The 526,853-nt window shown below is 41.1% G+C and overlaps 2 protein-coding genes, 1 non-coding gene and 4 pseudogenes across 10 annotated transcripts; 3 read left to right on the forward strand and 4 right to left on the reverse strand.

The window, feature by feature from the left end:
• The first annotated feature begins 20,485 nt into the window (after positions 1–20,485).
• LOC133768128 (IQ domain-containing protein C-like) lies at positions 20,486–22,018 on the forward strand (annotated as a pseudogene).
• Positions 22,019–25,372: 3,354 nt separating this feature from the next.
• TASP1 (taspase 1) lies at positions 25,373–299,749 on the forward strand. Of its 7 annotated transcripts, none has more exons than XM_062203858.1 (15): positions 25,373–25,412; positions 35,086–35,292; positions 40,758–40,825; positions 45,139–45,207; positions 82,833–82,953; positions 90,054–90,138; positions 109,570–109,649; positions 113,610–113,723; positions 118,306–118,412; positions 141,929–142,048; positions 146,113–146,191; positions 198,874–198,984; positions 242,393–242,503; positions 263,504–263,577; positions 298,774–299,749. In XM_062203858.1, exons 2-15 carry the CDS (start codon positions 35,160–35,162, stop codon positions 298,864–298,866), a joined length of 1,365 nt encoding a protein of 454 aa, XP_062059842.1. In that variant the 5' UTR covers positions 25,373–25,412; positions 35,086–35,159; the 3' UTR covers positions 298,867–299,749. The 7 variants fall into 7 exon arrangements, with proteins under 7 accessions (XP_062059842.1, XP_062059847.1, XP_062059843.1 ...); XM_062203857.1 differs by lacking the exon at positions 25,373–25,412 and adding an exon at positions 25,829–26,010; XM_062203859.1 differs by lacking the exons at positions 25,373–25,412; positions 198,874–198,984 and adding an exon at positions 25,828–26,010.
• LOC133767447 (thyroid hormone receptor-associated protein 3-like) lies at positions 72,306–76,827 on the reverse strand (annotated as a pseudogene).
• LOC133769234 (U6 spliceosomal RNA) lies at positions 100,446–100,556 on the reverse strand. Its single transcript, XR_009867132.1, has one exon. It is a non-coding gene; the product is annotated as a U6 spliceosomal RNA (small nuclear RNA).
• Positions 299,750–349,054: 49,305 nt separating the features above from the next.
• Positions 349,055–349,203, reverse strand: LOC133769305 (U2 spliceosomal RNA; annotated as a pseudogene).
• A 49,861-nt stretch (positions 349,204–399,064) lies between these two features.
• Positions 399,065–476,864, reverse strand: ISM1 (isthmin 1). 2 transcript variants are annotated; one of them, XM_062202275.1, is made up of 7 exons: positions 476,727–476,864; positions 429,022–429,261; positions 419,224–419,488; positions 411,284–411,427; positions 410,252–410,338; positions 407,874–407,963; positions 399,065–400,775 (listed from the first exon to the last, which is right to left on the reverse strand). In XM_062202275.1, exons 1-7 carry the CDS (start codon positions 476,862–476,864, stop codon positions 400,258–400,260), a joined length of 1,482 nt encoding a protein of 493 aa, XP_062058259.1. In that variant the 3' UTR covers positions 399,065–400,257. The 2 variants fall into 2 exon arrangements, with proteins under 2 accessions (XP_062058259.1, XP_062058260.1); XM_062202276.1 differs by lacking the exon at positions 410,252–410,338.
• Positions 476,865–496,187: 19,323 nt separating this feature from the next.
• Positions 496,188–496,929, forward strand: LOC133767830 (GPN-loop GTPase 3-like; annotated as a pseudogene).
• Positions 496,930–526,853: the final 29,924 nt, after the last annotated feature.

The raw sequence follows: 526,853 nt of genomic DNA on the forward strand, positions 1-526,853 counted from the left end.
CTGGTGTGACTTGTCTTGGACTGTTGTGTTTTCATCATCTCCACAAACTGTCTAGGTAGCTGCTATTTCTAGAATTGGAGACATATGGAGCGGTTCTGAATGGAACTAGTCTGAATCGAAGCCTAGTGAACTGGTAACCTGAAGCAAAACTTCCCCAGTCAACCTACAGACTCATGCTTGTGAAAAATGTTATTTTAAGTTACTGAAATTTATTTAAGATGGCTACACAGCATTATTTTAACCGCAGCTGACTGATACAGGAGTTTCTTGCTATTATAGTTCCACTAATGATTTTTAGTGGAAGGCAAGTCTTCTCTGACCACTCCTCAGTCATGTGATTTGATTCGGCCAATCATGTCTATCAGATGCTGCCTTCTTCCAGAACCTTAAATCTGGAGCAAGTTCCATACCTAAGAAAACATAGTTTTGAATTCATTCTTTTGGATGTAGTACAGTGCCTAGTAGGAGCAATATCACAACCAGATTCTTCCTGAAGTATGATTTTGGCTGTAATTTTTTAAATGTGGCTTCCCTTGGTTGCTGCCCATTTTCTAACCTTCCCATCCATTCTGTGAGCAAACAACTTATTTCTGATTAATTTTTCTGCTACAGTCAATTTCTTCTTTTTGCAATCATGAACCATGACTAGTATAAATAGCTCATCTGAGAAACAGTGGTGTGAGAACATAGAAGTCTTTAATACTCGAGACCCACATTAGAATTATCTTTCTAGAAGAGATAAGATCTTTCAACACCTTGAGTTTTCATCTTTTGCCTAGAGACCAATATTTCCAGAAAGTAAGAAAGGAAGGGAAGAAGGAAGGAAGGAAAGAAGGAAGAAGGGAAGAAAAAATTGAGGTCTTATTCATGGTAAATTGGAAGTAATAAAAGTATCTTTTCTAAGATTCACTCTGCTCAAATGATAATTAACTAAGTGATCATTACATAAGTGGTAAACTGATATTCTGAAGAGTAGAAACTGCTAATTCATATCACATGTACCTAATTCAGCTTAGCCAAAATGAAGCATAGCCCTGAAAGGATATTTTGGAAGGGGATATTTTATGGTTTGTGGGACTTGAGAGTTAGTGAAATCAGAAATACATGGGGATTACTCAACATGGTATGAAATTAGACAATCACAAGTTAAAGCAACAATTAGTTGGCATTGTATACCTACATGAATGACCGAAATTCTAAACAACAACAACGCTCAATGCTGATAGGAATGTTCAACAATAAGAACTCCCATCATTGTTGGTGGGAATGCACAGTGGTATAGCCACTTTGGATGATAGCTTGGCAGTTTCTCACAAAATTGTAGGTGCTCATTATATGATCCATCAATTTCATTCATTTACTCAAATGAGACTGAGAACTTATATGCACACAAAACCTTACACATGGATGTTTTAAACAGCTTTACTCTTACTTGGCAAAACTTGAACACAACCAAGATAGCTTTCAGTAGGTGACTGGATAAACAAATTGTGGCACATCCAGACAATGAAATATCATTCAGCAATAAAAATACGTGAGCTATCAAGTCATGGAAGGACATGGAAGGAATTTAAATGCATGTTGCTAATTCAAAGAAGTCAATCTGGGGCCAGTGTTGTAACATAATGGGTTACAGCAAAAGCTGCCACCTGCAGGTTTGAGACCTGGCTGCTCCACTTCTGATCCAGATCCCTACTGATGTACCTGAGAAAGCATCGGAGGATGGCCCAAGAACTTGAGCCCCTTTGCCCATGTGGGAGAACTGGAAGAAGCTCCAGGCTCCTGGCTTTGACCTGACACACCTCCAGTCATTGTAGCCATTTGCGGAGTGAACCAATGGATGGAAGATCTCTCTCTCTCCCTCCAAGCCTCTCTCTAACTCTGTTTTTCTAATAACTAAATTTTAAAATCTATAAAATAGAAAAAGAAGTCAATCTAAAAGAAATATATGGGAGGGCACTTCAAAAAGTTCATGGAAATGGAACTAAAATATGATTAAAAATTGATGCCAAAATTTAATAATCTATAGTTTTCCAATGAACTTTCTGAAATACTTTCACTTTGTATGATTCAAACTATGGAATTCTAGAAAATATGAAAACTATAAAAATAGTAAAAAGATCAATGATTTTTGAAGGAAGAGAAGGAGGGAGGGATGAATATTTGGAGCACAGAACATTGTTAGGGCAGTGAAAATAAATTTAAGACACTACAATTATGGAAAGATGTCATTATACATTTGTCCAACCCATAGAATTGTAACATGAAGATTGAATCCTCATGTAAACTATCAATTTTTGTTAAAGTACCAATGTTGTTTATCAATTGTACCACACTAATATAAGGTATAAATGATAAGGACAATTCTGTAAGGTGGAAGAAAGTATATGTACTTTCTGATCATTTTGTAATTTCTAATTCTCTGTAAGCTTAAACTTTCTCTAAAAAAAGGTCTTTTAAAAAATAAAGTCACAAAATTCATCCCCCACATATTCATCTTTTCAAACATGGTATTTAGGAAATTCATTCAAATAATCCAGAATCCAATATTAATCAAGGGAGAGATAGGGGATAAAACCTAGTGGAGATAAGGTACATCAAATACCTGTGTCCATAAGAGGTCACAATGAGTCAGTTCATTCCAAAAGAGAGACTAGGGGCTACTTGCCCTTGTATCAGCTACTTGCCAAGGTAGAGGCTTTGAAGAGATGTTCTGAACAGGATATGACCAATGAATTTGAAATTTGGAAAAGGCTTGGAATTTAGAATACAAAGACGTAGCATACTGGATCCATCAAGTGCGGGATCACAAGTCAAGTAGCTCACCCTCTCTGAACCTCCATTTCCTCCTGTATAAACTGGACACAATAAATTGGATATGAAAAGGTTTTTAAACCCCACACTTCTTACAAAAAGAGAAGTTGCTGTTATTGTATTCTGAATATACATTACTATACCCAACTCTTCAATGAGAAAAAGAAAAGAGGAAACTTTATGGAAAGATTGATTGCTAGTGGCTGTTTCTGGCAAGAGATGAACATTGCAGCAAGAACAAAAAAATACAGGCTCAGGCGTCTTGGGTTTTTTTGGCTTAGCCCTCAGCTAAGCACAACTCCAAATACTAGTTAGGCTCTTTGGCAATGTTATGGAACATGCATTGGAAGGAGAAGTCCGGGGTGTGATGCACCTTGGACTCCAAGGAATGCTGCTGAGGCTCAGCCAGGAGAGGCCACTGAGGCATTCCAGTCATGTGAAGGGAGCAATTATGTGCAGCAAGTGTTTCTACTTGGCTGGACATCAGAAAAATGGCCCAGCTAGTAGGAGGTGAGGATAAGTGCGCCTGCTAACTTAGACTTATCCTGAGTGACTTCTCATTGGAAGCACTGCCAGGCTTTTGGTGAATCATATGTCCTAAGACAGACACTGGCTATGCTGGCTGTTTTTGTCTTCTGGATTTGCATCTTTCCAAAATAAAGCCTCATGTATGACTGTTTTAATGAATGGATCTGTTACTATAGGTTAACAGTTGGGCTCCTACTTACAGCCAACACTCCCTTTCCAACATATGTTTATTTTAAGATTTGTTTAATTATTTATTTATTTGAGAGGTAGAGTTACAGAGAGAGGGAGAAACAGAGAGAAAGGCCTTGGTTCACTCCCTAAATGGCCGCAATGGCCAGAGCTGGGCCAATCCGAAGCCAGGAGCTGGGAGTTTTTTCTGGGTCTTCCACGTGGGTGCAGGGGCCCAAGCACTTGGGCCATCTTCTGCTTTCCCAGGCTATTAGCAGGAAGCTGGATCAGAAGTGGAGCAGTGGGGCTGGTGCCACGGTGCATTAGGTTAATCCTCTGCCAGCGGCGCTGGCATCCCATATGGGAGACCTGGAAGAAGCTCCTGGCTCCTGGCTTCGGACCAGCACATCTCTGGCTGTTGCGGCTGTTTTGGGGGAGTGAACCAATGGAAGGAAGACATTTCTCTCTGTCTCTTCCTCTCACTGTCTATAACTACCTCTCAACAAATAAATAAAATCTTAAAAAAAAAAAAAAAAAAGAAGTGGAGCAGCCTGGTGTTGAACCGGCGCCCATATGGGTTGCCAGCACTGCAGGTGGCAGCCTTACCAGCTACACCACAGTGCTGCCTCCTATATACTTTTGTTTCCCAAAGTGTGGTTCCCCAAACATCAGCATTAGCATCACCTGAGAACTTATTAGGAGTGCAGAATCTCAAGTTCCATCCCACTGATTCATAAACTCAGGCATGGCGCCAAGTAATCTGTTTTTACAAGCCCTACTGGAGAATTTGACTCAAAATTAAAGCTTGAGAACCACTGCCCTATACCATCTCTTTTGGCCTGTTTAAATCCATAGCTCCAGTAATTCCTCCTTCAGCTCCAAAATCATCAATTTCTCCCTCTTCATTTGACCATTCCCATCAGCACATTTACTCAGGCTGTTATTTTTCCTTTTGTAAAATAACCACTCTCTCTTGATCTTATTTTTTTTTTTTTTTTGACTTCATTCTTTGCTTCACTTAGGTTTGGATAAACAAAACTCTTCAAAAGAACTCTGTTTTCCTCCCAGTCTCCTTTACATTTACTTATATTAAGCTTTGTCACCAGAACTCCAAGAAACTGCTCCAGTCAAGGGTGACCCATGACCTCCATACTTGTGAATCTAATGGACAATTCTCAATCTGCACCTTAATTGATCCATCTCTCTTCCTGAGAGCACTTTGTCATGTGCCTCATGCCCTCCTGGTTTCATGTCCCCATGCCTACTGGTCTCCCTACTACCCAGTGACTCTTCCTTCTCAGCCTTCCCTGTGGTTTCTCCCTGTCTCCTTTGGCCTCTTCATGCCGAATGCCACAGAGCTGAATTTTTGACCACTTCTGTTGTTTATGTGCATTTGCTCCCTTAGGAGAGCTCACTTTTATTCTCATTACTTTATAATAAGTGTCAGTGCTATGTTTACGATCCTCATATATTTCCAACTCTAAATGCACACTGAACTCTACACCCATATTCCATTTCCTCCTTCATACCTCTACTTGGATTTCTATTAGATGTATCAAAGTTACCACATCCCAACCTTACCTTCTGATCTTCCCTTATGCCACAAAAAGTCTTCTATCCATAGTCTTCTATATTTGAATTATTAAAAATGTTATCTGTCCAGTTATAAAGCTGAAGAGCCTGGAGTCATCTTTTATACTTCTCTTTATGACAATACTCACATTCAGTCTAACAGGAAATCATCTAACAGTCAAAATATAACCAGTCTGGCCACATCTTATCACTGCCAACACCCTGGCCCCCACCACCATTCTCTCTCGCCTATATTACTGAAGTTGCCACATGCGTGGTGTCCCCACTTTCTCTGTTGCTCTTCTACAGTTGATTTTTAGCAACTAGGACAATCCACCTAAAATATCATAACATCACATCACTTGTTTCTTTAAAGATTTATTCATTTATTTGAAAGTCAGAGTTACACAGAGAGAGGAGAGGCAGAGAGAGAGAGAGAGAGAGAGAGAGAGGTCTTCCATCTGATGGTTCACTCCCCAAATGGCTGCAAAGGCCAGGGGGCTGCGCTGATCCGAAGCCAGGAACCAGGAGCTTCTTCTGGGTCTCCCACATGGGTGCAGGGGCCCAAGGACTTGGGCCATCTTCTACAGCTTTCCCAGGCAATAGCAGAGCTGGACAGGAAGTGGAGCAGACAGGTCTCAAACTGGTGCCCATATGGGATGCTGGCGCTTCAGGCCCTGGCGTTAACCCACTGCGCCACAGCACTGGCCCCACATCATGTCACTTGTAATGCTTCCCTATTTCAATGAGAGTCAAAGTCATAATCTTGTCTCTCATTTGCATCAATGCCTCATCTCTTAACCCTCCTCCCTTGCTTCTGTTCCAGCTACATTGACCTTGCTGGTCAACATTGAACCCTCTGGGCTTGTTCTTACCTCGTGGTCACTGAGCTTCAAATGCTTTTTTTTTTTTAACTTTTTTGAACTTTTAATTTATTTTTAATTAATAATTTTAATTACTATTTATTTGAGAGGGAGAGGTGGGAAAGAGTGAGCTCTCATTCACTGGTTCATTTCCCAAATACCACCAACATCCAGGACTGAGCCAGGCCAAAGCCAAAAGCTAGGAACCCAATCCAGGTTCCCCTGTGAGTGGCAGGAACTCAGCTACTTGAGCCATCACCACTGCCTCTTAGGATCTGCCCCAGATTTTTTTTAAAGTGAGGCTCACCTTGTCCTCCCAATTTAAATCATAACACCCCTACTCCATCTTACGTATTTTGCTTTTTTTCTTATTGCACTTACCATCTTCAACCTATTATATTGTTTACGTATTTGTTGTCTTAGCAGTTTCTACTGCTATAAAAATAACTTATACTGAGTAATTTATGAACAGTAGGAGTTTATCTTTCACAATTCTGAAAGCTGGGAAGTGTAAGATAAACGTTCTGGAAGATTGTGTCTGGTAAGTGCTGAAGGTCTTTGCTCCCAACAAAGCCCCTTGTTGCAGTATCCTTATATGGTAGAAGGTAGAAGAGCAAAAGGGCCTGGAGCTCACAGAAGCCTCTTTTACAAGGGCATTAATTCAACACACGAGGGTAGAATCCTCATAAATCAATCACTTTCTAACTTACGTATTTATTTAAAGATGTATTTTATTTACTTATAAGTCAGAATTAGAGAGAGATCTTACATCCACTGGTTCACCTCCCAAATGCCCACAACAGCTGGGACTGGGCTGATCCAAAGCCAGGAGCCAGGAGCCTTCCCCAGGGCTCCCTCAAGAGTGCAGGAGCCTAAGCACCTGGGCCATCCTCCACTCTATTCCCAGGCACACTAGCAGGGAGCTGGATCAGAAGTGGAGCAGCTGGGACTAGAACGAGAGTCCATATGGGATGCTGTTGCCACAGACAGTGGCTTAACCTGCTGTTGTCACAGTGCCAGCCCCAAGTGAATCACTTTCAAAACCACCTCACTCCTTGATGTTACCACTTTGGAATTTAAGTTCTAACATATGAATTTTGGAGGGACACATACATCCAAACCATAGTACCAATTTAGTTCATTGACTGCCTCTTATCAGAATATAAGTTTCTTGAGGGCAAAAATCTTTGTCACAGATGAATCTTCAGCAACTAGAGCAGTTCCTGACACATGGTTAGCACTCAACAAATATTGTCTTTTTTTTTTTTTAAGATTTATTTATTTATTTGAAAGGCAGAGTTACAGAGAGGCAGAGGCAGAGAGAAAGAAAGTCTTCCATCCACTGGTTCACTCCTCAAATGGCCACAATGGCTGGAGCTGTGCTGATCTGAAGTTAGGAGCCAGGAACTTCCTCTGGGTCTCCCAAGCAGGTGCAGGGGCCCAAGGACTTGGGCCATCTTCTTCTTCTTCTTCTTCTTTTTTTTTTTTTTAAAGATTTATTTATTTACTTGAAAGTCAGAGTTACACAGAGAGAGAAGGAGAGGCAGAGAGAGGTTTTCCATCCACTGATTCACTCCCCAGTTGGCCACAATGGCCAGAGCTGCGCCAATCTGAAGCCAGGAGCCAGGAGCTTCCTCTGGGCCTCCCACGCAGGTGCAGAGGTCCAAGGACTTGGGCCATCTTCTTCTTCTTCTTTTTTTTTTTTTTGAAAGCTAGAGTTAGACAGAGAGAAACAGAAAGAAAAGTCTTCCTTCTGTTGGTTCACCTCACCAATGGCCGCTGCGGCCGGAGCTACTCTGATCCGAAGCCAGGAGCCAGGCGCTTCTTCCTGGTCTTCCATGTGGGTGCAGGCACCCAAGGACTTGGGCCATCCTCCACTGCCTTCCCTGACCACAGCAGAGAGCTGGATTGGAAGAGGAGCAGTCGGGACTAGAACCCGGTGCCCATATGAGACGCTGGCGCTGCAGGTGGAGGATTAACCAAGTGAGCCATGGTGCCGGCCCCGGGCCATCTTCTACCTTCCCAGGCCATAGCAGAAAGCTGGATTGGAAGTAGAGCAGCCAGGACTCGAATCAGCACCCATATGGGATGCCGGCAATGCAGGCAGCGGCTTTACCCACTGTGCCACAGAGCTAGTTGAGCCATCTTCTACTGCTTTCCCAGGCCATAGCCGAGAGCTGGATCCTAAGTGGAGCACCTGAGTCTGGAACGGTGCTCATATGGGATACCAACACTGCAGAGAGTGGCTTTACTCACTATGCCACAGGGCAGGCCCCAACAAATATTATTAATATTCAATAGAATGAATACATGAACAGATCAGTGTGTGAATAAACACATGTGGAGTGGCCGGCGCCGTGGCTTAACAGGCTAATCCTCCGCCTTGCGGCGCCGGCACACCGGGTTCTAGTCCCGGTCGGGGCACCGATCCTGTCCCGGTTGCCCCTCTTCCAGGCCAGCTCTCTGCTGTGGCCAGGGAGTGCAGTGGAGGATGGCCCAAGTCCTTGGGCCCTGCACCCCATGGGAGACCAGGATAAGCACCTGGCTCCTGCCATCGGATCAGCGCGGTGCGCTGGCCGCAACGCACCAACCGCAGCGGCCATTGGAGGGTAAACCAACGGCAAAAGGAAGACCTTTCTCTCTGTCTCTCTCTCACTGTCCACTCTGCCTGTCAAAAATAAAAAAAAAATTAAAAAAAAATTAAAAAAAAAAAAAACACATGTGGAGTGATTTGGGGTCTTGGTGATGCTGATGTCATCACTTTGTGACTTTGACCTTAATGTATCTTGTCCAGAAAGGATGGTGAATTTCCTGAACCCATCTGGGTTTCATTTTTTATTGTTATCACCACTGAGCATTGTATCTCCAAAGTCTCAAATTGAACAGAAGGTAAAAATGGAAAGCAAAGCAGGATAAAAGGTTGTAAATTACAAGGGGAACTAACACTTCTCAGCTTAAAAATGTTCCCCATCATTGATACTGGTTTTTTACTGCAGCCAAAAGACAGCAATGGCACTTAGATTCAGTAGAGTTCAAATACAGAAGAGCCTGCTGACAGCCAATAAGAATGGCAGGACATTTCTAGGTAAGGGGGTCAAGCCTGAGTGAACAACAAATGAATTATGCTGTGACACACTCGAAGATTTGTAGTTTCCTCAGATGAAGCTACCTGGACTGCGGATGATATACACGTTCTTAGGTTGTCACAACAAATTACTACAAACTTCATGGTTTCAAGCAACATCAAGTTACTTTACATTTCTATTGTATGAAATCAGTCTTTCTGGGCTAACATCAAGATGTTGATAGGGCTGTGTTTTCTTCTGGAGGCTCAAGGGGAGAATTTTTTTAAATTATTTTTTTCTTTTTTAAAAAAGATTTATTTATTAATTTGAAAAGCAGGATTATAGAGAGGCAGAGGCAGAGAGAGAGAGAGAGGTCTTCCATCCACTCGTTGACTTCCCAAATAGCAGCAACGGCTGGAGCTGCATTGATCCAAGGCCAGGAGCCAAGAGCTTCTTCTAGAACTCCCAGGAGAGTGCAGGGGCCCACCCACTTAGGCTATTTTCTACTGCTTTGCTGGGCCACAGCAGAGAGCTGGATCAGAAGTGGAACACTCAGGACTGGAATCAGTGCCCATATGGGGTGCCATCGTCGCAGGCGGCAGCTTTCCTAGCTGCACCACAGCGCGGGCCCTAGAATTTGTTTTGTTGTCTTTTCCTGATAGTAGGAGATTCCTTCATTCCTTGGCTCATACTTCTTTCTGGCTTCAAAACTAGCAATGATTATTCAAACTTTTCTCACACGCCATTATTCTGTCACTGATAATTCTGATTCTCTCTTCTTGCTTAAGACTGTTCTGATTACACTGAACCCACTTGGGTAATCTAAGATAACCTGTTTTTAGGATCATCTGATTAGCAACCTTAATTCCTTCTGCAACTTTAATTCCCTTTTTCCATGTAAAATAACATATTTACAGAGCAAGGATTATATTAGGATGTACACATCCTTGGGGAATTATTAATCTGTCCACCATAGATAATATCTGAATCATAACATTTTTTGGGCGGGGGGAGTTGTTTTAGAAATATCTCCTAGTTGGCTGGCGCCGCAGCTCAATAGGCTAATCCTCCACCTGTGGCACAAGCACACCGGGTTCTAGTCCCAGTCGGGGCGCCGGATTCTGTCCCGGTTGCTCCTCTTCCAGTCCAGCTCTCTGCTATGGCCCGGGAAGGCAGTGGAGGATGGCCCAAGTCCTTGGGCCCTGCACCCCATGGGAGACCAGGAGAAGCACCTGGCTCCTGGCTTTGGATCAGCGCGATGCACCAGCCGCAGCGCGCTGGCCGCAGCGGCCTTTGAGGGGTGAACCAACGGCAAAAAGAAGACCTTTCTCTCTGTCTCTCTCTCTCACTGTCCACTCTGCCTGTCCAAAAAAAAAAAAAAGTTCTAGAAAAAAGAGGCTCAGCTTGGATGGCCTCCCTGCATCCTTGTTTCTCTCTGGGAATTCCAAGAGACTGTAGAAAAAACCGCAAAGACTGGTTAGACACACAGTAGTGACACTCAGTAAATATTTACTGCATGAAAAGTAGAGTGGAAACAAAGGTGTTTTATTGACAGTGTCCACATGAATGTTCAGCTCTCTTGGGGGCAAACTGAACCACATCCTACAAACAATTTCCTATCTCTCATGTTTTACACTTGCAAACTTTAGAGATAAGTAGTAGGAGCTGGGATAAAGTGTTATTAATAATCAAATATAATATTTAATAATTTCTCAGTGTATGCTGTTGAACTCAGGTAAATGTATGGATTTTTTCTAGTGTCCTACTGTAGGTTAATGTAGTGATTTACATAACCTTCCAACCTATCCTTATTAGGTTTCTCTCTTTCCTGGCTTCCATGAATTCTGGTAAATAATGTCTGAATGAACACTGAAGTGCATGAGGGAGTTCTTGCCCTTTTCATTCATACTAACCACCTCTCCCACCCCCACACCCTCAAAATGACCCTGACAGAAAATAAATGGCCCCTGGGTCAGGGGCCTCCATCATGTCACTTTGCTGAAGATCCACACTATACCTAAAGCAGCACACAGTAAGCCTTCAAAAAAAATTACTGGTTGGCAGATTGGGTTGAGTCAGCAGTTTGGAGCAGAGGTGCTTCAATTCAGGTCTTAGGAGGGATTCTTCAGAAGCAGGCCCAGAGGTAAGGATTTATGTGTAAGTAAATATGCTAAGGAACGAAGGACTTTGGGAAAGGGCAGATAAAGGAGTGCAGTGATAAGGACAGAGAAGAGGAAGAAGCCAAGCAAGACAGAGGTCAGGCAGAGCCCTAGCCTCTTCTTGATCCCATAGGGATGCTCTAGAGTCTAATTAATGTTTCCGTATCTGTACCTTCTTGAGGGAATGGAGCTGGCAATCATATTTCAGGATCATCACAGGTTGGCCAAGAGCCACCCTAGGGGGTTGTGAACTCCCAGGCATTGCCAGCCCTCAGCAAAGTGGGCCAGATGGATCCAGTAGCTCCAAGGATGGCCTTTGAAGAGGTCACAGGTGCTGGCTGTTAACAAAAACACAGAAGCCAAAGGAAATGCATATGAATGGTCAAGGGGACCCAAGAGGATCTAGGTGTAGCCCCAGCAATGTTCACAATTGTCTCTTCCAGTTCTGTGATTGTAGAAATATTGCTGTAAAGGGACAATGTATCAGAAATTTTATGTGCAAAAATTCACATTTTGAGACTTCCAAAAGAAAGATACCCTGAATTTGGAATACATTTGTTTTTAATAAAGATGGTTTTGCTCCTAGGAAGTAAATGTTTCCAGTGGTAAATCTGGTTTTAAATGGCCATGTTATATATAACTTTTGCTTTTAAAAATTTCCATTTGGTTGTTTCTAGGAATATTTTGGACTTTTCTAGTCCAATTCTACTATACTTGTTGAAAGGGACCAGAAAAATGCAGTTGACCACATACCAGATCTAAATGTCCTCCTGTTCAGTTATGCTATTAATTTGGTTTAATATTGATGTTTTGGACATTGTTCATGGCACGGTTAAAAAAACCATAAAAATAAAAGCTGAAGCACATGTTCTCCAGTTTATTTCTGAACACATATCCCCACAATTAAAGAAAAAGTTACTGAAAATAAAAGGAACTGAAGAGCTCCATTTCATGATCTCAGAATCACTGAGGGCAGGATGGCCCCGTGGAGGATGAAGACATTCACTTCTAAAGCTTCAAGTTAATCTTGTTTCCACTGAGGGCAGGTCAAAAAGGCACTTGAAAGCAATGCAATGTGTTGATTTTGGATCATTTTAAAGCTCAAACACATATTTAAGCCATTTACACAAGATAAACTAACAATTTTTTGGCCAACAGCCTGCCAATTACTGTGTTAAAAGAGAAGCATAAGAAACCATGAGTTGTTTGGGATGTAATTTGAACCTGTTCTTTGGACCAGCAATATTTGTGAAAGACCAACATGTTCCTGTTTAGGACCAGCTCATTTCTGTAGACTTATGAGGCTTCTGTGTCTCACGACTACTTTTAAAGCTGTTTATCTTTGTCTGGAGAGTGACTGGCATGATTTCTGAGAAACCACTTGGCCAACAGATTGACAAACAAGATGTATGGATTTAATTCACATAGAAATTGCAATGACACGCTGTTAAATACACCCCCAGTTCTTGTCATAATGAGGATGTTAATGATAATGGTGATGATCATGAAGAGGAAGAAGATGGAAGATACTTTCCCAAGCTTCTTTATATTGCTAGAACACCCAGGGGCTTTGTATTTTCTTGCTACTTGAGTCTTGTTCTTTCAGATCTTGACATGGCTGGCTTCTTTCTTCATTGAAATATAAACCAAATAATCCAAGGCCTTCCCTGGCCTGATCTAACGTTATTTCCCCTGATACACAGTTATGCTCTTTGACAACACTCTGCTTTAGTTTTCTCCTAACACTTGTCACTAGCAAAATTTGTCTTGTCCACCTATATTTTTATTCATTTATTGTGGGTCTCCTCCAGGCCCACCCCTATCATTTAGGGGGGTCCCTGACTCACAGCTCAACCCTCTTCCTTTTCCATTCCCTGACTCCTTGTACCATGAGGCATCCTGGGGACAAACCAGTATGCCCATTCAAACTCTAACACACCACTGTACCATGAAGACTTAGATATGGCACAACAGAAAGGGAACTGCTCATGATTTACTTTGAAATTAATTTTTAAATTTAAATAGGCTTATGGCTGGATACTGGAATGGCTAAATGGACAGATATGTAATAAAGCACATATAGTTAAATGTAAATGATAGAAGCTAAGTGGTAGATATATGGGAACTTTTAAAATTTTTTAAATTTTTGTTATAAGATTTTAACAGTTTTTAGTGTTTTGCCATATTCACTTTATATGTAGATATTATATACATATACATACATACTATATTCTCTTGAAAACAGATATACTAGTATCACAGAATGTGTGATTCGTGACAGTATTCATAAAGTGAGAAAAGGATATATTGTGGTGTACATAGTATAACTCAGTGAAGACAGTATTTACTACTATCTACATTACCAAATAATATGATAGCCACATAACTTTTATACTCTCTCCATATATATTAGCTTCTACAAATAAATAAAACACAAATATTCAAGTTCTGTATATGTTTGAAATTTTTCATTATATTCATTGGAAGAAATATAAAACTAAGAGACCTGGTCTGGAAGTCTGGAGATCTGTGATTGGGTCACAGGGCTGCTGCTCACTAGTCACACAGTTTTATATATAGTTTACTATATATATATAATATATATAAATAATATAATTTTACTATATTACTAAAATATAGTTTTACTATATATTACCCAGAATATCTTTCATTTGAAAGTGGCAGAAAGACTCCTTAAACTAGTTGAGGGAGAGAAAACAGAGAGAGAAATTAACTCTCTGCCAAGGTGGGAGGTAGGAGGTAGGAGGCTTCAAATCAGGTCATTTGACATTCATCCTAATTTCTAGCCTCTGCTTCTCTTCATGTGTTGGCCTTAATTTGCCAAACTTCATATAACTCCAGATATTTCTTATTCCTAATTTAGTAACCCCACGTGTAGAAGAGAAGAGAATCATCTCTCCAAAAATCCTTGTTTTAAGATTTCAGAGAAGAGTTTGGATTGGCCTGACCTGAGTCATATGCCCAAACTTATAGCTCAGGGGATGGAATGTGATTAACTAGGCCTGGATTAAATGTTCCTACAAGGGCCTGGCTATTAATAGACTCTGTCTGGGAGACCCAGCAAAAGCCAGATAAAATGAGGATGGAGATCAGTTCCCATGGTCCAAGGGGAAAAAAAGGAAGGGAAGGAGAGAGACCGGAAAGCATATGTCAAGTATAGGCTGGGCTTTCTAAGGAATCTTCTAGTGCTGATGTTTTATGAGTGCTGATCAGATTGCTGCTCCCTATATAATATTTGCTCAGAAGGTTTTTGTTGAGTATGTATAAGAGCCCTAAAACAACAAATTATTTAAAATATTACTAGTGAGAAAATTCATTAGAGATCAGCTAAGCCTAACTTGCTTTATTTTACCCACAAGGGAAAATGAAGCCAAAGGGTGAAACGATTTCCCTAAGGACATGAAAATGCTTCTAGCACTCAAGCATCCAGATCTCCCGCACTGCCTCTCTCTCTCTCTCTTTACTGCATTCTTATTTCTTTTTTTTTTAATTTAAAATGTTTTAGTGAAAATAAGAGATTCATATATATATATATACATATACACATATCAGCAGATATCAGTTTAGACATTTTTCTTAAATATTTGGCATGTATAATTGCTCAATTATTTGTTTTTTTTTAGAAAGCTTTTATTTATTTATTTATTTTTAAATTTTAAAATTTTTTTTGTCTTTTTTTATCTTTTATTTAATGAATATAAATTTCCAAAGTACAGCTTATGGATTACAATAGCTTCCCCCCCCATAACTTCCCTCCCACCCACAACCCTCCCCTTTCCCACTCCCTCTCCCCTTCCATTCACATCAAGATTCATTTTCAATTCTCTTTATATACAGAAGATCAGTTTAGTATATATAAAGATTTCAACAGTTTGCCCTCACATAGCAACACAAAGTGAAAAAATACTGTTGGAGTACTAGTTATAGCATTAAATAACAATGTACAGCACATTAAGGACAGAGATCCTACATGATATTTTTTAAAAAAAAAAGATTAATTTTCTATGTAATTTCCAATTTAACACCAAGTTTTTTTTTTCATTTTCAATTATCTTTATATACAGAAGATCGATTCAGTATATACTAAGTAAAGATTTCATCAGTTTGCACCCACACAAAGTGTAAAAATACTGTTTCAGTACTAGCTATATCATTACTTCACCTTGAACAACCCATTAAGGACAGATTCCACATGGGACGTAAGTACACAGTGACTCTTGATGTTGATTTAACATTTGACACTCTTGTTTATGGTGTCAGTAATCTCCCTAGGCTCTAGTCATGGGTTGCCGAGGCTATGGAAGCCTTTAAGGTTCACTGACTTTGATCTTATTCCGACAGGGTCATAGTCAAAGTGGAAGTTCTCTCCTCCCTTCAGAGAAAGGTACCTCCTACCTTGATGGCCCCGTTGAAAGCTTTTATTTAATAAATATAAATTTAATAGGTACATCTTTTGGAATATAGCAGTTTTTCCCCCCATACCCGCCCTCTCACCCTGAAACCGTCCTATCTCCTATTCCCTCTCTGATCCCATTCTTCATTAAGATTCATTTTTAATTATCTTATATACAGAAAAATCAACTCCATACTAAGTAAAGATTTCAACAGTTTGCACCCACACAGACACACAAAGTATAAAGTAGTTTGAAGACTAGTTTTACCATTAATTCTCATAGTACAACTCATTCAGGACAGAGGTCCTACATGGGGAGCAAGTGCACAGTGACTCCTGTTGTTCACTTAACAGTTGACACTCTTTTATTTATGATGTCAGTGATCACCCAAGGCTTTTGTCATGAGCTGCCAAGGCTATGGAAGCCTTTTGAGCCCACAAACTCTGACAGTATTTAGACAGGGCCATAAGCAAATGGAAGTTCTCTCTTCCCTTCAGAGAAAAGTACATTTTTATCTGATGGCCCCTTCTTTCCACTGGGATCTCACTCACAAAGATCCTTTGTGTAAATACTTTTTTGCCACAATGTTTTGGCTTTCCATGCCTGTTATTTCTTTCTTTTAAAACTTCCATTTATTGGGCCAGCATTGTGGTATAGTGGGTTATGCCTCCGCTTGTAATATGGCATCCCACATGGGCGCTGATTTGAGACCTGGCTGCTCCACTGCCCATGCAGCTCCCTGCTAATGTGCCCAGGAAGGCAGTAGAGGATGGCCCAAATGTTTGGACCTGTACACCCAGGTGGGAGACCTGGAAGAAGCTCCTGGCTCTTGCTTCAGATGGGCCCCGTGCTGGCCATTTCTGTCTTTTGGGGAGTTGACCAGCAGATGGAAGGTGTCTCTCTCTGTCTCTACCTCTCTCTAACTCTGCCTTCAAATAAATAAATAAATCTAATAAATAAATAAATAAAATTTCAAAGGAAAGGGAAAGGAAAAAAATCACCTTTATTTAATTGTTATTCTAATCAGTTAAAACTTGGAACCAACACAGGCAGGCTCTCCTAATTGAAAAGAAGACAGCTTTGTTGGCTGCTTGCACAGGCAAGCTTGACGATGAAAGTGTGTTTATACAGCTGGATGGGTGCAGAAAGAGCCAGGGCTGAAAATATTTGGTGAGCAGGCTGATGGTAGGCGACAGCTGGGATCATCTGTTTCCCATTAGGGACGTCAGGCTACCATAGCAATGTCCTCTGTGTCCAGCTTCCCTGGGGGCCTGGGTGTATTTCCAGGTCTCAAGGTGCTGAAAATCAATTCACTTGCTAAACATCCCAAGGCTGCCCATGGGTTTGAAGGGCTCTGGTAAAGGATTTGGATGTAAAACTCAGAACTCAGAAACTGTAGGTGCAGTTACTTATGTTCAGCACACTTTAATTGTGTAGCAAAACTGACACAACAGCTCATCCATTTCCCTCCCTCCCTCCCTCCCTCCCTCCCTCCCTCCCTCCCTCCCTTCCTTCCTTCCTTCCTTCCTTCCTTCCTTCCTTCCTTCCTTCCTTCCTTATTTCCTCCTCTTAAGCCAAGCAAGAACACTGTCAACAAGCTGCTCAGTTTCTATAGAAAGACAGAGTAATGCTGCTCCTAAAATCATTAGCAGTTAGTCACTCTGGCCAGCATATTGAAATATATATTGAGTCTTATGAGCAAAATGAGCATCATAAAAAAGAATAATATTCAAAGTTGTTCTATGACCCTTATAAAATACTCCCCTTTTTTAGTGTTTGAGATAACATTTTAACTTATTTTTTAAAAAGCTTTATTTTATTTATTTGAAAGGTAGAGTAAAAGGGGGGGGGAGGGAAGAGAGAGAGAGAAAGAGAGAGAGAGAGAGAAGAAGAAGAAGAAGGAGAGACAGAGGGAGGAAGATATCTTCCATCCCCTGGTTCACTCCCCAAATGCCCACAATGGCCAGGACTAACCAGGGCTGGGCCAGTATGAAGCCAGGAGCCACGAGTTTCTTCTAGGGCTCCCACCTGGGTGCAACAGCCAAGGACTTGAGTCATCTTCTGCTATTTTCCTAGGTGTATCAGTGGGGAGCTGGGTTGGAAGTGGAGCAGCCAGGACTGGAACAGGTGCCCAAATGAGATGCCAGCGCTACAGGCTGTGGTTTACTGACTACACCATAACACCAGCCCAAAGATACATATTTTACATTTACATTACAGTAAAAAGGCTTAATACTTCACCAACTAAGAAGTTTAACAAGTAAAAAGCTAAAGACCCTAGTTTAGTGTTTATAGACAATGGCTATAAACAATAATTGAATGGAAAAATGGCCATTTTACCCACATACAGTAAATTTTAGAGTAATCACAGATCATTAAAACTATAGTAGTATAACATAACTTTTTAAAAAATAATGTTTTCTCTTTTTAAAAAAATCATTTATTTATTTATTTGAAAGTCAGAGTTACAGAAAAGGAGAGAGAGAGAGAGAGAGAGAGAGCGAAGAGATATTTTCTAGCCACTAGCCAGAGTTGGACTGATCTGAAGCCAAGAGCTAGGAGCCAGGAGCTTCTTCCAGGTCTCCCAACTGGGTGCAGGGGCCCAAGCACTTGGGCCATCTTCCACTGGTTTCTCAGGCACATTAGCAGGAAGCAGAATTGGAAGTGGAGCAGCCAGGACTCCAACCAGCACCCATATAGGATGCTGGTGCTGCAGGCCACAGCTTTACCTGCTATGCCATGGTGCCAGTTCCTAGTCTAACATTCTTAGCCACTGGTTTCATAAAGGTATAAAATGAAGTTTTACAAAACTATATTTGTATCAGTGCTGATAGACACAGACATTTCTTCCTTCTTTCTGTTTCTTAAATTTTAGCTCCCACATATAAGGGAGAACATGTCATATTTGTCTTTCTGGGTCTAGCTTATTTCATTCAAAATTATGTCCTCTTCTTGTGTCCATTTTGGTGCTAATGGTAGAAACTCATTCTTTTTTTATAGTTGAATAATATTCCATTGTGTATATATATCCTACAATTTCCTTATCCATCCATCTGATGATGGACACCTTCACTGATTCCAAACTTTGGCTATTGTAAATACTGCTGCTATAAACATAGTAGTGCAGGTATCTCTTTGATAGAACATGCTCATGTCTTTTGAGTATATACCCAGCAGTGGGATTACTGAATCATATGGCAAGTCTATTTCTAGTTTTTAAAGAAATCTCCACACTCTTTTAAGAAAAAAAAAAGGATTTATTTATTTATTTATTCATTCATTTATTTGAAAGAGTTAGAGAGAATGAGGGGCAGAGACACATAGAAAGAGAGAGAGAAACCTTCCATCTGCTGGTTCGCTCCCCAAATGGCTACAGTCATCAGGATTGCACCACGCCCAAGTGGGGAGCTTAATCCAGGTCTTTCAAGTGGGTGCAGGGGCCCAAGGGCTTGGGTCATCTTCCACTGCTTTTCAGGGGCATTAGCAGGGAGCTTGACTGGAAGTAGAGCAGCCGGGGCTCAAACTGGTACCCATATGGAATGACAGTGCTGCAGGCCACAGTTTTACCTGCTACTCCAGAGCACTGGCCCATCCAAACTATTTTCCACAGTGTCTGCACTAATTGACATTCCCACCAACAGTGTATAGGTGCTCACCTTTGTCCACATCCTCACCAGCATTTATTGCTCCCTGTGTTTTGGATTTTAGTCATTCTGACGGGGATGAGGTGATAACTCATTGTAGTTTTATTTGCATTTCCCTGATGTCTAGAGATATTGAGCATTTTTTCATGTATTTGTTGGTCATTTGTATTTCTTCTTTTGCGAACTGTCTAATGAAGTCTTTTGTCAATTTATCAACTGGATTGGTGTTTTGTTGTTGTTGTTGTTGAGTTTTTTAAGTTGCTGATATATATGCAGGTTATTAATCCTTTGTCAGATAGGTGGTTTGCAAATATTCTTTCCCACTCCATTGGATGTCTGTTTACTCTATGGATCACTTCCTTTGCTGTGCAAAATCTTCTGAGTTTGATATAGTCCCATTTGCTTAGTTTTGCTTTTGTGGCCTGTGCTTTGGCGGTCTTGTCTGAAAAGTCATTCCCTATACTAGTGTCTTAGAGTGTTTGTCCTACATTTTCTTCCAGCAACTTCATTGTCTCAGGTCTTAATTTGTTGATTTTGTAAATGGTGAGTAGGGTGGATCTAATTTCATTCTTCTACATATAAACATCCAGTTTTGCCAGGGCCATTTGTATACCATTAGTCCATGGTATAGTCTGAACATTTTTGTCAAAATCAGCTGGCCATATTTATGTAGATTAATTTCTGAGCTCTCTATTCTGTTCCATTGATCAATGTATCAGTTTTTTTTTTTTTTTTTTTGGACAGGCAGAGTTGGTGTGAGAGAGAGAGAGACAGAGAGAAAGGTCTTCCTTTTTCTGTTGGTTCACCCCCCAAATGGCCACTTCCGGCCGGTGTGCTGTGCTGATCTGAAGCCAGGAGCCAGGTGCTTCCTCCTGGTCTCTCATGCGGGTGCAGGGCCCAATTGCTTGGGCCATCCTCCACTGCACTCCCGGGCCACAGCAGAGAGCTGGACAGGAAGAGGGGCAACCAGGACAGAGTCCTGCGCCCCAACCAGGACCAGAACCTGGTGTGCCGGTGCCGCAGGCAGAGGATTAGCCTATTGAGCCGTGGCGCCAGCCTTGTATCAGTTATTTTATTACAGTACCATGCTGTTTTAATGACTATAGCTTTGTATTATGCTTTGAAGTCAGGTATTGTGATGCCTCCACCTTGAGTTTTTTTGTTCAAAATCATTTTGGCTATTCTGGGTCTTTTGTGATTCCCTATGAGTTTTAGGATTGCATTTTCTAATTTTGTAAAAAATGTCATTTGTGAGGCATGCTGTGGTCTGGTGAGGTCATTGGAGTCCAGTTGGAGCAGGAACTGTTGCTTTGGAAAGTGTCAGTGTTACAGGCCTGCGTCTGGAGCTTCTTGGTCAATTCCAGAGGCTGCAAACTGAGAATGAGGCCATTGTAGGAGAGATCAAGGGCGACCTGGGTCTGCTTGAGTGGACTGGATTCCCACTGAAGGCTGGATTCCCAGGCTCAGGTTTCTCCCAGAGGTACAACTGACTCTTCCTGCTGACATTGGTCACAGCCTCACCTCCTGACACCCCAGTCCCTACTCCTCACCAGCTTGTTTACTAAGTCATGGTGCCCAGGTACATGAAAGGTTAGCCTGGGACTCTCAAACCTCTCTGATTTCTCAGAAGGCAAAATCCCATGAGGGCAGGAAAGCAGGAGACAGGGTACCAAATGCAGAGCAGCAGCTGCCGAGCTACTTCCCTTGAGAAGAGCCTGAAAGACAGGCCCCCTGGGAGGAGAAGAATCCAGGAGAGGGCCCAGCAAACCGGGAAGTCTTTTCAGCAGAGATGACAGCCCCCTGCTTCAGGCTGAACAGAGCAGGAAACCCAAGCAAAGGGAGACCAGAAACACATCAAGAGTGGAGAACCCAGAAGCCATGGGTCCTGGATTGCCCCAGGTCTGCCAGAGCTTCAGTCCCACCGCAGCCACTTGGCCATGAAACTATTTTGGATTCAACAAGCCATCAATAGCTGGAAGGAGTACTTAATACTCAAACAAACACTGAGCTCCCCAGAGGCAGGCCAGACAAGCCCAGGATGTGCACAGACCACAGGGACCAGGCTAGTCCATCACTAGAGGACCAGTCCTACAGAGACAGGACCACCACAGAGCTAACCCACGCAGATGACTCCTGCCAGGGGGGCAAACCTTAATGCCACAAATCCCCAGAAAGTCTGGCTGTTACAGAAAGAAACCCCGCTGGGGTTGAGAGCAGAGAACCATGTCACAGGAGTGCTGGCCCACAGCTGCCTATGCCACTAGACAGCCAGGCTAGAGGGCCCAGGCTCATCAAAGGGCCAGACCGTGGAGGACAGGCACTTGAAGGGACCTGCCTGCAGCAGGTGCAACTCCTGGAGGACCAGACTCCTGGAGCCCTCAGACCTAGAGGTCACTGTTCCAGGAAGGCCAGGACATAGCTGCCTGTACTCTCTGAGGACCCAGTATTGAGGACAAGCCCCCAGGTGGCTCGGCCACCAGGACTCTGACTGCCAAACAGCCAGGCCCTAAGGGGCGGGGCTCTCAGAGGACCATATCATCTGGGATAGGACTGTAGCAGGGCCAGAGCATGGTGGCCTGGATTTCAGAAAGGCTAAACCAGTCCAGAGTCAGAGCCCCAGTGATAGAAGTTCCAGGGATGGAACCTCCATTGAGCCTAATCACAAAGGATGGAGAAGTCAGAGGACTGGACCATGGAGGCCACCTTGAGAACTTTTCTTCCACAGGGTCAGACAGTACAGGAGAGGACCAGTGGAGGGGCAGGCTGTGGAAAACAGGACTAGCAGGCTAAACCCTGGGGAGCCAGAGGAGAGCCAAGTCCCAGAGGAGGATGCTATGAGAGGTGATGAGCAGGGCAGAACTTCATCCCACCTCCCTGATGCCAGCTCTGCTTTTTTCCCTGTCCCTGGTCATTGCTGGCTGTTGGGACCAAGAGAAGCTGGAGCAGGGAGCTGGCAACAGTGAAGAGAGGAGAGAAGGGCAAAGGGCACTGCTTTATCCTCCTCCTGTGGCTCAATCCAGATTTCAGGATAAGCAGTCTTCTGGGGGAAGTGAAGTAGGAAACCTGATGCAGGATAAAGGTTTTCCTTGCATTCTGAAAAAGAAAAAAAGTCATTTGTATTTGATAGGGATTGCGTTGAAACTGTAGGTTGCTTCAGGTAATATAGGCATTTTAATGATATTGATTCTTCCAGTCCATGAGCAAGGAATATCTTTCCATTTTTTTCTGTGTTCTTCTTGATGGTTTCTTTCATCAATGTTTGATTTTTTTTATGGTAGAGATATTTTACTTCTTTAGTTAAATTTATTCCCGAATATTTGATGTTTTTGTGGCCATTGTGAATGGGATTTCTTTCTTAATTTCTCTCTCTCTCTCTTTTTTTATTTGACAGGTAGAGTTATAGACAGTGAGAGACAGAGAGAAAGGTCTTCCTTCCATTGGTTCACTCCCCAAACAGCCGCTACGGCTGGCGCTGTGCCAATCTGAAGCCAGGAGCCAGGTGCTTCTTCCTGGTCTCCCATGCGGGTGCAGGGCCCAAGGACTTGAGCCATCTTCCTCTGCCCTCCCGGGCCACAGCAGAGAGCTGGACTGGAAGAGGAGCAACTGGGACTAGAACCCGGTGCCCATATGGGATGCCGGTGCCACAGGCAGAGGATTAACCAAGTGAGCCACGGTGCCGGCCCCATGCTCTTTCTTTCTTTCTCTTCTCTAATTGCTCTCATTAAAACTTCCAGTACTGTATTGAGTAAGAATGGTGAAAACGGACATCCTTGTCTTGTACCAGATCCAAGGGGAAATGGTTTCATCTTTGCCCCATTCAGGATGATATTGGCTATTGGACTGTGATATTTGGCCTTTATAATTTTGAGGATTGATTCTTCTATACCTAATTTGTGGAGGATTTTTATTATGAAGCACCGTTAAATCTCATCAAATGCTTTCTCTGCATCTATTAATGACCATAAGATTTTTGTTCTTCATTTATTGGTATGATTTGTGATGGTTATTGATGTGCAAATGTTGAACCACCCTTGATTTTCTGGGATAAATCCTACTTGATTGTGATGTATGATCTTTTAGATGTGGTTTTGGACTTGATTTACTAGTATTTTGTTGAGAATCTGTCCATCTATGTTCATTGAGGATATAAGTCTGTAGTTTGCATGTCATGTTTTTGGTTTTGTTATCAAAATGACTGGCCTGATAAATAAAGTTTGGCAAAGTTCCGCCCTGTTCAATATTTTGCAATAGTTGGAGGAGTATTTTACTTCAGTTACCTCCTCTTTGAATGTTTTGTAAAATTCAGTAGTAAAGCCATCAGGTCCTGGACATTTCCTTGATGGAAGACTTTTTTTTTTTTTAAGGTTTTTATTTACTTGAAAGACAGAGTTACAAAGAGAGGTACAGCCAGAGAGAGAGGTTTTTTTATTTTTTATTTTTTACAGGCAGAGTAGACAGTGAAAGAGAGAGACACAGAGAGAAAGGTTTTCCTTCTGTTGGTTCACCCCCCAAATGGTCGCCACGGCTGGAACCGCGCCAATCCAAAGCCAGGAGCCAGGTGCTTCCTCCTGGTCTCCCATGCAGGTGCAGGGCCTAAGCACTTGGGCCATCCTCCACTGCACTCCCGGGCCACAGCAGAGAGCTGGACTGGAAGAGTGGCAACTGGGACAGAATCCGGTGTGCCTGTGCCGCAGGTGGAGGATTAGCTATTGAGCCGCAGCGCCGGCCTTAAAATGTTTTTTTAAAGATGTCTTTATTTGTTTGAAAGGGAGAGGAAAGGAAAGAGGAAGAGAGGGAGGGGGAAGGAGGGGGGGAGGAGGTAGGGATGGGAGGAGGGAAAGGATCTTCTACCTGCTGGTTTACTCCCCAAATGGCTGCAACAGCCGGGGCTGGCCAGGCTGAAGCTAGGAGCCTGCAATACAATCTGGGTTTCCCAGGTGATTGGCAAGGACCCAAGCAATTGGACCATCTTCCACTGCTTTTCCAGTTTTGAGTTTTTGAAGACCTGAAAGTTTGTTGCACCGTTCTCTTATGAGGAGCTCAGTGTATCACTCTTCCTACTTCATCTCTACAACCAGGGGAAGGAGACAGTCGTGTAGCTCAGTGGCTCTCAAATTTTAGGTGCATTGGAATCACCTGGAGGGCTCATTAAACCAGCTTGTTGCATCTCAAACCCAAAGTTTCTGATTTATTTAGTTACATCTGATGAAGGACCTAAGCATTTGCATTTTTAGTACAAACTTAGATAAAGCTGATGGTCTGGAGACCACACTTCGAGAAGTCCTGTCTGAACATCTTTAATCCGAAAATTCGAAATCTGAAATGATCCAAAATCTGAAGCTCTTTGAAAGCCAACATGACATCACAAATGGAAAATTCAACACTATGAAGCTTCGTTTCCTTCACATATTTTGAAAATTGTATCACATCACCTCCAAGCTACACATATGAAACATAAGTACATTTTGTGTTTAGACCAGGATTCCAAAGTATCTCATTATGTATTTCAAAACAATCCAAAATCTCAAATCAGAAACACTTTTGCCTCAAGCATTTCAGATGAGGGATACTCAACTTGTATTGTTCTTTCAATCTCTGCCGCCCCAGAACAGGTTACAGCATAAACATTTCATGCGAATGGTTACAAGGAAACATTACAGAGATTACACAAATGTTACCAGGTCTTGATCTTAGATCCTAGACAGTAAAGTAAGGTTACTCCTTTACTCCTGCCTAGGGCAAGCGTGGCCCCCACCTACCACAAGCAATCCAGACAGAATTTACAGGGAGGCTGTAAGAATTGTGTGAAACTGGGCTCTTAAACAAAACTTCAATTAATCACAGCCAGCTTAATTTATTTCATAGCACAGCGACAGTGGACCAGCCGCTCCGATTAGAAAGTCATGTTCTGCGGCCTAATTAAGGAGCAGTGTCCGTGGAAAGATAAGTAATGGCACCTGCAAAGCTCAGGACTTAGCCCGAGGCGGCGTTCGCACCGCACCTCTGGGGCCAGGTGAGCAACTAGGGAGCAAGGGCGGAGTCGGAGTAGCGCGTGGGCGTGCGCTTCCGGTCACGTGCTCGACATGCACGGCCAATGGAAGGGCGTAGCGTCATCCCCGCTTCCTCACCCTGGCAACGGGCGGGTGACTACTTCCGGTGCAGTGAGGGCTCGGGGCTGGAGCGGGTGAGTGTCTCTCTTTCTCATGCTGTCCGCGCGGCTGCTGCCGCCGTGCTGCTACTTGGGTGTGGGTCCCGTAGGCTCGCAGGGACTTGCTCTCTGGGGCCGGGAGGGGACAGCGCGCTGGAAGCCCTTGCCCCGGGCGGGGCTAGAGTCGGGGGCCTGGGATGTCTCTTGTCTCGGTCTCGCGTGGGGCCAGCGTCAGCCCTTTACCCAGCCCAGTCTCCGGTTTGGCGGCCTCTTCGCTTCTGCGGAGTGGCGGGGAAGGACTGTCTGGGAGTTCTCAGAGCCCTCACCAGCCTTGCAGTCCGGGGCTGGAGGTGTCAGAGAGGCTCACAGAGATCCGAAAGTGTGTACCCTTAGCCTTGGGTGGCGGGTTGGCGGCAGGGCAGCCCTGTGTAGTGTAATAGAGGTCCGCTTAGAATCCTGTGGGACCTGAGTGTCTACTGCCCTGGCACAGGAGGAGTAAAGCACCGAGAAGATGGAGCAGCTGGCGAGGAGGGCGAAAAGCAGGAACTGGAGGTGCCCAGGCAGTAAAGGGCATCGTGTTTCCGGAAGGAGGGAGCTCAACCTGACTTGCTTCTGTAGGGGAGGGGAAAGAAAGGTATATTGGGGACCCTGTGACTGAGATCGATGAGTAATAAGCTAAGGAATTTTTGCTCATACACTAGGGTATTGGATAATTTCGCTTTTTGTTTGTTGTAAATAAAGCTTTTCACCACCACTTATAAAAGCAGTGGATATTAAAGAATAACTGGAAATGCAGGCATACTTAAGAGATTATCTGTGGTTCTACGAACCCATCATTTGTTCTAATTTTGTATGCACGTTAGTCTGTGATTATAGTATAATATGTGGTTGTCACTGAAAAGCATAATTTGTGTACATTGCATCTATCGCATGACTAGATTGTCAGTTTTTTTCCTTGCTGAGATATATTTCACATGCCATACAATTAATCCTTTTAAGTTGTAAAATGCACTGGTTTTTAATATAGTCACAAAGTTGTATGTTCATCATCAATATTTAATTCCTGAACATTTTCATCACCCCCTCCCCCACCAAAGAAATTCTGTACTTACAGTGGTCGCTCTCCATTAGAGTCTCCTCTTCTTGCCCACCTCTTCCACCCAGGCCTTGCAGTCACTACCGTGGATTTTCCTGTTTTGGACATGCCATGTAGGTGGAGTCATAAAATGTGGCCCCTTGTGTCTAGCTTCTTTCAGTTAGCACAGTGCTTTCAAGGTTCATCCTTGTCTATCATTATTTCATTCTTTTTTTATGGATGGTTGGTGTTCCATTGCATGAATGGAAATGTACCACCTATTTTGCTTGTCCACCATCAGTTGATGGATGTCTGGCTTGTTTTCATCTTTTGGCTGTTTCTAACAGTTTCAGAAACATCCTTGTGTAAATTTTTGTGTGGAAAAACATTTTGAGTTATTATGGGTCTAGAAATGGGGTCACCGGGTCATGGTGGCATCTTTGTTGAACTTTTTTGAGGTATTGCTGAGTGTTTTCCATAGTGGCTGTACCAGATTACCTTCCTTTCAGCACATTAGAGTAGTTTGTATTCTCTGGTTCTTGCTAATACTTTTTTTTTTTTTTATCATAAACATCTTGGTGTCTGAAGTGGTGGCTCGTTGTACTTATGATATGCGTTTCTGTGATGACTAACCATGTTAAACATCTTTTCATGTGCTCTGTCTTTGGTGTATCTTTGGAGAACTGTCTACTCTATTCCTTTGCTCTTTTTTAAGTTTAGTTCTCTTATTTTGAAGTTGTATGAGGTTTTTTTCTGTAATCTGGGCACAAGGCCCTTATATACATGATTTGCAATATTTTCTCCCATTTTGTGAGTTGTCTGTTCACTTTCTTGAAAAAATTTAAAGTTTAAAATTTTGGTTAAGTTCAACTTACCAATTTTTTTCCCTTTGGTTGCTTTGTGCCTTTTGTGTTATATCTAGCAACCATTGTCAAATCCAGAGTCACTAAGATTAATCTCAATATTTTGTTTTATAGTATTAACTCATTACAAGAGGTTTTTGACCTACTTAATTTTTATATCATTCTTTTGCATGAGGATATCCAATTTTTTCAGCACCATTTGTGGAAGAGTGTCCTGTTCCTACTGAATGGCACTGGCATTCCTTGTTGAAAAGCAAATTACCAATAGTTACCATTTTCTTAACCATTTCTCTGTGTTGGACATGTAGGTTGCTCCTAAATTTTTTATTATTCTAAATTATCTTGTGTTAAACATAGCATGGAAGCTTAAAATATTTTCTGTCTTTAAAGTTATTTTGGTAGAAAGCATTCTCAGAAGTGGAATTACTGGACCAAAGATGAACTTAAGTATGTTCTGGAGGTCATTTAATGAGGCACTAAGCTTTCAATGTCATGGTGTTAAAAGAAATAGTTTTATTCATCAGTTACAATAGTTTACAGGTGAATTACTGTAAAAGACTTGCTGTAAGATGGATTCCATGACTTCCTTCATCTTTTAACTGGTTCTGAAAGAGTGAGCAAATCTAGAGAAAACAACAACAAAAAAAACTCAACACTGTAGTAACAGGATATGTGGACATTTCCTAAGTGGTAGGGAAAAAAATAGTGTCCTCACATGCAGTAGGAAAATGAGAGACATGAGATCGGGATTTAGATCCTTAAATTAGCTCCATACAAGTCCCTGAGAGAGAAAAACAGTGTTCTATCCTGAGTCTTTATCCTGGCCTTGATAATCAAGGTTTAATTTATATTCATATTGGTCTCAGAGATGACCATCTTAAATTGTTTTTAGTAGATATTATTGAGTAAAAAAAAGTTTATTAGAAAATCCAGTTTTCCATGTCCTTGCCACTGTCTTCTAGTTCTTGGAGGATCCTTGGTACTGTTACCTTGTATCTGTGTAAACTAGTCTACACCTGGAATATCTCAGGGAAGATGGTATATGCAAAATGATACATTTTAAGGCTCTGGATACTTATTAACAGATTGCTTTTCAAAATGGTTATATCAGCTTATGATGCCAGGACAGTGCTAGTGAGGTAAGTTTCCTTTATGATTTTAATTCTTCAACATTCTTTCTTTAATGTTGGACTTCCAGTTTGTATTTCCTCTTATATCTTGTCTGCTTATGCCTTTTGGCATGGTATTTTTAGTTGGAGTTGTCCTTTATGATATTTATTTTGGCAGCCTTTTGTAGGTGGTTGCTTTACTGAAACCTGTATTTGGGGAGGAAAGTTAAAGTGCTTTTTGTAGAATTTATGCTGAGAGGTGTATCAGTATATATAACAAGAGTCAATGAAAAGGAAGTTAAATGCTTTAGGGAGAAATCTGTTTGATTTGGCAACTTGGGTGCAGTCCAAAATGACTTCAAAGTGGTTTGGAAAAGGGTAATGCTATTAAGAAAAATGAGTAATTTGAGATGGAGAAGATGAGCTTATTTTGAGTTTGCTAAGAAGACATTTCTTTTTTTTTTTTTAAAGATTAATTTATTTAGTTGAACGACTGAGTTAGAGAGGGAGAGAGAGAAAGACAGGTCTTCTATCTGCTGGTTTACTCTCAAATGACTGCGATGGCCGGAGCAGGGCCAGGTCCAAGCCAAGACCCTGTAACTCTGTCCTGTTCTCCCACATGGATGGCAGGGGCCCAGGTGTTTGAGCCATTCTCTGCTACCTTCCCTGGCACACTAGCAGGAAGCTGGATCAGAAGTGGAGCAGCCGGAACTTGAACTGGCACCCATATGTGATGCTGATGTTGCTGGTGGCAGCTTAACCTGCTGTGTCACAACACTGGCCCCTCTGGATATTTCATATAAATGAAATACTGTAATATGTGGCCTTTTGTGTGTAGCTTTCATCATTTCCAGTGTTCAGTCATGCCATAGCATGTATCAGCACTTCATTCCTTTCTGTGTTCCACTGTACAAATACACCACATTTTGTTCTCCATCGTCAGTTGATGGCTACTTCCACCTTTAGGCTTTTTAAAAATAATTTGGTAAATATCTGTGTAAAACTTTGTGTGGGAACATATGTTTTTAGTTCTTTTGAGTATTTTCCTAATAGTTAGGAGTTGCAAGGTCATATGATTACTCTTTGATTAACTTTTTGAAGAACTATTGCAGATGATAGACAAGTTGCTAGTATTTAGAAATAATCACAATGATTTTAATATCACTACTGGTAGGAAACTACAAAATGTCCACATTCAGACCTGTTATTTGGAAATAAAGGCATTATAAAAGTGACCCATAGAATTGTTTTTATTCTAAAAAATGTTACATGTGTATACATCTCCTTTCGTTGGAATTTTTTTTTGTGTGTTGAGTTACCTTAAAACTTAGCTGAAGTGTTAAGACATTTTTCTTGAGGATCAAAGTATGCTTTATCCATTTTGAATGATTTGTAATGATGACAAATTTGATAAAATATGAAAACATCACAGAAATAAATTTTTACACAATTATTTGAAATAGACTCAGACATGTGCGCACACACACACACACACACACAGGAGTCCATTTGCTGCTCTACTCCCCAGATAACTTAAATAGTTGGGCCTGGGCAGGTGAATACAAGAGCCATTAGCTTAATCTGGGTCTCTTGTGTGGGTGGCAGGGACCAAGTATTTGAGCCATCATCTACTACCTTCCCATGATGTGTAGTAGAAGTTGGAATCAGAAGCAGGCTTCAACCCAGTCACTCTCATGTCTCATGCAATATCTTTTTTTTTTTTTTTAAAGATTTATTTATTTTATTCGAAAGAGTTAGAGAGAGGGAGAAACAGATACTGAAAGATTTTCCACCTGCTGACTCATTCCCCAAATAGCTTGCAACAGCTGGAGCTAGGCTGATCCAAAGCCAGGAGCTTCTTTGGGATCTCCCACGTGGGTGTAGGGGCCCAAGCACTTGGGCCATCCTCCACTGCCTTCCCGGGCCACAGTAGCGAGCTGGACTGGAAGAGGGGCAACTGGGACAGAATCCAGTGCCCCAACCGGGACTAGAACCCAGGGTGTGGGCGCCGCAGGCAGAGGATTAGCAAAGTGAGCCACGGCGCTGGCCGAATGGCTGTGTTTTTTTGTATTTCTTCTCTTGATGGGATGCATGTTCAGAAGCATCAAAAATGTGACATTACCCTGCTTATTGCAATTTGTGAGATTTCCTAGGCTTACCTAATTGTTGGTCTTGAGCTTGTTAACTAGTGTTTCCATTAAAGAAAGAGAAAATGAAAGCAGCTTTTAAAAATAATATGTTCTGGCCGGCGCCGTGGCTCAACAGGCTAATCCTCCACTTTGTGGCGCAGGCACACCGGGTCCTAGTCCGGTTGGGGCGCCGGATTCTATCCCGGTTGCCCCTCGTCCAGGCCAGCTCTCTGCTGTGGCCCGGGAGTGCAGTGGAGGATGGCCCAAGTGTTTGGGCCCTGCACCCGCATGGGAGACCAGGAGAAGCACCTGGTTCCTGCCTTCGGATCAGCGCGGTGCACCGGCCGCAGCCCGCCAGCCGTGGCGGCCATTGGAGGGTGAACCAACGGCAAAGGAAGACCTTTCTCTCTGTCTCTCTCTCTCACTGTCCACTCTGCCTGTCAAAAATAAAAAAAAAATAAAAAATTAAAAATATGTTCTGATGGTTCAAAATCAAAATATGAAAGGATGAACAATGAAATTTTCTTTCCACCCTGGTTCATTAGTACTCCCAATCTCCTTCTGGTAAGCATTACTGTTTTTTTTTTTTTTTTTTTTTATAGATCCTTCCAGATGTATACTGTATATTTAGCTCTCTTTATACTATATATTTATATTTATTCTCCTCTCCTTCCAATGTGACTCTGTATATACTTGTATACCTTTCCTTTTAAAATTTTTAATTTTCATTAATTTGGTGCTTTTTTGTTTTAAAGGTTTATTTGAAATGTAGACTTTCAGACAGAAGGGAAGAGAGAGAGGGAGAGGGAGTGAGGGAGAGGGAGGGGGGGATGGAGGGAAGGAGGGGAGAGGTGTTCTGTCTATTGGTTCATTCCCCAAATGGCTTCAATGGCTGGAGCTAGGCTAATCTGAAGCCAGGAGCCAGGACTCAGGAGCTTCTTCCGGGTCTCCCACATGCATGCAGAGGCCCAAGCACTTGGGCTATCTTCCACTGCCTTCCATGGCCATTAGCAAAGAGCTGGAACTGAAAAAAACCAACTGGAGTGCTAACCAGTGTCCATGTGGGATGCTGGCACTGCAAGCAGAGGCTAAGCCTACTATGCCACAGCACCAGCCCTCTGTGCCTTTTTATTTTACTTCTTAAATATCTTTGAGACTATTAAATATATCTGTGTATCATGAGCTTTCTCTTTCTTTCCAGTGGCTGCTTTTATTTTTACCCACTTCCATGAAGACATACTGCTGACCCATATCTTAATTTTGGGTAATTTTTGCCAAATTGTCTTTATTGAGGTGTACCTCTGTATATTGCTGGTAGCTGTTTAGAACTGCTGTTTCTCTGTGTCCTCAAAACACACTGTCTTTCTTTTTGATGTTTGTCAGTCTAAGTTAAAAAGTGGTATTTGAATGTAATTTTATCTTGTATCTTTCTTTTGAATGAATTTAGCGTCCTTTCTGTATAATCAATTACATAATTTTTTTTTTCCTGTAAGCTGAGATCTATCCATCTTACCTGTTTTGTTGTCTTTTCACCATTTGTTGGAACTTTATTTATTAAGCAATACAGACATCTAATGTGTTCTGAGTTATAAAGTCATGTTGGGGTGGAAGTTACTTCATTTCTGGTCAAATTAAACATTTTTGGGAGTTGGGAGCCAGAAATGCATATTGAATAGTCTATCTAATTGAGTTCTTTCCAGTACAGCTTTGGAGCCAACATTTTTGGAGGGATTTGTTGAAATGATAAGTGTTGATAACTAATTATATTTCAGATAGTGTCTGAGGGAGGACACATTGACTAAGAAATAGCATACTGATTGATTCATCTTCACACTTTATTAACTTTTTAGACAACCTTGAGAAAAAAGTTTTAAATCTCATATATTAAAATACCTATTACATCAAATCTTATAAAATAAAGATGTTATAATTTATCACTTTCTTATTTATTTTTATATTATAAAAGGTAAGTGTCACTGTGAAAAAATTATCACATGTCAGTGAGTCAGAGTAGCAGTAGCTGCTTGGATTTGTTTTTATTTTCATTGAACCTCTTAATTTTGCTTAATTTTTTCAACACAATCTTATGTTCGTGTTTTTAGCTCTTTTTTCTGGCTGTGCCAGACATGGTGGCACATGTAGGCTGGCAAATGAATCACTCAGTTCTACTTTGTCACCTGAAAATACAGAAATGGTAAACTATTTCAGAGAAATGTGAGAAATTAACCAAATAAACGTAATTGAAGCAGATCCTTGTGAGATCATTGGATGAAAACCATCATTAGGAAGACAATTAGCACACAAAATAAAAACAAGAGCAAGTATTAAATTTACTGTTATTTGATCAACATCAAAGTTTTTGTAATAAATTTTAAAGTTTTTGTAATTATAAATTCAATTTTTTGTAATAAATAAAATGTTTGCCTGAATGTATGATTATATGTAAACATTTTAATGTAACACTGTGTATTTATGTATATCTAATCTAAACTATTTTTCCTATAAGTGAAATGTTGAATAATAAAAATTAAATGGGCCCTTTTAAATCAGGAATTAAGAGAAGTTAAAAATAGTATATTACAGTACTTCTCAGACTATTTAGTGTAAGGGACCAGTTTTTTAAGAACTTAAGTCCATTGCAGCCTAACTCTTCTGTAAAATGCAAACTTCGCTTAAACAAAAAACAGAATATACTGAAATATGAAACTGTGAGGTCTGGCACTGTGGTACAGTGGGTAAAGCTGCTGCCTTCAGTGCTGGCATCCCATGTGGGTGCCGATTCAAGTCCTGGCTGCTCCACTTCTAATCCGGCTCTCTGCTATGGCTTGGGAAAGCAGTGGAAGATGGCTTAGGTCCTTGGGCCTCTGCATCTGCACCTGCGTGGGAGACCCGGAAGAAGCTCCTGGCTTCGGATTGGTACAGCTCCAGCCGTTGCAGCCATCTGGGGAGTAAACCAGTGGATGGAAGACCTCTCTGCCTCTGCCTCTGCCTCTCTGTAACTCTGCCTTTCAAATAAATAAAAAAAGGAAAAAGAAATATGAAACTGTGAAAGATAAAATGGAAAACAAATTTTTGTTAGGTTTAGCAGGTAAAATTGTTTCAAAAATATAATTGTAAGGGAATAGAAAAGAATTGTGAAAAGTATTTACATCATTTATGAAAATGTGTCTCTAAAGCAAGTAATATGTTAACACAGTATCTCTGCCCTGGGAACAAACACTGGAATGCAGGCTTTGCTTTAAGTTAGCTTTTTTTTTTTTTTTTTTTTTTTAAGGTCATTTCTGTTTTTTACTTTGGAAAAGAAAAACTTGCTGACTTTTCTCTTCCTTTCTCAATTTAGTTTAAGGTGCAGATTTTTACTTAAAGATGTGAACTTGGGTATCTAAATAATTTCAACCTGCTTACTCTGATTTTTTTTGTGTATCTGTCGATTTTTAAGTGATCCTGTTTCCCCTAATCAGAAGTGTGTTCTTATATTGGTATTGTTATTAAGCTTTAGCTGGTGATAAATATTTTTATTAAACTTGTAAACTGGTAAATAAACATTTAGAACCTTTATGGCATAAGTTATTTGTAATTTGTTAACTTTTATGTCTTGTTTATCTTTAGAGAACTTCAGAAATAATGTTTTTCATGAATCGACAGCTATTCACGGAAGTGTTGTTACTTTAATTTCTTGGTTTAGTCATATACCTTTGTTTGCATTTTTGTTAGGCAATTGAACTATGGAACATAAAACTAAGAATTAGCATGTGTGAATCTGTGTGTTGCTTCATTTTCTTCATTCAAACTTGTATTTATTTTTAATTTTATTTGAAAGGGGGAGAGAAGGATAGGCAGAGATGTTCCATCTATGAGTTCATTCCCCAAATGCCTGGAGCAGCCCCGGCTGGGCCAGGCTGAAATGGGGGCCCAGGAATTCAACTCAGTCTGGGTCTCTCATGTGGGTATCGGGGACCCAAATAGTTAAGCCATCACCTTTTGCTTCCCAGGATGGGCATTAGTAGGAAGCTGAAATTTGGAAATAGAGCTGGGACTTGAATCTAGGTACTGTGGCTTAGGATGTGGACATTCCAAGCTATGTTGTAACCCCTGCCCCAAGTGCATACCTCTCCATTCCTTTATTTAAATGATCAGAAATCTAAGCTTTGTATCAAGGGTCAGTGGTGTTGCCAGCACCACTTGGTGTTTCCAAAATAATCTAGAGATTATTAGCCTTTGGTTCCTAGGGAGTAAAAAGTGATATTTAAGATATATTGAGGATAACTTCAACGTAATGTAGAAGAATGATAAAATATCTCTGGGTCAGTATGAGATCTTTTTACAATTGTTCTTTTGTTTATATGACTTCACGCAGTTACTCTCAGTGGACAGATAGATTTAAGTTCTAAGCTTTTTATATTCTTTGTATTACCCAGTTAAATAACTTTAAATAGAAGTTTTGAAAGTTCCCTTTCCATGTTTTTTTGGTAAGTAATGTAATGGGAGTATTAGTGGAAAGAAATCATACCATCTTTGCTTGTTTTCCTCTAGGGTAATTCCTGTTCTGCAGTTACTTTTGGATAGAAGTATGCCCTTTTTCCAGTAGAAGATGGTAATCTTGGAGAATGACCATGGAGAAGGGGATGAGTTCTGGAGAAGGGCTGTCTCAGATTTCAGCTGTTAAAGTAACAGCCAAAGACTTGGAAACAAAGCAGCCCCAGAAAGACAGACGAGGGGGCTTTGTGCTGGTGCATGCAGGTAAGCTCTGCATGGGTGATTCTGAAGATGAAGCTCAAGTTGATTTTTTTTCTTGCCTTGAAATACACTGAGAACTGCATTTCACATGTGGAGGAGACAATTGCCAGAGAGTAGTTGAAACCAAGAAAGTGTTTGCTTTCAATATCATGAGGACCTCTAGTTGAAAGATTTCATGGCAGCAGTTATTTCTGTATCTTTTTCACTCCCCTACTCCGTTATTTGTTTTTACCCCATATGATGGATATATTTAGAGAATGTTAAGTAGTTTTAAAACTCTTGGTAGCATTTTTTTAAAATAATGCTTCTGAAAGAATTGTTTTGACTCCCATATTAGATTATGGTCATCTTTGAGTGTAATTATATAATCTTAGAGTTACTTTGCTTTGTAGGGAAATTTTAAATTTTCTTTTTTCCCTCTGAAAATTGGATTACTCTAGTCTTTGAAATAAATTGACAATTGATTAATAGGAGAAAAACAATAGGTTTATTTTATAAGTATTTAGTTAGTTATTTGAAAGGCAGAGTTAGAGAGCACGAGTGAGAGAGTGAACTCTCTTCAACCCACTGGTTCATTCCCCAAATGGCTTCAGTGGCAGGACTGGTCCAGGTGGAAGCTAGGAGCCTAGAGCTCTATCCAGGTCTCCCATGTGGATTGCAGGCTCCCAAATACTTGGTCTGGCTTGACTACTTTCCCAGGTGCATTAATAGATTGGATTGGAAGTGGAACAGCTGGGACTTTAACCTTTGCTTATATGTGATGATGGCAATGCTGGCCCTTCTATTGGTTTAATAAAGTGAAAACGTTTTTAATGTGCAGATTTTATGTGGGAGCCATACACAAAGTGTGAGATTCAAAGAAGGCCAAATGGTTGAAGCTTAAATAATATTAACATTTTTTTGACATTTACTTTCCATTTATTTGGAAGTGAGAGAGATATACAGAGACAGATGATCTTCTGTACAATAGTTCATTCCTCTCAAATGCCTGTAACAGCCAAGACTGGAGACCTCAGTCCAGGTCTCCCACTTGAATGGCAGGGACCCGAATACTTGAGCTATCATCTGCCTTCCCAAAGTGCACATCAGCAGAAAGCTCGGTTAAAAGCGGAATAGGCAGAACTTGAACTTAGCACTATGATTTGAAATGTAGGAGTCCCAAGTGGCCACTTGACAGCTGCACCAAACATCCACCCCTTACAGAGCATTTTGAGCTACAGAAATGCCTCTTACAGGCTCGAGGCACCTGGAGATATGACAACAGTTACGAGAGGTTGAGGGGAAGAAATGTACTGCAGATAGAAGTCCTATGCAGATACAGTCTCCCATGTAACAGTCATTGGAAGAATATCTGACATACTTTGGTGATCTCTGGAAGAAGGTGTTATGATACTATTTCTTCTTGAGTAGATAAGGCAGATTAGGGGCTTCGGAAAAGCTTCACTAATGTTGATGTCCTCTCCAGATATGGATCTCCCTCACAAAGCTATCCCATATCTGCAGCCTCTCTGAATAACCATCTCAGAATATACCAAAAAATTGTATTTTTGGATGGGATATTTTACTTTCCACACATTCTTGATATTTTAATTGAGGAACCTTAAGACTAGAGAGATTAAGTGACTTAGCCATGTTACTATTAGGTACCAGGGCCAGGCTGAGAGACCCTTAAGTGGACCTTTTTCTCTCAGTCTGGTGTCCTTTTTACTGCATCATTCTGTGATCTCTATTCAAGAGGACCATGGGGACAGACACAATGAACTTCAAACCCTGAGCCGCCCATCATTGAAGGGTCTTGGGTTTCTGAGCAGTGTGGCTCTGCTGGAGTATGCTCAGCAGGCTCTTTGTTCTTTGGCTCTTTTTGTTTTCCTGCTTTCAGAGTCTAACTTAGACAACCTCTGTGAAAATTGAATGAATAGATGGGTCTTCTATGATCTTTCCTTAGACAGTCAAGCAAAATTGGTGCAGGATCAGCTTTGATATGGAGTGACTTTTGTGAAACTGGTGTTTGGCCTGTTACGATGTTTGTCCATATCTGCACTAAACAACCTGGGAAGTCCAGGAGGATCTAAAAATAATAAAACATAATGGGTTTAATTCCTTTTTATATAGATGCTTTTACAAAGAAATTGTTAAATTTATTTAAATAACAATTTCAAACTAGACCTGGAACTAGAACTCCTGCCTTCAGATTCCTAGTTCAGTGTTCTTTCTACTGTGCCATGTTGATGGTACATCTTCCATGATACCTACTGAGATGGCATATTCAGAATGAGCATTTGGAAAATGAACATGAAAGATCTGATTTTTTTTTTTTTTTTTTTTGACGGGCAGAGTGGATAGAGAGAGAGACAGAGGGAAAGGTCTTCCTTTTGCCGTTGGTTCACCCTCCAGTGGCCGCTGCGGCCGGCTCATTGCGCTGATCCGAAGCCAGGAGCCAGGTGCTTCTCCTGGTCTCCCGTGCGGGTGCAGGGCCCAAGGACTTGGGCCATCCTCCACTGCCTTCCTGGGCCATAGCAGAGAGCTGGCCTGGAAGAGGGGCAACCGGGATAGAATCCGGTGCCCCAACCGGGACTAGAACCCGGTATGCCGGCGCCACAAGGCGGAGGATTAGCCTGTTAAGCCATGGCGCCGGCCAAAAGATCTGAAATTTTTAAGAAGCAGTAGCATAGAGCTTTTGATTATTTGGAAAGCATCACTTTCTGTTATCATCATGACAATAGCTGTCCTTTCTCAGAAACATACTAGAAGGTAATGGCTGTCAGGTAAAGTTGGTACTGGGGGCCAGCAAAAAAGCAGAGGAAATTTGGGCAAGAAATTATGTGGATTAAGGGTGACACACCTCCAATTTTTAATTTATTAAAAGATCAGGTAGAGTGATTATACAGAAATATATATCTTACATGTTTAATGAACAAAATTTCAAATCCTTAATTATTGAGCTATTTTTTCACACTATAATACACTTGCCTAGATTAATCATTTAGGTAGATTCTTGTTATTATTTTTAAATATTTGAGAGGCATGCAGGGAGGGATAGAGAGAGTGAATAGGGAAAAATGGAAAGAGAAAAGATAGGTATAAAAAGAGAGATGTTGGTTTGTGCTGTAAATGTCTGCAGTGTCTAGGGCTAGACCAGACTGAAGCTGGGAGCTGGGAACTCAATCCATGTCCACTCAGTCCATTGGGTGACAGAAACCCAGTTGCTTGAGCTATCACTGCTACCTCCCAGGATCTGTATTGATGGGAAGCTGGAGTTAGGAGCCAGATTGCAGAAACCAACCCAGGTACTCTGATGTGCTATAGGGGCATCTTAACAGCTGGGCTAAGTGCCGCCTTCTTTTTTAAAGATATGTTTTATTTGAAAGGCAGAATGATAGAGAGAAAGGGATCTTCAATTCCCTGGTGCACTCTCCAGATGGTTGCAAGGGCTGTGGCTGGGTCAGGTTGCAGCCAGGAGCCTGGAACTCGGGGTCCCCCATGTGGATGCTAGCATCCAAGTAAATGGGCCATCTTTGCTGCTTCCCTAGGCACATTAGCAGGGAGCTGGATCAGAAGCAGAGCATCCAGGCTTTTAACCAGAGGAATCCCAAGTAGCAGCTTACTCCGCTGTACCACACCTCTGGCCCCTAAATGCCCACTTGTATATGCTTTTATTGAAACTTTTATTTACTTAAATGAAGTATTTAAGTATTTGTCATAAAGAGAAAGGAACTTTAAATGTAGTGCAAACAAAACTGATTAAATTTTATCTGTGTCATATGGGTCGGTGGCTTGGAGAGAAAGGTCTTCCAGTCACTGGTTCACTCCCCAAATAGCCACAATGGAAGCTGAGCCAATCTGAAGCCAGGAGCTAGGAGATTCTTCTGGGTCTCTCACTTGGGTGCAGGGGCCACCAAGCACTTGGGCCATCTTCCACTGCTTTCCCAGGCCAAAGCAGAGAGCTGGATTGGAATAGGAGCATCCTGGACATGAACCGGCGCCCATGTGGGATGCTGGTACCGCAGGCAGAGGCTTAGTCCACTATGCCACAGCACTGGCCCCTGCAGGCTGGGGCTTTAACGTGCTGCGCCACAACACCGTTCCCTCTAAAGTTACTTGTAAGAATTCTGAATTGCTTTTTTCTTTTCTTTGATTTTTTTTTTTTTAATTTATTTGAGAGTTACAGACAGAGGGAGAGACAGAGAGAAGGGTCTTCCATCCGCTGGTTCACTCCCCAAATGGCCATAACGCCTGGCATCCCTTCAATCTAAAGCCAGGAGCTTCTTCTGGTCTCCCACATGGGTGCAGGGGCCCAAGCACTTGGGCCATATTCCACTGCTTTCCCAGGCCATAAGCAGAGAGCTGGGTCAGAAGAGGAGCAGCTAGGATACAAACTGGTGCCCATATGGGAAGCTGTCACAGCAGGCGGAGGCTTAGCCTACTATGCACAGCTTTGGCCTCAAGAATTCTGGATTCTAAACAGTAATTTCCAAATTTTTTTTGAAGACTTATTTATTTGAAAGTTAGAGGTCGTTCATCCACTTGTTTACTTTCCAGATGGCTGCAACAGCCAGGGCTGGGCCCAGCTGCAGTCAGGAGCCAGGATCTCCCTTTTGGGTGCAGGGATCCAAGCACATGGGCCATTCTCTGCTGCTCTCCCAGGCCACTAGCAGGAAGCTGGATCTGAAGTGAAACAGTCGGGAATTGAACTGGTGCCCACATGGGATTCCAGCTCTGGAGGTGGTGGCTTCACCTCCTATACCACAGTGCTGGCCCTGTGGCAGGAGCTTTTTGAAAACCAATAGAAAAGGGACCTTATTTTTACTTTCTTTTTTTTTAAATTTATGTAATTTATTTGAAAGGTAGAGTTGCAGAGAGAGAGAGGTGGAGAGACAGAGAGAAATCGTGTATCCACTCTCCAAATGGCTGCAATGGCCAGGGCTGGGCTAGCCTGAAGCCAGGAACCAGGAGTTTCCCCTGGGCCTCTCACATGGGTGCAGGGTCCCAAGGACTTGGGCCATCCTCTGCTGCTTTCCTAGACACATTAGCAGGGAGCTGGATTGGAAGTGGAGCAACTAGGACCCAACCTGGTGCCCATATGGGATGCCGGCATTGCAGATGGTAGCTTAACCTGTTTCAGCAGAATGCTGGCTCCAAAGGGACATTATTTCTGACATACCTGGATTATCAATTCCAGATCAGAAGAAGTCATGGCTAGGAAAGAGGTTTTCAAAAGGAGGAGAGGAGGTGATTTTGGGATATGAACCATTTCTGGGGCTTCTGGTCAGAAGAGCTTTTGAGAAAGAAGATAGGTATGGCTTATGGTGGAGAAAGAAGCTATTAGATCTCCAAAAACCTATAAAATATGGGCAATAGGTTTATTTTCACTAGGATGGCATCAGTTTTATGGACTGCTTATATAAATAAGCAAGAACTCTGATAATATGAAGATAACTTAACAATTGGTTTTTGTTTCTCTACTCTAGGTGCAGGTTATCATTCTGAGTCCAAAGCCAAGGAATATAAACATGTATGCAAACGAGCTTGTCAGAAGGTATGAACAGAATGTGTAGGATGGAAATGGTTTGAACACAAGGGAGCTTTTCCTTGAAATTCCAAATTTTAAGATTTCATTTATAGGGCAGTCTTTGGTTTGGAACACAAATTGTTTTGCTCATATTTGTAGGTCTGGTTTTCCTTCAATTTCTGAATGAAGCTTAGTTCTTTCCCTTCCTTCCCCAGATTAAAGTCTATATTTTTGGAATTGTGGGCACATAATCATATCTCTTGTAATCTTTAGTTGTACTCTGTAGAAGCGGTAGGGAAAACAGCTTAAAAGCAGCTGTTGTATCTTTCCATGAAGGAAAGAAAAAACATAATTAAAAAATTAAAGTGGGTGCTTTTCTTAGATTATCCTGTACTTTTTTCCTTCTGTTTTTCATCATGTAATTTGTATCCCAGCAAATCCATTGTCATTCCTGAGTTTAGCTTTATCCTTGTATTCAGTTGTGCTTTTTTCCTCTTTGGTTTTTGAGGTTTTGCTAAATTATTCAATAATTAATGTGGGAGTAGGAATGGACTCAAAGAAACACTGTTTGTTTTTATTTTGATCCTGATTATATACTCTTGTAAACAAACCTTCCATTACTTTTTATGCAAATAGAATGTTAGTTGGATACTGTGTATCAAGTAAATATGGGTCTAAGCTCTTTTCATTTAGAAAGATTATACTTTATTAGAGATCCAAGCTTTTTCTTATGAATGAAATCCCATAAATAAGAATATTTTGTTATAGGGTTTTATTGTGTTTTTCAGGTTGATAATAAAGCTAGTCCCCCGCCCTCCTGCCCTCTGGCCTCATCATTGCCTCCTTTGCTCCCTGAGTATGCCCTTTCCGTAGGCTAGAGATTGGGCTACAGGCCTGGGGCAATGCAGTGTGGAGAGGGCGGGTGGCAGACTAGGGGGCAGTGAAACTGCCTATGTATGGTAGAAGCTCTTTCAGGCGTGACTGATTGGTTCTCAGGCTCTGCTGCTGTAAACTCCATGGCATCTCTAATGGGCAGACCTGCAAGCTGCTCCTGCTCCTCCTCATCTTCTTCTTCTTTTTAAAGGTTTATTTATTTATTTATTTATTTGAGAGTCTGAGTTACAGAGAGAGAGACAGAGAGACGCAGAGAGATAGAGAGATCGTCCATGCACTGGCTTACTCTCCAGATGGCAGCAACAACAGGGGGTTGGGCCAGGCTGAAGTCAGGAGGCAGGAACTTCTTCCAGGTCTCTCACATGGGTAGCAGGAGCCCAATCACTTGGGCCATTCTCTGCTGCTTTTTTCCAGGCCATTAGCAGGGAACTGGATCGGAAGTATAGCAGCCGGACATGAATTGGTGCCCATTTGGGATGCCAGCAGTGATTTTACCTGCTGTGCCACAGCTCCAGCCCTGCTGCTCATCTTCTACTTGGCCTGGCAGCAGTGTGTCAGCTTGCCCTACCTCTGCATCATGATCTGTGTGGTGCTCCACAGGATCATGTTGAGATCCATTGATTCTCTGACCTTGACAAAGCCGTGACCTGCTTACCGCGTCAAATGGCACCAAGCATACGGATGGAAGAGGGACCCTTGGGCACCTGCCTGGCCAAAGTAAAGGAGGAAGGAGACAACTTGGACATGCTCCCACATACACTTAAGAAAGCACAGAAAGAGCCTCTGTGTAGCAGATCTGCCTTCTTGGATGAATAAGCCTATGGTGATATCAGTGGAAATTCGCAGAATAAGACATCATTAGAAATGAAAAATTATCCTAGCAAGGCTGGCCTCTTGCTTCACGAAGTGCCCCCATGTTTGCAAGAATGAGTAGTAAGAGATCCAGCTTCAACAGCTGCTCCTAGCAGGATCGTGCATCTGTTTTCTGCTCCTACTGAAGAGTGTTTGCCTGCGCTGTCCCAAGGTTGCAGATGGCCACAGAACATGGTGCCCCAAAGCAGAGCCCTGAGCATCAGGACTGCCACACCATCCAGAACTGTGAGAAATGGGAGTTTTAAAGGATCAGCAACTAAGTGGTTTTGCTGAGGGGCAAGGCTGAGCAGGAACCATCCTATCTGGATCCTTCTGTCTGCAGTGCTATGTTGACCTCCAGAGATCTTCCTGAACAACAGACCCAATGTGTTCTTCTTGGTCTTTTACAGTTCACGTCTTCAGAGGCATTGATAGAATACAAGAAAATGCTTTCAAGCATAAAAAGTACCTCAAATGATCTACAGATAACAGGATTCCTGGTTCCATCAGCCTTTGAATTAGCAAATTTATTATGCCATAGTTAAGGTACAAGCAGAGCGATAAAAACTGAGATTAACATTAAAGCTGTCTTTCACATTGTTGGAGGCAAACTACATAGCCCTTAAGTTCTTGCTTAGCCAGCTGATGTGGGATGAGATTTCTGAGTGTGTTTTAGATTGTGCCTGAAAGATAATCAAATTGGGAGCTGTTTCAGCAGTTGATTGATCCATTTTGTATAAATATCAGATGAGGACATAAAGATGTCACATGAAGTTGTCTGTGAATCTCCAATATGTGTTCTAAGGGCCACTGTTTACTATACCATCTCATTCTTCAGCTTGTCTCTGATCACCTAACAGGAGTGTGTATTTATAGACTCTGTCCCACTGTATTTTAATTAAGCCTCCTGAGTTCAGGGTAAGCTATAACCATTTCTGCATTTGTTACAATAATTTTTGTCTGGCAAAATTTGATTTCTTTACTCAAACCCCTCCCTTCTACTTAAAATGCACTTTGAATGAAGAACCTACAGTGAGAGCGCCAATATTCAATTTATTTTTAGAATAATCTCAATAAACTAAGAACTCTAGCAGTGTTACTGTAGCTAAAAAGAGCTTGGGACTACTAGATGTAGCCCTCGTGTTGTGAGGCAAATCAAGTATTTCCCTTAAAAAATTTTCCTGATCTCAGGAATTGAGGTATATTTTACACCAAGATTTTTCTGAGGTAACTCCATTAGTGATTTGTTGATAACTTTAATAAATGTTATTAAAGAGTGCAAGTTTTTCAAGACTGCCAAAGTGAGACTGAAAACAACCATTTGAGGGATTATTGAATGCTTATGTCTGTTTATATTGTGAAAAATATAATAAGGCTAAGAATTCTTTAAGCTATTTTATGCTTTTTCTTAATTTTCAAAGGATGAATTTTTTCATTATTTGAAAAGAAATGTTTTCTTTTTATACAACTGTAGTTCTGGAAATCTAATACATTTGGATTGTAATTAGCCTCCTGAATTTCTATAACAAGTGAGCCTCTTAAAAGTTTAATGAAAAAAAATGTTGGCCGGCGCCGCAGCTCAGTAGGCTAATCCTCCGCCTGCGGCGCCGGCACACTGGGTTCTAGTCCCGGTCGGGGCACCGATCCTGTCCCGGTTGCCCCTCTTCCAGGCCAGTTCTCTGCTGTGGCCCGGGAGTGCAGTGGAGGATGGCCCAAGTGCTTGGGCCCTGTACCCCATGGGAGACCAGGAGAAGCAACTGGCTCCTGCCATCGGATCAGCGCGGTGCGCCGGCTGCAGCGCGCCAGCCGCGGCGGCCATTGGAGGGTAAACCAACGGCAAAAGGAAGACCTTTCTGTCTCTCTCTCTCACTGTCCACTCTGCCTGTCAAAAAAAAAAAAAAAGTTTAATTAGTAGTATAGTTTTTAGCTTGAAACATTGTATTTATTGAATAAATAAGGGTTTTAATAATTTTCCAGGCTGGTTTCCCTTTTTTCCTTTTACTCTCTTTATTTGTACCCAAGGAAGTAAGGTGATTTTATAGTTTTATTCTCCATTTGTATTGGAAAAGATTATGATCTTTTAATCTTGATATAATAGATATAATAGTATCAAAACTATGTTTGTCAAATGTATGCTTCCATTTATGGATTCTGATATGGCTTTATGACTGAGTTTTTAATCCATGTAGGTGGGGAGAGTAGAAAAGTAGATGAAGAAATCACTAGTTTAGTCTGGGATTCGGCTATTTATACAAAATATGCATTGTCAGGCTATTTGAACAAAACTGAATTTGTGCAATTTCTGCAACTGTTTTGAATTGCCCTGTGATAAATGAAACCCTTTCACTTATTAAATTCCTGGTACTTTGCATTTTGTGGTTATATTCTATTTTCTTAATTTAGATAATATTGAATAAACTACATCATGAATTAGCCTGTATATGAATACTGGCTTGTTTATGTCTTGAAGTATGGACTGGATTTAGTGATAAGTTTTTATTGACTCTAAACATCTTCTATACTTCTTTAAGTGTATGGGTATGCCTGAGAAGTTGTGGTTTTACAATGAATAATTTCTGCCCTTGGTTTCATAGGCAATTGAAAAGCTACAAGCTGGTGCTCTTGCGACAGATGCAGTGACTGCAGCTCTGGTGGAACTTGAGGTATTCTTTCTCTCTGTTTGTGTTTTATTTAAGATATCTGTGAGTTTATGTTCCTTGTTCTGAAATGACATGAAACCGTTGGGGTAGTCAACTGTAAATTTGATCATGAGTATTTCCTGACAGTATTATCCTTTTTATGAAGAAGCCATTGATATTGGTAGGCTTTTTTCATTAGGGTCTTTTCTGAGTCATATAAAAGTTGTTGCCTTTTCTCTTTGTTTTTTTGGGGTTCATGAATACAAACATTAGTGGTGACTGGGTACTTAACATTTCTCAATATTTTCAGTGAAAGATTCTTGAAGTTAATTCCTTAAAAGACATATATGTTTTCTTGGTTAGAAAACAGAATTTCCAACTGTCTAGAAATGTCTAATGTGGAAGGGGCAGTTTCCTCGTGAACCTGATGATTAGATATATACCCTGATGCTGTCTGTGTTACATGAAGTACTCTCATTCAAGCGTGATTGTCTAGTTTGTTCCCAGGGTACAGTGGATGTTGAGGACGTCAGTGGACAGGCTCATTAAGTTTGTCATAATTCTTTGTACTCCACTGTGAGGGCCTTTAAGTTCTTCTAACCTGGAAACTCAATAAGTTTGTGTTGGGGATATTGAGGCTTTCATAAGACTGATTTTTGCTGCTCAGTTAGAGAAGGTGTCTTTGTGTTAGTGAGTTAAAGGATTTTTGTGGACCAGTGTTTTCCTGGTTGAGAAGGCTGCTTGGGGAATCAAGTACGACATGAAGATAAAACAGTAATCAGTTTGAGGGATGAATGATAGTTAAAGTAGACACTCTTAAGTTGCCTGGATTTAGTCTGTCACATCAGGTCACCTACCTTATCATGCTTTGTGTTGTGAAAATGGCCAAGTTTACCACAACTCCTGGTTATGTTTTCTGTGTGCTCCCCAGCTTATTGTGGAGTTAGCCTTTTGGTCATGCTTTGTAGATTTTAATCTCTCTTGATAACCCCCTCATCTTGTCCTAATGTAGTCAAGAAAGGTGAACATCTATGGTGGGCCCCAGTTCTGTTCTGGTTTGATCACTGAGGCATCTGACATGGGGATATGTGGTGCCCTCCCATTGTGACTGTTACATTTTCTATCAGCTCTACCCATCATTAGCCATTTGTTCCTGGGTACATCAGAGCCTGTCCTTGACTTAGTTTCCCAATTTGTAATATGAGGATAATTCCTATATCACAGAGTTGTGAAAATTAACTGAGTTGATATGTGACGTTCATTTAGCATATTATGCGGCACACAGTAAGAACCCTTTAACTGTTAGCAATTGTTACTGTTATGAGGTGCTTTGGAAATGATATATGTGAGGTAAAGATTTATGGTGACTATTAGTGATAAGTGTTACGTCAAAGACAGCTTAATTATTTATTGTGGATTAAAGAAGAAAAGTGACGCAAGGAAGAGGGTGTACTTACCACCAAATCTACTTTTACTCAAAGAACACACAAGGAGGACTTTGTCTAAATCCAATTAAAGTTAGTTGAAAATGACTTTCCTTTGTACAGGAAGTGGTGTCCTGATATTACCAGTGCATAGTATGTGTGGGTCTGGGGGAAGAAGATTAATGAGTAGCTCGGGAATATGCTGTAATGCCAACTATTATTATAAAATTGAATGAAGCTAAGTTTTTTCTTTTCATCTTAGAATAATTTTCAAATGTCATATTTACATCATATTGAGTGTTTAATTCCAGTTTTCCCCAGTGATGAATGCTACTCTTAAAGGGTTTACTTATATTTCCTTTTTTTAAAAAATGATTTATTTATTTATTATTTGAAAGAATTACAGAGAGGCAGAGCAAAGGGGGGGGGGGAGGAGGTCTTCCACCTGTTGATTCATTCACCAGATGGCCCCAATGGCCAGACCTGTGCCAATCCAAAGCCAGGAAAAAAGCTTCCTCTAGGTCTCCCGTGGGGGTGCAGGGGCCCAAGGACTTGGGCCATCTTCTGCTTTCCCAGGCCATAGCAGAGAGCTGGATCAGAAGTGGAGCAGCCGGGTCTCAAACAGGCAGCCATATGGGGCACTGGCACTGCAGGCAGCAGCTTTACCCGCTACACCACAGTGCCAGCCCCAAAATTATTTATTCTTAAAAATACATTTTGGAATAATGAGATACTCATGAATAAACGAGATTTATAGTTTTGAATGATTACCTGTGCTTTTTGAGAGTGCAGTTATGAATTAAACAATTTTTAAAAATAGAAATAGGTCTTGGATCATGGTGGCATAGAATACTGCCTTAGTGCAGCCCTCCCCATTTTGTTTTCTTTTTTTTTTTAATTTGACAGATAGAGTTATAGACAGACAGAGAGAGAGAGAGACAGAGACAGAGACAGAGAGAAACATCTTCCTTCTGTTGGTTCACTCCCCAAATGGCTGCTACGGCCGGCGCTGCGCTGATCTAAAGCCAGGAACCAGGTGCTTCTTCCTGGTCTCCCATACGGGTGCAGGACCCAAGGACTTGGGCCATCCTCCACTGCCTTCCCGGGCCACAGCAGAGAGCTGGACTGGAAGAGGAGCATCTGGGACTAGAATTGGCACCCATATGGGATGCTGGCACCGCAGGCGGAGGATTAACCAAGTGAGCCAGGGCACCGGCCCAGCCCTCCCCAATTTTAATTGTTACATTTGAGGAAAAATTTTAAATACCTTTAAAATTCATTTTTATACAGTATTTTTCTTCTTGTAAGAAAATTTATGTATGTTTTTGAGAGGCGCAGGGCAGAGATCAAGACTGAGAGCAAGAGAAAGAGATGGACAAAGAGCTCCTATTAGTGGTTCATTCTTTTTTTCTTTTTAAGATTTTATGTATTTACCTGAGAGGTAGAGTTACAGACAGATAGTGAGAGGAAGAGACAGAGAGAAAGGTCCTCTCTCCGCTGCTTCACTCCCCAAATGGTCGCAACGGCTGAAGCTGCACCTAACTGAAGCTAGGAGCCCAGTGCCCCCTCCAGGTCTTCCATGCGGGTGCAGGGACCCAAGGACTTGGACCATCTTCCACTGCTCTCCCAGGCCATAGCAAAGAGCTGGACTGGAAGAGGAGCAGCTGGGACCAGAACTGGCGCCCACATGGGATGCTGGTGCCGCAGGCGCCGGGCCCAGTGGTTCACTCTTAAAATGCCCACAACAGCCCTTTCTGGGCCTAAGGTGGAAGCCAGCAATTAATCCAGGTCTTGCATGTGGATGGCAGAAACCTAATTACTTGAGCCATCACTGCTGCCTCCCAGGGTCTGCATGCAATAAGCTAAGTCAGGAGCTGGAGCTGGGAATTAAGCCCAGGTACTGCACTGTGGGATGTGGCTATCTTAACTATTAGGCTAAATGTCCACTATCTCTGTAGTGTCTTGTGGAAATACATGTTAGTTTAAAGGCTAAGGCTACATTTACTGGAAGAATTTTCCTGAATCTTAAGAATTAAGTCATGCTTATACTGCCCCCTGCAGTTTCTATAACTTTATATAATTCTTTAAATTCTAACTGCAAAGTTCAATCGGTAATAGTTTGGGTGAATGGAAAGAGATAACGTTGGATTCTAATATTTTCTGTATGTATAAAAATATAAGTAACCCTATTGTGTGCTTTCAGTTTACTGAAAAGTACTGAGAAAAATCCAAGGAGCCTGATTTATACTATGTTATGTTGCTTCTCTTTAGATTTGGTCAGTATATTCAGTGGAGCTAAGTTTTGTCCTAATTATTGAATAGATATGGACCTTTCGTTTTTGACTTTGGGATATATATTTTTTAATTAAAGAAACTGTACTTTTTAAACTTCCCTGTTACATATTATTACTTAGGCAGATACTAAAATGGATGTGAACTCCTTGAACACTCTACTCATTGTGGACTGAAATGACTGAAATAGTTTAATGATCCTTTCTGGCTGGAAATAGTATTTGACCTTCTATTTAAAAACGTATGATGATTTGTACATTCCTAGTTAGTAAAAAATACACTGATTTCAACCTGATGCCATAGAAAAGGAAGAGACAAGGTGAAGGAAAAGGAACTCTGTGTGTCTGTGTGTGAGTGTGTTTGTGTGTGTATAGTCACACACTAAAGGAACTTATGTGGGCCACCTAGACACATCATTTTTGAGCTTTTCTTGGAAACTGATATCTTCTGTGGTGTGCCTTTTTTTGTCCACCACACAGATAAGTGGTGTCATCCTAAGACTTACACTTCTGGACTTTAAGAGGGGGTTTTCTTTCTTTGAAATAAAGAAGTGATGGTGTAAAAGTCCTTACCTATTAAACTGAACAGCTTCTCCCTTAAGAGTTCAGGAGGGAAGGTGGCTGCTCCTGTATAAGAGTTGTTGTGCAGTGTGGAAATGAAAATGATATGACTCCAAAATTCAATTTGTTTACCTTTTTAAAAAATATTTATTATTTGGAAAGCAGGGTTACAGAGAGGCAGAGGGAGAGAGAGAGGGAGAGAGAGAGAGAGAGAGGTTTTCTATCCGCTGTTTCGTTCCCCAAATGGCTGCAACAGCCAGAACTGGGCCAATCTGAAGCTAGGATCAGAAGCTTCTTTCGGGTCTCCCATGTCGGTGTAGGAGTCCAAACACTTGGGCCATCTTCTACTGCTTTCCCAGGCCCTAGCAGAGAGCTGGATCAGAAGTGGAGCAGCCAATACTCGAACCAGCACTCATATGGGATGCCAGTACCATAGGCGGTGGCTTTACCTGATGTGCCACAGTGCTGGCTCCTTGTTTATCTTTAAAATATGGGGAAGGAACTGGAAAGGTCAGTTTACAGATAATATTTTAATGATTATTTGTTGATTATTTATTGTGACATTGATTCGGCCCAGTTGTTTCGTATGGCTTTTTGGAGATTATCCCTATAAATAATAAGAAAGTGAAAACTATTCATTGGGTAGCACAGCTGTGATTTCATTCTTAGCAGAGAAAACAATTTGGATTTTTAATGTGGGGCTGTACATTTGGAAGACAGTTGCTTTCTTGGTTGCTTTTGAAATTGGTTCAGAAAATTATAGTAGACTTAAAATTCCATACCATAATTTTGTACATTTCACATTGTATAGCTTCTAGTATGAATTTCTTCTTGAGGAAATTAGATAAAGATTTGGGTTAGTTATGATGCCAACATTTTCTTGGGATTGATAATAAAGCAGAAAGTGTTTCATAGATTTTTGACTGAAAATTACTCAGAATACTTGAATCCCCCCCCCCCCCTTTTTTTTTTCAAGATGTATTTATTTGAAGGCAGTGTTACAGAGAGACAGAGGCAGAGAGAGAGGGGGAGACGGCCTCGATCCCAGATGGTTTACTCCCCAGATGGCTGCAACCGCTGGAGCTGTGCCCATCCGAAGCCAGGAGTTTCTTCCGGGTCTCCCACGCAGGGGCAGGGACCCAAGAGCTTGGGCCATCTCTTCTGCTTTGCCAGGTCATAGCAGAGAGCTGGATCAGAAGTGGAGCAGCTGGGACTTGAACCAGTGCCCATATGGAATGCTGGCGCTGGAGGCAGCGGCTTTACCCGCTACACCACAGCGCCGGCTCCTCCCTTTGCTTTTTGATGTTTTTCTAAAAAAAATTGCTAACACTTGGTATAAAAAGGTCTAATATAGAGTCATAGGTGAAAATGAATGGACAGACTTTTCAAAGATTATTGATAGTTTTCAGTGAGAAAACAATATAGCAGAGATTTTGAGTATCTTGTGCCCTTTGAGAAATTTTCATCAATTAATTTTAAAAACTGATTGTTGGTGGGGCCAGCGCCATGGTACACCTCGTTAATTCTCCGCCTGCAGTGTCAGCATTCCATATGGGCGCCGGGTTCTAATCCTGGTTGCTCCTCTTCCAGTCCAGCTCTCTGCTGTGGCCTGGGAAGGCAGTGGAGGATGGCCCAAGTGCTTTGGCCCCTGCACCCGCATGGGAGACCTGGAAGAAGCTCCTGGCTCCAGGCTTCGGATTGGCTCGTCTTTGGCTGTTGCGACCATTTGGGGAGTGAACCAGCAGATGGAAGACCTTTCTTTCTGTCTTTCCATCTCTCTGTCTATAACTTTATCTCTCAAATAAATAATAAAAATAAAAAAAGTGAAAGGAATAGCTTTTAAATTTCATTTAGTAAATGACAAATTAGACACACTCCTTTGTGGAAATGATCTTGTTGAAATTTATCTATTCTAAGTACACCCTGCAGTTCTTTTGTTGTATTGATTCATTTTTTAAATCTCCCTTATAGTAAGGGAGATAGTAATCTGTGGTTGGAACAGGCTTATTATCCAAAGGCTTTAACATTTACAGAGCAGATTATATTGGGCACATGTTTTTATTCTGCTAAAAACAGTCTGCCTTTCCATCTCTATATAATCCAGTATTTTGGTTGCTGATAAACTCTAGGAAAATCCTCTACGAAGTAGCTTCTTGTTAAACTGGCTTATGTTTTGGAATGTGAGAGAAGGAAAGTAGGTATTGCATTATTATATATGTATATTATTATTTATAATGTTGGTATACATTTGTTTATTTTTCAATAGCCTGTTACATGCAGAGCCAGATCTACATGTGTGTGTTTTTTGTTTTAGATTTATTTATTTATTTGAAAGGCAGAATGATTGAAAGGGAGCAAGATGTGGGAGGGAGGAGAGAATGAGTGAGAGAATGAGAGTGAGAGAGAGGAAAATCTCTATCCACTCATTCTCTCCCCAAACACCCACAGTAATGGGTGTTATGCTAGGCCAAAGCCAAGAGCCAGAAATTCCAGTTCTGTTCCCCCACATGGGTGAAGGAACCCAATTACTTGGAGCATCATTTACTGCCTCCCAGGCACATTAGCAGGAAGCTGATTGGAAGAGTGGAGTAGCTGGGAATGGAACCAGGTACTGGAGTATGAGATGTGGGTGCTCCAAGTGATACCTTAACTTGCTGTGCCACAATGGCATTCCCCTGCATTTCTCTCTCTCTGTCTCTTTCTCTCTTTATTTCTTTCACTTTCTCTCTCTCTCTGTTTTAAAGATTTGTTTATTTGAAAATCAGAGTTAGAAAGAGAGAGAAGAGAGACAGAGAGAGATCTTCCTTCTGCTGCTTCACAAATGGCTGCAACAGCCAAGTCTGGGCCAGGCTGAAGCCAGGAGCCAGGACCTTCCTCTGGCTCTCCCACATAAGTGGCAGGGGCTCAAGGACCTGGGCCTTCCTCTGCTGCTTTCCCAGACATATCAGCAGGAAGCTGGGTCAGAAACACAGCAGCAAGGACTCCAACTGGCGCCCATTTGGGATGCCGCCACCACAGATGGTGGCTTAACCTGCTACACCAAAGTACCGGCCCCCGCATGGAATTGCTTAAAGCAGGGATCTTCAAAATGTCAATCACCGTTGTGTAGTCTGTTGCAGGGGGACCTTAGCCCAGGCCTCTGCGTAGCTACATGATCAGGTCACACTCCCTTTCCTAGGACTTATACTTCCAGCTGGAATTATCTGTGTGCCTCCAGAGGTTAGAGGGAATACCCTAAGGTGTAGGTACTTAGTGGTCGTGGAGATGGTATGACTTGTTGCTGACATGTAGACCTATGTAGGATGGAAAGGGAAACTAGAGAGGGCTGATGTAGCCTCCCTCTCCATCACCAAATTTACAGGAAGTTTACTTATGGGATTTCTTTGTTAGCAGAAGTGTAACCATGCTGTGGTCTCTACCCCACTTCAGTTGTTTTTAAAAAAAAATTTTTTTTTTTTTTTTTTTTTTTTTTTTTTTTTTGACAGGCAGAGTGGACAGTGAGAGAGAGAGACAGAGAGAAAGGTCTTCCTTTGCCGTTGGTTCACCCTCCAATGGCCGCCGCGGTAGCGCGCTGCGGCCGGCGCACCGCGCTGTTCCGATGGCAGGAGCCAGGTGCTTATCCTGGTCTCCCATGGGGTGCAGAGCCCAAACACTTGGGCCATCCTCCACTGCACTCCCTGGCCACAGCAGAGAGCTGGCCTGGAAGAGGGGCAACCGGGACAGGATCGGTGCCCCGACCGGGACTAGAACCCGGTGTGCCGGCGCCGCAAGGCGGAGGATTAGCCTGTTGAGCCACGGCGCCGGCAAAAAATTTTTTTTTTAAATTTATTTGACAGGTAGAGTTATAGACAGTGAGAGAGAGAGAGAGACAGAGAGAAAGGTCTTCCTTTTTCCGTTGGTTCACTCCCCAAATGGCCGCTACGGCTGGCACTGCGTCAATCTGAAGCCAGGAGCCAGGTGCTTCGTCCTGGTCTCCCATGCAGGTGCAGGGCCCAAGCACTTGGGCCATCCTCCACTGCCCTCCCGGGCCACAGCAGAGAGCTGGACTGGAAGAAGAGCAACAGGGACTAGAACCCAGTGCCCATATGGGGTGCCAGCACCGCAGGCGGAGGATCAACCAAGTGAGCCACGGTGTTGGCCCAAAATTTTGTTTTTATAACTAAAAATATTTGAGAGGCAGAGAGGAAAGAAAGAATGCGAGCGAGCATGTTCCCTATCTCCTGGTTCACTGCTAAAATGTGTTTAATGGCTCAGGCTGGGGCTGAAGTCACGAACCAGGAACTCAATACAGGTCTCCCACATGGGTGGCAGGAACCCAGTTACTCTCAGGGTCTACATTAGCAAGTAGCTAAAGTCAAGAGTGGAGCCAGGTATTGAAAGCAGGAACTCTGATATGAGATAGGAGCAACTTAATCTTAACCACTAACCTCAATTGTCCTTATTGCAAAAAAAGAAGGGCTTCTGCTTTGGAAGGTTTAAAGTTACTTAAATAAATTAGCACCTCTGTTTTCATGCATATTTTTTTGCTTTGCAGAAATCTTTCCATAAATAGAGGGTAGCTGAGTATTTCAGTTGTTCCTTGCTCCTTCTTTCTCTCCCCTCTCCCATAGGCCTGAACCATTGGAAAGACAGCTTGATGCATTTAGCTTGTGTGTACGTAAGTGCCCATTAGCTGTGATGTGGGTAGTGAGTCTAATTTTAGACCTACCACTCTTGAAAGCCTCAGTTTTCTCTTCCATTGATAATATCTTTCATTTTCTGTAATGGAGCTTGGGGGTATCTGCTTTTATATATGTAAAGTAGATTTCCTCTGTAGTACTTAGAATGTTTTCATTGCATGAAATTTGAGTTTTGACTTTACATACTTTATCCTTTCTTTTTTTTTTTTTTAAACTTGATGTCATTGATTATTTTAAAATCCCATTTTGCCTGTTTAGCAGTATTTCCAGTGGTGCTTCAGTATTTCTATGTATTCCAGTTGTTTATGGAGTCTTTATGTTTCTCTGCATTTTTTTTTTGTTTTATTTTTTGAGGTGTACATACACAGTTACACTTCATGGAGTTGCATCCAGCCAAGTATCCATGTTCTTCTTGTGAAGAGGCAGAGAAAATCACCTCTCCCAAGAATTTCCACCTTCTGACCAAGGGAAATGTGTCCTGAAGAGCTGTACGCAGATGGGAGGCAACTTGTTTGCTTGTTCTGCTGTAGAGCATTGATTTAATTAGAAGACAGGCTGTGGGTGGCCATGTGCAGACAAAGAAGCACCAGACACAGCCCAGTTAGCCTGGGACAGTAAAAGTAAGTTACGCTCTTTTTAAAACACTTTTTGAATACTGATACTGATTCTTGCCTTTAGTACTACGGGGCAACTTGTAACTTACTGTTTGTGTTTTACACATTAGGTACATCTGTTCTTTTCCTAATACCCTAGAAATGAAATGTGCTCCCTAGCACAAAGTGTCTGCTTACTGGAAAAGCAGTGATTTTTTTTTTTCCTTTCCTTTTTTAGAATAATAAAAAAAAAAGGAATCAATCATTACATTCTAGAATAATTTTATACTGCCCCCAAACAATGTTTTGTCTTTTAACCCAATCAAAACACATAAATACAGAGCTTGTCATGTTTTACTTTGTAATGATAGGAACTTAAAGAATTATTTTAGCCTTTTCTAGCCATTTCTTGATGAGCTGTGTAGACCTTATTAGATGTATTCATCTTAGCAGAATCTGTTAGGAGATTGTGGTCCAATACCATACTTAGCAGTTTGTAAGGAGCATGTGGCTTTATGCTGTGAGTTCTTTTCTTTGGGTTGTTTCTCTCAAGAATACTGGAGTTCAGTTGAGCTACTTAAAGCTGCATGTAGTAGTATGGCAGAGTTGAAAGTAATTCTGTGTTCGGACTATATTGAAGGAATTCAGACTTTTGGACTTCGGACTGTAAAATTCCTTCTAGACCTCTTTTAATAGGAATATTATACAAAAAAGGATTTAATTAGATCAATTCTAGGGTTTATAGTGTTTGGATTTTTGAATCATTCTTTGTATATATGTGCATTTGTGTTCTTATGGATCTATATAATTTGAGGTATCAGTTTTATTATATAACATCTCTTTTTGTTGTTGCTTATGTTTTTTTTTTTTGTTTGTTTTTTTGGTTTTTGCTGATGGTAATAAAGGAGCAAGGCTAGGAAGAAAACCTGCATTCAGAAAATCATAGACTTATGTCATTGTGTTCAATTTGAAATTTTTTTTCTCATTTTATTTGAAGGAGAAAGGGATAGACAAAGATAGAGATAGAGAAATCTTCCATCCACTGATTCACTACCCAAATGCCGGTGATAGCCATGGCTGGGCCTGGTGAAAGCCAGGAGCAAGGAACTCAATCTGGGTCTCATAAGTGGGTGGCAGGGACCCAAGCGCTTGAGTCATCTGCTGCTCTTCTCCACCATGTGTGTTAGCAGGAAGCTGGATCAGAAGCAGAATTGCTGGAACTCAAACCATGCACTCCATTAGGGAATACGGTGTCCCAAGCAGGGTCATAAATGCTGCACCAAATGTCTGCCTCAGAAAGGCTTCCTTTTGATTTTAAGTTTTTGTGCAACTCTCAACTATAGACCTTTGTTCTGAATTTGGAAACGAATGAGGAAGATAGTTAATTAATAAATTATTTTTAAGAATCCTCTCAAGATAACATTATAAACCTTGCTCCAAAGTAGAAGAGATTATCTGAAAAATTTTTTCATTTGTGTATGTCTGTCTAATTTTTATGTGAGGTAAACTTTGCCTACGTATAATGAAAGATTGCATCTCACTATAGAAAACGGCTTGAACTTCAATCTTAGGTATTTTAGTTGACAGAAGTTCCTTGAGCATTCTGACTGCTAAGAAGTTTTTAATGGCAGTCATTCTCACCAGAGGTCTAGTCTTCTGCATGACATATACATTTCCTGACAATTCATGATATGCTTATACTCACATTAGGCTTACTAGGAAATTCAAAGTGGGGAAATTTGGAAAATTTATGTTTTCCATTCCTGGAGTATGTGCAAATGTTAATACTATTTTCTAGTGGGTTAGAAGTCTGTTTAATAAAAAGAAACATGGTTAGTCAAGGTTTTAAAAGTTAGTAATACCCCTCTCCATCCTCACAGTTCTGCCTAAGTTATTTGATAGAAGAATGGTTTAAGTTATTATAATTCCCTAGTCTGTTAGGTTTTTTTTTTTTTTTTTTTGAGTGATATTTCCATATTCTTGTCAACTTGGTTAAAAGGTGTAATTATTTAGGTACAAGGGAAGTGTAAGTGGCTGCCAAATTTGTGAATACTGGAGAAACAGCTACATTTGTCTTTTCTATTGTGGCTCATGTGGAAAGGACAATTTCAGGTACTGTGTGTACTCACCTCTTCCCGGACATCATAAAGAATCCAACTAAAATAAAGTTTAAAACTATTTCAGATGTGGAATTCTACTGAAGCCAATATTTTATTTTAGAGATTTGTGCTATGTTCGACAAGTAACTCTTTGTACTGTAATTATGTGGCTTTCTATTAAAAAAAAAAAAGAAAATAAACTGCTGTGGTGTCATTTTTTTCCTCTTAATTATATTTATTGGTAAATTAGGCAGATTAATAGAACGGAGGTAAGTGTAGTCATGCAGTGCTTTTTTTATTCAAATATTTTGAATAATAAAGAAAAATAGAATTCTGTGTTTTGACAGAATATTCTATGTCATATCAACAAATGGTGTAATGAACAACTAACAAGATTTGTTCCATTTTTTTCCTGATGTTTCCAGGAGAACTTGGGTACTTTAAGAATATCATAAAAAGACTTAGTTCTTAGTACATATGCTATTGTGTGAAGGTTTTCCGGGTTTTTTTTTATAATAGTTTTTTGTTTAATTGAACAATTAAAATAATGAAGTGTTACAGGTACTAAAACTTGGTATTCAACATACTGTATTTGACTCAAGTGTTCCCAGAGTGTGATGCAAACAAATGTTCTCTCAACTTACATCTAGGACAGCTAAAATATTACTTTAACACATGTTAAAAGTAGAGCACTATAACTATTTGGCTAGATATAATTCCGGGCTGTCTAAGTTGAGTAATTTCCTTAGGCATTCCAACTTTGATCAACCACAGCAAGAACTTCCAGCATGTCTGTAAAGCAGCCAGTGCATCTGTAAATATGTCCTGAGGAAGAGAGAAAAGAGAGAATGCCCAGAAAGAGAATACTTTCTGTCATTAGGAGCAGTTACAGAATGAAAATGGAAAGTTTTTTATTTCCTTAGAAAACCTTTTTAGGTAATTGAACCTCTGATTTCTGAGTATACCCTGTGGTTCTGTATTAATGAATGAAAGATACTTCATTTGAGCCTAATAAAAATGCTTTCTGGCTAACTGTTGAAAATTATTAAAGTCCATTAATTCTTGAAGTTTCTGTTCTTTGTAGAGTAAGAGTGTGTACTTCAGTAAGCATGTCTTAATTGTTTATAATTGGCTAGTATTTGGGTGAAATGTTCTTAAGTGATTATATTTTTGAGAATAACTCTAAGAACAGGCAGCACCCCCATAGAATTAACCTCATATGTTTTCTTTCAACACATGGATGAAAATAGATTTCCTGGTTTTTATTTTCTGTGACCTGAAAATGAATTTGCAAATATCTACTGTCCATATACATATATAAATTAAGGATATTTTTAATGGTAAATCATTTTCTGCTATATATATACTATACTTTTCCTGTAGCTTTGGACACAGCATGCTCATATTTTAAGGTACAGTTAACAACTGCTTGCAAACTGGCTATTAAATTGGATAATTGTCTAGTTTCTTTCTGATCTTAGTTTTCCTTAGTCTTGTGATAATAGATACCATGACCTCCAACTAATTAGCTCCAGTTGTGAAAATTCTGCTTATAAGATCACTCTTTTACCAAAACTTAGGAAGAATCCATAATCCTTTTATGACTTCCATGTTGTCAAGCTCTGTTCCTGTCCATTTTCTTCAATTCTTAAGTCATGGACATTGAGTTTAGCACAGTTAAATAAAATTTAATAATAAAAATAAAGTTTCATTTTACTTTTTATTTTTTAAAGGTTTATCTTATTTATTTGAGTTAGAGAGACAGAGAGAGAGAGAGAGAGAGAGAGAGAGAGAAAATGTTCCATCTGTTCATTCATTTCCATAGATGGCTGCAATGGCTGGAGCTGAGCCGATCTGGAGCCAGGAGCCAGGAGCTTCTTTCAGGTCTCTCATGTGGGAGCAGGGGCCCAAGGACTTGGGCTATCCTCCACTGCTTTCCCAGATGAACCAGCAGGAGCTGGTCTGGAAGTGGAGCAGTTAGACTCAAACCAGCACCCATATGGGAGGCCGGCACTGCAGGCTAGGGCTTTAACTCCCTGTGGTACAGCTCCAGCCTCTCACTTTATTTTTATTGATCAGTTTTTTAGAACTAAACAAGCAGCAATCTAGATAGATCTGCCCTCTTCAAGCTCGTCTGCTATATTCTAAAAGAGATACTGTGGATAAACCAGGAGAGAAGGCTGAGGAGTAAGTCCTGGGTCCACTAACTAACTGTGTTGTGTTCCGGATTGCCCAGATAAAAAGAACCAGCGAGACTCACTGAAATGCAAAGAGCAAAGGGACTTTATTTATAGGTCCAGCATGCTGGGGCCTGGCCTCCTGTGCAACTCAGTGCTGGGAGACCAAGACCCCCTTCTCGTTGTTCCTGGGGTTTTTATAGTCCCCGGGCAAACAAGTATTTCTTCTTTCCTCTGGCCCTGCTGGACCAAGGATGGCCCACCTTATTGGTTGCCCCTACCTGGCCCTGCCAGACCAAGGACTGTCCGATGTCAGGTTTCATCTTCGCGGAAGCGTCCTGGGCCTAGCCAGTTCCTTTGTCTTGTGAGAAGCCTGTCATGGCGTGGCTCTGGCCTCTCACAACTGTGATGTTCAAGGGCAGGGTGCTTGAACAGATGTTTGAGTTGGTTGTTTCATTTTAATATTTACTCGAGCTTTCTTCTTCCTAAAATCTTGTACATGTGAATATCATGCTTTTTTTTTTTTTGTATTTAATACTTTATTTCATATGCTTGCTGCCTTGAAGTAAATAAAGTTCACCCTGAGATCATTAGAGCCAAGTTTTGCCTCTGTAGGAGCTGGTTATCTAGTTTATAGATAAAGTCTCATATTCCTACAGTTATTTTACCTGATCAGCTTCTTGCCACTGTTTGTATGTTGCCTGATCATCGATGTCCCCTGCCTTCCATGTACCTCTTTGTGATTTTTTTCCCCTAAGACTGCTATTTCCAAAAATTATATATTTTCTTCTATCATTTGAAAGATTGTTTTAACAAAGGGCTGGTCCAGGCCAAAGCCTATCTGGGTTGCCCACATGGGTGGCAGGGACCCAAGTACTGAAATCATCACTTGCTACGTACCAGGATGTGCATCAGCAGGAGCCTGGAATCTGAAGCTGAGCCAGGACTTACTTGAACTCAGGCACTCCAGTATGGATTGCAAGCATCCAAGTGGTATCTTAACTGTTGTGCCAAATGCCTGCACCTCTCTCTCTCTTTTTTTTTTGTAAAGATAATTTATTTATTTGAGAGACACACAGAGAGGTTTTCTTACATCGGTTCACTTCCCAAATGTCTGCAATGGCTGGAGCTGGACTGAAGCTAGGATCCAGGAGCTTCTTCAAGGTCTCCCATGGGGCGGGGGGGGGGGGGGGGGGGAAGGGAGCAGGGATCCAAGCACTTGGGCCATCTTCTACTGCTTTCCCAGGCCATAAGTAGAGAGCTGGATGGGAAGTGGAGCAGCTGGGACAAAAACTGGCGCCCATATGTATGCTGGCACTGTAGGCCAGAGGCTTAGCCAACTATGCTACAGCGCTGGCCTTCTCTGATACCATTTTTTAAAAAAGATTTATTTATTTATTTGAAAGTCAGAGAGAGAAAGGAAGAGAGGGATAGAGGGAGAGGGAGAGAGAGGTCTTCCATCTGCTGGTTCACTTTGCAATTGGCTGCAACTGCTGGAGCTGTGCTGATCTGAAGGGGGGAACCAGGAGCTTCTTCCAGGTCTCCCATGCAGGTGCAGGGGCCCAAAGGACTTGGGCCATCTTCCACAGCTTTCACAGGTCATAGTAGAGAGTTGGATAGGAAGTGGAGCAGCCAGGACTTGTAACAGCACCCATATGGGATGCTGGCACTGCAGGCGGTGGCTTTACCCGCTATGCCACAGTGCTGGCCCCTCTCATATCATTTTAAAAATAAGTCTTATTTATTTGAAAGGGAGGAAGAGAGAGAAGAAGAGAGGTATGTCTAATTAACTTCCCCAATGGCTGCAACACCCAGTGCTGGGCCAGGCTGAAGCCGGGAATAAGGAACTCCATCCTGGTCTGCCCTGTGAGTGGCAGGGGCCCACAAACGCAGACCATTTTCCTCTGCCTTCCCAGGTGCTTTATCGAGAAGCTAGATTGGAAGCAGAGCAGCAGATATTCAAACCAGCAGTCTCATATGGGATGATAGCATCTTAAGTGGTAACTTAACCTGCTGTACCACAATATTGGCTCCTCCATCATTCTGATACAGGTATTTCATCATTGGTTAAAGTGAGAGATGAAGTTCTCTATGCTAATGATAATTGAGAAAGATAATGATATTTCATTGGTTTTCAACTTGTAGATTCTGGGTAGAAAACTCATCTGACTAATTTTAGAGAAGCAGAAAAGCATTATAAGTTGTATTTGTTGTACTTAGAAGATAAGTGGCATTTGTGATCACTAACCCAGTTACTAAAGGTGAGGTAACATATGATAGACCACATACAGATTAATTGGCTTCTGTATTTGTTACCTTCTTTAGTAATAGATAATTCTTATTTTAAATAAATGAGCATGTAAATGAAATCATGATTTGTTGTTAGGACTGACATTTGAGCCAAAGAAGTACTTTTCCTGGAATCTGTATTGTGTGGGAGACTCAAGACTTACTGAAGCTCAGCTTTTGCATTGGGTAAAGTTTGAGACCTTCTTAACCTTTATAAAATGGTGTAGGCCAGAGGTTGCAAAAGAGACAGTTTGCAAATGTGTGTTATTGACCCACAGACTAGTTTTTAAAAATTGGAATTTGTTGTCAATATGTAAAAAATCAGGAGACTCATCAAAATCAAAGTTTTTAACATCCCTTGAAACAAACGTGAGATCTGGCCACATGGAGCATTCATTTTTTCAAGACTGATCTTCTGGGACTGAGTGAGAGCTTTTTTTTATGAGTATAATTAACACTATTTCATTTAAAGATACAGCTGAAAATAAGTCTTATACAGAGATGTCATCTTTTATCATGTTGCAAAGGCCAGGAAAATGAATTGACATAGTTGACATCAGTTTAATGCTCTAGAAGTTGTAAATGGGATTTATTTATTTTTTTAGGTACTTTCAGAATTTTTATTTCAATAAAATGGGATTTCTACCAAAACTAAGTAAAACTGGAATGAATTTTGATTTGATTTTTTAAAAAAATAGTAACTGGACTTAAGTATTTATTATTTTGAAAATGAACCTCAAATTAAAGACTTTTCAAAAATTTCTTATTAAAGCAGTTTGAACCAGTACCAAAGTATATCACCCCAAAAGAGTTTTGAATTGGAGCTAAAGCAGATCAAAATAATCTGTGACCCAAATAAGCTTGAACCAAATGGTTCCTTTATTTACTTCTTGTTCCAGGAGGAAAATAATGTTTTCAGTGTTTATAGTAAAGAACGAACCGTTAAGTCCAAGAATTTCCTACTGATTTCCAAGCTCGGTCTTGCTAACTTCCTAAAGGATATTTAGCTTCTAACATCATTTATCTTATCTTGATTCCATTACTTCTTAATTGAAAACACACAAAGAGAAATCATTGATTTGCACATAGTATTTGTGACTGCATCTGTAATGATTGCCCATAAAGTTTTTTATGTCCATTTACCAGTGGCTTCCTCCCTTTTTATTAGATTTCTTCCAACCTATCTAATTTGTCTTCAGCCAAAGATGAAACATGGGCCCCAGAATGGTTATTAGCTTCTGTAGTATCTCAGGAATTATATTGTTGCCAATACATGCATTTACAAACATCCTCAAGATGGGGTTTGTGGAGACAGTGAAATTCAGAAGGAATAGAGATAATTTAAGTTGTAGTTACTCAAGATGATGGTCATGAGCCTGCTGAATCCGTAGCATTTGAGGCAGCTTATTTTAAAAAAGCAAATATTCCATAGTTTTAATTCATTTGACCTAAATTAAAATCTTTGGGGAAGGGAGATTGGAAATATTTGTTTATTGATTTTTATTTTAAGTTATTTGTAGATAAATTCAGTCATAAGAAATAATACATAAGAGATTCTTTGGACCTTTTAACCTACATTAGTAACAGTTTTTTTTTTTTTAAATTGCCATTAATCTTTTAAGTTTCCATTGTAGTTTCAAAATGTTTATTGACTGTAGTGAACATGTACTACATGAGCTGTGTTAGGAGTCCCCAGATCAGGAAGCAGAACATTTCTAGTCTTCCAGAGGGCTTGTCGTGCCCCTTTCCAGTTACCATGGGGTGATATCTATTTCCATATATTAGCCTTGCTTACTCTAAAAGTTCACATAAATGGAATCATGTGTTCTTTTGTGTTTGCCTCTTTAGTTTGCTTGTTTGATGTAAAATTCATATAGCACAAAGTTAACCATGTTTAAATGAATAATCCAGTGGCATTAAAATGTTCAGTGTTGTATAGCTGCCACCTATATCTTTATCTGAACATTTTTTATCTCCCCTAGGAAGCCCTGTACCTAATGAGCTGTTGCTCTCCATTTTCTCCTCCTTGGCCTCCTAAAACCAATCTGTTTTCTGCTCTGTGGATTTACTTGTTTTGGATACTTCATTAAAAAGGAATCATAATGTGTGTGATCATCTGTATCATTGTATGTGATCACCTATGTCTAGCTCTTTTTACTTGGTATAATATTTTTGAAATTCATCTACATTGTATACCATTGTATCAGTGCCCTGTTTACCACCCCCCCCCCCCCTTTTAAGGAGTATTCAACACTATTTTTGTATAAATGGCAATTTATCTGTTTTTTCATTGATGGGCACTTGGGTTGTTTCCACCTTTGTGCTATTGTGAATAGTGTTACTCTGAATCCTGCTATATAAGTATCTGAGTACTTGCTTTCAATTCTTTTGAGCGTATACCTCAAAGTGGAATTGCTGGTTCATGTAGTAATTCTTTATTTAACTTTTTGTGGAACCACTGAACTTTTCCACAGCACTTGAGTGAACCATTTTACATTTCTAGCAGCGAGGTCTGAGGGTTGTGATTTCTGTATGTCCTTGCTATCCTTGTTATTTTCTGTTTTGTCATTATAGGCATCCTTGTGGATGTGAGGTGGTACTTCATTGAGCTTTTGATTTTCATTTTCCTGATGACAATGATGTCAAACATATTTCCATGTGCCAGGAGGCCATGTCTTCTTATTTATCTTCTTTGGAGAAATGTCAGTTTAAGTCTCTTCAAATTCTTTTCCTATTTTTAAATTGATTTTATTTATTTATTTTTGATGGTGGTGCTTGGTTGTAAGTTGCAGGAGAAGTTCTTTATATATTCTGAATACTGGACTATTCTACTTGATTGTGTGGAATTATGTTAAAAGAAATAATTAGGAGGAAAAATAAATTACAACTACTCCTTTGGTGGTTTTGTCTCCATCTTGTAGCCCTCTGACTACATTCAGAACTCTCTTTATCCTGTCTTGTCTTATTTTTCACTATCACATTTACTGCTACCTTTTATGGTATCTAATATACTATCATACCTCCATACATGTAAGTTTTGCATCTATAGATTAAGCCACTTCTGGGTTTAAGGTATTTGGGGAAAAATTGTGTCTATTGAACATGTAAACACATTTTTCTTGTCAATATTCCCTGAAAAATAAAATATTAACACAAAATTTACATTGTGTAGCCACTATACATAATCTAGAGGTGACTTAACACATATGGGAGGATATGTGTAGATTATGTGAGAATACTGTGCCCTTTTATTTAAGGTCATTGAGCATTTGTAGATTTTAGTATCTGCAACAGGATACCCCATGGATACCAAATATTATCTGCCTTAGTGAAATTGAGGTTTCTTGTGGGCAAAGATATTTTTCTGTTTTATTCACCACCGTATCCTCATGGTTTAGATTAAGGATTGGCAAACTATGGTCTGAAAGCCAAACAGTCCTGCTGCCTGTTTTTGAATGGGTTGCAAACTTCTAATGGTTTTCACTTTTTTATATGGTTGAAATAAAATCAAAAGAAGAATAATATTTCATGACACCGAATAGTTTATGAAATTAGATATTAATGTCTATAAATGCAGTTTTATTGTAATACAGCAATACTCATTCTGTGAGTGCTTTTGTGGTATGACAGAGCTGAGTTGTTGCAGTATTGTCTGTGTGGCCCTCAAAGCCTGAACTATTTAATATATCTGGCCTTTTATAGAAAAGATTTACCTGGCACAGAGTGCCCAATAAATATTTGTTGAATGAAAAAATCTTAGCCTATACTACCACAGAAGAATCTAAATTGGAAATATTTCAAGTATTCAGTTCTTGAAAATTTGAGTTCAGTTGGCTGCTAAACAAAAATACAAAAAAATCCCTAAATGAATATTTTCATCAGTAAAACAGTTTCATTGGCTTCCATTCATCCTGTGAGAATTGATGATGGAGTGCCAGAGAATTCGTAATTTTAAGGATACTGTTAAGTAATTCCTAATTCTGGTGTTAGTTTGAAAAAGACTGTAATGACAGAATATACATCCTATTTTTTTCTGTTTTAAAGATTCAAGAAAGTTTGTTTCAAATACTGTTTTTCTCCTTCTCATAGCTTTAGATAAATAAAGCTACTTGCTGATCAATAAAAGTAGTGATTAATATAATTTTGATGGTATGCGTATTTGAGTAAGAAACTATATTGTTACATATTTTATTGCATTCCATCCATCTAATGATGTGTTTGCTGAATTTGCACTTCAGTAATAGGGTGTGAATACTAACATATTAGTAATTTCCTAGTAATGTCTAACTTCTCCTAAAAGAAAAAATGGAAATTGGACAGACATAAATCATTTTATATAAATATGATTTTATAATGTGCCAGTCTAGTTTTTTGTACAACATTTGAAAACTAAATTGTTTGCATCTGTAAGAGCTGTTAATAGAGGCCTCATAATAGATCCCTAGAGGTACAGTACACCCTGTAGCCTTGCAAATAGGTCTTACTTTATTTTATGCTTTCAGCAAAGGACATTAAATGGGTAATACAGGTTGTGGTTTATAGTGAAGGAGTAATGCTTTGCAGAACTTTGTCTTGGCTTGGTGTTTCCAAATTTCATTAACAGGAAAGGGTTTCCATATCAGAGTGAGAGAGTAGTTCCTGACTGGCCTCTTGGCCCTCGTACCCTCTGTTTTCTGGGTTAGTCAGTCAAAGGGATCAAGTTTTGTCTTCTCTAGAAGTTACTGATAGGCTTAAATTATATTTTGTTTTTAAAATTCCATCTGTTAGAAACTGGAAATTCTGTTACCTGAATTTATTTCATTTCTCATTTGAGAAGTTCGGATTCCTAACATCTCAATTCACATTTTCCTGTCATTTCTCTATAAGAGTAACCTGTAAAAATATTGGTTTGTTTATATCAGCTCATTCAGAGAGATCCATTATTCTATTTATACATGGTTGTGATTAACTGCTATTTATTCATTCTGCAAATATTTTTTGAATTCCTACCCAGTTTGCTTTAGACATTGGAATGTCTTTTTAAGACGATGATATCACATTAACACGAGGATTAATGAGAATTGTGTTATGGTAATTATTATGCACTTGCTGTTTGTGACCCTGAGAATCTAATATATTAGTAAATCCTTAAAATAATTCTTATATTTCTGGGGCTTACACTCTATGGTGAGAATTAGACAAAAAAAATTGAACTTTTTCAAGAGTAAAAAGTACCATAAAAAAGTAAAAAAGCAGGAGAATGCTTGGAGAAGGCTGGAGAAATCTTACTGTAGTAAGTTGGGAGAGAGCCTCTGATAAGTCATTCGAGCAGAGACATGAATGAACAGTATGAAGATGTTGAGAAAAATAGGTCTTGGTCAGCACTGTCCCTTGTTGTTCTTTGCTCTTTATAATGCACAACACCATCAGACGACAGTAGTTTATACTTACAAGGAAGCTAAAAAACTCATGGAAAAGTAGAATTAAAAAACAATGCACATTTTCCAGAACTAATGTTCTGAAGTGCTCTCATACATGTTTTACACATGCATGTGTTTACACACACAGTCTATTTATTGACTCTGTCCCCCCCACTAGCGTTACTCATGAAATTTCACAGGAATGAATGAACAGCAAATACAAAAGCTGGGGGGCATTCCTGGTATGCTGGGAGTTGCAGTGTGGCTGGAGTACAGTAAAGGAGGAGAGGAATAGGTGGGAGGAAGTTGGAGGGGGAAGGAGGAGCCAGACAATGTAGGGCATTATAAACCTTGGAAAGTAGGAATTTGGATTTTATTTTAAATGTGATGGGAAACCACTGTAGGTTTTTGAATGGAGGAGTAACAGGGTCAGACTTTAAAAGAATCACTGATGGGGTAGGTGTTTGGCACAGTGGTTAAGGTGCCACTGGAATGCCCATATCCTATCTTAGAGTGCCTGATTCAAGTCCTGACTCCTTCGTTTCCGACTCTGATCCCTGATAATGTGTACCCTGGAAGGCAGCAGGTGAATGCTAAAGTTCTTGGGTCCCTTCTACACACATGGGGAGACCCAGATGGATTTCCTGGCTCCTGGCTTTTGTGTTTAGAAAGTGAAACAGCAGATCTCTGTCTCTGCCTCTGTCTCCTTGCATTTGAAATAAAATGAAAATGAAAAGGAGTACTGTAAGTATTAGAGTGGTGATTATCCATAATGAGTCATATCAGAAATCAACAAATGACCACTTTAAGTTTACATGTATCAGTTATGGAGAAAAGTTTATATACAGGATGATGAGCTTATGTCAAGTGATAATTGTAGATAGATACTTTTTGTCAGCTTCTTTAAAGCATAATTTTTTTTAAACTTTTATTTAGCAAATATAAATTTCCAAAGTACAGCTTATGGATTACAATGGCTGCCCCCCCCCCCCCCCATAACTTCCTTCCCGCCTGCAATCCTCCCAACTCCCACTCCCTCTCCCATTCCATTTACATCAAGATTCATTTTCTTTTTTTTTTTGACAGGCAGAGTGTATAGTGAGAGAGAGAGACAGAGAGAAAGGTCTTCCTTTTTGCCGTTGGTTCACCCTCCAATGGCCGCTGCGGCCGGCGCATCGTGCTGATCCAAAGCCAGGAGCCAGGTGCTTATCCTGGTCTCCCGTGCGGGTGCAGGGCCCAAGCACTTGGGCCATCCTCCACTGCCTTCCTGGGCCATAGCAGAGAGCTGGCCTGGAAGAGGGGCCACCGGGATAGAATCCGGCGCCCCAACTGGGACTAAGACCCGGTGTGCCGGCGCCACAAGGCGGAGGATTAGCCTGTTAAGCCATGGCACCAGCCAAGATTCATTTTCAATTATCTTTTTATATACAGAAGATCAATTTAGTATATATTAGGTGAAGATTTCATCAGTTTGCCCCCACACAGAACACAAAGTGCAAAATACTGTTTGAGCACTAGTCATATCATTAATTCACATTGAACTACACATTAAGGACAGAGATCCTACATGAGGAGTAAGTACACAGTGACTCCTGTTGTTGACTTAACAAATTGACACTATTGTTTATGATGTCAGTAATCACCCAAGCCTCTTGTCATAAGCTGCCAAGGCTATGGAAGCCTTTTGAGTTTGCCGACTTTGATCTTAATTAGACAAGGTCATAGTCAAAGTGGAAGTTCTCTCTTCCCTTCAGAGAAAGGTACCTCCTTTGATGGCCTGTTCTTTCCACTGGGATCTCACTCACAGAGATCTTTCATTTAGGTCCTTTTTTTTTTTTTCCCAGAGTGTCTTGGCTTTCCATGCCTAAAATACTCTCATGGCATGGGCTCTTCAGCCAGATCCGAATGCCTAAAAGGCTGATTCTGAAGCCAGAGTGCTGTTTAGAATAAAGCATAATTTATATACAAAAATTTACCCATTGTAAATGTACAATTTGATTTTTAAATATTTATTTGAAATGGGGGAAAGGAGAGAGAGGGAGAGAGAGAAGAGATCTTTGATCTGCTGGTTCACTCTCTAGATCGCTGCAAAGAGCCAAGGCAGGGCTATGCCAAAGCCAGGAATCCAGAGCTTCATCCAGGTCTCCCATGTGAGTGGCAGGGGTCTAAGCACTTGGGCCATCTTTTGCTGTATTCTCAGGTGCATTAGCAAGGAGTTGGATTAGAAACCAAACAGCTGGGAGTCTAACTGGCACTCTGATATGGGATGCTGACATTACAGGCAGCACTGTAGCCTGCTGTGCCACATCACTGGCACTTCAAGTTTGGTGACGACAATTGTGTAACCACCAATAAATCACGATATATGAGGGTATGTTAAAAAGTTCATGGAAATGGAATTGAAAGATAAGTTTATTTTGGTGTCTGCATTGTGTCGTAGCTTATAAAGCTGACCCCTGGATGCCAGCATCCCAAATGGGTGCTGATTCATGTCCTGGCTGCCCCAGTTCAGATCCAGCTCTCTACTAATAGCCCAGGAAAAGCAGGGGAAGGTGGTCCAAGTGCTTGGGCCCCTGCCACCTGTGAGGGAAACTCCAAAGAAGCTCCTGGCTTTGGCTTGGCCCAACTCTGGCCATTGCAGCCATCTTGGGGAGTGAACTAGCAGATGGAAGACTCTTTGTTCCTCTTCCTCTCTCTCTCTCTAGCTCTTTCAAATAAATTAAAAAAAAAAAAAAAAGATAAGGTTATTTTGGTGCAGACTTTTTTTTGAAACCTGTGCAAATGAGGGATCTTGAAAAATGCATGTTATGAAAACCTGCATGGATTTAAAAGATACTTTCCAGCAAAATAAGCTGATTTCCATTTTTCCAAATTTTAAAAAAAGATTCATTTATTATTCGCAAGGCAGAGTTAGAGAGAGGCAGCGAGAGAGAGAGAGAAAGAGAGAGAGAGAGAGGGGTATCTTTGATCTGTTGGTTCACTCCCCAAATGGCCACAATGGCTGGGGCTGGGCTGATCTTAAGCCAGGAGCCTGGAGTTTCTTCCAGGTCTCCCATGTGGGACAGGGGCCCAAGGACTTGGGCCATTTTCTACTGCTTTCCCAAGCCATAGCAGAGAGGTGGATTGGAAGAGGAGCAGCCAGGACATGAACTGGCGCCCATATGGGATGCCAGTGCCACAGGCAAAGGCTTAGCCCTTTACGCCACAGTGCTGGCCCCTTCACATGTTTTTCCTTTTTTTAAGTGCCTTTCTATGATGTTTTCTTATCTACAGTGCTTTTCTCTCCTCAGTGGCCCCTGGCAACCACTATCTACTTTTATCTCTATAACTTGACATTTTCTAAAATTTTTTATAAGTAGAATCATACAATGTATAGCTTTGTGACTGACTTCTTTCACTTAGCATAGTTCCTTTTGAGAGTCATCCATAGTGTTGGGTGTATTAGGAGTTTGTTCCTTTTATTGCTGAGTAGTATTCCATTGTATTGGTATATCACAATGTTTATCAATTATTTGGTTGGAACTAGGATTTTCATTTGGGGCCTGTTATGAATAAAGCTGATATGAACATTTGAATACAAATCTTCATGTGGACATATGCTTTCATTTTGCTTGGATACTTTTAGAATTGCTGAGTCTATGGGAAGTATGTGCTTAAGAAAGCTGCTAACCTATTTGTCATCTGCATTTTCACTAGCAATGTAAGAGTAGTGCAGCCGTTCCACATTCTTGTCAATGCTCAGTGTTGTCAGTTTTTTAAATTTTAGCCATTTTAGTGGTTAAACAATGATATCTGGTGGCTTTAATTTATATTTTCCTAATGACAAATATTAAAGAAAAATATTTATGATGCTTATGAAATTTGATAAGGTAGACTATTGAAGAGGATGACTATTGTGATAGGTACTACTGCTGTTGGATTTTGCAGTGAGGGAGAAAGGGCTCAACTCTGCAGCAGAGCAAAGTGGGAACTTTTAGGCAAGGAGCTGGTTGAGGATCAGTGGATGGAAAATTACTAAGAGAAAACCACAGGGTAAGGCAGATTCTAGTTAAATCAACCTAATATGATTGTTGCTGGAGGCAGGGCAGGGTGAGCAGACATCACCTGAGTGATGGTGGATGGTGAGGAACCCAATTAAGTATTGAGGTTGACCAGATTTCAAGGATAGGGGTTTCTGGTCAAACTGACCTAGGAAGATTCTCACTAAAATTGGACATTGCAGAGATGAACACAGAAGTCCAAAAGTCAGGGCTAGTTGGAAGAGTTTAGGGAAGCCTGAGTAGGGTAGGGTTTGGTCAGTGAGAGAATCTTTGTCACTGAAGATATTAAGCATCCTTCCATGTTATGTTATTTTATTTATTTATTTTTTTAACATCTGCCACTTCATTTATTGTTTTTATTTGCAGGAGGAGTTGAAACAAATTTTAAGGATTTTTTCATTTTTTTCCCCCCTAAACATGAATCATCCAAGTAAAACCAACTTAACTATAGAAATGTAGCAAACAAGAGGAAGGTAGCACAACAACCCAAGAGGCAAAGGCAGGGGAAGAGGTGGGTGCAGTCCGCATATAACATATGCATAAATGCCATATGACTGAGGACTCATATGGCTCAGGACCGCCTCCCCAGAAGGCAAGCACAGGGCCCATTTTAGGAGGATGCTCTCCCCCCAAATATCTGAGAATGCTTCAGCTTAAAGCTTGCGGTTAAAACGAGAAAGGGGAAAAAAAAAAAAAAAACTAACCAAAAACACACACCAAAAAAACCCCATGAACCACCCAGCTATAACCACCTTCCTTAATCGATCATAGGAGTTTCTTTTCATTTTATAAAAAGACTACTAAAAATATTGAAAAAATTATTTTCTCATCTTATATTTGTAAAGATAATAGAATTCAGAAGTTTCTTAGAAAACAGACTAGAAACTGCCCTCCGGTTTCCACCGTTGCTGAGAGGATCAGCAGGACTAGAAAGTTTAGGAACTAGAGCTGCTGGTGGAGAATGGGAAGCCCAGCCCGGAAGAAATCAAAGTTCAGGAGCAGGGTGTGGGGTGTGGCCAGGAGCAACTCCATGCGAACATGGCTGCGCAGAAAAGGGGAACACTAGGTGGTCAGACAGGCCTTAAACTCCTCCTTGACAAATAACCAGTTTTTATAAAGATCCAAGCAGTTTGGTCCCAAACTGAGGTGAACACTTCAATATTTATTCACATGCTTTGTTTTTTTAAGAATCAAAGTTGCCCAAATTAAATCTTTCTGCTATTACTACATATGCCTAAAAAGAAAAGAAAGGGCTTTTAAAATCAGGACAGGGGAGAAGAGACTGAGAATCATCAATTAGTCCTCTTAGCCTCAAATGAAATGAAATGAATAACAAAACTGTTGGCTTCTAATAGGAAACAAACCAAAATCCCAAGCATTGCTCTCCCTCCCTACCCCAGCCCCCACCCACACCCCCAACAACAAATGAGAAACACAGCTGCAGCCCAGTATGTTGTGTTCTCTTGAGAGCAGGGCCTGACCCCAGGCTCTGTGGCCAGCCCCTTCTGTCCAGTGGGACACAGCGTCAGGGATGCTTTGCACTGCAGCAGGATTCTGCGTGGCTGGTTAAGGGGTGGGGGTGGGATTTTCAGAATCTTCTTGAGGCTCCTGTTTTAACTCCTCACCAGCCATCTTCCCAGTGCCGCTCTCCCCTGGACAAGGGCTCTCTATCCAAGAGCAGCCCCTACTCGGTTGTGGGCTGTAAATTGTCCTTCTCTTCTCGGTTCTCTGTCCCACTTCGTCGTTTTCGATCTCCCCTTCATCTCCACTGAACTTGTCATGGGCCCATTTGGGGCTGGTACTCGATTTCCGGAACATGAACCGGCACCGACCCCGGGGAAAGGCTCCTTGGCCCCAGCTCACCCATTTGTCACTGCCTTCGCCTTCCTGGTCATCATGCAAGTAATACTTCTTGCTTTTGGGTGTGTACTCTGGGTCCCATTCCTCTTCCCGGTTTCTCTTTTGGAAATCATTGTTGCTGCTGCTGCTGTTGTTACCAGAGTAGTTGCCTCTGCCCCAGCCTCTCCCTCTGGCTCGAAATGGAAAGGCTCCTCGAGCTCTGCCGCCGCCTCTTTCACTTGGACCCATAAAGTCTTTGGTCCCCAGTCTGGGCTTGTCAAAGCTTGTGGTGCTTTCCTCTCTCCTCTGTCTCCTCGGTGTACTCTCCTGCTTTTGTAGGAGTGAGATGACTGGGAGGAGGAGGAGGAGGATCTGGACCAGTCTCGTGCTCTCCTGTGTTTCTTCTGCTTCTTTGATCCTTTATGAGTTTTCTCTGTTTTCTCAGTTGACCTCTCCCTCGAATGGCTTGAGTCTTGGGAATCCACTGATTCTCTTGATTTACCTCGTTTAAGATCTCTTTCCTTATGTTTTTTATGGCATTCAATATCAAGGCGGAGATCCACAGGATCATCCTTGTATTTTCCCTCAGCCTTATAGCCTGGTTCCCGAGGACTTTTCATTTACTCATGAGCCAAACCATGCTTTCTGAATGTACTGGGGGAAATGTCTATCCTCCTGTGTATCTCTGGGCTTTTCTTGTTTTTAGCGGCATCCTGCTCAGTTCCCCTCTTTAGGTATTTAGTAAAGCATTCATGCAATGTCATTCCAGAGGACCCAAAGTGATGCTCTTTCACGTGGTGAACAATGGTCACGATATGCTGGGCAAACAATTCTGAGGGGTTGCGCTGAGATTGAGCTGACTGTATGTGCTGGAAAATGGAACGAAATCCCTGTTCCTTTTTGTTGCTATGGACTAGATCCCGACAAAGCTTGTGTTCCTGAGCCAATAACCCACTGGGTCGTGCAAGGTCCTCATCAGAAGAGTCCATCCGGGCATTGACCTGGGCTTCTCGAGTAATGGAAAAGGAAGACTTCCCAGAAGAAAAGTCTCCTTTGGCTCCCAGCTTGTCTCGGCTCTCAGAGGTCTTTCTTGGGGGAGGCGATGAACTTTTCTCCTGGACTGCTTTGTAAGTGGTCACTCGGATATTCTTTTCAGGCACAAACTCCCTGTGCCCACTTTCGGTTCTCTTGGTCCCTCCCCGATCCTCCTTTTTGGATCTCTCTGAGAAAGACTCCTCCTCCAGCTCCTCTGTTTTCCTCTGCTTTTCCTTCCCTGGAGGGGCATACACCAGGCCCTCCCATTGGCCTGACTTCTCCTCTTCCTGGCTTTTGTTTGCACCTGCTATGACGTTAGACATAAATTTGGGTTCATCATCAAACTCAGATTCCTTCCTTCCCTTAGTTTTGTCCTTATCTTGTTCATCCAAGTCTTTTGGGAGATTGGCTGCCCTGGAAAGGCTTCTCGGTATCACTTTTGGGAGCAAATGGTTCGGATTTACTTTTTCCATCACCCAAGCCTGTGTCAGAGAATCTCCCTTTCTCTTTCATTTTCTCTTTATCAGCATTTGTTTGTTTCTGTTCCTTATCTTTTCCATTCTCTGTCTTCTGCTCTTCTAGATACCTCTTAGTATAGGCTGTTCCTCCTTGAGCAATATTCTCCTCCTCCTGAGATGAGCCATACGTAGAGCCAGTGGCCGGTAGACTCTTACCCACAGGGCTCTTTTTGGATGGACTCAAAGATCCAGAGTCATGGTTGAACTGACCTTGATGTGTCCCAGACTGATACCCAGCATCACTCGGCAGAGCTGAGTCCATCTGGGATGTGTTGGAAAGTGGAGGACTAGGTTTTGGCACAGGGTTGGGACGGGGTGATCACTGCCTCACCACCACAGGCTGGAGAGGACTTTTGAGAGCTGGGCTTCACTCCCGAGGACTCAGCTCAGAAACTGCAGAGGCACGTGGTGTAGAACCAGTGCTGTAGGTGGTGGCATCTGGCTATGGCTTTGAGCTCTCAGAAGCCTTAGTATCTTGAGAGGTGCTTCCAGAGAATGCTTGTTCCTTGGCCTCATCTCCCTGGTTATCCCCGGCAGCCTGAGAAGGCCGGCTATCCTTGGAAGAAGACTTTTTCTCCTTTGTAGACTTGTGCTTAGAAGACTCAACTCGACTATGGTTGGAGGAAGAACGAGAAGATGAGGAGTGCCTTGACCTGTCAGAAGACGACTTATCGGAGTTCCTAGAATGGCTCCTGGATCTTGGTGAAGGGGACCTTCTCTTTGGGAACCGAGATCGGGAGCTGCCCCGACGAGGACTGTATGCCTGCTGGTAATTCTGCCAATTTGGTAGTTTCCATAGCCGCCTCTGTTATATTGTCCCCATGGATAAAAGCCTCTATAGCGCCCACGGAAATAATAGGGCCTTCTATAGCCTCTGTTGTGACCTCGGAAATCCTGGTTCTGATATACTCTTGGATGATTTCTTTCTCTGTTATGAGCTGGAGAATATGATCTGGAACGAGACCTAGAACTCAGCCTGCGCTTCCTTGAACGAGAGACAGATCGGCTTCGGGATCGAGACTCTGAAAATGAACGAGAACGAGATCTCGAGCGAGAAGAGCGAGATCCAGACTTGGATTTGTTTTTTTTTTTTTTTTGACATCTTTGAAGATCGCTTTTCAGTTACACCTCACCTTACTAGAACAATTCAACTTGGACTGGATCCAAGGCACTACCTCAAAACAAGAGTGGCAATGTCACTGGTGTCTCCAATTTACAAATTCAGGAAACAATTCTGGGCCCACCGCAGCGACCGCAGCTGCAGCCTCACAACGGCACAACCGGCCCGACCCTCTCCATGTGTTTTTGTAATGTGTTTATTAAGTTGTTTTCCCATGAAAAACTTTGGGTTGTTAGTCTTACTGAGTTGTAGGTATTTATAGGTATGTACATGTGTGTTTATAGGATATAAATCCTTAAACAGATTTATGTTTTGTGAAAATTTTACAGGGTGTATCTGTAGCTTAATTTTTTTTTTTTTGACAGGTAGAGTTATAAACAGAGAAAGAGAGGGAGGGAGAGAGAGAGGGAGGGTGGGAGAGAGAGAGAGAGAAAGAGAGAAAGAAAGAGAGAAAGAAAGAAAGGTCTTCCTTCTGTTGGTTCACTCCCCAAATGGCCACTACGGCTGGTGCTGTGCCGATCCAAAGCCAGGAGCCAGATGCCTCTTCCTGGTCTCCCATGTGGGTGCAGGGGCCCAATGTAGCTTAATTTTTTAAAATAAAGTATTTTTTAAGATTTTTTAAAAAAATTTATTTGAGAGGCAGATTTACAGAGGGAGAGGAAGAAAGGTCCTCCATCTGCTGGTTTACTCCTCAGATGGCCACAACAGCCTTATTCGAAGCCAGGAACCTCCTCTGGGTCTCCCACATGGGTGCAGGAGTCCAAGCACTTTGGCCATCTTCTGCTTTCCCAGGCCAGGAGCAGAATGCTGGATGGGAAGTGGAGCAGCTGGGATATAAACCTGTGCCCAAATGTGATGCCGGCACTGCAAGCGGAGGCTTAGCCTACTATGCCACAGAGCTGGACCTCAGATTTTTATTTTAGGATAGCTTTAGATTAGGGCTGGCATTGTGGTATAGTGGGCAAATCCACTGCCTGATGCCGGCATCCCTCATGTGTGCCAGTTTGTGTCCTGGCTGCTCCACTTCTGAACAGTGCTGTGCTAATAGCCTGGAAAAAGCAGCAGAAGATGGCCTAAGGGCTTGAGCCTCTGCCACCCATGTGGGAGACCTGGATGAAGCTCCTGGCTGACCTATCTCCACCCTAGCCATTGCTAGGGAAGTGAACCACTTAGGGGGTGAACCAGCTATGGAAGACCAGCCTCTTCTGTCTGCCTCCCTTCTTTCCTCCCTCCCTCTCTTTCTCAAATAAGTAAATAAATCATTCTTTAAAGAATAGTTTTAGATTTTCCTGTCATTCCATTATACATGGTTAATATTTCAAGCCTGCATTGTAAAATAGTCTTCACTTTGGTATTTGTGACTTCAGTTCCTCCTTTTCTTATAATATATGAAAATCAGTTTATATTTCCTTGGCCAATATATTCAACATGACTTTGTCCTATATGGAAAGCTTCAATGACTTCTAATTGTTTTCCCAATTGAGTCCAGATTCTGATGAATGACACTGGCAGTTTCCATACTTGACTCTAGCCAACCCCTTTATCTGAGTCAGTTTTCTGTGACGCTTATACTTTCCCATTGCCTATGTATTGCTCATGCCATGTTCACCAACTGTAACTTTCTAGCTTCATGACTAGGTCTTTCTTTCATTTCATATCCTCTACTAAGCCTGTTATTAACTTCTTCATCTTATAGTGGGCCGTTTAATTTTGAATGCTCATGTATTTATTATCTGTATCACTTATTTTCTATTTAATTATATCCTTTTTTGTTTTCTACCCTGTGATCTTATTTTTAGAATTCCAAGGACATATAAATTGGGTAACTGCATTGGAAGAAAATCCTGATCTCAAATCCCTGACCCCTTTGTTCAATTATAGGTGCATATTGGAAGGGGTCTTTATGTCATGGCCATGTTTTCTGTGGATTTGGCAGAAGTTTAGAACACTAGGGAAGTTGGTTGATGATTTTGAGCATTGATAACCTTCAGGTTGAACCAGAATTGCCCTGGGACCTAGGTATTATTGGTCTCACTTTAGAACTGATGGAATACTCTGTATTGCCTCAAATTTCTGCTGTGTGAGTTAGAATTATTCTTATTAAGCATATTGCTCAGTTATTTTTGAATGAGCTCTTCATTTGTGCAGTTACCCTGAGGAGTGTTCAGTCTAAACTAACAGTCTGTCTCATTTTTTAAAGGTAAATTCTTTTTTTTTCTTTTTTTAAATTTTTTTTTCACTTTTATTTAATAAATATAAATTTCCAAAGTACCGCTTATGGATTACAATGGCTTTTTCCCCCCCATAACTTCTCTCCCACCCGCAACCTTCCCATCTCCCGCTCCCTCTCCCATTCCATTCACATCCAGATTCATTTTCAATTCTCTTTATATACAGGGGATCAATTTAGTATATATTAAGTAGAGATTTCAACAGTTTGCACCCACACAGAAACAGAAAGTGTAAAATACTGTTTGAATACTAGTTATAGCATTAATTCACATTGAACTACACATTAAGGACAGAGATCCTACATGAGGAGTAAGTGCACAGTGACTCCTGTTGTTGACTTAACAAATTGACACTCTTGTTTATGGTGTCAGTAATCTCCCTAGGCTCTTGTCATGAGTTGTCAAGGCCATGGAAGCCTTTTGAGTTTACCAATTCTGATCTTATTTAGACAAGGCCATAGTCAAAGTGGAGGTTCTCTCCTCCCTTCAGAGAAAGGTATAATAAGGTAAATTCTTTTGAAACTGTGTCCCATGATATTTTTTTTCATTTTTTTTAAGATTTATTTTTATTTATTTGAACAAGTTACAGAGAGAGAGATCTTCTATCTCCTGGTTCATTCCCCAAATGGCTGCAACGGCCAAGGCTGTGGTAGGTCGAAGTCAGTAACTAGGAGTTCCATCCAGGTCTCCCAAGTGGTTGCAGAGGCCCAAACACTTGGGCCATCTTCTGCTGCTTTCCCAGGTGCATTAACAAGGAGCCAGTTTGGAAGTGGAGCAAACAGACTGCACCCATATGGGATGCCAGTGCTGTAGATGGCAGTTTAACCTGCCACACCACAGCGCTGGCCCCCATGGTGTTTATTTTTAATGTAACATTTTATGTTACTGGCTTTTGCCTTTTTTTCTGGTTGGAGATCAAGTATGATATGGGCATGACTAAAAAGATACATGGACTGGAAGAGGATCAGCTGGGACTAGAACCCAGCATCCCATATGGGATGCCGGCACTGCAGGCGGAGGATTAACCAAGTGAGCCATGTGTTTTTTTTTTTTTTTTTTTAAACTTTTTTTTTGACAGGCAGAGTGGATAGTGAGAGAGAGAGACAGAGAGAAAGGTCTTCCTTTTTGCCGTTGGTTCACCCTCCAATGGCCGCTGCAGTTGGCGCATCTCGCTGATCCGAAGCCAGGAGCCAGGTGCTTCTCCTGGTCTCCCATGCGGGTGCAGGACCCAAGGACTTGGGCCATCCTCCACTGCCTTCCCGGGCCATAGCAGAGGGCTGGCCTGGAAGAGGGGCAACCGGGATAGAATCCGGCGCCTCAACCGGGACTAGAACCTGGTGTGCCGGCGCCGCAAAGCGGAGGATTAGCCTGTTAAGCCACAGCGCCGGCCGAGCCACGTGTTTTTAAAATAACTTTATTCACCGTTTCAGGAAAAGAAAATAGTATTTTCTTTAGATTTCATGTACATGGCTGGTCTCTGATTCAAATCCTTTATGTTTTGTTCACCTTATTGATACAAGCTTTTTTTTTTACAATGCATTTTTTGAGTTATAATTCACATTGTACTTACAGTGTTCTGTAACTACCACCCCTATGTAATTCCTGATTATTTTCACCATCCGCAGTTAGGCTGCATTTCCCCTTTCCACCGGTGCCTTGCAACTACTAATCAACTTGATGAATTTGCCTATTCGGGACACTCCACAGAAAAGTAATCGGATAGCACATGGTCTTTTGTGACCAGCTGCTTTCACTTAACACAATCTTTTTCATGTTCTTTCATATTGTAACACATATCAGTACTTACTTTTTGTTGCTGATTAATACTCCATTGTATACATACATTATATATGGTTTATATGATTATGAATTGATGGCATTTGAGTTGTTTCCATGTTTTGGTTATTATAAATAATGCTGTTTTGAGTATTTATGTGCGAGTTCTATGTAAGCATAATGTTTTAATTTCCCTTGGGTATATACATAGAATTGGAATTGCTGGGTCCAATAGTAACTGTATTTAACTCTTTGGAGACATTCCAGATGTTTTCCAAAGTGGCTACACCATTGTACATTTGCCTCAGTAGCATATGAGGGATCTCATTTCTCCATATTCTTGCCAACATCTGTTATTACCTAATTACAGCCATCCCTGTGGGTGTTAAGTAGTATTTTGTTGTGGTTATGATTTGTCTTTCCCTGATGACAAATGGCGTTGAGTGTCCTTTCATGTGCTTACTGGTCATTTATGTGTCATCTTTGGAGAAATAGAAATTCATATTCTTTGCCTATTTTTAAGTTATTTTTATTTTAGAGTTGTAGGAGTTTATATATATATATTCTAAATACAAGTTGCTTATCAGATAAATAAATATAATTTGTAAGTTTTCTTCTGTGGATTTTTCTTTTTCTACTTTGTTTATGATGTCCTTTGAAACACCTACATTTTTAAGTTTAATTAAATCTAGTTTATTTAGTTTTTTATTTGTAAAGATTTATTTATTTCTTTGAAAGTTTCAGGGACAGAGGAGGATTGAGAGAGATCATCCATTTATTGGTTCTACTCCCCAAATGCCTGTAATAGCTAGGGGTAGGCCAGGCCTAAGCCAGGAGCCAGAAATTCTGTTTAGGTCTCCTACATTAGTGTCAGGAACCCAAGTACTTGAACCATCACCTGCTGCCTCCCAGGGTTTGCATTAGCAGGAGACTGGATCGTGAATGGTAACTGACACTGAAAACAGGTACTTTGATAAGGGATTCAGATGTCCCAAGTGATAGCTTAACCTACTGTGCCACAGTGCCCACCTCTAGTTTTTTCTTTGGTTGTTTATAATTTGGTATCAAGTCTAAGAAACCATTGCCAAATCCAAGCTCACAAACATTTACTTTATTTCTTTTTAAGAATTTTGGGGGGCTGGTGTTGTGGTGTAGTGGGTAAAGATGCTGCCTGATGTGCTGGTATTCCTTATGGGCACTGGTTCGAGTCCCAGCTATTCTACTTCTGACCCAGCTCTCTGCTTATGGCTTGGGAAAGCAGTGGAAGATGGCCCAAGTGCTTGGGCCCCTGCACCCGTGCAAAGACCTGGAAGAAGCTCCTGGCTCCTGGTTTTGGATCAGCCCAGCTCTGGCCATTGTGGCCATTTGGGGAGAGAACCAACAGATGGAAGGCCTCTCACATTTTCTGCCTCTGCCTCTCTGTAACTCTGCCTTTCAAATAAATAAACATCTTAAAAGAATTTTGTAGTTTTAGCTTTTAACACTGTTAGCTATTTTATATGTGGTATGAGATAGAAGCCCAGCTTCATTCTTTTACATACGGATACCCAGTTGTCTATGACTTTTTATTAGACTATCCCTTCTTTTTTTGTTGTGGCATCATTGTTGACCATAAATGTAAACATTGATTTTCAGAGTTCCCAGTTGTATTTTATTGATCTGTATATCTGTATCACATTGTCTTGATTACTGTTAGTTTTACAGTTATAAAACTTAGAAGTGTGACTCTTCCAATTCTGTTCTTTTCAAGATTGTTTTGACTATTTTAGATCCCTTGCATTTCCACATGAATTTTAGAATTAAATTTTGATTTCTGCAAAAAGGCATGTGGGATTTGGTAGGTTGAATGAGGTCAATTTAAGGAGTATTGCCATTGTAACAGTATATATATTTTAAAGATTTATTGTTTATTTGAAAGAGTTAGGTAGAGAGAGAGAAGAGAGGAGAGAGGAGAGAGAGAGAGGGAGAGAGAGAGAGATCTTCCATCTGCTGATTCAGTTCCCAAATAGCTGCAGTGACTGGAGCTGAGCTGATCTGATGCTAGGAGCCAGGAGCTTCTTCCAGGTCTCACCTGTGGATACAGGGGCTCAAGGAGTTGGACCATCTTCTGCTGCTTTCCCAGGGAGCTGGATTGGAAGTAGAGCAGCCAGGACTTGGACCAGCACCCATATGGGATGCTGGTGCTGTAAGCCAGGGTTTTAACGCACTGTGCCATGGCGCCAGCCCCCATTGTAACAATATTAAGCCATCTGATTCTTTTTTTTTTTTTTTTTTTTTTGATAGGCAGAGTGGATAGTGAGAGAGAGAGAGACAGAATCCGGCGCCCCGACCGGGACTAGAACCCGGTGTGCCAGTGCCTATTGAGCCACGGTGCCGGCCAACCATCTGATTCTTGTACAAGGGGTGTTTCTTCATTTATTTATTAATTTCTAATTTTTCCATATGTTTTGTAGACCTTTAATGTATTGGTCTTCTATTTCTTTGGTTAAACTTATTCTTAACTATTGTTTTTTTTTTATTTTTGTTTTTATTTTTGAAATTTCTTTTTATTTAATTGGAAGGAAAGAAGGGAGGGAGGGGAGAAAGAGCAATCTTCGATTTTCTGGTTCACTCCCCAAATGGCCTCAAGAGCCAGGGCTGGGCCAGGCCTAAGCCCAAACCCAGGAGATCCACCCAGATATCCCATATGTGTGGCAGTGGTCCAAGTACTTGGGCCATCATCCACTGCTTTCCCAAGCACAATAGCAGGGAGCTAGATCAGAAGCAGTGTAGCCAGGATTTGAATTGGCCCTCTGATAAAGGATGCTGGTGTCACAAGCAATGGCTTAGATGGTTCATTTCCAATGTATAGAAATTAAATTTATTTTTGTGTATTGATCTTGTATCTTATAACCTAGTAACTTATGAATTGTTCTATTAATTTCTTAGTGATATACTTTAGGACTTTATATATATATATAAGATTGTATTGTCGCTAAGCTTTTTCCTTTCCATCCTAGATGCTTTGTAATTTTTTTTTTTTCTTTCCTAATATCTGCCTAGATTGCCCAGTATATTGCTTAGTAGAAGTATGAGATAGGCCTATTCCTATCTTTTTCTTAATTTTAGGGGTAAACTTTTAGGTTTTCATCATTGTGATATTAGCTTTGGAGTTTTCTGGATGTGCTTTGTCATGGTAAGGAAATTCTCTTTTATTTCTAGATCACATTAGATAGTTTTTCTTATGAAAAAATTTTGGATTTTGTTAAATGCATTTTTTTCTGTGTCTGTCCTTTATTTTATTAACATGGGCTATTACACTGATTGGTTTCAGATATTAAACCCATCTTGCTTTCCTGGGATCCTTGTTGTTTGTGATATATTATTCTTTTTATATTTTGCTTGCTTTGCTTTGCTGGTTTTTCTTGAATGATTTTTATGTCAGTATGTATGCAGAGTATTGATGTGTAGTTTTCTTTTCTCATGATGTTTATCTCATTTTGGTGTTAGGAGTATTGGCTTCAAACAATGAGTTGGAATTTTTGAAGGATTGGCATTAATTCTTTAAGACTAGTGGTATTTTTGTTTTTGTCTTTCAGGATTCTCCTTTTACAAATGCAGGAATGGGATCTAATCTAAATCTCTTAGGTGAAATTGAATGTGATGCCAGCATAATGGACGGGAAATCCTTAAATTTTGGAGCTGTTGGAGCATTGAGTGGTATGTGAACATCATAACATATTATCTCTAATCTTTGAAAAACTGTGTTTTACCATTTTATGACACAATAGGACATATGCCAGTCTTTTTCACCATTCTTGCTTGCAATAGTGTTGCAATCAAACATTTTTGTTCTTTCACTGAATTTAAAACTTAAAATCTTAGCTATGAACCGTTTAAATAAAAACATCAAAACATCTTATGTCCAAGTTTTTGATTTGAATATAATCATTCTTCTCCATTCCTTCAAGAGCTTATATACATTATAGACATGATTTAGTATATTTTATGATTCTAAAATATGCAAATAATATGTTTTTATCATAAAAAAGTTCACATATAAATAAATTGACCTTTGATTCCCCCGAACTTTCTCTCGTCCCCTTGTGATTTAATCAGCAAATATGCTGTGTGTCTATATTTTTATGTAATAGAGACAGTTTTATTTTGTGGATGTGGTTGCTCTTTTTCTTTTTTAAAATTTATTTGAAAGAGTTACAGAGAGAGGATGAGACAGAGAAAGACACAGATCTTCCATTTGCTGGTTCATTCCCCAAATGGCCACAACCTCCGGACCTGGGCTAATCTGAAGCCAGTTGGCAGGTCTCCTGTGTGGGTGCAGTGTTCCAAGTACTTGATCCATCTTCTGCCGCCCTCCTAGAACATCAGCAAAGAGCTTCATCAGAAGTGGAGCAGCCGGGACCCAAACTTGCACCCATATGGGATACTGGCACTGCAGGCAGCGGCTTTACCTCCTATGTCACAACATCTGCCCTCTCACTAATTTTTAGTATTGTTCTTAGTTTTAAAAAAATTAATCTCTTTAATATGTTTGTAGTGGTTTTTACTATTTTGAGTTTCCACAGTAACTATTGAGACTGAAAAACATTTTAATATACTTTTTGTCCATTTAGATGTCCTCATTATGAAGTGCACACTCACATCTTTTACATATTTTAATTGGATTATATTTTTTATTAATTTGTTAGAGAACCTTATGTATTTTAGGTATAAATTCTTTGCCAGATACCTCTCTTCTGGTCTGTGACTTGACTTTTTACTCTATTAATGTTGTCCTTTGAAGGACAGAAGTCTTTAATTATAATGAAGTTTAAGTTATTTACCTTTTCTTTTACAGTTAATTCCTTTTTTATTTTAGGAAGTTTTTGCCTACTCAAAGTTGTTATTGTTTAGTAATTTTATTGTTTTTACTCTTAATATTTAACTTTGTCACTTGGGTTAGATTAATTTTGTGTGTTTGAGGTAGAGGTCAGTATTTACTCTTTTCTTCATATGGACAGTCCAAGGGTTTCTTGCCCCTTACTGAAAGGACTGTCCTTTTCCTACAGAACTGTGTTGGTGAATCAGGTCAGTGGTTATGTAGTGGTTTGTTCCTCTGCTCTATTTTGGCCAGCCATGTAATATGAGTTGAAGATTATTTTTTTTTTTCTGTTCTTGAAAATGGCTTATATATGATGGGAATGATTTCTTTTTAACTGTTTGGAAGATTTCATTAATTATTCTTAATTAATGGAATTTTCTTTGTGAAAAGCTTAAAACATAGAATTTAATGTCTTTAATATTTATAAAATTATCCATAGTTTATTTTTGTTACATATTTTTTAAGGAATGTGTATTTCAAGTGGGTTGTTAAATTTATTTGTCTAGAGGCCGGCGCCACGGCTCACTTGGCTAATCCTCCGCCTGCGGCGCTGGTGCCCAGGGTTCTGGTCCTGGTTGGGGCGCGAGTTCTGTCCCAGTTGCTCCTCTTCCAGTCCAGCTCTCTGCTGTGGCCCAGGAAGGCAGTGGAGGATGGCCCAAGTGCTTGGGCCTGCACCCGCGTGGGAGACCAGGAGGGGGCGCCTGGCTTCTGGCTTCAGATCAGTGCAGTGTGCCAGCTGTAGCGGCCATTTGGGGTGTGAGCCAATGGTGTAGCTTATGATGTATTTCAGTAAGCATTTCAGGTGAACAACAGAACTTTTTTTTAAAAGAGTTTCTATTCTATAATTATTAGTTACAGACAAACCTCTTTGGGGCTTGTCTTTTAACTCTATTTATAATATTTTTTATCATATTGTAATTTTTATGTGTCAAACATACTTTCCCTTTTGTAGCTTTTGTATTTTACATTTTTTTTAAGTTTTTTTTTTTATTTGAAAGGCAGAGAGAGAGAGAGTTTTTCATCTGCTGTTTCACTCAAATGCCTGGAGTTGGGCCAATCCGAAGTCAGGAGCCAGGAGGTTCTTCCAGTTCTCCCATGCAGGTACAGGGGCCCAAGGACTTGGGTCGTCTTCCACTGCTTTCCCAGGCCATGGCAGAGAGCTGGATTGGAAGTGGACGGCCAGGCCTCAAGCTGGCACCCATGTGGGATGCCAGCATTGTAGGCGGTGGCTTTACCTGCTGTGCCACAGCACTGGCCCTGTATTTTTTTTCCTTTCTTAAAGTTTTTTCTCCTAAGAACCATCACCTGTATTTTCTTCTAATATGTGTATGATTTTTTTATGTGTATGATTTTTAAAATTTACCATTTGAATACATTACTTTTTCTGAAATGACTAAAACTTTGTCCCCACATATTTATTGAGTAACAATACTAATAACAAGTATAATCACCATCACTTATGGGATTACTATACCATACTAGACATTGTTCTATTCTGCAGTGCTTTATGTATATCAATCATTTAGTTATCACAGTAACCTTATGAGATCAATTCTTTTATCCCCACTTTACAGATGAGGAATTGGAGAAGTACACCGAGTTTAGTGAATTGTTCAAGGTTATTGTATAACACTAGGAGACAGAAACTTCACAGTAGTTTAGACAAGGGAAAGTTTAATATAAAGTATTATCATGCAAACCCATTTACAGGTATTCTTAGCCTAGACTGCATAAGAAGAATTGTATGTGGTGAAATGTTGGAACCATTCCTCTTTTGATCTCTGTTTGATGTTGAAAGGGTGAACTAATAGGCAATGTCAGTTTCTCTTTTCACATTCTTCCTTCTTGAGACTGTCAGTTTCAAGGATGCAAATTGCATTGCAAAGTCAAACTGACTTAAGAAACATTTGGGCCAGTGCACTGTTTACTTCCATGTGTTTGGAAGACACATTAAGGCACAGCATTTGAGAGCCCTTTGTATCATTGCTTTTACAAAGTGCCCCTAATCTTAGTTTGCTAGAAACGGTATGATGGAGTTTCTGTGCTGTTGCTGGGATTGGGAGAGATAAAACATGCCATTTCAAAAAAACAGTGTTATCATGTAGTTAAGAGAGAGTGTCTACGTAAAGATAGAAAAGAACTCAAAGTGTATCCTAGGATAGAAAGATAATGCTCAAAGAAATACGAACTTGAAAGTGGATTCAAACCTCATTGAAGATGTGATTGCAGCCTATTGTATAGCAGGAGAGTTGCTGGTTTCTCCACTGTAGTCATTGTTGTGAGCAAGACCAATCCTGTGAAGCGCAGGCAACTTCTGTGGGGTAGGTAGACACATTTCAAGAGATTGTGGAAAGTTTGGCTCACTAGACTGCCATCCCCATGGTATACTTGCTTTGAATGCCCTTGAGGTGGAGAAGGAGTAGTGATTGGTCACTGGACGCTGACTAGGGTAAGGTCTCCTTTCTTGTATTCTAAGCTTTGCTTTTATGGCCTGAATTAGGAGCTGGAAAAAACATGTGGTGGCCAAATGCTAGAGAAATCTGTACCCTGTGGACACTTAGCATTGGAGAGTATCATGTGGGCAAGATCATGGAGGCAAAATGGTGCTGTCCGGTGGCATAACAGCAGGGCATGTTTTCCACTGGAGTGTGTCCAAGTGCTTTTTGCTGATGACACTCACTGTTGTGCCAGCTGTCAAAGGAAATTTATGTAAAGTGCCCATATCCATTTTTGCAGATCAGGCAACACAGGGTGAATTCATAGCTGAGAAACAATAAATTGATTGCTGGTAAAGTTACAATGTAGTCTGATATGTATGCTTTTTACTTTGTGTTCTGTCTACCTAACATATTTAGTCTATCCTTTTCCCTCTGATTTGAAATACTATCTACATCATATATTAAATACCCCAAATCACATGTGCCTGTTTCTGAACTTTAGCTTAATCTATTTCATTGCTATATTTTTCTACTTTATATACAATCCACCCTCTCTCTCTGTTTTTTTTTTTTTTTTTTTTTAAAGATTGAGTTAGAGAGGCAGACGCAGAGAGAGAGGTCTCCCATCCGCTGCTTCACTTCTCAGATGACCATGATGGCCGGAGCTGCGCCAATCCGAAGCCAAGAGCCAGGAGCTTCCTCTGGGTCTCCCATGGAGGTGCAGGGGCCCAAGGACTTGGGCCATCTTCCACTGCTTTCCCAGGCCATAGCAGAGAGCTAGATTGGAAGTGGAGCAGCTGGGACTAGAACCTGTGCCCATATGGGATGTGGCACTGCAGGAAGCAGCCTTACCCGCTATGCCACAGTGCCGGCCCCAACACACACACACACACTCTCTCTCTCTCTCTTTCTTTCTTTCTTTCTTTTTTTTTTTTTTATAAAGATTTATTTATTTGAAGGGCAGAGTTACAGAGAGGAAGAGGCAGAGAGAAAAAGAGAGAGAGAGGTCTTCCATCCGCTGGTTCACTCCCTAGATGGCCGCGATGGCTGGAGCTGTGCCGATCTGAAGCCAGGAGTCAGAACCTTCTTCTAGGTCTCCCATGCAGGTGCAGGGGTCCAAGGACTTGGGCCGTCTTCCACTGCTTTCCCAGGCCATAGCAGAGAGCTAGATTGGAAGTGGAGCAGCTGGGACTTGAACCCACATCCATATTTGATACTGGCAAAGCAGGCAGTGTCTTTACCTGCTACTCCACAGCACCAGCCCCATCCAACACACTCTTTTAATCAGAATAGCTCCGCTCACTAGGCTAATCCTCTGCCTGCGGCGCCGGCACACCGGGTTCTAGTCCCAGTCGGGGCACTGGATTCTGTCCCGGTTGCTCCTTTTCCTGTTCAGCTCTCTGTTGTGGCCTGGGAGTTCAGTGGAGGATGGCCCAAGTTCTTGGGCTCTGCACCCGCATGGGAGACCAGGAGGAAGCACCTGGCTCCTGGCTTCAGATCAGCGCGGTACGCCGGCTGCAGCGTGCCAGCCACAGCAACCACTGGGGGGTGAACCAACGGAAAAAGGAAGGCCTTTCTCTCTGTCTGTCTCTCTCTCACTGTCCACTCTGCCTGTCCAAAAAAAAAAAAAAAAAAAAGGTATTATTGGATGAATATCTTTTCAATTTTCTTTCAGTTATCTTCTTGTGGATAAGAGTTAGCTTGTCTGGGGTCGGCACAGTGGTGTAGTCTGTGATGCCAGAATCCCATATAGGAGCTAGTTTGAGTCCCAGCTGCTCCTCTTCCATTCAGCTCTCTGCTATGGCCTAGGAAAGTAGTTGAAGATGGGCCTCTGCACTTGCATGGGAGACCTGGAAGAGGCTCCTGGCTTCGGATTGGTGCAGCTCCAGCCATCACAGTCATCTGGGAAGTGAACCCTCTGATGGAAGATCCGCCCACCCCTGTGTGTGTGTGTCCCCGCCTCTGCCTCTCTGTAACTCTGCCTTTCAAATAAATAAATGAAATCTTAAAAAAAAAAAAAAGAAGAAAGCGACTGAAATATTTGAAACAGAAGAGCTACATCTAACACTTTATTTTATTTTATTTTTTTAGAAGTGTTAGCTTGTCCAAATTAATAGAAATTGTTTTGAAGTTTTGGTAGAAAATTTATAGATTAGAATTTACAAGTTAATTTGACAATTACTGAATCATCATATCCAGAAATATATTTTCAAAATTAGTATAGAGATATGATCACCAGATCTGATCTCTATTTTCCTTTCTTTGACATTTTGTCCTTTTTTAAAATGGCATAATATTTTTGTGTTTACCCAAATTTCTATAATTCATTTTATTTTTATTCAATCAGGCAGCCTCAATTTAAGTTTCTGTAGTTTGTGTAATTCTGCTGCTGATTTTTTTTGATGATGATAGTGTCCTGACAAATATCCACAGATAAGTGGTTAAGGGTATGTTCTTTGCCTTTAGCTATTTCCAAGTTAAAATCTTAGATCTGTAATATAGCATAGGCAGATATTTCCTCATTAATAAGATGGAATTAATAAATACAGCAATATGATAAAGTTGAGGCATCTGGTGAGTCATCTGATACATTTAAGTTTGGCAGTGGGTCTAGTCTATATTAGGTACTAGGTTACTTTCATTGCATTTCATCACTGTCATCTCTCCTCCTTGTTGTAGTCATATTTGCCATTGTTATTATCATCTTGATGGTGTTTATCACACTAGTGCTAGCCTGTTGTTATTCCCAGGTGAGCACTATCATCTCACTTTTACATATTGTTTTGCTTGCTGGAAACAATCTGAACAGTTTCAGTTTACAATCTTATCTGTGAGGACTTCAAAAAGTTCATGGAAAATATGTGTTATGAAAAAACTGTGCATAGATTTCAAGATTTTTTTTGTACCAAAATAAACCTGTTTTAATTCCAGCTTTCCATTAACTTTTTGAAGTGTGTTTGTATGTGAATTCTTCTTCCTACCCTTAAACAGTTTGAAGGACTTTCTTTCCATTCAATCTCTCTCAGAAAATTTTAAAGATTTGGCTTATCTACCCTCATGAATTTTTCTTTCCAAGATAAAATTGAAGCTATTTATAATTAGGTTTATTCTTTAAAGGAAATTCATGGCTTTGTGGTCAGTAAATGCCTGGAACATTTATTTAGTTTTGATAGTAGAAGAGTGCCAGATTTGCTTTTCATTTTTTTCTATTCTGTTCTGAAATCCCTTAAAAAGAAACCTAACTTAAATATGTAGTAGTTCAAATTCATTCTTTGCTGTTACAGCACATGATGTGAGAATATATATTTTATATTTATTCCTTTCTTGCATCTACTAAATATTCATATATTATTTTGATTTGACTCTTATTCATGATAAATAAGGGTTTCATTATTATATTTGATATCTTGAAACAGAAGAATTTCCTGAAACAACCACAAAACCATTGAGGAAACTTGAAGACAGTTCTGACTTCTTTTTCTGCCAATTTCATTTCGCAGGAATCAAGAACCCAGTCTCGGTTGCAAACAGACTCTTGTGTGAAGGGCAGAAGGGCAAGCTCTCGGCTGGCAGAATTCCTCCTTGGTAACCACTTTCTTCTTCCCAAGTTTTCGCTGGGTCTTTGGTATTTAGTGCATGCAGTATTTGAAGGCTGTTTTTGTCCACAGAAAGCTGATGCTTTGGAATACAATAGTAATAGCAAGGCTTTGAGAGGAAGACACACTTTGTTCTGTGATCTTGAAATACTTTGAAAACTTGATAAAATTCCAGAGGGGAATAGAATATTATGAATTAAAGCAGAGAAGAGCAGAGTTAATTTTTGGTTGTATAGTTGATTATAGAGTTATTTTTACTGTTACTAAGTGCTCATTTGAGTCATCTTGTTATGAAACTTTAAAACTATCTTGATGATTGGAGTCTAGAGTCTATGAAGTAATTTTTAATTTAATTTTGCGAAGTTTTTTTTTTTTTTTTTTAAGGATTTATTTGAAAGGTAGAGTGACAAAGAGGAAGAGACAGAGAGAAAGAGATCTTCCATTTGCTGCTTCATACCCCAAATGGTCTCAAGAGCTGGGGCTGGCCAGGCTGAAGCCAGGAACTAGAAATTCCATCTGGGTCTCCCATGTGGGTGGTAGGGGTCCAAGGACTTAGATCATCTTCTGCTTCATCCTTAGGCACATTAGCAGGGAGCTGGATTGGAAGTAAAGCAACTGGGATTCAAACTGGCACTGCAGTATGGGATGCTGGTATCATAAGTGGCAGCTTAACTTGCTGTACAGCAGTGCTGGCTCCCAGTTCCAATAGCTAACAATGTTTTTTCTTTCGTGTATCTCAAGCATCTTGACTTTTCCCTATAGTATTTTAGTATAGTATTCCCTATAGTATTTCCCTATAGTATTTTAAAGCAAATCTCCTACATTGTATTTCACCGTTAAGCAGTTTTATAAATACCTGTCTTTGCAGAACATAGCCACCATTCTGCTAGATACCTAATCATATTAATACATATATCTTTTTTAAAAAATATTTATTTATTTTACTTGAAAGTCACAGTTACACAGAGAGAGGAGAGGCAAAGAGAGAGATAGAGAGGTCCTCCATCTGTTGGTGCACTCCCTAGATGGCCGCGATGGCTGGAGCTGTGCTGATCCAAAGACAGGAGCTAGGAGCTTCTTCTGGGTCTTCCACGTGGGTGCAGGAGCCCAAGGACTTGGGCCATCTTGTACTGCTTTCCCAGGCCATAGCAGAGAGCTGGATCGGAAGTGGAGCAGCCGGGTCTCAAACCAGTGCCCATATGGGATGCCGGCACCGCAGATGGCGGCTTTACCTGCTATGCCACAGCTCCAGCCCCAGTACATATGTCTTAATACCGTCTCATATTATTCTGTGCTTAGCATGCCTGACCGTGAAAGTGTGTTAGTGTTCTGTGTTGAAAGTTGTGACTTTGACACTTCTGAAGTCTTATAAAAATTAATGAGATCTTAAAAAAAAAATCTTAAAATCTGTTACCCAAATATATTCAAAGTTTCCTTTTAATCACATACATTCCAATTGTTTAATTGTGGTACTAAAGGGTTAATTATAAAATGTTTCTCAAGGAAATAGTGATTTTTATTATTATATGGTTTGATAAAGCAAGAGGAAGAGGTAGAAAATCTGATTTTTTTTTTAATGATTTAGTATTTATGTATTTAGAGGTCAGAGTAGCAGAGAGAGGGAGAGATCTTCCATCTGTTGGTTTACTCCCTAAATGGAAACAAGAGCTAGGGTTGGGTCAGACTGAAGCCAGGAGCCCAGAACTCCATCTGGTCTCCTCTCTGGGTGGCAGGGAAACACATACTTGGATCATCATCCTCTGATTTCCCAGGCATATGAGCAGGAAGCTGGATTGGAAGTGGAATTGCTGGGATTCAAACCAGGACTTTGATGTGGGAGTCCAAAGCAATGGCTTAACCTCCTGTGCCACAACACTCACCTCAAACTCTGATTTCTTGAGATCAGTTCTAATATGAGGGCACCCGAAAGTTTGTGGAAAAAATGGAGTTAAAACGTAAGTTTATCTTGGTGCAAAACATTTATTTTTAAATATTTATTTGAAAGAACTGGGGGTGGGAAACAGAAATTTTCCATCTATTGGTTAACTCCCCAAGTGACTGCAATAGCCAGGGCTAGGCCAGACCGAAGTCAGAAGCCAGGAGCTTCCTCCGTGTCTCCCATGTGGGTACAGGGGCTCAAGCACTTGGGCCACCCTGTGCTGCTTTCCCAGGTACATTAGAGGAGAGCTGGATTGGAAGTGGAGCAGTCGGGACTCAAATTGGCACCCATATAGGATGCTGGTGTTGCAGGTGGCAGCTTTACCCACTATGCCACAGTGCTTGTCACAGTGCAAAATATTTTGAAATTGATACATACAAGTGGTGTTCAGAAAGGGTATGGAAAACACAAATTTTTGTGTACCAAAATAAGCCTATTTTTTAATTCCATTTTTATGAAACCTTTCAAAAGTACAGTCAGATATGTTTGATATCAGTAGGTTTCATTATAATTTTGGAAGTGAGAAAAGTACTTTAAGATATCTTATATTTACTTTTTTCGTAATTTTTTTTAAACACATGCTTTGGGTCTAACTGCTAGGAAGTCTGTCAACCCAAATGTTGCTAAGTGTTTATTCAGTGGGTACATCCATCTGTATCTTCTTAGGAAAGTAATAGTTGTAAGGTCATTGTTTCTGTATTTTCCTCAATGTGCTTTTGAATTTGACTATGTTGTTTTACCCATATTTCCCATTTTATATAGAACATAGGACTAACTGAGTGGTAGAAGACAGGTACTCAACAGGGAAGAAAAGGTACACAGTTGTTTTAGCTGACAAAAAAAATACAGCATAAATATTGTAAAAAGTATTTTGAAGTTCACTTACATATCTACCATAATGCTTTTCCCTACACTCCTCATGGCATTTACCAAACAAATTCTCAAATTTATATTAAACAGCAAGTGTATAAGAATAGCCAAGACAATTTTAAAACGTATCAAAGAGTTAGACTTATCTAGTAGAGAGCATACCTTTTTTTCAGGCATGCTTCTGAGATACTGCATGCTTTGTTCCAGATCCTGACAATATAGTGAAAATTGCAGTAAAGTAAGTCACACATCTCTCTAGTTTCTCAGTGCATATAAATGTTGTGTTTATAATATACTGCAGTCTAATAAGTGCAATAACATATCTAATAAAACAAATGCTTTATTGCTAATAAATGCCAATGGTCATTTGAGCTGTTAGAAAATGGCTTGCTTGATGCAGGGTTGCCCTAACCAAACTTTTTTTTTTTTTTTTTTTTTTTAATTTATTTGTTTCTTTGAGAGGCTGTTACACACAGAGATAGAGAAAGGTACACAGAAAGATCTTCCATCAGCTAGTACATTCCCCAAATGGCCGCTGAACAGCCAGGTCTGGGACAGACTGAAACCGGGAGCCAGGAACTCCATCCTGCTCTCCCACATGGTGACAGGGACAAGAGTACCTGGACCATCTTCTGTTGCCTTCCCAGACACATTAGCAGGGAACCAAATCAGAAGTGGAGCAGCCAGGATGTGAACCTGTGCTCTTATGGTGTTACAGGCAGCATCTTTACCCACTGTTCCACAATGAGGCCCCTGCCACAAACCTTTAATTTGTAAAAAACACAGTATCTCGGATTTATATTGAAGTGAAGCAAATAAAATAAGGTATGCCTTTAGTGTACTGTAATAATTAAAACAGTTTATATCAGGATAGCTTAAAAAGATTAGTAGGCAGAACATATGATAACAGTATCATCTCAAATCATTGTGAGAAAGAAGGATCGGCCTAGCTCTGGCCCTTGCAGCCATTGGGGAGTGAACCAGCACGTGGAAGCCCCCCCGCCCCCCCCCCCCCGCTTCCCCTTGCCTCTGCATCTCTGTAACTCTGCCTTTCAAATAAATAAATCAATCTAAAAAAAACCAAACAAACAAACAAACAAAAAAAAAAAAAAGAAAAAAGGAGGTTATGTTAATGAGAATGAGGTAGCAAAAATCTTAAGGCAAAAAATGGGGGAGGGTATTACTGTGCTGTGGCAAAGCAGGTAAAGCTGCTGCCTGTAATGCCAGAATCCCATATGGGCTCCAGATTGAGCACCAGGTACTCTGCTTCCAATCAAGCTCTCTGCTGATATGTCTGGGGAAGCAGTGGAAGATGGCCCAAGTCCTTGTGTGGATGAAACTTCTGGCTCCTGGCTTTGGCCCGGCCAGCCCTGGCTTTTGTGGCCATTTGTTGAGTGAACCAATTGATAAGAGAGCTTTTTCTCTGCCACTCAAATAAATAAAATTAAAAAGAGGTATTCTAAATTTTAAAAAGTGATAAAAGATACATATAGTTTATGGAAAAGAAAGTAATTGGAGCATATAAATACATGAAAATGTGCCCATCATAATTTTGATCAAGGAATTATGTTAAGACATTTTTGCCTTATTGATATAGCAAAATTAACAAGGACCAATAATATTTAATATTCTTGAGGGTACAGCAAAACAGATTTTTTTCTTCTAATGGTGGGAATATGAACAAATACAGCCTGCTGATACTTTTTGGTATAATTTTTTAATGTAAAAATTGAAAACATGCATTTTGTGTATCCTAGCAAGACTGTCTTTTTAAACATTTTATTTAATTTTTTAAGATTATTTATTTGAAAGGCAGAGTTACAGAGAGGCAGAGGCAGTGAGAGAGAGAGAGAGGTCTTCCATCCTCTGGTTCACTCCCCCGATGGCTGTAACAGTTGGAGCTGTGCTGATCCTGAAGCAGGAGCCAGGAGCTTCTTCTGGGTCTCCCACAGAGGTGCAGGGGCCCAAAGGACTTGGGCCATCTTGTATTGCTTTCCTAGGCCATAGCAGAGAGCTGGATCGGAAATGGAGCAGCCAGGACTTGAACCAGTGCCTATATGGAATGCTGGCAGTGCAGGCAGTGGTTTTACCTGCTGCACCACAGCCCCAGTCCCTAGCAAGTCTATCTTAAGAAAAAAGACCCATACATGTATATAGAAGGTTTGTGCAGCACATGGTCATGGCAGTGCTCCTTACAGGGTATAAAACTATAAAAACAAATGCCCTCCAGTGGCTAAATAAACCGTTTTCTAGTCTTATTGTTCAATACCCTGTGGGATTAAAAAAAAAACAACAACATATACTTTTGTATGTAACAGTGTAGATAATAATGTACTTGGCTACCATAACAAATTAAGGTAGATAGGGTGACTTAAATAACATAATTTATCTCTCATAGTTTTAGAGGTTGAGAAGTCTGAGATTGGAGTTCTAGCCTGTTTGGCTTCTTATAAGGGGCAGAATGGTTGCTTCTTCCTTGAGTCCTCACATTGCCGGTAGAAGTGAAAGAGCTGAGACATGGAGATGAGGGAAGGAGGGAGGGAGACAGGGAGATAGAGAGAAAGAGAGAAATAGATAGAGATGTCTCTTTTTACACACCAATCCCATCATGAGAGCCCTACGTTCATGATCTCTTCTAACTTTACTTTCCAAAGAAACTGTCTCTGCATGTCAAATTGGAGGCTAGGGTTTTAGCATATGAAGTTTTGAGTGTATACATTTCAATTCTTAGCAGATCTTCACATAATAGATTAAAAAATCAATTTGCTGGTGGTATGTTCGGTTTAATGTATATTTTCTTAAAAATAAGAATGTAACATGATGCACACCTGTTTTCCTACCACCCAGGTTAATAAATAAAGCATCACTAAAACATTGGAAGCTGCCTAGACTGAACCCTTTCTAATGAAGTCCTTGCCCTTCCAATGCCCTATATTCTCACCTTGACCCCTCTCTGCTCCACATTTAGGTAACAATTATGACTTAGAACCTCTCTCCTTCCCATAGATTCCTTTATGCTATTACAATATATATAATATTCTGCTTTTCTAAGGCTATGAAAATATATACATTGATGTACAAGAACTATTTGCAAAGAAGATACCAAACTCATCTTAAAGGAGGCTGAGAGATGGATCAAGATGAAGCAATTGTCAAAGGGAACATGTGCAATATCTTACTATTTTTATAAGGAGAAAATGTATGGGAAATAGTGAGGGCTACCTCTTCACTGATGTCATATAGTAATGCTAGTCTGTGACTAGCTATCTGATTTTTCTCATACACATAGTTCTTCAACTTTATTCTTTGTTTTCAAAATTGCTTTGAAATATTTCCATATGAATTTTAGAATTAGCTTAGGCGTTTTGGTAGACAGCTTGCTTGAATTTTGATTAGGATTGCTGTATATCCATTTTTTTTTTAAGGACTACATCAAACTTTCTTAATGGTATTTTATGGTTTCCAGTGTATAGGTCTTACACAACTATTACCGTATGTATTCCTAGGTCTTGTTTTTTTTTGGTGCTATAGTCAGTGGTATGGTATATTTAAACATGTTAATTTCCAAGTTTATGTTGCTAGCACATAGAAATGTGAGTAATTTTTTTGTTTTGGTAGTCCGTTCTCAAGATTTTTTTTTAATTCTTTCCAATATGGATTTTTTTACTCCCCTCCCCTCCCCTCCCTCCTTCCCTCCCTCCTTCCTTCCCTCCCTCCCTCCCTCCCTCCCTCCCTCCTTCCCTCCTTCCCTCCTTCCTTCCTTCCTTCCTTCCTTCCTTCCTTCCTTCCTTCCTTTTCTTTCTGTCTTATTGCATTGGCTATAAGCTACAAGGAATGAAGTATGAAAGTGTACATCTTTGAGTTGTTTGTGACCTTAGGGGAGAAATATTTGGTTAATCTTAAGTGTGCTGGTTGCTGTAAATTTATGACAGGTACTCTTTATCATGTTGAAAAAGTTTCTTCTTTTCCTAGTATGCTGAAGATTTTTAATATGAAATTTTTTTTTTTTGACAGGCAGAGTGGACAGTGAGAGAGAGAGACAGAGAGAAAGGTCTTCCTTTGCCTTTGGTTCACCCTCCAATGGCCGCCGCGGTAGGCACTCTGCGGCCGGTGCACCGCGCTGATCCAATGACAGGAGCCAGGTGTTTCTCCTGGTCTCCCATGGGGTGCAGGGCTCAAGCACTTGGGCCATCCTCCACTGCACTCCCTGGCCACAGCAGAGAGCTGGCCTGGAAGAGGGGCAACCGGGACAGAATCCAGTGCCCCGACCGGGACTAGAACCCGGTGTGCCGGCGCCGCAAGGCGGAGGATTAGCCTATTGAGCTGCGGCGCTGGCCTTAATATGAATTGGTGTTGTACTTTGTCACATGCTTTTATACATCTGTTGATAAGATCTTAGAGTTTCCCTTACATTTAGTCAGTTAATAGAGTGATTGATTTTTGACTATTAAAGGAGCACTGTATTCCTGAAATAAATTCTAGTTGGTTGTAATATATTATCCTTTTTATATATTGTTAGCTTCCATTTGTTAATATTTTATAAATAATTTTACATCTATAATTCTAAGGTGATACTGGTTTATGAATTTCTTATAATGTCTTAGGTTTTAGTTTATTGGATTTGTAGGGATTTGTTCATTGGATTTGTAGGGGTATAAAATTCGGCAAATTTTGGCTATTATTTCTTCAGATATTTTTTCTGACTCCCCCTTCTCCCCTCTCTGCTATCCTTCTGAGCTTTAATTATTCATTGTGTTTTTAGCCTCTTATAGTAGTCCTGAAAATCATTGGTGGTTTACTTACTTTCTTTATTCTTGTTTCATTTAGAATAATTTTCATTGTTGTGGTTGCAAGTTCCCTAGTTATTTTTCTACGGTGTCTTATTACCTAATGATCCTATCCAGTTTATTTTTCATTTCTGAAATTGTAATTTTAATCTCCAGGAGTTTGAAAATGTCTTCCATGTATTTACTTGCCATGTTTAATCTTTTCTATAGCTTTTTGAACATGTGCATAGAGTTACAACAACTGCTTCAGTATCTTCATTTACTAATTCTATCATCTTTGTTATTTTTGGGTTGTTGTCATAAGTTATTTTTCTCATTATAGGTTCTATTTTCCTGCTTTTTGCATGCTTAGTAATGTTTTATTGGATTTCAGACATTTTGCATTTTGCCTTTTTTGGTGCTGTATATTTTTGTAGTTTATCAAATATTCTTGAACTTTATCCTAGGATGTGGTTAACTCATTTAAAAACTATTTGATTCTTTCTGGTTTTATTTTAAGCTTTGAGACTGGAGATGCATTTGGCCTTGAGCTAATTTTGCCTTGCTATTGAGGTAAAACCTTTTGGATTACTCTAACAGATGTACCCAGTGTGTGTCTTTTTACCTTGGCTGGGGATAGCAGGAGCTGTTCCTGGCCCTGTCTGTACTTGAAGATTGTTTCCTTTAGAACTTTCAGCTTATTCATTCCAATGCTTTGAGAAATTTCCTCTTAAACTTGCACGGATCTCTACTCAGTTGAAGACCAGAGGAGTACTGTCTACAGATTTCTGGAGTCCTTTCTGTTTGTAACTCTCTCCTCTCTGGTATTTTTTTTTTAAAGATTTATTTTGTTTATTTGAAAGTTGGAGTTAGAGAAGAAGAGAAGGAGAGAGAAAGAGAGAGATATCTTCCATCACTGGCTCACTCCCCAAGTGGCCCATATGGCTGGGGCCAGGCCATGCCGTACCAGGAGCCAGGAGCTTCTTCTGGGTTTCCCATGTGGGTACAGAGGCCCAAGTACTTGGGCCGTCTTCTGCTGCTTTCCCAGGTGCATTAGCAAGGAGCTGGATCGGAAGTAGAGTAGCTGATTCTTGAAATGGCTCCCATATGGGGTGCAGGCATTGCAGGCATTGCAGGCATTTACTCCCTGTGTCCAAACTCTTGTCCCTGATCTGGTACTTTTCTTGTGAACTTTGGCGTCTCTGGATGCCTAGGTTTGTTTCTTTTTCTTTCTTTACTTTTTTTTTTTTTTTTTTTTTTTTTTTTTGACAGGCAGAGTGGACAGTGAGAGAGAGAGACAGAGAGAAAGGTCTTCCTTTGCCTTTGGTTCACCCTCCAATGGCCGCCGCGGTAGGCGCATCGCGCTGATCCGAAGCCAGGAGCCAGGTACTTCTCCTGGTCTCCCATGTGGGTGCAGGGCCCAAGGATTTGGGCCATCCTCCACTGTACTCCCGGGCCACAGCAAAGAGCTGGACGGGAAAAGGAGCAACCGGGACAGAATCTGGCACCCCAACCAGGACTAGAACCCGGTGTGCCGGCGCCACAGGTGGAGGATTAGCCTATTGAGCCATGGCGCCAGCCAAGGTTTGTTTCTTCAATTCAGAGAGACTGCTGGGCTCTTGTGCTGGGTCTTTTTAGAAACTATTTAGGTGGTAATGAGTAATAATTGCAGTAAAACAATCAGTTGTAGCATTTATGTTGTCCCTTTCTCTCAAGGATTACTGTTCTATATTGCCTGAAGTCTAATATTTAATTGTTGCTTTCTGTATTTTGTCTTTTTTTTTTTTTTTTCCTTTTTTCCATTTGGGCAAGAGGATAAATTTGCTCCCTGCTACTCTATCTCATCTTTTTTTTTTTTTTGACAGGCAGAGTGGACTGTGAGAGAGAGAGACAGAGAGAAAGGTCTTCCTTTGCCTTTGGTTCACCCTCCAATGGCCGCCGTGGCTGGCGTGCTGCGGCTGGTGCACCGCGCTGATCCAATGGCAGGAGCCAGGTGTTTATCCTGGTCTCCCATGGGGTGCAGGGCCCAAGCACTTGGGCCATCCTCCACTGCACTCCCTGGCCACAGCAGAGAGCTGGCCTGGAAGAGGGGCAACCGGGACAGGATCGGTGCCCCGACCGGGACTAGAACCCGGTGTGCCGGCGCCGTAAGGCGGAGGATTAGCCTAGTGAGCCGCGGTGCCGGCTATCTATCTCATCTTGAAGTAGAAATCTCTCACTTACTTGGAATTTCACTATAAAAATGTAGTAGTTTACAAAAAAAAAAAAAAAAAGAAATTATGGGATAGGCATTTGGGGTAGCCTGCTTTTTTAAGGGCACTGATTCCATTTAGTAGGAATCTCCTCTGTGCAAAAGGCCTCACCTCCTAATACCATCCCAATAGCTTAGGGGTTAGGATTTCAAAATACGAATTTTGGAGGGAACATAAACATTCAGGTCATAACAATTACACATGTTTGAAAATTTCTCTAATAAACATTTATAAAAAGAGGTCTTTTCTTACTATTTAATTTGGTTGTTATATATTAATTCCAAATATAGCAAATTCTTCTTTATTTGTACTTTGTGTCTATAAACTTTAAATAATCATAGCCTAATTTGTCTATTTTCAGTTTTATATTTGGGTATCACAAAAGGGAAATGGAAATAAAAGATAAGTTTATTTTGGTGTAAGATTTTTTTGAAATCCAAATACAGTTTCTTTCTTTCTTTTTTTTTTTTTTAATATGGAACGCTTCACGAATTTGCGTGTCATCCTTGCGCAGGGGCCATGCTAATCTTCTCTAAATACAGTTTCTTCATAATACACATTTTCCATGATCTGTTTGAAGGCTCCTCACTTATAATAGATGAAGTGATAGACAAAACAGATAGCAGTTGTTTTTTTTTAAATTTATTTGAGAGGTAGAGTTACATATAGTGAGAGAAAGAGGGAGGGAGCGAGGGAGGGAGAGAGGTCTTCCATCCGCTGGTTCACTCCCCAAGTGGCCACAATGGCTGGAACTGAGCCTGTCCAAAGCTAGGAGCCAGGAGCTTCTTCCAGGTCTCCCACGCGGGTGCAGGGGCCCAAGTGCTTGGACCATCTTCTACTGATTTCCCAGGCCACAGCAGAGAGCTGGATTGGAAGTAGAGCAGCTGGAACTAGAAACAGCGCCCATATGGGATGCCGGCGCTGCAGGCGGAGGATTAACCTACTGCGCCTTAGCGCCGGCACTAGATACCAGTTTGAAGTCCTAAAAACTAGCTATTATTTTGTCCTATATTTCTCTCATTCAAAATAGTACATTGTGATTTTTGCAGTTTCTGAGCATCTTCGAGAGTTTCTGAATCACTAAGTTAAACATTTTTAGAGTGATTTTAGAGACATGGTTCCTTGAAAGTGGATGATTCTCATCTTTAAGCTTGTTAGTTCCCATCACCATACGAGTCTTTGTTCAGATAGCCCCTTTCACTGTGTTTTGCTCTGTAGATATTTGGAATCATACTTGCAGCTCAGCTTGTTGAGTGCTAAAATCACCCCCACCTTAGTGCTGGTCTCAGTAGCTTGTTGTTGCTTTTTGTTTCCTAATGTTTTAGACCTACTTAAATGTAAATTAAACTGATTATAACAGTTATACTTTAGGGAGGTTTAACATTCTAAGTTTTAAATTGTTTAATATTTTGCCAATGTTTATGTAAAGTTTAGTACTCTTCAGGAATTGTTCTTGAAATTTATTGATGAAAAACCAAAGATCTTACCTTTATGAAGCTTACAGTTTATAAGGTAGAAACAGAAATAAGTCAGCAGATATAATATTCAATATTATATTCATAAATTATCAAGTATATAGTATGTTAGAAGGTAGAAAAAACAGTGTAAGAAGAGCAGGTTGAGGGAGATGGGGAGCAGTGGGTAGGGGAATATAGTGTGTTTGGGTGTATTTTTAGACAAACTTCACTAAAGAGGAATATTTGAGCACATGAGGGAATTTGCCTTTTGGGAGATAAAAGAGCCAGAGAAGAAACAAGGTAGAGACTGAGGTAGGAGCCTCCTTGGCATGTTGTGTTTTGACCAGAGACTGGAGTAGGGTATCCAAAGGAAGAAGAAAAACAACTGATGAGGTGGGGAGACTCAGATCACTCAGTGTTGCGGTGGATTTGTTCTGAGAAGAGGAGTGTGGTGGGGGGCAAGAGGCGCGGAGTCACCACACAGACCCCAGGAGTTGGGTGAAAGCAGGTCAGAGGCGAGCAGCCTGCAGACTCGTTTATTTCAGTTGCTATAGCAGCTTATATAGCCAAGGCAGCCAATCTGGTCAAGGGGCAGTCTATGCCCTAACAAATCACAGCTTGTTGCCAGTCAGGTTCCGTTGTCATGTGGTTTCTGAAGCCATCCAATCACAGCCTGTTGTCAGGCTCCGTTGTCATGTGGTTTCTGAAGCCATCCAATCACAGCCTGTTGTCAGTCAGGCTCCGTTGCCAGTGGCCATCTTGGCATGGCCTTCTCATTCCACCACAACTCAGGAACTTCTAGATGTTTATAATGACTTCAGTTTTTATGCTAGTCCTCCTCACATGCGACTTGGCAGAGTTTGGCAAAGAAGAATGTCATTATCTGACTTCTGCTTTGGTGGGACGGGTGCAGGGCAAGGCAAACATAGAAGTAATGAGGCTGTGACAACAATCTGGGTATCAGATGGTGGTGCCTGAGACCAAGGTGATGAGAAGTGGGCACATTCTGGATATATTATAGAAGTAGAGTCGGTGGGATTTTCTAGTGGATAGAAGGGAACTTCTAAAAGCTTTCTCTCTGGAATTTTAGAAGAATTCTTAAGATAAATTTGAATTGGTACTGCTCCAAATGTTCTGGAAGTTCTGGAAAGCGATTTTCTTAAAATAGTAGTATCATTTTTAGCAAAAACTTGTGCTAAAATTATTTTGAAAGCAGTTACTTTTTGTGTGAAGAAGAGCTATTATTACACAATAATTTTTTTTTTTTTTTTGACAGGCAGAGTTAGACAATGAGAGAGAGACAGAGAGAAAGGTCTTCCTTCTATTGGTTCACCCTCCAAATGGCTGCCATGGCTGGTGCGTGGTGCTGATCCAAAGCCAGGAGCTAGGTGCTTCCTCCTGGTCTCCCATGCGGGACAGAATCCGACGCCCCAACTGGGACTAGAATCCAGAGTGCTGGCGCCACAGGCGGAGGATTAGCCTAGTGAGCCGCGGTGCCAGCCCTACACAATAATTTTTGTTAGTAAGGAAAGGTCAGGTATTTGGTATGTTTAACTGTAAAATGACATCCAAATGTCCACTTTCCTATAAATATTTTAAAATGCTTAATATATGAGAAAAACTTCAGAGTACACAAGAGTAAATTGATTTCCTTTAGAATCAAACCTATGAATGGTGGAGAAGTGAAAAATAAAGCTATTTTTCAGAATGCTGCAGATACTAGAATTAAATCCAAAATAAGTAATGAGAGTGCTGACAATGTTAGAGTCAATTATAAACTTCTGTGTTGATAATTTAGTGTACTGTTTTAGCATGTCTTAAATCTTCACATGAAAATAAATTATTTCTTTTATCAAATTCTTTTTCTAGAAAAAGGAAGAACTCAAAATGCCATCAGGACAACTCAAATATGCATCTAAGTTTTTATTTCTGTAATTTTAACATTTGAACTTTATCTACTGGCTTTTCCTTGCCAGTGATCTTCATTTGGAACAAGAGTAGGAAAAACTTATTTATTTTCAGAATCTCTTAAAATTTTTAAAAAGAGGTTTGAAGAACTAAAGCTGTTTATTACTAGCCCTCATTTTTTTCAATAGTCTCCCCATTTCCAACTTAATGTATATTGGCAAGTAGTTACTTGTGATTAACCATTCAGTTTCTTGTTGGGACCAGAATAAGCGTCTCAGGGTGTACTTAGATTTAATTTTGCCATTCTGTCACTAGCCTTCCTGTTAATGATTAAATCTTAAGGCTTCTGTATGTTTAACTGTGAGTTTTTACTGTTGGAATGATTAGAAGAAGAGAAACAAAAGACAGAGTGGGAAACTTCACTAGTAGGCGTAAGTTCAAGGACTCTGATCATATTTAGACAAGGTCATAAAAGACAGAGTGAGGATAGTAACCGATGATCCTAAGAGTGGCATTTACCAGGTTTGAACAATTATATAGCATTAAGTGGGGAAGAGGACCATCAGTACACACAGGTTGGGAGTAGAGCCATTGGTGGTAGAGTAGAGGTTATGATTACAAAGGAATGAGGCCCAAGTGCACTAGACAGGGCCTAGAACAAAGGACAGAGTCATTATTAGAGGAGTTAAGAAAGGTGCTGTCTAAGCTACAAGTAATTTATCTGATTGAGAGGCAAATAGAACCTGATAGAAGGGGCTTGATAATAATCTGGTGGGCTTTAGGCCTTGTAAGTTAAGAGGCCCAGACCTATCTATCTCTATCTATCTCTTCACATGGGGTATATCCTAAGGGAGGTGTGAACCTCCTAGGGGAAGGCACTCTGTTGACTTTCATTACTTGGCTGGCCTGGGAGGAGAGCTGGCCAGGTAAAGGCAGGGGGCATCTCTAACAAGAAATTTACAGTTCTGCCTGCAATGTTGCTGACCCTACTTGGCCATCCCCTCAGCTGCAGTGGTCACTTTGGAAGTTGGGCTGAGTGAAGGGCTTTTCAGCTTAGAGCCAATAAGATCTGTGGCTCTGACCTGGGCATCCTTCGACTCCAGGGCAGGTCCATTTCCAGTGATCCAACTCTTGGCAGAGCTGCCAGGGCTCTTCACAAGCTGACTTCTGCTGAAGCCCAGGCTTACCACATTGAAAGCCACTACAGTGGACTGGCCTGTTGGGTCTCCTTGAGGGAAGATCACTGTACACATCAGCCATTAATAGGTCTGCCACCCATTGCTTCTGATGCCTAGCTTTCTTTTCCTCCTGGTTTGTGTTAAAGCAGACCAGAGGATGCAAGTCAAGGGAGTGCCCGTGTCCCATCTCTAATCTTCGGTGGCCTGAACTAAAAGTCTATAGTCACAGGCATGTTCTGTAGTAGTTTTTCTAAGGTAGACAATGCCCATGAGGAAAATTATATTCTCACTTTAAAACTTTCTTTCCCTTTGGTCTGAAAGGGAGGTTTTTTCTACTTACTGTATACTTCGCTGATGGCGAAGTGAATCTAGCTTTGAGATTATTATTTAAGTTCTTATTTTGGCTATGCTTTTACAGAAAAATGTTAGCCATCTCTTTTATAAGGTCTAAAGATTAAATTGTGCATCCTACAGATTCCTTCATAATAGAATTAGTTTCCTACCTTGAAGAGAATAGAGAAATGAAAGAACAAGTTGGGCTTAGAATAGAGAAAGGAGGGAGCAAGTCCTAGATCGCTTGCTGACAATAGCAATATCACATGAATACTTAGCAAACCGTTTCAACCATTAGATAACAACTTAAGAAAACATTTACCAGAAGGTCCAATGCCTTCTATAAATTTTAAGAATCATGTATTTGAAAACACCTCTTAAATATCTAACATGGTGTAGTTTGTTTAGCCAGTAAACTTAAGCACAAACATATAAAATGTTTTTAGTTTCTTTCTACCAACACGTTTAAAACATATGATACACAGATTCAGGTCACTCAAATTAAAATGTATCTTTGATTGATTTTAGCAGCTTAAATTTATGGACAATCTTATCTATAAGCCATTTAAAATAAAACTCTTAATAAAATTTCCCCATGTGGACATACAATATGTACACACATATAATATAGCATAATAGACCAATATAGCAATTTTAATAATAGCTTTTAAAATCTTTAACTCTTTTTGTAGATTGCCAATGGATTTGAATTGCTTTTTCTTTTTAGTAACCTCAGTTAACCATACTTTCTCTCAGTTGGTACTGTTAATACATTATTGGCTTCATCTGTTTACAGAGCCATCCCAAAGTACTGAATACAATAAAAGTGGCTGGAAAAAGTCCATAGGAACCTATAGGAGGACAGCTAAACACAGAACCAACAACGCTTTAGTTTTATGGGCAGCACATCATATATAACTGTGGATGACAAAAGACTTTAAGTCGCTATGTTCAAAATTATAAACTCATCAACCAACAAGAGGCACTTGCTTACTTCACAGTATTTTTGAAAGCACCTGTAGGATTTTACAAGTATTTAACCCTTTAGGCCTCTGGGGCTTTCTCATTAAGATAACTATCATGTCTAGTAACACAAGATCATTAGAATTTTTAATTCTCAAACATTTTTGTTAATAGCATTTTCCATTATAGAAACTTAAAGTCTGGTACCACATCACATCTTGACAGTCCTTCTAATATAATCCAAATAGACTGATTAGTTGGTGTCTCTATAAGATGAGAGACATAGGTCCTTCGATTTTTTCAGTTGGGCCCAAACTGGAAAAACCAAAGTCCAGGATTTACTGGAAATTTTAGAGACCAGATTGTTTGAAACTTTGATTTTTTGAATGCCTGTCAAGAATGCCAAGAAGGCTCAAAACCCAAAATATCTAGTTGAAATAAGATTTCTTAAAATCATGACATAACATAGACCAAATTTGATCATTGTTACAAGGTGATTATTCAAATTTTTGAAAATAAGCACATATTTAAATAACCCATAGCTCTTAATAAAAATTCAGCTGTTTTTGAACAATTAGAATTTAACAGACATCAAGAGAACATAATAGATTACTTTAACACATTGCTTTAACAGAGCATCAGAGTTTAATTCTATGTCAAAGAGAAATTGAGCTTCCTGTGATCTTTTGCTGTGAGGTTTCCTTCCTTTACCTTCTTTCATATTGGTGACCATGTTTCTGTGTTTCTGTGTGTAACACATCTTTCAGCATCTTTTGCAGGGCAGGATGAGTGGCAACAAATTCTTTCAGTTTCTGTTTGCTATGAAAAGTCTTAATTTCACCTTCATTCACAAATGAGAGCTTTGCAGGATATAGTATTCTGGGCTGGCAGTTTTTCTCTCTTAGTACCTGGGCTATGTCTCGCCATTCCCTTCTAGCTTGTAGGGTTTCTGATGAGAAGTCTGCTGTGAGTCTAATTGGAGATCCTCTGAGAGTAATCTGACGTTTCTCTCTTGCACATTTTAGGATCTTTTCTTTATGTTTCACTGTGGTGAGTTTGTTTACAACATGTCGTGGTGAAGATCTCTTTTGGTCATGTTTATTAGGGGTTCTATAAGCTTCCTGTACTAAGATGCCTCTGTCCTTCTCCAAACCTGGGAAATTTTCTGCTAGTATCTCACTGAAAATGCCTTCTAATCCTTTCTCCCTCTCCATGCCTTCAGGAACTCCTAGAACCCGAATGTTGGGTTTTTTAAGAGTATCCTGTAGATTCCCGACAATATTTTTTAGATTTCTAATTTCTTCTTCTTTTCTTTGGTTTGCCTGTTTCCTTTCCTGTTCTCTGTCTTCTAAGTCTGATATTCTCTCTTCTGCTTCGCTCATTCTGTTTTTAAGGCTCTCCAATGTGTTTGTCATTTGATCTATTGAATTCTTCATTTCATTATGATTTCTCGTCACTATCAGAGTTTCTTGTTCCACTAGTTGTTTCATTTCATTTTGATTCCTCCTTAATATTTCACTTTCACGAGAGAGATTTTCTATCTTGTCCATGAAGGATTTCTGTAGTTCAAGAATTTGTTTTTGAGAACTTCTTAATGTTCTTATCAATTTTTTGAGATCCTCTTCTTGCATTTCTTCGATCTCATCATCTTCATAATCTTGAATTGGGGTGTCTTTTTCATTTGGGGGCGTCATAGTGTCTTCCTTGTTCTTGTTAGCTTGGTTTTTGCGTTTGTTGTTTGGCATGTTGGAGATATTTGGTTTCTTCACTGTGGTGTTTTTTCTTGTTACACTATGGCTCTATATTAAGTGGACTGTCTGCTTTCAGTGGAGCCTTAGAGGCTTGAGATGAGTGTGGACTGAGAGCTGTGTTTGGTTCCTCAGGGTTGAGGGTGTGTCAAAGATGACACTCCAGGTTAGGTGTGGTAAATCTCTTTCTTTTTTTGATTTAAAAGGGAAGTAATTCCACACAGCTGAATGTAATTGGAGGTAGTTAGCAGGCAAATGATATACCCACAGGAGCCAGAGATCGGAAGCTCTTTCCCAAGGACCACACAGGGAATCTGTGCTGCCCTCAGTGTGGGCTCCAATTCTCCTGCAGTCTCCCACTGGGTTGCCAAGTTAGATGCTAATCTCCTGTTATTTCACCCCGCCCCCCAGAGTCAGGTTTTTCTGCTAGGCTGAGGGCTGGTGCAGACCTGAGGTTGCCTTGCTTATGACGTATGTCCAAAATGGTGCCTGCTCTGTCTTGCTCGCCTTTGAGAGGTGAGCGGAGAGAGAGAAACTTGTGTCTGTATCGGTCACTTTTTTAATTTTTTTCCTATCTCTCTTCTAGTTAGCCTGGTGAACTTTTCCCCACGGAGTTTCAAGCCTTGTTCCCTCTAGCCTCCTCTTTCCGCTTGCCTGCTGGTGTCTTGGGCTATTGAGGTTCGGCTCACCTCGCGTTCCAGCACTGGTGTGTTGAATCTGCCGCTGGTGTCCCGAACTTGGGCTCCCACGCTCTCCACGCAGGTCCACTGTGAATCACTAGTTCCGGAAGAGTTTCCTCTGCTGTTTCATCCCCTACTCTTCCTTGACTCTGCAGTATCTCCACTTATATTAAACTTTCTCTCCCCCCGGACTAATCGTGTGCTCCCTGCCTATTCCGCCATCTTGCCGCTCCGTCTCTCTAGTTGGCTGAAATCTTTTAAGAAGTGTCTGTGGAAGAAGATGAAGTGATTTATTATGGTATCTGCTTGTTATGACTATTTGCTTACTCAAATTACTTAGAGAGTGGGGTAGTTAATTATCTTGCATGCCATCTGAAATCTTTGAAAATAACTCTTTTATAGTTAGCTATTGTTCACTATTTTACATTTAAACTTGCAGTTTAGGGCTTTTGAGACATACCATAGTACTTTTCTTACCACAGTAAAGATAATTCTAAGGGTTAAATGTACATTTTTCTTGCATCAAGTCTTAGAAATGCAATCATATCATTATGTTTGGATATTTCTAGATAATGCCTACATATTTTGGGTGGATCAATGTATTCTACTAGGGAAAAATACCAAATCTGAAGATATTTATTTAATCTTAGATTTTTTTTTTTGAAGATTTGTTTGAAAGGCAGAGTTATAGAGAGAAGGAGAGGGAGAGAGAGCGAGAGAGAACTTCTGTCATCTGGTTCACTCCCCAGATGACTGCAACTGCTGCGACTGGGCCAGGCTGAAACCTGGAGCCTGGAACTCCATTCTAGTCTTCCACATGGCTGGTACGGGCTCAAGTACTTTGGACAGCTTCCACTACTTCCCCAGGGGCATCAGCAGGGAGCTGGATCAGAAGTCAGAGAGCTAGGACTTAAACCAGTGCTCTATGAGATGCCAGCATCACAGGCTGTAACTTAACCTGCTCTGCCACTATGCCAACCTTAATCTTAGACACTTAACCTGATTAAATAGATCTTGTTACATTAACTGAGAACCATGTTGATCCAAGATAAATCTTAGTATTTTCCACGTGGGAAGTCAACATTTTTAGTTTTTTGTTATGTTGCATTTTTACTTGTTATTATGAATAATACTATAATATTTCTAATTTTGAAGTTTCTGATTTGAGGAAAAGTTAATAGAATCTTTGACCGTATAGTCGTGTATTTTTTTTGAAATAAATCTAGAATTATGTCTGTGCAGAATTTTTTAAAGTTTATTTACAATATTTATTGAATATGTGGAAGGTGACACGGTAAATTTTTAAAAGAATGATTTTTCTGTTAGCTTTTTAGTTGGAGAAGGAGCCTACAGATGGGCAGTAGATCATGGAATACCCTCTTGCCCTCCTAACATCATGACTACAAGTGAGTAAAAACTTTTAAAAAATTAAGTCATATGAACATATATGCCTGAAATTTTTGTTACATTGTTTCTGTTATGACCCTGCAGTTAATATTTAAGGAAGGAAACTTATATGTTGAAATGTTCCTTGATGTCTCTCTGTTGCTTTATCATGCTTTTATAGAAGTATTGCTTTAAGATCCTTTTTAGGTTACATAAAACAATTATTACTAATAAAACTATAGTTTTAAAAACTACAAAACCCTCCAGAGAGAGAAGGCTAACATGGTTAATATTTTTTAAATTTTTTAAATACATTTAAAAAATTTATTTGAGATGCAGAGACAGAGGACTTTCATCTGCTGGTTTACTCTCATAACACCAGGGCTGGGCCAGATGGAAGCCAGGAGCCTGGAACTCGATTTGGGTCTCCCACATGCGTGCCAAATATGTAATTTCTTGTCATCACCCACTGCCTCTCAGAATGAGCGTTAGCTGGAAGCTGAACTCAGAAATGGAGCTGGGACTTTAAACTAGGCACTCGAATATCTGAGATAGGGGTCTTAGCTGCTACTCCAAAAGTCCCCTTCCACAGGTTAACATTTATAACAGTTCTTGAGCAGAGGAAGGGCTTTTTAGGTTCAAATACAAGTGGAATAAAAAGCGAAACTGTGACACATAATTGAAAAACAGTTAAAACTGAAAAACATTTGTCACAAATATTACAAAGTGATATACATCCTTAATCTATGAAGAAGTTTACCAGATTAAAAACCACACAAATAGAATAATAGCCAAATAGAAAAATAGTCAAAAGTCTTATATAGATATCATAACATAACCAATAGGGAAATTGGAATTAAAAGAGTACATGTTAATGTTCCCTTCTTATATGTGAAAGAGTTAAATAACATTACTGCCAGTACGTGTGCATTGTAGGTACAAATGTAAATTGGCAACAATTTTTGGAGAACAGCTAAGTAGGATAGATCAAAAGCCTGAAAGCTTACTTTGCTTCAGTGGACCTGTCATTGGAGATATAGACAAATATGTATATATGTGTTTGTGTATATATCCACTTTTAAAAGAAATCATGGCTACATATTTGTAGAAAGTAAATATTAAAAACATTTCTCCTTTTTAAATTTATTGTCATCAAAGTGATCTATGAATATAATTTAAATAACCAAGTGAAACATGAAGAATCTGTAAGAAAATCAAGTTTTATAAAAAACAATATGATTATATTTTGCAGCAAGAGTATAATAAGGCTCAGCTCTTAATAATATTACAATTGACACTGCACAGCATGAGTTTGAATTGTGTGGGTCCACTTATATGTGAATATTTTTTTGTGGAGACTTGTGACAGTTTGAAAAAATTCACAAATGTATCCCATAACCTACAAATATTTAAAAAATTAAGAAAAAGGTAGTATGTTATTAATGCATAAAATATTTATAGATGATAGTCTGTTTGCGACATTAAAATATACAAATCTACTAAGTTAACAACAGGATGTGCAAACACAGGATGCCTTTCATAGTGGAGCGAAATGTAAACAAAAGTGAAGATGCAGTATTAAATTGTAACTACATATAATTGTAGTCTATTCTGTATTACCATAATGATTGTGTCACCACCTCCTGTAGCTGTTGTAGGAAGTTTAAAGTTTTATGCAGATTTTGGCTATACAGAGGGTCAATGCCTCTGTGGTTCAGAGGGTACCTGTATATTCAAAATATTCATTTGCTGAAAGTTGTAACATAGGAAAACTGGAGGGAAGAGAAATGTGTGACATTGAAGCAGGAGTGTGACAGCTTTAAACTCTCATAGTTCCCACAAGCAGTTCTGTCTTACAGTCTTTGTAGTGGAACTTATTTTAGAATTTTTATGTCAGTCAAACAAAACAGGTTATCTGTCAGTCCCATTTTTTTTTTTCCCTTGGAGACATGCCGCCTGGCACCTTCTAGTCTAGAGACTTGCTGGGTCTGCTGTGTAGGTGTCAATGCTGGACTCTACCTTTCTTTGGCTTGGGATTCCCTTTGCTTTGTTCCGGTACTGGATTCTCATGTTTCCTGAATCTAATGTGTTTATCTTTCTTGATTTACTCCCTAGTGGATGCATATGATACTGGAAATAGTTTTCCTATAGGTTTTTGAAGAAATTGTTCTCTTATCATCTAGAACCCGGCACCCATATGGGATGCTGGTGCTGCAGGCAGAGGATTAACCATTATTGAGGAATGAAACAGCAAACAGAAGATCTTTATCTGTCACTCTGCCTGTCAAATACTCCCACTAGGGAGTAAATCAAGAAAGATAGACACATTAGATTCAGGAAACATGAGAATCCAGTACAGGAACAAAGCAAAGGGAATAATTGTATAATAATATAATTATTATATTATTATGTAAGACTCCGTTCTTGAGGTATAAGGTGTATTTTTGTCTCTTTGGAAGGATGCTGTTAATTTTCACGTTTTGATTATGTTGGGGTGATTTTTTTTCATTCTTTTTGTTGGGCACTCATTTTGGACTTTTACTCTGGAAATTCATATGCTTCAATTTTTGGGAAATTAAATTCTGACAAGTAATTTCTTCCTTGTTCTCCAGTTCCCTGGATCTTTTTCAAAAATCTCTTTTGTCCTACTTCCTTAGAAATTTCCTCAGTTTTATCTCCCATACTTTCTAGTTCTGATGCATTTATTGTTTAAGTTTTCATATTTTTAATATCTAGACCTCCATCTCTGACTAGTAGTTTTAAAAATGTCCTATTCTTGCTTCAGCAGTACAGTATTTTCCCTTACCTTCCTTGGGATGTTGTGGTCTGCAGTTTGTTCTTACTTGCTGTTTTTGCTTCCTCTCTGTTTCTGACTCTAATATGTGTTGCAAAAATTTTCCAGCTATCTTGAGGCCTTCTGCTATTTTATTTTTTTGAAAGATCTTTAAAATTTATTTGTTTGAGAGGTAAAGTTACAGACAGAGAGAGAGAGAGACAGGGAGAAAAGTCTTCCATCTGCTGGTTCACTTCCCAAATGACCACAACAGCTGGAGCTGGACCTATCCGAAGCCAGGAGCCTGGAGCTTCTTCAGGGTCTCCCACAGGGGTGCAGGGGCCCAAGCACTTGGGCCATCCTCTGCTGCTTTCCTAGGCCATAACAGAGAGCTGGATCAGAAGAGGAGCAGCTGGGACTAGAACCAGCGCCCATATGGGATTCTGGCATTGCAGGTGGAGACTGAGCCACAACACTGGCCTCCTGCTGTTTTCACACTTCATTTGTGGGGCAATTATAAGCCATATAAGCTTTGTGAGTGAGGGCAGATCTTGTTGACCTCAAAGTGGGTTATATGACCAGGTGTTTTTGTTGGGGGGATCTTCTAGGTGTTGTTCTGGCAGAATCTTCTGTGTTTTTTTGTTTTGGATCTATCAGAAATCTCTCAGCAGCAGGACAATAGCCAGTATATTGGTTACAGACCAAGGGAAGGGGCTGGAGGGCTGACCTCTCCCTTTTCAGACGTTTATATAAACCTCCTTTTTAAGTGAAACCTGCTGCATGCCCCGAAACCAGCTCTTCCTGATTTCCATTAATTTGGGGCCTATCTGATTCAAAATCTCAGAAGAGTAAACTTTGTATTTCCATAAGCATGAGAAGTGGATTTGGGTATCTAGGTAGATATTCCTTATTGACATTTTGTGCTAGTTCCTCCTTCTTCCCTCTATCTCTATTTCCCTCTGTCATTCTGCCTTTCAAGTAAATATAAATAAACTTTAAAAACATATCGCTGTATAACTTAACTTTCAAATGCATTTATTTATGCAGAGAACATATCTTGCTACTCAGTTATGTAAATTCTAAGAAACCTGTGCTATATTTTCTTGCTACAAACAAAATACTGTTGTACAGTCAAAAATATTTTTGTCATTCTGCAAAATCTAGTAATAGCCATTTTGTAATTTTTTTTTTTTTTTTTTTTGGACAGGCAGAGTGGATAGTGAGAGAGAAACAGAGAGAAAGGTCTTCCTTTTTGCTGTTGGTTCACCCTCCAATGGCTGCCGCGGCCGGCGCATCGCGCTGATCCGAAGGCAGGAGCAAGGTACCTATCCTGGTCTCCCATGGGATGCAGGGCCCAAACACTTGGGCCATCCTCCACTGCATTCCCGGGCCACAGCAGAGAGCTGGCCTGGAAGTGGGGCAACTGGGACAGAATCGGGCGCCCCGACCGGGACTAGAACCTGGTGTGCCGGCGCCGCAAGGCGGAGGATTAGCCTGTTGAGCCATGGCGCCGGCCCAGGAACTGTTGATTTTTTAAAAATTGTTTTTCTTTATTTGAGAGGGAGGGAGTGGAAAGAGAGATTCAAAGAGAGAAGTAGAGAGACAGCTCCCAGCTGCTGAGGCAGTTTAATGTGATGTGCTTACGTGTGGTTTTCTTTCTGTATAGTCAGCACTTTTAATTAATAAACCAATGCCTCTGGCCTCCAAAGTGTTTGATAAGAAATTTGCTTGTATTTTTATTGGGGTCCCCAGTGTGTGATGATCTACTATAAAGACCCTCTTTGTCTTTGGTCTTTATTTATTTTAAAGATTTATTTATTTGATAGGCAGAGTTACAGATAGAAAGGGAGAGACAGAGGTTTTCCATCTGCTGGTTCACTCCCTAAATGACTCTAGTGATTAGGGTTGGGTCAGACTGAAGCTTCTTCCTAGTCTTGCATGTTGGTGCAGGGGCCCAAGCACTTGGGCCATCCTCCACTGCTTTCCCAGGCACTCTAGCAGGTAGTTGGATCAGGAGTGGAGCAGCTGAAACTCAAACCAACACTGTGGGTGACAGCTTAACTGTAAGCCGCAATGCTAGCCCCTGTCTTTACTTTCTGACAGTTTGATTATAATGTGTATTGGTATCTCTGAGTTTTCCTACTTTCAGTTCATTGTGCTCTTGGATATTGATATTTATGTTTTTCGTTAAATGTAACAAGTTTTCAGCCATTCTTTCTTCAAATTAGACCTCTCTTTGTTTCTTCTTCTGGGACTTCACAAGGTGTATATTTTCAAACCAGTGCAAGGGCCTTGAACAGACCAAAAATTCTCAGAATACCCCCCCCCCCGCCCTGCCTTCCAATCCTTTCATCCTCATCTTCCTCCTATGCTCTGCTGTGATTTAGAATAATCTTGCCTCATGTTGGATACAGGGTTGGATGGACTGACTGAGTTTTGAATCAGCCTTTCCATGAGGGTATTAGCTTAGTCTCTGTTAATTAGCCCATTCCTAGCTTAGTCTCTGTTATGTCTCAATCTTTAATGGGTCCTGGACTTGTCCTTTACCTCTCCTTGATGCCAGTTAACCAAACTTGTATATACTAATGTTGGCAAATACAGTGAAATGACAGCTTTAGTCCTCAGTTTATTCCTTGAATTTAGCTTGGTAGTTCTTGTAATGTTTTTAAGGTAGTATTTTTCATATTTTATCAATTTAATTTTAATTTGGTAATTGGAGATTTACTTCAGTTACTTAGTCTGCTGTTATCAGAAAACTTCAGTAACCTCTTTAGTGTTATGTCCCAGTTTGTCATTTTTCTTATTCATCAAATTTGATAAGCTATATCTAATGACTATTAAAATCTGTATGTAAGGTTTTATAATTTTGAGTATTGTATATATTTATGTTTTTAAAATAAAAATTTATTTATGTGAAAGGCAGAGTTAGAGAGAGGAGGAGATATAAAGAGAAATGTTCCATTTGCTGGTTCATTTCCTAAATGGCTGCATTGGCAGGGGTTGGGCCAAGCTAGAGCCAGGAGCTTCATCCAGGTTTTCTACATGGGTGCAGGGGCCAAAGGACTTGAACCATCATCCACTGCTTTCTCAGGCACATTAGCAGGCAGCTGGATCGGAAGTGGAGTGTCAGGGACACAAAACGGTGCCCATTTGGGATATTGGAACTGCAGGCTGTGGTTTTAACCCTTGTACCACAACAACAGCCCAATATTTCTGTTTTTGAAGAAGCTCAGTTTGCTTCTTCAAGTCTACCCTAGACATTTTGTCATCTTTTGCTTTTCAGTCATATTTTTTGTTTCTGCCTATCATTTATTACAGCTTAAACAAATATTATATTCTGGGACTGGCACTGTGGCATAGTGGGTTAAAGCCCCACCTGTGTCGCCGGGCATCCCATATGGGTGCTGGGTTCGAGTCACGGCTGCTCCACTTTTGATCCAGCTCTCTGGTATGACCTGGGAAAGCAGTAAAAGATGGTCCAAGTCCTTGGACCCTGCACCCGCATGGGAGACCCAGAAGAGGCTCTTGGCTCCTGGCTTTGGATCAGCTCACCTCTGGCCATTACGGTTATTTGGGGATTGAACCAGTGGATGGAAGAACTCTCTCTCCTTCCCTCCCTCCCACCTTTCCTCCCTCCCTCCCACCTTTCCTCCCTCCCTCCCTCCCCCACCCCCCCGTAACTCTTTCAAGTAAATTAAAAATAAAAAAACCACAAATATTGTGTTCTATATCTGATTATTCTGGTAGTTTTGAATATCAGATTATATACTTCTGATACTTGGCTGACTGACTTAAATTTTTTTGTCATTCATTTTTCATGTGTTTTGTGAATTTTTCTTTTTAGACTAAGGGCATGTAGTAATCAGTCACAGCCTGAGACTCCTTTGAGGTCTGAGTAGGTTAGGATGTATGCATTTTTCCAGGGTTTGCATTTGTGTTCGGAGAGCTTGTTGAAGCAATATTACACAAAGATCATGTTTGGTTTTGTGTTTTTGTTTAGTTTTCTCGAGGCTATACAGTAACATGAATTTTCCAATACTCTCTTTAGTCGTGGATTTCTTGGGTAAACTTTTAGATCCAAATTTGAGACTTGCAAGTTTTCTGTTTCTTTGTGTATGGTGGCTTTTTTTTTGTTTTGTTTAATTAATTTATTTATTTGAAAGGTAGAGTTAGAGAGAGAGGAGAGACAAAGAGATCTTCAATCTGCTGGTTCATTCCCAAAATGACTGCAGTGGCCAGGGCTGGGCCATTCTGAAGCCAGGATCCAGGAGCTTCTTCCACGTCTCCCACTTGGATGCTGGGGCCCAAAGGACTTGGGCCATTTTCTGCTACTTTAACAGGTGCATTAGCAGGAAGTTGGATTGGAAGTGGAGCAGCTGGGACACAAACCAGCACCCATGTAGGATACTGGCACTGCAGGCTATGGCTTATTACAGCAGCTATATCATAGCGCTGGCCTAGTGGCATTTTCTTGTCATCCTGTTCCCTGGGGATATCAATCATTGGAATTTCCTTGTGTGTGTGTTTGTGTGTGTGGTGGAAAACCTCCAATATATTTTCTCATGCCACATTGTCCCTAAGTTTGTCCCCTTTGTGTGGAGACCTTCAAAAACCACAAGTGGTGGTAGCGTGCTTAGTAGGTGGGTAATGTCTACTTTCAGTGCTTGCTTGTATCTCTGAGTTTGAATGTTTTTCAGTTGTTTAATCTTAGATTGTTTTTCTTTTTACATTTTATTTATTTATTTGAGAGGTAGAGATACAGACAGTGAAAGGGAGAGATAAAGAGAAAGGTCTTCCATCCGCTGGTTCACTCCCCAAATGGCTGCAACTGCTGCAGCTGCGCCGATCGGAAGCCAGGAGCCAGGAGCTTCTTCCAGGTCCCCCATGTGGGTGCAGAGGTCCAAGGACTTGGGCCATCTTCTGCTGCTTTCCCAGGCCGCAGCAGAGAGCTGGATTGGAAGAGGAGCAGCCAAGACTAGAACCAGCGTCCGTATGGGATGCCAGTACTGCAGGCCGGGACTGTAACCTGCTGCATCACAGCACCAGTCCCAAATTGTTTCTTATTCTCATACTACCTCATGATATATTGAAATGACCTCTTTAAAAATAATATTTATGGGCCAGTGCCTTGGCTCACTTGGTTAATCCTCTGCCTGCGGCACCAGCATCCCATATGGATGCCGGGTTCTAGTCCCAGTTGCTCCTCTTCCAGTCCAGCTCTGCTGTGGCCCGGGAAGGCAGTGGAGGATGGCCCAAGTGCTTGGGCCCCTGCACCCGCATGGGAGACCAGAGGAGGCACCTGGCTCCTGGCTTCGGATTGGCTTAACTCCAGCCATAGTGGCCATTTGTGGGGTGAACAAACGAAAGGAAAACCTTTCTCTCTGTCTTTCTTTCTCACTGTGTAACTCTGTCAAGTAATAATAATAAAAAATAATAATATTTATTTGAGTGGCAGACACATACACGTGTGTGTGTGTGCATATATGTATGTAGTGATAGAGCATGTGAGTGCCCCCATCTGTTGGTTCATTCCTCAAATGTTCCCAGTGGCTGTGGCTGGGCCATCACCAAAGTTGGGAGCTAGAAACTCAATCCAGTTCTGCCATGTTGGTGGCAGGAACCCAGTTACTTGAGCTATTATTGCTGCCTCCCAGGGTCCACATTACCAGGAACCTGCACTTAGGAGCCAAAGTTGGAAGTTGAACCCAGGTGTTTTAATATGAGTTGTGGGTGTCTTAACCAACATCTTAACCACTAGGCCCAGTCCCCACCTCTGAAAAGACTTTTTAAACTCTTAATTCAACATCCTTAAGGATTTTGTTTTGGGAAGGCTCTTCAGGATATCTCATTAGTCCTTTTGCCCTAATATTTCTTAAATGTTATTTTTAATGTTTCTTTTATAGGATTCAGTTTAGCTGCATTTAAAAGAAACAAGAGGAAACTAGAGCTGGCAGAAAGGGTGGAAACAGATTTCATTCAGCTAAAGAAAAGAAGACAATCAAGTGAAAAGGTCAGGAGGTATTTCAAATATTAACAATTACTGTATGATAATGATATCTCTAATCTGAATTTAGATATATAACCACTAGAATATTACTGTCCAGTAGAAATATGGTATGTGTTACTTAGAGCTTTTTTTTTAAAATTTATTTGACAGAGCTAGACAGTGAGAGAGAGAGACAGAGAAAGGTCTTCCTTCCATTGGTTCACCCTCCAAATGGCTGCTGTGCCAATCTGAAGCCAGGAGCCAGGTGCTTCTTCCTGGTCTTCCGTGCTGGTGCAGGGGCCCAAGCACGTGGGCCATCCTCCACTGCCCTCCCGGGCCACAGCAGAGTGCTGGACTGGAGGAGGAGCAACCGGGACTAGAACCCGGCACCCCTATGGGATGCTGGTGCCTCAGGCAGAGGATTAACCAAGTGAGCCACAGCGCCGGCCCCTACATAGAGCTTTTAAAGATTTATTTATTTATTTGAAAGGCAGAGTTACAGAGAGAGGGAGAGACATAGAGAGTGATCTTCCATCTGCTGATTTACTCCCCATATAGCCCCAACAGCCAGGGCTGGGTCAAGCCTAAGCCAGGAGCTTCTTTCAAGTCTCCCACATGAGTGTAGGGGGCCCAAGCACCGGGGCCATCCTGCACTGCTTTCACAGGCCATTAGCAGGGAGCTGGATCAGAAGTGGAGCAACTAGGACTACAACCAGTGCCCATGTGGGATACCAGCATTGCAGGCAATGGCTTAACCCACTGTGCCACAATACTGGCCCCATATAGCTCTTATTTTTAAAAAAGTAATCATACAAACGTTACCGTAGTCCAGTTATGCTGGATAAGGATATTTTGATTCAGGACAGACCACATGTATAATTGTGGTTCCATAAGAGTATATTATTTAATGACATTGTAACTATTTTAGTTCCTATAAGTTCACTCTATGATGTTAGCACATTGATGAAATTACCTAATGTATTTCTTGGAGTGTAAACCCACTATTAAGGGATGTGTAGCTGTATTGATAGAAATAAGAATTAAAACAAGAAAGAATTTCCTTATTTTGATGATCTTGTTGCCACAGTAAACTAGTGTTTTTTTCTCAATCTTTGATCACTTATATTTACATTTGGTTAATTTAAAATAAGAATGATTGTGGCATAGATGGTTAAGCAGTCACCTGCTATGCCAACATCCCTTATGGGTACCAGTTCATGTCCCAGCTGCTCTAGTTCCTGTCCAGTTCCCTGTAATGCACCTTGGAAAGCAGCAAAAGATGGCTTAAGTACTTGGACCTCTGCCATCCATGTAAAATAAAATAAACTAAGAAGAGTTAATCTATGGAATGCTTTTGGCTGCAAAATAATAGAATACCTGACTGTGGATTAAGAAATACACATTTGTCCCTCTGCTCTTTGGCTCTTCCTCACATGAGAAGTCTGGAGGTGGTTGGTTGTTGGCATTAGTTTAATTTTCCAGTGATGTGAGGACCAACCTATCTGGGATTATCTTGCATCTTTCTCTCATGCCTTTGAAGCATGGGTATGATATGACAAATCCAATTTTAGACGTTACGTCTGCATTTGTGAAGGATAGGATGAAATTAGTGCCAGATGTATTTGTCCTTTCATTGTCTTGGATGCAAAAGTTTCTTGGAATTTCCCTTCCCAAATTTCTCTTTAGTAATTTTTAGGGGGTATTGGGGCAATGGGCTAGTTTGGTCACATGACTATTCTTGGCTGCAAGGGATCCTGGAAAGTAGAGTAGATTATCATAATGACTATTCTCATAGCTCATAACTTGAGGCTCGACACATTGTTTCCCCAAACAAAAAGGTGTATTTATTATTTTTATTAAAGGAGGGTGGACAAATGGTTATTAGGTAGGGAATTTATAGTGTGTCGTGTAAATGGAGATGAGTTTTTTGTCATCTTTCTTTCTATGTCCTTTCTTACTATAAATTATTAGAGTCTTCATGTTATTTGAATAAAAACAGATTTTTGTCTCTACATGCAGAATATGTAGATTTTAAAGTATAATGTTAAAAATGAGGATATAAATTCTGTTTTATCCTTTTTTTTTTGAAAAGATTACTATTCAATTCTAATATTGTAACATAAAAATAGTAGTTGTTAACTTCCTTTTTCTCCACTGAGCAGACCCAGTTCTTCTGGATTTTCTTTCTCTCTCTTTTTAAAGATTATTTATTTATTTGAAAGACAGAGTTACAGACAGGCAGAGGCAGAGGCAGAGAGAGGGGTCTGGTTCATTTCCCAAATGGCCACAATGGCCAGAGGTGGGCCAATCTTTCTCAGGCACATTAGCAGAGAGCTGGATCGGAAGTGGAGTGGCCATGACTTGAACCGACACCCATATGGAATGCTGGCACTGCAGGTCGTGCTTTACCTGCTATGCCACAGCGCTGCCCCTTTCCTCTTATGGTATATACATAACCCATACTTTACATAGTAGTACCGGACCATAAAAATGACCATGAAGTCTAAAACCCTGCAAAGTAGTCTTTTTTAAAAAAGTTTATTTATGGGGGCTGGTGCTGTGAGGCAGTGGGTTAAAGTCCCATCCTGCAGCACCGACATCCCATATGGGTGCTGGTTTGAGATGCGGCTGCTCCTCTTTCAGTCCAACTCTCTGCTGTGGCCTGGGAAAGCAATAGAAGATGGCCTAGGGAAAAAAAAAAAAGATGGCCTAACTGCTTGGCCCCTGCACCCACATGGAGACCTGGAGGAAACTTCTGGGTCCTGGTTTCGGTTCAGCTCAGCTCTGGTCATTGCGGTCATTGGGAGTGAATCAGCGGATGGAAGACCTCTCTCTTTCTCTGGCTCTACTTCTCTCTGTAACTCTTTCAAATAAATAAAAATAAATTTTTCTAAAAAAGTTTATTTATATATATTTGAAAGGCAGAGTGACAGATACAGATCTTCTGTTTGCTGTTTCATTCCTCAAATGCCCACAGCATCTGCATCTGCGTCCGAGCCAAACCCAGGCCAGGAACCAGGGAGCTCCATCTGGGTCTCCCACTTGGGTGGCAGGAACGCAAGTGTTTGAGCCATCATGTGCTGCCTTTCAGGGTGTGCCTTAGGAGAAAGCTAGTTTGCAAGTGGAGGCAGGACTTGCACCCAGGCACATCAGTATGGGATGTGAGCATCCTAAGCAGAGGCTTAACCTGATGTTCTACAATGCCTGCTTCCAGAGTGGTCTTTATGGCAAAAAAATTATGTTTGTTCCATGACCTTTAAAGATTTTGGTCAAGAGTTTTAAAAATTCTTGCTGTTGATTATAAATATTTAGGGAAATGAAAATAAAAAGTAAATAAAATGGATTTTTTGTCAGTCATTTAAAGCATTAGAAGCATTAAGAAACTTTCATTCTTTGTAAAAAAAACTTATCAAGAGTTGTTAGTTCTTTTTGCCTTCTTGATATATAATTTATGATGTACAGTTGAGCCTACTTTCGACATTGTGCTGAATTTTCATGCTTCTTTGAAATTCTGGATCAGCTTTCAACATTTTATCAGTTATGCTTCTGATGATATAAAAATAGCTCCTGCAGTAACTTTAGTTGCCATTTTTTGCTAGCATCACTTACTCTAGGATATCTTTTTCTTTCTTGTCAAAACTACCTTCCTTGTTTGCTTGTCCTTGCTGTATTCCTCTGGCTGTATACTTCAAGCCTTGAATGGTGGTGATGTCCAACATTTCCCACTGCCACTTAATGTCTTCTGTAATTCTGTGTGTCTTTCATTTCAGTTTCATTTACCCTTTTTTTTTGTTTCTTTGTTTTACTCTCTTTGAAACCAGTTCCCTCTTTTGATAATCAATTTTTGTAAAATATGTAGATTTATCACTGTGAAACAAAGAGGCCACACAACCACATGCTTTGCTGTTTGTGCACGGTGACATATCACTGATAGACTTTGAAAGATGTGTCTGTTCACATATCATGAAGTGTGTCTAATGTTTGTAGTGGTTTGTGAACTAAGAAGCTAGTAATGGAGTTTATACTTCATGTGATTACTCACTGAATATATCATGATACCTGAAATTTGAACCATGTTGTTCGGGAACCGAATTTTTTTTTTTTTTAACTAAACTGTGGTAACTGAAGTGTATATGAATAGGCAGTGAGACTGTGTTTATGACATTTCCTTCAATCTGAGTTTTGCTGACCACATATTCATGACGCAGCTTAGCATGCTTCTCTGTCTTCTGTAATTTCTGCAAATTGGCTTCTACATTTCTGAAAAAAAATGCCATGGCCTCTTGTTACTAGAGTACTTAACAAAAGCTTCTTATGGTATATGTGATGAAGTGATTACCTCTTTTAAATACAGTTTTGCTATTAAAGGAAAAGGGGGAAGTTGTGTTGGTGCTATTCATTATCATATTTGAAAGGTAAACCTTTCTTTTGGAATGAAGTGGCTAACTCCTTGGAGTTAACTTGCTATACTTGGCTTATGCCATGGATTGACTGAGTAGCTACATGATTGAAAGTTGCTTATTAAAAGAGGAGACTCTACAGTGAGAAGACAGATTCAATACACATCATAACCTAGGTTTCATAAATATCACTTTCAAGCGATAATCCTGGATATGATCAGAGAGGACTCTTAATCTTTGGAATATTGAATGAAGTTGGGGGCATTGTTTGATCTCAATATTTTTGATGTTCCAAGCCTCTTTCTCTTCACTTTCACAAGCATATTGTCTAAATAGTTTCCATCTCCTTTCCTTTAATAACAGATTTTGGAGTTGAATGTACATATTAGGTGATTTTTTTTTTTTTTTGCCTCCTCTCATCACTTTTGTGATGTAATTTTTTTCAATTAATTTCATTGGTTTTTAGGTAAAGCAGGATTTATTTAGGACAGTAAAATGAAAGTTAATCAGACCTTTCCATTGTGTGGTTATCTTTGATTGTTCAATATCTAATGGACAAGTTGAAAAAATTTTGTAATGCTTTTGGTGTTCTTACACTATGTTGTGGATTCAAAACCACTCTAAAGAGATGCTACAACTTTTAATTTTGTGCTCCTAAGCCACCACACAGAGACATCAAATTGGCCACATGTTTCAGAAAGGAAATGTTGGGCCTTGCTTTGTGCGCTTCATATAAATATGTTCTATTCTTTTGAAGTATATTGTGGGTAACATTTTTCCCTTTTATCCACCATCTTGAAATTATTATGTAAACGCTTAACTGTATCATACTAAATCACTGTGTTCTTTGGGTGAGAGGTAGGTTAAGATCAAAGAAAATAAATGCACAAAAACAACATGTTTTCCTCAGATTGTTCCATTTGTACTTGTGTACATATCTGTGCATTATGTGTTCAGAGAAAGGAGTAATTAGTCTTTTCTAGAAATTCACTTTGCTTCATCTAGAATTTTGTGTGTTTCTAAAGAAGATGATTAGTACATGGATACCCAAATAAACAGAAGCAGGAAACTTCTTATACTTACCTATATAAAGATACTTTACATATTTATGTTTTTTCCACAAAGCTGAAAATTCATCCTATGAAGTGTATCTATCTTCTGTTTGAAATTATTTCATTGAATTTTATACTATATTTGTATCACCTAAGACTATCTTCATTACTGAATGAACTATAGATTTCATATGTAAATTGATAAGTAGGTCAGAAAAATAATTAAAGGTTTTGCTGGATTGCTACTACTTCATGAATTTGTGTAGGTAATGGAGCCTGAAAATCAGCATTTCTTTCCATTATAACTTGATGGGGATTCTTTAAATGTCTGTAGTTGCAGAACTTTGTCAATTCAGGTCTGGAGCTTTCAATACTTGAAGGCTGGGCAATGTATATTTTTTTCTGCTTCAGGACTATCTTCTAAGTTCTCATGTAAAGATTCAATAGCTATTAGGTTGGATTTTTTTTCCCCAAGTGTTTTTTAAATTTATACCAAGCTATACCTTAAATCTGTATGGATCTTAAAGTTATGAGCAGGATAAAAATTGAAGCAAAAAAGTCCAGGTTAACAAATCTTAACTACTGTTTTTATTTTCTAATGCAAGTAGCCTGTGGGTTTTCAGGATACATGATACAAATTGACAGTAAGTATTTTCAGCAGTAGTAATTCTCCCTCATTTTTTTAGTATTTAGCAGGTTGTCATAGCTTCCTTTTGGTTTTTATATTTCACAAAAATCACCTGGGGGGACAAAAGAGTATTCTTTCATTATCATTGGAATAGTTCTAGCTGATCTTGTACATATGTAATATAGAGATTATATTGTAGCTTTCCTAACAGGAAGTACCTCCAGTGAATGTAATCTCAATGATGCTACACATAGAAACCTTCTTATCTGGAAGTCGCATCAAGCTGTGGTATTAGTTAAGAATATCAGAGTCTTAAGGCAGGACTTTAAAATATGTCTTCATATGATCCCAAATGATATTACTCTGCACTAATGACCTGAGTTGACCCATCATAGAAATGATGATGCTGGCGCATGTGCAGTTTTAGAAGCAGAATAGTCCAGTGCATGAAAAGACAAAGTGCGTGCACATGCATGCATACACATGCAGATCAATTGCAAAGATATTTTTGGATCAGAAAACATCAACCAGTGCTTAATTAGGTTGAAGGAAAACTATTTAAGTTTGTAAAGGCTTGATTGGGCTATTTCTTCTCTGGTCAGGCTTCAAGATTTTGAATAGTTTAATGCTTCTGAAGGGGTGGGAGGAGAGAGGGTAGAGTGTGAAATGAGCTCTAGTCATCTAAGAGTTGTATCTGAGTCTGCCATTTTCTAGCTCAGATACTTGGGACAAGATGGAAACCTCTCTAGGCGTCAGTCTGCTCATCAGTAATGTCAGCTTGTGAACCAGATGATTACACCATGGCCATCTGAAGTCGGTAATCCTCTCATGCATTTTTGTTGGCAACATGGAGATGGTCCAAAATCTCTTGATTCTGTCATTAAGGGATTCTTTCATCGAGTGGGTCCTAAACTTGGTTGGCCATTAGATTCATTAGGGTGTTTTAAAGCTACTGATTGATTCATAGGCTCTATTGTAAATACACTGAATCAAAATCTGGGTAATCTGTTGGGTCAGCATTTGAGACATTGCTTTGTTCTTCCTGATATGTGACAGAGGGCTTAGAAATCATTGTTTAAACAAACATGGAACATTCTAGAAGAACTGGGAATTGCATGATTGAATAACATTGCATGCAGTCTTAGCTCTCCTCCAACTGGATAAAACTCTTGTTTGAAAGCTGTAGCTCTTTTTCTCTGCTCCAGGACTTGTCTCCAGATAATTTTCACTGTTCATAGCTGACAGCTCCCTCAAGTCAGGGTCCCTGCTCTTTGTGTTCCTTTGTTGAGCAGAACACATTAGCCACTGTTTAATGAAATTTTGTTTAATTGGATGAATCTAAGCTTATATATCCCCTACTTTTTTTTTAAAGACTTTATTTATTTATTTGAGAGGTAGAGTTATAGACAGTGAGAGGGAGAGACAGAGAAAGGTCTTCCTTCCTTGGTTCACTCCCCAAATGGAAGCAACGGCCAGATCTGTGCCGATCCAAAGCCAGGAGCCAGGTGCCTCTTTCTGGTCTCCCATGCAGGTGCAGGGGCCCAAGCACTTGGGCCATCTTCTACTGCTTCCCCAGGCCATAGCAGAGAGTTGGACTGGAAGAGGAGCAGCTGGGACTAGAATCGGTACCCACATGGGATGCCGGCGCCACAGCACTGACCTTCCACTACTTTCATGTTTCAACTATTAAAGTTACCTATTTCCACACGTTCACTCACTGACCCATCATACCCTAACTCATCCCATCTGAAATCAGATTTCATCATTCTGTCTGAATGACTACAGTAGCAGTCTAACCCATCTGCCCTCAACTGCTATTGCCCCTCAGTTCTCCACCCAGCATTTGCTGAGTCTTTTAAAAGCCCATCTTCTGCTTAAACTCTGTATTCACTTCCAGCTGCTCCTAAGAATAAGGTTTAAACTCCCACAATGAGGTTTCACCTCACCCCGGTGAGAATGGCTCACATTCAGAAATCTACCAACAACAGATGCTGGAGAGGATGTGGGGAAAAAGGGACACTAACCCACTGTTGGTGGGAATGCAAACTGGTTAAGCCACTATGGAAGTCAGTCTGGAGATTCCTCAGAAACCTGAACATAACCCTGCCATACAACCCAGCCATACCACTCCTTGGAATTTACCCAAAGGAAATTAATTTGGCAAATAAAAAAGCCATCTGCACATTAATGTTTATTGCAGCTCAATTCACAATAGCTAAGACCTGGAACCAACCCAAATGCCCATCAACAGTAGACTGGATAAAGAAATTATGGGACATGTACTCCATAGAATACTATACAGCAGTAAGAAACAACGAAACCCAGTCATTTGCAACAAGATGGAGCAATCTGGAAAACATTATGCTGAGTGAATTAAGCCAGTCTCAAAGAGACAAATATCATTTGTTTTCCCTGATCAGCGACAACTGAGCACCAAAGGGGAAACCTGTTGAAGTGAAATGGACACTATAAGAAACAATGACCTGATCAGCTCTTATCCTGACTCTAGATGTACAATGTAATACTTTATCCTTTTTAGTATTTGTTGTTGTTGTTGTAGATGTTGTTCTAGTACTAGTGGTTGAACTCTGTAATTAACACACAATTATTCTTAGGTGTTTAAATTTTAACTGAAAAGTGATCCCTGTTAAATTTAAGAGTGGAAAAAGAGAGGGAGGAGATGTACAATTTGGGACATGCACAATCAGATTTGCCCCAAATGATGGAGTTAGGAATGTGCCAGGGGATTCCAATACAATCCCATCAAGGTGGCATGTACCAATGCCATCTCACTAGTCCAAGTGATCAATTTCAGTTCACAATTGATGGCTCTGATAGGTCTAAGAGTCAAAGGGATCACACAAACAAGACAAGTGTCTGCTAATACTAACTGAAAGAATAAAAAAGGGAGAGAATGATCCAACATGGGAAGTGGGATACACAGCAGACTCAGAATGGCAGACGTCCTAAACAACACTCTGGCCTCAGAATCAGCCCTTAAGGCATTCGGATCTGGCTGAAGAGCCCATGAGAGTATTGTAGGCATGGAAAGCCAAGATACCATGGAAAAGAAAAAAAAGAAGACCTAAATGAAAGATCTCTGTGAGTGAGATCCCAGTGGAAAGAACGGGGCCATCAAAGAAGGAGGTACCTTTCTCTGAAGGGAGGAGAGAACTTCCACTTTGACTATGACCCTATCGGAATAAGACCAAAGTCAGCTAACTCTAAAGGTTTCATAGCCCTGGCAACTCATGACTAGAGCCTAGGGAGATTACTGACGCCATGAACAGGAGTCACTGTGTACTTACATCCCATGTGGGATCTGTCCTTAATGTGTTGTCTAATGTGCAGTGATGCTATAACTAGTACTGAAACAGGATTTTTACACTTTGTGTCTCTGTGTGGGTATAAACTGATGAGATCTTTACTAATTATATACTGAGTCGATCTTCTGTATATAAAGAGAATTGGAAATGAAAAAAAAAAACCTGGTGTTAAATTGGAAATGGCATAGAAAATTAATTAATTTTTTTAAAAGAATATTATGTAGGATCTCTGTCTTTAATGTGCTGTACACTGTTATTTAATGCTATAACTAGTACTCCAACAGTATTTTTTTCATTTTGTGTTGCTATATGGGGGCAAACTGTTGAAATCTTTACCTAATATATACTAAACTGATCTTCTGTATATAAATAGAATTGAAAATGAATCTTGATGTGAATGGAAGGGGAGAGGGAACGAGAAAGGGGAGGGTTGCGGGTGGGAGGGAAGTTATGGGAAGGGGGAAGCCATTGTAACCCATAAGCTGTACTTTGGAAATTTGTATTCATTAAATAAAATTTTAATAAATGAAAAAAAAAGAGAATAAGATTTAAACTCTGTAACAGAGCAGGTGCCTTCCTCTCCACTCTTTTGGTATCTCATTCTTACTCTCAGTTGCATTGTTTGCTAAGATTCTTCTTGTGTCAAGGCCACCATGCTTATGATTCCAGATACAAGGATTGTTGCCAATCCCCTTCCTCTCTCCTTCTCTTATGTTAAGCTGTTATGCCTTCCAATTGTCTCTCTGTCTTCAATTGTTGGTATTTGATGTCTTTCTCTTTAGATAGAGTGCATGTTCTGGGAGGACAAGAATTATATCTGTCTTGTTCATCATGGTTTTTTTTACTTGGTATATAATAAATGCTGAAGAGACAAGGGCTTAATGAATACATGCAGCAATCATTTTTTTCTCATTTCTTTTACCATTATCAAGTCTATGGTGGCATGAGCATTTTATTTTTTATCTTTATTATTGTCTGTAGAAACTGCCTTTAGTTATTACTAATTTAAAATTTAAATTGATTATTATAATATAAATTTTGAAGTAGAAAAATGTTATTTTCTTTAATATTAAGTCTCATGATCTCTTAGGATAAGTTTGAATCTATAAATGCTTCAGACATACATTAGTCCAAAAATTATGCCTAAGTTTTTAACAATAAGTTTGCATTTGGAGATATAATGAAATAAAAGTGGTAGTTCATATTAAGTATTACTAAATAATGTTAGTTTACTTCCTTAATATTTCAGATAATTTAAGATGATAGCTAAGTAAATAAGGGAAATGAGTGTCAGGAAATAACTATCTTAAAAACCACTCCAACTTCTATTGAAGAGGTGAGTCAGGAAGTGCCCACGAGGGGGCGTGCTCATCTAGAGAAACTTGAACAAGTGCCTTTCCTATTCTGCAGGTAAAAATGCCTGTTTTACAAAACTGCTTCCAGACTGTGCCTTCCTCCTCCCCCCTCCCCACCCATCCAGGAAAAAGATGAACCATCTCCACAATGAGAACTCCTATCCCTATTCATTTTATAGCATATGTTTACTTTGGGTGTGTGATTGTCTAAGCAGAGGGTAGGGTCTTATAGAATGGAAATGTGAATTGCCTTGCAAGTTCAGACAAATTTATGAAGCTGGTGATTGCACATTCACTGTGCTGCTCCCCTGCCCCCCGCCCATGTTGACAGCATTTTCACTTTGCAAGCATTGTCATCTTTTCCATGAAGAAGTGTTAAGGTCTACAAAATTTCTTTTGTTGATGATTAGCCCAAAGGATAGGCAGTGCACCATTTTTACTGCTGGATTAATCCACATAGCCTGGGATTATGAAGAACTCACTAGCAAGTCTCTTGGAGAAATGCCCAGGCTCTGTGTGGTGTTTGCATGAGAGATTGTGGCCTGATATTACCTTCAGTTTTTCTTATCCTGTACTTTTTTACCTTTGGCCTCAGTGTTACCACCAGCAAACACTTATTGAATGCTCTTTATGATCAAGTTTTAAAATAGGTTTTAGAGAGTAAATAGAGGATATGGCATGTAGGCCCCACCTTTTAAGTATTTGGTCCAGGAGAATAAATAATAAAGGAAATCAAGCCATTTAGTGTGTGCTAAAAGAGTGAAATCATGAATGAGAGCTAGAGAAATTAACTGCATGGATAAATCACTCTGAGCAGTGATATGTTTCTTTTCTTTTTTTTTTTTTTTGACAGGCAGAGTGGACAGTGAGAGAGACAGAGAGAAAGGTCTTCCTTTTGCCGTTGGTTCACCCTCCAATGGCCGCCGCGGTAGCGCGCTGCGGCCGGCGCACCGCGCTGTTCCGATGGCAGGAGCCAGGTGCTTATCCTGGTCTCCCATGGGGTGCAGAGCCCAAGCACTTGGGCCATCCTCCACTGCACTCCCTGGCCACAGCAGAGAGCTGGCCTGGAAGAGGGGCAACCGGGACAGGATCGGTGCCCCGACCGGGACTAGAACCCGGTGTGCCGGCGCCGCAAGGCGGAGGATTAGCCTGTTGAGCCACGGCGTCGGCCGTGATATGTTTCTTAAGCAGACTTTATATAGAGGGAAGAATTTAAGCTGGTTCTTGGTTAAAGAATAGGACCAGCAATCTGGGGGGAGAGAAAGAGAAGTCTTAGGTTCAGAGGTCTGCAAATGGAAGAGCTTGATTACCAGCAAGATTTGGGGGCCGTGCAGGAAGGCAGCCTAAATGTGTGAGACAAATCTAGAGAGGAGGATAGGTAGAAGAGAGTAGGGCTGATTGGTGACATATGCTGTGTTCTAAGGTATTCAGAACAAAATATGTCACACCAACACTACATTTGTTGGTCAAACCAAACTCTGGTTTTGGTAGTTTGTAATCCCTGGGGAGTGAATGTAACTTGGTTTGTTTAACTGTCCACAGAATTTAATAAAGTAAAATAGGGTAAAGAGGCATTAAATCCACAGACGTAGTCCCCCCTTGAAATTCAGGCTATGTTTAGTGGTGCATTAACTTTTAACTGTACTTTGGATCAGATGTGCAGAATGTTTTCAAATATGAATAAGCAGGAGCCCTGGTGGCTATTTGCATTATACACAGGAGTTTGAATGTTGAAAGTCTCTGAAAACACCACTGAGGTTAATTTGAATATTTCATTTTCTAGATACAGTACTGTCATAATTAACTTAGATAGTATTTCATATCTTTAAATGTATTGGAGGCTGCTTTCCTACTCTTTGAATTCTTTAATTTTTTTCTACTTTCTAAAAAGATTTTAATCTATTGAGGAACAAAAAGAGAAAGGGTGTTTTTTCTTCCTTTTTGGTTTTTTAATATTCTTATATTTAGTTGTTATGTATTTATAATTTTGAATAACAATTTTTGTGGTTAATTATATGGCCAAACAGATATGCTTTACTTTAAAAAATCTCAGGTCAATAAAAGCAACTTATTACTTTATTGGTAAAGTCATTGTCAAATATTATTCTTCAGTCTCAAGAGGGTCGACTTTAAAACCAGGTTAAGTGACCCATCCCAATTTTCATGGTGTTTCAGTGGCAGGAATGGAATCCAGATTGTCTGTGTTACCTTCTAGTCCTTTATCTGTTATTCCCCACTGCTTTAAGACTCAGTTCAAAGGCCATTGGAGCTCTGGTATTTAAAAGAAAAAGTGTAATTTTATCCAGAGAAGGTAAATGTATGCCCTAAAATGAAAGAAAGACCAGAGGTCCAGACCACGGCCAGGTGTTCCTAGAAAGAGCCAAATTGGACAAGTAAATTGAAAAAGGTTGCCTGCTCTTATAAAGAGACTTTGTAGCTGTCTGTTTAATTAGCAAGGACTTAGCTTGCTTATTTATGTGCTTTTTAATTTGCCCAGGTAATGAATTCATATCCTATTAGTGAATACATTGGTTGTATGTTTTTCTATCTCTCCCTAAAGTACTATCCATATGCCTTCAGGAAGTAAAATTACTAAATAATCTTGATACTCTCCTTTTCTCTTGAATACGTTTCCTAGATGGTGATGACTGATTATAGAAGGTGCCTTGCTCTCTAGTTGAAAAAAAACAAAGCTGAAACTAAACTGTAGTCTGGTTATTACTTATTAGAGCTTTTAGGAAGTCAAGAAAATTTGGAATTAAAGCAAATTGAATTTGTCAAGAATGAAAGTCAAATGACCCCTGGGGATGAGAAGGCAGTCAAGAAGTGTTATCAGAAGAAAACATTAAATAAGGAATATGTGACCAATATCATGATATATAATTCCTTTATAGAGAAAGTGAGAGGCTTAGTGTTTGATGGTTAGAGCCTTAGAAGTTTGTTTTGAATAGTAGACCAAAGGGCATGGAAAAACTTCTAAAGTTAAGATTGCTCTCATATTGTGAGAAATGAGTCAGGACTTGAATTTGGTTATTATGGGGACCAAACAAAGATTTTATGAGAGTTGTTTAGTGATGTGCTTTGAGAAAGGACTGATTTAGAAGTGACGTTCCAGAAGCATTACATTTAAGGAAGATATAAGTATGAAATAACCAGAAAGAAACATATGAGGTAATAGGAAAACTGTATTACGTAGGCCGAGTTTGTATTATGCATACAAACTGAACAAGATGTAGTTACTGATGAGGTTTAATTTAAAAATATTAATTTCATGAAACTGTTATTTGTTGCTTACAGGCGCATGAAGGGCAAGAGAAGCTGCAAAAGGTCCTAGAACAAACCCATGTTATGTTTTCTCTGATCGGGAAGCATACCACATATTTAACGGGGTTTAAAAACACAGGAGTCTCACATGTGGTTAGGAGGTGATCCAGGAAACTTTTTTTTGAGTTATTTGAAGACCCAGGACTTGAATATGGGCAGTATTTTAATGTTTACGGTGGGAGTAGGAGATAATGGCAGAAAGTGACATTTGTGCTAGACAAATGCAAATGAGGCAGAGAGGCCAGTATCCATTATTTAAGAGATCCAAGGCTAGTGTTAGAGGAGAAAGCAGGAGAGAGGGAGTGGCCTTTGCTGAGAGGTTGACACATAGAGAAAATTATTGCCCATTAGATGGAATTCAGTCATTTAATTCACTCAGCAAGTAGTTTTCTCATGAAACCAACTTTGCTTTTTTAAATCTCTATTTAATACTTACTTTTTATTGAGTTCATTTTATCTCCACTTTCTTTGTGTTTATCTTGTTCTGTAAATTCTTAATTGGATAGCCAGCTTAATTAATTTTTGTTGCCTTTCTCATGTCAGCATTTTGGGTATAAATTTTCCTCTAAGTACTGCTTTTACTGTATCCTACAAGTTCTGAGATGTCATTATATTTTTATTATTCATTGTGCATTTTTGTTCCCATTTGGATGTCATCATTCTGTTAACTTTCAACTTTTCCATATCTTCATGCTTTCAGTGTATCTATTATAAATAACATATAGTTAGGTTTAAAATGGGATGTAACATATAGTTAGGTTTAAAATGTCAGATTGGGATCTGACATCCCAGTAAGACATTAAAACAGTATCAGTTTGGATTTACTTGCAGGTCTGGTATTTTATGTGCTTTCTCGTTCCTTGTTGCATGCCTGAATGTCTTTCTTGGATTGTTTTTCTTCTTTTTGGAGAGTATTGTTTATTTATTCATCTATCCATTCAACAAGGATTCATTGAGTGTCTGAAGGTATAAAGTGCTTTTCTAGCTTCTAATGTTGGATTGGGCTTTTGGAAATTTGACTGTCATTTTGCTGTAGGAGACTTTTCTATCTGGTTCCTTTCCTTTCTCTCTGCTTTCCTGGGGGTCTGATTTCTTGTTTTCCATCAGCTATGCAAGACTTGAGACATTTTCTCTTCTCTTCTTTATTTTGTCTATTCTCTTTAGTTAAATATAGATTAGACCTTCTCTCCTTCATATCTTGTACTATGTTGCTCATATTTTTCATCATCTCTTTTTCTGTTTGCTTACAATTAAATGTGTGTTAAATATGTCTCATAACAATAGCAAAACTTGGAAAATTTGTGTATAGTCTGATGTTTTGAATTCTTTGGTGTGTTCTTTAGGATAATATGTTAGATTATTCCAGAAACTTTCCTAATGCCCCTTTATAGTGATTGCCTCTGGCTATCCCCAAGACAACATTTTTTTTGTCTCATTCTTTCTACCATAGAGTAGTTTTATCAATTATAAAACCTTGTGTAAAAGGAGTCATGTATTGTTTGCTTTTTTGTGTCCAGCTGCTTTTCCTGTGTGTGAAAGACTGTCCATATTGTTGTGCATACTACTATTTCCTTTCTATTGCTGAGCAGTTCTTCACTACTAATTATATCATGCTTTGTTTGCTTATTTCCTTGTAGGTAGACATTTGGGTTATTTCTAGGTTTTGGCTGTTGAAAAGAAAGATGTGACCATCTTTGACAGTCTTTTTGTTGTATTTATTTTGATGTCTAGTAAGTAAATACATAGGGATTTAGTTGTTGGGTCATAGGTAGATTCATATTTAATGTAAAATTTAAAATTTTGACGTAAAATTGTAAAATTATGATTATTCAAGACAAATAAACCAATTTGTGTATATTCATAATTATACTTTTAGCTGATTTTTAAAGTTTTTGAGATATATTCTATATGTATTTGTATAAGATAAATGCATATCTATTTCATATTGTCTTAAGGAGCTTGTCAGAGTTATCATTCGTAACTTAATTTTTATTTCAACTCTAGTATATCCTAGGTTTACTGTCCTCACCTGTGGTTCATTCTGAGTATCAGTTAAAAATATTAATTAAGTCACATATGAATAAGAATTAAACTGATTTGAAAGTTGCATAGAACTACTTTTATGATCTTATTTTTCTGTTACAATGTACAAGTCATGAGTATGTTCTTGTGATCTTTGCCATCACTTACACCTACTCCCTTGATTTGCACACTGAGGCTCTCAAGACAATTCCATTTTAAATTCCTCTTTAAGTTCCATTTTAAAGAGAAAAATCCCACAATCTATTATTTGAGAGAGTATCTTAACAACTAAGATTAAACCATTACGTGTTCCATCTTTAATGCCTCAAACCTCATATCACTGTGTGGGAGTTCTACCAGTTGGAAAATACTGCCCTTTGTTGTCTTTAGGGTGTTTAGAATTTTTAGGTAATTTTTTTTTGACAGGTAGAGTTAGACAGTGAGAGAGAGAGACAGAGAGAAAGGTCTTCCTTCCATTGGTTCACCCCCCAAATGGCCGCTACCATCGGCGCACTGCGCCAATCCGAAGCCAGGAGCCAGGTGCTTCTCCTGGTCTCCCATGCAGGTGCAGGGCCCAAGCACTTGGGCCATCCTCCACTGCCTTCCTGGGCCACAGCAGAGAGCTGGACTGGAAGAGGGGCAACCGGGACAGTATCCGGCACCCAGACCGGGACTAGAACCTGGGGTGCCAGCGCCACAGGCGGAGGATTAGCCTAGTGAGCTGCGGCACCGGCCCTAGGTAATCTTTTGGAACTTTGTTATGATACGAATTTATAATGAAAGCTCTAGTCAGAATAAATACCCTTAAAATGTGGCTTACCCATTTCATTTTTATTTTAGGCTGAAAAAGTTTCTGTTAATTCTGGTGAGTGATTTAGGAAATAAATCATGTAAACATTTTTATATAGTAAACGATTACATTTTTTTCCAAATAATGTCCAACACTAACTTGTGTAGTACTGCAAAGATATTTACCATGTACTTACTAAACCAAGGAAATGAAAGATTCAGAATGGACATCTTGACTATATGTAGTTTATAAGAAACATCATTTATTGTTGTTGAGCATCAGAAGGTGATTTTCTAAAGGGGAAGAGAAAGATCATTGGGTGTTCTTGTATCCAGGTTTTTCCTGGATCCAGCCAATCCAGCTACATGTTAATAGATAATTCTTGCTAAATTATTCTTTGTTTAAACACATTGGATCTTCTCTATCCCATAGTGGCCCTATTTGTTGGGGGCTGATTTGGGAGGCATGGGCATAGAACCAGGTCCAGATCTCCTGTAGCCATAGTCATCTTCTGTGTTTGAGAAATTCAAAGATGTTAAAGATTTATGGTGACATTATTGTATTGCCATGCAGGGCATATGTCATTTGCCTTCTCAAGTGGAAGCCCATGCTAGATTTAATGTTGCTCTGAAATCTAACAAAGATATTTTTATTTATATCAAAAGGAGAGTTTGGTATATCAAAAGGTATATTTCCATCTTTATTATCATATTAGGGTATTGCCATGATATACCAATTATAAACATGAGATACCAGTTTTATACATTTGAAATTTATTCTTGTATTTTAACCATTTGCTGTTTGATTATTTTGTACATAAGAATGTTCAAGTGACTAAGATAAGTGTGAAAGGTGGTGCCTCTTATAGATTTCATTTTTAGAGAATAGGTTAGAGGCTTGCTTTTCTGATGGGAAGCACCGTAACTTTAAAGAATTTATTCCTTATTAAGTAGTTTACACACATTATTTAGTTGAGCTTTTACAATCAGTGTGTAATAACTGTTTCTAATTTGGAGCAGAGAAATAAAATAATGACTACTAATTTATTGGTTACTTCAAGAAAGTCTTATTTCAGTGTTTTCTGTAATACATGCAATATTTCTGCCAACTTTGTGTATTTGTGTTTATCCTTAAGGGAACTATATGCAGTTGCTTTTTAGTCACAATTTTATCACAAATGTAATATGAATAACATGTTTCAGCCGAGGACAATAGGTATGTGTATCTGTGTGGTGCATTTATTTTTAAGTATTTATGGAGTGTAAGAGTGTAATGGTAGCTCTGCATAGTAACAGTATTGTGTGTTTTTCAACCTTTCTAAGATTTCATTCCTGTACAAATGAGCTCTGTGAAATTATTATAGCCGAAATACCAATGTTTATCTTTTAGTCAATTTATCTGCACTTCATAAAAATGCTTAAATATTACTTCATCATCTTTAAATTTGCTCTGCAGTATGTGAAGCCTGTGAACTAATTCTTGAATATTTATGAAGTAATTCTGATTTTTGCAGGTGTTGTAGGCCCTCTGGACTATTTAGCTTAATTTGTAACAGGATTCTCTATTTTTTACATGATTTTTCATTTTTGAAAATCAAGTTATAGTAAATCCATCTATGTATAATCCAGGTATACAGACATTAATTTTTGTATCTTTCAAGAGGAGTTTGGTTAAACATGAGAACTTTTATTGTTCACAGTATTCTGACTGAAATGCTAGGAAAAATTGCTTTACAGATAACATAAAGACTACCTCAAAAAGTTCATGAAAATGGAATTAAAAGATAAGTCAATTTTTATGTAAAAACCTTGAAATCTATGAATGGTTTTTTTTATGATATGCATGTTATTGAACTTTTTTAAAGACCCTAATTGTGCATGAAATTTTTTATTGTACTAGCATAACCTTATCTTTTAATTCCATTTCCATGAACTTTTTGAAGTCCCTTTGTATACCATTGTGTATATGTTACAGATTTGCAATGTAAAATTGATTTTTAGATTCATTAGAAAGAATTACAGTTGCAATTTGTAAATGAAAACTAATACATTGAGAAGATTTTGTTTTTAAGATTTCATTTATTTATTTGAAAGGTAGAGTTACAGATAGAGAAGGAGAGACAAAGAGGAATCTTCTGTCCTCCGGTTTACTTCCTAATGGCCCCAGTGACCAGGCCAGACCAGATCCAGCAGTCTGGAATTACACCTGGGTCTGGCAGGGCCCCAAGCACTTGGGCCATCGGCTGCTGCTTGCCCAGGCACATTAGCAGGGAGCTAATCAGAAGCAGAGCAGCTGGGACTCAAACTGGTGCCCATATGAGATGCTGGTGTCACAGGTGGCAGCTTAACCCTTTGTTCCATAGTTCCAGCTCCAATTTTTGAGATTTTAAGCTTTCTAATTATAAACATGATCAAGTATGTAAGGCGATGCATATGTTAATGAGCTTGATTTTGCCATTCCACAGTATATACCTGTGAAAACATTATGTTGTACACTATTAATATATAAAATTATTTATGTCAATTAAAAAAAAAACTTTAAAAAAAGGAATGACCTTCCTTAAGTGTTCAGAAGGTAAAATATGATGAAAGCTGTATTTGATTATTCACCAGAAGCACTGATTGTTCTCTGGAAAGACAGATGAAGACAGTTACTTTATATGTGTGTAGACTAGGGAAAAGTGTGCAAAACTTCCTAAAGTTTTACAATAACGAATAAAGGCAAAAATATTGGTATATACCCCTCAAGAAAAACATAACACTTTCCAAAATAATCATTAAAAATCATTTCTTGACTTGTTTGTTAATTTTTTTGGAAAATTTATTTTGTAGTGTTTATTTGTATGAAAGTTGTCTTTTCTTCTAAAAATGTAAATAGGATCAGCACTTTAAAACACTTTAAACAGTTTGTCTGTTGTAGTATGATAGTGGTATATGCTGTCAGTTGATTGCTAAGATGGTAAAACTTTAATCTTTTTTTTTAAGATTTATTTATATGAAAAGCACAACTAGAGAGAGAGAGACAGACAGACACAGACAGGCAGAGAGAGTGGGAGAGAGATCTTCCATCCGCTGGTTCACTTCCCAAATGGCCTCAATGGCTTGGGCTGGGCTAGACTGAAGCCAGGAACCAGGGGCCTCTTCTGGGATATTCACATGGGTTCAGGGACCCAAGCGCTTGGACCATCCTCCTGTGCTTTCCAAGGCACCTTAGCAGGAACCTGGATTGGAAGTGGAGCAGTCAGAACATGAACCAATGCCCACATGGGATGCTGGTGTTACAGGCACTGACTTTACACATTCCATTACAACTCCGACCCTAGAACTTATAACTTAAATATTTTATGCTGGCATTATGTTAGTCTTTAGATATTTTATGTGTCCCTTTCATATTTGTGCCTATAGTATTACTTGCCTCGGGATGAATGGAACAGATATTTGGTTGATAATTATACCATGGAGTAAGATGCTATCAGATGTTGTTTGTTAAAGGGTGGTCCGTGAACCAGCATCAGCATTATCCAGAAGGTTGTTAGATGTACAGTGTTGGCCAGTTTCCAGACTACTCCATCAGAATCTACCTATAAACAAATTCTTCAGATGATTTTTTTAAAGATTTATTTATTTATTTGAAAGAGTTGCACAGAGAGAGAAGGAGAGGTGGAGGGAGAGGGAGGGGAGGGAAAGGAAGAGGGAGAGGGAGAGGGAGGGAGAGAGAGAGGGAGAGAGAGAGAGAGAGAGAGGTCTTCCATCTGCTGGTTCACTCCCCAGTTGGGTGCAGCAGCCTAGAGTTGCGCTGATCTGAAGCCAGGGGCCAGGAGTTTCTTCCGGGTTTCCTACTTGGATGCAGGGGCCCAAGGACTTGGGCCACCTTCCACTGCTTTCCTAGGCCGTAGTAGAGAGCTGGATTGGAAGTAGAACAGCTGGGACTCAAACCAGCAACCATATGGGATGCTGGCACTGCAGGAGGCGGCTTTACCTGCTACGCCACAGAGCTATCCGCACTCTTCAGATGATTTTACGCACATAGAAATTTGAGAAGCCCTTCTATAGAAGATCGAAAACCTCTGGACAAGGAACAGATGCTTCTCTACAACACAAAGAATTAGAGGTTGCAACAACACAAAGAATTAGAAGTTGTTTATTGGCATAGTAAAATGAATGTTGACCTTTAAAGTAATTACTCTTATGGTTATTTATCTTTTCTGGAATTAAGATTTTTCCTTTCTCACTTGAACTTGGTTATTGTTACATCTTCCTTAAGATAGTGGCAGTTTTTGTATTTGCAGATTTTCAGATTTGGAAAACAAAGTGGAAGACTGACCTTGACACTGGAGAGGCATGATATACATAATCACATATTGAACTTATTTTCTAACACCAGGAATGCAGCTATATTGCATATTAATTAATGAATAAATATATCCTGATTGTCTGCCATGAACAGAATTGTGGTATTCTGGGGTATAGTCATGACCCATTGGCTAGACTTCCTATTGCTTTGGTTAAAGCAGAACTTAGAGGGCACTTATTGCAGCATGGTGGTTAAGCTTCCCCACATTTGCCTGCATCCTGTGTTGGTGTGCCTGGTTTGAGTCCTGGCTGGTCTACTTTCCAGTTAATGAGTCTGAGAGGCAGCGGATAATGGCCCAAATACTTGGGTTCCTGCCATCCCACCTTTCTTTCTCTCTTTCTCTGTGTCACTCTGTCTTTCAAATAAATAATAAGTGAATCTTTCAAAGAGATAGACAGTTTATGATTAAAAATACCTGAGGCAGCCTAACTTGGTAAGGAAAGGAGGTTTATTTTGGCTCCTGGTTCTGGAAATGCAAAATCTAGGGAGCCTTATTTGATGGTGTCCTAGGTGGCACAGAATATCACATGGCAAGAGACAGGGTATGTGTGCATTTATGTATTTTGGCCTCTTACAAAGCCATCAGGATCGACTCATGCCCCAACAACCTAATTCAATCTAATCCCTTCTTCAGGGCCAAACACAATTGCTTTAACTTTCTAACTCTTTGTTTAGAAAGCTAGATTTATTTGAAAGGCAGAGGGAGAGAGATCTTCCATCTGCTGGTTCACTCCTCAAATGGCTACAACATCTGGGCCTGGGCTATGCTGAAGCTAGGAGCCAGGTTACTCCATCTGGGTCTTCCACATGGGTGGTAGGAACTCAACTATTTGAGCCATCATCTGCTATTTCCCAGGCACATTAGCAGGGAACTTGATTGGAAGCAGAATGACTAGGATTCAAACCAGTAGGAGATATGGCATATCTGTGTCCTCTAAGTGGTGGCTTAGCCCATTGCACTGCCCAGTTAACACTCTTTTAGTAAGATTTTGGGGATTAAATTTTTGAGTTTGAGTGTCAAATATTCAAACTATGGCAGAAATATAGTAGTCACTTCAACAAATTAAGCTTTCTCTGTCAAAGTCAGCCCTGTATGAGCAATAAAATGTATACGAGGGGAAATGGCTCTTGTTAAACTTGGGGTTGTGCCTGGCTATCGCGTACTGGGGTTAAGGGTGTGGTCCAAGACACTGGGCCATGGTTTGAAACCCATTGCCTTAGTTTAATAACATTACAAACTAACATGGCTGCTGATTAATCCTAAGACCTACACTACCTCCCTCTTTTAATTATGCAACAAAAATTTTTTTCATGAACCCCCCATTGCCCCTGAATATGTCATTTTTGTCCAGTTTCTTTCTTGCATTGCTGAACCTTGTGGGTAGCACACAGCTGCTTGTAGTTACTAAGTGTAATATACGTTAAGTGTGGGTCCTGTGATGAACATGGACATAAAGATGCCTCCCAGGAACATACGGCTTTCTGCCATAAAGTTCACAGGCATATTATTGAAACAGCAGATGAGAGCTTACTGTAAAGTTTCTTACAAGCAGAAAATTATGAGAGAAAATGATAGCATAGCCGATTTTTTCCAATTTAATTGGCTGAATGCATTGCTTTTTGAAGTTTTTATTTTTTAAAGATTTATTTTTATTTATTTGAAAGAGTTACACAGAGAGAAGATGACATACACACACATACACACACACAGAGGTGGGGGGATTGGGAGGATATTTCTTCCATCCAGTGGTTCACTCCCCCAAATGGCTGCAACAGCTTGGGCCTGGGCCAGGCTGAAGCCAGGAATCAGGAGCTTCTTCCAGATCTTCCATGTGGGTGCAGAGGCTCAAGCACTTGGGCTGTCTGCTGCTTTGCCAGGTGCATTAACAGGGAGCTGGATTCCAAGTGGAGTAGTCAGAGCTCAAACTGGTGTCCATATGGGATGCCAGTGTCACAGGTGATGGCCTTACTCGCTATGCCACAGTGCTTTATTAATAGTTTAAAAAGCTCATTTTCTTTTTCCTCTAGTATAAACACACATTAATCTTAAGGAGAAAAACAAAGTGTTTTAGAAAAGCAAGGAGACATATTTTGTTCAGTGGAAAATATATTTTTACTTAAATAGGGTATAAATGGTGACTTAGCAGTGGATAATTCGAGATTACTCAATGTTTCACTTCAGGAGTAGTTCAGATTCTGTTGTGTTATGACTATGCGGAAAAGTGCCATGCAGTTGTATCAGACTGTCCCACACTAGGCCTGGTGAATACCTGCCTTTTATGCCTTCCAGGAAAATGACTCAGGCACTTTGGACACGGTGGGCGCCGTGGTTGTGGACCATGAAGGGAATGTTGCTGCTGCTGTCTCCAGTGGAGGTTTGGCCCTGAAACATCCAGGGAGAGTTGGCCAGGTAAGTAATCAATGGGTTTTAAAAGTAAAACATGGAATTTCCTAGCCCACAGTGTTTAAATAAGTAGAAACTCTTTTTTTCTTTAGAAAAAAAAATAGTATCATTATTGCTTAATGTTTTTCTGGTATAAATCATCAGCCATATCACTTTTATAGCTTCTTTCTTAAAAAAAAAAAAAAAAAAAAAAACACCAAAAACCTATCTTACAGTAATGTGGTTCTTCCCGAGCTTTATAGTCAGTAACTCTAGCTTCACTGCCTTTAACAGACTGAGCACTGGCTTGGTGTTTAGTAGACATTTAATAAATGTATTTATTTCCATTTTTTCCCCCATGTAAATGTCACTCTCTTTAGGAGTGAGCTCCACCTGATTGTTTTTGAGGTAGAAAAATGATTTCAGAGTTATATTTTTATTTTTTTAATTCAAGGATCAGCAACATTTTGACCCTGTACATCTATCTCTGGTGAAGCATATCAGCCATTTTTGTAGAATAATCAATATTTGAGGTTGCCACCACATGATACCACTTAAGACATCAGAAATGAGAATTTAATTTATGTGAAATTTGTTCACTTCTTCAATTCATGTCCTCTTTGCACCATATCTAATCTTTAGTTTTATGCTGAGAATGAAATTTGACAGTCCATTTGATTAGCTTTCTGAATATAAACCAATTTGGCACATAATGGGCATAATAAATAATCTTTGAGTAAACAAATGAATCAGACTCTCTACTAGTTGCAAGGCATATATTTAAAGTCAGTTATTGGATCTTGGGTCTTACATGTGGGAGTATGGCTTGGTATGCTTTGTGTCTCTCATATTTGAAGAAAAGTCAGTTTAACAGTTGATTTGGATATGGTAGTTATCAAATAGTTGAAGTACATTGATTCAGGTCATAGAGGATATATTTGCAAAACCCCAAGTGATGGTTCTTGATCAGCTATTTGTGTGGATAAGCCACTTACACTCCTAGGGAATAGGAGAAGAGATGAATAATTAATTTTGTGCTGTTCTTTGTCTACTGTACAAGGGAATTTATGGGCAAGGATTGCTGAACATGTATATAATTTTTTAAAAAAATTTATTTATTTATTCGAAAGGCAGAGTTTCAGAGAGGCAGAGACACAGAGAGATTTTCGATCTACTGGTTCATTCCCCAAGTGGCTACAACGGCTTCCGAAGCCAGGAGCCAGGAGCTTCCTCCAGGTCCCCCATGTGGGTGCAGGGGCCCAAGCACTCCGGCCATCTTCTGCTGCTTTCCCAGGCCATAGCAGAGAGCTGGATGAGAAGTGGAGCAGCCAGGAGTCAAACCGGTGCCCATATGGGATGCTTGCACTGCAGGCAGTGGCTTTATCTGCTATGCCACAGAACTAGCTCATGTATAACGTTTTGAGTTCACGATAAAAGCCTTTGGTCATGGTGTTATTCAAATTTTAAGATCCTATGTGTTTTTTAAGTTTGAAATAAAAAAATAATGCTTGCTATATTAGCTTTGGATGGTCTAGTAGAGAAGGAAAGAGAAAAGCTAACAGAGCAGCCTTCATTGCATTGTAATTCCCATAACTTTCTCACTGTTTTCTGTTTGTTTTGGTTAGCAAAATAACAATATAGCTAAGGATAGTTCTGGTTTGTATTAGGATCTTACATCTAATGATCTTGAAATGAATCTGTCACTGCCTGTGGGAAAATCATGGAAAAAGAAAAACTTCCGTAAAATGTAAATGCTGTTTTGCCCCACCTGACTACTTTATGAATGCATAGCTTGTGAGAGCGGAAAAATAAGGGAAGGGTGTGGAGAAAAGAAATAAAAATGCTTACAGGAAAATACAGTTGTTTATTTTGATTAGATTTTTTGGATACAGAAGATATAATAGGCCTGGAAAAATAGATGTACCGATAGGAGGCAAAGAACAATTCTTTTTGGCAATCAGAACAGAATGAACCCCATACAAAAGCAAGTTATATCACAGGCTAATTATTATTTTATTAATGTGGTGAAACAAGACACTTTTAAATGCACAAATGAACTATTTAAAAATTTTAGTATTTTATGCTTCTCTCAACGTGTGATAGCACTGAAGATGGAGAGTGACAATTTAAAATAGGACTTCTTTAACTTTGATTAGAATTTACAACTTGAGGGGCGTTGGTGCTCTGGTGTAGCAGGTGAAGCTGCCACCTGCAGTGCCAGCATCCCATATGAGCACTGGTTCAAGTCCTGGCTGCCCCACTTCCCATCCAGCTCTCTGCTCTGGCCTGGGAAAGCAGTAGAAGATAGCCCAAGTCTTTGGGGACCTTGCACCCATTTGGGAGACCTGGAAGAAGCTCCTGGCTTCAGATTGGCCCAGGTCGGGCCGTTGTGGCCACTTGGGGAGTGAATCAGCAGATGGAAGACCTCCCTCTCTGTGCTTCTGACTCTCTGTAACTTTGCCTTTCAAATAAATAATGTCTTTTTTTTTAAAAAAAAGGATTTATAAGTTGAACATGAGAAAAGAATTACTGCATTTCACTGTCACACACAAATAGGTAGGTGAGTTTGATGGTGAAAGGTGTAGACTTTGGCTTCAGATAAAATTTTATTCTAATCCCACCTTCTCAATTACTATTCCTCTTTCTTTGAATAAGTTACTCATTTGAGCTCCACTTTCCACAATTCTAAAATGGGGATAACTACCTGTCTTGCAAAAGTTCTAGAAGATTAAAGTGATATAATGCATTAGATTATGTATCATAGTCTCTAATAATAAATATAATTACTGTTTATTAAGTACCTTCTATGTACAACAGATTTCTTACTTTACATAATCCCATGTCAATACCATGAGTTGGGTATTTAAACTGTGACCCAGAGAACATAATAATAATATCATTATTTATATTTTCTCCTTTTTACTACATGATAATACTTTTACTACAATTTTACTACCAAAAAGAAAGTTGCTTTTTTAAATTTGTTTTTGTAGGCTTTCTTTATTTTTTTTAAGACCTTTTTTTGGATAAATCATAGGCATTTGTCTTTTTTTTTTTTTAAGCTTTATTTCTTTATTTGAGAGGCATAGTTACAGAGAAAGAGAGAGGGAGAGACAGCGAGAGAGGTCTTTCATCTGTTGGTTCACTCCCTAAATGGTTGCAGTGGCCAGAGCTAGGCTACCCTGAAGCCAGGAGCCAGGAGCTTCTTCCTGGTGCATCTTCTACTTTCCCAGGCCATCAGCTAGAGCTAGATCAGAAGTGAAGCAGTGGGAACTTGAACCAGTGCCCATGTGGGATGCCAGCGCCCCAGGCAGATGCTTAACCTACCACACCACAGTGCTGGCCCCTGTAGACTTTCTTAAGAAAAGAACTGCATAAGAAAAGAACAACCTTTGATTTTTTTTTTTTATCCTATCTATTACTATCTCAGGCTAACCAATTTCAGTTAGTTAAGAAAGAAGTGATCTTTAGGTTATGAAATTAAGAAGGGGATTTTCTTAAATGGAAAACAGAAATATTGTTTTCTAGAAAGGCAACCTCCACAGACTTGAAGAAAATTATTTTTTAAAGATTTTTTTTTTATTTGAAAGAGTTACAGGGAGGGAGGGAGGGAGGGAGAGAGAGAGAGAGAGAGAAAGACAATGTCTTCTATCTGCTGATTCACTCCCTAGATGACTGCAGTGGCTGGGGCTGGGCTGAGCCAAAGGCAGGAGCCAGGAGCTTCATCTGGGCTCCCATGTGGATGCAAGGGCCCAAGCACACAGGCCATGTTCTGCTTCTAGTCCCAGACTTCCTCCAGACACTTAATCGGAATCTCTGGGATTCTTTTCGGGCAACTCCCCAAGTAATTCAATATACCAAGTTTGAGAACTGTTATTATAGGGCAAACACATTGATTTCAAGGGGTCTTCTGTTTTAATAGTTAAGCCCGTTTTTGGGGTAGTTCTTGTTCAACATCTGGCATTATAACCTACATGTTACTCATTCTTATTAAACCAGGTTTTGTTGGATGGGCATGATTTTTGTCTTTTGTTGAAAACTTATACTTGCATATGATATTTCTGAAATATTCTGTTTTTGTTTTTTTCCAGGCTGCTCTTTATGGATGTGGCTGCTGGGCTGAAAATACTGGAGCTCATAATCCCTACTCCACAGCTGTGAGTACCTCAGGTATTTGCTGCTTTCATGACCATTTTTCACAACTTCAACTTTACCAGTCATTTAATGATTAAAAGCCATATTTTTAATAAATATTAAGCATATGCTAAGGGACTGTGTAGACAAAAGAATTGAACCATGAAAGATCTTTAGTGTTTGGGAGCTTGTAAGGATTGTTCAGCATCATCTTGCATATTCTTTGCTAACAAATGTGTAAACCTGTATCCCCTGCCTGCTTATCGCAGCAGCCTCCCAACCTAGGTCCTTCCATCAGTGGAAAAATAGGATTATGAGATCCTGGCCTATCAGGTGAAATCTAAACATGAATTAATGTTGAATCTAAGCCATATTTATATAATTGGTAAAAATTGTTTTGTAATATTTAATTTTTGAAGAGATGAGCATAATGTAACAATTTTCAGGTTAATTATTAATTTCTTATTGACAGGCCATGGAAATCTTGACACATATAAAATTCACAAATTGGTCATCGAATGAAACTATGGCCCTGTGTCTGTGGAAAATTATGTTTATGAACAAGCAAGTCTAAAATAGATAAATTCATTATTTCATTTTTATTTTCTCAAAGCAGCCATAGTTGATGTTAACTGTTGTGTTGATTTTATTTTTATTCAATATTTTGCTCAAAGAGTTAGTTTGTTGTTTAGATATCAAGAAATAACTCTCAAATCCAGATGTTAGGTGAACTGGAGTCTGTTTAAAAACAAAATCGTGAGAGCGTGCCTGACCAACGCATTTAGGAAAAGAGATTCAGTCTCCTTGGGAGTTGTCCACCCATGTTTTCCCCTTTTAAGTTGGTGATGTAGAAGTTGGAATAAGAACATATTTTATGGGTTTGAAACTCTTAAGTAGAGTGCAATGGATGAGTAAAGCTAAAATTTAGATGGAAGTCTTTCCCCCTTCCCCATTCTGTATTTTTTTTTTTTTAAGACAGGCAGAGTGGACAGAGAGAGAGAGAGAGAGAGAGAGAGAAAGGTCTTCCTTTGCCGTTGGTTCACCCTCCAATGGCCACTGTGGCCAGCGTGCTGCGGCTGGCACACTGCGCTGATCCGAAGCCAGGAGCCAGGTGCTTCTCCTGGTCTCCCATGCGGGTGCAGGGCCCAAGCACTTGGGCCATCCTCCACTGCACTCCCGGGCCACAGCAGAGAGCTGGACTGAAAGAGGAGCAGCCGGGACAGAATCCGGCGCCCCTACCGGGACTAGAACCCGGTGTGCTGGCACCGCAGGCGGAGGAGTAGCCTATTGAGCCGCGGCGCCGGCCTCCCCATTCTGTATTAGTTGAAGGTAGTTTCATTCAGATCATGACATCCAGTATAACCTTTTACCTTGGGTACCCAGCTTGTCATGTTACATTTTCTCCCCCGAGTTTAATGCTACCCACTGTCCAGAGAACCTGAGGATGATAGATATATTAGTCAGCTTTGCACTGCTGTGAGAAATACTTGAGAGAAGCTACCCAAGAAGGAAGGTTTATTTTGGCTTATAGTTTTAGAGATTTGCAATCCAAGATCAGGCAGTCTCATCAATTGGACATCTGGTGAGGGTGGTGGATGAGAAAGGCAGAACATGAACAGAGAAAGGTGAGCCAGAAGCAGTGAGGGAGGGAGGAAGAAAGAAGGGAGGGAGGGAGGGAGAAACAGTTATGCCAACTCAGGCTCTATAATGATACTATTGTGGGAACTACCTTCTGGGGTCACCCCTCATAATGACCTGAGAACCTCTCATTAAGTGTTTTCCACCCCTGGAACCACCAGCTTATCGCTTTGGGGTTCAAACTGCTCTATGAGATTGGGAGCCATATTCTATTTATACATATCAATATGCTTGATCTCTGGTTTGTCATTTCTGTGGTACTTTGTGTGATTGCATCACTCTTGTTTCTCCTGGGACTGTTATGAGATTGACAATGGGAACATATGGCAGAGTTGGGTGACCAAGTCATAAGGAAGGTAGAGCACACAGTTTTGCAATTTTTTGGCCAAAATAAAGAAGACTTGTGCCTTAGGCTATTGCAGAAAATCCAGAGACCTGGCCTTCATTTTAGGTTTATATATCTTGGAAGGTGATAATTGAAAGGCGGAGAGAAGATGGTTAGTTATGGTCAGGACAGGGCTGTCTCAAGGCTAGACAGGCGATTTGGTCATTAGCCTGAGGGATAAACTCCAGCATCTTGTTCTCATCACTGGGTGAGAAAGAATGATTGGGGGGTTTGGTGGCAGGAGCTGATCTTGCAAACTCTGACTAATGTCTGGCATCGTGGGAATTTGCCTTGCTAGCAAGGGAGCAGAGCAGATTCTTCCAGACTGACTAGCTGGGGAACCTGTGTAAGGGGATGTATATATAACAGGAATAAGATCTGTCATTGCTGTGAGGATTGAATGAATTGACATATGGAAAGCACTTAGTGCATTTCTTGGCCCAGAGTAGGGGCTCAATGCTTACTGTATTCCATTGAATCTTAAGTTGCTATCTTTTATAAGATATAATATTGTTTTTATACCACCAGAGAGTGAAAAAAGACTACCAATCAAAGTATGACACACTACTTTCTCAGCACTGAACCATTGTTGTTGCTTTACAGGGAAACAAACAGGGATGTTCCCCCAATGAGAAGTATTTGCTTCACTGATACCAAAGTCATGCCTCATTGCTGTTTGCATGCCTTCTTATGTATACAGTCACTTTAAATTTCAAGTCTGTGTCATATAGTAATCCTTCAAAACATATTGTTAAAATGACACTTGAGCTCAACACATGTAGTTCCACCATCGCACTTAACTGTGAAGGATCAACAAATGGAAACAATGCCTTGTTTACAGAGGCAGCCTGGAAGAAGCCATCAGTTTTAATGTACCTCCTGATTCTAGACATTTTAAAATATAAAAAAAAGTATATTTTAGAACTCTAAACTATAGTAAAGATTTTCTCATTCTCAGCATTTATTTATTTATTTATTTATTTTGGTGAAAATAACTTGTTTCATGTTTTCTTGAAGTGGTAAGATAAACTCTTGAGGAAAGGAAGGTTGTAGGTATATTTGTGTCTCCTGAGTGCCTGGCATAGAGCCTTGTACATGTTAAGTGCGTAATAAACAAATAAAAAGGAAGAAATGCATGTGTGCTTCCAGCCTCCTTTAGAATGATGCTTACTGTTTCAAAAAGATTATTCACCATGGAATTTCTCTAAATAGCGTTTAAAAGTATGATTCAATTTGCCAAATTTGGACTCACACATCATTTTTCAGTAACACATCAGATGTATAATGTAAGATACATCTGTAGCTTGTCTCTGGCAATGGAAAGGAAGAGCAGATCAAGGATTAGAAGATCAGAAGGAGGAAAAAAAGCAGGAGATTAAGTTTATGCTCTGGTTGACCTTAACGTTGGTCTTCTGTTGCTTGTCTGTACAGTTCTGTTTTTTTCTTAAAGAGAACAGTGAATCCAGGGGTACTGCTGGCAACTGACTAGAGATAGAAGATAGAGGCTCAATCTCCCTTTCTCAACATGTTCTGGCAGTAAGAAAGATTTGCTATGTTGTTTCTTGTATGAAATCCAATGATTCATGATTTTCCAGGTTTCTTTCTTTCTTTTTTTCTTTTTCTTTTTTTTTTTTTAAACTTTCCTAGGTCTTGACTTTGAGTAGTCCTAGAAACCTGAGAGCTGTTAAAGTTATGACTCTGAGTTTCCATGAGGAGCTTCAAGGTGGATGGGATTTAAAGAAAAATGCAAAAACTGAGACTAGTTTTATTCCTTAATCTTTCTGAGCTAGCAGTTGGAGTCTCTTCCGCAAGAGCAGAGAAATTGTGCCACTCCTTCTTTGTTTCTCAACCAAATTAGCAGCTGTGGTTCTTCTTCTACCCCTCTGGGAGATTGCCTAATGGGACCGTGGCAGAAAACTCTTGCCCAGAGACCTTTGTTGGGGTGTGGGAGAATCTTATTTTTGAGAGGACTGTTGTATGATGGCAAGAGCCAATAGGAAACCATTGCTGAACTGTTTGAAAATAGTATGTGGTCATTACTGTTAAGGAGTTGGGCAGAAGTAGCAAAAATCCCTGCTTCGCTTTCTTCCTAAGCATCAATCATTGTTTCTCTTCTGCACTTTGAGTGTCACAAGCCCTCTTGGTGAGTTAAAGTGCTATTTTACTTACGACTTTGCGTGCAAGTCACCTAGGAATCAACCTACCTTCCAGCTCTCCCCTCATTTATTAGCAATCCTTCAAGGTAAAACAGCAAAAAATTGTCTGTATTTGAGGTTTATTTTTTCTCTTAGTTCTGTCCTCTCATGTACTCTTGAATCTTCGTTAGTTAAGATTGTTCTGCCATGCCACCAATCGACTCTTGTCAAGATTAACAGTTACCTCTGAAATCCGCTGGTCATCGTTTCGTCCTAAAAATAGTATTTTGGCACAGTTGATTCAGATGACTTGCTCCTCTTGGAAATGTTGTTTTTTACTAACTTACAGAGAACTGTAGTCTCCTGGTCCTCCTCAGTGTCATTTGTTAATGTTTTGCATCCTCCTGACCTTTCAGTGTTGTGTGTGCTCCAAGGCCTAGTCCTTGAACCTCTTCTCTGTCTATCTACTCACTTGATGTCTCATCCAGTCTAATGGCTACGTACCATCTATATGCTGATGACTTTCATACTTTAATCTCCAATCTGGGCCTCTTCTGAGAAATCATTTGTAATCAATTACTTGTTAAAAGTTTCCTTTCATATGTCTAATGGGCATCACAAATTTAACATTTTCAAATACAAATACATTTTCAAGTGCAAATATATTTTCAAATACAAATACATTTTCAAATATGAGCTTTGGGTATGTCCCCTACTCTCCCAACCTGTCCTATTAGAAATCTTTTCCACACACAGCAAGGAGCAATTCCTTTTACCCAGTGGCTCAGGTCAAAATTCTGGTTCCATTCTTTACCCTCTTGTCTGTCTTACCCATATCCAATCCAACAACAAACCCTATCTGTTCTCCTCACAAGCATATTTGCAATCTGACTACTTCTTATTACCTATACAGAGCTACCAGCAGATCTGAGGTGCCATCATCTCTAATCTGGGTTATTGAAGTAGTTTCCTGGCTAGTCTCTTTGCTTTTAACCCCTTTATTCAGGTGTCAACACTGGAATTGGTGTTCAAACCTAACTCAAATTATGTCACAGTTCTTGAACACAGCTTTTGTCACACAGCTGCTTCCTGTCTTCCTCAAAGAAAAAGCCAAAGTCCTCATGAAAGTGGTAGTATTTGGATGACTTTGAATAAGCATTTAAATTTTCGTTTGTATAAAGTAGGGATCATTTTGAGAAGGGAGATGTTCATATTTTTGGAAGACAGATGAAGATCTTTCATCTCTGAAGTTACTCTGGAATGTTGAGCAGTGATACATAAAAAAAGCAAAACCAGTCAAGTTGTTAAATACATTGCTGGTAATCCTACTGGGAGAACCTAGACTGTTCAGCTCACTCTGGTTCCTTAATTAGCCATGTTAGGTTGCTCACTGCAGGGCTGAGACTTTGACTTCCCTGAAACTTTTTCTTTTTTAAGGTTTATTTATTTATTTGAAAGTCAAAGTTACAGAGGAAGAGAGAGTGAGAAAGAAAGAGATCTTCCATCTGCTGGTTTATTCCCCAAATGGGCGCAATGGTTGGAGCTGGGCCAATCTGAAGCCAGGAGCCTGGGGCTTCTTCTGGGTGTCCCATGGTGGGTGCAGGGGCCTAAGCACTTGGGCCATCTTCTCCTGCTTTCCCATGCACATGAGCAGGGAGCTGGGAATGAAGTGGACTTGAATTGGCGCCCATATGGGATGTAGGCACTGTAGATGGTGGCTTTACCTGCTATGTCACAGTGCTGGCCCCACCCTGAAACTTTTTGTACCATGAAATAATAAACCCTTATGATCTTCTTGCACTCAGCAAGATTCTTAGAGTGCTCAGGATAAGGAGCAGCCACATAAACTGAAATAGTTTGAGACATAATATGTAGAGTTGGGATTTATGTCATGAGGAATCTTTGTGAATTATGACTTTTAGATGTGAATGCAGATAACACAGTAACATCTTAAAAGCACTTGAGTCTTTGGATTGTTTTGTTATTGAGGGCTGGGGAAAATACTGTTAATTTTCAGATAACAGAAGATAAAAACTACCATCACATTTCTAAGAGTGAAAGTAATTATGTGGGATGGAAATTCTATTCTGAGATTATTAGAAACTAATTAGGTCACTTCATATCTGATGAGCAATTAACATCTTAGTTCCTTCCTTTTATATAACTAAGGTTACTAATGGTTCAAAATAAAGGGCAATTCTGCATTAGGCGAGGTCATTTTCTAAGAACCCAGTTTAACATGGCCACTTTTGTTAGGTACCTAGGGATTTTAAATGAATGTATTTTAACTCTTTATTTGGTAAAGTATTAAATGACTATAAAGTAATAACTATAATGTAAAATGACTATAATGTAGGTAAATGACTATTAATGTAATGGCTATAAGGTAAATTAAAATGTTATCTCAAAAGTTAAGAAAGCAAGGGAAAAGAAAATGAGAGGGAAGGACGGATGTTAGGAGGAAAGGGGAAGGGGGATTGGGAAGTCATTTATTAGAATTATATCTAGGAGCTACATTGAGTGTATTCTTTGTATTAATATCATATCAATATGAGAATTGTGTTGTAATTTTCATGCATTTGCTGTGACCCTGATAATCTAATGTATTAATAAACTCTTTGAATAAAATAGAAAAAATTTTGAAGATTAAAAAAGGAAATAATGCATAATCATTGAAGATAATTTGGAAATTAAAATTGATAATTTTGCCATCCTGTGATATTATTAATTTTTTGGTGCATTTCTAACATTGAAACAAAAGTTGGAATACTATTTAGCTTTCATTATGCTTTGTTCATTTAATCTTGCATAATGAACATTTTTCTGCAGCACTAAGTATTCTTCCAAACATGATTTTAAGGGACATGGAGGTTGTGTTTCCATGCATCATGAGTTCAGGTCTTTTGCTTCCTGGCAAGATAACTTGTAATTGTTCTCACTCAGTTAAGCAATGGATGCTTTAGAGGCTCTTAATTTTTGCTCTAATCTGGATACAATAAAAAAAAGTAAAGACAGTCTCTGTCCCTTTTCACCTGTCTCCATTTGTGTAGGGCCAAAGGGCCACTTGCAGGCACCTGGTATACCTGATGTCTTGAATATTGTTATAACCATTACTACATCTCTCTTCCTGTCCCCAAATCCTACCAAAACTGTATCATTAAGCTTAGCATCATCCATCACACTTGTATGTTCACAGAAGTGTCTATAGCATCCTGCTCTCAAGGAGAACTAAATACTGCATGGAGAGAAAGTAAGTCTTCGAAGAAATTGTAGACCTGGGTGAAAATGAACCAAGTGAACCCAAGATGTTCTTTTGATGTTTGTGATTTCTCAAATTTTCTCTTCTTACTGGATACTTATTTTGCATTGCTTTGTTGTTGTTGTTTTGTGAAAGAACAGACATCTAATTTTCAAACGTGAGGTGAAGAAATGGTAAAAACAGAGGCATAAAATCAAGTGATGGGTTAAAATGCTAGTGCTGTGATCTTTAATGTAATTCTCCCTTTCATTGTTCTCACTTGAAAGAATGCTATTCTGTCCTATTGTGGAGTACTACCTGCTGTCAGTTGGAGAGGGAGTAAGTAGAGCAACTTGTCAAAGACTTTCTAAGCTCCCTTCATATGGTTCGCAGAAACAGGGCTGGATTTTCATTTCTTCTTTCATTCAACAGGAGTCCCTTTCATGTTTGAAAATTGAAAACGCGTGTTTTTCAGTGTGGAGCGAGGATGTGTGTGCCCTCTGGCACACCTGTTTCTAATTTCCTGACTTGAAAGCATAACCCATCAAAAGGAGCAGAAAAAACAATTTCTTTCTGACACACTGCTTCGTGGCCCTTACTGGACTGAAGGCCTTCGTGGCTTTGCCTTCTTGGTTCCCTCTGTAGAAGGCTTTTGTTAGAGCCAGAATTCACTCACTGTAACCAGTGCCTTTTATAAAAAAGCACAGGGCCATTTTTGGTATTATTTTATTGTTGTTGTGGTGGTGATTTTTTTTAGCTCAGGAAATTTACTGGAAATAAGATTTATTTAAAAAGCATATAGAAAAGACTTTAATAGTTTTAAATATTAAATTTATTTGGCTGGTATGTGTTGGAAGGGTATATATAAGCCAATCAGTGAGCTGATTGGCTAGGAATGGGGTTTGGTTGAGCATACGAATGTTTGAATTCCATAGTGCTGTTTAACACAAATCAGAGATTTTCAGTGCATTACTTCGGTTTTGTGTGTACTCAAGTCTTGCCAGCTTAAATGACTGTGAGGCGCAATATGTTGACCTTTGAGTTTTGTAAACTGATAATTTGTTGTTATGAAAGTTGTACATGATATAACTCATTACTTTCTGAAGGTACATAGTATGTCTGATGTTGGCAGACTGTTAGGAAAAAAATTGATGCCCAAGGAATTGGGGGCTTTAGCTCTAATACTTCGTGTGTATCTTTAGTTCCTTTTAAGTTTTCCCTGGACATTGGTTCTTTAGACACAACCTTTGGCTTGAGTCTCCTGTTTTTACTTATTTATTTTTAAAGATTTATTTTATTTTATCTATTTGAAAGGCAGAGGAGAGACAGAGAGAAAGAGAGAGAGAGAGAAAGAAAAGAGAAAGAAAGAGAAAGAGATATCTTCCATCTTCTTGTTCACTCCAATAATGGCTGCAATGACCAGGTTGGGGCCAGGCTGAAGCCAGGAGCCAGGAGCTTGATCTGGGTCTCCCTTGTGAGTGCAGGGACCTGAGCACTTGGGCCATCTTCCACTGGTTTCCCAGGCACATTAGCAGAGAACTGAATTGGAATTGGAGCTGCTGAGACTCTTGAACCAGTGCCCATATTGGATGCCAGCATTTCAGATGACGGCTTATCCCGTTATGCCACAATGCCACCCTCATGTTTCCTGATTTTAAGAGATCTTGTGAATCTTAGTGGTAAGTCCTCGGAAATAGTTTTTCAGGTTACTTTTTTTTAACCACAGTCCTTCTCAAACTTTGTGTATGTGTGTGTGTGTGTGTGTGTGAGAGAGAGAGAGAGAGAGAGAGAGAGGGAGGGAGGGAGGGAGGGAAGAAGGGAGGGAATCACCTGAGAATCTCTTTAAAATGCAGATGGTGATCTAATGACCATGTGGAGAATTCTGGGATTCTGCATTTTCCCAAGTTTCCAGGTGGTGCCAGTTTTGCTGGTCCACAGATGGTTCTTTTTTTTGTTTGTTTGTTTGTTTTGTTTTGTTTTTTGTTTGCTTTTTTGACAGGCAGAGTGGACAGTGAGAGAGAGAGACAGAGAGAAAGGTCTTCCTTTGCCGTTGGTTCACCCTCCAATGGACACTGTGGCCAGTGCGCTGCGGCCAGTGCACCACGCTGATCCGAAGCCAGGAGCCAGGTGCTTCTCCTGGTCTTCCATGCGGGTGCAGGGCCCAAGGACCTGGGCCATCCTCTACTGCACTCCCGGGCCACAGCAGAGAGCTGGACAGGAAGAGGAGCGACGGGACAGAATCCGGTGCCCCGACCGGGACTAGAACCCGGTGTGCCGGCGCCGCAGGCGGAGGATTAGCCTATTGAGCCACAGTGCCGGCCCCACAGATGGTTCTGTAAGCAGCAAGACAGCATTTCTATGGTCAAAATGTGCTGTCACCCAGCTGTGTCTTGCCTACAACACCAATCTACATGCAGTTTACTAATGTCTTCTCTCACTGTATTTGGTGGATCTAAAGCTAAGAAGAGAGTGGGCATGTGTTGCAGTGGTTAAGTTGATGCTTTGGATGCCTGCATCTCATATCAGAGTGCCTGGTTTGAGTCCTGGCTCCCCCTCTTCCAATGCAGCTTCCTGCTAAAGTGCATTCCAGTAGGCAGCAGGTGATGGCTCAAGAACTTGTGTCCCTGCTACCCATGGGGAGACCTGGACTGAGTTCTGGGCTGCTCACTTAGCTCTGGCTGTTGAAAGTATTTGAAGAGTGAACGAGCAGTTGGAAGATCTTTCCATGTCTTCCTTGCTCTCTTTCAAATAAAATTAAATAAATGTAAAAAATTAAAAATATACCCAAGAAGATGTGGTCTATATTTTTGACTCTAGGATATCTTTGTGTGCATTAATGAATGGTGAGCCAAAATGTATAGGGTCTACTGGGCAGGATTGTTCTGCTGCAAGAAGTGATATTTATGTTTTTACAGTCTTGTGGGGTATTACCTAGTTAGCCCTGTATGTTAGCCAAGGTTCTTGTTGCAAAGAGAAGTGGATGAAACAAAACAGTAACCCTAAATATTACTGATTGTAGGATTAGAAAGCCATAATGCTAAACAGTTTTTTTTTTTTTTTTTAAACTGGCCCTGTCCATGGTAGCTGGTTAATTTGAAGGAAAAGTGGGACCTTGTAGTTTCTGGTGTTGTGGTGCAGTGGGATAAGCCACAGCTTGCGATGCTGGCATCTCACACCAAGAGTACCAGTTTGTGTCCTGGCTCCCTCTCTTGAGATCCAGCTTCTTGTTAATGTACTTAGGAAGGCAACAGATGGCCAAATACTTGAGTGTCTGCCACTCATTTGGGAGACCTGGATAGAATTCCTGGCTCCTGGCTTTGGCCAGCTCAAGACCTGGCTGTGGTGGGCATTTGGGGAGTGAAGTGATGGACGAATGCTCTCTGTCTCTTTATATTATAATGTATGTAAGTGTAAAATGTACAATTTGTATTTTTATTAACATGTTATTGAATGTGTCATGGTTTTCATTAGTAAATCACAGCATGATCCAGCCCACAGTATAGCATATCATGGTCGAAGGATACCTTCCATTTTTAAAAATTTTCAGAATGCTTCATTCATTTTGTGAGAAATTTCATTTATTTATTTGTTGTTTTTTTGTTTTTTTAGTTTTGATGAAAATGATTGAAGCAAATACTGGCAAGTAGAAAATATAGGTAGTCATTTTAAAATCTGAGCTGAATATTGAAGATTTAGAGGATTCAACTAAAATTCCACAGTGCTGTGTTAAGTCTGTATGTACCCATCTTGCATGGAATGGCAGGTACATTTGGGAGGGACTTTGAGGTGGGGGATAGTTAGAGAATTTGGAATCAGACTTGGGTTGGAATCCTAATGGAGAGAGCAAATTGGAAGGATTATGTCTACCTTTCCCTTACAAAGGAGGGACATACAGGTATGCTGATTATCACTAAAGGTGCTTCTCCCATGAGCTGGCACTCAGTATTATGGCTGTGTTTAATGATGCTGAACAGTTCTGTTTTCTGTTTTTCTTTATTTAATCTAGCTTTCAATGAGAATACTTTATTGGGGTTCTTTATCATTTCTTGGGAAATTATGTTTTGTAATCTATTTATCCTTGTTTACAAATAATAATAGACTAATAAGTTTTGCAATGATAATGTAGTATTATGTCTCAGAAATTTGAAAAAAAATTTGCTTTAATATAGCTAAGATTTCTAGTAAAATTCATGTTGAAGGGTAATAGGGATTTGAAGATTTACTGAGAATTTATTACATCTGAGTTCTTCCTTGTCCTTAAAATTTGTATGTGTATTTTAACAATTAAAATGTGTATTTTAACTGTTACACTTTCTTGTGCTAAAGTAAATTTAGTGTGATATGGAAATACAACTCAACTGGAAGATTTTTCATTTATTTCTTTTACAACCCCTCATTTGTCTGCTTCACCTTGTCTGCTTTGATTACATTCTACCTCTTAGTAGAGGTTTCTTTCTTGTATCTCTTTGCATCAGAATGATAATTTGTTTGGATCTGGACTAAGCATTAGTGGTGCAGTCCTGGGCTCCCCTAGGAACAGCATTTACAGATTAAACTCTGCTCATGTCATCAAGTTTTGAGCAACTCTCTGTGTGAATTGTTATTTTAATTTATGTATACGTCTGGACAACTCTTGTTTAGAAAGCCCTAGCTATCATCAATTGCATTATTTTTTTATTGCTGCCATTGCAATATAAACACCTTAGCATAATTTCTTGAGGAGGATTACATGTTTTTCTTTCTTCTCCTGTTTAGAATCTCTTCCCTTCTTAGCCATCTGGTGAAGCCTAGTTTGTCCTTTAAGATTGAGCTCAAATGTCTTCTATTTTCTGCAGTCCTCCTCCTTTTCTCTCCCCTCCCTTCTTTTCTCCCCTGACCCCTCTTGATGTCCCTTCTTTCCCCATCCCTCTCTCCCTCCATCCTTTTTTTCCATGCCCAAATCCATAGAATTACTTTCCCTGAAATTAGTGGTGCTGTGATGTGGCACTTACAGATATTTTATGATTGTTCTTCCCTACAAAACTTGGAAGCTCCTTAAGGATGAGGTTGGTGACTTAAAGATACCCTTGGTTCTCAATAAATGTCTGTTGAATTAAATTCAGGAACCTATTCCTGTTTTCAAGCACTGTCAAGCAGATTTTGATTGGCAGGTGATTTACTTGTTGCAGTTTGGTAAACTAGAGTTAGTGCTCCTGTTTAAGAGCTTTAAATATTCATGGAAGACTGTGTTTTACTGAAGAGAAGGGTGGTTTAAATTTTGCTGGGGCCGGTGCCGAGGTGAGGTAGGTTAATCCTCCGCCTGTGGCGCTGGCATCCCATATGGGTGCCGTTTCTAGACTCGGGTGCTCCTCTTCCAATCTAGCTCTCTGCTGTGGACTGGGAAAGCAGTGAAAGATGGCCCAAGTGCTTGACTGGGAAGAAGCTCCTGGCTCTTGGCTTCGGATCGGCAGAGCTCTGGCCGTTGCTGCCATTTGGGGAGTGAACCAATGGAAGGAAGACATTTCTCTCTGTCTCTCCCTCTCACTGTCTGTAACTCTACCTCTCAAATAAATAATAAATAAAAATCTTTTAAAAAATAAATTTTGTTTATTTTTGGTTAAGCTCTATAAACCTTTCACACTTTTCCACTATTGTAATACAGACAGTCCTGCACTTCTGGTGGTTTGTCTAATGATTTTTCAACCTTATGATGATGTGAAAGTAATATACTTCTAGTAGAAAATGTAGCTGGAATTTTGAGTATTCCTAGGCTAACAGTATGTCTAATGATACTCTCTTCTTGCACTGCTGGACAGCAGCAGGGAGCTGCAGTTTCCAGTGAGACATGCAGTCATAAGGTGAAACAGTGTTGTTGTGTTGCTAAGCTGTGATGTTTGGTAGAATAGGTGCATTAAATGCATTTTTAAATTTATATTATTTTCAGTTTCTGATGGGTTTGTTTTGACATGACCTCATTTATTATAAGTTGATGTGCATCTGTAATTAAGATGCTTTCATTAAAACTAAAGAAATCACAATTCAAATTTGCTTCAATAAATCAGGAAATATGTAAGACAGTCTTCTTCATGTAAGAGACAGTTAAAAGTTTTGGTTGAGTCCAGGGCTCCATTGATGACATCAAGGGCCCTGGTTCTCATTTCCCTTGCTGTTTTGTCATCATTGTTAGCCTTTTTTCTTGAGCTGATAGCAGAATGGCTGCTGCATTGTCAGAAAACTCATCACATAAAAATCTCGAGAGGAAAGAAAAAAATTGATCTCTTTTTACAAGACTTTTCTAGACATGAGGAACAGTTTCTTCAGAAGCTCCCAGCTACCTTCTCCTTACATTTACTTGATTGGCTAAGACTGCATAGCTATTCCTAAACCAGTCATTGACAGAGAGGAATGAGACTACCCATGGGAACAGTCATGGGAACAGCACATGCCTGTGAATTATGTATATTTCTGTGGGTGAGAGGAGGTAGAAAGCAGAGCAAATTCAGAATTGTGTTAGGAAAGAAGGAAACAGTCATTTTGCAAGTAACCGCCAGCATCCTACTAAATTTGACACTTGCCATCATTTTGTGATCAGTAAGAATGATGACAATTACCAGTATTTGCTTAACACTGTGGTTAGCATTTTTCATATGATTCTCATTTTCAAATGGGAAATCTGGATGGAGTTCCTGGCTCCTGGCTTCAGATCAGCCCAGCTCTGGCTGTTGCAGCCATTTGAGGAGTGAACCAGCGGATGGGAGACCTTTGCCTCTGCCTCTACTGCTCTGTAACTCTGCCTTTCAAATAAATAAATTCTTAAAAAAAAAAAAATCTTCCGTCACTGATGGTAGAGAAATGTGAGAAAAGCAGAAGAAAGACTAAATTTAAATTTGATTGCTTTCCTTTTTAACTAGAAACGTTTTTGACTATATACCTAGAGAGTTAAAAGATGTTTAGTTGCTTAAATCTGTCCTTACCAAAGCCATGTCTCTTGCCATTATATTTGGCTAACAGTGGGTTGGCTATGGAAAATGGATGTTTTTGTTTTGAAAAATCAAATACAGTAGATTAAAAAAAATGCTACCACAAAGTTTGTTTATATCTTCATTTCACCAAAAGTGAATAGATGAAATGGGATCTGGTCTTTTTCATATTGTTTATGTTCTGCTTTGCTTTTTGATTCTGGAACCAGACTCCTACTTCGGTTAGAATTTGTTTTCCTCTCAAGTATCATTTGCAAAATTATTATAGAAATTAATAAAGTGAAAGTATTTTTTTTTGACAGGCAGAGTTAGACAGTGAGAGATACAGAGAGAAAGGTCTTCCTTTCCATTGATTCACCCCCCCAAATGGCTGCTATGGCTGACGTGCTGCGCCGATCCGAAGCCAGGAGCCAGGTGCTTCCTCCTGGTCTCCCGTGCAGGTGCAGGGCCCAAGCACTTGAGCCATCCTCTGCTGCCTTCCCGGGCTGCTCGGCGCCGTCCTCGTCCAGCAAGAGACAGAGACCGAACACTTTGCACGGGGTTCCTTTATTGCTCGGCAAGCAGGAGATCCAGCTTCGATCTCTTCTGGGCAGGAACTTCCCTTACACCCGCGTAGCAAGGGTTTATATGCACAATACACGTCACAAATCAGGTGATAGGCTAGAAGCGCGGGGATAGGACAATCTCGTGGCAAGGCGGGAAGGAGCGAGCTAGAGCGGGAAATCTAAGGCGGGAAGGAGCGAGCAAGAGCGGGAACTCCCTGAGATGAGGAAGAACCCGGAAGCAGGGAGTCGGCGCCATCTTAGGGGCACGGTTCCTCCGGTCTGGTTCCCTACATCTCCCTCCTTTTGTTTTTGCACAAATCACATCCCCGACGGCCCTGGCTCATGAGGGCCGGGAGAATATTTACTAGGCAGAGAGTAGAGGTGCATACCCAGCGTGCTTGTGATCCGTTAGTTACGGAACTTCAAGGGTCTGGCCACAACCCCTGATGTCTCCGTTAGGGATCAGTTTTTATTCCCTTTTGCTGGGGCAGGCTGGGAATTGAACCTGCATGCATATGCATATGCTCTCCCAGGACCCCCGGAACCCCCGGGTGGACTCCTGCTGCAGTACCTTTGGTCTCGCATACCCAGTTTTCGCTCCCCGTCAGGGATGGGTGATACAGCCCAATGAATGAGAGGGGGAACAAGACAACTCGAGGAAGGTGTGTGCCTGATGGAGGCATTGTCCATATGTGAGGCGTGAGTAGGGATGGGGGGACGAGGGTTTTAATCGCTTTGTTAGCTGTTGGTGGCGGAGCTGGTCCTGTGGGCCTCCGCCATCAGAGATATGCACGGGTGCCGTAGTGCGCCAGCACGCCCACTGTCCAGGCGTACCAACACAGGGGGCTGAGAGGTAGGGGGATGAATGGACTACCTGTGGCAAATGGTCAGGACTAGAGGACCTGCGAGTACTTTGTAACTGGGTGGCATAGTACGACTGACCGCCAGAAGTGCATTGGAAGTATGAGGAATCGCAAGAGCTGTGCATGGATTCTTGAAAGGTCGAGCAAGGACAGGAGTGGTTTTTGCTATGGGGATCAGAAACGCGGGGTTTGGGCACACATATGTAGCCGCGTGGTAGGCCGGGGATCCCCTGGAGGGGCAGATATGCAGTTTTGTCCCCACAATCAGCTGTGGCGATGTGAGTACGCTGCAGTACGGTGTTGCTGGTCCCCCCCTTGCAGTCGCAAGGGTTGCCTACGTTCTGCAGTAAAGCAGTGGGGTTGGAGTTAAAGCCCGCATAAGAGCCAGGGAGCAAAGCCGCTGCCAGTATGAAGAAGCGGAAGGGGTGCATCTCACGTCTCGTTGTTTTGTTGCAATTTGTCGTCCTGTGAGAGCGTGGTAATCTCGGTTATCTCGGGGGAGATGTCGTCCGTAGGTGATAGAGGTGTATCTTGCGGCGGCGGGGCTGTTTTTCTGACCAATCTTTCCGGTATCCAGAGAGGTTCTCTTCCAGATTCCTGTGGGAAGACACAGACCGCGCCTCGGTTCCAGCATAATACCGGATCCGGGCCGTACCACTTTCCCGTGAGGACATCTTTCCAACGGACATAGCCTCGTGAAGATGGCTCCTTTAACATGTGTCTCTCAGCGGGGGACATAGAATGATCTGTCAAATTCAAAAAGTTTATAGTAAACAGTGCAAGGGAGAGGCGCATTCGAGGGGTTTTGCCCGTGGCAATTCCCTCCTTTTGTTTTAAGAGAAAAGCCTTGAGGGTTCGATGAGCCCTTTCAATTATGGCCTGTCCCTGAGGGTTATAAGGGATTCCAGTTTTATGTTGTACCTGCATACGGGTGCAGAAATCTTGGGATGATTTACTTGTGTATGCAGGACCATTATCTGTTTTTAAAGTTTTTGGTTTGCCCCAGGCTGCCCATGCAGCAAGGCAGTGATTAATGACATGGGTGGTACGCTCACCCGTCTCCAGAGAAGCAAAAATTACTTGGGAACAGGTGTCAACTGACACATGAACATACTTTAAGGTCCCAAACTCGGATATGTGGGTGACATCCATCTGCCAGATATGTCCTGGTAGTAATCCTCGGGGATTAACCCCCACCGAAGGCACAGGGGTTAAAGTAGGGCATGCGGCACAATGGCGAACAATATCGCGAGCGGCAGCACGAGAAAGACCGAATTTGGCGGCAAGGGTTTTTGCGTTTACATGGAACTCTGAATGAAACTGGATAGCCTGCTCTTCTGGGGAAGAAAATTGGAGTATCCAAATGGGGCGTGTGGCTTGATCAGCTATAGCATTGCCTGTGGTCATGGGTCCAGGTAAGGAAGAATGAGCTCTAATATGAGTAATAAAGAAAGGAGCAGACCGATTCCAAATAGATTTTTGCAGGGTGAGGAAAACTGTCGCTACGGAGGATGAAGAATTGACTAGTCCTGCGGCCTCAAGGATAGACACAGAATTAACCACATAGCGTGAATCAGACACAATATTGACAGGTCCGGGGAAATCAGAGAAGACTTGGTTAACTATAAGAAGTTCAGTTACCTGGGGGGAGTTAGTAGCGAATTGGAATGTTTTTGGCACAGATCCTGAAACAACATATGCACCGACTCCTGTTTTAGAACCGTCGGTATACACTACTGGGGCTCCCTGTAAGGGCTTTTGGGATGTGGACTTTGGAAAAATAACTGGGTGAGACTGAACAAAGGTTAGCAAAGGATCAGAGGGTGTTCTGTTTGTAATAGTTGCGGAAGTGGAGCAGACTAAAACCGCCCAAGCATCAGTACAAGCGATTAGCACACGTACCTGTTCCATGGAATAGGGGACAACAATGGTGGATGGTTCGCGTCCAAAATGTTGGATAGCCCTCTGAATGGCTAGGAGAGTTATCTCCGCCACTGCCACGGGATAGTAACTAATAGATCTAGTAGATGACATTGAGGGATGGATCCAGAGGAGAGGCCCATCCTGCCATAGGACCGCGGTGGGCTGTTTAAGGGTGTCGAGGACCCAAAGAGTAAGGTCTCCCGCAGGGTCCCAACGTTTTAGGGCGGCTTTACTAAGGGCATCGTTGACAATTGACAGTGCTTGTTTGGCCTCAGAGGTGAAGGTTCGGGGGGAAGCAAGATCCGGGTCTCCTTTAAGTATATTAAAGAGGGGCTGCAATGCAGCATTAGGAATGTTAAGGTAGTGCCTAATCCAATTGATATCCCCTAAAAGTTTTTGTAAGTCATTTAGAGTGGAGATAGCATTGATTTTTATTTGAATTTTTTGAGGTCTAATTTGAGTAGGGGCGACTATAGCCCCAAGATAAGAAACTACAGACGACAATTGCACCTTATTAGGTGCAATATGCAGCCCTGCCCCTTCCAGCACTTGTTGGAGTGTACTGTATAAGGCCAGGAGCCTCTCTGCTGTGGGGGCTGCACACAGTAGGTCGTCCATATAATGTAGGCACCTGCAGTCGGAATATCGGTCTCTAAGAGGTTTTAGTACTTGGGCTACATAGACTTGACACATGGTGGGGCTATTAGTCATACCCTGAGGCAAGACTGTCCACTCCCAACGCTTGTCCGGTTGTTCCTGGTTCTGGGTGGGGACAGTAAAAGCAAAACGTGGGGTATCCTTTTTGTCCAATGGAATGGAAAAGAAACAATCCTTAAGATCTATTACAATAACAGGCCATTGGTTGGGAAGTGCCGAAAGCAGAGGAAGACCACGTTGCACAGGGCCCATAGGCTGCATCTGTGCGTTGACTGCCCTAAGATCATGTAAGAGTCTCCATTGACCTAATTTTTTGCGGATGGCAAAAATAGGCGTATTCCATGGAGAGGTGGATGGGATCAAATGGCCAGCGTTGACCTGCTCCAAGACCAGAGTGTTGACTGCCTCCAGTTTCTCCTGAGATAGGGGCCACTGTGGAACCCAGATGGGTACGTCCGTTAGCCACGAGATGGGTAAAGGCTCCACTGGTTTAGGAGGCGAAACAGTGACCCCTAGGAAAAACCCAGGCCAACTTTACTTGGTCTTTGTTTTGGTTCAATGGGGGAAGGGTGGCCCTGGAGCTGGACACCGAGTCCCTTGCCTGGGACGTAACCCATATTTTGTAGCATAGATCGTACTGCAGGGGAAGTGGTGACCAAAGCAACATCCATTTCGGCCAGGACGTCTCTCCCCCAAAGGGAAATGGGTAGAGGTAAAATGAATGGAGAAAACTGTCCTCTATGACCCTCGCTATCCTGCCATGACAACAAGGCTGCACTGATTTTTGGGAAATGAGCAAAACCAAGTCCTTGCAAGGTTTGTTCCGCCACATTTGTAGGCCATGTACTAGGCCAGTCCTTTGTTGCTATAATGGATTTGTCGGCTCCTGTGTCTAAAAGTCCCTTAATGTCCTTGCCATTAATCTGCAACACTAAAGTGGGACGTTCATTTAAAAGCATATGTAAGCCGGTAAAATTAATGCCAGAGGACCCAAAGTTACCAGCGCCGCGAACGTGGTTTTTAGCTGGGATTAAAGAGTGAAGACTGGGCAGTAATAACATTTGTGCGATACGGTCTCCAGGATTGATTACTAAAGGTCCCTGAGGGGCCTGAACCATGATCTTTACTTTACCAGTGAAATCAGAGTCAACTACCCCGGGGATCACAGCTAGCCCTCGGAGGGCGGCGGAGGACCGACCCAACACTAATCCAACCGAATCCGGGGGCAGAGGACCGGAGCAGTCGCTCTCCACTAATTGTACCCCCATCTCCGGAGTTAAGAGGAGAGGGGAGGTGGCGCGGAGGTCCAGGCCTGCGGACCCGTGAGTGGCACGGGCTGAGGGTGCACTGGGTGTAGCGCAGACACGGGAGGTGGAACCTGAGAGTAGATTTGATTTTGGGGGCTCCTCGCTGGGTTGGGGAGCCCCCTCTGGCCGTTTTTTGGCCCCTGGGCGCTACCTGTAAGTGGGTTGCCATCGATATCGAAAGCAGAACGGCATACCTCTGCCCTATGAGGGCCCTTGCAGCAACGGCGACAAGGCTCTATGCCTGAAGGCTGTGCCGTGGAATACCCATGGCTGAGATTGGGGCAATCGCGTTTTCTGTGACCCGGTTGATGACATTGGAAGCAAAGTCCTGAAGATATGGGGGGTCGGGTCGATTTAGATTTTGGACTGTTTTTTTTGACTTTTGCCAGCATCGCAGCTAGGCCCGCATTAGTAAGTGGCCCACCGGTATCTCTGCAGTATTTTAACCAGGAGTCCAGAGATTTATGTCTATATTGTCGAAGAATGTTTTTGCACTCTTTATTAGCCTGCTCAAAAATAATTTGTTTGACCAGTGGCTGAACGTCAACCTCGGAAGGGAAAATACGCGACACAGCCTCAAGTATGCGAGCGACAAAATCAGCGAAGGGTTCGGCCGTGCCCTGAACGATCTTGGTGAGGTGGCTAGCTGAGTCACTTGGATTGGACGCCTGCCTCCACGCACGTTGGGCACAGTTGGAAATTTGCCTGTATACTTGTCTAGGGAATTGGGTCTGGTCAGCCTGATAAGGTCCACGCCCTAAAAGCATATCAGCATTCCACGTAGGGTGGCCGTCCTCAGCATTTTCATCTGCCTGGTCATGACAGCACTCTGTATTCATAGATTGCCACAAAAGAAAGCCGCCTGGACTTAAACAGGCCCGAGCCAATTGGGTCCAGTCGCTAGGTGTTAAAATGGACTGGCCGACTGATTCAAGGAGTGACAATGTGAATGGGGCTGTGGGTCCATAGTCATGGACCGCAGCCTTAAGTTGTTTTAATACTGTCATGTCCAATGGTTCGTGCCGGGCCTCTCGCGTGCCCAAAGCCAAAACAGGGTAAGCCTGAGCGGGGGCAGCGGGAGCGCCAGTTCGCAACTGTTTCCAGGCTTGTTGATGAAACTGTCTGCCTGAAAAAGGTGGCACATTTGGGACGTTTAATGGCCATGGCGGCACGGGTGTTAGATGGGGCTGAGGCACGCCTACATGACCGCCAGTAGGAGGCGCTGCGTCTTTAATCTGATGGGCGGGCACGACATCGATAGGAGGAGCCGTAGGCACTAGAGGGCGTAAACAGGCATCTTTTAACTTTTGCCGCAGCTGCGCATACGTAGGAGGCGGGGATTTAGGATCGCCGTCCCCTTCCCCCTCAGACTCAGAGGAGGCGGAGCCACATTCGGAGCCTGAGGCCAGTGAGGAAGTCTGGCATCCCGTGTCCTTAAATTGTATGAGGTCCCGGGCGCCGTCCGAGCTCTGAGAACGAACTTCCTCGAGAGCCTCGCGAACCGCCGTAAGAGTCGGGCGGTCCGCTCCCACCGACCTCTCCTCTTGGAGGCACGCCCGCAGTAGTTCCCATAAGGGGAGAACAACGGGGTCGATATCGGGTTCCTGGGGATCGTTAACTGTGCGCCGGAGATCCTTTCCTAATTTCTCCCAAGACTCAAGAGTTATTTGGCCCTCGTGGGTGAGCCACGGCGCAAAGAAATCAACACTTCCAAGGAACCTGACAAGTGTGGTCTTAGAAACCTTAATCCCTTTGCTACGCAATAATGCTTTTAACGGATTAAGCAACATTGAATGGCTAGATGAATTTCCCATTTTCAGTTTAAAGCGGGAAGACACGTCCGCTATCTTATTTTCAGTTTAAAGCGGGGGAACAAGTCTGCTATTCTTTCAGTTTAAAACGGGGAAACAAGTCTGCTATTCTTTCAGTTTAAAGCGGGGAAACAAGTCTGCTATTCTTTCAGTTTAAAGCGGGGAAACAAGTCTGCTATTCTTTCAGTTTAAAGCGGGGAAACACGTCCGCTATCTTAGGGTGCGTCCACCCTCCAACCACGAGATATACCTCACTCGCGGGGCCCAGACGGTAAGACTGACCTCGCTTACCTTCTACTTACCGGGCAACGTAGAGGAAGCTCCCCGTACGGGCCACCAGCTGCTCGGCGCCGTCCTCGTCCAGCAAGAGACAGAGACCGAACACTTTGCACGGGGTTCCTTTATTGCTCGGCAAGCAGGAGATCCAGCTTCGATCTCTTCTGGGCAGGAACTTCCCTTACACCCGCGTAGCAAGGGTTTATATGCACAATACACGTCACAAATCAGGTGATAGGCTAGAAGCGCGGGGATAGGACAATCTCGTGGCAAGGCGGGAAGGAGCGAGCTAGAGCGGGAAATCTAAGGCGGGAAGGAGCGAGCAAGAGCGGGAACTCCCTGAGATGAGGAAGAACCCGGAAGCAGGGAGTCGGCGCCATCTTAGGGGCACGGTTCCTCCGGTCTGGTTCCCTACACCGGGCCACTACAGAGAGCTGGACTGGAAGAGGAGCAACTGGGACAGAATCCGACGCCCCAACTGGGACTAGAACCCGGTGTGCTTTAGCCACAGGTAGAGGATTAGCCTAGTGAGCCGCAGTGCTTTGCCGGCCAAGTGAAAGTATTTCTATTCAGTAAGCAGTGAGCATGTTTGTCTTAATACAACATCATACAGTACAATACTATTTTATTAGCATTATAAAATACCTTTCAAAAGTGTATTCCCTAAGCCTCAGTCTACTTTGTGATTTTTGTTTAAGAAGAGAGGAAGGCACTTTGCATTAATAAGCATTACAGTATTTAAAATGAAGGATCATTTGTGGATCTTAATCCTGTTTATCTCTTTTAATTTTTAAATATTTATTTATTTACTTGTAATACTTGAGAGAGAAAGAGAGTGAGACATATCTTTTATCTGCTGGTTCACTCTCCAGATGACAGCAATGACCAGGGCTCAGCCAGGCCAAAGCCAGAACCAGGAGCTTCATCTGGGTCTCCCTCCTGATTCCTGTGGGTAGTAGGAACCCAAAAACTTGGGCCATTTGCTGCTGTTTTTCCCAGGCCGTTAGCAGGGAACTGGACTGGAAATGGAGCAGCTAGGACTTGAACCATATGTGATGCTAGCATCGCAGACAGCAACTTTACCCACTGTGCCACAGTACTGGCTCTTTTTTTTTTTTTATCTCTTATAATAAAAGAGCAAGTTTAGATGCTTGATCTATATTTCATTTGCGTGTAATAAAAAAACCTATGTAAATAAAGTACATAAAATCAAAGTGATAATTGTTTTTACTCAATGAAATTGTATAAATGGCATCGTGTGCTTGTGTATGCATATGTATGTATATGTATGCACAAATAGACATATAGATAAAAAATGAGGATAAGTGATGTTATATGCCCTGATGAATAACTTCTGATTGTTTCAGAAAATTATTAGGTTTTAATTAGATGATTAGTCTGTACCTGTAAAACCCCCAAAGTTTGTGGCTGAGCACAGTACCTCTTATTTTTCACATTAACGAGGCCTCACATAGACAATTGTTTTGCTGGGAGGTTCTCAAGTGACTGCAGTCAGTTGATGGCCTGACAGGGTGTCCATAAAGGCTTCATTCACGTGACTGGTACCTTTGTGGGCTCTAGGAGAAGACTGAACTCATCTGGTGTTCTGATATGCTTTTTTTTTTTTTTTTTTTTTTTTTTTTACAGGCAGAGTGGACAGTGAGAGAGAGAGACAGAGACAGAGAGAAAGGTCTTCCTTTGCCATTGGTTCACCCTCCAATGGCTGCCGAGGCCGGCGCGCTGCAGCCTGCGCACTGCGCTGATCCGAAGGCAGGAGCCAGGTGCTTCTCCTGGTCTCGTATGGGGTGCAGGGCCCAAGCACTTGGGCCATCCTCCACTGCACTCCCGGGCCATAGCAGAGAGCTGGCGTGGAAGAGGGGCAACCGGGACAGAATCCGGCGCCCCTACCGGGACTAGAACCCGGTGTGCCGGTGCCGCAAGGTGGAGGATTAGCCTATTGAGCCATGGCGCTGGCTTCTGATATGATTTGTTCTCACTTTGCTCCCTTGTAGTATCCTGGGTCCTGTTTGTCTAAATGTGACCTCTTCAGTAAAATAATTGATTTCTTACATGGTAGGTTAGAACTCTGAAGCATGCAGAGATAAAAGCTGTCAGGCCTCCTTAGAGCTTAGGCTTGGGACTAGCGTTGTATGAAGGTACTTCAAAAAGTTTGTGGGGGCCAATATTGTAGAGAAATGGATTAAGCCACTGTCTATGACGCCATCATCCCATGTGCACGCTGATTCATGTCCTAGCTGCTCCACTTCTGATCCAGCTTCCTGCTAATGTGATTGGAAAAGCAACAGAAGATGGCCCCAGTGCTTGGGCCCCTGCACCCACATGGGAGACCTGGAAAAACTTCCTGGCTTCAGCTGGCTAAGCACTAGCCATTGTAGCCTCTTGGGGAGTGAACCAGTGGGTGGAAGAGCTCTCTCTATCTCTAACTCTGCCTTATGAATCAATACATAACATTAAAAAAAAAAGCTTGTAGAAATAGAATGAATGAAAAGATGTTTATTTTGGTGTAAAATGTTTTGAAGTCCAAGCAGTTTTTTCATAATACATATTTATAAGCTTTCTGAAGCCCCCTTATATGCATGAAATTCCAAAGTTTTTGCACCAAAACAAATTTTTGTTTTTGAGTGATATTCTTTTTAATTTTTTATGTTTTTTTTAAAAGATTTATTTATTTTATTTAAAAGGCAGAGTTAAAGAGAAAAAGGGCGAGAGGGAGGGTAAGAGAGAGGAGAGAGATCCTCCATCTGCTGGTTCACTTCCCAAATAGTCACAGCCAGAGCTGGGCCAGGCTAAAGGCAGGAGCCAGGAGCTTCTTCTTGGTCTCCTACGTGGACGGCAAAGGCCCAGGCGCTTGAACCATCTTCCACTGCTTTCCCAGTCACATTGGCAGAGAGCTAGATTATAAGTGGAACAGTCAGGACTTGAACTGGCACCCAATATGGGATGCTGACATCACAGGCAGTGGCTTAACCTGTTATGCCACAATGCTGACCTTTTACTTTTTATTTGAAAGGGAAAGAAAAGAAAGAGAGGAGTCTTCTATAGGCTGGTTCACTTCCCAAATGCTTGTATCAGCTAGGGGTTGTAGGGGAAGCATGCTGAGGCCAGGAGCTAGAAACTCAATCGTGGTCTTCAATGCAGGTGGTAAGGACCCAAGAACTTGAACATTATCTGATGCTTCCTAGGGTGCATGTTAGCAGGAAGCTGGAATGGAGAGGAGCCAGGTCTTAAACCAGGCATTGTGATTAAGATGTGGGCTTCCCATTGGTGTCTTAATAGCCTACCCTGAAACTTACCTTTCAATATCATTTTCCCCCTAGAAATATGCATATGAACAGTTACCTGCATAAATACAGGTGCAATTCTTTTGAAATTTCAATGGATTCTTAGTCATGGTGTTACAGAATGTTGACAGTGCTCTCAGTTCTTGTCTCATGGTGAAGAAGAATTTCCCTGAGGTTAGAGACAGTGAGGAAAGCAAGATTTATTGAAGTGAGAAGCCCCTGCCACAGCAGCCAGAAGGGTGGCCTCCAAGGGAGGAAATACCCAGGAAAACTTGCTAGTGCTATGTCTTTTGTGCACAAAAGTAGCTACCTAGATTTAGCCAAACAAAGGAGAAGCAGAATAATAGCTAACAACCAATCAGACGACTAGAATAACCACCAGTCAGTAGGCTGGAATAACAACCAGTCAGAGGACTAGGATGGTAACCATTCAGAGGCAAGGACAAAACCCATCTGAGGGTTGGAATTGTAATTCTGTCCGGCTTGCTCATGATAAAACTAAACCCATCAGAGGGTTGGGGATTTGTAATCATGTCTAGCCTGTTCACGATTAAAAAGTTAAACGTTGCCACAGGTAGCCTCTGGGAGGAGGCAAGCACTTTGTTCACTCTTGAAGGAAATCTGCCCTTCTCTTTTAGACAGGTTCCTGACCTAACTGCCTATTAGCCTAATTCCTCACAATGAAATATCAGCTTGTATATTCCTGGTCTAACACATACAAGTTAGGGATTTACTAACTCTTGAGTTAGTGATTTATGTAATAGCTTTATTGTTTTAAAATAAGTATATAGGGGCCAGCACCGTGGGTCACTTGGTTAATCCTCTGCCTGTGGTACTGGCATCCTATATGGGCGCCGGGTTCTAGTCCTGGATGCTCCTCTTCCAGTCCAGCTCTCTGCTGTGGTCCTGGAAGGCAGTGGAGGATGGCCCAAGTGCTTGGGTGCCTGCACCGGCGTGGGAAACCAGGAAGAAGCACCTGGCTCCTGGCTTTGGATCAGTGCAGTGGTGGCCATTTGGGGAGTGAACTAACTGAGGGAAGACCTTTCTCTCTGTCTCTCTGTCTATAACTCTGTCAAATAAAAAAAGTATATAAAGTTCTGTTGTGATTGTTCACTAGTATCATTTATATTCAATCATTTGGATGCTTCTTGTTTTTATTTTTGCTACTCTAATAGCAATGATTTTCTTTTATATAGTTTTTGTTAGATGTATCTATTTCCTGACCGCAAGTTCCTGAAATATGCTTTCCAACGTGAAAGGAATGAACATTTTTTAAGGATTGTGATAGATATTGACTAACTTCCTTATATTTTCTTCTGGGAGTTTTACAGTTTTAGATCTTATGTTTAAGTCTTTCATCCATTTTGAGTTGATTTTTGTGTTTCATGTAGGATAAGGAGCTAATTTCATGTTTTTTTGTCTTTGAGATAAATTTTTTTCTTATTAAGAATTAAATATATTTTTGAAGATTTATTTTATTTATTTGAAAGACAGAGTTAGAGGGAGAAGTAGAAACAGAGAGCAAGAGAGTTCTTCTATCTGCTGGGTTTTTCAATGCCAGGTCTGTACTGTTTTGATTAATGTTGTAGTAGTTGTAGTATAATTTAGAATTAGAAAGTATCATGCCTCCAATCTTGCTCAACATTCTTTAGATAATCTTTGCTAAATATTATGTTTCCGTAGTATTTGTTCATATAGTTATTCTCTCACTGTAGTGTATTTGTTTTAACTGTTGTGTAATACTGTATTGTATCACTTTATTCCAGAGTTCTGTGTTTTCTCCTGTGTTTATTAACTGTAATTCTTTTAAAAAGAAGACTTTTCATGTATTATCTGTTTGTCTACGCAAAGGTACTGTTCATACAGGAGAGGCAGCAAAGATGTGCCAGTCTTTTCTATAAATATTAACTTTTTAAAAATTTATTTGACAGAGTTACTGAGAGAGAGAGAGAGAGAGAGAGAGAGAGAAAGAAAGGTCTTCTTTCTGTTGGTTCACCCCCAAAATGGCCGCTATGGCCGGAGCTATGCCCATCCAAAGCCAGGAGCCAGGTGCTTCCTTCTGGTCTCCCGTGTGGGTGCAGGGCCCAAGCACTTGGGCCACGGCAAAGAGCTGGACTGGAAGAGGAGCAACTGGGACTAGAACCGGCACCCATATGGGATATAGCGCCGGCCTCAGTGTTAACTTTAAAAATAATGAGATGAAACCCAGTTAATCTCTGAAGGTGTTTGGATAAGGTTTTGTTTTATTATTTATTTCATATATTCTTTTTACTATTTACCTGCTTGTTCATAAGATTACCAATTTATGGACTTTATTTGATGTATTTCAGTCCATTGTATCAATTATTACCTTTCCCCATTAGGTTCTCCATTATTAGATGGCTGCACATTTGTAGTCATTATGGCTTCTTAACCAATTGACCTTTTTATCATTATAAAATATTCTTTTTATCTGGATGATTTTGTTTGGATTTCTACTTCTTAAGCATTATTGTCAAAGCAACTTTTTTATGCTTAGTCCTTGTCTGGACTGTTGATTACCATCCATTTTACTTATAGCCTATCTTCTCTTCATGTTAAGTGTATCTCTTATGAAGAAATGACAGTTAAGCTCTCCATTTAAAAATTTAACAAGGATTGACAATCACTTCCTTTACATGGAGTATTGTATTATGCATCATTAGTTTATCATGGTCTAGTTTAGGATAACATTACTTCAGGAACAATGTAAGAACCTTCTAGCAGTATAAATTCATGATTTTCTTTCTGCCTTTTGAGCTTTGGGAATATTTTGTAATATCTAAATTATGTTATAAACATACATACATACATGCATAATTTTACATTTTTACATTGAGCAGTAAGTTATATTTAATAAAATTTGTATATATACATACACATATTCACAGATACACACTCATACTGACTCACACCCCTCCCTAATAGCTTTTATTTTTAAAAAATATTTATTTTATTATTTGAAAGGGTTGGCTGGCGCCATGGCTCAATAGGCTAATCCTCTGCCTAGCGGCACTGGCACACTGGGTCCTAGTCCCGGTTGAGGCACTGGATTCTGTCCTGGTTGCCCCTCTTCCAGGCCAGCTCTCTGCTATGGCCCGGGAAGGCAGTGGAGGATGGCCCAAGTGCTTGGGCCCTGCACCCCATGGGAGACCAGGATAAGCACCTGGCTCCTGCCTTCGTATCAGCGCGGTGCTCTGGCTGCCGCGTGGCGGCCATTGGAGGGTGAACCAACGGCAAAGGAAGACCTTTCTCTCTGTCTCTCTCACTGTCCACTCCATCTGTAAAAAATAATAATAATAATAATAATAATAATAAAGGATTACAGAGAGAGTTAGAGACAGAGAGAGAGAGAGAGAAAGATCTTCCATCCACTGATTTACTCCTCAAACGGCTGCAACAGCTGGAGCTGAGCCAATCTGAGCCAGGAGCTTTCTCTGGATCTCCCGTGTGGGTGCAAGGGCCCAAGGACTTGAGTTACCTTCCACTGCTTTTCAGGTGCATTAGCAGGGAGCTAGATTGGAAGTAGATCAGCTGGGACTTGAACCAGTGCCCATATGGGATGCCGGTACTGCAGGCCAGGGCTTTAACCCACTGTGCCACAGCACTGGCTCCTCTCATTATTTTTGAAAGTTCCTCATATTAGTGTTTTATTTCTTCCTAAAGAGTGAGCAGGCTTCTTTCTGGTATTGTTTCTCTGTAGCCTAAAGAATGCCTTTTAGTATTTTGTAGTTAATGTCTGGATGTCTGGTGGCAATTAGTCTTCTTGGTTTGGTCTGTCTGAAATGTTGTTATTTCTTAACTTTTTTTTTTTTTAAAGATTTATTTATTTATTTGAAAGGCAGAGTTACAGAAAGAGCAAGAGATCTTCCATCTGCTGGTTCACACCCCAAATGACTACAATGGTCAGAGTGTGGCCGACTTGAAGTTAGGAGCCTGGAGGTTCTTCTGTGTCTCCCATGTGGGTGCAGGGGCCCAAGTACTTGGGCCATCTTCCACTACTTTCCCAGGTTCATTAGCAGGGAGCTGGATTGCAAGTAGAGCAACTGGGACTTAAACCGGTGCCTATATGGGATGCCAGTGCTGCGGCTTTACCTGCTACATCAGAGTGCCGACCCCTCGTTTTCATTTTCTTTTTCTTTCTTTCTTTTTTTTTTTTTTAAGGTTTATTTATTTAAAAGACAGAGTTACAGAGGCACAGAATGAGAGAGGTCTTCCATCCGCTGGTTCACTCCCCAAATAGCCACAACAGCCAGAGCTGGGGTGATCTGAAGTCAGGAGCCAGAGCTTCTTCCAGGTCTTCCCACGTGGGTGCAGAGGGCCAAGTTCTTGGGCTATCTTCCACTGCTTTACAGGTCATAAGCAGAGAGCTGGTTTGGAAGTGGAGCAGCCAGGACTCGAACCGGTGCCCATATGGGATGCCAGCACTGGAGGCGGCAGCTTTACCTGCTACGCCACAGTGCCAGCCCCCCTCATTTTCATTCTTGATACTATATATTTTTTTGTTTTCTTGGTTTAGTTTTCTCTTCTAGATAACTGCATAAACTGTTACTTCTATTTTAAAAATAATTTCTGGTAATTCCAACATCTGGGTTGTTAATAGTCTGCTTCTATTGACTGTTCTTTGTCTTGTTTGCTGATCACATTTTTTTTGCTTTTTCATGTCTCATAATTATTGATTACATTCTAAACATTATATTTGAAAAGTAGAGGAGACCAAAGTAAATGTTTTTTGCTAAACAGTCCTTCTTCCGTGCATCCAGTAAGACAAATTTTGGTAGCCTTTTCTGTAGTTGATTTGGGGTTGGATATACTTGTAGCAGTAGTGCTGTTAATCCTGGCTTTGGATATTTTGATGATAGTGTTAAGACTTGCCATTTAGCAGAGCTTGGGATTTCAACAGTAGAAGCTGTCAGCTTTGGAAATCATGGGGAAATTCACTCTCTTTCTGTTCTATGCACTCTGACTTCCAGCTTATTGGGTCACTACAGAGATTTCAAATTTCTACCCTCAGATTTTAAATCCTGAGATTTTCCTCCTGCCTTCTTCTCTGCTTTGGAAGAAGGCTATTTCAGTGCACCTAGGAAAGACCCAATGTGCCTCTGAGAGATTTCTCTCAGATTTTCTTTTTCCGTTGTTCAGGGGCTTCTGCCTTATACTAGATGATGGCTATACACATCTAGATTGTCTGGGGAGGTTCTCTTTCACCTCTCCTGTTTTGTTCTTGGCCTCCAGTGTGCTGCTGCTCTGTGCCTGAGAATGTGGGTGTCTTTCAGTTCTTCTGCCCTGCTCCAAGTATTTGAAGCTCTTGGTGAAGAACTGAAGGACAGAGTTGGTGAATGGATTCCGACTTAGTGAATGGGGCTTGTCTTGATTTTAAGTTGCCAAGTTAGTCCACATCTGATTACTTAAAGTTTGTTCAAATGCTGCTAGTTTAGTTTCTCTTTATCATTATTTTATTGCTTCCTCAGGATTAAAAAGGACCTTGCCCCCCCCCCCTTTTTTTTTTGTTCTTAGGTTCGTTGATATATCCTTTCTCTGACTTAAACAAACAGAAACCTGTATGGGATGGGTGTTGTCATGTATTGACTAAGCCACTGCTTGTGATGTCTGCATCCCATATTGGATTGTCTGCTTCAAATTCTGGCTGCTCCCTGCTTCTGATCGAGATTCCAGCTAATGCACCTGGGAGGTAGCAGGTGATGGCCCAAGGCACTTCGCTTGAGTTACTGGCTTCTGACTTCAGCCTGGCCCAGTCCCCAGTGTTGAGGGCATTCCATCTCTCTCACTGTGTCTTTCAAATAAATAAATCTTTAAAAATAAAACTGATTTATAGTTTATCTGTCTGGTTTTTGTTGTTAGATGGCATTATGACTCTTGAAAGTTTCTCGTTCCTAGCTAGAAGTGAAGATCCAGGAGATGAGATAAGTTTTGGAGGTTTGGCTGGTCAAATTGTTCCCTCTTTTGTCAGTGAAGGCCTTTTAAGTTGGCTTCTATGGGCTTTGCCCTCCCTATCTTTGCTAGTTTCCTTGTTTTTGGGTAGAACAGAATGTCTCAGACTCCTCTTAGACACAGTCATCTTTCTAAGCAGCTTGCTTTCTTTTTAACAGGAAATGATCCAACATGGTCATTTAATTTAATTTTTAAAATTTTACTGCAGTTTTCATGTTATCCTCTAAGTGTTGATAGTGTTGTTACTGCCTTTGTCACATGGATTTCATGGTCCCAGCAGTTTTTTTTTTTTTTAATTGAAAACCAAAATGAAAGCTTAACTTACTGGTTCAAAACCATATGCTTGTAGATTTTTAAATAAATTTATAGCTGTGTAGGTTCTTAATTTGGGGCTTGTGGTCCCTATGGAATCTATTCATGGGTTTTCATTGAACATTCTATGAATTTTCTGAGACTGAAAATTTCAGAAAAGAATATATCCTTTTCTCACAACCTGAGAGAGATCAAGAAGCACATTCTTAAGTAATTTTAAATAAAATTGTAAATAAATTTCTTGACAAAAATTCATACAAGTATGTGGTTTCCATTATTTCCTTAGTGCTATTTCTTAATAATAGTATCAAAGCATATCCTGGATGAGTGCTAAACTTATATTATCTATTTTGCTTTTTACTATATATCTCAGGTATAAATTTTGCCTCTTTTCTGTGTTATTCTAGTTGTTAATAAGACAGATTTTGGACCATTTCTTTATTCATATCCTTTGAATTCTACCCTGATGTAGACAAATGAATATAATTTTCATTTCCCCCTTTCTCCTTCAGAATGTTTGTATCGTTTGTATCCTTAGTACCACTCTTGGTACTGTATTGAATTGAGAACGGGATACAAAATGACTGGTGAACAGATTTAAGACTTTTTTCCATCAAACTTTATGTGGCCTCTAAATATTGAATGCTGTTTTTAAACTTTGAATACAACTTTAAAACTGATGAAATGATTTATATTGCCTTTCCTTTGTACAGAGGAATTTATTGAGAAATAACATCAGTTCGAACTTCCTTATTCAGTTTTAAAGAGGGCCTGGTTATTCAAATCACTCCCATAAATCACTTCTAAATTTTAAGTCATTAAGAAAGTTATTAATTAAATGTTTAATATATACAGCTGGCTTAGTAGTTATAGGTTAAATTTATGGTTGTAGTATAACTGTCTTGCTTATGTTCTCTCTGTGAGTTTTATACAGCATTTATAATCAAAATGTATAGTGAAATTTTCATTTTATATTGCATCTATGTTTTTATAGATATTCATAACTGAATCTTGGCTTTTTTTGAATAATTAAATACTCACCTTGTACACTTTGGCTTTGATACAAAATGAAGTCTCCAATTTTTTTAAGATTTTATTTATTTATTTGAGAGGAAGAATTACAAACAGTAGGGGGGAGAGACAGAGAATAGATCTTTCATCCACTGGTTCACTCCCCAGATGGCTGCAATGACTGGAGCTTAGTCGATCTGAAACCAGGAGCCAAGAGTGTCTCCCACATGGGTGTAGGGGCCCAAGGACTTGGGCCATTCTCTGCTGCTCTCCCAGGCCATAGCAGAGAGCTGGATTGGAAGAGGAGCAGCCAGGGCTAGAACTGGTGCCCTTATGGGATGCTGGCACTGCAGGCAGAGGATCAACTCACTGTGCCACAGTGCTGGTCCCAAAGTCATCATTTTTAGCAATATTCTTTCGGGATATACAATTTTAACATTCTTTTGGGATATATGCTTAGTAACTTACTGTTTCTAGGACTTGTGGTTAAAATTGGGGACTATTTGTAATCTTTCAGTATCAGATCCTCTTGTGTTCCTTATCTATGCCTAATTATAACTTTGGTCTTGATCATGGATTAAAATGTTCAAGACTTGTTTTTTTTCTTGCTTGTATTTCCTTTATTCATATGATAATTATAGTGACCATTATGGAGCAAGCTTATTACTTGGAGTGATAAGACTTGGATCTTAGAATATTATTTTTTTTTTCAGTTTACCTTTATTTGTCAAATAGCAATGGTAATACTATCTTTATAAGATATTTGTAAAGCCTTATAGATATTTGTGTAATCCCCAGAAATACAGTAGTTGATCACTTAATGGTGAATCAATGAGACAATAACCTCTTCTCCCTGAAATTAAGTTCTCCATAATTGAATATAATCTGAATATACTGCTTTATGAATTAATAGCATTTATAAAGGATATTGTCATATTGAGTGCCCATTGCAAGTTTCTTAACTGAATTTTAACCAGGAATTGTTTTGAGTTCTTAAAGTTCATTCAGATTTAAATATTTTGTCTTGTGAAGAATTTCAAGCCACTTAAACTAAGCCATTTGGTTTTTCAAATGGGGAAACTGAGGCATGGACATCTTAAGTGACTCTTTCAGTTTCTGCATCTGAAATTGGTTCACTTTATGGCTTCTCTCTGATGGAACAGAAATCCACACGGAAGAATGGCAACATATCAACTGAGTATCACAAACAGTGCTACTTTTTTTTTTAAAAAAGATTTTATTTATTTATTTGAGAGATAGAGTTACAGAGGGAGGGAGAGACAGAGAGAAGGTATTCCATCTGCTGGCCCACTCCCCAAATGGCTGCAGTGGCCAGAGCCGAGCCCATCAGAAGCCAGGAGACAGATGCTTCTTCCTGGTTTCCCAAGTGTGTGCGGGGCTCAAGTACTTGGGCCATCCTCCACCACTTTCCCAGGCTATAGCAGAGAGCTGGATTGGAAGAGGAGTGGTGGGACACAATCCAGTGCCCAGGTATCCACATGGGATACTGGTGCTGCAGGCGGAGGCCCAGCTCACCCCACAGTGCTGGGTCCCCAGTGCTGCTTTTTTAGTGGCTGTTGCCTTCAGGGAGTTCTCAGGTGTGGATCCATCTAATGCTTGTACATGTATTATGTTTCCCAAATCAGTGCGGTAGTAATGACAGAAGTTTAGAAAGGCCATCATGGAGGAGAACACCACTTCTACTGGAGGTGGTTGCTTCTGTTTTAACATTATTTTTTATATTTTAAATAATTATGAAATGCTAGAACATTTATTAATAACATTCCAGTTTGTAAGAGATGGTATCTCTAGGAGAAAGTTAAAAAATTAGTTTTTCTTTTGGCTGTTTATCATTTGTCAAAGAAAAGGTGGAAAAACCTTCATTGTTTTTGATATATTACTACAAATACCCAAAGTGTGATGATGGGTTGTAGACTAGAGAGAACTGAATACCTATTTGGGAAACACTAAATGTATGTTGTTGAGCTATAACCTTTGGCCTTAACTGAATTAGACATCTTCACCACTTATTCCATCTCTCTATAAAGCTCCTAATGTTTTCTGCTTGTGTATAATAGGTTCCAGGTTTGATAACCATGGGGACACTGTGAAGACTGGAATCATGTGTGTTCTATCACTTTTAAGGCAGCCCTCTTTTTAATTTCACAAGACAGGCTTGAAAACCAGAAGTAACCCAACTCCAAAATTGGCAGTAAATCCTCCGACAGGGAAAAGGTGACGTACTGTGTAATAAATTCCTTTGTTGAAAAAGAGATGTTGCAGTACTGGAAACTGAAGTACCAAATGTTTCCTTTTAAATTTGGAAAGGCCTTTCCTCATTATTTATCTGTCCCTATGGACTTCTAACAGGGGATGTGTTGAAAGATTCTTCATATGCCCACTAGCCACAATGGGAGTAGATGGCAGCATTTACAGATGGCATAAATACTTCAAAACCATCAGTATCCTTAGAGATGTGTGAAGTGCCAGTGGTACTGAAGGTGAGCTTTGGTGACTGCAGACCTGGGTTCTTGGGAGCAGGCTACCTAAGAATATTGAATACAGCTTCACTTTTACTCTGTTTCTGGCTCATTGTGTCAGGTTTGAGGGAAAAGTGGTTTATAGAAGAAATGAATGGGAGAAACATCTGGAGATTAATGAGTTACATATAAAAATCCTAATCTTATTTGATGTGCTGTGGAGGAATTGTATCATAGTCGTTACCCATTGGAGCACTACACTAAAAACTGGGCACATAAGGGCCTTTAATTTTTATTTTGTAATATTGTGGCTTATACCACCACTGTTGCTGCCACTACATGAAATGAAGATAAAAAAGATAGTAAATAAATGTCAGTCTGGAGTTGATAAATTTTCTTTTTTATCCTTATGGTAAAAGCTTTTATGTTTGTTATTTTTGCCTTTTGGAACTAAAACATGATTTGACAATGTGATTTTTTGAGCTGTATTACTTATATTTAGAATTATCTTAATTGGAAGACTCCATCTTTTGCTAGAGTTGATGTAGAAAAAAGTCTTAATATGTGATGAAAGTCAGATGAAATGAAGCAATCATTGCACCAATTCTTATCCTCTTACCAACTCATATATTCAGGTTAGAGGGCCGTGAAGTGTATGAAACTAAATTCCATTATTAGTGTCTCTGCCTTGCCCCTGCCCCGCCCTCTCCTTTTAAAAAGATTTGCTTATTTATTTGAAAGATTTACAAACAGTGTGTGTGTCGGGGGGGGAACTGGACAAGATGGTGGAATAGGAAGGGAGCACACTGATAGTCCGCGAAGAGACAGTTTAATAAAAGTGGAGATACTGCAGGTTCAAGGAAGAGTAGGAGAAGAAACAGCAGAGGAAACTCTTCCGGAACTAGTGATTCACAGTGGACCTGTGTGGAGAGTGTGGGAGCCCATGGTTCGGGACACCAGTGGCAGAATCAATGTACCAGCGCTGGAACGTGAGGTGAGCCAAACCTCAATAGCCCAAGACACCGGTGGGCAAGCGGAAAGAGGAGACTAGAGGGAACGAGGCTTGAAACCCCGTGGGGAAAAGTTCACCAGGCTAACTAGAAGAGAGAGAGGAAAAAAAAAAGTGACCGATACGGACATGAGTTTCTCTCTCTCTGCTCACCTCTCAAAGGTGTGCAAGACAAAGAGCAGGCGCCATTTTGGACATACGTGATAAGCAGGGCAACCTCAGGTCTGCACCCGCCCTCAGCCAAGCAGAAAAACCAGACTGTGGGGGGGGGGTGGTGGTGGTGGTGGTGAAATAACAGGAGATTAGGACCTAGTGAATGTGTGGTGCTAATGAACTGAGACCGGGAGAGAACTCAACGGAATTCACATGAGTACTCTCCAGAGACGCTACAATTTGGTAACCTTGGCAACCCAGTGGGAGACTGCAGGAGAATTTGAGCCAATAGTGAGGGCAGCACAGATTCCCTGTGTGGTCCTTGGGAAAGAGCTTCCAATTTCTGGCTCCTGTGGGTATATCATTTGCCTGCTAACTACCTTCAATTCCGCTCAGCTGTGCGGAATTACTTCCCTTTTGAATCAAAAAAAGAAAGATTTACCATGCCTAACCTGGGAGTGTCACCTTTGGCACACCCTTAACCCTGAGGAACCAAACAGAACTCTCAGGCTACACCCATCTCAAGCCTCTAAGGCTCCATCAAAAGCAGACAGTCCACTTAATACAGTCATAGTATAACAAGAAAATACACCACAGCGAGGGAAGAAGAATCCAAAGAATATCTCTACAATGCCAAGTAACAAACGCAGAAACCGAGGAAACAAGAACAAGGAAGACATTATGACAACCCCAAATGAACAAGACACCCTAAGCAAAGATTGTGAAGATGATGAGGTGGAAGAAATGCAAGATACGGGTTTCAAAAAATTTATGATAAGAACAATTAGAAGTTTTCAAAAACAAATGGTTGGGGGGCGGAGCCAAGATGGCGGAAGAGTGAAGGCACACACCAACAGTCTGGGAAAAGATAGTTTAACAAAAGAGGAGTTACTGTACCCTCAGGAAGAGACTCAGAAAAAAAACTGCAGAGGAAACTCTTCTGGATCTAGTGGATGTGACACAGAAGACCTACGGGGAAAGCAAGGTGGCCCACTGCCGTGCCACGCCGCACCGTGGAAGTGGAGCCCCAAGAGCGGAATCGCAAGAGCGGGGAACCCAGCGAGCCCAGCCACAGAAGCCCAGCGCAGAATTTGAGCCCCAGCACTGGAAGGAGAGGTAACCCGAGACATTGGCCGGGAAGGTTAGAGCATGGTCTGAGGTCCCACGGGGGGAAAGTGCACCAGGCTGACTGGAGGAGAGAAAAAAAAAAAGCGAATAAATAAGGGGAACCGGCAGGGTCACTAGCCTCTCTCTCCACTCACCTTACAAAGATGAGCAAAACAAAGAACAGGCACCATTTTACATATGTAAAACAAACTCCATAACCTATGCAACCCGGTGAGCTGTGTGGAATTTCTTCCCAACTGAGTCTAAAAAAAAAAAAAAAAAAGCAAGAGAGCAAGCCAGAGAACAATCTGGGTGAGTCACCTTGGGCACACCCTTAACCCTGAAGAACCAAACTGAGCTCTTTGGCCACACCCGGCATAGCCTCTAAGGATCCATCAAAAGCAGGCAGTCCACATACTATAGAGTCATAGTATAATGAGATAAAACACCACAGTGAAGGAAACAAAGAACACCTCCAAGATGCCAAACAAACGTAGAAACCAAGGTAACAAGAGCAAGGAAGACACTATGATGCCCCCAAATGAAAAAGACACCCCAATTCAAGATTATGAAGATGATGAGATAGAAGAAATGCAAGAAGCGGATCTCAAAAAATTGATAAGATCATTAAGAAGCTCTCAAAAACAAATTCTTGAACTACAGAAATCCTTCATGGACAAGATAGAAAATCTCTCTCATGAAAGTGAAATATTAAGGAGGAATCAAAATGAAATGAAACAACTAATAGAACAAGAAACTGTGATAGTGACAAGAAACCATAATGAAATGAAGAATTCAATAGATCAAATGACAAACACATTAGAGAGCCTTAAAAATAGAATGGGTGAAGCAGAAGAGAGAATATCTGACTTAGAAGACAGAGAACAGGAAAGGAAACAGGCAAACCAAAGAAAAGAAGAAGAAATTAGAAATCTAAAAAATATTGTCGGGAATCTACAGGATACTATTAAAAACCCTAACATTCGGGTCCTGAAGGCATGGAGAGGGAGAAAGGATTAGAAGGCCTTTTTAGTAGATACTAGCAGAAAATTTCCCAGGTTTGGAGAAGGACAGAGACATCTTAGTACAGGAAGCTCATAGAACCCCTAATAAACGTGACCAAAACAGATCCTCACCACGACACATAGTAATCAAACTCACCACAGTGAAACATAAAGAAAAGATCTTAAAATGTGCAAGAGAGAAACATCAGACCACTCTCAGAGGATTCCCCAATTAGGCTCACAGCTGACTTCTCATCAGAAACTCTACAAGCAAGGAGGGAATGGCGAGATATAGCCCAGGTACTAAGAGAGAAAAACTGCCAGCCCAGAATATTATATCCTGCAAAGCTCTCATTTGTGAATGAAGGTGAAATAAAGACCTTTCACAGCAAACAGAAATTGAAAGAATTTGTCACCACTCGTCCAGCCCTGCAAAAGATGCATAAAGATGTGATACACGCAGAAACACAGTCATCAATATGAAAGAAGGTAAAGGAAGGAAACCTCACAGCAAAAGATTACAGGAAACCCGAAAATGGTAGGGCAAAGTTACTACTTATCGATAGTCACATTAAATGTTAAAGGCCTGAACAATCCAGTTAAAAGAGACCGAGTGGCTGATTGGGTTAAGGAACAAAACCCATCTATTTGCTGCTAACAAGAAACACATCTTTCTAACAAAGATGCACACAGACTGAAATTGAAAGGCTGGAAAAAGATATACCATGCCAACAGAAATGAAAAAAGAGCGGGCGTAGCCATCTTAATATCAGATAACATAAATTTTACCACAAAAACTATTAGGAGAGACAAAGAGGGGCACTATATAATGATTAAGGGATCCACTCAACAGGAAGATATAACAATTATCAATGTATATGCACCTAATTACAGGGCACCGGTTTATTTAAAAGACTTGTTAAGGGAATTAAAGGGAGACTTAGGCCGGCGCCGTGGCTTAACAGGCTAATCCTCCGCCTTGCGGCGCCGGCACACCAGGTTCTAGTCCAGGTTGGGGCACCGGATTCTATCCTGGTTGCCCCTCTTCCAGGCCAGCTCTCTGCTATGGCCCGGGAAGGCAGTGGAGGATGGCCCAAGTCCTTGTGCCCTGCACCCCATGGGAGACCAGGAGAAGCACCTGGCTCCTGGCTTCGGATCAGCGAGATGCACCGGCCGCAGCGGCCATTGGAGGGTGAACCAATGGCAAAAAGGAAGACCTTTCTCTCTGTCTGTCTCTCACTGTCCACTCTGCCTGTCAAAAAAATAAAAACAAAATAAAATAAAAATAACGGATGACTTAGACCCAAATACAATAGTACTGGGGGACTTCAATACTCCACTCTCAGAGATAGACAGATCAACAGGACAGAAGATCAACAAAGAGACAGTAGATTTAAACGACACTGTAGCTCAAATGGACCTAACAGATATCTACAGAACTTTTCATCCTACACAGAAAGAATTTACATTCTTCTCAGCAGTACTTGGAACCTTCTCTAGGATTGACCACATACTAGGCCATAAAGCAAGTCTCAGCAAATTCAAAAGAATTAGAATCATACCATATAGCTTCTCAGACCATAAAGGAATGAAGTTGGAAATTAGCAACTTGGGAATCCCTAGAGCACGTGCAAACACATGGAGACTGAATAACATGCTCCTGAAGGAACAATGGGTCATAGAAGAAATTAAAAGAGAAATCAAAAATTTTCTGGAAGTAAATGAGGATAACAGCACATCATACCAAAACCTATGGGATACAGCAAAAGCAGTGTTAAGAGGAAAGTTTATATCAATAGGTGCCTACATCAAGAAATTGGAAAGGCACTAAATAGATGAGCTTTCAAGTCATCTCAAGGATCTAGAAAATCTGTAGCAAACCAGACCCAAAGCTAGTAGGAGAAGAGAAATAATTAAAATCAGAGAAGAAATTAACAGGATTGAATCCACAAAAACATTACAAAAAATCAGCCAAACAAGGAGCTGGTTTTTTGAAAAAATAAACAAAATTGACACCCCATTGGCCCAACTCACTAAAAAAAGAAGAGAAAAGACCCAAATCAATAAGATCAGAGATGAAAAAGGAAACGTAACAACAGACACCACAGAAATAAAAAGAATCATCATACATTACTACAAGGATTTGTATGCCAGCAAACAGGGAAATCTATCAGAAATGGATAGATTCCTGGACACGTACAACCTACCTAAATTGAACCAGGAAGACATAGAAAACCTAAACAGACCCATAACAGAGACAGAAATTGAAACAGTAATAAAGGCCCTCCCAACAAAGAAAAACCCAGGACCAGATGGATTCACTGCTGAATTCTACCACACATTTAAAGAAGAATAAACTCCAATTCTCCTCAAACTATTCAGAGCAATCGAAAAAGAGGTAATCCTCCCAAATTCTTTCTATGAAGCCAGCATCACGTTAATTCCTAAGCCAGAAAAAGATGCAGCAATGAAAGAGAATTATAGACCAATATCCCTGATGAACATAGATGCAAAAATCCTCAATAAAATTCTGGCCAAAAGGATGCAACATCATATTAGAAAGATCATCCACCCAGACCAAGTGGGATTTATCCCTGGTATGCAGGGATGGTTCAGTGTTCGCAAAACAATCAACGTGATACACCACATTAACAGACTGCAGAAGAAAAACTATATGATTCTCTCAATAGATGCAGAGAAAGAATTTGATAAAATACAACACCCTTTCATGATGAAAACCCTAAGCAAACTGGATATAGAAGGAACATTCCTCAATACAATCAAAGCAATTTATGAAAAACCCACAGCCAGTATCCTATTGAATGGGGAAAAGTTGGAAGCATTTCCACTGAGATCTGGTACCAGACAGGGATGCCCACTCTCACCACTGCTATTCAATATAGTTCTGGAAGTCTTAGCCAGAGCTATTAAGCAAGAAAAAGAAATTAAAGGGATACAAATTGGGAAGGAAGAACTCAAACTATCCCTCTTTGCAGACGATATGATTCTTTATTTAGGGGACCCAAAGAACTCTACTAAGAGACTATTGGAACTCATAGAAGAGTTTGGCAAAGTAGCAGGATATAAAATCAGTGCACAAAAATAACAGCCTTTGTATACACAGGCAATGCCACAGCTGAGGAAGAACTTCTAAGATCAATCCCATTCACAATAGCTACAAAAACAATCAAATACCTTGGAATAAACTTAACCAAGGACGTTAAGATCTCTACGATGAAAATTACAAAACCTTACAGAAAGAAATAGAAGAGGATACCAAAAAATGGAGGAATCTTCCATGCTTGTGGATTGGAAGAATCAATATCATCAAAATGTCTATTCTCCCAGAAGCAATTTACAGATTCAGTGCAATACCAATCAAAATACCAAAGGCATTCTCAGATCTGGAAAAAATGATGCTGAAATTCCTATGGAGACACAGGAGACCTCGAATAGCTGAAGCAATCTTGTACAACAAAAACAAAGCTGGAGGCATCACAATACCAGATTTCAGGACATACTACAGGGAAGTAGTTATCAAAACAGCATAGTACTGGTACAGAAACAGATGTATAGACCAATGGAACAGAATAAAACACCAGAAATAAACCCAAACATCTACAGCCAACTCATATTTGATCAAGGATCCAAAACCAATCCCTGGAGTAAGGACAGTCTATTCAATAAATGGTGCTGGGAAAACTGGATTTCCACATGCAGAATCATGAAGCAAGATCCCTACCTTTCATCTTACACAAAAATTCACTCAACATGGATTAAAGACTTAAATCTATGACCTGACACCATCAAATTATTAGAGAGCATTGGAGAAACCCTGCAAGATATAGGTACTGGCAAAGAGTTCTTGGATACCCCAGGAGCACAGGCAGTCAAAGCCAAAATTAACATTTGGGATTGCATGAAATTGAGAAGTTTCTGTACTTCGAAAGAAAAAGTGAAGAGGCAACTGACAGAATTGGAAAAAAATATTTGCAAACTATAAAGAGTTGATCGCCAGAATCTACAAAGAAATCAAGAAAATCCACAACAACAAAACAAACAACCCACTTAAGAGATGGGCCAAGGACCTCAATAGACATTTTTCGAAAGAGGAAATCCAAATGGCCAACAGGCACATGAAAAAAAGTTCAAGATCACTAGCAATCAGGGAAATGCAAATCAAAACCACAATGAGGTTTCACCTCACCCCGGTGAGAATGGCTCACAGATGCTGGAGAGGATGTGGGGAAAAAGGGACACTAACCCACTGTTGGTGGGAATGCAAATTGGTAAAGCCACTATGGAAGTCAGTCTGGAGATTCCTCAGAAACCTGAACATAACCCTGCCATACAACCCAGCCATACCACTCCTTGGAATTTACCCAAAGGAAATTAATTTGGCAATCAAAAAAGCTGTCTGCTCCTTAATGTTTATTGCAGCTCAATTCACAATAGCTAAGACCTGGAACCAACCCAAATGCCCATCAACAGTAGACTGGATAAAGAAATTATGGGACATGTACTCCATAGAATATTATACAGCAGTAAGAAACAATGAAACCCAGTCATTTGCAACAAGATGGAGCAATCTGGAAAACATCATGCTGAGTGAATTAAGCCAGTCCCAAAGAGACAAATATCATTTGTTTTCCCTGATCGGCGACAACTGAGCACCAAAGGGGAAACCTGTTGAAGTGAAATGGACACTATGAGAAACAGTGACTTGATCAGCTCTTGTCCTGGCTGTTGATGTACAATGTAATACTTTATCCTTTTTAGTATTTGTTGTTGTTGTTGTAGATGTTGTTCTAGTACTAGTGGTTGAACTCTGTAATTAACACACAATTATTCTTAGGTGTTTAAATTTTAACTGAAAAGTGATCCCTGTTAAATATAAGAGTGGGAATAAGAGAGGGAGGAGATGTACAATTTGGGACATGCTCAATCGGACTTGCCCCAAATGGTGGAGTTAGAAACGTGCCAGGGGATTCCAATACAATCCCATCAAGGTGGCATGTACCAATGCCATCTCACTAGTCCAGGTGATCAATTTCAGTTCACAGTTGATCACACTGATAGATCTAAGAGTCAAAGGGATCACACAAACAAGACTAGTGTCTGCTAATTCTAACTGAAAGAATAAGAAAGGGAGAGAATGATGCAACATGGGAAGCAGGATATACAGCAGACTCATCGAATGACAGATGTCCCAAATAGCACTCTGGCCTCAGAATCTGCCCTTAAGGCATTTGGATCTGGCTGAAGATCCCATGAGAGTATTTTAGGCATAGAAAGCCAAGACACTCTGGAAAAAAAAAATAGAAGACCTAAATGAAAGATCTCTGTGAGTAAGATCCCAGTGGAAAGAATGGGGCAATCGAAGAAGGAGGTACCTTTCTCTGAAGGGAGGAGAGAACTTCCACTTTGGCTATGACCCTGTGGGAATAAGATCAAAGTCGGCAAACTCAAAAGGCTTCCATAGCCTTGGCAACTCATGACTAGAGCCTAGGGAGATTACTGACACCATAACCAAGAGTGTCAAATTGTTAAGTCAACAACAGGAGTCACTGTGTACTTACATCCCATGTGTTATCTGTCCTTAACGTGTTGTCCAATGTTAAGTAATGGTATAACTAGGACTGAAATAGTATTTTACACTTTGTGTTTCTGTGTGGGTGCAAACTGATGAAATCTTTACTTAGTATATACTGAATCGATCTTCTGTATATAAAGATAATTGAAAATGAATCTTGATGTGAATGGAATTGGAGAGGGAGGGGGAGATGGGAGGGTTGCGAATGGGAGGGAAATTATGGGGGAGAAAGCCATTGTAACCCACAAACTGTACGTTGGAAATTTAAATTTACTAAATAAAAAAATTGTACTTTGAAAATCTATATGTATTTAATAAAAGTTAAAAAAAAACAAACGATATGGGGGAGGGGAGAGAGTTTGATTGATTGATTGATTTTTTTTCTGTCCTGATTCACTCACAACGGCTAAGTCTGAGCCAAGGTTAAGACAGGAGTCTGGAACTCCATCTGGGTTTCTGACTTGGGTGACAGGGGCCCTAGCACTTGGGCTATCTTCTGCTGCATTCCCAGGCACAATAGCAGGGAGAGTAGGATCCAAAGTAGAGCAGTCAGGACTTGAACCAGCACCCCAGATGGGATGTCAGCATTGCGGGCGATGGCTTAGCCTACTGCACCACAACTCAAGGTTCCGCCTTGACCTTTCTACCTTGATTAAAGAGAAGGTATTAAAACGCAGGACTGTTATATTGAAGTCAGTTATAAACCAGTTGGAGAAAAAATAGTTATAATGAAAGGAATAAGTAACAAATAAAAATTATGCATATTCTACAATCCCTGGAAAACCACAGGTTATCCTTACAGACTAAGAGAAATCTTTTTTGTTATTTGTTTTGATATTAGTAGTTTTACTTGGGATTCATTTTGAATCTAGGTAATGGCTTAGTGCGCTTTGAAGTAATGGCATTCAGGGTTTCAAATTAAGGAATAAACTTTCTTTTAATTCAGTTTTGTGCTGTTAGTGGTGATTATAGGCTAGTTCAGAATCACTTTGTTGTAACAGAAGGAAAACAGAGAATAGGATAAGGAGAGACAGTAAAACGAGAAAATGGTTACCCTTAAGTGTCATTATTCTCATTGTTGTGCTTGTTACTTGTATATGCTCAAATTCATGCTACAAGCATGTGGCTTTGTCTCATTTTGTTGTTGTAACAGCTCTTTAAGGTAGTTGTTATAACATTCTCCATTTCACAGCTGAGGAGTTTGAGTCTTAAATAAAGAATCCCAATGCAATCCAGCTGGGTTCAACATGACTATAGACTAGATAATATTAACCCCTACCCTAGAGGCCTTCAGGTTGAGGAGTGTGTGTGTGAGAGAGAAGAGAGAAGGAGGGAGAAAGAGAGGATTTTGGAGATGTAGAGGGAGAGGAAGAAGGAGGAGGAGAAAAGGAAAACGAATGAGTGAATGAGTTGAATAACTAAAATGGGCAGACTGTTCTAAAAGAAGACCCTCATGGTTGACCCAGAAATCTTGTATTTCTCCTTAATAAAGACACGGAAGCTTTCTGTAATGTAAGCCCATGTGTTTACTACAGAAATGGTAGCACTGTTGCAAACAAAGATGAGGGCAAAATAAAGTTATTCTGTTAATTCTTCTCCTTTCCTTGGGGTTTTGCTGACTCTTTCTGGATTCTAAACAAAGCCACAAACAGATGTTCTAAAGATGGCCTCCCTGAAATGGTATCACGTGGCTGAGGGAGCAGTTATTCTTTACATGGATGAAAGACACTCTTAAGTATGTAAGATTTCATTTCTCAGGCAATGTAAAATACTTACTTTAACCTAATTACTGGCCCCTTTATTGAAACTAATTAGAAAGAAATTTGCCTGTTGGAACAATTAAATGTATCAAATTTCCCAAAAAACAGTTAAAATCAATGGTCTTACCCCAAATAATTTTTTTAAATGTATTTGCACTAGTGATGTCTGATAAATAAATCCACATGAGCTTCCTAGAAATTATATTTGAATCTATGCAAAGTATTGAGTTAGATAAAGTAGTTAGAAGTTATCTTTCATTGTAAATTTTCTGAGCCATTTTTGTTTGCAAGCAAGAGCCCTTTATACACATCAAGAATGCATTTGGTCCCATGTGTTCATTAATGGATGTGTGGATAAAGAACATATGATACATACAGATAATGAAGTAGTACTCAGTTTTGCAAAAGAAAGGGAATCTGGACATATACTACAACATGAATGAGCTTTGAAGATGCTAAGTGAAACATGTCAGTCATAAAAGGATAAATAGATAAATGGTTCTTCCTATAAGGTGTGTTCATCAACTTTTCAGTATTATGGGAAAGTACCTGAGGGAAGCTAACCTTAGAAAGGGCTTATTTCTGCTCATAGTTTTAGAATTTCACAGTGCAATATTGGGAGGCCCCATTGGCTTGGCACATGATGATGGGATTTTTGCTGGTAGCGTCCCGAGGTAGCCAGAACATCACGTGGCAAAAGAGAGAATGTATGTCTGTCTGTGTCTCTTCTATAAAGCCACCACAATTTGATTGTGGGGACCCTGCCCTAAAACCTAACCTAGTCTGATCCCTTCTCAAAGACTCCATATCTAAACAACATAATTGGATTCCCTTTTGCCCCCTTAGTGACCCTAACCTAAGACTTTGGGGACCAAAGTCTTTAAGACCTGGGCTTTTGGGGGATACCCAAACTAATATCCAAACCATAGCATGAGGGTATTGCAAAAAATTCATGGAAAATGGGATTTCAACATGAGCTTATTTTGTACAAAATTTTTGAAATCTTTGAAGGTGAGGGGTCTTCAAGAAGCTCATGAAGCATTTCATGAAAAAAATTGAATGGATTTCCAAAACTTTTTACAGCAGAATAAACTTTCATTCTATTTTCCTCATTAATCTTACAAAGTACCCTTGTGTATGGGGTGCCTAGGTACCCTAGTCAAATCCATAGAAATGGAGTAGAATGCTGGTTGCCAGAATGAGGGGAGGGAGAGATGAGGAATGTGTTTACTAGGTACAGAGTTTCCTTTTAGGAAGGTCAGAAGTTCTGGAGGTGGATGGTAGTGATGGCTGTAAACAGTGTGAATTTACTTCACGCTACTGTCCTGAACACTTGAAAAATGGTTTAATGGTAAAATTTATCTTATGAATGGGAAGAAAGCATGTGGGCTTAGAAAAGAAAACTCAGTTACAGTGGCTTAGATTTTTCATTTAAAATTTTATATTTAAAAAATCAGATATAAAAAGGTAGCTGGGAGGAATCTGGGGCTGATGTGCAGTTCTGGTGCACTGCTCTGTCCGTTCCTGCCTTCCTTAGCAGATGGGCCTTTGTGCTCATTTATGTCACCCCTCAGTCACAGGAAGATTGTCGTACCCCTCAGCTGTGCAAGTGTAACGCATATAAAGTTGGATTTGGTCAGATGTTCTAGAAACATTCAACTTAATGTTCCCTGAATATCCATATACTTCCTCATGTTACACGGATCCCTTGCAGTTGCCTGGGAACATAAAGTTGTTTCTGGCCAAAGGACTGGAGTGGAAATAATATATGTCGCTTTCACTCTAAAGCACGAAAACAGCCGTAGGTGGCTCTTGTTCCTGTGTATGGTAGAGAGAGTGCATTTTGAGGTGCAGGAGCCTCCTGCTGGCCTGTTTTGTTCCTGAGAAAGTGTGTGGAACAGATTGCCCAGGTGGCCCAGGCATGGCCTATAAACATTGAAAATTGCATTTTTGTTTTGTTAAGTCACTGAGATTTGACAGTTGTTTGTCTTTGCAGTCAAATGTTGCTGTTCTGACTGGTATTCCAGAGTGTTTTTACCACATCTGATATAGGATGCCAGCGTCACAAGTGATGGCTAATTGACTTTGCCACAATGCCAGTCCCATAAGCATAATTTTATTCAGAGACATAGAACATCTGATTGTATCTATGATACTATCAGTCATCAGTGATTATTATTTATATCAGTTAATTTACAGTTAGAAATATTTATATACTAATTCTGTTTTTTTGTTATTACTTTTTTTTAAAAAAAGATTAGTTGAAATTCACAGTTACACAGAGAGAGAAGGAGAAGCAGAGAGAGAGAGAGAGAGAGAGAGAGAGAGAGGTCTTCTATCTGCTGGTTCACTCCCTAATTGACCACAAAGGCTAGAGCTTCTTTTGGGTCCCCAACATGGGTGCAAGGGCCCAAGGACTGGGGCCATCTTCTACTGCCTTCCTAGGCCATAGCAGAGAGCTGGATCAGAAGTGGAGCAGCTGGGATCCGAACCGGCACCTATATGGGATGCCGGCACTCAGGTGGTGGTTTACCTGCTATGCCACAGCGCTGGCCCCTTTCTTTATTACTTGAGATAGTTCCATAGAGAAAAATTTCTTTTTATAAACTCTGGTTACCTTGCTATGCAGTTCCTCTTAGGACAGAGTGCTTGCTTGTTTTCCTTCATTTCTCAGTTTTCAGAATAGTTACTTGGTTTGTAGCATCCTCCAAAGGCGATCAGTGCTTTAAGTTATGAATCTGTGTTTCAGTCCATTCATTTGTCACTCTTAGCAATGCTGAATAACTGTTTACTTTTTAAGTTCTTTTACAATTTAGTATTTACCACATTTCCTTTAGGCTTATTGAAGTTCTCACTCTGTGAATAATTTACATTTTCTGCTAAGATCTGAGAATATAAGCATACTCAGTTGTAAGTAAGGCTTAAAAGAGGGTGTAATGAAGTGCTTATTTCTGATATCTGAGTAAAGGTTGGAACTATTTACCTTTGAATCACACTTCAGCTCTGTGGCAGCATGTTCTAAGAAGCCTTGGAATTTGGTGGGGAACACTGCAGAAATCAAACGTGGCTTGACTTCTCTGGTTGGAACCTGCAGAAGAACAAGCATTTGATACCATGTCTCTCAGATTAAAAGCTGTATCTGTCAATAATATTACTCATTTAAAAAGTTTCTTGGTAAAAATCAGTCACTAAAAAACTGTGTATTTCTGTTTTACAGCAGAGGAGGAAGTTCCCCTAACACACACGTATTTTTGTTGACTTCGTATGGTTTAGCTGTTTCACTTGACACATGCATATGTGACTTTCTGAAGATTCATTTAACTTAAAATATGCCAGTTTCCCAACAATTGTTATCACCCATAAGTATAAAATCTCACTGTTCAACATGTTTTGTGTACAAAGGGATTTAAAAATTGTACAGTTTCATGAGTTTAGCACAGTGTCTTTATGTAGTAAGTGTCAAACATGTCTTCTTTCTATTAGCTTTATTTTTCCTTTCTCTGATTATAAAAATAATGTAGGAAAAATTAGCAAAATTAGGATTGCCATAATCCTGCTCACAAAGTTATATTTGAAAAGTTAATAGAAAATAGAATTGAAACATAAGCTAAATTTTTTGAAATTCATACACAGTTTTTATAATATGCTTTTTCCATGAACTTTTTGAGGACCTCTCTTCCTTGTATTAATTACATATGCCATTCTTTCTCTAAATGGAGCTGTTCACCAAGAGATGTTTCGATCTTGAAGAATGTTCAAATTTACAGTTTACCAAAAAATACAGAGAAGTTATTTCTAGTCAAATATCAGATGGTTTTTCAAATCTTTTGCACTTTTATGAACTATTTGTATCTTCAGCAACAAGTATATATTTTATATGCATGTATAATAAACACATGTGCTTTTCTGTATGTTTGCATGTGTATATATAGGGAGAGTGAAAAAAGGAGGGAGGGTGAGAGGAGAGACGAATATATGCAGAGAACATTGCTGAAATGAAAGGCATCAACATGGTTTATAAATATTATATATGTTATATTATTAAGAATAGTTCTTAGGGAGATTTGTTGCTAGTGCCTAATGCTGTCACATTGCATACCAACTGAGTAAAGAATTATGTGTTATATATCAGTTTGTATTCCTTTTAGTTTCATGGGTTTAAAAATTTGTAGCCATTATTTAGAAGGTTGATTTAACAATCTTAGTCCATATTTCTTTTATTTATTTGAAGATTATTTATTTATTTGAAGATTATTTTATTTATTTTTTATTTATTTGAGAGACAGAAAGAGATCAATTTTTCATCCCCTGGTTCACTCCCCGAATGTCTGCAACAGCAAGGGTTGGGCTAGGCCAAAGTTAGGAGCTGGGAAATTAATCTGCCTCTCCCATGTGGGTGACTTGAGACTCAGCTACTAGAACCATTATCTGCTTCTGTAATGGGAAGCTAGTATCACCAGTGGAGTCAGGACTCCAACCTGGGCACGGAAAGTGGAATGTGGGTGTCCTGAGCTGCAGCTTAACTGCTACCCCAAACATTGCCCCCACACTTCTTTTTGATTACTAGGAACCTTCCCTTCTCATTTACATTTGTGTGTATGTGTATGCAGATGAATGATTTGGAAAAACATTACTTTGTCCCTGGTCCTGTTGAGGAATCTGAGTGTATCCTTGAGATACTCTTTGATTTTTTTTTTTTTTTTGAGGATAGAATTGAGGCATCTTGAACTGAGTCTCTTTGAATGCTTAGATTAATTTATAGGCTTTATCTATTATGTGAATTAATGGATGACTTGATTTTCTAATAAACAAACATAGCACTTTCGGCAAGAATTATTTTTAGTGGAAAAACTTTTAAATGAACCAGTGCTTTAATACTGGACACTGGCATCATAAATGGTGGCTTGGCCTGCTGTACCACAGCACCAGACTCATAAAAGATGTGTTTCAAGGGTGATTTACTATTTTTTTTAAGTCTTTCTCTTCCAATGTTTATAAGAGTAGGCTTTAAAAATTTGGTTATTTCTAAGAAAAATAAAGTTTTTTTTCTGGAAATATTTTATTAGAACTCATCAATTGATAAATTAAATAGCCTTTGTCCTACTTTTACAGTTACTTTCTACTTTTTTTTTTTTTTTTTTTGACAGACAGAGTGGACAGTGAGAGAGAGAGACAGAGAGAAAGGTTTTCCTTTTGTCATTGGTTCACCCTCCAATGACCGCCGCGGCTGGCGTGCTGCGGCCAGCACACCGCGCTGATCCGATGGCAGGAGCCAGGTGCTTCTCCTGGTCTCCCATGGGGTGCAGGGCCCAAGGACTTGGGCCATCCTCCATTGCACTCCCTGGCCATAGCAGAGAGCTGGCCTGGAAGAGGAGCAACCGGGACTAGAACCTGGGGTGCCGGCGCCGCAGGGGGAGGATTAGCCTATTGAGCCACGGCGCCGGCCCTACTTTCTACTTTTAAAAGTTATAAAACTTGGCCGGCGCCGTGGCTCAACAGGCTAATCCTCCGCCTTGCGGCGCCGGCACACCGGGTTCTAGTCCCGGTCGGGGCACCGATCCTGTCCCGGTTGCCCGTCTTCCAGGCCAGCTCTCTGCTGTGGCCAGGGAGTGCAGTGGAGGATGGCCCAAGTGTTTGGGCTCTGCACCCCATGGGAGACCAGGAGAAGCACCTGGCTCCTGCCATCGGAACAGCGCGGTGCGCCGGCCGCAGCGCGCTACCGCGGCAGCCATTGGAGGGTGAACCAACGGCAAAAAGGAAGACCTTTCTCTCTGTCTCTCTCTCACTGTCCACTCTGCCTGTCAAAAAAAAAAAAAAAAAAAAAAAAAAAGTTATAAAACTTAATGGTATAGGAAGTATCTCCCTACCTCTATTCCTACCATTACCTGGTGTATTTGAATGGTTCAAGTTCATTTCAGGATTAAAATGTACTATTTCTTTAGAACTAGAGAGAGTCTTTACCCTGAAAGCTTTATAAATTACGGTAAGACAGTGAGAAAGGTGTTATTTTGTTAAGACCACTATATAACTGTTGATTGTGATGACAATGCACTGAAAAGTAGGTAGGGTAGGGGGTCAGTGGTAAGATTCCAGCTGCCCTGTCTGCCTAGATTTCTTCTTTACACACTCTTTTTTTTTTTTTTTTTTTTTTTTTTTTTTTATGGGCCTATGCTGTGGCTCAATTGGTTACAGCCCTGGCCTGAAGCACCAGGATCCCATATGGGTGCTGGTTCTAGTCCTGGCTGCTCCTCTTCCAATCCAGCTCTCTGCTATGGCCTGGGAAGGCAGTAGAAGACGGCCCAAATCCCTGGGCCTCTGAAACCATGTTGGAGACCTGGAAGAAGCTCCTGGCTCCTGGCTTCAGATTGGTGCAGCCCCAGCCGTTGCAGCCATCTGGGGAGTGAACCAGCAGATGGAAGACCTCTCTGTCTCTACCTCTCACTGTAACTCTGTCGTTCAAATAAATAAAATAAATCTTTTAAAAAATAAGAGTTACACAGAGAGAGGAGGAGAGGCAGAGAGACAAAGAGTTATACATAGAGAGAAGGAGAGACAGTGAGACAGAGAGGTCTTCCATCCACTGGTTCACTCTGCAGTTGGCTGCAATGGCCAGAGCTGCATCGATCTGAAGCCAGGAGCCAGGAGCTTCTCCCAGGTCTCCCACACAGGTGCAGGGACCCAAGGACTTGGGTCATCTTCTACTGCTTTCTCAGGCCATAACAGAGAGCTGGATTGGAAGTGGAACAACTGGGACTGGAACTGGTGCCCATATGGGATGCCGGCACTGCACATGGTGGCTTTACCCGCTATGCCACAGCGCCAGACCTTTCCTTACACTCTTGTGTGTGGGTGCAAGAAGGAAAATGGCTCATGGCCGTAAATAGTCATTTACTGATGGGACACTAAGGCCAACTGAAAGGAAGCAAATCGAGAAACTGTAAACAGGGTCTTCTGTGTTTACCTAACAGTGGGAGAAATTCTGCTTGGAGAATCTGAATAGCTGTGTTATATAAATTATTCTTAGAAAAAAGGGGTTTTACTCTTATTTTTATTTCTGTTTAGTGTTAGACAGTCACGTGTATCTTTAGTTTCTTGTTACTAATTCTCATTACTAAATCTGCCAGCTTGTTCATAGAAGTCATTTCATCCCTCACAGACTTGGTCTCCAGTATAAGTACTTCTTAACTGATACACTGGGGAGTAATTTGTATGTGAGTCAGACAAGCAGGGTGTTCAGTACTGCTTTTCCTCAATCATTCTTGATTTCCTTGGACTTCCAGGATGTGGAGAGCATCTCGTGCGCACCATACTGGCTAGAGAATGTTCACATGCTTTACAAGCTGAAGATGCTCACCAAGCTCTGTTGGAGACTATGCAAAACAAGTTTATCAGTAAGTATGACATGAAAAAAATTGCATCCTTCTACATCTAGATTGTTTCATTGAGCTATAAGTGCTGAGTCAGGTACACTGTATATATTTGTATATGTGTGTGTGTATTCTTACACACACACAGATATATATATTTATATACATATTATATATATTATTTAAATATATTATTACATATAATATAACATATGATATATTATATATAAATATATATTATATAATACAAATATATATTATATTTATAAATATATATTTAACTCTAGGACCCAGCATAGACTTAGACCCTTAGTTAATATTGGTCATGAAAAAAATTTCACAGTAGGTAATACAGCATGAAACCTGCTGAACTCCAATGCCCAAGTGATGAGACTTAGTCCAGGATTACAGTGATATATAGTAGAATAAAATTCCTACAAAACTAAAATTCAAGTAGCAATTTGCTGTAAAATTTTTATAATACAATTTGATTCGTTCTTTTAAGTCAGTGCTACATTCCTGTATCTGGTGCTGCCATGTGCACTTGCATAGGACTGAATTGAAATCCCTCCTGGATACCATTTGCCCAGCTGTATAACCTGATGTGAAACTACATCTGCCTAGAGGAGTGCTTTTTTCTAATCTGTAGAAAGGTTTTATTTGGCTTAGCAGTGGCCCTATACATAGCTATTACTTTGAGTTAAAGCCATTTGATTTAGTCTGGTTTCCCCATCATTTAACATTTAGCTTACTAGTATGAAAGGCCTGTGAAATTGTATCAGAAACATAAAACATAGCTAAAAAGAGGTTAGGGTAATAAATCATGAACACATAAGCTAGTGAGAAAGAACACCACGGGATTAAGCTGCGGCAAGGGCAATGTCCCCCACTTAAAGAATTAAAATGGGATAATGAGGTACTAAATATGTGGTGAGGACATAACTCCCACAGTACAGGAAGAGTCACCCCCACAAAGGGCTCGTGGACAAAGGGCTCTTAGAACTGGCCCCAGAATCTCTGGGATAAGTGAGAAAGAGAACAGAGGAGCACAAACAGAGACTTGGCAATGGAATTAAAATCTGTCTTTAGGATTGTGGTAGGATCCTGGTGAACAACCAGGGTGACTCAGTTTCCCTAACATCTGGTAAGAAGTTCAACCTCTGGGATTATATTAACTTTTCCAAAATGGCAGGTCCTAGTACCCTTTAAGCAAATGACAAGCCAGGTGAGGCAAAGATTGTTCCTTAATTAGTATGTTTTATGTGTACATAAAAGCAGAATATTCAGAAATAAGCAAGATCACTGTATGAAATGATAGGCAAAAATAGGTAAGAGAAAATTACTTGAGCACTGAGAGCTGGAAATAAGCTTGCGCTCTATATCTATGGGGGAAATTGCCCAGGAAAACCTACCCCTTCAAGGAGACGCTTCAGTTTCAGACTGCTGTCAGGCTGTCGACACTGAAGTAAAGGGCTCTTCGTTCTAACAGATGCCTTCTCAGAGTGAATTCTTGCAGAGCGGAGTCATGGCAAGATATCTCTCAAATGACAAGTTGAAGGCACTGGTAGTTATTGCCACAGAAGGTGTATTTCCTTAGCTTCTAGATGTTAACCTTGGAGGGAAAATTCTGGACAAAGTTATCGTATTTGCACATCAGAACACAGTTGTCAGTGTGGCGTGTCACTTGACCATTGTGAAATAATGGACCTCCTTGCTACCAGTTAGCTGATTGGCCTGGTTGTAGCCTGTATTTGCAAGAAAAAGTTCAAAATGGAGTTAGGGCTGTCAGAGCATAGTCACATTCATCATAATTAAAATACCAATTTACTTAGATTCAAGAATCAAAACATGGCAAAGAACATATTCACAACATAAGGATTCCTTCAAACTATTGATTTTGCTAAAATTTAGCCATCACCTACTCAAAACACATTTCATCCCAAAGCTGTTTGTACTTAGAATTGTAAAAAGTCCACTTAGAAGCTCAAAGGATAAAACTGAATTCAACTAGATGAGTATGTAACTGATGGCCTAAATGGAAGGTTCCTGGTGTAGGGGTAAAATGTGGATTACTTCCTCAGAAAGTAAGCATTGTTGTTCAGACTTTTTTTTTTTTTTTAAGATTTATTTATTTATTTGAAAGGTAGAGTTACAGAGAGGAAGAGGCAGAGAGAGAGAGATCTTGCATCAGCTGGTTCACTCCTCAGATGGCTGCAATGGCTGGTCTAAAGCCAGTATCCAGGAACTTCCTCCGGGCCTCCCACCCAGGAGCAGGGGCCCAGGGACCTGGGCCATCTTCCACTGCTTTCCCAGGCCACAGCAGAGAACTGGGTTGGAAGTGGAGCAGCCAGGACTTGAACTGGCACCACATGGGATTTTGGCCCTGTCGGTGGTGGCCCCACCCCTACATCACAGCGCTAGCCCCTGTTCAGGCTTTTAATAAGGTATTATATCCTATCAGGAAAATAAGTTTTGGCCACAGAGAGAAAAATAAAAGCAGATAATGGGCAGGAAAGAATTGGATTTGTTTATCGAATGAAGAATAGATGAAGGAATTTTATGCAGGTGCTTTTTCACAGTTACTTGGACTGAGGTTGTGAAGATATGAATTGTAGTGTTAGCTGTGTATATACTTGTAAGAACTGCTCAAATGACAAAGTATGTGCTGAAGAATGAGTAATAAACAAGTTGTAAACAAGACATTGCGGTCTGCCTCCAGTGACTTCTCAGAAAAAGATTGATTACATTTATGTTACTCGGATCAGAATCAGACTTATGTCTTAACTTTCTTTTAACAATTACCATTATTGAATGTTCTTTTTAAGGAAAACCAAATTCTGACCTTAGTGGTGTATGTGATTTATCTAATTTGCTATGAGTTGTACAGATTTATATAGTAGATGCATTTCTAGAACATTAAAAGGAAAGATTAGAGTTGAAAACTGGACATTTAAGGACACTTCCTAGAAACCCTGTGATGAACACGTAATTATCACATATGGTAACTTCCTGCTTGCTGAGAATGACCTGATGTGCTTTACTGAATCTACAACCACAGGTTCACTGGCCAGTTCTGCTTTTCCACATTGGTGTCCCTTCTAAGGCGCTCCTGTCACTCTTCTGTTCTGTTGCTCTACTGTACCCTCATTCTGTATAGCTGTTCCAAATTGCTTATAGAGTTGAACTGAAGTATTTCATTTTTGCCCATTAGCTAATGCATATTAACTCCTGTGTTAAAAATTCCCGGCTCTCAGAAAGGAACAGGGAACTTGAGAGCTTGCCTAATTAATGCTGTTATTTAATAGTCGAAGGAAGTTATTTTAAGTTCCTTATCCTAGGAGTCAGGACAGCCTCTTTCTACTCTCAGATGCATTCGACTTACTGGGTGTAGAAAGTTACCTAAGCAGTTTTGTTTTAAGAAAGTGAGAACAATAGACAAGAAGCAGTCTTTTATGATGCTAATTTCTATGAAAACTCTACTAGAATCAGTCAATAAATGTGAAATTATTTTTAAGCGGAATTGGAAATGAGATTTGAAAATAAAGATTTTAGGGGAATTCTTTGAGAATTACAGCATGTTATTTACAACATAATTGGAACAAATTAAATCGAATTTGCCAAAAGCCTGAACTTGAAGCAAGACTGGGCTCTTTCTTTTAATGTACTGTAGGTGTAAGTAGCTGCTTTAGGACAAGTCTCTGTTCTCACTTTTCTCATGTGTAGAATGAAGGGACAGCTCTACTTGGTCTTTGAAATAACAACCAGCTCCAAAATTGTTGGTTGAGTTCAGAGATCAATCTAAACTACTTGTGTAAATACAGTACAGTTATAAGTTAAATTAGTTACTAATTAAAATTATAAATTAAAAAACAGTAAATGATTGAGCTCAAGTCCTATTTGAAGTACTTTGGCTAAATTCCTTTCTAGCAGTGATTGAGGAAAACTCCAACTACTAGCTTGGTTTTATGGAAATTAAGATATTCCTCCTCTTTTACTTATGAAAACTGTGACATTCCTTTTTTTCTTTCAAAATAATTGGTATACATGATATATCTAAAGAGTTTCATTGCAGCTTATGCATAGAAACCTTTTGTATAAGTGAAATACCTCCTTTTCATTCATCTGAGTCCCGTTTCTCTTGCCAAAAGAACCAGTGCTCACAGTTTTGTATGCACCATTATAGTCAGTCTGTCTATCCATCTATCTCTATCATCATTTTAAATAATCATGGAGAAGAGATTTCTATTATGTTGTTTGTCAGCATATTTTTCACTTAATATGTCTTGATACTCTTGGTAATATGTCAGTATGCTGTGATTCCATAATTTATTTATTCCCCTACTGAAAGAGATGACAAGATGTCACTTGTCTGTAGTTTTTTCTGTATCATTTTACAAGGTATGAATGCTTGTTCCTTCACGCTATTAATTAAGCATTTTGTGAGATTCCATTTTTTCTGCTTTTTTAGTGTATCAGTGATAATTGCCTTAGTGTTTGGAATCTACATTTATGACTAATCTGAGTTTTGAATAACACTATACCACTTCACAAGCTTATAGTAACAAATTATTTTTTATTCTTCTATCCCATCCCTTGAAACATTCATTTCACTTATACATAAGTGTACATAAGTGAATGTTGTTAATTATTATTTTCAATGAATTTTATGTGTTAGATCAATTAAAAATAAGAAAAAAATTTTGGTTTACTTTCACTTTTTCCTTTTTTAATTCTCTTCCTCTGTCTATGCAGTTTTGAGTTTCTGGCCTATATACATTTTTTTGTTTTTAAGAACTTCTTTTAACTTTTCTTGAAAGGCAGGCCTACTGGCAACAAATTTCCTCAATTTTTGTTTGTCTGACAGTCTTTATTTCTCCTTCACTTTTGAAGTTCACAGAGTACAGAATTCTAGATTGATGTATTTTTTCTCAACACTTTAAATATGTCACCCTTCTTGTTTTGGAGAAATTCTCAGTCGTAATTGCCTTAAATATTTCTTTTGTTTCTTTTTCTCCTTCTGAAGATATTATTATATAGAGATTACACCTTTTGTATTTATTCTATGGTTCTCGGATGTTCTGTTTTTTTCTTTTTTCAATCTCTCTTCTCCTTGCTTTTCCATTTTAGAAGGAAGTTTTTTCCTACTGAGATAGCCTCCAAGTCAGAGGATCTTTCCTCAGTTGTCTCCCGTTTAATAGTAAGCTCATTGAAGGCATTCTTCATTTTTGTTAATAGTATCTAGATTTTTAGAGTTTATTTTTAGCTCTTTTTTAGAATTTTCCATTTCTTTTTTCCTACATTATTCATTTGTTCTTGGAATTGTCTACTTTTTTTTCTTTAGTGCCCTTAGCACATTAATCATAGTTATTTAAAATGTTGATCTGGCAAGTATCATCTTTGTCACATCTGAGTCTGGTTCTGATGCTTACCCTGTCTTTTTAAACTGTGTCTTTTGCTCTTTACTATGCCTTGTAATTTTAAAGCCATTCATTATGTACTGGGTGAAAGGAAGTCCTGTAAATAGGCCTTTAGTGTGGAGGAGGGGAATAATTTTATAGTCCTGTGATTAGGTGTAAGTCTGTTAGTGATCCCGTGCCCTGGACGGTGAACTTCACAAGTGCCTCTCAGATTTTGCACCCTCCTCCCTCCTTGGGTAGAACAGCATGGCAAAGGGCCTGGAGTTGTCTATTTCCCTCCCCCAGGTTGGTGAGGCTCTGATAAAATGCCAACAGGCTAGGCTCTCCCAAGGGCTGGCCTCCTTGAGAACAGAGCACTCTGTCACATTCATATTTCAAAATGATTCTTTTTCTCCTTCCACTGTGGGATACAGAAAGGAAGTTTTGTGATTTTCACTGAGAGAACCTGGTCTAACTCCTGAAGGTAAAACTCAAACAAAGTTTAGATATCCCCCCCGTGACTGGTGGCCCCTGGAGTTTCTGAGACTTTGCCACACTAAGCTTCCAGTAATTTATCAATTACAGTTTAGGTTTTCCTATCCTGGTACTGGTTCCCAGGGAGGTTTCTGTTTTGAGAAGTTGTGATTTTCTAAACTTGTAGGAGCAGTAGTCCTGTGACTTTTGCTGAAAAATCTGAAAAAGGTTTCTGATTTTTACATTTGTTGTCCACCCCCCACCCAACTTGTTGTTAGGACAGAGTGCTGATTTCAAGTTATGCCAGAGTGGAGACAGGTCTTTTTCAGACCCTCTTCTAATGGCTGTTATCAAATTCTTAAAAATATGTGAAATTGTGGAAAAAATGTTTTCTAGTTTTGTCTTTTTCTGATTTTGAATGAGGTTGAGAAACTTCACATATAATTTGACCTTTTTCATTTTTTGTGAATCATCTTCTCACAACTTTTGCCCATTTTTCTGTTGTACTGTTTGGTGATTTTCTTTTAATTTGCATTTAACGTTTATTAAGGGTAAAATTACCTTCAGTGAAAGATTCCAAAATGGCATTGCAGTAATCATTTGTATGGAATTGAAAAATTGGTGTGTTTAGTATGTATGACTTTCTTCCAATAATAAGGGAATTTTGAAAAACTAATTTTACACTATGGTTTAATTAATCTTATTTTTATGTATTTTTCCAATTGTGACTTATTAAAATGATTTTTTCCATCTTTATTTTTGCAATTTTAAATAAACTCTGAAGTTATCTTACATGTATGGTTTATTTAAATGTTTTCATATACAAGACTTTAATGTAACAGAATGGAGTAAAATGTAAAGACATTTTAGATGGAAATGTTTCTGTTTCCACTTGCATTATTGTTATGTCAAGATTTGGAGCTTTGGTTTGACTTAATATTAGAAACATTAAAGAGAATAATCAATTCATGCAATAAAAAAGCCCCACTGTCAAACATACAAAACTCATGAAAATGGGTACCGTAAAAATAGTGCCTTACTAATACTTCATGTTAACCAACTGACTATATACTGAATGCTTAGTTAAGTGGGAAAAGAGATTTCTTTTTTTTAGTTGTTTTTCTAAAATGGACATGTAACAACACAAAAGCTCTTCAAATGTTTTAGATGTGTTTTTTCCTATTCATGATTATTTTTGAGTGTACTTGGTTTCATGAATTACTCCTTTTTATGCAAATTCCGGCTCCACGTGTGGCAGTTTTGAGCTTCAGGGTAGCATTACATTAGGCTTCCTGCATACTACTGGACAAGTGAAATCACAGTATATTTTTAATTGGTTTCTGCTTACTACTAAATATGCTTGGTTGAATGTTATCTGTGATAATCACTTTTCCCTTTTCTTTGAATTATGTCATTACTATTATCAATCTGTAGTATGTGTCACTATTGTTGAAAAAATTCTATATGGGGTACAGTATTACTATGATAAAAGCATGCAGTTTTGTTCTATATTTTATTTAACTGTTTTCAAAGGTGTTCTATGCTATTATTGGCATCAGATATTCACTGTCAAATACGGACTACTATCAACAATTGATATTGAAGGGAGTCCTGTCTTGTGATTTTTCTATCAAATAGAAAAGTTACATTTAACCAATGTTTTCTTTTTATGTTTTTTTTTTTCTTTTCTTTTTTGTTTTTTATAAGGCCTGGCCAAATTGGTGGTCCTGTCTTTTCTTTTTTTAATTTTAATTTTTATTAATTCTGAAAGTTGGAGTTTCAGAGAGGCAGAGACAGAGAGAGATCTTCCATTTGCTGTTTCACTTCCCAGATGGCTGCAATGGCCATGGCTGGTCCAGGCTGTAGCCAGGAGCCAGGAGTTTCTAACAGGGCTCCCACATAGATGGCAGGGACACAAGCACTGCACCATCTTCCACTGCTTTTCCCAGGCCAGGGAGGTAGATCAAAAGTAGAGCAGCTGGGACACAAACTGGCACCCATACTGGATGCCAGCATTGCAGGCATTGGCTTTACCTGCTATGCCACAATGGTATCCCCTAAGTATTTTCTTTTAATTTTCTAATTCTTAGCCAAAACCCTACCAATTCATGAATGTTCACACTATAGGAAGATGAAAAGTACAGTGTCATTACACATTTTTACCACTCTATCTGAGAGCATCAACAGTGTTTCATGAATTTGTTTATAATTTATAAAAACTCTAAAAATATAATATTCTCTTCTCCAGCACATTTTTTACAAAACCTTTTCTCATATTCCGTATACACATTTCGCTTTTGCAGACACTCAAATCTTTTTTCTTTGCAACTATCTGGAACTTGACACTCTTAAGAGAAGTTACTCATTTTATCGTTCAGAAAATGACAGATATTTCTCCTTCAGTATTACAAACACTGACATTTAGCTTGTTATACTCATGTAAAAATGCAGAACAACAAAAATAATAGATAATTGCTAAGACATTATTTATCACTAATTCTTGAGCTATAGGCTCTTGTACTTTTAGAATATTATTTATCATTTTATTTCAACAAATACTCGTTAAGAACCATGGATGTATAAGGTACTTGCTGGCTATTGTGAGAAATTCACCCTTAAATAAACTATAAGATGGGGGTGGGCTTTGTGTTCAGTGATGACTGTACTTTTAATTTAGATCTCAAAGCCCTCATATAGGAACCCAAAATGAACACATAAAGTAAAACACATAAAGGAGAGTTACTCTGTCAACAAAAACTTTACTCAGATACCAAAAACTTAATATATTTGTTACTAGATAGGAAATATTAGACATTGATGTCTTTAAATAGACACAATTAGTTTGGGAAAATACTTGTTATTTTTATGAAAAGTAGAACATGTGCCTACCCTATAGCCCAGAAATTCTGGTCTTAGATAACATGCACAAGAATATTTATATTTTATATATTTTATATATATATATATTTATATATATATTATATATATTTATAGCATTATTTTATATATTTATATATATTTATATATTTTATATATATATTATATATATATTTATAGCATTATTTTTTTAATAGCAAATAAATAAAACTCCATCAACAGGAGAATACTGGTGGTGGAAGTGGATTTATTTACAGTACACATATCATCATGGACGAATCTTAATAATGTTAAGTTCAGAAATACATTTTACAGGGAGAGGTGTTGTGGTGTAATGGGTAAGTTACCGCTTGATCTGTCTGCACTTAGTATCAGAGTGCTGGTTTGAGCACTGCTGGTTCCAGTTCTGTCTACCTTGCCTCTGATCCAGCTTTCTGCTAATGCATTGAAGGAGGCAGTAGATGATGGCTTAGGTGCTTTAGCCTTTGCCACCCACTTGGGAGACTTGGATGGAGTTCCTGTCTTCTGAGTTTGGTCTGGCCCAGCTTTAGCTGTTGTGGACATTTGGGGAGTGAACCATGCATGAAAGATCTCTCTGTTTCTGTCTCTTTTCCTCTCTCACTCGGTCTTTCAACTAGATAAAAATTTTTTTTAAAATGCAGTTTACAAAGGACTGCAGTCAGTACAGCATCATTAATATAACTTTGCACAGTCAAACATTATTTAATTATAAATACATATATGATAAAACTATACATGGAAGCAAGGAGCTATTAAAATATAAGTAATTTGAGGTAGTGGTTTTCTGTGGGAGAGAGGACCTAGCATGTCTCAACAGTATTGGTAGCACTGAATTTTTTAATAATTTATTGGGTTGGTGGATATGTTTTATTAATATTCTTTTTTATCATTTTAAATTTATAAAAATCATACAGATTTCATATATTTCAAATATATGGTTTTAAGAACATAATGACACTTCCTTCCTCTCCTCCTTCTCTCCTACCCTTCCCTCCTTCCTCCCTTTCTTTTCTTTTTGTAATGACATTACTTTCAATTTACTCTTTTTTTTTTTGACAGGTAGATTAGACAGTGAGAGAGAGAGACAGAGAAAAAGGTCTTCCTTCTGTTGGTTAACCCCCCAAATGATGACTGCTATGGCCAGAGCTACGCCGATCCGATGCCAAGAGCCAGGTGCTCCCTCCTGGTTTCCCATGTGGTTGCAGGCGCCCAAGCACTTGGGCCATCCTCCACTGCCTTCCCGGGCCACAGAAGAGAGCTGGACTGGAAGAGGAACAGTCAGGACTAGAACCCAGTGCCCATATGGGATGCTGGCACCACAGGCAGAGGATTAGCCAAGTGAGCCATGGGCGCCGGCCCCTTCAATCTACCTTTTTTTTTTTTTTTTGGACAGGCAGAGTGGACAGTGAGAGAGAGAGACAGAAAGAAAGGTCTTCCTTTGCCGTTGGTTCACCCCCAATGGCCACTGCAGCTGGCGCGCTGCGGCTGGCGCATCGCGCTGCTCCGAAGCCAGGAGCCAGGTGCTTCTCCTGGTCTCCCATGTGGGTGCAGAGCCCAAGGACTTGGGCCATCCTCCACTGCACTCCTGGGCCACAGCAGAGAGCTGGCCTGGAAGAGGAGCAACCGGGACAGAATCTGGTACCCCGACTGGGACTAGAACCCGGTGTGCCAGCGCCGCACATGGAGGATTAGCCTATTGAGCCATGGCGCCGGCCCAATCTACCTTTTAATCACAAGCTTAATCACCCACTAAATAAAGAATTTAACAAGTAGTAAGTAGAAAGACCACTGTTTTTCAGTAGTGTAGGAAAGTGCTGTAAACAGTAATCAAATCTCAAGATGTCAATTTCACTCACATATATTGCATTTTTGTACTCTGTATATATTAGTTACCACAAATCAGAGAAAACGTGGTATTTGTCTTTTTGGGACTGGCTTATTTCAGTAAGCATAAGGGTCTCCAATTGCATCCATTTTGTTGCAAAAGCAGGATTTCGTTCTTTTTATGGCTGAGTAGTATTCTATTGTGTATATACACCACATGTTTTTATCTAGCCATCAGTTGATAGACATCTGGGTTGATTGCATATCTTAGCTATTGTGAGTTGAGCTGCTATAAACATGGGGATACAGATAACACTTTCATATGCTGATTTCATTTCCTTTAGAAACTTACTGAAGAATGGAATGTAATGGTTGGATCATATGGTAGATCAGTTTTCAGATTTCTGAGGAATTGCCATACTGTCTTCCATAATGGTTAGACTAGTTTTCATTCCCACCAACAGTGTATTAGGGTAACTTTTTCTCCACATCCTTGCCAGCATTTGCTGTTTTTTCATTTTAGATGATAGCCATTCTAACTAGGGTGGAGGTAAAATCTCATTGTGGTTTTGATTTGCATTTACCTGATAGCTAGTGATCTTGAGCATCTTTTCATGTATCAATTGGCCATTTGTATTTCATACTTTGAAAAATGCCTGCTCATATCCTTGGCCTACTTCTTAACTGGATTACTTGTTTTGTTTTTGTTGAGTTTCTTCTTATTAATATTCTTAATAAATTATATGTTATATATATATATTCTCTTTATGTTTTATGAAAACCTTCATCATTGAATTCTTAGTATAATAAAGAAAGCAAGCCAGGGAAGGGTGGCCATTTGGCATAGAGGTCAAGCTGCTGTTCAGGTGTCCCCATCTTTTTTTTTTTTTTTTTTTTTTTTAAGATTTATTTATCTATTTGAAAGTCAGAGTTACACAGAGAGAGAAAGAGAGACAGAGAGAAAGAAAGGTCTTCCATTCACTGGTTCACTGCCCAATTGGCCACAATGGCCGGAGCTGTGCGGATCAGAAGCTAGGAGCCAGCACCTTCCTCCAGGTCTCCCTTGTGGGTACAGGGGCTCAAGGACCATCTTCCTTGCTTTCCCAGGCTATAGCAGACAGCTGGATCAGAAGTGTAGCAGCCGTACTTGAACTGGCGCCACAGCACCAGCCCCGCCCACATCTTAAATGAGTGCCTGGGCTTGAGTTCTAACTGCATACTCCATTTCAAGCTTGATAATGTGTTTTCTGAGAAGCAGCAAGTGATGGCTGAAGTACTTGAGTCTCTGTCACCATATGTGAAACTGGGATTGAGTTCTTGGCTTTTTGTTTATGCTTGTCCCAGCCATGACTGTTTCAGACATTTGGGTGGGTATCCAGCAAATGAGAGATCGTTCTCTGTTTCTCTCTAACTTTCAAATAAGTAATTTTTTAAGAGAGAAAGAAAGGTAGAGGAGTTCAAAAGATGTATAGGAAGGTGTCATGTCTGCTATATCATGGAATGTGTCTTAAATGAGGTAACTTCAGGAGAGAAAATCTTGGGTTTGTTTCACAAGCAGAAAGTGATCTAGTTTATTGATGAATTAGGCAAAGTATATTCAAGAGGATGGTGTTACTACAAGTAAGCAAATAAATAAATAGCATGCAGTTGTACTTAATGTGGTAGGCAGCCACCTAGGCTTTTTTTTTTTTTTTTTTTTTGCAAAGCTTTTATAATTATTTGAAAGAGTTACAGAGAGGCAGAGGCAGAGAGAGAGGTTTTACATCTTCTGGTTCACTCCCCAGATGGCCACAACTGATGAAGCTGTGCCGATCTGAAGCCAGGAGCCAGGAGCTTTTTCTTCCAGGTCTCCCATGTGGGTACAGGGGCCCAAGGACTTGGGTCATATTCTACTGCTTTTCCAGGCCATAACAGAGACCTGGATTGGAAATGCAGCAGCCGGGACTCAAACCAGTGTCCATATGGGATGCCAGCACTGCTAATGGCGGCTTCACCCTTTACACCATAGTACTGGACCTGCCACCTAGGCTTTTGGCAATAGGGCTGTTTACTAAGGTATGGGATGGATTAGAGGAAAGAGACCTTGGAGATGAGGTACTAATTTGTAGGCCATAACAACAATTAGAGAAGGAGACTGGGTTAGTCAGAAAGGAGGGGTCGTGTAGTAATAACTCTCAAAGAGAGAATCTCAAGGGTTTGGTGACTGACTGAATGGACAGATATAGTGGGAAAGGCTAGAGTTTTGATTTTGAAGGACATGGAATTACATGTCAATAAGAAATTTTAAGAGTGTTATATATAAAATGTTGGTTGTGTAGAGAGATTGAGATTGGGTTTGATCATATTGGTATAAAGGTGTTTTTAGCCACAGCAGTTAATTACTTGTGTGGGCTAGAATTTGAGAGGGAAATTGGGACTTTGGAATTGTCCTTGTAAATTTTTATTTATTATTTTATTTTTTAAAAGATTTATTTATTTATTTGAAAGGCAATTACAGAGAGGCAGAGGGAAAGAGAGATCTTCCATCTGCTGGTTCACTCCCCAGGTGGCCACTACTGTCAGAACTGGGCCTATCCAAAGCCAGGAGCCAGGAGCTTCTTCCAAGTCTCCCACATGGGAGCAAGGATCCAAGTACTCGGCCCATCTTCCACTGCTATCCTAGGCCATAGCAGACAGCTGGAGCAGCCCAGACTTGAACTGGTGCCCATATGAGTTGCCAGCACTGCAGGCAGCAGCTTTACCTGCCACCCCACAGTGCCGGCCCCTAATTTGTTGTTATTTTTTGTGTAATGGATGAGCCAGCTTTGAAACCAGGTCTGCTCACATGTCATTTCCTTAAAGAGCTCTTTCCTAACCACCTGCTGTGGTTTTCCCTCCAAAGGTTCATGTGTTGGAAGCTTGGTCTCCGGTGTGGCAGTCTTGGGAAGTGTTGGAATCTTTATGATGTCGGGCTGAGTGTGAGGTAATTGGTCTTCGAGGAACATCACCCTCGGAAGGATTATTGCTGGTCTTGTTGAGCAGAGTTAGTTAGTTCTTGTGAGAATGAGTTGTTATGAAAAGAGCCAGGCTGGTCCCTCACCACTGTCTGGCTTCCTGTCTTGCTAAGTGATCACTTTTGCCTATACACTCACCATTGTAATGCCATCTGATAGGACACCTTTTTTTTTTTTTTTTTTTTTTTTTTTTTTTTTTAAGATTTATTTTATTTATTTGAAAGACAGAGTTACAGAGAGAGGTAGAGACACAGAGAGAGGTCTTCCATACACTGGTTTACTCCCCAGATGGCCGCAATGACCGAAGCTGTGCCGATCCAAAGCCAAGAGTCAGGAGCTTCCTCCAGGTCTCCCACGTGAGTGCAGGGGCCCAAGGACTTGGGCCATCTTCTACTGCTTTTGATAGGATACCTTTTCCAGAGGTCAAACTGATGGGACTTGGACTTCCTGCCTGCAAAACTGTGAACTAAATTTCTTTATAACATGTCTAGTCTAAGATACTTTGTTTTAGTAATAGAAAATGGGTTAATACACTATCCACCCTAAAACCTTGCTCTTTATACCTTCCTCCTGTGGCTTATCTTTCTTCTTAGCCTTTTTTGACTTCTTGTATTTTAGTTTATTATTGTGTATCTTTGTTCAGCAGAGAAAACTCTATGAGAGCACACACTTTGTTATTTTTTCCCCTTGTTTTAACACTAGAGCTAGAATATTGTCTAGAAAATAGAATTATTTTTGTAGCATATGAATGAGAATGAAGATGAAGGTGCAAACCTCAGCAAAGAGTATCCTGTGAAACAGTTAGAAAAGGGAGGAAAAAAGCATAGAGGAGGACACTGTGATCTGGAAACCTGAGACAGAAAAATTGCCATTACATTGCAATTACATTTAGAGATGTAAGTGAGTATGGAGAAAAGACTTTTTGGTTTCAGCATTAGAAGGTTATGAATCGGCCGGCGCCGCGGCTCAATAGGCTAATCCTCCGTCTAGCGGCGCCGGCACACCGGGTTCTAGTCCCGGTCGGGGCACCGATCCTGTCCCGGTTGCCCCTCTTCCAGGCCAGCTCTCTGCTGTGGCCAGGGAGTGCAGTGGAGGATGGCCCAAGCCCTTGGGCCCTGCACCCCATGGGAGACCAGGATAAACACCTGGCTCCTGCCATCGGAACAGCGCGGTGCGCCGGCCGCAGCGCGCTACCGCGGCGGCCATTGGAGGGTGAACCAACGGCAAAAGGAAGACCTTTCTCTCTGTCTCTGTCTCTCACTGTCCACTCTGCCTGTCAAAAAAAAATAAAAAAAAAATTAAAAAAAAAAGAAGGTTATGAATCAACTTTTAAGTGTGTACAAGACTCCAGTGGGCAGGTGGGAGAGAAAGAGGATAAGAAATGATGAGGATATTTTGAGCCAAGATCTTTGTTAACAAACTAGTTGGCTTAGACTTCAATAGATGACTGAAATAAGTTTGCTTCTAAGCTAAGTGCTAATATTACCTAAGTTATTGAAGAATAGTACTTTGCTTTTCATCTTTTTTTTTTCTTTTTTACTTTGGAGGATATCTCATAAAGGGTCATAAAGTTGCAAGATAAATCATATTTTTTCTTCCCTTGTGACAGATAGCACATATGTAGAATTCCAGACTATTTTGCATGTATAGAAGATTTAGAAATCAGAATGCTTTTAAGTGAGTGGGTGGAATGGGGACAAAAGGAAAAAGATGACAAGTCATCTGAAAAAGGATGTCAGTCATTTTAGAAATGAATATGGTTTTCTAAGAGCTTTTAAGAGTGTTCCTTATAAAGCTTATGCGGAATTGAATGCCTTTTACTTTTTTCTCTTTCTAGGAGTTTTTATGGTGAGCTCAGAAATAATTCCTAGAAAGGCTTCTTTTTTTTTAAACTGAGATTTAAGAAATACCCTTTTTTGAAACAAGATTTGGGAAGAATGTGTGAGAATACCAATATAGATTGAAGAATTCAAAGAGTGATTAGATAGATAATGCTCAGAGAATTGAAAGTGATAGAAATTTGAGACTTTTGCTTCCATAAGAATGCTTCTTTATAATTATATCCCCTCTTTTCAATCAATCCTAATCTTAACTGCTTGTAACTAACAATCTTTTCTCCATGTCTGGTATTTTAGCCTTTGAAAAATGTATGTAATTGGAATTGTACAGGATAAAACCTTTTGAGATTATCTCTTTATAGTCAGCAACACTATTAGGATTCATCCAAGCTATTTTTCAATAGTTCACTCTTTTTCATTACTCAGCAGTAGTCCGTGTATCGTAGTATGTTGAATCATTCACTCTCTGAAAGACGTCTGGATTGTTTCTGGGTTTTGGTTATTATAAAGATGCTGTAACCACCAGCACACAGGGTTTTGTGTTCACTCAACTTTTTGTTTCTCTAAGATAAGTGCCCAAAATGACATTTGTTGTGTTGTATGGTATTTGCATGTTCAGTTTTATATGAAGCTTGTTAAACTGTTTTCCTTAGTGGCTGTTACATGTTACATTTCCGCTAGCAAGGTGTAAGTGATCCAATCTTCCACATCATTGCTAGCATTTGGTGTTGTCACTATTTTTTATTTTAGCTACTCTGATAGATGTATAGTGATATAGTGTTTATTTCAGTCATGTACTTCTTAAAAAAATTTGTGGTAAAATACACAACATAAGGTTTACCTTTTTGACCATGTAAAGGGGGTAGTTCAATGTGTTAAGTACATTAACCTTGTTGTACAACCCATCTCCAGATTCTTTTCATCTTACAGAATTAAAACTTCATACCCATTAAACAGCAACTCCTTTTTCCTCCTTTCTGTAGTCCATGATTATAGTTTCTTTCTCTGTGTCTCTGATGTAGTTTCTGTCTCTGTGAATTTGATCATTCCAGATGTTTTGTTTTTTAAGGTTTATTTATTTATTTCGAAGCCAGAGTTACAGATGGGGAGAGAGAGAGATCTTCCAAACGCTGTTTCACTCCCCAAATGGCTGCAATGGCTGGGGGTGGGCCAATCTGAAGGCAGGAGCTTATTCTGAGTCTCTCACGTGGATGACAGGGATCCGAACACTTGGACAATCTTCCACTGCTTTCCCAGGTTCACCAGCAGGGAGCTGGATCAGAAGTGGAATAGCAGAGAGCTAGATCAGAAGTGGAGTATTGGCACTAGATCTGGCTCCCCCATGGAATGCTGGTACTGCAGATGGAAAGTTAACCTGCTATGCCACAGTGCTGGCACCTCTAGGTATATTTTATACATGGGATAATATGTGTTTGTCTTTTTGTGAATGGCATATTTGACTTAGAGTAGTGTCCTCAGTATTCACTCATGTTGTAGCCTGTGTCAGAATTTCCTTCCTTTTTATGTCTAAATATTATCCTATTGTATGTATATTTAGTACATGTTATTTTTTCATTTATCTGTAAAGGGACACTTCAATTTTTTCCACCTTGTATTAATTTTCTGTATAGCAAATTACCGCAAACTGGGTGGCTTTTACAACAGAAATTTATTCCTTGCTGTCTGGAGGCTTGATGTGTCGGTAGGATTGGTTTCTTTTGAAGTCTCTTCAGTGGGCTTGTCCCTGTGTCTCTACATGGTCTCTGTGTATTTCTGTGTCTTAATTTCCTCCTCTTATAAGGACACTAGCCGTAGTGGATTAGGACCCACCCTAATGACTTCACTTAGCTTTACCTCTTCAAAGACCTCATCCACATACAGTAGCATTTTGTGGGTGAGGCTGCTGGTGGAGGCATAATTTAGAATTTTGGCTATTGTGAATAATGATGCTACAAACATAGGTGTACAGGCACATCTTCAAGACTCTGCTTTCAGTTCTTTTGATTTCTTACTGAAGTAGAGTTACTGAGTTATATTGTTATTCTGTTAGTTTCTTGAGGAACTGCTATACTGTTTTCTAATAGCAGCTGTATCATTTTATATTCCTACCAACAAGTATATCTTCCTATTTCTCTGCATCCTTGCCAACACTTGTTTTATTTTCTTACAGTAGCCATCTTAATGGGTGTAAGATGATATCTCATAGTGGTTTTGATTCACATTTCCTAATTAGTGATGTTGGACATCTTTTCATGTTATTTGTTGACCAGTTGTATATCTTCTTTGGAGAAGTGTCTATTTAAGCCCTCTGCTCATTTTTTCATTTGGTTTTGGGTTATTTGTTGATACAATCTAGGAATTCTTTGCATATTTTTTTATTTTAACTCTTTATCCCATAGATACATGGTTTACAAATTTTTTTTTCCATTCCATAGATTGTATCTGTTGGTGCATAGAAGTTTTTTATTTTGATATAATCCAATTTGTTTTAATTGTGTTGTCTGTGCTTTTAGTATCCAAGAAATCATTGCCAAATCCAGTATTATGAGGCTTTCTTCTTTTCTTCCAAGAGTTTTTTTTCTTTTTTTCTTTTTTTTAAAGTTTATTTTCTTCATTTGAAAGGCAGATTTATAGAGAGAGGGGGAGAGAGAGAGAGAGTCCTCCATCCACTGAATGACTCCCCAAATGGCCACAACAGCCAGAGCTGGACCAGAATGAAGTCAGGAGTCAGGAGCTTCGTCTGGGTCTCACACATGGGTGCAGGGGCCCAAGCACTTGGGCCATCTTCCAGTGTTTTCCCCAGGCTCATTGACAAGGAGCTGGATTGAAAGTGGAGCAGCTGGGACCCAAACTGGTGCCCATATTGGATGCCAGCATTGCAAATGGCAGCTTTACCTGCTGTGGCACAACACAGGCCCCTTCCAGGAGTCTATAGGTTTTGTTCTGATGTTTAGGTCTTTGATCCATTTGGAGTTGATTCTTTTATATATTATATATAATATATAGTGTATATATTATACACTATAGTAACGTAATAGTTTACGTAAGGGTTTAGTAACGTAAGGATTTAACCTTGTTCTTTGTATGTGTACATCCAGTTTTTCTAGCACCATTTTTTGAAAATGGTTGTTTTTAATCACACTGAATGATTCTATCACCCTTGTTGCAAATCATTTGACCATATATGCAAGAACCAGTGTCTATTCTATTCCATTGGTTTGTATGTTCATCTTCATGTTAGTGCTATACTATTTTGGCTTGAAATCAGGAAATGTGAATCCTTCAACTTTGTTCTTAGTTTTCAAGATTATTTTGGCTATTTGGGACCCATTGATCTTCCATGTGAGTTTTAGGATGAATTTTTTCTATTCTGCTAAAAGAAAATCACTATTGAAATTTTTGATAGAGATTGTATTAATTTGGTAGACTATTTTAGGAAGTATTAACATGTTAACAGTATTAAATCTTGAAACTCATGGACAGAGGATTTCTTTCCATTTATTTGTGTGTTCTTTAATTTCTTTTAGCAATATTTTATAGTTTTTAGTGTACATGTCTTCTGACTTTTGATTAAGTTTATTCCTAGGTATCATTTTCTTTCTGTTGCTATTGTAAATGGGATTTTTACTCTTAACTTAGTTTTTTGCATTATTCATTGTTTATAGAAATCAGGTTGAAGTTTTGAGGACATGTGTGTATAAGTTCAGTATCTCTTGTGATGCTTGGAGAATCCTTCAACCTGCAACACTGTCGGTGAAGCTGTTGGATGTGAGACAGGGATTTGACAGGAATATGGGCAGTTATCCCCTTTTCACCATGCTTATGAAATAGAGCTCATATTCTTTGAACTATCATCAAAATTGGCATCCATGCATTATTATACTCATTAGCCGCATGTGACCGTTTAACTTTGAGTTAATTAATATTAAATAAAATTGAAAGTTCCAGTTCCTTAATTTCACTAAAATGTAGTTTTTTAGCTTTTAGGTTTATTTCTTAGTGTCCACATTTGAGTCTACGATGATTTTTTTCTTTAAAGATTTATTTATTTTATTTGAAAGAGAGGTACAAAGACAGAAAGAGATCCTTCTTCCATCTGCTGGTTCACTCCTCAAATGACTGCAACAGCCAGAGCTGGGCCAATCAAAAGCCGGCAGCCAGGAGCTTCATCTGGGTCTCCCACATGGTTGCAGGGCCCCAAGCATCTGGACCATCCTTTGCTGCCTTCCCAGGCCATTAGCAGGGAGCTGAATCAGAAGCAGAGCAGCCAGGACTCGAACGAGCACCCATGTTGGATTCTTGTGTCGCAGGCAGCAGCTTCACCTGCTATACCACAACACTGGTCCCTCTATGATGCCTTTACACTGTAGGCTGATGTAACTCTGTAGGGAGATTGACTTTCTTTGTAGAAAAGCATGTGATAAAAATTGCCAATCTTCAAGATTTTAGAGTTATGACAACATTGTTTACCATTGGCAAAGCTGAGGGGGCAGAACTGGTTTGTAGATCTCTGAGAAATTAATTAAAATTACAATATGGATTATGAAGACTTAAATTTAAATATGGAGAAAATAAAGGTAAGTTTCAGATGTGTATTCCTTTTTTAAAGATAATTACTTTTTATTTAAGAGAGAGAGAGAGATGTTCCTATCTGCTGGTTTACTCCCCTCATTTCCACTACTGCTGGAGCTGGCTTGGGCCAAACCAATATCCAGCAGCATAATCCACATTTCCTACATGGGTGACAAGAACCCGATTACCTGAGTCATTACCTGCTGCCTTCCACAGTCTGCACTGGCAGGAAGCCAGAGCCAGGTATTGAACCCAGGCACTTTTTTTTTTTTTTTTTGACAGGCAGAGTGGACACTGAGAGAGAGACAGAGAAAGGTCTTCCTTTCCCGTTGGTTCACCCTCCAATGGCCGCCGCGGTAGGCGCGCTGCGGCCGGCGCACCGCGCTGATCCGATGGCAGGAACCAGGTGCTTCTCCTGGTCTCCCATGGGGTGCAGGGCCCAAGGACTTGGGCCATCCTCCACTGCACTCCCTGGCCACAGCAGAGAGCTGGCCTGGAAGAGGGGCAACCGGGACAGGATCGGTGCCCCGACCGGACTAGAACCCCATGTGCCAGCACTGCAAGGCAGAGGATTAGCCTAGTGAGCCGCGGCGCCGGCCCTGAACCCAGGCACTTTGATATGGGATATGGGTATCTTAACTAGTGTCTTAAGAACTACACTGCATGCCTGCTCTGAAAATTAACATCTTAATAGGAAAGCACATAATATAAATATATGGTTAGTTTTTTATTTTCATCTTTATTAAAGGTCCTAGACATTTTCACTTCTCAGCATATGCATCTTACGTAAAATCCATCATATTAACTTATATAAAAATATTAAAACAGGCAATAAAATATGTACTGTCAGGGGTTACGGTTCTTCAGCTCTGTGTGCCATTCTATGTGCTGTGTTTGTGGCATCCACTGCAGGCTGGCTTGTTCAGTAATCATTCACAGCCTCCTTTGCCCTTGTGTGTCTCCCTTGACAGGGGATAAAAACAAGTAGTCATGTCTTAAGACTCCTTTTAAGTTCAGAATGGCCGTGCAATATGGGTCAGGTCAATAAGACCTAATTAGAAGTCTTAGGGTTTACTGGGAGAGCCTTTTTGTTTTCCAGATAAAAAGAGCTGGAGCAGCTGGCATCCTCTCCCTTTCTTCCTATTCTAAATATAGATGTGATGCCCAGAGTAAGAGCAGCCATCATGTAGCCATGAGGAAATGGATAGGAGGTTAGACCTTTTGCTGTGAATGTGAGAGCTGCTTTCCTCCAGATGACTTATTTAGTGGGAAAAGTAAACTTAATTTTTTTTAAATCATAGTAGGTCTGAGTTCCTGTTAATTATTTGTAAATGCACTCCAAAATCATTGTTCATATTATTTTCAGTGTACATTTGTAAAGTGAGGAAAGATGTGCTGAAGTCCAGTCCCTCATTTATTTCAATGCAAATTGTATGTGTGTTTGTCCATGTCTGTACATATGTATGTTTGTACATTAATGGGGGGGATGCTGGAGAGGGAAGGAACAAATATATTTGAACAAACTCTTGTTAGAATAAAATTGGTCACCTCATCCTCCCATCCCTGTCTGTTTTGCTAATAGAGCCAAGAGTTTGCATATACTGTTATTTATTTGATGCAAAGGAAATACATCTATGTGGTATAAACTTAAAAATATACAAAAGGGTAAACAGGAAAAATTTCTCCTAAACTTTGTCCTCCATCCAAAGTCCCTCTTTATAGAAGCAACCAGCATTATTAGCTCTTTTGTATCCATTCAGAGGTAACACATGGATTTACGTGTGTACATAGGATGGTTTGTATGTTTTTTCCTTGTTTTTTCACATAAATGATACTAATCTATGTACTGTTCTTTTACTTTGCTTTCCTTACTGATTGTATCTTGGCAATGCTATCCAAATAAGTATATGAAGAGTTCTATATTCATCTTAACAGCTATTCATATTCTGTAATGTAGAGACACCATTACTTGCTTATCCAATCTGCTTTTAGTGAACATTAGGTTGCTTCAGTCTTCTGCTGTTATGAATACATATCATTGCAAATGGCCATGTCTATTTCAATTCACCCAAGTTACTTAAAGTTTAAAAATAGTATGTGTGATGTTTACTTTACATTTTTATTTTTATTTTTTTTGACAGGCAGAGTTAGAGAGACAAAGAGAAAGGTCTTCCTTTTCTGTTGGTTCATCCCCCAAATGGCCGCCACGGCCACCGGCGCGCTGCGCCAATCCAAAGCCAGGAACCAGGTGCTTCCTCCTGGTCTCCCATGCGGGTGCAGGGTCCAAGTACTTGGGCTGCCCTCCACTGCCTTCCCGGGCCACAAAAGAGAGCTGGACTGGAAGAGGGGCAACCAGGACAGAATCTGGCGCCCCAACTGGGACTAGAACCTGGGTTGCCAGCGCCTCAGGTGGAGGATTAGCCAAGTGAGCCACGGTGCCAGCCATTTTTCATTTTATTTTAATTATTTTTGTTTATTTGAAACCAGATAGAGAGAGAGAGAGGGAGAAAGAGAAAGAGAGTGAGATCAAGAGATTGAGATTTTTCTTTATTTACTCATTGCTCAAATGCCTACAACAGGCAGGGATGGGCTGGACCAAATCCAGGAGCCAGGAACTGCATCTGGATCTCCCACATGGGTGCCAGAGATCCAAGCACTTGAGCCATCATCCTAGGGTGTATATCATTAGCAGGATGCTGGATCAGAAGTGGAAATGGGGTTTAATTCTAGGCCCTCCGATATAAGATATGGGCATCCCAAGTGATGGTTTAACTCACTGTGCTACAACACCTGCTCCTATTTTGTTTTCTAAAGATCAGCAGGATGAAGAATTATGATTAGAACAGTGATATAAATATAATGAAGCAACTTATTTTGAGGAAAACAACTTCTGGGTAATCCCAGAGAAGGGGTGTGCAGGAGTCTTTGTTGTCTATGATGAGTCAGACCTGAGGCCTTTTTGGTGCATCACAGTAATAGATATTTTAAAGATTTGATTAGAGGGAAAGAATATCTTTCCTAAGTCTTTTAATATCGGTTGTACTTTTTCACTTATTATAATAATCCTACACAATTATGTGGTACTGTGTACTTTTTAAAGATTTTTCCAGTGTAGTCCCTTCACCCATGTTTTTAATATTTTATGCTGATAAGTCATTCCCTTTTGGTAAATGATCAGGAACTCAGAACCACAGGTCATGTATTTGCCTGGTGACTTACATCTAGTTAGTTAAGAGAGCCAAGCCTGCAAGTCACAACTGTTAACACTTACTGCACACATACACGTACCTCACTTTTTTTGTGCTCAGGGGAATGTACATATTAATGCCCTTCTCCCCATGTCTTCTAACACCGGAACCTTTCTTAACTGGGAGGAACCATTTGGTCTTGTATTTGGGGAGGGCTGACCCTGTCTTCTTTCCATACTAGAAGAGCAGTCAGCACCAACCAGACTAGTCATTTATCTGGCCATGGTGGTGGTTTCAAGGTTGGGCATGTTCCAGAGTCAACCCATCAGCATTCTTCCTTTAGAATTTTCTGCCAGAGCTGTGTGGAGGGACCTTTTCTTTTTCGAATTGTGTCAGAATTGATTTGCAGTTGTCAACCGTATGGATCCACCCATGTATGAAGCTGGATGAAATTCCCAGAATTCCTGGTTATCTGAGCCTGGGAAGTGATCTTTTCTTAGATAGAAACAAGGCCCATGTTAATTCAAATGTTGTCTACTTTGCAGAGTAGCATGTTGTCTATTTTATTCTGAACCCAGAATTGAGTTCTTATTCATTTCTTTTAAAAATATATGTAAATGCATAAGTTTTTTAAATGCATTGTGCAACTTTTTAAACATTTATTTATTTATTTGAAAGGCAGAGATAGAAGGAGAGAGAGATCTTTCATCTGCTGGTTCACTTCCCAAATGGTCGCAGTGGCTGGGGCTGGGCCAGGCCAAAGCCAGGAGCCAGGAGCTTCATCTGGTTTTCCCACATGGGTGTAAAGGCCTAAGGACTTGGGCCATCTTCTGCTGCTTTCCCAGGCACATTAGCAGGGAGCTGAATCAGAAGTGGAGCAAACAGGACTTGAACTGGTGCCTCAATGGGATGCTAGTATGGCAGGCTGAAGGCCATAGAGTCAGCCCTTCTTATTCATTTCTGACTATTTAAATAATTACATAAATGCAACAAAAATTTACCTAAAGTAAATGAATGTTATTTATTTATTAGGCTATGTTCTAACCTTGAAAGAGGAGTAACATGAGAGAAAGGTTCCTTATATGAAAGCCACAGAAGAAGTTCAAGTCTCCCTTTTGCCACTTCCCTGGCTTTTAGGCTTTACTGCTACACCTCGGCGCCAGCCCCTCTTTTCTCTCTTTAAATTCCCCCTTTTAAAAGGTACTTATCTTAGGTTAATAAGAGACTTATTTTTTCCTCTCATAATAAGATATCTGGGGGTCCTTGGACCAGCTCCAGAATGTCTTATCTAATCCTGCCTTGTCTTTCTTCTCTGCTATAACATCTTAGGATGTGCCTCTTACAACTCCATGGCCATCAAATCTGCCTTTCAGACAAGAAGAGGGAAAAGAGCAAAGGAAGGATGCCACCCGAGCCCATCACCCCTTTCACAGATCTTTCCTAAAGGATTTTTGTGTCTTATTGGCCAGAACATTTTCCACAGTCACCTCTAGCTTCAAAGACTGGGCAATAATTTTCTTTTCTTTCCTTTTCTTTTTTTTTTCTTTTCTTTTCTTTTCTCTTCTTTTCTCTTCTCTTCTTTTCTTTTCTTTTTTGACAGAGTTAGACAATGAGAGAGAGAGACAGAGAGAAAGGTCTTCTTCCGTTGGTTCACCCCCCACATGGCCGCTATGGCCGGAGCTACACCAATCCAAAGTCAGGAGCCAGGTGCTTCCTCCTGGTCTCCCATGTGGGTGCAGGGGCCCAAGCACTTGGGCCATTTTCCACTGCCTTGACTGGGAAAATTTCTTAGGAGGCACATATTTGACTTTGTTTTAGTTAGGAAAGAATGGGTACTGGACAAGCTTTTGTTCTCTGCAATAGGATTTGGCCTAGGTGATTCTTTGTCTACATGGTCCTTCTAGCTCTAGAAGTTACGAACTCTGTGTAATAATCTCTGGGAGAATTGGTGATGAAAGGCTTAATGCTCAGGGCAGTAGAATAATGTACATCAAGGGACTTTGGCAAACTATGGCTTACTGGTCAAATCCTATGCACTAGCTAATTTTGTAAACACAGTTTTATTATAGGGAAATATATTTGTTAGCATACTATCCATAACTGCTTTTACAGTACATGGCAAAATTGAGTTATTGTGACAATAGACCTTGTGGCCTACAAAGTTGGAAATCTTAATGTCTGGCCTTTTATAATCCCTGGCCTAGATGGTTTTAGAGAATGCTTTTATTATGGTGGTTGCACAACAAACATTTATTCATTTATTCAGCGGTGATTGGACATATATAAGTTTTTAGCCATCCTACCAAGCATTGGGAATACAGCAATGACTAACACAAAATGCATGTCCTCATGGAAGTTATATATTATTAAGTCAGGCAGATAATAAATCGACAAAATTTATATTGTATCACATGGTAATAAGAACTACAAAGTAGAAATGAATTAGGAAAAGTGGATAGCCTATGAAGGAGAGAAGCTTGCAGTTTTTGAGCATAGACAAGGACAGCCTCCTTTAGAAGGTGACATTTGAGCAAAATATCTGCAATTGAGAGAGGGAGCTATGTGGCCAGCAGAGGGAACAACACTGCAGACAGAGGGAACAGCATGTTCAAAGGAGGTCACAATGTGTCTGGAGCAGTTGAATGATAGGGAGGCCCAGTGTGTCTGAAGAGGAGTGTGCAAGGTGAAGAATGACTGGGGATGAGCTCAAAGAGGTGATAAGTGTCTTTATGTAGGACCTTGCAAGCCATTGTAAGATGGGAGTCATGGAGAGTTTTGAGAGGGAGAATAACATTGCCTGACTTATTTATTTAACAGGGACATTCTGGCTAGGGTGTCATCAGTAGTCTGGGCCAAGGTTGGGGGAAGCTGAACCTGAGAATCCCGATTGGAAGCTATTAGGTTAATTCAGTCAAGGGATAATAATGGCTTGGACCACAGTGATGGTGGTGAAAGTGAAAATGATTGGATCCTGACTAGTGTTTGAAGATAAAACCAACATGATCTGCTAGTCAGTTATTATAGGATAAGAGGTAAAGAGAGGGGTCAAAGATGACTTTAAAGGTTTTGGGCAACTAGAAGATTGACGTTTCCAGGAGGAGAAGTAAATCTTGTGAAGAAGATCAGGATTTCCAGGCAATGCTCATTAAATGAACAGTTGAAAAAGTTAGTTAGGCAATTGCATATGTAAGTCGTTAGTTAAGGGACAAAGCCTGCTCTAGAATAAATCTGAAAATAACAATATGCTATGATATTTTTAAAGTGATGGATGGTGTGAGATTAGGGAAATGGATCCAGACATAAGAGAGAAGGCATAGAAGAACCTTGAACATTTCAAAGTTAAGGTCAAGAAATTGAGTAGGAACTGGCAACAAGGTTGAGGCAGAGAAGCCAGTGTTTCTGGAGAAAATCCAGAAGCTTGTGAAGTCCTGTGAGTAAAATAAAGTCAGTGCTTTAAAGTGGCGGAAAATAATCAGCAGCAAGTCAAACACCACTGATAGCTGATAAGGTGAGGACTGGCTGCTCATCTCATTGATTTTAGTACTCCTGGAAGAGATAGGTGACTTTGAAAAGAGGGTTTGGATGAAGTGGTACAGGTTATCATCGTGTTTGGGGTAGATAAGGGAAAAGAATGAGAAGAGAGAAATAGGAGATAGGGAGTAGAGATAAATATTTCAAGGAATATGTTTTCTTAAAAGGAGAAAGAGGGCCAGCACCGCGGCTCAAGAGGCTAATCCTCTGCCGGATTCGGTCCCAGTTGCTCCTCTTCCAGGCCAGCTCTCTGCTGTGGCCCAGGAGTGCAGTGGAGGATGGCCCAAGTGCTTGGGCCCTGTACCCCATGAGAGACTAGGATAAGCACCTGGCTCCTGCCATCGGATCAGCGCGGTGCGCCGGCCGCAGCGCGCCAACCGCAGCGGCCACTGGGGGGTGAACCAACGGGAAAGGAAGACCTTTCTCTCTGTCTCTCTCTCTCTCACTGTCCACTCTACCTGTAAAAAAAAAAAAAGAGGAAGAGAATGGGGTGACAGCTGGAGGGAAAGAGTTTTCGTTGTCTAAATTGGAGACAACTGATGTCAATTTGTTTTGTACATAGGCGAAATTAGAGTAAATGATCGAGATGAGAGATCCAGGAGACAGCTTATTGATGTTAAAGGGTGTATGGAAAAGGTGCAGATCCTTGAGTGAGGAATGAAACTGGAGCACAGGTAGAACAGTTGACCTTGGAGAAGCATGAACAATTTTTCTGTAGTAATAGGAGGGAAGAGAGAATTCATGTCCATGGATCTAGGTGGGGTGGAAGCTTTTGGAAGTTCTCTATGATTGCTTTTCTTTTTCTGAGGGAAAGAGAGCTGCAGAGAGTTGGGATGGAGGAAGAGATTTGAGGGAAAACAAGAAAGTATAGGTGACTACTTAGGAAATGTATGATGATTGTCAGGAAGCCTTAAGGATCCAAACTGAAGTTAGTGACCATGGATTTAAAGAAAGAGTGATTAGCATGGTAGTGTAATTTTTTCCTGCCACTTTTGGCTATGGATTCAGGCATAGAGTAGGATTTCATTATGGTTGGAGTTTTGCCAGGTAAGTGCAATGGCTCAAGAGCAGGCCAACTTTGCTGCCCTTTTCTGCAGGGAATTATAATGATGGACCATGAATGTTAGTCCACTTAATGACCTAAGTGAGGATTTGAGAAGGGGGAGTGAGGATCAAAGTTGAAAATTACTGGAGTATGGGTATTTGAGGGTGTGTACTTGAAATTTAGGAGTTGTTAGTGATATGCTTGTTAGTGAGGTGCTCAGAAGAGGTGAAGTTATTGGTAAGTCATAAGATTAGGGTGTGAGAAGGGGAATGAATGGCAGACATGGAGTTGAGGAGAAGATTATTGGGAGAGAAGAGGCCATAGAATTAAGAGGCCACGTAGCAGGTAAAGCCTGCGACATCAACATCCAAAATGGGTAGAGGTTTGAGTCCCAGTGGCTCCACTTCCTATCCAACTCCCTGCTAATGTGCCGGGAAAAGCAGCAGAAACTGGCCTAAGTGCTTGGGCCTCTCTACCCACATGGGAGACCTGGAAGAAGTTCCTGACTTTTTTCGGGGCCAGCCCTCGCTATTGGGGCCATATGAGGAGTGAACCAGTAGATGGAATATCTCTTGCTGCCTCTCTGTCTCTTCTCTCTCTGTAACTCTGCATTTCAAATGAATAACATAAAAATGTTGTAAAAAAAACCAAAAAAGAATTAAAAGTCCAGGGAATTGGAAGGATAATCTCCATGTATCATGGAATCTCTAGGAATTATGGTGGTATGGATATCAGAAGGACAGTGAACCCTCAGACATCAATCTTTGAGTGGTGATGGGGGTGCCCTCTGGAGGAAAACAGATGAACTGCCACCTGAACATGGTTATGAGATGAAAGTCCAATCTGGTTAAAGGTCTGTGATCAGCCCTAAGGAGGAGGAAATTTAGTTATATTGGTATAAATTTCAAACTTTATAAACCTCTAATAAATGTAGCAATGCCAACTTTATCACAATTAAAATATGAAAGAAAATTATAGGGGCAGGCATTTGGCACAGCTGTTAAGATACCTCTTGGAGTGCCTGTATGCCTTTTCAGAGTGCCTACTTTGAGTCCTGGCTCCTCTGCTTCTGATCTAGCTTCCTGCTAATGTTCACCTGGGGAGACATCTTATAATGGCTCAAGTACTTGGGTCCCTACAACACACAGGGGAGATCAGGATTGAGTTCTGGGCTCCTGGTTTTGGCTTGGTCCAACCTTGGTTACTGTGGGCATTGGTGGAGTGAGTAGGTGGATAGAAGATCTCTATCTACCTTTTAAATAAAATGGCAAGTAAAATTTAATTTAAAAAAAGAAAATAATGTGGAAGGCCCTGAACTAACAAGCACTAACAAGGTATGCTGGCAAGTTGACATGCAGTCCCCAAATCTGCTGGTTTTTGTTTTTGTTTTGACAAGAGCATAAAATAGCCACAGGGCTTAGGAGTCCTAGGAAAGAATTCAACCAGATGTACAAAGAAAGTGGGCAGTTCTTTTCTTTAGTACAGAAATTTATACGTTAAATTAACTATGGACACAAAATATTTGAATTATTCCACTCTTTCGTTTAGGGTAGTCCCCATCAAAACAACTCTGTTCACTTAACAGACTATGTAGATCTTGCTCTTGTTAAAAGTGGTTCTAAAATATGTGTGCTGTTTTGAAATGTTTTGGATTGACCAATATTTCTAACATTAACTTTTTTGGTTGCACAGCAGATTAAGGTTTTGAGCACCACCACTGACTGTGCTATATTTAGTTGTCTCTCTTGGTGGCAATGCAATAATTGAAAACTTACAAGTGAAAACATCCCTCCCAAATTTAGAATTTTTTTTAATGAATTTCACAGTGGTGCTTCACTTGATTTCTGTGTTGTTGGACAATTCTGTGGTTACAGCGTCTTTTTTGTCCTTTAGTAATTACTCCCTTCTGGGATGTAGGTCCAAAACAGAAATGGCTTATATGGAATTCCCAAAAGTCTTAGAGTGATATTTTAGTGTTTATCCCAGTTTATTAACATAGCTTTATGAATTTGAATGTTGTAATGTCTGCATTTATAAATAAATTTAATCTGTAGGTAGATTTCCCAAAATTATTGAGTGATATTTTTGCATTATCTCAGATGGCTGATGGCTATTTCCAAAGTTATGAGACTTTTCTATATTCAATCTGTGTGTTGTGTAAAGGAAAAAGAAAACCTGTAAAATATTTTTCTTCATGTAAATTTGGATTAAGATCCTTCATGTAGATCTCCAGAAGGCTTTGTACTTTTACTTTTTCCCTACAAAATTCTTGAAGATAAAAGTTTTTTGTGGGCATAAAGCATCATTTATTGATTTATGATTTTCTAAAGCCATCCATTTTATACACACACACACACATATATATATATATAAGTTTTATCTAAAATGAGGTTTTCATAATGTATATAATTCACAGGATCCTATCAAGCATTTGAGTTATTTTGCCTATTTTCCCCTCTCTTAGGTATCTGCTTTTGTTTTTGGTTCTTTTTGCTACAACCATTTTTTTAAAAGACTTATTTATTTATTTATTTGAGAGGCAGACTTACAGAGAGGCAGAGGCAGAGAGAGGTCTTCTATCCAATGGTTCACTCCACAAATTGCTGTAACGGCCAGAGCTTTGATGATCTGAAGCCAAGAGTCTGGAGCTTCTTCTGGGTCTCCCACATGGATGCAGGGGTCCAAGGACATGGGCCATCTTCTGCGTTTTTCCAGGCCATAGTAGAGAGCTGGATATGAAGTGAAACAACTGAGACTCAAACCAGTACCCATGTGGGATGGCAGCACTGCAGGTGGCAGCTTTAGCTAATATGCTACAGCGCCAGCTCCTACAAGCTTTTTAATTTCATCTTTCTTTACTATTTTATTTTTCTTAGATGAGCAGTAGACTACCAAACTCTATCTGTAAATTACCACAAAGGTGACCAAAAAAATCAAATTGGCACTGATATCATACTAATTTTAGTAGGGATACTTTTACCAATACTACTGAAGGGAAGGAGTTAATAATTTTTAGTTACCTTTGCTATCTGTCTAGCTTCTCTGTGAATAAGGTTTCACATCTAAAAATGTTTTGAAAAGTCTTAAAATTATGGTTCTCATTTTTCCCTAACAGACACTCTTTAAGAAAACATTTATGGTTTAATTCTATAGTTCCTTCTTTTTCATTTATTAGATATAGTAAAATGTTCTCCCCAGCCCAAGGTTTGTAGGCATGTGTAGAATGTGAAAATAAGCAATTAAACAGGGCAGCTAAAATTCCACAATGAAAGTGGGAAAAAGAAAAAAACGTTTAGGGCTTTATTTAGTAAAAAATGACAAACCAAAAAATAGATCCTGCTCAATGTCCTAAGGTTAACAAATTAGAGCTCTGCTGGATTGGACAGGGAGGGAATTGCAGAGATAAACCAGGCCCTGATGGACTGACAAGGGAAGGAATTCAAAGCCTTGAGCCAAGGAAGGAATTTCACAGGAAATAGCCAACCTTGTTATGCCCAGAATTCTCTGACAACTGTCCCCAGGGCACTGCATTTGATATTACGTAATGAGCAGAGGACATATAAATAACTTGATTAAACTGACAGGTCGAGGCCAGGAATCCTTTGCATACATTCCAGTGCAGCCCTGGAGCTGCCTGATGAGGAGCAGCGACCCAAAAGCTCGCATCGGGACAGCACCAAGCTAAGGTTCCCAGTCAGTTTGCTTCTTGTCCTGCGTCTGCTCTCCGCAGTGTCTGCTGCAGCACATACTCAGCACTGCGGGGAGGGGTATGGTCCACTCAGCTACTGGCACCCCTTACCACCCATGTTCAGAGGAAGCGAGGCCGGCCGTCGGGACATGGAGATGTCTCTCCACACTCATCTGAACTCACGCAGAAGTCTCCTCAGCTGTCCTCTTGCCTCTTCTCTTGCCTCAGCCCCGTCTGCTCTCCACAGTTCAGCTTGTTTGAATTCCTTGTCTGAGGATTTGTGTTCTTAAAATATAAATCAGATGTCCTTACCCTTTGGTGGCCCTCCACTCTCAGGAGGATAACAGGCAGTCTACGTCCAGGTCTCTCTGATGTGATTGCTGCCACTCTCCTCCCTTGCTCATTATGCTGGCCCTCTTGGTTGTCTCCCCCCAGTATCCAGGTTCTTTAGTACCTCAGGACCTTGTCCAGTGCTATTTCATTTGTCTAGAATGTTCTTTTTTTCCTAATCTTTATCTTTTTCATTCTTCCTTATCCTTTAGGGAAAATTGAAACGCCATCATCCCATCCACAGTGTGTTTTTCCAGCACCCTTGCAGTCTCCATCTGAGCACCTGGTTTGAACTGTTGTCACTCTTAAGTGTGTGTGTGTGTGTGTGTGTGTTGTTTGACTTTCTCCACCATCAGAATGTAACCTCCCTGTGTGCTGGGACTATGTATGTCTTTTTGACTGGTGTGACTCCATCTTCTGGCATTGAGTACAGAAGCGAAGAGTGGTAGGTGTTTGTCTTTGCTGTTAAAACTCCAGTTAGGATGCCTACATCTCACTTTGGAGTGCCTAGGTTCAATGCCTGTCTCTAACTTTTAGCCTCCTGCTAGGCAGCAGTGATGGCTCAGGGTGCCTGCTGCCTGTATAAGAGACCTGGATTGCATTTCCAACGCCTGGCTCAGGCCCTGGCCCAGCCCCAGGTGGGCATTTGGGAAGTGAACCAGTGGATGTGGGCTCTCATCTGTCTCTCTCTTTACCAAATAAATAAATGAATAAATAATGAAGGAAAAGTAATGATACTATCCATGTACTGTTCCAGGTGATGGGTCACTTTTTTGTGATCCTCCCTCCCTTTCAATATAGGCTTTGTTTATTCTAAAAAACAAAACAATCTAACATGTAACATTCCCAGTGGGAAAAGAATAGTTATGATGTGCTTCTCACTTCTGATGTGCTTGCTTGAATTTTTAAAACAACTAAAAATGTTAAGCGATCTAGGACTTGCTCCCTCATTTCTCTATTCTAAGCCCAACTTGTTCTTTCATTTCTCTATTCTCTGCAAGGTAGGAAACTAATTCTATTATGAAGGAATCTGTAGGATGCACAGTTTAATCTTTAGACCTTATAAAAGAGATGGCTAACATTTTTCTGTAAAAGCATAGCCAAAATAAGAACTTAAATAATAATCTCATAGCTAGATTCACTTCGCCATCAGCGAAGTATACAGTAAGTAGAAAAAACCTCCCTTTGAGACCAAAGGGAAAGAAAGTTTTAAAGTGAGAATATAATTTTCCTCATGGGCATTGTCTACCTTAGAAAAACTACTACAGAACATGCCTGTGACTATAGACTTGTAGTTCAGGCCACCGAAGATTAGAGATGGGACTTGGGCACTCCCTTGACTTGCATCCTCTGGTCTGCTTTAACACAAACCAGGAGGAAAAGAAAGCTAGGCATCAGAAGCAATGGGTGGCAGGCCTATTACTGGCTGATGTGTACAGTGATCTGCCCTCAAGGAGACCCAACAGGCCAGTCCACTGCAGTGGCTTTCAATGTGGTAAGCCTGGGCTTCAGCAGAAGTCAGCTTGTGAAGAGCCCTGGCAGCTCTGCCAAGAGTTGGATCACTGGAAATGGACCTGCCCTGGAGTCGAAGGATGCCCAGGTCAGAGCCACAGATCTTATTGGCTCTAAGCTGAAAAGCCCTTCACTCAGCCCAACTTCCAAAGTGACCACTGCAGCTGAAAGGATGGTCAAGTAGGGTCAGCAACATTGCATTCAGAACTGTAAATTTCTTGTTAGAGATGCCCCTTGCCTTTACCTGGCCAGCTCTCCTCCCAGGCCAGCCAAGTAATGAAAGTCAACAGAGTGCCTTCCCCTAGGAGGTTCACACCTCCCTTAGGATATACCCCATGCGAAGAGATAGATAGGTCTGGGCCTCTTAATTTACAAGGCCTAAAGCCCACCAGATTATTATCAAGCCCCTTCTATCAGGTTCTATTTGCCTCTCAATCAGAAAACTTAATTGTAGCTTAGACAGCACCTTTCTTAGCTCCTCTAATAACGACTCTGTCCTTTGTTCTAGGCCCTGTCTAGTGCACTTGGGCCTCATTCCTTCATAATCATAACCTCTACTCTACCACCAATGGCTCTACTCCCAACCTGTGTGTACTGATGGTCCTCTTCCCCACTTAATGCTGTATAATTGTTCAAACCTGGTAAATGCCACTCTTAGGATCATTGGTTACTATCCTCACTCTGTCTTTTATGACCTTGTCTAAATATGATCAGAGTCGGCAAACTTGGAAGGCTTCCATAGCCTTGGCAACTCATGATGACAGCCTAGGGTGGTTACTGGCGCCATAAACTAGAGTGTCAATTTGTTGGGTCAACAACAGGAGCCACTGTGCACTTGCTCCTCATGCGGGATCTCTGTCCTTAATGTGCTGTCCATTGTGATTTAATGCTATAACTAGTACTCAAACAGTATGTTTCACTTTGTGTTTCTATGTGGGTGCAAACTGTTGAAATCTTTATACTAAATTGATCTTCTGTATATAAAGAGAATTGAAAATGAATCTTGATGCAAATGGAAGGGGAGAGGGAGCAGGAGAGGGGAGGGTTGCGGGTGGGAGGGAAGTTATGGGAGGGGGAAGCCATTGTAATCCATAAGTTGTACACTGGAAATTTATATTCATTAAATAAAAGTTAAAAAAAAATGTTGGAACTCCATTAGAGTATTAAGTCCCTAAGTAATGTGACCTTAGAAATGACATCATCTTCTTGACCTTAATTGGTTGTGTCATATATTTTTTAAAGATTTATTTATTTATTTGAAAGGTGGAGTTACAGAGGCAGAGAGTGAGATCGAGATCTTCCATCTGCTGGTTCACTCCCCAAATGGACGCAATGGCCAGAGTTGGGCTGATCTGACGCCCAGAGCCAGGAGCTTCTTCTTGGTGTCCCATGCGAGTGCAGGGTTCCAAGGACTTGGATCATCCTCCACTGCTTTCCCAGGCCATAGCAGATAGCTGGATCGGAAGTGGAGCAGCCCATATGGGATGCTGGCACTGCAGACAGCAGCTTTACCCACTGTGCCACAGTGCCAGCCTGGTTGTGTCTTACAGTTGTCACCTAATCCTTCCTTCTCTTTTCGCCTTAAGATTACTCAGGTTTCTTCCACTGCTCTTCCCATTCCAGCAAGTTAACCTGTTCTGGACCACCAGTTCCTCATCATTCTTCTCTTATCTTTTCAGTTTCATCAGTTTGACTTGTTTCTTTTCATGTTGTTTTTCTTCCTGAGTAGCCTTGGGTGTTCTCTGTATCTGTGTTTCTTGGATCTCCAAATTTTGCTCCCATCCTTTCTCATTTTGGCTCCTCTTTTTAACTTCTTGCTTTGGCAGACCTATACTCTATGTCCAGAACTAGATGTTCTCCCCCCCCCCCCCCCTCAGTGCTTGCTTGTATTAGGAACATTTCTTTACATTCCCAAGGCCAAGCAGCTTTTCAGCCTTTCTGTAGGCCCAGATCATGTAGCAGATATTATGTATGTGCCATATTCTGAGCATTGTGCACTTTTCTCTGTGACCTTTCTCAGGTCACCTTGTCCAGATAATCAATAGCTGTGACTTTTCATTCTAGTGCTTGCTAAGTGACGTGATATTAGACCCAAGTTCAACCCATTGTCTGAGGACAAATTCCTGCTTCCACTCTGAGGTCTTTTCTTGATAAAGTATATGTGCCCTTCTTGAGTCCTTGAATACCTAATGTAAGTCCTACTATTGGGCTTTCCATTTATTTATCTAATAGATATTTATTGATCAACTGCTGCGTGTCTCATACGTTCTAGGTTGTGCATGTGAACATTCTAGTTGCCTTTACATTCTAGTGGAATGTGTATATATTTATAGTATCTGTGTAGTATATGTATTATAAATTTGTATGTGTAAAATTTAATATATAATACTATAGGCTGATCTCCAGCTTTTATCTAAATAAATTGCATTTGGGCAATAGGGTTGTTAAATTTTTCAAGAAAAATTTTTCTTATTTTAGCTGTGTTCTGCACTGCCTAGGAGAGTGTTGAATAGAGACCAGGTGTTTAATATGGAATACTTACAGAATTATGTTCCATATCAGTGCATCGATACATCATCTAAATGAGTTCTAGCCTTGTGTTTAAATGTACTTTTGCATTTAAGTATGACTCCCTATTATGGGTTCAAGATACAGTGGCTCACCATATGGAGATACATGACAGCTTCATCTAAAGTTCACAGTGAGAACATTGTGATGTTTCTAGAGTTGGAATCTCAAGCATTGATAATATGCATGTATAGTCATATGATTGTATAATCTTTTATCTCGATAATAAAAATAAAATATACTGAGACATCTAAAAACTTTATAGGCACCAGAACATCAACAACATTGTTTTATCAGCTTTGTAGAGAATTGAAGACCTTTTTGCCACAATAAGACAGATTGATTTATTCAATTATTTAAAGGCAAAGTTCATGAGAACACATAGAACTACTTTTAAACTGACTCTTCTTGGAATTAAAAGATTGCTGGAAGTTATGTGCTTCTGTGTGCAAAGAACAGGATCAGACCTTACAAAATAAAAATGAGTAGTTTGCTCATGTCAGGTATATAAGGAAACAACTTAGAGAAGGATAAATGCAGAACAGGTAGGAGCAGGTGAGCCTATAATGTTCTTAAGGGTCTGTCGTCCTTTGAGAGTCTTTGTGCAGTGGTTGGTGGAGACAGTCCTGTGTATTTCCAGGTGCTAATCTACATTATTTAATCTTACTGACTATTTACCAAGTCCTCCAGCACAACCCTATTGAAGCTAAAGGCATTACTTGTGAACTCAGGTCCTTTGGGCTATATTGTAGGTACCGTAAGGTTTTCTTCCTTCCTCCCTCCCTCCCTCCCTTCCTTTCTTTCTTTCTTTCTTTTTTTTTCTTTTTTTTGACAGGCAGAGTGGACAGTGAGAGAGAGAGAGAGAGACAGAGAGAAAAGTCTTCCTTTTGCCGTTGGTTCACCCTCCAATGGCCGCACCGTGCCGATCCAAAGGCAGGAGCCAGGTGCTTCTCCTGGTCTCCCATGGGGTGCAGGACCCAAGCACTTGGGCCATCCTCCACTGCACTCCCGGGCCACAGCAGAGAGCTGGCCTGGAAGAGGAGCAACTGGGACAGAATCTGGCGCCCCGACCGGGACTAGAACCCGGTGTGCAAGGCGGAGGATTAGCCTATTGAGCCGCAGCGCCTGCCTACCATAAGATTTTAAACATATATGGGATCTAGAATTTAGTTAGCATATACTATATTCTCCCAGACTTTTTAACATGCTTTTACGTCTTTTAAGCACAGAATCAATGAAGTTTTTCATATACTTAATGATTACTCTTCCTAAATTTTTTTCCAGTCCAGGATGTTTTTCTTCTCACTCACAGACAACTTACTAACCTCTCTAGAACCGAGGAGTGTTTGTTTCATTTTGTTTGTTTTTGTGGGAGAAGGCTGAGTGTTACTGGGAATGATTTTCTTGATTTAGGAATCTTATGGATGGGGATTGTAGCCTTTGGAAAACAAGATAGCATGAATTGGAAGAAAAATAACAGCATAAAGAAAAAAAATGTTTTTTCATGCCAAGTGTGTATCTTAAAAGGCATTCTACGGAGAAACTTACCTGTTCAAAGGCACAGGAGGCCCTTTGAAAATCAGGAAGTATGATTGACTGTTTTATTTTAAAGGTACCATGTCACATTGTTTTGGTCAAAAAAATGCACATGGCCTCAGAATTTTGGATGGCAAGAATATAACTGATTTTATGGTTAGATTTTTCTGAGAAAGTTTGTTAGTACTTCCCAGCTCTTTTTAAAAAGTTATTTATTGGGGCCAGCGCTGTGGCACAGCGGGTTAACTCCCTGGCCTGAGGCACCGGCATACCATATGTGCGCCGGTTCGAGACCCAGCTGCTCCACTTCTTTTTTTTTTTTTTTTAATTTTTTTTTATTATTATTTTTGACAGGCAGAGTGGACAGTGAGAGAGAGAGACAGAGAGAAAGGTCTTCCTTTTGCCGTTGGTTCACCCTCCAATGGCCGCCGCGGTAGGCGCGCTACGGCTGGCGCACCGCGCTGATCCGATGGCAGGAGCCAGGTGCTTCTCCTGGTCTCCCATGGGGTGCAGGGCCCAAGCACTTGGGCCATCCTCCACTGCACTCCCGGGCCACAGCAGAGAGCTGGCCTGGAAGAGGGGCAACCGGGACAGGATTGGTGCCCCAACCGGGACTAGAACCCGGTGTGCCGGCGCCGCAAGGTGGAGGATTAGCCTAGTGAGCCGCGGCACCGGCCTGCTCCACTTCTGATCCAGCTCTCTGCTGTGGCCTGGGGAAGCAGTAGAAGATGGCCCAAGTCCTTGGGCCCCTGCACCCATGTGGGAGACCAGAAGGGGCTCCTGGCTCCTGGCTTCGGATCTGCGCAGCTCTGGCCACTGTGGCCAATTGGGGAGTGAACCATCGGAAGACTTCTCTCTCTCTTTCTGCCTCTCCTCCCTGTCTACCTCTGACTTTCAAATAAATAAATAAATCTTAAAAAATAAGTTATTTATTTATTTGAAAGGCAGAATGACAGAGAAAGGGAGAAACAGAGAGAGAAGTGTGACAGGGTGGGGGAAGGGGAATTGGGAGATTGAGAGAGTATGTCTTCCATTTTCTGGTTCACTCACCATATTCCCACAATGGCTGTGGCTGAGCCAGGCCAAAGCCAGGAGCCAAGAATGCCATATGGTTCTCCTATGGGAGTAGCAGGAACCCAAGTACTTAGGCCATCATCTTGTCTCCCTGGTGCATTAGCAAGAAACTAGGTCAGAAACACAGACTGGATTTGACCCCAGGCACTCAGACATGGAATGTGGGCATTCCAAGCTATGGCCTAACCTGCTGCAAGACAACACCTGCCCTGGGACTTCCTGACTCTTAAGAAAAATCACAGTTAATTAAACTGTCTACATGAAACTTCCAGTGAGAGTGGAAAGCAAGAGTATTTTTTAAATCATGTGGAATAATCATGAAATCAGAAACGAATAATGTGAAAATGATGAATAGTGAGAATGTACTGGCCCAGTCAGATAGAATATATTGTAAAGCTATAATAATTAATGTAATTCAATATCTATATTAGAATAGTTTCATCAGTGCAACAGAATAATGTAGTTATAGATGCAAATGAATGTGAGAATTTCATATATGCTAAAGATATTTTAAACCAATGGGTAAGAGATGAATTTTCCAACAGATTAGTTGACTTACTATTAGTTGGTTAGTTGACTTACTGTTTTGGGGGAAAAAAACCAAAAACTAGAGCTCCACTGCATTCTTCATATTAAAGCTAATTCTGGAAGAACTGCAGTTTCATAATTAAAGTTCGTTCACATTTTCTGTTAGTACTTTACAAGTTATTTTCATAATTTTCAGTCAAGGATGCTTTTCTGGTAAAACCTTTAACACAAAAGTCTTGAAGGAAATAGATTGACAAATATGACTATAAAATATCAAAAACTTCTCTACTACCACTTCCCCTAAAAAAGTCATAGACAAAAATTTAAAAATACCATGTGAATTTAGAAAATAATTACAACATGTATGGCCATGGACTTATTGCCTCAGAATGTAGCAAATTAGGAAGAAAAAAGACTTTATGAACCTAATAAGGAAGTGGATAAAGGAAATGTTCATTTGGGATTATGATGGATTGACATGACAAAAAGACAGCTAGGAACACTTAAGAAAATGAGTGCTTTAATTTTTTCACATAACAACCCTGAAAGCAAGTCCACTTTCCTGACTGGCACAGGTTCTCCAGAGTGCATCTACAGGGGCTTAGATTGTCTCCCTGCCTGCCTTTGTTCTTCATGTCCCTGAGATATCTATTCCACTTCCTAGACATTGCATCTGAGGCAGACGTGCTAGCCAAGAAGATGCCTGCTGTTGGCTCTGTCCTTTAACAAGCTGTGTTAGAAACTCGGCCATGTGGCTTATCAGCTGCAAAGCAGTTTGGGAATCTGGCACATTTCTGCCCCAAGTAAAATTAGAAATTTTTCTCTGAGGAAGACAGGGAGAGTGGATAATAGATAGGCAGCTGATATTGTATGCCACAGATACGAAGACAACTCACAGGTAAAAGCAGATGGTTTGTAAACATATAAGTATTTAATTTCATTCATAATTACATGAATTCAGATCATGGAGATAGTGAGATACCACTTGTGATAATGAGTCAGCTAATGCCCCGTTTTCATAAGTTTAAAGGGAATTGGATGCTCTCAAACAAATGCTTGTAGTTATAAATTTTCGGGAGGCAGTTTGGAAATCTGTAGCAAATAATTGAAATGGATATATTAACTGATTCATTAACTCTACATTTGTTAAATGTATCCTGTGGATACATATGTGTATGTATAAAAGGTAAATAAATCCAAATGTTCACTGCAGCATTACTTATAATAGCAAAAACCAAAGTGGAAATAACCTGAAAGTCCATCAGTAGAGAACTAAAGAGGTGATGGCATACAATATACACCAGTGTCCAAGAGCATATTGATTGTCAAAAAGTAGGAGCTAAATTTGTATGTGCTGATGTAGGAGGATCTCCAGATTGTATTGTTGAATTTTAAAATTCAAATGCAGAATAGTTTGTGTAACGTGTCTCCATTAAGTGAAAAACTGAAAAAGGATACATGTCTATATCTGGATAATTTCCAAAAGAATATACAAGGAACTTTTGGTGGTATTCACCTATGTGGGATATATTGTGAATTAGACATATACTTTCATTATACTTGTACATCTTTTTGATACTGTATTTAAAACCTGTATGTGTGATTTTCATAGTACATTTTTAGAAATAAAATAATGAATTGAAATTATATTTTTTAAAAAAGATTTATTTATTTTATTTGTGAAGTGGAGTTACAGATCGAGGAGTGAGAGACAGAGAGAAAAGTCTTCCATCTGGTGGTTCACTCCCCAAATGGCTGCAAAGGCCAGAGTTGGGCAGATCTGAACCCAGGAGCCAGGAGCTTTCTCTGGGTCTCTCACCGAGGTGTAGGGGCTGAAGCACTTGGGCCATCTTCTGCTGCTTTTCCATGTCATAGTAGAGAGCTGGATTGGAAGAGGAGCAGCCAGGACTGCAGGTGGCTGGTTTTCCCAATACGCCACTGCAGGCCCCCAAAATATACTTTTTGTCAGAGACTTAACTAGTAGTGATAGCAACCATAACCAATCAGCTGAATAGCAACCCCATCTTCTTTTTTTAAGAAGAGAGAGGGAGAAAGTTATGGAGGGAGGGAAGGTGGGAGAGAGAAAAAGAATAGGAGGGTGGGAGAGAGGGAGAGAGAGAGAAAGAGATCCCATTCATTAGTTCACTCCCCAAATGCCTGCAACAGCCAGGGCTGAGCCAGATCAGGGCAAGAAACTAGGTACTCCATCTGGGTCTCCAATGTGGGTTTTAAGGCCTCCAAGTACTTGACTCATTCTCTGGTGAGTGTGTAACCTCTTTCCTGCCCTGAGCTGAGCCTGGTGTCCATGTGCCTCAAGCCTGTCTTGTCTAGTTTCCAGAGTAATTTTCTTGGATTCTCCAGGGTTAGGGAGGAATAACTTCCTCTCCAGGCAGGAACCTTGTGCTCCAGATCTGGGGATTGTTAACTATTTTGTAAAAGGACTAGAGCTATCTGTATTTTAGTTTTTGTTAAATATTCTTCTTCCTCTTCCTTTTTTTTTTTTTTCCTTTAAGCTGTATTTATTTGCTTGAGTACCAGAGTAAAGAGTGAAGGGGATGGTGAGTGTGGTGGGATGTGGGAGAGATATTCCTTCTGCTGGTTTAGTCCCCAATTGGCTGCAGTGGTCTGACCTGGGTCAGGACAAAACCAGGAGCCAGAAACTTTATCTGGGCGTCCTACATGGGTTGCAGGGGCCCAAGTACGTGAGTCATTATCTGCTACCTTCACAGGTACATTAGTAGAAAGCTGGATCAGAAGTGGAGCAGCCTGGACTGAAACTGGCACTCTATACTTTTTTTAATGTTTGTTGTTGTTGTTAAAGATTTATTTGTTAATTAGAAAGGCAGAGTTCTAGGGAGGAGGGTGTGGAGGAAGAGAGATCTTCCATCCACTGGTTTACTCCCCAGATTTCTGCAACCACTAGGGCTGAACCATGCCAAAGCTAGGAGCCTGGGGTTTCCTTAGGGTCTCCCACATAGATGGCAGTTGTCTAAAACTCAGGCTATCTTTCCACTGCTTTTTCCAGGCCGTTAGCGGTAGGAGCTGGATAGGAAGTGCAATAGCCAGGACACAAACCAGCAGCATTTTGGGCTGCCAGTGTCACGGGCAGCAGCTTTACTTACGCAGCCACACTGCTGACCCCTGAACTGGCACTCTGCTAGGGAGTGCTGACATTGCAGGCATCCTAACCTGCTATGCCAAAACACTGGCCCTGGTTCCTCCTCCTTTCTTCTCATATTTTCACACCAAATATTTAAAATGTAAAAATAAAGGGGAAAAAAAATTCCACCAAACTATTGTTAACAGACCATAGTTTCTGACTGCTGGTCTAGAAAATTCTTGGAGACACTGTTAATCAATCATCTTTATATTTTATCTTTGTCCTGTTCCTCTGCCTTTGAAAGTACTTGAAATTTCCAATTTCTAATTGTATTGGGATTTTATGGTGAAAATGGGTGGTTTTTTGTAGATGCTTCCTACTCCATGTTCTTCCTATCCCATGGGAACACAGGATTTAGCTTTCCTGGGTCTGTTAGATGAGCAACTACTTGTTCATCTTCTTCCCACTTTTCAGAAAGTTCACTGTTTTTCCTTGACTGCCTTTTCTCTGCCCTTATTGAGTCGTGCCTTTTTTCTTTCTTTCCTCTAAGTTCACTGGGATTTGGGGTGGGAATGGAGATAAACCCATGCATTTAATATACTAAGTTTAACCAGAAACTTCCCCCAAATCCAATTTAGTTGATTTTTTATTTTTACCACTTTGTTTGATAGTTCATGGGTTAGTTTTGCATTTGTTCTCCACGTGCTAACTTGCTTTGCCAGATGTTGAAGATGTCGTTAGGGAAGAAAAATGAAGGTTTTTAAAATGTAATGTTCTTGAAACGCTTGCAGTGTGTGATATCTCAAGGCTATTTCTAACCACTAGACTCTCATAATAGAAATACAGTATCACCCTTATTTGTGTAAACTACTAGGAGCATTTTTAAATGTTTGTAATAAAGTTTGTGGCTTATTGTTTAAAATTGAATTTAAGGTAGTAAATCAAAGCTTTTGGTGGCATGCCCCTGACAGCAGGGAGAGCCTGGTAAGTGATCCCTAAGAGTTGATCAAAAAGAATCATTGAGCATTTCCCCCTGTATTTGTGTTTTGGTCCTTTAATCTGGTAATATTTCCAGTTCCATTCTGAATACCATGGTGCACCATCCCCTACTCAGGTCTTATTGGTGGCATCTGGCAGTGTCTTTGCCAAATGGCCCCTGTTCAGGCATAAGCCTGTCTTTGCCATCAAGTCTATATGAATATGAACAATGATTGTTGGAAATGGGCATCTTTCAAGGTCTTATTCGTACCACATTTTTTTCTAGTAATCAAATTGACAGTCAAACAATTAAAAGAATAAAAGTCACTGAAAAATAAACACCAGTCCTTTCTGCACAGGTTCACCTTTCCTTGCCAGTGAAGACGGTGTGCTTGGTGGAGTGATTGTTCTCCGATCATGCAGATGTTCTGCAGAGGCTGACTCATCCCAAAATAAGCAGACACTTCTAGGTAAGTTGGAGATAATGTGTGTGTTTTCAATTTTTCTAAGACATGAAAAAATATATATCTTTAAGTTACTAATTGAAAGCTCTGGTAGGGTCAGGATGCACTGGTGATACCTAAACATTTATATTCTGATCTTTTGCCATGGGTAAACATATAAAAGATGAATGTTAATTTTTAAGTACATGCTCAGAGCATATTTTTCAACTGGATTCAGAACCCAGGACTTTTGCTAAAAGCCCAGTATTAAGAGAACATTGGACCATGTGTTCATCTCCTGTGTGATTGATTCCACAAAACATTCAGGTGACCCATAACTGTGTACACGGAAGTGTAAATAGAGGCCTGTTCCTGTTCCCTTTCCCTGAAAGGGTCAGAACCATGTGAAGAGCCTAGCAGTTAGTCCTGGCTACATGACTGAGTAGCTGGGATGCCTTTGTGCATTGGTCTTAACTGTTGTCTACCACTTCCTCATCTGTAAAATAAGGATGTCTGCCCTGCCCTCCTCATAAAACTGTGATGAGGGAGAGTGAAACCAGTGTCTACAGATTTACAGACATCCATCCAGATGTGTGATTTTTCATCTGGCCAAGCACACCAATGGGGATGAAACCCAGCCTACCCTCTATTGGCCGAGGTGTGGACTTGTGGGGCTATCTCTGCCCATTGGGTTGCTTGTTTCAAAGCTGTCCATCGAGAGGGGACACTGTAAAACAGTCTTTCTAAAGGTAACACCTAAGCTAGGAGGGACTCTTTAGGTGATTTTATTAAATTAACTTTTTAATGGAAGTATACATACATTCAGAAAAGTCATAGCAGGAACTGCTTGATGACTTCTCACCAAGCGAACCCACCAGCATCCAGATTAAAAACAGAATTTTGGCTGGCACCGTGGCTTAACAGGCTAATCCTCCGCCTAGCGGTGCCAGCACACTGGGTTCTAGTCCCGGTCAGGGCGCCGGATTCTGTCCCAGTTGCCCCTCTTCCAGGCCAGCTCTCTGCTGTGGCCCAAGTGCTTGGGCCCTGCACCCCATGGGAGACCAGGAGAAGCACCTGGCTCCTGCCTTTGGATCAGCACAGTGCGGCCATTGGAGGGTGAACCAACGGCAAAAGGAAGACCTTTCTCTCTCTCTCTCTCATTATCCACTCTACTTGTCAAAACAAAACAACAACAACAACAAAAAAAACAAAAAAACCACAGAATTTTACCCCAAAACCAGCTTGTGACCCCTTTCCTATCTCTGTGTGCTCCAGTGGTAGCCAACGTGATGACTTCTAACACCATGGTTTAGTTTTGCCTGGTTCCGTATTTTATGTAAATGAAGTCATAGAATATGAACCATTTGTGTCTGGTCTTCAGTCAGTATTAAGCCTTTTAGATTTATCCATGCTAAATGTGGCAGGCATGCTAATTGTTCATTTTTATTGATGCATAATATTCAGTTGTATATAGCAGTATATATTAATCCCTTCTTAATTTTTTTAAAAAGAATTATTTGTGGAAACTTCAAAAATTTCTTTGAAAAATGAAATTAAGAAAGAAGTGTGTAGTTTTTCCATAATAGGTATTTTCCACTGACTTTTTGAAGATCATTTGTAGTTCATCCACAGGGGCTATGATGGTTAAATCTGCCTATAAATTTCCTATGTAAAGTATGGATGGTGTCTTAACTGTATTGTATGATTGTTTTAAATGCTGTAGTACAAGTGTTTTTATACTCTAAAATTCTATTCATTTATAAAATAATATGGCCATAAAAAGTTTTTTTTTTTTTCTGTAGAAGCTCAAAGCATTTTCACAGAATCTCTTCAGTCATTCTTCAAAGAACAAAAGTGGAGATTTATATAAAAGTTCCTTTTTTCCACTTGAACTGTGACCACCAACCTTTTGCCTAGACTCTTTCTACTCACAGTACCTGATACAAGGTGTCTCAAGGGAGGGTTTGTGTTTTTTTTTTTTTTAATTTTTTATTTTATCTGAAAAGCAGAGAGGGGAGAGAGAGAGAGATCTTCCATCTGCCAGTTTGCTCTCCAAATGTCTTTATAAAAAAAAAAAAAATTCTTTTTTTTTTTTTTTGACAGGCAGAGTGGATAGTGAGAGAGAGACAGACAGAGAGAAAGGTCTTCCTTTTTTTGCCATTGGTTCACCCTCCAATGGCCGCTGCAGCCGGCGCATCTCGCTGATCCAAAGCCAGGAGCCAGGTGCTTCTCCTGGTCTCCCATGCGGGTGCAGGGCCCAAGCATTGGGCCATCCTCCACTGCCTTCCCGGGCCATAGCAGAGAGCTGGCCTGGAAGAGGGGCAACCGGGACAGAATCCGGCGCCCCAACCGGGACTAGAACCCGGTGAGCCAGCGCTGCAAGGTGGAGGATTAGCCTGTTAAGCCACGGCGCCAGCCAAAAGATTTTAAAAGATTTATTTATTTATTATTTGAAAGGCAGAGTTACAGAGGCAGAAGCAGAAAGAGAGAAAGAGAGATCTTCCATCTGCTGGTTACACTCCCCAAATGACCGCCATGCCTGGAGCTGGGCCATTCCGAAGGCAGGAGCCAGGAGCTTCTTCCAGGTCTCCCACGTGGCTGCAGGGTTTCAGCACTTAGGCCATCTTCTACTGCTTTCCCAGTTCATAGCAGAGAGCGATTGGAAGTGGAGCAGCCAGGACTTGAACTTGCACAAATATGGGATACTGGCACTGCAGACAACAGCGTTTACCTGCTGTACCACAGTGCCGGCCCCCAAATGTCTTTTTTTTTTTTTAAAGATTTATTTTATTATTTGAAAGAGTTACAGAGAGAGGTAGAAATAGAGAGAAAGGTCTCCCATCTGCTGGTTCACTCCCCAGATGGCTGCAATGGCCAGAGCTGCGCCGATCTGAAGCCAGGAGCCAGGAGCTTCTTCCTGTTCTCCCATGTGAATGCAGGAGGCCAAGGACTTGAGCCATCTTCTACTGCTTTCCCAGGCCGTAGCAGAAGGCTGGATCAGAAGAGGAGCAGCTGGGACTAGAATCGGTGCCCATATGGGATGCCAGCACTTTAGGCCAGGGCTTTAACCCACTGCACCACAGCACCAGCCCCCAAATGTCTTTTAATATCTGGCCCTGGGCCAGGTGTGAACCAGGAGTCCAGGAATCAATCCCATGTGGGTGGCAGGGACCCAAATACTTGAGCTATCACCATTGTCTTCCAGGATGTGCATTAGCAGGAAGCTAGCATCAGCAGTGGCGTTCTGGTTCAAACCCAGATACTCTGATATGGGCTACAGATATCCCAACTGGTGTTTTAACCACTGCATCAAATAGATGCCTCAATGAGATGTTTGTTTCAAATGATCATCTTTTGTTAAATCTGCACAAATATAGCGCTTGGCTTTGGTATCTTAATCATTGTTGATTCCTTTGACTTTTATTCCACATTTAGATAGTGAAGAATTGGTTTTAAAATATGCAGAGGATATACCTGGATTTCTATAAAAACTCAGCAGAATAACCTTCAGTATTAGGAAGGGAGAAGTTACTAAAACTGCTTTATATATTATTCCTAGGAAGGAGTGTCACAATTCTTTTCTGAGGCTCGCCTCTTGTCAAATGTGGTCAGAACTGAAGACTTCCAACTCATGAAACAATTGAAAACAGAGCTTGCGTTACATGCTAGTCTTCTTCCCTGCTGATTTTTGTTGGAATTCAACTCCAGCTTGGGATAACATATTTTAATTTTGCAACTTTTAACACACCACTTAAAAATATTTTTGAGATAACATTTTAAAATTTACACTGTATTCAAATGCTTAATGTTGCACTAAATAACAAGTTCAGTGAACAAAGTAAAAAGACCACAGTTAAGTGGGAAAATAGACAAGGCCTATAAACAATAACTGACTGAAAAGATGTTCAACTTCACCTATATAAATTTTCTTTTTTTAAGTAAAATTTAAGACAGTTATAAAATCATTAAAACTGTAGTGCTCTATGATTCTTAAAAATTCATTTGACTAAGATTTTAAACACTTTGACAATACACTGTAGTTACAGCAAAACTGATATAGAGGCATTACCTTTTTTTTTTTTTTTTAAATCAGCTCACACATGTAAAGGAGAACATTGAGATATTTGTCTTTTTCTGACTTATTTCACTCAACATGATTTCTTCTAGTTCCAACCATTTTGATGCAAATGATAGAATTTCATTCATTTTTTATAGGTGAATATTTCAGTGTGTATGTGTGTGTACACATGCCACATTTTGTTCATCCATTCATCTAATATTGGACACTTTGGTTAATTCTAGATTTTGGCTATTGTGAACAGTGCTGCTATGAAAATGGTGGTGCAGGTATCTCTTTGGTACAGTGTAAGCATGTCTTTTGGGTATATACCCAGTAGTGGAATTGCTGGATTATATGGCAGATCTATTTCTAGTTTTAAAGAAATCTACAAACTATTTTCCACAGTGGCTACACTAATTTAGGTTCCCACCAACAGTGTGTAAGAGTTCCCCTTTCTGGGGCTGGCGCTGTGGCTTAAGGGGTAAAGCTGCCACCTACAGTGCCGGCATACCATATAGGCATCCTGTGTGGGTGCCAGTTCGAGTCCCAGCTGCTCACTTCCTATCCAGCTCTCTGCTGCGGCCTGGGAAAGCAGTAAAAGATGGCCCAAGTCCTTGGGCCCCTGCACTCACATGGGAGACCTTGAAGAAGCTCCAGGCTCCTGGCTTAGGATTGACACAGCTCCAGCAATTGTGGCCCATCTAGGGAGTGAACCAGCAGATGGAAGATCTCTCTCTGCCTCTCTGTAACTCTGTTTTTCAAATAAATAAGTAAATCTTAGAAAGAAAAAAAAAAAGTTCCCCTTTTTTCACATCTTCATCAGCATTTTTTGCTCTATTGTCTTTTGGATAATAGCCATTTTGAAAGGAATGAGGTGATACTCATTGTGGTTTTGATTTGCATTTCCCTGGTGCCTAGGGTTATTGAACATTTTTTTCATATATTTGTTGACCATTTGTGTTTCTTTTTTTGACAACTTTCTGTTGAGTTCTTTTTGCCCAATTCTTAACAGGATTGATGTTTTTGTTGTTGTTTTTTAACACACCATGTCTTGATTTACTAATTTTACATAATGTCTGTCAGCCATCCTTCACTTCTTTAACTATGGAAATTAAGAGAAGTTTATGTACTTTTTTTTTTGGACAGGCAGAGTTAGACAATAAGAGAGAGAGACAGAGAGAAAGGTCTTCCTTCCGTTGGTTCACCCCCCAAATGGCCGCTATGGCCGGTGCGCTGCACTGATCTGAAGCCAAGAGCCAGGTGCTTCCTCCTGGTCTCCCACGCAGGTACAGGAGCCTAAGTACTTGGGCCATCCTCCACTGCCTTCCTGGGCCACAGCAGAGAGCTGGACTGGAAGAGGAGCAACTGGGACTAGAACCCAGTACACACATGGGATGCCAATGCCGCAGGCAGAGGATTAACCAAGTGAGCCATGGTGCTGGCCCCAAAGTTTATGTCCTTTTTTCTTTTCTCTTCCCCCTTACTGCCATACTTCAGCTTAACTTCTGTGAATGAGAGTACTGTTGTAGGTTTTTTTTTTTTTAAAGGTTTATTTATTTACTTGAAAGTCAGAGTTAAACAGAGAGAGAAGGAGAGGCAGAGAGAGTCTTCCATCCGCTGGTTCACTCCCCAATTGGCTGCAACGGTCAGAGCTGTGCCGATCGAAGCCAGGAGCTTCTTCTGGGTCTCCCATGAGGGTACAAGGGCCCAAGGACTTGGGCCATCTTCTACTGCTTTCCCAAGCCGTTGCAGAGAGCTGGATCAGAAGTGCAGCAGCCATGTCTCAAACTGGTACCCATATGGGATGGCAGCACATAGGCGGTGGCTTTACTGGCTTCGCCACAGTGCCAGCCCCGACTGTTGTAGTTTTTAAGGACTGCATTCTATACTATAGCTATACTTGTCTTCTATACTTTGAATAGAGGTTGATTCCAAACAGTGACAATGAATAACCTGCATTGGAAGTATCCAACTTTTATAAACATTGCTCATTTTGTATTCTAATAGTGGAAGACTGGACCCATAAACAAGAGAAGTGTCTGTCATAAACCTCTACTTGTAAAAGGAGATTTCTCAGACGTTGAGATCAAGTGAATTCCCTTGTGTATAATCTATCATTTGTTCCAAACCAGGCCACAACTTTAAGTTGCCTTATGCTTGGACTTTGACTTCTCATTTATTGCTTTTTCAGACTCTCATGAAAGTACAACTTCATAAATGTACTTCTCCACAATACTCAGTAATATCTAGTATCTGGGAAAGCTTATATGTCTTTCATATCCAAATAAAATAATCCCAAAAGTAAAAAAAAAAAAAAAAAAACTTAAAAGGTTGTACGTCATTCAATCACTTTTTTATTGCAGGAATATTACTATACTCAGAAGAAGGTCTAACTTTAGCCTTTTCTGTGTCTAGTTTCTTTTCTGAAAATCATAAATAATGTTCCTATTATACCTCAAGTGTCAGTCAAACCCCATTCCCACTTGGAGTTTCCAGGAAGCCATTACTGAGTCTTTTCTCTTGACAAATACATCAGTTTCCAGAGTCCCAGTGGGCTGCTTCAGAGCTGAGAGGACTCAGGTGCAGGACATTGTTGAAGTTTGGCCTGTGTCCTGATCCAGGAATACAACAGGGGAACCTCAGATATGAAGGAATGTTCATAGTGCCATTGTGTGACCTTAGTAAAGGTTCTTTGTCCATCATGTTGTTGATATTTCTCTTTTCAAAATATGGATCTTAGTTCTCCTCCCCTCAAGTCTGACTAAGAAATCAAAGATTTGCTATCAACAAATAAGAATATGGCAGAAGTGACAATGTGCAGCTTTCTAAGATGTGGGTCAGAAAAGGCATGACAGCTTCCTCCATGCTCTCGTTGTTGGGTCATTCACTGTGGGAGAGACCAGTGGCCATATTGGGAAGACACTTAAGCAGGAGACCGGTGTAGCAAAAAGCTGCAACCTCCTTCTAAGAGTCAGCCAGGAACAGAGAACTCCCTGCCAGCAGTCTCAGAGTTGAGAGTGATCTCAGGTGACTGCAGCCCTGGGCTGTGTCCTAATTGAAATTTCCTTAGAAATCCTAAGAAAGAACCACCCTAGTAAAAGCATTCTTCAGTGTTTGACCTGTAAACACGGGAAGATAATAAATACTGTTGTTTTACATTATTACATTCTAGGGTAATTTATTATGAGGCAATAAATAACTAAAACTTTTAAACCCTCCCACTGTCCAGTGGCCCTCTAGATGGTCTGAAGAACTCCAATGACAAATGACGGTACGTCTACTGCATCTAAAGGTAGCTCAGTTTCCATCAGTGAATCCTGGGTCTCATCTTTGGGTCCCACTGGGACAAACCTGGCCAGTATCCTCCTGCATTTCAGTCCCTAATCACTCTTTTCCAGCTATCTGTCTCTTTAGCTCCTCACATCCAGGCTCACTGCCTCTATTTGTCCCTCATTTCCACCTCCATCCTGCCACCAGGGTTATCTCTGTGTGAAACACCTGCGGTTGACCCAGAGAGCCACAAACCTGAGATGGTCAGGAGAGAAGACTGTTTCAAAGCATAAAGGGACAAAATGAGAACCTGACCTTGAGAGTCACAACAGTATCCAAGGGATGGTGGCCAAAACAAGTGACACAAGTATTTGTAATTAGTTTACTCTGTGTCTAAGCCAATATTGAGTAAATTTCTATGTATGCTAAAAAATAAAACATATATCTCTTACTATCACTTCTGTGCTCCCTACTTTTAATTTTTCAAGCAAGACACCATTTCCCCAACACACACACACACACACACACAGAGGGAAGGAGGGAGGGAGGGAGGGAGGGATGGAGAGAGCAAGTGAGCGAGCAAGCGCCCTACCTCTGCTGGTCATTTTCCTACAGGATAAATGGGATATACCTAACTTGAGGGGAAGAGTCCTCCTCTGCCCTGCCCCAGATCCTGCGTTCAGTGTTAATTCAGCCTAGGCCCTCTTTTCCTTTGCTCATCCCAAACATCTTAAATACCTGCCCTTCCAAAGTGTATGGTTTTCCCCAAGGATAATGTTTTCTGCCAAAAAAACTTGTGCCTGCTCTTCCCTGTGCTGGGAAGGCCTTGGGCCAATACAGTTCCTTCTTTGAGACCCAAATCAAATACATATCTTCTTGGAATCTTTTGGAAAATTTCCCAAGTAACTTGCTCTTTCCTTGTGCTCTCTTAGCACCATGCAGTTGGCCTTGCATTGGCCTGTCTTGTAATACTTACCACAACACATCCTAAACAGATATTGAAATGTCTGCACTTCTGTGTTAGTCCAGTACTTAAATATTTTTTTCTGAATTCAGTTGTTTTAGAGAAATGGATAACAGGTCTGTAAGCTCCATTAATACACATGGGGAAAAACTAAAAATAAATAAAGAATTAAAATTAAAAAAAAATACACATGAGGAGCATAGGGGTTTAAAATATCTTTTTCAGTCATTAGAAAATTTTACCGTTTGTAGAATTGCACCACAAGATTGTGAGGGGAGGAACAATGTCACACTGAACATTGTATCTACTGGCATAGTAGGCGTCCACTGATTGTTGGGTGAATGAATGAAGCGCCAAATGGAGTTACCTTTTCTATTATCTAGGAGAAATTTTCAAAAAATGCACTCCTTCTACAGAAAAATTAAATGTCACTTGAAATATCCTCATATGCTCTTACAAAAACAAACAATATGGGCTGGAAATTTTGGATAATGATGAGTGTCCAGGAACAAGAAGATCTGGTGACAGTTTAAATGGATCATAGAAGACAGCCTCTGAAAACAGCCTGTATCAGGAGAGTTTGGATGTGAACATGTTTGCAGCACTCATCCTGCCACCTCCCACCCCCTCAGATCATGAGATGCTGACAAAGTCTGGCCTACAAATTGCAGATTTGACGTAAAGCAAATGGTTGTTCCTGGAATGAAACAGCTGAAAAGAATTAATTTTCTCTCTGCTTTTAGAAAAAAAAAGAACCAATATATTTTTACCTGCTAAAGTACAATTACATGTGCTGTCCAGGCCTCTACACAAGTGCTTTTTTATTGAGGCTGCAGTATATAGTATGGTTAATAAATTGTGTAAACAAAGGCACATCAAGCCTTCCAGTGGAAAAATGAATTCTCTACCATTTTAAGCTTGTGATTAGTTATAAGAAATTAGACTATATGCAAAAATATGAAGTAAACAGCCAATATCACTCTATAGGTATATTTCTTCCTTTTTATCCTGGACCCAACTGCACAGACCCTGTGAAGTTCAGAGATTCCTGCCTTGGAGTGATCAGTAGGAAGCAGTGAGTATGGGGAGAAATGAGAAACAGACCCCATATATTTAAGGAAAATCTTGAGCAATCCAGGATAGGAAGCATACAAGCTCTTAGGAGTTAAAGAAGGTTGTATTTTTTTGGCTGATGATCTTTTGTGCCAAGCCTATGTTGGAGTTCTTCACTCTAAGCAGATTTTAGGCCCACAGTTCATCAAGAGCCAACCTGATGAACACACATGGTAACTGTTACCTTGCCTTTAAGTTAACTCCAATTTAGAAAGTAACTACAGGTTTTTTCCTATCTGGGAATATGTCCATGATGCTGATCATTGTTTATATATACAATCCTTCCATTTGTCCACCTACTCCCTACTTTCCCATTTTTTTCATCTTTTACTATGAAATCTTTCATATGTTTTTAAAAGAAGGACATAATAAATTTGTAAGTTATAAAAGATAATAATAAAATGAACACCTGTGGACCTGCCACCCAACCTAAGAAATTGCGCATTACCCATATCTTTGAAGCCCCCATGTGGGCCTCTCTGATCTTACTGCTTTGTTTCCTCCATCTTTTATTTCATGTTAACCCCCTAGCTTTTCCTTACAGCTTTTTCATCTTTCTTTGTATCTCTGAATGTTGTATTGTTTAGTTTTGTTTGGTCTTAAGCTCTGTGTAAGTGGTAGATCATATGCCTTATTCTGTGAGGATGTTTTCAGTTTCTGTCATGATTACCTGAAAGGATAATGAGTTTCTTTATCATTTTAGACTTAACTCTTTCAAGTCAAACTGTTCTGCAGTTGCCAATTAGAACTTGAATGGAATGTTTCCCCTCTTCTTTTCACAATAAGCAAAATCCTTTCTTGAGTATTTTTTTAGTTGCTGTCACCAAAACATAGTATGGTTTAAAGATAAAAAAAAAAAAAAGTTAGATTGAATTGATGCTTCCTGGAACTTTAAAAAGATAAAAGGTCATTTAACTGTAAGTTGCAATTCCAACCGCCTTTGGTTTTACTGGCATTAAAAATTTGGCGAGCCCATATAAACATATGCACTTCAAAGGATCTTCATTTGGGGCACCAGCAGTATCACTTATTTCCATTACATGGCACACGCCACTGTGAACCCTTATGATTAGGCATTTCTGCTGGGTTCACATGATCCTAAAACCAACAAAGAGAAGGCCAATTAGCTTTTAGGCTCATAGTCAGGGAAAGTCCTTTAGTGATGCTACTTACTTTATCTTAAATATGTAAATAAAATTTTGATCTGTAACAGGGTCCAGTGTCGTAGTTGGAAGGTCATTTCTTTATTGCATCATCAATGCTTTGTACTTATTACATCTTCACTATAGTTTTCAGAAATAGGCTGGCATTTTAGTTCTTATTTAAGAATCAGATAGAAGGATGCAAAGTAAGTTTCCAAGATATCAAATGAATAAAGCAGGCGTGACATAAACTTTTCAGTGACTAAGAGTAGCATTTTTCTGTTGTGGTGTTCTGAGATTGTTATTTTCAGTTTTAAAACCCCAAAATGTTGATTACAGTAGCTATAATTTGCTGCTTTGTTTATTAAAGACCTTTACTTCCTTTAAAAATAATGTATTCTTTAAAAATTGGAAATAGAGGTTTTCATCTGTAATTTTCTTTTCCATCATAAGTATAGTTCTAGCTATCATCTAATCAAGAAGTTTTGTTTTTTGGCTACAGAGTTTTCCAACTGAAATAGAGGATACGAAAATTTATGAACAGATTGCTAGGTATTATGTAATTCATATAACTCTGATTCTTCTAAAAGTCTCTGGAAAACATTTTGACAAATTTTATAGCCCATTTTCATCTGCTCAGAGGGTAATAGAGATTATTCCAGCATGAAATAAACCCAAAGAAATATTTGTTGAATAAATACAATCATGTTTCAATAAAACTCATTTTACTGAATGGTTTTTGTTTACCAGAGAACTTCAAAGTTGCAACCAATGGCCCCCTATTTCTGGAAGTTTCTAAGATATATTAAAATGATAAGACAGGAAGAGAATTAAAATGCCCTTTAGAGCTTGTATTACTATTTGACCCACATCATCCTTTTTTAGTCAGTATCCTTCTTTAGTCTTGAACACATCTGATTGAGCCTTGAAAAGAGGAAATGATTATTTTCTTGGCCAGACATAACTAGGATTCTATAGAACTCCGTCCCATTGCTCCTGAGACTATGCAGCAGTGAAAGTGTTTCAGGGAAGCCTGCCAGCTCAGTTCCTTCATGACCATAATGGGACATGCATTCCATGAATCTTAAGGATTCCACATTAGGACAGGAAAGCATCTTTGCTTATTATTGTTGTTATTTTTATTTTGGTGAAGTTGAACCTCCTACTGTGTTATAAAGAGTCTAACAACCAGGGGTTGATAAGAGGAGACTGTTTTATATAAGGTTCCTCAATCTTCCCTTCTTATAAATGAATTTCTCTTTATTCAATAAAGAGTAACTTAAACACTGTGCAAAATGTCCCAGGCTATGCCATGCGACCTAAGGCTAAGGAGCGGCTGCTGACTTGGCAGCTGCCCAGACCAACACGGTTCTGATTTTAGAGTTCTGTTTTCTTTGCAAGAAAGTCTGGCATGTGAAGCCAAGCAGAGAGGTTCTAAATGGGGGCGGGAGCCAGTGCAGCTGGGGGCTGTTAACAATTGGAAGACAATATTTTTTAAAAAAACAAGGGGTGGCTGAGGGTTTCTTGTTAGGAAAGAGAATCTGTTTGGACAGAAAAACTGCAACCTAGTAAGGAAGCTTTGTTTTGTTTGACTCAATTTAAGCAGGATAACATGGATAATTTTGAAACAGAAAGAGGTATCCTGGGGGAAGAGCCATGCAGGGGTACTTTGTATCCCCAGTATTAGTCAGTGAAGGTGGTCATTAAAATGCCAGTAGGAGAGAAGCCTTGCTTTTGGGCTTAGGACTTCCTTACACAACAGGGCACCATTAAAACTGAAGGGGAACCAATCTTGAGAGCACTATCCTCAAGACTGAATTCGCTTTTGCGAAAGCAGTAAATACAATTCTCTGGAAAGGCCTTACCCCTAAGGTTATGAGCAAATGTGTCGTGAATGTCCTGTCATTCTAGAGGAACACATGCTCAGTTCACCATCACCTGACTCATTCTCTGACACCATATGTTGCGAAATCACTTAGTGGAGAAGAATCTTGTTGAATCCCTGTGTCTGCTTTTTTCACATGTTAAACATGCTCAAGAACTTATTTTAGGGACCAGCATTGTGGCCTAGCCATTAACCCGCTGACTGTGATGCCAGCATCTCTTATGGGTGCTTATTCATGTCCCTGCTGCTCCATTTCCTAACCAGCTCCCTGCTGATGTACCTGGGAAAGTAGCAGAAGATGGTCCAAATGTGTGGACCCCTGCACCCAGGTGGGAGAACTGGAAGAAGCTCCTGGCTCCTGGCTTTGACCCAGCCTAGCCTGACCATTGTGGCCATTTGGGAAGTGAACCAGCAGATAGTTTCTCCCTATCTCCCCTTGTAACTCTGCCTTTCAAATAAATAAGTCTTTTTTAAAAAATTTATTTTAGTGTATTCTGCATACTTTCTAATGGAGGTCTTTTCATGGTTTGGGCATTTCGGGTAGCACCAAATTCCTGCACTTTGGCTTATGGAAAAATCAGCAATTGAGGTTGTGAATCATCACCAGCTACTACCAAAGGACAATGGTCTTAGGAGATTGTCTAGATGGAAATAAGGTTGATCTTGACTACACTGAAGACTGTGATAGCCAGCACTTCAGCAGGTTCACACATATAACGATATGCCATTCATTTACCCTACTTATTGGCAGAGTTCATGGTTCCCACGTGTAATAATTACACATAGAAAAAAAATCCCAATTAAATAGTGTCTCTGAAGTTTGCTGTATTACTAAAATCAGTTTTTAATACCTTTGCCATAAACTTCAGTTTTTAGTGTATGGGACGGTTTCAAATATAGTCTCTTAAATCAGGAACCAAATTATAGACTACTAGAGATGACTGATGTGAAGAAATGCTGCTCTTTTACTGAAACAGTAATTTTTCTTTGTAAACTTTGAGCAAAGTTTGTACTACTATTTCCTGGCTTTTAATTATAAATCAGTAAATAAAACAAATCTTTAAAAAAGTTTGATTTTATTTAAAAAATTGTAAATCAAGACAACTAGTAACTAAATAGTTGCAAAAGTTCTTTGTGATGTAAACTTTACCCTTGAGACAAATAAGTGTTTGCTAGTCTTTTATTTATTTTAAAGGCAGAGAGACATACAAAGGTGGACAAAAATCTCCCACTTGCTGGATCACTCCCCACATGCTCATAACAGCTAGGAGGAGGCTGAGTTAAAGCCGAGAGCTAAGAATTGAATCTGGATCTGCCGTGTGGGTCAAGCACTGCTGGATTTCTGTGTCCAATTGTTTCACATTAAATCTACTGAGAAACTTGTTTTATTGTGTTCTTAATGCTTTCTGATGGAGGTCTTTTCATGATCTGGGCATTCCTAATAGTCTCTCAGGGTGCACGTTGGTAGGAAGCTGCAGTCTGGAGCAGAGCCAGGACGTGTACCTAGGCATTCCCATTTAGGATGTGAGTATCCCAAGTGGTGTCTTAACTGCTATATCAAATGCCTGCCCCATAATGGTTTTTATTTCTAATGGAAAGATAATTTGGGGAAGTTGTAGGGTATGGTATTTTTTATTTTTGTTTATTCTTTGGACATAGAAAAAATGTATTCCTAAATATATAAAGAAATTTCAAACAAGTTTGTGGAAAGGTTTAATTAAAAGACAAATTTGGTGCAAGAAATTTGAAATCTATGCATAGTTTTTAAATAATGTGCATTTTATGTGAACCTTTTGAAAAGCTCTTATATGCATGGATTTCAAAGAAATTTTTGCATCAAAATAAAAATTTTAATTCATTTTCCATGGACTTTTTTTTTTTAAGATTTATTTGTTTATTTGAAAGAGTTACACAGAGAGAGGGAGAAAGAGGGAGGGAGGGAGGGAGGGAGGGAGAGAGGTCTTCCATCCAATGGTTCACTCCCCAGCTGGCCACAATGGCCGGAGCCGTGCCGATCAGGAGCCAGGAGCTGCTTCTTCCAGGTCTCCCACGTGGGTACAGAGGCCCAAGGACCTGGGCCATCTTCACTGCTTTCCCATGCCATAGTAGAGAGCTGGATCGGAGCAGCCAGATCTCGAACTGGCGTCCATATGGGATGCTGGCGCTTCAGGCTAGGGCATTAACATGCTGCGCCACAGAGCCGGCCCCATGAACCTTTTTTTTTAATATGTATTTATTTATTTGAAAGTCAGAGTTACACAGAGAGGAGAAGCAGAGAGGAAGGGGTAGGGGGAGGCGGAGGCCGAGGCAGAGGCCATGGCAGGGAGTTGGATTGGAAGTAGAGCAGCCAGGACTCAAACTGGCACCCACAAGGGATACTGGTACTACAGGTGATGTCTCCACATGCCATGCCACAGTGCGGGACCCTCTGTGGTCTTTTGAAGCACTCATGTATCATGAAATATATCTTAAACCTTTTTAAAACAGAAGCACACATGAAATAAGGTTACTTATTGATAGCTTGTTGAAAATGTGACCAGAGGCTAGCAGGAACCTAAACCTGCAATTCTGAGAGTAATGACAGTGTTCATTGCAATCTAATAGAACATAACTACCAGAAATTATGACATGTATTTCCAAACGACATATACCGTTATATAAGAGACTGCTCTTTTCTTCACTCTCAACTGACACACTTTTATTTCAGACCTCTTGGTATCTGAAACTTAATAGTAGTATTCTGTGATTTAAATTTGTGCTTCTTGCAATATGAATAAAGTAGAACATCTTTTCATATATTTTAGGGCTATTCATATTCCCTTTTATTCATGTCCTTTTTGCTTTCTCTTTGAATATTTGTCGAATAGATTTGTATAGCAAACTTATTAAGAAAACTAGCCCTTTGTCTATGCTGTGAATTGCAGATATTTTCCCAAGTTTGGCATTCACTTCTTGATTTTTTTAACATGGCAAAAATACATTTTTTAAATTTCTTTTTGTCTTTATTTGAAAGGCAGAGAAAGAGATAGACTTCAATCTCTAGGTTCATTTCCCAAATGTCTGTAACAGCTGGAACTGGGCCAGATCAAAGCCAGAAGCTTGGAACTCAGTCCTGTCTCCCAAGTGGGTGGCAGGGACCCAAGCACTGGAACCTGCTGCCTCTCAGGGTACTCTTTGGGCGGAAGTTGTGTTAGAAGCAGAACCATACGTAAACGCAGGTGCCTTGTTAGGGATGTGGGTATCTCACCTGTGGTGCCAAATGCCCACTCCTATAAACCCTTTAATATATTAAATGTATTGATCATAGCCATCTTTTGTGGCCTCTGAGTTTTGTTATAATATTAAGTGCTTCCCTTAAGAGATATTTAAAACGTTTTAAGAGTTGTCGTTGGTGTTTGTGTTTGATGTTTAGTGGTCCTTTGATGTTTGTAAGGAATTTAATATTCTTAAAATGCAATGTTAATTGTTATTCTTTATATTTGTGCTAAGTAAATTTCAGAATAATAGAACAGTGGGAGACCACAGATTTGGGTGTCCAAGAACCCAGCTTGAACTCTGGTTTTGTTGTGGGGCGCACAGATTAAAAACACAGTGACACTTTTGAGGTCAAATTAGAAATCTTAGTTAGCTGGTGACTGCCCTCTCACAGAGAAAGTCTGGAAAAGACAGCCCTGAATTGCAGTAGCAGGGGGTTTATAAAGGCAAAACCAACTTTTTATCAGTCATTTAATTACAGTTGGGGGCTTGTGCAAGCAGAAAGCAGGCATACAGAAGCGAGAAGCAGTTAGCCAATCAGCCAGTTTCTTTGTAACCTTATTGAAAAATGTAACAGTTTAATTATTCAGTTGTTCCCAGTCAGGGTCAAGCAGGGTGTCACCGACCTTGGTGCCAACTGTGTTACCTTGTGGCTGCAGCCAAGAGAAGACAGGAAAAACCGTAGTCTGGTGGCCTTGGCCATTATCAAGCAAGCAGAGGTACAGAAGCCGGAAATGAGCCAGTTACAAACATTTATTTTTATGAAGAACAGGCCCTGTTTTTAAAACAACCAAGCAAAATAACCTATAGTGTAACCACCTAGCTGTGCTATACCTTGTAGACAGTTTAAACTTTTGAGTCACCTGGCATAGTTTGTGCATTGCTAAGTTGACCTAAGCCAGATGACTCTCCTTCTCAGCCTCAGGTCCTTCATTTTCGCTGAGTTCTAAGACAGACAAAGCCTGGCACGTGATACATTCTAAATGTTAGTTTCTTCCTCTCCTGCCTCCTTAAAGTACTTAACTAAGAAATAATTTACTAAGTTGTCTTATTCATGAAATGAAAATAACACAGTGGATTTTTCTGAAACAGTCTATAGATCATAGATATTTCTTTGGAATTTCTAAAGCTGAGCTGAATTAATAGCTTGTCACTATATGCTGATTGATTGGTATTTAAAAATAATGTGTTAGTACAATACATTACCATTTTGGGATGAGGCAGGGATAATAAGTACATATGAATACAGTAAAGAATGAATTTCTAAAAACTGGGTTACTTTCTTTAGGAACTACTAAACTCAGGCCAGCGCCACGGCTCACTAGGCTAATCCTCCGCCTGCGGAGCCAGCACCCCAGGTTCTAGTCCTGGTCGGGGCGCCGGATTCTGTCCCGGTTGCTCCTCTTCCAGTCCAGCTCTCTGCTGTGGCCCGGGAAGGCAGTGGAGGATGGCCCAAGTCCTTGGGCCCCTGCACCTGCATGGGAGACCAGGAGGAAGCACCTGGCTTCTGGCTTCAGATCAGCACAGCACGCCAGCCATAGTGGCCATTTGGGGGGTGAACCAACGGAAGGAAGACATTTCTGTCTGTCTGTCTCTCCCTCTCTCTCATACTGTCTAACTCTGCCTGGCAGAAAAAAAAAAAAAGTAGCTATTTGATGAAGTCAATCAAAGTCTATCCTCATCTGTAAATTTGTATTCATTGCCACCTAACAGAACATAGCTGCCAGAAATTATGACAATGTATTTCCAAATAACCACATGCCACCATCATTAAAACAGACTGCTCTTTTCTTCACTCCCCATTGAAACAGTTTTATTTCAAACCTCTTGGTATCTGAAACCAGAAAAGTTGAATTTCTGAAAAGAAGGCTATAATTTTAGGGAGGATAATGCATTTAAATTTTTTAATTGCCTCTTTTGAAAAGGTATGTTTTTATAATTCACTTTCAAGATTTCTGGGGGGATTAAAAAAAATCAGTTCCTGCACATTTGCCACATTAATATTTGAAGTACATGAAGAAGCTGCAATTTTAGGAATGCCTTAACTTTGTATTTGAATATAATTTGTTGTCACTAATGTAGGGAACTTCATTTAGACTTAAGTGCCTTTGCTGTGTTAAGTGATTTAGAATATCCCAGACCTTGCTCTGGACTTCAAGATATTTGAAGTTCAAAGCAGACGTGTGGGGAAGAAGAAACATCTGGTGAAGAGAACTCTCTGCCTTGCGTGATGCCGTGTCCCTGCACTCCTCAGCAGAGCGTCTGGTGAGCAGGTTGGCAGGTTTGATAATTAATTAATGATGAGGGAATGAGCCATGTATCTGAGGAACTCAGTTTTGCCCTTTACTGTTTCTTTCCTCCCCACATGTCTGGCAAAGCCTTCAGAGTCCAGGAGCACTGATCTCAGGCTTGTGCCTCAACTCAAACCCTCATCTTCAGGCTTAATTAGCTCAGAGATATAAACAGATGACTAGCTTGGGACAGGAAGGGTTTAGTGCTGAGCCATGTAGTTTTATTATCAGGGAGTGGAGAATGACATCAAAACTTAACATCAAAAATGCCTGAGAAAAAACTCAGAATTTAGAAAACATGTACTTAAAGGTGAATTTTTGTGCATATCCATATATATATTCGATTTTTTTTATGACTTTTCATTAGGATTTAATTTCACACTTACAGAAAAGTTGCAAGAATAGTGCGAAGGACACCCATGATTTCTTCTGGATTCACCTGTGGTTTTCATTTTTCCCCTGTTTATTTTTCTGTCCCTCTTTCTTTCCCTCCCCGTTTCTCTCTCTCTCTCTCTCTCTCTCTCTCTCTCTCTCTCTGTTTTATACATATACACATACACTTTTTTTTTTTAATATTTGAGAGGAAGATGGCAATCTCAGGGTCTTTTAATTCTTCAATGTGTAATTCTTAAGAACAAGGCTGTTCTAAATATTCAGGGACCGGCTCTGTGGCATAATAGGTTAAACCTCTGCTTGAGATGCCAGCATTCCATATGGGCGTGGTGTGGGTCCCAGATGCTCCACTTCCTATCCAGCTCTCTGCTAATGGCCTGGAAAAGCAGTGAAAGATGGCTGAAAGTGCTTGGGCCCCTGCACCCATGTGGGAGACCTGGAAGAAGCCCCTGGCTTCAGCCTGGCCCAGCCCTAGCCATTGTGGCCATTTAGGGAGTCAACCAGCAGATGGAAGAGATCTCTCTCTCTCTCTCTCTCTCTCTCTCCCTCTCCCCCTCCCCCTCCCTCTCTCTCTCTCTCTCTCCCCCCCCCTCCTTTCTCTATAACTCTGCCTCTCAAATAAATAAATTAATCTTTAAAAAATATTCAGAGTATAGTTATCAAGATCATAACATTTACTATCGGTACAGCATTGCTGTCTAACACATAGTCCTTTTGAAAACTCTGTCAATTATCTTGATGCTGCCCCTTTATAATATCCCCCAACCTTTTGTTTAGAATACAATCCAGGATGACACATTGTATTTAGTCATGCCTCCTTTAAATGAACTGTTTCTCAACTTTCTTTCTGTTTTCTCACTTGCATTTTTGAAGAGCTTGAAACAGCTATTTATTTTGTTTAAGTATTTATTTAAGAAGAGTGAGAGACAGATATCTTTCGATCTCCCATCTGCTGGTTCATTCCCTGAATGCCTATAGCAACTGGGGCTCAGCAGGCTAAAGCCAGGAACTGGGAACTCAGTCCATGTCTCCCATGTGGGTGTAAGGGACCCAACTGGTTGAGCCATCACCTGCTGCCTCCCAAGATGCACATTAGCAGGAAGCTAGAATTAGAAGTGAAGCCAAGATTTAAAAAACCCAGCATTCCAGTATGGGATATGTCTAAACTGGGCCAAATGGCCGCCCTTGAACCAATTATTTAGTGTATTAGTTTTGCTTGGTGTTTCCTCATTCAGTTCTGCTTATGCTGTTTTGGGAGGAATGCTGTAGAAGTGGTGTTGTGTGTTAAGGCATCCTATCAGAAGGCCCATAGTGTGAATTTGTGCTCTAGTTGGTGATGTTAGCTCTGATCATATGGTTAAGTTGAAACCCATCACATTTTTTCCACAGTTTACTTACATTTTTGCACCTTTATGTTTAATAAAAGTTTTGTAAGGAAATATGTTGAGATTATGTAAATATAGCCTGTCCATCTTCAATTTTTACTTAGCAGTTTTAGCAGCTAGAATGACTTTCTAGTTCTTTCTTCTTTTTTTCTTTTAAAGATTTGTTTATTTTACTTGAAAGTCACAGTTACACAGAGAGGAGAGGCAGAGAGAGGGAGGGAGGGAGGGAGGGAGGGAGGGAGGGAGAGAGAGAGAGAGAGAGAGAGAGAGAGAGAGGTCTTCCATCCGCTGATCCACTCCCCAGATGGCCAGATGGCTGCAATGGCTGGAGCTGCGCTAATCCAGAGCCAAGAGCCAGGAGCTTCTTCCAGGTCTCCCAAGTGGGAGCAGGGGCCCAAGGACTTGGGCCATCTTCTACTGCTTTCCCAGGCCATAGCAGAGAGTTGGATTGGAAGTGGAGCCGCCGGGACTTAAACTGGCGCCCATATGGGATGCCAGCAATGCAGGCGGTGGCTTTACCTGCTACGCCTACAGCGCCGGCCCCCGCTTTCTTCTCTATTTATTAGTTGACATTGTGCTAAAAGGGAAGAGCTTTGGTTTCTCCTTCATTTACTAACTTACTTGTCTGGGTCAGTGTGGACTCATTAGTTCTTATTTTTGCAGTGGTTATAGTTCATTTGTCACGTTATTTGTTTTGATAGGCACAGATTTGGCTAGTGGGGGCCCTTCAAGCTGAACTGTGTGCCTTTCACAAGTCCTCTTCATTCTTTGGGCATTTCCTTGCATTCTGGCACAAGATTCATTTATTATTTTCTCTGTCCTGTTTCTGGAATTGACATTTTTCTAAGGAACCCTGTTTCCCTTTCATGGAGAATGATATTTAGAAATCAAGACTGTGTGTGTGTGTGTGTGTGTGAATTTGAAAAGAAACTATCTTATGGAATATTACATTTACTAAATCACCATGTACAGTATGTATTAGTTTGTGTGTGCATGTTTAATGTTACAAGTTTCAAACAGAAGAGCATTTATTTTACATGTAATAATCATAAGTTTTGACAAGAAAGAAATACATTTTTCATTTCACAGTAAATGGCATTACACAGTTTTGAGCACTAAATCATCTTGACATTTATGAAGGAGCAAATGGAAAGTGGGGGAACTGAGTGTGTTAAATATAAAGCTATCTTTAACTGTTCTATTAAAAAGCAAAGATTTATTTTCCATCTGTGATCTGAATGTGCCTATTTGTGTTCTCTTTCATGGCAGTGGAGTTTCTGTGGAGCCACACGACTGAGAGCATGTGTGTTGGATATATGTCAGCCCAGGATGGGAAGGCCAAGGTAAGTGGGAAAAACTAGGTCATAACCTGAGAACCCTGTTGCCATTGAATGTAGCTCTAAGCAGCTACATTGATATGGATGGATGTTTTCAGCCTTTCACTGGCAGTAGCTAGGTAGTCTTTATAAGAATCTGATTAAGAACAGTTAATAATTCCAAAGAAAAATTGCAGTTCTTTTTTGCTCTCAGTGACAAAGCAAGTGAGGATGAAGAAAAACTTTTTATTTTTCCCAACTTGCTCCTTTTTGTTCATTATAAAGAACTAGCAAAGAGGAAATTGGGGGTTGGGAATGGAAAATGAGAATGAAGCTGATGTGGTAACATAACTGGGTAATTGTGTAATGGATATTATAATAGTTAAAGGCAACTGAGGCAAAGAAAGCTTAGTCCCTGTGAAGCATTCCTTGTGTGTTTGATGGCAGAGGTGGCTGACCTGTTTGCAGATGAGCTGGCTTATGTGCCAGCGTGATTTGGCATGCCCTGGTATGATGCCTTTGTGGGCAGTCAACGTTCTTTGGCCTTGTGTGCCAAAGGCACACACATCCCTCACTGAGTCGTGGCAATCATGTAGGTGTTCACACATCACCTCTAGAGTTGCTTGTCTTCTCTGGGCTCATGGTAGTGGATTCTGGGAGTAAGAAATATCATTTGTAGATTTTATTTTATATTGGGTTCATGTTCATCTTGTTCATAACATTTTTAGAAGTAGCTATGGTATCTGATGTTTACTTGGCATTAGAGTACAAGTTGCAAAAACTGTGATGTGAAATTGAGCAGCCTCTTCTTTACAAGAAGTGATTTATTCTGTACATTTGAAAATACAAAATAAGAAAACTTTTGTTATAAACCATCTAACAGACTGAATCATTAATAAGTAAAGGATAAATGTAATAAAGAATAGCTTATTGCTCATTTGTCACGTAATGTTCATTCGAGCTGTTCTCTGTCCATTATCCAGCACGCCAGTAGCTTCACAGGGCTTCTGTGTATAAGGACATCTCATCAGACAAAGATTGGCTGTTACAAGAGGCTTCCAAAAACTCATGGAAAATGGAATTAAATGGGAATTTTATTTTGGAGCAAAAGATTTTTGTAATCCATGTGCAGTTTTCTCATAGTATACATTTTCCATCAACTTTTTTGAAGACTTCCTCGTCATAGACCTGTTTCATAAGAGAATGCATAAAGATTGCTTTATTCCATACTGTTTAGAGAAGAGAATTAGAATTACCCATTGTAAAGGTGATTTAAGGTTTTAGCACTGTCTTTCAGAATTTTCTATGATGCTGGAAATATTTTATGTCTATACTGTTCAGTATGGTGTTCACTAGTCACGTGTGGCTGTTGAGCACTTGAAATGTGGCTAATTTGACTAAAGAACTGAGTTTTTCAATCTTAATTTCAATTTAAATAGCCTCAAGTTGCTAGTGGCTACCATGATGAATAGCACAGGATTAAAGAATGAGTGGGAACATGGTTATTCCACTAAGTATTTTTAGAACATTCATTTCTTCTCAGTGACAAAATAGTTCCAGATATAAAGCAAGCCTCATAAGCCACAAGAATCCTTGCACAAGAATGGCTTGGAGTCATTTGAGTTTCTCTCATTCCTTCAGTGTTGATGCTGAACTAAGATTGCTTTATTATAATAATAATAAAAAGATAGATGAGGTAGCCTTTAGCACTGAAGCCAGCTGATGGGATATGGTCATGTTACAAAGTTCCTTGTGTGGAACTGCTCTCATTATCCCTGCTGGTGGCCTGTGGAAGACACCTCACCATTTTAGATGAAATATAGGTAATAAAGAGTGGAGTCTGTGCTGATCCCAAAGATGTGTGGCCTCCAGTTGCTATTGCTTGACATCTAGTAGGCATAGTTTTCATGCTGTTGGTAAATTCTCCAGCTGGTATTCTTGATTGGGACAGCAGATACAGCCACTCCTCTTGCCACACTTGTAAATTATGTTTTTGATTTACCTTGCAGAAAGTTAATTCCCCTCACATTCTTCCTGAGCCTGTGAACTAAAAAACAAAAACACTTGTGTTTTGGCTGCTGAATTCTAGACTTAAAAATCAAAACAAAACAAAAACATCCATTTGTCATAAAAGCTGGAATTTTACTGCATTGTAAGTAAGACTAAGTTACAGAAGAGAAGCTGGGTTGAAAAGAGTAGATAGAGTAGGCCTCAGGGCTACCTCTTCCTCATCACCACCATTTCTTGGCTCCTTTGAGAGAGTTACTCAACTAGTGGCATCCTTGTTCAGTGTGATGACTGGCTTGTGGAGCGTGTTCTCCTATAGTGTTGAGAGCCATGGAAGCAAAATGAGTAAGAAGGCATATTAAAAACTTCTTTTTTTAATTTAAAAATGACTTTTTAGATTAAAAAAATTTTTTTTGCCCTGCTTTCCAAAAGTTTCTTTTTTTTAAAATTTTTTTTTATTTTTAACAGGCAGAGTGGACAGTGAGAGAGAGACAGAGAGAAAGGTCTTCCTTTGCCGTTGGTTCACCCTCCAATGGCCGCTGCGGCCGGCGCACCGCGCTGATCTGAAGCCAGGAGCCAGGTGCTTCTCCTGGTCTCCCATGCGGGTGCAGGGCCCAAGCACTTGGGCCATCCTCCACTGCACTCCTGGGCCACAGCAGAGAGCTGGCCTGGAAGAGGGGCAACCAGGACAGGATCGGTGCCCCGACCGGGACTAGAACCCGGTGTGCCGGTGCCGCGAGGCGGAGGATTAGCCTAGTGAGCCGCGGCGCCGGCCAAAAAGTTTCTTTATTCTTGTTGCTAAACCCAGCACCTAAAGCCACCTGACCATTTGAGCATTTTAGATAAGCTAGCTGTGTTTCATTCAAGTTTAAAAAGCTTTGAATTGAAGCTCATCTCAAAATCATGCTGCTTAGAAAAGGCTGCAGAATGATCAATATCATTGTAACTAGAATCCATTTCTAATTTGAATAAATAGACCTAGATTCTTTTACAGTTTTATTTTAAAAAGAACATTCTTGCCATTTTATAACTTAATTTTTAAACCCCTCTGTAGTGTTACATAAAGAGATTTATTTTTATGGAATCCAAAGCACAGCACATAGCCCATATCCTACTCAGATAGCAGACAGTTAATGAATAGTTTTTAGTAAATACCCAGTGTGTATGGACTACTGTAATAAAAACGCATACTAAAACTGATGGAATTCAAGTATAATAAGTGAAATTAGATTTCTCTTGCTAGATAGAGATCACTGTTTAAAACAGTAATGAAAATGCTGTTATAAAAATTCATCCTTGAGGAGGCATAGGCTGTTTCATAGGTTTAAAGTATCTCTCCACAGACTTATTAGTTTCAGGGAAAAATAATAACTAGATAATGGAGAAACCATACAACATCTCTACCATGTGATCAGAATTAACAGCCTCCCTGAGGGGCAGATGGATGATAAGTGCTTCTGGATGTGAAAACCTGAGAAGGACACAATATCATGTATGTAGCATTCTATCTGGAAGTGTGTAACCTGAGCCTAATCATGAAGAAACATTAGACAAATCTAAAATGAAGGACATGCTATTAATATAGAAATTTTTAAAATTGTCAATGTCAAATTGTAAAAAAAAAAAAATCCAAATCCAAAAAGAAGGTCTTCAAAAAGTTCACAGAAAATGCATATTATGAAAAATAATGCATAGATTTCCATTTTTTGCACCAAAATAAAAAAATTGTCAATGTGATTTAAGAAATACTACAGAAATGTTGCAGATTAAATGGCGCTAACTGCAATAACTGGTCTTAGACTAGATCCTATATGGAGGAGCAGGGAAAACTATAAATATATTATTAACTCAATTTTCATAAGGAATATGGGTAGCAAAAATTATTGTTATATTATTAAATTTACTGAATTGGATTATTGTGATGCGAAGGAAAATGTTCTTTAAAAATGTGCCTTGAAGATATATGGGTAAAGGGCAATAACATATATAATATCTTAATGGTTTAGAAAAATATGTGGATACATGGATAGATGGATGAATAAAAAGCACATTTCAAGGCAATCAGTGATAGTGAAATTTGGTAAGGGATGCTTGGGTGTTTCTTGAACTCTTCCATACTTTTAAAATTATTTTCAAGTGAGAAATTTCTAAATATATTATTTTTGATATTATGGCACATCTGATTAATTCTTTTGGGCCTTACACTTGAAATGATGTAGTTCAAAAGAAATAGTTCCCTTGGTTTGTAGCCAAGTCTGCGTTAGGATGAATGTTTATATTCTCCCAAACTACTGCCTGTTTTACCTTTTGAGTTACTGACTGGATTGACAAAAAATATATTTGCGTAATAACAAATCTCTTTAAAAATATTCTAGAAAATCTTTTTGTAGTAGTCTGTTGTTTTCTAGCTGGATCTACGAGAAGTTACCTTTCGTTACGATGGCAGTGTCACCTTAGGACATCTTTCAGGATAATAGCTTCCCATTTTTACTTTTTCATTTACTCAAAAAAAATGTTTATTTGTGATCTTCCTCTGCCCTGTGGTGCTGAGCCTTGTGCGAGCCACATGGTAGTGAAACAGGACTGAATCTGGATGAAAACTCAATAGGTACATTTTGTTCTTAATATTTTCTTTTTTTATGCTTGTAAAGTCTTTCAAATAGGAAAGTTTACAAGGTCATTCTGAGATTTCTATCCTTGGCACATCTGATTAGTTCTTTGGGCATTATCAGGATGGATGCCACTCCAGGAACTTGGAGCCTAAGTGTCCAACCCACTCCTTGCATGTTAGAAGTTGTGGTGTAGGCCAGAGCCGTGGTTCAACAGGCTAATCCTCCACCTTGTGGCGCCGGCACACCAGGTTCTAGTCCCTGTTGGGGCACCGGATTCTATCCCTGTTGCCCCTCTTCCAGGCCAGCTCTCTGCTATGGCCCAGGGAAGGCAGTGGAGGATGGCCCAAGTCCTTGGGCCCTGCACCCCATGGGAGACCAGGAGAAGCACCTGGCTCCTGGCTTCAGATCAGAGCGATGCGCCGGCCGCAGCGGCCGTTGGAGGGTGAACCAACAGCAAAGGAAGACATTTCTCTCTGTCTCTCTCTCTCACTATCCACTCTGCCTGTTTTTTAAAAAAAAAAAAAAAATGCCAGGAGGATTTCCAATCCAAGGCACATCCTTAAAAAAAAAAAAAAAAAAGAAGAAGAAGAAGAAGTCATGGTGTGATCACTCTACCTCTCTGAATTTCAGAGCCTTCATCTATAATGTGAAAATAATACATCCTTTCTTTGCCTGGGATAAGGTATGATAGGAACAAAGAAGCAAAACTATCTGTGTGGATACAGATGTGTAGACTCTGTATGTCTTTGTTTCCAATCCTTGATGTTTCTAATCTAATATTCTAAACTCTGCATTCAGGATTACATAGAAAAAAACCTGCTATTTCACCTGCAGTAGAGTTTTTGCAGTCCTGATGTAGAATCTATCATGTTTATTTTATGGAAATGATTCTCAGTACTTTTTCTTTGACACATAAAAATTGTGTGTATTTACGGAGTACCACGTCATGTTTTGACTCATGTATATATTGTATAGGGTGTAGCATTTAAATCAGAGTAATCATATCTGTCTCCTCAGGCACTTGTCATTTCTTTTTGGCAAAAACATTCCAAATCCTTTCTTGCAGCATTTTAAAAAATACAGTACATTGTTGTTATCCATAGCCACAATTATGTGAAATAGAACACCAGAACTTAATTCTCATATCTAACTATAACTTTGTAACTGCTATCCCACCTTTCTCCATCCCTTTTTCTCCCCTGGCCTCCCCAGGCTCTGGTACCCACTGTTCTACTTTCAACTTCTGTGAGATTCCACTATGTGTGAGATCATGCAGTGTTTATCTTTCTGTGCTTCCCTTCCATCCACGTTGCAAATGACAAGATTTATCCTTTTTCTATTGACATAGTAATATTCCATTATGTGCATATACCACATTTTCTTTATCCTTTCCTCAGTTGATAGACACTTAGGAGGTATCCATTTCTTACCTCTGTGAGTAGCACTGCAATAAGCATGGGAAATGCAGATATCTCTTCATCATACTAATTTCATTTCCTTTGGATTTACATCCACTGGTGGGGTTACTGGTTCACATGGTAGCACTACTCTTAAGTTTTTAAGGAACCTCCATACTGTTTTACACAGTGGCTGTGCTAGTTCACAATCCCATCAACAGTGTGTAAGCATTCCCCTCTCTCCACATTCTCTCCAGCACTTACTGTCTTTTGTCTTTTGGTATTAGCCCAGATAACTGAACTGAGGTGATACTGTGGTTTAATTTGCATTTCTCTAATGATTAGTGATGCTGTACATTTTTAAATATACCTGTTGGCTATTTGTGTGCCTTTCTATGAGAAGGGCAAAAAATATCAATAAATCTGAATTTCAGAAAGAGATAAGCCTTTCTTTGAGACAAAAATCTCTTCACTACTTCATGTCCTGGCAGAGTAGCAGATGGGGAGTAAAACTGACATCGGTGGGTATAAAGAGAAACCAGCCAAACTTGTAATGAACTCTTTATGGCCACATGTAAGCTGATGTGATGAAGTCCTGAAAAGCTTTAGTTGTAGGTGAGTTTTGCATCCACCACCAGTTTTTCTCTTTGAAGCCTTCAGCAAATGTTAAGACACCAAAGGCTTAGAGCAGAGCGAAGAAGTGTGAGTGATTCATTAAGGCGCATGAGATTTTCATTAAGTATATGACAGTGGCCTAAGAAAGACTAGAGGTAGAGCAGGATCACTCAAGACATTTTCCCGAGTCATAGTGGCCCTTTATCAGGTGCAAAGGAGTGTTAAAGAAGAAGAGATGAAAAAACAGAACCAAACCTGTCCCACCTGAAGTGTGTTCATCAAAGGGAAGGCGGCACACTTGTGAAAGCACGTGCCAGTGCTAGCAGGGTGAAGGAATATGCGATGGTACTAAAATCTGGGGCAGGTTATGAAGAGAATACTTTAGCAACTGAGATAGCTGGTGTGGCCTATAAACAAAGAGAATTTCCTCTGGTAGGATGTTGGCAGCTGAACTGTAAGAATAGAGAAATCTCTAGAGTCTTACCAAGGCTCAGATCCCAAACCTTGTTTAAAGGAAATTCCTGATCGGGACCTTAAAACATAGCCAATATTGGCCTGAATTTAAAATTGGCGCAAAGCCTAGAGCTAGCTCAGCTAGAGATCAGATTGACTTAGAGTCCTAACCCAGAGGAGAGGATGTGCTAGTCTCTTAAGGTAAATATTTACTTTCAGTGCTATCTACTTCTACATATTCTTTTTACATATTGCATCATACAATAAAAATTAAGGACCTTCTGGAAAAAAATAAGAAAATTATTTATACCTAAGAGACAAATTAATCAGTAGATGGTTAACCACAGATGATCCAGATGTTCAAATTAACAGAGGACAATAAAATAACTATAAATATTTTTAAATGGAAATGATATGACGGAAAAATGCAATATCAGAAACAATATTTTTGATGAACTTATAACAGATTAAGGTGGATATTTAGATTAGTGAACTTGAAAATTAGTCAATAGAAATGACCTAAACTTAAGTGCAAAGGAGAAAATAAATTTAAGGTACTAAAGCAAATGAAACCTGTGAGACTTTGACAGATGGTCTACAATATATGCAACTTGAAATATATACCTGTGGAGTTCTTACATTGCTTGTGAAGCAGTACAGTGTCTGAAGATAGATTGTGATATGGGCACTTACTTAATTTCTAGAATAACAAGTTTAAATGTGTTTAAAAAATAGAGTTAAAAACTTCAGTACAAGGCATAAAAGGATACACTAAGAAAAATTAGACCCCAAAGCAGGCAAGAGGAGTAGGAAAGCAAAGAACATGTGAGACAAACAGGACAAATGCCGAAAGACTTAATTTCAACCATGTCAATAATGATGTTAAATGTAAGTGAATTAAGAACTCAGTTTATAAGGCAGAGATTTTCATGCTGAATAAAAAACATAAGACCCTACTATATGCTCATTATAAGAAATATGCATTAAATATCAGGATTCAAATAAAAATAATAGTAAAAACTTGACAAATATATTTACCATGCGAACACTAATCATAAGAAAGCTGTCAGGTGGCTGGCGCTATGGCGTAGCAGGTAAAGCCACTGCCTGCAGTGCCGGCATCCCATATGGGTGCCAGTTCGAGTCCCAGCTGCTCCATTTCCCATCTAGCTCTCCTCTATGGTCTGGGAATGCAGTAGAAGACAGCCAAAGTCCTTGGGACCCTGCACCTGCATAGCAGACCTAGAAGAAGCTATTGGCTCCTGGCTTCGGATTGGCGCAGCTCCAGCCATTGTGGCTAATTGGGGAGTGAGCCATTGGATGGAAGACCTCTCTCTCTCTCATTGTCTCTCCTTCTCTCTCTGTGTAACTCTGACTTTCAAATAAATAAATCTTTAAAAAAAAAAATAAAGGAAGCTGTCAGACATAAGAGACATTGTGAAATAAAGAGTGTATTTCATAAGATAATATGATCCATTCAGTGACAGACATAAAAGACTTGAGGTAAAGCAGGGTATTTCATAATGATAATGTTTAATTCATTGAAAAGTTAACATTCTAAAAGTATATGTACCTGCTAACATTAAAAGAAGCAAAAATTGAGAGAACTGAAAGGAGAATTAGACATATCTCCAATCATAGCGGGAAATTTTAACATCCATCTCTCTGTCTCTCTTGATAATAAGTAGAATAAAAATGAGAAAGGATAAGAACAACACTAAACAAGTTCAGAGTCGGTGAACTCAAGGGGCTTCCATAGCCTAGACAGCTCATAGCAAGAGTCTCGGGTGATTGCTGATGTCATAAAAAAAAGTGCCAATTGTTAAATCAACAACAGGAGTCACTGGGTACATGCTCCCCACATAGGATCTCTGTCCTTAATGTGTTTTACTATGAAACTTAAAAACACTACTAGTCGAACAATACCCTATACCTTGTGCGGTTGTGTGAGTGCAGCCTGTTGAAATCCTTGCTTAGTATATACTATGTTGATCTTCAGTAACCCATGAGAGTATAGCAGGCATGGAAAGCCAAGATATCATGGAAAAAAAAAAAAAAGACCTAAATGAAAGATCTCTGTGAGTGAGATCCCAGTGGAAAGAACGGGGCCATCAAAGAAGGAGGTACCCTTCTCCGAAGGGAGGAGAGAACCTCCACTTTGACTATGACCCTATCGGAATAAGATCAAAGTCAGCGAACCCTAAAGGCTTCCATAGCCCTGGCAACTCATGACTAGAGCCTAGGGAGATTACTGACGCCATGAACAGGAGTGTCAAATTGTTAAATCAGCAACAGGAGTCACTGTGTACTTACATCCCATGTGGGATCTGTCCTTAATGTGTTGTCTAATGTGCAGTGATGCTATAACTAGTACTGAAACAGTATTTTTACACTTTGTGTTTCTGTGTGGCTACAAACTGATGAGGTCTTTACTAATTATATACTGAATCGATCTTCTGTATATAAAGATAATTGGAAATGAAAAAAAAAAAAAAAAGAAAACGAAACTCCATGAAGGGCGGGATGGGAGAGGGAGTGGGAGAGGGGAGGGCCACGGGAGGGAGGGAGGTTGGGGGGGGGGGAGCCACAGCAATACAAAAGTTGCACTTTGTAAATTCACATTTATTAAATTAAAAAAAAACTATATAACAAACAAAAAACAAGAACAACACTATTAACCAGTTTGAAGAAAGTGATGTTTATATAACACTACACTTATAAGTTTCTTTTTCATATTCACAAATCTACTCACCAAGAGAAACTTAAAATTATTTCAAAAGAAAGTAGAATTTAAAAGATGCAATTAAAACAATGAGAAGAAATATATATTTAATTGATTTCTACTCAGCATATTTTATTTTTTAACTTAATACTTCACTAATTTTGAGATAGCATTTTTAATTTATAGTTAAAGGCTTAATGATGAACTAAATAAAGAGTTAACAAATAAAAAGTTAAGAGTATAGTTCAGCAAGAATATAGGCAAGGGTTATAAAAAATCATGAAAATATGTTCAGCTTCACTCATATACAGTAAATTTTAAAACAGTCACAGATCATTAAAACTATAGCAGTATATAATTCTTAACAATTTGTTTGACAAAGATTTAAAGCAGAGTTTGACAGAACACTGCATCTGCAGCAAAACTGATATGCCCAGGCATGCTTATGACAGAAAAGAAAGTTTAAAGTAAATGAGTTATACTTGCTTCTTAAGAAGCTTTAAGATTATGTCCAAAATGACAAAGATAGGGGCCACTGTTTTGATATAGCAGTTAAGATACTACTTGGGATACCTGCATCTCATACTGATATGCCTGGGTCTCAGTCTTTTCTCTGCTCATGACTCCAGCTCCCTGCTGTTGTGCACCCTGGGATGCCATAGGTGACAGCTCAAGTAGTTGGGTCCATGCCACCTTCATGGGACTCCTAAGTTCCTGGCTGTTGCCTGGCCCAGCCCCAGCTGTTGCTGGGGTTTGGGGAGTGAACCAGCAGGTGGGCTGTCCTTTTCCTCTCTCTCCCTCTCTCCCCCCCTCCCCTCTCCCCCTCCCTCACTGCTTTTCAAATTAGTAAAATAAAAATTTTAAAAACCAACATGAAGTAAAAGTATAAACAGAAAATAAGTTAAAAAAATAAAAGTCAACAAGACCAGAGGTTGGTTCTAAAAAAATTTAATAAAATGACAAATTCTTAGAAATATTTATCAGAAAAGACAGAAAAAAACACAAATTGCCAATATTAAGATTGGAAAGGCAATATCAGTGCAGGATCACAGATTCTGCAGACATTAAATAGATAACTTTATTCCAGTAAATTCACCACATTGGATGAAATTCACAAATTCCTTGAAAAAATGTAATTTAACAAATATAATGCAAAAATAGAAAATTTGAATATTCATTTACATATTCAAGAAGTGATGTTTATTAACAAAATCTTGTCATAAAGAAAGCTTAATGCTCGGATGGTTTCACTGGTGTGTTACAGCAGAAATTTAGGAAGGAAGTAATACTAATCTTATGGCAGTTCTTTCAGAGAAACAAGGCAGGAGAATTGCTTTCCGCCTCATTTTTGTGAATTAAGGGTGACCTAATATTTGAACAAAAATAAGAAAGGGAAACCAATATTTCTCATAAACATAGATGTAAGAATGCCTAATAAATTCGTTGTCACATTGGGACTAAAAATTCTAGCAGTGGGGCCGGCACCCTGGCTCACTTGGTTAATCCTCCACCTGCGGTGCCAGCATCCCATAGGGGCGCCGGGTTCTAGTCCCGGTTGCTCTTCTTCCAGTCCAGCTCTCTGCTGTGGCCCGGGAAGGCAGTGGAGGATGTTCTGAGTGCTTGGGCCCCTACACCTGCATGGGAGACCTGGAGGAAGCACCTGACTCCTGGCTTTGGATCGGCGCAGCACCGGCCGTAGCGGCCATTTGGGGGATGAACCAATGGAAGGAAGACCTTTCTCTCTGTCTCTCTCTTTCACTGTCTATCACTCTACCTGTCAAAAAGAAAAGAATTATAAAATTTGAAAGTTCATTTAAGAAATAAATACTTTCAGTATTACATGCCCATACACATTAAGCAAAATTTTTGCAAGAAATGCACTTTAACGATTTAAAAAATCAGTGTCAGCAAATTGTGCTGGGACATACAGAAATACAAATGCGAAAGCATGAAATTGGACCTTTACTTCACAACAAATATAAAAATAAACCAAAATTTAAGAGCTGAAGAATTATGAATTTCTTTGAAAGAATCAGGAATAAGTCTTCATGACCTTAGATTAGGCAGTACTTCCTTAGATATGACCCCCAAAGCACAAACAACAAACGACAAAATAAATAGGGCATCACAAAATTAATAACTTTTATGCTTCAAAGAACACCATCAAGGAAGTGAGAAAATAAGTAGAATACTCGAGAATCATACAGTTGTTAAGGGAGTTGTGTTAAGCTTGTATAACAAATTCTTGTAAATTAACAATAAGAAGATATAAAATGGGCAAGGGATTTGAATAGGCATTTCTTTTTTTGGTATTTTTAATAGAAAACTTTTATTTATAATAGAATTAGAATTAGTTTCCTACCTTGAAGAGAATAGAGAAATGAAAGAACAAGTTGGGCTTAGAATAGAGAAATGAGGGAGCAAGTCCTAGATCACTTGCTGACAATAGCAATATCACATGAATACTTAGCATAATTCTATTATGAAGGAATCTGTAGGACGCACAATTTAATCTTTAGACCTTATAAAAGAGATGGCTAATATTTTTCTGTAATAGCATAGCCAAAATAAGAACTTAAATAATAATCTCATAGCTAGATTCACTTCGCCATCAGCAAAGTATACAGTAAGTAGAAAAAACCTCCCTTTCAGACCAAAGGAAAAGAAAGTTTTAAAGTGAGAATATAATTTTCCTCATGGGCATTGTCTACCTTAGAAAAACTACTACAGAACATGCCTGTGACTATAGACTTGTAGTTCAGGCCACCGAAGATTAGAGATGGGACTTGGGCACTCCCTTGACTTGCATCCTCTGGTCTGCTTTAACACAAACCAGGAGGAAAAGAAAGCTCGGCATCAGAAGCAATGGGTGGCAGGCCTATTACTGGCTGATCTGTACAGTGATCTGCCCTCAAGGAGACCCAACAGGCCAGTCCACTGCAGTGGCTTTCAATGTGGTAAGCCTGGGCTTCAGCAGAAGTCAGCTTGTGAAGAGCCCTGGCAGCTCTGCCAAGAGTTGGATCACTGGAAATGGACCTGCCCTGGAGTCGAAGGATGCCCAGGTCAGAGCCACAGATCTTATTGGCTCTAAGCTGAAAAGCCTTTCACTCAGCCCAACTTCCAAAGTGACCACTGCAGCTGAGGGGACGGCCAAGTAGGGTCAGCAACATTGCAGGCAGAACTGTAAATTTCTTGTTAGAGATGCCACCTGCCTTTACCTGGCCATCTCTCCTCCCAGGCCAGCCAAGTAATGAAAGTCAACAGAGTGCCTTCCCCTAGGAGGTTCACACCTCCCTTAGGATATACCCCATGTGAAGAGATAGATAGGTCTGGGCCTCTTAACTTACAAGGCCTAAAGCCCACCAGATTATTATCAAGCCCCTTCTGTCAGGTTCTATTTGCCTCTCCATCAGAAAACTTAATTGTAACTCAGATAGCACCTTTCTTAGCTCCTCTAATAATGGCTCTGTCCTTTGTTCTAGACCCTGTCTAGCGCACTTGGGCCTCATTCCTTTGTAATCATAACCTCTACTCTACCACCAATGGCTCTACTCCAAACCTGTGTGTACTGATGGTCCTCTTCCCCACTTAATGCTGTATAATTGTTCAAACCTGGTAAATGCCACTTAGGATCATTGGTTACTATCCTCACCCTGTCTTTTATGACCTTATCTAAATATGATCAGAGTCGGCAAACTTGGAAGGCTTCCATAGCCTTGGCAACTCATGACGACAGCCTAGGGTGGTTACTGGCGCCATAAACTAGAGTGTCAATTTGTTGGGTCAACAACAGGAGCCACTGTGCACTTGCTCCTCATGTGGGATCTCTGTCCTTAATGTGCTGTACATTTTAATTTAATGCTATAACTAGTACACAAACAGTATGTTTCACTTTGTGTTTCTATGTGGGTGCAAACTGTTGAAATCTTTATACTAAATTGATCTTCTGTATATAAAGAGTATTGAAAATGAATCTTGATGTGAATGGAAGGGGAGAGGGTGTGGGAGAGGGGAGGGTTGCGGGTGGGAGGGAAGTTATGGGAGGGGGAAGCCATTGTAATCCATAAGCTGTACACTGGAAATTTATATTCATTAAATAAAAGTTAAAAAAAGAAAACTTTTATTTAATAAATATAAATTTCGAAAGTACAACTTTTGGATTATAGCGGTTCTTCCACCTCATCTCCTACTCCCTCTCCATCCCATTCTTCATTAAGATTCATTTTTAGTTATCTTTATATACAGAAGATCAACTCTATACTAAGTAAAGATTTCAAGTTTGCACCCATACAGACACACAAAGTACAAAGTACTGTTTGAAGACTAGTTTTACTGTTAATTCTCATAGTTAAGGACAGAGGTCCTACATGGGGAGCAAGTGCACAGTGACTCCTGTTGTTGATTTAACAATTGGCACTCTTATTTATGACGTCAGTAATCACTTGAGGCTCTTGTCATGAGCTGCCGAGGCTGTGGAAGCCTCTTGAGTTCACAAACTCTGACCTCATTTAGACAAGGTCATAGTCAAAGTGGAAGTTCTCTCCTCCCTTCAGAGAAAGGTACCTCCTTCTTTGATGGCCCCTTGCTACTGGGATCTCACTCACAGAGATCTTTCATTTAGGACATTTTTTGCCACAGTGTCTTGTCTTTCCATGCAAATCAAAACCACAATTAGGTAATACTTCCCACACCACTAGATGGTGTTAATGATAAAAAATGAACACTAACAAGTGTTGTTGAGGATGTAGAAAAATTGAAACCTTCTTAAATAGACGGTGAGAATATGAAAATGGTGTGTCCACTTTGGAAAACAGTTTGGCGGTTCCTCAAAAAGTGAAATGTAAAGTTACCATATTATAGAGTAATCCCATTCCTATGTATATACCCAAGAATATTAAAAAAAATCCGCACAACTTGTGCAGAAGTGTTTATAACAGCATTACTAATAACTGTTGAATCCGATGTCCATCAACTGATGAACAGATAAATAAAATGCGGCATATTCTTTTAATGGGATACTATTCAGCTATAAAAAGGAAGGAAGTACTGACACATACTACAGCATGGGTAAATCTTGAAAACATTATACCCAATGAGTTCAGCCAGACATAAAGGCCACTTTATTTTATGATCCCATCTATATAAAATATCTGAAAGAGGGAAGTCCATAGAGACAGAATACAGATTAGTGGTTGCCAGGGCCCAAGGGGTGACTGCTAGTGAACATGCGGTTTCTTTTTAAGGTGATGAAAATATTCTGGAAGTAAAAAGTTACACAGCTTTATAAATATTAGGTAACCTCAAAAAGCTGATGGAAAAAATGTAATTAAAAGATTATTTGGATGCAAATTTTTTAAAATCCGCACACAAATATTTCTTAATGCGCATTTTCCTCAAACTTTATGTAGTCCCCTTTATACTAATAACTACTGGATTGAAAAATTGCTTAAAAGAATAAGTTTTATAGTATGTGAATTATATCTTAATAAAGATGTTAAAGTATCCAATTTTAGTATATGTGCTGCCGAAGTGAGCACATGATGTTAAAGTATCAACCAATGTACTTTACTGTATTACCAAAACAAAAGAGAAAAACTATATGTTCATCTTGATACTATATGATCAGCTCAACTTTAGTTTATTGTAAAAACCTTAACATACCAGAAACTGGAAAAGCTTCATCTACTAAGGACAGCTACCAAAACCTACAGCTAAAATCATTCAGTTCCTTATCATTAAAGTACTAAACACTTTCTTTTTAATCCTGAGAAAAGTCAAAGAAGAGGCCTACTCTTCATAACTACTATGCACTGTTTTACTGGAATTTGTAACCAACATATAAAGCAAGTAAAAGAAATAATAGGCAAAACTTTGGGAACAAAATTAGTAAAAACAATAGTGATTCTCAGATGAGATGGAATGAACTTTACTGAGAGAAAGAGTTGAAAACCTAAATGATAAGAGAACTACTATGTTCATGGATTAGAAAATTCATTAACTTTTAGATACTAGATCTTTCCAAATTCATTCATATACTCAAAGCAATCTCAATTGAAATTCTGGGGGAGAGGGTTAAAAGAAGTGAACAAGCTGGTTTTAGAATTTGTATGGAAATTCGGAGAATATAGAATGCAAAAATCAGCTTTAAAATACTTAGAGGACCTTTAAGACACATACTAAGCAGCTGAAATGAAGGCAGTGTTCTCTGACAGAAGGGACAACCCTAAACTCCATGTATCAGAAGCTCTGATATAGTTGGAAATGCTGTGCCAGTCTTCTGCAACTTCATCGTCATTGTAAGGGAGGAAATCAGACGGCTGATGCAGCAGGTTCCACATGATATTGCAGATTTAACAAATGTTATCTCAAAAATACAGATGGGACTTGTGTCTCAAGAAATCAGGGGCAGGTATTTGGCACTGCAGTTATGCTGCCACTTGGGACCCCTGCATTCCATGCTGGAGTGCCTGGGAAGCAGAGATGATGGCTCAAGTACTGGGGGCTTTGCCACACGCATGAGAGACTCAGGTTGAGCTCCTTGCTCCTGGCTTTGGCCTGGCTCTTTCCCAGCTATTGTGGACATTAGAGGAGGGAACCAGCAGACTGAAGATCTTTCCCCCCACCCTCTCTCTCAAATAAAATTAATAGATTTTTTTTTTAAAGAGGAAGAAATCAAAAGAAATCCAAAGTAATCACTGGCAGTGTGGACGCTGTTTATATTCAGAGGAAAGGTTGTCGACAGTATCAACTTTCAAGATGACCAATGAGAAGTTGAATACAACTTAAATAAAATCTGATTTTAAAAAATGAAAGAAAATTTAGACCCTTGTGTCTCCTAAAGTATGTATGTGTCTTGGTCAGCTTCTTCACAAGCTTACCTAATTGTTTATATACTTTATAATGTACTTTAATTAAAGTGTACATTTTAAAATGTAATTCTTGACTGTCAGTGTTAACCAGTGTTGTAGTATTTAAAACATGAAATATCTAGTAAACTGCATGGATTTCCCATAATTCTACCACTTAGAAATAGAGTTTGTAAGGCAGAATCGCTGCTTTTGGGAAGTGATATTTTTACTACAATTAGATGAGTGTCACTGAAATAATGACCACATTATTTGGTCTTAAAGTCTCTTCTTTCTTCATTTAGTTTATTGTTATACAGTTGGCTAAACAAGTGTATACTGGTTTTAAAGATAAAAATATAACCAAGGTCAAACATAGGAGACTATAATAAAAGTTTAATTGTAACTGGTATTGAAAAAATATTTTACAGAGATAAAATTGAAAATAAATTAAGAGATCCACTAGATATTGAATGGAAATAAATATTTGACTATAAATTGCTGTTCTATGTTTGAGGGATATTGTCTTTATTCCTTGATTTATTTTACCACTTTGGTTTTGATCGTGTATGCAAATCGCGATGATCATTACCTTTCTCAAACTTACGTCTGAGAACCTCCTAAAATATCTAAAATACCTAAATAAAGCAATTTATAAAACTTTAATATGGTTTTCCTGTGGCAAGTGTACTTACAATGCTAAATAAATTCTCTACCATACCTTTAATAAAAACATTCTGTTGAGTTGAAGAAATCAGACACAAAAGAAAACTTCATGAATTATTCCATGTATATGATGTTCAAGAACTGGCAAAGCTAAGGTAAGTGCTGTAAGAAAGGAGAATGAAGGAAATATTTTATGTGAAAAAATTTTCTACTTAGATTTTGGTTTCATAGGTTCACAAATTGTTAAAAGTCATGATATGAAGTGAATAAACTCTTTTTTGTTATAGGAACATGAAAAATAAAATAATATTCTAATGCTATATAATTAGCTCTTATATGTGTCTAGCTTAGCATTAGCATGTCATCTTGTTGGCTTCTTTCTTTCTTTCTTCCTCTCTCTCTCTCTCTTTCTTTCTTTCTTATTTTTATTTTTTGACAGGCAGAGTGGACAGTGAGAGAGAGACACACACAGAGAGAAAGGTCTTCCTTTTGCCGTTGGTTCACCCTCCAATGGCCGCCGAGGCCGGTGCGCTGCAACCGGCGCACCACGCTGATCCGAAGGCAGGAGCCAGGTGCTTCTCCTGGTCTCCCATGGGGTGCAGGGCCCAAGCACTTGGGCCATCCTCCACTGCACTCCCGGGCCACAGCAGAGAGCTGGCCTGGAAGAGGGGCAACCGGGACTAGAACCTGGTGTGCCGGCGCCACTAGGTGGAGGATTAGCCTATTGAGCTGCGATGCCAGCCCTTGTTGGCTTCTAATACTCTTTTTTTTTTTTTCTAATACTCATTTTGTTAGGAAAATATGTGCCTCCTCAGGCAGGTATGTTGCTGTTTGCCCACAAGACAAATAGTTATGACATGTAAATGGGACAAGTATACTTAGAGTGATTGCCCTTGTTACAGTGAGTAAGTAATGATTATTATATAATAATGTTTTCTTTTTGTTGGAAAGCAGTAGACAAGTGATGAAAGGAATATATTTCTTTTTATCTCAAGGGGAAAAAGGGATATATTCTAGATCACGTCATTTGGAAGTTAGCTTTCTAATTTGAAATAAGGTATTTTCTGTAGTGGTAATTCAGAATTTCCCATTGATTTTGTGTTGAAACAACTTTAATACATTATTTTATTGAATAGATGAGTGATAGGGACAGAATCTACTAGGCATACAGTATATTTGGATCTACTAATGCCCACACAGGGCCCAGCAAATGGTAGGCATTTGATAGATACTTCTTTAGTGAGTGATCATGATGAGATGTAGGGTAGAAATTCTAGTCAAGGTGGTTGTCTAGATGGAGCATTTTGTCCTTCTTGTCCATCTGTCCCTGTAATCTCCAGATTTGAGATAAAAAGCTGAATTCAGCTGATTAGAAGTCAATTTTTTAAAAGGTTTTTAAAAAAACTTTACGTAAGAATGTTTAAATTTGACATACTATTTAAACATTTTAATTTTATATACCATATGACTCCTTTTCCTCCTGGTTTGTTTTTTTCTAATAAGAGCAGATGACTTGACAACAGTGCAGTGTGCTTTCTGTGTAGTGGCCGTTGGTTGGAACCAAATGATGATTATACTATTTGGTGAGGCTCGGATAACCCTTTGAGATTCCTACACCTGGCCTGCCTTGCAGCCTGTGAGACCGATCTCTGTTGTACATGTTTGGGCCTAAATCAAGCCTGTCTGCCAGAATACATTTTATTGTAATATTCAAAAATTCAAAACCCATAGTTTTATTTGTTTGTTTGTTTGTTTGTTTTTAAGGCTTCATCTTGAAGTGTCCATTCTGTTTAATCCTAAGGATTCAAATGCCTTTTTGTTAAATATTTATTTAGTTATTTGAAAAGCAGAGTTACAGAGAGAAAAAGTGGGAGGGATGGAAGGAGCTCTTCTATCCACTGCTTTACTCCCCAAATTGTCACAATTGCCAGGGCTAGGTCTGGCCGAAGCCAGGAACCAGAAACTTCTTCCAGGTCTCCATGATGAGCATGGCCATCTTTTACTGCTTTCCCAGGTGTATTAGCAGGGAGCCTGACTGAAGTCTAGCAGCCAGGACTTGAACTGGCACTCACATGGGATGCTAGCATGCAGGCAGCATCTGAAAGCACTGTGCCACAACTCCACAGCCCTGAAAATGTTTTTATTATAGTTAAAATGTATATGACTTTTATGTCCGGTAAATAAAGCAGTACTGTAAATTGGTGAAAACTTAACATCTTAATATTAACTAATTAAGACATTTGGATATGGTTGAGCTATTCTCTCTGTATAAATTCCTTTCAAATACTTCTGGATGCAATAAATGGTAGGTGCTGATGATTTACTTTTATGCTCTTGAGCTGTCATCACTAGACTGTACGTGTTTGGATGGTACGTCTGCTGCAGTGTTAAAGGAGTACAAAGAAACTTACTAGGTTGAGGGTTGTATTAATACTTTGCTATTTATTAGGAGATACACAAAGAACCTTGGAAACAGCTTTTTTTTTTCCAACATGAGATAAGAAACTAGTGTTATTTTAAACATGCCTCCTCTAAAAGATGAGAAACCCAATAATTCTCTAATTTCTTTCATTAGTGATTTTTTTGTGGATATTATGGTAAAACTTTGAATAGCTAGAAGATACTAACCATACTAGTCTATGAAAATATTATGTATATTTGGGAGAAAAAGATCTTAGAAAAACAGCCTCTTCTTAGACAATAATAAATTCCATTAGCTCCTGACTAAAACATCCCAAATTCCCTCAAACTTCCAAAGCCCCATCAACAGACAGGAAGGACTCATCTATGAGGTAGGACAGTTTCCCAAATCTAGCAATTTATACTTTTCTTGAGGAAGCCATATTTGAAGAGAAATATAATTTACAAGATTTTCACCATCAGATCACAAAATGCATCTCTCACTATCCTTAATTAACCAATATTAGAGCTAACCAGTCATTACAGTGGTTATTAATAATTGACTCTGAAGAAAGCCTGAATTATTTGGCTTTGAGAGTTAAGCTGTTACGTTTTTTTTTTTCAGCTTTCTTATGAGTAGAGTTAAATTATTTATTTGAAAGCAGAGTTTACAGAAAGAGGGAGACACAGACAAAGAGAACTCTTCTATCCATTGGTTCACTCCCCTTAAGGCCACAATGGCCAGGGCTGGGCCAGGCCAAAGCTGGGAGCCTGAAAGCCCATCTAGGTCCCTCATGTGGGTGCAGGAGCCCAAGGGCTTGGGCCATTTTCTGCTGCTTTCCCAGTAGCATTAGTAGGAAGCTGGATTGGAAGTGGAGCAGCTGGTACGCAAACTGGCACCCATATAGGATTCCAGCACTGCAGGCAATGGCTTAACCTGCTGCACCACAACACTGGCCCATTTATCTGGCCCATGATATCTCATTTTTAAAATGAATTATTTTTTACACAAATGCTATTGACTGCCTTCTACATTCAGGTGCTTTTCAGGGACATAATAGCGAACAAAACAGACAAGAATCTATACTTGTGGACTATGTACTAGTGAGGGAAACAATAAACAAGAATAAGCGGTATACTATGTGTGTGGAACGTGCTAAATAGAGATGAGAAGCTTGGGAGGAGTTATGAAGTATGGGGTTCCAGCGTCAGGGTGGCCTCTCTGAGAAGATGACATTCCAGGACAATCTTTGAAGACTTAGAGCGAGGCAAGAACATTCCAGGCTGAGGGAATAGCAAGTACAAAGGCCTCACCTAGTAGTGTGCCTACTGTGCTGGGAGGACCGAGAAGAGGCCAGTTATCTTGGGTCAGAGTAAGCAATAGAGTACCAGATCGTGTGGCTTCTTATTAGTCATCATCAGGCTTTTGGCTTTAGTCTTTGGATGGTAAAGAGCAAAGGGGTGCCACTCAGGTAAGAAGCTGTTAACAGCTGTTAGGTTTTAGATAGAGCCTTTCGGATTTCCTGATGAATTGGACAGAGATATGAGAAAAATAGAAAAGACAATGATGACTTCCAAGATTTTGGCTTCATTAGAAAACATTAGAAGACTGGAGTTGCCATTTCCTGGAACAAGGAAGAAAGTCAGAGGAGAGTAGAGGGGAAGTATGGGGATGCCCAGTAGGTATTGGATAGATGAGGGAACTTCACAAAGTTCATAAGATGTCTAAATTATGAAAAAAAAATCAAGCTATCATTTCAAACATTTTTATTCCATTTTTCAAGAGCTTAAAAAATTTTTTATGTGAAAGGCCGAGAGAGAGAGAGAGAGAGAGAGAAGAAAAAAGAAAAGAAAGAGGGAGAGATAGAGAGAGAAAGAAAAAGGGAGGGAGGGAGGAAGGAAAGAAAGAAGGAAGGAAGATCTCCCATCTGCTGGCTTACTTCCCAAATGCTTGAAACAGCCAGGGCTGGGCCAGGCTGAAGTCAAGAGCCAGGAACTCAAGTACTTAAATTATCACATGCTGTCTTCTCTCAGACTCTGCATCAAGCAGGAAGCTGGAATGGAGAAAGGAGCCAGGACTTGAACCCAGGCACTCTGATGTGGGATGTGGGTGCCCCAAGAGATGTCTTTACTGTCATACCAAATTCCTGCCTCCATAAATTTTTTGAAGTTACCTCACACATGCTGGATGTTCAGGAGAGAGAACTGTACTGAGGATGTATATTTGGGGATCTGAGCATATGAATGCTCTTTAATTATAATACTGGGAGCGGGCATCTGGCCCAGTGGTTGAGATGCGGTTTGGGACACCCATATCAGAATGCCTGGTTCATGTGCTGGCTCCTCCACTTCTGATCCAGCGTCCTGCTAATGCACAACCTGGAAAGTGGCAGATGATGGCTCAAGAACTCGGGTTCCTGCCACCCAGATGGGAGACCAAGATGGAGTTCTGCACTCCTGGCTGCAGCCTGGCCCTTTCATGGCTATTACAGGCAGTTAGAGAGTGAACTAGTAGACAGATCTCTTTTAATCTCTCTGCTTTTAAAATAAAACAATTAAGGAGAAAAATTGGATGAATTCACCAAGAGAGTGAACACAGATAAGAGAAAAAAGACCCAACAAATGGTGGTTTTAAGTTGAGGAGTCAGCCAAGGAGACTAAGAAGTTATGATCATAGAGGTGAGAAGGAAGGCAGGTGAGTGTGGTGTCCTGAAAAACAAGCGGAAGTGTTTTTGGAAGACTGTGCTCAACTCTGTCAGATACTGATATTAGACAGTTTGAACTTAGGTCTGAGGATTGCCCATTGGATTTGGCTTTGGAAATCATTACTTATCTTGGTGAGAGAGGTTTTAGTGGATTATTCAAGGCAAAAAGCTGATTATAGAAAGTTCAAAAGGAGAATGAAAGGAAATAATTTGAGGTCACCAGTGTAGACAACTCTGTAAGGGAAGTTTTCTGTAAATGGAAGTAAAGAAATGGATGTGTGCATCCCATGTCAGAGTGCTAGTTTGAGCTCCTTCTGATCCAGTTTCCTGCTAATGCATCCTGGGAAGCAGCAGATAATGATGCACTTCGGAGAGTCCATGGGATTTCTGGCTCCTGGCTCAGCCTGTCCCAGCCCTGACTGTTGTGGATGTTTGGGGAATCAATTAGTAGATGGAAAATTTCTCTCCTTCTCCCCTTCTTCCTCTCCCCTTTTCCCTCTCCCTCTCTTCCCTCCCCTATCCTCCCCTCTCCCCATTTGCCTTTCAAGTAAATCTTTCATAAGAAATGAAGTGGTAACTAGAGGAGATAGATCTAGAGAGTTATTACTACCTCTTTTTCCAGTGCTAGCAGAGGATTCACTTTATATCTAAAAATGTTACAGGTATTTTTCTACAAAATGAGTAGAAGAAAGTTGATTCAACTATTGGACCCTGGGGCACTCCATTCCAACAGCTACTCTTGGGGATAAGTACCATCAAAGAAAACAGGTTCTATTGTGGAGTAAAATAAAATTTCAGCATATTCTTTGTGGTATTTCTGGTACAGCTTCAAGGAAGATATTTTTTGACATTTGGGATGAACTGGCTAAAACAGAATAGCACAGCCTTCTTTAAAAAAATTTGTGTGAAAGGCAGAACAAAAGAAGGAGAGGGAGAGAGAAAGGGGCGGAGAGAGAATCATCCATTCTTTGGTTACTACCCAAATGGCTGCAGCAGATCTGAGCCTGGCCAAAGCCAAGAGCCAGGAACCAGGACTTCCCTGTCGGTGACAGGGCTTAGGCCATCTTTCACTGCCTTCCCAGGCTCCTTAGCAGGAAGCTGGAAGCAGAGTAGTTGGAACTTGAACCAGGACTCTGTCTGATATGGGATGCTAGTCTTCCAAGTGGCTTAACCTGCTGTACCACGGTGCCAGTCCCTGCACAAATTCCATGACTTTTCTGTACTCATGTGCCTCTCTGGCTCTGAGAAAAGTGGAATGAGGCAGACAGATAAATCTGGAACATTTCCCTGACGTTTACTCAGAGTTCTTTTTTTCAGAGTGCCTCCTGAGACACAGCAAAAGTCAGTTTGGGGAATGCTGCTATCTAGGATGAGACACCTTAGCAGTTGTTTGGCATTGTATTTGTCAGATCAATAGAAAGTTGTGAAGAGGATGATTTGATGAGGAGAACTTTATTCAGAGTTTGTTGATGGGTTTTATTTATTTATTTATTTATTTGACAGATAGAGTTAGACAGTAAGAGAGACAGAAAAGCCTTCCATTGGTTCACCCCCCAAATGGCTGCTACGGCTGGAGCTACGCCGATCCGAAATCAGGAGCCAGGTGCTTCCTCCTGATCTCCCATACGGGTGCAGGGGCCCAAGCACTCGGGCCATCCTCCACTGCCTTCCCAGACCACAGCAAAGAGCTGGACTGGAAGAGGAGCAACCAGGACTAGAACCTGGTGCCCATATGTGATGCCGGCGCCGCAGGTGGAGGATTAACCAAGTGAGCCACTGCACTGGCCTCTGTTGATGGTTTTTATTTTTACCCTTCTGAAATTTCTCAGTGACATATCAGTTGAAGTTCTCAGGAAATAGTCCATTAAACAAATAGTAGTTTCACCCTTTACAATAGTTTAAACATTAGCTTTCATTTCTTTTCAAACACAGTATACTCCTTCCAAGCTGTAGTAATATCCATGTTCTCTGGTCACTTACCAACTAGAAGGGTGTAACTGACATTTTGGATTTTTATGTGGTACAAATCATCAGGATCTTGAGACCTTGCTACCAGGTTTTCTAAGAAAAGGAAATGTTGGCCCAGAGCCTCTTGTTACAGACCTGGAAGCCACTCACCTGGCTTCTTTGCAAGGATTGGTGTCAACTGTACCTGGTCTCTAGTGCTTAGCTAGATCCTGTCCTGTTAATTCAGCACCTCCCATCCCTCAAAGAAATGCCTGATCCAATAAGTAACTTACTTAACTCCAGCTCCAAAGTCATGGAGCTAAAACTCAGTCCACATAATGAACTCCAGAGCTTAAGCTTCTAACCACTTAGTTGTTAGGTGTATTTGGGAATCTCAGCTTGTAATTGCTTTAACGAAGAAAAGAAGACCAGAGAAGATCACCAAGTGAATGATAGAAGAGGCCGGAGTCCTGGGAACTTCCATGTTTACAAACTGGAGAGATGTGAAGGAAATAGAAAAGAAGATCAAGTTGTGGCTATAGAAGTTGAAGGTGAACCAAGTGACTTTGAGCTGCTAGAAACCAAGGAAAGAATGGGTTTCAAGGAGAGAAGGGTAATCAGCTTTGTCAGGTGCCATTGCTGGTTCCTATGTGGACATTATAGATACTGTGTTTGTTCTTCCTTAGCAATGCTAGGGAGTGAAGTAGAAACAGTTATGCATTCCAGATGGGTCGAGTGCAGTAAGAAAGGTAGAGAAAGAACATCAGTTATTTCCTCAGTTAATTATGATTATGTTGCTGCTTTAGACATTCACTACATCATCCTGCTATGTAATAAAGGAAAATCACAGGAAAAAAATTCAATCCTGGTCCTTAGTGGAACCTCCTAGAAGGTAGGGAATTACCCTCATACTAACTACTGTTAACATTTTGGTATATTTCCTTCTGTTTTTGCAAATGTTTCCTTTCTGTTTTTCTTTTACTTTTTCTTTTATTCTTTTTTTTTTTTTTTTTTTTTGACAGGCAGAGTGGACAGTGAGAGAGAGAGAGACAGAGAGAAAGGTCTTCCTTTGCCGTTGCTTTACCCTCCAATGGCCGCCACGGCCGGCGCGCTGTGGCCGGTGCACCACGCTGATCCGATGGCAGGAGCCAGGTGCTTCTCCTGGTCTCCCATTGGGGTGCAGGGCCCAAGCACTTGGGCCATCCTCCACTGTACTCCTGGGCCACAGCAGAGAGCTGGCCTGGAAGAGGGGCAACCAGGACAGAATCCAGCGCCCCGACTGGGACTAGAACCCAGTGTGCCGGCGCCGCAAGGCGGAGGATTAGCCTGTTGAGCCACGGCGCCGGCCCCCTTTCTGTTTTTTCTACACAATTCTGATTGGATGGAATATATTTAATGACATACTGACTTTTTTAAAAAAAGATTTATTTTATTTATTTGAAAAGCAGATTTACAGAGAGATGGAACGACAGAGATACGGAGAGAGTGCAATAATCTACCTGCTGGTTCACTCTCCAAATGGAGTCAATAGTGGAGGGCTGGGCCAGGATGAATCTATGAGCCTGGAACTCCATCTGGGCCTCGTATGTGTCAGGGCCCAAGTACTGGGCTATCCTCTGCTGCTTTGTCAGGCACATTAGCAGGGACCTGGATTGCAAGTGGAGCAGCCAGGACTTGTACTGGCACTAACAGGCAGCAGCTTAGTCCACTCTGCCACAATACTGGCCCCCATATACTGATTTTTAAAAATTTTTATTTATTTTTTATTTTTTGCCAGGCAGAATTAGACAGAGAGAGAGACAGAGAGAAAGGTCTTCCTTCCATTGGTTCAATCCCCTATGGTCGCTATGGCTGGTGCTGCACCAATCCAAAGCCAGGAGCTGGGTCTTCCTCCCGGTCTCCCATACGGGTGCAGGGCCCAAGCTCTTGGGCTATCCTCTACTGCCCTCCTGGGCCACAGCAGAGAGCTGGACTGGAAGAGGAGCAACCGGGACTAGTACCCGGCCCCCCAGCTGGGACTGGAACCCGGGGTGCCGGTGCCGCAGGCAGAGGATTAGACAAGTGAGCCACAGCGCCGGCCCATATGCTGATTTTTAAAATCAACTTTAATGTATAAAAAGTACATGCTCTTAAAATATTTGAAAAAGAAGGGTAAAAATACTTAAAACATCAAAGTAAAGAGTGTACAATGTCTTTACAGTCTCAGTACACTTATTATCATTAATGGTATCAGGTATGTATTTCCTTACAGACTGCGTGATATACCTGCTGACCTTTCTTCTTGCCTGCCTACCTTATCTCACAGATATTAGAGACAGACTTTCTTCCTGTAGAGATAGAAGTAAAAATCCCCAGAGAAGGCTGAAAACTGTAGCCTCCTGTTCCTCCACTTCTCTGTACTCTGATGTTGTGCATCTTGGTAGGTGGTCTTAAGATCACCCTTTTATTAGAAAACTACTCTGAAGGGTTAGGCTTCGGCTAAGAAGGTGAGTCTTAATTCTTGAACCAGTCGGGATTCTGATTTGTTCTTAGAGAGCTATTAAGAAAAACAAACAAACATATAACCTGAATTCTAGGAAAATCTAGATGTGGTTTTTTTATTTCTTTAGCAGTTAGAGAGTCTTTCTAATGTAGAATAAGAAAGAACCCTGAGTATAATTGAGTCATGTTCTTATTTTTGCCTGCAAAGGTGCTGAAACTTGAAGAGCTAGTGGCTTCCCAATCCAGGGACTGTCCAATCCATCTACAGCATATTTAATGCTCAAATCCAATTCTTTGAGTCCCCAATCATCCTGAAATTTATTATTAAAATGAGTGGGCCTTAGCTTTTGAGCAAGCACTACTCCATCCTGAAAAGCTACCTTGTCATAAGCCTCCTGCAGTGAAAGGTGTCTCTTAAGAGAGCTAGATTTAGAATCCTCCTTTGTGTAGACAGCCCCTAATTTGGAGTTCAGAGGCTTTCATTCATGTCTCAATTTTTCCACTTCCTCTCTGACCATAAGCAAACCACATAACCATTTTAAGTCTTGCTTTTTTTTTTCCCACCTGAAAAAAGATGACTATGTATATCTGTCTACCTGCCAGGGAATTCTGAGGTAACCTCATCAGTACAAAGCAATATGGAAACTAAAGCAATATGCAAATGTAGGAACTTTAAGTTTATTAAGTTTTCACAAAGAACTAGTTTCTGCATCCTACAAAGACCGAATTGCCTTCAGAGCAAGATCTATGTGTGTTTCATTCTTCTGTTCCCCATAATATGTGCAGAATAAATATTTGCTAAATAGTGGAGAGATTTTAATCACCTTTAGCAAAAGTGAATACTCATGATAATTCTTCATGTGAGTGGTGGAATAATAGGTACTCTGAGGCTTGCTGTGTTTATGTGGGTGCCTTGACAGGGCTTTTAAGCTAAAAATAGGAGAAAACTCTTGTCTGATGTTGCCTTTGACTGAAGTGTGGTGTCAGTAGGCATGGTAAAAGAAGAAGCTAAAGTGGCCATGAGACTGGAGCAACATGCTGTTCTCATCAGACAGCATTTTAATCTTATTTTAAGGTTCCTTAGACATGATCTTTATATGTGAGAACAACAGAAAGTTGTTCCCTTTATATAGTCATGTTTCAGTGCTAACAATGAAATTTGCTATAATGCTGTCTTTGTGTTTTGTCCACATTTACCATTGGATCTTTTATGGCATCCTTGTTTAAATATGGAAAATGAAGTAAGGGGTGACATATGGTAAAATGACTAGCATATGGTATTAATTCCTCATTCTGTTGATATTTTTTAATTGTGAGGTTGAGTTTGGGAATTATATCTTCAAGTTTCTCTTGCCTGTTTATTACTTTTAATTTAAGACTGTGATGGACTCTATGTAAATGCCTGTTTTTAGATCCATTAACTTGCATGCAAAAGCTAAATAAAGTCAGTGTCAGAGAGATTTCAAACTTGGAGACCCTGTTCTAGAGATCATCCAACTCAGAGTCCTCGTTTTATGCACACTGCCCAATATCATACAGGTGAAGGGAAAAGCACTGGGTCTTTTGACCTATAGTTAATGGGGTTTTATCCTATGAAATTTACTCTCTGTTCCTCACTATATTAAGAAAGCTCATGTGAACCTGTCAACTAGTTTTGTCTCCTTGAAAGACAGCTCTTGCATGTGGTGGACAGGGGACTTCTGGGAAACTGATGGTGCGTAGCAGCATCTCCCTATTCAATTCATGAACAGGAAAATAAAGCCCACAATAGAAACAAGATAATAAAAGCTAACCAGACACACTTCCCCAGCCCTTCTCTCTACGATCATTCATTTAAGGTCGTTCATGTTTGTGCTAGGTAAAGAAAGCTGAGAGTATTACCATGTCTATTCAGAATTCACTATGTAAGGATATAAGGTGTGCTCAGCTCACAGTTCCAAATTTTATACTGCCCCAGTAGCATAGTAACAAATATAGAAGAGAAGCTTAACTTTTTTCTCTCTCTCTTTTTTTTTTTTTTGGACAGGCAGAGTGGATAGTGAGAGAGAGAGACAGAGAGAAATGTCTTCTTTTTTGCCGTTGGTTCACCCTCCAATGGCCGCTGCGGCCAGCGCATTGCACTGATCTGAAGCCAGGAGCCAGGTGCTTCTCCTGGTCTCCCATGCGGGTGCAGGGCCCAAGGACTTGGGCCATCCTCCACTGCCTTCCCGGGCCATAGCAGAGAGCTGGCCTGGAAGAGGGGCAACCGGGATAGAATCCAGCGCCCTGACCGGGACTAGAACCTGATGTGCCGGCGCCACAAGGTGGAGGATTAGCCTGTTGAGCCATGGCGCCGGCTGAGAAGCTTAACTTTTTAAATGAGTTTTTATTTTATAAAACACACACACAATTCCAGATTATATTAAGAAAGTTCATATGGTACTGTCAATGCATGAAAAATGCAATTTATCAAGGACCCAACAATTTGAAAAAGACAGATTAAGAGAAGGAAAATGCCTATACAAACAAGTTTGCCTTAGTGCTTTCCATGTTCCTCCCAGCATAGAATTCATCAGAATTTTATTAATGCAGCATAACACAATAGATAAGCCCAGCATACAGCCTGCACTTGACCACTTGAAGGCTGATACCTTCAATAATATCTCTCTGGAAGAGAATATACATGCTGAGTGCAATGATTGGATAAATGAGCAGATCATGTCAGATCACATTGCTCCTACTTTTTTTTTTTTAAATCAATTTTGGGAAACACATAGACTTTGTTCCAGAGATTTGAAGTCTGCCACTTCAAAATCTTGACTGTTTAGTTTATACAAATGTCTTCTAAAATTTACAGCTAACCTAAAAGCTATAATCCAAAACTATAAAAAAGTAAGAACTAGCAAACGTCTACTTTGCAGTTTTCTCTTTCAAGTCCCACTCTCACCTCCCGTTTTAAAAAATCCATTATTCACTTAACAAACATACATAGCCCCTACCAGGTATAGGCCATTTGTTGACATTCAGGGAAGACAACAGTGAACAAGCAGACTAATGTCCCTGTCCTCAGGGAGCTTGTGTTCCTCCAGAAGACAGGCAATGAATAAAATAAACAAACAGAATAACCCAGTGGTTTGGTGGTAATAAGCTTATATGCAGTGTTGAAGGGTGGTGATAATGAAATGCAGGGCAGGGCAGACATTTCTGAGAAAGTAGATTTTGAGTAAAGATCTGGCAGGACTGAGTGAGTGAGCCACACCGACATTGGAAGGAAGAACTTTTTGTAGGGTGAGCACATAATGGCCTTGAGGTAGGAATGTGGTACATGGGTGAGGAATGGTAAGGAGGCAAATGGAAAGGGAGAGGAATGAAAGAAGGAGAGAGCAGAAAAAATTTTGGTTCATGTCTCTGCGCTTAGCTGTATGACTTACTGGAGGGCCTTGTCGGCTTCAGTCTCTGTTACTTTAAGACTTCTGTCTGTTGTGATCTGAATTGTGTCTTCCCAGATTCATATCCATGCTTTTGTTAATGGGTTTTCCAACTGTTTCATAAGGTTATATGTGTCTTCCCCAAGACATTACAATGTTATCAGAAGGTAATTTGCCAGTATTCTACCCTTTTGGTCTTCTCTATGGCACCCAAGCTTGTTGGGTTAATTATTTTTGAGCCTTCGATGAGTGTTTTAGGATGCTGGTACATGCAAGCCCTCAGCAGTTAGTAAATATTCAGAAATTCCTTTTTATCAGTAGTGGTAAAACAGCAGCATCAAAAATGCTCATATGAAAATGAACATTATCTTCTGCCTTACCTTTTGGCATGCAACTAAATTTTCATGAAAATAATTAATTCTATTTTTACAGATGATCAAATTTTTCAGATAGAATTTATCAGTTCTGGGATATCCAATAATCTGTAATAGCAGTTTGTTGCCCAATATTTTGTGTTATGTCTATGGTTTTCTTTTTCAACAGGAGTCTTTAACACTTATGGAGACATGTATTCTTTGCATGCCCTGTCACATATAGTCCTTATCAACCTTATGATAAGTGGTATTATTATCCTCACTTTTAGATATGGAGGCCTAAATGATGGTTAGTAAGTAACTAGCTGGGATCACACAACCAGTAAGCTTAGAGGCTTATATTGAACCAGTATTGCTTATGATACCAGCAGCTGCTGTGATAAGCAACCCCCTAAATATAGAGTTGCTCAGATACTGTAAAAGTGTGTTTCTCAGTGGCAAAAGGCTCTCCTTTTGGGGTCCCAGACTCGTTCCATCTCACAGGCCTCAAGATTATCAGAAAAAGAAAGTAGAGATTGATCCAAAGGAAGATCTTCTGCCAGTCTTGTGGTAATGCCTCTCACCCTAGATCCCTGGAGCAATTTCACTCACATAGGTACACCTGACTAAAAGAAGCCTGGGCAATGTATTTGCTTTTGTTCAGGAAGTAGAAGATAAGACCTAGAACCCCAGACATTCTAATTCTGCAATCCCTGCTTATAGTTACTGTGATGCCTGTGCAGATTAACTTTAGAATATGTTGTATGCTTTATGTACTTGTTTAGCCATTGGTTGATGAGAACATCTCCACTCTGTTTTGAAATGCTATTTCTTTTCGTTGTTGTTGTTGTTAAAGATTTATTTATTTATTTGAGAGGCAGAGTTACAGAGAGGGGAGAGACAGAGGTCTTGCATCCACTGGTTTACTCCCCAGATGACCAGAATGGCCAGAACTGGGTTGATCGGAATCCAGGAGCTTCTTCCAGGTCTCCCATGTGGGTATAGGGGCCCAAGCATTTGGGCCATCTTTCACTGCTTTGCCAGGGCATCAGGGTGGAGCTGGATTGGAAATGCAGCAGCTAGGACTTGAACTGGACTCCATATGGGATGCCAGCACAACAGAGGGAGGCTTAAGCTAGTATCTCACAGCACTGGCCCCTTGAAGTGCTGTTTCATAAGTCTGCTGGTAGGTGTTTTGCCATCATTTGTTCTATTTGTGAATGTGTGCATTGCTTTGACTCTAGTATTTGCTTCATGCTCTCTAAAAAAAATTTTTTTTTAGAAAAGAAACCCAAACCCTCAGAATTAGGAAACCAGTGAGCAAAAATATTTCCAAGAGCCTTTTTTTAGATTGTTTCTGTCTCAATTTTGTTTTTCTGACTCCTCCGAAGTAGGGTAATGACTTGTTTAAGAGAATCTTCCCTTGACTGTTGTAGAAGATGTTGATCAAATCTCCTAAGAGTGGAAAGATGGTTGTAGGTTGAGTAAAGAGGCAGAGGCTTAAAATATAACCACTAAATAAAGGCTTTGAGACTTTTAAAATTAAATTGTGTGCTTGTGGTTTTTCTAGAAACCACACAAGAGTAGTCACTATGGTGGTCTTAAAAGATTTTCAAATGAGAGTGTAAGTGATAGGAAATCTCAGCTGCTACTTAGATTGTGATTAGCATAGGAAGGAATTATGTAACTTTTAAATATCTTTTTCTTTAACTTTCATGTTTTGAAATCTTCAAGCTAAATGTATTTGGTTTTTTGAAGAGGTAAAGTCATAATAGTATTGGCTTTAAATAGACAGTTTACTTTACAAGCTGGTAGTTTTTCAGAAGTGTTAACCTCAAGGGTCCTGCCTGTATTGCTCAGGGAATTAGCAAGAAAGCAGAGAATTTCTACTACAAGGCCACTTTTTCGTTCTAGAGGAAGTCCTGGAAGAGCTGCCCAGATCATGCTCTTCTGGCTGCTGTTCCTAGCGTGGTCTACCACAGTGGTGCTACCCCGTGAGATGAACAGATGCCTGCCACTCCCTAAAGAGGCTTCTGAGGTCACTACATCCATCACCACCAATTTCTGTTGGGTTGTGACAGGCTCTAGTGCAAGAACTGAGTGATCCTTTCATATTCTGTCTCCTGGAGGTATGACTGTCAGACGTGATCTTTCTTTGGCCTGGACCAAGTCATAATTCTGGAAACCAAATGGATTGTTTACACAGTGAACATTGTGTGCTCTGGAAACCTAGAAGAAATTGCCTTCTTTGGGCAGCCCCATGTGTAGAACCAAGTGAAGAGTGTTCTCCTGAGCCTGGTGTTGTGCACTAATGGGTTAAGATGATGAAACACCTAAAGGTGTTCTTGAGGGCCCAGTGTGCAGGCCAGACACCCCTCACCTCAGCATCCACTTGCTTAAAACAATATTAATTATTGTAAGGAGCCGATCATTATAATAACAGTCCTGCTTCTGTTACTAAAGTTGAAGAGAAGAAAGTGTTCTTGAATCTCTACATTTCTTTTTCCCATGTCTTGATAAATAGTGATCTATTTTTTGCTAACATAAGATTGTATAACTATTCTAATAAATAAATTCTATTTTTTGGTCCTATGGCATAAAACATTTTGCTCACTTAAATCAAAATTATGAAATAGGAAAAACCAAGAAGAATCTTTATTATGGCAAATTAGTTTGATTGCCTTTTTAACCAAACTGGTCACTTGAGATAATTTCTATGCACACAAACATAGTCCTGAAATGTGTGCTTCAGTCACTTAGCCACTCAATGAACATTTCCTGAGTGTGCCTCCATCAAGTTCTTTCACAGATATAGGGATATTGAGGTGTAAGGCAAGCTCCTGCCTGTGAGTGAGTTTCAGTTATAGTGACCTCAACACTTAAAAACAAACCAAAACCATGATTTATACCACTGATGAGAAATGCTCAGATGGGTGCTATTGAATCCAAGGGAACTTCAAGGTTAAGTGGGTGACTTAATCAAGATCTTTGCTTCAGAAACAGCCCATATATATATGATGGAATCACAGTTAAGAAGGTACACACAGCAAGGAATGAACAGAGATGATCCAAAAATGGATATGGCTGCTGTTTTGTTTCATATATCATTTTCAGGCATTATTCTCATTAGTTCCCACTGATGGTAGAAGTGTATTGCTAATTAAATAGTTGTGAAAGCACCTTAAGTTCTTCTGCTTAATAGTGTCTACCCTCAAACTAGAAATCGTTACCTAATAGCCCATCTAAAACATATACTTCTTCATTTTTGGTTGCATAAAAGGCTATCAGTGCTATCTTAGACTTGGCTAACTCACCAGCTGCATCTAACAACCTCAGCCCATGGGTTTGAACTCACATGGTGCAGTCCTTAGGAAAAGCTTGTTTAGAGAAATAGAATTAGAGAGGATTAACTGAAGATTGTGTAGTCCCTATGTTCTTACAGACTTCCAATGTTTATCCCTAGATTAAACCAGATAAACCCCCATACCAAAAAAAAAAAAAAAAAGGAATTACTGGCTGACAGCATCCTGGCTCCTTATGGATTAGCATTTACTGTCTTCCTCTTGTGCTTCTGGCCCCAGCGTCTTTAGAGTGATGTCGTAACACTCAGCTCTACAAGACTCCATGTTGTGTAGCTGGTTCTGAATGAAGAACTACAAGAATATGGCTGCCTGGCCAAAGCTCCAGGAACGGTTGGTCTCTGAGCAGTTGGTTTGCTATGATCCTGTGTACCACATCAGCCACCTACCTGATCTTGGCTACCAAAGGATGGAGAGACCGGGCAACAGTCTTCTTCCAGTGTTGGTACTGAACTCTTAGGCTAGTTGTTTTTTTTTTAAGATTTTATTTGAGGGGTAGAGTTACAGATAGCGAGAGGGGGAGATACAGAGAGAAAGGTCTTACATCCACTGGTTCATTCCCTGTGGCCGCAGTGGCCAGAGCTGGGCCAATCTGAAGCCAGGAGCCAGTAGCTTCTTCTGGGTCTTCCACACAGGTGCAGGGGCCTAAGTGCTTTGGCCATCTCTACTGCTTTCACAGTCCTTAGAAGAGAGATGGATCAGAAGGGGAACAGCTGGGACTCAAACTGGCACCCATATTGGATGCGGACATTGCAGACAGTTTTAACCTACTGCACCACAGCACTATCCCTAGGCTAGATTTTGTGTTAGCTGCCCTTATTTTATAAATTCTTTTTTTTCCTTTTTCTCACTTCCTCACTTTAGGTAATTGAAACGTGAATTTCTGTAAGCTACTTAAATCCCTTAAGGAATAAATAGACATGAATTAAATATTCTCAATTGCTTTGAATAGTTACAGGACAACATGTAGATAAATTCTTAGTTTTCAGATGACTGGAATATGCTCAATATTGACATTAAAAACCATTACCATTTTGAATGCTAGTGCTATGCCAGACATCTGGCAGCTGCTCATAAAAGGTCCTGGAGCCATGTGAACAGATAGGATCTTTCCATACCCATCTGTTACCTTCCTCACATTCTGTGGATGCTCAGAAGTCAAGTAACAATGTGATGCACTACTGTTTCCGCCACCTTTCTTGGACATGGGAGGACACCGCTGGCACCTCTGATGTTCTCCTGTCTCCTCTGCAGACTCACATTTCAAGACTCCCTCCCGGTGCAGTGGCAGGACAGTCGGTGGCCATCGAAGGTGGGGTTTGCCGCCTGGAAAGCCCAGTGAACTGACCGCTCAGGCTGAGAAGGAAGCAACCGAAAGCCGTTTCAGAACCTGAGCTTTTGGGGGTTTTTAACTGAAGTTGGGTGTTTTATCTTTGTTGTTTTATAATTCCGATAGCAACCTCGTGTTCCACTCGAGACACAAGTGCTGCTGTAGTTCACGCTTAGTGACGCATGGGCCTCTGGCAGGTGAGCGGGAATGTGTGTGTGTGTGTGCAGCGCGTGTACTTGCTTCTCCCCTGATGAAATAGAAACTCCTCATTGTGTAACCTAAGACCAGGAATTATCAAATCGTCTTTACAAAATATGTGCTTTAACTGTTTACAAGTAAAATCTGAAGTTGCAGAAAACTTTTTTATTTTATAAAGAGGTACCAACTGTCTTTGATGTAATGTGTCTAAATTGAAGAGTAAACCTACTTGTTTAAATGATTTGACAGTGGTAGTGCTCCATTTAAAAGCAGTAATAAGTAATAAGGTGTTTTTATTTGTTAACCAGTTTAAGTGGAGCCAGTGGTAACTTAAACTGTTCTCAGCCCTCATATGGGGCATTTTTCTTTAACAAAGAATGGTTTCAGTGAAACAATCTAGCAGAGAATTAAGCTCAGAATGTTTTTAAATAATAGTCTTATTGATAAAGTTTGTACTTCTTTCCTCAAGCTTTTCTAAGCTTAAATATTGCATAGTTATGAGTTATATGTACTATATTATGAATGAATATGTAAAGAGAACATACAGTAATGCACAGTCCTTAATTTGTGTATAATGGAATGCTGTTTACAATGTAACACTGTAAATAAGAAAGCAAAGTTTATGAGAAAATTCAATATTACCTTTGTTTCTTGTTTAAATATATTTTTAAGATAAAGGCACAAAAATAAAAGAAGCATATTACTGGGTATAGTGTGTGACTTCTGTTCTCAGACTAATAAATTATCTTTTGAATCCTAGGTTATTGACTTTCTTTTGAAAATTCTTTTGAAAAGACTTCTTCTAGAAATCATGCCGTTAATCCATTTCACTGTTCTGATGATTCAAAATCCAGTCTTAAATCCAGACAGGAGCAAGATGAAAGTTGAACTTAGTACACGATTGAATGGTCAATTTGGAAATCCCAAACATTTCAGTTTCAATCTGATAAAAGTAACAAAAGGAAGATATAAGAATATTTTGTTTGGAAAAATTGTGGTGGTTGCTAAAAGCTGGATGGTTTCAGTAGATGAATTGGTTCTAAATGCTATATTTAGGGACTCTGGAGCCACATAAGAAAACCAAGACTTTCCTTTTGATTTTTTTAATGTAAGAAGTGGTTATCAAGAAGATACTAAAGATAGACTCACTTTGGGGGAAGAAGTTCCCCTGCACCATATAATCATGGCTCTGGGCAGTAACTGATAAAGCCCCATATGAAATTATACACTTGACATTGATGTATGACCAAATTATAAAGGAAAAGCAACCAAAATGGAGTGGGTGTAAATATGAATGATTTGAGAGTTGCTGATTTATATTCCTCCTACAGGCAATTACATTTCTCTCGCGGTGTCTTGTAGACAGGTTGGTGCCGTGGTATCTGTTTCTTATTCCTAATGAGGCTGAAAACTTAGGAAGAGATGGGCTGGCTGATGGGGAGGCTTTGGCTTCAAAAACTTTCAAAGACTTGTTACCTGTCGGCAGGGTTTCTTCAGGAACTGGACTGGATCATATAAAACTATCAGGACACTTCGGAGTCTGAAAATACTCTGACCTATTTCACCAGGAATGCCATCTCTTTCATCTCCTTTTGATTTTATTCCATTCGTGTTTAAAAGTTTGAGCTTGTTAAAGATGACTTTTATGAAGAGTTTAAAAACTGGTCAGTATAAAAGAGCACAGCCTCTCTAAGTACAGCTTGTCAAGACTTTATTCTCTGAATTTTTAAATACCTTTTTGTTTGTTTGAGGAGTATCGTGAAGCCAAGAGGCAAAAGAACAAACAACAACAACCGTGATGATATTTAGAATCGTGGAGATTAAAATGCAATGAATTATATAAGTTCCTCCATCATAAGATCAGATGTTAAAGATCAGATACTGCAACCAGAGGATACTACTGATGGATGTAAAATCAACTTCATTTTACTCAAAAGTAGAAGATGTAGAAACGGGTAGGAAGATAATCATCTTCTCTGTTTGGCTTATATCACCAAGATTCTGTATCTGTATTGTAAGGTCCCCCCTTTTAACATGGTTGATGCTATCTGTATGGCTACATTTGATTGCTCTGTTGTTGTTGTTTTTTAAATATTTATTTATTTATTTGCAAGGCAGAGTTATGGAGAGAGAGGGGTGAGATAGAGAGATCTTCCACCCACTGTTTCACTCCACAAATGTCCACAATGGCCAGAGCTGGGCCATTCCGAAGCCAGGAGCAAGCAGCTCCTAGGTCTCTCACATGGGCGCAGGGGCCCAAGTACTTGGCCCATCTTCCACAGCTTTCCCAGACACATTAGCAGGAAGCTGGATCAGAAGTGGAGCAGCCAGGACTCGAACCAGTGCCTGTATGGGATGCCGGTGCTGCAGATGGTGGCTTAACCTGATACTCCGCCACAGTACTGGCCCCTTGATTGCTTTTTTAAGAGCTGAGATTGGGTATCTGTTCTCGTGAATGTAAATAAGCCTCTTCTGGATTCTTTGCTCTTCCCCAGCTCTAGGTTTAGAAACGGGACATCTTCAGGGCTTTGTGAGGAAGCAGGGGGTATGTATTGTCCTTCAAGGCGCATGCAGTGCTTTTGCTGACCAAGGACACATGATGGCCTGGTCAAGGCTTTGTTGTTAGCACTTTGTCTGTTTTGTTAGCTCTGCCACTTCTACCTACCCTTGGTGTATCTGCCTGTGACAGGCCCTTTCTTGCCTTTTAATTGCCACTTCTAAATGTAAATTTGAATTCAGATCTCAACATCCGTTATGATTGTGTGCAAAATGTATAGATGAGCCCTAAGTGTTTTGTATTTTGTAAAGTGAATGAATGTTGGTTTGGGAACATCTCTTTGTGCTACTTAAACACATTTTTGCCTAATTCCTAGTTCTCTTCTGTATTTGTGAGTGATAACATTGCATACCAGTTCCCTGAAGATAATCAGAATTACTCTGGATTGAGGGAAAGAGTGAAGAAGGGATGATTTGGAGAAGCGCTGGCTTTATTCTGAATTTTGAAATTGTGTTGTGCAATCTCTTAAAATTAAAAAAAAATTATTTATGAGGCAGAGAGAGATACACACACACGAAAGAGAGAGGGAGATATCATCCAGTAATTCATTCCCCACACGCCACAACACTGGGTCAAAGCCAGGAGCAGAGAACTCAATTCACTCTCAATGCAAAAGTAATCCATGCTTTTGAAAAATTGGAATATACATGAGAAAAAAAATTAACTCTTTCCAGAACTATGGAAAGCTGCTCAGATCAGAGTGATTTCAACATTGAAAGCTGCTCTGTTTCTGTGCACCATGAGGTGAAAGTGCTGAAAATCAGTACTTCCGTGAATCAACTCCGCACAAAGGAAGAACAGAAATTGGCGAGCCAAGAGCCTAGCTCCCTTGTACTTGGGTGGGAACATCCGAAGGTATATGTTTACACTGTTTGTCAGAGATTTCGCTCAGGAGTTCAGATACGTTGTCCCCTGAGGTGGCTGATTATTACTACGCCTTGTAGAGGCATTCTTCCCTTTCTTTTACCCTTCTCAATTCCTCTATCTTTATTTCCTGGACTAACCTCCCAAATGAACTACTTGCCCTGAACTCCTTGTTTTGGTTGGTTGTGGGGGTACTTAAGTGGGATTCCATGTATTATTGGCCATAAAGCTCTGGTGAGCTCACCAATCTGTGTACCCCACTGGGGCCTGTCTTCCTCTGACAGACTCCTGGTGAACCATTTTCAGTGGTAACATCTGATGACTGTGCTTTTCCCTAAGTGGTAAGGCTGAATCTGCCACAGAAGTCTGTGACGTTTACAACCAATCAAGGTTAACAGGCACCAGTCTACTGGAAGAGACTTAGAAAAAAGCACATCGTGACTTTAAGAGATTTGAAGAGACCGAAAGAGTGCGTGGCAGTGTCCCATGTCACAAACACAGCACTGTGATGCCCATCTCCACAATGCCATCTCAAGCCTGGGTATCCATAACATAATTGTATCACGATTAACTTTTTTTTTTTTTTGCTTTTTTTATTTTTTAACTTTTATTTAATGAATATAAATTTCCAGTGTACACCTTATGGATTACAATGGCTTCCCCCTCCCATAACTTCCCTCCCACCCGCAACCCTCCCCTCTCCCGCTCCCTCTCCCCTTCCATTCACATCAAGATTCATTTTCAATTCTCTTTATATACAGAAGATCAATTTAGTATATATTAAGTAAAGATTTCAGCAGTTTGCACCCACATAGAAACACAAAGAAAACATACTGTGTGAGTACTAGTTATAGCATTAAATCACAATGTACAGCACATTAGGGACAGAGATCCCACATGAGGAGCAAGTGCACAGTGACTCCTGTTGTTGACCGAACAAATTGACACTCTAGTTTATGGTGCCAGTAACCACCCTAGGCTGTCATCATGAGTTACCAAGGCTATGGAAGCCTTCCAAGTTCGCCGACTCTGATCATATTTAGACAAGGTCATAAAAGACAGGGTGAGGATAGTAACCAATGATCCTAAGAGTGGCATTTACCAGGTTTGAACAATTATACAGCATTAAGTGGGGAAGAGGACCATCAGTACACACAGGTTGGGAGTAGAGCCCTTGGAGGTAGAGTAGAGGTTATGATTACGAAGGAATGAGGCCCAAGTGTGCTAGACAGAGTCTAGAACAAAGGACAGAGTCATTATTAGAGGAGCTAAGAAAGGTGCTGTCTAAGCTACAATTAAGTTTTCTGATTGAGAGGCAAATAGAACCTGACAGAAGGGGCTTGATAATAATCTGTTGGGCTTTAGGCCTTGTAAGTTAAGAGGCCCAGACCTACCTATCTCTTCACATGGGGTATATCCTAAGGGAGGTGTGAACCTCCTAGGGGAAGGCACTCTGTTGACTTTCATTACTTGGCTGGCCTGGGAGGAGAGCTGGCCAGGTAAAGGCAGGGGGCATCTCTAACAAGAAATTTACAGTTCTGCCTGCAATGTTGCTGACCCTACTTGACCATACCCTCAGCTGCAGTGGTCACTTTGGAAGTTGGGCTGAGTGAAGGTCTTTTCAGCTTAGAGCTAGTAAGATCTGTGGCTCTGACCTGGGCATCCTTTGACTCCAGGGCAGGTCCATTTCCAGTGACCCAACTCTTGGCAGAGCTGCCAGGGCTCTTCACAAGCTGACTTCTGCTGAAGCCCAGGCTTACCACATTGAAAGCCACTGCAGTGGACTGGCCTGTTGGGTCTCCTTGAGGGCAGATCACTGTACAGATCAGCCACTAATAGGCCTGCCACCTATTGCTTCTGATGCCTGGCTTTCTTTTCCTCCTGGTTTGTGTTAAAGCAGACCAGAGGATGCAAGTCAAGGGAGTGCCCAAGTCCCATCTCTAATCTTTGGTGGCCTGAACTACAAGTCTATAGTCACAGGCATGTTCTGCAGTAGTTTTTCTGAGGTAGGCAATGCCCATGAGGAAAATTATATTCTCACTTGAAAACTTTCTTTCCCTTTGGTCTGAAAGGGAGGTTTTTTCTACTTACTGTTTACTTCGCTGATGGCAAAGTAAATCTAGCTATGAGATTATTTTTTAAGTTCTTATTTTGGCTATGCTATTACAGAAAAATGTTAGCCATCTCTTTTATAAGGTCTAAAGATTAAATTGTGCATCCTACAGATTCCTTCATAATAGAATTAGTTTCCTACCTGGAGGAGAATAGAGAAATGAAAGAACAATTTGGGCTTAGAATAGAGAAATGAGGGAGCAAGTCCTAGATGGCTTGCTGACAATAGCAATATTACATGAATACTTAGCAAACCGTTTCAACCATTAGATAACAACTTAAGAAAACATTTACCAGAAGGTCCAATGCCTTCTATAAATTTTAAGAATCATGTATTTGGAAACACCTCTTAAATATCTAACATGGTGTGGTTTGTTTAACCAGTAAACTTAAGCGCAACCATATAAAATGTTTTTAGTTTCTTTCTACCTTCAAGTATAAAACATATGATGCAGAGATTCAGGTCACATGAATTAAAATGTATCTTTGATTAATTTTAGCAGCTTAAATTTATGGACAATCTTATCTATAAGCCTATTAAAATAAAATTCCTAATAAAACTTTTTTTAAAATGCATCCCAGCATTTTTCTTAAAACCAAATGTGTATAAATTCAAACATATCAACTTTATTCTAAATAAATTCTGTCAACATTAAACATCGAGTTGCTTTGTGCTATGAAGCCCTCTCTCTGCACAACTGAAGATCTCAGTGGTTAGTCCTGAGTAGAAGACCTCCATAGGAAGTCTAGACGATAGCCGCTTCTCTCTCCCAAGAAATTAACTGGCCCAAGAAAAGTTGGAGCCCACAGGAAATGAACCCCTCTGTGTATGGTTAATTTGTTTTACTTTGGTTCTATTCTTAACTTTCCCAGAAGCTGATTAACCAGGGGAAGGAGGTTTGGGTGAGTGAATGGAATGAGCTATAAGTGGGAATGAATGGCAGCTTGGCAACGTAAAATTAATCCTTTTATATTAATATTTGTTCTGGAACATTAAGAATTTTTAAGGAATACCCTGCCTTTCCCCAACACTTCATTTGGGTTCAAGTCCACAGTTAGTCCAGATGTCTATGATCAGATGTCTATGATCACAAGCCGACCAAATTGACCAGGCAGTTTTTCATTTCCACACGCTGCTGTCTTGAAAGTGTATGGCCACCGGAAGGATTAAATCTAAAACTGGCAAGGGCTGCTCTCCAAGGCGACACACTCAGCTTCCAGAACACCAGCAGCCAAGCCCAAGGTGGTTCACCGTGACCAGTTGTGGAAAGCTGGGAAGGGAAAGTGAGCTCAGTGGTTTCTCCTTTACGTGGTGCAACCACCAAAGCCCTGAAACCACAGTGTGCAAAACCAGAAACACTGAGGAGGGTTCCTCTGCCTTGAACTGCCAGGGAATTTCTCTGATTGTCAACAGAGCTTCAGAAGCTGGAAAGAAAAATGTCATAACAATTCTTTTAAACTCTGCTGTCACTATTATGTTGTACTTCCAAAGAATTACCCTTATGAGGTGACAGGCAAATCACTCTGATCTATTACAGACTGTATAAATAAAATGAAATACTACACTGTACCCCATAAATACATGCAATTACTGTGTGTCAGTTAAATATATATATACACATATATATATATATATATATATATATAAAACTAGATTCACAATTTTTAGCTAACAAGCTATTAAGAAAGCATTGTTTTCACTTCTAAGCAATGTGTTGGGAAATATATTTTAATAGAGGAAAACAAATATATTAGTCTTGTCCTTAGAATCCAAATGAAAGCAAAACATTCAAAGAACTAAGTGACTCCTAAAATGGCTTTTTTTCTGGCCTTGGATAACCTAGTAATAGAGGATGTCCTCTAATAGATTAAGACTGACATGTTCTCTTTTCCATGCATAAGAGATAAGATTTTAATTTTCCCACCCAAGTTCTTCCCCTAAACCTCTTAACTAGCTCTCTTCACATCTGGTTAATGATAACTCCACCCTTCTGAGTGTCCTGGCCAAAACTCTTGAGGTCATCTGTTTCGTGTATTTATGGCTCAGTCACAGATCAGCCCAAACCTTAGTGGCTTGAACAACTACTTTAGTTGCCCATAGTTCTGTGAACTGCTCAGGCTTCCCTCGTGGTCTTTACGCTGCCCTTGCTGGTAGACACTGATGTACTGTGCTTAGCTGGAAGGTGAGCCGGGGGCTGGGCTCAGCGGGGACACTGGGATGTCTGAGCTTCCTTCTTTCTCCATGTAGTCTCCACATGTGTGTAGAGGCCATCTCTACACATGCAGCTCAAGGCCCTTAGGAGCACAAAAACAAAAGCTGCCGGCCTTTTTAAGATTTCCATTGAGACTGGTCTATCACTTTTACCACATGTATTGCTAAGTCACCTGGTTCAGCCCAGATTCAAGAGGAGGGGACTGCATAAGGCCATTCATATTAGAGGCAAGACTTGTTGGGGGCCACTAATATGACATCTTTGGATCTTTACTTTTTTCTCTTGCTCTACAACAAATCCAACAACTGGCTCGCCTTCAAAGTGTATCCTGATTTTAACAGTGGCTTGCCACCATCTAGATAGTCTTTGACCTGAGTTATTACAATATGCTCTTCTCTATTCTACCTGCTTCCACTCTCGCCCTGACAGGCAGTTGTCCACTGGCAGCCTGCGGGAGTAAACTCATGGCATCCCTCTGCTCGAAACCTTCTGGCACACCTTGCCGTGGAGTCCTTACAAGCCTGGGGTCGTGCTCCTCCTTGTTCTCTGACGCATGTCCTGCTCTTATCTTGCCCAGGCTGCTCTAGCCATCTGTGCTTCCTTGCTGTTTCTGTGCAGCCCAGACATCCTCCCGTCTCAGAACCATTACATGTGCTTTTGCCTCCCTCCTAGGGAAGCACTTCTCCATGGGCTTGCTCCTTTCTCATCTCCTCAACTGTTTACGTGAATGGTATCTTCCTAGTAAGTTTGTCCCTGTGTATCCTCCTCACCACAATCCTCCCAGCACTCCAGAGCCCCCTTCTGCTGTATTTTATCCCTGGAACTTTGCACTTCCTAATCTGCCATAGGTCTGAGAACACTACTTTGATGTAAGTGGCTCCATTTGAAAGTAAGCTCCTGAAAACGGGTTTCTGTGTCATTCGTTCAGTACCTGCAGCCAGGTGTCCTGGATGCTTGGCACCGAGTTGTCCCTCAATAAATGTTTGCTCGCCGCAGAAATGAAGGTTCTTCATAGTGACGTGGAAGAGACAGTGTGAAGGTGTGTATCAGTTGTGCTAATGGTTATTTCAAGCTTTGAACTACATTCCTTGGCTCCTGGTCCTTTTCTCCACTCCATCTGTAAAACTAGGAACACCTGAATAGAAACATTCTGATGCTCCGTGTCTCTGACTCATCTCCTTGCGCCTCATCTTTCCTAGTCATGTCTTCTGATTACAGTACTAGAAAAGGTTCTTCATTTTGAAAGGCTCTTGTGGTTACATTGGGCCCACCAGCACAATTCAAGCTAATTTCCCTGTTTCAGGGTCCATAACCTTAATCACCTATGCAAAGTATCTTTTGCATGTAAGCAGCATATTTACAGGTTCTAGAAATCAGCAAAAGGGCATCTTTGAGTTCCTTTATTCCATTCATCAGGAGCAGCAGCAGTTCAGGTGCTGGCCCTGGTCCTACTACTAACTTCCCCCATGGCCTTGATAAGTCCCCCTTTATAGGGGTCACAGTTTCCACATGTGACAAATGAAGAGTATTGGGTTAGATCATGAATTCTTAAAAAAAAAATGGTTCCCTTAAAAAAAATATGGGGTCTGGGCTGGCGCTGTGGCTCACTTGGCTAATCCTCTGCCTGCGGCACCGGCACCCTGGGTTCTAGTCCCAGTTGGGGCTCTGGGTACTAGTCACAGTTGCTCCTCTTCCAGTCCATCTCTCTGCTGTGGTCCGGGAGGGCAGCGGAGGATGGCCCAAGTGCTTGGGTCCCTGTACCCGCATGGGAGACCGGGAGGAAGCACCCAGCTCCTGGCTTCAGGTCGGCGCAGCGCTGGCCGTAGCGGCCATTAGGGAAGTGAACCAACGGAAGGAAGACCTTTCTCTCTGTCTCTCTCTCACTATCTATAACCTTTCTCTCTGTCTCTCTCTCTCTGTCTCTCTCTCTCTCTCTCACTCACTCACTAACTCTGCCTGGCAAAGAAAAAAAAGAGAGAAGAGGAAAATATAGGGTCTGGTAAAGTAGAGTCTGCAATGAAATGCAGCTAGAATTTTCTGGAGAAGATGCCCTCATTTGTGCCTTCCACCTGCTCTGGGATGCTCTGTGTTTTTTGTTAAGAAAATGCCTAAAACTTTAATGTACTGTATTGAGCTAGGTACCTCAAGTATTGCTGGGACAATTTGGCAATACCTATCAGCATTACCTGTTCATTTGCCCTCTAACTCAGCAACATCCTTCTTGGAGTTTATCTTAAAAATATACTTACACACATTGAGGCCAGCACTGTGGCACTGTGGGTTAAAGCCCCAGCCAGCAGCACCAGCATCCCATATGGGCTTTGGTTCGAGTCCTGGCTGCTCCTCTTCCGATCCAGCTCTCTGCTATGGCCTGGGAAAGCAGTAGAAGATGGCCCAAGTCCTTGGGCCCCTGCACCTGCGTGGGAGACCCAGAAGAAGCTCCTGGCTCCTGGCTTCGGTTCATCTCAGCTCTGGCCATTGCGGTCATTTGGGGAGTGAACTAGCGGAATGGAAGACTTCTCTCTCTCTGGCTCTACCTCTCTCTGTAACTCTGTCTTTCAAATAAGTAAAAAAAAAAAAATTAAAAATGCATACTTATACACATACAAAAATGATATATGTACAAGGATATTTGTGGTAGCATATTTGTAATAGCAGATTATTGAGGATAAGCCATACTCATTATAGGGTATGTGAAATGAACTATTGTTTATTCATGCTGTGGAACGGTATATAGCTGTTCAAAAAGAGGGTGAGGGGTGAGTGTTTGATGTAGAAGTTAGGTTGCCACTTGAGATACCTGCATCCTGCTTGAGACACCTGCCTGGTTCTAATCCTGACTGCTCCACTTCTTAGCCAGTTTTGTGCTAATGTACACCCTGGAAAGTAGCAGATGATGGCTTACGTACTTGAGTTCCTGCCACCCACAGTGGAGACCCAGAATGAGTTCTGGGCTCCTGGTTTTGGCCTGGTGCAGTCCCAGCTATTGGGGGTATTTGGTGAGTGAACCAGGGGATGAAAGACCTCTCCCTCTCTAGTTCTCCCTTTCTCTGCCTTTCAAATAAGAAAAATTAAGTAAAATTTTTTTTTGAAATAGCATGAGTTGTCTCTGCTGGCATTGAAAGAGGTTCAGGATGTATTAAGTGGAAAAAGCAAGCAAATATTTGTCTTTAGGATAAGGATTAGGACAAAGACTAGGCATTTTTAGTTTATTGTACTGTGTAAAGTAATTCCTTAATCAAATACAAGGAAAAAAGTTGTCATCTTTAGGGGTCATGATTCTCAGGGATGAGAAATGGAGTGGCAGAAGGGTGGTATGGGAGCAAAGTTGTCAGTGTAACTGACCCCTGTGCTGTAGTGTCAGGAAGGCCTCTTGCTCTTGGATCTGTGCTTTACAGTTGGCCGATGTGGAACATTGGTTTTTAAATTGGCAACTTTATTTTGGCAAGTAAGTGCATTAGAAAGACAAAGCTAGCATAGTTTCTCTCTGCCATTTTATTAAAGAAAAGTGTATAATTATTTTGAGTATACCTATTTATGGGCTACTGTGTGATAATTCAATACATGTACTCAATACGTGATGATTAATCAGGTTAGTGAGCATTTCCATTCACTGAGTGAGGTTAAGCGTTTTAAAATTATTTATGTATTTATTTATTTAAAAGGCAGAGCGGCAGAGTCAGAGACCTTTTATTTGCTGGCTAATTCCCTATTTGGCCGCAATAGCCTTGCCCAGGCCAGGCTGAAGCCAGCTACAGGAACTCCATCCAGGTCTCATGTGGATAGCTAGGGCTCAAGTACTTGAGCCGTCATCTGCTACTTTCCAGGTGTACCAACAGGAAGCTAGGTGAGAAGCAAGTAGCTTGGAGTTGAACCTGGAGTCATAAGTAGTGGCTTAAGTTGCTGCACCTTTAAGAAAAATTATTATTTATTTATTTATTTTTTTTGAAAGGCAGAGTTACAATGAGAGAGAGGGGGAGAGACAGAGATAATCTATCCGCTGGTTCATTCCCCAAATAGCTGCAATGACTGGAGCTGTGCTAGTCCAAAGTCAGGAGCCAGGAGCTTCTTCTGGGTCTTCCAGTAAGCAATTTCCACTGCTTCCCAAAGGCACATTAGCAGGGAGCTGGATAGGAAGTGGAGCAGTTGGGACTCATATGCCAATATGGGATGCCATCATTGCAGGCAGCAGCTTTACCCTCTGAGCCACAGCACTGGCCCCAGCACCTTTCTGATAGTATCTATTCTAAGGTGGGGGGATGTCTTATTGTGGGTTTTTTTTTTTTTTTTGCATTCCCCTTATAGTGATATTGAACATTTATTCCTATGTTTATTGGATATTCATCCTCTTCTGAGAAGTATCTATTCAGATCCTTTGTTGTTTCCTAATAATTTTGATTTATTTATTTTTTGCTATTGAGTTGCTTGAATTAGTTGTATATTCTGGTTATTAATCCTTTATTGGGGCCGGTGCCGCGGCTCACGTGGCTAATCCTCCGCCTTGCGGTGCCGGCACAACTGGTTCTAGTCTCGGTCGGGGCGCCGGCTTCTATCCCGGTTGCCCCTCTTCCAGGCCAGCTCTCTGCTGTGGCCCGGGAGTGCAGTGGAGGATGGCCCAAGAGCTTGGGCCCTGCACCCCATGGGAGACTAGGAGAAGCACCTGGCACCTGCCTTTGGATCAGCGCGGTATGTCAGCTGCAGCACGCCGGCCGCGGCGGCCATTGGAGGGTGAACCAAAGGCAAAGGAAGACCTTTCTCTCTCTCTCTCTCTCACTGTCCACTCTGCCTGTCAAAAAAAAAAAAAAAAAAAAAAAAAAAAAAAAAAAAAAACTTAAAAAAATCCTTTATTGGAAGAAAATTATGTAAATATTTTCTCACATTTTGTCAATGTTGTCTTCACTCTGATTATTTTCTTTATGGTGCAGTAGTGCAGTAGCTTCTTAGATATAATACCGTTTGTCTATTTTTACTTTGATTGACTATGATTTTCACATCTTATCCAAAAAAATCTTTACCTCCACCATTGTCTTGAGGTGTTTCCTATATGTTTTGATCTAATTTCAAGTCTAACACTTAGGTCCTTGACACTTTGAGTTGAGTTTTCTATATGCTGTGAGATGTACGTCCAGTTCTGCCAGTATCAATTATTGAAGACAATTTTCTCTTTCCAGTGTACATTCTTGGCACGTTTTTCAAAAATCACTTGTCTGTAAGTATGTGAATTACTTTCTGTGTTCTCTAGTCTGTTCCATTGGTTTCTGTACCAGTACCATGCTGTCTTAGTTATTATGGCTTTGAAGTCAGAAACCGTGATGCCTCCAGCTTTTCTTTTTTCACTTATGATTGTTCTGGCTATTCTGGGTTTTTTTCTATTCCCATATGAATATTAGATTTTTTTATTTCTGTAAAGAATGTCATTAGTATTTTGATGAGCATTGCATTGAATCTGTAGAATGTTTTGAGTGGTATTGTCATTTGAGCAATTTAAATTTTTCCAACTCATGAACATGAAATACCTTTCCATTTCTCTGTGTGTGTATGTGTGTGTGTCTTCTGTAATTTCTTTCATTAGTATTTGACAGTTTTCACTGTAGAGATCATTGACATCTTTAGTTAAATTTATTCCTAAATTCAGGTTTTTTGTAACTATTGTGACAGGGATTGCTTTCTTGATTTCTCTTTGAGCAAATGCATTACTAGTATAAAAATGTAACTTCTGTATGTTGATTTTTCTATTCTCAAACTTTACTGAATTAATTTATCTATTCTGACAGGTTTTTTTTTGTGGAGTATTTAGGTGTTTTTATGTATAAAATTCTGTAAACACCTTGTAAACATAGGTGTTTTGACTTCTCTCTTTACCATTTGCATGCCCTTAATTCCTTCCTTGATTAATTGCCCTTGCAAAGATTCCCAGTACCATATTGAATAAGAAAGGTAAAAGTTTCAAGCATTTGGGTGAGTTTTAAAATTTGTGTTCAGACCTCATTTTATCCACCTGGCCATGCCCAAATCAAATACCTGAGCCAAATCAAGATCTTTTCCAGAGCAAGGAGTGGATCCAGAGTTACTGACCAAGAACTCCTCCTCCACCTTGATGCCTGGGTCATACTATGCATGTTTTACATTAACATTCCACTTGATTCATATTTACAATGAAGCAGCCAGAGGAAAATGATTGAGTTTGAAAACATGAAACTCTGTGTTGTTTATTTCTTGCTGCAATAATAGATAAACCTGAAATCTCAAAGTTTTAATGTGATAAAGCATTTTTATACATAAGAAATCTAAATGGTAGCCATTCTATAAACAGTGATCAGGAACTCAGGCTTGTTCCATCATGTGTAAGACTTGACATGAGAGGAAGGGATTAAGACCATATGCAATGTAGCATGAGATGTGAATGGGAGCATCAGCATGTGTTTTCATTTGGAGCTCATTGACTAAGTGTCTTCTGTCTCTCGTGTACTTTTCTATCCTATGTTATAAGGATGTTGATTTTTTTTTTTTTTTTGGACAGGCAGAGTTAGACAGTGAGAGAGAGAGAGACAGAGAGAAATGTCTTCCTTTTCCATTGGTTCACCCCCCAAATGGCTGCCACGGCTGGTGCGTTGCGCCCATCTGAAGCCAGGAGCCAGGTGCCTCCTCCTGGTCTCCCATGCGGGTGCAGGGCCCAAGCACTTGGGCCATCCTCCACTGCACTCCCGGGCCACAGCAGAGAGCTGGACTGGAAGAGGAGCAACCAGGACAAAATCCAGTGCCCCAAATGGGACTAGAACCCGGTGTGCCGGCGCTGCAGGCAGAGGATTAGCCAAGTGAACCGCGGCACCAGCCAGATGTTGATTTTTTTTAAAGATTTATTTTACTTGAAAGGCTAAATTACAAAGAGAGGGAGGAAGGAGGAAGGGAGGGAGGTGGGGAGAGAGAGAAAGAAAGAAAAAGAGAGAAAGAGAAAATGTCACCAATCCTTTGGTTACCACCTCAAGAGGCCACAACAGCTGCGACTGGGTCAGGCCAAAGCCAGAATCCAGGAACTCTATCCACATCTCCACCATGGGAGACAGGGGCCCAAGCACTTGGGCCATCTGCTGCTGCTTTCCCAAATAGATTAACAAGGAGCTGGATCAGAAGTGGAGCATCAGGACTCCAGCTGGTGCTCAAATGGGTTGATGGCGTTCTAGGCTGTGACATAACCTGCTGTGCCACAATGCCAGCCCCAAGGATGTTGATTTGTAAATTTGGTGTCTTTAAATAGCAAGGCTAGAAAAGACAACAAAGATAATTCAATGAATACTGAAACTTAAACAAATCTGAGGCTTTGATGTGCCCCAAATCAGACTAACAAATAGCAGAACTTTATGGGCTACAACCATATATATACAACCATATATATAGTCATATAAACACAGATGTTTCTCATTATAAAAGTTCATTTGATGTTTACCCTTCTCCACCTCATTAAATTAGGGAGTTGAGTTTATATAGTGTCGTAACAATACAGAAGATCCAAGATGGTTGACTAGTAAGAAGCCACACTGACCTCAGCTACAGAAAGATCCCAGAAAAACAAAGGAAGGATCATGTTCTCAGGGGACTGATAAAGTGAAATTTTCAGGGGAGAAGTGACAGAACAAAAAAGAGACCCCATGGGACAGCGAGGAAAGAGGAAATAAATACCACCATCACATCTACGCAGCAGCCATTTCCTAGCTGGGAAACACCATCTTCCTAAGACAAGGTAGGAAGAATTTGCTGTGGCATCTGAGCTGTAGTACCCCACCACTGGAAGCTTTAATTGTGGGAGAATTCCACTATCCCCATTGACTTCAGGTCCAGCTTGACTGGGGTCTAAGCAACTACTTTGCTCTAAAAAGTGAAGCCACATTGCCTCCTGCCCCTTTCCACCAAAAAATTGCCAGATTCAGTTGGCTGTGGTAGAGTTGTGGCTGAAATCTGTTCCTACTCAGCAGACAGCAAACAGTCATGATGTTGCCAGAAGCAACCAGAGCCAGAGTGAGAGCAATGTACAGGGTGGAGAGCAGACCCCCTGCCTCCTGCCAACTGTGGGAGTTTTGGGCACTCACACTGCATGATTCAGAGCAGGGTTCTCTCAGCTTCTTGGGGTGAGCATCAGTTGTAACTCATAAAAAATACAGATCAACCTGAAGAAGTTCCCTCTGTACCTCCTAGCTTTCAGTGCTGGGAGCCCTGAAGACAAATCCTGGTGTTACTGTTGCCCATGTGAGAACCGGGGGGCAATTCCATCTGTGCATTGCAGAGCCAAAACTGTTTGTGTTTGTATTGCAATCTTGGGAGTAACTCACACTCACTCATGGTAACTGGAATGCTCTATTTGTATCACTCTGCTTCAGGCAGGTGGCTACCACTATCCCCAACAGCTAGCTACCACCTTGGGAGATCTGGATAATGACCCAACTCTTTCCTGCAACACCAGGACTGTAACAATCAGTACTAACTTCCTCAAATCCACTGGAGTCTACCTGGTGGGAGCTAGGAAAGAACCTGCCTGCATGCCACCTCTCTAGATCCATGGCTGCCAGGGCAAATCTCCTGTATACTTTCAGTCACCCTACAGGACTAGAGCAGGATTCAGTTCACATCTTTCATTCCTGAGCTAAGGCTTTTGATAAATTAAGCTCCAGCACCAGTTGCACTCTCCCAACAGGACCTGGGGAAGGGACCATCCACATCACACAATCCTGGAGCCACAGCTATTGGTGCCACAAAACCCAGCATTACTTGGGGTTGCCAGTGGTACAAAGAGATAGTCTCCTTTGTGTCTATCAGCACCAAACATGAAGAAAAAAAAAAAAAGCCCAGGTGATCTCCATTCCTAGTGAAACTGGCACTCAACTCTCTGGAGACTAAGATACACACTCTAAGAAACCCAACTGCACCTCAAAATCATACTTCTGCCCCCTACAAACTGTTGCAGACTAGAACATCATATCCTTTACATATGCAACTGACATAGATTAAAGCAAAAGAAACCACTCAGGTTAAACTTCTGGGCTTACCTAGAACCAAAGCTAAAGAAAAATGCAAAGTGATACCCTGGGTTCCATCTAAACAATAAACTTTTTCCAATAAAACCTACTGCATAAAGAAGAAGGGACTACACCCCAGATGTGCAGACATCAATATAGGGACATAGGAAGCAAAGTCAGCATGACACCTCAAAAGAATACAGTAGTTCTCCAGAAACAGACTCTGATTTGAAGGGTATCTCTGAAATTCCATAGATAGAATACATAATAATGAATGTAAGGAGATTCAGTGAAGTACAAGGGAATACAGAGATACTGCTTAAAGAAATAAGAAAAAAATAGATGACATTAAAAATTCACTAAGGACTTGGAAATTACTAAGAAGAACCAAACAGAAATTTGGGAAATAAAAACTTCAATCAGCAGAATAGACCAAGTAGAGGAAAGAATTTCTGATCTGGAAGACAAAACTTCTGAAACAAACCAGTTAGACAAAAATAAAGAGGAAAGAATTAAAAAGAATGAATAACACCTATGCAAAACATGGGACACCATTAAGAAACTAAATATTTGATTTATAGGTATTCCTGAAGGAAAAGAGAAGGAAAAAGTGTTGAGAAACCTTCTGAATTAAATAGTAGCTAAAAACTTCCCAACTCTTAAAACTAAGGTGGACATCCAGATACAGGAAGCTTGAAGGACCTCAGCCAAAAAAGATCTTCTCCAAGGCATGTTGAAGTCAAATTGTTAAAAGTTAAGGACAAGGAGAGAATTCTAAAGACAGAGAAAAACAAGTGACATACCAAGGAAAATCACTTAAATTAACAGCAGGTTTCTCAGCAGAAACTCTATGGGCCAGAAGAGTCGGATGATTTATTTTAAGTATTAAAAGGAAAAAAGCTTCCAATTAAGACTAATATCCAGTGAATCTATCCTTTTGAAGTGAGAGAGAAATACAGCATTTCCCAGATAAACAAAAACAGAGAATTCATTATCATCAAACCAGCCTTAGAAGAAATTCTGAAGGAACTCATAGATTAGAAGTAAACATCATGTAAACACAAGACACTACTAACTAAATTCACTAACAGCACAGGTACAATCAGTAACCAGTCAACAAAATGACAGAAGTTAGTTCTTATCTATCAGTATTGAAATACATTGAAAGTAAATGGATTAGATTCCCTTGTTAAAAGATTTAGGTTGACTGAATGGATAAAAAACCAAGACCCAATTATATACTGCCTACAAGAAACTCATTTCATGAATAAAGATACACATGGACTGAAAGTGAAGGTCTGGGAAAAAAATCAGGAAAGTTGAAACCAGAACAAGCAGAAGTAGTTTTACTCACATCAGATAAAACAGACTTTAAAGCAAAAACTGTAAAAGGAGACAAGGAATGACATTATGAGTTGACAAAAGGGCTGATTGAGCAAGAAGATAGAGCAATCACAAATATATACACTAACACAAGACCACCCAGATAATTACATCAAATACTATCAGACCTAAAGGGAGATATAGATTCCAATAAAATAATAATGGGGGTCTTCAACATCCCACTGTCATCAGTGGACAGATAATCTAGACAGAAAATTAACAATGATACATCAGAGTAGAACCATACTATTGAGAAAATAGATCTAACAGACATTTCCAGAACATTTCACTCAACAGCTACCGAAAGTACATTCTTCTCATCAGCACATGGAACGTCGTCTAAGATAGATCATATATTAGACTACAAATTTAGTCTTAGTAAATTTTAAAAGATTGAAATCATACCATATATGTACTCAACAAGGATTAAACCAGAAATTAACAACTAAAAGAACAATAAATCATATTTGGAAATGGAGAATAAACAACACGCTACTGAATAACCAATAGATCATTGAAGAAATTAAAAAGAAAATAAAAACTTTATTGAAATAAAGGAAATTGAAAACCCAGTATACCATAAACCTGTGGGGTACAGCAAAAGCAGAATTGAGGGGATTCTGTGGCATGAAAGGCTTACATTTGAAAAAGAGAAAGGTCTCAGATAAATGACCTAGTGATATATCTCCAGGACTTAGAAAAACTAGAACAAACCCAGAATTTCCAGGAGGTGAGAAATAAGGATCAGGGTAAAAGTAAATGAAACAACAAAAATAACAACAAAAAAACCTCAAAAATCAGCAAAACACAAAGCTTATTTTTTGAGAGGATAAACAAAATAGACAAAGCTTCAACCAGATTAACAAAAGAAAAAAAATCAGTGAATAAAATTAGAGATGAAATAAGAGACATTACAACTGACACCACTGTAATACAAAGGATTGTAATAAATTAAACAACTACACACTAACAAATTGGAAAACCTCAAAGAAATTGATGAATTTCTGCGTACATATAACCTACCAAGGTTAAATCAAGAAGATAGAGAAAAATGTAAACAGACCCATAATAAGCACTGAGATTGAAGCAGCAATTGAAAGTCTCCCATCAGGGTAAAGTCCAGGACCTGATGGCTTTACTAGTGACTTCTACAAAACATTTTAAAAGGAATTAACTCTAAGACTTTTCAAATTATTCCAAAATATTGAACGGAATGGAACTCTACTGAACTCTTTTGATGAGGCTAGCATCATTCTGATACCAAAACTGAACAAAGACACAGCAGGAAAACTGTAGATCTGTGTCCTTGATGAACATAGTTGCAGAAATTCCCAACAAAATACTAGCAAACCGAATCCAAAACCACATGAAAAAGATCATACATTGTGATCAAGTGGGGTTTATCTCAGAGATGTAAGGATGGTTCAATATTTGGAAGTCAATAAACACCATAAATCACATCAACAGAAAGAAGAAGAATCTGTATAGATGTGGAGAACATATTTGATAAGATTCAACATCCTTCATGATAAAAACCTTCCACAAATTAGGCATAGAAGGAATAATCCTCAAAATTATAAAGGCTGTGTATGACAAACCAGCAGCCAATATCAATATGAATAGGGAAAAGCTGAAAGCATTTCCTTTCAGATCTGGAACAGGATGTCCACTTTTACCACTCTTACTCATTATGGTATTGAAAATATTAGCACAAGCAATCAGCTTGAAATAAAGAGCATCACAATTGGGAAGAAGGAAGTAAAAATGTCCATGTTTGCAAGTGACATAGTGTTATAGATGGGAATACCTAAACACTCCACTGAAAAAGACTGTTAGAACTGATAAACCAATTTAGTAAGTTGCAAGTTATAAAATAAACATATAAAAAATAGTAGATTTTTATTTACTAGTGATGAACTTACTGAAAGAGAAATCAAGAAAGAAATTCCATTCACAATAGCCACAAAAATAAATATTTAGGAATAAATTTAACCAAAGATATGAAAGATCTCTACAATGAAAATTACAAAACATTGATGAAAGAAATCATCAAGGACACAAAGAAAGGAAAGATATTCCTTGATCATGGATTGGAGGAATTAATATAATTAAAATGTCTATACTACCTAAAGTAATTTAAAGATTCATTGAAATCTATATTAAAATATCAGTAACATCCTTTACAGGATTACAAAAAACAATCCTGAAATTCATATGGATTCACAAAAGAGACAGAATAACAAAGGTGATCCTGCAGAGGGTGGTGGTGGGGAAGAAGCTGGAGGCATCATAATACCAGACTTCAAAGCATACTACAAAGCTATAGTAATTAAAACAGCATGGTGCTGGCATAGAAACTGACACATAGATCAGCAGAACAGAATAGAAAATCCAGAAATGAATCCACATACATACAGCCAGCTGGTGTTTTACTAAGGTGCCCAGGCTATACCATGGACTAATGATAATCTCTTCAATAAAAAGTGCTGGCAAAACTGGATGTATATATATACAAGAATGAAATTAGTTCCCTACCTTTCACCATACAAAAAAAACCAGCTGAAGGTGGATAAACGACCTAAATTTAAGACTTAAGACTATGAATTGTCTGCAAGAAAATGTAGAGGAAACATTCAAGACATTGGTGTGGGTGCTGACTTCTTGGATAAGACCCCTAAAGTGAAGCAACAAAAGCAAAACTATGTAAATGGGATTTTATGAAACTCAGACACTTCTGCACAGCAAAGGAAACAATAGAGTGAGAAGACATCCAATAGAAGGGGAGAAAATATTTGCAAGCTACCCTTCCGACAAAGGATTAATATCCAGAATATATCAGCAACTCAGAAAACTCAACAAGCAAAAATAACCAATCCAGGTAACAAATGGGTTAGGCTCCTCAGTAGGCAGTTCTCCAAAGAAGAAATGCAAATGGCCAACAAATAGCCGAAAACAAAAATGTTCAGCATCACTAGCCATAAGGGAAATGCAAATGAAACCACAATGAGATAGCCCCTCTCCCCTGTTAGAATGGCTATTGTCCAAAAGACAGTGACAAATGTTGGTAAGCATATGGAGAAAACAGAATTCTTATATAGTGTTTTTTTTTTTTTTCTCTTAAAAAACTGGGAATGGACCTGCCTTATGATTCAGCAATTTCACTACTGGATATATACTCAAAAGACATGAATATAGCCAGCGCCGCGGCTCACTAGGCTAATCCTCCGCCTTGCGGCACCGGACACCAGGTTCTAGTCCCGGTCGGGGCGCCAGATTCTGTCCCGGTTGCCCCTCTTCCAGGCCAGCTCTCTGCTGTGGCCCAGGAGTGTAGTGGAGGATGGCCCAAGTGCTTGGGCCCTGCACCCCATGGGAGACCAGGAGAAGCACCTGGCTCCTGGCTTTGGATCAGCGCGGTGCGCCAATCGTAGCGCGCCAGTCTTAGCGCGCCAGCCGCGGCGGCCATTGGAGGGTGAACCAACGGCAAAGGAAGATCTTTCTTTCTCTCTCTCTCTCTCTCACTATCCACTCTGCCTATCAAAAAAAAATAAGTAAATAAAAATAAAAATAAAAAAATAAAAAACAAAAGACATGAATACTTTGTATCAAAGGGATGCTTTCACCACCATGTTTACAGCAGCACTATTCACAATAACCCAGCTAGGGAATCAGCTGAGGTGTCCAGCATCAGATGAATGGATAAATAAAATGGGTATGTATGCATATGTGTGTGTATAATGGAATATTAATTCAGCTATAGAAAAGAGTGAAACTCTGTCATTTGTGTCACAGTATTTGGAACTGGTAGAAATCATACTGAGTTAAATAATTAGCCAGACACAAAAAGACAAATACCTCATGTTTTCCCTTATATGTAGGACCTAAAACTTTTTTAAAAAATCAAAAAATAAAAAACAAAAAAGTAATGCCTGTGTATCAGTTTTGCTTCATCCACAGTGTTTTGTTAAACTTTGTTCTAAATCTTTGTCAAGCTAAATATTAAGAATTATATGCTGGCCGGCGCCGTGGCTTAACAGGCTAATCCTCCACCTTGCGGCGCCGGCACACCGGGTTCTAGTTCTGATTGGGGCGCCGGATTCTATCCCGGTTACCCCTCTTCCAGGCCAGCTCTCTGCTATGGCCCGGGAAGGCAGTGGAGGATGGCCCAAGTCCTTGGGCCCTGCACCCACATGGGAGACCAGAAGCACCTGGCTCCTGGCTTCGGATCAGCGAGATGTGCCGGCTGCAGCAGCCATTGGAGGGTGAACCAATGGCAAAAAGGAAGACCTTTCTCTCTGTCTCTTTCTCTCACTATCCACTCTGCCTGTCAAAAAAAAAAAAAAAAAGAGAAAAGAATTATATGCTACAAAAGGTTTAATGATTTGTGACTATTTTAAAACTTACCTCATATAAATTACAAACCTAGTGGTGTTCTTGAAAACAATAGCATGTGTTAAAAAAGAGCAAGAAGCTATAGGCCAGCTAGTTCACAGCAAGAATAAGGAAAGGGACATCTAAAAAGAATTATTTGGTGATCAGAACAGACTCAAAAACTTGTCTTAAAAACCATCCCAGCCCAACTTAATTAGATCATACTGCTGATCAATTTATATCCCAGAGCATTGTCCAAACCAATAGAATAATTAGTGGTAATTAGTGGAGAATAATTGGTGTGTGTAATACCAAAAATGTAGACTGCTTAACAGAGAGATGATAGAAACAGACAAAGCTCTGCTAAAATTACTATAATTCTATGGGGCATCCCAAGGCTGCATCCTGTGAGGAATGACATCAAAGGGTTCGCATTATAGGAGAGAGAGATTTCACCCAGATAGCCTCTCCAAGTCACAAAACAAGTGAGCAACAACAAAAAATAGCTAAAATAAGTCCCAGATAGTGGGGAGAGGAATCAATAACCAGGGTTGTTGAAATCTCAAATTTTTTCCAGAAAATTTCAAGACAGCAAAATAAACAGAAATTTGTGAACCATTAACAAGTAAGATTTTAAAAACAGGTAACAGAAACTGCCATGGAGAGTGATTACATATGAGATTCAACAAAAGCTTCAAAGCAGCCATTGTACACATGTTGAAAGAACTAAATGTAACGATGCTTAAAGAAATAAAGTAAAGGCCGGCGCTGTGGCTTAACAGGCTAATCCTCCGCCTTGCGGCACCGGAACACCAGGTTCTAGTCCCGGTCGGGGCGCCGGATTCTATCCCCGTTGCCCCTCTTCCAGGCCAGCTCTCTGCTATGGCCCGGGAAGGCAGTGGAGGATGGCCCAAGTGCTTGGGCCATGCACCCGCATGGGAGACCAGGAGAAGCACCTGGCTTCCTGGCTTCAGATCAGCATGATGCGCCGGCCACAGTGGCCATTGAAGGGTGAACCAACGGCAAAAAGGAAGACCTTTCTCTCTGTCTTTCTCTCTCTCACTATCCACTCTGCCTGTCAAAAAAAAAAAAAAATAAAGTAAGGTATGAGGACAACATCTCATCAAATAGAAAATGTTAATATACTCTGTCCTTTGTTCTAGACCCTGTCTAGCGTACTTGGGCCTCATTCCTTTGTAATCATAACTTCTACTCTACCACCAATGGCTCTACTCCCAACCTGTGTGTACTGATGGTCCTCTTCCCCACTTAATGCTGTATAATTGTTCAAACCTGGTAAATACGACTCTTAGGATCATTGGTTACTATCCTCACTCTGTCTTTTATGACCTTGTCTAAATATGATCAGAGTCGGCAAACTTGGAAGGCTTCCATAGCCTTGGCAACTCATGACGACAGCCTAGGGTGGTTACTGGCTCCATAAACTAGAGTGTCAATTTGTTGGGTCAACAACAGGAGTCACTGTGCAGTTGCTCCTCATGTGGGATCTCTGTCCTTAATGTGCTGTACATTGTGATTTAATGCTATAACTAGTACTCAAACAGTGTGTTTCACTTTGTGTTTCTATGTGGGTGCAAACTGTTGAAATCTTTATACTAAATTGATCTTCTGTATATAAAGAGAATTGAAAATGAATCTTGATGCAAATGGAAGGGGAGAGGGAGCGGGAGAGGGGAGGGTTGCGGGTGGGAGGGAAGTTATGGGAGGGGGAAGCCATTGTAATCCATAAGGTGTACACTGGAAATTTATATTCATTAAATAAAAGTTAAAAAAATGTTAATATAGAGATATAAATGAAAAAAAATGGAAATTCTTGGGTTGAAAACCACAACTGAAAAAGAAATTTCACTGGAAGGACTCAGTTCGAATAGGCAGCAGAAAGAATAAGCAAACTTCATAGACTGATCAAGGTTCAACCTGGAGAATAATAAAAAATAAAACGAAGCAAAGAGAGCCTCAAAGAAATGTGGGGCACCATTAAGTGCACTGATAAAAATGTGATGGTAGTAACAGAAGGAGAGGAGAAAGAGAAACTGGCACAAAAAATACTTGAAGAAGCAGCAACTGAACATTTCCCAAATTTGCTGAAAAACATTCACCTACACATTCAGAAATCTCAACAAATTCCAGATAAGATAAACACAGATCTGTAAATTAACACATCACAATAAAAATACTCAAAGCCAAAGACAAGGAGCACATTTTACAAACATAGAGATGAAAATGACTTGTCACCTGCCAAGGAATTCCACAAAAATTAGCAGCTGACTTCTCATCAGAAATAATTGAAGCTATAAGCAGTGGAGCATCATATTTAAAGTGCTGAAATAAATAACAGCTAGCAACCAAGAACCTCATATCCAGCAAAGCTATTTTCCAAAAATGAAAGAAAAATACATTTCTGGAAAATAACAGCAACAAAAACTGAAGGAATGCATTGGTAGCAGAACTGCCATACAGGAAACACTAAAGGAAGTTGTGTAGGCTGAAAGTGAGTAATCCTAGATGGAAAATCAAAGCCAAATGAACCAAAAACATGGCAGTGGTAAGTGTAAATCTAAAATACAATATAATACACATTTTTCATTTCTTAACTAATTTCTCAAGTACATATATACAACAAAGTATTGTTGGGCTTGTGATATATAGAAATGCAATATATTTGACAATAATAGCACAAAGGAGATAAATGGTAGTTGTACTGGATTAAATAAATGGCACTATATTATTAGGAATAACAAATACAAAAGAAGAGAGAAGTGATAAATATGAAAGTAAATGAAAATGCTACAAATACATACCTGGTCTTTTTTTTTATTCTCAACTTCTTTAGTAAATATAACATTATATTAAATAATAATTACCATAATATATTGTTAGGTTTCAGTATCTATATATGTAATATGTATGATCATAATAGTATAAAAAGGGAGAATAGGGAGTAGAGCTATATAGAAGTAACATTTCTGTTCCCAGTGGAGCTATGTTAGCATGGCTCTGAAGTAGATTCTGCTCAATTAAAATATGGCCTAGGACAACCGTTATGAAAATTCCAAATAAGTACTGAAAAAAATCATTACAGGAATTAAAATGTTGTGCCAGAAATATTCACTTAATGCAAAGGTGGAACAGAAAAACAAAACAGACAAGATAAATAGAAAACTTGACAAGATATAAATCTGATACCAACAATAGCATTAGATTGTGTATTAGTAAGGAGTCTCTAGAGAGCAAGAACTAACTTGAAACCTAGGAGAGTTGATAGTGCAGATAAAGTCATAAGGCTATCCCCCACCCCTGCCCTTGCTTAGCAGAGGTTTTTTTTTTTTTTTTTTTTTTTTTTTTGTTCTATTCAGGCTGTGAATTCATTGTGAACCCATGTCATTGAATTCATGGGTTCTGGAGATCATGTCTGTAGACCCACAGGAGCCCACAAACTCCAGTCTGAGAAATTCGGAGCTAGACTATTTCCAGAGCCAACTGATCAATGAGAAGAGTTACTAATGTAGTGGAAGATAGGCTTCAGGTGGCTGGTATATATTGGGGCACATGTGTTGTAGAAGGGGTCAGGAAGACACCAGCTAACCAGTAGAGTAATGACGGTCACAGAAGGTTGGTTCATTCTTTCCACATCTATATCATTCAGATCCCTTTGACCCTGCTAGTTCTAGTGTGTTCCAGCTCATTTCCAACTACTAGGATTTGCATCTAGGCCTGAGAATTCTCTCCAAAACTGCAGTAGGCTATTCTGCCTGTGGCAGGTCAGCGGTGGCATTCTCTGGAGAAGCTCTCAACTCATGACTTCCTTTATAAAATGTTTTTATTTTTTTTAAAAAAGATTTATAGTTTTATGCATTTAATTGAAAGGCAGAGCAAGAGAGACAGAGAAACTTCCATCTGCTGGTTCACTCTCCAAGTGGCTGTGATAGCCAGGGCTGGGCTAGGCTGAAGTCAGGCACCAAAACTCCACTTGGGTGGCAAGGACCCAAGCTCTTGAACCATCATCGCTGCCTTACCAGGCACATGGGCAAGAAGCTGGATCAGAACTGAAGCAGCCAGGACTCGAACTGACCCTCTAATATGGGATGCTGGTGTCACAAACAGTAGCTTAACCTGCTGAGCCACAATGCTGGCCTCATGTTTTTGTCTTTTGTCACTGATATTTCATTTCACTCATACAACAATTTTGGAAAGAACTAAGTTTTACTAAACAAGACCTACCACAGAATGTCATTCCCATATTATGTTTTGTTCCCGTGTATCCAAAGAATACCTCTTGGCACATTGTAGATCTCAATAAATAATTGATGAATAAAGGAATAAGCAGATGCTCCTGTAAGTGATTTGATTAAACTGCCAGTGATAGACCCATGATTTAATTGCTGGGCTTCGGACTCTAAGTGAAGTCCTCTCTCTCTCTCTCTCTCTCTCTGATGTAAACACTCTAGTTCTTGTGTCTAACCCTGTGTTCTCAGATCATGGTTTTGGAAGAACTTAGGTATGATCTAAATATCCTGATTTCTTTGGTCAGCTCTAACTGTAGCAGTGTGAATGGTATCAGAGTCTGTGTAATTAAAATATTTGTGAAAGCATTAAATATATTTATGGTACAAATTATGACATCTGTTTACTTATGTCACACAGATATTTGGGGATCCCCTCATTCTCACAGTGACCTTTTAGAGATTCAGGAGCCCATTAAATAGAGGGAATTAGTTTTTCTTAGCTGCAAGGTAGCTGGAATATATCCTATCCCAGACTTGTTTTTATGCTTTCCTTCTCCTCATGTGTGGATGTTTAGGAGTCAAATGGCTCGGGGACATCTCATTCTTAACATTCTAACTTGGACTTTGAAAAAAAATCATTTTGTACCTCCTTTAAGGATTCTAATGAGTGCTTCAGTAAATGGACACTTGTAGATGAAACCATATTGTGGATTATGAGCAAAGAAATAACATGCATGTCAGTTAGCTGTTACTCATTAATCAACTGTTGCATAGAGTCATGCGTCTGTCCCCACATGGATGGTTATTCTGTGAAGCCATTTCGATGCTGGCATACTGCTTTTCCTCAACTCCTTAAAGTCAATCAGGCACATTAAAGGATATCCAATTTCATTGGTCTAAGCTGAGTGGTCGCAATTCATCAAGGCATGAAAAGTCTGTCCAGTCTTGTGGAATATCATTAAATGGTTCAAGGACGTTTCTAATCTTAATGATGGCCAAGGGGGAGCAACTATTATGATGATGAATGGGAATGAATATCTGGAAAAAGTTCAAGGCATGTTATACTTACAAAGACTAATACATGTTGTTTATCTAAATCATCCAACTGATTAAAGAAACACACAAAGCCCAAGACAGTTAAAAGCAGAGTATCAAATAGGATTTGACCTACCCTGGTATATTTATCGCTGACCATGTCATGCGTGTAAAATGTATTGCTCTACCGAGATGCTGTGTATATAAATCGGGAGGGCCTTTGAGGCTGATGTTGAGTAATATAGGCTGTCCAGTTTATTGCCTGGCTAAATATTTATATAAAATGAGTCTATTGATGGTTGGGAAGCCTCCATAAAAGGAGTCTTTCAATGTTGCTAGCTGATTAGCTTCAACACCCAAGGCTTAGGGAGAGCTGGGTGTTGGCAACATGTGGTACTTCCTCTCCTTAACCCAATTCCTGAGTTGCTTAAAGTTTTTAATACCTGACCTTAGTTTGATTTGTGCATGTGTATGTGTGGCCAAGTACCTCTTGGTACCAAAAGAAATACAGTCTGCAGGGAAAGGGGAACTGCTTTTTGGTACACACCTGGAAGAATGCTTTTTGGAGTCCATCTTTTGTCAGGAAAAGCATGTCTATTAAATGCATGCTTCTCTTGGTTAGTAGAGGAGGTCAATGATCATCTGAATGGGGAAGACTCAATTTACATGAATGAAATGCTCATACAAGGGGCTGAATTGTGACTGCCCTTTCCCTGGATAAAAGGAAGAAAAATAAACCACATAGGTGGCTGGGAAGCTGTTGGACTATGGTCCAAAGACTGAATTATATTAAATATCTTCAATAGATATGAGAGTAGGATCTTGTTGGCCTGAAACAGCACAGATACTGCTTAAAGGATCGTTATAGAAAATAAGTAGAAATAAGAAGTCAGGAGTAGAAAAGTTTTAAAATATAGACTTTATTCACTTGGATTCTTAGACACCTCAACACTTCAGGTTTTCCTCATATATCCCTGTTTGTTTCTTCTCAGTATGCTTTGATGATTTTTCTTCTCTTCCTGCCTTCTGAACACTGGTGGTCTCAGGGTTGGTTCTCAGCCCTCTTGTCTCCCTAAATGATCTTATTGCATCTGTTTAAACATCATGCCTCCCAAATATCCAGCCTAAACTGCTTCCAAAGTCCAGACCACCTACTTGACTTACAAACTGTGACCATTAATAAAGTGTTTTCAAATTAATATGTTCAAAAGAGAACTCTTAGTTTCTGTCTTCCCATCCTCCCCTCCCGGGCTGCTCTATCCCCAGAACTCACCATTTCATAGGATGCTTTTCTTTTTCTTATCTAGTCGATTGCTTATGTAAGAAACATAGAAGTTGTCTTTAAGCCCTCTTTTTTTCCTCACTTGTGCAAATATATCCTGAATCCCAGTATTTCTCAAAATGTCTACCACCTCCATTCTAGCTTAAGCTGTCATCATGTGTTGCCTTGACTCCTGCCTTCCAACTGTTCTCCCTGAATTCCATGCTCTCTCATCCCCATGCTATTCTCTTCAGCACAGACAGAAAGAGCTTTGCAAGACACATAAATCATCACAACTTTCCCCTACTAAATGCCTTCCCTTGTTTTCCTTCAATCAAAATAAAATTAAAACTGCTTACGGTCCACCGGGCCTCCATGACCTGGTGCCTCATGCATCTCCAAGCGCATCTTCCTGTTCTCCCTCTTGTCAATGTAACCTCTCCAAAGTGGCCTTTTCTGTGCTCCCTCAACACACCAGTTTTATTCCTGATTCAGGGTTTTGGACTTGTCCTTCCCTCTGCTTAGACTGATGAGCCCATCTCCTTTCAGTCATTCAGACCTATGCTCAGTCATCCATCTCTCAGCGAGGCCTTTGATAGGACACTAAGCTGAAATATATCCCACACATTATTTCATTTACTCTCTATTCCATCATCCTGTCTTATTTTTCGTTATAGCACTTACAACTCTCTGAAATTATTTTGTAATTTTTCCGCTCATTTTCTATATCTAATACTTAAGCATAAACACCATGACATTATAAAATAGTCTGCCTGATTCATTACTTTACTCCTAGTGTTTAGGGTAATACCTGACACAGAATAGACACCCAGTACATATATATGGAAAGAATAAAGAATAGATAAATTTAAGTGATCAGAGCAGAATAGGAAAATTTTGATAACAAACAATTTGACTTTGTCTAAGTTGTTGGCTAGAGATGGCCAATGGAAAAATTTATTGCCAAAAATAATATGAAAGTGATAAACACAGATGATTTTTGGTCAAGTACAATTTTCTCTCATCTGTTATGTTTATTCAAGATAAATTGTTCTGTCTGAAAAATATCAGTCAAAACCAACCTTTTGATTTGTTCGCTTAAACAGTATTTAGGCTCTAAACTATTTCAACTCATTTCAGAAGAAAAATAGTCTAGTATTGCGTATGTGTGGCTGTAGCCTTAGTTGAGTGGCAAACAAGAGAAAGATGTACTATAGTAGCACTCCTTTATCCACTGATCCACTTTCTGTGCTTTCAGTTATCTGACATCAACCATAATCTAAAAATATTAACTGGAATCCAGAAATAAATAATCAGCAAGTTTTGGGCTGGCGCCGTGGCTCACTTGGTTAATCCTGCAGCACCAGCATCCCATATGGGTGCTGGTTCTAGTCTGGGTTGCTCCTCTTCCAGTTCAGCTCTCTGCTGTGGCCCAGGAGGGCAGTGGAGGATGGCCCAAGTGCTTGGGTGCCTGCACCTGCATGGGAGACCAGGAAGAAGCACCTGGCTCCTGGCTTTGGATCGGCACAGCGCCAGCCGTACCGGCCATTTGGGAATGAACCAACGGAAGGAAGACCTTTCTCTGTCTCTCTCTCTGTCTACAGCTCTACCTGTCAAGTAAAAAAAAAAATCAGCAAGTTTAAATAGCTTATTATATTGTGATTCTTGTTCTATTTTATTATTATTTTGCTTTCATGCTTAGTTTCTGTTTTTATTGATATAGAGGGAACAGATATCATGTATTTAATAAATGGTAACTTCACTCTCTTTCGCCCTCTTTACTCCTTCCTTTCTTATTTTTCTTTTAACTTTTGTGGTGACATACTTTCAACTTACTTTATGATTGTTAGCTTAATCCTCCACTATTAAATAAAGAGTTCAGCAATAGTAAGTAGAAAACTAGTGTTCCTCAGGAGTATAGACAAGGGATATAAACAATAATCAAATCTCAAGATTTCTCACTCTTCCTGATTTATAAATTAAACTCTATTATAGGTATGTATGTGTAGGAAAAAACAGTGTGGTGCTGTCAGTGGCTTTAGGTACCCATTAAGGATCTCGGAACATACCTCATGCATGAGGAGGGACTATCTAGTATACAAGCACAGGACTTTTGGGGCAAAAACATGAGGAGCAGGTTGACTTGGAAAGGTGCATTCTAATGTGGTCATGGGAGATATGATGGGGAGGGGGGCATCTAATGAACAGTAAACCACTCCTAGATCACTTAAAGTTCTATTTTCATTCAACGCACACATATGTCTTAGCTATATATATATATATATATATATATATATATATATATATATACATATATATACAATACTGGATCTTTGAGTTTCAGTCGAACTATCCTAGGCCCTTGGGCCGGAGCACAGGTGCTGTATGTCAGGTGGACTTTTGCTGTCTGTCTGGGGCCACTGCAACACAAAAGATGTGGGGAGAACACATCAGCTTCTGCCTCTTCTCCAGTGTATGATATCATTGTTATCCATCTCTTCCTTTCCTAAGAAATTGTCTGCCTTCTCCAACCCCAATTCACTCCTCGGCTCAGCGCAGTCAAGGTGATATGGCCCCTCCCTCTCCAGGTTCCTAGGGCTGGACTTTTCCATTTCTTATCTCACTTTTCATAATCAAACATTTTATAGTGTAAATAATAGGTCCATACTTAAATGAACAAAAACTTTTCTTTCTTATTATAAGAACTATGAAAGTAATGCATTGATGTAGTAGGAAATTTGTAAATGCAGACAAAGAAGAAATTAAAATTTCCTTGCAAACCACTACTCAGGAAGAAATCACAGCAGATGACATGTTTTTTCTCTCATCTTTTTTTATGTGTGCATATACTCAGTATTTGGAAGAAAAAATTATCCAAACCGTATCTAGGATTGAACCTTATATACTTATTGCTTATATACAAATATCATAGGAAGAAATCGTTTTGATAAGCTGTGTAAGCAATTTTCTGTTGAAGTCTTCTGGGATGGAGACCATGTGTGAGAAAACAGTTACTCATCCTACTAACTGAATGTCAGTGAATATTTGAAGATCTTTAGCCAGTCCCCCTCTCCTTTTATATTCAGTCTAACAGTGATCATCTCACCATTTTCTTGCCCCATAAAATGTTTCTACTAAGAGAAAATTCTTGGATTAGTCTGCTATGGTTGTCATAAAAATTTGACATATACTCTTAACCAATTTATCTAAAATGATTTTTGAAAAATTATAATAGGATCTTATTCTTTTATAATAAGGCTGAACTCTTTTAATGCCAATTATATGTTCCTAAATTCTCTGCCTCAAAACCTCAATGGATGTTCCTTAAATGGGAGATAGCTCTTGGAGACCTTGTTTTGAAATATTTTCTGGAAATTATATAGGCAGCGTACATCCTAAGAACCAGCGGATTGCTGTTATACTTCTAGTCCACGGAAAGAGCTGAATGCCCACTGCTACATCAGCTAGCTTAGACACTAATGACTAAGTCACAGCCTCACAATCACAGTAAACACTTCCATAATTAGTATGCACACTAATTTAGACTCAAAACAATCTCTTGTGAGAGGAATGATCATTCTTCTTGTTTTACAAGTGTAGAAACTAAGGCACAGAAAGACTGTGAATTTCTTAAGATCAAACAGATGGTAGCAGAGGCAGAATTTCAACCCAGTCAGTTGAGTTCCAGTATCCCTAATCCTCTACTGACTCCCCTCAGCAGTACAAAGATTAGGCAAACAGGCCTGCTCTCTTGTTCTACTTGTACTCCACTTCTGACCAGCTATGGACCCTTGCTACAGGACCTCTGTTCATTCCACAAACATCTGTTGAGTGCTTGCGCAATAGTTAGTTTCCAAAGATGGCTTCCATCACTTCCTTCCCTCTGTAGGCAAATGTCACTTTTGTTTCTTCCCCCTTTGCATTAAGGCTAGTATTCTTGCCAGTAGAAATTAGCAGAAATGAAATTACGGGAGTTCTAAGTTGAAGCCTAAGAAGACTGAAAGTTTCTGTTTCCTCACTCCTGGAGTATCCCTTCTTAGAACCTGGCTGCCATGCTGTGAGGAAGCACAAGGAGCAACACAGAGAATCCCATGTGAAGATGACCCCATCTTCAAGTCAGGCTGCTAGCCAGCAACCAGCACCAACTGCTAGCTGTGTAAGCAACGTCATTTTGGACTCTTCAGTTATCCCACTGTCCCAGCCACTGCCATATGAAACAACCAAATCAATCATGAACAATAATATAATGCTTATGCATCTAAGTTTTGAGGTTAATTATGCAGCAATTGATAACTGAAACAATTTACTATGTGCATTTGACATAACCTCATATTTTAAATTTGAACATTCAGATGTAATTCACTGACCTTTTAGAAAGTTGATGAAGTAGAAAACTCTAAGTATTATTGTACCAAGAGAGTATGGAAACTTTAGCTCAATTTTTGAAAATGCATTTTTAGTTGGACTCAAATAATAATATGGAAATATACTTTGGCATTTTTACTTCTCACTTGACCAAAACCAAAAGCCCTAATCATACTTAGGATCAGTTAAGAACTAATTATTCTTCTTATTGTTGTTGAAGACAAAAACTTAAGACATGTGTACATGAGCCTAACAACTCACAAAGAAACTACTGAGGGACAGACACAGAGATTAGTGGTAAAAGTGGGCTTTGGAGAAGACTTGCTTACTCAAGTCTACCCTTACACTGAAGAAGGTCATGGTCATTGTCTTCTTAGAAACCATTACTTTCTCACCAGCCTGAATTTTTCTCACTGAAAATAAGTTTGCTGTTTTTTCATTTGTTACTAGGGAAAGGTCTACTTGAGAATGGAACAAAGTGCTTGGAGACTCTCTGAATGGCACATTTTTATTTATTTATTTTTAAAGATTTATTTTTATTTACTTGAAAGACACAGTTACAGCAAGAGGTAGAGACAGAGAGAAAGGTCTTCCATCCGCTGGTTCACTCCCCACATGACCGAAACGACCAGAGCTGCGCAGATCCAAAGCCAGGAGCCAGGAGCCTCTTCTGGGTCTCCCAAGTGGGTGCAGGGGCCCAAGGACTTGGGCCATCTTCTACGGCTATCCCAGGTCACAGCAAAGAGCTGGATCGGAAGTGGAGCAACCGGGACCAGAACTGGCGCCCATATGGGATGCCGGTGCTTCAGGCCAGGGTGTTAACCCGCTGCCCCTGAAAGGCACATTTAAAATGTCTCATGGCCATTTCTCTCTCTCGACCTCCCCTGCTTCATCACTAGTTTCCTTACCAATGGGACCGATTGCATTGAGATTCCCCTTGTCCACCCACCCCTCACTTGCACCCCACCTGCATCTTTCAGCCCTGAGAGTGTTCACAAAGAACAAACAAATTTTCTGGACCCTGAGTTGGACATTGGAATTTGAAAGTCCATTTTTTTCTGTATAAAATGGCAGTAGTAACATTTACATACTGAGAATGTTGAAAATTGTGACTGTGGTCCTGCTTTGGAGTAGAGTTCAGCTGCCTCCTGTGGAAACACACTTTTACCTTTGTGTTTTTTAAAAGTCAGTTTCTTGTTGGAATTTTGCATATAAACTACACCATTTCAAGTGCATAGTTCAATAAATTTTGACAAACCTGTACTCCAGTGCAATCACCATGACAATAAAGGTGTAAATGTTTCCATCACCTCAGAAACTCTCTAATGACCCTTTCTGAGGAAAGGAACGACCCTCAATGCAGTGCTTCTGACACCATTTACATGTGGGTCCTTCCACCCCACCCCTGACCCATATAACAGACAATTCTCTAGCAGACTCCAAATGGATGTTCTATAGTTTATTTTTTTATTGAAAGGCAGAGTTACAGAGAGCCAGAGGCAGAGAGAGAGAGAGAGTGGTCTTCTATCCACTGGTTCACTCCCCCAAATGGCTGCAATGGCCAGAGCTGAGCCGATCTGAAGCCAGGAACCAGGAGCTTTCTTTTGGGTCTCCCATGTGGGTGCAGGGGTCCAAGGACTTGGGCCACCTTCTACTGCTTTCCCAGGTCCATTAGCAGGGAGCTGAATTTGGAACTGGAGCAGCCAGAACATGAACTGACGCCCTGTGGGTTGTTGACACTTCGGGCGGCAGCTTCACCACTACACCACAGTGCAAGCCCTGATGTTCTGTAATTTAACTCAGCCCTGACACACTACCTAGAGAACATACCAGATCCCACAGGTTGAGGGCTTGGTCCCACAGACTTCCCTCCCTCTTTTTACTTTAGATGTTAATTGTAGGTAATAGACTGTTGCCTATAAGTTTGGCTAACTAGCTATGAATTAGAGGTTTCCATGACCTCCTTCTAAAGTTTCATTAATTTCCTACAGTGGCTCACAGAACTCAGGGAAACATTTTACTAATATTTATTGGTATATTTATAAGGGGTTTAGTAAAGTGAAGAATCATACAGGGTGAAGTCCCAAATCACAGAAGCTTATTCCCCCATGGAGTTGAGATGCACCATCCTTCTGGCATGGGACGTGTTCAACTGGAAGCTCTCTGAACCCCATAGTGCAAGGACTTCCACAGAGGCTTCATCTCTTTGGCGTGATGGATCATTTCATTTCCAGCTGCTTTTCCTTTTCTAGAGAAGGGAAGGGGTTGCTGAAAATGCAGTGTGGGGATTCCAGCTGGTCAATGATCCTATGCCTAGGGACTGAGGAAGGACATGGGAAAGTGAGGGTTCTTTAGCAAGTCATGTTTGACAGTCAGGAAGGTCTGCCCCAGGGAGCAACCTGCTGACCTGAGAAAGGGGTTGGTCAACGAATCCACTGCTTGAAAAAAAATAGATTTTTAGGAAGCTCCTGGAACAAAGATTGGCATTATATACTGGACAAGAATTTTGCTGGAACAGTCAATAAAGTTACATTCATGTAGGCTTAGATGTGCGATTTAAACTACAAGGTTGCAGGAAGCCCCTTAGTCCTCAAACTCAGTTCCCTAAAATTTAAGTATAGGAAGGCAGACTAATTCTCTGAACTCTACACACTGAATGAAGATAGTGTGCTTTACAACAATGGCTCATATTGTTGATTGTTCAGCTAGGAAAATTGTAGGCATGACTGGGACACCAACTGCTGCATTCCCATCTCCTGAGTTGAAGCCACAAAATCTCTTATTATGTAAAATAGTAACATCTCACCAGCACATCATGGAATCAAGAAATAGTGGAGTTGCAATGCTTTTCTTTTTTTTTTAACTTTTATTTAATGAATATAAATTTCCAATGTGCAGCTTATAGATTACAATGGCTTCCCCCTCCCATAACTTCCCTCCCACCTGCAACCCTCCCCTCTCCCGCTCCCTCTCCCCTTCTATTCACATCAAGATTCATTTTCAATTTTCTTTATATACAGAAGATCAATTTAGTATACATTAAGTAAAGATTTCAACAGTTTGCACCCACATAGAAACACTAAGTAAAACTTACTGTTTGAGTACTAGTTATAGCATTAAATCACAATGTACAGCACATTAAGGACAAAGATCCCACATGAGGAGCAAGTGCACAGTGACTCCTGTTGTTGACCCAACAAATTGACACTCTAGTTTATGGAGCCAGTAACCACCCTAGGCTGTCGTCATGAGTTGCCAAGGCTATGGAAGCCTTCCAAGTTCGCCAACTCTGATCATATTTAGACAAGGTCATAAAAGACAGAGTGAGGATAGTAACCAATGATCCTAAGAGTGGCATTAACCAGGTCTGAACAATTATACAGCATTAAGTGGGGAAGAGGACCATCAGTACACACAGGTTGGGAGTAGAGCCATTGGAGGTAGAGTAGAGGTTATGATTATGAAGGAATGAGGCCCAAGTGCGCTAGACAGGGTCTAGAACAAAGGACAGAGTCGTTATTAGAGGAGCTAAGAAAGGTGCTGTCTAAGCTACAATTAAGTTTTCTGATTGAGAGGCAAATAGAACCTGACAGAAGGGGCTTGATAATAATCTGGTGGGCTTTAGGCCTTGTAAGTTAAGAGGCCCAGACCTATCTATCTCTTCACATGGGGTATATCCTAAGGGAGGTGTGAACCTCCTAGGGGAAGGCACTCTGTTGACTTTCATTACTTGGCTGGCCTGGGAGGAGAGCTGGCCAGGTAAAGGCAGGTGGCACTCTAACAAGAAATTTACAGTTCTGCCTGCAATGTTGCTGACCCTACTTGGCCGTCCCCTCAGCTGCAGTGGTCACTTTGGAAGTTGGGCTGAGTGAAGGGCTTTTCAGCTTAGAGCCAATAAGATCTGTGGCTCTGACCTGGGCATCCTTCGACTCCAGGGCAGGTCCATTTCCATCTGGCCTTTCTCTATTTTTTTCATAAATATTGCTCTAAGAGACAAAACCTTAGCTCTCCTGTAAACAACCCAGTGGGAATGAAGAGTGGGAGGACATACCAACTGCTTGGTGTTGTGTAACAATTGTCTGTTACATGCTGTCTCCACTGAGGAAGCAGCAGTAGCTGAGTGACAGACAAGTTTTTCCATGGAATCAACATATCTATTTTGCTGCAATGTGAGAAACAGTGAGATCTCCATGGGACTTTCCTTAACCAAAATACTCAGGACTGGTAACTTGGGAGAAAGGAAATCAGCAAGAGTTACATGAAGCAGTTAACTGCAGCTGAATTATATTGCCGTTTCCCCACTAGTTGGCTCCCTAGCTAAGTCATGAACCCTGGCAGAAGTGGAAGACAGAACCAGTCCAGAGAGCCTTCCAAAGGCAGCACCGCCATCCATGCTGTACAAGATTGGCAGCCAAGGCTTGACCTGCTAGTGTTGGAGGAAGCATGCTGAGGCCTGTGGCAGTTCCCCAGCCACATGCATGGTGGATAGGGATGTAGGAAACTTTCTAATCATGGAAAATAAACATCTCACCTCCTAGAGGGTACAGTTCTGCAAACACCATGGAACAAAGACTCAGTATTGTGAGTTGAGCCAAGAATTTCCCAAGAGGGAAGGTGGAGCTTGGGCACGGCTTTCCTTCTCTTCCCTTGCGTAATATCCTCATACATCTAGGGGTACCATGTGATGGAGGGAACCTTTGGAAAGATGGTTGTGCCACAATTTATGGCTCCCTTCCGCAACTAAATCTTTACTATCTGACCTATACTCCAACAACCATAATTCCTGTCTTTCTTTTTAAAGTTTTTTTTCCCCCCATAAAACCTATAGATACAGTTTAAAATGCCCCCAAATAATAGGGTCCTTACCCCTTGCTATCTTTAAATCCTAGTGCCCAAGATCCAATTTCTTCTCTTTTCAACTGTTTCTTCTGGTTTTTCTCAGTGTTTGCTTGTACTCTTTCTGGATTTATCCAGTGAGGACTCTGTGCATTGACATCCTGCTGTCTTAAATAAGAACTTAATACTTTTATATATTCTTTCATCCTTCCTTTCCCCCCCTCCCTATTCTCTTAATATAATCACACTACAGTTTTCAGTTAAATTAATGATCACTGTTCACATTATGATTGATAAACATGGTGTAACCCAGAACCAAGTAGGAAACTGTGATTTTTATTTTTCTTGTGCAGTATTTCATTTTGTTGTTGTTTTCACTTGCTGAGTTTTCTGGATTTTTAATTTTATCAGTCTTGACAATACCCATTGATAGCTTTTCCAAAATTTCAAACATATCAGATAATTTATTTGTTCTACTTTTTTCTCTAAATACCTACTGGCTAGCATTCTGAAATTTCTTTTTACGCATGACTTTCTAACTTCCACTTTCTTGGCTTGCTCTCTCCTTCTTTTTTTTTTTTTTTTTTTTTGACAAAGTGAACAGTGAGAGAGAGAGAGACAGAGAGAAAGAGAAAGGTCTTCCTTTTGCCGTTGGTTCACCCTCCAATGGCCGCCGCAGCTGGTGCGCTGCAGCTGGCGCACTGCGCTGATCCGAAGGCAGGAGCCAGGTGCTTCTCTTGGTCTCCCATGGGGTACAGGGCCCAAGCACTCGGGCCATCCTCCACTGCACTCCCGGGCCATAGCAGAGAGCTGGCCTGGAAGAGGGGCAACTGGGACAGAATCCGGCGCCCCGACTGGGACTAGAACCCGGTGTGCCAGCGCCGCAAGGCGGAGGATTAGCCTATTGAGCCATGGCGCTGGCTGCTCTCTCCTTCTATAAGATTCTGTACTCTAGTGGTTTCTTAAGAAAAAGCCCATGGGAAACAATTATTTTTCAGTTGATGGATGTGTCTGAAAATATCTTTTCTCTCCTACTCACAATTATTAATAATTTGATTATATATAGATTCCCTGGTTGAAATTCAATTGCTTCATTTTACCACACGTGTTGCTGTGACTAATCCAGTGAAATGTCACTTCCAATCATTGGTAAGTGACATTTCTTTCTCTTTTGGGGGTCAGTTTATAGGATCATCTCTTTATTTCAATGAGCTTCAGAGTTCTGGTCACTCAGTGGACCCACTAGATATCAAGTTATTCCCTTCTGGAATTTTCTCTCATTATTTCTTTGATAGTTTCTGTCCCTCTCTTTTCCCTAAGTCTCTGGAATAACTATTATTTGGATATTAAATCTCCTAGATTATCTCTCCAATATTTTTACCACTCTTTTTAAAAAAAATCTTTGATTTTTAGTTTTTTTTATGTTTCCTCTCGTTTATTTCCCAATTTTGTGATGATTTTAAAAAAATTAGTCATCCTTTAAAAAATTTATAAGAGTTATTTTGTATTACCTGATGTGGTTTTTCATAGTGTTCTATTATCATCTCACAGATGCAACATTTTCTCTCTTCAATCTAGGAATATTAATTTTACTGGAATTTTTTGAAGTTTTCTTCTGATCTCTACATTATCTTTGTGTTCCTCGTGTTCCTTTTATTCTTCTTTCTTTGTTTTTGTCTCTGTCTTTTATGTAGGAGGCATTCTTCAAATGTCTGGTGGTCTTTGGATCTCTGTTCCTATTTATAGTAAAGCACTTAAAATAGAATTGAAAGCTTTATGTGCCAGGGGGGTTTCCCAGTAGAATCAGGCATTGGGCCAGCTGCTCTGGGAGGACTTCCAAATGTCAGGAGCTAGGCGGTCAGTTTTTCCAAAGAAGAGTCTTCCAAACCTAACAGGGATGTATACCTACTCTTGCAGCAGCAGTGGGCACATAACCCACTTCCTAGAGTTGTAGATAATTGAACTATCTATGCCACCCAAGCTGCTGAATGTGTGACACAGTGGGGCATAAGTTTATTTTAGGGGGTGAATGACTAAACATCTTTCCTCATAATGTACATACGTTTATTTACTTTAGTGTTTATCAGCAAAAATAGAACTAGCCCACATGTCAGTGATGGTATTAAGACAAACTAAGTAAATGAGGGTGAAGCAAATTAAAAGAATTAAACTAAGTAATAGTGTAGGCATGTTATAGACAAAGTAAAAGTCTTAAAGTATTCAAATGACAGATGTTTGGGAAACACTGTAACAAGAAAAGAAGGCATCTTTTGTTGTTTTAATTAAGAGAGGGTAGAAAAGGGACTCTGAAATTGACAGCCAAAGTTAATCAACAAAGGAGCATGGAAATTCCAAGTCCCTCTGATGTGTGGAGAGTGATGAGGGGTGGTCAGGGCCAGATATAGCAAATCCTCTATGTCCTAGTGTTGTTTTGAAACACGGATCCAGTAGTTCTACAGTGTGTGAGAGGCAGCATGGCTACTTGTTGTGGCTGAACCAAGCTAACATCAACGTGTCATGATTTGTCTTTGAATTGCTTATGACAATGAAAAAAGGACATAAACCCATTTTTACTGGCATTCAACAAGCTGTTGGCATGTCGCTCGACTCCATCCCAAAGTACATGCCCATCACCTCATTGGATGTAGTATGCTAAGAGAATGTAAATTTGTTTGAACCCAAATATCAGAAAATCATAACTAGCAAGGTAACTCTGCTACACAATCTAAATTATTGGTGCAAGTGTTTGGTTTCATGATTAAGATGCTGGTTACGACATGCACATCCCATATTGGAGTACCTGGATTAGTACTTGCCTCTGGCTCCTGACTCCAGCTTCCTGTTAATGCAGACCCTGGAAGGCAGAAGGTGATGGCTGCAGTACTTGGGTCCATACCACCCGCACTGGAGAACAGGATTGAGTTCTTGGCTCCTGGTTTGACTGAGCCTAGCCCTTGCTGTTGTGGGCATTTGGAAAGTGAACCAGCAAATGGGAGCACACTCTCTGTCTCTTAAATTGAAAAAAAAAAGAGAGAGTAAGTTATTATATTATCAATGAACATACAGGTAATGAATTTTGGCTTTTTAAACTCTGGATTGCAATATGGAATATCTAAGGGTGGGTATTTGGCACAGTAGCTATGACTCTGCTTGGGATACCTGCATAACATGTCAGAGTACCTGGGTTTAAGTCTTAGCTCTGCTTCCAATTCCAGCTTCCTGCTAATGTGCATTTTGGGAGGAGGACCAGTCATTGGGTCCCTGCTACCCATATTGGGAACCTGGATTAAGTCAAGCTGTGGTGGGCATTTAAGCAATGAACTAACAGATAGATCATCTCTCTTTGACTGTGTCTATCTCTCTCTGCCTTTTAAATAAAATAAAAATAAAAATGGAAAATGTGTATAGGAAGTTCAGTGTTCTGTGATTGCACTGCACAATATAGTACCTATTAGCCATACATGACTATTTAAAATTAAATTCATTAAAGTGAAATAGAATAAGAATACAATTCCTCTGTCACATTAGCCATATTTCTAATGGTTGCTAGTCACATGTAACAGTGGCTACAAAAAGTATTGAATAGCAAAATATAGAATAGTTTTAGTCCCCCAAATTCTATTAGATAGCATCACTCTATGATTACATAAAGCCTAATTTTAAATTTAAACAGTTGTCATTATTGTGTGTGTGTGTGTCATTCTGAGTTTTTTTTTTTTTTTTTTTAATTTTGACAGGCAGAGTAGACAGTGAGAGAGAGACAGAGAGAAAGGTCTTCCTTTTGCCGTTGGTTCACCCTCCAATGGCCGCCATGGTAGGTGCGCTGCGGCCGGCGCACCACGCTGATCCGATGGCAGGAGTCAGGTACTTATCCTGGTCTCCCATGGGGTGCAGGGCCCAAGGACTTGGGCCATCCTCCACTGCACTCCCTGGCCACAGCAGAGAGCTGGCCTGGAAGAGGGGCAACCGTGACAGTATCGGTGTCCCGACCGGGACTAGAACCCGGTGTGCCGGTGCCACAAGGCGGAGGATTAGCCTAGTGAGCCGTGGCGCCGGCCGTCATTCTGAGTTTTAACACAAGCACAGATAAAAGTAACTACCACTGTCATGGTGCAGAACAGTTCCATGAACCCTTCAAATTCCTTGATGCTACTCCTTTACAGGCAAACCTTTGCCTCACCCCAAGCCACTACCAATATATTCTCTGTTCCTCTAGCTTGTCTTTCAGGAATGTCATGTAAATGGAGTCATGTAATATGTAACCAATTAGTACTGGCTGCTGTCATGCAGCTCAGTGTCTTTAAGAGTCACCAGAGTTACTACATTGACTCTCTTCATTGCTGAATAGTATTCAATTATATGGTTATGCCATGGTTTGTTAACCCATTCACCCACTGAAGGACATGTTCGCTGTTTCTTGGGTTCTTTTTTTTTTTAATAAATAAATTTATATATTATAAATAAAGCATTCATGGTCAAGTTTCTGTGTAAAGATAAATTTTCATTGCTCTAGGATAAATGTTCAAGAGTGGGGTTTCTGGGTCATATAGTAAAGTATATGTTTCATTTTAGAAAACACTTCCAAATTGTTTTCCCAACTGGCTATATAATGGTGCATTACCACCAGCAATGTATGAGATTCCCAAGAGGTCTCCATCTTTGTCAACATTTGATGTTGTCGTTCTTTCTTAAGCTGTCCTAAGATGTGTGTAGTATTACTTTATTGTGGGTTTAATTTGTTATTTCTTAATGGCTAATGATCTTTGGCTTCTTTAGTACTTATTTGCCATCCTTATGTCTTCTTTGTAGGCATCTGTGTTCAGATCTTTTGCCCATTTTAAAAATAGATAGTTTGTATATGCATTGTTGAGTTTTTCTGAGAGTTCTTTATATATTCTGGTTAGGAGTACTTTATTTGATATGTGAGTTACAAATACTTCTCCAAAGCTATAACTTGATTTTCATTCTCTTACAGAGCAAAAGTTTAGAAAAGTTTTAAATGTTGATGGTTCTAATTACAGTTACTTCATAGTAGATTTTAAAATTAGATAAGGTGATTTGTATAATTTTATTCAATATTATTTCACTTCCTTTAGTTCCTTTGTTTTTCCATATAAATTTTGGAGCCAGTGTTACTACAAAAAAGAAAATACTGCTGAGATTGAGACTAGGATTTAGTTAAATCCTTAAATCATTTTTCTTACTATGAGTCTACTGGTCCATAGAAGCAGTATGTCTCGCCATTTATTTAGAGCTTTCCTAAGTTTTTTCATTAGTGTTTTGTAATTTTATCATATAGATTCTACTTATAAAGTTTAGATTTATATGTAATTGTGTTATGTTTTAGAGATAATATAAATTATTTTTTTAACTTTTATTTAATGAATATAAATTTCCAAAGTATAACTTATGGATTACAATGGCATCCCCTCCCCCATAACTTCCCTCACACTCACAACCCTCTCCTTTCCCACTCCCTCTCACCTTCCATTCACATCAAGATTCATTTTCAATTCTCTTTATGTACAGAAGATCAGTTTAGTATATATTAAGTAAAGATTTCAACAGTTTGCCCCCACATAGCAACACAAAGTGAAAAAATACTGTTGGAGTACTAGTTCTAGCATTAAATAACAGTGTACAGCACATTAAAGACAGAGATCCTACATGATATTTTTTAAAAATTGATTAATTTTCTATGCAATTTCCAATTTAACACCAGGTTTTGGTTTTTTTTTTTTCATTTTCAATTATCTTTATATACAGAAGATTGATTCAGTATATACTAAGCAAAGATTTCATCAGTTTGCACCCACACAGAAACACAAAGTGTAAAAATACTGTTTTAGTACTAGTTATAGCATTACTTCACATTGGACAACACATTAAGGACAGATCCCACATGAGATATAAGTACACAGTGACTCCTGTTGTTGATTTAACAATTTGACACTCTTGTTCATGGCGTCAGTAATCTCCCTAGGCTCTAATCATGAGTTGCCAAGCCTATGGAAGCCTTTAGGGTTTGCCGACTTTGATCTTATTCCAATAGGGTCATAGTTAAAGTGCAAGTTCTCTCTTCCCTTCAGAGAAGGGTACCTCCTTCTTTGATGGCCCCATTCTTTCCACTGGGATCTCACTCACAGAGATCTTTCATTTAGGTCTTCTTCTCCCCCCCCCCCCCCCCAGTATTTTGGCTTTCCATGCCTAAAATACTCTCATGGGCTTTTCAGCCAGATCCAAACGCCTTAAGGGCTGATTCTGAGGCCAGAGTGCTATTTAGGACATCTGCCATTCTATGAGTCTGCTGTGTATCCCACTTCCCGTGTTGGATCATTCTCTCCCTTTTTGATTCTATCAGTTAGTATTAGCAGACACTAGTCTTGTTTGTGTGATCCCTTTGACTCTTAGACCTATCAGAGTGATCAATTGTGAACTGAAATTGATCGCTTGGACTAGTGAGATGGCATTGGTACATGCCACCTTGATGGGATTGTATTGGAATCCCCTGGCACGTTTCTAACTCCATCATTTGGGACAAGTCCGATTGAGCATGTCCCAAATTGCTGAGATAATAGAAATTATTTTTAAAATTTTGATTTCCAATTGTTTATTGCTAATTTATAGAAATGTAGTTGATTTTTTAATGTTGACCTGGTATCTCATGACCTTGATAAACTTATTTATTAGTTCTTGGAGCTTTTTTGTAGATTTCCTGCAAATTTATATTTAGATCATCATTTTATATATGAATGGATAAAGCCTTCTTTGTAATGTTAGGATTTGGGCAACAATCTACTGAGGGAACAGAAAAAAAATTCAAGTCATGTAAAATAAAGTTGAATATTCTGGCCCCCTCCTGTTTTCATTTCTATTTTTCTGATTTAAACTGTTTTTGGATTATTTGCTGGCTTTCACTTCCATGGCCCCAGTCACAGGGACTTACATGTAAATATTCTCCTAATGAAACAGTCTTATGAGAAGATTGATTTTGGTGACTGTCCTTGTGAAATATTCTAAAATGGAAGTCCACCCTGCTAAATATCTTCCAGGATTTATAACTGCATACCCACTCAAGCACTCCATGAGTAAGTTTACTTGTCAACCATATGGTTATATGTGGGTAAATGTTGTACCTTTACCACTAGTGGTGATCAAATGAAACTGGAAGCAGACATCCCTGTAATCCAGAGAACTCTTCCAGGGCTTCTGATAGTGAAACAGAGAACATTAGTCTCAGTGGTGAGACAGCTGTGGAGCCAAAGAGGAAGGGGGTTGACATTTCTGTCCCTTCAAAAGGCCCCAGGCACCAAACCACAGCTAGTGTCTTCCAGACATCGAGGTCCCATCATTTGTTTATAGGAAAATGGTCCTCCCACCACTGGCTGATTCCTCAAGGATTTTTCAAACAAGCTTAGCCCACACAAATGACAGGCTGAAGTTAACCATGCTGCTCTAATTGAGGACTGTCAAAAATACCAGCATGCGGGAGGTGGCAGGACATGGGTGTTCTGCACGTCAGAGCTGCTTGCTCTTGTATGATGCACTTGATCTGTTGTGAGCCCAGAACTGCTGGAAGGAATAAGAAGGAAGGAGAAGGAAATACTTCTCCAGGGACTGCGTTAGCTCACATGCTGTATGTCATTAATCTGGCAGCAAAACAGGAAGCAACATAGATGCTCAGAGCCAAAAATAAGGCCCAGGAGCCATATCCGGAAGGCCTGACGACAAGGCAAAAGGCGTCTTTTAATTAGGACTGAGCAGCCATAATAAACCTATGGAGACAGGACTAGACACCTCGTGCCATGCAGCAGTGGTGTCAGTAGCTAAAAATTCACAGCATTTGAGCAAACAGAAAAAACAAGGCAACGTGAAATCCACAAGCTCCCTAGAGATTGGTTGACTTGCAAAATTCTTTTTTTTTTAAGTGAAGTATATTTTTTTAAAGATTTATTTGAAAGGTAGAGTGACAAAAAAAGAGTGAAAGAGAGGGAGATCTTCCACCCACTGGTTCACTCCCCAAGTGACTGCAACAGCCAAGGCTAGGCCAGGCTAAAGCTAGGAACCAGGAACTCCATGTTTGTGGCAGGATCTCAAGCTGTTGGGCCATCTTCTGCTGCTTTCTCAAGCACATTAATAGGGAGCTGAAGTGGAATTGGAACATCCAGGACTCAAACCAGTGCTCTGATGTGGGATAACAGCATTGCAGGTACCAGCTTAACCTGCTATTCTACAATTCTGGCCCTGCTAAGTTTCTTTTTTTTTAAGATTTTAATTTATTTGAGAGACAGAATTTCAGACAGAAAGAGGGGGAGACAGAGAGAAAGGTCTTCCATCAGGCAAGAAAAAGAAATTAAAGGGATACAAATTGGGAAGGAAGAACTCAAACTATCCCTCTTTGCAGACAATATGATTCTTTACTTAGGGGATCCAAAGAACTCAGCTAAGAGACTATTGGAACTCATAGAAGAATTTGGCAAAGTAGCAGGATATAAAATCAATGCACAAAAATCAACAGCCTTTCTATACACAGGCAATGCCACAGCTGAGAAAGAACTGCTAAGATCAATCCCATTCACAATAGCCACAAAAACAATCAAATATCTTAGAATAAACTTAACCAAGGACGTTAAAGATCTCTATGATGAGAATTACAAAATCTTAAAGATTTGGTATCCTTAAAGAAGATACCAAAAAAATGGAAGAATCTTCCATGCTCATGGATTGGAAGAATCAATATCATCAAAATGTCCATTCCCCCAAAAGCAATTTATAGATTCAAATCAAAATACCAAAGACATTCTTCCCAGATCTAGAAAAAATGATGCTGAAATCCATATGGAGACACAGGAGACCTCAAATAGCTAAAGCAATCTTGTACAACAAAAACAAAGCTGGAGGCATAAGAATACTAGATTTCAGGACATACTACAGGGCAGTTGTAATCAAAACAGCATGGTACTGGTACAGAAACAGATGTATAGACCAATGGAACAGAATAGAAACACCAGAAATCAACCCAAACATCTACAGCCAAGGATCTAAAACCAATTCCTGGAACAAGGACAGTCTATTCAATAAATGGTTCTGGGAAAACTGGATTTCCATGTGCAGAAGCATGAAGCAAGACCCCTACCTCACACCTTACACAAAAATCCACTCAACATGGATTAAAGACCTAAATCTACAACCCGACACCATCAAATTATTAGAGAACATTGCAGAAACCCTGCAAGATGTAGGTACTGGCAAAGACTTCTTGGAAAAGACCCCAGGAGCACAGGCAGTCAAAGCAAAAATTAACATTTGGGATTGCATCAAATTGAGACGTTTCTGTACTTCAAAAGAAACAGTCAGGAAAGTGAAGAGGCAACCGACAGAATGGGAAAAAATATTTGAAAACTATGCAACAGATAAAGGGTTAATAACCAGAATCTACAAAGAAATTAAGAAACTCCACAACATCGAAACAAACAACCCACTTAACAGATGGGCCAAGGACCTCAACAGACATTTTTCGAAAGAGGAAATCCAAATGGCCAATAGACACATGAAAAAATGTTCAGGATCACTAGCAATCAGAGAAATGCAAATCAAAACCACAATGAGGTTTCACCTCACCCCGGTGAGAATGGCTCACATTCAGAAATCTACCCACAACAGATGCTGGAGAGGATGTGGGGAAAAAGGGACACTAACCCACTGTTGGTGGGAATGCAAACTGGTTAAGCCACTATGGAAGTCAGTCTGGAGATTCCTCAGAAACCTGAACATAACCCTACCATACAACCCAGCCATCCCACTCCTTGGAATTTACTCAAAGGAAATTAAATTGGTAAACACAAAAGCTGTCTGCATCTTAATGTTTATTGCAGCTCAATTCACAATAGCTAAGACCTGGAATCAACCTGAATGCCCATCAACAGTAGACTGGCTAAGGAAATTATGGGACATGTACTCTATAGAATACTACACAGCAGTCAAAAACAATGAAATCCGGTCATTTACAACAAGATGGAGGAACCTGAAAACATCATGCTGAGTGAAATAAACCAGTCCCAAAAGGACAAATATCTTATGTTCTCCCTGATCGGTGACAACTAACCAAGCACCAAAAAGGGAACCTGTTGAAGTGAAATGGACACTATGAGAAACAGTGACTTGATCAGCTCTTGTCCTGACTGTTGATGAACAATGTAATACTTTATCCCTTTTAGTATTTTTTTTTGTTCTACTTAATACTATTGGTCGAACTCTGTAATTAATACACAATTATTCTTAAGAGTTGAAACTTAACTGAAAAGTGATCCCTGTTAAATATAAGAGCAGGAATAAGTGAGGGAAGAGAGGTACAGTTTGGGACATGCTCAATTGGACTTGCCCCAAATGGTACAGTTAGAAACATACCAGGGGATTCCAGTTCAATCCCATCAAGGTGGCATGTACCAATGCCATCTCACCAGTCCAAGTGATCAATTTCTGTTCACAATTGATCATAATGATAGGACGAAGAGTCAAAGGGATCACATAAAAAAGACTAGTGTCTGCAAATACCAACTGATAGAATAAAAAAGGGAGAGAACGATCCAACATGAGAAGCGGGATACACAGCAGACTCACAGAAGGGCAGATGTCCTAAATAGCACTCTGGCCTCAGAATCAGCCCTTAAGGCATTTGGATCTGGCTGAAAAGCCCATGAGAGTATTTTAGGCATGGAAAGCCAAGACACTCTGGCAAAAAAAAAAAAATACCTAAATGAAAGATCTCTTTGAGTGAGATCCCAGTGGAAAGAACAGGTCATCAAAGAAGGAGGTACCTTTCTCTGAAGGGAGGAGAGAACTTGCACTTTGACTATGACCTTGTCTAAATATGATCAGATTCGGCGAACTCAAAAGGCCTCTATAGCCTTGGCAACTCATGACAAGAGCCTAGGGTAATTACTGACGCCATAAACAAGAGTGTCAATTTGTTAAGTCAACAGCAGGAGACACTGTGCACTTACTCCTCATGTAGGATCTCTGTCCTTAATGTGCTGTACATTGTGATTTAATGTTATAACGAATACACAAACAGTATTTTACACTTTGTGTTTCTGTGTGGGTGCAAACTATTGAAAGCTTTACTTAATATATGCTAAATTGATCTTCTGTATATAAAGAGAATTGAAAATGAATCTTGATGTGAATGGAAACGGAGAGGGAGCGGGAGAGGGGAGGGTTGCGGGTGGGAGGGAAGTTGAGGGGGGAAGCCATTGTAATCCATAAGCTGTACTTTGGAAATTTATATTCATTACATAAAAATTTAAAAAACCAATAAACTAAGTATAAATTAAGTTTTTTTTAAAAAAAGATTTTTATTTATTTGAGAGACAGAATTTCAGACAGAAAGAGGGGGAGACAGAGAGAAAAGTCTTCCATCTGCTGGTTCACTCCCCAAATTACTACAGTGACCCTAACTGGGCTGATCCGAAGCCAGGAAGCTTCCTCCATGTCTCCCATGCAGGTGTGGGGGCTCAAGCACTTGGGCCATCTTCCACTGCTTTCCCAGGGCACAGAGAGCTGGATCAGAGGAGGAACAGTTGGGGCATGAACTTGCGCCCATATGGGATGTGGGCGTAGCACCAGCCCTGCCACATTTCTTTATAGTAATGTGTATCTATGAGTGAACTCAATGAAATTCTAACTCTGTGGCTCCTAACCACTATTTTCATTCTGGGAAGGGAGAGTTTCCAAAGAAGGCCAAGAACTGTTGTTAGGCATCAGGTTTGTTTTCTTCATCAATAAATATCAACAGCATTTAGCCACATCTGAACTTTGGACATGCTACAGCCAGTTAATATTAAAATTTGAAACAACTGGTAAGAACAGATACTACACTTGATCTTAGCCAAAAGGCTGAGAAGCGACAAGGGGGGAGGGAGCGGGAGAGGGGAGGGTTGTGGGTGGGAGGGAAGTTATGGGAGGGGGAAGCCATTGTAATCCATAAGCTGTACATTGGAAATTTATATTCATTAAATAAAAATAAAAAATATAAAAAATAAAAAAATTTAAAAAATTTAAAAAAAGAAAAAAATTTGAAATAAATTTTATTATTTTCTTTTTTAAAAAATATTTATTTATTTATTTGAAAGGCAGAGTTTACAGAGAGAGTGCGAGAGAGATAAAGAGTTCTTCCATCCACTGGTTCACCCCTTAGATAGCTGCAATGACTGAGGCTGGGCCAGGACAAAGCCAAGAGCTTCTTCAGAGTATCCCATATGGCTGCAGGGGCCCAAGGATTGGGCCATCCTCCACTGCTTTCCCAGGTTCATTAGCAGGGAGCTAGATCACAAGTGGAGCAGCTGGGACTCGAACTGGTGCCCATATGGGATGCTGGAGCTGCAGGCCATGGCTTAACCTGCTGTGCCACAGCACCTGCTCCAATTATTTTCGTTATTAATTAATTATAATACAAATACTGAGAAAAATTATTAACATGGAAAATAGAAGACAAACTGCTGTTAATACTTTTGTATGGGTCTTAAGATAGGATTTCTCAATGTCAGCGTTACTCTGACATTTTGTTCTTGGTGATTCTTGGCTGAGATGAACTGTCCTGTGCATTGTAGCATATTTTTGAGGGTACTTCAAGAATACACAGGAAAATAAAATTATAAGATAAGTTTATTTTGGAGGCTGGTGCTGAGATACACAAGTTAAGCCTCTGTCCGGAACATTGGCATTCCATATCTGAGTGCTGATTCAAGTCTGTGTTGTTCTACTTCTGATTCAGCTCCCTGCTAATGTCTCTAGAAAAACAGTAGAGGACAGCTCAGGTATTTGGACCCCTGCTACCTACCTGAGAGAGATGGATGGAGTTCCAGGCTCCTGGCTTCCGCCTGGCAGTTGTAACTATTTGGGGAGTGAACCAGCAGATGGAAGCTCCTCTCTGTTTCTCCCTCTTTGTCACTCTGCCTTTCAATGAGATAGATAAATATCTTAAAGAGTGTTTATTATGGTACAAAACAATTTTGAAACTGTGCATTTTTTTTGACAGGCAGAGTTAGAGAGAGAGAGACAGAGAGAAAGGTCTTCCTTCCATTTGTTCACCCCCAAATGGCCGCCGTGGCCAGCGCTGCACTGATCTGAAGCCAGGAGCCAGGTGCTCCCTCCTGGTCTCCCATGCGGGTGCAGGCCCCAAGCACTTGGGCCATCCTCCTTGCCCTCCCGGGCCGCAGCAGAGAGCTGGACTGGAAGAGGAGCAACTGGGACAGAACCGGCACCCCAGCCGGAACTAGATCCTGGGGTGCTGGCGCCACAGGCGGAGGATTAGCCAAGTGAGCCATGATGCCGGCAAAACTGTGCATTTTTTGAAATACACATTTTCTGTGAACTTTTTCAAGATCCTCAAATGCTTAGATTTTTGGGCACCAAAATGAACTTATTTTTAAATTTCATTTTCCGTGCCCTCATATGAATATGCATAGATGCTTCACATTAAAACAGTATCTTACTGCATACAATGTGTTGTAGCCTTTTCGGTATCATGCTGTACACACTCTTTTATAACTCTGCCAGTTAGAACACTTTTCACCTTAGATCATTTGGTTGTAAATGCCAGTGTTTGCTTGTTTGTATATAATGAGTTTGGCCAGTTCACTTTTGTGGACACACTTGATCATCTAAGTGGATAAGACTGCATGGGCAGTCCTGGTTGTTGCCTCAAGGCCCATTATTAGAAGTGTCATCATTGATTCAAATGGTGTATATTGAAATGCTGTCCTGGAAAGAGGCTCCAAATTATGTGGAGCTTGATGAACTAAGACAATTATGATGACACTGATCATGAAAGATGACTTAACAGATGCACTACTTATTTTTCTGGCTTCTTGGGAGCCCAGAAGTCTAGGGTCCACTCTTTCAAAGCCTCCAGAGCTGATTTGAGTTTTGCTGCCCCTGCAGCAGACAACTCTGAGGTCCCCAAGAAGACTCTTCCATCCATGGATGCACATAAATCCTGGCATACCATATGTGCACCGACACTGAGAGCTTGTGCCACATTCTCTGGCCTAACTAACTGATGAGATTGGGTGCTTGCTCATCGGCTGTGGGTTCAACCAGGGAAAGTCATGGTGGAGAAAAAGTCTTGCAAATTTGTGAAACTGATTCTGGATCTTGAGTTGTGCAGATGCGTGGTCCTTCAATGCTTTTGTCATCTTTATCAAGAATCTAGGCATTGACATTTATATTTTGCTATTTATAACCAAAAGTTCTAGAGGGTTTACCTATGTAATCCCTTTTGCTTGAGAAGTTCATAGAAAAGTAGCTGTTAACTAGGGTGAATTTTTAACATTAACCCCAGTTAAAAACTATCTAGAAATCAAAAGCTCATTTGTTCCAGGAAATTTTGTGCTTTTTTTTCTCATCTCTCTCTTCCCCAACTTAAACATGACCCCAAAAAATCATGAAGCAGGAGACAGTCAGATTGCCAAGATTAATATTTGTGTTTGGAAGCAAGGCCCCAGTCAAACAGGCAGTAGCCCTCAAGCTACCTCCAAGGTTTCTCTTAGCCAGTGTGTTGGCCAAACAGTCCTGTTCTTCATTTGTTTTTTTATGGATTGGGAGGGAACTGAGTGTTTTTATGGGAAGAGACTACCTGGGTAGGGGGAGACTGACAGTAGTAGGGGTCCCTCCGCTAGGTCCTGCTCAACATATTCATCTGCCCGCTCCAGCCTTAGGCCATGTTAGGAAAGCCCACTGGGTTTGGGGAAAAGACAGAAGTGATGAGGTTGACTTGGCTAACAAGCCCAGGGTTGCACCCATTCTGAATCCAGTGCCAGCATCCATCCTGCAGACACACTGACAGCTCTGTGCTGTGAGGCACAAGCCTTACATCACTCATGTGGGGAAAGATGTGTGCTTGGTCTCACTCCCTCTGGCAAAGTGTAGACCTGCCAAGAAGCAGGGTAGAATCCACAGCAATTAGAGGCATGCAAAGGAGATTCAACTCAGAGAGGCAACTGGCTTTACCTCTGGTGTCCTATGGAGATAAAAGATGTGTACCCTTATATGCAGGATGAAGGAGCTGTAGTGCCAGCCCTTCAGCAATGCTGGGTGAACCAGCTGAGCTGCCATGGCCCTGCCAGGACATTGCTGCACTCAAGTACTCAAAAAGCCTTAGAGGTTAGAAAGTGCAGCTCTGGAGCTAGCACTGTGGAGTGGCAGATAAAGCCGCCGCCTGCAGTGCCAGTATCCCATATGGGCGCCGGTTCGAGTCATGGCTGTTCCTCTCCTTATCCAGTGCTCTGCTATGGCCTGGGAAAGCAGTAGAAGATGGCCCAAGTTCTTGGGCCCCTGCATCCATGTGGGAAACCTGGAAGAAGCTCCTGGCTCCTGGCTTCGGATCAACGCAGCTCCAGCCATTGCAGTCATCTGGGGAGTGAACCAGCAGATGGAAGACCCTATTCTTTCTCACTCTCTCTCTCTCTCTGCCTCTGCCTCTCTGTAGCTCTGCCTTTAAAATAATTAAATTGAATCTTTTTTAAAAATGCAGCTGACATAGAGAATAATGTCAGACAACAAAATTCCCCAGGTTCTGAAATGGCTATCAAAAAAATTCAAGTAACTTACAACAATTTATTACCTATTTCAAAATAACTAGAAGAGAAGGGGTTAAAGCATCCCAACACAAACAAATGATAAATGCTTGAGGAGATAAAAATACTAATTACACTGATCATTGCATATTGTAAACATGTACTGAGTTATCACCCTGTATCCCATAAATATGTACAATTTATTATTTGTCAATTAAAAATTAAGTAAAAAAAGAAGAATTTTAAAATAAAATTAACATGCCTTCAAGTGAGAACTAGACAGAAGTCAGAGTAACCAGGTAGGAGAAGGTGGACTAGAAATATTTTTTTAAAGATGTATTTATTTATTTGAAAGGTAGAATTAGAGAGAAAAGGAGAAACAGAAAGAGAGATCATCCATCCGCTGGTTCACTTGCTAAATGGTTACAGTGGCCAGGGCTGGCCAGGCCAAAGCCAGAAGCCATGAGCTTCATCTGGGTCTTCCATGTGGGTGGCAGGGGCCCAAGAAGTTTAGACATCTTCCACTGCAGGTGCATTAGCAGTGAGCTGGATTTTAAGTGGAGCAGTTGGGACCTGAACCGGTGCCCACAAGGGATGCCAGTGTTGCAGGTGGCAGTTTTACCCAAAATGCCATGACACAGGCCCCAGGAATAGTTTTCAACTCTAGTTTCTTCATTTTCTACAGTGTAGTTATTCTGCCCTTATAATTAATAAAAGAAAATTTTTCCATTTTAAAATATTCATTGATTTTAAAGGTTAGAATCAGGCCAGCTTAATGGTTCATTCACAACTAGCTGGCCCTGTGAATGTGTGTGAACTCAGATGAGCCTGGGGAGATTGTTAGGTGCGCAGCAGGGTGGAGCTTCCCTACCTGCTCCAGGTAGGGAAGTTTACCTGGACGTGTTTACCTGCAGGAGGTCTGATTTCCTTGCATAGTGTCAAGCTCAGCAGAATCCCAGAAGACTTCAAGTCTCTGCTATCCCTCAAGCCAAAGAAACCTTGGAGGCCACGGGAGGCCACTTCTGAGCCTGCACAGCCATTAGTCATGTCAGCTCCTGAGTGAGCCCCTTGTGAGGTGAACATACAGTCTACATAGATGGAGAGGGGCCAGCAGGGATAGCACGGTGAGCTCAGGGCATAGGGCAAATGGGCAATCAAAGGCCCTGGGGGACAGGAAGAAGGCACAAAGGATACTGGAGAGCATGTCCATGGGGGACGTCCCCCTTCTCACTTGGTATTAACCCCATGGGCCACTGTCACATTTTCTTCCCAGGAGATTGGGAAGTGTAGTCAAGAGATCTTTGAGATAATGAAGATATCATTCCAGAAAAAAAACTGCCCTTTCTGCTAACTTCTGAAAATCTCTGATTTTAGATCGCTCTCCTCCACGAAGATGAAGATTTGATCCCTTTGTCTTCCTTCCCAGCTTTCCACCCCATTATGTAGATATTCACCCATTTCCTTGGCTTTCCTTTACTTAAATTAATTGCACCCTTTTACCAGCATCTGAAAAGTCTGACTCTAAATGTTGTGTTGAAGGAGACTTTGAGCTTGAGAATCCAGTGTGGGCAGGTATATGTGAGGATGTGCTTGTGTGTGTGTGTATGAATATTTCACATAGTCTAAACTTGAGGTCATTCCCAAGACCTGCTCCCCAGAGCGTAGAGGTCAAGAACAAGTGTACTTCCTGACCTAATGTAGGTCATGTTCTCCCCACACCAAGATGAGTTTCCTGTTGATGTCAACCAATCTGTCAGTTGAATTCCAGAAAATAGAATACTCTTGAAAAAAGAAAGATGACATATGTCTGGCATGGAGCAGTTGAGAAAAAGGAGGATGTAGGACATCCACGAGCAGAAAGGCTACAAGTGAGAACATTCCTTAGGAGGGTAACCATTTATTAATGTATAGAAGATGGATGGGCTGGAGGGGCTTTCCTGGCCCTCGTGGTGGTCCTTGGAAATGAGGCTGCCCAATTAGGCTTGAGAATCCTACCAGGTTCTTCAGGAATGGACTCTGTCAGGAGATCAGAGCTGACACTCTACAAATGGGTAGAGCATTTGTCTCTACTGCAGATTAAGAAATGAGTGTGGAGCTGTAAGGATGTAGAAGTCCCTTTCCCTGAGGCTCAGGCTGTGCTCTGCCTCTCAGGACAGGTGTGGGGCATCTTTAGATTAGGCAGACTTTTCTACTAACTAAGGAAAGCAGGAACCACAGTGCTTGGCCCAGATCCAGAGGCTTCCAAGCATGAAACTCGAGCCAACAGACAGAAATACATAGAAAGAAAGTGGATGGATTTCCTTTGTTTGTCCTTCGGTCCAGGTGTGGTTTGGGGGATCTCTTGTAGCATTTGAATTTGGAAACTTTCACTTGGGTGAGAACTGAACTCAGCATTGTCTGTAGAGCCAAAAAAAATAATTCCCTGGGGAATGAGTCCCAATAAGGCCATATTCCAAGGGCCGAACTGTGCCTCCCTTGAGGCACTGCTGAGTCTGCCCTCTGGAAGAGCTATGGGTGAGCTGGCCACGGCTTGTTCTAGTGGAGGCTCTGGCCTCCCTACATGGGCCTACAGGCATATCTGATACTGGCCTCCTGCCCAACCATATTTAATACCTGCATGTGGGTGGAGAGGATTGCATGAGGAATTGCTCATTTTGCCTGCTCACACAGGAATGGTATGAGAGGGTTTAGCCTGATGTGAGAAAAGCCAGTGAAGGGGCATTTGCCCCCACTGGCCAGGACCCTTGCTCAACCCTTCCACATCTGAGCCATGTTGCAATATTTCCCCATGAGAAGGCTGTGTTCCCAGGGGCTCAGCCAGCAAAGTGCATGAGAACAATTTTTTGCTTTTTTTTTTTTTCCGAGACATTCTTTCCTACATCTCTGTCAGCCACATCCTTGACTCCTTGTCCCAGCCCCAGATGAGACTGTAAAAGGAGTGAGAAGTGACAAGAGCTGGGCAGGCACTCACCCTCTGCAGGCACTCTCCAGGAGGCGCTCTGTCAGGAGTTTGTGACACCTCCTCATCCCTGTCCAGAAATGACAATGTGATTTCATCCAGTGGGACAATCCAAGGCGCTTCCGTGTCTCATGTGAAATCTGCAGACTTCCAAGTGGAGAAAGCATGAGCAAGATAGTGTCATCTAAAGCCAGGAAGACCACAAATTCTTGCCTGGGATTGTCCCCTGTTAGCTGATTAGGTGAACTTATTCTTCACCCTAGGCAATGTTGACCATGACTTTGATGTGCAACACCTTGGCTGCTGAGAAGTTCTGAACACCTAAGAAGGAAGACCGTTATCTTATGGAAGCAGCCTCCAGGGCCCCAAGGTTGCTGTAGTCTCTGCACCCTGCCAAGTGCCAGAGCTTCTGACCACAGAGCAGTGTTCCCTCCCGGCACTTCTTAATACACATGGCAGGCAGAACTGAGCGATTCTCCTCTGTGAAGGAAACATCCTGGAAATAGCTGAAAGTCAAAACAAACATAAAAACAAACAACTCATCCAGACCTGCAATATGTGCCCTGCTGGAAAAACAAACTTTGTCTGGGTTTTTGGGCACAGACAATTTGGGAAGGCCAGCCCACATGTGTGGCTCTGGAAAACTGGCTGTTGTAACTGATTGCTAAAATGGCCACACATTCTTCATCATCACCCATGTGATTTTGTAGCTCTTTCATTAAGGATTGAAGTCTATTTTCTTAGCCACTGAATCTGGGCTGGCTTGTGACTTGCTTTGGCTAATAGAATATGGCAGAAGGGAGGGTGTGCTCATGCTGAGCCTGGACTTCAGCGGGATTGCATATTTTTGTTTCACCAAGTGAACAAGCCCAAGCTAGCCTACTGGAGGATGACAGCCATCCAACCACCACGTATGTGATTGTGACCCTCCTAGAATGGCTAGCTATCAGCTGACTCCCACCCCCATTTGATGACAGACAGATGAGAGAACCTAGCTAAGCCAGCTCAGATGAGAAGAACCATCCACCCCGTCCATAGGGTCTTTTGAAAGATAGATCTTATTTATTTATTTGAGAGGCAGAGTTACCGACAGAGGGAGGGAGAGACACACAGGTCTTCCATCTGTTGGTCCACTCCCCAAATGGCTGCAACAGCCAGAGCTAAGCCAATCTGAAGCCAGGAGCCAGGAGCATCTTCTGGGTTTCCCACATGGATGCAGGGGCCCAAGTACTTGGGCCATTTTCTACTGCTTTCCCAGGCATTTTAGCAGGGAGCTGGATCAGAAGTGAAGCAGCATGGACTCAAACTGGTGCCCATATGGGATGCCGGCACTGCAGGCCAGGGCTTTAACCCACTGTGCCACAGCACTGGCCCCTATCCATAGGTTTTTGAAAAATGATAAATGGTTGTTCTCTTTAAAGCCATTACATTTTGGGATGGTCTTTGGGATCATATCCCAACTCCATAGAATTACTGTGAGGATCTTATATGATAATGCCACACCACAGATCTGTAAGAAATGTTAATGGAATTGTAGTACAGTGTTATAGAATTGGAAGAGACCACAGAGATTATAAAAATATGCATGAAAATATTGTATATCACAAGCTCACATTATTATTATTATTATTATTATTATTTTGGACAGGTAGAGTTGGACAGTGTGAGAGAGAGAGACAGAGAGAAAGGTCTTCCTTTTCCGTTGGTTCACCCCCCGAAATGGTCTCCACAGCCAGCATGCTGCGCCAATCCAAAGCCAGGAGCCAGGTGCTTCCTCCTGGTCTCCTATGCGGGTGCAGGGCCCAAGCACTTGGGCCATCCTTCACTGCCTTCCCGGGCCACAGCAGAGAGCTGGACTGGAAGAGGAGCAACTGGGACAGAATCCGGCATCCCAACGGGGACCAGAACCCAGGGTGCTGGCGCTGCAGGTGGAGGATTAGCTAAGTGAGCTGTGGCACCAGCCCACACATTGTCTTATTTAATCTTTAGAACGTCTTTGAATTACTGTGAATATATTCCACCCACATTATAGATGAGAAGACTGAATTTCCAAGAAGCTAACTTGCCAAGGGTCATGCCTCTTCAGTGGTGGAGCTACATTTGAATTCAGCTCTGTGTGATTCTAAAGGCCATGTTCTTAACTATTAGGATAAAAGCATTGGTTCATATATTTAAAAACTGTCTAAAGCATGCTCATCCAAACAGCTGAAAGGGATTGAGAATGGATAGATGAAAATATCCTGTTTCTAAAGGACTAGGAAAAGTTAGCTTTTTGTCTTGGATCACAGTGGAATGTGGGGAAGCAAGTCCATTGTAGCACAAATTATGAGTTCTGTCTGAGTGACCCACTTGGGAAATGAAACTGTGAATTTGGCTGATAGCTCAGCAGCTTTCAGAATTAAGAGCTTCTGTTTACTTCTTTTTCAAGCTGCAGTTTGAATATGATTTTGCCCCTGAACTCAGGTAGGACTTTAAACCCCAAAGTCATAAATTAATGGCACTAAGATGGTAGAAACTTAATCTAGTTTATGGTGTTTAGGAAGTGGGTTTAGTGTGGGATTGGGAGAGGGCATGTCCTTGGAAGGTAGTCCTTGTGTGAGGGAGTTGGTTATAAAAGCATAAGTTGGGCCCAGCCACCCTCTCCCTTCTGGCTCATCACACGATCCTGCCTCTGTGTGTGCTCCACTATTGCCATTCACCACTCACCAGACACCAGAACAGCAGGGTCACTCTGTCTTGAAATTGAGCTCCAGAATGTGAGACAAAAGAAGCCTCTGTTTCACAAGAAGCTTGTCTTAGATATTTTAGTATAGTAATGCAAAGTTGACAAAGATGCCATATTTCTTAGAATTCACTGGAGAATGACTTAAGATATGACTATTAGGGGGAAAGATTTAGCCATAACACTTGACTTTTTAAAAAGATTTAATCATTTGAAAGGCAGAATTACAGAGAGAGAGAGAGAGAGTCTTCCATCCTCTGGTTCACTCCTCAAATGGCTATGATAGTCACAGGCTGGACCAGGCCAAAGGCAGGAGTCAGGAGCTTCATCCAGATCTCCCATGTGGGTGCAGAGGCCTAAACACTCAGACCATCTTCTGCGGCTTTCCCAGGTGCATTAACAGGCAGCTGGATTAGAAGTGAAGCAGCCGGGACTCAAACTGGCACTCATATGGAATGCTGGCATCACAGGCAGTGGCTTAACCAGTTATGCCACAATGTCAGCCCCTATAATGCTTGAATTTAAGCCCAAATACTTCCTTGGTAACTTGAATCCCTTTGTGCTTCAGTTTTCCTGTTTTCAAAAGAGAGATTAGAGTAATGAGATAAGGAAAGTTAAGGTGCCGTAAGAATATCAGTTATTATTATTTGTGTTACAAGAGTACTATCTTGACTGAAGTTGATTTCAGTGGCACATTTGAAAAGTTTTGGGGTAAACAAAAAGCCACATATTTTGAAATCCTTGAATAGAAGAAGTCCTGAGAACAGTGTACAACTGGTATGATGGAGTTTTTGCTAGGTGATTGGGTTTATCAGGAATATTTCAGATGACAGAAAATTCCATCAGCAGTGTTTCACATAAATAGGCAGTTACTTTCTCATTTGGTGAGAAGGCAGGCAGTGGAAGGCTACTGGCATTGTTTCAGTTGCTTGATGATTCCTAGGTACCCGCTCAGCTGTCCTTAACATTTTGGCTTTAATCCTTATGCACTCTGTCTTATGGCCCCAAGTTGGCTGCTGCAGCTCCACCCAAGAAAGGTAGATGGGACAATCCAGGACTTCTCAGAGGTCTGTTGTTTTTTCCCTGTTTAGGTCTCCGTGGCCTGAAGTGTGTCTTGTGATCACTAACCTGGGAGCCAGGCTGTGTTGTATTGCCCTATGTCAGACTCTACTAAATAGTGAGCCAAGGAGGGTTAGTGTAAAAAACCAACAGGGGTGAACCCAGGGGTGACATTTGAGCATTTAATTTGTGGTTTTTGATTTTTTGATTTTACTTTTTGCTTGTTTGCGGTTACTAACATTTTTGTAATAGGCATATTTTGTGTTTTTATAGAAGAAAGAACTAAGAGCTATTATTTTTAAAGGAATCCAATGAAAGACTTCAACCTATTTTTATATTGAGCATGATCTGATCTGGGACAGCCTGATTACACACATATCCCCTGGCCATTTCCTCTCCTCCTCTTGTGTTTAAACCAAGCAGATTGATGTTCAGCCTGGTGACAGGCTGACACACTGTCACCTGTGATACTTAGAGGAACAAGGACCTTGTCTACTTGGCTTGCTCTGTATTGTATCACATGCAGATCACTCTTTGGTCTCTACCAAAAAAAAAAAAAAAAGTCACATATAAGAAAATAAAGCCCAAAATACATCAGAAATCATTTCAAAATCAGTAATGGCTGAATGTCAAATTTTAGTACTGAAGAGGTATGTGGGAAAAATTAATAACCCTAATTCTGTTCTCTAACAGAAAAATCACCAGCTGTTATTGACAAAGTAGCTGCCAAGCAAATAAAGAAGGTGAAAAATGATGGAATAGGAGATGTTGCAATCTGCAACATGTTACAGATTAGCTGGTGTTGTCCTCACAATGAAACCAATTTTAGGGAGAGAGTAAAAATGTGGCTTGATTTAGAGCTGATGGTATCATGTGTCTAGTCACTGGAGATCAAAAGAAAGCTTGCCTGTAAAACATTGTTAATGAAATGAAGAGCACAGACTAGACTCTTCTCTTGGGTGTGTCAAAGGGAAGTATTGCTCTATAGCAGGCCAATGGGATATGAGTCATAGTACCTTCTCTAGGGGTAGCTCTGCCTACGCAAATTCATGCTCAACACCATCGCCCTGACTTATCTAGCCCCTTTGATGACTGTTTGTTCCCTATGGTGTATGAGTTGAGACTTAGGTACTTTTGATTTTGCCTTCTTAGAAAGCAGCTATGGTACCTATGTGCGCTTAAGTCATGCACATGGGCAGGTATCAGTGAGGGGAGTGATGGAGGGGAGTGTGAAGAGGCATTGACTTTCAGACACTCACCCTGTAAGAACAGAGGCTGAACAGCCCACATTGGATGACTGGAGTATTTTTTCCCGAGACTAGAAACTGATATGTGCAAGGTGAACAACCTCTTCCTTGGATAATTTCAAGGAATGCTGAGGGCACGGTGAAGTCAAGTAAAGTCCAAGACCTGAATTCAGGTTAAGTCTGAGAAGTGAACCACACTTTTTGTAATGAAGAATTAACCTGAAGAAGGCCGAAACATCTTTAGCATGAAACTCCAGTTGAAAGAAAATTCTTACAACCTATCTTATTTTGAGACTGGGAAGAACTTCTTCACGGTAGGACTTATTATCCTGTGCAAGAGCAGTTTCTTTTTCAAAAACAATGGAAACCCTGGACCTTGCTCAACTTCCTTGTGTGAGTTCCATGTGTACCAGATTCCCACAGAGTCCCTATTTCTAACACAACAGCGGTGCTGAGGAGCTGTCAGAGTCACACTCAGAGCTTCACGAAAGCAGTCACGTTTCTTTTTTCCCCCTGGCCTCTGGTTACTGAAAACATTTGCTGAAAATTGCTGTCCCACTCAAGAGCTGTCAAAGGTAATTGTGTTGCACAAAAGTTACCGAGAAGCATGAAATAATATGGTTACCACCTGGCGACCAACTTAATAGGACCTGTCTGATGAGCCGCCAAGCCTGCCACATGTGAACACACCAATTTCTGTCTGAAAACCACGACAGCATAAATTGGTGAGGAAGATGTGGATCAGGGGCCTCTTAGTGGCAATTTACGATACAAATCCCTAAATAAAGGGCAGTTGTCAGGTCACCAAATCCAGTGAGGTCTATGGTTCTGTGAGTGGCAGGGAGGAGGGAGATGGGGGGAGGGGGCAGGGAGAGAATATAAACTACTTTGGGAATGCAGACCTATGTGGAACAAGCAGCAGCACAACCTTCCTAAAGCAACGTCTGGACTTGGCTATCTCACAGCTGGCAATGACCTTGGTGTCTAAGAAAATGAAAATCAGAGCCTCCCAAGGTGGGAGGGGCTTAGAGAGTCTTTTCAACCCCCCTCCCCCCACCTTGTCTCTGGCCCTTCCAGACGCTGGAGTCTCTTTTCCTCTTCAAAATCCCTGGAGGAAGAAATCCTCCTCATTCCTGGGAGCCATTTTCAGGGTCTTGCATCTACCTTGAGGTGGCTTGGCCTTGAACTTAAAAGACTCTGAGAAGCCCTCTGAACACAGGTGCCTCTATTCATAACAGCAAAGCTCCATCAGTCCCGCAAACCCACTCGTGATTTCCTTGGGAACATCTCATTTTATCTGAAATGAACTTGTTTGGTCACAGTTTGTGGCAGGCTGGATATGAATCCAGTGCTTGGTGTCTCATCCAGCGATCCAGCTGTGGCTCAGGAAGAATCCCCTGGAACCAAGAAATTCCAACTGTGGCATCCAGGGTCCATATTAGAATGATCCTATCATGATTATAAAATCAACCCATGTCTTTCTTGTTTATTAGAAAGGCAGAGTGAAGCCGGCGCCGCAGCTCACTAGGCTAATCCTCCGCCTTGCGGCGCCGGCACACCAGGTTCTAGTCCCAGTCGGGGCGCCGATCCTGTCCCGGTTGCTCCTCTTCCAGGCCAGCTCTCTGCTGTGGGCAGGGAGTGCAGTGGAGGATGGCCCAAGTGCTTGGACCCTGTACCCCATGGGAGACCAGGAGAAGCACCTGGCTCCAGGCTTCGGATCAGCGCGGTGCGCCGGCCGCAGCGGCCATTGGAGGGTGAACCAACGGCAAAGGAAGACCTTTCTCTCTGTCTCTCTCTCACTGTCCACTATGCCTGTCTAAAAAAAAAAAAAAAAAAAAAAAAAAAAAAAAAAAAAAAAAAAAGGCAGAGTGAGAGAGGAGAGAGAGAGAGAGAAGAGATATGAATATCTTCTGCTCACTAGTTCACTTCCCAAATGCCTGCATTAGTAGCGTTGGTCCAGGCCAAAGTCAGAAGCGTGGAACTTGGGGGCCAGTGCTGTGGCGCAGTGGGTTAACGCTCTGGCCTGCAGCGCTGGCATCCCATATGGGCACTGGTTTGAGACCCGGTTGTTCCACTTCCGATCCAGCTCTCTGCTATGGCCTGGGAAAGCAATAGAAGATGGCCTAGGTCCTTGGGCCCCTGCACCCATGTGGGAGATCTGGAAGAAGTTCCTGGCTCCTGACTTCAGATCGGCACAGCTCCAGCCTTTGCGGCCAGTTGGGGAGTGAATCATCGAATGGAAGACTTCTCTCTGTCTCTCTCTGCCTCTCCTCTCTCTGTGTAACTCTGACTTAAAAAAAAAAAAAGCCTGGAACTCCATCTGGGTCTCCAGATGGGTCTGCAACATGGGTTGCAGGGACCCAAGTACTTGGACCATCTTCTGCTTTCCCAAGCATATTAGCAGGGAGGTGGATAAGAAGCAGGGTAGTTGGGATTTGAACTAGCACTTCAATATGGGATGCTAGTGTCTCAATCAGAGTCTTAACACACTGTGCCCACAGGCTGGCCTCAATATCAACCACTGTTAAGAGTACCTGCTCTTTTTATCTTTGATAGTATTCACAATTGAGGTTTTGAAGTTTAAAAAAAAAAAAATCTCACTTTTCAGGAATAAGTGTGAGGCTCCTCTTCTGAGTGTTGGACCCTGTGTGACTCTACTGTTGGCATACCCAGGACAAGGCCCTGGTTGCAGCTGTCTCTCCCTCAGTACTGTGAAAACCTGACTCAGTGGCCACCTGCAACTTTGTTGCCCCTGAGAATCTCCATGACTTTGTGGTTCCTATTCTTTCTATGTAATCTGTATTTTCTTTCCAGAAGGGTTTAGGATCTTCTCTTTCACACTAATATCCTGAAATTTTGCCCTTTAGTGTGAATTTTTCGTCATTTGTTGTCTTGAACCCTCTGAGAAACTTTTCAATTAGGAAACTCATTGTTTGAGCTCTGGGAATTTTTCTTGCGTGATTTCTTTGATAGTTTTCTCTCTTTTCCCTTTCTCCATTCTGTCTTTCTACAACTCCCATTGGCAGGTGTTGGATCAATCTTCTAATTTTCTTTCCTCTGTTTTCTTCTTATTTAAATATTTGAATTGATGTAGATAATTTATTTATTTATTTAGGGGGCAGGGAGACAGAAACACAGAGAGAGAGAGAGACAGACAGACAGAGAGAAAGAAGCTCTGATCTGCTGGTTCATCCCCCCAAATGCCCACGATGGCCAAAGTTGGGAGATAGGAATACGATTCAGATTTCCCATGTAAGTGACAGGAATCCAAGTACTCGGGCCATCCAGCTGCCTCCCGGGGTGCACATTAGCAGGAAGCTGGGATTTGGAGTAGAACTGGAGCCAAGACACGTCAGTATGAGATGTGGGTATCCCCGCTGGCATCCTCACCATTGGGGTGAGCAGGCACACCTCCCTTCTTTTTTCAGTTGATTTGATTTTTTTTATTCTTTGCTGTTTTTCTCTGGAAATTTTCCTCAACTATGTCAACTTTTTGTTACATTTTTTACAAAAATCTTAGCAATTCCATTTTTTTTATTTCTAAGGACTATTTTTTCTTTTTCTGCATTTTCATAACAACCTATTCTTTCTTGAATGCAATATCTCTTACCTATTTCAGAATAATAATTTTTAAAATATTTTAATATCTTTATTAATCCTTACATTTACTGCCTTTCTCTTCATTTATTTTATTGGTTCATGTTAGAGACTTCACAAGTAATTGGTGATATGTTTATATTAAAAAAAATGAAGCATGTTGCTGGCATTGTGACACAGCAGGTTAAGCCTCTGCCTGTGATGCCAGCATCCCATATTAAGGCTGGTTCCAGTTCCAGCTGATCCACTTCCAATTCAGCTCCCTGCTAATGCACCTGCAGTAATAGTAGACGATAGCCCAAGTACTTGTGTTGCTATTGCTCACGTTGGAGACCCGGATGGAGTTCCTGGTTCCTGGCCTGGTCCATCCTAGGCCATTGGCAGCCATTTGGGGAGTGAACCAGTGGATAACCAGTGGTTGGAAAAATCTTTCTGTAACTCTGCCTTTCAAATGAATAAATAAATCTTAAAAACCATGATGCACTACAGTTGTGTGCTCTAAAATCATGGATGGCATTTTCCCCAAACCATAGGATGAATGGAGAATGAATCACCAAATCCATTGAAGAACTACCAAATGTCATTTTCTATATGGTTTTCCTCTGGACTATTTAGAGTGGAAACTTAGACTCCTGCCAGGATGTGTGTGTGTGTGTTTGTGGGTGTCTGCACATGTGAAGGTAAGGGAAGTTCTGGAAGGAGGTTAGGGTGGGAGACTGGGAAGTCCACAGAAGACTTCTGCTTCATGTGTGCTCAGCTCTGCTTCTCTCTGGGCTTGGCCTCCCCGCTCCCCAATAATATCGCTACTACAAAGAATAAGCCTCCAACTGTCTGCCAGGAATTGGGAAAGGGTTTGTATGGAAGTGGATGTGCACAATGAAGGAGGAGATCTGATGGGCTCAACCATGTAATCAGCAGAGTTGCAATGAATTCTGTTTTTCCCAGTGGGCCTTATTCTCAGCTTCCTTTGGAGATTCTCATTGGTAGAAGCACTGAGCAACTCAGACTTCTACAGAAACAGCTCTGTTCCTACTTGTCTGCAAGCATTTGGCTTTCCCTCTTCTTCATTCTGCCAAGGTAATTACCATTCTTCCATCCATTTCTCGCCTTTCAAAAATTTGTTGAAAGCACTTATGGCAAATGGTCTCTAATTCTCTGTGATCTTATTACTTTGGTTTTAGAAAATTCCTAGACTGTCATTTTAATGAGATTGGGTAGGAAGAAAAAGAAACATGATGAATTGTATTTTTTCCAGAGATTTCCTTTAGAAATCTTAGTCTGTTGGATTCTAGACCAATGCACTTTACTCTTAGGTGAATCTTTCCTTTTTACTAAGTAAAATAAGTAACTGTCTAGAGAAATAGTAAATTTCAGTCTGTGTCCCATAGCCCTATTCTTGCTTTTCTAAATATGACTGGCCTTTGGTAGACCAGAAGCAGAATAAAACTAGATGTGGTTGTGACTAGTCATACATCCTGATTACACCAAGAGTTGGTTGGTGGAGCAAAAGAGAAAGGTGGCAGAAAACTTATAATCACCTATCACAAGTTTCTATAGGTATGAACAGTCCACCACATTTCAAAGGGCATTGCTGCATGAAAGTGTGGTTCAGATGCCACCCACCTATTATAGAATCTTCTATTGTTCCCCAGTGTTTGTGGGCATAAGTTCCGTATTCTCCCACTGTTCCATCTATTGCCAAACACATGAACTGTGGTTCCAGTGAGACACCCTGCTCTATTTCACACCTGTAAACTTCTGTTTTGGACCTGTGGATTTCTTAGTATGGTGCACCATTTCTTATCATCACAAGTCATTCATCCCTCAAGACCCATATGAGTTCCCTTGAAGTGTGTTCTTGTTCTCTCTCTCTTTCTTTTTTTCCCTTCTCTGCTCTTATGTTCCCGTGTTGCTTAAATTTATATAATACAACTTGTTATTATGTTTTGCCAGGAATTTTGAACTTCTACATTTGCCTTATCTTTCCAGTTGGATCATAAATATCAAATAGCAAATGTTATTACTCTTGGCATAACTCCATGCCTGTAAATGCTCCTGTATAAATACTTATGGAAACTGATTTAAAGTATCGAAATTGATGTTCAACCTGACAATCCTTAGTCCTCAAGGAAAGGCTAACTAGGAGTCTTTACACTCTGCTTGACTGAAGATAAATGTTTTTTTCATTTTTTAAAGATTTCCAAAATAATGAAGTGAATTAAGAAACAAATTTTTAAGATGTGCAAAGGGCATGTTACCTTTATCATAAAAAGTATTTCTTAATTTATCATAAAATGTATGAATGCATTCATTTTACAAAATTAATTCTTAATTTATCATAAAATGTATTTATGAGACATAAAACGTATCATAAAATGTATGTTGATAGAACAATGAGGTGTTATTTTTTACATGAACAACAATCTTATTATACTGCCAAGTTGCTTAAGTTTGAACATCATAACTTAGGTATGAAACATCAACTATGAAGTTTTTTTTTTTAAGGAAATAGTGTAAAGAGTTTGTGGCATGATGGAAAAAATGTGAATGTTTTAATTACAGTATGTTTTGTAGAGAGCAGCTCTGTGTGCCTTGCCATAACAGACCTGCTCCCAAAATGTCTGGGCTCAAATCCTATCTTACTCTTGACTCATGGTGCAATTTTCAAGGTGCTTTTCTTAAATCTTTGCTCTAGATTGATCTTTATTCGTGTGTGACTTCTGACACATTTGCTTTAAATCTCTCTTCCTCCCCTGTCAAGTAGTTAATGATCTCAAAATGTCATACTTGATTCTGAAGATTTCCCAGGGAGTCAAGTGTGGGTAACACAATAAAACAAATAAAACATATACTCAGCTTACTGTCACATGTACATGCCAGACTGCCTTCATGGCCATGTGACCCATGGGCAATGCCACAGGGTCTGTGCTCATAGGATACTGTACATAGTTGAATGCTCTGCTCTTATTATCTTAGTGTTTGTAATGGCCCATAAGCATAGACTTCTGGTGGACCCAAATGCATGGGAATTCAGTAAGACTCAAAGATGCTATGGCTGCAACTTCCAAAGCAGGGTACAGCACTGACAGGCCTGAAAGAACACACTTTCCATTCAAGCCAGAACTTGCTTGAATTGCAGAAAGAAGAAAAATGCATTCCATGAATGACCAAGAGTCCTTATCATGTTTGTATTATCCAACCACATAGGCTGAAAATCACATAGAAGGAAAGGGAAAGACAGGGAAATCCCTAGTTCTGTTTCCTTTTGGTCCTTCCTTGTCTTCACTAAGCCCAAAATAGAGGATGTTGGTAGGATGTGTTTGAAGAAGTAAAATAAAAGTGGTCATGCTATTTTTGTGCAATATTTCCACCATCTTAGTAAGAGACAAATACATACACATATATAAACTATTAAAATATAAACCATGTAATAAATTTGGTGATTCTTCATATAAGTGAAGTGCTCTTAGATGAGAATATTTCATGTTTGTGGAAAATGGAATTTGAAGACAAGTTTTATTTTGGTACAAAAACTATGAGACATGCATATAAGTTGTCTTCTAAAAGTTTATGAAAAATGAGTTATGAAAACTTTTTTTGCATGCAAATAAGTGAATCTTTTGATTCCATTTTCTCACAAACTTTTTGAATAATTCTCAATTTTCATTTAATACTAGCATTGCCTCATATAAAAGATATGTAATAATATTCATGCTGATAACTTGAAATTGTAATTTAATTTTTATTTACTTAGAACAACATTGAATAGCAAATAAAAAATACCATGGCAAACGAAGAAGGAGAATTTGGAAAGAGAAGAACATTTTACTTGAGTACCTCTTTTGGCATTTTTCCTGCATCTCTCCTCCTGGAAGAGGAGCCCCTCTTTCATTTTGCACTGAGACTCACAAATTATGAAATCAGCCCTGCATCCGTGTATGGTAGTTAAGAAACAACAGTCACTTTAGTACAAGATTGAATCAAGTAATCTTTTATTTCAAACATGCAAAGAAAATTTCCATGATGGAATGGAACATTTTGAAGTGGTCTTTTCTCCAATGGGATCAGACATGTTCCGGCCTCACCGCATATTCCATGAGTCAAAGAACCCCTTTGCTCCCTGAAACAAAGCAACCCCAGCTGAAGACCAAAGACCCTTCATTCATTCACAAATATGTTCTGTTTGCAGAATATTGCATGATTAATAAGACAGTCATAGTTCTTGGCTTTGTGGGAGTCACAGACTACTGCCATGAAATGTGATAAAAAAAAAAAGAGAGTAAAATTTTAAAAATGGCTAAAAGCCCGAAGGAGTTCCCCTGTTACAGGAATTTCTGTTAGTCACCAGAACTTTCATAGCAAGTGACACATGCACACAACACCCATCTCAAGTGGAATTATGAAAAAAAAAAAAAAGCCTAATATATGGGCACATCAAAAAGTTCATGGAAAATGTAATTAAAAGATGATGCTCATTTTCCAGAATTTTCTGAAGACCCCTAGTATGACCCAAGTCACTTGAATTATGTGTGGGGAATAGGTGATTCTCCAAAAACAAAACTGAGGCACTTTTATCCAAAAGTAGGGAGGGGATGCTGCAGTACAGTATAAATTAATTAGCCTTTGCATGCTGTGAAAAAACTCCTGTTCCTATTGAACTTTAAAATGTTGGTGTGATAACTTCTCTTCCTGAACATTCTTGTTTTTTGAGCTATGTCTTGAATCTGGAAGATTCAACTTTGTTGGCAATGGTTCTCTTGAAACATTGAGACTTTGGTGAATTGTATCAGGAAAAAAAATTGTTCAATAACCCAGAAGAACACATGAAAATGGAAGCAGATGATTGAGAAAACAAAGGAATAAAGAAACAGAACAAACTGAGAAATTAGAAATATTTACCAAAAATGAAGATACAGCTTATCAAAATTGTGGGATAAAGCAGTACTCAAGAGGAAATTTAAAGCATTTAATTCTTATACTAGAAAATAAGAAAGACCTCAAATCAATCCAAGCTTCAACTTTAAGAAATGGAAAAAAAAAAGGGAGAACAAAACAAATCCAAAGTAAGCAGAAATAAGCAAATCATACAATATGGGTAAAATTAATAAAATTGAAACCACTGAAACAATAGAGCAAATACTTTAAACCAAAAGTTAGTTCTTGAAAAAGATCAATAAAAATGTATGAATTCGATCAATTCTGACAAAGAAAAAACAGAGAGAAGACAAAAATGACCAGTCTCAGGAATAAAAGATATACACACTCTGCAAAGGTAATAAAAGGATATTGTGAGCAATTCAATGTGTTTACATTCTATAACCTACAACAAATAAGGCAATACTTCAAAACCCACAAACTACCAAAACTCCTTCAAGATAAAATAGACACCTGAGTAATGCTATAACTATTCAAGGAGTTGAATTTGTAGTTTAAAAGCTTCCATCAGGGGCTGGCGCTGTGGCTTAGCAGGTAAAGCCGCCACCTGTGGTGCCAGCATCTCATATGGGCGCAGGCTGCTGTCCTGGCTGCTCCACTTCTCACCCAGCTCCCTGCTAACATGCCTGGGAAAGCAGTGGAGGATGATGTACGTGCTTGGGCCCCTGCACCCACATGGGAGACCCAGGAGAAGCTCCTGACTCCTGGCTTAGGATCAGCCCAGCTCTGAATTTTACAGCTGTTTGGGGGAGTGAACCAGCAGATGAAAGATCTCTGTCTCTCCCTCTCTCTCTGTAACTCTGCCTTTCAAATAAATAAAAATATATATATGTAAAATATTTTATCTATTTATTTGAGAGGTAGAGTTATAGACAGTGAGGGAGATAGAGAGAAAGGTCCTCCATCTGCTTGTTCACTCCTCAGATGACAGCAATGGCTGGAGCTGTGCCGATCCGAAGCCAGGAGCCAGGAGCCTCTTCTGGGCCTCCCACGTGGGTGTAGGGGCCCAAGGGCTTGGGCCATCTTCTACTGCTATCCCAGGTTATAGCAGAGAGCTGGATCAGAAGAGGAGAAACCGGGAATTGAACCAGCGCCCATATGGGATGCCAGCATTGCAGGCGGCGGCTTTACCCGCTACGCCACAGCGCCAGCCCATAAGTATTTTTTTTTAAAAGGTGTCCATCAAAGGAAATTCCAGGCTCACATTATTCCAATGGTACATTCTCCTAATCATTTAGAAAAAAAATTCTACACAATCTTCTCCAGAACATGGAGGAGGAGTCATTACTTTTTATGAGGCCTTTACTATCCTGGTGCCAAAATTCAAGAAAGCAAAAAACCAAATAATCATTTTGACAGATATAGAAAAAGCATTTGACAGTATTTTAACATGCATTCATGATAAGAACCCTGAACAAACGGAAAGTAAAATGAACATCCTTTTTTTTCTCTTTTTTCTTTTTTTTTTTTCTTTTTTTTTTTTTTCTTTTTCTTTTTCTTTTTTTTTTTTTTTTGACAGGCAGAGTGGACAGTGAGAGAGAGACAGAGAGAAAGGTCTTCCCTTTGCCGTTGGTTCACCCTCCAATGGCCGCCGCGGTAGCGCGCTGCGGCCGGCGCACCGCGCTGTTCCGATGGCAGGAGCCAGGTGCCTCTCCTGGTCTCCCATGGGGTGCAGAGCCCAAGCACTTGGGCCATCCTCCACTGCACTCCCTGGCCACAGCAGAGAGCTGGCCTGGAAGAGGGGCAACCGGGACAGGATCGGTGCCCCGACCGGGACTAGAACCCGGTGTGCCGGCGCCGCAAGGCGGAGGATTAGCCTGTTGAGCCACGGCGCCGGCAGTAAAATGAACATCCTTGACTTGAGAATGATATTTTGCAAAATTCCTAAACGTAGCAGCAAACCTAATGGTGAAAGACTGAATGCTTTCTCATTAAGAATGGCAGCAAGGCAAGGATGTCCACGGCTGTCATTCCTGTTCTCCATTATTCTAGAGGTGCTAGCCATTGTGATTGCAGAACAAGAAATTAAAGCCCTGTCAGTTGCAAGTGGGAAAATAAAAAACTGTCACTATATGTAGATGATGTGATTGTCTATGTAAAAAAGTGCAAGGATCGGCTGGCGCTGCGGCTCGACAGGCTAATCCTCCGCCTTGCGACGCCGGCACACCGGGTTCTAGTCCCGGTCGGGGCGCCGGATTCTGTCCGGGTTGCACCTCTTCCAGGCCAGCTCTCTGCTGTGGCCTGGGAGTGCAGTGGAGGATGGCCCAAGTGCTTGGGCCCTGCACCCCATGGGAGACCAGGATAAGCACCTGGCTCCTGCCATCGGATCAGCGAGATGCGCCGGCCGCAGCGCTCCGGCTGCGGCGGCCATTGGAGGGTGAACCAACGGCAAAGGAAGACCTTTGTCTCTCTCTCTCACTGTCCACTCTGCCTGTCAAAATAAATAAATAAATAAACGCAAGGAATTTTTAAGAAAAAACCCCTAAGTCTAATAAATTAGTTTAATAGGATTAAAAAAAGGTAAACACATAAAAAGCCCAGTTTTTCCATATATAAGTAACAAACAATTGAAGCAGAAATTTAAAAAAGCAAAAGCATAATTATTCTATTTGTTAGGGCTACCATAAAGAAATAGTATAGACCAAAGGGCTAAAACAACAGAAAAACACTTTCTCACAATTCTGGAAGCCAGAAGTCAGATCAAGGCTTTGGCACTGTTGCTTTCTTTGAGGGTCCTCTCCTTGGCTTGCTGAAGACTGTCTTCTCCATGTGTCTTCATGTGGTCTTCTCTCTGCATATTTTTGTCCTTATGTCTTCTCCTCCTCCTCCTCCTCTTCCTCCTTCTTCTTTTTAAAGATTTATTTATTTGAAAGGTAGAGTTTCAGAGAGGCAGAGGCAGAGGCAGAGAGAGAGAGAGAGAGAAAGAGAGAGAGAAAGGTCTTCCATCTTCTGGATCACTCCCCAAATGGCTGCAATGGCCAGAGCTAGGCCGATCCAAAGCCAGGAGCCAGGAGCTTCTTCTGGGTCTCCCACATGGGTTCAGGGGCCCAAGGACCTGGGCCATCTTCTCTGCTTTCCCAGGCCATAGATGAGAGCTGGATTGGAAGTGGAACAGCCAGAACTTGAACTGGTGCCCATTTGGGATGCTGGCACTATGGGCAGCGGCTTTACCCACTAAAGCCACAGGGCTGGCCCCCTTATCTTTTCTTCTTGCAGGGAAACCAAGTCATACTGGATCAGGGCCCACTTTAATGACCTAATTTTATCTTACCTCTTTGAAGGCCCCATCTCCTCCCAGGGTGGGTAATCTTTTTTGTTTGTTTCCTGCCAAGGGCCATCAACTTAAAAATTAGTCTGCTACAGATTTATTGCATTTCAAGTCCTCTTTACAGTTGCCATGGGAGTGGTGCAGACCAATTGATCTCGCAGGCCTTTGTATGGTCCATAGGCCAGATGTTCCCCACCCCTGCAACAGTCACATTCTGAGATACTAGGGATTAAGATGTCAGCATCTGAATTTTGAGGGAGATGCTATTCAGTCCATTAAAATCATGAGCACTCCAAAATGAAGAGATATAAGTTACAAATCTTGCAGAACATGTGAAATATCTTTATTGTTGATGACAGGGGTGAGTCTGGTGCAGTGCTCTGGCTGTCTGCATCTCCTATTGGAGTGCCTAGTATGCGTCCCAGCTCTGCTCTGGATTCCAGCTTCCTGCCCGTGCATACCCTGGGAAGCAATAGACAATAGCTCCAAGTAGCTCAGTTCCCTGCCACCTATGCAGGAAACCCAGACTGAGTTCTTAGCTCTGGCTTCAGCCTGGCCTGGTCCTGGCTATTGTGGGCATTTGGTAGAGTGAACAGGCATGGGGTGTATCTCTGTCTCTCACTGTCTTTCCCTATGCTTTTCAAATGAATAAGTAAATTTTAAAATGTCGATGCCTTTCAAATAAAATGAAAATAAATAAATCTATAAAGATAAAATAAAATGAAAATAAAAATTCTAAAAATTAATTTATTTTTATAACCAGTGGTCCGTGTGGTTCATGGCATGTATAAGAAAAATCAAGTTCAAGTTGATGAACTGAGTTCATTGAATGTGATGTAGGAATGAATGGATATTACCCATGTCTCAGGTTTGACACAGGTGAGATTCACTGACAATATGATCGTTCTGGATCTGGATTTCTTCTGAGGAGTTTTCCTTTTTCTTCTGAAAGGAGGCGGAGGTTTTTTGTCCAAATCCACGATCAAGTTAGCCAGGTGACTCAGGAAAGAGGCTGGGAAGAGGTGAGGATGGTAATCCACCTACTGCCTTCAGGTAGCAGAAGCTGCGGGCTTTTTCATGACACCCAATCACACTCCTGCCTTGTTTGGGAAACCGAGGGACAGGTTTCTCCCATTTTATTTATGGAGACAGAAGAGAAAGCAAGAAAGAGCTCTAAACAAATACATCTTAAACACTAGCTCCGCACGTGTTGCGGATTTTCTTGCCCGGTACAGATGTGCGACCTTGCCTTTCAGAAGAGACCCAAGACCTCTGACCCCTTGCTTAAGAACAAAAGATAATATGGTATCACATGTGTTTCCCATGAGAAGGGAGACTCTCCAAGGCCACCCTCCGCTTGTCGGGCTGCCCTGTGGGCGCCCCCTGGTGGTCACTTGCATCGACCAGCCCGCTGTTGCTCACGTTCAGGAGCTCGCTGACCTTAGCATTACATATATAACAAACAGAAGCATACCGACCGTTTTGTTGGAGCGGCAACAGAGAGAGGGCTGACCACCAAGAAGAGAAGAAGCAGGAAAGAACATATTTTCTGATCAAATGCTGTTGTTAAAATGTGATCATCAGGGCAACCATGTGTTTTTCTTCAGCTGTGTGAGCAAGTCTCTTCCTCTCTCTCTGTTTTCTCTCTTGAAACTCAGAAACTTAAACTATGTTATTTCTAAAGCTTCCAGCTTGTCTAAAATCTACCTGATCCTGTGTTTAGTAGGTCTCTGCAGTAGTGCTAGATGCCTCTTCTACCACCTGGTTGACATCAACTTTGAAAAGAAATTGTTCCTAAGAAGTTGAAGGATTTGTAAGACACCTGTCTTCCTGCCCCTTCTACCAGAGCCAGTGCAAGCTTCATTATTATTTGAAATAGTCCTGGTTAGGGCATAATTGAAACCAATTGAAACATCTTTGTTTCTTCCAAAAGGCTGTCATCCAATCATGATTAAGACTCGCTAGTCTTCAGCGAGAAATAAAGATGCGAATGGTAGACTCTATGCTTCTGTCAAAAATGTGAACAAGACCTTGTTTTCTGCACCTTTCCATCCTGCCCATCACTTTAAAGCTTTACAAGTCCTGGAGCCCTTTCCTGCTTTATCCCACTGTATCCCATTATTTCCTTATATTCAAGCACTTGGATAAGCACATATCTTATATCCTTATTCCATTGTATTCCATTATATTTCCTCAGTTCTTGTCTTTTTTTTTCATTTATTAAACTTTTATTTAATGAATATAAATTTCCAAAGTACAGCTTATGGGTTACAATGGCTTCCCCCCTCCCATAACTTCCCTCCCACCTGCAACCCTCCCCTTTCCCGCTCCCTCTCCCCTTCCATTCACATCAAGATTCATTTCCAATTATCTTTATATACAGAAGATCAGTTTAGTATATATTAGGTAAAGATTTCAACAGTTTGCCCCCACATAGCAACACAGAGTGAAAAAAATACCGTTGGAGTACTAGTTATAGCATTAAATAACAGTGTACAGCACATTAAAGACAGAGATCCTACATAATATTTTTTAAAAAATTAATTAATTTTCTATGCCATTTCCAATTTAACACCAGGTTTTTTTTTTCATTTCCAATTATCTTTATACAGAAGATCAATTCAGTATATAATTAGTAAAGATCTCATCAGTTTGTACCCACGCAGAACCACAAAGTGTAAAAATACTGTTCTAGTACTAGCTATAGCATCACTGCACATTAGACAACACATTAAGGACAGATCCCACATGAGACATAAGAACACAGTGACTTCTGTTGCTGACTTAACAATTTGACACTCTTGTTTATGGCGTCAGTAATCTCCCTAGGCTCTAGTCATGAGTTGCCAAGCCTATGGAAGCCTTTAGAGTTCACTGACTTTGATCTTATTCCGATAGGGTCATAGTCAAAATGGAAGTTCTCTCCTCCCTTCAGAGAAAGGTACCTCCTTCTTTGATGGCCCCATTCTTTCCACTGGGATCTCACTCACAGAGATCTTTCATTTAGGTCTTCTTTTTTTCCCTTTTCCATGGTATCTTGGCTTTCCATGCCTACAATACTCTCATGGGCTCTTCAGCCAGTTCTTGTCTTGTCTTCAACACAAGTCTTCAGTGTGTCTCTTGCTTTACATAGACAAAACCCTTACCCATCCAGCCCATCATGTCACCATTTGAATCAAGGATTTTTGGGGCCCCTAGCTCTGCACTGCTGCCCTCCTCTGTTCCATAGGCACATTCATTTGCTACCCCTTTGTGTCTGCTTTTCCTCCAATCATCACATTACAACACCTGACAGGTTGGGTAAGCGCTTGTGTCGAGGGCTGCATACTTTTCTCCCTGGAGACTTCTTTGCTCTCAGGGGACTATGGTGAGGAGCCTTCTGAGAAATGATTATGGTGGTGCTATCCCTGGAACCTGCACCTACTTGTTACAGGAAGCCAGACAGGTCTGCGTGTTTTTCTCTCTTCCTCTGTCAAATGTTGTCTCTTCCTACAGTAATCCCAGGGACTCTCTTCATCCTGGAGCTTTATTCCAAATGGAATGTTAAGAGGGTTCAGATGCTGAGAGACAGGTCAGGGCGGTGGGGGTGGGGAGAGGTGTGAGTTTGTCCAGATCTATGGCTTTGCCAGGACTGTTTTTAAGTTGACACAGTGCTAAATAAAAAAAAAAAAAAAAAAAAAAAAAAAAGCCCTTGCTTTGATCCCAGGGACTTCCTGGGTAGACTGTCTGATTAGATAAAGATCATGTATCCTCCGACCCCCATCCTTTAGGAAGTAATCTAAGCTGTGCAGCCATTCCTGGTCCTGCCTTCCTGTCTCCTTCTCAAAATCTGGCTGTCTGTCTCTTTGGGTCACTTCCTGGGACCTGGGTTTTTCTTTCTGTTTGGGCAGGAAAAGAGAGCTTTTAAAAAAAATAGGGCACTTCTTCCTCTTTGAATTCCTCTTAAGTTGTTTAGAAACAAAGCAAAAGCCTTGTCTGAGAGCCTCATATGGACCTCGTCTGGTCCTGGCCATCAAAGGGAACTGATCTCTGTTTGCAACATGCTCAGCTTGTTGGGATGCTGTGAAGCAAGCGAGCTGGCAGGTGGAGGGTTTGGGGAGAGGATTACAGTCAGTGCCTGTGGGGGGTTCTTCAGCCCAGGCAACAGGGCAGGGTGACAGTGGGGATGTTTCTTTTAGAGAAGACACCCAGAAAATGCACCATCAACTAACTGTCTTTGACCATGATGAGCCTGTGGGAGGTGGGGGCAATGCTGAGAAACGCTTGAACCTAAAGAGCTGTCAAGTTGGAAAACAGCTATGCTGGGCTGCAGTTTGCCAGCTCTATTTAAATGGAGAATCCTTTTGAGATGCTGAGATGCAAGAGTACTTGAACTTTTAGTGCATTTTATGTAGTATTTTGTGCCAATCACTGTTCTAAATGATTCACAATTTTTATAGTAAAAATGTTAGCTGATGCACTCTTCAGGACAACCCTATGAATGGCAGTACCATTTATGAACCATATTCTGTAAATGAGACAACTAAGGCACAGCAAAGTTGAGTAACTTTCCCTAGGTCACACAGCTAGCATGTTGTCAATTAGGCATTCAAATCCAGGCAGGATGGCCCAAGAATCCAACTCTGCTGCCTCTCTCCACACTGCATACTATTAGAAATTCACTTGAGAAAATAATGGAAAGAAAAGACATGAATTCAATAATATTCTTCAGTACTTCAATACGCATGGAAAAGAATCACACATTTCTGTTGGAGCAAGCCATGATTCATTCCTCATCTTCTCAAACATTTCTTGAGAGCCAGCTGTGTGTGACTGCACCTGCCTGCTCCTGGATTCCAAGTTCCTCTGCTCAGGCTGTTTTCAAAGTAATGGCCAGGGCTGGGAGATGAGGATCATGTTCATACTGCAGTGCCGGTGAGAGTTTCAGATGCTAGGGAGACAAGTTTCTGGAACTTTCTGGAACTTTCTAGAACTTTTCCCCCTTGTATCCAAGCAGCACTACCACTAACCCAAAGAGCAAAAGCTATGCTTGAAGTCTGACCACACACAACACATGAATTTTGACTACAGCTCTCAGTCAGGATTTGTGTGGTTTAGTCTCCTGTGGAGGAAACTGCCAGTTTTCTCTCCAGTATCATCTTATTTGTCATAGAATTCTTATAGGTTTTTCTCTCCTGGGGTATACATACATATATAACTACAGTAACTCTGAATAGACAGTTTTGCCCATTGTCACGGTTGAATGGAATGCAAAGAGAAGTTGTATCTTTACCTTCTGGGAAGTCTTTTCCCACCTTTTTTTCCCCTGACTTGAATATGAATGTAATGACTGGAGCTTGGCAGTCATTTTAAAACATGAAGTGGACATTGCACAAAGAGAACCATGGAGCAGTTAAACTGAAGAAATTGGACCCATACCTACCTGTAATCATCCATCTCTAGACTTACTTTTCATGAAAGAGGAATAAACTTTCTCCACAACTCCAACCCTTGCCCCTCAATCCCAGCCTCTGACTTTGGGGTTCTGGGTCACCTCCTGAAAGCCCTCTTGGAAGACTATCTGGTATGACTCTCCAGCCCCCAGCCCCTAGCTGGGGTTTTCAAAGCTATTGTGGCTTTCTTCCCTCCGTGGGGTAGCAGTAGTGGAACTACCTCCCTGCTCTCTTCCCCGCCCAGAGCCCTGTGTGTTCTCTGGGGGACCTGCGCAGAGCCTCTTCCCTCTGACCAGATGCCAGCCACACCATGGCCAACTGCTATTGCAGCCCAGAGATAAGCAGGTCACCCAAGGGTATCCTTGGAGCTTCCTCACCATCTGGAGTGTGTGTGTGTGTGTGTGTGTAAGGGCTTAATTTACAGTCACCATGAAAAGATGTAGACACTTCCCTGCAGTCAAAACTTAACCCCATTCATATCTTTATGCACCATAGTACGTTTAGAACTCTGAAGAAAATGATCCCTTTTCACCTGACTTAACAAATGAGACAGAAGGTGGGACAGACTTTTTCACTTCACCATCTTGCCTGTCTTGTTTTTCTTTCGTTCTCTCTCTTCTCTCATCTGTACCTTATCCAGCTCTCTTCTCACAGGTGACTGCTCCCTGTTAGGATTGATGCAGGATCATTCCTTAACCTTCGGCCTCTGTGAACGCCAGCCGTGCTCAGCTGTGGATCAGAGGCTTCCATCCAGTTTCTGACTGGGAGGAGAAATGCCTGGGGAGCCAGGCTCATGCGGCCAGAGGGTGTGTGTCTCCCTCATGCAGCCTAAGCCAGGAGTTGCTCACAATCTAGTTGTTCACATCCCATTTGATTCTCTGTGACTGGTGGGATTTTTCTAATATTCACTTAAAACACAGATTTTATTTTTAGAGGAGTTCTGGATTCGCAATATGGAGATTCTTCGCATACCTCTTTCCCCCACATGCACACGGCCTCTTCCATTTTCCATTTATCAACATCCCCTGTCTGCATGGTACATCTGCTACAGGCAGTGAGCCTGCATTGATGCACCCTTATCACTGAGAGTCCACAGTTTACATTAGCGCTTTCTTGAGATGTTGTTTACTCTTGGGGTCTGGATAAATGGCAAATGGCATCTATGTACCATTGTGGTATCATGCAGAGTAATTTCATTGCCTTACAAATCCTCCGTGCTTCTCCTGTTCATCCCTTTCCCCCAGCCCAAAATCAAACACTGTCTTTACAATTTTGCCTTTTTACAACCGACAGAATGGGAAGAAATATTTGCAAACTATGCTACAGATAAAGGGTTGATAACCACAATCTACAAAGAAATCAAGAAAATCCACAACAACAGAACAAACAACCCACTTAAGAGATGGGCCAAGGACCTCAACAGACATTTTTCGAAAGAGGAAATCCAAATGGCCAACAGACACATGAAAAAATGTTCAGGATCACTAGCAATCAGAGAAATGCAAATCAAAACCACAATGAGGTTTCACCTCACCCCGGTGAGAATGGCTCACATTCAGAAATCTACCCACAATAGATGCTGGAGAGGATGTGGGGAAAAAGGGACACTAACCCACTGTTGGTGGGAATGCAAACTGGTTAAGCCACTATGGAAGTCAGTCTGGAGATTCCTCAGAAACCTGAACATAACCCTACCATACAACCCAGCCATCCCACTCCTTGGAATTTACCCAAAGGAACTTAATTTGGCTAATAAAAAAGCCATCTGCACATTAATGTTTATTGCAGCTCAATTCACAATAGCTAAGACCTGGAACCAACCCAAATGCCCATCAACAGTAGACTGGATAAAGAAATTATGGGACATGTACTCTATAGAATACTATACAGCAGTAAGAAACAATGAAACCCAGTCATTTGCAACAAGATGGAGCAATCTGGAAAACATTATGCTGAGTGAATTAAGCCAGTCCCAAAGAGACAAATATCATTTGTTTTCCCTGATTGGCGACAACTGAGCACCAAAGGGGAAACCTGTTGAAGTGAAATGGACACTATAAGAAACAATGACCTGATCAGCTCTTGTCCTGACTCTAGATGTACAATGTAATACTTTATCCTTTTTAGTATTTGTTGTTGTTATTGTTGTTGTTGTTCTAGTACTAGTGGTTGAACTCTGTAATTAACACACAATTATTCTTAGGTGTTTAAATTTTAACTGAAAAGTGATCCCTGTTAAATTTAAGAGTGGAAAAAGAGAGGGAGGAGATGTACAATTTGGGACATGCTCAATCGGACTTGCCCCAAATGGTGGAGTTAGAAATATGCCAGGGGATTCCAATACAATCCCATCAAGATGGCATGTACCAATGCCATCTCACTAGTCCAAGTGATCAATTTCAGCTCACAATTGATGGCTCTGATAGGTCTAAGAGTCAAAGGGATCACACAAACAAGACAAGTGTCTGCTAATACTAACTGATAGAATCAAAAAGGCAGAGAAAGATCCAACATGGGAAGTGGGATACACAGCAGACTCATAGAATGGCAGATGTCCTAAACAAACTCTGGCCTCAGAATCAGCCCTTAAGGCATTTGGATCTGGCTGAAGAGCCCATGAGAGTATTGTAGGCATGGAAAGCCAAGAAACCATGGAAAAGGGAAAAAAAGAAGAAGACCTAAATGAAAGATCTCTGTGAGTGAGATCCCAGTGGAAAGAATGGGGCCATCAAAGAAGGAGGTACCTTTCTCTGAAGGGAGGAGAGAACTTCCACTTTGACTATGACCCTATTGGAATAAGATCAAAGTCAGTGAACTCTAAAGGCTTCCATAGCCTTGGCAACTCATGACTAGAGCCTAGGGAGATTACTGACGCCATGAACAGGAGTGTCAAATTGTTAAGTCAGCAACAGAAGTCACTGTGTACTTACATCCCATGTGGGATCTGTCCTTAATGTGTTGTCTAATGTGCAGTGATGCTATAGCTAGTACTAGAACAGTATTTTTACACTTTGTGGTTCTGTGTGGGTACAAACTGATGAGATCTTTACTAATTATATACTGAATTGATCTTCTGTATATAAAGATAATTGGAAATGAAAAAAAAAACCTGGTGTTAAATTGGAAATGGCATAAAAAATTAATTAATTTTTAAAAAAATATTATGTAGGATCTCTGTCTTTAATGTGCTGTACACTGTTATTTAATGCTATAACTAGTACTCCAACAGTATTTTTTCACTTTGTGTTGCTATATGGGGGCAAACTGTTGAAATCTTTACCTAATATATACTAAACTGATCTTCTGTATATAAATAGAATTGAAAATGAATCATGATGTGATTGGAAGGGGAGTGGGAGCGGGAAAGGGGAGGGTTGTGGGTGGGAGGGAAGTTATGGGAGGGGGGAAGCCATTGTAACCCATAAGCTGTACTTTGAAAATTTATATTCATTAAATAAAAGTTTAATTAAAAAAAACAATTTTGCCTTTTTAAGAATGGCATAAAATTGGAGTCATATAGTGTGTATATTTTTAAGTTTGGCATCTTCCATTGCTAATATACATTTACGTTTCTTCTATGTCTTGTCATGGCTTGGTAACTCATTTATTTTTAGTAATGATTGGTATTCCATTATCTGGAAATACTATAGTTGTTTATCCACACAATCCTTAGGGATATCTTGGTTGCTTCCAAGTTTGAGCATTATGAATAAAGATGCTATAAACACTCTTGTGCAGGCTTTTGTTTGGACATAAGTTTTTAACGACTTTGTGTTAAATACTGCTGGATCATAAGGCAAGAATATGTTCAGTTTTGTATGAAGCCTCCAGTCTTCCAAAGTCTCTGTTTCCATTTTGCATTCCCACAACCACTGAATTCCCATTGTTCTATGTCCTTACCAGCATCTGGTATTGTCAATGTTCTGGATTTTGACCTAAGTGTGTAGCTGTATCACATTGTTTACATTTCCCTAATGACCTGTGATGTGGAAGCTCTTTTCGTGTGCTTGGTTGCCATCTGTGTCTCCTTGGTGAAGTGTCCATCAAAGTCCTTCACCTTTCTTTCTCTATATATGATTTAATTTATTTGTAAATTTTTGCCCAGGGTTTTATTCATTGTTCAGATTAATATGTAATAATTTTACATATTTTAGGATAAAGTGTAATATTTCAAGACACATAGTGTGTAATTTGGTTGCCCATGTCCTTATTTTTTAATTTTAGAATCCTCTTGGGGCCTGTGTTTTGGTGTAGCATACAAAGCCACTGCCTACAGTGTGAGCATCCCATGTGGGTGGCCGCTTCTAGTCCTGGCTGTCCCACTTTCAATCCAGCTTCCTGCTAATGTGCCTGGGAAAGCAGCAGAAGATGGCCCAACTAACTGGGGCCCTGCACCTATGTGGGAGACCCAAAAGAAGCTTCTGGCTCCTGGCTTCAGATTGGCCCAGCTTTGGCCATTGTGGCCATTTGGGGAGTGAACCAGCGGATGGAAATCTCTGTCTCTCTGTCTCCCTGTCTTATTCTCTATCTCTCTCTTTCTCTCTCTCTCTCTCTCTCTCTCTCTGTAACTCTGCCTTTCAATTAAATACATAAATAGATGAATCTTAAAGAAAGAATTTTCTGTATATTTGGGTAACTGTTCTTTAGTTGATGTATCTGGCAGGTATTTTCTCAGTCTGTGGCTTGTCTTTTCATTCTCTTTACACTGTCTTTTGCAGAGCAGAAATTTTTAATTTTAATGAAGCCAAGCTATCAATTTTTTATTTTGCAGATTGTATTTTTGGTATTGCATCTGAAAAATCATTGCCAAAACCGAGGTCATCTAGATTTTTCTCCCATGTTATCTTTAGAGTTTATTGTGTTTTTTTTATGTTTAGGCTTATGATCCATTTTGAATCAATTTTTGTGAATGATATATGGTCTGAGTCTAGGTTCTTTATTTTTCTCTTTACATATAGATGTCCAGTTATCCCAGCATCATTTGTTGAAAAGATGATCTTTCCTTATTATGTTGTCTTTACTCCTTTGTCAAAGATGAGTTGACTCTGTGTGGCTCCATTCCCAAACTTGCTGTTCTGTTCCATTGATCTTTTTGTCTCTTCTTCTGCCAGTAACACACTGACTGGATTCCTGTGGCTGTGTAGAATGTCTTGGAGTCAAGTAGTGTCAGTCCTCCACCTTCGTTTTTCTGCTTCAACATTTTTTTGGATATTCTGAGTCTTTAGCTTTTCCATAGAGCTTAGATTAGTTTCTGATATTCACAAAATACTTGCTGGAATTTTTATGGTGACTGCTTCCAATATGTAGATAAAATTGGGAAGAACTGACAATCTTGACAAAATGGAATCTTCCTGACACGGAACATCTCCTTATTTTGTTCTTGGACTTCTTTCATCAAAGCTCTGTATTTTTCTGTGTATAGCTCTTGTGCATTTATATCCAAGTATTTTATTATAGGGAATCTATCATAAATGGCATTGCTTTTCATTTCAAATTTCAACTGTCCATTGTGATATATAGTAACACTGTTTACTTTTGTGTATTTAACTTTGTATCCTGCAGAATCGGCTACAGTTGCTTATTAGTTCCATTGTTTTGTTGTTGATGTTGTTGTTATTTTGGGTTTGCTACCTAGACAGTCTTGTCATTTGTGAGCCAAGACAGTTTTATTTGTTCATTTCCAATATGAATGCCATATATTTTGTTTTGTTATTGTATTGTATTACCTAGGACTTCCAGTATGAAGTTGAAAAGGAGTGGTGAGAGGGGACATCCTTATTTTGTTCTTTATCTCATTAAGGATGGTGTTAGTTGTAAGCTTTTCCCAGATACTCATCGTCAAACTGAGAAAGTCCTCCTCTATTCCTTGTTTATTGAGAAATTTCAGCGTGAGTGATTGTTGGATTTTGTCATATGCTTTTTCTGCATCTACTGATATGATTATGTGATTCCTCTTTAGCTTGTTGATGTCATGATCACATTGATTTTTTTAAAGATTTATTTATTTATTTGAAAGTCAGAGTTACACAGAGAGGAGAGGCAGAGAGAGAGAGGTCTTCTATCTGATGGTTCACTCCCCAGATGGCCGCAACGGCTGGAGCTGCGCCGATCCGAAGCAGGAGCCAGGAACTTCTTCCAGGTCTCCCACACGGGTGCAGGGGCCCAAGGACTTGGGCCATCCTCTACTACTTTCCCAGGCTACAGCAGAGAGCTGGATCAGAAGAGGAGCAGCTGGGACTAGAACCAAGACCCTGGCCTGGAGCGCTGGCATCCCATATGGGCGTCGGCGCTTCAGGCCAGGGCGTTAACCCACTGCACCACAGTGCCGGCCCACATTAATTGATTTTTGAATGGCGAACCAGCCTTGCATTTTTGGCATAGATTCTACTTAGTTGTACTATATATTCTTTTAATATATTGTTATTTTTATTTGCTAGCATTTGGTTGAAGATTTTTGCATGAGAGATACTGGTCTGTTTTCTCATGTAATGTCTTTGTATGGTTTTGGTTTTAAAGTAATTTGGCTTCTGGAATGTATTAGCAGGTATTCCCTCTGCTTCCATCTTATGAAAGAGAATTGGTATAATGTCTGCCTTACATGTTTGCCCATCTGGACCTGGTGCTTTCTTTTTGGAAGGCTATTATTTATTGATTCAATTTCTTTAATACATAAAGGTCTATTTAAATTGCCTATTCTTCTTTTATGAGTTTTGGCATTTTGTGTCTTTAAAAAAAAATCTGTCCATTTCATCTAGGTTATCTAATTTATAGGCAGAGTGCTTCATAGTATTCCTTTATTACTCATTTATTTTCAAAAAATTTTCTTTTTAAACATATTTATTTTACTTATTTGAAAGGCAGAGAGAGAGGGGGAGAAAGAATGGGTGAGAAAGAGAGAGAGAGAAAGAAAGAGAGAGATCAATCTTCCATCTGCTGGTACTCTTCCTAAATGGCTACAATGACCTGGGCTGGGCCAGACCAAAGCCAGAAGCCTGGAACTCCATCCTGGTCTCCCACAAGGGTGGCAGGGTCTAAGTACTTGGGCCATCTTCCATTGCATTCCCAGGTGCTTTAGCAAGGAGGTGGATCAGAAGTGTAGCAGCCAAAACTGAAACAGTTGCTCATTTGGGGTGCTGGCATCACAGGTGGTGGCTTAACCCGCTGTGCCACAACGTCAGGCCAAAAAATTTTATTTCTTTCAAAGGCAGAGTGATAGAGAAAGAAGGAAAGACAAGGGAGGGGGAAGAAAGAGAGAGAGAAAGATAAAGAGAGAGAGAAAGAGAGAGACATCTTCCATCTTTCATCCCAAATGCCTGCATCACCTGAGACTGGGCCAGGCCAAAGCCAGGAGCCAGAAACTCCACCCAGATCTCCCACATGGCTGAGCAGGAACCTAAATGCTTAGTTTATTATCTCCTGCCTCCCAGACAAATTAGCAGGAAGCTAGAACAAAAGTAGGGCAGGAGGACCAGCAGCTTAACCTGCTGCAGGTTATACAGGCATCTCATATTGGAATGCCAATGCGACTCCTAACTGCTTTGCTTCTCATATGGAGTTCCAGGCTTTAGGGAAATGAACAGTGGGTATGGGTGGCAGATCTCTTTGTCTCTCTCTGTTTCAAATAAATAAAATAAATCTTTTTTAAAAAGTGGAAGTAGGACTTGGTCCCAGGCACTCCAATATGTAATATGGGCGTTCCCTAGCTGCAGCTTAACCCACTGCACCACAACACCCGCCCCATTATCCTAACATCTATATGATTCTGTGGTGATGTCCTCTTTTCATTTCTGATATTACTAATTTCTGCCTTCTTTCTGTTTTTAATAGTTGGCCTGGCTCAAGGCTTATTGAAATTATTGATCTTTCTGCTTCTGTTTTCATTGGTTTTATCTATTACTTTTCTGTTACAATATCATTGATTTCTGCTGTATTTTAAGAAGTTATTTCTTTTCTTCTGCTTGGTTCATTCCCCAGATGACCCACAATGGTTAGGTTTTGGCTAGTTTGAAGGCAGGAGCCAGGAGTTTCTTCTGGGTCTCTAATTTGGGTGGAGTAGCCCAAGCACTTGGGCCATTTTCTGCGGCTAATGCTGGAAGCTGGATCAGCAATGGAGCAGCCAGGACTGGAACCAGCGCCCATATGGGTTACTGGCACTGCAGGCAGTGGCTCTACCTGCTACACCACAACACCAGACCTTAAAATTACTCTTGAGATTTTTTTGACCCATGATTTTGGGGCTTTTCCAGCTATCTTTCTATTATGTCTAGTTTAATTCCATTTTGGTCTGAGACTGAACATTGTATGATTTCTGTTCTTCTAACATTGCTCTAAGGTCCTATGATTAGGTCTCAGTCTATTAGTAAGCCTGCATCTCTGGACCATGAAATGTGTATCTCAACCCTTGGCCCCCTACCCTTAGAAAGGACAGGGTGGCCTGAGTGAACTGGAGTAGGGCATTCCCCTTCCCTTTTTCCAGGGTGGAAGGCTGGAGGGGGCTAAAGTGGTATTTCTGTTCCCAGATCAGTTAGGCTAATCCCAGAAGATTAAGCTCTCATTAACTAGTTTCTCTGGAGGGATGACCTTGCTAAGAATAGAGTGTTCTGGTATATTTCCAAATGTTTGCTTTTCCCTTGCCCTTGCTGGAGGCATGAGGGGATATTTCTCCAGTATTCACAGTATTCACTCTTGGAGTAAAATGCACACCCATTGACTGGGTCCGCTAGGCTTATCTGGACCAAGCCTCCAGCCATTGATCAATTGCAGTTTGGATTTCCCAGCTTGCTGATGGGAAAACCCAAGGAGAGTTGTGTTTGTGGATTTTTTTTTTTTTTTTTTGCTCCAACAAGCTGTGATTCTCTGCATTCCCTTGTTGGTCTCCCCAGATCTAGAGGCAGTGGCCTGGTCTGTGATACCACTTTTCTGATGTACCTAAGGAGGGTTGTTGATTTTCAGTTGGTTCAGCCTTTTACTTGTTATAAGAATGGAATAAGGACTTGTAGCTCCTTCCATGTGAGACTGGACACCACAATATAATAATTTGAAATTCAGTGTTTTCAGGGGGATATGTTGTGGAAGAAATCTGCAGGTGGATCTTGGTCTTGGGTCATTATGGTGATGAATGGGCCAAGAGGAGGACTGGTGGTATTCACTGGCAAGCTCATTTGGTTTCTTGGAGGACCTGCTTGAACATGAAAGGAGCAACAGATGAGGCTCAAATTTCACTCCTCCGCACCTCATGCAGATGTTCATTTGATAGACAGAGGGAACAAGAGAAATCGAAGATGCCATCTCCAACTTTGAAGAATGAACAACAAAAGAAGAAATACCAATTTGGAATCTGATACGCTCAGATTTGAACACTTGTATGATCATGGGCAAATTTCCAATCTCTGAGCTGAGGAGTCCTCATGTGTAAAATTTTTAAAGGTGGTTGAGTGAGATGGTTTCCTTATTCAGTGTCTGTCACTAAGTAGATGCTCAGTAAAGCTGTATTTCAGCTCAAGGTGGGAGCTCGTGGGAGCCAGTGAGCCCAGAGTTGACTTTCTTGTTGCGTCTCCTTGACTCTCCCCATCCCCTCACCCAAGAGGCAGGAGTACAGGGGGTGAGTAGGAAGTATAACTCAGCAAAGACTGGATTTGAAGCCAGATTTCGAGTCCAGCACATTGTTTATTTCAGACTGTGCATGACAGAGAGAAGCTGGTGAGGGGTAGTGTGTGCATCTGTTGTGGGAACCACAGTGGCTGGCAGGAAGGGCCTTATTACCCAAGATGAGTGGACAGGAATGTCTGCACCGCAGCATCAACGTCGTTAGCTGACATCTTCTGTTCCACATATGCTGGCTGAGTGCGCCATAACCTCATTGCAGCACTTTGTTTTCCCTTTTCAGTTTTACATAGCTTTAATATTTGGTTTAAAATATATCACACACGCAGAAAATAATGGAGCAGTTGTATATTACTCAATAGTCAGGTTTTTACTCAATAGTCAGGTTTTTACTCAATATTCAGGTGTTGCCAGTATCAATAGTTTGCCATACATGGTTTTTAGGCTTCTTTTTAATTGAAAATTGTACATATACATGGTATACAATGTGATGGTTTAATATATGCATATATCATGAAATGATTAAATCAAGATAATTAACATATCCATCACCTCACATGTTCGTTTTTGTGATGAGAAGACTCCCAGCAATTTTAAGCATGTAACACATTATTATTAATTACAGTCATCATGGTGTACAAAAACCTCCACAACTTAGACCTCCTGTCTTTGTACCCTTTAAGCAACACTTCCCCATTACAAAACCCTGTTTTCCCCCATCCCTTGGTAACCACCCATTTTACTCTCTAATTTTTTGAGTTTTTTTTTTTTAGATTCCAATAGTAAGTACAATCCTGTTGCATTTGTCTCATGTGTCTGGCTTATTTCACTAAGCAAAATTGCCTCTAGATTCATCCATTTGTCACAAATGACAGGACTTTCTTCTTCTATAAGGCTGTATTTGTATGTATTTATGTTTGTATACACACACACATAAACACAAATGTACTGTATTTTCTTTATCCTTCCAACCATTGATGGATGCTTAGGTTGTTTCCCTATCTTGGCTATTGTGAATATTGTGACATATATTGTGAATATATATTATTTATAGAATATGTGTATATATAATATATTATTATACATAATTATTATATATCACATATATAATATATAATTTATAATATGATATATTATATATATAGTGCCATGATCAAGCTGTTTTGGTTACCATAGTACTGCAGCATATTTTGAGGTTGATGTCTTCTGCTTCATTCTTTTTGCTCAATACTGATGTGACTATTTAGAATCCTTTTGGTTCTATATGCATTTCAGTATTTTTTCCTGTTTTTGTGAAAATTTCATTGAAAACTCAATTTTGGTTCTATATGAATTTCAGTATTTTTTCCTGTCTCTGTGGAAATTTCATTGATACTCAATTTAGTCATATGGACATTTTTTACAATATACATTTTCCAACCCATTAATACAAGGTATATTTCCATTTATTTGTGTCTTCTTCAATTGCTTTCCTCAGTGTTTTATACAATTCAGTGTACATATCTTTTGCCTTCTTGGATAGTTGATTCGTTTTTAAAAAACAGATCTAGCTATTGAAAAGGCAGAGTTAGAGAGAGAGCAAGAGAGAGAGAGAAGGAGAGGTCGACCGATCAATCTTCCATCCTCTGTTTTGCTCTCCAAATGATTGCAACCACCAGGGCTAGGCCAGGCCAAAGCCAGGAACCAGAAGCCATGAGCCTTGTCTGGGTCTCCCATATGGGTGCATGGTCCCAAATTCTTGGGCCATGCTCCACTGCTTTCCTAGGCACATTAATAGGGAACTGGATCAGAAGTGTGGCAGCTGGGTTTTGAACTGCTACTCTAAATGGAAATATTTTCTTGATTTCTTTTTTGGACAGTTTTTGTTAGTGTGTAGAAATGGTACTGATTTTTTAATGTTGATTTTGTATACAGCACCTTTACTGAATTTGTTTATTAGTTCTAAAAAGTGTTTGGTAGAGTCTTTAGTGTTTTCCAAATAAGTATAGGATCATATTACCTACAAATAGGCAATTTAAATTCTTTTTTCCTATTTAGACACTTTTCTTGCTTGATTGTTCAGGTTAGGATTTCCAGGACTGTGTTGAATAGTAGTGGTAAGAGTGAGCCTCTTTGTCTTGTTCCTGATCTTAGATCTTTTAAATTTTCACCATTGAGTATGATATTGACTTTTGGGCTTGTCATACAAGATCTTTTTGTGCTGAAGTGCATTACTCTAGACCTAATTTATTCGGAGTTTTATTATGCAAGGTTGTTTAACTTTGTCACATATTATTTCTATGTTTATTGATGTATTGATATATTTTGTCTGTAATTCTGTAAGTAACTGTTGTTACAGAATTGTTAGCCTTCCTCTGCATAATTTAGTACTTTAATTATGTATGTCAGAGTTCAGACATGCCATCATCCTGAACTGTGTTTTTAAATGATTGAAATTGTAAAATAATTTATATACTGTCTTAGTTCAGACTATTGTGACAAAATTGCCATGGACTGATGGCTTATAGAAAACCAGAAGTTTATTTCTTGCAGTCATGGAGACTGAAAGTCTGAGATCAGAGTGCCAGCATGGTCATTTCTAGTGAGAGCCCTTTTCTGGGCTGCAGACTGCTGTCTTCTTGTTGTGTCCTTACGTGGCACAAAGAAGACGAGAGAGCTCCTGGGGTCCTTTGAATAGGGCACTAAATTCACGCATGTAGGCTCCACATTCATGATTGAATTACTTCTCCAAGGCCCCACCTCCCAATACCACAGACTCGAGGTTAGATATTCAACATTTGAATTTTGGGAGACACAAACATTCAGTCAATGCCCATTTGCAATTTTGTCTTTTACACATTTTTGAGAGATGCTTTTATAATGATATGTATTGTCCTAGAACATTTGGTTTAATGGATGGACAGTATTATGTTATGAACAAAGCATGGTTTTTTTGTCCCTTTAACTGTTGGTGGAAAATTTAATTGTTTCCATTTGTTGTTAATGGAAAAAGAAGAAAGAAAGGCCTCCAGGAGTGAAATTGGTGGATCCTACTATGTGACAGCTTCTACTGTACAAGGAGTAATCTAATTATTAATCACAGTCTTATCACACTGCATGTTACCTATTACAGTATTCCAAACATCTGAGTTGCATTTGAGTCACATAGCAGTATGATCACCTCAGAGGGACATTCACGTATGACAGAGTTCTTGTCAGTTCCGTTCTGTGTGTCCAGCACGCAGTATGGTGGACAAGACAGGCACGTAGTGCTCAAGACATACATAGTGACTTCAATATGAAGACTGAAAAGGCCAACGAGCAGAATGGTCAGGGAAGACTCAGTGAAGAGGGCTGCATCAAGATTGATCAAAGAAGTGAAACCTTCAAACTCCTAGACAAAGCATCGATAAGTACAATTGCTTTGGAAAATTATTGGGCAGTACCTACTAATGATGTACTTGCCTTGTGCCTTACTAATTCCACTCCAAATAGAAATGTGTATAGATGAACACCCAAAGACAAACCCTGGAATGTTTATATTTAGAAAGTCTCCAAGCTGAAAACCACCCAAATACCCATTCATGGGGACCTTGCTAAATAAAAATGTGGTATATACACAAATTGACTAGACAGCCGTGAGAATTAATGATCTATTCCTGCAAGCAACAGTGAAGAAGAATCTCATAATATCATGTTGAGAAAAAGCTGTTAAATCTCAAGAAGTATATGCTTTTATGATTCTATTTAGTTGAAGTCCAAAGTCAAGCAAGACAAATTTGATATAAGTGTCATGATACTGATTATTCTTGGTGAAGAGTAGGTACCAACAGGAAGGGGGCAAGAGAGTGCTGGTAATGTCTTATTTATTTACAAGTCATGTGCCACAGAATGATGTCTCCTTCATTTAATGTCAGATTGCATATACGACTGTCGTTCCATAAAATTTTAATGGAGCTGAAATATTTCTACTCCTAATGACATGATAGCAATTGTAATGTCATAACATAATACGTTACTCATGTGTTTCTGGTGATGCTGGTATAAGTGAACCAATTTGTTGCCAGTCATATAGAAGTATAATGATATTAACTGGTTTTTATTATACTCTGATTTACTTGAAAAAAAAAAAAGCTTATGTAAAATGGTATGCTGTGTGATATAGTGTGATGCTGGCATCAAGAAGCCATGTGGAGAGACCTACAGTATCAAGTTTGTGTAACTACATTCTGTTATATTCACATGACAAAATCAGCAATTAATGAAGTTTTCAGAATGTATCCCTGTCATTAATGGACATACAACTGTACTTTGTAGTGAGATAAAATTTACGTATGAGGAAATTTCCTTTAAAATTGCCTAGTTTAATGAATTTTGAACAAAATATTCAAAATATAGAACATTTCTCTCACCCCAAAGTTCTCTTTGATAAGCCTTATGTTCCACTTCTTGATCTTTGTCATGAATGTGGTTACATGAGCGTGTTCTCTTGGTGCAAATTCATTGAGCTACACACTTGTAACACATATGCACTTATAACACATATGCCCTTTTCTGAGTTTGTGTCTACTTCAATAAAATGTTCAAAGAGTATGCTTGAAAATTTTTGGCCCAATAGATGGCCAATTGGCTATAAAATGTGCAGGAGAGGGGTGGGAGATGAGCTGTGAGGTGGGTGACTAGCATAGTGTGGTATCCAAACAGCAGAGAAGGTGGAAGAGGAACCAAGTTTGCCAGGTCTATGTCAAGCTTTACCTTTCTGCATTCATTGCTAGCTAGTGGTGTGAACCAGCCTTTATTATCCCAGCACTTTCCTTACCTACCTCACTTCACCATATCCCAGAGGAGGGAACACCCATGAGACACTCAGTGGTTCTTAGCCATGGAGCAGGTGATTTTGGCCTCCACTTACTTGAATACCAAAGTAAGGACCCTAAAATGTTCTTGACAGAAAGTCCTGCCCTCAGTAGCACTAGCATAGAATACCCCACTTTCTTTTGATTCAAGGACTCTGAAACTTTAGACCTTGGGAAACCCCTTCTGGGTCTTTACTGGGCAACTGAGCAGCCCTGCGGGGGGCAGTCTGAAGAGGTGTGAATCTTTTCTGACTTCCCTTTTCAAAGACATCACCTGGCTTATGCTCTCGGTAATGTTAATGACTCCTTTCAGTGGCTCCCAAGAGAATTTCATTTCTTTGAAAAGAGGTTTTTTTTTTTTTTTTTTTTTTTTTTTTTTGCTGCTCCCTCATCCCCTTTCTCCTCCATTTGCTGAGCTGTCCAAAGGTAGAACAAAAAGCTCAAAACATAAATAGATGAACAAACAAACCGTAAAAGTATCATGAAACCAAGTGTAGAGGAGAATAAAGGAGGAGACAACTAGACAAAGTGAAACTGGGAGTCCAGTGGTATAAAAATGCAAGCAGCTTGTTAAGATCCACTACTGTTCCCTTACGCCAACGAATGAAAGGCATACTTCATTTAGTCTGTTCCCTTCCACAGCACATGAACCTAAGATTTAGCCATGACCTTTGTGAAAAGTAAACTTAACTGCGTAGAAAAAAGCATTCTTTTTTCTGTTTTGAAAGCCAGACTTGAAATTTTTATATCCTTTGAGTCATATTCTTGAATCAACTGCCTGATTAATTCAAGAAATGTTACTCTCCCAATTCAAACATGACATTTTGAAAGTCATCCATGAATTACATGCTTCAAGAATGAAAGGGTTTTCTGTGCCATTTAAAAGAATTTTTTTTTTCATTTTGGGGCAGTCATGATTATCTATAAGGGCATATTTATTACTCCCAGAACAGATAGAAAATTAGCAAAGTCATAAAATTCTTACCCAGCTTTGCTATTGCAGCTGTGTCTCAATCCTGTTTCCCACCAATTTCTTTGCCACTAAAATGGTTAAGGATGATGTTATTCTTGCCATTACAGGCAAGACACTGATCTTTGTATGTTGGGTTTCCAAGTCTCTACATGGAGATCTAAAATCCAACCAAACATGAAAAAAAGAAAAAAAAAGTTAAAAAAAAAAAAGAAAAAGAAAAACCAAACCAAACAAACAAACAAAATAATAGTAATAATAATAAAAGATCAAAAGCTGTATCTAAGCTTTGTCCTTCTGCTGGGGTTCAACAAAGAATTACTAATCTCATAAATTTGTTCCAGAAAATCTTACCTTCTGATTCCAGAAAATGTCCCTCTATTTCTGATCCTTTATGGTAAACCCATTCTAAACCTCAGAAAAGCAAGTGGCTGTAAATACTGTGCCTTAATTTACACTACTGTATGCAGGACCTGTACACAAGGATGTATGTTTCTGTATATGCCCACCTAGTAATTACTAACACAAGCCTTTAATTTGTCTGAAATTGTGCAGGCATAATGGTGAGGACCCACACACTTTTCCATTGGAAATTGTAAATGCACGACAAAGAGGCAACCCTACCCTTACCCCCTCCCCTCCCATACTTCCTGCGAAGCTTGTTCATAACTCTTCTTATGTTAGTGCAAAACTGATGCTGTTGGAGGACTTCTTGCATCACTTGCTGAGCTGTTTTGAGCACTTCCACTCAAAGTGTACTCCTTGGAGCAGTACTGGTTTATAGTTAGTCAGGAAACAAATTCTAAAATCAAGAAAAAGTATTTAAAACTGTTAGAGGCATTTGGTAAAGTAATTTTCTATTTGTTGAGTTTAATCATAAAAACTGTGGCTTTATTTTTATTTTGTAAAAAATGATATTAGGAAACTTCGGAAAGTTCACGGAAAAACAGAATTGATAGTAAGTTTATTTTGGTGCAAAAAATTTGAAACCCATTCACAACTTTTTCATAGTACGAGCCATGAACTTTTCGAGGATCCTTTGTATTAAAGTCTGGCAGAGTTCCTATCTCTCACCAGAATGAGATTGATTTTCCTTTTTTGGTAGATCTGTCACCTGTAGTAAAACTGCATTTTCAAATGCATTTTGACAGTAACAGTAAGCTCACATTTGAATAGCACTTAATAAGTATTAAAGCATGAAGTGACTTCTTGGTTTGGGATCTCCCTGAAGCACACCCTGAAAGAAGTTTTTGAGCAAGTAGCTTATTTGGGAGATTCTTAGAGCAAACTCCAGTGGAAAGGGAACAAAATCAATAAAGTGTGTGTTCCCAAACAGGTGACCACCAAGAGTGCCTGGAGCTCATTTCAACTGGGCTGGTAAATGGTAAAAAAATATGCTTTAGAGTTGTGTCCCTTGTGGGGTGAGGGAGCTGGGGTATTCACTCACCAAGTGCCTGTCAATTATTCAGTAATCCTGGGGAAGGGGCAGTGTTAGCTCTCTGAAACTCCCAGTCTGTCTCTGTGCAAGTTGAGTGAACTGTCTCTAGAGAAAGACATCAGGCAAAGACTTGCAGGATCTGCCAGTACAAAGTTGGGCTGCTCTGAACCAATATGGAAAGTACCAAGGGGATGTCCAAAAGCATCTGCCACCAAGTAGGCAAAATAGGCAGTTTTATCCCAATTTATAGATAAGGAGACAGGTCCAGCTGGCACTGTTAACACACTGTGGAAGATGATAGAGGGGTAAGAAAGCCTTCTTATGTTGGCTACCTTGAGCTCACTACTTTGGGCACATTTTTGGCTGTCTTTCTTTCTGCCTGTGTAATCAGATGATGGGTGGGCTACCTCTGTGGCAGAAACTGTCTTGGTTCTCACACAGAAAGCTCTACTTTCTCAGCCCCCAACAGGATTCTGTTCCCCGCTCTCCCTTATAGAAGGGTGTGATGTATAGCAAGCTGTGGAGAGAGCAGATGTGATGAACAGCACTTTGCTACCTGGCTTATAAAAATCTTCATGCATCTTCTCCCCATTCTTTACCCTTTGAGCAAGCTGGACTAGAGATGTTCCCCAGGGCCATGTGCCGGGTCACACCTTGATGATAGCAGAACTATAACATAGGAGGAACCTGGTCTCTGGGTCATCACTTAAAGGCGGGCCACTTAACCAGAAAAGTACTCATTAGACTTGTTGTGTTAAGCCTTTGACTTTGTCAAAGGTTGTATATTACAGCAACTAGAATTAACTTAAATAACTCAATATCATACATTTGTGATCAAAAATTTTTATTTGTCTGAGGGCACTGAGTTGTGTCCTAAGCAGGTTAACTCACAGGTTGGATATCCATATCATATATCAGAGTACCTAAGTTTGAGTACTGCCTCCACTTCTGATTCAGCTTCTCGATAATGCACACCCAGGGAGGAAGCAGATGGTGGCTCAAGTACTTGGGTCCTGCCACCCATATGGGAAACTTGGATAAGTTCTTGGGTCCTGGATTTGGCCTGGCTGTTGCAGGCATTTGGGGAGTGAGCCATTAGATAGAAGATCTTACTGACTCTTTTTCTTTCACTGTTCCTTTCAATTAAAAAAATTGGCTTTCTATCTCTTACTTTATCTCAGATTATATACTTATTTACCTATCAGCTGATTACTTTCCAAAAGGAGCATGTTTGGTTTGAACAGTCTCGATCATGCACGGAGCGGATTATCTCTTAGAAATGTTGAACTCTGTGGCCCACACTAATCTAAACAAGGACTAGAATTTATAGGAAAAGGCAGGTCCTCTTTGGACAATTTGAACAAAGGCAGAGTGAGTCTCTGAACTGAGGGATTTTAGGAAGAGTTAGGAGAGGCATGGAGTCCAGAACTTGGTGATCAGAGTGAGAACTGGTTTCTACTAACCCTGCTGTTTACCAAGTGGAATGATGCTGGGTAAGTTAACCTTTTTTAGTTTCTTTTCAGCATCTGTAAAATTGGTATAATAATGCTGGCCTCCCATGGTATAGTGATTAGCACAGAGGCACAAAGTATGTGCTCAGAAAATGATTTCTAGTACAGTACTGATTCTTTGATCTTTAGACTTAGGATGGGGAATTCTACCCTTTTAGATACAAAGATGGAAATGCTTGGGAGACTATAATCATGGTAGACGAGTAGAGGAGAAAGTTATGCACTTCCTGGTCTCTTCCTCTCACGTCCCATGTGTAGCCACTAGAGGGCCTTGGCCATCTCTGCCTTAGTTGATGTGTTCAGATGGGGCCCTCAAGAGGCTCCGTGGATTATTAGAAAAAGAACACTTTGCAGAGAGGCAAAGGAACAAAACATTTGAAGAGAGACATGTGAGTAGCTCTCCAGGGTCACATTTACAGAGGCTGCACGTGAAACTGTATACATCTTGTGCTGCTGAGAGCAAAGTCTGCCCCTTAGCAACTGATCCACCATCCACTGAGGGAATTACCTGGTATTGCCTGGGGCCAACACAGGATCCTGATTTGAATGAGATGAGGTTTTCTTTGTCTTATTGGATACCTTGGGTGATGAAGATTTGATTTCTGAGGATGGCTTATTGGTTCCTGGGACTTTAGTACTGAAAATGAGCTTATCTTGATAGAGGCAGATCATGGTTCCGCCAATTTCCAGTGGTGTGGGGCCATGCCGACATTTATGGGAGATCAGGTGTATTCTCACTGGGCAGAAACAAGGAGTTCTCCCATGCCCCCCGTTAACTCTTCCTTCCACCTATATAAGCTCAAGACAGCAAAATCTGACATCAAAAGGCCGAGAGCCTGTAGAAAACATTGGTTTTATCAGACACTCTCAATGTGGTATGCAGGAGCTCAGTTCTCCATGAGATTCCGCACTAAATCTTTAACAAAACACTACCTTAGATATGGTTCCGTAACTCACCACTCTTACCTTGCTGCTCATTGCTCTACACATCCAAGTTTTCAGAAAAGTAGTTTTGTGTCTTTGTCTATAGTATTTTCTTACTCTGAATGCATTAACTTTTCCCCCATCTTTTCTGCTTTTATAACATACCACTCCTCCATTAGAACAACAGATACTGGGCTGGCGCCATGGCTCACTTGGTTAATCCTCCGCCTGCGACGCTGGCACCCCAGGTTCTAGTCCCGGTTGCTCCTCTTCCAGTCCAGCTCTCTGCTGTGGCCCGAGAGGGCAGTGGAGGATGGCCCAAGTGCTTAGGCCCCTGCACCCACATGGGAGACCAGGAAGAAGCACCTCGCTTCCGGCTTCAGGTTGGCACAGTGCCAGCCATAGCGGCCATTTTGGGAGTGAACCAACGGAAGGAAGACCTTTCTCTCTTCTCTTCTTGTTGTGTTATTAATTTTTAAAGAAATCATTGCAAATTTCCCTTTCTCTTCCACTTCCCTAAGACCCTTTCTTTTTGAACTCTCTCTCTCTCATTAACTCTATCTGTCAAAAACAACAACAACAAAAAGGAACAACAGATACTTCCCTAATTTCTGCTACTATTTTCCCAATGTATTTTGAACTTATGAGAGGGCCTCATTGAAATACATTTTTGTCTCTCCTTATCACTCAATTGCATGTCCTATTTGCATTATCTCTAGCCTCTCTTTGAATACTTGTCCTACCAGGGAAGACAATGCATTCCACTGGCAGCCAACTCTGTGGAGAAATAGATTTCTTGGGGTAATGGCAGTTTGAGTCTTAGTTACTCTGTTTGCAATCTAGCTTCCTGCTAGTGCATCCTGGGAGGCAGCAGAAGATGGCTGAAATGCTTGAGCCCCTAACACTTAAGTGGGAGACCCAGACTGAGTTCTAGGCTCTTGGCTTTGGGGTGGCCCAGTCCTGGCTGTCACAGGTATTTGGGGAGTGAACCAGCAGATGAAACAGTCTCTTTCTCTCTCTAAAGTAGATGAAAATAAATAGCCATATAAAAAAGAAAGATTAGTTTAACTGTTTTTAAAAACTGATCTGCTTTCATGGTATATAGACCCACTGAATATCTCTCTGCTAGTTCAGTTAATGAGAATAACGGTTCCATTATTAGAGATAGACCTTAATGTAAATTCCTGATGGGCAATACATTCCAGAATATAAATAATTCATTCTACAATGTAAACGATGAGAGCTTTTACATAGGAACAGGATTTTATCATGAGAACTTAAGAGTAGAGTCAGGAATATCAGACACCAAGAATATAAGGACACCCAAAATGGATTACAATAGAAAGAGCTCTGGGCTAAAAAATGAAAGGTGCGTCCAATGTGGTTTACATTTCCTGAGCTTTGGTTTTCTCATCTGGAAAAGAAATCAACTGTGTGTTGAGTAGTTCTACTTATTCCTACAACTGTGGAATTTTGTCTAGAAGTGGCCTTGGTCAGTTGGGCTGTCTTAAGCCTTTGCTCTGGGTTTGGCTCTCTTAGTTCTCAGTAGGCAAAAATCATGTGTGTGTTGATGAGCTTCAGCCTCTTGGTCAGGCAGATGCTCTTGGTGTCAAAGATGCTGTGTGCAACATTGTGTTAACCTGTGAAGCTGGTTAATCAAGGATGCAAGAACACATTTTATGATGACTTTATTTTATATATATAATATATATATTTATATATATTTCTCTTTTCCTGAAGTTTTGCAAGTGAGTTTGCATGAAAACCAACTCTTTATTCCCCTAAATTCCGCCCTTCAGAATCAGGTCATCTTACAATTGCCTGATGCACAAGACCCAATGACTCAATAAATACTTTACAAAAATAATGAAATTTTTCCCCTTTCTTAAAATATATATATAAAAATTAGGGTTTCCCAGACTTCAGCCCTTCCACCCCTTTTATATTTATTTACTGGGAATAAATTGGTGGAGAAAAAATTAAGATGGTATTAAAATAAGTGAAATGAAGTCCATATTCTTGTCTCATTTCTCTTTTTTTTTTTTTCTTTTACTTTTTCCTTTGGAAAAGTGCTACTCCTTGTTTTTTATGTCTGAACTTCCTGCAGTCTTCTGAACCTACCAAGCAGAAATTCTACTCTTTGGGGGCATTTTAGTGAAATCAGAGAATTCGGTTAGTATTGGCCTTTTATTTTAAAGCCTATTTAAAACCAGGCCTCAGATTTGCTATTAAAAATATCCCCAACTGCTACCCAATCTGAGGCAAGGGAATTTTGGCATCTGCAACTCCAGCAAGGTGCCTTAGGACTAAAAAACCTTTGGTTTAAAGTGGGTGTTTTCTTGTTGCATTATTTATTTTTAAAGAAATCATTTAAAATTTCCCTTTCTCTTCCACTTCCCTAAGCCCCTTTCTTTTCGAACTCTCACAGAAGTGACGAGTTTCACAAGGACAACTCCAGAGAAAAGGTTAAGCTTAAGTCACATCATTCGTGTTAAATAAGTTATATAGAAAGACTGCTCATAACGTTTCCAACTTGAGTCTCTCTCTCCCTTCGCTTCTCTGGGAAACACCGGATCCTGGGGTGTGACCTGAATCACACCCACTGTGGCTTCCCGGTTTCTTCCTCAGGCCTCTCTGTCCTCCCAGCCTCCTGCCCACACGCCCCCGGGAGGGGTAAGACTTCGAGGAGGTCTGTAGGCACTGTACATGGCAAGGATGGCTTCAGGGCCGGCGCACACCCCTAGTGTGATTTATAAAAAATACTCGTGTAGTATATACAGATATACACACAGGCGGATAGGAAGGACCGGGTGCCAGCCGGCGGATCAGTGCAAAGCGTTTGTCACAAAACCAAAGGCAGCATCTCTCCGCCTCTGCCCCGTCTCGTTAATACTCCCTGGCCTCTTGGAACTGTTTGATGTAGTCCTCATCCGAGGGGCTCTCTGCGCACTTCTGCCCGTTGTTGGGCGGCCGCGCCTCGTTGTACCTGCTCCAGTCGCCCTTGCAGATGATCCAGGGCAGGACGTCCACTTTGTAGTGGAGTTCTGCGGAGAACTCGGTGCTTATGAGGTTGGGCGTGCCGGCCCCTTTGCCCCGGGTGATGAGCTGCATGTTGTCACCATAGCAACAGTGCTGGGCAGCCAGCGTGGTGCTCTCAAGGGACAGCATGGAGCGGATGCAGTACCGGGCTGTGGGCTTGTAGATCTCCAGCTTCTCCTTGGGCCCGCTGGCGTCCTTCCAGCGGAAGTCCTTGCGCTTGATGTGGTCGAAGATGTCGGCTGTGCTGTAGGCCACCTCCGTGGGGTAGGAGCAGGGGCAGCTGGGCAGGTCATTGATCACCTTGTGCATGTATTTCTTTAAGAACTCGCTTTTGCAGCTCATCCATCGCTCACAACTGTCTGTGTCTGAAAAAGGTCGCAGAGAAAATATTTTACCACAATGCAATGCAAAGCCAGGCTTGCAGGATGACAGTGAAGTCAACAACTCCCCCCTAGAGGCAGGGACCCTGTGGGCACCCAGAGCCACAAGGCATGGATGGCCGTTCTCACCTCCCTGGAGTTTTAAGAATTGCATTTTTTATAAGACTCTCCTGCCTCAGTAAACACAAAGGTATACTTCAAAAGGTTTGTGGAAAATGGAATTAAAAGAAAAAGATGTTTATTTTGGTGCAAAGTTTTTAAAAGTCCGAACTTCAAAAAGTTCATGGAAAATGTATATTATGAAACAAACTATGCATAAATTTCAAATTTTTAAACATTTATTTGACAGAGTTCTAGACAGTGAGAAAGAGAGACAAGAGAGAAAGGTCTTCCTTCCGTTGGTTCACTCCCCAATGGCCGCCATGGCCGGCACTGTACCGATCCGAAGTCAGGAGCCAGGTGCTTCTTCCTGGTCTCCCATGCGGGTACAGGGGCCCAAGCACTTGGGCCATCCTTCACTGCCCTCCTGGGCCACAGCAGAGAGCTGGACTGAAAGAGGAACAACCGGGACTAGAACCGGCCCCCATATGGGATGCTGGTGCTGCAATGTGGAGGATTAACTAAGTGAGCCATGGTGCCAGCCCTCAAAAGTTTTGTACCAAAATAAATATATCTTTTAATTTCGTTTTTGGAAGTACCATCATATTACAAAAAATTCTCAGACATATGGGAAAGAGAACGTATCATAATGATTACACACATTTCATCACCTTAATTTAATTATAACTATATTTGCTTCTTTTTTTTATTTTAAGAAAATATATAATATTATCCCTACATTTTTCAGGCACCTAGAACACACACACACACACACACAGATATTTCCTAGATAATGACAACCACAATATCAACTCTAACAAAGTTAAGGGTACTTCTGAGGACTGCTTTCACTCCCTTCTCCACATAAGTGGTGATGTGACAGAAAAGGCCTCAAAAGGATATTTGAGGACTAAGGTTTATTTTTGCCACTCATTGACTGGTTTAAAAGGGGCTAGTCCCCCAACATTGTAACTCTAAGCATGTAGCAATCATTGTTTGAGGGTACTTCAAAATGTTTGCAAGAAAATGGAATTAAAAGACATGTTTAATTTGGTGACTTTCTTTGAAATCGATGGTTTTCAATAGTATGCATTTTACAAAAACTTTTTGAAGATACTTCATATGCAAATTTCTATGATAAAATGTGTGAGAGAGGAGGGAGTTGGTGTCATTCACTTTTAGGGAGCTTAATATTTAGGCCAGAGTCCAGTAACCTGTAGCCTTGGGTCAGAACCTACCTCCAGATGTGTTGTGTTTAGCTCTTGTAGTATTAAAAATATTGATTAGTCATTAATATGTAAGACTTGGTGACAGCAATTATAAATGTGTATTCCTGGTTTCATTTGAAAAATCCAAAGATGTATCCAGGCTGGTCCTGCATTGCCCCAGAAGAACAGCTGCTCCCATAAACAGGTGAATGGTGACCTTTTTTGGACAGAGCAGGAGGTCTCTAGTTCTGCACAGACTATGCCAACTCCTTCACTCATGGGCATGTTCTTGGTCCCTAAGTCATCCAAGTCTGGGACCTCCAGTTTAGTGACTGTCTTAGTTTGGGTTCTCCAGATGGAGCCAAAGAGTCCAGAGAAAATGGTTCTTAGGGAGGTGATTCCAGGACAGAGCAGGGGAGTGGGCAAGTGGATGGGGAAAGGAGGGCAGCGCATATAGTGTGTGGATCAAACAGGTAACCACTGCAAGGAACTGGTGGTGTTGGATCCCACTGGGACCAGGAAGAATGTGCAGAGAATATGACTCAGCATTTTCCCATCCAATGATGAAGTCAAACCTTACCCAATCCCAAGACTGTGATCATAGAAAGTAGTCAAGATTAAGAAGCCGCTGCCCACTTTGCATTCTGGACAAGGGCTGTCTGCAAAGAACTTCTTTCCCCCATAGGACTTAGTTAAGACGCACAGACAGCCCCCTTGTTACCTGTGACAAAGTCAGGTACAAACCTTCCAAATTCCCTTTCTTTGCCTCATAAGTGATTAGCTGAATTCCTTGTCACCACTGGTTAGTCAGAAAGAAATGCATCTCAGCCAAGCTTGGATTAAAGCTCTCCACCTCCCTCAAGCCCTGTACTCTGGCTCCTCCCCAGCCAGGCCAGCACACAGCCTCTCTTTAGGGATACCTTCTGGAAAACAGGTTGGCCTCAGGGTAAAACATCCTCTGATCTATTTTCCAATCTCAACACCCTTTCATCCCACTTCACTGGTGGCTGTTTTTCTAGCTCTATTTACTCCTCATGAGAAGGAAACCCTCTGTGTCTAACCCCTGACAAGCTTGAAGACCGCACAGTCAGAGCCTTCTCCTTACTGCAATAATAGGGGAATAATATCTCCTCTTGTTTTCAGTAATCCTGAAAATATGGCCTCTCCTTACTAAGTCCACGCTTTTTATTTGATAGGGATCTGGGTAGTTCTCTACCAGTTTCCTTCAGCCACTGAAGGAAATCAACGGCTGTTCATGGTGGGGCACTGCCCGAGGAGGGACTCCTCTGTAATAGGCCACCTTGTCTTGGGTCCCTGGTTGGCACAGCTGAGACTTTCTCAGGGGTACCTAAAGCTCTTCCTTTCCAGTCCCCATTCCCTTCCTCTCTCCCTTTGTGGGAGTCAGTCTGAGAGCTCTCCCTGCTTGGTTTTTCTGCCTTCCTCTTTGTCCTCCCCAGGTGTTTCTTCAATAAATCTCTGGCATGCCTGATTCCATTTTGATATCTAGTATTCGGAGTACCCTAACTGCTACAGATTGCAAAGGCAGAGATGGGGGAAGGTTGCGGGAGGGAACCCCAGGCAAGTACTGATTGTACAAAGTAAGCTTGGGCAGAAAAATATAGAGTGGAGATGTCTGGGCGAGGGATATGTTCCTTTTCAGTGGGGCAAAAGGTATAGGAAAATAAGATGGCTGGTGTCAGATCATGAAGGTCTTGTTCAGTGTAGGTTTGTTCAGAAGGTACCAGGGAGCCACTGAAAGTTTGTGAGTGATAGTGAGCTAGTGACTGAATTATACAGTAAGAAAATGAATCCAAGCACTGATATGAAAGGTGAGGGAAAAGCAGGTGGGATCCAGACAATCAGGAGTTTCAGAGCTGCCAGCCTTGATGGCTGATGGGCTTGGAATAAACAGAGAAAGTCATCAGTACCTGGGAGGTCAAAGGTGCAAATCAAACAGCCAGGATGAAGGGCAGTGTGGAAGTGGGCTCAGGGCTCTTGTCAGTGAAAAGAGGAGCAGAGGGAGGGGCTGTCTCTCATGAGCCAAGAGAGGCCTGGTGCAAAGTTGAGAGTGTGGCTTCTCACGCAAAGCTGCCTGGGATGGAAGCCCAATGTGACCCTGTGCTAAAATACCCTGTGTGTCAAATACCTTGTGCGCTTCAGGTTTCTCATCTCTAAATTGGACATGTCTCTCATGAAGCTGTGATGAAGATAAAGTGGGTAGGAAGGGTGGGAAACGCACAGACCAGTGTCCAGGATGCCATCAGCTGTGAATCCTTTTAGTCTTAAGTTCTATGAGTTCACAGCCATAGCCTCCTGACTGAGAGTCACCAAGAGATGAAAATCCCATCCAAGGACATGCCCACAGAGCCTGTGTAATCTCCTTTGGATGGCAAAGTTTCAGAAAAAAAAAAAAAAAATTCAGTGAGCTGCATTTTCCCCCCAGGATGAGCGGTCAGTATATTCATGTACCAACAGGTCATCCACTGACTTATTTTTACCTTTTTATTTATCAAAAATACATAGTGTTCAGTGTGGTGGGCATGTTCTAAATGCTTTCCATTTAATAACTCATTGAATTCTACAATACTTCTGTGAGGTAGGCGCACTCTTACTTCATACCATGTTACAGATCAGAAAACTGAGGCAATCTTAGGTTAAATAACTTGACCTTGTACAAAGCCTTTCCCATCTTCAGTTAGCCCTCCTATATCCTCATTATATGCCTCTTGCCCTAGAAGGTTGAGCTATGTGGATTGTATCAGCAGGTTCTTTGAGTTCTAGTTGGGTTGAACTAATGAGACATAGCCATAGGCCAGACAGATGGAGGAAAGTGAGGTCAGAATATTTATTTCTCTGTCTCCTCCCTCACTGTTGCAGGTTGGCTGGGCCCTTTGAGAGCGAGTTACTCTTTGGGCTCTGGTCACTACTCCTTTCCCTGGTCCTTTCAGGCCAAAAAGTAATAGGAGATCCTCACTATTACAACCCACATGGTAGGGTTCAGTACAATCCATTCTTGATTTTCATCCACGGTGGGCAAGTCATGGCTGAACCCCTTTGGAAGAAGCATGAGTTCTTCATTTTGTCACAGTCTCTACTGCTGTCTACTGCCCCACAATACTATAGCTGTTTCAGTGTCTTTCTTTTTATTTATGAAAGTGAGAGAAAAACTCTAATCTGCTGGCTCACTCCCCAGGTGCCCACAATGGCTGGAGCTGGGTCAGGGCCAATGCCAGGAGCCAGGAGCCAAGAATGCCACCTCGTGTCCCATATGAGTGACAGAAATCCAATTACTTGAGCCATCACCTCTGCCTTTTTGAGTCAGCATTAGCATGAAGCTAAAGTCAAGGGCAGGAGCTGGGAATGGACCCAGACCCTCTGATATGGGATGCAGGCATCTTAACCGCTAGACACTTCTGTTTCTGTTCATATGCTGCTGGCCCAGGTTTTTTTTTTTTCTTTCCTATTAGTATTTCCTTTTATTCCAGGCTGTTCTACTTAGATTCTTGCCTGACCCCTGAGTCAGTTGAGGAATATATCTGTTCAACAGTTAGTTCCCAACGGACTTGGGGAAGAAAAAGGACTTAGGACTCTCAGACGTTGGCTAAGGAGACAGGGCAGAAGTGGAGTGTCTAAGAAAAGATTTTTAGGTGGCAGAAAGAAATGCTGCAAGAAGGAATCCTACAGGGTCGGCGCCATGGCTCACTTGGTTAATCCTCTGTCTGTGGTGCTGGCATCCCATATGGGTGCCAGGTTCTAGTCCCAGCTGCTCCTCTTCCACTCCAGCTCTCTGCTGTGGCCCAGGAGGGCAGTGGAGGATGGCCCAAGTGCGTGGGCCCTTGCACCCTCATGGGAGACCAGGAAGAAGCACCTGGCTCCTGGCTTTGGATCGGCGCAGCGTGGGCTGTAGTGGCCATTTGGGGGAGTGAACCAATGGAAGGAAGACTTTTCTCTCTGTCTCTCTCTCTCTATTTTTTTTTTTTTTAAGATTTATTTTATTTGAAAGACAGAGTTATAGAGAGGTAGAGACAGAGAGAGAGGTCTGGTTCACTCCCCAGATGGCCGCAACGGCCGGAGCAGCACCGATCCGAAGCCAGGAGCCAGGAGCTTCTTCCAGGTCTCCCACATGGGTGCAGGGGCCCAAGGACTTATGCCATCTTCTATTGCTATCCCAGGCCATAGCCGAGAGCTGGATTGGAAGAGGAGCAGCCAGGACTAGAACTGGCGCCCATATGGGATGCCGACGCTTCAGGCCAGGGCTTTAACCCGCTGCACAGCAGCACTGGCCCCTCTCTGTCTCTCTGTCTCTGTCTCCGTCTCTCTCTCTCTCACTCTCTGTAACTCTACCTGTCAAATAATAATAAAAAAAAAGATGGAATCCTACCCTTTGACAATATAGAATTAAATTCAAAAGTACATGAAGCTGTTTTTAAAAAGCAAGCTTGCATCTGGGTAGTCATTTTTTGGTTTTGTCTGATCTGTGTACTATGCTGTTTTCACTGGATTTGTATTTTTCTGGCAGTTAAGTAGCAGAGCATATCAAAGGTTTATGGAAAATTCTTGAGGGGAAGGAGATGTAGAATATTGAGAAAATTATCTTTTTTCCTTCCTTTCTTCCCTCTATTAAAGGACTGATTTTATTTTTTATTTTTTATTTATTTATTTATTTATTTATTTATTTTGACAGGCAGAGTGGACAGTGAGAGAGAGACAGAGAGAAAGGTCTTCCTTTGCCGTTGGTTCACCCTCCAATGGCCGCTGCGGTAGGCGCGCTGCGGCCAGCGCACCGCGCTGATCCGATGGCAGGAGCCAGGTACTTATCCTGGTCTCCCATGTTGTGCAGGGCCCAAGGACTTGGGCCATCCTCCACTGCACTCCCTGGCCACAGCAGAGAGCTGGCCTGGAAGAGGGGCAACCGGGACAGGATCGGTGCCCCGACTGGGACTAGAACCTGGTGTGCTGGCGCCGCAAGGCGGAGGATTAGCCTAGTGAGCCGCGGCGCTGGCCTGATTTTATTTTTTAAGTTTTGCTTTAATTGGTTGCTTTGAAAGGCAGCTTGGCAGAGAGAGGGGGAGACACAGAGAGAGAGAGAGAGAGGGGGGGGGGGGGAGGAGAGAGAGAGAGAAGGAGGGAGAGAGGGAGAGAGAGAGCACAAGAGAGATCTTTAATCTGCTGGGTTTACTCCCTGAATGGCCACATCAGCTTGGGCTGTGCCAGGCCAAACCCAGGAGCCAGGAACTCCAACTGAGTCTCCCACATGGGTGGCTGGGACCCAAATACTTGAGCCATCATCTACTGGTTCCCAGGAGCATTAGCAGGGGGCTGAATCAGAAGCAGAGTAGCTGAGACTTGACGTGGCATTCCAATAGAACATGCAGGTGTCCCAAGGGCCAACTTAATCCGCTGCACCACAATGCCTACCCAGAGAACTTATTTTAGTGAGGACACTTGGTGTAGGCTGAGTGAGAACAGATTCTAGGGAGTTTGGGCCCCTCCTATGGTTGGATTCTGTAGTAAGGGAAGACAGTAGTCCTACTTGCCCCCTTGCAGGGGAGGCTGTGTGGCAAGCAGGGTGCTCACAGACACGCCACATGGCTCAGTTTGTGCAAGAGTACAGGCCTGCTTTCTCTTACTTGGAGTATATTCAGTGAGCAAGAAATACGCTGGGAGAACTGGGCCTCAGAAGAGGAAAATGAAATGCCTCATGGATCCAAGGATGGCATTGCAAAGGAATCTCCAAAGCACTAAATCAATATTTGTATATATAAAAAAATCTTACCAACTTCAAACAGTTTGGTGGCATTAAACTCCTCGCTTCCCGCAAGCAGACTCACTTCAGTGGCAGCTGTCCTGAAAGTGTCTTCAATTCCTAAACACAGACAAGAGCTCATTTTTCCCCAGCTATATGGAAAAAGTTACCCCTCTCCCCAAATAAAAAAACAAATACACCTGAACAAAGCCTTTTTTGTATCCATTGCTACTCATGGGCAGTAACTCGCCAACAGGGGAAGCAGTAAAAAGCAGGTAGCAGCATGTAAAATATATTAAAACCCCAGATACCATTTGCAGCATGAAATCAGATCCAAATGTGCCCAAATGTCTCCTAAGGATCTCACCCCCATGGGCCAGGGATGGAGTTTTATGCGCTGGGGTGGGAGAGGCGGGGCACACAATCAGAATGGCTGTCTGGTGGCATCAGGTTGACAAACTGAACTACAGGCAGTAGAGTGTTGTGGTTAACACCATGCCTCTAGGGACTGCCTGCCTGGTTCACCTCATTATTAGCCAGGTGATGCAAGGCAGTCAACTGCTCTGTGCCTCAGTCTTCACATCTGTACAATGAGAGACAACTAAATGCTCCACATCAGTGGGTTGAAAGAATTAATGAGTTATATGTAAAGAAAGATCTTAGAGCAGTAGCTGGTCAGTGTTAGTGCTTTTCTTTTCAGTATCTGTGTAGCTCATTTTGAAGATGCCAAAGACCAGATATCTGATATTCCAGGACTTTCAGTGCGGTTTATGGTGCTTCTGAGAGAATAAGCTGGGATTCTCCTTACTTGCTCTAAGGAATTGAGCCCAGCCTTCTTTATACTTCTTGCCGCTGCCACCAACTCCCAAACTACTAGCCCCAAGCAGGCTTCCTTTGCCAACAGGAATCCAGTGCAGGATAAAGCAGTAAGAAGAGGGAGGGATGGAGACCTGGAGCATTTGTTGGCTTCCCTGCTGGACATATCTTGACCTTCCCGATGTTTCTGTGAGGCCCCCTCAGGCTTATTGGTGGGAGATACGCAGGAGATAAGCTTTCACAGTGTAACACTGCCAGGCCAGGGAGACCTTGTCTGCTCTGTGGTTCCTTTCAGTAAGGTCGAGAATTAGCAAACCAAATAAGCAAAGAGATTCCTGAAAAAAGGAAAGACCTCATGTTCCAATAGAGACTGAAAAGCTGGGAGAGTCAGAAGCTGTAGAACAGATGGAAGGAAGTTAAGGACAGATGAGAGGAGAACGTATGAACAGGGATGTTGGCCACATTGCTCTCAGCAGCGATAGGAAATAAGGAGGGAATATTTAGAAAGGCAGCAGGGATGAGCCTTCCCCTGACAAGATACCCACATCTTCCACTTTGTATCTAGATGCCAGCTCTTGAAGAGAACACAGCTGGAAAGCCCCTAAACGCTGACGTTATATGCTGTCTGTACCCATGTGTGGTCAAGCCCCACACCGTTATTCCCAGTGGAGGCAGAAGAATTTAACATGAACTCTGGGGCCGGTGCTGTGGTGCAGCAGGTTAAAGCCCTGGCTTGAAGCGTCGGCTTCCCATATGGGCGCCAGTTCTAGTCCTGGCTGCTCCACTTCCGATCCAGCTCTCTGCTATGGCCTGGGATAGCAGTAGAAGATGGCATAAGTCCTTGGGCCCCTGCACCCGCATAGGGGACCAGGAGGAGCTTCCTGGCTTCTGGCTTCAGATCGGTGCTGCTCTGGTGCCATCTGGGGAGTGAACCATTGGATGGAAGACCTCTCTCTATCTCTACCTCTCTCTGTAACTCTTTCAAATAAATAAAATAAATCTTAAAAAAAAAAAAAAAAAGAACATGAACTCTGGACTCAGTCTGCCTGGATCCAAATCCCACGTTGGTCACTGGCTGCTGGCCCTGTGCATCAGTTTCCACATATGTTGAATGGGTACAATAATAATTGTCAGCCCATTTCACGAGGCTATAGTGAGGACTAAATGATGTGATGGTATGATATACATACAAATCTTAGGAATTTTGCTTGAAACATGAGTACTTCAAGAATCTTGGTCATTTTTTCATCCTTATCTCCATTTTCTTTTGCTTCATGTTCCTATCTTCATCATTGTCTTCATCTTTCTCTTCATAGTCTCATTCTCTTCCTTCATTCTCTCCCTACTTCTCCTCTCTCCTCTTACTCTCATTATTAATTGGTTCATTTCTGCTCATTCAAATCGCACCCACCATACTTCCAGCTTAGCTGATTATGACGAGCATGGAAAAAGATCACAGGAAGCGTCTTGATGGCTGCTCTGTTTCTTTAAATTCCATGCACATGGCTGATGTGGAGCCAGAACCACCGCTCTCTACATTTCAGCCCCATTTTTACACACACTTGTTTGTTAATAGACACATTAATACCAACCCAATCCTTCCTCTATCTCTGACCCTTCCTCTCTCTCTTTCCACTTCTTTTTTTGTTCCAAGTATTTCTGGTTTGCAAGCAGCGTGTCTAGAAGGAGAAAAAGGAAGTTTGGAGTATGGGGATAATTTTTTTTTTTTTGGTCTTTTATATTTCTTTCAGATGAAGCCATCTGGAATGTGTGGTTTCTTTCAAGGGCCTGAGATATTGTTTTAGGCTGGTGTTCTACCTGGCAGTGGGGGCTGCACAGTAAAACTATAAATCAGGAGTTGGTAAGGTTTCTTTTTCACAGGGTCATAGAATACGTGTTTTGGTGGGTCATATATAGTCTTTGGTCACTCCTTTTATCTTCTTCCTCCCTCCTCCTCCCCTTCCTCCACCTCATCCTCCTCCCTGTTTCCCTCCTTCCCCTCTTACTCTTCACCATCCTTTAAGAGCATATGAATTGTGCAAAGCCAGGTCATAGGCTGCTCTTAGCCCACCGACCGCAGTGTGAGAACCACCGCTCTAGTGGGTCACAGTTATTGTTCATTTCCCAAATGATCTCTCACCAACTTTGCAATTAGTTTTAGTTTTTAAGCACTGGCCACACAGTATGATAAATAACTGCTAAGCTGCCCCAGTTTGCTGTCTCTGGAATCTTCCACAACTTTCAGATGTTACCAACAGGACCAACTGTGTGGTTTTTCTGCAGATGGCAATTATACCTCTGTCCTGGCTTCCTTATCAGACCATGAATGTTTGTCTTCTTGTGTCTCTTCAAGGCACACAAAAGATATCCCACATCAAAGGCCCACACAAACCAGAGTCCCTCTTTTGAATTAAATAAGTACAATGCAGCATTGTCCTTAAGGTCACCGTTGCTGCAACGGTGCATTCGAGTTAGAAAAGCCATCTTTTCATCCATTAGGCTTGTTAATTAATTACCTCTGGTCTTACTCTGGTCAGACATCTTAGGGCAATGGTCATCTTTAAAAAGATAACTACTATAAGATTTTAAATTCCCTTGAACTTGGCGCCACAGCATCAACTCACCTGGGCAGTTGGGACGGTCACAGGTCCTAGATTCCGTGGCGGTGCATGCGTAGCCACAAGATCGGGTCCGTTTCTGGTTGCCATTCCCGCACGTGACACTGCAGACAGACCAGAGACTCCAGTCACCCTCACCATCTGTGGAATCTGGAAGGGAGCCAGGAAGATGATCATCAATGTCACCGAAGAGTCCCCAGACATCCCTTGGCAAGCAGCTGTCTACTGCACTGCTCCTACTGGTGGAGGGGTCCAGATGCCAACTGGAGCTGAGACTTACTGCTCCAGAGTCCACTTAGGGCTCAGCTTTGTGACGGCAGGGAGGTTTGGGGCACTGTGGTCAGCAGCACATGGCCAGGACCTGACCCCTGGAAGATGCCCAGGAAATGTTGATTGGGCAGCATCCATCTGCAAAGCATGGGCTCATGGAATAATAATGCCAGGCAGTTTTCAAAGATAACCACCATCAGTTCCTTCCTCCTCTGTGTACTTATCTATTGTGACACACACATACAACACATAGACACGGGTGGTGGCAGAGCTAATCTATTCCCCCCTCTCTAGAATCTGGGCCTGCTTTGGCCCTAAGGCCTGCAGCTTCTGGTTTTTGCTCTAGAGAATCGAGCCACTGTGAAAGAAATTCAGGCTAAATCTATAAATTTTGAGGCAAAAGACCCGAGGACACTGGACACGTAAGCAAAGCCTTTTTGAACCTCCCAGCCCTTCCCAGTGGACAGCTGAATACAGCTGAAGCCTCAGGAGTGGAGATGCCCAGTGGTCCTGCTCAAATTCCCGAGCCACGGAATCATGAGGAATAATAAGCTGTTGTTGTTTTAAGCCGCCATGTTTGGGATGGTTTGTTATGAAGTGGTATTCACAGATGACTGATATATTAATGATAAAGCTAGAAATGTCCCTTGAGGTCAGTGCTCAACACCCATCCAAATAGAAATGAGCCCTCATTATATGCCAGGTGCAATTCTAGGGATGTGATATATTATTGAGTAAAACTTTCAAAGATCCCTGTCTTTGTGATGAGAGAGACAATAATCAATAAATATAAAGATGAGTAATTCATATAGTATTTCAGAAGTTGAAAAATGATGATGTGGAAAAAGGAAAAGTAGATTAGGCTGGGTGGCAGCAGCTGGGAGTGTGAGGGGTGCAGGAGAGGCTGGTACATTGTTAAGACTGACTTCCTCTTATCAGAAGTAAGGTCCTGGAGGGACTAGATGACTTGTCCAAGGTCATCTCATCAACAGAAAGGAAAGCCTGGCCTCTAGCTCTCGGCAGCTCCCTCTGCAGCACCTCCATTCACTTTGTCATCATTTCTCTTGGATAACTCAAACCTTCCAATAGCCTCGGGGCCTCTTCTGGTGCCAGGTGTGGAGCTACAGGCATGTGCCTTGCAGGGAAGGGGTACCCACTGTTCCTAACAGCTCGTGGGGATTGTTATTACATAGACCCAGCAAGAATGTCGTCCACACGTGTTTCTACCTGAACTGCAGGCCTCGTGCCAGCCGAGGCTGTTGTTTACATTGCTTTCACTCTGAACGCTCCTCAGGCAAACACAGGGTCACTCCGTCTCGTTGGCCCATTAAGCAGAATCAGAGTGCAGGTTGGGGGGACTTGGTGGCCCCTGGCATCTCAGCACCCCCAGCTACGGCCCCAGCATTGTGAGTGAGGCCATTTGAGGCCATTCAGCCCCAGTCTAACCAGCCAAGACCAGAACAGTCCAAACAGCCCACAGACCTGCTGGAGAGAACCCTTTGTTCTTTTGGGCCAATACATTTTGGGAGCGGTTTCTTAAGCAGCAAAAGCTGACTGTTACAGATACATCATAATATCCTTCCCAAAATATGCTCTCTTGGGGGCTGTAGACTCTGGGACCATCAAAAATTTATTATCCCAGTAAGTGGCTTTCTTCATGCCTTTAAGAGCTCACAAAGCCAGTTTGCTTCCAGCTTTTTTTATCTGGGTCCTCCAGAGTCAGGCACAGAACTCTTAAAAGCCCTGTGGCTAATCCTTTCTACTGATGCTCGCAATGACACGGAACAATCTCCTAAGAAGAGCATGTGTGTCAGCCACTGCCTGGAAGCCCCCAGAGGTAGAGACCCTCCTTTTGAACACTTCAGTTTGTTTAAGGGATTCAGGGGACAAAGCTTTGAGGGAAGAAGTCCTTTGTGCAACTATAAAGAAGCCTGTTGCCTTTTGCTCACCTGCATGAGTATATTGAATGTAGATTAAAAAAAAAAAAAAAAAAAAGGAGCAAGGAAGCAATGACAATCCCAAAGATAGATAACACAAGGACAGAGCAATGGGCTGAGAGTTGGATTGCAAAGATGTCATTTGGAATTTTAAAACAGAATTTTCCATCTAGAGGACACCAGAGTTTGTGAGCCAGTTAGAGTATCAGGACAACTAAAGTGATTTGGGTCTTTGACTTGGCTACGGGCAAACTTGTACCACTAATCCTACAAGATCGTGGATACCAATGATTGAAGTCCTGCTTTAAACAACTTTCTCTGTCTTTTAAGTCACTGTTTTAATTTCTACAATAACCCTGCAAGGTACGGGGAGAGATTCTCCTTGTATGGATAAGGAAACTGAGCTTCAGAGAGTTTAAGGTATTTGCCTGTGGTCACACCACTCAAATTCAGCCGAGCTGGGACCAGATCTGGGGTCTGTCTCCCTCCACATCCTGGTACCCCAGCAGCTGTGATTCTGGTCCAAGTTTTCCTACTCCTCTTCTCTAATACACCTCATTTATACAGCTTATATGGGCAAAAATATAACATCACAAAGAAAAACTCCTGAAAAATAATGACAGTGAAATCCTCTATCAACATAGGACCATGAGGGGAGAGAGGATTTCAAAGACCCAAGTCCTAACCCAGATACCAATAAGTGGTGCCCACCTTTCTTCATGATGCAGCTGTTCTGTGTGATTTGGGAAATGATCTATTACTATTAGATCGAATTTGTTTGGACTCTCTTTTGCCCTGAATTCCTGAAGAATCTTCAGAGGAGGTATTCAAACTGTACTATCTCAGGGATGTGTGTTTGGCCTAGCAGTTAAGACAATGGTTAGGATCTCCACATGCCATATTCGAATGCTGTCTTAGATTCCTGGCTCCAGCTTCCTACTACTGCACACTTTAGGAAGTAGCAGATGATGACTTAAGTAATTGAGTCCTTGCCACTGATGTGAGAGACCTGGATAGATTTTCCAGCCCCTGACTGGCCTGATCCAATACTGGCCATTGCTGCATTTGGGGGGTAAGCTACTGGATGGCAAGTCTATCTGTCTCTCTCTCTTTCTCACAAATAGAACTTTTCAAAAACATAGTATTGATGCCAGTTCAAGTGCTGGCTGCTCTACTGCTGATCTAGCTTTTTGCTAAAGAGCATGGAGAAGCTACAGAATATTGGGAGACCCAGTTGAAGCTCCTGGCTCCTGGGTTTTCCCTGGCTCAGCCCTGGCCACTGTGGCAATTTCAGGAGTGAAACCATGGATGGAATCAATCAATCATCCAATCAATCAATCTCTCTTTCTCTCTCTCTCTCTCTCTCTGTGTGTCCCTCTCTCTCTCTGTCTCTCCTTCTTTCTCTGTAATTCTGCTTTTCAAATGAATAAAATAAAATATTTTCTAAAAAAACCCACAATATTTCTACACATCCTTTCCATAGCTGAGTGGACTCAAGGCATCATGACAGTATGTTTCTATCATCATCCCAAATCAGGTCTGTCTTCTGAGTATGTTGTATAACTCATTCTACAGGTTCCATTAGATGCTATTTACTTCACCTTGGATTTTTAAAAACACTCTCTGCCATAAAAATTTAAATTCTTCAGAAATCTGACATTTGCATTCTCCACAAAGACCAGCTCCTGTGGCAGTTTCAGCCTGTCTTGAACAGTACTGCAAGCTTTTAGATATGATGACTTGCCGTGCTTTGCTAATGCATGGACCCCATCATTGGCGGTGTGTGCTTGTGCTTCCCCTGTGTCTTTCGCATCTCCCAACATGGGGACAAATACTTAGCAACTGCTTGATAGTTTCTTGCTGATTCGAATAAAAGGAGAATTTCCAGCTCAGTTGATGCTGTAGGGAAGGCTAGAAACTACACATCCCTTGTGAGGTATCCTGAGTAGCAGTAATCATTCATTTGTTCTGCAAGGGCTGTTAGGTACTTACAATGTACTTAGAGTCTTGCTACTCAGAGTATGGTCTGAGGGCCAACACTACCAGATTTATCTGGGCTCCTGCCCCTTCTCTATACCTACTGCATCAGAAGTTGCATTTTCAAAAAAACTTCTGGGGCTTGCTTGGTGCACAGTAAAGTTTGATAATTATAACTTTTGAGGTACTAAAAGATACAGGATTTTCTTTTTAAGTAGCAATCCTGAAATCCAGTCTAATGTTTGGAAAGTTACCAAGGGATAATCTGAAGTCATAGAAGATGGTGTATTCTTTGGACCGGGGTGCTGTGGGATCCTGATGCAGGGAGCTGGCTGGGTCCCCTACGTCTAGGAAACTGAGGTGAAAGTGGCTGGGGCAGCCACAGGAAGTGCCCCAGTAGAAGCAAATTCTGCCCTCAAGATTGAAATAGAAAGGATGTTCTTAATGTTCATGAATTCAGCAAGGTGTACCCTATAAATCTTTAGATTGCAGAAGTTGTTTCTAGCAGTGGTATTCAAACTTTGGAGTGAGCATGAGAATCACTTGGTGACCTTGACTGGAAAAATTAAAAAGCAAACAGATTCCAAGTCTCATTCCTGGCCTTCTGATTCAGTAGATGCAGGGCGATGGCCTTCAACTTGGGCTGTGCACTGGACCACGCATGGACCTTTAAAGGTCACGAGTAGCTGGATTCCGCACTACCCCCTGCTGCTGCTCAAAGGTCCCAATTTAGTTTGGAGAGAGGTCTCGGCATTAGGACTTAAAAAAAATTCCTCAAGAGAATAGAATGAGCAACTTAGGGTGTGAACCAATGATCTCAAACAATGGTACGTGATGCATCAGACACCCTGGAAGATTTATTCAAATATATATGTGGGGACTCCAGAAAGTTCATGGAATTAAAAGGTACGCTGATTTTTGAAACCCATGCATACAACAGGTCTGCAGATAATACATGTTATGAAAAAACTATATATGGATATAAAAATTTTCCACATCAAAAAAACTTATCTCTTAACAAATTTCTATGAACTTTTTGAATCTGCCTCCCACTGTTTGATTCAGTAGGTCTGCAGTTAGGCCTGAGGACATTGCTCTATCCCATTCTCAGGTGATACTGTTTGGAGGTCACATTTGGAGGACTACGGGTATTTAGGGAAGGGGTTGAGGCCCAAGATTAACATTTCTTATCACGTAACCAAGGGGCTCTGATGCCATAGTTTGCGTCCCACTCTTAGAAACAATGTGTGGGTTGGGAAAACAGGCTAAGGCATGAGCCCTGTGTAATGTCAGATCAGCATCCAGGGATTTCCTCTTTCTCCTGTTCAACAGCACTGATCTTTTCCTCTCCTTCCTGTTGTCCTATATAAGCACTCGTTCTAGAGCCGCTCTACTTTTGTCAGTGATGTGCCAGTTTTTCCCAGAGAGGCCGAATACTATAATGATTAACAGGACAGACTCCGCACCTACTGTCTGGGATGAATCCTAGGCTTTGATCCTCTAAGCCAAACTGCTTAATTTCTCCAGGTATTACTTTTTCATCTGTGGAACTGGGTATCTGCCTCAGGTAGCTGAGTAAATGAGCTAATTTATATGTCATGTCATGGAGAGTAAGTTGTGCATGTCAAGTACTATATAAATGTTGGCTGTTCTCCCCAGTCCTTCTTGAGAATAGGTAAACTGGACTGCCTCTAGGAAAGGTGAAGTTTTTGTGAGCCTGCTGGAAGGGGTATGGAGTTCTTTCTCTACTCCCCTAATATTTGATGTATATCTCTACAATGGCACTATTTTCCTCTATCATTTAATATTCCCTCTTTGTTCACATATGGGGAGGATACTCTTTAGGTAAGGACTATGTCTTGCTTGTTTTTGGATTCACAGCACCTAGTTTAGTGCTGGACACAAGACATGCTCTTAATAAATACTGGTTTAACAACTGATTATGTGGTTGAAGAAAATACTGTCGCTTATTTTGGAATTCACCTAGAAGCATCTAGATATGACTCTACAATATACAACTGGTCTTTCTGTGGGAAACTAAGGGTAAATAGGAGAGTGCAATCCATTCTCATCTTACAGGGGTCATTCAAAAATGTAACAGAACTGTCTTTAAAAGATAAGTTTATTTTGACCAGCGCCGTGGCTCACTAGGCTAATCCTCCGCCTTGCGGCGCCAGCACACCGGGCTCTAGTCCCGGTCGGGGCACTGGATTCTGTCCCAGTTGCCCCTCTTCCAGGCCAGCTCTCTGCTGTGGCCAGGGAGTGCAGTGGAGGATGGCCCAAGTGCTTGGGCCCTGCACCCACATGGGAGACCAGGAGAAGCACCTGGCTCCTGCCATCGGATCAGCGCGGTGTGCCGGCCGCAGCGCGCCAGCCGTGGCGGCCATTGGAGGGTGAACCAACGGCAAAGGAAGACCTTTCTCTCTGTCTCTCTCTCTCTCTCACTGTCCACTCTGCCTGTCAAAAAAAAAAAAAAAAAAAGATAAGTTTAGTTTGTATTTTGTTGCAAGAACTTTTGAAACCCATGCATATGGGAGAGCCTTCAGCAAGTTTATGGAAGGTATAGTATGAAAAAACTAGTCATGGATTTAAATTCTCTTGCACTAAAACAAACTTAATTTTTAATTCCATTTTTCCATGAACTTTTTGAGTACCTTCAGTATTAAGTATACTCCTAAGTACACCCACTTTAAGGCCACAGGAAATAAGTGAACTGTCCACTCCTTGAGTCTACTGATTGTGAGATCACAAGAACGTCAGGATGGTGGGTGCATTTGAAAGATAGCAAATATTCTTATGACACACTGCACAAGTCCCCATTAAAACTGGCCAGATGCTTACTAAATCTGTCTTCCTTTTTCCCCTACTTTTTTTCTGGACACACAGAATCCATTTCCCAGTTTTCCCTACATCTGTTTTTGTGGAACCATGTGACCAGTTCTTGCCAATAGAATTAGAGTGAATGTGAAGTGTGTTACTTCCAGGCTGAGGGAGTTAAGAGGTTCCCTCTCTTTACTTGGCTACAGTCTAGCTGCAGAACATCTAGAGGATAACTCTCAGGCCCTAACTGTTGGTAGAGGTCCAATATGGAAGGAGGCTGGATCCCTGCATGACTGAATGGAGCTGAGCTCTCCCATGTCTCTCATCCCAAACCAAGTGAGACACGAACTTTTATTATTTTAAGTCACTGAGTTTGGGAATTGTTTGTTACCTCACCTACCCTAGTCTAAAAGCACAAGAAGCTAAAAGTCCTACTTGGGTTCTTGAAATTTATTGTGTGTCAGGGAATTCACTTTGACAACCCATGACACATGTTCATCTGGATTCCCAAGGACCACTCCACTGTCAATATCAAGCATAACACAATTGTCAAAGGGAACAGCTGTGCACATCTCATTTACTAAGTTGATTTTCAATGTGAATTTTATAATGAAAAACACAAGAAATTAATTGGATGATTTCTTCATTTTTAGAAAATAAGACTAAAATTTGGAGGGGATAAAAGCAGAAAGAACCCCAAAAACCTTTAAAAAAATTCCCTCCTGGGATAGTTGGTGTGATTTTAAAATTACAACCTTTCCAGAAAATGTGGCTGCTGGTGCCTCCTTGGGGCTTCTGCAGAAGAGATCCTTTATGAGGTGTGCCTCACAGAAAACCAAAAGCCACACACTGTCAACTGGTTTTGCTTGGCTCTGTGTCCTTGAGGCCTCACCACTCATTTATTCTCCCCACCAATTTTATGTTACTGCGTGGTAAACTCACCATATTCTGGCTGCTCTTTGGTTTCAAAAGTCCGGTGGCCTGGGGCCGGACGGTCCCACCCCCTGGGGGGGTTGAGGAAGTTGCTGTCGTCTGAGGTACTGTCGTACTTGTAGTCCTGGTCCCCGCTGTTTGCCCTCGCCAAGGACAAGGACCTCTGCCACCAGGCCCGCCAGTCGGGGGATGGGACTGACCAGCTGGGCTTATTCTCCGGATGCTGATCTTTATCTGCTTCAGAGTCGGGACCGTCGACCACCTCTATGGTGACCTGAAGAATTCAGAACAGGCCAGGGTCAAGGTGGAGTCAACAGCCTCCAAGCTATGTGACCCTTGGAAGAAAGTCTGAGAGAGCCAAGGGAAACAATGGCTGTATCCCTCATGAAGGAAAGCTGAGTTTGCTTAGAGAACGGAAAACATCCAGGGATGGCCCACATGATTCCACAACTGGGCTTCAGGGTGGGAGGAGACCATTTTTCACTAGGATCCCTGATTTGCTGCTCACTGAATTGTTGAGCTTTCAAGGGGTACACATATATGCTATGTGTTCCTGAAGTGATACAAGAATAATCATCACAATACCCAACACTTATTGAGTTACCAAGGCATTGCTCTAAATACTCTGCCTACAGGAATTCATTTAATACTCATAACCTCACATCCTATAGGTATGTGCTATACCTCCCATCAAGAGGGTGGAGTCATTTGCTCTCCCTTTCAGTTTGGGATGGTCCTATGACTTTCTTTGTCCAATAGAATGGGACAGGTCTGAAGGGGTCTTGCAGCTTCTATTTTCATTCTCTTTGTCTGAAAGGAACCAGAACCTAGACTACTGTCTGTATAAAGAACACATAAAGACAAGGACCACATGGAGGGGATCCAAGACACCTCAACTAACGTACTACTCCAAGGTTCCTGTCATGTGAATGGAGCCATTGCGGATCTTTCAGGTCCAATTGGGTCACCTCTGATAATAACTACATGGAACAGAGACAAACTCTCCCAACTGAACTCTGCCCAAGTTCCTGACCCACATGACCATATGCTATACAATGGTCATTGATCCATGCTCTTAAGTTTTGGAATGGTTGCAAAATAGGCAACAGACAGGGAAAACTGGCGCAAGAGACTTTAGTCACTTGCCTAAGGTCATAAAGCTAGTAAGCAGCAAATGAGGGGAGTCTGACTCCAGAGCCTATGCTCTTACCAACTGTTACACTGCATCTCAAAGAGCAAGTGATGGAGGTACTGTCCACTCATGAAACCACAGGAACAAAGAGGACAAAGATGCTGGTGAGGGTTGTATGCCATAGGATGTTCAGAGACAGGAACACAAGGTCCTCAAGACCAGATTTCCTGGTTATGATTTTTACCCCTCCAGTATTCCAGATACAGCCTGCACACTTCTCAACCGACCCGTAGGGTCAGAGCAGAGAATCCTGGAGCCAAGTTGTTCCTTGTGCTGGGACTGATGGAGCCTACTTTTGAAGCCTATTGTGGGGCTGGAAGAATGCAGCTTCTTGGCTCCAAGAGACAATCAACGCAGAGAAACTTGTTTAAAAATATAATAAAAGACTCATTAGGTTCTTTTGGCCATCATGTGGCTCTTGCAACACCCTCTGGATGAGTTATGTGCAAATGAATCAGAAGCATGCTGTCCAAGTAATCAGCGCAAGATGTACTGGGCAGATGAATTTCCAGTTTTGCCCTAACCTGACATTTGAGAAGAGTTGTGGAGATGCTCTGCCAAATTGCACTGGGTGTGCCCATCCCTGGGCTGAGAGCCACTTCCTTTTGTGTTAGGAATGGGAAGATTTGAATTCTGCTCACTTTGACATTGAAAGGAAGTTTCTCATTCAGCTTTGGGTCCATGGTATGGTTTTGTGAGGTCCAAACACATGGTCAAGATGGTGGCCTTCAGTCTTAGCGTATACTCAAGCTATGGTTGGCCAAGCACACTTTTCTCCTCTGATGTAGGATGCCTAGAAGAGTATCATTAGCTTTGTCCTATGCCTTATTCTTATAGGTATCTCTTGTACATTTATAAATAAATATGGAACATATGCTAGAATAAAGATTAACTGGGAGCCACAAGGAACCTTGGGAGGACAAGTGGAGGAGTGCCCAGCTGGGCAGTGACCAGACAATGCTGAGCCTTCGGAGATGTGACTTTTCTCCTCCGTAACTCCATCCTCCTGTGCCTGAAGACAGAACAACTGAGCTGCAACAATCCTCTGCAAGGCTATTAAGGGTCCTGGATGGGAGAGGCTGCCAAGAGCCAGGCAGGCCTATAATTATAGTAATGAAATCAGTCTCTGGGTAGGAGATAAGGGGAAATGTGCCCAACAGTTTGGGTATTCCATTTGTATTCAGACTGGAGTCAAAAGGATTGCTAAAACAAACGTGCCCTGCAATTTCTCCAAGCTGGGAATAAAAACAATTTCATGTTTCAAGCTATTACCGTCAATACGCTGTGTTTTTTTTTTTTCCCAAATTACTACTCAGATCCAAACAAAATAGATCCTTTGCCTGACCAGGCAATGAGTAGCAAAATATGAATTTATTCCAAAAACTATATCAATGACTAAATCTCAACAGCTTAGAGGGGTTTTTTTTTTCTCCCTTTAATTTCTAGCCACTGCCTCAAATGAATTACAAAACAAAACAAAAAAACAAACTGTAAGTTCCACCCTTCCCTACAGTTAACTATATGGAAACCTCACACTGATGTTAAAAGCGGGACTCTAATCTTAAACCTGAAATTTCATAGGCATCTAATTAAAAAGACTGAATGAACGTGATCCATGGCTTCTCAAACAGTGGGGGTTAGTTTTATACTTCCTGTTGCTCTCTATGTACACAGTTTTTCACATCCAAGACTCCTTTTGTAAAGACATCCATGTGATGTGCTGTAGGTAGAGCAAGCACAGCAGATTTCCAAGCTGACAAAGCTTCTATCTCTCCTTGTCCTTTCTCAACCTTAATAATAAACCCAATGTGAGTGGCTTCATATATTTGCTTCCTCTGGACTTTTCCATTCCATAAATCAAAATGGTAAATGAAAATGAACTCTTTTAAAAGTCCTAAGTCCAACTTCTAGCAGAATCTCCCCTATTCTAAGTAAAGGAGTCCAAAACAAGGTGTCAGTTTGGAGAATTCTGTCCAAAACTGGGAAATGGGGACAAGATTCAATATACCCTGATCAGCTTCCTTCTCTTGATAGTTAATACTTTCATTAGAAACAAACTCTTCAGTCTTGTTCTGCAAAACGCTTTCCACAGGGAAACCAAGACAGTTCTCATTCTGATAATAAACAAAAGCCTCCATGAAGATAAAGCCCTCGGGAGCTATATAGAAACCCAGCCGTTCTTCTCACTCATCTGTTCTCAAAGTCTTGTGAGCTGTGGGGACCAGGTGGGTGTGGGTCGTTATTTCCCAAAGAGGAAAATGATTTTCTCAGGAGTACAGAGCACCTGGGGATATGTCTCCAGCAAAGGTTTTGGATCCAGATCATGATACCCTTTCTGCCTTGACAACTGCCATGAAAGGATTCCTAAATGGACTAGGAAGGCATTTAATTCTGCCCCGACTCCAGATGGACCGATCCTCTAAAAATGAGTTGGCCACCCCTACTAACTGTGTTTAATGCTGTGAGGTTTGCAGTATGCTTGGCGAAATCTGATTGCCCATTCTATACAACTTGGGTCCAATTTTCAGGCACAGAAACTGGCTTGGGAATTCATGTTCCCAAAGGGAACAGCAAAGGAAAGTGTTAAGGTGGGTCCCCAAAGTAGTTTTTCTGCTTCCAAATTATTTTTAAACATGTTTCCTCTGTCATCATCATCCCTATCATCAACAATAACCAGCATCCACTAGTTATGGCCCTGTGCAAAGTGCTTCATGGATGATCTGATTTAATCTTCACAGGTAACCTTTCCTACATGTGCTTTTATACTACATTGGTGCTTGTAGGTAATATGATCATTCCTATACTATAGACAAGGAAACTGAGGCACACAGAGGTAAAGTAACTTGCATGAGCCCAGGTCTGGCTGACTAAAGAGTGGTTTCAGATCCCAAGCACAGGACAGTCTGACTGAACAGCTCATGCTGTGCACAGTAGTGCCCCATGAGAATCTGAGCAGTGCAGTTTTGTTCCCGGGGATGTACAGGTCCGTGTCTTGGGCACAGCCATTTCTTGGCTCTTACCTGACCAGGCCTGACATTCCAAAAGCATTTTAGAGCGAAAGGAGGAGGTGGAATCAGAGATAGAAGAATGTACAACATTTGTAGCCCTGGCCAACTCATCTGATTGTATCTGATGCACTCAAGAGGCCTACAGCCATGTGAATAAGTGGGTGCAAGGGAAAGATGCCTTTACATGATTGTTTTTAAGTCCCTCTCATGGACAGAAAAGACAGAAATGTACAGGTTGAAATGAATCCTAATTTCAGCTTGATCCGGAAGACGGGAATATTTGGTTATGAATAGCTACAGTAGTAAACCTAATAATGAGTTTATTTTTGAGATTTTTGTCTTTGCTGTCTGAACATCAGTTGCTGACCAGAAGTTCAGCCAAGGATACTATGGATCACATCTAACTTGTCCTGGGAGATTTACTTTATTTCCTGAATAAATTAAAAAAAAAACCACAAACCCAATATTTTGTATTATTTTGAATTTAATATGGAGACTCAGTTCAGGCATTTGAGTCCATATCTATTTTGTGCATTGCTGGTATATTTTTCTTCACTCATTTCCATAGCCTGAAGCTAGTCTTAAGATGAAGATTGGATTCACTTGTGACAGAGGTAGCCTGACTTATGGGGATTAAAAATGCTCTCCAGATGCTGAGGCTTTTATAAAGATTTCCCACCTTAAAAGTCAAGGGGTCAAGAGGGACATGGCCCCTGCCATGGGCTCAGCAATGGGAGTTTGGAGAAGCGGGAAGGACAGCACATCCAGACCAGAGACTGGGAAACACTGGGAAACTGGAGGGGAGAGGGTGGGGGTTCAGAGAGAGGGGTGCGAATTGCTGGCCGTAGTTAGGGATAACCAGGTAGGGTAAGGAGCAAGTGGCCAGGGAAAGAGGCAGATGAGACCAGAGGCTCTGGCAACAGAAGCTGACCCACTGAGGCACCCTTTACCTGTCTTCACTCCACTACCCAGGGAGAGAAGAAAAAGCTTTGTCTGGCTGCAGTGACCAACAAGGCTGTCTGCTTGGCTGAATCTGTCTGTGTCAAACCAGTGGATTTCAACAAAAGAGCAGTGCTCTAAGGAAGGGGCTAGGGTTGCCAACCCGGAAACCATCGCTCCCTTTTAGAAAGCACCTCATGATTTAAAGGACCACCAGGGAACTGGTTTACTCAAGTGCAATGGTGCATGGGGCTGCACCACCAGAGCTGTGTTGTGTATGCTTACGTGCAGACATAGGGCTGGTGCTCCCAGGGGGTAGGAGCTGCTTCATTCTTTCTTTAAACATCTTTCTGAGTGACCAGCACCAATCTTTTGTGGGCTTCCAGAAATGTATCTCAATTTTCTTTTTTTTTTTTTTTTTAAAGGCAACAAGTCCTCAGATCAATAAAACTTTTGTAGCCTCCACCCTCTTTTCTGCTTGCTGAAGGTGAACAGACACAGGGATTGAATAAACCAGGAATGGAAAAAACTGGGCAATAGTCAAAATGGTGATATTGGACCATTCTTTTTAGATTTTAAGCTTCAACAGTTTTGAATCCATTTGGCCAATAACCTGCTATTTGGAACTGTGGGAGATCTTAACCTTTGGGATTTAAGGTGACCCTTGCTATCCAAAGGGTAACTCCAGAAAAATATGGAGACCTCGTTGGGGGTATATCTGATTCTTCCCACCCTGTCCTCCAAAGCATTCATTTTGGGAGTACCACCTGGAGGTAAACATCTTGTCTCTGGGCCAAAGCAGGGTGATGCACAGTGAAAACAAAGCTTTGATTATGACTTTTCACCTGTTCTAAGTCAGTATAAGCAGGGGGCTGGGAGTCTCGGAAGAGATTTCATACTTTTGGGACAGCTCATGGAGAAGTTGCCTTTTGTAAAAATCCAGGAGGCTTTGCCAGAGAGAATCTCATGCTGTGAGCAACCATGGTCCATTGTGGCTTTCCCATAACTCATCCTACATTTATTGTGTGCTCCTTTGTCTCACTTTGGTGCTTTCCACACCCAGAGACTCTACAGCTCCTTTCTTCCTCAGGAACCCAGGAAGGACTGTTCTGAATTGTTTCTTACTTCCCATTCAGCTAAACAGTGCTGCTTATATGATGAAAACTCTATGGTAATCTTGGCTGCTGTAGTGAACTGACACACAAATCTATCACATGGGCTGGAGGAAAGGCTAAGCACATCATGGTTACCCCTCTCTCCATCCCTCTGCCCCCCCCCCCCCAAAGTAATCTTAGATTCCTAGCTCTGTGGATACCAACTGTCATTGCCCCATGGTTCTTCTGTATCATTTAGGCCCATGTGGGTCTGGTAGGAGATAAACAGTTCCAAATAGAAGGATTTATCTGGAAGAGAAAAAGGAGATCCTGAAAATTCTGCCTGAAACTTGACTGTCTGGTAGAGTGCAGGCATCCAGTAACTTTTCAGCAAGAGAACTCTTCCCTTGCAGCTTTCCACTGTCCTTGTATCCAGACATTTCCCTGTAGGGTTACATTGGTAATTCTTAAATCTACTACACTAATAGTTCAATCTGCAGCTCTAAGCCCCACAATTTTACTTCTGGCCTCTGGGGGAAAATGCTAGACATGGTGAAATTAACATTGTTTTGGGCATGACATAAGCACCATTGAGGTAACTTCTGTCTGGTCCTGGAAACTTTAACATCAAGTAATCAATTAAAAATTACTTCCTGTAGATGAAGCTGTGATTGGGAGCAATGTTGAACAATGGTATGGAGATGTCTGTGACTTTTTTGCCAATCTGCGCCTCCCCTGTGTGGATCCACTGTGTTTTATGAGAGGATCATGTGGCCGGTTCCCAGAGAGGGGGCATCAGAGAAAGGCCTGGAGAACAGTTAGAATACTACAAGACTCATCACAAATGTTAATTTGAGGCTGGTGCCGCGGCTCAATAGGCTAATCTTCTACCTGTGGCGCTGGCACACCGGGTTCTAGTCCCGGTCAGGGCACTGGTTCTGTCCTGGTTGCTCCTCTTCCAGTCCAGCTCTCTGCTGTGGCCCGGGAGTGCAGTGGACAATGTCCCAAGTCCTTGGGCCCTGCACCCACATGGGAGACCAGGAGGAAGCACCTGGCTCCTGGCTTCGGAGCAGCGCAGCGCGCCGGCCGGTAGCGGCCACTTGGAACCAATGGAAAAAGGAAGACCTTTCTCTCTGTCTCTCTCTCTCTCTCTCTCACTGTCTAACATTGCCTGTCAAAAATATAAAAATAAAATGTTAATTTGAGGCATACACTGATCTCCACATATGGGTTGTCAAAGAGTGGCCTCTAAGACATTTTTAACTTCTGTGTCATCCACAGAGCTCTGTCCTACTTCTTCCTACTACTGAGATCTTCTCCTCCTCAGGTTCCATGATGCCCCTGGCACTGTTTTATGTGGTAGCTGTGGGGGTCACACCTATGTCATTTTGTGGAGGAAAATTTCTTATATTTCTTAGTTTCCTGTAACCTAATGCAGAGTTTTGTATAGGCAGGGGCTGGTTGATACATTCTAATTAAGTGGTGTGTCTCAATGACTTTCATTAGACAGCATGACATTGGTGTTATAAACAAAACAATTCCGGTCAAGGAAACCTGGTGTAAAACTGTATCATGCAGAAGGTGTTAGTCTGAGAAAAGAAGCAGAGAAAGAGATAGAGATAGAGATACAGATAGAGATAGAGATACAGATAGAGATAGAGAAAGAGAAGAATGCTCAAGCAAGTGAGTGAGAGAGCACTTAGTTAATGATCAGTTACTCTAAGGCCATGTTCAGCAACTCTATGCCATGTAGGCTACTAATTGACATTTGGTACAGAGAGGAAGGATAAGAAAAAGCTGCACCTACACAAACGAGAAGAATTCGGAGTAAAGCTTAAAGGTATGAATGCAGACACAGGAGGACATGGGCAAGGTAGGGGCTAGACTGCCTGGGGGTGAGCCTCCTTCAGCCATCATAGGGTCCATTGTTAGGAAGAAATGGAGGGAGGTACAAGTTACATTCATGAATTGGTAGAGTGAGAATTCCTGGGAGTCTGAGAGCCTGAATTTGAATCTGACAACTATGATTTACTAGTCATGTAACCTTGAGAAAACAAATAGTAACTTCCTGGGTACTTCTGGCATTATTTATATCACTGAAAAAGTGACACGTACATTGTCTCCCTCATTAGCATGTTGGGAGGGTCAAATCAGATCACCATTTGCTTTGTAAATGATAAAAATGTGCTGCTTCAGTGGGGGTAGTGCTATTATATTCAATCCCAGGCACTCTTTCCCTTGCCTCCCACTTCTTTCTGCTTCATCCAATATGATCTTAGTGGTCCAATACGATCTTAGTGGTCCAATACGATCTTAGTGGAACAGATTCATTGCCCCCTTAGGAACTTATGTTGTCATCTTCCTCCCTCTTATAAAAAATTTTATCAGTCATTTACACTTTCGAGATACTAAAGGTTGCCACCTTCCAAAAGGAGTTTCTGGTGAGGAAGGAAAGCTAGAGGGGTATCAAGAGAAATTGACTTGGCCAGCGCTGTGGCTCAATAGGCTAATCCTCCGCCAGCGGTGCCGGCACCCCGGGTTCTAGTCCCGGTTGGGGCACCGGATTCTGTCCTGGTTGCTCCTCTTCCAGTCCAGCTCTCTGCTGTGGCCTGGGAGTGCAGTGGAGGATGGCCCAGGTCCTTGGGCCCTGCACCCACATGGGAGACCAGGAGGAAGCACCTGGCTCCTGGCTTCGGATCAGCGCAGCGCACTGGCCGTAGCGGCCACTTGGGGGGTGAACCAACGGAAAAAGACCTTTCTCTCTGTCTTTCTCTTTCTCACTGTCTAACTCTGCCTGTAAAAAAAAAAAAAAAAAAAAAGAAAGAAAAAAAAAAAAAAAGAAATTGACTTCCCAGGTGCTTTGAAATGAACTGTGGTTTGCCTAGACTATTCACATGTCAAATTGGCCCGTTCTGTAGCTGCCATACTTCATAAATTTCAGGGTGTATTATTTGGTTTTGTTTTATATTTCAGTATCTCTAGAATTAGGATGTAACTTATAATCCTTGATGGGTCATACGTTAATTAGCAGCATTTTCTTTTTTGAGTGGTTCATAAATAATGGTGCCATTATTGTGGGGCCGGCATTGTGGTACATGTTAAGCCACTGCCTGCGGTGTTGGCATCACTGAAGGGCACCAGTTGGCTGCCCCACTTCCCATCCAGCTCCCTGCCAGTGCACCCAGGAAAGCAGCAGAAGATGGTCCTAGTGCCTGGGCTCCTGCCACCTACAATAGAGACCCAGATGAAGTTCCAGGCTCTTGGTTTTGGCCTGGGCTAGCCCTGGTCGTTGCAGCCATCTGGGGAGTAAACTAGCAGGTGGAAAAATCTCTCTTTTTCTGTCTCTCCTTCTCTCTGTATTCTTTCAAATAAATAAGTAAATATATTTTTTAAAAAAGGGTGTTGCACAGATGAAATGGAACACTGTTATTATGGTGATATCATGATCCTAAGCAGAATTCATTGAGGAGTTAAGAAGAAAAATAAGGCAAGGCAGCAGTTTCCATTGAAATCAGATCAGGAAACAAAGATAGACTATTTCATTTTCTGCAGACCTACAGCTGCCAAGAATTACCTGGATATTTGGATTCTGCCCATTGATATCAGCTTTGGAAAGATCTGGAAAGTTTGGTAGATCAAGGAGAAAAGATCTGGGGCCATCTCTCTGCAGTGAAGGATGCCCCGTCTCTTGCTGGAATCGCTGTCTGGGAAAGGGTTGGTGTGCAGTCTGGTCGTCTGGATGCTCCCCTGCTGCTTCCTTGGAGAGAGGAAAGTTGGTTTCCAATGTGGAATCACTTTCCATGTTGAGGTTATTCTAAAACAAACAAATAAACAGGATATACATGATTTAAAAATGTCACCCTTAACAGTCCATTAACCTCAGGAATAAGGATAAGTCCAGTAACTGGAATCAAGCCAGCAAGGTATTCCCAACTCATTCCACTACCTCATGGTTGACTTTTCTCTATTTAAAAAAGATAAAGGTCAGGAAACATCTCCCAGCCTCTTTGTGAAGGTAATGCCTGGGGCAAGATCTGAACAACAGAGGGAAGCACCTTGTAAGACTGGAGGTGGGGGGTGGATTTTCTAGAAGAGGGAACAGTGTATAAGACCAGCCTAGGATAGGGATGAAGTTGGCTAATTTGAGGAATAGAAAGGTCAGTGAAACTGGTGGAAAGTGAAGGGGATAAAACCACTTGAATTGAGGATGAAGTGATGGGGATAGCCAAAGAAAATGTGATAAAAATGGCATTCTGCAATTTAATGTTTTTATTCCAAAAAGTGCAAGTCCAGTGTTTTTCCCAAATAGTGAAAACTATCTCTATTTAGTATCTCTAGGGGAAAATTTTTCTAGAGATTGAAAAGTGTAGAAGTTGCTGGACTCTTTTCCCAAACCAACCCTTCATATCCACCTCCCATTCTCCCTGGAGCTCTCATTGGAGGCTTCCCCAACTCCTTCAGGGATGGTATTTCCATGTTTACTGGTGTTGGGAGATGTGGAGATAGAATTTCACCAGTGTTGGGTCAGTGGCTAATGTTCTTGTTATTCTTTGGGGATGTTTTGGGGTTTGGGAGTGTGTATTCCAGCACACTGTCTCCACACACACATGCCTCCCCTTCCTGCCCTCCCTCCTCCCCTTACAATGGCAGTGCCTTTGACCCAGTCAAAAGGTTATATCTGGTATCAAAACACTCAAAATTGAGATTCCAAGGTCAAGAACAGCCCGAGGAGAAACATACACAGAGCACCTTTGTGAACGTTGGAAGAAAGCAAGAGGAGGACTCAGAAAAGCATGTCTCTCTCCCCTTTAAAGCTTGCGGTGACAGAGGGGAGAGCTGGCAGCTCTTCAGCATGTTTTAGCTTGCCCTTTGCTTTTGCTCAGGAGATGTGGCCAGGGGCAGTGTCTTTGTTCACCTTCCCAGCCACCTCTGCCATGGTTTGCGTCTTCTGGCACATCCCTGTGGAGGGAGTTGCCCTGGCATTCTGAGGCATGGCTGAATGCAACAGAAGCCAAGTGTATTATTCTTTTACTGAGTTCAGCAGGGGGTGGGGGAGAGACCCCAAGTATTTCCTTAACATAAGACCATAAGATTATTTATCACAACCAAAGGGGGAGATAATTGAATATAATTGTTTCCAGATTGCCAATCCTAAAACTTCCCCAACAGTGTTAGGAAGGATAGTTGGATTCTCATGGAAAATTCCTGACCCAGTATTTAGAAATGCTAATTTCAAAAGGAAGCCAGAATTTGTTTCCCAATTGTTTTAGGTATTTCTGCTAATCAAACCCTAATTTCACTATAGCAACATACAAGGCATACTGCTTAACTGGGTTAAAAATAGAGCTCTTGGGTCACAGTGGCTAAAACATTGCTTGAGATGCTCACATCCCATATCTCAGATCCTGGGTTCAACTTCCAGTTCTAACTCCCAGTTCCAGTTTCCAGCTGATGCGCATTCTGGTAGGTAGAGGTTGATGGCACTAGTAGTTAGGTCCCTGGCACCCATGTGGGAGACCCAGATTGAGTTTACTACTCCTGCCCTGATCTGGCCCAGCCCCAGCTGTTATAGGCATTTGGGGAGTGAACCAGTAAATGGGAGGTTTCTAGTTGTCTGTCTAGATCTCTCAGTCTTTCAAAGAACATAAGTAAATAAATAAAAGTTTTAAAAATAGAGCCTCTGGCCGGCGCCGTGGCTTAACAGGCTAATCCTCCGCCTTGTGGCGCCAGCACACCAGCTTCTAGTCCTGGTTGGGGCGCCGGATTCTATCCCGGTTGCCCCTCTTCCAGGCCAGCTCTCTGCTATGGCCCGGGAAGGCAGAGGAGGATGGCCCAAGTCCCTGGGCCCTGCACCCACATGGGAGACCAGGAGAAGCACCTGGCTCCTGGCTTCGGATCAGCGCGATGTGCCGGCCGCAGCGGCCATTGGAGGGTGAACCAGCGGCAAAAGGGAAAACCTTTCTCTGTCTCGCTCTCTTTCTCACTATATCCCCTCTGCCTGTCAAAAAAAAATTTTTTTTTTAATTTAAATATAGAGACTCTTTTCTTTCCCCTGTGATGAAACATATTTTACAAGAAGAGGTAGGGCATGTATTTTTGCTGCTATTTACCATTTTGCTTAGATGTCTAAAAAATAAGGCCTGAATCTGATTGATTTCTCAATCTGATGCTTGGGTTTTCCTGGTAGAAAAAAAACATTACCACAGGGTGATCCTGGCTTAGCATTAAACCAAGCAAACTCCTTAACCTTTCAATGGCCCCATGACCTTCCGTGTAAAAAAGAGCAGTTAATGATAGGCATGAAGCCCCCCAGCATGATGCTCAAGAAAGCTTCAGTTGAGTTTTGTCTGCAAAGGCAAAGAGAAATGTAGCATTAGGGCAATTGGCTGGGTAATTCAGGCCACAAGTGCCCCTGCTGGGAATAGTTAAACTGGGGCTAAAGTTTTGTTTGGCTTGAGTTATGCACACAACTGTGGCATTTCTCTATCTCTTTCCAACCATCTCACCACCACCACCACCACCACCCCCCCACACACACACATACACACACACACCTCAGTGTTTGTGAAACATTTAAAAGGTGGAAAGTAACAAAGAAATGCTAATCCCAATCTCTGAATATCTGAATAATTCTTACTCCTCTTCCCATCACATTTAACCAAGAACTTGGCTCCCAGCAGTGGCATGCCCCAACTCAGAAACTGGAATAGGATAGGGGAATGGTGTCTAAGAATGAAACTTCATTTTATTCAATCATGAACATTTGGGGATGGCCGTTATTTGGACACCAAGATTTTAAGCCTGGAGCAGGAGATGCCAGGTGGGAACTGCAAGCAACACAAGGAAAAGTCCGTGTCTCTTCTCAAGACGATACATGGCGCATGCTCCTTGCAGCGTCTCCACCTGAGGTCCTGACTGAGGCCATCACTCCAGTTGTTACCCAGAACATTCACTGAGCATCTATACCCAAAGGTATTCTAGCAGGGTGAAGATTCTCAGGAGAGGCAGATCTTAAAGTGAAGAGTTAAATACTTTATTATTTCAAAAGCAGAGTGAGAGAGAGAGGGAGGGTGGGGGATGAGAGAGAGACAGAGAGAGAGATTTCTGTCCATTGTCTTATTCTCCAAATGGCAATAACATCCAGGACTGGGCCAGGTTGCAGCGAGGAGCCTAGAATTCCATTTGGGTCTCCCATGTGGTTCTTAAGAGCCCAAGGAGTTGGACCATCTTCCACTGTTCTCTCAGGCATATTAGCAGGGAGTTGGCTCTGAAGCAGAGCAGCTGGGACTCAAACGGTACTCTGATATGGGATGCCAGGACTGGAAGTGGTGGCTTCACCTGCTGTGCCACAACACCGGCTCTATTAGCTCATGTTTTAGTCAGAGAAGCAAACACTGGTCTCTGAGTTGATATCCTAGGAACGTCCTGAAATTTAAGAAGAGAAATTTCATTCTTCCCAAGCTTTCATAAGGTCCACTTTAATTAAAGGGGCAATGAATCAAAGGGATAATTCATAATGAGTTAAAGGGACATGAGAGGAACCTGTTCAGTATGGAAGATATTTTGTTCCTCATTGTGTTTCTCTGAGTTGACCTTTGATCTGTCAGTTAGCACTGACAATGCTTCAGCATCAGTAGCAAGTTCCCCTTTCATGACTCTGATGTTAGTGCTGTAACTCTCAGTGAAAATGAAAATAAAAGCAGGAATAATGCTATTATAATGTCTGTGCACATATACTGTTCAACTGCTGAGACAGGTCATCTGTTTTGGTCAAATTTTTCCCACTTTTACACACAGCTCCTGTCTCTTCATTATTTTAGAAGCTATTATCTAAAATAGAAATATAAAAAAATCATGTCCTTGAAGCCTACTATTTTTGTCTGAAATGGCAGTATTGTGGCAGGCATAGCAATTGCCTACCCTATGTCCAGTCCCTTCTTTTTTCTTTTACTCAGAGCTTATTTCAGATAGCAATACATCTAGTGAAAACTACATTTCCCAGCCTCCATTACAACTGAGGAGATGATGTGACACCTGACACAGTTCTGTCCAGTGGGAATAAGAGGAAGGTGGTGGGTAGAACTGCTGAGAAGAAGGCACATTGAGTTGTGCCTTTTGTCTTTCTGTCTTCTGCTTGAAACAAGGACACAGTGCTAATAGTGAAATGAGGCAGCTGGCAGACATGAGGATGAAGGCTGTTGCTGCCAAGAAAGATGGAGGGGCCTGGGTCCCTGATGGCATTTTAGAATCATCATACCAGCCCTGGAAGGGTGACCTTCAGATGCCTTTCACCATTAACACATATGTTAACACTGACAATGTGCCAGTGCTAGTAGCAATATTCTCTCTTGTGATTCTAATTTTAGAGCTATGACAACCAATAAAAAGTGAAAAGCCCTACATAGCTAAGGGAGTCTTTGTTGGGTTTTCTGTTCTTTGCATTTGAGGTACCTACAGGGCATTTAAAGAAACATGGTGAAATTCACTATGGAAGTCAGGCTATGATGCAGTGGTCTGTCCTAATAGCATATTCTAAATCTGCTGTCCGTACCTTCCGGATACATTTGCACAATCTTGTTTCAGCATCTGTACATTACATTTCCCAAATCTATTGCTCACTGTGTAATGTAATGTTTTCTTTAAAGTCCTAAAATACTGTCATTAAATTTCAAGGGGTCTGATCTCATTAAAAGGAACCAGTGTTCCTTGGACAAATGGCTGAATACAGAGCTTAGGCAGGAAAAGTATAGATGCACCAGAAAAAAGGAAACTTTCAGTGGCTAACAGGCTTCCCTTGAAAGAATGCAGGGGCCAGTTTGAAGGCCTCCCACTGCTCAAAGATCAGACAGTTTGGGCATAAAAAAAGACTATATGACTAATGCTCATTGCATCTATGAAAACCCAGGAGCCTAGAATGATATTCATAAAGGACAGAAAAACCACTATAACCAATACCAAGGCATTATAAAACTCAGTACTTTAAAAATTGGTACTAAAAAGAAAGAAGGGTTTTCCTATTGAAGAAATGTTTGGAGCCAAGGTTGACAAGGAAGTGGAAGTTATGCAGGTAAAGCCAGTGAAGAGAACAGTGGAGGGGATGATTGACAGGGAGCATTGTGACCCTGGCAAAGGACTCCTTGGCCTGACAGGGCCTGGTTTGTACTTCAGAGCTGGAACGAGTGGGTGTTAACAATCAGAACCACTCTATTGTCCTGAGATGAGACAACTGAGTCCAGCAATATAAACATCAGGTCCAATACTCAGAGATCTCAGCTCAACAGGGTTTTGTCATAGAAATTTCCATCATATAGTGTGTTGTGACCATGTCACTAGGCTGCCATTCCCCTGTGGCTTTCTCCAGGTCACTTGGGGGCTGGAGGCAGCGGCGTGATGCTGAGACCTCCTCCCCACTCCTTCTCTCTCACAGCCTGGCCCTGAATGCCCAGGAGAACTCTGGTGAGGTGAACTGAGGAAAGAAAATCTGTCATCTGTAGGATGAGTGCAATTTCTAAGATGACACCCCAGATGCTTGGGTCATTTGTGTCCTATATGCTTGAGTACATCACTGATCTAGGACCAAGGATGTCCAACCACCGCCTCCAGCCACTGCAAGGCTGCAGCTGCTCATTTTGGCTGTCCTCGTGACCAAGGTGGATCACCACAGCCACATCAAGGGCCAGAGTGGTCAAAATGGCCACACTCCCTTAGTTGGTCACTTGGCATAGATAGACGAACACAAAGGAGTGAGGCTGTTTGGGAAACAAAGCCACAGAACAAATTAGGATGCTCACGTTGAGGGAGAAGAACAAGATGTGAAAATGGGTGATGGATCCACTTTGGGAAAAAAGAATGTGCTAAGCATAGTTGTCCCAGCCTGCAAATAGCCACCTGCTCTATTCTGTAAACAGCAACCAAAGCCCTGGTGTGTGAAAAACAGGGCTGATTTAATCCCTTCCAGAGCCTTCAGAAGAGGCACAAACTAGGACAGAATTGTTTCTGTCTAGGAAAGTTTTAGTGCTTTTTGTTTTTAAGTCTGGTAACTATTCTCAGATTAACACAACCAGGCAGGCTTCTTGGAGGCAGACTGGCTGGCAAATTTCTGGAGAGCAAAGAACGGGCCATATATGCAATCTCCAAGCTCCACACCCCTCAATTCCACAAGTTTAGGGGGCACCCAATAAGTCCTAGTTGATGATAATAATGGCTAAGGACCTCGTTAGATTTTGTTTTAATTAGGCTCAGGCTGCAGGCCTCATTACCCCTACTGTGGCTTTTATGTGGGATTCTAAAGAAAAAACATCCAGGAATCTTCTATTGAGGATATTAAAGAAGATATTATTAGCAATGCATTTGGTCTCATAGACTTTGAACAACAAACAACAGAGATTATAATTAACGTCACTGTAGCCTCTCTCCTTAAAGCATACTAACAATATAGCTAATTAGCAATGTGTCCTCATTTGGGGCTGGACATCTGCATATTATTATCGACAATGCTTGTTTCCTTTTTCCAGATTAAAGGAAGCCATACTGCACCCAGGCATATGGCTGTGCTCCTGCCACATTAAAACACTCAGTTTCCCTTTACCCATGATAAACACACCCTGGGCTTTATCTGTGCTGGGCATCGGTTTCGTCTGGAACACTTCCACACATCTAAAAATAAGTTCAAGAATACCAGTGGTGGGATTTCAAAAGAAAGAGTACAAGTTTCCCCATTTGGGGAGAGAAAAGAATAAAAGGGCACTGATTATCTTTACACATGATTGAGGAGCCGGCCAGCACTCCTGGGAAGAGAGAGACAAAGGAATGAATACAGTATGTTTCAGACTGTGAAATCTACTTTGTCCAGGTGGCACACTTATCCCCAGTGCTCAAGAAGATGGCACGGAGGTCATCATCATAGCAGTGGCAGCAGAGGGGGGTGGAGACTTGGTCTGTGAAGTGCTGGGAAAAGGCAGTCAAGATTCACAGGGAAGAAACTGTGCACCATGAATACCTGCCCTGTAAGGCCCACCGACTTCCACCTTGGCTCCTCCCGTGCTGATGGTGATCAGTCCCCTTCAGATAGCAGGAGCAGAGTAAACATCAGTAGCACTATTTTAGAGCAAGCATGAAAATGCAATGTGTCTGACAGAGGAGAAATGGCCACACATGTGCTCCGATCTTTGCTGGGGGGACCTTGAAGACAAAGGGACTCCCCTGGGAGCTAATGACACAGGCACATCATGCTTCAAGAATGCAGGGACATTGCAATCCTGGGTGGGAACAGAGCCCTGTGCTCAAAGTCTGACTAATAGCTGAGGAATCTCTCCTTATGGTGGCAGAATGCATCATGAGGATGTTTACTTTAGGGCTTGGGAGTGACCTGACTTATGATCTCAGGCGATGCCTTACAAGACGTGAAGAATGGTCAACTCGGCACACGTGAGCAGAAAGAAGGCTCTGGGAAGGGAGAGGCACCCACCCCTGTGATCCCTCCTAACTGAAGGCTCTTGGGGCAGGCTGAAAAACATGGGAGGCAACCCTTCACTGGCTTGTCTTGAATACATCTATAAACTGCTTTGATCTTGAAAATGTGTGGATTATTGGTGATTTTTCAAATTCTGCTTTTTCTATTGCTGGCAAAGAAAACAGAGTGGTAACTTTCCAAGACCCATTTCCTTTATGTTCTGAGAGGCTAAAGAATGAATTAAAATGAAGCTCAAGTGACTCTTTCAAGTTGAAGCAAACATGTAAACAGTAGCAGATGCACATAGAGCCAATTTGGCCATAAAAGCCTTCATGCATCATCTAAAACATTTTTGAAAATGTGAGGAGATGGAAAAAACTATGTTTTCCAAAACTTTTTTCAAGGGGAACGGCAGACTTACCTGGAAGGAGCAGTTTGATAAATCCATTTGGGTGTCAGGCCAGCCGTCCTCAAGCTTAAGCTAAGAGCAAGAAGGATGTCAGAACTTGAGGCCAGAGCTAACTTGCTTAGGGCTAGAATGGACAGACCGAGGGTGGCCACCAGGGGGCTTCATCCCTCCTCTTTGGTCACATCAAAGCTCAGGCTCCCCTTGAAGTCACATTTTGAGCAAATATTTTAATGAGTATGGAATATTGCTGACTTTTCAAGTTGCACATTCTCCATTGATAGTAAAGAAAACAGAGTAGTAAGTATCTAAGACTCATTTTCCAGGATCAATCTGAAGACACACTGAATCACTGGTATGCCTAATGGGCCCCAAAGTCTAAGGTCTCCCTTGACCAGAGACAGGGTGTTGAGCAGGACAAAGAGACACAGCAGGCAAACATTCCTTATGGTGAATCTATGTTTCCTACATGAAATAAGGGGGACCTAAGGTCCAGGCCATGGCTAGTGTCCTACTGTCAGGAAGGAGACTGTGGAAGACAAGCCAAAGAGCATGGAATGGCAAAGTTCAGAGGCCAAGGCCAAGGAAGAGGTGGTCTGGGGACCCTCACACAGAGCTCTTATTCTACTCGAGGGTTTGGATTCTTCTCAGCATCCAAAGTCAAGACCTGTCATTGACACCTACCATAAATCTCTCTGCTCCAAGTACCTCTTACAGAGATTTTAAAGGAAATTGGACCTTAACCTTGAAATCCTAGAAAAAGGGCACATGGTATTATGAAGTGGGCCTAAACCAGGAGTTAGGAGGCCTGGGCCTGCATTTTAGCATTTTCTCTCTCTAGTTTGTAAGTTCTGTTAAGTTAATTTACATGTGCACCTGAAGTAGCCAGGTTTGCAAAAATGCCTATAAATTCTTCCTCTCTCTAAATGTCCATAACTTGAATCGTAAATTGTCTCCCATAGTATCTTTGTGCTTGGCTGTGCTGACTACTGTAGTCATAGGGACAACAAGCAGAGACCTGAAAAGTGCTTGGCACCGGAGTTTTCCTGCTTTTGTTGATTTTGGAATCCTGAGACCACTGTGTGAAGAAGCTTGAACTAGCCTGAGTGGTGAGAGACCTATAGGACAGGGATAAGCTCTCTCTTACCAACTAGCCTGCCACTGACCAGTCACTCAGACTACCCAGCCCTGGCTGAAGAAGAGCCACCCAGCTGAACCAGAGAATCACAAGAAACAATAAATGTTTGTGGTTTTCAGCTACTGAATTGAGTGGCTTGTTACACAGCAAAAGCTAACTGATAGAGAAACTCAGTTACGGTTTCTGTAACAAGGCCATGGCGAAGTAAGATGGGAACCACAGAAAACCTTGCAGTCTATTCAGTTTTGATATGCTTGGAATGGAAGTCTCAAAAGACCTTTGTTCTGGGTAAATGATTTCACAACAATTACAGGTAAACAAAGCTTATTCCAAATGTTGAAAACATAAAATTCAGGGTGGGAAGATTAAACAAAAATCGGATGATTTTGGTTGCTGAAAATGTAGAAACTCTCTTTCATATCTAGAAATGTCTCCTTTTTCTTATCTTTCTACCTAGTAACTCAAAGCTGGGTAAAACCTGTTGGGAAATCCCAACCCCCTGCCTGCTCCTTCCTTCATCTACATGTGCTTCTTTGTTAACAGCTCTGCTGCCAGTTTTTCAAAGACTCAGGCCTGGGACTTAACAGTTCTTCCTTGCACTTTCATGACGCACCTGAACAGCTCTGTGGGCTGCCAGAAACTAGCAGTGCTCATTTATTAGGGAACCCCTACCGACATTATAAAAGTATTATAGCTATCATCAGCTGAATGTGGCTTGAGGTGAAGAGAAAGCTATATACCACCAGGACCAGTTCCCTTTCCCATCTGTCTACATAGATTGTTCTTGTTTGGGCTGTAGTTCTGTCCTCTTCCAGGCAAATGGCTTGATCCTAGACTGGAACACTGACAGCTGATGCAATTGTGGGCCATTGGCTTAGCTAGGTTAACCGTTCTCTATGAATGGCAGGGATGTTGGTTCCACTCATGGGCTCATTCAACAAACACTTCCTCATTCAAACAAACACTTTGTATTCTGTATCAGGTTCTGTGTTAGATTAAGACAGTTCCAAATGAACATGGCTTACTAAAACAAATTATCCAAAGCTTGGAAATGAAGTGAAAGGTTGACTAAAAGTTTATCAGCTCATGCTGGGGCACAGTATCTTGGGCTTATGTTTAATTCTGTAGCCAATGTCTTTGATTGGCCTGTTATTTACTATTGATTAGGGTCTAAGTTAAAGTTATGTGTGATAACTGGTAGATTTTCATCCTGTAGAAATGCAAATTTTGTTGTTTAGTAGAAACAGCAACTCAGAGCTTACTATTTTATGGATTTATAGGACATTAACTCAATTTATTTACTTCATCATGGTTTTTCACAACTAACTTTGCAAATAGATATTCCTCAAATTCTCTGAACATTCAAATCTTGCTAGCTTCCTCACTAATTGGCTAAATGAATCTTCAACATGGTGTTTATTCCAATTTACTGTTGTCCAAGGCTCATGTTTTTAATATTATGAAAATTCTGTTTTGTTAGTTTTTTGTCTTCACAGAGTTCAGACTCTAGAGGGAAAGTTAATAAATGCTTAGATGCATATAAAATACAAAGTAGAAAGTGAGAAATTCTTAAGGACAGGATGGTTTCCATGTCAAGAAGAGAATTATTCAACTCCTGACTCCACAATTCACCACCTACTGACTCTTTCACAACACTGTTTTGCTTTTTTGTCTTCTGTAAAATATTTCCATCTGAATAGTGGTTCAAGGCACTGCCAAGTTGGAACAGGTATTGAGAACCATAGTTTGTAAGCCAGACTTCCCTTGGGTTTTTGTTCTTTTATTATTATTATTATTTTTAAAGATTTATTTAAGGCAGAGTTAGAAAGGAGGGGAGAGGCAAAGAGAAAGAGAGAGAGGGTCTGGAACTGTGGCTTAGCCGATAAAGCCACCACCTGAAGTGTCGGTATCCCATATGGAGGCTGGTTCAAGTCCGGCTGCTCCACTTCTGATCCAGCTCTCTGCTATGGCTTGGGAAAGCAGTGGAAGATGGCCCAAGGACCCACATGGGAAGACCTGGAGGAAGCTCCTGGCTCCTGGCTTCGGATCGGTGTAGCTCTGGCCATTGTGGTCAATCGGGGAATGAACCTCTGCCTCTCCTTTCTCTGTGTAACTCTGACTTTGAAATAAATAAATCTTTAGAGAGAGAGAGAGAGAGAGATCTCCCATTTGCTGGTTCATTCTCCAAATGGCTGCAATACCCAGGGTTGGGCCAGGATGAAGCCAGGAGCCAGAAGCATCATCCGAGACTCCCAAATGGGTACAGGGGCTCAAGCACTTGGGACATCCTCTGCTTCTTTCCTAGGCACATTAGCAGGGAGGTGAAATGGAAGTGGAGCAGCAAGGACTTGATCTGTTGCCTATATGGGATGCCCATACTGCAGGTAGTGGCTTAAGCTGCTGAGCCACAGTGCCAGCTCCTCTTCTCTCATTTTTAAAGTTTTATTTTATTTACTTTTATGAGAAAGGCAGAGCAACAGAACAGAGAGATTTTCCATCCACTGCTTCATGTCCCAGATGCCTGCCACAGTCAGGATTGGGATAGGCTGAAGCCAGGAACCCAAAACTCAGTCTAGGTCTACCACATGGGTGGAAGGGACCCATGTACTGAGTCACCAACTGTTGCCTCCAAAGGTGCACATTTGCAGTAAACTGGAGTCAAGAGTGGAGTGGGGACTTAAACCAGGCACAATGATGTGGTACATGAGCTTTCGAAAACGGCACCTGAACCACTGTGCCACACACACACATAAGAGGGTTTCTCCTCTTATGAGATGTTCTGAGGGAAAGACTTGAAGGCCAACCAGGGGTCCCAACTTTCTTTTCTTCCTTTCCTTTTCCTTTTCCTTTTCCTTTTCCTTTTCCTTTTCCTTCCTCCCTCCCTCCCTCCCTCTCTCCCTTCTTTTCTTTCTTTCTTTCTTTCTTTCTTTCAAGGCACAGTTACACAGTGAGAGAGAGACACAGAGAGAGAGGTATTCCTTTTTCTGTTGCTGCGCCCCCCAAATGGCTGCTACGGCTGGTGTGCTGCACCGATCTGAAGCCAGCAGCCAGGTGCTTCCTCCTGGGAGCCCATATGGGTGCAGGGCCCAAGTATTTGGGCCATCCTCCACTGCCCTCCCAGGCCACAGCAGAGAGCTAGACTGGAAGAGGAGCAACGAGGACAGAATCCAGCACCTCAACCGGGACTAGAACCTGGTGTGCTGGTGCTGCAGGCAGAGGACTAGCCAAGTGAGCCACGGCGCCGGCCTTTCTTTTTTTTTTTTTTTTAAGATTTATTTATTTATTTATATGAAGGGCAGAGTTACACAGAGAGGGAGAGGGAGAGTAGGAAGAGAGAGAGAGAGATCTTCTATCCGCTGATTCACTCGCCAAATGGCTGCAACATCCAGAACTAGGCTGATCTAAAGCCAGGAGCTGAGAGCTCCTTCTGGGCCTCCCATGTGGGTACAGGGGCCCAAAGAGCTGGATTGGAAGAGGTGCAGCTGGGACTTGAACCAGCGCCCATATGGCATGCAGGTACCGCAGGCAGTGGCTTAACCCACTATGCCACAGCGCCAGCCCCCCACAACCTACTTTCAACCATTTAATTACCTTGCTGTGCCCATAAAATTTCCTACTCTGATCCTAGAGGAATGAAGCACCTCCACATTTTATTCTCACAAAGAGACTCTCCCACTAGAACTCATTTGGTTAGCTGAGGTTCAAGAAAGGAGAACCCCAAGCTTCTCAGAGGCTTTTTTGGGGGTGAGAAGTGGTCAAGAAGTGTACAGATGGTGTGACAGAGAGTATACCTATGTGTTTGCTGTTTACCATACAGGATGTCTCTGAGTGTGAGCAGAAAATGAATGACATCTGCAAGCTGGGTAACTGGGGAGAACTTAAGGAAGGAACAAAGTGGCTGGGAACCACCAAGCATACTCCAGTACCCAGGGCCAATAAGGCTAGGGAGATCTTATACCCCCAGGCTTGAAGATGTAAAGAAAGGGAGAGATCACTGTTATCGAAAGGGAAAGAGGGGTCTTTGTGTGAGGAGGGAATAAGGAGGGATATAGGGGATTTACCAGATACTTCAACATCCCTCCCCTCTTCCTCTCACTTCCTGCCATTTTATATAATGACTGGGCCAAACCCAATCAGAAGCCAGAAAGCAAAGACGCCTGTTGTAATTATATACCTGGTGCCAAAGGCATAAATTAGGATGGCAAAGGGTGAAAAATGGGTATTGAGAGATAAGCAGAAGATCGGGGCATATAGGGAGAAGCAGCAGCTGTCACCCATGTGTTGCACTGTATGTTAAACTGAATCTTCACAGTGTTCATTAGAGGGAGACAGGAGAACTTGTATTCCACAGACCAGGAAATTGAGGTTGAAAGGCCATAGCTAGTAAGTAGGATCCAAAGCCCTTGTTCCTATCACTGAATCGTGTTGTCCTAATTTGTCCCCTGGAGGTGTTGTCTATGATAAAGGAGTCTGCAGTCACTTTGTATTTCTCAAATGTAAGCCCTGTACGAGAAACAGTTCTGAGAAGACTGTCTCCAGAACGCTGGCCTGCAGCACACCACTGATTAAACCCTTAGCCCTGCTCCACACCCTTAGTCCTGCTCCAGTCGTTTGGTAGGGAGAGTCCTGGCCTCATTTTCTGGGGGAAAACTCACCTCGAGATACCAGTCTAGCTCAGTGCTGTTGGACTTGTGTGGTGTGATGACTTCATAGGGTTAGTTAGATCTGGTCAACAAATATAGTAGGTGCCATGAGGATGGAATGAAACAGATGGTGATAAACTCAGGAGGGAAGAAGGTAGGAATGGAATGGCAAACATTTCATGCAAACATGATGAGGCTATTCAGTGGCCTAAATGAGGCAGGAAATAAAGAAAGTTGGTCACAAAGAGCAGGACCCCAAACAGGTTGCTTTGGATGTTAGTAATTGAGGATCATCGTATTCTTCCTCAGGTGTTCCAAACATATGGGTGGGATTGTATTTCAAAGCAAAGAGAGAGAAATCTACCCTCTAGTTCACTCTCCAAATGCCTGCAACATCCAGGGATGGCTAAGGTCAAAGCCAGGCCACAGAACTCAGTCTGGATCTCCCACATGAGTAACAGGGGCCCGACTACTTCAGTCATCACTGCTGCTTCCCATAGTGAGTACTAGCAGGAAGGTGGAATGGAAAATGGAGCTGGGACTTGAACCCAGGCACTTTAATATGGGACTGGGCACCCCAAGCTTAACTTCTGCACCAAAAGCCCGCCCTGAAGGGTGAGTTTTAAAAGTGACAGGGACCCCAGTGGCTGGCAGACAGCATAAGTAAAATGTAGCTAAAATAAATACCCCTGGAGTAAAACACAAGAGCAATGAGGATGAACAGACTATAACCATATTTGACACCACTGATGAATTCCACAAACATACTGTTAAACAAAACAACTCAAGTGGAAGTGAAGCCTTGAGGGGCTGCTGGAGGACCAACCATTTTCTGTTTCTTTTTGGGGAGCTGGTTACGTAACTATGTGCACTTGGTGAAAATTCATTGAACTGTACACGCATGATCTATGCTCTCTTCTGTATGTGTCTTATGTAGATACAGAACTTACATAACTACAAGAAACACAAAATAAAAGAAAATAGAAAGAGAACTGAAGAGAAATGGCAATTTGCAAGGTCATAAATACTTTCTAAAGGAGGCAGGGAGATTCAGCACAGGTTGAGGATCGCTTAACAAAAATGCTTAGAATCAGAAGTGTTTTGGATTTTGTTTTTTTGGATTAGGGGTGCACAACCTGCATTTGAATGAAGAGGGGCTTGCTTATTGGGTGCACATTTTTGTGTGGCTCAGTTTCTCACTGTGAAATGCTAAGATCTCTGTGGTCAACATTACTTTTTCCCCTTTGTCATCTTTCTCTCACTAGCCTTTCCTTATACTTCCATCATTATCTCTGCTCTTCAGTGCTTTTCTCCTCAAGCCAGTTCCCCTCTTTTCTAGTAATAACCACTCCTCCACATCCTCCACCCTTTCCCAATGTCTTCTCTGTGTGAGTCTTGTCCAAACACCTTTCATGCATTAGTTGGATTGTATCATGCACATTGGATACAATTACCATAACCCCCATTGTACAAATGAGAAAACTGAAGTTTATTTTACTTAAAAAATTTTTAAATGTATTCTTATAGAGCTCTCATCCACTAGTGTACTTCCCAGCTAGATGCCTGCAACCAGGAGCCAGGAATTCAATGCAGGTGTCCCTTGTGGGTGGCAAGGATCCAGTTACTTGAATCATCACTTGCTGCCTTCCAGGGTCTGCATTGTCAGGAAGCCAGGACTCAAACCTAGGCACTCTGATCTGGAATGCAGGCATCCCGAGTGGCATCATAAACATTAAGCCACATACTCACCCCTTTCATTTAATTTTAAAATACTTGAAATAGTGTAGTATATATATAGTATATAGGAAACTGTTGTTTCCTAACCAAGCTCACAGAAAAGCTGATCATAATACCGAGTTATCACTTCCAACCAGTTTACAAAGTTGTTCTCAAAGAAGCCTCAGGGAATGTGTTCAAACTGCTAATTCTCAGTGCCCACAACACCCATGGAATCAAAGTCTCTGCAGGACCAGGGGTGGGAAGGAGGTGCAGTCATCAGAGTTTTAACAAACCATGCCTGATGCCACTGCAGTTTCACACCTGAGAACATCAGCTTGAACTAGAAGATGAGGAAGAGAGCCAGATAGCAGTTGTTCTTCAGCAAAGGCAAATTATTTCCAAGAAATGAAGGGGTAGCAAGTAGTTGGTGTACTTTTTAGAAAAGATTTATTTATTTATTTGAAAGGCTGAATGACAAAGAATGAGAGGGAGAGAGAGGGAGAGGGAGGGAGGAAGAGAGAGAGAGAGAGAGAGAGAGAGAGATCTTACATCAGCAAGTTTACTCTCAAAACAGTTGCAATGGCCAGCCCTGGGTCAGGCCAAAGCCAGGAGCCTGGAACTCCATTGGGTCTTCCACATGGGTGGCAGGGGCCCAAGTAACTAGACCATTTCTGGCTGCCTTCCCAGGCACATTAGTAGGGAGCTGGATCAAAAGTGGAGCATCCAGGGCTTGAACCAATAATCTGATATGGGATTCTGGTGTTGCAAAGCAGTGGCTTAAACTGCTGTACCACAACACCAGCCCCTTAGCTGGTATACTTTTAATCTTTGGAACATGTAATCATATATATAGTCATTGAGCCACAAGGCTTCTGTCCAGTCTAGGGAGTCACTCTGGGCACTCATGCACACCACAAGGGTTCCCCAAGATGAGAGCACCATGAGGGGAAGGCAGAGCTTCCCTCATGTCCAGGAATCCAGGTGAAGGAGGCTGCACACTAGGTCAAGCAAGATCGGCATACAAGAGGACAAGTCAAAACTCCCAAAGAGGGAAGTGAATGGTAAGACTGGGCTCACATTCCACTCTTTCCCTGTGTCAACATATCCTAGACTCCTCTGACTTGCCTAGGTAACAGGTGCCCAAAATAGGGCAGCAAAGGGCCTTTGACTGATGTCTTCCTCACCATTCAACTGTTTCTAGATAAGTCACTCAGGTCCACGGAGAAGGATAGGCATGGATCCACATTGGGTACTGAGTCAGATAAAATTTCTAGATCACAGGTCTAGTAGAAAATTAAGCAACCCCTAAAAGGGGACTCAGTGGTTGCAGGCAGATCTAAGAGAAAGGGAAATTAACCATTAGTGTAGGAGAGAAGAGGGAAGAAAGCAGGTGGAAGAGTCGGAGGAAGAAATCCTTTCCTTTAGGTGCCCCAAATGCCAAATGACTACTACCAAGAAGAGGGGGCCTCTTTAAACCATAGAGCACCTTAGTGCCCCAAAAGCTTCCCCACAACATCACCTATCAGCAAGGGTAAATCTCAGACTGTCCAATATCTAACTTGCAGTTTTCCAGCAGATCCAAGTTCGTGTACAAAACTGGAGGAGAAAAATCAATGTGTTCCCAGCACATACACAGCAGGCACCATCAAAGCCAAGGCATTCCTACTGCAAAGGAAAAAAAAAAATCTGAGTAGCCTTCATCTACCAACTCCTCTGTTTACTTGCTCCTTACTGTTCCCAGGGAGATCTTCTGGGAAACAGAGTCCTGATGGATCCATCACACCTGTGTGTCTAAAGGCCCCAAAGACAGGACCAACTGCTGTCAAGAGTTCAACCCAGGAAAGAGTTCTCTTCAAACCAGCTGCCCAGGCCCCAACCAGAAAGTCTTATGTAGGAATTAAAGCTTCGCTTTTCTCCAGCAAATGCATACCTTGCCCTGTGAAAATGCATTTTGCTTGCTTCAGTTTGGACTCTCCCACTTACAGCCCCTCCCCACCCCACCTCTCCCCCAAGTCTGCAGATATAAAGACTGGCTTTTGAGATACAGCCAAACCCATTTTTAACCAAAGTCCTGGGCATTCAGTTACTAAGAGCGCAACTCGAAGCTAGAAAATGCTCACCCTCCCCCGTGGTTTACAGAAAAGTCACACGGTAAGCAAAAAACGTTCTCCAACATGGCATGTTACACAAACTTCTGAATGGCTCCTTTCAAAAGGCTTGAGGAGGTCAAGATAGTTTGTTACAAGTGGATTTGCTTGCTCTGACCAAAGGAAACATGTTTCTAGCTTTTCAAAGGAGAAAGAAAGTCTTGTAATCCCTGCATCTTGCATCCCACAGGGGTCCCCTCACTCCCTGAGCCTCACCTTCTCTAATGCCAGGTCATAATCCCAAGCCTGACTAATAGAGAATCCTGTCCCCCCAAATTCCACACCCCTGCCACTAGAGTGGAATTTCTCCCGTCCCAGGTCTTCAACAAAGATTCCAGGACACATGCATGTTTGATCTCTTCACGCTCCATTTTCATTAGTCCTTCACACTCTCTGTCGCTTGGAAAAATACAAACAGCATGGTTCAGTTTTAAGGTTAAGAACTGACAGTCTCCATAAACATTTTTACAATAAAATCTGACTTATCCCCTGCCAGAATTCGGTGTCTCCCCAAAGGGGGAGACGGGACGAAGGCAGCGGGTGGGAAGTGGAAACCTTCCACGTCAGGAAGAGGCAGCAAGAGCTGCTCATACAACTGTGGGCCAAAGACCGCCACCCCCAGGGCTTCACTGCCAAAGAATCGCTGGGCTAATCTACCTTGGAATAATTCAGATATTGCAGGGCATGAATGAGGATACCTGAGGAGCAGAGGAGCTCAGATGTAAATCCCTGGCTTATGGAGAAATCAAAGCAATTGATAGTGACAGGTTATGAAATTGCCATGTCATGAAAATTAAAAGTGGCCTAGGAGGAGGTTATGAAATCACTCTCAGGATGTCTTAAGTTAGGAGAAAAATAGGGTAAAATAGATGGGGGTGAGGGAGATCTCATACTTAAGCCACACTCCACCCTAGACCAGCCCAAATATTTAAGAGCTGAAATCACCTAATTATCTGGGATTTATTTTAATGGTGTGTGGGCAGATGAGCTGTAGAACCTTTATCCATTTACTCATTCATCTTTTAATTACTGGGGGCTAATTACTCTGTTCCGAATGCTGAGAATACAATAGGGAATAAGATCGCCTCCATCCTTACCCTCCTGTAGTCCTTACCTTAGTCCTCAGCAGGGGTTTCCAAACTTTACAGTGCATCCTGATACTCCAGTCATGCACTGAACTGTTTAAGTCAGGGGATCTGGAGTAGGATCCAGGCACCAGTCCTTTGAAAAGGTCCCCAAGGGGTTCCAGAGGGCAGCAAGGTTTGGAAACCACGTGGGGTTCTTAACTGTGTTGCCCTGATTTTCCTATCGATGCCTTACCCATACTCAGCAGCTCCTTTCCTGCTCTGCCTTCTGAAACCCCATGGGCCCATGAGGACTCACTCTAATGCCATCAGCTCAAGTGTGAGATTCCCTCCAAGCTCTATTGGAAAATACTCAGTCACATTCTTGAAAGCTGGTAGGGGGAGCTCTTTATTCCAAATCCTAAATCTGGACACAGTGTCCAGCACATCGTCTGATCATGATATAAAATATTTGAAACCCAGGCCATCCCAGAAACCCTGAGTCTCCCGACTGTCACACTGACAAGGTCATTTCACGGCATGAATCCTGAGAAAGAGCTCCCCGGACGTTCAGCTCTCCAGATTTCTTTGTGAAGGTGAAAAACAGAATGTGCTTAAAAGCCCTTCCCCTCTGTTCTCTCTCAGCTTTCATATCCAAGTCCCCTTAAGGAGGTCAACGAAATGCATTATAGACTTTCTTGGGCCTACTCCTGGATTTTCATCCATTAAGAAAAAACACATAACATTAAGCCTTTTTCTGGAAGGCCCAAGGAATTCTCAAAAAGGAGAATAAAGGAAAAGAGAAAGAAAGAGTCTGCTTTGAAGTTGTAAGGAACATGCCAGAAAAAAAGCCAATAGATGCTGAGAAAAATGTTTTAGGAGAAGTACTTCCCTTTACTTCCCATTGTGTGTTCCACAGGGTGAAGTGGTCCCCACTCAAACCAGCAGAGCCTGCCAGTTGGCCAACCCAGCGGCATTCCACTGCAGAGATTAAAACCAACTTTATGATTGTGGTGCAAATAATAAAGAGCCTGGCAGGGTTTCCTTCTAAAATGAAAGCTCATTTATTTTCCGAGGTGTATAATTTGGTTGTAAATGTTTCCTTTGGGCCCAAACATCCCAGATTGGGCTTTTGCCTGGAACATATCACTACTTTGCTGGAGAAGAATGGACCCCGTGTGGTCTCACTGTGTTCGTCCACCCCAAGGCACGGGAGGGTTCAAGTTGGCCTGCCCCTGCTTCAAGTCTGGCCACAGCTGTGTGCAGGGTAGGACCAAAGTTGAGGAGGCAGTAGGTGCAATGGGCAGTCTCACTGCTACCCCTCATATGAGCCTATTTTCAGTGGTGAGGGGAGTGGAAGGTTGTTAGGAACCCTAAGCCCTGTGAGATTTGGCTTTTATTCCAGGTTTTTGTGTCCTTATTAATCTTTGCAAACTTCATCCTAGAAAAATCTACCCAGCAATGATTAATATTTAGATAAAGGGCAAAGCCAGATTCTTTTCAGGGCTCCTGGGCTGACCATATGTACGTGGGGCCAGAATCTAGCCCATACTGTTTAGCCACTCTCACCCAAACATAAATAGCTCTTTCTCCTATAAAGCAACTCTTTCTACTATTTTCATGTTTATAAACTCTCTTATATAATTTTATCTTGTCTCTCTATTTGCATCTTTGTGTTAATTCAAAACTAGTGTTAAACATATAGTCAATGCAGCCTGAAAATATATTTATTCTGTCTCTGCCCTCCCCACCTCCCAACTCCACCAAACAGCAGGTCATGCTGAACAGGGAAATATCTGGTGGCATGAAGGGAGTGGCAGCATCATGAGCCAACTCTTTAGCATATTCCAAGATGTCACTGTAACACTGGGGTTGGGGTGAAGGCTAGGGAAAACAATACAATAAAAGAGGAAACCAAAATTAGCACAGTTCACCCAGGATACATGAGAAGAACACAGATAGAAGTTAGTGTTATGGGGCCTGGCCCATGAAGTGAAGTTCAATGGTTCCATTTATTATAAAGTCATCTGCTGGAAATGATGAAGTGTGCTTCTGCTAAACCCGAGATCCCCCTGAGATTGGACCCCAAAGCAGTATTTATGGCATAATGTTGCAAAAAAAAAAAAAAAGCCTCCCTATATCATTTAAACATCTTACCGCTAAGGTGAACAGTCAATCAATTTTTCAAAATACTATCAACTTTCTCAGCTTATCATGGCCTCTCCAAGACAGGTAACACAGCAGCTATGCAACTCAAAGTCAGGTTTTTGGATGATCACTTGTTGCTGGCCATCACCCCCTTAATTCAAAAGAAGCAATAATAAATGTTTTTGAATCAAGTGAATAAATGCAAGATAATAAAGTTTTCTGACAACTCGTGCACCAAGAAACATTAATATGAATCAAGCCTCAGTCTCCCAGTAACCGCCTGCTGTAGCTAACTCCTTCAGCACCTTTGGCCATTGCCATCACCCACATAGCCCACCTGGACCTTGGAAAATCAGGTTCATAGAGCATTTGGAAACCACAGTACTGACACATAATGAACAAGTCAAAGGGGGAAAGCCTGACTTTGCTGTGTATCAAACCCACAAACACCAGGATTCAGACCCCTCTTGTTGCAGAAACATCACTTCTGCGCTGTGGTTACAGGGTTTTATTCAAGGACACACACATCATACTGAGATAAAAGAGAAACTAAGATCCCACATCTTTTTGAAAACTGTAATTCTTTCCTACTTCACGACCTTGTGTCAATACATCTGTGCCTGCAGAGCTGTAAGTCACTTCCTGTCATGGTCAGGTTTCATCTCTTTGTGAAGCTTGCAATACTTCTCACCGTTCCCAGGTGCAAACGGGACTTGGCTGAAAGTCATTTTGCATTCAGCTTACTGCCTACAGAGGTCTGAACAATGGGTTTTAAGAAATAATTACCCTTTCTTCTAAGTCTTCCAGAAATGCCAGTGGCACAGCATCTGGCCAAGGAGTCCTGGATCCTTAGAATCCTCTTGACCCGTGCAGCCCATAAGCTGCATGAGACGTCATCACACAGTCAGAAGGAAGTAAGAGGACAGCAAGACAATTGAAGACGCGATATTTCCTGATGCTACTTTTTTGGAGAGTTGAAAAGGGTAATCCACAAAGAACAAGAAATTCCAGACCTAGGCCCTCCTCCTGTCTCTGAAGCTCTCTTATTTATTTTTTTAGTCTCTTATTCCCTGTCCTCCCCTAGAATGGTTAAAAAATATATCAAAGAGATAGACATTTATTACAATGCAGGGGTGCTGAGTTAATCTAAAGTGTTCTATTAAAAATCAAGTCAGGTTAGGTGGGTTTAGATTTAACGGGGAGAAAACTCAGCCATGTATGAATGGTGATTACCAAATAAATTTTTTTCCTATTATAGGCCAGGAGGCTTCCTCAGAACTTGGGCATTTAATCAGGGCTCTGCCATTGTCTGCTGTTAGGCAAGTAGGTAAACCTCTTTGGGTCTCAGTTTTCTCATCTATAAAATGAAAATAACAATATCCCCTCTGCCTTCCTAAATGTGGTGCAGGCATTTTTGGAGAGCACAACACTGCCTGACATTCCAGACTTTATTGAATCCTTGCCATATGCAAGGGGCTATATTCCCCACCGTGGAGGATAAAAGGGAAGTAAGCTACTACTCCTGCTGTCAAGACCCTTTCCCTGTTTGGCAGGCAGAGTGGGGAGTGGGTGAGTTCACACCCCCCAGATAGTGACATAGGAGGAGGAATGTAACAAGCACTTAATGGGTGCACGGTTCTCTGAGGGTTAGAAATGAGCCCATTTCCACCTTGGCAGTTCACAGAAAAGCTCTTGTGGCTTGTTTGGAATTTTTGCAGCTGGAAAGAGGGAGCAGGGCATTGTTAGCTAACAGAAGCCAGGATTAGAGAGGCAAAAGAGCACGGGGAGGGCACAAGCAATAGTAAGAGTCCAGTCCGACTGCCAATGCAGCCTGTAAAATGAAGGGCAGGAAAAGTTGATTAATTCCAGATTTGGAGTTCCTCAATACCTGTTCTGCAGAGAGGAGTGGGGAACCACTGGAAGTTCTTGAACAGGGGAGAGCAGCAATTCAAGGGCAGATGATACTGAGTATTTTATTTTGAATGCACATGAGTGTAGCGGAACTGTCAATGAAATTAAGTCTATCTGGGAAAGTAAGAACACAGGTAAACCCATGGGGAGTACAAAGGGATAAACAGGAAGGGGCAGATTCCCACCTAAATGTGAAGGGGAGTATGGGAGGCAGCATTGCAATGGCCCTAAATGATGCCATCTCTGGAAATACACAGCCTTGTGCAATCCCTTCCCTGCGATGTGGGATGGAGCAGGTGACTTGCTCTGGACAAACAGACCCTGGCAAAGTGATGCCATGTCACTGAGATTAGGTCACCAAAGATCAGGGGGTTCATCTTGCTCACCCTCTTTCTCTCTGCTTGTATTCACTGGGTTGCTCTCAAGAAGCCAGCTGCCATCCTGTGAGCTGTTCTAATATAAAAGTCCACATGGTAAGGAGCTGAGGACTCCCTCTGGCCAACAACCTGTGACACACTGAATCCCATCATCACTGTCAACACGAGATGACTGCAGTCTTCTTTGGCACCTTAATAATAATAATTAGTAGTAGTAAAAGATTTACGTATTTTTAAATCCAGGCCAGGCCAAAGTCAGGAGCCAGGAGTTTCATCTGGGTCTCCCCTGTGGTTGGCAGGGGCCCAAACATTTGGGCCATCTTCCTATGCTTTTTCCAGACCATTAGCAGGGAGCTGGATCAGAAATGGAGCAGTTGGAACACAAAGTGGTGCCTGTATGGGTTGCTAGCATCTCAGGTGGTAGCTTTACCTGCTATACCACAATGCCAGCCACGAAAACTTAATTATTGCCTGTGACAGACCATGGGCCAGAGGAGTCTAGTGAAGTTGTGTCTGAAGTCCTGACTCACAGGAATTCCAACCAATGAGTGTTCTTTTAAGCTGCAAAATTTGGGGGTAATTTGTTACTCAGTAATTAATTAATACAGGAGGAAGATATTTCACTGGCATAAGGATGGCAGGGAACAAGTGCTCTTTGAAATTAAATTCCTAGACTCTTGACCCAAAGTTGTATAGTCTCTTTCTTCTAGGCTTTGTTGATTTTAGGAATTCTTCATGAAAAGAAATCTCTCCATCCATTCCTTTCTTTTACGTTTCCTAGAGCTGATCAAAGAAGCATGCTTATATTTTCAATTTGAAACTACTCATTGGACATTCTTTTTTTATTATTATTTGACAGATAGACAGTGAGAAAGAGAGAAAGGTCTTCCTCCCATTGGTTCACCCCCCAAATGGCTGCTACGGCCAGAGCTATGCCGATCCGAAGCCAGGAGCCAGGTACTTCTTCCTGGTCTCCCATGTGGGTGCAGGGGCCCAAGCACTGGGCCATCCTCCACTGCCCTCCCAGGCCACAGCAGAGAGCTGGACTGGAAGAGGAGCAACCAGGACTAGAACCCGGTGCCCATATGGGATGCCAGTGCCACAGGTGGAGGATTAACTAAGTGAGCCATGGCGCCAGCCCCCTCATTGGACATTCTAGTAGAAGACTGGCAGGGAATGAATGCAACAACCATGCAGGAAGACAGCCACTTCTGAGTCCAACCCTTAGGTGAAATGCATCTGTCCTTTTCACACATCTTACTTTCTCATCAGTAGCTGTTCTTGGGGGGACAACAATAAAATGGGTGCCACTGCTGGCATCAAAATATCCAAATGATATGACAGTGGTTTGAAGGGTCCTCCTTGTGGTGATGTGAGAAGTCAGTGGAACTTTAAGAGGTGGGATCTAGTGGGAGGTGTTCAGATCACTGGGGGCACCACCCTCGGAGGAGATTAATGTCGTTCTGGAGGGACACTGGTTAGCTCCTGAATAAACTGTTATAAAACAAGGAAGATTGGCCCCTCTGTGGTCTCTGGCTTCCTGCCTTCCACATAGTTGGTTCTCTTTCCATTTTTCTACAAGGCTGGAGGCTGAACAGGTGGGGCTGCCAGATCATGGATGTTTGGCTTCCAACACTGTGAGCTAAATAAACCTGTTTTCTTTATAAAGTATCTAGCATCAAGTATTTTGTTATAGCAATGGAAAACAGATTGGTACAAATGGCTAACAAAAACTTGGCCAAGGGATTTTTAAGGAAATCATATCTTTTCATTTATGTTTGAATATACAGCAAAGGTAATACTAGGCCTGGAAATTGTAGAATAAACCTCTATGCTAAATTTCTTTCATGTGTTTCTCTATGCAATATAATTGCTTATAATTGAATTCTTTTCATCAATCATTTTGCTGTGTGAAAAATAAATTATAGAGCTGCCTTACTATTTTTGTTCACTTAAGCTGTATCAGCTATATCAGCCCCTTAGCCAGGGAATGAATTTGCAACCCACCTTGCTTTAAAAATTATGATCAATATGATCAAGAGGAATGTAGTTGCTTCTGAACTGTTAAGAAGATGTAAGAGCTTGCATCATCCTGGCTCCCTGGATGACTATATGGAGCTGACAGGAGTGAGAAGTGGGCATTTTGTACAGTGGTTAGGAAGCCACTTGGGGTGCCCCACATCCCATATTGGAATGCCTGCTTTGAGTCCCAGCTACTCCATTTCTGATCCGGCTTCCTGGTAACACATACCTTGGGAAGCAACAGATAGACAGCTCAAGAACTTGAATCCCTGCCACCCATGTGCAACACCTAGATTGAGCTCTAGGTTCCTAGTTTTGACCTGGCCCAGCCCTGGCTGTTGTGGGATTTAGGGAGTAAATGAGCATCTCTCTTTTGTCTCTCTTTCACATAAAATGAAAATAAATAAATAAAAAACTAAACAAATTAAAACAAGAACAAAGGAAGCTAAGAGTGAAAGAGGCCAAAGTCACAACAGGTTAGTGACAGAATGAGGACAGAAACTCAAGTCTTTTGATTCTCAAAGCAACAGGCCTTTCTGACAATGGAAAAAGACCTTCTGCCTCAAGCCACCACATTTTTAGGATTAAAAGCACGGACTCTGGGGCCGGCACTGTGGCACAGTGGGTTAACACCCTGGCCTGAAGCGCCGGCATCCCATATGGGTGCTGGTCCGATACCTAGGTGCTCCATTTCCAATCCAGCTCTCTGCTATGGCCTGGGAAAGCAGTAGAAGATGGTCCAAGTCCTTGGGCCCCTGTACCTGCGTGGGAGACCTGGAAGAAGCTCCTGGCTCCTGGCTTCAGATCGGCGCAGCTCCGGCTGTTGCGGCCAACTGGGGAGTGAACTAGCAGATGGAAGACCTCTCTCTTTTTCTGCCTCTCCTCTCTCTGTGTAACTCTGACTTTCAAATAAATAAATAAAAATCTTAAAAAAAAAAAGCATGGATTCTGAGACTCAGCTGGCCAACAGCTCCGGCTGTTGCGGCCAACTGGGGAGTGAACTAGCAGATGGAAGACCTCTCTCTCTTTCTGCCTCTCCTCTCTCTGTGTAACTCTGACTTTCAAATAAATAAATAAAAATCTTAAAAAAAAAAAAAGCATGGATTCTGAGACTCAGCTGGCCAAAGTTCAAATTTTGTCTCTATCTTGACTTGCATTGTTAGTAATAACTTCGTGACTTGGGCAAGTTACTTAACCTTATTGCATAAAGTGAAAATAATAATAATGCCTACTTCGTGGTAGGATTAAATAAATTAATATTAATCAAATGCTTAGAAGAGTGTCTGGCATATAGTAAGCACTGTTATTGTCTGCCAAAAACAAATAGATAAAATCAAGTGATATTTGCATAACTCTCAGTTTCTACCACTCCACAGGTGAACGCTAAGGTAGCTAATGCCCTAAGTTGTGGCTGCCAACTTCATTGGGTAATCTAAGTAAATCCTACCCCTCATCTGATTCTTTGACACCAGGCTAAATAATCATAGAAACAACACAGCCCAGAAGCCACCATTCCATTGAGCAAAGGGTATCACCACCATTCAAGAACTCAAGACCATTCCATCATGGTTTTCATCAAGATTTCCCTGGCCACTGATTCTCTACTTGCTCTGCTCTGAATGTCACATGCCCCTCCAATTTTCCAAGCCCTTCTTCTACTGGACATTCTAGGACAATCATTCCATGATAAGCCATCTCTTCTCATTTCCAACCTCTTCCCTGAACATCCTTCAACCTCCTAAGTCTTCCTGTTCCCTTTGCTGCTTCTTGATCATTCCTTTTCCTCCAGCACAACAAAAGCAAAAGCAGACAACCCTGCTCCTCTCATGATGTCCATAGATGTTCCAAGTGCTCTATGGACCTCTGAAAATTTTAGTTTCTGGTCAGTCATCCTCACTGACAACCTTGTTATTCTTTTTGGTGATCTCAACATCCATTTGATGACTTTCCCAGCTCCTATCTCCATCTCTTATAATCTTTGGCACCACTGAAACTCAGCTACTCTCTTCCTCAGACTTTTTGTCACCAAACCCTCTTCAGAAATACATTTCCTGTGCTTTTAGATCATTTCTCCAGTTTTCATACTCGCCTATTCAATACACTACCATATTCTCACCATGTTCAGCTGTCTCTTGCTTTTGCTCTCCTTCTTAGTCAGCAAGTGTTTCCTTGTTACAATCATTCCCTTGACACTTTCCTCAATACTCCCTATCCTTCTTTCTCTCTCATCTAGTTCACTGGCAAAACCTTTTTTAAGTTAGTAGCCAAAAAGGTTGGTGATGGGAAAAATGAAATATCCCAACTTGGAAATCTTGCTTCACTATATTTTTAAAGATTTATTTTATTTATTTGAAAGGCAGAGTTAGAGAGAGGCAGAGGCAGAGAGAGAAAGAGAGATCGATCTTCCATCTGCTGGTTCACTCCCCAAACGGCCGGAATGGCTGGAGCTGGGCCAATCTGAAGCCAGGAGCCAGGAACTTCTTCTGGATCTCCCATTTGGGTGCAGGGGCCCAAGGACTTGGGCCAGCTTCTGCTGCTTTCCCAGGTGCATTAGCAGGGAGCTGGATCTGAAGTGGAGCAGCCGGGACTTGAACCAGTGCCCATGTGGGATGCTAGCACTGCAGGCAGTGACTACCCACTACGTCACAGCGCTGGCCCCTAAAATTATTTTTTAAAATTAGGGACTATTGTTGTAGCACAGAGGGTTAAACCATTGCTTGTGATGCCAGTATCCCCTTTTGAACTGCCTGTTCGAGTCCCTACATCTGATCCAGCTTCCTGCTAGTGCACCTGGGAAAGCAATGGAAGATGGCCCAAGTTCTTGGGCCCCTGAACCCATGTGGGAAACCCGCAAGAAGCTCCTGGCTTTGGATCGGTCCGGCTCTGGACATTGTGGCCATTTTGGGAGTGAACCAGTGGATGGAAGATTCATCTCTCTCTTTGCCTTTCAAATAAGTAAATAAATAAATACATCTTTTAAAGATAATTTATGAGAGGGAGAGCACAAACTTTCATCTGCTGGTTTACTTTCCAAATGCCTACACAGCTGGGGTTGGGCCAGGGCTGAAATGAAGAGACAGAAACTCAATTCAGGCCTCCCACAGGGGTGGCAGTATCCCAATTGCTTGGGTTATCCTCACTGCCTCCAAGAATCTGCATTAGTGAGGGGCCAGGGCCTGAAATCAAACGTAGGTACTCTGATGTGAGATGTGGGCATCTTAATTGCTTGGCTAAACGCCCACTCCAACTTGTGCATTTTAGATCAATATTCTCAGACCTGAAGTGAATACTCAGCACTATTTAAAAATCTGACTGCTCCTCCCTCCTAACATTATGTCCTCTGGAATCTAAGATGACTGTTTCCTCTCTTCTCTATTCAATCTCCTACTTGTGCTTCTTGTCTTCATCTCACATTTCATTGATGGAATGGGAGCCATTTGTCTAACTATCTTATTCCCACCACCCTTGTATCTGTAGTTCCATCTGCATAGCTTATCTTCTTCCTCTTTATAACTGTTACACAGGATGAGACTTCCTGTTTCTATCAAAGGCCAGTTCTCACACTTACCCTCTAGATTACTTGAAGAATTCCCCATACAGTCCTTCTCTCTCCATCTTGCCTCTTTAACCTCTGCCTTTCTACCAGACCATTCTCATCATCAAAGATGATCTGTTCTCTCTGATCTTAACCAAAAAACTCTCTAAGGACCCCATGTTTACATGTCCCCTTTTCATAGTAAAACTTCCCTAAGACTTATTTATGCATTCTCTCTTCACTTCCTCAGCTCCCACTTGCTCCTTTATCCAGTAGACACTGGCATCTATTCCCATAATGCCTCTGAAACTGCTCTCATTAAGGTAACCAACAATGGCTGTTGCCTGGTGAAATGGGCACTTCTCCATCCTTATCTTCTTGGCTTTCCCAGTATCATTTGATTGGGGCTGTTTCTCTTTGAGGCACACTCCTTCTTTGGTTTCTGTGACACCACAACTCTTGGTTCTCCTCCTACCACTTTGCTCATGACACCTCAATTTCAACTCTTGGTCCCTTTGACCACCTCCTTGTTCATGATCTTCATTGAAATGCCCCATAGGCATGTTATATCCCACATATTCAATATAAATCAACTAACATGAATTTCTCTTCACAAAACTGAAAGGTTTTTTTTTTTTTGACTGTTCACTTCCTCTCAGAAATAAGATCTAAGACCACATTCTGCTGGCAGTATCTCAGAACTGTGTCTTGCAGCCATCCACCATCTCTTGTCCAGATTATTAGGAAAATCTGTAACATGTCTGCATCTTTCCCTCCTATTTTCTGCAAACCAGACAGACCTGTCATTCAAAAATTAGTTGATGGCTCCTTTTTCACCGATCTCAGAACAGCAAGGCTCTTTATCATGACCTACAAAGCTTCTGCCTTTTGTTGCAAGTTCATACACTGCTTTGTCTATCACACACTGCTCTCTAATCCCTTGCCTGTTTCTTGGTCAGTGCAAAGTCCTTCCTGCCTTAAGGCTTGGTGCTTCTGACTCCATCTGCCTGAGCTGCTCTCCCTCCAGTTATTTGCACAACTGTATTTTCTTATCCCAGCTCAGGACTCAAGGATTAATTTTCCAGTGAGTTCTTCCCTGAAAAATCATCTGTTAGTAGGTACTCTCAGTTATTTTCTATTTTTTTGCTCCCTGTTATACCCTTCTAAGGCACCCATCACAATCTATAGTAATAGCTTTCCATGTGCGTGAATTATTTTCAGTCTCCTCTTCTGGAACATGAGCTTGTTCTCCACTGACTCTCCAAAATCTAGCACAATGCCTGCTCATAATATCCTCTGGATATGTAAGTGCTGAATGAGTTAATGGAATCATGGAATGCTAACTACATGGTTACACAATACTCTTTACTTATATGTACATTATTTCATTTACTTGTCAGCAATCTGATTGCCACTGAAATAAAAAAGAAACAATTAATGTTCATTTTAAAAACAAGTTTATTTATTTATTTATTTATTTATTTATTTGAAAGAGACAGAGAAAGAGAGGTCTACCATATACCAGTTCATTTCCCCCAAATGACTGCAACGACTGGGGCTGAGCCAGGCTGAAGCCAGAAGCCCCAAACTTCACCTGTGTTTCCCATGTGGATGGCAGGGCTAAACACTTGGACCATCCTCCAATGTCTTCCTAGATGCATTAGCAGGGAGCTGGATCAGAAGTGGAACAGCCAGCACTGAAACCAACACTCAGATATGGGATGCCAATGTCTCAAGCAGTGGCTTAACCTGTTGTGCCAGAACACCAAACCCCGAAATCATGTCCACATCATTACTTTTCAGTTCCTTAAACAACTAACGGTAGCAATAACATCACAGAAACCGGGTACCACAGTTGTACATTTGTTCCACTTCTCTTCTGCTAGGAAGAGCTATGAGAATTCTTAAAAGAGGTTCAGTAAGGAGTGGTTGTGTGGTTTCTTGTAATATGATGTGCCTGAGATTTAGTCAACATGGACTCTGCTACTGCCTCTATAATGAGTGAGTGGTGTCGTTTTGGGCAAGTCCCTTCATTTCACCAGTTTGGATTCTTCATCAATGAAATGAGAAGTTGAGGCTTGGTTTTCCTGCCAACAACAAAACTCTAGGAATCCGTATCTAGAACCTGTCTTCTAGGTGGAGTGCCTCATTGTTGGTGGTGGTAGAGTGGAGCTCAGATAAGGCCCTGGAGCAACCCCGAGAGCAGAACAGTGACCACCCTTGCAGCCACATGCACATGAGCACCTGCCATGTGCCCGTGTATCCTGGTGACACACAAGGCACTTGGCTTAGCTTGTTAGAACACAGAACCAAGTGATCTGTCCCTCAGTGTCCACCTTAAAATGGATAACCAAGTAAAGCATTCCATTGATCTCAATGGGGATCCACAGATGGCCACCTAATGTCACCCCAGGCTGAACAGTTGGGGCTTGGTGGGTACTGAGTTTTTCTTTTAAAAGGAGCCTCCAAAGCACAGAGATGGTTCCTCCCACTCAAGCATGCCCCATCTTACTGGCAGGTTTTCATGACGTCACTGTTTACACCACACTGTAAGTGGCATGAGAAACTCCAGACCAAAAGAACAGACACATACAGGAGCCCTCAAAGCAAAGTAAATTGAATTAATTGTTTGAGCAGTCTCGGAGCAACCGGTCACAGGCCCAGGGAAAAGACATGGCCTTTTGGAATTAGAGGGTATTCTCTGAGGCTGTGACTTCATCTCCTCACTTTGGGAGGTGGGAATTCTGCTCCTCTTGGCTCCATGGCACACAATTCTGCCTTTATTCTGAGTTAGCTTGGTCTGGCCTGGCTCACTTCCCTTCTTTTCTTCCCCTGTCTCCCTGTTGATGAGAAAATTTAAGCCCAAGGACATTGATGTTCATTTTTGAGTTATCACAGACCTTAGCATAGGGGTTGGCCTTGCAGGATAAGCAGTGGACGCGCCATTGTGATGGAATGAAAATGCACTGCAGGGCAAGGAAGCTGTGGGAAGAACTTGGAACAGAAAAGCTGTCTCCCACAGGTAGCTTCCTAAGAGCCTGGCTCATTATTTCCACCTGCTGTTCAACAGAAACATTCTCCTGGCAATCCCATGATATCTCCAAATATCGCCCCCCCTTTTTTTCCCAGTTGTTGCTTATTTCCCAGATCTGTATCATTGCACAGGTGTTTTTTTCAATGGAATGCTTTGCCTCCATCAGAATCTTAGCAGGAGAATCTCAGTAGTCTTCAGATGATTCGTGAATCTTCCTGCAGGTGCCAGCAAGGGGACAGAAAGAAAAGTATCTACTCAGTAACTAGCCTCTTTTCCCAGCAAATTGTGGAAACAGTGTACTAAACAGAAGTAGATGACCTGAAAACTCGAAAATGTTTTATTTCTTTTATTCCTGGTGGTCTGATTAGCTGCTGTAATGAGTGATGATGTATCAGGCTGGTAATTTTGACCATAGATTTTTTTTTATACCACATGGGTTAGACTCCATGCTAAGTCAAAGATATCCTTTATGATATAGATAGTTTTATTTTTCCCCTCTGAGAAAGTTGGTAGGCATAAAAACAACTCCAGGAGCTGGCTTTGTGACACAGTGTGTTAAGCTGCCACATCTCATATCAGACTGCCAGTTCAAGTCCCGCTACTCTGACTCCCATCCAACTTCCTGTTAATGTGCCTAGGAAAGCAGCAGAGGATTGCCCAAGTGCTCAAGTCCCTGCTAACCATGTAGGAGATCTGGATGGAATTCCTGGCTTCTGGCTTCAGCCTAGTCCAGCCCTGGCTATTGTAGCCATTTGTGGAGTGAAATAGTGGAGGAAGATTTCCTCTCTGTCTCTGCTCTCTGGCTCTGTCTCGGTCTCTTTCTTGCTTTGTCTTTTAATAAATAAATAAATCTTGAAAAGAAAACACACAAAGACAAACAAAATCAACGTTATTCTTTTCTCTCTCAGTTCCAGTATCTGCAAATGCTGATTCCATGAGATTGCCATGCCAGGATTATGTGGACTGATACTCACATGGATATTGGACAACTGCGTATGACTGATCCAGAAGATTAGTGTGGCCTCAACCTTTAGTAAATATTTATTCCATTGAAAGGCAGCTCCAAAGAAGTTAAATGAGCTACGGGATATGAGCTTTACCGTTTTGATTGATTTCACTGAGGAGAGACCTCATGGAACCTAGGGACAGCCTGAAGCATGACAATGTAACTCAATGAGTCCGAAACAGTTACCATGCCAAGAAGGAAGCTCTCAGGCCAATGGCTGGACTTCTGGAGTGTTTCCGCACATGTCACCACAGTGATGTTTATTAAATGGAATGTCCATCTCGCAGTGCTCTCAAAGGTATTCCTTTTTCTTATTTTAAGTTATTGCTTCTCTTTATTGCACATGATGTCCTATAAAGAAGATATATGTCTACAATTGAGCTTTGAAAGAGGACCATGGGGCCAGTTCCATTTAAAGGGAATGAAGTCAAGCAGTAAATTTGCTGGTCACTCTTTTCATAGGGACTATATCTCAGCCAGCGGTTGGTCTTTGATGTTGTTACAATGGTACTGGGCCCCAGAGGCACAGGAGCATCCCCATAACATCAAACTAGTCGCATTCATTAAGGTTTGGAGAACAGTGTGCAAGACAATGCATTTCTGCGAGCCCAGGAAGTGGACTCCAGGGCTGCAGGTTTTATTTCCTAGTGAAAAAAAAAAATCTGTTTCACTAATTTAAAATCTATGCATAAGAGGGATCTTCCCAAAGTTCACAGAAATGCATGTCATAAAAAAATAGGATGGTTTCAAAATTTTTTGCACCAAAGTCAATTTATGTGTTCATTCCGTTTTGTACATTTTAAAGTATATTTTTATTGAAGTATGATACTAATATAGCCATACAGCATGATGAGATTAAATGAAAAGAAGACATCTGCGTAACCAACAATCAGATCAAGAAACGGAACATGGCCAGCACCCCAGGTGGCCCCCTTTTGTCCCTTGTTAATCACTTCCTTGATAAAGGTAACAAGTGACCTCCCTTCCAAAAGTATAGATTCATATATGTAATATCCCATCATATCCTTTTTTGTGCCTGCTTCTTTCATTCAACATTATATTTGTGAAATTGCACCTGCTGTGCGTAGTTGTTATTTGCTTATTCCCAGGGTGTCCATTCTACTACTGATGGGCTTTAGAGCTATTTCTAGGTTGGGCCTATTTTTTTAAGATTTTCTTATTTTTAAAGGCAGTGTGAAGAGGGGGGAGGGGAGAGAGAGATCTTTCAAATGCTGGTTCACTTCCCAAATGCCTACAACATACAGGCTTTGGTTAGGCTGAAACCAGGAGCCAGGAACTCCATCTGGTTCTCCTACATAGGTGGCAGGGACCCATGTCTTTGGACCATCATCTGCTGCCTTCCCACATGCATTAACAGGAAGCTCTTTTAGAAGTGGAGAAGCCAGGACTCAAACTAGCATGCTGATCGGGGATGCTGATGTCCCAAGTGGCTTAACCCACTGTGCCACAATGCCTGCCCCAGCCTATTTTAAACTAGTGCTGGGGCTGGTGCTGTAGTGCTGGCCTGAAGTGCCAGCATCCCATATGGGTGCTGGTTCAAGACACGGCTGCTCCTCTTCTGATCCAGCTCCCTGTTGTGGCCTGGGATAGCTGTAGAAGATGGCCCAAGTCCTTGGGTCCCTGCACCCACATGGGAGACCCTGAAGAAGCTCCTGGCTCCTGGCTTCGGATTGATGCAGCTCCAGCCATTGCAGCCATCTGGGGAGTGAACCAGCAGATGGAAGACCTCTGTCTCTACCTCTCTCTGTAAATCTGTCTTTCAAATAAATAGAATAAATCCTAAAAGAAAAAAAAAAAAAAACTAGCGGTGCTATGAACATTCTTTTTCAGATCTTTGAGCGCATTTCTGTTGGGCACATACCCAGGGTGTAATTGTTGAGTCAGTAATATGTATTCATTCTATCTGAGTAGGTTCTTTGGTTTTCTAAAGTGTTCTGATTAACACCCACTAATTTGCTCCACATTTTTGCCAACACTTAATGTCTTCAGTTTTTATATCCGTTTTCATCTTGCCATTCTGTTGGTATAATGAAATAGTTTCTCATTTTTAGTGGTCATGTATTTTTAAAGTTCTTTTTTTTTTTCTTTTAGCTATTGATCTAGTCAGTGCTCAATTCTGTGGCCACCATCAAATGAGTAAATTATTAAGAGAGCTGAGATGAGACTGATCTCAACTCAACATTTAGAGTGAAAAAAATAGAAAGGATATTGTAAAATATATCTTTGGTGTGATATGGTTGAAAATGTGTTCAATAAATTAGAGTCACAATCTATAAACAACAAAAGCAAGGAAACACAGGATAAACTGCCCTGGGGATAGAGAGAAGCTGGGGACAAGGAAAGCATAAAACAAAGATCTGGAGCCAGAGAGGCTCACAAGCTGATTAGATACTAGCAAGGTAATGCCACCACTTAAAAAACAAACAAACAAATATGATACTACTCATGAGGAAGGGAAACATTTTAAAACCCTGAGCACATACTCCACGGAACACCACAGGAGAAGAACTTTGTGACACACCGAAGAAAAGGAAAACCTGGCTCATCACATGGAGAAATTCTTCAGGCCAGCAACAGTAATTAAAAAGGACACACCACTATCAGAGCTTGTGGAATTCCTGTCCCCAGGCTCGTCCTGTTTCTCTTGTTATATCAGAGAAAGAAAGGTGAGGAAGGGTGCCCCTTTATCAGGCTTAAATTATTCAAGTCCTTTGAGCGATGAATGACATATTTGTGGGCACAACTTCATTCGTACCACATGGCACATGATTTTTAAGCAATTGAAAATGAAACCAGAACTGAAAAACTCCAAAGTCCATGGCCACTCTTTGGCCACCCTGTTGGAACTTGTGACTTCTTTTGGCTGAGGAGATATCAACAGCTATGAGCCAAGTGTGTCCCAGGCACAGAGGTGGTGTGCTTTTGCAATTCGACCTACCTTTTCCTTTTTTCACTTAGATAAATGTAGCAGTTGTCCTGTTGGTAACAGAATAATGGGAGATGCATGGAGTAAACCCAGACTCAACCCATGGCTTGGAGCCATGTCCTGCCCAGATCCACAGAATCCCAGCTAACACTCTGCCCATGAGCATAAGAGTACATGCTTACTGTTGCAGGCCTCTGAATTTGGGGGTACTTTGTCCTGCAGTATAATTAAGAAATAGCTGAATAACACAGGGTCTATATTAAGTACTTTCTATGACTTGCAATTTGTGAGAAAGATATGCCTCTAGGCCAGTTATTCTCAAACTGTCACTTGCATATAATCAACCTGGAAATCTTGTCAAATGCAGATTGTGATTCAGTAGTTCTGCATAAGGCTTAAGACTGATTTTCTAAAAAGTTATCAGAAAATGCTGATGCTGCTGGTCCACAGACCACATTCTAGGTGCAAGGGCAGAGAAGTGACTCTGAGCTGCTTGTTGGTTTCAATGGAACAGAGCTCTACCTAGGGAACAGGTGTAAGGGAGAGACAATCTTTGCCCACCTAATGAGAACCCTTGGTAGATCCCTAACAATCTGCACCTACTTAACATCCAGTTTGGCCTGAAAGTCAAAGTCAGCTCATATTAATATTTCCTCAGCTTAATTTGCAGGCTAAGAATTAGAAACATAATATCTGATGGGATCTTTTTTTTTTTCTTGTTTTCCTTTTTTTCCCTTCTTCTCTTCTACTTCCTTGGATTTGAAGGTTTCTGGCAGTAAACCTGGCTTCCAACTCATTCTGGGCTCATAAACCATCCAAGGCTTCTAAACAATGTAATTGAGGCTCCAAGCAGGTATGTTTTTTGTTTGTGTCTTTGTCACTGGTGTAGATATTCTACCTGGATGCCTATGGATACCAGTTAACACCAGGTTCCTGGCATCTCTTATCTAGATTCTAACCAAATCTTGTTATTTTTGAAAACAGATATGTGTTTTCAGCAGGACACAGCTTGGCCTATTACATTCGAAGTCTACTTGCTGTTTTTCCAGGTCACTGCTGTTGAACATCTGGGGGTTAAGGTGTCTAAAACTGCAACTCTGATAGCTCAATCTGGACTCAAACTTGCAGACAGAATTCTTCAGTTCTATAGGCACTATAGCACTAACTCCTCCAAAGAGAACAGAGGCATTGCTCACCAGTGGAGGTATATCAGTCACAGAAAACACTCCATGCAAGATGACTCTGTTTACTGAAATATGCATGGGTCAGGCCAGCAGGAAGAAGAGGTGGTTAACCTATTGTTTCTTCTTCTACTCAGTTTACAGAAATAACTTCCCAGTGACACCTGCTGGTCTGTGCTTGGAGAGTTGATGCTAAGCTATATTTATCAAGGCTCTTCAGCCTCTGCCTTTTTCAAGCATTCAATAGAACCCCACATGTCTCTGAGGACTCCCCCATTATTCACCTGCCCACCTAAAATAGTAAACCACCAGAAATCAACCTCTCAGGAGACACAGGATGACTTAAATCTCTAAACACCAGGGATTTGTAGACTTTGCCTAGGCCTGACCTTTCCCATCCCTGCAATTTTGAAATTCCCCTCTTCCTGTGTACTTTGAGAGAGCATGGGATAGTCTGACTCTGAGACTAATGGACCTCATCATTAATGATTACAAGCAGCAGGTGTTTCATGGAAACTCCATTTCTCTAGCTTTCCAGAAATTTCCTATACTAACATTACCTAGAGAAGTAGTTGCTATCCTAGTAACTAAAGTATGGGTAATGCTTCCTTCAGTTTTGGGTCTTTCAGAAGCAGACACTGAAATTAAGAATAGGTGATCTATATCAGAGATGACCCCACTATTTTCTGGTAGTGGAAAGGGAACAAAGACAGGTAAGGGAAAGCTAGAAGGGTACTTTATGAAGTTAGTGACCATAGTGGGTAGTGAGTGCTTAGTCCCAAGAGTAAAAGCTGATTTTTTTTTTTTAATGCCGTTACTCATTCTACACTCTTGACTGATATGCCATAGTAGGAAATAAATGAAGTTTTATATATTTTATATCCATGGCTTCTTATGAAGTTCTTATGGAAGGGGATTATATAAGGTGTAAAATGCAAATTGAAATTTTTTTTAATCAACACATTCCCTTGATATTCATTTGAACTCATTGCATGTACTCTGCACATTAAATTGACACCTTATCTCATCCCCTAAATAATCTCCTGTCTTAGGGGGATGAGTAGAGATGGATGGATACCCTCAGCTGTCACTGAGGAGAGGGGTTCATTGCCATAATTGTCTTTATAAATCATAAAATCTTGAGCCAAGAATGAAAAAAGAAAGATGTTCTAATAAGAACACATGGGAGACCCAAAGGAATCTCTTGGCTCATGGCTTCAGATTGGCCCAGCTCTGACCGCTGCTGCCATTTGGGGGAGTGAACCAGCAGATGGGAGACCTCTCTCTCTCTCTCTCTCTCTCTCTCTCTCTCTCTCTCTCTCTACCTCTACCTCTCAAATAAATAAAATCTTTCAAAAAACAGATATAAAAGTATAAGAGCAAAAATTGAGAGGCAAAAATATTTCAAACTCTGTAGGAGTTTCATAGGAGAGTACAGGGGTATCAGAAATAAATATAACAACAAAAACAAAGTAATTTTCTCAAGCTCAAGACACGCTTGGGGTTTTAGATCAAAAGAGTCCATCATGTGTTAAACAGGACTAACAGTTAAAATTATGAATCTAAACTCAATCTGTTGAAATTTAGTAAAGAAAAATGTACAAAAAGCTGTAAAAATCACCTTCAAAATCTATGAAATGCCTGAAAATGAATTCAAAGTAACGATGCTAAAGAAACTCAACAAGATGCTACAGAATCTAGATTGGCAGTTTAAAGAAATGAGGAAAGCAATAGATAACATGAATGAGACATTCTATAAAGAGACAGAAATCATTGAATACAAGCAAACAGACATTTTGAAGCTGAAAATGATATTCAATAAAATAAAAAATACAATTGAGAGCTTCAAAAGCAGAGTAAAACCAAGCAGCAGAAAGAATTTCTGACCTGAAGGACTAGATTTTTGAAATAACCCAATCAGACAAAAATAAAGAGAAAAGAATTAAAAAGAATGAAGAAAGCATATGTGGCATGAGACATTAACAGAACAAATATTATATATTTAATATTATTAATATTCAAGTATTACAGGGATACCTGAAAGGAGAAGAGCAAGGCACAGCCATTGAGAACCTACTGAGTAAAATAATAGCTGAAAACTTCCCAAGTCTGGAAACAAACATAGACAGTCAGATACAGGAAGCACAAAGGACCCTGACTAGACTCAACCAAAAGATATCTTCTCCAAGGAATATTATAATCAGATTTTCAAAAGTGAAGGACAAAGAGAGAATCCTAAAGACACTTTGACATATAAGGTAAAAAAAATTAGCCTAACAGCATACTTCTCAGAAGATACCATACAGAATGGAAGAGTTGGTTGATATATTCAAGGTCTTGAAAAGAAAATTTTAAAAATTCCAACCAAGAATATTGTATCTAGTGAAGCTATCTGTTAGAAATGAAGGAGAAATATTTACCATACCAAAAAAAGGCTAAGAAAATTCATCACCACCAGACCAGCCTTAAAACAAATTCAGAAGGGAATTCTATAATAGAAGTAAACATCATAAAAACACAAGACAATATCAGATTCACTAATACAGCAGATACAGTCAGTAACCAATCAACAAAATGTCAGGAGTTACCTCTTATCTATCACCATTAACCTTGAATATAAAGGGCTTAAATTTCCCAGTCAAAAGATATATATTGGTTGAGTGGATTTAATAAAGCAAGACCCAAATATATGTTGCCTATAAGAAACTCACTTATGTTGAGCGAAATAAGCCAGACACAGAAAGACAAACACTGTGTGTTCACTCTCTCTCTCTCTCTCTCTCTCTCTCTATATATATATATATATATATATATATATATATAGGAGCTAAAATTAAAAACAAAACAAAACAAAAAAAAAGCCTCATTCATTGGTTCATTTCCTGAAACGGCCATAGTAGTCAGGTCTGGGCCAGACCATAGCCAGGAACCAAGAACTCATCCTGGTCTCCCCTATGGGTGGCAGGGTCCCAGGTAATTAAGCCATCTTCCACTGCATTTCCAGGCATATTAGCAGGAACCTGGACTAGAAGCAGAGAAGCTGGGGTTCCAGCTGGGTTCTGATACAGGATGCCAGTGGCTTAATCCACTGTGCCACCAACACTGGCTTCCTGAAAAATGAGAATGTATTCTATCAAGTAATAGATGAAGATATGAGATACAAGAAGAATCAATAGGTAAAGAAATAATAAAATCTATTTATGTGTTAAATAGTTATTAGGAACACAATAAAATTGATAACAATTGATTGCTAAAATAACTCTAACAGAAAGAAATGGAAAGGAACGTAAAGGAATGGAACAGAATGGAAAGGAAAGGTAAGGAAAGGATGAAGGAAGGAAGGAAAAAGAAATATATTATCACTTTAAAATTCCAGAAATATGATTAAAATTGTAGAGATAGCAGACTGGTAAGACAGAGTAAAAGTATGTTAGAATCTTTTTCTTTTTTCAGGGTGTTTAGGTTATAAATGTTAATTGATTATCATCATTTGCAGGAAAATGTAAGTTCAAATATGTTAAAAGTGCTGAAAGTAACACAGCATATAATTTTCAAAACTTGAGAAATAGTGAACAAAGCATTTAGTATTTACTCCCTAAATTCATGTGTTAAGCTCTAATCAAGCAGTTAGCATGCATTCAATATTTTAATGTTATAAAAACACTAGAAAATATTTATTATATACTTATTTTACTGATGAAAAAATCTAGATATAGAGAAAGGGTACCTCTTTAGCCAAACATCATACAGACTAAGTTGGAGGAGAATAGAAAATATTGAAAATTTTAGAACAGCAAATAAAATGGAAAAAAAAATCTTAAAATTGATCGGTAATAGCAATAAATATAAATGGATTAAATTAATTGATGTATTGCACATAAAAAGATAATAATCATAGGTTATTAGTAAGAGAGATATTTAAATCAAAAAAGGTGAAAGAAGTTTGAAAATATAGGTTGGAAATATTATTCAATCAAATGCCAAAGAAAGAAAGAAAGCAGAATTAATATCAAGCAAGAATGTATTCAAGAAAAAAGGTAATAACATAAATAAATATTTCATTTTGATAAAAATATAACCACCTAGGGGGGCTGGATCTGTGGCATAATGGGCTAAGCATCCTCCTGCAGTGCCGACATCCCATATGGGTGCTGGTTTGTGTCCCAGCTGCTCCTCTTCCAATCTAGCTCTCTACTATGACCTGGGAAAGCAGTAGAAGATGGCCCAAGTGGTTGGGCCTCTGTGCCCAGGTAGGAGACACGAAGAAGCTCTTGGCTCCTGAATTTGGATTGGCCCAACTTCAGCCATTGTGGCCATTACGGGAGTGAACTAGCAGATGGAAGATCTTTCTCTCTCTCTGTCTCCCTCTCTCTGTATTTAACTCTACCTCGCAAATAAATAAATAAAATCTTTTAAAAAATGTGACCACCTAAAAAAAAAATTTTATTACCTAACACTATGTATTCTAAAAGAATAAATTTAAAATTAAGAGAACAAGGATAGCAATGAGAAACAGACTAATTCACAACCATAATGTAAGAATTGCAAAGAATGCAATTAATTGCTTGCAGGAATCAGCAGCTAAGTGGACAATAAATAAAGACTTGGGAGGTATATAATGTAATTAAAAATCTTGCTCTGTGTGTGTGTATAAAACTTTGTTCACCACAAAGAAAAAGAACATGGAATCATTACATGTTTATAAAATAAGCTTGTTGTATGTACACATTTTATATTGACAAAGTTAAAATTCAGCTTAAATGTATAACTTTCTAGGAAAACATAAGTTACCAAAACTGACTACAAAAAGGTTATATAATTTGAAGAGACTATTGATCATGAAAAACTTGAAATGTTAATAAGATCTCAACCAAAGAGGTACCAAGCTAAAGATAATTTAATGACTGAATTCTGACAATCTCTTATGAAACAGTGATTTTTAATTGCTATTTTTTTAAATCACTATTTTAAAATGCTACAGTGAAAAAAAAATATTTCCAACTTATGCATAAAACTATAAGGATAGTGAAATGGATAATGCCAGCTGTCATGCACATACTGATAAAAACTGTAAATATATATTGCTAATTATAACTTTTCTAGAATCTGTAACTAACAAATTGGAGAATATAACAGAAAATAAAATCTTATTCATAATTGCAGTCAGACCTAAAAAATAGCTTATAAAATGAAATGTAAAAAAAAAAAAAAAGTAAAGAGAACTATAAAACTTCCCTCAACAAATAGAGACATATCATGTTTTAAATGGGAAAATTAAAAATGGTAAAATTCTCAATTCTGTTATTAGAATAAGATACATTGGAAGATTTTTACAGTCTTTAACCAAAAGTCATATGGGAAAATATTCAGAGCTGATTAACTTTAAAATGGAAAGTTTCTTCATGCATAAACAATGTTAACAGTGTTAAACATTAAACAATAGTAAAATGTACAAAATTGGTCAAAACATGTACAAAAGTATGTGAGACAAAAAAAAAAATAGGGTAGATATTTTGCAAAGATGGCCACAACAATTCCTCTCTGTACTACATTCCTCCTTTGCAATGTGACTTTGCTGTCCACTGAACAATATGTGGAATCTATTTCCTATCTCCTACCATCTAAAGTCCAAGCTGGCCCCATAGGTTTGTTTGGCTACTAGAAGGTGACTGAAGTGCTATTGTGCATGTTTATCTGGAGGCCTTATGACTTCTGCTTTTAATATCTTGCTGCTGTGAGTACTTATGGATGAAAGATTATGTGGAGAGAGAAACTAGGTGATAGCCTAAACCAATCATCAGACATATGACTGAGGTCATCTTGGGACTAAGTACTCCATGAAGCCAACAGATGGCCATAGCTATTTGAGTAATTTCAGGTGCGATGAGCAGAAGAACCACCCAGCTGAACACAGAACACACTGTGGAATAAAAACTCATGAGCACATAAAATGATGGTTATATTAAGCCACCCAAATTTTGGAGTACTTTGATATGAAGCCATGGCCAAGTGGAACAATTTGCTGTCACTTATAAGGAATTTCAATGATAAAAGTAAACAATCAGACTGGAAAATGGGCAGGCAATCAGAAAACAAGAAACACAAATGACTGTTTACTTGATGGACTAGAATAAGAACTTGGACGCCAAAGCTAGCCTCACAGCCTTGCCCCCACCAGAGTTGTGTAGCCTTGCACAAGTTACTTAAATGTCTTCTGCACTCAATTTCTTTATCTGTGAAATGTGTACTGTAGTTCCTCTGTGCCCAGTTTTGCTATCCATAGTTTCAAGTACAGTCAGCCACAGTCTTAATCTATCAAATGAAAAATTTCAGAAATACACAATCCATAAATTTATAAATTGTGCATTGCTCTTAGTGTGATGAAATCTCTTTTATTATAATATATTGTAATAATTATTCTATTTTATTGTTTTTGTTAATCTCTGATTAGTAAATTAAATTTTACCATAGATATGTATACAAGAGGTCTTCAAAAACTTCCTGGAAAATACTTTTTATGAAAAAAGCTATGCATGAATTTCAAAGCTTTTTGCTCCAAAATGAGCTTATTTTTTAATTTCATTTTTCCATGAATTTTTTTGATGTTTCCTCCATCCATAAGGAAAAACATAGTATATACAAGGTTCCATACTATTCTTGATTTTACACATCTGCTGGGGGTCTTGGAATGTATCCCTTGCTAATAAGGGGGGACTACAGTACATAAATGTCATCTGTCCCATAGAGTCACCATAAGAAATTTTTCTTGAATTAAGTACAAACCAATGTTGCTTTTCCTTACATTGCTATAACTTGGCTCAGATGAACTCTTGAGTCTGCAGCAATGAATACAAGAAGCTAAGCTATTTTATTGAAGGCAATAGAGGATAAAAGAGGGGAAGTGCTTACAAAGATGACAGGAGACAGAGAACAAAACATTTGTTATTGCAAAAATAATCAATTTGGTTTTTTAAAAATATTTCCTTAAATATCAATGACCTGATGAGACCTTGCTTTACTAGTAAAATTATGTGAAACTTAATGATTCTAAATCTGAGTTTTAGTAAAAAGGCAGTTCTTTGAATTTCAGGGGAAAGATACCATTATTATAATTGAAATTATTATTGCCTATGTATTCTCTGTCTTGTTATGTTCTGTTTTACAGAACATAATTGTTTTCTCATTCTCATTCACTGAAGAGCTAATCTGAGTATCTGATCAACATGAGACAAATTTCTCCAATGAGAAGAAAATATTTCATTTTAGGAGCAAGAATGGATGATATTTCTAGGCATTTTTATGCAACCCTGCAGACAATCTACTAGATATTTTAAAATATTGAAAACAGTACAAAAACTAAGATCATTATTTTTACAAATCAATTAACTAATAGAGACAGCATGTTCAAAGCATTGTACTGACACTTTGGAACAGGGTACCTGCAATACAGGCACAATTGAAAGTGCACAGTCAAAATGTATCCCCTAGTATGCGGAAACTATCAGAAAATATCATCTTAGATTATGCTCCTATAAATGTGTATATATGTTCATATACATGAAATGCATGTACAAAGGGTCTTTAGAAAATTTCTTGAAAATTTTGCTTTGGAAGAACTATGCATGGATTTAAAAATTTTTGTGCCAAAATGAAATTTTATCTTTTAATTCCATTTTCCATGCGCTTTTTGAAGTATCCTCATATGTAATTGAATACCTACATATATATTCATATTTAACACAGTAAGATTGTCAAGATGCATTTGAAAAATGCAAATTGTTAAAAGGCTTTTTCTGCCCTGTAGCTAGGCATGAGGACATTACCAAAAATTTGGGATACAAGTATATACCCCTCAAGAATTTTTACACTACAAAATAACAAAAGCAAATTAAGGATCCTCTAGCTGTGCGACCTTGGATAAGTTATCCAACGTCAGTTTCTCCATCAGCAACAGTGATAAAGATACTGCCTAATTCACGGGATTTTTGTGAGGATTAAGAAAGTTAACATACATAAAGTGCTAAGAACAGAGCCTGTGAAATCAAAGTCACTTAGTGAACCTTAACAATTATTGTTTTCATCCTTACTACTGTTTTATTAACTGTCCTTAATACATCCAAACTACCAAATTTCATACAAAGCTATATCCCTGAAATGACCCCATATATGATAAAATATGCATAAATACACTCACCATTGCATATTTCTGACTAAGCCAGCCTCGTATTTTAGAATGTTTCAAGTGGAGATAGCAACAACAAAAATAATGCATAAGAATTGATTAACGGACTATTTGCAAAGAAGGATTTCGACAGCTTAGGGTATCACAAAGCTAATAAAGTTAGATGGAGTGAAGACTGGGTTTAAGATTCCTGGTGAACACAAAGAAACAGCATCCACATTTTGTCTGCAGATACACCTGCTTCTAGCAAAGTCACTTTCCAGGGTCTGAGAACAACAGACTAATAAGTGCGTTTTGCAGAGCTCCTCACTTGGCAGAACATACTTTGTCCATTGCATGGCAATGTCTTTGTGGCAATCAGAGTGCCCAAGAAGTAACTTTAGTCAGGAAGAATATAAAACTCTTATAATAACAAATTACAAAGAGTAAAATCATGAACCAACCTGCTACGTTCATCATTCTGCTTGGAAAAGTGTGTGTACTGAGTGGACAGTGTTAATGGAATACTGCTACAAGTTAAGCTGACTTTAGTGATGTAGCAGCCCCTTGAGACATAAGATCATCCTAGGAACATTAGTGTTTCTACACTCCCCCGTGTCTTTTGCCCTCTTGGGGGCAGTTCTTTTGCCAAAGCCTCTTTTGAGAATTCAATACACTTCCTTTCAGAGTTGCCACTTCGAGCAGCTGCTTCTCTCATTACCTTCCTGTTCAGGCAGAAAAGGCCAACCCCGGGTTATTCTAATGATAGCAAACACCTCATAAAGAAATCTGCCAAATTTACTTTTCCACCGAACATCATTTTTATGACTTCTCCTGAGTCCGGGAGGAAAGAAAGCATCATGTATAAAATATGACTTCCAGAAATCTTGAAGATATTAAGGATTATTCTTACAGTGTAAGACTAGTGGGTATACACCCCAGTCTACAAGGACTCCAGGATCTTCCATATCCCCAAAGGAATTCCATTGGCCTGTCGGCACCTGTTTATCCACAGGAGAAGTGAAGCACCCCCACCACCACCAAGGTTAGGGCCTTTTTGGAAATGTCCCCGATTTAAAAGAAGTTTAAGCTTTCATTCCCGGTTTTGTATTTGTGTGCAAAGATCCCCTTGCTTTAGTCTATCACATCCTGGCAGAGAGAAAACTTGATGTGATCAGTCAAGTTTGGAACGTGGGAGCTTTGGCAAATCTCTTGTTCTTTCTGGACCTCAGTTTGCACATCTGTAAAGGGGAGATATTAACAGTACCTGCCCAGAAGGGTTAGGATTAAATGAAATGAGTTAAATTCTGTGCAGCACTTAAAATAGTAGTGCTATGGACGTATTAAAGTGAACTCTCTTTAACTGCAAAGTCTTTAGCATCAGTTTTCACAAAGATATTTAAAAAAACGAATTAGCAGAGGCATACTATAAATGTTTTGGGACCAATGAATAATACTTGTTTCAACATTGCAGAGTTGAGGGTTCTAGAAGGGATACCTTAAGGAGGTTTTAGAAGCCAGAGAATTCTCGCTGCCTCCTGGGAAAATCCCTGCTCACTTCCATCCTCGCCCCAGGTTTTTCAGTTGTCACACCCCTAAACCCAAGGAAAAGCGCTTTCCAAGGTAGCTGCAGGAGATCCACCAGAACAACCTTTACTCATACACTAAAATTCACATTGTCCATTTCCTTCCCAGTCGCGACTCCTCTGCTGCCTCGGAGCTGACGAAAGTCAACAGAATCCCATTCCTAAAGAAAGCATCGCTGGGAGGAAGTGTCTGCCGCCAGTTTAAAAGCCCAGGTAACTCGGGCCGGAATCACCACAGGTGCCTCGATTCTGCGCCTTCCTCCTCCACCCACGGCCAAGAGGGTATGTGGGAGCCTCCGACGAGGCCCCGTAAGAACACACGATGTGTGGCTATTCTCTCTGGGAAACTGTGTCCTGACTTTGGGTCAGGTGGGCAGACCCCCTGAGTAGTTTCTTCCAAACACACTTTGAGGATGTTATCCCATAAGATCCCCCGAATCCCGCCGCTCCGCCCCGCCTGAAATAACATCACTCACCTCCAAAGGGCACCGCTAGCCCGGTAGCAAACCAAGCCAAGACACGCTCCCCACCCTCTCCGCGCATCGTGTGCCGCGCGTCCACAGGTACCTAACCTGAGACAGATGTGGGGGGCGTCTCCCGCAGACCTCTGAGCAGGGTCCAACCTTCAGGCACAGAGTCCCGCCCGCCCCTACCTAAGTCGTTATCTTGGCAGAACTGCTGCCAAAACAGCCGCCCTTTAGTGGGGCAGAGGACCCGCCTCCTCACCCGCACCAGGCACTGGCTCAGCATCCCGCCACCCGATCCCCGCTAGACGCACGCCCCTCGCCGGTGACGCACTCACCTGCAGCTGGGCCCGGCTGGCGTTGCCCTCGGCCGTGTCGGGCCCGTCGGCGCCTCCCGAAGCGCGCAGCACCGTGATGTGCAGCGTGAGCAGCAGCAGCCCCAACAGCAGCAGCAGCTCCGCCGCCAGGCGCACCATCCTCTTGAGACGCGCGGCTTTAGGACCCCGCGCGGCGGGCGGCGGCGGAGGTGGTGGTGGCGGCGGCGGCGGCGGCGGCGCCGGGGGAGGAGGAGTCGGAGCCCTGGAGCCCGGCAGCGCGGCTCCCGCCTCGGCCTCCGCCGGGGTCCCGGTCCCCTCGCCCGTGGGGCTGGCGCTGGGCTCGGCGGGGCGCACTGGACTTGGGGAGCAGGAGCCGCCGCCGCCGCCACCGCCGCCGCCGCAGCCACCGCCGCACCACGGCGGAGCCACCGCGGGGCCGGGGGCGTCCAAGCAGGCTACGGAGCAAACCCCGGCGCTGCCCGGCGGCGGCGGCGGCGGCGGTGGTGATGGGGACCCGGGGTTGCCCGGGCCCCGGGCCCGGCCGGAGGCCACCCTGCAGGCAGGGGGCTGCGGGGGCGGCAGCGGGGCGAGCGCAGCCGAGCCCCCGAGCGCACATGGGCGCCCCAGATGTGGCCGCCGCGCCGCAGCTGGAGCGGGAGCGGCCGCCAGAGGAGCACGGGGAGGAGGAGAAGGAGGAGGTGGAGGAGGAGGGCTTCAGCAGCGGCCCGGAGTTACCTCCACGCTTGGCTCCCCCGCCCTCGCCGCCCGGAGCCACTCACCCGGCGAGTCACCTCCCTCACTCCGCTCCGCCCGGCCGCCCAGTCCAAGGGTGGGCTGGCTCCAGATGGGGGCCCTGGGCACGCGGACTTTGTCACTGTTTTGGGGTGGCCGGGGCGCTCCTCTGGCGCCTGAGTCCGCGTGCTTCGGCTGTGCCAAGTGCGCGCTGCCGAGGTCGCTGTGGCCGGCGGGGGCACAGCTCCGGTGCACACCGAGGCTCAAGGGCTATGGGTGGGTGGGAGTGCCTGCGCGAGTTTGGAAAGCTTTATTGGCAAAGTGGAGCTGGAGTTGTAGTGTTGGAGAACAGAGAGGGCGCCGCACCAGCCAGGTGTCTGTCGGCGGCTGTGCGCCCTTGCGCGAAACAGGGAGGGTGGTGGGGGAGTGACAACGTATAGTTCCGAAAGGACCTTGACACGGGTTCCTGAACGCGGGAACGCCGGATCCCTCGCGTCCGCGCCGCCCTGTAGCGCCTGGGAAGGGAGGTGAGTCGGATTCGCTCGGCGTCGGCCCGGTCCAGCGCGCAGGTGTCGCGGCGGGAAGCTGCAGGGACGCGGTGCCGCCGACTGGGCTCAGGCGCTCAGCACGTAGGTGAGGCTCGGGGGGTTGGATCTCAGCTCTGGCAGTCTCAAGTCTGGGGTGCTCATCCCGGGGGCGCCGCGCCCGGAGGGGACTTGGGGGCCGCCGTAATGCAGCCGTTGCTCTTGGGCCACCGCCTCATGACCGCGCTGCAACCTCCGGCTCCCGCGCGCGACTCATGCCTTGCAAGGGGGCAGCTGGCGAACGGAAGCGCTCCGGGATCCTCGCCTCAGACGCTGGAGCGACCCGGCTCCGGCGGTGGGCTCGCGTCGCTGCAGCGGCACCGCGCGTTTTTCCTCCCGTGCTTCTCGCTCTGGTTCCTGCGCTCCTGAAGTGGCTCGGAGTGGCGGGCGCGCTGGAGGGCTGTGGCCTTTTATACCGCGTTCCGCCCGCCTCCCAGCGCCAGTTTCCTCCCTCCCTCCTCCCCTGCGCCAGCCCAGCCCTGGCGTTCGTACACACACGTCCCTTTCACACACTCTTCCCAGCCCGTCTCGCATCTCGGACCCCAGCGCCTCCTGGGTGGATCCTTTGGGGTCTCTTTTCGGGAATGAAATGAAACAAAGCTTTCCAGATAGCACGGTCCCCACCTTTCTGCCCCCGTTCCCCGAGTCCTAGAAACCTAGATGCTAGATTCTGAATCTGAGCTCATTCACTTTCCCAGCGCACTTCTTCATGCATGACACCTCAGCCGAGTCTCACTCAACGGATGACAAGAAGGGCTTTTACCTTTCCCACAGTTTCTCAGGTCACCGTAGGATGGTGCAGAATTTATATCGCGGTGGTTAAGGCACCCCGGTTGGATTTTCTGTGTCGGGGGTAGGAAGATAACTTGTAGAATTAAAAAAAAAAAAAAAATCAATCCTGGCCGGCACCACGGCTCACTTGGCTAATCCCCTGCCTGCAGCGCCAGCACCCCGGGTTCTAGTCCCAGTTGGGGAGCCGGATTCTGTTCCGGTTGCCCCTCTTCCAGTCCAGCTCTCTGCTGTGGTCCAGGAAGGCAGTGGAGGATGGCCCAAGTGCTTGGGCCCTGCACCCACATAGGAGACCAGGAGAAGCACTTGGCTCCTGGCTTTGGATAGGTGCAGCGCACCAGCCATGGCGGCCATTTGGGGGGTGAACCAACGGAAAAAGGAAGACCTTTCTTTCTGTTTCTCTCTCTCACTGTCTAACTCTGCCTGTCAAAAAAAACAAAAAACACAGGGCCAGCATTTTGTTCATAAATTGGCAGGCGTGAGATTCCCCCCCTCCCCCCTTTCAGTTAATGTTTTTGGCGGGAGAGAAAGAGATGTGTAGAAGGCGTGCTTGCTTGGGATGGTTAGGCAGCTGGTCCTGCCAGGCGGGCTCCAGGCTCCAAAATGCCCCTCATTGTCAGCTGGTGCACTGGCGGAGGGGAGTTTGAAACAATAGACTGAGCACGGTTCAGAATGGGAGATCAAAGAGGGCAGATCCCAGCAGTTTTCAAGTCCCACAAGGATACTCTCTGTGTTTTCCAACTAGGAGCACGTAAAAGGGAAGGTGGAGGGAGGGAGACTCAGCTGTACAGAGATGTCGCATCTATAAGATGGCGCGCTGGAACCCTGTAGCCAAAGAGAGTTTAAGGATGGCTCCAACCCCAGTTGTGCCGGATTGCGATGCAGGCACACTGGAACAAGTGGCTTTTCTTGTGGGCAGAGGCAGACTGGCTTAAATTCGCCTCCAAGGGCTTGCTTACTTCACACGCAGCCCGCACATGTGAGCCACAAACACCTCTTCTCTCGTCTAAGTCCCCCCCCCCTTTTTTTTTTGTGATCCTAAGGCAGGGTAGGGGGAGGGAAATGGCTTTTTAAAAATTCTGGAAAGAAACCCTTACAATGAATGCAAATTCTTGTAAAATTGTAAATTGAGATTTAGAGATCAAAGTCTTTTGTAAAATGTTGTAAAATGTGAATTGAATTTTGGGGCAGATGTCTTTATAAAATGTTCAACAGGTTATATGAATGAATCCTATTAAAATCCCTTCACGCTGGGGAATCCAAATTCCAGGTGAGTTTATGTTCTAGCAAGCATGCATAATGAGTATTGATAAACATACGGGTGCTGGGGCAATTGCCCACAAGGCTGCCAGCAGAGAGCCACTTTTGAGATGTTAGGGAGCAATGGTTTATAATTTTCATACAGAGTAAGTTTCAAGCACATTTATGAAATTGTATACCAAAAGCTGATGAAATATTTAAAAATCCTGCCTCCTTCAGAGTACTATAGTAGCACAGTACTTATGCCTTTATGATTGATTGCACTATACTCAAGTACAATGTGTCTGTTTGCTTGTCTGTCTTCCCCCGGAGCGGGATCAGGATCACCTTCGTGGTAAAAGGCTCCAAAACCCCTTGCCCCCATCTCCAGGATCCAATTTTCTTCTTCCTGGGTTGACAGCCATAACTGTGCTACTTCCATGTCTGGCCATAGAATATCCTGAGTGATTAGCCACATGTGCTCTCTTTCAACATGGTACAGGAGACTGAGGTATAAGGAGCCCAGATCTAACTTACTACTCAGAAGAGAGTTATTGGGCCAAGAATGTCTGTGTTTAACTTTACACAAGTGAGCTATACAGCATGTCAAAGCACTGTGATTTGGAGATGTTTGTTGAGCAGTTACTATTACTTGTGGTGATGAGTATAATCTTCAAGTCGGGGATGTCTGCTTCATATGGCATCATTATTTGCCTTGCTTATAGTAATTTTGCTCAACTGATATAAAAATGTTTTTTGAAAATTGAGTATTTGAGAGTGGAGTATGGAGATAGAGGAGAGGAGAGGGGAGGGAAAAAGGGGAGGAGAGAAGAGAAAAAGAGAGGAGGGAGAGAAAGAAACAGGTTGCCAGCTACTGGTTCACTCTCCAGATGCCCACAGGAGCTGGAAACTCTATCCGGAACTCCCACATGTGTATCAGGGACCCAGTTACTTGAGCCAACTCCGCTGTCTCCCGGGTCAGCGTCAGTAGGAATCAGGAGCTGAAGGTGGATATCAAAATCAGGCACTCTGATATGGAATATGGAAGTCTCAACTGGCATATTAGCTACTAAACCAAATACTGACCCCAGTGCTTTTTAAAATTTTACTTTTCTTTTTAAAATATTTATTTACTTGAAAGGCAGAGTGATGGGTGAAGGAAGGGGGAAAGGGAGAGAGAGTAAGGTGGTGGTGGGGAGAAAGAGATCTCTCCCATATGCTGGTTTACTCCCTAAGTGCCAACAACAGCCAGGAATGATCCTGACCAAAGCCAGGAGGCTGGAGCTCATCCAAGTCTTCCACATGGGTGGCAGGAGCCTCTGCACTTGGGGCATTTTTGTACTGCTTTCTTAGCTGTATTAACAGGTACCTGGATCAGAAGCAGAGCAGCCAGCTCTTGAACCAGAACTCCAATACTCTGCACCAAAAAAAAAAAAAAAAAAGGAAGAAAGAAAAGAAAAAAAAAACAAAGAAAAAAAAAACTTTTTTATCTTTCAATTGCACTTTCTTTGAAGTTCTTGAAGTTTCTCATATATATGTTTTAATATAGATTTGGGAAGTAAAAAATCTGACTTTTTCTGAGTGTAGAGATGACTAGAATTTAGGCATTGTGGTGGAATGTTATTCACAAACCCCGTTACCTTGTTACCTTGTCTTCCTGGACATATCAATAGACTACATTTCCAAATGTATAGGTAGGTACAGACGTGACTGATTTAAGCCAATAGAATGTGGATTGCAAGTGATGTGTTCCCCTTCCAGATCTAGCCCATAGAAACTTCTTTTGCCTGGTGCGCTCTCTTTCCCTTGTGTGTTGTCTGGCTGTTTGGCTGTTTCTGCTCAGGGTAACCTCAAAGCAACAATCAGCCTATGTCCTTAGAGCAGAGCCCCTCCCTACCTTCTCTTACCTCTAGTAAAGAACACCCTGGCTAGGATATTGTGTGACTGTGAGATAAACTTTTTTTAAAAAAATTTTTTTGACAGGGAGATTTAGACAGTGAGAGAGAGAGACAGAGAGAAAGGTCTTCCTTTTTCCATTGGTTCACCCCACAAGTGGCTGCTACAGCCGGCACGCTGCGCCGATCTGAAGCCAGGAGCCAGGTGCTTCTCCTGATCTCCCATGCGGGTGCAGGACCCAAGCACTTGGGCCATCCTCCACTGCCTTCCTGGGCCACAGCAGAGAGCTGGACTGGAAGAGGAGCAACCAGGACAGAATCTGGTGCCCCAACTGGGACTAGAACCCGGGGTGCTGGCGCTGCAGGCAGAGGATTAGCCTAGTGAGCTGCGTCGCTGGCCAAGATAAACTTTTTTTAAAAAATTGTATTGTATCCAGCCACTGGAATTTAGGCTTTTGGGCAGATGTGGTTGTGAAATGCTTTGACCTACTGTTTGGGATACCTGCATTTTATATAGAGGAACCTGGGATCTAGTCTTGCCTCGAATTCTGATTCAGCTTCTTACTAGTGTGCCTGGGAGGCAGCAATTGATATCCCAGGTACTTGAGTTCCTGTTCCCCATGTGGGAGACCTGGATGAAGTTCTCTCTCCTGGCTTTAATCATTTGCAGGCATTTGGAGAGTGAACCAGTGGATAGAAGACCTGTCTTTCCATATCTCTCTACCTTTCAAATAAATAAATAAAACTTACAGAAAAAATAATAATGTTTTTAAAATTTGAGAGTTAGTTCCAGGAGCTTCAATTGCCTTAACTAATAAGGAGATAATGTCCTAGGGGTGTATGGGTATGGGTAAGGGTAGCAAACCTCCTCTTTAGAGGGCCAGATAGCAAATATCCATCGATGTAATTGGCCATAAAGTCCCTGTTGCAACTACTCAACACTGCTATCTCAGTGGGAAAGCAGTTGTAGAAAATATGTGAGGGATGGGTGTTTGGCCTAGTGGTTAAGATGTCATGCTCACTTCCTATTTCAGAGTACCTGGTTCCAGATCCTGACTCCAGCTTCCTGGAGTAGACCTTGGGAAGCAGTAACGATGGCCCAAGTAATTAGGTTCTTGCCACCCAAGTGGATTGAGTTCCTGGATCCCAAGCCTTGACCCAATCCTGACCATTGTGGGCTTTTGGGGAGTGAATCAGAGGATGGGAGCTCTGCCCATCAATATCTCAGCCTCTCAAATAAATAAATAGAAATTTTAAAAAAGAAAATATATCAATGAATAGGTATTGAAGTGTGTGTGTACGTGTGTGTGTGTGTTTTAATAACATATAAGGAGCTGGAGCATATGATTTAGCTTGGCAATGCCTGCTCTCAGAGACTGAAACGTCTTGTCGCTTTGTCTCTGATGCTATATGTGAAGACATTATAGCAAAGTAGAGTTAGCTGGATTACACTGAGTAGCTGTGTAACCCTTTGTGCAAATTATTTTACCTTTCTGAGTCTGTTTCCTGATCTTTAAATGGGAGTAAGGATGTCTTCTGTTGTGAAGTTCAACTATCACTCCTGCATGTAGGACGAGGTATGTAGTTTCCTGTCTATCTGATTGATGAAGGGTTCCATATTCTGTCCACGAGGGCAGGAGTCTAATCTGCCACCTTCGCATCTGAATTCATATACAGTAGGCACCATAAATATCCATTCAACTAATGCAACTCTGACAAAACTATTGCAAATCATAGCTCAAAGGAGCCTTCGAGGTAAACGCTAAGCCCTCATGAAAACACAAACAAAGAAGTCTGCAGTGTTGTTCCTTTAAAAGCTCTTTTGAACTGTGAAGGAGTCCCAGGGCTCACAAGTGAGAAAACCACCACCCTCCGAGGCATTCCCAGGCTCTCTGCCCCTGAAGGCAGCTGCAAGGCTTGTGGGACACCTGGACCTCTCTGGCAGCCCTCTGCTTCCCAGTGACCCAGCACACACAAAATGTGTGAAGACAAGGGGACCCCTGTGAAGCTCTCTGTGCTCCGCCCTCAGCAACCCCAAATGTATGAGACCGCCGAGCACGTGGCTTTCTGAGGAGACCGTGGAGTTGTATTCCAGAGGCAGTGCTATCATTTTCCAGAACAAGGGTAGAATGCCTGTGAAATACTTGGAAGGATTCCTGGTGCTTCCCAGTGACATGGCAGCTCTTCTGCTGTGTTTCTGTTGTGATACTAAAATATGGTGCCTTGCTCCTTCCACTGGGTTCTGCAGATAGCTAGCCCTGTGCCTTTTGTCTGTATTCAGAAAGATATCCCTTTATTCTTTCTGCTTTGTTACAATTATTTCTGTGCAGACTCTGGGACATAAAATAAAATCTCAGGGATGTACAGTAAAGCTGGAGAAGAAAAGTTTCCTAATTAGAAGATTATATGTTATATAACATATAAGTTATTTTCAAATTTCCTACAAATAATTTCTAGGCAGGAAGAGAACAAACTGTTAGGTTGGAATTTAATCTCAGAATCCAGATGGTGAAAGGGGTCATAGAATTTTCTAGCTTCCTTTTACAGATGAGCCTCAGAGAATTAAATAAGCATTCTCAATATCACAGAGGGACTTGGTGGAAGCATCAAGTTTTCTTTTAAGGATTTATTTATTTATTTGAGAGGCCAAATTATAGAGAGAGAGAGGGAGAGACAGAGAGAAAGAGATCTTCTGTATACTGGTTTATTCCCCAGATGGATGCAACAGTTAGATTTGAAGCCAGGATCCTGGAACTCCATCCAGGTCTCACTTGGGTGGCAGGGACCCAAGTACTTGGGCTGTCTTCTAATGCTTTCCGAGGCATATTAGCAGGGAGCTGGATCAGAAGTTGAGCAGCCTGTACTCAAACCAGTGCTCATATGGGATACCTGCATCGCAGGCTGCAGGGGGCTTAACCTGCTGTGCCACAAGGCTGGCTCCAAGCATCAAGTTTTCTAACTCCAAGATCAATGCTCTTTCTACTTTTGAAATTAAACTTTCAAAAATTAAAGTGTGCTACACACACAGCAAAGAGGACCTATCTTAGGTGAGTGACTCAATGGAGTTTTTACATTTAGATCAAGAAACCAAACGCTGCCAGCATCCCAGAAGTCCACTGAATGTTAAAATATTCTGACTTCCATCAGCACACATTAGATTTGCCTTTTAAAAAGATTAGAAAAATGAATTTTACACTATACATTCATTTGTATTTGGTGTCTTTTGTTGTTTTCTATCGCTGTCTCCAACCTTTTGTCTTAAAAAATATTCAAACCTGGCCGGCGCCGCGGCTCACTAGGCTAATCCTCCGCCTTGTGGCGCCGGCACACCGGGTTCTAGTCCCGGTCGGGGCACCGATCCTGTCCTGGTTGCCCCTCTTCCAGGCCAGCTCTCTGCTGTGGCCAGGGAGTGCAGTGGAGGATGGCCCAAGTCCTTGGGCCCTGCACCCGCATGGGAGACCAGGAGAAGCACCTGGCTCCTGGCTTCAGATCAGCGAGATGCGCCGGCTGCAGCGGCCACTGGAGGGCGAACCAACGGCAAAAGGAAGACCTTTCTCTCTGTCTCTCTCTCACTGTCCACTCTGCCTGTCAAAAAAAAAAAAAAAAAAAAAAATTTCAAACCTATAGAAATGTTGCCAGTATTATTGAAAAGACATCCAGAGATCCTTATGGTAGATTTTTTGTTTTAAATGATGGCAGTTTTATTCCTTGTTGTTTTCAGGCCCTTTACAGTGTGATTTTGCAGCTTCTCAAACCACAAGTGAAGGCTTCATACCTCTTGACTCTGGGCTGGCCTGGTGATTTGCTTCGACTAACAGAATGCAGCAGAAGTGATGCTATGCCAGTCCTTCAGCTAGGCTTCAAGAAGACTTACATGCTTGCTTCTCTGCCTCTGTCCATGTCTCTCCCTCTCAATCACTCTGTGTGTCTCAGAGCTTTGCCACTGCTACGTGAATGACCTAGAACTTGACTTCTGAAGGGGCCCTAATACCCCTGTGGTCCCAGCTAACACCAGCCTAATCCCAGAAACAAGAAGTTGGCCTGGAGCTAATCACAAACACATAAAGTAATCTAAGCCCTGCCTAAGCAAAACAATAGGCTGAGTAGATGGCTGTTGTTGTGTATGGGGTGGTCCACCACATAGTAACAGCTACCCAATGTAACTCTTCACCCCAGATTCTTCAGTGTGTATCTCCTAAGAGTAAGGATATTCTACACCATCACAATATAATTACCATACTTTGGACATTTAGTATTCATACAATAAGACCACAAAATTTATTATCCATATTAGATATTTCTAATTGCCCCTACAGTAACATTTGTGGCTGCTCTTTTCTAGCTAGGATAGAAGTGAGAATTCCTTATTCCATTAAATTGTTATTGTCATGTCTCTTTATCGCTTTTTGTTCTTGAATGGTCCCTGTCTCTCCTTCTCCCTCTTTTTCTTTTGGACCTTCATGCCATTAGCATTTTAAAAAAACAAAAACAAAAGCAAACAACAGAAAAAAAAATACTAGGGCGGTTGATTTTGCAGAATGATCTTTTGTTTGTACTTGCAGTGATCTTTTCTTCAGGATTAATTTCAGATTATGCACTTTGGACAGTGATATTGCCCAACATTTGCATGCAGGCCATGATGCTGGTATGTCCAAGTATTGGGAAATCTGTTTCAAGATAGAGATCCTCACTAATTTTTCTGAAGATAAATGTCATGAGTTCTTTTTTTTCAAAATTGTATATTTATTTATTTGAAAGGCAGAAAGAAAGAGGGAGAAAGGAATCTTCTATCTGCTAGTTCACACTCCAGATGCCTGCAAGGACCAGGACTGGGCCAGGCCAAAGGCAGGAGCCCAGAACTCCATCTGAGTCTCTCCCAAAGATGGCAGGGGCCCAATTAAGTAGGCCATTATCTGCTGATGGAAAGCGTATCAGCTGGGACTCTGGCTGGGCACTCAGATACGGGATACAGGCATCCCAGGTGGTAGCTTAGCCCTTAACCCACAGAGCCATAACACCCATCCTGAAAGAGTTATTGATTGAGAATATGTTGGACACGTTTTATGTGGAAAGGAGAAAACAGGAGTTCATCTAATTTCCTGGGAAGAAATCTACTTCACTTTCTTCCAAGTTGTTTGTCAATATGGTCCAGCTTCCTCAGGGCAGTGTACTGGGACTGTATTAGAGGGTGACTCTCCTCAGGGTGAACTCCATTAATCAGTTATTTTGTTGGCTCTAATCAAAGATCATTATCAATTCATTCTTAATAATTTATTCTCAAAGTCCTTTTTTCCCCCCTCTCTTTCTTAGAAGCCAAATCAGTCATGGTATAATAAAAGGGAAAATTAAATTTGTTATTAATTAAAATTGTCTTTAATGATTTAAAAATAATAAATACCTTAGCTTTATATGATGTGTTTTTAAAAAACACAAAAGATCTAAATCTACCTTAAGGAGATTTAAAAGAGCTCAAATAAAGAAAAAACCCAACAGGCCAGGAATGTTCACTCTTTTAACAATTAAAAGAATAATTGAAATATTTTCTGCAACTCCAGGTAAGATTGTATCTTAAAGAAAGCTATACTGGTTAGTTTACATTCAGAAGAGAATTTAATGCAGCAGTTCTTCAGCAGAGAAAGATCAAAATAACACCTCTGAGATGCCACATCAGAGACATCTCCACTCCAAATAGCTTTGCGACTGACTGGTTCTAACATCTTTACTAATAAACACAAGATCTCATCATCCATGCTTGTGGCAAAGATTTCACAATGACTGAGGAGGGTGTAGTGCCTCATTTGTGAACCAGATGTGTCCAAACTGAAATCTGAAGATTCTCACTTGTAAACTCTAAACAGGATGATGAAAGTTAAATGAGAAAGAGCCTTGTGGAAGAATGAACATGAAAAAGCTGTTTATGTATTTGGACCTCAAATTTGGGATGGTTGTTACAAAGTTTGGGATTCTTTATTTACCTGCTGTCTAACTTGGTTCTGACATTGCAGTTCAGTAAATAACTGTTGGCTTTTATCCATAATAAAGGGCAAACAAATTTCCTTTTTTGGGACCCCAAGAGGTAAATAATTTTTTTTTCTTTTTGACAGGCAGAGTGGATAGTGAGAAAGAGAGACAGAGAGAAAGGTCTTCCTTTTTGCCATTGGTTCACCCTCCAATGGCCGCTGCAGCTGGCGCATCTCGCTGATCCGAAACCAGGAGCCAGGTGCTTCTCCTGGTCTCCCATGCGGGTGCAGGGCCCAAGGACTTGGGCCATCCTCCACTGCCTTCCCGGGCCATAGCAGAGAGCTGGCCTGGAAGAGGGGCAACTGGGATAGAATCCGGTGCCCCGACTGGGACTAGAACCCGGTGTGCTGGCGCCGCAAGGTGGAGGATTAGCCTGTTAAGCCACGGCGCCGGCCGCAAATAATATTTTAAAAGCATGTTTTGGTTACTCGGAAAGACTGAAGGATAAGCCATTCTCACACTTTGGTGGGTATGTGTGTTTCTGGGAATAAGCAGCATGTGATGGTGGTGTCAGGTGTGGCAATACTGAGACTTCACTTTTGTACTCGTGTCAGTCAGGGAAAGCAACACTGGCTTTTTTTTTTTTTAATATTTATTTTATTTATTTGAAAGACAGTTACAGAGAGAGGTTGAGCCAGAGAGGTCAGTCTTCCATTGTGCTGGTTCACTCCCCAAATGACTGCAATGGCCAGAATTGAGCTGATCCGAAGGCAGGAGCCAGAAGCTTCTTCCAGGTCTCCCATGTGGGCACAGGGGCCCAAGAACTTGGGCCATCTTCTACTGTTTTCTCCGGCCATAGCAGAGAGCTGGATTAGAAGAGGAGCAGCCATGACTCAAACCATCGCTCACATGGGATGCCAGCGCTGCAGGCTGGGGCTTTAACCCACTGAGGCTTTAACACACTGCGCCAGAGCACCGGCCCCAACACTGGCTGTTTTTAAGGAACACCTTCCCACTCCCAAAACTCAATGGCTTAACACAATAAAAGTTCATTTCTTGCTTATGCAATGGTATTTTCAATATTTAAAGGTATTCATAGGACATCATTCCTTTGATTAAGGGACCCAGGCTTCTTCTGTTTAGTGGGTATACATGTTCTAGAACATTCATCTAGCAGACAAAGGAAGAGGAAAAGAGTATATTGAGGGTTGCTCAGGGTATTTTAAGAACTAGATCACATGCCATTGGCCAGCACTCAGTTTCAGGGCAGCATCCAACCTCAAGAACAACTGGGAAATGGAGTTTTTTTTTTTTTTTTTTTTGACTGGCAGAGTTAGACAGTGAGAGAGAGAGAGAGAGAGAGAGAGAGAGAGAGAGAGAGAGAGAAAGGTCTTCCTTCCATTGGTTCACCCCCCAAATGGCCGCTACGGCCGGCGCACTACGCCCATCCAAAGCCAGGAGCCAGGTGCTTCCTCCTGGTCTCCCATGTGGGTGCAGGTCCCAAGCACTTGGGCCATCCTCCACTGCCTTCCTGGGCCACAGCAGAGAGCTGGACTGGAAAAGGAGCAGCCGGGACAGAATCCGGTGCCCCAACCAGGACTAGAACCCGGGGTGCTGGCGCTGCAGGCGGAGGATTAGCCAAGTGAGCCGCGGCGCTGGCCCAGAAATGGAGATTTCTGTATGCTTAGGAATAAAAAAAAAAAAAAAAAGTATGTTGAGTGCATAATGTTGCTTCTACATTGGCATTATTTCTGCCAAACCTCTACTCATTGTCACCAGTTTGTGAACAAAAGCTTCTAGTGTTGTGGAGGAAGTTTAGTAGCAGCCAGCATTTTTTCCCCCTATAACTCTGATAGTAAACAATTTTAGCTTTGTGGGACAAGATCATTCTAGGTGTGGATTCACCAAACTCCATTTGTTATTTTTGGGCATATGGAAGAACTGCATTTCCCAGCTAGGTGAGGTAATGTGGCTGAATTCTAGAGCCAACTTACTCATTTCTAGATCTGGTTCCTGAAGTATTCCAGGCTATCCTCCCTCTCTCCTCCCCCATCCCTCCCCCTTCTCCCTTCTCCTCCTTACCTCTTCCTTTCCTTCCTTTCTCTCTCTCTCTCTCTCTCCCATCTCCTCCTCCCCTCTGTGCCATCCCCTCCCTGTTCCCTCTGTCCCCTCCCCTTCCCTCTCCCTCTGCTTCCTCTCCATCTCCCTCTTCTTTTCTGCTGGTTGGATGCAGACAATACAGTTTAAAATCCAGGGTCTTTGGAAATGGCAGTCAGTGCAGAGAAGGAACATTGATTTCTTGAATGACCTTGTAGATCAGAAGTCTCCTTCCTTCCTGCCCCACCAGCCTGCACTGGCAAAAAAAAAAAAAAAAAAAAAAAATCACATTTATTATGTTAAGCCACTGAAAATCCACAGGTATTTGTTTCAGCAGCTAGAATTGCCCTGTCTAATAAAAATATATAATCCTTGAAATTAAAATCACCAGCCTATGCACTTATTACCTAACTTTATCTTCTGAACCCTCTGAAATTTGCATGCCACTCCTTGAAAATAAATCCCCATTTGAAAATCAAGGAAACAACCTCAGAGAAGGAAAATGCCTCTCAAGCAGGTGCCGTGAGTTAGAGCAGGAGCTGGGGCCAGAGCCAAAGATGCCCCAGTTGCAGACTGGCAGATTTCCAGGAAAGCTGTCCACATATTTAGTCCACTGGGAACTGCAGTACCAGCTCCTCACAGGACTATCAAGTAGCTTAACAGACCCTGCCAATGTCCTTTATCACCTTGGCCACACTGAGAAATGCAAGGATTCCCCCATGCTGATCACCTGTGACTCCACCTGAGGGGGTTCTCAGGCCATAAGATTACATCCCCGTTCCCACCCTGCTGCAGAGTGGTTGCTGTGAGACCACTGCTGAACTGATGACAGGCATGTATGTCCGGTCAATACCCTGATTTCCTTCTTGTTGGTCTAACAGTTGGGATGTTCTGCAGTCTCCTAGAGGATCCTCAGAGGGAATGGACCTCAGTTGCCCCAAACACTAACCTGCCAATTAACTCTGCATCTTGGTCCCTTCCCTCTCACGGTCATTCCCCCCTTCCATTTTTGATAATTTGGCAAAGAGTTGGTTATGCACTGTTCCCCCCAGTTCATAGGCTGAAGCCCCAGTGCCCAGTGGGATGGCTTCGGAGTTGATTAAATCCTCAGGGTGGAACCCTCATGAATAGGATTTGGGATTAGTAAGAAGAGGGAGGCAAGAACTTGCCTCCTCTCTGCGGTGTGCAAGAGCAGCAGAGAAGCGGGAAGACAGCCTTATGGCACATGGAACCAGCCCACACTTTGGTCTTGGACTCCTTGCTTTCAGAACTTGGAGAAATAAAGCGCAGCAGTTAATGGTGCTGTTTTAGTCTGCCAGACAGAGAATAAGGAGAGGCATGGACAAAGACCTGAATTGAAGAGGGATATGTTAGAAGAGAGTTTCAGGTAAAATCTTCATTACTTACAAACAGTCCTAGGGATAGGAAAGGGCTTGGGATGTCCTAGGCATAGAAATGAGGCTTGCAAGGCTGGACTGAGAGGAAACACATGGGGTGGGGCGGGGTGGGGGGGTAGTGCTTGGAGAGGTCGGTGTGAGCCAGCTCCCTAGTGCGTTTGCATTTATCTTAAAGATGGAGCGACAGCAAAAAGACAAAAGATAAGCATAGGAGTGATTTGTCTGACTTATGTTTCCAAAGTTCAGTATTTGATCTTTCCAGAAAATGTGTAACTCCTTTTGGGCAGCAGACAGCACAGATACTCCACAAGGTCTACCCATGAGCTCCCTCCTGCAGGCAAGGCAGCTCTGCCGTACATTTTCTAGATGGTCTGTTCTGTTTCTCCTTCCATTCTCAAAGGGCTGGTGGTGGTGGTGCTGGATGGGTGAAGGTGGCCTCACTGCTTTCAGATACATTTGGCCCCTATTCTTTCTAAAAACAGTTCCATTGCCAGCTACCCTATGCCAAATCTGAAATGGATTTATTCCAATTGGGAAGAAAATACTAACTCACCATTAGAATGGTATTTTCCCCACACTTTGACCACACCAAATAAATATCCTTTTTGCACAACACCCTGTTAAAATTACTAAGGAGGCCCCAGCAATATATCTATGCCCAAGGGGAGAATTCTATTACAAAGGTGGACAAAATGGGCCCTTGAAAGCTCCGTCAAGTAATCTTGAAAATGGCAGAGGGAAACTGTGAGCTCGAGATGTAAAATAATTGAACCAAAGTGGCTCAGCAGGCGGAACAGCAACTGAGTCTCCCTCGCTGGCTTTCCATCAAAGGCAGGGAATTCTGCTGTGAAAGTGATGAGGTTGTTTTAAATTTCGAACTAAGATGTTTCAAAATTACAGGAACCTTTTGGGAACCCAAAAACAATCAGCGCTCAAAAGACTGATTAAGTCTGTCTTGAAACATATAGATGATAGAGTCATATTATTTGAGTTATTATATTCATGAGGATTCTGAGAGGTCATGTGACATTTTTAAGTTTTATATGAAATGATCTTACAAAACTGTTTTTGGTGTGAACAAATGTGACAAGCATTTGGACAAACACTTTATTCCCTTGGAGACAACTCATGTATTTTGGTTTCAGAATGGATTTAAAGATTTGGGTCGGAAATGCTTTTAAAATATGAGCTTCTCCTTAGAGTTTCTGCATTTCTTACTCCGAATCACTCTTGGCCCTACCCCTTTTCTGAAGTTTAAAGAGAAGGTTTGACAGTACAAATTACCTTCTTTGTTTTCCATTTAGCAGAGCTTGTGGTTTTTATGGGCATATAAACTATTTTTATAATGTAATTCTCTGCAAGTTGTGGCATGAAGGAAAATAGGCATGGGCTATAAAAAATGTGTGCTAAATCACTGCTAATTAAAAATGCGGCTATTTATCATGCAAACAGAATCAAATAATTTCTTTTTTAATATTTTAGTTTAATTTAATTTTGTTTTATATACATGGAGTTACATTTTATTAAGACAGACTCTAATTTCAAATGCACTGAGGCAGTTGGAAATGCAAAACCTTCCAGTATCTGAACAAGATCCTAAAGTTTGATCCTGAGCATTGAGATGGGTGATTGTATATGAAATAGATACATCTACTTGGGTATTCGTGTAAGATTGCTGAAAACAGATATTTTACCTCATTTTAATTTATCTTTCTATTTTAAAGATTTATTTGAAAGTTAGAGTTACAAAGAGAGGAAGGGAGGGAGGGAGAGAGAGACAGAGAAAGAGAGAGAATCTTTCATCAGCTGGTTTACTCCTCAAATGACTGCAATAGCTGGAGCTGGGCCAGGCTGAAGCCAGGAACCTGGAACTCCAAAGGGTCTCCCATGTGGGTGCAGGGACCCAAGCTCTTGGGTCGTCTTCTACTGCTTTCCCAGGAACATTAGCAGGGCTGGATCAGAAGTAGACCAGCCAGGACTCAAATGGGTGCTCTCATGGGATGCTGACATCCCATGTGGCAGCTTAAGCTGCTGCACCCAATACTGGCCCCTAATTTATCCTAATTACAGTTTCTTTACCTTCATTTTATAGAGGCAGTTCAAATCATGGCATTATCAACCTACTAATCCTCTGTGTGCTCATAAAGTCGGGATAATAATACTGTTTACTTACATTGGTGTTGCATGCTTTAATTCAGTTAATACAAGATCTGGAACAGTGACTGGGTAACATCCAATGCACATTATTTATTTTTCCCAACCCCTGACATCTAGTTATAATGCATGTACTTTATTCTTAGTAGCTGCTTAAAAAAAAAAAGAAAAAGAAAAACACTTTTTTAGTCATTTATTCGATAGGTAGAGAGAGACAGATTTACAGAGAGCTTCCACCCACTGGTTTGCTCTCCAGATGCCCACAATGGCTAGGACTGGACAAGGGCCAAAGCTGAAAACTCAGTCCTGGTCTACCACCTGGGTGGCAAGGATCCAGCTACTTGAGCCATCACTGCTGCCTCCTGGGGTCTATGTTAGCAGGAAGCTGGAGTCAGGAGCCAGAGTTGGAAATTGAACCCAGGTACTCCAATATGGCATGTAGGCATCAAATGGCTAGGTCAAATGCCTGCCCCAGTAACTGCTTATTAATGAGAATTCTGGTAAAACAGACCTTTTGCAGAATTCAAATGGTAAAATAGACATTTTTCATGAGCTCAGGGAGTCCAGTGTAGCTCATTGAATACACATTTATAATACCCTTTGTGTGTTACAGTGAGCCATCTTGGTAGGCTGCAGACAGAGGTACCGACCTTGAGATTTGAGTGTGTGTGTGTGTATGCGTCTATTTTAAAAGATTTTATTTATTTCATTTGAAAGGCAGAGTTAGAGGAGGAGAAGAAAAAGAGAGATTCCATCCATCCACTGGTTTGCTCCCCAAATGATCACAACAGATAGAGCTGGGCAAAGCCCATGCCAGGATGCAGGAATCCCAGCTAGGCAGCAGGTGCTCAATGCTTTGGCCATTTTCTGCTGTTATCCCAGGTGCATTAGCAAGGGGCTGGATCAGAAGTGGAACAGCTGAAGCTTTAATCAGTGCTCCAGTATGGGATGCCAGTGTTGCAGGTGGTGGTTTAACCTGCTGCACCACAACGCTGGCCCCGAAAGCCAAATATTTAATTTCTAGGAAATTTTCAAGCTACTTTTAACATGACCAATATTCAGAATTAAATTACATAAAGGAGCAATTAAATAAACTATATGAAAAGCCAAGGTGATACTCAAAAGTTGTCATTTCCTGATTAACTTACATTTTATTATTACCCATGCTCTTGAATTTATTTGTGTCTGTTGTATCTATATGGTGGAAATACCTTACAATGGTGTGCTCTGTACATGTCTTTGCAACTCAGTGTTCAGTGCTGGTGGCTTGAAGTTAGCTGTGCAGGGAATGTTTATACCACAGAGATCAGCCACCATTAATTACAAACCAGCCCCCCTCCCCAACCCTGTCCTCTCTTTCCATCAAGTTAGTTGCCAAATATTTTTAAGGATGCATTTTTAATTTTTTAATTTATTTTTTTAAAGATTTATTTATTTGAGAGGTTGAGTTACAGACAGTGAGAGGGAGAGACAGAGAGAAAAGTATTCCTTCCATTGGTTCACTCCCCAATTGGCAGCAATGGCTGGAGCTGCACTGATTGGAAGCCAGGAGCCAGGAGCTTCTTCCAGGTCTCCCATGCGGGTGCAGGGGCCCAAGCACTTGGGCCATCTTACACTGCTTTCCCAGGCCATAGCAGAGAGCTGGATCGGAAGAGGGGCAGCCGGGACTCTAACCGGCACTCATATGGGATGCTGGCACCGCAGACAGAGGATTAACCTACTGTACCACAGCGCTGGTCCCTAAGGATGCATTTTTAAAAATTATTATTTCCGGGCTGGCGCTGTGGCATAGCCGGTAAAGCTGCCACCTGCAGTGCCAGCATCCCATATGGGTACCAATTCGAGTCCTGGCTGCTCCTCTTCCAGTCCAGCTCTCTGCTATGGCCTGGGAATGCAGTAGAAGATGGCCCAAGTGCTTGGGCCCCTGCACCGGCGTGGGAGACTCCTGGCTTTGGATCGGCCCAGCTTCAGCTGTTGCAGCCATTTGGGGAGTGAACCAGTGTATGGAAGACCTACACCTCTCTTTCTCTCTCTATCTCTTTCTTTCTCTCTCTCTCTCTCTCTCTCTCTCTCTCTCTCTCTCTGCCTCTGCCTCTCTGTAACTCTGCCTTTCAAATAAATAAATAAATCTTGGGCTCTGCACCCACATGGGAGACCAGGAGGAAGCACCTGGCTCCTGGCTTTGGATTGGCGCAGTGCACTGGCTGCAACGCACCAGCCGTAGCGGCCACTTTGGGGGTGAACCAACGGAAAAGGGAAGACCTTTCTCTCTGTCTCTCTCTCTCACTGTCCACTCTGCCTGTCAAAAAAATTATTTCAATTGTATGCTTTTATAGTATGTTGCATGATAATTCTATACATGCATTCAATGTGTAATGATCAGATCAGGGTAGTCAGCATTTCCAGCTCTTAAACAATCTTTAAAATGTTTTTTATTGATGCTTAATAATTGTACTTATTTATGATTACAGTGTGATATTTCCATAAATGTATAAAATGTGTATCCCCCAATAGAGTAATCAATGAATCTCTTTCCATGTCAATGCTTGTATTTGGAAACTTCAAGCTCCTCGCTTCTATTTTCTCATAAAGTACAAAATAAATTACTGTGTGTGGGGAAGCTGGAGAGTCAGCATGCCTCGGTACGTGCAGCTGGTGGTCATGGGCCCCGCCGGCAGTGGGAAGACATTCGGAACTGATTGAGGTGGACCATGTGATGGAGGATGATTCCTTGTGGTTCAGTCCCGCTGGAGGACTGGTAGTTTGCATGGAGTACTTTGCCAATCATTTTAACTGGCTAGAGCACATCTTGGCCATGTAGAAGACGACTTACGTCCTTTTTGACTGTGCAGGTCAGACCGAGTTGTACACTCACCTGTGATGAAGCAGCTGGTCCAGCAGCTCGAGCAGTGGGAGTTCCGAGTCTGTGGAGTTTTTCTTCCTGATTCTTAGTTCATGGTGGAGTCATTCAAGTTTATTTCCAGCATCTTGGCTGCCCTGAGTGCCACGATCTCTCTAGAAATTCCACAGATTGACATCATGACAAAGATGGATCTGCTGAGGAAGAAAGCTGAAAAGGAAATTGAGAAATTTCTAGATCCAGGCCTGTATTCTTTGTTAGAAGATTCTACAAGTGACTTAGGAAGCAAAAAATTCCAAAAATTGACTAATGCTATATGTGGACTGATAGATGGCTGCGACATGGTTTGATTTTTACCGTAGGATCAGTCAGACAAAGAACACATGAACATTGTTACAGCATATTGATTTGGCCGTTCAGTACGATGAAGTCTTGGCATTTAAAGAGCCTAAGGAACATGCCGTTGAATCTGCCTCTTTGTTTGATGAATATTTTCAAGAATGCCAGAATGAATGAAGAGTTTGCTAACACATAACTCTAATGTGTGAAGAACTTGTGGTCAAATTGGCAGAACATTCTTCTCCTTGAAGGATACAGTAGTAGAAAGCTATTTATTTCCATGGAAAAAATGGTGCAGCAGCATGCCTGAATCAGGTTCTGAAACTGCTGCTGTGTAAAATGGAATCTTTGAGTGTCATTTTAGCAGCATCAACTTAGATTTCAAAAGTCAAATTGGGGGCCAGTGTTGTGGGACGGCAGGTTAAGCCACTGCCTATGATGCTGTCATCCTGTATGAGCAGTGTTTCAAATCCTGGCTGCTCCACTTCTGATCCAGTTCCCTGCTAATGCACCTGGGAAAGCAGAGGAGCATAGGCCAAATGTTTTCCGGCCCCTGCCACCCAAGTGTGAGACCTAGATGGAATTCCAGGCCCCTAGCTTTGCCCCAGCCCAGCTCAGCTGTTGCTGCCATTTGAGGAGTGAACCTGCAGATGGAAGAGCTCTCTCTCTGTCTCTGTAACTCTGTCTTTCAAATAAATATATAAATCTTTAATAAATTAATGAATAAAAGTCAAAATTGAAGTGGAAAAAATTATTGTGTGGGGCCGGCATTGTGGCGTAGCAGGTTAAGCCGCTGGTGCAGTCATCCTGTATGAAGACTGCTTTGAGTCCCTGCTGTTCCACTTTCTATCCGGCTCCCTGCTAATGCACCTGGGAAATCAGCAGAAGATAGTCCAAGTGCTTGAAGCCCTGTCACCCACCTGGGAAACCTGGATGGAGTTCCAGACTCCTAGCTTTAGCCTGGCTAAGCCCTGACTGTTGCAACCATTTGGGGAGTGAACGAGCAGATAGAAAATCTCTCTCTCTCTCTCTGTCTCTCCCTCTTTTTGTAACTCTGCCTTTTAGATAAATAAATAATACAATACAATACAATACAATACAATATAATACAGTACAATACATACTTCTCTCCTTCTAGTATCTCTTTAATTTTTTTTTTAATTTAGTACTTTCTCTTTTTAGGGAAAGGCTGAGAAAAGCAAATATAAATACCGAATAAGAAATATCAGGAAGTGAGTTTCCCTCTGTCGTCAGAGCCAAGGCAGACCTGCTCCAAGAACTGGCAGTGTCTCCTTGCTGGAATCAAAGGGCACTGAAGTGGGATTCCAGCATGACATTTGCGGCACAGTATGTTCCTAACTCTGCTTCCAGCTGTCAGAGATAGAAATGTCACATGGAGCCTTATGAATACGTACAATTTTATGGGTCTGTTTGAGAAAAATTGCATAAGAAAAAGAAAAAAAAATATGGCACTGAGTTCTTAAGACTTGCTGCTTCCTCTTATAACCATCATACCTCAATTTAAGAAGTGGGTGGGGGGTTATAATGGAAAGATAACACTGGGCATTGAAAAAGGTCAGGAAGAACAGAGTTTGAAAAACTAGCAATAAAGGAAACAACACAGGCAACCTTCAGGCAATGTGCCCACTCCTCGTCACTTGGGAGACCGCTTAGCTGTGAATATGTGCAGGCCTCACCTGCCGGATCAGGTTCTGCGGTTGTATTAGGTTCCCCAGATGATTTGGCTGCACACTCAGGTTTGAAAAGTCCTATCTGGAGAAGCACACGTTGGGAAGATGAGCATAGTTACCTTGTACACACCAAGGGACATTTTATTGGCTATGTTGTACTGCTTGCCTGTTATTCTGGTTAAACTTTAGGTATTTCTTCACCTTTCCCCACTTTGCAGTATCTCTTTCTCGGTCCTTCTCCACCTTGTCCTGTGACTGGCATGGAGGCCATCACTCAGACTGGATTTTGTTCACAGCTCTGCTGGGGCCCGGGCTGAATGAGCCTGGTGAAACCACTTAACTTCTGTGCACGTCTGTTTACTCTTCCTTACAAAAGGCCTAATGGTACTGGGCTACTGAGCTTAAATTAATTAATGTTTATAGAGCACTTCAAGCCTTGGGGATAAAAGCCTCTTTGAAAACCCAGGCAATTATCATTATGGCTAATGAAGCTCTCTCCTAACTCCTCCCCCCTCACCGGGAGGCAGGGGAGCTGCCTTTCGTAACATAATCCAGATTACTTGGGAATTTAGAACAAATGTCCTTTTCCATTTCTGCACATTCTACTGGTATTTTTCAGTTTTGTTTTATTCCCCCTTTTTAAAATTTTTTAAACTACAAACTAGATTTAGATCAATGAAGGCAAGTGAATTTATGATAAAACAACCAAATCAGGTTCTTACTGCTTTTCCCCAGGTGGTAGACAATCAACCACCCACAGTGTCCAAAGGAAGATCCGTTTACTCAACAGGGATAATCACACAAATGACCTTTGTCATTGACAATTTACATTTATTCTTTCTTCATTTCTACAGGTCATGTCTTAGGTTGTCATTGTCAATTTGATTTTGGAGATGATGAGGGAAGTAGTTATATAAGTCGATGCAACTACTTAAAAATGCTCTTTTGAATACTTAAGTTAATCTGTTTTTTGAGTTTTGGGAAATTAACTCCAATTTATGTGTACCAGGATATACTTGCTGCTTTATCTATTTGGAATCATTTTGGAGAGAGAAGCTTTAGTTTGAAACAGTCTTGTCAGGATAAATTCATGTTTATTAATTGAGTTTCGTAACTGTTATAGAGAAGCTACGTAAGTGTAAAGGTTATTGGCTCAGGCCTCAGAACTGGCCCAGGAAGTGTGAAGTCAACACTGTTCAAGGAGTACATCCAGTCTGAGTGATGGCCTCCAATGCCAGTCACAGGACAAGATGGAGCCCAGCCCAGCCCAGCCACCCTTTGAAGGAGCAGAATCATGAAACCAAAGCACAAGCACTGACTTGACTTGTAATCCCCCAGATCTGGGCACCATTTTGACGTCATGAGCACACTCTGCTCACTTCATTGCTTTGGTTTAGGATTCAAGTCTTCACTGAAAACCTTTTATTTTTATTTTACTGTATTTTATTAGAAAGTCAGAGAGAGAGAGAGAGAGCGCGCACGTGAGAGAGAGGATGGGGTGGGGAGTGACATCTTCCATATGCTGGTCCACGTCTCAAGTGCCTGTGGCTGAAGCCAGGAGCCTGCAACTCCATCTGGGTCTCCCATATAGGTGAGAAAGACCCAAGCACTTGAGCCATCATCTGCTGCCTACCAAGGTGTACATAAGCAGGAAGCTGGAATTAGAAGTGGAGCCAGGACTCGAACCTAGGCACTCTGTTCTGCATAGTATGCGGGTGTCCCAAGTGGCATCTTGACTGCTATGCTGAATGCCTGCTCCTGTTCACTGAAGCTTTAATCAGAGTCCGAGAAGCAAATGCACAAAGTCAGTTTTGAACATAAATATTAACTTCTCCAATAGGACACTGGTTGAAGAAGCATGCCTGAGACTCTTGTTTGTACTGCAGGATGAAAAGTGGCCCTTGCTGTCCAGAGGCTTGCATCTGAAGGATAGAGATGTGATAAGCAGCCTGCATTGTGGCATAGCAAGTTAAGTCTTGGCCTGTCATGCTGGCATCCCATAACGGTGCCGGTTTGAGACCCGGCTGCTCCACTTCCAATATAGCTCCCTGCTAATGTGCCTGGAAAAGCAGCAGAAGCTGCTTTACTTTTCCCAAGTGTTTGGGCTCCTGTTACCCATATGAGACACCTGGACAAAGCTCCGGGCTCCTTGCTTCAGCCTGGCCTACTCTCAGCTGTTGCACCCATTTGGGGAGTGAACAGGCAGATGGAAGATTTTCTGTCTTTGTAACTCTACCTTTCAAATAAAAGATGTGGAGGGGGAGAGATGAATAGGCTCATGTTTGTCTCTTTCACTAAGGAAGCTTTGTGAAGGGGAGAATCCAAGTCTCTTGCATTCACTGTAGGGTCTCTCTCTTTTTTTTTTTTTTCCAAAGATTTATTTATTTGAAAGGCAGAGTTACAGAGATGCAGAGGCAGAGACAGAGAGAGGTCTTCTGTCCTCTGGTTCACTCCCCAAATGGCTGCAACGGCCGGAGCTGGGCTGATCCAAAGCCAGGAGCCAGGAGCTTTTCTGGGTCTCCCACATGGGTGCAGGGGCCCAAGGACATGGGCCATCTTCCATTGCTTTCCCAGAACATAGCAGAGAGCTGGATCAGAAGTAGAGCAACTGGGAATCGAACCTGCGCTCATCTTGGATCCTGGCACTGCAAGCAGCAGCTCCACCCTCTATGCCACAGCGCTGGCACCCACTGTGGGGTCTTAATTCATTGTAGAAGCATACTAAATACTTTCTGAGTGCATGGAACAAGAGAGGGAAGAAGGGAAGAAGAAAAGAGTAAGAAGGAAGGAAGGGTTGATAAATGTTGTTATTCAAATAGAAGCACCTTACAAACTAGAAGGACAGTGATGAATATGTTTGTGGGATGCAGTACAAATTGATGGCCCAGAAAGCCAAAAAATAAACAGCAGTGGTTTCAGTTACAGGTATTTAGATAAGAGGCAGAAAAACAGAGTTGTCTTTTATCAGGTCACATCCACATGCAAGCAACCAATTAACAACTGAAGGATGTAGTTAATAACCTAGACATTTCTTTGCCTATAGTTAACAGTACTGTATTGCTATTAATTTGAAGATTTTTTAAGAGGGTAGTTCTGATGTTGAGTGTTTGTGATGGACTGAATGGTTATGTCTTCCTCAAAATTCAATCAAGTGTACTTCAGAAAGTTTGTGAAAAAACAGTTTTAAAAGGCTAAATTTATTTTGGTGCAGAAATTCTGAAATCCATTCATATAAAGGGTCCTCAAATAGTTCATGGAACATGTACATTATAAAAGAACTATGCATGAATTTCAAAATTTTTTCACACCAAAAGAAATTTATTTTTAATTTCATTTTACCACGAACTTTGTGAAGTACCCAATGGGATAGTATTAGGAGATACTGGCTTTGAAGTGGTAAGGTCAGGAGAGTAGAGCCCTCAAGAATGGGATTCATGTTGCTACAAAATGAATCCCAAAGAAGTTCCTTACTCTTTCTTTCTGCCGTATTAGGGTATGTTGGGAAGTCAGCAATGTGTAATCCAAAAGGTGACCTTCAGGCGAGTACCATCCTGCCTGCAGGGATTTCAGCCTCCAGAACTGTAAGCCACTCAGCCTTTGGTACTTCCTTAAAACAGCTGGAACTAAGACGGTGTTCTTAATGATAATGAATACACACACACACACACATATCTATATGTTCTCAAATCACTGAATATTTATAACATGGAGAGTAATATTGAAGTAATACTGAAGTATTGACTATTGAAACTGTCCAGGCTTTTGACAAACACAGAAAACCCCAGAGAGACTTTGCTACTTACATTCTTGATAGATGATAAGTTTAAACTTTATTCTTTCAAAGAAATTAGTGCCTTAAAAAAGGCATAATTATTATTAGAATGTCCATGAAAATCTAACACTTTTCTTCATTCTAGTCAAAGTAGTTAGCAGTGAGAATATCTCAAATCTGGCAACAGGTATGGACAGAGGTTAAAAAATCATTTAAAGCATTTTTGTAAATCCCTGGCCAGGGTAGAATTTGAATCCTAGGCAACTGGGACATAAGTTTAAAACTGCATACTTTTTCTTTCCTTTGAGTATAGAGATCTCTATTCTAGGACAATGTGGGGGAAAGTATTTGTCATGTGACTTTTAAAGCACTGCGGTTGCCCAGTCCTGGGCCATTCGTTGTCTGCATAGGACAGAGCCAATCCAGGGCAAAGTGGAAGTAGATTCTGATTTGTCTGGACAAAGTCTTTGTGTCTCTAGACAGGCAAATCTAAAAATAATAGTTGTGAGTGGAGTGTGAACTTTCCCATTCACCTTAATGAGGCTGTCAACTGTGAAGCTAATTATATCACTTATATAACACTGCTAGCCATTTAATGGCAGTTATGGGACTCAGAGGCCAGCAATTAATGATGACTTGTAGCCCACTGTAATACCTCACGTTTCTTGATAGTTGTAATGATTGTTGGCTAGGCAGAAGGTCAGTTAAAGAGTCTTTGATCCTAGTCAACCATCTTAGTTACTGAGTCTTTGGTTCTCTAAGAACCAGCAAAATCTTTGGTGACTAGATCTTTTTTAGGTAGGTTGCTCAATTTTTTTTTTCCATATGAAATATATAGTCTTCCATTTCTGACTATGATGTCATAAAGAAAACCACATTCAGTTATGGGCAGAGGGCGAGTTCTGTTTCTTTTGTGTAACTACCCCTCCTCTCCCTGCAGGGAAATGTGGTCTTGCTCATTAACCTAATGAACACTCAAATGAGTGGGGGAATGGGGGGCAAAACTGAAGAATGTAGTTAATAACCTCAGAAAGAGCTCATAGTACCTTTATTCCTTTATTACATCATCTATTTTATCACGTGCGTTTTTGACTTTACTGTATGCCAGATGCCTATGTGAACATGGCTGACAAGATCCTGGAAATTTATAGTATACTAGTAAACAATTGGTAATTTACTTGTTTAGTTCCAGGTAGTGATAAAGTATATTGATGACAAAAAGTGCAGTGAGATTGGTTTGGGGTCACTTTAGGTCAGCACTGAACAAAGGAAATGTTGTGAGGCCCACAAATATGAGACTCATATGTATTTTAAGATTGCTGGCCACATCAAGAAAAGTAATACACTGGTAAAATCAATTTTAATGACTTATTTTAACTCAATGTATCCAAAATATCATTTCAATATGTGATTGGTATAAAAATATTAAGGAAATGTTTTACATTTTTTATTGTACTAAATTTTCAAAATCAAGCCTGTCTTGTAAATATGGCACCTCCCAAGTGTTTGCCATTCACAAGTGGCTAGTGGCTGCTAAGCTGGACAGCACAATTTTAAATAGAGGATGATCTTTCTCCCATTCAAATAATGAGAAAGTACTAGCCATGTAGAGGTATGCACTTTACATTGAGGGACTGGCAAGTGCAAAGATCCTGTGGTAAGGTTTAGATTTAAATCTACTTTGATTTCAATCATAAAACTAGAAAACAAATATAGGAAGACACTGACTTTATAATACTTGTATGCAGCCTTGAGACATGGTTTAAAAATAAATCATTCTTTCAAAAGAGCCCATCTTTTTTTTTTTTTTTTTTTTTGAGCATAAATGAAATGACAGGTTTGGCATAGTTTAATAGCTTGGTCACAACAGAAATGAAGTCAGTGCAAAATGAAACTTACAAAAAATGTCTAAATTGATGCATTGTGAACATATTTTTTCCTTTTGTCTTTAAACATGAAAATTTATCACAGCCTACTGTATATTTTTCTGATAAATGTGCTAATTGTAGGGCCTATGTTCTAATAGTATTATCTATCTTCAGGACAGGACTTTTGTGAGAAATACATCTGGGTACCATTGCTTGTGTTTTATCTTTCTCTGGAGGCAGGCCATGCTTGACCCCTCAGTTAGCCCAGTAACATAATGAATTAATTAGGAACAAAGGTATGCCATACATAGAAAAATGAAAACTCACACAGAAATAACTTTGAAAGAACCATCGAATGTGTTTTGAAATATAACGTCTGGAACAGGCTTTTCTTGCCAAGTGAACATTCTCATATCCACACAATCCTGGTTTGATGCCACCCTTACTTGGATTCAGAAGCTGAGCCTGAGACTAGGATATGGGTGCAAGATGTTGATCTGGGAGGCTGTCCCAGGAAGCAGGGCTGGGAACAAGACTGGGAGGGAAGAAAGCCCACACAAGTTTACCATTGTGGAGTCCATGAGCTGAAGCATGCTATGCCACACTTCTGAGAAACGTGCCCCAGAATTACCCCACCTGGGGAGCAAGGAACGGCTCCCTAACCTGTCAGTCACAGGCTGGTCTGTCTGCTCTTGGGATGGGGAGAAGAATGTTAATTTCCCAGCATTTGTCACCTGATTCCTGCTTGGATAGAGAAGCCAGTGGTGAAAGAAAAGCCTTAAGCATAGGGACATAGTGCCTGTAATTGGAGGTTGGGTGGTGCAAGCAGAGAGGTAAAGGCCAAGTGGACCTGGATGGGTCACTGACAGTGGCTGCTCAGTTATACTAGAAATTCATCCAGAAGCTAATTTATGTTTTTAAGCACCTAGCTTACCAGGTACTGCCATTTATATTGTCTCTTTAAATATTGTGAGCCCCCCAAAGGGGTGAGTTGAGCAGGTCTTAGTATTTATGTTATAGAGGAGGGATCCAAGGTTCACATGTTCATGGATGGCAAAGAAGCAATGCAGAAATTCAGCTCTAGTGGAAATTGTGGCTGCCTCCCAGCATCCCAGGACGCCACCTCTCTCCCACTGTGGTGCTCTGTGGTTGTGCTTTGGGTAGGACGGATCCCATCCCTAGCTTCAGGGATGTACCTTTGTTGGCTGACACCAATCAGATCGCTGTGCTCTGATTGTCATTGTAGTATTCCAAGAGCATGTGACCACTTGGTGACATGTGACAGCAAAGTGAATGTTTGGAGCAAACTAAATGGCCTAATAAGGGCAAGATGATTCCATATCTTTTTAAAAATTTCACATGTACATGAGAAAATCTTTAGTTCTGCAGTTGTTGGCAGCCATCGCGTGAGCATGAGGCAATGTGGCCTTAGGGCGAAGTTGATGTCATCCATGGTAGAAAAGACAGATGGAAAAAGAACAAAACAAAACAACATCCTTGGTGACATTGTTAAATCACTGGATCAACCTCTTTCGAAACCGAGAAACTCCTTTTATTGTTTAAGAGATCTGGATTTCCAGCCATTTGCATCTGAGCATGTTCTCTCTGACTCCTGGCTTGGTGTTCTACACTAAGGGCCCCAAGCCAACTTAGAGTGAACTAACTTAACCTCTTGTATACAAAATCTAGAGGGATTTTACTATAATTTGCACTACACATTCAGAAAATTCTATGCTTTTCACTTGAAATGTATATCACAGTCGTGGAAACCAAATATAGGCTAGAATGGAGCCATCAATTCATGCTAAGAACTGAAGGACAAGGGTAGATGAAGTTTTAAGTATATTTGTGGCTTATCTAATGAGTCTTCATTGAACATAACTTTTCTTTTTGGGATACCCAACGTTCATACAACAAAAGAAGAAAAACCAAAGCAAAGGATTGATAATTGGACTTTCTGTTTTTGATTTTGATATATGATGGTAAGCACTATAAGGGGTTGATATATCTTTCTTTTTCTTCTCTTATATAAATATATAGTTTGAAAAAGCAAAATGTTTATTTACTGAGCCGACCTTGCAGCTATGGGTGATTAAGTGATATGGTTTCGGGCAGTAAGTTGTAAACAGGTGTCTTCTGAGGAAATTTCAGGGAAGACATTTACTTTCCCGATAAAGTGGTATATGCTACTAGCATGCCTCTTTCTTCCATTGTGCTACCTTGAATGATATGTGAAGTCCAGAGCCATGGGGGCCACCTTGTGAGGCAACAGACTTGAGGACAAAGGGAACTGGAGTAAAAGGGCAGACATGTTTTGGCTTCCTGAGGCTCCTATTGAGAAGCTGAGTTCATGCCAGAAACTGTCCTTTTTCTTGAGTGAGGTATCTACAACTTTATATGTTTAAGCCAGCATTTAGTGAGTGTTTTCTTACTTTCAGCTTAATGTATTTCAAATGAGAATTTGTAACCATCTCAACAACTCTTGAATCTTTAGTACTATTCCACATCTTTACTCTATTTTTTTTTTTTTTTTTTTGTCTAAATGGAGGTGGCTTGACTCAGGAGATATTTGTATCCCACAGATACAAATCAATGACTGAGACTGTTTTTTTTTTTTTTTTAAATGAAGGAGATGCCCAGTTGCCCTTGTAAATTGGAAAAGGCCCATCTATTGTGGATCCAGACCATCTTGAACTCTTCCACTTTCTTGTTTGTATTTTATCCACACTGATCTCTGTCTTTTAATTGGTGTATTTAGGCCATTCAGACATAAAGAGATTGTTGCTATTAATGGGCTTATATCTACCATGTTTGTAATTATTTTCTTCTCATTGTATTATTGTTTGCTTCTTTGCCTCCTATTTCTGTCTTCTCTGATTTTAATTATTTAGTATGATTGATTCCATTTTATCTCTACTCTTAGCATACAAACTATACTGAAAAAAATTTGTAAGTGGTTTCCCCAGAGTGTGCCATAATATGATAATCTAAATTCCACCTTCAAATGACACTGTAACATTTCACCTTAAAAACAGGTAAATTCTCTACTGTACCACTTAGTTTCACTTAGTCATATGCTGTATTTACTAGAATACATTGTGTCTATTATTATTTTAAAAGGTTATCATCAATTAAGATTAATATGAATAAAATAATTTAATTTATTTTACCTTTACTTATTCCTTCTCCAATGCCCTTTTATTTTTTTATGGAGCTCCCAAGTTTCTGATCTACATCATTTTCCTTCTTTCTGGAGAATTTCTTTTAGCATTTGTTGTTGGACAGGTTTGCGACATCTCAAATAGTTCACTTCTGTCTTAATCCATTTCTACTACTGTAACAGAATACCACAGACTGGGTAACTTATAAAGAACAGGAATTTATTTCACATAGTTCTGTAAGCTGGGAATTCCAAGCATATAGTTTGGTAAGGGCCTTCTTGCTGTTTCTAAACACAGCAGAAGCAAAAAAACAAGCCAGTTAATGTTGTGTGAAACCTCTTTTTAAAAGATCTTAAGGGCTGGTATTGTGGTATAACAGGTAAAGCCACTGCCTGAGATGCCGGCATCCCCTATGGCGCTGGTTCCTGTCTCACGTGCTCCACTTCCAATCCAGCTCCCCCCCTTTTTTTTTTTGGACAGGTAGGGTTATAGACAGTGAGAGAGAGACAGAGAGAAAGGTCTTCCTTCCGTTGGTTTACTCCCGTAATGGCTGCCACGGCTGGCGCTACGCCGATCAGAAGCCAGGAGCTGGGTGCTTCCTCCTGGTCTCCCATGTGGGTGCAGGGACCCAAGCAGTTGGGCCATCCTCCACTGCCCTCCCGGGCCACAGCAGAGAGCTGGACTGGAAGAGGAGCAACTAGGACTAGAATCTGGTGCCCCAACCGGGACTAGAACCTGGGGTGCCGGTGCCACAGGCAGAAGATTAGCCAAGTGAGCCACAGTGCCGGCCCAACCTCCGTGTTTTAATGTGCCTGCGAAAGTAGTGGAAGATGCCCCAGGTGCTTGGACTCCTGTACCCATGTAGAAGAAGTTCTTGGCTCCTGACTTCAGTATGGCCCAGCTCCAGCCATTGCAGCCATTTGGGGTGTAAACCAGCGGATGGACAGTCTCTCCTCTCTCTGTCTCTCTGTCTTTCCCTCTCTCTTTCTCTGTAACTCTGCCTTTCAAAAAAAAAAAAAAAAAAAGAAAAAAAAAAAAAGAAAAACCTCAAGTCTACCCTCTTGGCTCACATACCTTTTAAAGGCCCCATCTCCTAATACTATCACATTGGCAACAGCTGAATTTTAGAGGGCACACATTCAAATCAAGAAACTTCACTCTTTTTTGCTTGCATGGTTTCTGATGAGAAATCAACTGTAATCTTCATCTTGTTCTTCTGTGGTTAAGGTTTTTCTTCCCTGTGGCTTCTTTCAAGATTTTCTGTTTGTATTTTTCTGCCATTTAAGTATGATATTCCTAAGCGATTTTGTTGTTATTGTATGTATTTATCTGTCTAGTGTTCTCTGAGTTTCCAGGATCTGTGGTTTAGTGTCTGTCATTAGTTCTGGAAAGTTCTCAGCCATTCGGTTTCATCATTTTCCCCCTTCCCTTTTAGCATTTCAATTACTCATATGATGTACATTTTGAAATTTTCCTACAGCTCTTGGATGTTCTGCTTGGCATTTTGTTCTTCATTAATTTTTCTCTTTGTATTTCAATTTGGGATATTTCTATTGACTTATCTTCAAGCTCACTGTTTCTTTGTTCAGTTCTGTTAAGTCTCCTGATGAAACCAGTCAGAGACATTTTTCATTTTTTTTTGTTACATAGTTGTTTTTTATTTTGATTGATTTTATTTTGACTTTGATGTGACTCTTAGATTTTTTAACCTCTCTCTTACATTACTCATCTGTTCTTGCATGTTGCTTACTTTTTGCATTATAGTCTGTAATGCATTAAACTCCCTGATAGTTAAAAGATCTGTGTCTACTGCTTACAATGCCTGCATGCCATCCTAGAGGGCTTCCACTTCTGATCTGGCTTCTTGCTAATGCACACTTTGAGAGGCAGCAGACAGATTATGGTCCAAGTAGTTGAGTTGCTGCCATCCACATGGGAGATGCTGGGTGGTGTTCCTGGCTCCTGGCTTTGGCTTGGGAATGACCCAATGGAGGGAATATCTCCTTCTCTCTCTCTGTTCCTTCCTCTTTCTCTGTTACTCTGCCTGTCAAAATAAATAAATCTTTTTTAATTTTTATTTATTTATTTTTGACAGGCAGAGTTAGACAGTGAGAGAGAGAGAGAGAGAGAGAGAGAGAAAGGTCTTCCTTCCGTTAGTTCACCCCTCAAATGGCCACTACTGCTGTTGTGCTGTGCCTATTGGAAGCCACGAGCAAGGCGCCTCCTCCTGGTCTCCCATGCAGGTGCAGGGCACAAGCACTTGGGCCATCCTCCACTGCACTCCCGGGCCACAGCAGAGACCTGGACTGGAAGAGGGGCAACCGGGACAGAACCGGTGCCCCGACTGGAACTAGAACCCGGGGTGCTGGTGCCGCAGGTGGAGAATTAGCCAAGTGAGCTGCGGTGCCAGCCAATCTTTTTAAAAAAATGTTACAAAAAAGAAAAGACCTCTGTCATATCACAGTCTGGTTCTAATGATTGGATTCTTTCTTCAGATTGTGTTTTTGTTTTGGCATCCCTTATAATTTTTTGTTGAAAGATGATTGTGTTGTATTGGTTAATAGGAATGGAAGTAAATTGTCTTTGGTGTGAGGATTTATCTTACTCTGGCTAGGAGTTTGACTTTGTTTTAGGCTCACTGGAACTATAGGTGCAATAAATTTCAAATTCTCCTGCATCTTGTTTTTGTCTTTCTGTTGGGCTTCATTTCATAGTTCGGGTCAGTTCTTTTAGCTGTAATTCACTATTACTTAATGGATCCATGTTGGTGTGGTGATGAGGTGTTGGGGAGTGGAAGTGTTTTACAGTTCTTAATGCAATCTCAATGGTTTAGTGACCTATGTCTTTGGGATATGTCCTTTACAAGTGTTTTTACTGAAAATGTTGCTGTTTTTCCCACTAGCCCCTGCTTTTATCCCTGACTACAGCATTCCCAATGTATTTGCTTGGTGTGATATTCTCTAGTGACTTATGTTTTTCTGAATTTTTTTTTTTTAACTCTTTAGGCAAGACAAGAAGAATTGAAGGGACTGGAGTAGGGTAAATACCCCTTTCCTCGATGCCATAAGGCTGTGGCAGCATTTTTTTACTCCTGTAGAGTAGGTCTTTGTTGCAGAAAATGTTATGGTCATATTTTACAAGCATTACTCTTTTCCTTCTTGGCCAGAACTACGAGGGGATCTTTCTCTGATATTCACTGTTGAAGAACTTTGCGGGTTTCCAGGAGGTGAGCCCATGAAAGGTTGGCCTGCCTTGAAGACTGGGGTCTCTGAGGTTTCTCACTCTCCTGCTGGTACACAGCTGAACCTCCAGCCATTCAAGTTACCATGTGAGCCTTCTCGCTACTTGAGGTTCAGCAGCTCTGGATAAGCAGATTTTGACTGTCACTATCTAGATGCCCTCTCTGTTCAGACTGGTGGGGGGAGTTTGCCCTCTATTTCAGTTCTCTGATGAGTCCAGGAAAAGTCACTCCTTTTTTTTTTTATTTTGTTCAGCCATTTTGTTGTTGTTGTTGAAACGATGGGAGTGATGACTTACAAGCTCTTTTCGTGTCTAGACTGGAGTCCTTTCACTTCCTCTTTGAGTCTTAATTTCTTTATCTGTAAAAATGAGTATATTTGTAGCTACTTTACAATGTTGTTGTGATTTTTATGAGGCTATAATCATTGAGAAATCATGTAAGGTCTATTTGCAAGTGGACAAAATAAAATGGAGGGATCTGTACTGAACTTTTAGAGAGAATGCCATTGTCATGAACAAGTGGAATTATATGGAATCAACTAAATATGCTCAATAAAAGTTTTACAACATTATAGGGAGGGAAAAACTTAAATAATATGGCCAATGCTGCCACCATTCCAGGTAGCGATTTTTATCTTCTGGTGTGAATGTGATAGTCTCTGTCACCCGGGAGAAAGGACTGAAGAGCTGGGAAGTGAGAGTCCGGGCTACTCTGCAGTCCTTCCTGCTAATGCGCATGCTGGAGGCACAGCAGTGCTGATGCAGGTAGCTGACGTCCACAGGGAAGACCCTGATGGAGTTCCAGGTGCCTGGTCCAGCTGCAGCTGTTGTGGGCACGTGGGGAGTGAGCCAGCAAGTGGAAGACCTCTTTCTGTCTTTCCGTTGTTCTGCCTTTCCAATAATTTTAAAAAATACATAAATAAACATTTTTAGCAAGGAAGGAGGAGGGAGAAATTCTCAGCAGAAGGAACGTGTATGTTGGGGCTTGACAAAATTCATGGAAAATGTGCATTATCTTTAAATTCCAATTTCCAACAATGTTTTTGACATTCCCTTGTAAGAGAGAAGCATGAGGCAAGAAAAAGCTAAGAAGATTTTAAAAATATCACAGTGGCGTTGAGGTGGAGAGAGATGATGCTAGACCAGGGCTTAGTGATCCAAGAGTACTTGAACTCTGTTTTAAAAGAAGTGGCCGGCCGGCTGGCGCTGCAGCTCATTAGGCTAATCCTCCGCCTGTGGCGCCGGCACACCGGGTTCTAATCCCGGTCGGGGGCGCCAGATTATTTCCCAGTCGCTCCTCTTCCTGTCCAGCTCTCTGCTATGGCCCGGCTATGGCCCGGAAGTGCAGTGGAGGATAGCCCAAGTCCCTGGGCTCTGCACCCGCATGGGAGACCAGGGGAAGCACCTGGCTCCTGGCTTCAGATCAGCACTGTGCGCCGGCCACAGCAGCCATTGGGTGGTGAACCAACGGCAAAAAGGAAGACCTTTCTCTCTGTCTCTCTTTATCACTGTGGCTGAGGGGCAGGAGTTGAGGCACAGCAGCTAGGCCCTGCATAGATGCTCATAGCCCATATCACAGAGCCTGGTTTGAGTCCCAGATACTTTGCTTACCATACAGCTTTCTGATGATGTGCATCCTGGAAAGCAATGGTGCTGGCTCAAATATTTGAGTCTCTGCCACCCAGGTGGAAGATCCAGATGGAGTTTCCAACTTCTGGCTTCAGCCTGGCCTAGACCTGGCTGTTGTGGGTTTGTGGGCATTTGGGGAATGGAAGTGGATGAAAGATTCTCTCCCTAACTCTCCCTCTCTCTGTCTGCTTGGTCTAGGGAGCCCTGGATGAGGCAGTCGCTGACACTCTGCTTTTCAAATTTAAATAGCAGACAAGTGGCCTAGTCTCTCCTAAACTCAATTTTGGTTATTCATATATTTAATAGGTAAAAAATTGGAAACAATGCTTTATTATAAGCTTATTTTGCATTTTTATTGCTGTCTGAATTCAGTATTTTTCTTTGTGAATTTACTTATGTGGGATTATTATCCCATGTCTTTTCCCCATTTATTCCTTGTTTCTTTGTGGCAGTATTGCAATTTCAATAAACTCATCACATATTATTTTTTATTCTTATACTTGAGGAAAAATAAATTTTTCTTAAATTTTTCTTTTACTTCAGTTATAATTCAGTTATTTAAAAATATGGATCTTCCCATTCCATCTGTTGATATGACAACCAGTAGCTTATAATGCAAAGACTCATTTCTCACTCGTGTGTCTGTGGGTTAGCCTGGGATTCAGGGGATCTAGATTAAGTCTGACTGCGTTTATTCCAGGCTGTCTAGGCCCAGGTTTGCTGTGTTTTTCTGTCATCCTCCTTAGACCAATAGTTTCTTAAATTTGTTCTTATGGCAGAAGACAAAACTTCAAAAGGATATGGCCAATCACACAGTACATTATAACTTCTATGTGTCTGCTAACATCCTGTTAGTTACAGCATGTCCTGTCACTAAGCCCAAAATCAAAGGCTGGGAAGGAATACCCTGCCCTGATGAGTCCACGTCAACAGGGTGGATGTATAATATTACCACAGTGGCAGGAAGGATTTAAACTAATAATTAAGCCTATCACATGTACCTGTGATTGTGATAAGATTAAAGTCTCTAATCAGGTTGTATAAAAACCTAGAGTAAAATATCTTAAGTTCATCCTGGATGGCTTAGAATGATATTGGTTATGCCTTAAGGACAACTGGAGTTTGAATATATTACAATACTAACAAGATAATATTAACATTAAATTCTTTAATATGTATGTTCTATTACAATATTATTAAATAACTTCTCATGTCTCCCTTGTTTGGGATACGTTTTTATTATATTGGCTTTCATAGATACTTGGGCTTATTTGTGCTCTATTTTGCTGCGTAATCTATTGTTTGATTTGTAATTTTTATGAGGTTACACTTGCTTGTTCTGTCTTGTTCATTGCTGCATTCCAGTAGCTAGAACAGTGCTTGATGCCCAGTGGATGCTTAATAAATATTTGTGAAATAAATGTTGAGTATACATTCATGCCAAAGTATTTTTTTAGAGGGGACAGTGAAGGGAGAGAGTTTGAAAGAGAGAGAGATTTCCCATTTGCTTATTCACTCCCCAAATGCTGGAGCTGGGTCCTGCCTAAGCCAGGACCCTAGAACCAGGAACTCCATCTGGGTTTCCCATGTGGGTGGCAGGGACCCAACCACTTAAACCATCATGTGCTGTCACCCAGAGTATACGTCATTAGGAAGCTGGGATCAGGAGACAGTCAAGACTTGAACTCAGGTGTTTTGATATGGGATGTAGGTATCCCAAGTAGTGTCTTAACTGCTGTGCAAATACCACTCTTATTTTATTTTTTTAAAAAGAAAAAATTACTTGTGTTTTTGCTTGATAATACATTCTAATATCTGCCATGGTGAATAATTTTTAAGATAATTTTATTTTATTAAGTTTATGATTTAGAGAGAATTGGTTTATTTATAATTAAAACAACATCTCAATCTATTAAAGGATTTTTGTAAAAAATTCATAACACATTCAAAATGTTTTTATGCAGATATTTCACATTTTCCTTCAAATTAATTTGAAAAGTTAATTCCAAGAAGTTTATTAGTATGTTGTTTTCTAAATGGATTTTTTTACAGATTTATTAAAATATATTAGGATTGGCCAGCTGTCATAGCTGTCACCCCAAAATTAACAGCTTAAAACTACAAGCATCTCTTTTTCCTTCTAATTTTGTGAGTTGCTTGGGCAGAGCTTCTAGCCTGGGTGGCTCAGCTGGGCTGCATAGTCTAGCAAGTCAGGCAGGCAGCCAGCAGGGTGCTTGGTCTAGGGAGCCTTGGATGAGGCGGTCCCTCTCCTTCACTGGTCTCTCATCACCCAGCCTTGTAGTCTGGAAAACATCATAGAGTTGTCTCAGGGTTTGTAGCAACAAGAAAGTAAGCCCTACTGAGTAAACACTTTTAAGCCTCAGCTTACATCTTCTTTTCTGGTGTCTTCCTGGACAAAGCAAAGGAAATGGCCAAGCCCAGTTTCAAAGGCTGGAGAAATAAACTCCTCATCTTGATAAGAAGAGTGGCAAAGTTACAATCCATATGGACTTGGATTCAAGGGTATGAGGGATTTTGGCCATTTTTCTGTGTTCCCCAGAGTAGTATTTTAGAAGAAAAATCATACTCCTTACATGGACTGTTGTTGATCTGCGTCCACTTTATTCTCACGCAAATCACCGATGTGAAACAGTGAGCGCTAAATGTGTAAGAAAGAGAATTGGGTCTTTAGATTCTTCATTTCTTAATTCACTCATTCATTTATTAATTTCTACTACAGGCTAAGCTCTGGTCTTGGTGCAGTGGATGCAAGAATGACTAGGACAGGGGCTAGAGCTGTGGCACAATAGGTTAATCCTCTGCCTGCAACGCTGACATCCCATGTGGGCACCAGTTCTAGTCCCCTGCTGCTCCTCTTCTAGTCCAGCTCTCTGCTATGGCCTGGGAAAGCAGTAGAAGGTGGCCCAAGTGCTTGGGCATGTGGGAGACCCATGTGGGAGACCTGGAGTAGGCTCCTGGCTCCTGGCTTCGGGTTGCGGGCAATTTGGGGAGTGAACCAGTGGAAGGAAGACCTTTTTCTCTGCCTCTCCCTCTCACCCTTCTCACTGTCTGTAACTCTACCTTTCAAATAAATAAATAAAGTCTTAAAAAAAGAAGGGTGACAAGGACAAAGTCTTTGTCCTTAAGACATCCATGGAAGACCAGGGAAGACCCAGGGGATACTTAAAATATTTAATTATGGACTAGCATTGGCTCTGACCAATCATGATATATATTATCCTCTGGGCTGGAGGAGGGTACTGTGATTTCTGGAACAAGAGAAAGTTGAGAATGTTGCAGGAAGGAGTCTGGAGTGGTAGATGGATCACTCAGAGGATGCAGGGTATAGAAATTTACCCACAATACGAATATTGGGTCAGCTGTACCTGTGAATCCAGCACTATTGTAGCCATTGGGAGGCCCACATGAGAGCAGATAATGGAATACAATGAATTAATTATGGCAGACCATGTGTGAGCCTAGAGAATGGTAGAATTCTTCTTCCAAAGTAATTGGAAAGTAACCATAGATAAGATCAACCATAGGTAAAATTAGTTAGGGTTATGTAAGACAAATAGAAGTTTGACAGGTAACCAAGGAGGAAGAGGATATTTCAGAGAGCAGACAAAGATTGTGCACAGGTAGAGTTTTACTCTGGTTTATCTAAAAGAGATCACAAAAGGAGAGACTTGCAGGAGAGATTTGGCTGTCAACGTATTTTGTTTTGCTGATGTGGGCTTTAAACAATTGAACTTTTTTTATTTTTATTTTTTAAAGATTTATTTGAAAGTCAGAGTTACACAGAGAGAGGAGAGGCAGAGAGAGAGAGAGAGAGAGAGAGAGAGAGAGAGAGAGAGAAAAGAGGAGAGGAGAGGAGAGGAGAGAGGAGAGAGGTCTTCCATCTGCTGGTTCACTCTCCAATTGGCTGCAACAGCAAGAGCTGTGCCTATATGAAGCCAGGAGCCAGAGCTTCTTCCAGATCTCCCATGTGGGTGCAGGGGCCCAAGGATTTGGGCCATTTACTACTGCTTTCCCAGGCCATAGCAGAGAGCCAGATTAGAAACAGACAAGCCGGGACTTGAACTGGCGCCCATATGGGATGCCGGCACTACAGGCCAGGGCATTAACCCGCTGCGCCACACCACCAGACCCTAAACAATTGAACTTTAATGCTTTAAGACAGAGCTTGAACTCTGTTCTCTCATGGTTCCCACTGTTCTCTAATGTAGCACCACTCCTTACTGTAGGCTTTTATGTTTGTAACCTCTGAATGCTGTGATACCTGACATCGTTGAGCACCCATTAGTATCTTCTTGATATTTTACATTTTCCAACACATTAAATCATCATAAGGCAGACCTTATTAACCAGTTTTACAGATGAGGAAACTGAGTCTCAAAAATATTTGTTAACTCCTCCGAGGCAACAGAACTGAAAAGAAGTGGAGTTATGGTTTTAATCTAGGTTTCCCTGAACCCAAATCTTGTGTTTTACTGCCGGGTCAGAGCAAGTGTGTGCTATCTTCGTCTTATCCAGTTTTAAATACATCGGGCTTTATCTATATGCAGAGACTTCAAAACATCCATGGAAAATGGAATTGAAAGATAAGTTTGGGGCAGGCATTTAGCCTAGCCTAGTGATTAACAGGCTAGATAAGATGCCTGCATCCATAATGGGGTACCTGGATTTGATTGCCAGCCCTTGCTCCTAACTCCAGTTTCCTGCTAGTGCAGACCCTCGACAGCAACTATGATGGCTCAATTAATTGGTTCCAGCCACCCACATGGGAGACCTGGATTGAGCTCCCAGCTCCTAGTTTCAGTTCTACTCATTCCTGTCTGTTGCCAGCATTTGGGAAGTGAAATAGTAGGTGGGAGCATTCTTTCTCTCTTTCCCTCACCTTAAATAAATAAATAAAAATTTAAAACATAAATTTATTTTGGTTCAAAAAATTGAAATCTGTGCATACCTGGGTCTTCAACATATTTGTGGAAAGTGGGTATTATGAAAATACTATACATGGATTTCAAGTTTTTTTTAAATCTAAGTAAACTTTTAATTCCGTTTTCCACAATCTGTTTGAAGTACCCTTATATGGTTGACTTTTTCAGCAAGGCATTCTGCAGGAAGGCCAATGTTTGGTTCCTTGAAAAAGATTAGAATGATGCCACAGCTGATGAGTTACTTCTTGAGACTCTAATAAGACCATAGGGTCATTGGGGGTGAAAAGGGAAGAGTTGTCTTTTTTGCTGAGGTTCATTAACATCACACCCAGGCATTTTCTTTGGGAGGTGATTCCAGAAGTATGGTAACAGAGAGGGGAGAATAAGCCAGGGAAAGGAAGACAGTCAATAAAGCCTTTGTTGGTGGGCAGTTACCACTGGGGTAGCTGAGGACACTCTCAGAGACTGTATAGATGCCTAACATTATAGAGCACTGCACCATGCCTGGGGACATTCTTGGAATTTCACAATTCTTCCAGTATTAAACCAGAGAGATCTTATCCCATTTTACACATGAGAAAATTAAGTCTTATAGACATTGAGTAACTCCTTAGAGGCAACTCAGCTAAGAAGAGATGAAGCTATGACTTTCAAATTAGCCTCCTAAATGGCAAGGGAGCTGAGGTACACATCTAGGACGTTAACTCCTACCTGCTTGGACCAGGGACTGCTGAAACCAGAGAAAACCCTGAAGCAGAATGATGTAGAAGTTTGAGGTAGGAAGCTGTCAGTGTATTGAAAATGTCCATCAACCTGCAAGTAGCCTTCAGCAGAACATCTTGTCTAAGAAGATGCCAGAATGCTGAGAATAAAATTAGCCTAGGGGCATCATGACTCTTTTTACTAAATCTTTCTGTGAGCTCAGCTGGCCTTCACTAAACACTTGCTATATTGAAGAGACCATTGGGTTTATTTACCAGAACATCAATATCTTGTAGAAAGGAACAGGAGTGGTGTATCTTCCTTTTCCAAAATCTAGTTCAGAGCCTAACACATTAGTTACTCAATGAATATTTATATAGGAAGGCAATTTAGGACAGTAGGGAAGATTGGTCCTTGGGATTAAATAGACTGTGTAGTCTCACGTTTTGATGATTTTTAAAAAAGTTTATTTATTTATTTGAAAGGCAGAGTAATAGAGAGATGGAGATACACCAAGAGAAAGATATGTTCAGTCAGCTAGTTTGCTCCCCAAATGGCTGCAATGGCTGGGGCTGGTCTACATCAAAGCCAGGAACTCCATCAGGGTCTCCCATGTGGGTGGCAGGGGCACGAGTACATGGGTCATGTTTCTCTGCTTTCCCAGGCACATGATTTGTTTTGTAGTGCATTGGAGACAACTACTGTTGTTTCTGGTATCTTCAATTGTTCTTGCTCATGCTGAATTATTTCCCCTTGAGTTTTGTAATTTGGGGCTGTGAGCCCATCTTCTGTGGAACCTTGGGGGTGATCCAGTGCAAAAATGTGGCTCTTCAAAGAGACTTTCTGATGGCTTCTACCAGGCATGCAAGGGGTATTATTTTTTTTTTTTAAAGATTTTATTCATTTATTTGAGAGGTAGGGTTAAAGACAGTGAGAGGGAGAGACAGAGAGAGAGGTTCTCTGGTTCACTCCCCAATTGGCAGAAGTGGTCAGAGCTGTGCCAATCCAAAGCCAGGAGCCAGGAGCTTCTTCCGAGTCTCTCACGTGAGTGCAGAAGCCCAAGAACTTGGGCCATTTTCTACTACTTTCCCAGGCCGTAGCAGAGTGCTAGATCAGAAGAGGAGCAGCCGGGATATGAACCAGAGCCCATATGGGATGCCGATGCCACAGGTGGAGGATTAACCTACTGTGCCACCATGCTGGCCCCACAGTGGGTATTAGCACAAAATAAATATTATATTACTCTTTGTTCATGAAAGTTTTAGTGGAAATCTGAATGCTAAACTCAAGAGTCCAGGCCTATGCCTATGAGTTCTTGGAGCCCATAATTTTTTTTCTCTGTCTAGAGCTGAGACAGAAAAAGCCTCATTGTCAGCTCTCCCTGTCTTTTGGTAGATTTTTCTAGGCTAACGTCTCACCTCTTAATGGCCAAATTCCTCATCTTTGTTCCATATGTGGACCTTAAAAACTCTGTTACTGAGCCCACAAAACACCCATCTGGCCTCCTAAGTTTCAGCCCAGTTATTACAATTTAAAATTTCAAGTTCTTCTTCATTTTTAACACCCCAAATTTTCCTTTCTTGCAGGCTCAGCCTTGCATTTCAAATGTCTTACATTTTAACCTAGTATTTACACTTTGCAATGAAAGGGTTTTTGGTACTTAGACCACAATATTCCCAGAAACTAATGTTCTTAAGTATTCTTTTACTATAAATTTTCAGAGGTGGAATTCCAAGTTTAAAAGACAAGTATATTTTTAATTTATCTTATGCATTAAAATTTGATTATGTAATTACAATATTGGAAGAAGTTTGTCCTCTTTGAAATATTGTATAATTTAAGAGCATGATAATGAATGCAAGATAACTTTTAAATATTTTCTTACTTTTGTTAACTAAATCAATGTTCAACTTGTCACTTTCTCATTTGAAGATTTTCCCCCTTAACAGAACATCTGTTTCATCATGAACTTTGGAGGTATAAATCCAAAAGACCTGAGTGTGCCCAGGGGATTATGATGAACAAGAATTTTTTTTAAAAGCATGCTCCCAAATTCTTAGTTTTATAAGGTGAGGACCTATCATATATAAATTCTATTTCCACATTGCCCACATATATTCATGTGGAAGTCTGGATGGTGAAAACAGAGGAGGGCACTACATGGGGATAGAGCAGGAATGAATTGCTGTGCACGCTGTTCTTTTTAGTGGCTACCTCTCCTAGTCTTTAAACTGTCACTGAAGAGTAGCTTTGAACAAGCTGCAAAATCCTGAAGGGTCATAACCCAGGAGAGGAGAGACTCCAGGAGCGTGCACCAGGGAAGATGCAGATGGATAAACAAGCCATAAAATGCACCATATTTTCTCCTTTCTAGCATTTCACTGAAGAGTTGACTCCAGGCCATTACTCTCTGAAAGTGAAATTTCTAAAGCAGCCAATCCCAAGCAAATCTGCACCAATGCCCAGTTGGCTGGCTTTCCCCATCACTAATGAAACCCAGGAGGGTCTTGAGGTGAGGTGTGACAATTTGTGGGGCAGAGTGAAGATCACAGAGGCGAGAAACCTATCACCTCTCTTTTCATATCCTGAGGAGCATATGGGCCAGACTCAGTGTGTCCACAGTTCTCGTGGCCGAGACAGCAGATGGGCATGCACTGCAGCAATGTCCCTGCCTCCGTTCCAGTCCATCCTTTTCAAAGGTCCTTAACTGACAGCATTCCCATCTGGCAGGCACTTTGTACATCGTGAACAGAAGTCAACACATCATTTGTGAGGAACTAGGTGAATCTATCTACAGATGGTGGAAAGGAGACAATGGGATGAGAAGTGGAGAAAAATCTAAACTGCTGCCCCACTGGCAGTGGGTTCCTGACCCTGGATTCCGTAATTGGCACATGGATGAGGCTTACAAGATTTCATCCATCTGATGCAAATCAAGGAAGTTGGTGTTGACGCAGTGTTGGGGGAAGAGGATGGGCTCTTTAGGAGCTGAGCTACCAGGGTATTATCTGCAGCAATTCTGCTTTTTAGACATCTCTGCTTATTTCCTTTTGGATCATGGGATCAGGGTTGGCCAGCCCTCTCAAAATGTGTCCACAGAGTCAGGGTCAAGTCAATCCATTATAGGGATCATCAGGGGCTCTTTTTTGCTCACTCTGCCTTTCCCACAGGCTGAAACCTGGATCCCCAACCATGCAGTGACAAAATCCTAGGGACTGGTGGGGCCACAAGCTGGAAAATAGCTTGAGTCCTTAATGCACCGTGTAGAAGGAAGCCCTTAGCAACTAGAGACACGCATTTAGACTTCTACTTGGAGCAGAAAATAACTCATCATCTTTTTTGTCAACAGATAATCTACTTTAATGGTAAATTATCATTCTGGGATTATTTTCCATTATACTCTTAGATTAATTCTACTCTCAATACCTTGTCTTCATTTTGCTTGGGAGTGTTTATTAGAGTATTTGTGAGATAAGTTTTTTGTGGTTTTTTTTTTTTTTTCTTTTCTTGAGAAAAGGCACCAAGGAAGCAAACTTTTTCAATCCTTATATAGGTGGACGTTGGCCTTGCTGCATGGATCCCTATACCTTTAACATTTTTTCTCACATTAAACATTGTTTTGTCCTTTGTTGTATATTCAAAAAACAACCTTCCCTCTGAATGTTGAAGGCATTGCTTTATTATCTTCTAGCATCCAATGTTGTTAATGAGACAATCATGATTTTTTGTTGTTAATGAGACATTCATGATTTTAAAAAATGTATCACAGCTCACTTGGCTAATCCTCCACCTGTGGCGCCGGCACACCAGGTTCTAGTCCCGGTTGGGCCGCCGGATTCTGTCCCGGTGGCTCCTCTTCCAGTCTAGTTCTCTGCTGTGGCCCAGGAAGGCAGTGGAGGATGGCCCAAGTGCTTGGGCCCTGCACCCGCATGGGAGACCAGGAGGAAGCACCTGGCTCCTGGCTTTGGATTGGTGCAGCGCTCCAGCCATGGCGGCCATTTTGGGGGGTGAACCAACGGAGGGAAGATCTTTCTCTCTGTCTCTCTCTCTCTCACTGTCTGACTCTGCCTGTCAAAAAAAAAAAAAAAAAAAGGTATCAGAAGATACAAACAAGAAACATGCAAAAGAGAAATAAAAGCTCTCAGCATGCAAATGTAGAAATTATATCTCTGGCAAGTAGACATTAGACATTAAAGAGAACCCACTTTTTTCTCTATAAGATTGACTAAAATAATAAAAATGGTAATACCCAATATTGGTGCAGGTTCAGGAAATAGATAGTTTATTCTTAGATGTTGTCAATGGATGAGAAAATTGGTATGAACTTTCTGGAGGACACATTTAGAGTATTATAGTTAAAGTAGTTAAAATCAGTTCCTTTTACCTTTTTAGATTTTTTTTTCTAGCTGTACACATTTAGATTCTTGTTTTTATCCTAGTGTAGAAAAATTTCATGGAGCTGTGTTTATGTGAAAAGCTGTTTTTATTCATCATTTTAGCACTTACCAGCCCATTTGCATATTCTATTTCATTTCAGTATCAGTAAAATAGTTCTATTATTATTTTTTATTTATTTCTGCCTTCCATTTTTCCCAACTTTCTTTTAGATGGGTATTGGGTATCCTGTATGTGTTCCCCAATATCTTTTACATTTTCTCTCAGATTATTTTATCCTTTGGTCTGTGTAAAATTTAAAAATATTTCTTTGCTTTCTCTTGATTTACTTACACCAAACATTTGGTTAAGTATTTTTAGATTTTATGAATTCTGAATCTTTCTTCATATCACTCTATTCTTGTATTGTGCATGTAACATCTTCAGACAACTAGTTTTGCTTATAAAGACCAAAATTACAACATTTGAAAAGTTATCTTTTCCATGAATCTTTTGTTTCCATCAGTAATCCATTTAACTGTTGCTAATTTTCCTCAAATATTTGGTCATCCCTGGCTTTCTATCCTATTCACAATTGAGAGACATGTTGATCAGTTTGAATGGCTATCATGTTTACTTTCTATTTGGCTATTATAATGATAAATGCATAATTAAGAACAGTATAATTTTCAGGAGTTATTTTTTATTTTACAGAAATGGACTCACTTTAATAAAATATTTTAAGTTTTTTATAATATGCCTGTAACATTGATGGTATATACAGAGGTTATATAATGTATCCTCTACATAGAAAATCTTTTTTAAAGAAAATATTTAGCATTTGATTTTTCCTAGAGTTAATTTATTAATTAAATTTACTATAAATTTATACTGCAAGTTCTATGCAAGAATTTTCTTAGAGTTAAAATCTCAGGGTGGGTATTTGGCTTGGTAGTTAACACACTGGTTAAGGCATCTCTGTCCCATACCAGATGCCCTGGATTCATTATCAACATCTAACTCTTTTTTTTTTTTTTAACATCTAACTCTTGACTCCAGGATCCTGCTAATGCAGGCCCTGGGAAATAGCAGTGATGGCTCAAGTAACTGAATCCCTGGTAACCCATGTGGGAGATCCGAATTAAATTCCCAATCTCTAGCTTCTGACTTAGTCCAGCACCAGCAATTGTAGGCATCTGGAGAGTGAACCAGTGGATGGAAGCTCTCTTTCTCTATTTCTCTCTCTTTCTTTGTGTCTCTCTGAATCCTAAAAGAAATGTAAACAAAATGTAAAAAAAAAAAAAAAAGAAAACTCTTCATAGGCCACCTCATTAAAAATGTTTTAGGAGAAATGAATTATATTTTTAAATATCAACATGATTTTTATATGTAATGTAAAATCTATTTTGAAAAGTCTATAATTTGTGACTGTGATTTATTGAAGCTTTTCAAAGACTGATATAAATTATATGAAATTCTTAGGCATATTATAAAAGTAGTTGTATGAAAATTATAATTACTTACAAAATAGAAATATTATGAGGGAATCATGTATTGTTGGCAAAAAGATTATTTTGCCCTTGTAAAAGACTCATAGACTGATTGGCTGTTTTGGCCTGTTGAAAAATTTTCATTCAGGGCCGGCGCCGTGGCTCAACAGGCTAATCCTCCACCTTGTGGCACCGGCACACCGGGTTCTAGTCCCGGTCGGGGCGCCGGATTCTGTCCCGGTTGCCCCTCTTCCAGGCCAGCTCTCTGCTATGGCCCGGGAGTGCAGTGGAGGATGGCCCAAGTGCTTGGGCCCTGCACCCCATGGGAGACCAGGATAAGTACTTGGCTTCTGCCTTCGGATCAGCGTGGTGCACCGGCCGCAGGGTGCTGGCTGTGGCGGCCATTGGAGGGTGAACCAATGGCAAAAGGAAGACCTTTCTCTCTCTCTCTCTCTCTCTCTCTCTCACTATCTCACTATCCACTCTGCCTGTCAAAAAGAAAAAAGAAAAAGAAAAAAGAAAAATTTTCATTCAAAAGATGCCAAGATGGTTTTTCCATGACCTCACATTGCTATCCATTCATTTTTCACACACAGAGCTTTATTTATGCTGGGGATCATAGTCAAGTTGTAGGGTAGACTAATCTTGTCACAGTGAGGCCTTTACACTTCTTTCAGTCTTCCTTACACATTTGCTCAATGCATGCTTCAAATTTGGAAAAAAGCACACCTAGAGGCTGGAGAAACAAAGGAGCTGCCATTCCCTTGCCTTAGTCTTTGGCCCATGATGAAGTAGAGAACTCAATGTGGTGATTGGAGCCAGACCTACTTCTGGCCCTGGGCACTGAAGCCAACCCAAACCTAATTTAAAAAGATCCTGAATAAACTTGGGTGAGAGCCAAAATCACTAGTCCCTTCAATCTATATTTTAGATATAAAAATTAGCATCTGGGCTGAATAAAAATGAGCATTGTTTCATGCCATGATAAAACAAATCCCCCCTGCTTCTAGTCTGATTTTCAGTTGTTGGATATTTTGTTGATTTATGTCTGTGATGACTTCTCAGAGCACTTGACTTGCAAATGTCAGATTTCAGCTTCTCCTGTGGACTGAGGATGCAACAACAATTAGAATAATGAGTCCTACCTTAAACCCTAACTGGCATATACATAAACCTTTTCCAAATGGGCAGACTGGTTTGACTTGTTCTCTTATTTTTTTATTCAGATGTTCCTGTTAATATATAAAGTTTAGCAGGAATCAGCTTTTAGAGATTGTGGGTGGGAGGGAAGTTATGGGGGGGGAAGCCATTGTAATCCATAAGCTGTACTTTGGAAATTTATATTCATTAAATAAAAGTTAAAAAAAAAAAGACAGGCATTCCAAGAAAAATCAAGAGACTATCAGTGTCTTGGAATTTCTCTTTATGCTCTGCTACTACTCTTACAACTTGAATATTGTTGCTTTCCAAGATGATTTCCTTATTAATATCTAGAAGAGTGTGCCAAAGATAGTGTTAGGCATGTTTAAGAAGAAAATAAAAATGATTGCTCTATTATCTTGCAAGACACCACATACCTATTTTAGAAATAATTACTAGTTTTGATCCAGGGAACTTAAATGCAGGTTGTGAGATAGAGATCAAAAAGGTTAACAATTGACTCATTTTAATGTCTTTGTTATCCTGAAAATATATCTTTTAATGAGGTTGTAAGAGGACCAAATGAAGTCATCCCTACCTTTAAGAGAGATTCAGTGAAATATTTACTGATTAAATGATAGGCTTCCAGGATTTGCTTCAAAATAATCTGGTGGGAGAGGGAGAGTGAGGTGGGTAGGGGGATAGATGAAAAGACTGGCCATGAATTGATAATGAATGAGGCTAGGTAATGGGTATACAAGGGTTCATTATACTGTTCTTTCCATTTAAATGTGTGTGTATATGTGTGTGTGTATATATATATATATATATATATTTGACAGGCAGAGTTTGACAGTGAGAGAGACAGAGAAAAAGGTCTTCCCTTCCATTGGTTCACCCACCAAATGGCTGCCATGGCTGGTGCGCTGTGGCTGGTGCGCTGTACTGATCCATAGCTAAGAGCCAGGTGCTTCCTCCTGGTCTCCCATGCGGGTGCAGGGCCCAAGCACTTGGGCCATCCTCCACTGCCTTCCCAGGCCACAGCAGAGAGCTGGACTGGAAAGAGGAGCAACGGGGACTAGAACCAGGCACCCATATGGGATGCCGGCACCACAGGTGGAGGATTAGCCAAGTGAGCCACGGTGCCAACCTTAAATGTATATTTAACATTTTCCATTATCAGTTTTCTTAAAGTGGATGTTTTAGTTGAGTTCCTCCCTAGGAAATATTTTAGCTGAATAGAATTGTTTACCATAAGTTAATGCCCTGTCCCATACTTTTACCCTAGTAGCTTGTACCCTTTGACTGGTTTAATGGGGAGGACATAAAAGCCTGGCTTCCTTGCATTCAATCTGAGATAACCCTAAAAGCCACCTCAGTTGCACAGTTCCCCAGGGCCTGATTGAGGTCTTTGCTGTGATGACATCACAGTTCAACTGTTCCCTCTTCCTAATCCTGATCTCTTACTCTACTAGATATCATTGTACCATTCTATGTGGTCTCAATGGTATGCTGGTAAATGTTTAACAGCCAGCTCTCTGGAACAATGATTTGTAGTGTTTACTGATTTGTGGCCATTTGCAAGCTACCAGTGTGATGTCAGTGGATGTGGAGTGGATGTGAACAATTCATGACAGTATAAGCAGCTCCAATCACTGCTACCAAAGCTCTCCAATGAAATTCTTAATGCAGGCCAGCGCAGCGGCTCACTAGGCTAATCCTCCGACTGTGGTGCCGGCACCCTGGGTTCTAGTTCCGGTTGGGGCACCGGATTCTGTCCCAGTTGCTCCTCTTCCAGTCCAGCTCTCTGCTGTGGCCTGGGAGTGCAGTGAAGGATGGCCCAAGTGCTTGGGCCCTGCACCCACATGGGAGACCAGGAGGAAGCACCTGGCTCCTGGCTTCGGATCGGCACAGCACCAGCTGTAGTGGCCATTTGGTGGGTGAACCAATGGAAGGGAACACCTTTCTCTCTCTCTCTCTCTCACTGTCTAACTCTGCCTGTCCAAAAAAAAAAAAAATTCTTAATGCAGATCTCTAACTCAGTCTCTTTTCAGGGTAACCTAAACTAATTTAACATGAAACCATTGATTA

This window comes from Lepus europaeus, chromosome 10 (genome assembly GCF_033115175.1).
Source record: "Lepus europaeus isolate LE1 chromosome 10, mLepTim1.pri, whole genome shotgun sequence".
Taxonomy (NCBI): Eukaryota; Metazoa; Chordata; class Mammalia; order Lagomorpha; family Leporidae; genus Lepus; species Lepus europaeus.

Coding starts and splice junctions, on each gene's coding strand:
- TASP1 (XM_062203858.1), top strand. CDS start 35,160: ATGACCATGGAGAAGGGGATGAGTTCTGGAGAAGGGCTGTCTCAGATT. Junction 40,826..45,138: donor GCAAACGAGCTTGTCAGAAG/GTATGAACAGAA, acceptor TTGGTTTCATAG/GCAATTGAAAAGCTACAAGC. Junction 45,208..82,832: donor CAGCTCTGGTGGAACTTGAG/GTATTCTTTCTC, acceptor TTTGTCTTTCAG/GATTCTCCTTTTACAAATGC.
- ISM1 (XM_062202275.1), bottom strand. CDS start 476,864: ATGGTGCGCCTGGCGGCGGAGCTGCTGCTGCTGTTGGGGCTGCTGCTG. Junction 429,262..476,726: donor CCAGCCGGGCCCAGCTGCAG/GTGAGTGCGTCA, acceptor TGTTTGTTTTAG/AATAACCTCAACATGGAAAG. Junction 419,489..429,021: donor GGCAGAATCCAAATATCCAG/GTAATTCTTGGC, acceptor TGAATTCTTCAG/GTCACCATAGAGGTGGTCGA.